General features: G+C 42.0%; 4 protein-coding genes across 9 annotated transcripts; 2 read left to right on the forward strand and 2 right to left on the reverse strand.

Moving 5' to 3' along the window:
* Window positions 1-21928: 21928 nt before the first annotated feature.
* On the forward strand, window positions 21929-262769 carry LOC126428345 (uncharacterized). The gene is made up of 24 exons (XM_050090278.1): window positions 21929-22089; window positions 133600-133752; window positions 150724-150946; window positions 159087-159291; window positions 164418-164513; window positions 171613-171853; window positions 173902-174075; window positions 176516-176719; window positions 180696-180958; window positions 185223-185483; window positions 187693-188069; window positions 192807-193117; window positions 196728-196921; window positions 200567-200863; window positions 207567-207687; window positions 212045-212293; window positions 217114-217219; window positions 223250-223679; window positions 228798-228938; window positions 230014-230298; window positions 233003-233234; window positions 239211-239550; window positions 254353-254596; window positions 260895-262769. Exons 2-23 carry the CDS (start codon window positions 133626-133628, stop codon window positions 254510-254512), a joined length of 5037 nt encoding a protein of 1678 aa, XP_049946235.1. The 5' UTR covers window positions 21929-22089; window positions 133600-133625; the 3' UTR covers window positions 254513-254596; window positions 260895-262769.
* Window positions 262770-269611: 6842 nt separating this feature from the next.
* On the reverse strand, window positions 269612-415407 carry LOC126427909 (guanine deaminase). 5 transcript variants are annotated; one of them, XM_050089799.1, is made up of 10 exons: window positions 414825-415407; window positions 350632-350736; window positions 316562-316798; window positions 301556-301774; window positions 295447-295554; window positions 290974-291081; window positions 285430-285595; window positions 277228-277374; window positions 273645-273917; window positions 269612-270126 (listed from the first exon to the last, which is right to left on the reverse strand). In XM_050089799.1, exons 1-9 carry the CDS (start codon window positions 414858-414860, stop codon window positions 273682-273684), a joined length of 1362 nt encoding a protein of 453 aa, XP_049945756.1. In that variant the 5' UTR covers window positions 414861-415407; the 3' UTR covers window positions 269612-270126; window positions 273645-273681. The 5 variants fall into 5 exon arrangements, with proteins under 5 accessions (XP_049945756.1, XP_049945755.1, XP_049945758.1 ...); XM_050089798.1 differs by having other exon boundaries at window positions 269613-270126; window positions 273666-273917; XM_050089801.1 differs by lacking the exon at window positions 414825-415407 and adding an exon at window positions 392860-392886 and having other exon boundaries at window positions 269613-270126; window positions 273666-273917.
* Window positions 415408-426538: 11131 nt separating this feature from the next.
* LOC126428146 (N-chimaerin) lies at window positions 426539-476798 on the reverse strand. 2 transcript variants are annotated; one of them, XM_050090055.1, is made up of 9 exons: window positions 471460-471701; window positions 471263-471313; window positions 465601-465799; window positions 456548-456827; window positions 446026-446161; window positions 440232-440483; window positions 438910-439047; window positions 431952-432057; window positions 426539-427753 (listed from the first exon to the last, which is right to left on the reverse strand). In XM_050090055.1, the coding sequence occupies exons 1-9, from the start codon at window positions 471482-471484 to the stop codon at window positions 427576-427578; spliced, it is 1365 nt and encodes a 454-aa protein (XP_049946012.1). In that variant the 5' UTR covers window positions 471485-471701; the 3' UTR covers window positions 426539-427575. The 2 variants fall into 2 exon arrangements, with proteins under 2 accessions (XP_049946012.1, XP_049946013.1); XM_050090056.1 differs by lacking the exons at window positions 426539-427753; window positions 471460-471701 and adding exons at window positions 429470-429715; window positions 476720-476798.
* On the forward strand, window positions 471869-472891 carry LOC126428147 (cytochrome c oxidase subunit NDUFA4). Its single transcript, XM_050090057.1, has 3 exons — window positions 471869-472026; window positions 472327-472473; window positions 472612-472891. Exons 1-3 carry the CDS (start codon window positions 471985-471987, stop codon window positions 472672-472674), a joined length of 252 nt encoding a protein of 83 aa, XP_049946014.1. The 5' UTR covers window positions 471869-471984; the 3' UTR covers window positions 472675-472891.
* Window positions 476799-485546: the final 8748 nt, after the last annotated feature.

Below are 485546 nucleotides of genomic sequence, written 5' to 3' on the forward strand. Positions count from 1 at the left end.
AAAATCCTGAAGGTGTACACATTGTTTTACACGTAATCTGTCGATACCCAGTGTGGTCTACAAATGTCACTAGTGCACTAAAAAATGTGCGCTGCGTAAGGAGACTATAGTATGCGAATGGCATAACTCCACTACCATTAGTGTATTAAAATATGTTGACTGTAGTGGTGGCGCACAATACGAGAACTGCAGTATGCGTACTACAGTATGCATACTACAATATGTGTTCTGTGGCGGCGTGTTAACCCGAGTACTCTTTCGGATAGCGAAGACAGATTGATTCACTGTACTGAAGTCACAGTGCCTTCTATTGGGCTTCCTTCTGCGCTGCCACCCGAGTACTCTTTCTGTTCACCACACCAGAAATGATTAAACGTACAGAGTTTGGATTGGAGTAGATGTTATTTACTTGTAATGCAACTTCGTTACCAACTGTTATTTACTCAAAAGAAACAAAATACCAATCTGGTTTACTTTCCGTTACCTTTTTCTCTATCTTTTATGTTAGCCGCGAGTATCAAACAGATTCCCAATTGCGTATTTCGTTTCAATTTACGACCAACGAGCAATTGCTATTTTACATTCAATATGGAACTCTCAACTTTGCTTTCCTTAGCAATTACACATTACTGCATTCCTTATAGGAACCTTTATGTCAGCAAATTTAGTTACTGATTCTCATTACAACTCTTTCTTGCTGCCTTTCTCTACGTCAGCCTAGCACATTTAATGCAAACTCTATGATGCTGAATTTGGAACTACCGCATCTATCTACGATAACTATAATTCAGAACACAGTCTTCCTTTTAAATTTCAGTCGCGTAATTTCTGTTTATTTGAACCATTTAATGTATTCCAATAGTTTTCTCGACGGAGGTTGTAGAGTGCCAGCAACAAATTAATATCCGTCAAATCGATAACAACACAATCAACAAAAATGAAACAAAAATCCTAAATTCCACCGCCTCTTTGATCATGATGATTAACAATGAAAGCAAAGTTCTGTCTCTTCAGCGGTTGGTGTGACACGACCCGCTATAATTCCCTATTTGAAAGTAACCACTCGTCACTTTTCACTCTGCAAATCGCAGTTTATTTACGTACGCTTCCATAATGGTTCCACTACGTTGTGGATTAAATATTGGTTAAGGTTCAAATGGCTCTGAGCACTATGGGACTTAACATTTGAGGTCATCAGTCCCCTAGAACTTAGAACTACTTAAACCCAAAGAGATCACACACATCCATGCCCGAGGCAGATTCGAACCCGGGACCGTAGCGGTCGCGCGGTTCCAGACTGAAGCGCCTAGAACCTCTCGGCCACACCGGCCGGCATCGGTTAAGGGTACGATCTGTTTAACTGCTAGTGAGCGAAATCAAACTAACGAGCGAAATGATGTCCGCCATGTATGTTAGGGCCCAAAATACCACGAAAACGCAATCGAGTCGTTATCTCTCCCGATGCATTTCAAGCAGCTTAATCCACTGACAGACCATCAAGTTACCACGTTACCTCTGGGCAAGCTGTAAGCTACTAACAATACGTTGCGGACCGAAGTTCAGTTAGTACTATAACATACACTCTTTGCTCCAGCTGTGCCTTCCACAGCCTAAATTCACCACAATTGACTGTAATCGCCCACAGCACTAAAATTCTAGGAAAAGATCACCCCCCGCCAGTTTTTCGCCTACCGAATGGCTTAACTGCTGTTACTAGTACTGATACGAACATAAATGCTGTTTTCCAAGGTAGGCCTTGAGGGTGGACAGGGTGGGAAGGGGGGTGGGGGGTGGGGGGGGGGCAATTCTCGCAGCTACGGCAGTTGACGGTGGTCTCCTCTGACTTACCGCACCCGTAACCGTACTGCATCGACAATCCGCTGACGCCAGACAGTTACTCCACCCACACCGAAACCTTCCTAAACCCGATCGTCTTGAACGATGTCTGTGTGTAGACAGACTATCTGCTACCTAGACCAATAAATGGCAGGCACTATTACAATTTTCTCGCCAGAGCATTGCCAGAATTGCTGGAAAACATTCCGATCCCTACAAGACAACGCATGTGGTTCCAACATGACGGGGCGCCGGCACATTTCAGTCCTGTGCGTCAATTCCTGGACCGACGGTTCCCAGAAACGTGGATTGGCAGAGGTGGTCCTGTACCATGGCCTGCTCGATCCCCAGATATGTCCCCTCTGGACTTTTTTGTTGGTTTAATTAATTTGTCGCCAGAGAAATCTTCATCTACTGGTTTAAATACTCCCCATAGGAAAAAATGACATTAGGGAAAAATATTTGTTTTGATGTCCCCTACAACCTCCCAGAGTGTGTCGGTTGAAATACTTTTCACCCTGTATATGAACTGTGTTTGTCTCTCACCTAAATCATGTGGATCCCATTACAAACGAACAAACACGTAATGCCACCTGTGCTTTGGACAGTTAGTGCATTATTGGAAGCGGCCTTCGGTAAAGTCAAGTGACGGGCGACTGCTTCGTGGAGCTATCGTAGCATCTCTGACTTCTGCGATGGTACTTCGCAGCTGCAACATGCGTCAGCCTTCTGATATTTGGGCGCGTACCATGAATCTTAAACACATTGTCTAAGATATCTTACACATCAAATTATACATTTTCTTGTGGTTTTAATACGCACCATATATTCGGATGCCGAACAGCAGTAAAGGCGAATACACACCGTGCGTCTGATACAGCACAACTGCAGGTTCACAAGGGTGAGACTAAGTTTTGGCACACATCACGGTTGTTTGACACGTGAAACGTACCCTCGGAGAAATTTACTGGCTTAGGAAGGCCGTTAGAAGAGTCTCGGAGAGCAGTAGCCGAGGCTGGCAGCGAGGGATGCCTGGGCCACCGCATACACACACACACACACACACACACACACACACACACACACACACACACACACCTTTGTAGCGCGCCGGCCGACAGATAAGTGCTTATCTGCAGGACCGGGTGTCCGGTGGCGGGCTGCCGGCTCCCAGGGAGGGGGCGTCGCGTCTTCAGGAGCAGACATCCAGACCCGAGCACGCTGTTCGTTACTCGCTACACACATCATCACGTATTGCCAGATGTCCCGCCAGTTTCTCTGTCCATCATTGCACAGTAGAGATTAGGTTGCAGTGAGAGGACGCGTACCAGTCTTCGGAAGTTCTTGCAGTGCTGACTCTACCACACAAAAACTAAGTAATTTGTAATTACATCTCCGCACTCGTTTCCGATGCACAGGGTGATTCTTGACAGCGGGAGCTCAAACTGCGTCAGGTGGATCCTTCAAGATAAACGAAAGTAAACACATGACACAGTAATTCCGAAAGAGACGTCAAAGGAGTTGGGACAGCAGTTGAAAAGAATGTCAGTGTTTGAAAAGAGGTAAGAAGGTAAACGTCGACAAAAAGGAAACACGGGTAACCGAATGCACTCAAATTCAGTTAGCCATTCCTGAGGAGACTAGTTCCGAAAACAAGATGATAAAAGTATTAAACGAGTTTTGCTACTCAGGCAGCAGAACTGATGACACACAGAGGATATTTAATCCAGGCTGACAACAGCAAGGAAGATACCTCTCTTTCAAAAAGTATTTACCTACAAGCAATATAAATTTCATTGTTATGAAGGAATTTGTATGGAGTGTAGTCCTGTACCGAAGTGAAACGTGGACGAAAAGAGTTTTGACAAGAAGTGAATTGAAACTTTCGAAAAGTAGTGCAACGGAAAAATGATAAATATCAGATTGGTAGAGCAAGTAAATACTTCAGAGGTACCGAATCGAATTACAGAACAGAGATATTTGTAATAAATGAAAAGCACCAGTTTGATTTTGTTCTACAAAAGCAAACTGGCGCTTTTCATTTATTATAATGTTGTTCTACCAAGAACCGACGGAAGATTCTGTTAATATGTTACAGATATTTATGCCTAGATCCCTACATAAGAAGCGACTGGTTGGTACACATATTCTGAGACATCGAGGAATCACCAGTTTAATATTGTAGAAGCAGGCCGATACAATAAGCAGATTCAGAAGGATGTTGGTGGCAGTAACTAAGCAGAGATGAGGAGGCTCGCACATGTTAGAACACCATGGAGAGCTGCATCAAGACAGTCTTTGGACTGAAAACAACAACAACATGAAAGGAACAATAGACAGTTGCAATGCCAGTGATCCATAACCAGATTCACTAAAAGAAAATAAGCACCGTAGTTACCCGTTGGAGTAGTTAAACGAACAATATGGTTGAAGGCATATGCGTGTATAGGAAACTTGTCTAGCTCGATCGAAAGTCGGTAATCCTTTCACTCTAAAATGTTACCATAAAATGAAGCAAGATGTTCGAAATTCTAAGAAAAATAAGGAAACACGGGTAGTATACAGTATGTACAATAACGAAGAGGGAACAATAAGAACGGAAAACTAAGTAATAGGATGCAGTCTTTCGCTCTTACTGTTCAACATGTACATCGAAGAAGCAATGACAGAAATGAAAGGGAGCTTCAAGAGTGGTTGATGAAATGACACCAATGACTGATAGTGAAGAAGAGTTGCAGGACCTGTCGAATGGAAGAAAAAGTCTAATGTATTGCGAAGAACAGTAAACTGAAGAGAGACGAAAGTAATGAGGAGGGAAGAAATGAGTACCGATATGCTTAACATCGAAATTGAAGTAGACAAAGTGAAAGATTCTGCAACCGTGGAAGAAAAATAATCACGACCCACAAAGCAAGGAGGGCATGAAAATCAGAGTAGCACAGTTAAAGAGGGCGTTCCTGCCCGAATAAAGTTTGAAACACAGGTCTTAATCTGAGGAACGTTTCTGGGCATAGCATTCTGTGGTGGTGGGAAAACCGGAACAACAGAGAATCGAAGCTTTTGAGATGTCGAAAATAGGTGGACTGATGAGATAAGAATGACAGAAATTCTGCGTAGAATCGCCGAGGAAAGGAACACGCGGAAAACACTGTGAACAAGAACGGGCATGATTGTAGGATATAAGTCGCATGGTTCTAGAGGTAGCTGTAGAGAACATAAACTAAAGAGTAACGCAGAGATCGGAATATAGCCAACAAATAATTAACTGAACGCGCAGGATGCAAGAGTTGCTCGCTCGCTCGATCACGAAAGTCAACAAAAGTGAGAATCAAAGAGAAATAAACATTTAGTTACATTTGGACACATACTGACATCAACTTCAGAATCTTTCGCGTTTTGAATGTGAAAATATCAGTTGGTACCGTCTCACTGCAGACGGGGAGTCAGTTTAAAACGGCGCGTCTCGGGTGACAGGTGGAAGCTGGCGCCCAGAGTTGTCTGTGTGACAGCCCGCCGCACCGCCTCTCGCCTGCTTTTGTTAACTCTGGCCAGCCGCTATCAGCTGGCGCGAGACGTGGGCGCCGGGTATTCAGGCAACCCGCACGGCGCGTCGCAGCCAGGCTGTAATAGCGGCGTCAGCACCCACTTCTCGGCCGTCCCCACCACTCGCAGCAGGTACACACGTTTCTTCATATCGGCTGCCGCATCCACAAATTTGTCAACAAACAATTCCGTTCTCTCCTTCGTCTGTATTATGTCAAAAGCCATTCATTTTTGCACAATCAGCTGTGCCGTTTTCAAGTGCTTCCAGTGAAACCAGTCCGCCCCCGTTGCTGTGTGGTAAGCGCGGCTCACTGCCGTATGGAGGACCCGGGTTCGATTCCCGGGACTGGCAGGGATTTTCCCTCGGTATCAGGACAGGTACGGGATGCCCTCAGTGTCGTGACGCGAACTGAGGAAGTACTCTACATATACATGTACACAGATACTCAGCAGGCCACCGTACAGTGCGTGGCGGAGGGTACCCTGTACCACTACTTATCATTCCCTTTCCGTTGCGCTCGCAAATAGAGCGAGGGAAAAACGACTGTCTGTCTGCCTAATTTCTCGTATCTTATCTTCGTGGTCCTTATGCGCGGTGTGAGTTAGTAGCAGTAGAATTATTCGACAGTCAGCTTCAAATGCCGGTTCTCTAAAATTTCGCAGTAATGCTTCTCGAAAATAACGTCGCCTTCCTTGAAGGCCTTCCCATTAGAGTTCGCGAAGCATCTCCGTAACACTTACGTGTTGTTCGAACCTACCGATAACAAATGTCGCGGCCCGCCCCCGAACTGCTTCGATATCTTCCTTCACTCCGACCTGGTACAGATCCCAAACACTTGAGCAGTACTCAAGAACAGGTCGCGCCAGCGTGCTATACATGGTCTGCTATACAGATGAACCACTCATTCCTAAAAGTCTCGCAATAAACCGAAGTCGACCATTCGCTTTCCCCACCACAGTTCTCACACGCTCGTCCCACCCCATGTCGCTCGGCCCGTTAGCAGCGGCTCCAGCTCACCGAAACTGACAGCGGCGGCGAGAGCGGAGTGCTGAGTCCACTCCACTCCAGTGACATCACTGGCAGATGACGACACTGCGACCGTTCGCGCCACGTGGCTGGTGGGTGGTCTGCCAGAGGTACAGACAAGTCACTCTTCAGCCAGAGGACAGATTACATAGACAATTTTAACAATAAATTAAGAGGTAAAATTTGTACAAATGATTTTAACGTTTGTTACAGCTTAAATGTACTGAAGGTTTTTAAATAAAAGGAATGACTTTCTTCTTTAAAAGAAATGAAATCGAGGTAAACTGAAAGGTAAAATATAAACAATAAGCATACACGTCGCGGAAACGATCTTAAAAATTTTGAAAAAATAAGTAGAAAATTTTGCGAAAGGATTTGTCTAAAAATTAAATACATTAGAGAAAAATTTCACCCACGTTTGAATAATGCTCGAAATCATGTACAGCAAATGAGGTGCCGAATGAGAATTTAAGCTTCAGTGTTTGACTTGGCACCTTAGAATTCTGCACAGCATTTCAAGGCATTTTCTGCGTTTTGAGCATCATTCAAACTCGCGTCAAATATTTTTATAATCTATTTTTTTCCTTTTGAACAAATCATTTCATAAAACGTTTGAACGTAATATTTTTCATTTTTTCATTGTCATATTCAAATATTGGTCGGTATTCTAATATTTTCTTAACTACCCTGATTACGTTCAGACAAGAATTTTTTTTCTCGAAGCTAGACCCGACCCCATGCTGGTCAATTTGACAGCCCATTTGTCCATTTTCACTCTTCGTTTGACTGCGAAAGATGGGGATAAAGTCCGCTGTGTAGTTTCTAGGGAGTTTTGTTCTCACTCCGCTCAATCATTTCCTCAAAAGAACAGCACTGCGCAGTAGTAGTTGAAGGGTCTGGACTGGGAATAAATGTCTGTTCATGGAGACAAAAATGTTAGGTGGTTATTGGAGTTGGAGGATTTGGGTATAAGTGTAGAGGTCCGAAGGGTAGTATCGATGAATAAGGTCTTAAGAGTGGGTGGCGGGAACAGGAACGAATGAGAAGTTCGGGGCGTGGGTTGGGCCAGTTATGAAGGAGAGGAGGGCTAGGGAAATACGGGGAGGGAAAGGGAAAACAGTGGAGCCTTGAGGAGGTGCAAGGGCTGAGGTGAAATTGCAGTTTATTTTGTAAATCAATAACTCTCCTATCCCCCCCCCCCCTCCAAATTCCCCCTCTCGCCCTCTTCCCGATTCTTTAAGACTCTAACTTCCGTGTATAAATTAGCTTATAGTTTGTAGGAAGTAGCTTAATGCTTTTATTCTCAGATACTGGATAAGCATAGTCGGGTGATTTGAGCGCTACGAGTTCCCCTGCCTCAAGACCAACACACAGTTTCTGACTGTCACACTTGTCCTACTGTGTTTGATGTTTAGCGTAAGATCATACCTCCTAATTAGTAGATTATGACAGCATTTCAAATTTTTTTAAATTCGGTCAACAATTACACGAAATGCCGCACTGAAAATCAAATTTTTATTGCTTCTGGAAGTCGTTAGATAGGCTACCTGCGCATGCAATTGTGAGCGGGCACCGGATTAGTCGTTTAGTAATGTACTTATTACACCGTTTCGACTGTTGCCAACATGAGATACCTGCAATTAATATCAGAGGACAATGAAAAGGGACAGGCGTTTTTTTGTACAACATCTAGCAACAAAAGACGAAAAATTACAAAGTTTAAAAATATTTTAAATTTTCAGAACCTTACAAAGTGTCAGTATGAAAAACTTATGCCTAACGCGGGTAACTAAAGTCTTGGCTCAAAAAATTGTACATATTAAATTCGTTAGTGTGGGTAAATATCGGAACGGACTGGCATTTTCATAGAGACTGAGACGGTTAAAGTTTCGTTGGAGAGGATGCTGCTCTAAGAATAGTGAAATGTATCGGTTACAGACGCGGCAGCGTACCAAGACTGGAAATTAGACGGCAGAAAATGGGATTATTAGTGTCGGGTTTTTAGACGTTGTAGGTTGTACGGAGGTGTTCAGTGTGACGGACAAGAGCTTACAAATGTACGTCTCGCATGTTCATGCATAACTGCTGCCGTAGTAAACCCGAACGAAAACGACGTTCCGCAGTGTTCAACCGTTTTAATTACACTACTATCCCAATGTAGAGCATTGCACAGAACACTGCTACCCCAGGGTTGAGTCGGCAGTGTCCAGTCTATAATAAAGGGTAGTTCAAAAATCTAGCGACAACGGCCATCACTACACAACAGACCGAATCTATCGATTCGTGACAAATTGTTACATTTTTGTAGACGATTTTCACATTGTTATACGACAGACGCGACGTAATTTCAGTTCCAAAGAGCTCTCTCTAGATTGACTGACACAAATAAATCCACATTGGCAACACATTTGCAAGAGAGCGCCGAGACCCCCCCCCCCCCCCCCTCTGCCCCTCTGTTTCGGAGGCGGACGAGGTCCTATCAGTACTACTTACGAGCAAAGAATTATGGATGTACTCCAAGTGATGGAAATATACACACATGGTAACAGAGAGTGGGGCAATATGTTGAACGAACAGACAGAATCACGAAGGATAAGCTACTTACAGACTTCCAGTCGTGTATTTGATGAACTGGAACGTTATAACTGTTACAAATATGTCACAGAATTTTTTTCAAATACGTGCATGACACTTCAGCTTAGAACTTCGAGAAGTATGTGAAAGTTTTTAAATTTCAGATTTTTAGTAGTCTTTAAAATTTTGTCATAAGCTTTATGAAATGACTTAGAATACGAAGTGCCGTTAGCCGGGACGTATTTGAGTGTGAAAGTTGTAAAACATGCAGTGTGTTCCATTTACCTTCGCCACCTAAAATAACTTTTTGTCCAGAAGCAAAATAAAAAAGTATCAAGCAAATGCTGTTTAGATACTGGGGGGAAATAAGCCACTATGATTGCCATTCTTGTAACTCCGTTCATTGCAGAGGTATGAACAGCAACACGTCTTTCTTAAATAGCACTTTTTTTTATGCGATAAGCCACTTCCTCTCGTCAAAACCTGTGTAAAAAAAAAGGCAGTGGATCATTCACCTAAACATGACGTTATTAAAAATGTAACACAGAACAAGAATTCTAGTCTCCCGGACCATCACGTGGGGTAACGTAACTGTCGCTGGAGTCTCCAGTAAACAAACGGAGACACAAGGAAGTTTTTGTGAGAACAGCGCAGGCCAAAGGAAAGAAGAGAGAAATCCGGCTTATCTATGGAAAATGTAGGTAAGCAGAACAGTAACGGCAATATTTTTTGTTATTAATTTACAATACGGCTAAATACATTACAGTGTAGCCCATATGAACCATATGTAATAACATTTGAATAAAAACGTATTGGGACTATATTGTTCACAAAATAAAAGTATTCGTTATTATTCTAAGGATATACTTTAATGGTCTTGCATTTGTCTCCAGTGTGCACTACGCGCGACATAAAATCAGTTTTCGGTGCTTTCTCCTCTCGGCCTCAACGTTTCGTCGGTTTCGTAGCGGCGCCGAGCAGGCAGGCAAACCCGCAACGCAGTCCTGTTGCGCCATGTGGCGTGCCGTGCAGGCGCTAATCACTAATTACAGTTTCCGGTCCAATAGACTGCTTGTCAACCGGAGCAGTCGTTAAGAAGTTAAACCACTCGCTCTCTCGTGCGAGCATGTTGCTCACGTCATGTTTCATTACAGACCCAGCGTCATGGCTGCCCTTATTTGTATGCACAGCAAGCACCTTTCCTCAATAAGAGTCCGCTTCTATATCCTCTGAAAGATGCGACTGACTTAAGTTACTACACAACCACTTGCCTTGTAATGACAGTCAACAGATCACTTTCTCGTTATTAGCCGTACATGTGTACTCCGTTTTTGGTACCGGCCGTCAGTGTTTTATCTTTTTATTGTTATTATCCTCTGTACTTGTATTAACGTATGTCAGTTTTCTAATCCATTGAACATGGAGCTGTAACGCACCAAACGCGGCAGATCTTTGAATTTGGAAACCGTAATAAAGTTGTAACAGCTAATTATTGAATTTTATTATAGAGTGCAAGCCGCTAAGGAACTAATAACATATGTGAAGCTGAATAAGATATTTCTGATAAAAGGAAACGGGAATGATGCGGCTATTGGTACGTATACGACATCATACGCTACCAGCATCTTCCATAACTCTGCGTTTAAAACGGGATTTTTCCAGCGCTCATACCTCGGGTTCTGCTAGTGACAGAAAGGTAGGGTCAAATGGTTCGGGTAGCCCTTGGACTAGGGACCATTTGTATATCCATCATGAAGGGTCGTCTTACCGTAACTATCCTACAGAACAAAGTCAAAGTTCGAATAGCATGCACTTTCTCCGGCTTCGCGAAATGGAGCAAATCAATTGGTCTTTTTTCAGTAGACGTGGGCCTTCAGGGCTTACGGAGGCACTACTTAGTTCACGACCGGTTCCTGAGAAGACACGAAGAAAGCGTTTTTCTCCATTTTTACGCCGTCGCCATCGGGTATCTGAATAACAAACCGCAGCAAATTGCGCAAAACATGGTTTATGGGTACCGAAACCGAGCCGCGGATTCCAAGGCAGCTACACACAGCAAATGGCTGAAAATTTTGCGATATACTCGTAAGATCCCTATCACGAATAACCTTGAAAATATTCTTGATAACTCTACCTGTTTCCGGGATAAAGAGGTTTAAAGTTACCATTTTTACGCACGTAAAATACGCACGCAAAATCCGGTGTGAGGCGAAAACTTGGTTTGTAGAGTGACATAGAACGGAGAAATAAAATACGTGTCTCCGTTATCATCAGAACAGTTCTGAGAAACCTATTTTGTAGTCTGCTGAAGCGCATGCAAAATTTTTATGCACGAAAAATCCGGTCTGAGGTGCTAAATCAGTTTTGCTTTATTTCAGTCTCGTATAAGTAAAGACATCGAAAAAGATATGATTGTCGGAAGGACAGACTCAGCATACAGGAGAGTCAAAACAACCTTTGGTGACATTAAAAGCAACGGTGGTAACAAGAGTGCAATGGGAATTCCACTGTTAAATCCAGAGGAGAGAGCAGATAGGTGGAAAGAATACATTGATGAGGGTGAAGATTTGTCTGATGTGATAGAAGAAGAAACAGGAGTCGATTTAGAAGAGATAGGGGATCCAGTATTAGAATCGGAATTTAAAAGAGCTTTGGAGGACTTACGGTCAAATAAGGCAGAAGGGATAGATAACATTCCATCAGAATTTCTAAAATCATTGGGGGAAGTGGCAACAAAACGACTATTCACGTTGGTGTGTAGAATATATGAGTCTGGCGACATACCATCTGACTTTCGGAAAAGCATCATCCACACAATTCCGAAGACGGCAAGAGCTGACAAGTGCGACAATTATCGCACAATCAGCTTAACAGCTCATGCATCGAAGCTGCTTACAAGAATAATATACAGAAGAATGGAAAAGAAAATTAAGAATGCGCTAGGTGACGATCAGTTTGGCTTTAGGAAAAGTAAAGGGACGAGAGAGGCAATTCTGACGTTACGGCTAATAATGGAAGCAAGGCTAAAGAAAAATCAAGACACTTTCATAGCATTTGTCGACCTGGAAAAAGCGTTCGACAATATAAAATGGTGCAAGCTGTTCGAGATTCTGAAAAAGTAGGGGTAAGCTATAGGGAGAGACGGGTCATATACAATATGTACAACAACCAAGAGGGAATAATAAGAGTGGACGATCAAGAACGAAGTGCTCGTATTAAGAAGGGTGTAAGACAAGGCTGTAGCCTTTCGCCCCTACTCTTCAATCTGTACATCGAGGAAGCAATGATGGAAATAAAAGAAAGGTTCAGGAGTGGAATTACAATACAAGGTGAAAGGATATCAATGATACGATTCGCTGATGACATTGCTATCCTGAGTGAAAGTGAAGAAGAATTAAATGATCTGCTGAACGGAATGAACAGTCTAATGAGTACACAGTATGGTTTGAGAGTAAATCGGAGAAAGACGAAGGTAATGAGAAGTGGTAGAAATGAGAACAGCGAGAAACTTAACATCAGGATTGATGGTCACGAAGTCAATGAAGTTAAGGAATTCTGCTACCTAGGCAGTAAAATAACCAATGACGGACGGAGCAAGGAGGACATCAAAAGCAGACTCGCTATGGCAAAAAAGGCATTTCTGGCCAAGAGAAGTCTACTAATATCAAATACCGGCCTTAATTTGAGGAGGAAATTTCTGAGGATGTACGTCTGGAGTACAGCATTGTATGGTAGTGAAACATGGACTGTGGGAAAACCGGAACAGAAGAGAATCGAAGCATTTGAGATGTGGTGCTACAGGCGAATATTGAAAATTAGGTGGACTGATAAGGTAAGGAATGAGGAGGTTGTACGCAGAATCGGAGAGGAAAGGAATATCTGGAAAACACTGATAAGGAGAAGGGACAGGATGATAGGACATCTGCTAAGACATGAGGGAATGACTTCCATGGTACTAGAAGGAGCTGTAGAGGGCAAAACCTGTAGAGGAAGACAGAGATTGGAATACGTCAAGCAAATAATTGAGGACGTAGGTTGCAAGTGCTACTCTGAGATGAAGAGGTTAGCACAGGAAAGGAATTCGTGGCGGGCCGCATCAAACCAGTCAGTAGACTGATGACAAAAAAAATAAGTAAACCATCAAAATTTTACTGTCCAATACATTTCTTTTCATATGAGTGACGTGTCCTGCTGAAGGACGGAAGAGAAAGGAACCAGCAGAAAAATGTTCCTCTTCATTTAAAAGACCAACTGCCTCAGAAGCTTTAAAAATTTTCCCAGTAACTTTGTCTTGCGAACACATTGGTGCTTCTTTATACTGAGAGGGAAGAACACAGTGACAGTGTCAAAGAGACAAAAAAGTAGTAAGTACTGAAGATAGTAGACAGTGACTGTGTTATAGAAGGAGCGAAGGAGACAATGGCAGTGTTAGAGAAAGTGGCAGTGGAACATATTTGATGGTGACTGTGGTATGACAAGGGTGAAGAAAGTGCCAGAGGTGGAGGAATAAAGAGAAAGTGAATGCAGAAGTGGGTGAGAGCCACTGATAATGAGACACAGTCTATGACAATGACAACGAGGAAGAGAGATACAGCAGCAGTAGTGAGGAAGGAATGAGGAATCAGTAGGAGAGAGTGCAAAGGGAGGCAGTGACAGTGAGAAGAGAGAGGACAGAACGAAGGGCACTGTGGCTCTGACACAGGAGGCAGTGACAGACAGAGGGACACAAAGAGGTAATGAAAAAGAGTTGGGCTGGATGAGTGAGTGAGAAGGGGAAGCTGGGGATAGGATGGGCATGAGCGACTTACAGCTATGGAGTAGTTGGTTTGAGTGAATTACAGTTAGGGGAGCTTGTAGGAGTTTGAGCTGAGTTGATTGCTAAAAAGAGCGCTAATATGTTCGCATGCCAAAATTATTTGGAAAACTTTTAAAAATGCCGAGGAAGGAAGAGTGAGGTAGCTGATATCCAACTTTTCAGTCAGTCTCTTTTAATAGACAGAGCATATTAGCCCCTCTTGTGCTCCGGCAGGAGCATTCTTCCGTTGGTAATACGTATGTCAGACAGGTAGGTACCAGCGCTGTATCTTGGGTTGCGAGGTGTGGACACCAGCGGCTCGGAACAGAGGGCGCGCTCCCAGATCACATAGGGCGGCATTGCGCTACTGGCGCTCCAGTTGCGGCTGAAGGGGTGTCCGCTATGCAACTGAAGAGCAAGTGGCGCTTGTGGAAGGGAAAGAAACGTCTCCCACAAGAACTCTCTAGCTGCTCTCTAGGACGACTAAGTATCGTTTATAAAAAATAAATCAGTTGATAAAAGAAAATATAAAATTGCAGCAAATGAAGTACAAGAAAGGGAATAAAAACTTTTAAAAAACTTTGTAGCCGTCTACAAAATTGAGATTGACAGGAAGTGAAAAATGGCTAGGCAGGAATGGCTGGAGGACAAATGCAAGGATATAGAAGTATATATAACTAGAGGAAATGTAGTTACCACCTATAGGAAAATTGAAGAGGCCTTTCGAGAAAAGAGAAGCAGCTGTTTGAATGTGAAGATCTCAGATATAAAACCAGTACTAGGCAGAAAGAGTAAATAGAGGATGTATACAAGGGAGTTGAAGGGAACAATATAGAAATGGAAGAGGACTTAGATGAAGATGAGATGGGAGATACTGCGAAATGAATTTGACAGAGCACTGAAAGACCTAAGACGAAACAACGCCCCACAGCTAGACAATATTCCCTCAGAACTACTGATAACTTTTAGAGATTCAGCCATAAACAAATTATTCCATCTGTTTAGCAAGATGTAAGAGACCAGCAACATGCCCGCAGACTTAAAGCGGAATAAAATTATTCCAATTCCAAAGAAAGTAACTGTTGACAGGTGTGAATATAACCGAACTATCGGTTTAGTGAAACATGGTTGCAAAATACTGGCACGAATTATTTACAGAAGTATAGAAAAACTGGGAACGAAAGATCAGTTTGGATTTCGGAGAAATGCAGGAATACGCGTGACGATACTGGACTTACGACTTTTCTTAGAAGATAAGTTAGGAAAATGCAAACCTACGTACACAGTTTTTGTAGATCTGAAAAAAGCTTTTGGAAATGTTCGCAGGAATACACTCTTTAAAAATCTGAAAGTAGCAAGGGTAAAATACAGGGAGCGGGAAATTGTTTGGACTGAAAACAAGCGGCAGTTATAAGAGTCGAGGAGCGTGAAAGGGAAGCAGTAGTTGAGAATGGAGCGAGACATGGTTGTGGTGTCACCGATGTTATTCAATCTGTATATTGAGGACGCTGTAAAGGAAACCAAAAGAAAAATTTGGAGTAGGAAATAAAGTCCAGGAAGAAGAAATAACTTTGCGGTTTGCCGATGACGTTGCAATTCCGTCAGAGACAGCGAAGTTCTTTGAAGAGCGGTTGAACGGAATGGACAGTCTTGAAAGAAGGATATTAGATTACCGTCAACAAAAGCAAAACAAGGGCAACGGAATGTAGCCGAATTAAATCAGACGATGCTAAGGGAATCAGATTATGAAACGAGACAGTAAAGATGCATTTTGCTATTTGGGCAGTAAAATAAGTTATGTTCGAAGTAGAGAGGATATAAAATGTAGACTGGCAATGTCAAGATAAGCATTTCTGAAGAAGAGAGATTAGTTAACATCTAATATAGAGTTAAGTCTTCTCTGAAAGTATTTGCGTGGACTGTAGCCATGTATGGAAGTGAAACATGGACGATTAAATAGTTCAGACAAAAGATTTGAAATGTGTTGCTATAGAAGAATGTTGGAGATTAGTTGGGTAGGTCACGTAACTAATGAGGAGGTACTGAATAGAATTGGGGAGAAGAGAAATTTGTGATACAACCTGACTGAACGAAGGGATCGTTTGGTAGGACACGTTCTGAGGCATCAAGGGACCACCAGTTTAGTACTGGAGGGAAGGGTGGGGGTAAAGTCATAGAGGGAATCCAATAGATGAATAGAGTAAGCAGATTCAGAAGAATGTAGGTTGCAGTAGGTACGCGGAGATAAAGAGGCCTGCGAAGGATAGAATATAGTGGAGAGCTGTATCAAACCAGTCTTCGGACTGAAGGCCACAACAGCTATGAAAAGTTATAACCTTTCGATAATTAGTCTCTCAATGGAAAGTTCGGAGGACAGAATAAACATAATGCTTGGGTAAAATTAAAGTATTAAATACGCAAATTCCGTCTCAAATCGAATTTTAAGAACGCTCTTAATTCACACGAATACTGGCACTAACTTCACTTCGGAAATTTTGTACCATTAAAAAAATATTTAAATCTCAATGTCGATAAGAAAAACAGCATCATATTAATCTTGTTCTTAACAGTACTAACAACTATAACCCTGACCTTGTGCTACTGGAAATAGGAATGATAAATTGTATTTATATGGAATGTAATCATTGGGCAATAGTGTGGTTAGCTGCGTTTGGGATTTAGTTTACATTTCAGTAATTATGACTGATCTTCGTATATAAAAACTGTACTGACTTTACAAAGGTGCACTAGTTTTGGCACTCAAAAACTGGTGGGTTACTTTCTTGTCATGTGCGGTTTAAAAAACTCGTATTTGTTGATTCTGGTGTGTGTCAAAGTATTGCGCAATATTACCGTCCATTAAAACTATAATCTGTATGAAACACAAGTAACAATAAACAATGACGATATGCTTTACTGAAACTGGCTGCACTCTAAAGATGTACTCCACAAAATCCATTCCGTAAAATTTCCGCGGAGCTGCGACAGCGATCCTGCAGACACAAATAAGCATTTTAAACTTCAAAGAGATCAACAACAATGCTAAGTATATTGTGCCCATTAGTTTTCCTGCGGATAAAGGAATCATTAGCGATGGACTCACGTCGAGATTTCAAGGGTAAGTCACACCGCACCCTCTAGAGCACGTGTTCATGAATTCCGACTGTAATTTTTAGTGCTATATTTCGCCCACTTACATTTGGCGCCTGCGCTCATTTTAAATATCTGATAGTTCGATTTTGGCTATCCGAACGTCTGCCTTTTCTTCTAAACGTTCCGCATTACCGGTTGTACAGGGTGTCCCATTTACATCCCAAATAACTTTTTGTCCACAAGCGGCATAAAAAAATGTAGGTAGCAATGGTGAGTTAGCTACCTGGGGAACATTAACCAGTTAGATTGCCCTATCGTTACGCAGATATGAACAGCAGTAGGTCTTTTTTTTAAACAGCAACCCATATTTTTTTTTAAATTCGATAATACACTCCCTCTCCTCGAAACCTGTTCTTAACGTCGTATCACAGTGTATCACTCACGTAAACATCCATGGGAGAAATACCTATTTAAACCATTGTTTTCACCGAAAATGGGCGTGTTAGCCCTCGAAAGCAAAAAGTTACTTTAATTACTCTTTAGTACAATGCAAGCTGTAAACACAGGCTTGAGAGTCGCAAATCGTTTCAAAGTAAAAGAATCTAACGTTATGGTCTGCATTGCAAGTATTGGCAATTACGTTGGCTTCGTTATGTATGCCGCCAGAATTTCCAAAGTGAACCGTTTTTGTGATACTAAAATATGAAAAACCAAAAATGATTGGAATATATTGTTATCCCATTATAGAACGTCCTGTATATTGTGTGCCCCGCAACTTGTATGCGTTTGATTGAGAACATCTTGCTATACACCATGCGCCACCCACTGATATGCTCCAATATCGATCTGACGAATAAATACTTTTGAAGTGTAGAACGAGACATCCCTTAGTGTATTACCAGCCAATAAATCCTCGATTCTTTAAAGAATCGAACTCTCGTGGATAGAACAGCTTCAAACGTCTGATTACTGTATAGGTGATTTCATGTGTTTAATATGTGACGTAAAGCATGTAAGCGGGAAAAAATTTGGAGAAGGTTTGAATTAGATTGTGATTAAAGTTCGCTGGAAATAGCGAAATGCACTCATTATGAAAGACTGGAAGAATACAGGTCGGGTAATTTCCTCTCCATTTCAAGCGAAAGCTAGTTTTTCGCGCATCTCATTATTATTACGTCATACCGCGTGTCGTGCAATGTTATAATTTTGCATGGTATTGTCCTCTTTAGGAAAACGTTTTGACAGAATCGCAAGGATGGAAATATCGATTACTGGTTTCGACCAGTTAAATGGTCATCTTCAGATTTGAAAGTGAACAGACGACTACAGGCCGATATTCATAAAATAGTACCACATAAGCAATGTCTACATCGACTGCTGAAAACATCGACCGCTGAATCAAGACGCTTTGCCACAATCGTGTTCACAATTCCAGACTTTAAGGTATACGGAATTAATCCACAATCATCGCTAAAAAAATGGAGAATACGCTTTTTTTAATAACACACACCTCGGACGTTTTGTCACGATAAATACGTATTAGATATGCTGTGCACCATTTATTGTATAACAAACACATAATAGTGAATAATGGGAGAATATAAGAAGCCATCGGATAAAGCTAAGCAGCTGACAGCAATAGGCAGAGGGACAGACATCGTGTCTATTTCTGTGAAACACAGGTTGAGCAAATATAGGGAGAGGATGAGTGACACACAGCTGACATCAAGACGCACATGTTGTTGTGGCGAATGCAATGGCGAGAGTTGAAAATTTGTGACGGACCTCGAAATACCAAGGGAAGGAGGAGGGGGGTACTTTATGCCCATGTTTGAAAATATTGCAATCTGGTCAATTACTTTTAAAATATAAATTTTGAAAAATATTTATTGTCTTTAATGAGTTCTTCTATTAGATTTCATAAATATTTTAAATTTTTCACTCAAACGTAGTCCAAGTAATTAAGTCGTAGTCGTATATGTCACTTCCCCAATGAATGTAGTGTTCAATATTTTCAGGTTCAGGGTCTTAATTACACATCTGGATCTGCACATCCGAGAGGAACTCACAAAACTTTATTGGACCGATCTTCCTCTTCCACCTTTAACACTTCCGGTTAATAATGACGTCGATTGTTGTTAACCGAAGCAGCAGCTTAATTTCGATGTGGACCTGATCTGGTAGGTTAAGTGCTAATCTGATTTAGCTGCTTCGCGAGTCTTTCATCAGGGTGCGGCCGCTCAACAGTGTTCATACGATGATAAAGGGTTCTGCAGTAACCAATACCAAGGTGTTTTACACAGTTTTCCTGATATATATTCTGTTCAGACACAATATGAGGTAGACACTACTTTCGTTTCACACTTCCAGTTACGGTTAACCCCATCACACGTCAGAATTTTTGATATTACGTCGCACGCTACAAAAATGGTAAATACAGACACGATCTTCGCTGCCATCCAATAGATGATCGGCGCAGTTTACACGAACGCCAGAATCCTACTGAACACTGTAAACCGTTATAAAACACTTTGTCGAAAATATCATGTGTCACGAATCGGTTCTGATGTTTTGCTGCGAGTTAACTGACGACGGTGGGGACTCAGCCTTATGACTCGGCCCGTATTCTGGGAATGGTTTTGGCCCGGTACTTGGCCGCTACGGTCGCTGGTTCGAACCTGGCCTCGGGCATGGATGTGTGTGATGGCCTTAGGTTAGTTAGCTTTAAGTAGTTCTAAGTTCTAGGGGACTGATAGAAGTTAAGTCCCATGGTGCTCAGAGAACCATTTAACCCGGTACCTGTTTGCACAAGGAAAAAGGGACTGATGGTCTTGTAGTTTGGTCCCTTTACTGTCCAAACCAAACAACCAACCAATCGCGACCCGTACACGACGGTTCCGTCCGGCCTCGATGGACTCCAAACTCGAACTGCTGACACTTCATTCACTTAGCGCTAGTGGCACTGTACAGTCGATTTCGCCTACCATCACCATGTTGTGAGGCAAAAATGTGTTGTTGATCGTGGGTTGTGGGATCGGGGATCCGTTACACACCCCGTATCCCGGACCTCTCACCTTTCGACTTCAGCCTGTTTGTCCAAATGAAGGATTGAAGGATGCGCCACGCAGGAAGCAGTAAGTGGATGACGGGGAAGTTACTGATGCAGCAGGGCCTTTCCTCCTACGTAGACCAGTGGAGTGGTACCACGTGGGTATACAGGCCTTCCCAGTAAGGTGGCGTAAGGCCATCGCATTGAACGGAGAATATCTTGGAAATCAGGGTTTTCTAGCCGAAAGAGTGGGGAATAATATGGTGTATTGGAATGCTGAATAAAACAACCTGCTTTCGGAAAAAAAGTGCTGCATTGCTTATTTAACGCCCCTCGCGTACTAAAAGATTGCCTCCGACAACATCGACTGTCAGGCAGCTATAATTTCGCAGATACACTCGATGGTACGCTACTGACCATTAAAATTGCTACACCACGAAGATGACGTGCTACAGACGCGAAATGTAACCGACAGGAAGCAGATGCTGTGATATGCAAATGATTAGCTTTTCAGAGCATTTACACAAGGTTAGCGCCGGTGGCGACACCTACAACGTGCTGACATGAGGAAAGTTTCCAACCGATCTTGGTGAAACATTGTTGTGATGCCTCGTGTAAGGAGGAGAAATGCGTACCATCACGTTTCCGACTTTGATAAAGGTCGGATTGTAGCCTATCGCAATTGCGGTTTATCGTATCGCGACATTGCTGCTCGCGTTGGTCGAGATCCAATGACTGTTAGCAGAATATGGAATCGGTGGGTTCAGGAGGGTAATACGGAACGCCTTGCTGGATCCCGACGGCCTCGTATCACAAGCAGTCGAGATGACAGGCATCTTATCCGCTTGGGTGTAACGGATCGTGCAGTCACGTCTCGATCCCTGAGTCAACAGATGGGGACGTTTGCAAGACAACAACCATCTGCACTAACAGTTCGACGACATTTGCAACAGCACGGACTGTCAGCTCGGAGACCATGGCTGCGGTTACCCTTGACGCTGCATCACAGACAGGAGTGTCTGCGATGGTGTAGTCAACGACGAACCTGGGTGCACGAATGGCGAAACGTTATTTTTGTTTTTTTTTCGGACGAATCCAGGTTCTGCTTACAGCATCATGATGGTCGCATCCGTCTTTGGCGGCATCGCGGTGAACGCACATTGGAAGCGTGTATTCGTCATCGCCATACTGGCGCATCACCCGGCCATTGGTTACACGTCTCGGTCACATCTTGTTCGCATTAACGGCGCTTTGAACAGTGGACGTTACATTTGAGATGTGTTACGACCCGTGGCTCTACCCTTCATTCGATCCCTGCGAAACCCTACATTTCAGCAGGACAATGCACGACCGCATGTTGCAGGTCCTGTTGGGGTCTTTCTGGATACAGAAAATGTTCGTCTGCTGCCCTGGCCAGCACATTCTCCAGATATCTCACCAATTGAAAACGTCTGGTCAATGGTGGCCGAGAAACTGGCTCGTCACAATACGCCAGTCACTACTCTTGATGAACTGTGGTATCGTGTTGAAGCTGCATGGGCAGCTGTACCTGCACACGCCATCCAAGCGCCGTTTGACTCAATGCCCAGGCGTATAAAGACCGTTATTACGGCCAGAGGAGGTTGTTCTGGGTACTGATTTCTCGGGATCTATGCACCCAAATTGCATGAAAATGTAATCACATGTTCCAGTATGTGTGTCCAATGAATATCCGTTTATGATCGGCATTTGTTCTTGGTGTGGCAATTTTAATGGCCAGTAATCCGTGCAGACTTTGAAAAGCGCTTAGAAAATCCCAGCCCCGGTGCGTAATTGCAGTCGACGTCGTGGTCGATCGCGCCGCGCCCGGAGCGTAGGAGGCTGCGCGGAGTGTGGAGCGCGCACGCGCAGTGGCGGCTGCGAGACGCATCTGCGGCCCCTCCCCTCCCCTCCCACACCCTTCTCTCCCCCCACCACCGCCCCTCGCGGCAGCTGCGTGCAGGGGTGCGCCGGCAGTCTGCTGTGAGCTTCCGCGCTGTCGCGAACCGCCCGTGTTTATACGCCGCCTCTACTGGGGCAGTCCGTGTGGAGCCGAGCCGACGTACCGCTCTGTCTAGTGGCTGCCGACACAGTGGCCGGCGGGAGGCGAGGGGACACGGCGAGACCCTTACTCTATCTTCTTCCGGCAGACCGGTTCGTAGCTGCTGATGAATATGTATGTGGCTGTGTGCGGTGGGTGTCTCGAGTTGCAGCGCTCAGTCTGTGTGTGTGTGTGTGTGTGTGTGTGTGTGTGTGTGTGTGTGTGTCACACAGAAAGGAGTCAGGTGATGTTGCCCCCCCCCCCCCCTCACCTTTAGTCCAGCTACACGATAACGCTGGGTGTGTTCGTCTCCAGTCGCTGATCGATCGTCCGAGATGCTGCGAGAAGCGACTCGCTGTATCTGAGTGGGCCAATCAACTCACTGGCCGTGGTGGGTGGGGGCAGTCCTGACGTCATACTGTCGCCGCCTCTCTCTTTTCACATCAACAGAATTACTCTGAATTTATTCGTGTATGGGACCACAGTATAAATTGTGGCGCCGCTTTAACCACCCTAGGCACGTAAATTACGTTACTGTCCAGTTTCAGCAGTAGGCAGATTCTAAATGTGTGATAGTGGTGATTTATGTGTCACATTTAAACATCGTTTAGTGTAATGTGGCGACAGGTACTTATTCCCATAGATAAATATGTCGAACTTTTACAAATATGGTATTGCACATTCCAGTCGGCTTACAAGCACAACACGTCATGTTGGCAAGAAAACTTACAGCTAGCTTACTAGTCCCCGTTTATTCGTTTAAAGCACACCGTATGCTTTTACCCACTCCTACATAAACATAACTCACACACAAGTGAACACGGTCCGCTATTAAACGAATACGCAAGGAATCGTGAGCTAGCTGTCAGTATGCTTTCTTGGGTGCATGACGTGTTTGTAAGCTGACTGCTACATGAAAGACCACACTTGTAACATTAGGCAGTATGTATGTGTGGGAACAAGTGTCTGTCCCCACATAACATGAAACAAGTTTTTTATTTTTTTAATGTGACACAGTCATCACCAACAGCATACATTTGGAACTGGCGGGTAATGTAATTTACATGCACTGTGCCTCAAGGGAATAAATCTAACAGCCTATGGTGGTTAAAATGGTCCCGTCATTTAGAATTACTCTTCTGGTTGGATTTCGTTAATTGCATATTGTTTACCGTTAATAGTCGAAAATACATCACTTTCGTCACTTTAATTTCCGCTCAGACAGGTACTCCGAAGGTGCTGTCAAGAAATATCAACCTTTTACGTTTCTCTATTTATCGTTAAATCTCGTAAAGTAAATGTAGTATGTCAGTTTTGCTATGTGGACATCAAAATGGGATATGGAATACATGCGGCAACAGGAAGAAAATATCAGGTTACCTTCCATTCAGAAGGCCGTTGCACGCAGCGACTGCTATATTGACTTGTAAATAATAGATTTCAGCTATCAGTCGTCCTTTTTAAATTTTATTGGCGGATCTAGATTTCAGCTAGAAACTGGCCATTTTCAATGCACTATCATTTTTGATCAATGCATGTAATGCCTGTTGATGGGGCTTCATCCACAGTTCATTGAATACCCATACATCAAAAATGATAATGCATTTAGAATGACTAGTTTCTAGCTGAAATCTAGGTCTGCCAATAAAATTTAAAAAGGACGACTAATAGCTAAAATCTGTTATTTACATGGAAGAAAATAGTTTTCGTCAGTTACGCTAGTGAACTCCGACTGTCCACAGAAACAGTTTCAAACGTCTTACTACTTTACAAATGAGTTTATATTTTAAATTTTTGATGTTAAGCGAGAAAAAGTTTATAAGAGAGATGGACCTGCGTGCAAAGTTTGTTGGAAGTCATAAAGTGCTCTTATTCTCAAATACTGGATGAAAACAATCTGCTTAATTTGCGCGCATGTTCTACTGTCTAAGGACATGTACGCAATTTCTAACTGTAACATAGTTGTCCTACTATGTTCAGACTTGAACACTTCATTCTTAATGAGTAAATTTTGACAGCATTATAAATTCGGTTAATAAGTGTATAAAATACTGAAAATCAAAATTTTGATGCCCCTGGAAACTGTGAGGCAAGCAACCTGCAACCGTTGTGCACCATGGTCCGGGTTAGACGTTCCCAAAAGGGCACACTGTTCTAAATATAACCAAGAGATGAATACAGTAAGCAGATTCAGAAGGATGTAGCGTGCAGTAGGTATTTGGAGATGATGAACCTTGCACAGGATGGAGTAGCATGGAGAGCTGCATCAAGCCAGTCTCTGGACTGAAGAAAACTACTACTGCTACTACTACTACTACATATGCTGCATTTTTAATACAATGAAGGTAATTCTGACATCTTACCTCCGCCGCCGCAGTTCTTCCAACTGAACTCACCCAACCTGCTCTAAGTATTACCTCAGCTCAAAATCAGTAAATTTCGCTTTGTTTTGCGTGAATAGTCGACGGTATTTACAGTTGGTGTATAACTGCGATGAAATTAATACCCCAACAATTTGTCAAGAAAAAAAAACACTTTCACACAATTTTACAGAATTTTAATCATCTAGTCCTTATATGTTCGCATCTGTTTATATTTTTCCATACGTTTCGCCTCTGAATACCTGCGGACACCATTTTCAGGAGTAAATTCCAGCACATGTTCTACCTACGCAAACCATAATGTAACAAGTTTCACGGGCATCAAATTCCAGTTACTGTAAGTAGCCCACCATGCTGGATTCACACCAGAACTGACACGTTCTGTGTTTCGAGTTGCACTACTGATTTTCGATGTACTTACGTTTCGGATTACCTTATGTACTACACTGTTTCGATGGAGCTGACTGCCGCAAACACGTCTGAACAGAAGGTCATTTAGCAACTTGTGCGGAATACTTGTTCGGTAAAAATGCCTAGCAGTGTTTCGGAAATGGCGTTGCTATTTTCCTCGAATCATTCGCAAGTGCAAACCTTAACGTCTGTGGAACACAGTTTCCGTCTCAGCTGTCCAATTGCAAACCTAGCTGCTAGCCGTTGAATTAACTTTAATCCTGTCCTTCACCTCCACCTATTGAACATCGCAGTTTTTCCGTAATCCATTATTTTCGGAAGAACATAAGACAATCGGACTTTTAACTAGACGTAAATAGTGTCACTGGTGCCAATTTTTGCGTCGTGTGATGCTGTTAATTCTAGGTGTCTGTATTACGTTTATGAAACCTACGAGGTAGCGCATAATATCCTCTTCGAGGTGTATTACTTCATTTGTTTCCTTATATATACAGGGTGAGTCACTAACTATTGCGGTCGCAGCTTCGAATCCTGCCTTGGGCATGGATGTTGTGATGTCCTTAGATTAGTCAGGTTTACGTAGTTCTAAGCCTAGGGGACTGAAGACCTCAGATGTTAAGTCCCACTTGAACTAACTATCGTCACCAAGAATAACGCCGAAAGCACGATAGTAGCTGAAAAGTCTGTGGGACAAAAATTGCATGGGACACTGGTTTTTTTGTTGCTAGGTGGTGTCGCTTCAGATATATGATCAACTTTTTTTTTCTTTAATGGGATGCTATACTTTGGTACTTATTTTCTTACAGCGGCTGTCGAGACGAATCCAATGATGTGTAACAGTAAGGTGTTTGAAGGTCAGAAAGGTGACATGAACGTCCATTTACAGAACGTGTTCGAAATGATGACCATTGGTATCAATGCAGTGCTGCAATCTTCTTATCATGAATTGAGTGGTATTTCTTACCACATCGGCACTTGTCGAAGCCATGCTCTGACAATTCTCTCTCCCATATCTTCAGGTGTAGTTCGAACGTCATTATGAATAATGTCTTTTACGAATCCCCACAAGAAAAAATCTAGAGGCGTCAAGTCTACGAACGAGCCGGCCACGACACATCTCCTCTGCGTCCAATCCAACGATTTGTGAATTGTCTCTGCAACTCATTTCTAGCCATGAGCGAAAAATGTGCCGGACACCCATCGTGTTGATACCACATTGTGTTCCTTGTTCCCAAAGGTATTTCTTCCAACAACAGACCTAATGTTTCTTGCATGCAAACAAAATTCTAATTTGCCGCCGAACTCTCTGGTGAAGAAATGAACACTGACTGGGCTGGGACACACAACAAACCACAATCACACTGTATTTTGGTGAGGTGAAAGGTGTTTTTACTGCGTTATTTGTGGAAAATACTTTTTATAATTACGTGTGCATCACAACACTTCAGCGTGATACGGAGAATGGAGGTGCTTGCCGCACGAAAACGTAAGTAAAAACGAATATAGGCGCGAGAACATTGCGACATACTAAATTACATTCTAGAAGATAGGTGAACTCCCAGCAAAAAACTTCATAATCAACATCGTTTGGTTGCAGATGATAAGCTACCTGTAGTAATTAACACCCAAGCGATCCAGAAACTTCATGCACACCAAATGTAAAGGTATTTACAAAAAGAAACAATCTGTTGTTTGAACTAAAGATGCACATAATTTTATAATCATTTAACAAAAAGTTGACACTGCACAATAAATAAAAACGAAAACCCACCAATGATGGCACAGTGGTGACGAAACACTGAGAGAAAACGGTGTTTTGCATAACTGGCGGACCTCACATCCAACAATTTTAACTGCAAACACGACCAATATAAGGAGCTGCAAAACAAAATGATGAATATAGCATCCCATTTAAAAAAAAAAGTTTACTTTCATATCTCTGACGCAGCCCCCCTAGCACCCCTAGCAACAAAAAACCAACGTCATATTATGGCCCCCTTGTCCCATGCCACATTCGTCCCACAAATTTTTCAGCTGCTATCATACTTTCGGAGTTATTCTAGGTGGCAATAGTTAATGACTGACCCTGTATATATATCTACGGACATTGATTGGAAATGGTTATGTTCGGCTACTTGGAGACCATTTGAAGCCATTCATGGGCTTCATGTTTGCTAGACAACTATGAAATTTGTTATGGATAATAGTGAGCCATGTTACCGGGCTACGGTTGTTCGCGATTGAGTTGAAGAACACTCTGGACAGTTCGAGCGAATGATTTGGCCACCCGGATCGCCCGACATGAATCCCATCGAACACATACGGGGCATAATGGAGAGGTCAGTTCGTGCAGAGCACAAAATGCTGCACCGGCAACACTTCTCGCAATTGTGGGCGGCTACATTGGCAGCATGGCTCAAGTATTTCTGCTGGGGACTTGGAAACGACTTGTTGAGCCCATGCCATGTCGAGTTGCGAAAGGTGGTCCGACACGACATTAGGAGGTATCCTGTGACTTCGGTCTCCTCAGTGTTATAAGCTCTCGGACTCTGTGTGTGGTTTCCCATTTTCTCCCCTCCCTTGCCTCCCCACCCCTTTGTTTCGTTATACAGTGGACAAGTATCACACAATGCGTCATTGTGCGGGCCGGCTTCCTTGTGCGACCTTTGGCCTTTCGCAGTCGGTTGTGTCCCCTTATCACTGACGCACCGCTTCGTAGCGGAGTTTTCGCAACTCGCATTCGCCGTTAGTCACCGCTTCCTGTAGTGAGCGTTCCGGAGGAGGTCTGAAATTCTGGAAAACACGTGCAATACCTAAGCATGCGCAGATGTAGCCGGCGAGCGGAAGGACGGTACGTGGTGTGTGGCGGAGGGCATGTTGCATAGTGTACCAACATCGCTCGACCCCCCCCCCCCCCCACTCACCCCATTTACTTTCCCTCTCGCGTAATGTCTTCGGGAAGGCTGTCGGTAGCTATTTCTGTACGAATGGTAATGTCTCTAATTGTAGCGTCGTGGTCTTCACGTGAGGTGCGTGTTGGACGGATTGGTAGCTCTGTTTGTTGTGTTCAATGGAGCATTCTTCACATTTACTAAATGGAAAAAAAAAATCTGATTGTAACGTCAGAGTAAATAAGAGAATGTCGAATAGGGGCAAAACTTCCCAGGCTGGAGATGCACAGTAGTGATGCTACGGTGTTACGACGGCAGCCAGTCTGCGACTGGCGTGAGGTAGCGTGTCTTTGACTGTGTCCTGCAGTGCGCCAGTCATTTCCTCGACGCTGTCAACAACTCTGATGTGCAACACGTGAGGAGGAAAGTAACAACTATCGCATGATTTGTCTGATTTGTCGCAGCCAAATAACGCAGCTCCATGAAACTTGGAACATAAACAGAAAGAACAGCTACTGTATAGTACGGAAGATAACCGAAATACGGACGCAATGAGACGAACAGAAACGACACTTTTATTCCAAGACAATAATTATACTGATGACGCTGCGATTTACAACTAAAGGCGGGACATTGTTCTTCATAGAGTGTGTGACCAGGCAAAGCATGCTCCTCAACGTGCTGTCATGCCACTCTCAAAGTTGGTGATGGTCGCTGGTGCCTGTGGACTTGCCTCAGTCCGTCTTCCCAACGCACCTCGATGGGATTTAAGTCGGAGGAACGTGCTCGTCAGTCCAGTTGCCCAACATCCTCAGGTTCGAAGAACTCTTCCACCTGCGATGTTTGATGCGGTCGCGCATTGTCATCCATAAGAATGTAGCCAGCACCGAATGCATCCCTGAAAATACGCACGTACAGGAGCAATACAGTGTCACGATAGCGTGCTAAGGTTTATGTGAGTGTGCTACGCTCAGAGATCTGAAGGTTAGCTGGTCCACGCAACACTATGGCTCCCCACACCGTAACACCTGGGCCACCGAAACGATCATGTTCGACAGTGTTCCCGAGTGCATTCCCACCTATCCCAACATGTGTCGAGCGTTTTGGAACATGATCGTTTTGGTGGTACAGGTTCAAAATGGCTCTGATCACCATGGGACCTAACATCTGAGGTCATCAGTCCCCTAGAACTTAGAACTACTGAAACCTAACTAACTTAATGACATCACACACGCCCATGCCCGAGGCAGGATTCGAACCTCCGACCGTAGCGGTCTCGCGGTTCCAGACTGTAGCGTCTAGAACCGCTCGACCACGCCTGCCGGCGGTGGTACAGGTGTTACGGTCTGAAGAGGCATAGTGTTGCGTGTTGCGTGGGTGTACTGACATCTAGCATGAGAGCACGTTGCGGAACACGCACTGGTGTCCGTAATGGTCACACACCCTATTGAGGACCGTGTCCCTGCTTTTGTTGACCATCATGACTCGCGATAACTTCGGTGTAGTTATTGTCTTTGAACAGAAGTGCCATTTTTATTCGTTTCACTGCGTAGGTCCATTTTTTTAAGTTACCGTTGTACTATAGTGTCGCAGTTCTGTGTATGTATGGTACTTGGCAGCGACATATAATGCTAGTTACTGTTGCCCCTAAGTCTGGACCAGCAGTATATGTAGCTATGTCGGATACAGGAATTTGGGTCGTTTGCCGTAAAAAAAAAAAAAAGTGATTTTAGAGGAAAAAAATTTTGACAGTTTAATTTCTCTCTCTCTTTTTCGGCGTAGTGTTAGTTCACGCTTAATGATGCGCTGTATTGGTGACACTAACATTTAATTTATGCTCAATGCCAATGCACCCTACAGTACAACACGTCGACTATCGTACTGAAGGGCTGTAGTACAACTCATTATGTTGACTAAGTAATGATGTAATTGTACTTCAAAATGGCTCTGAGCACTGTGGGACTTAACATCTATGGTCATCAGTCCCCTAGAACTTAGAACTACGTAAAACCTAACTAACCTAAGGACATCACACAACACCCAGCCATCTCGAGGCAGAGAAAATCCCTGACCCCGCCGGGGATCAAACCCGGGTACCCGGGCGTGGGAAGCGAGAACGCTACCGCACGACCACGAGACGCGGGCTGTAATTGTACTCTTGGGGTAGCTGACTTAATAGTCAAATTTTTGCCCAGTAAACATCAGAGAAAATTTTCATCGAACATAACCAGTCATGGATAGGAATTAGAAGTCTGGCTAGCTCTGACTGTTAAGCAGAAAGCATTATTTTCAGCTGCTTCAATTGATATGTGCGCTCTTTGTTATAGCAGCTGTTAGCTGGGGCAAGTTTGTTTCAGTGCACCTAAGGAGGCCACTGCAACCGTTTCTATGCACGGACAGTTGTTTTACAATATGATGCAGCACAAACTGGAGAAAACGGACGCTGGTCGCGGAAGCGTACGCAATTTCCCTTACTCCGTACGACAACAGGAATTCGCACTTCCTCAAAGTTCTCGGGCAGCAGTGGAACTCGAATACTTCCAGACATTTTTTTTTTTACGGACGATATTCTACGCGAAATTTTGCGCGTAACAACTGTGAATACGGCAAGGAAACCCCTGAAGGTGATTCCACTGACGAAACATTTCAGTGTGGGATTCTTGGAAAGCATTTCTTGTCAGAGTACTTAATATGTCTATTCCAAGACGGAATTAGGCGACACAACACACACACACACACACACACACACACACACACACACACACACACACACACACGACCGGGGCAGGACTCGAACCTCCGGCGGGAGGGACCGCGCAATCCGTGACAAGGCGCCTCAAACCGCGCAGCCACTCCGCGCTAAAACGAATTATATTATCCAAGAATGTTTTCTGACGTCTCCGATTTTTCCAGATACCCACCGCCCTAACTTTGCACCATATACAGGGTGAGCCATAACTCAACCGACAAGCTTTCTGAGATGCTAGAGTGGACTAAAACAAGGAAAAAAAGTGTAGTAAACACGAGCTCTGAAATGCGTACTGTAGGAGCTGTAAGCATTTGTTCATCACCGCGATTGTGAAACACACCTCTTCAACTGAACAAATGTTCACAACTCACAACGTAGGTATTTTAGAGCCCATATTTATGTTATGCGCTTACCGCAGTCCCCTTCACCCCTCCACCGCCCCACACCGAACCGAGGGTTATTGTGCGGTTCGGCCCCCGGTGGACCCCCCCCCCCCCCCCCCCCAGGGAACGTCTCACACCAGACGAGTGTAACCCCTATGTTTGCGTGGTAGAGTAATGGTGGTGTACGCGTACGTGGAGAACTTGTTTGAGCAGCAATCGCCGACGTAGTGTAGGTGAGGCGGAATAAGAGGAACCAGCCCGCATTCGCCGAGGCAGATGGAAAACCGCCTAAAAACCATCCACAGACTGGCCGGCACACCGGACGTCGACACAAATACGCTGGGCGGATTGGTGCCGGGGACCGGCGCTCCTTCCCGCCCGGAGAGCCCATATTTACTGGACTTTTCTTTGTTCTTGTTTTGTTCCGTACCAGCACCTCTCAAAGGCAGGCTGTAGAATAGTGGCTGAGTCTTTATAAATAGCTGGACGCAATGCGGCTGGGTAAGAGCTGTCGGTTCGAAGATTGGTTTAACACCATACTGCTTTATTGGGCCTAAAAGAGTAAAGTAAAATCGTGCCGCCTGAATGGCTGGGAGACCTCCGAAGAACAGGTTCAGGCAAAATGAAAGTTAGAAGTGGAGGGGGGGGGGGGAGAGGGGGAGGAGGTTGTGTGTGTGTGTGTGTGTGTGTGTGTGTGTGTGTGTGTGTGTGTGTGTGTGTGTGTGTGTGTGTGTGTCAGAGATAGAGAGAGAGAGACCGAAGAGTGTAATGTTTGTGGTGGTGGTGGTGGTGGTGGTGGTGGTGATAAAATGGAGAGGGTGAAACCCGCCTACCCCTCTCTGACACCGAGGAGGCCGTCAAGCTTAAGGTCACCATCTGACTGACGGATCGCATCAACAGTATCACCCTGCCCTTCATCCATGAGACGCTGCGAAGAGATTTGGCACTTAAACCGGGACACTGGTGGAAAAACTGATCATCAGGGATCACTCCAACACCCCTCCCCCTCTTTTCTGTAAAAGCTAAGGAAAAATTGTTAACTGCGTGAGGTACCGGGACGATAACGCATCCAAATACTGGCCACGACCGACGTTGCTTAACTTGAATGAATCTGTGTACTCAACGAGGCAAGGTCTTTGTCTTTACTACGCGTGGAGACGGTCTGCCTTTGACCTTTGAACCTACTCACCAGCCAGTCACAGCTCAACTCGATATTTTTTCACTTTAACCAAAAACTGTCAGAGGTGAGAGCGGAAAGAGGCAGAAAAAAAATGCTTGGACCGACTGATTACTGAACCTCTGAGTTCGCGATTTTTACCTAGTCTGTCACTCAGCTAGGGAGCAGAATACCGTAAATATTCTCTGCAAGCTGTTTCGTGACACCGTTTCCGCGCTCGATCGTCTCTCGGAATGGCCTGGTTTCTGTGGCATTGGCAACCCGATAGTCAACAGCCTGCATCGGCCTTTGCAAACGAAGCGGCCAGTTGGCTGACGTAAGTTTTTGCTGCCTCCAGAGTTTACAGTAGGCGGCGTCGCTGACAGGTCACATGCGCAGTGGGACGAGAATCGGAGCACTGGCTAATACCCGCGGACATACGTCTGCAGCTACACATCGTACACAGAACTCCGCTGTACAGTCCCCGGCGGAGGGCACTTCGTACCATTTGAGTCAATTTTGTCCTGTTGCATCCTCGCACAGAACGAGGGGAACATGCGATGTCTGTGTGAATATGTATGGACCCTAATTCCTCTCATCGCATTCTCATCGTCCGCACGCGAACTATGCGACGGAGGCCCTACACTTGACCCCCTTCCTCAAATACCGATTCTCGTAAACGTAGTGGTGTGCTCCCACGTGTCCTGCCGAGTTGTTGTTTACTATGTTTCGACAACCAACTAAGCCGCCTTCTTCAGGTGCTGAGAGTTTTGCTGTTACGTGAACTCGCTGCGTGGTCTCCAAACAGACTGTCAACTGTCGTTACACTCCCGACGCCTTTTACGGCCTTTGAAGCTCTTTTGCTTTTCAGAGCCCCCGATAACATTCCATTGTAAATAAATGAAAATCGGAAATGGTAAAGGTTCTAAATGCCAAATGTCGCGTTTGTAAGGAGAACCAAAAACACAATGATCTTTTTTTGTACTTATTTGTACATAGAAAATTGATGAAGTATTCTGATACTACACAATTGTGCTACCCACATCATCACTGCAAAACAAATAATGAGGCAAATTGCAAAAATAAAGCAATGCCAGAAAAACTAACTGACTGCCAAGTGTCATTAACACTGAAGCACCACTTTTCATTTGTGATAGTACAACTATAGAAATACAGCAGTAATATTGTAATTAGTACAACTGTATTCGACAAAAACAATTTTTCATTTCTTTTAAATTTATTACAAGAGAACAATTTCATGAAATTGAAGGAAAAAAGCAATCTCTCTCAGCACTGACTTCTGTTTCTTACACAACTCCTTACTTGGGATCAAATGCTGCGAAGTTAACCACGAAACGCCCTGTGCTATTGAGGAAGAAACGCCAACAAAAAAATGGTTCAAATGGCTCTGAGCACAATGAGACTTAACATCTGAGGTCATCAGTCCCCTAGAACTTAGAACTACTTAAACCTAACTAACCTAAGGACATCGCACACATCCATGCCCGAGACAGGATTCGAACCTGCGACCGCAGCGGTCTCGCGGTTCCAGACTGTAGCGCCTAGAACCGCTCGGTCACTTCGCGTCCAAAAGCTCTTCACAGATGGCGAGGCTAAGGTCCCTCTGGTCTTGAGTCACGAGCAGTGCGACTAACTTGGTGGTAACACCATGTATTCCAAGCTGCTGTGTCAGGACTTCATGGCGTGATCAAGCTGAAAAATTGCATTCTTTTGCACTTTCTCGGACAGTCTGTCTTCCATTGGCACGCACAATTTCGTTGACGTTGTTGATATGAGCGTCGTCGGTAGACGACCTGAACGACGCCCAACTTTAACCTTCGTCCGGCCATTTTTAAACCGTTTTAACCATTCGTAACACCCAGTAGGACCCAAGCACTCATCACAGTAGGCTTCCTGCGTCATCCGGTGTGTCTCGGTGAAGGTTTTCTTGAGTTTCACGCAACATTTAATGCGGATGCGTTGCTCCTCTAACTCTGCCATCTCGAAATTGCAAACTGTGCGACGCAATGCTCTATTCAATACAGCACTGAACAATAACTGAGAGACGTACGACAATGAAACTTCCGACAGATACGCACTAAACACAGACGTGTGCAGGGATGCCAACCGCATTTCGCGCCAACGGATTTTGTTCATAACCTCTCCCTGCATTATACATGGCTCTGGGAAAGAAGTGACGGCTCTTGCATTTTGGTAATTGTCAGTGCTGTTTTGTTTCTATCCTTGATAGTAATTTCCATAGCTGTGGACATTCACGATACAGTGAGACAAAACTGTAAGCAAGCAATCCTTCACTAATCAGATGTGCGTGAAACATCAGCACGACAACTTCTGCCATCTTCTCAGACTTTCCGTCAGTCACAATTTTTCCCAAACACGTCAAAGACGACCTGTGCTTGACAGACGCATCAAACAGCTCCATAGTCAAATGTTTGAGAAGTATACTACAGTTTGACAAACTGTTTGATCGTGTACCAGTAGTGCATTAGAAGGCGCTGGGAGGGCACCGCGCTGCCGGCTAGTCGTCACGTGTGAGGCTGGCCGTGCCTGCGTGCTGACTACGCGTTGCGTAACCGGGGGGACGGCTCCCTTTCCCCGCTGCGACTAACTGCAGTCAGCAGCGGCCTGTCTGTCTGTCTCTCTGTCAGCCTTTCGCAGTTCGCTCGTCGTGGGAAAGTCAGTCAGTCTGCCTGTCTCGTCGTGTGTCACAACACTGCCAGGAGGGACCGAACGGCGGCTGTCGCACTCTCCAACAGGCGGACCCTGTTCTCCTCATTCCCGGTCTAGTCTCTGCTCCTAACATCTCTTCTTCCTTCTCTCTTTGTTTCTCTTTATTACACTTCCATTTCTACCTTTTTCCCCATTTTATCCTGAGCCCCACATTGTACTCTTACCGCACCTTCTGATCCACTCGTCTCCTTTTCATCCATTGCCCAACTTTTTGCCGTTCCCCACGTTTTTATCTGTTTCCCCCTCCTTACAAATTTCCTCCCTTCTTACCGATTTCTCTCCCCCCTCCCTTCTTACCGATTTCTCCCCCCCCCCCGTTCTTACCGATTTCCCCCCCCCCTTCTTACCAATTTCCTCCCCTTCTTACTGATTCCTCCCCTTTCTTACCGATTTCGCCCCCCCCCCCCCCCCACTCCTTACCGATTCCTTCCCCTTCTTACCGATTTCGCCCCCCCCACTCCCCTTACCGATTTCGCCCCCCCCCCCTTTTTACTGATTCCCCCCCCCCCCCATTTTGCCGATTTCCCCCCATTTTTACCGATTTACTGACATTATTCATTCACCATTACTACCCATTTACCACAATTACCCCTTTACTACTCTTACTCATAAAAACCTTTTACCCATGTACTCTTTATACCCTTTGCCTTCTACCCCTTTTTCCCCATATTTCCGCCTGTTACGTTCCCTTCTTACCACTTCCCTTTATCCCATTCAACCCATTTTCCCTTTTCCGCTTTTGCTGTTTTTCTTTACACATTGTCTCGTTTATCTTCATTTTTCTTCCCTCCCCATTATTTCCTTTCCATTTGTTCTTTCTATTTCTCCATCCACTAAGTACTACTCTGTGCACAGACAATTGGCCAGTTACGTATAGTTCCAGAACTTACATAGGGTAAACCAAAACTCCGCCGACAAAAATTCAGAGGTTATCCAGCGACACCTCCTGAGTATTTTGCCATGAGGCATTCACTGTCCTCGGCGGTTCGCTACAGACTGATGTAACGTAATTAAGATTTGTTCGGTTTGTTGTTGCAATCACCCTTGTTTCTGCGGAAATACGTTCACAACAGTGGAAGAAAAACCTCTAATATGCAATAACCGAAACGTGCAACAGACAAGACAGCGTAATGCAACAACCCTCAGAAGCAAACGTATTGTGATTTGCTTGCCGTCGGTGCGGGAACAGCGCGGCATAGCGGCGTAGGCCCGCCTTTCCACAGCATTCGGTGAACACGGCCAGCTCTACATCAGTAAACCTGTTCGTAGTACCGCTGTGTATCTTTGCAAACGCACAACTAACGCTGCCGGAAAACAAAACCCTAGACAGAATCGAGCAATACTGAAAGCAAACTCGAAGCCAGCGAGGTAAGAAGGGCGTTACTGTAGTCAACAGCAGGTACCGCGCGCGAATGGAAACAAAACACACGGTGTGTATTGTCGACATTTGCACTGCTGTGCATTATTTTCGGTTCAATACAGATACCAAGCTAACTGGGTCAAGAAACAAAACGAAAACCAAAAGTCTGTAGCAAGCTACCGTAGACTATGGGTCCCTTATCCCAAAATGTCCAGAAGGTACCCCTGAAAAGCCTTAGAAAATTTGTCCGTGGAGTCCTGGTTCACAAACACTGCCGGACATTAAACAAGCTATAATCGACAGACGAAAATCTCATGACAGGCAGGTGATGGAACCTGTGACCCTGGGACCTGGAGAGTGGTATTTACCACTCACGTCTACTGAGCTGTATACGCTGTCACGTAAGCTTGAAGTCTTACTACTGCTGGCAGAGTGACCTGCGTCAGACATTATAATATGAAGGCTTGCACCACTCCCGTTTCCAAACCTCTGCCGCTCCTTCACCACGCGACAGTTGTTCTCCAGACCGTGTGGAGGACACGCTGTGTAGACAGCTCTGACGGAGCGCGACCACCGGAGCTGGACTCCAGAGATAGCCGTCTCCCCACACCTGGGGAGTCTGCTCGCCCTGTAGCGAGGGTAGGGCAGGATAGGCCAGGGTTCCGCTGCGCCTTTTGTGTTGCCGAGCTTCTGAATACGTCAGAGAGAGGGGGAGGGAGGGGTGGGGAGGGAGGGAGTGGGCTCACTGCCCTCTATCGATGTTTCGCTCCTCAGGCTCGGAGCGGGTGGACGCCACCTAACACAACGCATAGCCACGTCCAAGACGCTCCACAACCCAAGTTCCTTTGCGTGTCCATCACGCGCACCGCCTACGACTCTATAAATTTTCCCTTTATAAATTCAAACGCCTTTTTCTTGCTGAAGCCTATTTCATTTGTTCCAGACGCTTCTCACCTTTTATGTTAACGCTTTTGATACAATGCGTTGATAATAGTTCGTGAAAGCCTGAGACCCTAATAACAGTGAGTTTGTTTGTAAAAATTGGCCGGGTCCGACTCGCGCGCTGAGTGTTCCGTAAAAACCTTAATTGTGTATACACAGACAGTTCATCCATTCTGGGAATCGAGAATGGTAAAAATTTTTCTGTCATATTGACATCGATAGTGGCAAAATATTGCTCCCAGGGATTCCAAAACTTGAGTTTTTTTAAAATTCAAGTCTGAAGTTGGATAACAAATAACAAAATAAATATTTTTTCCTGTGATATAATTACAAATTATCAATAACCGGATTTTTCTCCTTTACTTGTACTGTAAATCCTTGCCAGTCTCATGATTCTAGGTCAACAGGAAGTGGGCCTACCCTATGGGCTTTGATAAGTGAATTTGAGAGTATTAAAATGTGTGACATAAATGGCCGTCCGGCCGGGGTGGCTGAGCGGTTCTAGGCGCTACAATCTGGAACCGCGCGACCGCTACGGCCGCAGGTTCGAGCATGGATCTGTGTGATGTCCTTAGGTTAGTTAGATTTAAATAGTTCTAAGTTCTAGGGGACTGATGACCTCAGAAGTCCCATAGTGCTCAGAGCCATTTGAACCATAAATGGCCGTATCTTTCCATTGAACTGACTTAGAAGCTTCAAATTTTTACAAAGCCAAGAGACCAACCCCCTCAGTATGTGACGTAAACTTGAACGTGATACGCCAACCTGTTTCAGAGAAAAAGGACGCAGCAGCAGACGGACAGGCAAACAGGGACGGATAAAAAATGACGAAAATATGTTTATTGGTGTTATATAATTACTAATTAACAATTTTGGCATTTTTTCCTTTACTTGTAGTGTGAAACCTTGGCTCTCGCCAAATTTCATAATTAAAGGTCAACTCGAAGTACCCAATAGCTTTCGATGAGTGACTTTTCCAGTATCAAATTATGTGACATAAATGGCAGTATCTTTTGACTGAATTGGCTAACAAACATAAAATTTTTACCCTGCCAAGATACTTTGGACCTTAATATATGACATAAATTTCAACGTGATACGTCTACTCCTGCCTGAGAAAAAGGATTCTGAACAGTCAGACTGACGTATAGAGACAGAACCGCCAGACCACCAACAGGGCGATCCTTTAAAGACTCCGTTTTTACAGACTGAGGCACGGAACACTAAAAAGAACTTTTTCTGCTAAGTCATTATTTTCTTTTTATTTATATTTTGCGCAAGACGTTTCGGAAAATTATTCCCATTTTCAAGTGCGTTTCCTGTGTGTTGTGCCATTTATTCTTGAGGTTTGCGACGTGCGATGTACTACATTGTTCTGACACCTTTACTGTACTATATAAATACGCGAAGCAGTTTTAATTAATAATCGATCTTCGTGCAGTGTTAGGGGTGAAATTTCGAACGAACTTCTGCTTACGCTTTTCTTGTGGTCCAGTTGTGCAGAAACACACATTAAGCATCACAGACAATTCCTTGCCCTGTGCGAGTACTGAACTCAGCAAACGTACATACACACAGTTGGAATGATGTTTGTACATGCAGCCAATAGAGAGAACTCCCTAGGTCTTCCACAGTGTGTTTATACTTCCGTACAAAGAGTATTTGTTTTAATAAGTGAATCAGAGTGTTTCTTTGCATGCTACGACAGTACTCGTAAATACAAAGAGTGACACGCAGAAATAAGTAGCATTGTAAATATATATATAACCAATAATGATCCAGATTATTAAGATAAATACCCTTCGTACCAAAGTTAAATAGTTCGTGGATGAACTATACTATTATCTCCGTTGACTATTTGTAGCCGTCGATTTATGTACATTTGCTAATTTCGGTGTGCGACGTGCACAGAACATGTGTGATGTTTAATGCAAATTCCGCGAGTAACTGTATACAAAGATCGGTCATTATTTAAAACTGCGCTCGCGTTTCTACTCTGCAATAAAGACAAGAGAACCATGCAGTACCTCCCACATAAAGAAAACGCACGAATATATGGCACAGCACACAGAAAACACACCTGAAAATGGAATCATTTCCAGAAACGAGGTGTGGAAAATGTAAATAAAAGGAAAATCATGACTGGTAATAGAAAAGTTACTTCATAAACAAACCTATAACGTTAAGGCATCTTCACTGCTTATAACAGTTACTCGTTTTTTCGACTGACATCTGCGTTTCCGTCCATCTGTTGATTGGTCAAAGCTCGCACTGACACCTCACCAATAAAACATCGAAACGTTTTCACGGTGCGATCTATCTGTTTAGTAGTTTTCGTGTTTCATAAACTAACTGCTGTGGAACGGAGCACAAACCTCAGAGCATTTTTATAAGAACTGCAAATGATTTCTGTGGTAACTGTGTGTTCACTTGACGCTTCTTGTAAGAAACATTGGCAGTTACTGCTGGAGCAATAGTGTTGTTCCACAGCATGTTGCTCAGGAAATATGGAAACTAAGAAACAACAAGATCGCAAGTTGAAAAATTTGTCGATATTTCATGAACGAACTGACCATGCGACTTATAACCTATGAGTAGACGATGAGACGGAACGCAGATTTCGGCCAGAAAAAGACCGAACAAGTATTAAATCCACTGATGGTGCCTTAATGTTAGATCCAAAACGGGTCTGTAACGAATAAAATAATGTGCATCAAGAAAAAGACGTTTGGATTTTAGAAACATATATTTCGCAAAGTGTTTACAGAATGAAACCATGAAGCGAATAAAACCTGCTGCAATACATTTTTAATTCACAGACGATCAGCTCCGTTCAAGGGACCATGTTGAAGTGAAATTAAAAGAAGGTTGTTTGGCGTCAAATACGTACTCCTCTTCAATAGCAGCATCTGTATACATTTTACGTACTTTTTTCCTTATGTATTTTTCATCGGTCGCTGGAAACTATATAAAAGTCGCATACATGTCTAACAGATGGTTGAACTAAAAACAATTTTGTATTTGACACCAAAGAATCTTCCCTTAACTCCTTGCAGCGCGATACCACGAACTGCAGACGGTCATTTGGCCGAACTTGGTTTTCTGTGAAGTAAACACGCATTACAGGAGCTTTTAGATGTTCCCAGCTGCCGTTCCTTAAATACATTGCAGCTATGCTGTGATCTTCCCAGAAAATACTGTACAACACAGTTCAGATGGCGGCATTCACACAGACCGTAACAAGACGAAACGGAAATTCAGAAGCTAGGTTTCTCAGAAAGAACGTTTTGACGTCGTTGGCGAGTGGGGTCGGGCGGTGTCATTGTCTGCTAACGTCTGAAGTTAACGTGTTATCGCCGCTGTCACTTGTGCTATTCTAACGGATTTTGTGCTTCTGTCCCCTCCATATCCGTTTATACGTGAAAACGTCTCTTTGCTCGTCGGTTTAACTTTGTTTTGTAACAAAATACCAAGATATTCGAATCGCTAATAACAAACGGACAGATCATCTTTGTAACGTTTTTCTCGTGCAGCATTTGTTTGGCCTGTGACGTTATCGTACCATTGTTGGCGCATGCGCCTGACTGTTAGAAATTGTTGTTGTTGTTGTTGTTGTTGCGGTCTTCAGTCCTGAGACTGGTTTGATGCAGCTCTCCATGCTACTCTATCCTGTGCAAGCTTCTTCATCTCCCAGTACCTACTGCAACCTACATCCTTCTGAATCTGCTTAGTGTATTCATCTCTTGGTCTCCCTCTACGATTTTTACCCTCCATGCTGCCCACCAGTACTAAATTGGTGATCCCTTGATGCCTCAGAACATGTCCTACCAACCGATCCCTTCCTCTAGTCAAGTTGTGCCACAAATTTCTCTTCTCCCCAATCCTATTCAATACCTCCTCATTAGTTATGTGATCTACCCATCTAATCTTCAGCATTCTTCTGTAGCACCACATTTCGAAAGCTTCTATTCTCTTCTGTCCAAACTATTTATCGTCCATGTTTCACTTCCATACATGGCTACACTCCATACAAATACTTTCAGAAACAACTTCTTGACACTTAAATCAATACTCGATGTTAACAAATTTCTCTTCTTCAGAAACGCTTTCCTTGCCATTGCCAGTCTACATTTTAGCTGTGCGTAAAGTTACACATTGGTGTAACGTGAAAATGCGTTTATCTGGATCATTGATTTGGATGTCATTGTGGAGAGCTTGCGCAACACTGCTAGAATCTACAGTGAGACAGTGAAAATGTTCGCCGCAATATATATGGTTGAAAATTCGTAAACAATTGAAAATTGCAAAATAATGAAAGATGGCGTCTCATACGGCTTACAAATATGCTCGGAATTACAGCAAACGCAAGCCAGAGGAAAGCTCTGAAAAAAAGATACGAAGTCCGTTTCTAATGGAGGGTGATTATCACCGTCTTCGCCTCAATCCGTGCAAATGTTTGTGTTACCGCTTAGTTGTTGACGATGTGTGAATTGGATACTTGTAATCTGGCCACTTTTCTTGACTGTACCTTAGGAACTACTTGAATTTTCAATTACGAATACTTTTGTGTGTTTCGCCTTATTATCGGCTTTGTTGCAGAGAATAATGAGCTGTTTATTCTCTGTGTTATTCACTTCCCACAGCTGTACGTAATGTTGTTTATCGCTATCCATTTTGGAGCACGAAACCGCACGCATGATGATAATTGACCTATTGAGCAACAGCAACGTCTATTATTTGGTAATATACTTGTTTTATCATTATGAAGCTGTCCCAGATCCATACCAATTAATGAACGACATTACATACAGTTATGTGGCGTCAATTTCACAACAGAGGAACTAAATAGTTCATTGTACTGCGTTTTAGCTGACGGATGCCTCTTCTCCAGCAAGAAGGAAGGTGTAAGTTGAAAACAATTGGTTATCTCCCCCTGGACCTACGTCATACCGCCGGGACCTTCTCGCCGGGTCGTGACCCGAGATTAGGAACAACGTAGGCTTTCTACACGGGAGGAGGGCAGTCCGTTTCAAAATAGTTGTGTGGACTACAGGATGTCCTAGAAATTTTATTGCCTGATACGTCGCAAGTTTCCGTCCGCATAAGATTCTCAGTTAGAGATGAAATGAATATAAATCGATCATAATTAATTAAGCTATAGGATTTATTGAAATTTGACGTCCTGGAAGCTGTGAAGACAACAGTTTCAATCCGGTGGAACAGCGGTTGTAGAGAAGGGTAGGTGTTCAATTAGAGCACTAGAACCGCCATTATGTTTTGCTTCGCGCTGCAGTTTCGCAAAGTAATTATTGCTGGAACTCTATAAAATCTGCCGGCCGCAGTGGTCTAGCGGTTCTAGGCGCTCAGTCCGGAACCGCGCGACTGCTACGGTCGCAGGTTCGAATCCTGCCTCGGGCATGGATGTGTGTGATGTCCGTAGGTTAGTTAGGTTTAAGTAGTTCTAAGTTCTAGGGGACTGATGACCTCAGATGTTAAGTCCCATAGTGCTCAGAACCATTTGAACCATTTTTTTTACACCACACCTTTCTGATCCCACAAAAACACAGAGCATTGTCTTATTGCCGAATCGATCTGGTTTTGCAGCCCCTGATCAACCCATGATTTTTCCCGTTTAGGATTCTTAAAATAAATCCATTTCATCGCCAGTAACATTTCGATGCAAAATTGATTTTCTTTCATGTCTTTGAAGAAAAATTTGACAAATGGTTTTTCGGTTTTTCATCTGTCTTTCATTCAATTCATGTGGCACCCATTTTGCACCCTTTGGGATCTTTCCCATAGCTTTCAAACGGTCAGAAATTGTTTGTTGTGTAACATTTAGCATTGCTGCCATTTGCTTCTGACTCAAAGTATCATCTTCATCTAATATTGCTTGCAATTCGGCGTCTTGGAACTTTTTTGGTGGTCTTCCACGTTCTCCATTTCTTACATCAAAATCATTATTTCTGAACCGTTGAAACCATCTTTTGCATGTTGCTTCTGATAGAGCATGATCACCATATGCCTCGACAAGCATTCGATGCGACTCTGCAGCACTTTTTTCTCAAATGAAAACAAAAAATTAATGCTTTCCGCAAATCATAACTTTCTGGTACAAAATTCGACATTGTTAACACGATGAAAACATATGATGTTGTTTGTTCCATGAATTGATGTATACTAAATATCCAGAATGAAATTTTCACTCTGCAGCGGAGTGTGCGCTGATATGAAACTTCCTGGCAGATTAAAACTGTGTGCCCCACCGAGACTCGAACTAGGGACCTTTGCCTTTCGCGGGCAAGTGCTCTACCATCTGAGCTACCGAAGCAAGACTCACGTCCGGTACTCACAGCAGAAGTAAAGCTGTGAGTACCAGACGTGAGTCGTGCTTCGGTAGTTCAGATGGTAGAGCACTTGCCCGCGAAAGGCAAAGGTCCCGAGTTCGAGTCTCGGTCGGGCACAAAGTTTTAATCTGCCAGGAAGTTTTATACTAAATATCTTTGACAGATGTCATACCAACCAAACAAAAACAAAAATTAAGGCTCGTTCACAACAAATGTTCGCTATCGACACATTTGTATCTTAACGCTCATTTCATACCGGTACACCTCGTAATTCGGGCGTTCTATGGATCACTTTAAGCTGTGTGGCGTTGGCGAACTCTAGCGTCCAGCCTCTTGGCTGGCGAGGTTTCTTTTTCCGCGCTAATTAACACCATTCATTTGCGTAGTGTGAATCTTACGTCTACTGCTTTTAGTGTGTGTGTGTGTGTGTGTGTGTGTTGTGGGAGAGGTTGGGTATGGGTGGGGGAAGGGCAGAGTTGGTGATAACTGACAGCGTAGTGAAAGTTTATGCTTGCGGTGTTGATTACCGACAAACGAGAAGGAAGGCGTAGGGTGAAACCTGGCTCCGACACAATGGAGTATTCTCGGAAACAACGAGCGGGCCACCGAAATTAACGTCCGCATCCGACAAACGGGCCATCGTCGACAGAGGCGGCTCGTGTCCTCACACAGTGAGAGACAGGGCATACGCACTAGCGCTGTCGACAAGTCTCGTCTCTCATACGCTGAAGCGCCAAAGAAACAGGTATACACATGCGTATTCATTACACAAGTATGTGAAGAGCAGAACGCTTATATAACAGCAGCAACGCTTATATAACACAACAACTGTCTGGCGCAGTTGTTAGATCGGTTACTGCTGCTGCAATGGCAGGTCATCGAGATTTAAGCGAGTTTGAACGTGGTGTTACAGTTGGCGCACGTGCGATGGAACGCAACGTCTGCGAGGTAGCGATGATGTGGGGATTTTCCCGTACCACGATTTCACGAGTATACCGTGAATATCAGGAATCAGGTAGAACGTCAAATTTCCGACATCGCTGAGGCCGGAAAAAGATCCTGCAAGAACCAGACTGAACAGAATCGTTCAACGTGACAAGTGCAACCCTTTCCGCAGATTGCCGCTTATTTCAATGCTGTGGCATCAGCAAGTGTCAGCGTGCGAATGATTCAACGAAATATCATCGATATGGGCTTTCGGAGACAAAGAACCACTCGTGTACCCTTGATGACTACACGACACAAAGCTTTACGTCTCGCCTGGGCCCGTCAACACAGACATTGGACTGTTGATGACTGGAATCATGTTGCCTGGTCGGACGAGTCTCAATTGTATCTAGCAGATGGACGCGTACTGGTATGGAGACAACCTCATGAATCCGTGGATCCTGCATGTCAGCAGGGGCTGTTCAAGCTGGTCGGAGCTCTGTAATGTTCTCTGACGTGTGCAGTTGGAGTGATATGGGACCCCTCTTACGTCTAAATACGACTCTGACAGGTTGACACGTACGTAAGCATCCTGTTTGATCACCTGCATCCATTCGCGTCCATTGTGCATTCCGACGGACTTGGGCAATTGCTGCAGGACAGTGCGACACCCCACACGTCCAGAGTTGCTACAGAGTGGCTCCAGGAACACTCTTCTGAGTTTAAACACTTTCTCTGGGCACCAAACTCCCCAGACATGGACAGTATTGAGCATATCTGGGATACCTTGCAACGTGCTGTTCAGAAGATATCTCCACCCACGTACTGTTACAGATTTATGGACAGCCATGTAGGATTCATGGTGTCAGTACCCTCCAGCACTACTTCAGACATCAGTCGAGTCCATGACACATCGTGTTGCGGCAATTTTGCGTTCTCGAGGGGGCCCTACACGATGTTACGCAAGTGTACCAGTTTCTTCGGCTCTTCAGTGTAAGAGGAGAGTTTCTTTTGGGTCATCAGTCACCTGACTGGTTTACTGCGGTCCGCTTCGAAATCCACCCCTGTGCAATCCTCTTCATATCGGAGTAGCCCTTGCAACTGGCATCCTCAATTTTTTTTTCTGGGCATATTTCGTGTGTATCTTCCATTCTCATGTTATTGAAGACGTAACACGCGAGAGACCGTGGTCATTTTTAATTTAATAAATAAAAACAACCGCCGCCTGGGTCACTTTATACGTTTATTTGGATTTCCGATTTCGACTCCTGCAAGACCTAATCTTACGATGCAAAACTAATCCTACTGCTGATCGACGTCAGTTCGTTCAGACTTCGTTCTGATGGTGAACTACTATTCGCAGTGAGGATTTGGATCTCAAGATGACCTCAGGTGAGAGTCCTTCTAGTCTTGTCTGAGGCCTTGTCACGGTTTGGAGACACCATAAGAAAGGAGGAATTCGACCATGTAGTACGCAAAGGAACCAACATAGCATTCGAAAGGGGGAAACATCGGTTGGGAATCCAGTGCCTTAGCTTACTCGGTCAAGTGTGACACAGGGAGTTCAGTGTTTAGTAACTGGTTACTAATTTTTTGAAGCAATATGGGCAAAGATTTGAGGAAGACACTCATAAAATGTGGGAGTGTCCTCCTGTACAGTGCTGAATCGTGGACACTGAGGTAGAGGGCAGATATACTGAGGAGAGCGGAAGGGAAAGACTGTTACTAGCTGTAGTAAAAAGAAGGAAACGGAACTGGACTGGACGTACTTTAGGAAAAAAGGAGGGGGCTTACAAAGAGAGAGGGATATACGTGGAAGGAAGGAGACGGCGAGGCAGGAAGAGATTCTAGATCCTGTATGGTGTGAGAGACGGAAGCATTACGAGGAAACCAGTGGATCGCACGAAGTCGAGACGAAAAGGGCCTGCTAATATAGCAGAAAACATGGTGGTGGTGGTATTACATAGTAGCAAATAACTATTTTGGTACTGGTTTACTAGTTTGGTAAAAGCATAGTGTCTTAGTGACAGCATTCTATTTTGGTAGGAGGTCATTTATTAATAGTTCCATATCTAGTAGCAGCTTACTATTTGGTGGTTGATTACTATTCTGATGGTAGTTTATGGTTCACATAGCAGTTTACTGGCCGGCTGCAGTGGCCGAGCGGTTCTAGGCTCTTGAGTCCGGAACCACGCGGCTGCTACGGCCACAGGTTCTAATCCTGCCTTGGGCATGGATGTGTGTGATGTCCTTAGGTTTACCTAGTTCTAAGTCTAGGGGACTGATGACCTCAGATGTTGAGTCCCATAGTGCTTAGAGCCATTTGAATAGTTTACTATTTTGGTAATGGTTCATTACCTTGGGAATGGCTCATTACCTCAGGAATGGTTCATTACTTCGGGACTGGTTCATTACCTTGGGGATATTCCATTACCTTGGGGATGTTCCGTTACCTCGGGTATGGTTCCGTTGCCTCGGGTATGGTTCCGTTGCCTCGGGTAGGGTATGGTTCCGTTGCCTCGGGTATGGTTCCGTTGCCTCGGGTATGGTTCCGTTGCCTCGGGTATGGTTCCGTTGCCTCGGGAATGGTTCCGTTGCCTCGGGTATGGTTCCGTTACCTCGGGAATGGTTCGTCACTTTGGTAGTGGTTTGCCACTTTGGTAGTGGTTTGCCACTTTGGTAGTGGTTTGCCACTTTGGTAGTGGTTTGCCACTTTGGTAGTGGTTTGCCACTTTGGTAGTGGTTTGCCACTTTGGTAGTGGTTTGCCACTTTGGTAGTGGGTTGCCACTTTGGTTGACTACTTCATGAATAGTTTATTGGTTTGATACAGATTTACGGTAATGTTTCCTGTTTCGATAATGGCTTACTGTTTTGGTATCGGTTTGTTATTTACACGAAAGTTAGTAATGACGTCGCAGCTATTCTGCATCAAGAGTTGTTTCTGAATGAGCCTCGCACGGTGTGCTCGCGCAGGCCAGGTTACCGAACTGCATTCAGTGCCGGATTCCAGAGTCAGCGGCCACTGCGTCTTCTCTAACACGGCCGCTCCGCTAACTCCAGCCAGAGACGAGCGGCTGGCCGGGGGAGGGCGGTCGGCCCAGAATTGCGGTAATTGGCCGCGCCTGCCGCCTCTACGAGCCACGTCCTCTTGCGACAGTCCCCTGGCCTGCGTCGCCGATGCACTGTCCTACAGTCTGCGCACCGTACTGAGGTGGCAGAAGTCGTAGGGTAGCGATGTGCACATACACAGATGGCGGTATCATCGCGTACAGAAGGCGTAAAAGGCCAGCGCATTGCCGGAGTTGTCATTTGTAGCCAGGTGATTCCTGTGAGAACGTTTCCGACATAATCATGGCCGCGCGACGGGAATTAAGACTTTCAATGCGGAGTGTTAGGTGGAGGCAGGCGCATTGGGCATTCGATTTCGGAAATGGTTGGGGAATTCAATATTCCGAGATGCACAACGTGAAGAGTGTGCCGAGAATTCCACATTCCAGGCGCTACCTCTCACCAAGGACAACGCAGTGGCCGACGGCTTTCACTTAACGACCGAGAGCAGAGGCGTTCGGGTAGAGTTGTCAGTGGTAACAGGCAAGCAGGTCTGTTTGAAATAACCTCAGGAATCAGGTGGGACGTACGAGAACGTATCGGTTAGGACAGTGTGGCGAAATTTGCCATTAATGAGCTGTGGCAGGGGGAGACCAACGCGGGTGCCCCTGCTAACAGCACGACATCGCCTGCAGCGCCTCTGCTGGGCTCGTGACCATACCGGTTGCACCCTAGACGACTGGAAAACCGTGGCCTGATCAGATGAGTCCCGACTTCAGCTAGTGAGAGCTTATGGTATGGTTAGTGTGTGGCGTAGACCACACGAGGCCATGGATCCAAATTGTCGACAAGGGCATTGCCGTGTGGTTGTGGCTCCACAATGGTGTGAGCTATGTTTAAATGGAGCGGACTGGGTCCTCTGGTCCAACTGAACTTATCATTGACTGGAAATGGTTATGTTCGGCTACTTGTAGACCATTTGCAGCCACCCAAGGGCTTCATGTTTCCAAACAACGATGGAATTTTCATGGATGACCGTGCCCCATATCACAGGTTTGAAGAACATTCTAGATAGTTGGAGCGAATGGTTTGGTTACCCAGATTGCCCAACGTGAAATTTGTGGGACATAATTGGGAGGTTAGTTGGTGTACCGCATGCTGCACCGGCAGTACTTTCATAATTATGGACGGCTGTAAAGATAGCATGGCTCAGTATTCCTGCAGGGGACTTCCAACAGCTTGTTGAGTCCATGCCACGTCGAGTTGCTGCACTAAGCCAGGCGAAAGCAGGTCCGACCCGGTGTTACGGCGTATTTCATGACGTTTGTCACGTCAGCGCATACTGAGCCCGCTGCTCAGTGGAGACCGGTGACAGCACATCCACGTCGGTGTACAGTACCTCTAGCTAGTGGATCTCGAGGAAAGAGGCTCCGTTCCATGTGGTGTCGACCACTACTTGTTCCTACTTGCAGTGGAGTGCTACTCTCCAGAATTTCATTGTACAGCGGAGTCTGCACCGGTTTGTAACTTTCTGGTAGATCAAAACCCCGTGGCGGATCGGGATTCCAACGCAAAAGGTGCCTCTCACGAACCTTTCTATATGGGCCTCGTGCAACCCCAGATGAATCTCTGGAAGCAGTTACTTCCATAAAATATGTAGGTGTACGGATGGGGAAGGACAGAAAGTTCAACGGCCACATAAAAATAATCGCAGCTAAGGGAGATGCGACAGTAAGATTCATTGGAAGAAACTTCAGGAAGTGTTCTTCATACTCAAAAAGGGGTACTTTATGAAACTCTCCTTCGACCAACACTTGAAGAGTGCTCGTCAGCCTGAGATTCGTACCACACAGGATTGATAGAGGACACACAGAAGATCCAAAGACAAACAGTATAAGTCACGTTAATTATGCGTCGCTTCCCAATGCCGACCAATTCCCCCAACATTTCCCTTCCTCTCTTCTGCTATTTAGCTCCTCCCACACCACCCATCAAGGTTAGCATCTGCATAAAACACCAATTTTTTCCAAAATTCCGACTCCCAGGAAAGTACTTCAAATTCCTTGGTTCTACATTCCCATCGGAGGCCAGCGTATTTCGTTCTGTTGCTCTTCGCCTGATTTACTTCAGACTCTGTGGACCGTGAATTCAGCGTGAAGTTGCTATAGTCACGAACTCACATATTTTGGCCTGTGTTGACCGCTCCACCCTAGCTTTGCGTGGCTTTCTCGCATGTGTCACTGAAAACGGGACGACGACATTTATCAACAGGCGTACAAGTTCTCCGTCTGCTTCCCGGTACACCAGCATGGGGACAACCACCCCCTGACTGTCACTCATCTTAAGCAGCTGGAGGCCGCGCCCCTTTACCACTTTCTCAGAGTTTGAGCAGCCCTAAGCTGCCTATTGTCACTTCCCTTCGCCGCTCCCCAGCCGCGCGCCGCCACCCAGCGTGGTCAACTCTGAATACTTCCCTGGGATAAAGTAGCCTCCAGTAAATCGACGCATTTTCACAAAGTTTTCACGTTGTGTGAATTACTTTAAAACCATCACCCAACATTAATTATTCCAAAATGTCCATACTACACTCTCTACAAGGTGCATTGTGCCTTGCCAGTCATTTTTGTTCAGCTTTACTGTTCGCTCAACGTGAGTTCAGTGATTTTTAATGACTTCATGTAAGGAGCATAGTTCTTGCCATCTTACACAGTAAGCGCGAAAGTGTCACACAGACACTGAGCCAGCTCCAGTGGCACACGCTGCAAGAGAGGCGTCTTTCATCACAGTGTGGTTCCCTAGTAAAATCACCCTATATATTGCTTCCTCCCACGTATGTCTTGTGAAAGGGGGATGCAGAAGAAATCGGAGGCATTCCACCGCTGGACAGAGGTTCTGCTTACACAACTGCACATTGGACATAGCCCATTAACACATGGCTTCGTCCTCCTCCAATCCAATACGCTGCCAAGTTGTGACGTGTCACTTTCAGTACAGCATTTTGCGGCTATGTGTGTCCTGTATACCCCAAGTCTCGATGGAGATCTGCCCACCATCCTCGCAGATACTTGTTTCAGTGTTACAAGGGTGGTGAAATCATGTGAACTGTGAGGCCTCATCCCTAAATTGGTGAGAAAGGGAGGCAGACTTACATACCTTATAAAGTGCTCCGGACGTGGGGACAGCCTTCGTCGCCAGTCATGCTGACTTTTCGTCGGGGAGCTCATGACCATGATTTCGAGCGCCCCTCACCTCAAATCATCATCAGCGGCATTCGGGCCCACATGGAGGCTTACCGGTAACCGTTCTTCTCGCAACAGGAAAGGGGGGGAGTTAGCAATGGTACACAAAGTACCCTCCGCCACGCGCCGTGAAGTGGCTTGTGGAGTATAGAAGTACAGATAGGACATTGTTACAGACCGAGGTATCAGTGTACGGCTCAGACATAGCCTCCTCCTCCCCCCCCCCCCCCCCCCCCCGCCCAAACTTCGATAGAGGTATGCATTGCTGTGACGAAAGTAGAGCTCTGAATGCTGACAGCTGTCTCAACTGTTGGTAGATTCCAACGGTGAAGTGCGTTAGGCTGCTGGCGAAAAGAATAGAGTTGCACAGAGCTCCGACGACACAGTGGTGTTGCCATAGAGAAGCGTACTGAAGCGCGTTACGCGGTTGGTTGTGGCAGAAGTCTCCCCTTGAACTTCGTTTGCCACACGACCAGGTAGCGCTGGCTTTAATCTACCGGCAAGTGTCAGCATTCTGCAAACCGTCCCTGTGCTTGAGCCGTGCTGTCCACCACATCCTTTCTTCCACGAGCGCTAGTCCGGCGAGTTATACGAGAACTGTCGAGACTGCACTGGGCGCACGGGTCTCGTTAGGTATGCACGCATTTCGCTCTCGCTAGCGTTCGGAGCGCCGCCGCGGCCTCGCTTGCCAGATACCAACACGTCTCGACAGCCCTGCCTGTCTGGCGCAATAAGCTCAATTGGCCACTCGGCTGGGCGTCCTCTTGACTTGGATTGAGTTAGGGTCGCGTCCGCGCCGGCCTTCAGTTGTAGGTCAACTCGGACGAGCGCCGTGCCGGCCGTCAATCCTTCTATTACGCGCGTAAACAAACAAGATTTGCCGTCTCACAGTTGGGCTTACGATTGCCACTGGCACCATATTGCCAACAGCCGACCAAACCTGCCGTGTTCCCCCAGCTTCTCGTAACCTGCCTCCGTAGCCGATACCCCACAGTCAACTTTTCACATTTTTTTTTTTCCAACGGCAGACGCAGATACGAAGGGGATACGATGTGCTTGGTGCACAATACGGCGATCGTCGCTTGTACCGCCCATACGTAGTCAGCCGAAACATCGACAGCGAGTATACCTCCCCTCGCGTTCGATGGAGTCCAAAATCAGGCCACTGGCACATCCGAATGCTCTGCAAATTGACATTTTGCAGCCGGCCATACGTAGACTCACAATGACACCCCTTTCAAACTGTCTGCTATTGAGAACGATGTCCCACACGAGTACATGGAAACGCTGTGTGTGTCCTTCACACAGATCACTCAACAGTATTGGTTAAAAACAGTCTTGGTTGCAATTTTAGTTTTTCTTTTTTTGTTTCCAACGACGCGTTTCGCCTTATTTACGCATCTTCAGGTTATCTTTTCTAGATGGACGCGAGAGGCACCAAGATCTGCATAACGCGTTCCCGTTCACAGGGAATGCATTATGCTTACTACCTGAACCCCCATCTTACTTGTTACTCGCTCCTGTGAACGCGAACGCGTTATGCAGATCTTGGTGCCTCTCGCGTCCATCTAGAAAAGATAACCTGAAGATGCGTAAATAAGGCGAAACCCGTCGTTGAAATATTAAAAAAAAAAAATTGCAACAAAGACTGTTTTTAACCAATACTGTTAAGCACTGGTTTGCTGTTATGCCACATACGGACTGGAAGAATTTCTATAGATCACTCAACATTTGTCGCTGTTCCCTCCCCCCTACACTCTCTACCAGGCCTGTAACACCATTAAACACGACCAACATTTATGCACTGTGGTGACCGTTCTTCGTGTCACAAAGAATTGCAACTCTTAATCACATATGGTGATTACCTGGCGCTGTCAGCTATATTGGATGGGATCTCAGAATTTAAATCCGATAGCTCTTGTTATTACAGAAGTTTATTCGCCCAGATTGCATAAAAATACACATATGGATTTCTAGTTTCAGCGAGATTAAAGCGCCATCTTCAGATCATTTGTATAGAAAAAAATTTTACAGGACCAACCCAATTTGACGACTGTTCTCTTTAATGGTTTAAATGGCTCTGAGCACTATCGGACTGAGGTCATCAGTACCCTAGAACTTAGAACTACTTAAACCTAACTAACCTAAGGACATCACACACATCCATGCCCGAGGCAGGATTCGAACCTGCGACCGTAGCAGTCGCGCGGTTCCGGATTCTCTTTAATCTAACACAACATAACCTTCCGTAGTACCCTCTCTCTTCATGCGAAAGCGGTATAGTTGTGCGAACAGTGCACAATAGTTACAAATAAAGTACATAAGACCTGTGCAAAATGTTTCATATTGTGTCCTTGTTGACGTCTGACAGGAAGCGCAGATCACACGTCAACAACAACGTAACATGAAACATTTTGTGTGTGATGTCCTTAGGTTAGTTAGGTTTAAGTAGTTCTAAGTCCTAGGGGACTGATGACCACAGCTGTTAAGTCCTATAGTGCTCAGAGCCATTTGAACCATTTTTTTTTGAAACATTTTGCACATGTCTTATGTATTTTATTTGCGGCTATTGTGTACTGCTCGCACTGCTATTCTCTTTTCGCAAGACTACGGAATATCGTCTCTATATATCGTGTCCAATTAATGTGAACAGTCGACGAAATGGATACGTCCTGTAAATTTTTTTCTATACAAATGATCTGAAGATGGCGATTTAATTTCTCTGAAACTAGTAATCTTTTTGTATTTGTATGCGACCTGGCCGAATAAACTTCTGCAATAATCTTGTCTAATCATTTACATATCAGCCTATGCCATGCATGTCTATTACGTTACTCTGACATCCCACCATGTCTTCTGGGTGCTTTACTTTTTCTGCCAGTGTACTTTTATCTTTATTTGTATGGCTAACGCCGATACCATGCACGCCTTGTAATATAGTGCCTGATGATGATGGTTTCGGTCGAAACTTGCAGCAAATAAAAGTTTGTTTTAACAGCTGTTCTCGGGATCCATAAATATAGCACGCTTTCTACAGTCCTAGAGTACTCCATGGCAAGGCTCCGGGCTCGATTTTTAATCTCACAAGCTGCGACATCGTCGCGAAAAAACAGTGACCCGTATATGTAATAAGTTTCCATTAATCTAAGCCTATGGTCACAAAATTTTTGTTAACAGATTACCGGTTTCAGCCTTTAATGACCATCATCAGATGAAACAGATCTGATGATGGTCATTAAAGACCGAAGCCGGTAATCTGTTAACAAAATGTTTGTGACTATAGACGTAAATTAAAGGAAACTTAGTCGATTTTTAATGTCTGAGCAGTCGTCGTAGCAGCCTTAGTCCCTGTCTTCCGCCTCCACCGTGCAGGTAGTGGAGTGGTCCGTACACCGGACGTGTATTCGGTAGGACAGCGGTTCTAATCTCTGTCCAACGACCCAGATTTAATTTTATCGTGGTTTTCCTAAACTTCTGAAGGTGAATTCTGGGATAGATCCCTTGAAAAAGGGCACGGCTGCTTCCTTACCCAATACGAGCTTGCACTGAGTAATGACTTCTTCATCGATGGGACGTTAAACCCTGATCTTCCTTCTTCTGCCCCCTTTTCCATCCCACCATCCTCCTTATCCTAAGATAGTTGAGTGTTTGTTCTATGATGGCGAAGTTTTGGACCATCATACCAATGGTACCGAGTGATTTCCGTCTTCGGCTGCGATTAAAAGAAACTCTAGGGAGCACGTTTGTTGAACGCTGGTGCGCTATCAGGGACGTACCTCGTTCCGAGTAGGCGACGCATAAACGAGATAACGGCGCAGCGAGAAAGCAAGGATGTCATGTAGCGGGGTCGTTCTAAGAATACCTGCCGTGACGCGGCCGACTATCGCTCTGTTTACGAAAACGCGTCCGGCGCGCCAACCTTCTAGGCATCAGGTGCCACACACACCTGGGGTGCAATCTTTCGCGCCCCCCCCCCCCTCCCCTGCCACCCTCCCCTCGATTTCATACATGGAATAACAATTACGGATATAAAAGGGAAGTTTAAGAGCGGTGTTAAACTTCGGGGCAAAAGGATTTCAGTGAAAAGATTCGCTGGTATCATGGCTTTCTTCAGTGAAAGCTGACACGGAAGTAATTAAGTCCTGTTGAATGGAGTGAACAATCTGAAGAGTTGTAAAGTGGTTATCATTTGGCACCTTAGAAGCACTCATCTCCATGTTTTGCCGTGATTTACAACCGGAATTAGGAATCATTTGATATGTTGTACATAGTATATTTGAATATTTAAAAAAGACTGACATTGTCACGTACACCTTGTTAATAGATGTTAACGCTTACTGCGTGAAAGGTGATGGATCGTCTTTATTATCAAAATGGAGTAATGAATGATTACCTATACTAGCAGAGGTTGGAACACCAGTGGAAATGAAAAGGCAGGCGTAACTCGTACCCTGGGTGGAAAAGTCGTACAGGTGTGTTGGTCCTGCTATAAACAGGAAGTAGCCCAAGACGGACGGTCGAATCCTGCCTCGGGCATGGATGTGTGATGTCCTTAGGTTAGTCAGGTTTAAGTAGTTTTAAGTTCTAGGGGACTGATGACCTCAGATGTTAAGTCCCATAGTGCTCAGAGCCATTTGAACCATTTTTTGAACGGACGGTCGGGGCACTATGCGCTGAAGCACAACAGAGAGGCGGCTGGCCGGTATTGTAGCTAGGCCAGAAGGACAACCGGAAACTCTGGAAGTCTTGGACGCAGCAGAGAGGAACAAGGAAGCGTTACTTCGGAAATCACGCACGCTGGATTGTTTCCGAGGATTTTTAGTCTGTGCCATTGTATGAACTCCTAATTAACGGGGATAGGTATTTCCTCGCAAACTTTCCGCGCCCGACGACAAAAGACTAAAATAAAGTTGGTCGGCGTTCGGAAGAATCTGTAGAGAGGGAGAATATGATTCGCCTTCTGCAGTTACGAGATAGGGGAGCCGAGCTTTGCTGGAAGCCAGCAATGGAGACGGTCTTCCGTTTTGAGCGCCCGTGTTTGACGGTAGCTTAGTATCAGCTTTTCTTGGTACAGACGGACTTACTGTCTTTGCTCTCAGAAGATTTTATAGTTAGAACGGTTAGGCACTGTTGTTGTTCTTGTTGTTGTTGTTGTTGTGTTCTTCAGTCCTGAGACTGGTTTGATGCAGCTCTCCATGCCATACAGTAAAGCTGCATGCCCTCGGGAAAAATTACAGCTGTAGTTTCCCCTTGCTTTCAGCCGTTCGCAGTACCAGAACAGCAAGGCCATTTTGGTTAGTGTTACAAGGCCAGATCAGTCAATCATCCAGACTGTTGCCCCTGCAACTACTGAAAAGGCTGCTGCCCCTCTTCAGGAACCACACGTTTGTCTGCCCTCTCAACAGATACCCCTCCGTTGTGGTTGCACCTACGGTACGGCTATGGTTCATGTACTGTTGCGAACTCACAGGATTCTGGACTTCGCCTCCGGGTAGGGAGTCGTCGTTGAGTACGCAGCGTTCAGTGATTGAGAGCACTTACTCTGTCTATACTCACGTAGAGACGTTATATGAACGCCGTCCTTGTGGCTCGGAGCTCGCGTTCCTTGTCTGTAGAACACAGAGAGGAGAAGACAGCATTAGAGTGTATTAGTCAGAGGACCATCTTCTGCCGTCCTAGTGTTTGAAAGAGTTTTTTATTTTTGTGGCTGGAGTTCTTCCATCGTCGTAGACGTGTACGAAAACCGTCACTCCGACGCACCGGACACAGTACATACGGTGATATTGCTAATTGCTTCGGCTTATCAGGGCTATAAAGCTAAACAGCAGTGATCACGTAAGTTTTATTTCCACTGAGGTTGCACACTTTCATCTTTGAAAGTATTCTCTTCTAGTGTTTGGTACGTAGATGATATCAGTCAGCTCGTGTTATTTATATTAGATTGCGTAGCCATAAAAAGGCGAAGATTTGGGCAGTTGATCAGTAATATTAGTTAGTAAATTCATTTGTGTCTCTTTATGTTCATTGGACATTGATATATAAACATTTGTAATATGTAAAAGGGGTTTTAAACTACAATAAATGTATAAGCCCCGAATCAACATGTATCATTTTGTAGTTACTAGTTCCCTTAATCATTCATTTATGTAATTTATATGTTAAAGAGTAACAAGGAGGAAATAACATCACCATTAAGAGATCCTAAGATCTGCTTGAGGGCGTAGTCAGACAGGGCCAAATCTTGATTTTCGCGTTCAGTATTTTCCGTTGCGCACATTCATCTATACACCCACCTGCCGTAGCATCTTGGAAGAGTTGAAAGGCGGCTACACTGAGTCACAGCGCCAGAGATTGCGCCAAAGATTATTATTCCGCCGCCTCCACTGGTACAGTTGTAGTTCAGAGGTTGCCGTGGGCGGTGCCTGTTGAGAGGACGTCGAGAGCAGTACTAGTTCAGAGGACGTCGTGTGCAGTTGTTCTGTTGGGAGAGAGAGTAGATGCTGTTCGGTTGGTGTAATGTATAGATGGAAGATGTTGCAATGATCTAATTTTTTTACCTCCATTTATATTGACGAAAAATACACTGTGATCACTGCAACATCTTCCATCTATACATTACACCAACCGAACAGCATCTACTCTCTCTCCCAACAGAACAACTACTGCACACGACATCCTCTGAACTAGTACTGCTCTCGACGTCCTCTCAACAGGCACCGCCCACGGCAACCTCTGAACTACAACTGCACCAGTGGAGGCGGCGGAATAATAATCTTTGGCGCAATCTCTGGCGCTGTGACTCAGTGTAGCCGCCTTTCAGAGTACCTAACATGGAGTGAGAGTAAACCGAAGAAACATAAGAGTGCTGAGGAGTAACAGAAATGTCATTAGCTATTAAAAAAAAAAAAAGGAAAAGAAAAGAACAGTTCGGGACCACAAAGTAGGAGATTTTAAGGAATATTGCTACCTTGGACGCAAAATGACACATGACGGACAAAGCAACGATGACGCAATAAGCAGACTGACACAAAGACGACATGCTTCAGAAAAATAAGGTTGGCCTTAATTTGAGAAAGAAATTTCCGAAAATGTATGTTTGAAACACACCATTATCTGGCAGCGAACCGTGGCCTGTGGCAAAAGTCGTAAGACAAGAGAATCGAGGCGTTTGAAATGTGGTGACAGGAGGATGTTGAAACTTAAGGTGGAGCGATAAGAGAGGGAATGAAGAGATTCTCTGCAGAATCGGTGGAGGAGGGAGCGTATGGAAAACAATGACAAGAAGAAGGTAAAGAGACATAGCACATGTCTTAAGACTTACGGTGATAACTTCCGTGCCGCTAGAGGGGGCTGTAGAGGGTAAGAACTGTAGGGGAAGGCAGAGATAGGGGTGTATCGAATGTTCCGTGCAGCCAGATGAGATGATTGGTACATGAACGAAAATGTCGCGTGCAGCATTGAACAATGACTAAAAAGCTTTCTGCTACATATAAACATATAGCTCGATTATATTACTTGTTTCTGTAGTCACGGGTTCTTGTGTGGAATATTTGTTATTAATATCCAGATGTTACTATAATTCAACGACGTAGGTTAACCGAAGGGCCTATCCGGTTAGTTCCTATTCATTGCTATAGCATGATCGCTAGATATATATGTAAAGGTTTCTCTCCTAAGAGTCGTCAAGCGAAGGTTTTTACGGTGTTTCGGCAGATATTAGCAATTTTGTTTTTGCAGCGTGTAGCTAGAGTCAACTTAAGTAAATGCTGCCCATCACATCTTTTATGTCTTGCACAGTATCGATGGAAACCGTTGATTTGTTTCCATTACAAACAAAATGATTTTTAAAATGTAATTTTACTTGCTCATTGGGCTGAGCTGTCTCGACCGATATTCGTTTTACTGGAATGTATTACCGGGGACTGTAAAACACGAAGAACAGCCAGTACTCCAACAGCAACTCAGCAGCGCTGCTGCACGGCGGTAGCACTCCACGCAAGCAGAGATGGACCTGCTCCACGACAACGGTTCATGTGGTCATCTAGGAATCTAAGACCTGAAGGTGATGTCTTAGAAGTTCGAAAGCGGTCATCTGAAACTCAAAAATAAAATAAAAAATTCAATGCGATCACGACTGTGTTTATTGAACTAAGTTAAAAAATTTAATATTATGAAAACTTATAACTCTAGTATACGTTAGATCTCCCATACTAGAAGTACATCGGTATATTATCTTTGACGGCTTCATATCTGGTAACCGTATGAAATACTTTATGCACCAACGCTTTCGAGGTTCCAGTAAGGCATGATAAGCTCTTCAAGCAGCGTAGTTTATTTTTACACTGGAGCAATAAAATATTTATGTCCACGCTTTACGGCAGTATGACTTCATAGTTAACAAGTGTATTACTGTGACACTGTTATGTAGTCTTCGTACATCCATAGTTGAAATGGAGGACAGCAGGACGTCAGCTTGTATAAATTTATATTAAAAATGAAGAAATTCCTCCAGCTGTATTTAAGGTGTCGATTTTATTTTCGCAACTAGTTTCAACGTTGTAACAACGTCATTTTCAGGCCCATGCGCTTGATGACGTCAACTGCGTGCGGCTAATACTAGAAGTCAGTGGTGAGATACGGACGTGCTCCGTGTAGAAGGTGGTTAGGAACTCATTTTCCACCTGCATCCATTCATGACCATTGTGCATTCCGACGGACTTGGGCAATTCCAGCAGGGCAATGCGACACCCCACACGTGCAGAATTGCTACAGAGTGGCTCTAGGAACATACCAGTACACGTCCATCCACTCGATACAATTTGAAACGAGACTCATCCGGCCAGGCAACATGTTTCCAGTCATCAACAGTCCATTGTCGGTGTTGACGCACCCATGTGAGGCGTAAAGCTTTGTGTCGTGCAGTCATCAAGGGTACACGAGTGGGCCTGCGCTCCGGAAGCCCACATCGATTGTGTTTCGTTGAATTTTTCCCACGCTCACAGTTGGTGATGGCCCAGCACTGAAATCTGCAGCAGTTTGCGGAAGAGTTGCACTTCTGTCACGTTGAACGATTCTCTAAAGACGTCGTTGGTACCATTCTCTCAGGATGTCGGAGATTTGATGTTTTACCGGACTCATGATTTTCGGTACACTCCTGAAATGGTGGTACGGGAAAATCGCCAGGTCATCGCTAACTAGGAGATGCGGTGTCCCATGGCTCGTGCGCCGACTATAACACCACGTTCAAAATTCACTCAAATCTTAATAACCTGCTGTTATAGCAACAGTAAGCGACCTAACAATTGCGCCAGACACTTGTTGTCTTGTATGCAGTAGGCGTTGCCAACCGCAGCGGCGTATTCTGTTTATATAACTTTGTATTTGAATGCGCATGCCTAGGCCAGTTTCTTTGGCGCTTCAGCGTGTACCATACAAAATAAACATGTTTTTTCTTTTTTTTTTCTTTTTTTTACTATCTGACAAATCATAACAGGCGGCAAAGGCAGCAGTATTATCGGAAATTCTGGCACACTGCACCGTCAAGCAGGTGTAACTGAGAAAGTCAGTATAGTTGCGCCAGGCTTTACATTTACGGCAGCAGAGTGTGTGGGCGTGTGGCTACTGCTCCGGGCTGCGGGCATCACAGGTGTGCGTATGGCTGCCCCCAGAACAATGGCGCACGCACTAGCAGATGCGCTCTGCGGATTGCGGAAAATGCGACACTCACGCCGATAGCGGCTGAAGTAAAGACCGGCCGTCATGGAGATAGGGCAGGCCGACTGCGATACTGCCTCTGTCTGGGTGTGGTCGCACTGCTTGCTACTGCGGCCAGACCATGATTTTTTTTTTTTTTTAAAGAATGGTAGGAACAAGAGGTTGTCCTCCATGTGGCGGGAATTGGGCAGCGGTATGTGCGTAGGTGGGTCCTTAAGGGAGCTATGATCAACCCGCCTCATACCCCTCAGCCAGAGATGGAGGCTAAGTGGCAAAAAAAAAAGAAAAAAAATTCAGCGGCGTTCGATTTTATTTATTTACTCGTTCGGCATCACAGAGGCATAATTTACAATATTCTTATCACTATATACTAAAAAGAAAACAATATAATTCTACACTATATTAGATATGTTCTTGAGCCACTCTGTGGCTGAGTCACTGAGTCTATGTATGTCCATGAGTTCACTACCATAGCCATACACTTTGCACACGAGTAGATGGTCCATTGTCTGTATTTCACCGCACTCACATACAGCGCTGTCTGCCAGACCCCACTTGTTCATCAGGTGTTTACATCTCCCAACATTCGTTCTGACCCGGTTTAGAGCTGTCCACACTCTTCTTGGTAGGTTGAAGCCATCAATCTTCTTGTTCGGATCGTGTACTAAGTTTTTGTTCTTAAATTCACTTGCCGACCATACTTCGTTCCAGGCCGTTCACGGCTCAAAGCCTTGTAGTTCTTCACCGATTTTCCAAAAAGGTGATCTGGATTTAAGCCTGTTTGTCGGTGTCAGATCTTGGTGGATAGGGAAGTCCGGGTTGTCTATAATTTTCCTGTAGGTTTTTAGGGCTAGCTGTGATCGCCTGATTTCTGGAGGCTCTATGTTCGCTAGTACAGGAAGCCATGCACAGGGGGTGGCCCTGAGTGTTCCCGAGATTATTCGCATTGTCTCCCTCAGCTGGACATCCACTTTAGACACGTGTGCACTTCTCCTCCAGACTGGTGAACAGTATTCAGCTACACTGTAGACAAGGGCTAGTGCTGAAGTTCTCAAAGCGCTCGCTCCACATCCCCATGTTGTTCCAGCCAGTTTCGAAAGGATAGCATTGGGGGATTTTAGTTTTTGCTTTGTGTCTTCGAAATGTGAGCTGTACTTTAGGGTCCGGTCTAGTTTCACTCCCAAATATTTAGGCTTATCCTCATGTCTTATGCTTTGGCCATTCGAAAAGATCTGTAATTTTCTGTGTGTGTCTCTTTGTTGTTGAGGTGCATTATAGCGCTGGTTGTTTTGTTGGGGTTGGGAAGTAGGTGCCACTTGGAGTAATAGGTGTTCAGGACTTCAAGGTCTGCATTCAGTGTTTCGTCGAGACCGTTGTAGTTTTTACTCTGATATGCGATGGCCAGGTCATCTGCATATGCAAATTTGCGTGGTTTAGTTTCTGGCAAGTCAGCTATATATAGATTGAAGAGAGCGGGTGCTGGTGCCGAACCCTGTGGCAGACCATTATTCAGATACCTGTGCACGTGTTGCGCAGTCTGACGAGACTTCATACTTGAGCATACCAAAGCAGTACCATGCTATTCTCAAGGAGAACAGTTCCAAAAAGAAAAGCTTTCAAAGATTAGAACGAAGACTAAACCTATATACTGCCTATAGACCTATAGCCTGCATATACTGGTTGGATGATTTCCTTTCTGGCAGCTGTTTTGTAAAAATTAGCTGTTGCCTGTAATGTTGTCATTACTGCGATGCAGACACACACGAAAATGAAAACAGTGAGTTGAAAACTAAATTATTATTCAAATACTTCGTAATTCTATGGCCATTTCTTTTGGTAAAGATCTTTAGTAAATTGTATTGCACTGCCGTGTCTGTTATCTCGGCTACAATTTGTCAACTAAAAAAATCTGTACGTTGCTGCGATATGAAGTGTTACAACAAAAATTTGTTTCGCATTGCAGATTTCACACTAAGTGTTGTTGAACGTTTCAAATAGACCTCCTCACGTTCTCTTACTATCTTAAAAGACACCCCCTTGTTCGCACTAAATTAAACATGGCGATGCGATGTCCAACTTGGTTCTCTCTCGTGGCAGTGTAGACTCTCTTTTGCATCCCGTTTCTTTGTTGCACACGATCCGTTCGATACTCTATTACCGTTCCTAATAACACGGAAATTAGATGAGAGACGTCATCTTCACGAGACTGCGGGACCTAGTGCCTTGACTGCAACCGTAGAAGCGCAAAGTTTCCTTTAAACGAACGCCGAAATCAGATATTAAGAAAAAAAAAGGACAGGGAGGTTTCATTATCGAGGGAACATTCTGGTGAGAACGTACCGTTCCCGGCCACGTCCCGTGCGAGTTGCAGCCTCCTGCGCGCTGGACCAATCGATGCGGGCCTCCCGCATGACGTCAGCAAGATGGCCGCCGCGCGCCAGGCAGCTGTTTCCGCGCCGCTAGGGGGCTAGACGAACGTGGGAGGGCCGTTAAGGTTGCAGGCAGCGGTCACTTAACCATTAATTAACACGCCGGCCGCACTTCCCGCGAATGGCGGCATAATAGCCGCGCCGCTGCATCGCCGTCGGCACTACCCAACTTCGGTCCAACAGGCAAGTCCGCAGAGAACTGCCTCGGGCAGTCCGGAAAGTTTAGCTGCACAGGGCACGAAAACGCGAATTGTTGCTTTTCTCGTACTTATACGGGGTATTAAAAAAAAAGTGTCACATATTCCTACAGGAGGTAATACTAGTTAAAACTAACAGGAAAGTTTCCATAATTATATAGTGTGTCCCGGGAGGAGCGGTCAATATATAGCGATGTGACAGGAACGATTATTTCAGGCAAAAACTTTATATGGACGGATGTTCTATTCCACATGGTTTCCCAGATACACATTTTAGGTGTATTCTGGGTGCATACGCCCCGGGACAAACGGGGAATTCGGGGAAAATGCGGGAATTTTGTCATTCGGAAAAACCGGGAATTTTTTATTTCCGGATGGACTTCGTTGCTTTGCTTTTCTGTTAATTTTTTTTTTAGTTTTCATTGGTAAAGAATGATACTCCAACAAAGAATTTTACTTGGTCCCGCTACCGCACAATAATACTTTAGCAATAAACCATAAACGAGAGAATAACACCAAAACAAAACTTTGGTTGCAAAGAAAATGGCTCATTTACAACAACGAAACACAGAGCACACACGAGCGTCTGCGGACAGCAAAATGTTTCAAAGATTTAAGGACGAAGACTGCGCAGTACAACGAACTGCTTTCGATGAGTGTGGCGTCACACCTGTTTACATTCCTAACAGGTCGCGGGAAAATATTGCGAATGGTGGTTTGAGGAGCGTTACTTTCAAAGTACATTTCCTTTTACGATAGATGAATTGTGTTGCGTGTGAGAAAGGGCGATGAATTTCTTTAATCACAGAGCGTTTGACTCTCATTCAAAACTTAACACTTTGATGACCAGCACTTGGAAAAATTTCGGGCTCAGAAGTCCCGCCATTTATGCCAGTATTTACAATTTTACTGGCATATTTGTGTTTGATACTTCTTAAAGGGTAACCCACTCTAAAAAAGACCCAAATTAAATGTGAAATCTTAGTTCTTGTAGCTGTACTGTATGTATATTAATTTGAACCACTAACTTTTCCTGTTTGAGTGTTCGCCCTACTAAACGATATTGCTTTTGGCTCACTACATTACGTATCCTATGCTCCGAGTATCTGCTCGACAGATCACGTGCCGTGAGTTATGATTGGCTGACTGAAGCGCATTGCACAGCGTAAACTTGATTTCAGTTCTTCGGAAGCTACTGCGCTGTATTTGGAGTTCGTACTTGGACTCTGGTAGTACGAAAATAAGTAGTGTGCAGGATCCCGCACATCAAAGATCTTTCCAAAACTCGTTGCTTTTTGCTTCTTTTCGTTTCCTAAAGTTCTGGGGAGTACTATGACGGCGCATGAAATTTTTACCACTGAAAGGATGATAAGTTTTCAGCACGGAGGGAAAGTACATGGTCACTTAACACGGGGAAAAAAATGTACTTTCATCCCGGAAAAAGTGTATTTTTCACCGGGAAATCCGAGAATCTTTTTTTCTTGGCCGCGTGTACACACTGAGGTTATTTATTTTCTGTATTATTCAGAAGGCGTACACTGTAAGGTTTGCACTTGTAGAACGATAAACATTTAGCATGTAATGTTCGCCATACACGTGTTCGTGGGAAACTGATACGTCCACAAAGTTGCCGTGTACTGGCAGTAGGACTACGCAGCCCCAGGTTGCTGAAATACACGTTCAGAACAAAAAAAAATTGGAACTTCACCCAGTGTTCTAAAAACTTTGGCACATATTCCACGATCAGAAATTAGACATATCAGAAAAGCACCGACGGTATTCTTCAACAGCAGCAGAAGCGCTACTATCTCAGAACCCTCAAACAAAGTCCATAGCCGCATATCCCTCATCTGTGAAGATTTGCGGCATTTTGGCCAGCGCGTGTACACGCACAGTTAAGCGATATTTCTCTTTGATCCAATGTCGGTCCCTCGCACTACTTCACTCACTGTACACCGTGAACAGCTGCGCTTTCAACGGGCTGGTTTAATGACAGAAAGACGTCCTGAGCAAAGACTTTGAATGGAACGTGGTAGGTTGTGCAGGAATAAAAAGTCAAGGAGATTACGTGGGTAAAACACATACATGTGCGCCACAAGCCCAAAAACAACTGTACATTAAATGTGTTCTATCTCGGAAACTATAGGGCGTATGTCCATACAAATTTTTTTGCTTCTAATGAGTATTCTTGTCATAATTCTGTGCATATTGATCACTGTTCCTGGGGCAGTCCTTATATGCAGAATCCAACATGTGGCGAGATATGGCCCGTTTTAGTGGTGACAGATAACGTGTAGTATTTACTGTTGAGGCAGGATACATTTAAAATACGGCGTAGTCAATCACCACAATACACACGTGTGTTTGTGTTTGTTTGTGTGTGTGTGTGTGTGTGTGTGTGTGTGTGTGTGTGTGTGTGTGTTTGTGTGTGTGGCAGACTCATGGGGCGACACGCTTTACCAAGCAGAATAAAAGATGCTCTGTGTGACCGAATTCTGCGCGATGAACTACCAGCGCTAATGGAGAACGTTGCCCTTATATAAAGACAAGTACTGTGAAACTTCTTGGCAGATTAAAACTGTGTGCCGTACCGAGACTCGAACTCGGGACCTTTGCCTTTCGCTGGCAAGTGCTGTACCAACTGAGCTACCCAAGCACGACTCGCGACCCGTCCTCACAGCTTTACTTCTGCCAGTACTTCGTCTCCTACCTTCCAAACTTTACAGAAGCTCTTCTGCATACCTTGCAGAACTAGCACTCCTGGAAGAAAGAATATTGCTGAGACATGGCTTAGCCACAGCCTGGGGTATGTTTCCATTCTGGAAACAGCTACTGTACTTTACGCATGGCGGGACACCACCCCATTTTGTACGGATCGCGTAACGGTACCTCGCCGCAACGATTCATGGTCGACGGATTGCTTCGAGGTGGCTTCTGGCTTCACAGGACGGGAATCCATTATTGTATTTCTGGCAAACGGGACTTTCAGAGCCATCGGTGTGTGTCCAACTCATCGACAACATGCAGACTTTACGGGAATGTGTGACCAATGTGTGTGACACAGTCCGTGTGGAACCAGGTGTATTTCAAAGAGCGCGTGATTCACTGCGAAGAAGAGCCGGAGGGTGTGTCAGGGTGCGTGGTAATGACGTGCGGTACTGTTTATAGTGTCTACTTCTCCGTAACAAATAGGCGGGAATGAGAGGACAGATTTGAGCATATTTCAGGACGTATTGCTTTCATAAAATATAACTATAGGAGCTTTTCTTCTACAGTAACAACTGGTAGGATTCAGTAGTATTTCTGTCTTAAACAAATGTTAATGACAAGTTTCGAGAGACAATGTCCTCAACATCAGGTTGTAAAAACTTACGAGGTTAAAATGCTAAAAAGTCTACGAACGTAACTGCGGCGTTCGTAATATAAAATAAGAATATATTGGCGTGTGGGTCTTCGTCTTACAACTTCTGTCAGTGGCCGCCCCCTCTTGCACCGCGCGTGGTCTCTGTTGTGGGCTCCAAGAGTGTGGAGTTGACGCTTCTGCGTCTGAACTCAGCCAGTAGTGGTGTTCTGTTGGTCACTTTTTTTCCACATTTCCTATGTCTACGATCGCAGCCCGTAGCTATTCCGCCAAAGGAGCCGTGTGTAGGACAGAAACACGGTTTAATGCTAAAAATTATTACTAGAAAAAGTTTTGACCAATACTACCTTCACGTAGGAACATGTGAATTTAAAGAAGCACACTTTGTGCAAGATGGAGACACAAAGTCTGATATTGAGGTAGTAGCAGTTTAGGCCACGCCGAATCAGGCAAAATTTCCAAAGAAGCGTACGCCGAAAAATGCACTGACGTGAAAACTACAGTCTTTCATCTGTGCATCCTGAGACTTAGGTCGTCTCGTTTTAGGTGAGCCCCACCCTACTGCAGGTCCTGTAGCGAGGGACTGCTAGGAAGTCGAGCAGCGAACTACGGTCCGTCGACTGCGCTGTCTCTGGACCTTACATCCTTAAAGTGCCGGGCCCTTAGATGGCAGTGGACAAAGTGAGCCTCAATGGGCTCCATTGGCGCAGCACGAAAAAAAGCGGACTCTACAGCGCTGGGACTGAGAACAGCAGACTGTTGGAAGTGTGTGCTCTTTCGTACAGGGAGGCTCCCACCACGGACGGAGAACTGAGCTCACTGTAGAAGTGCGCAGGTTAGCTAATAGCAGTATTAAATAAATGTAACAAGTCGCTAGACTGCTGTACAGCTGCACCATCCGTAATCCACTGTGCACTTTGTACGAATGACACTCATTCCCTCTTCTATTCCACTCGAAATGCGCCCAGGGAAAACATAAAAAATGACTGCACTTACATCTTTTTACAAACCCCATTTCCCCTCATTGTGTTCCTACGGCAATTACGCGAGGGGAACGTTGGTGCCAGTGGAATCGTTCAAGGGTCTCTTGCAAGTGCAGTTTCTGTACACTTCTCAACAGCGTTTCGCCAAAAAATCTCCACCTTCCATAAATCACATCTAAGCTCACGGAGAATTCCCGTAGAGCTCTCGTACTGATCGAACCGACGACTAAGAAATCTAGCAGCACGCCTCGGACATCTTCGTTTAATCCGGCCTAGTGAAGGAACACACTTGACTAGTGCACAAGCACTATTCTGCTGGCCCCCTTTATAGGTGAGCTACATTTTCCTAGGACTTTGCCATTGAACGGTAGTCCGTCGTTCGCCTCCCCCACAGTTGTTCGTGCCATTTCATGTCCTCTCACAACGTTACGCCCAATATCTGACAGACTCGAATAAGTCCGGTATACGATAAATATTCTAGTCCAAAATTGTCCGTTTCTTTTACATTATGCATAACCACGAACTTACGTTTATCCACATTTATACCATGTTAGCATCACCCCCAAATAGAAATTGTCTCCAGTGCGTCCTGCATTCTCATGACACAGCCACTCACTCAACAATGACTCTTTCATGTACACGACAGCGTCATCAGCAAACAGTCTCAGATTACTGCGTTCCCTATCAAACACATGTTCTACATTCGTGGAGAACAGGGACAGCCTTATTACGCTGTCCTGGGGCACTCCTGACGATTCCTGTGTCTCTGATGATCGCTCGCAGCTCAGGACAACGTATACTGTCTTCCACAACTCAAAATGTCTTCAAGCTAGCTATGTATTTCAGAAAAGTCTGCAGTACGTTAGAGTGTAGGAGGCTTTCCGGAAACCTACTGGTACAGAATCAATAAGAATGGAAGACAAAGAGATATGCGCTTGGACTTAGAAGTACGTAAATGAAGAATACGGTCGTTCGGCCCTACTTTTCTTTCTGAAGAAGCAAGAGCAGAAAGAAAATAACAGCAGAACTGGGTTTAAGATCCAGTGTAAAAAGATATGAATCATTAAATTCGCTGGTGTCACTGCGATCCAGAGTGAAATTCAGGAAGATTTACAGGAGATGTTGACTGGAATGAACAGTGTAGTGCGCACGGAATATAGATTAGGAGTAAAGCGAAGAAAGACGAAGCTAGTGAGGTTGATAGTAAGGAAGGCGAATGCTCGAGTTCGTTTTATTGGGAGAATTTTGAGAAAGTACAACTCATATAAAATGACCCGTTCTTGAGTATTGTTAGTGTTTTGGATAAAAAAGGAAGATAATGAAACAATTTTGTGTGTTGCTGCTAGATTTATTACTGATAGGTTCGATCAACACGCAACTTTACGGTGATAGGAATTCCTGGAGGGAAGACGATGCTCTTCTCGCGAGGCACTATTGGGCAGATTTACAAAACAGGCCTTTGAGGTTGACTGCAGAACGATTCTACCGCCGCCAGGGTACATTTCGCATAAGTTCTAGGGAGATAAGAGAAATAAGTGCTCTTACGGGGCCGCGCGGGATTAGCCGAGCGGTCTAAGGCGCTGCAGTCATGGACTGTGCGGCTGATCCCGGCGGAGGTTCGAGGCCTCCCTCGGGCATGGGTGTGTGTATTTGTACTTAGGATAATTTAGGTTAAGTAGTGTGTAAGCTTAGGGACTGATGACCTTAGCAGTTACGTCCCATAAGATTTCACACACATTTGAACTTTTTTTAGACAGTCCTGTTCCGTCGCTCTATTTGAGAGGGAAACAGGAAATGAAATGAGTAGTGCTGATCCGCCACTCACCGAACGGTAGCTTGCGCAGTAAGTTAGAAGATGTAATAACAGAAGTAGCAGACAAATTGACGGAACTCGGCTACCTTGGAAGCAAAATAGCATATAGCAGATCAAGCAAAGCGTACACAACAAGCAGATCAGACCAGGCAGTGAAGACATTCCTGTCAGAAAAAACTGTACTAGTATCAAATATCGGTCTTTATTTGAGGCATAAATTTCCGAGAAGGTATGTAGAACTCCTCCCAGTCTATGGCCATGATGCAGCAACTGTGCTATATTTTCAGTAGAAAGAAACAGTGTAGGTTGCAAAAATAGCTTTTCGGTATTTGAGGCATCTTCGAAAATCCGACATGGGAAAAATGCATAATAGCAGCATAAGAAGGCGGTACAAAACTTTTAAAAAATATTATAAAACATCAGAGTGAAGGGAGACTTGCGTATAGGTACTGCGGGTAGTGGTTAATCAAAAGTAGTCGAATTTTTGGTGTGCACCTAAAATGCAAAAGTAAACAAAAATTTGAATAACGTTGGTCTAGACAGGCAACGAGGAGCCAGATCGCGGATCGTTAGTGGAACTGTAAAAGAGACGACGGTCCTTACCTTCGGCGAAGGCGAGCAGCTGTGCTTAGATATGGCCACGCTTTCAAGCTCGACAGAGATATTTGTATAGAAATTGTGGTGACGCAGCGGACGGAAGTTCAGCTAGAAGGCTTTTACATGTTTGGAAGTACAGTAAATAATAAAGTAAAAGATGTAGTGGCAGTTTAAGTCACTGCAAATCAAAAAAATAGCTGATAACAGTAAAACAGATGTAAATACAATTAAGGAAAAGATAAAATATGTAAAACGTGGTATCATCTGAAGGCGTCAAAAGTGAGGATAGGAAGTCCTAATAACCATATGGACTTAATATAAATCAGATGTAAAATACAGGATATAGAAATAAGGTAGGTTTAGAGCGCAGCATTGTATAGCTGCGAAACATGGACTGTGGGAAAACCGGAAAAGAAGTGAATCGAAGCGGTTGAGATGTAGTGCTACAGAAGAATGTTGAAAATTAGGTGGACTGATGAGGCATGGAATGAAGACGTAGTCCACAGAATCGGTGCGGGTAGAAATACGAGGGCTGTCCAGAAAGTAAGTTACGATCGGTCGCGAAATGGAAACGACTATGAAAATCCGATAAAGCTTTGCAAAGATGTGTTGGGCAGTGCCTCTAGTATGACTCTAGGTAGAATTATGTCGCTCTTTTCATTCCTGAGCTCTTAGTGAGCGCGTAAAGATGTTATAGAAAGTAGTGTCTCCCGCCAAGTACGAGGGCCTGGTGAGATTTTTCCCCTGAAGCTATGCAACCAACATTACATAACTGTCGTGCGGTTTCTTCTTCAAGACAATTCTCAGCCTCATTCTGCAGGGGCAATGAAGATGTTCCTGCATCGTTTCAATTGGAAATGTTTGGTTACCCACAATACAGCCCATAATTGTCTCCCACTGAGTTTCATCTCTGCTCAAACGAACCGCTGGCTATGAAGACAACATTTTGGCGCAGGCAAAGAGCTTTAGGCCAGCGTAGAGAATTGGCGGAAAGCACTGGCGGCTGCCTTCTATGATGAGGGTATTGGAAAGTTGGTACAACGCTTCGACGAATGTCTGAGTCAGAACGGCGACTACGTAGAGAAGTAGCTGAAAGGTGTAGCTAACTGTTACAAATGAAACATTTCTGATTTTCATTTCACGATCAATCGTAACTTACTTTCTGGACAGCCCTCGTATTTGGAGAGCTTTGACAAGAAGAAGGGACACAATGACAGAAAATGTGTTAAAACATCAGGGAATAACTTCCTTGGTGCTAGATGGATCTGTAAAGGATAAATTCTGTAGCCAGCCGGTGTGGAAGAGCGGTTCTAGGCGCTTCAGTCTTGAACTGCGTGACCGCTACGGTCGCAGGTTCGAATCCTGCATCGGACATGGATGTGTGTGATGTCCTTAGATTATTTAGGTTTAAGTAGTTCTAAGTTCTAGGGGACGGATGACCTCAGATGTTAAGTCCCTTAGTGCTCAGAGCCATTTGAACCATTTGAATTTTGTAAGGGAAGACAGATATTGGAATATACCCAATAAGTAATCGAAGACTTTCGATGTCAGGGCTTCTCTGATAAGACTGATGAAACACACCCTCCCTAATCTACCTTCCTCCCTCCCCTCCCCCCCCCCTTCCGAAAAAACTACATCTTGGTCTGAATGCATGTTTCTGAAGATACCGTGTTTCGTACGAGCGCTTTCTAAAGGCACGCTGATCTGTGGACAGAAGTTGCATGGACGTGTGAGCTCTGAGCTGCTAGTTTGACGTGCGCTGCTGCCACAGCTATGGGAGGGGTGCCAGCTATCGACCGGGCGGTCCCCAGCTGTGAGAGCGCGGCCCGACATTTAATCTCTCCTCTCCTCTACTCTGCTTGCTCTTCCCTTCCCTTCTCTCTGGCCTCTAACCGTCCAGCCACTCTGCTTACAGACACACGTGTTCGCCTGTTTACGCCGGCCTTCGGCGAACAAAAAACTGTCTCTGCTGCGGTGTCGTCGTATGTCTCTCTGTGCGGAACAAATGACGGACGAATAGAAATCGCTGTGAGTAATCTGGCGGGTATCGAAGTACTGAGATTGACAGGTGTTTGGTGCCTGCAGTATCACAGTGCTCCAGCGGTTGGCAGCGATGATGTGAAACACACTGACGGGGGGGAAAAATCACAGCACCAAACAGTAATTAACGCAGAGTAATGAAATTTCGCGAATACAGTTGTCTAGGTAAAATAGTTCAGCGATTAACATTGCGAGATCACAGGTTAATACAGAGGGATCCAAAAAAATGTATCCACTGTTTAAAAGTCCATAACTGGCAATCTAATTGACGGAGTTGTCTCATCTTTGGTAGTGTAATAGTTTGTGGTTCCGGCAATCGCCACACAAGCGTAGTTTTATTTTTTCAGATGACAGTCGCCAGATAGTCAGTGTTTTGTTCTTAGTTGCTCCTAGTTACTCGAGTAAACATGGCTGGCGCAAGGCTTACATTCGATCAAAGGAAGTCAGTTTTGAAGTGATATTTTAAGTATGAAAACATTAATGAGGTTCAACGGCAATGGCGAAATGAGTATCAAACAGAGCCACCGACAAGTTTAACGATTCGTCGCATTCGAGACAAATTTGAAGCCGAAGGCTGTGTTAAAGATGTACGCGAACAACGATCTGGACGACCTGCAACAGTAACAAGTCCAGCTAACTCCCGTCGTGTGTTACAACAATTCACTCGCTCGCCACAGAAGTCTGTGAGACAGTGTGCCCGTGAGACTGGTGCGAGTCGCTCAAGTGTTCGGCGAATTTTGAAGACAGCGAAGTAGAAGCGCTACATCCCACGATTGCTACACGCAATGAACGAGGACGACCCAGATCGTAGAATGGAGTACTGCGAGTGGTTTACTAACATGGTGCGCAACGATGAAGAGTTAGCAGAGATGATTGTGTGGTCTGATGAGGCACAGTTCAAACTCAATGGTACACTAAATCGCCACAATTGCGTCTACTGGACCGCCGAAAACCCGAACGTCGATGTAGACAAAGCCGTGAATTTGCCAGGAGTAAATGTGTGGTGTGGATTGTCTTACCGGGGCTTGATTAGGCCATTTTTCTTTGACGGCACAGTTACCGGTGAGGTGTACCTTCAGAAGCTTCAGACATCCATTTTACCTGCCATCCGAGACTTGTATGGAGACGGAAGAGTTTACTTTCAACAAGCCCCAGCCCACAACCAAAATCGTGTTAGGGCGTATCTCGACGAAAATCTACCAGGAAGATGGATAAGCCGTAGAGGTGCTGTGGAGTATCCACCACGTTCCACAGACTTAACTGCTCTGGACTGTTACCTGTGGGGAACACTAAAGGAAGTCGTTTATCGGCAAAAGCCACGCACATTGGATGAACTTCGAGAATCCATCGTACATTCGTGTGCAAATATCCAACTGAACAAGTTGCAGTCAGTAGTTTGTGCTGCAGTTCGGCGGCATCGTTTGTGTCTGGATGTTAATGGTGACCATTTCGAACACCTACAGTGATGTCTTTAAGTTTGACTTTAAGCTACACTTTCACCAAAAATGAGACAACTCCGTCAATTAGTTTGCAAGTTATGGACTTTTAAACAGTGGATACATTTTTTTGGACCCCTCTGTATAAGCGCGAGATAAGCCATTGAAAACCTAATATACAGGTGCATCAATAACAGGTGTAGCCTCCAGAATGTTGAATACGAACACGCAAACGTGAATGAATTGTGTTGTACAGGTGCCGGATATCGGTTTATGGGGTGAAGTTACATGCCTGTTGCACTCGGTCGGTCAATGCAGGGACGGTTAATGGTGTTTGTGGATGGCGCTGGCACTGCACTTGTTGCCCGATAATGTCCCATACGTGCTCGACTGGAGACACATCTGACGATCGAGTAGGCCAAGGCAACATGTCGACCCTCTGTAGAGAACGTTGGGTTACACTAGCGGCATGTGGGCGAGTGTTATCCTGTTTGCAAAACGGCCCCCTGGAGTGCTGTTCATGAATGGCAGGACAACAGGTCGGATAACCAAATTGACGTACAGTTTGGCAGTCAGGATGACAGACAAAATGATTGATGAACTGCAGCAGTATTACGGCATGGCCATTAGAAATAGTACTGCGGATTTGTTGAGAATGAAGCAGTCAGTATCGGCTACCTTCTCCCACAGACTGTCAACTGGTAACAAACCAGTACACAACCTTTGCCCTCCTTACTCATGGTGCAATTACCACAATACCCAGTACTCAAACAGTTCATACAGCCATAAACATTCCATCCCGGCAGCAGTCATGGATATCATAAAACCTATGTACATACCTGGCAAATCCTGAAATACTGAAGAAGTGTCACACTCAAAATTCCAATGAGTCGTTCAATAATCTTATATGGACTCGCTTACCAAAAAATGTTTTTGATGAAGACACTAAAGTGGGAGGTCAGTGATGCTATTATTGCTTTTAATGATGGCAACACTGATAGGGTGAAAGTGCTACAGCATTTGGGAATTAATCCTGGAGAAAACTGCATCAGAGAACTTTAATGGACGGACAAGGTTCGCATTGATAAAGCAGAGTATGCAGCACAGTTGGCCACTAAGGAGTCCAGAAAGAAGAAAAGACTCGGAAAAAGATCAAGGGGATGATATGCAGTATGGTGCACAGTGCTTCTGACTGACTAAAAATAAAAAAAATTAAGCATATATTAAGTGAGTTAAAGTCTTTTGAAACTGTAGAAGCCGTTCCTGAATATTTACATTTTCTGTTGCATTTTTCCCTAAATCTCAGAAATCACTTCGAGTAAAGTATTCAAATTTTCAGGGAGTAATAAAATACATATACTGAGTTTACTGAACTAAAAGAAGAACATAATGTTACGTTTAATTTAAACTATTTAGGATGACGTACAAAAAGAAGTACACAAAATTTTAACCGTGTAGTTAAGACTGTATTTACGAAAGAAGTGGCTGAACTGTAGTTTAGTAGACTCAGAGCGTACAGATTAATGTTCTGTAAAAGTTTCACGCCGATGGCTACAGTGATTCCTGAAGTACAGGGAAGCCGAGTCACTAAATTTAACATTGTCGGGGTAGGACGTTCCAACTCCCCTTAAAATGTCATCGTGGCCCCCTTCTACGCGCAGAGTAAATGGAATGTAGATTATGAGGTCCGGATTCAGCAAATGAAAATGCAGGCGAAGCGCAAGCATAATGTCTGAGCTGATGTGTACCGATAATGTTCAAGGTGGTGGTTGTTGTTGTTGTTGTTTCCGTTTCCGTTTCCGTTTCCGTCTGAGGACTAGCCTGGTGCAGTTCTGCAGACCAGTCTGCCTTGTGGAAGACCCTTGATAACTGCTGCGTAGCTCCTGCAACCTACATCCTCTGGAACCTCCTCCGTATATTCATCCCTTGGTCTCCGTCCACGGTTTCACCCGCAACACTTTCCTCCACAATCAGACTGATCATTCATTGATGCGTCAGGATGTGCGTTATCAAACGACCTCACTTTTCGTCAAGTTGTGACACAAACATCTTTTTTCCCCGATTCGGTTCAGTACCTCCTCTTCAGTTACTCAAACTAGGCGCCTTACGTTCTGCTTTATTCTGTAGCACCACATCTGAAGAGCTTCTATTCTCATCTTCCCTAAGCTGCTTTCGTGCACGTTTCAGTTCCACATCAGGCTACACACCAGCAAATACCTTGAGAACGCACTCCCTAACGCTTATAATAGGTGTCAATTTTCTTTTAGAGAAATTCTTTTCGTACTATTGCCAGTCTGCATTTTACCCCGTGTCAACTTCGGCCATCGTCAGTTACTTTGCTACCCAGACAGCTAAACAGGCCTACTGCTTTCAGTGTCTCTTTTCCTAATATAAAACCCATTATACAGCGATACGTGGTATTCCGAATGGTTTCCGAGATAGAACACATTTGATGTACAATGGTATTTGTGCTAGTGGCTCTCGCACGCATGTGTTTCACACTAACCGCCGGATTAGCCACCAAGATCACGAGACCATATGTCCTCAGATTTTTGTGCATGCGGTAGGATGAAAACTGACGCGTACAAACGAATGGTTAGTTTGCGAAATGATGTGCTTGGTCGCATCATGGATGCTGCTTCCCTCATTACGGAACGTGCAGAGGCACTTCGACCAGCAACACAACGAGTACTCCCAAGAGTGCACAAATACACTGATGTTGACGGGGATATTCGAAGATTTATTGTGATATAACTGGACGTACACAATAATGCTTGGAAGTGAATGTGCAAAATAAAATAAAGAAATAGAAGAAACTTATTTTTCAAATGATACTTCGTAAAACGCATGTTTCAATTTTAACTACATGTTATACATGCGTACACTTGAAAATATAGTGACTAACACAGAAGATAATGACAAAGGGCATTAAAAGCGTTCTGTCTCGCAAATCGTTCGGAATACGGCAGATGCCCACATCTGGACCGTTCCTGTCATATCGCTGAAAGTTTACGATTTCTTCTGGGACAGCCTGTGATGGCGTAGTGGATAACGACAGAAATTTCGCGAGGCTGTTCGCAGATGGCGCGGTCGTCTAGAACAACGTAGCAACGGCAGAGAATCTTTTGTTAACGATTTTGTGATGCCTTCAGCTGGCATTTTCGCTGTTTGATGTACGATTGTTCTGTCTCGGCCTTAGTCCATTTTCAAGTATTTTACAGAAGATTCGTTCATGGTATATTATGCCATATACGTCTTCGCCTCAATGTTGTTGTCATGACTGCATATAACGATCATAAACAAATTGAAAATATTATTTCGTTATTATAGGAGCACGTCAATTTTGAGCACTTGTTGCAAAGCATCACAAAATCATTTTATGGCTCTGAGCACTATGCGACTTAACTTCTGAGGTCATCAGTCGCCTAGAACTTAGAACTGATTAAACCTAACTGACCTAAGGACAGCACACACATCCATGCCCGAGGCAGGATTCGAACCTGCGACCGTAGCGGTCGCTCGGCTCCAGACTGTAGCGCCTAGAATCGCACGACCACCACGGCCGGCAAAATCATTTTAAAAAATGTAACAAGCATCTGTGAGCAATATGTATATGGACACGGCCTTTTGGACAATATGCTGTGTGTTTTTTAATGCTTTTAGCGATGACAAAATTTTATAATGTGCTGAGTTTTATCCACTTGACATGTTGTGCATGAGGTGAACATAAAATGAACATCTTTTACTACAAAAAAATGTGTTGGACTTGACGGTGACAACTGAGACTGTTGAAACCGGTAGTCGTGAATAAAAAATATTTTATGCGATTGCAGTCTTTCTCGGCGTATTCCACTGACGAATTCTCGGCTGATAACCCGAGAAGAATTCATCAACAAAAAATATTTTGTCCGATTCTGTCTTTTGAAAGGTGTTTAACGAAAAGATACATCTCTGTCCGAGCACCGAGCCCCTGGCTTATCCACGTGGTGAGACAGATACGTAAGAGGCGGAAAGCGCCGCCATCGCAGTTGCGCTGCCGGCTGTGCAGTAATTGAACGTCGCGTCATCCTCCCGTGATAAGCCGGCGGCAGTCCTCTGATGAGTCAGGCGCGGCTGGGCTGTGCTGGAAGCAAGCACTTTGCGCGCCAGACGTTGCGCTGTGGTCTACGTTCTGGTGGCGATTCGTCCCTGTCTGAACTCGCTACAGGCACCCTCAAACAAGGGGCACGACCTGTGAATGTGATGGTCGCGCGGACAATGCACGGGCCATCTGCTTTCCTAATTCCCTCCAACCAGGCCGTTGAGCGCGCAAATTCAAGCAGCCCGCCCGAGACGGTATCGTCAAATGTGTTCGTTTCGTTTGCTACAAGTGAACAAGACCGCGACACATACGAGGTGTTGCAAAAGTCTCTCCGCAGTGCCGCATGATTGTTAGCTGCGCGTGCCATATGATTGTTGGCCCCCATTTTTTCAACGAAACAATAAACGCACAACCATACTGCAGTGATATTCTGTACCCATTGCCGGCCGCGGTGGTCTCGCGGTTCTAGGCGCGCAGTCTGGAACCGTCCGACTGCTACGGTCGCAGGTTCGAATCCTGCCTCGGGCATGGATGTGTGTGATGTCCTTAGGTTAGTTAGGTTTAAGTAGTTCTAAGCTATAGGGGACTGATGACCTAAGATGTTAAGTCCCATAGTGCTCAGAGCCATTTGAACCATCTGTACCCATTCATAGGAGAACTTGTGTTACGTGAAATACTGAACGATTATTTTCAACAAGATGGTGCAACCGCGCTTACAGCTCGCGTTTCAATGTCACTACTTGCTGATGTTTTTGGTGATCGCATAATTTCACAGGGACTTTGGCCTCCACGATCGCCTGGCGTAACACCACCTGACTTTTTCTTCTGGGGTGCAGCGAAAGCAACTGTCTATAAAAACCGTCCAAAATACATCGACGAATTGAAAACTGCAATGTCCACTTTCACTGCTTCGGTTACAGAAGAAATGTTACAGCTTGTATTTGGAAACATGATTAGACGAATTGAATTGTGTATTCAACAACAGGGGCGACACTTCCAACATATAATGTGAAAATTTGTAAGTAAAAATAAATATTCAATAAATTAATAACTTGTATTTGACTGAGTCTCATTTCGGTATATTCACTGCGGCATACCCCACGCGCGGCTAGCAATCATACGGCACTGCGGAGAGACTTTTTGAACGCCCCGTATATTGGGATGGTAGTAAGGATCGAACCCGAGCGAAAGGCTGCGTGGTCTCGTGCGATTATCATCTCTGGCTACGGAGACAACTGACACTAATTGTCTCTGGCGGACCACGTGAATTTGCGGGCGCTACGGCCTGATTGGCTAATCAACTCAGAAAAGGCGCAACATATCGAATTTTTTTTCTTAACAATTATGTCTCGGCACAACCTAACCTGCAACACACTTAACAATCTTGTCAGACTCTTTCTGAGCTCTCACTATATTGTAAGCTGGTAGCGGTCCTGTAAGACTCCCTCGGAGTATTCCAGAAATTCCTTTTACATCTGTCGATTTCATCCCGTCAAGAATAGCATAGTTTGAGCTATTCCTGGTCCGATACTCGCAAAGCTTGTATTTTATCGAATGTCTTCCGGCGGTCGAGGAACACGGCATCAATTTGGACGGCGTTGTTGCGGCGCCCTGGATGTTATGGACGATCAGAAAGAGTTGTGTTTCCTTGGTAGGTAATCCATGTCCGTTTTTTACAGAGGAGAAATACAACAAAGCTATGAATCTATGTGAGGTGATTTAGCACCACCTAACGGAAGGCAGTGGCACATAACAGTGGAACCAAGTTGCGTTAACAACGAAGTGCGTCTACTATACTTCGCGCAAAATAAGGTGGCTGGTAGATGCCCAACCGTCGGGAGGGCATGAGTGGCGAGACCGATGGTGGTGGTGGTTGTGGGCAGGCGCTGTAGGGGAAGCTGCCTTTATCATGTCTGCGTTCACTTCATCTACACCTGAAGATTTAATACAGACCGCTGGAGAGGACGTGCGATTCTAAACTGAAGCCTACACTCACATTTTTTTGTAAATATTAAGTGGAGTACCACCACACTCACAGTTGCATGGTGACCATTCAAAAAGACCTACTGTCACCTGTGTTTTGGTTATTATCTAAAAAGAATCACACTGAAAATGCTTGGCTTATTAACCACTTGCAACTTTCAGGGAAGCTTCATGAGTGGCGAATTTTGGGTAAAACCTACACATTTCTCTTGTAGCCATGTTAAAATTTGCTTCTTTTGCCAAAACACAGCGGAATTTCCACTGTCTAACGTCACTAATATGTTGTGCAGAGTCAATTGCGAGAGAATTCTGAAACAGTGCCTCATTAAGTTCCTTAAGTGAGGAACTGAGGAAAGGTAAGGTTAGTAACTTGTGAAAAAGCACACCCTCGGTTCAAAAAACGAGTAATGTCATCACTTATGTTGTCCCAAAGTAGATAGCATTTCTTGTTTCATCAGCTATCGATGGTCATTAAATATTACTTTCTTTCGCAGGAAAAGTCTGTAGTTAGTGGACTAACATGGTAGAGAATGAAGTTTTCCATAATAATGATATGGCGAAATACTCCCTTCTTTGTGTGCTATAATTTGCCAAAATCTCCTTTCGGTATCTGAAACCGTGTGTGAAATGTGAGGATATTTACTCTGGCTTTCTTGCTGGCGCGGCGCGAAGGTGTGTTTGCTACGTTAAATCAATTTTCTCGAGACTGGTGACACTTAGATAGCTGTACCCAAGTCTAAAAATAGGGAATAAAAATAAAAAAAATGTAATATCTTCGCTTATGTTCTAAAACCAACTGGCTATCCCGTTTCACCAGACGTTGACGGTTCTTAAAAATTACATTCTTTCGTGTAAAAAGTCTGTAGACAGAGGAGTAACATGTTAGATAATGAAGCTACGCAAAGTAGCCATATGAAAAAATGCTCTGCTCCTTGCGTGCTATCATTTGTCAAAATCTCTTTTCGATATCTCAAACCGTGTATGATTTATGAAGAATGTTGTGGATATTTCATTCTGGCTTTATCGCTGGCTGGCCTGATAGCAAATGAGTGTGCTGCATCAGATAAATTTTCTCGAACCCTCTACCCAAGTCTAAAGAAAAAGTCAGTATGTTGGCGAAATTTGATATGGAGCAACATATTATGTAATACGCAACAAACGCAAAATCGTATCATCTTCTATTTTTCATTACAACTTTTTTGAAATTCGCTTAGAGTCTTACTTCAGTGCAAATATCAGTCCGCCCCCGCTAGCTGAGTGGTCAGCGCGACAGAATGTCAATCCTAAGGGCCCGGATTCGTGTCGGAGATTTTCTCCGCTCAGGGACTGGGTGTTGTCCTATCCATCATCATCATCATCATTTCATCCCCATCGTCACGCAAGTCGCTGAAGTGGCGTCGATTCGAAAGACTTGCACCTGGAGAACGGTCTATCTGACAGGAGGCCCGAGTCACACGACATTTACATTTTAGTGCAAATATCACAATAACTATAACCATTAACGATATGATGAGCACGTCGTCATGAGGCTGATGTGTGAACCTATAACGCAATTTTTATTTATTTATTTATTTTTTTTTTACCGATTGGATTCTGCAAAATAGTTTGAGAAAGCCTGGAGCGCGTGCGTCTCGGTTCTGTCATCGCAGCCTCCGACCGGCCGAAAGCAGGTGTCGGCCTCCCCTTCCGAACCAACTATTGAACTCGCGCAGCGCCTTGGGCCATAATTGGTCACTGGCCATCGGTCACCTTATCGTGCGCGGACTCTACACGCACACGGGAGCCTACTGGACCGCGCTGTTACCGGTGACGGCTAGAGCGCCGTGCTGTGTTGTTGTTATATGGCGGCTTTCTAGCCCGGCCTCCGTCTGCTGGCATGGAGCCTCCCCGGTTCTTGTTTTCGCCGTCAGCTTCTGGCACGTCCGAGGCCCGCAGCTTTTGCCGCAGGCTCGCGGAGCGCTGCCAGAATTTCTCCGCCGACGCGCTACTGCGACCCGGATAGCCCAGTTCCCTGTTAAGCCCTGTCTCTCTGCCAGTGACGTCCAAGGTCTGTAGCACCGGCTGTTTTTACAGCAGCGCATGCGCCTAAGTTGCTGACAAGAGTACTAATACAGAAGAAAGACGAAGACTGTATTCAGCAACAGTAAAGGTGCCAGAGAGGCCCTTCTGACGTTGCGACACTGAAGAAATATCAGTGCACATTCATAGAATTTGTTGACATTGGAAAAAGCTTTCTAGAATCTTAAATGATGCAAGATGTTCCAGATTCTCTGGAAAATGAGCTGTAGGGAAGGTTACATAATGCAGAGGGTGTATCAAAAAGAATCATCCGATTTGGCACGTCTATATTTCTTAAACTAATAAACATATACAATAAATTTTGTTTCTTGATGAACGAGAAACTAAAAGTTTTTTTTTCATGTCTTTACATAGGTGTTCAGCACGACCCCCTTGAGATACACGGCATATGTCAGCGCGGTATTCTACATCTACATTTATACTCCGCGGGAAGAACGACTGCCGGAAAGCCTTCGTGTGCGCTCGAATGTCTCTAATTTTACATTCGTGATCTCCTCGGGAGGTATAAGTAGGGGGAAGCAATATATTCGATACCTCATCCAGAAACGCACCCTCTCGAAACCTGGACACCAAGCTACACCGCGATGCAGAGCGCCTCTCTTGCAGAGTCTGCCGCTTGGGTTTGCTAAACATCTCCGTAACGCTATCACGGTTACCAAATAACCCTGTGACGGAATGCGTCGCTCTTCTTTGGATCTTCTCTATCTCCTCCGTCAACCCGATCTGGTACGGATCACACACTGATGAGCAATACTCAAATATAGGTCGAACGAGTGTTTTGTAAGCCGCCACCTCCTTTGTTGATGGACTACATTTTCTAAGGACTCTCCCAATGAATCTCAACCTGGCACCCGCCTTACCAACAATTAATTTTATATGATCATTCCACTTCAAATCGTTCCGGACGCATACTCCCAGATATTTTACAGAAGTAACAGCTACCAGTGTTTGCTCCGCTATCATATAATAATACAATAAAGGATCCTTCTTTCTATGTATTCGCAATACATTACATTTGTCTATGTTAAGGGTCAGTTGCCACTCCCTGCACCAAGTGCCTATCTGCTGCAGATCTTCCTGCATTTCGCTGCAACTTCCTAATGCTGCAACTTCTCTGTATACTACAGCATCATCCGCGAAAAGCCGCATGGAACTTCCGACACTATCTACTAGGCCATTTATATATATTGTGAAAAGCAATGGTCCCATAACACTCCCCTGTGGCACGCCAGAGGTTACTTTAACGTCTGTAGACGTCTCTCCATTGAGAACAACATGCTGTGTTCTGTTTGCTAAATATTCTTCAATCCAGCCAAACAGGTGGTCTGATATTCCGTAGGCTCTTACTTTATCAGGCGACAGTGCGGAACTGTATCGAACGCCTTCCGGAAGTCAAGGAAAATGGCATCTACCTGGGAGCCTGTATCTAATATTTTCTGGAGCCGACCCTCAGCCAGACGTGGCCCGGGAACGAAATGCATGGACCGCAAAGTGCGTTCTAAACGTCGATGTTCATGTGCAAGATGTTCCAGATTCTCTGAAAAAATGAGCTGTAGGGAAGGTAAGATAATGCATAGGGTGTATCAAAAAGAATCATCCGATTTGGCACGTCTATATTTCTGAAACTAATAAACATATACAATGAATTTTGTTTTTCGATGAACGAGAAACTAAAAGTTTTTTTCATATCTTTACAAGCGTGTTTAATATGACTCGCTTGAGATGCACGGCAGACGTCATTGCGGTATTCAGATTGTTCCCACACTACAGCGAGCATGCCTGGAGTTGCAGCTTCCACATCTGCTGTTATGCGATGTCTCAGTTCATTCATTGAACACGCGCCAGACTGACATCGGGGGCATGTTGAGCTGTCGAGCTGCACGGCGAACGGATTTCTGCGGACTCCTTGAGAACCTATGGCGGATTCGTTCGTTCGATGTCTTTGTCAGACACTCGGGGACGGCCTGGCAATTTGCCTTTTCTCGAAATTGTTCATGCCATCGTCTAATGCTCTGTGCCACACCGTATCTAGTACGAAAGTCACGCTGAACAGTTATCACTGACTCGCACTGCGCAAAACGTAGAACACAAAACGCTTTCTATTGTCCCGACACCATTTTTACTAGAACTGGAGTGGGCGCACACTGCTGCTATCTAGCGGGAGCCATGTAAAATCGGAGAGTTTGCTCTTTCCAACAGTACGTTGTTCACGCACGTATCTCAAATAACATAATAGTTATGATGTTTTTTAAAGTCACATGCTTCTCTTTGATACACCCTGTACAATGTGTACAAGAACCACGAGCTAGGAATAAGACTGAAAGAAGTCCTCACAGTACAAACGGTTTAAAACGGCATGCAGGCCGGCCGTAGTGGCCGAGCGGTTCTAGGCGCTACAATGTGGAACTGCGGGACCGCTACTGTCGCAGGTTCGAATCATGCCTCGGGCATGCATTTGTGTCATGTCCTTAGCTTAGAACTACTTAAACCTATCTAAGTTCTAGAGGGACTGGTGACCTCAGACGTTAAGTCCCATAGTGCTCAGAGCCATTTGAACCATTTGAATGGCCTGCAGTCTTTCGCCCCTGCCGTTCAGCCTCTGCGTCGAAGAAATAATGACGGAAATAGCAGAAAGGTTCCAGAATGTCCTCACTGACAGCAAAGAAGAATCGCTGGGCCTGCTGAATTCAAAGATCGGCCTAACGAATATAGAATACCGTTTGACAGCAAACTGAAGAAAGGCAGAAATGAGATTAGCGACACACTTAACATCAGTATTTGGAACCACGAAGTATATGAAGTTGAATTCTGCTACCTAGGCAGCAAAACAACCAGTGACGTACGGAGCTAGACGTATTGCTCGCCTTTCCTTCAATGTAAAATGATAAATAATATGATTTTCAGATTTCCGTGCCTCAATCAGTAAAAAATGAACCCTTAATGACTTTGTGGTCCGTCTTCCTGTCCGACTGTGAAAAACTCTTTTTGTTGAAATTTGTCGCTGAGGAATGTCTCCCTCTGAGGCATAAAAAATTGAAGGTTGTAACTCAATGCAGTCAAAAGCTAGGGCCATTTATGTCATATTTTAATACTTGCAAACTCACCTATCAAAACCTGTAGAGTACTTCGCGTTTGCCTAGAATCATGAAATTAGCAAAAAAGGAGGATTTCACGTTGCAACCAAACTAAAAGTCCGAAAACTGTAAATTTGTAATTCTATCACAACAAAAGATATTTCATTTGTCATATGCATCAAACTTGCAATTAAAGAAATAAGTAATTCTGTATTCACGCTAACTTGGGTCCAAATAGTAAAAATCAAACATCAGTCAAGGAATGATTTTACTGCTCGTATGATGCGTTTCGGAATTTATCCATCGTCAGGTATCCAGAATCGATTACTGGTCGTAGACATGGCGTTTCAAGTTGTATGTAAAGCAAACATTCGCAAACTAGTCCACGACAAGTAATCGTAGAGTAATTTGCAAATGTTTGCTTTGCATACAACTTGAAGCGTCATGTCAACATGCAGTAATCGCTCCTGGTTATCTCGTGATGGATAAATTCCGAAATGAGTCATATGAGCAATAAAATTATTCCTTGCCCGACATTCGACTTCTATGATTGCGACCCAGTCAGGCTGAGCGGAGAAATGCTGATTATTATTATTATTATTATTATCGTTATTTCACGTTTATATTATTGAAATTACCAAATTCTCGAAAACCTCGGAATCTCTGGCACCGATACCTTTCCAGTATCAATGTCGATGACAGACAACATTGGTCCTGATCCTCGATTTCCGGAATGGATGAATTGTCTATAAACACAGTTAAGTTTGTACGGAACACTCAGTCCTAATCGCACCTGCCCTATTCTTTTTTACTGGACCTCACTTTGGCTTCTTGCATTTCGCAAACTTACCCCCGCAGCCTTACCGCAGAAACGCGCCCTATGGTTTAACGTGGAATCCAAACCACGTATCGTTCCTGGCGCACGTTCACATCGTTGAGAGGTGAAGGCTGGCTTCAAGGCATACTGATAATTTCCGGCGTCTGGCCGGGATTCGATCCCGCGACTTCACACCGTCAATAGACCACCAATGCTCGGCAACCCGTCTCAAGGCGAGCAGCGCCTAGCGTGTTCGTCCCAAACTGACCTTCCCTCAGACCGGCTTCTACGAGTAACTTCATTCTTCCGTATGTAATTCGTGCCGGTATCTTACAACCGAGAATTTCAAAACTGACGTTTCAGTAACATTCGCACCTGTCGGCAAGTGCCTTCCATGGTGTCCCTTACTTGTGATTGTTTTGTGGTTCAGACGGTGAAGAGTGAAGTGACCAACGCTACCAGGGGGCAGCCCTCGCCAGGAGAGCTAGAGCCCTCTAGCAGAGAATGCCTGCACTACGGACGGACGAGTAGACAAGTGACTAGCGGAGTGACAAACAGCGACATGGCTACGGAAAGTCGGCGACTTAATCCACCCGATTATTACTAAAACAGTCTGCGTTTCCAATGCTCTGTTTGCCGGTTACTATCTTTGTGTGTTACAAACTAGCTCTGTTCTCACTAGATAAAATGCTAACTGTATGTCTAGGATCTTTAACGTCTGCAGAACGTATTATTCAGTATTCCTTCTAAGTAAATGAATACGAATAAAACCATTTTCCGACGATTTTAAGCGTTAAAAGGGAGGTATATGGCACTGACTTTGTCACTAGCAATTCGTTTTATTTTTCTAATTCCAAAAAAAGAAAAAAATAGAAGATTCGGTTCAGTTTTTTCTGCACTGTATGCAGGATCAAGATAATTGCACTGTATTTTGCCTTCCATAATTTTAAACAGCAAAGAGAAGGTTAAATAACTTCTCCACATTACAACTACAATGGTATAACAGTACTAAACGTCTACCGTAGCTGTTTATTATTTTCCAGTTTCACTTGTTATAGATTAACAAATGTCTCACAGATATTCTCGAAACATTCTCCGTCTTTGCTTAATGGTTTCATATTGCTCATTTCAGCCAAATCTACGTAATGTGTAGAGCTGCTAACGTAATTTTTTTTCGGACCCACGAAATTACCGCGTACACATAAGAGCCAGAGCACTTAGTAGTAGTTGTGATATACTCTAACCAGTGCAGTCACCGGCACATACGAAATACACAGGGGTGCTGGTAAAATTGCTAGTAAAATCTCTTTGTTTTAATGTGCTGTCTTAACTGTAAAAGAAACATGGCTTAATCGATGTTTTTATCATATTAATACATTAAAAAGCTGAAGAATAAGCCATTTAAGTATCAAGAACGCTTTTTTCAATTCTTGGACGTAGCGATATCACGCATTTCATTTTGACACAGATATAATTTAGGAAATACAGTACGTGAAATACCTATTAGTACGATTGGTGAAAAATTACATTGTAAAATAGTATTGAAAACTGTAAAAAATGTGTGATACAGTAATTTTTTTTCGTGTTGGAGTTCAGCTTACTAAAAGCAAGAATGAACCCAATTTCATTTTATGAACGATTTTCCATTGCTCAGGTTCTAAAGATGTAATACCGTGCATTTCGTTTTAACAGTGTGTTTAAGGAAAAAGTGTCCTGAAAATATCCGATAATGTTTTCTAGGAAAGGAAGTTGTACATATTCTTTTTTGTGTAATGTATTTCACTGAACTGCATTAGAAATGGCAAATAAAAACTTAAAAATATAATAACGATCAGTGTTTGCGACGGCATAATCGGGCTGTGGTTTGTACTTTGAGTGTGAACGCCACGTGGGATCCGAAGCACGGACCCCACGGGGGTTCCCGGCATGCTCCACATGCCCGGGCAGAGGGGGAGGCCAGGGTAGAGAAATCCGAAAATTCCAGCGCCGGCCGGGGATTGAACCCCGGCCCGGCTGGGGCGAATAGCCCCAGCCGAGGCGCTGGAACGTTCAGACCCTCTGACCACTAGACCACCGAGGACCCCGGCCGTGTGTGGCTTGGAGCCGGGGGTCGTGGCACTTCCCGCCGTGTTTACGTCTGACAGCGGCAGAGTGGCGGGGTATGCGGAAGTGTTGTGTTCACCTCCGTCAGGTTGCCCGTGTGTTCTGCACACAGCTCACCTCTGCTACTAAGTTTTCTTTGACTGAATTCGCCACTAGTGTGTCCATAATGCCAGTAGTTGCATTACAGTAATTGCTAAGACTACTGGAAGTCCATCTTTGTACCTATACAATTCGTTCTAAAACAAAAGCTCTTGTTCTGGTTTTTTCCAGTTTTCAGTGTCTGTTAAGCTATGCTTTAAAATGTTTGGCTTCAATTTTAGGTGGGATGCAATACTAACACGAATTTTTTTACAGACGAATGGAAAACTGGTAGGAACCTATCTCGAGGAACATCAGTTTGGATTCCGTAGAAATGTTTGAACACGCGAGGCAGTCCTGACCTTACGACTTATCTTAGAAGATAGGTTTGCCTTTCCTTAATCTAAGTTTCTAGCATTTGTAGACTTAGAGAAAGCTTTTGACAATGTTGACTGGAATACTCTCTTACAAATTCTGAAGGTGACTGGGGTCAAATACAGGGAGCGAAACGCTATTCAAAATTTGTACAGAAACCAGATGGCGGTTATAAGAGTCGACGGACATGAAAGGGAAGCAGTGGCTTGGAAGGGAGTGAGACAGGGTTGTAGCTATCCCCGATGTTATTCAATCTGTATATTGAGCAAGCAGGAAAGGCAACAAAAGAAAAATTTGGAATAGGGATTAAAATCCATGGAGAAGAAATAAAAACTTTGAGGTTTGCCCACGACATTGCAATTCTGTCAGGCAGCAAAGAACCTGGAAGAACAGTTGAACAGAATGGACAGTGTCTTGAAAATAGGATATAGGGTGAACATCAACAGAAGCAAAACGACGATAATGGAATGTAGTCGAATTAAGTCGGGTGATGCTGAGGGAATTATACTAGGAAATGAGAGACTTAAAGTAGTAGATGAGTTTTGCTATCTGGGGAGCAAATTAAGTGATAATGGTCGAAGTATAAAATGTAGACTGGCTGTGTCAAGGAAAACGTTTCTGAATGTTGCTTGTGTCGTGGCTACGGACAAAGCTTTCACAAAACAACAGGATGATCATTAATTACATGTGTTCGTCTACCTTCTTGCAAAGTTTGAACTGATTCGCGCAAGTCTGAAAGATGGCGCGTGTAAAATAACCTTCACAAAAAAACGTTTTTGCATGTAAAATCCGAACGAGTGCGACTTTCACGTAATATCAGAACGGTGCACGTACAAATCGATCCATTAGCTGAGCATTAATTTCAGTCCAATTACAATATTTTATAAAAGGAATTAATCGATTCGCACAATTTCGCTGTGCGCCAGCTCCGGTTCGTCGTTCAAACATTGCTTAACATACTGTAAAATGACCACAGTAAGACAGATGTTCGAATGGCTACACAAATTGGCGCCGGACCGGGCTAAATCAAAAACTTTTTTACCCCCATGTCCCTGGCTCAAATGTGAAGCTAGCACGAAGACCACCCTCTCCGGTGGCCGAGCGGTTCTAGCCGCTACAGTCTGGAACCGCGCGAAGCTACGGTCACAGGTTCGAATCCTGCCTCGGGCATGGATGTGTGTGATGTCCTTCGGTTAGTTAGGTTTAAGTAGTTCTAAGTTCTAGGGGACTGATGGCCTCAGAATTTAAGTCCCATAGTGTTCAGAGACACCCCTCCCCGAATCAGCTACTCTGTGCGCCGCCTTTTCAGACATGCACTTGTTACAGCGTTTCTGCGTAGTAACGACTAAATAAATGACATTTAGTGTAGAAGAAGTAATTCTTACCTCACTCCATCAAAGTAACGAACGTAAAGACACCATGGTATGGTGAGGAAGTAGTCTCTGCCATGCTGTAATGACTCTCAGAGTTTAGATCGACACACAGAACGCTGTGACAAAAAAAAAGGGGGGGGAGGCGGGGAGGGCAGTTCCAGAGGGCGCAAACCAGTCCACGGTCGCGCCTGACATCAGGTCACGTTGCAGTACAGCGTGAGCTGAGCTGTGTTTACGTCGGAAGTGTTCGTCGCAGCGCCGCAGTTCCCCTCCGTGTGCCTTCGGGGCGGTGACGTCAGCACGTGACACCAGCGACGCCGACATTTGCAGACAGGGCGCGACATTTCCGACTCTGGGCCGCACGTGCGCCGTCTTTAGGGTAGACTGCGAGGATGGGCTCCAACCCTAGAGACCCAATGCTAATGGCCTTAAAAAAAAAACTTCGTGTTGACCTAGAATTAGCAGCCATTTATTGTGGTGGGCATCTCAAAACCTATATTAGGCCCTGACCTCCATCATCGCTTTCACCTTCTGGTTCAAATGGCCCTGAGCACTATGGGACTTAACATCTGAGGTCATCAGTCCCCTAGAACTTAGAACTACTTAAACCTAACTAAGGACATCATACACATCCATGCTCGAGGCAGGATTCGAAGCTGCGACCGTAGCGGTCACGTGGTTCCAGACTGAAGCGCCTAGAACCGCACGGCCACACCGGCCGACCGCACACTGTCTGGTTAGAAGTATCCGGACTCACCTACGCAATGCGAAATTATCAAGAAACGCCACGGGAGGCGGACTCCGTATACTCCCTCTAAACTCGCCAGCCAGTCCTGTGACGTCATCTCCCAGCTCGGCGTCTCCTTGTGCCCCTAGAATCGACTCGTGCGTCTTCGTCGCATCCCAGTATTGCCGGGTACCATTAGTGGACTCGACTCGACTCGCTCGCAAAGGACAGTGAGTACACGTACAACGGCGGACACGCCGCATTCCCGCTACACACGCAACCGGCTTGAAAGAAATCTTCGGCGCTGTACTCTAAATTACTATCCATTTGTTTCACAAAATCACGATATTTCGGCATTATATGCAATCTCAAGAGCTAGGACGTTGCCTAGTACAGCGGGTCTTCCGCATCGTCCCCTACGCTCTGTGAAGGAGTATGGGACTTCATCATCATCAGAACTAGTAGAAATTTCAGAAAATGTCCAATCTGGCTAAATGACAGAAGCAAGTTGCATACCAATATAGCGACTGATCAGTTTGCAGTGAATGTCGTCCTATTTGCAGATACATTTATAAGGAGAAAACTTTTTCGAAGGCTACTGTAAATTTATTTTAGTGAATAATATCTATTCGGAGAATTTCTGACGATTACGTTGACATATACGCAGTTCCGAGGCGTTACCGAATATGTAACGACAGTACCAGCAAACATGACATGTGGATGAAATGCAACCTCTAAATGGTGACTAATTATTAAAATAAATTACTGAAAAGAAAGAGATGATACAGAAATCGCTGTTACGTCACAAACGCAAGTTGCCTCGACCAAATGAATACAGAAAGAGAGCGCTTTTTTGTCGCAGGGATATAATAGTGAGGTTGTTCTGTGTCCACTCTTAGTTTGACACAGCACATACGTTGTGTCACGGCGGAGATGGAGTAAACAACAAACAACCATTTTCTTCGCATTAGATGAAATTTGTATGTTTTTTGTCTCAAATGTGGACTATCTACATCTACATCCATACTCCGCAAGCCACCTGACGGTGTGAGGCGGAGGGTACATTGAGTACCTCTATCGGTTCTCCCTTCTATTCCAGTGTCGTATTGTGCGTGGAAAGAAAGATTGTTGCTAAGCCTCTGTGTGGGCTTTAATCTCTCTGATTTTATCCTCATGGTCTCTTCGCGAGATATACATAGGAGGGAGCAATATACAGCTTGACTCCTCGGTAAAGGTATGTTCTCGAATCTTCAACAAAAGCCCGTACCGAGCTACTGAGCGTCTCTCCTGCAGAGTCTTCCACTGGAGTTTATCTATCATCTCCGTAACGCTTTCGCGATTACTAAATGATCCTGCAACGAAGCGCGCTGCTCTCTGTTGGATCTTCTCTATCTCTTCTATCAACCCTATCTGGCACGGATCCCACACTGGTGAGCAGTATTCAAGCAGTGGGCGAACAAGTGTACTGTAACCTACTTCCCTTGTTTTCGGATTGCATTTCCTTAGGATTCTTCCAGTGAATCTCAGTCTGGCATCTGCTTTACCGACGATCAACTTTATATGATCATTCCATTTTAAATCACTCCTAATGCGTACTCCCAGATAATTTATGGAATTAACTGCTTCCAGTTGCTGACCTGCTATACAGTAGCTAAATAATAAAGGATCTTTCTTTCTATGTATTCGCAGCACATTACACTCATCCTGTAATGGAACACATTTGCAGCTGTGTACTTTGCATCAACGAATTTTCCTCTTACACCCTGCACAGTCTCGCAAAATTCCGTCTGGTCCCGGCAGTCGGTCACTTTGCCTTGTGTACGCTACTACAGAACAGCAAGATGTCGCACTTATCTTCCATACTAAAAATAAGTCGGCGCAAGCCTTACACTCCTGCACGCTTCAGTAAGAGAGAACGCGTCGATGGGTGCGAAGCGATCGTAGCGCCACGGTCCACAGACCCGTCATAACGGCGCAGCTTCAGCTGGAGCGAAAGAAGCCCGCTTGCACCGACGTAACAGCGGCGCCTTCATTTGTGAAGTATGCAACCCGCAACGTTGCAATCGTGCTCGCTCCGTTTGTGTTCTCTGCCGGACGCACCAGTACAAAATCATGCGCGGAGTATCGTGTTGCCAGCAGAGAAGCAACAATGACACAATGGGTCGGCCACGAAATACCGGTCTCTTCGAACGTGGACTACTCTTTGGATATCAACTGAGTGACAAATCCGTCAGGGACATTGCAGCCATTCTTAAGCTGCCAAAGTCAACACTGATGATGGGACTGCCTAGTGGAAACATGAAGGAACAGCCGCAGCTACACTGACACCAGGTAGACATCATATACTGACGAACGGGGACCATCGAGCATTCCGCAGGGTGGATTTGAAAAAAATCACATGAAATCTATGGAAGCAACCACACACGAGTGACATGGTGCTGCTAACACAATGACTCCTCATAGGCAGTCACAGAGAATAATGCACAGTGGGAGAGGAGCTCCTCGTAAGCCGAGCATTTCTGTAGTCAGAGCTAAGCGATGCTCAAGGTGGTATAAAGAGCGACACAACTGGACAGTGGACGACTGGAAATGGGTGGTTTTGAGAGATGAATCACGCTGAACTCTGTAGCAATACAGAGCGAGGTGCCACAGTGGTTAGCACACGAGTCACATTCAGGACGACGACTGTTCAAACCTGCATACTGCCATCCCAATTCAGGTTTGCCACGATTTCCCTAAATCGGGTCTGCGAAATGCCGGGATGGTTCCTTTCAAAGGGCACGGCCGACTTCCTTCCGCATCCTCCCTTCATCCGACGGAACCGCTGTTTGATTCCCCCCCCCCCCCCCCCCCCCCCCCAATCAGTCAATGAAACAACCAACCGATCATCTGTACTAATGCGATGGAAGGCTTTTTGGGTTTGGCGAACGTCACCTTCCACTATGTACAGTGCCAACAGTGAAATTCGAGGGATGCGGTGTTACAGTATGGGGGCTGTTTTCTGTGGTTAGGTTGTGGTTCGGCTATGGCGCTCCAGAAAGCGCTAGATGCAGGATGATATGAACATATTTTACAGCGTTGTGTTCTGTGTAGACGAGAGCAGCGGCTAGGAGCGGGTTAGTGCTTTTATGAGCGTGACAACACGCACTGTCGTAAAGCAGTGTCTCTGGGCGAGTATTTGGTGGACAATGAGGCCCGTTTCACACTGGGACACTGGTAATTGTGATCACCGGTGTCCGACACCACATGTATTGCCAACTAATTAGTTAGTGAAATGGACTCGAGCGAGGAGGAAATTTTGTTAGTACTTCTAAGCAAGAGTAGGAGGCAGAGAATGAAGACAAAACGTTCATTACCCTTACATCCACTGCTACGAGATCGGCTGGAGGAAATATTGTTTTATACTACTTATGTCGATCCGCGACAAGATGAGAAGTTTTTTCAGTATTTGCGAATGTCGAAAAACTTGATTTGATGAACTGCTAAGAGAAGTGAAAGAAGAAATCACAGGAATGGACAATAATATTTTAACTGTATTTTTCAGACCATCGCCTTAAGACGACGATTAGACGCACACTTAATTTTGTTATGAAAATTTTGAAATATAAGTACTTTTTTTAGATTCTTTTCCATTCGCCCTGTAGGGGTGAGTTCCTGGTTTACACGCTCATCCATTTTGTCCCTTCTTATCGCATTAAGACTGCGTAAAGGTACACATAAAACTGGTAAATGCAAAAGAAAAGGGGTGAGGAATGCAAATGTGCTTGAAGGTTACTACCCTCCGAGTCTTCACAGGCGTAGCAACTAAATTTCGCTACTCTTTTATGGTCCGAAAAATAAGGTATTAAATTTGAAAAGAGAACATACATCTTATCAATTTTGTTATTTTCATCGATGCTCTTCTCATTGAAATCAGGCACAAACTTCGTTATAATTTCCTGCCAAGCATTCGCTTTCACCACTTTGTTGCTATATTCATCGCTTTTGACATCCCAAATAGCAGGACGACTTTCTACTTGACTTATAAAGTCCTCCGTGTTAATCAAATCTAAACTCATGGCTACAATGTGTACAGTATAATGTAGAATGAATGTTCCGAATCACTGTCTCAAAAGTGACCGCCGTCTGTTGGCAAATCTGCAGCGCTGTGTCTGTGACCTGTGTCCCAGTGCGAACACTGTAATGCCTGTCCGGTGGTGACTGCTGTGAACGGAGTGACCCTTATCCGTCACACGTGGCGAGCTGGAGTCACTGCTGCGTCACAGTGACTCAGTGAGGTAGTGTAGTGTCCCGGAGTGAATGCTCCAGTTCAAACGATTGTATCTCTGTGGGTGACCGTCGCTGAAGACTGTCACCAGTCTCCCAGTGTGAAACGAGCCTAACATTCTTGAAGTGGACTGGCCTGCACAGAATCTCGACATGAGCCTAGCGGATTAGTTAGGTCGCCGACTTCATTTCACTCCAGTCCCAGCTTCCTCAATTTCTACCTTCTGTGGTTTCGGCTCATGAATGGACTGGAATTCCTCCGCAGACATCTCACTGAAAGTGGCGTCAGCAGAGTTCAAACTGTAACAGAGGCGAACGGTAGATCCCGCCCATCTTAATGTCCACTAATGGCTGCCTGCGTACGTGTTGATCACGTAATCTAGCTGTATTCACTCGGTGGACGAAATACGTGGTCAAGGCGGAACCTGTCGGTCTGAAAGACTTAATGAAGATTTTTTTAGTTTTGTCGTTTCGGTGCATTGTACATCAAAGGTAGTCTGGTAAGAACAGATCTGCCTAAAGTGCTCGTTATTTATGTTGGCGGCCGAGTTTAGCTTCGTTCTGCGCATCTGACGTCACAAAACACAGTCAGGCAATGAACAGAGAACGACGTTGCCAGATCTTGACTGCAGTGCAAAGCATGGACGAGTGTCTTCAGTTTTAGAAACGTTCAGTCATAAATAAAGCAATAGAACAAAAGCAATGTCTTGATAGCAGACTTTCTTTTATAGAAAGTTTGGAAAAAGCATTCTTTATACCAATTGCTTCATATTCTATTAATTAATTAAACCAAACAAGCAATAAGACTCCTAATTCAGGCGATAGCAAGGAAAGGTGTTTGTATCAATCTCACGAACCGCTCTTTCGCAATAAAGAACAGCAGTAGTCGTTTATTTCCTATTGCACTTCGACGAAGCGTGAATATTCATAGTCATAGCAACAGTGTTTGTCAGTATTTTGCGTGACGTGTTATAGTTCTTAGGAATTATGTAGACAGACAAGATGCGTTAGCGTAACGGTGAAGGTGTTGGGCTTCTGTGCGAAAGGTTATGAGTTCAATCCTTATGCAGTGCTTAATATTTTCTTTATTTAAAAACAACATTGAAGTGCCATACTTCACGAATTTTATTCGTTTGAATGCAATTTTTTTGAAATTTCTAGTGCTTTGTCTCTTCATTAACCCTTTCGCTGCTACAAAGACGTGCTCCCTGCATTCCGCGCTGTGCGCGATTTTGTCACTGCACTGCTCGCCTGTGCAGACACATGGTGTTCCGACTGCTTTGACACTTATCATTCGATTCCACAAAAACTATTTGGCTCAAAAATTAGATTTTTACACATCTTCTTGACTGATACCTTCCCCTCATAACTGACTTAATTTTGTTTCGATGTTCAACGCAGTTATAATGCAGCATTAAATATAGTAAACCATTGCAAGAAATTTTGAAGAGTTTGCAGAGGTAAAAGTCCATAGAGTATACTTTCCGTATGGTCGATTTTAGTTGCCACAATGTTGAGAATGAAATGTGGACAAGATACCTAAATTTCATATAAAATTTACTGTATAACAATATCTCATTTAATTTAAGTACCACATAGGTGTCGTATGTAATATTGAGAAATATTCCATCTTTCGCGACTGTAACAAAAGTTTTATTTACACCGGGCACGTTTGGCTTTATTTTAAAGAAGACGTGTAAAAACCAAATTTTTGTGCCAAATAGTTTTGGTGAAATCGAATGATAAGTGTGTCAAAGCAGTGGGAACACCATGTGTCTGCACAGGCGAGCAGTGCAGTGATGATAAAATCGCGCACAGCGCGGAATGCGGGGAGCACGTGTCTGCAGTGCAGCCGTGGTGGCTTTACTTCAAGTACTGCGCGCTCCCCCTTAAACGTAAGCTTGCGAACTATGCTATACTATGGCGCTGCTTCTCTTGGGGCGTGCGTCGTGTGCAACTGGCAACGCAGCAATCTCCCGCGTTTGGGCGGGCATGCGCGAGCCGCCAAGATAAAAGAATTGAACTGTAGTAACTATGCCTGAGCACCTTTTTCAAGTAGCCGTGATACTCCAAGAGGTTCCGCTTGTACAGCGCTATGGAAATGACGGTTGTCACTACATCTCGGCGGACAACCATTCAGCTATCTTTAGGTGAGTGTTAAATACTCTCTTGATGATGGCTGAATGGTTGTTATCGGACTGCAGTCCCGAAACGCCGTGCGATACTTGTTACGGCGGGAAAACTTCACGAATCACATAGTCCCTTTATGTTCCTCTGAGGTGAATGCAGTGAAATCGTGTGAAATGTAAATCCACTCTCGAACCAAAATTTGGCCTAAATAAAGCGCTGCTTTTCTAGGCATGTGATCTGTCTGCTACGAATGAATGTCAGCATGCAGTTGGCACTGTCTCACAAGCGCTAGAAATATAGCAGGGAGCACAAAGTGCTTTGAGTATTTCACCTGGTCTTCCGAGCACACATCAGATTATATTAATTATTTACCTTAGCAGGATTAGGGTAAGTCTTACAGCCGACCAGGCATTTTAGGTATTTCAAATCAGCTTCAAGGCGATACAGAGAAGAGTTACGCAGTTTTGATAAGGCAACAAAATGTATGAATATTTGTGTCACTATTAATGGAAAACGTCAGTAGCTGTAACAGATTATATGAGTTAATAAGAAATGGAACATTAAAGACAAATCACGGGAGTTGAATTTAAAATGAGAGCTCTGACAGCAAAGGATATCATTGACGTACAAGGAAAACGATAGTGGCGTTCCTGAGAGAACATGCTTCTAGGATGGCTTTTCATTTTCACTTACTCCACGCTGTTCACTGCTTCTCTAGTAACTTCCGAACCACGTCGGTGCACTATTTGAAAATTTTAGCTGTCGAATTTTTGTGAGCAGTATGACAAATTTGACTCTGTCAGATTCTTTACTGAAATCTAAAAATCCAATATTTGGGTCTAACGGTTATCTATGGCGTGTTTTTCGTCGGCAGTTAACTTCAGCAGTGCACGGTTTGCGCTACGGTGTTCCCGCAAACTGAGCTGATACGTGTCATATACGAGGGGCGTTTGAAAAGTCCGCGCAATATGTGTTTGGGGTAAAGCTTTCCTATTTTTCCACATAGTCTCCTTTCAGACTGATACACTTCGTCCAACGCTGTTCCAATTTGTTGATCCCTTCCGGTTAATAGGAATTGTCCAAGTCTGCAAAATAGCTATTAGTTGCTGCAATCACTTCCTCGTGTGAATAAAATCTTTGTCCCGCTAGCTATTTCTTCAAAATGGGGAACAAACAGTAGACCGAGGCAGCCAAGTCTGGAGAACAGGGGGCATGTGAAACGAGTTGGAATCCTGTTTCCATTAATTTTGCGACCACAACTGCTGAAGTGTGTGTACTGGTGCATTGTCGTTATGGAAAAGGACTTTTCTGCGGTCGAATTGCTGGCGTTTTTCTTGCATCTCGGTTTTCAAACGGTCCAATAACGATGAATAATATGCACCTGTAATAGTTGTACCGTTTTCCAGATAGTCGATGAGGATTAGCCCTTGCGAATCCCAAAAGACAGTCGCCATAAACTTTCCGGCCGAAGGAATGGTCTTCGCCTTTTTTGGTGCAGATTGTCCCTTGGTAACCCATTGTTTAGATGGTTGTTTGTTTCAGGAGTATAGTAATGTATTCATGTTTCACCCCCAGTGACGATACGACGCTTTAAGTCCTGCGGATTCTTCCCGAACAGCTGCAAACCATCCTTGCAACACTTCACACGATTCTGTTTTTGGTCAAGTGTGAGCAATCGCGGAACCCATTTTGCGGATAGCTTTCTCATGTCCAAATGTTTATGCAAAATATTATGTACCCGTTCATTCGAGATGCCCACAGCACTAGCCACCTCACGCACCTTAACTCTTCTGTCATCCATCACCATATCACGGATGTTATCAATGATTTCTGGAATCGTAACCTCCACAGGGCGTCCAGGACGTTGAGCATCACTTGTGCCCATATGGGCACTCTGAAAATTTTGAAACCACTTATAAATTGTTCTAATCGAAGGTGCAGCGTCACCGTAATGTTTATCAAGCTTCTCTTTAGTCCCCTGAGGCGTTTTGCCTTTCATAAAGTAATGTTTAATCACCGCACAAAATTCTTCTTCGTCCATTTCTTGACAATCACTCGACTTCCTTGATTCACACGAATGCCAAACAGAAAGAAATAGACCAATATGGCTGAAACTCGGTGTGCGTTCTTTCCAAAGATGCTACTAACTAAACATGACCTCGATACGCGACGGTGGTGACTTCTCTCGGAATTTGCACGGTCTTTTCAAACTCCCCTCGTAAGTTGAATTTGCGAAATTATTGCGTCAGCTCGTCATGGGCAGTAGTGGCTGCGCTGGGGTTAACAGCTGGGCCGGACTTTACAGATGCGAAGAGCGTGGCAGATAGGAAATGGTTACACGGAGCAGTATAACGGTTTCACAAGCTTGGATTGTCACCAGTCACTACACACACGATGGGCCAGCTACGTAATCGCTTTGCACAGTTTTTTCCTTACCTTTTCTCGGTGCGGCACTGCACGTTTACCGCTTTTTGCATTTCTTTCTACGGTCGCAGGTTCGAATCCAGCCTCGGGCATGGATTTATATGATGTCCTTAGATTAGTTAGATTTAATTAGTTCTAAGTTCTAGGGGGCTGATGTCCTCAGATGTTAAGTCCCATAGTGCTAAGGGCCATTTGAACCATTTCTTTCGAGGCTAGCTTTTCTCTGATTTGGTTTTCTATAATTCCGAGCATATTTACGGGAGATATGAGACCACATCTTTCACTGTTTTGTAATATTCAATTTTCGCTTGTATTTCGCCTAGTATTTTTAGTCCCGCTTTTGGTCCTAGCAGAGCTTCACAATGACATCGGAATCCGTCTCCTAGCTAAACCCGTTTCCACTCTACACGAAGCTAATTTGTATGATCCTCGCGTTCACCTAAACTGTTCCGATGACGTCACAAGTAGAACGGATTCAGCGCGACAAACACGTAGAAACGTGATCTACCCGTTGTTGCTCAACCACTGTTTACGCTTTACTAGTCGCGTAGTTACTAGTCATTGAAAGCTGACGGTTTTTGTTTCGGCACTCAAGAAATTTCGGCCAACGAGCGAACAGACGTTTTCACTTCCCGGTGAGTGTTTTTTTCCCCCCACCAACAGGTTGCGTGAGGAATGAGGCCTGTGGTCTTCAGCTGAAGCGTATCGGACTCAGACCGCAGACGTGGGGGCTGCGAAGACGCTACTGTCCGCTGAGACCTCGTTTCCGCAAACCGACACTCTTCTCTCGCTCAGGTTGCTTGGTGGGGGGACACAGACTACTGGCGTACACTCAAAGATCACGAGTCGCTGTTTGTGAAAATAGTGTATTATCCTCAGAGACGTATTTTCTCAGAGTAGTTCTTAGTTATTCGTCGTATATACACTGAGGCAGAGTAAACATCTTTTTCCAAAGTTGTTTCACAGTGGAAGACTGCACTGTAGTTCCTTCTCTAGATTGTCGCACAGATGACAAAATGGTATATATCGAAATAATGACAGACGGATAGAAAAACAATTAAAATCGCTCCAAAGAGGAAAGGCCGCTGGACCTGATGGGATACCAGTTCGATTTTACACAGAATATGCGAAGGAACTTGCCCCCCTTCTTGCAGCGGTGTACCGTAGATCTCCAGAAGAGCGTAGCGTTCAAAGAGATTGGAAAAGGGCACAGGTCATCCTCGTTTTCCAGAAGGGACGTCGAACAGATGTGCAGAACTATAGACCTATATCTCTAACGTCGATCAGTTGTACAATTTTGGAACACGTATTATGTTTGAGTATAATGACTTTTCTGGAGACTAGAAATCTACTGTGTAGGAATCAGCACGGGTTTCGAAAAAGACGATACGTGTGAAACCCAGCTCGCGCTATTAGTCAACGAGACTCAGAGGGCCATAGACACGGGTTCCCAGGTAGATGCCGTGTTTCTTCACTTCTGCAAGGAGTTTGATACAGTTCCCCACAGTCGTTTAATGCAGAAAGTAAGATCATATGGACTATCAGACCAATTGTGTGACTGGATTCAAGAGTTCCTAGATAACAGAATGCAGCATGTCATTCTCAATGGAGAGAAGTCTTCCGACGTAAGAGTGATTTCAGGTGTGCCGCAGGGGAGTGTCGTAGGACCGTAGTTATTCACAATATATATGTATATAAAAATGACCTTGTGGATAACATCGGAAGTTCACTGAGGCTTTTTGCGGATGGTGCTGTAGTATATCGAGAGGTTGTAACAATGGAAAATTGTACTGAAATGCAGGAGGATCTGCAGCGAATTGACGCATGGTGCAGGGAATGGCAATTGAATCTCAATGTAGACAAGTGTAATGTGCTGCAAATACATAGAAAGAAAGATCCTTTATCATTTAGCTACAGTGTAGCAGGTCAGCAACTGGAAGCAGTTAATTCCATAAATTATCTGGGAGTAGGCATTAGGAGTGATTTAAAATGGAATGACCATATAAAACTAATCGTCGGTAAAGCAGATGCCAGACGGAGATTCATTGGAAGAATCCTAAGGAAATGCAATCCGAAAACAAAGGAAGTAGGTTACAGTACGCTTATTCACCCACTGCTTGAAATTGCTCGCCAGTGTGGGATCCGTACCACGTAGGGTTGATAGAAGAGATACAGAAGATCCAACGGAGAGCAGCGCGCTTCGTTACAGGATCATTTAGTAATCGCGAAAGCGTTACGGAGATGATAGATAAACTCCAGTGGAAGAATTTGCAGGAGAGACGCTCAGTAGCTCGGTACGGGCGTTTGTTGAAGTTTCGAGAACATACCTTCGCCGAAGAGTCAAGCAGTATATTGCTCCCTCCTACGTATATCTCGCGAAGAGACCATGAGGATAAAATCAGAGAGATTAGAGCCCACACAGAGGCATAGCGACAATCTTTCTTTCCACGAACAATACGAGACTGGAATAGAAGGGAGAACCGATATACTGTAGGTACCCTCCGCCACACACCGTCAGGTGGCTTGCGGAGTACGGATGTAGATGTAGAGGCAGTACGTAATACCGTGTCGGACCCCCTTTTGCGCGGCGCAGTGCAGCAACTCGGCTTCGTGTGGACTGGACAAGCTGTGGGAAGTCCGCTGCAGAAATATTGAGCCGTACTGTCTCTATAGCCGTCCGTAATTACGGAACAGTTGCCGGTGCAGGATTTTGTGCATCATTCGCGAACAATTGTGGCTCGGTGACACGGTGCATAGCCATCCATAAAAATTCCATTGTTTTTGGCTGCAAGTTGTCCCCGAACATAACCATTTGCAGTCAATGATCGCTTCAGCTGTACCAAAGAACCCAGTCCATTCCACGGAAACACGGCCCACACAGTGGTGGAGCCAGCATGAGCTCGCGCAATGTCTTGTTGTCAGCTTGGGTCCCTGGCATCGAACCCTACCATCAGCTCTTACCGCCTGAAATCGTGAGTCATCTGAACAGGCCACGGTTCGAACTCGTGCGGTCACGAGGCTACAGGACGCTCTGCAGGCGATGTCGTGCGTTAGTAAATGCACTTGCGTCGTTCGCCTGCTGTTCTAGCCCATTAACAACAAATTTCGCAGTACTGTCATTACTGATATGTTAGTCGTACGTCCCACACTCATTTCTGCAGATAATTTCACGCAGTACTGCTCGTCTCATAGCGCAAATGCCGCTGCTCTCGTTCGTGAAGTGAAGGCTCTCGACCCCTGCGTTGCACGTGAATGAAAATTTGCTGTTTTCGGCACATTCGTGGTACTGTAGATCTCAATATAATGAATTCAGTAACGATTTAGCCGGCCGCTGTGGAAGAGCGGTTCTAGGCGCTTCGGTCCGGATCCGCGCTGCTGCTACGGTCGCAGGTTCGAATCCTGCCTCGGGCATGGATGTGTGTGATGTCCTTACGTTAGTTAGGTTTAAGTAGTTGTAGGTCTAGGGGAGCCAGAGCCACTAACGATTTCCGAAACGGAATGACCCGTGCGTGTAGCTTCAACTGCCATTCCGCATTGGACGTCTGTTGATTCCCGTCATCAAGCCATAATGACATCGGAAACCTTCTCACACGTATCACTGAGTACTGGCAACAGCTCCGCCAACGCACTGACCTTTTACACCGTGTGTACCCATCACTACGGCCATCTGTATATGTACCTATCGCTGTCCAATGACTTTCTTTTCACCTTGCATGTATGGCCCAAGTTTCATCGAGCCATATTGGTTGGCAGTGATCCATCATGCGAAAGTTACTTTCGAACTTTTAACATTGCAGCGCGTCAGCAATCGCGAGTAATTTAATGATTATAAAGAATCCGCCTCGATTGCAAATGTTAACCAAGGTTCCGTCGCGGATAACCACGCCTTCTTCGGAACACACCTACATCTACATACATACTCCGCAATCCATGATACGGTGCGTGGTGGAGGGTACCTCGTACCACAACTAGCACCTTCTCTCCCTGTACCACTCCCAAACAGAACGAGGGAAAAATGACTGCCCATATGCCTCTGTACGAGCCCTAATCTCTCTTATATTTGTCGTCTTTCCGCGAAATGTAAGTTGGCGGCAGTCAGCCTCAAATGCTGATTCTCTAAATTTCCTCAGTAGCGATTCAAGAAAAGAACGCCTCCTTTCCTTTAGAGACTCCCACCCGACTTCCTGAAGCATTTCCGTAACACTCGCGTGATGATCAAACCTACCAGTAACAAATCTAGCAGCCCGCCTCTGAACTGCTTCTATGTCTTCCCTCAATCCGACCTGATAGGGATCGCAAACGCTCGAGCAGTACTCAAGAATAGGTCGTATTAGTGTTTTATAAGCGACCTCCTTTACAGATGAATCACATCTTCCCAAAATTCTATCAATGAACCGTAGACGACTATCCGCCGTCCCTACAACTGCCATTACATGCTTGTCCCACTTCATATCGCTCTGCAATGTTACGCCCAAATATTTAATCGACGTGACTGTGTCAAGCGCTACACTACTAACGGAGTATTCAAATATTACGGGATTCTTTTTCCTATTCATCTGCATTAATTTAGCCGGCCGCGGTGGTCTCGCGGTTCTAGGCGCTCAATCCGGCACCGCGCGAATGCTACGGTCGCAGGTTCGAATCCTGCCTCGGGCATGGATGTGTGTGATGTCCTTAGGTTAGTTAGGTTTAAGTAGTTCTAAGTTCTAGGGGACTGATGACCACAGCTGTTAAGTCCCATAGTGCTCAGAGCCATTTGAGCCTTTTTTTTTTTGCATTAATTTACATTTATCTATATTTAGAGTTAGCTGCCATTCTTTACACCAATCACAAATCCTGTCCAAGTCATTTTTTATCCTCCTACAGTCACTCAACGATGACACCTTCCCGTACACCACAGCATCATCAGCAAACAGCCTATCCAAAAGATCATTTATGTAGATAGAAAAAACAGCGGACCTACCACACTTCCCTGGGGCACTCCAGATGATACCCTCACCTCCGATGAACACTCACCATCGAGGACAACGTACTGGGTTCTATTACTTAAGAAGTCTTGGAGCCACTCACGTACTTGGGAACCAATCCCATATGCTCGTACCTTAGTTAGGATTCTGCAGTGGGGCACCGAGTCAAACGCTTTCCGGAAGTCAAGGAATATGGCATCCGTCTGATACCCTTCATCCAAGGTTCACAAGATATCATGTGAAAAAAGGGACGAGTTGCGTTTCGCAGGAGCGATGCTTTCTAAAGCCGTGCTGATGCATGGATAGCAAGTTCTCTGTCTCACTGAAACTACAAACTGCCTACAGAGGCATGGTCGAAAAGGGCGTTCTCTATTAATGTTCGACCATGCCTCTTTAGGCAGTTTGTAGAAGGCGTGGTTATCCGCTCCGAAACCTAGGTCAACATCCGGTTTCTGTTTGCAGTCGAGCCGGATTGTTTATAATCATTAAAGTTACTTTCGGCCTTGCGTCGTGCACACCAGTGTAACATTGGCACTGCAGGTGGCGGGCAGAGTTGGCTGACAACAGGTGGGGTGAACGGCCCCGGGCACCGCCCCTCTGGCTGTGGCCGGGCGGCCGTTGCCATGGCGACCCGGGGTGGCCGGCGTATCGACCGGCCGCTGGCTGCTGCCTGACCCACATTCGGGGGTTCCACGCCCGCCTTAGACTTTCATATCGGCGGCGGTCGGCCAATCCCCACAGCTGGGCAAGCAACCCTCTGGTGGAGGGCGGCCATATAACTCGCCACACTCCTCACTGCGGCCCACGCCCTGCGCTGGTGCACTGCTGGCTTCCAGCAGTGTGTACAGTGGAACCTCGTTTTATCTGGGCTAGGTGGGACTAGAGGCCACCCGGATAATCGATAATTTGGATATTTAGACAAAAATGGAATGACACACCTGTAGCTTGAACGCCATAAACACACAGATTGTTGCGTAACTCCAGGAGATATGGACAACTTTTTCCCTTCAGAATAAAATTTGTGTTTGGCGTAGTTAGCAGGCCTGGTACGGCACATAAGGGGCGTGACCAGCGCCAGATACTGATTTATCACAGTGAAGGACACTGAGATGTCACGCACTCCTGTGAGACGGCATTATCCGAATCTGATAGAGTTCGGAAGGAGCCTGTGGGTCTTCATTCTGCTGGCTGGCTGATCGAATCGTGCAGTGTCCATGCTTGTGGGGCAGTGAGGTGTGACAGTGGTCCGATGTTGACCTGCATCGGAATGTGCAGGCAAGCAGGCGTACTCGTCATAAACGTTCTGGTCCATCATGTCTGACCACCACAAGGCAGGATCACAGTGTAGTGGTTAGCACAATGGACTCGCATTCGAGAGGACTACGGTTCAAACACGCGTTCGGTCATTCTGATTTAGGTTTTCTGTCATTTCTCTAAAATCGGTTGAGGCAATTGCCGGGATGGTTCCTTTGGAAGGGCACGGCAGATTTCCGTCCCCATCCTTTACTCATCCGATGGGACCAATGACTTCGCCGTTTGGTGCCCCCCCCCCCCCCCCCCAAATCAATCAACCAAGCATCGCCGTAGTATGCACCAGGCTCATCGTAATCCCTTCACATGTTCGCCTGCCAGGACAAGTGATGTAGTTCAAGCAACAGTCTCTGGCGCCCCACAACATTGCTCGCACACTAGCAGTAGCCGAACGAGGACATCACCGTCCCACGCGTTGGCTCTCGTTGACACGTTTGGAGCGGTGTGGTGACTAGGAAACACGAACTATTGATGAACGGCGTCGCATTGCGTTCAGCGATGAATCTCAGTACAGCGCTAATCCGGTGTCCTTAGTCGGCGTGTATGATTTAGAACTGGAGGGGGAGCCCATTCTTCCAGTGTTTAGGACAGGCACAGCGGTGTTGCTCCCGGCGATGTGTCGGAAGTTCCATGCGGCTTTTCGCGGATGATGCTGTAGTATACAGAGAAGTTGCAGCATTAGAAAATTGCAGCGAAATGCAGGAAGCTCTGCAGCGGATGGGCACTTGGTGCAGGGAGTGGCAACTGACCCTTAACATGGACAAATGTAATGTATTGCGAATACATAGAAAGAAGGATCCTTTATTGTATGATTATATGATAGCGGAACAAACACTGGTAGCAGTTACTTCTGTAAAATATCTGGGAATATCCGTACGGAATGATTTGAAGTGGAATGATCATATAAAATTAATTGTTGGTAAGGCGGGTACCATGTTGAGATTCATTGGGAGAGTCCTTAGAAAATGTAGTCCATCAACAAGCGAGGTGGCTTACAAAACACTCGTTCTACCTATACTTGAGTATTGCTCATCAGTGTGGGATACGTACCGCTCGGGTTGACAAAGGAGATAGAGAAGATCCAAAGAAGAGGGTTATTTGGCAAGCGGGATAGCGTTACGGAGATGTTTAGCAAACTCGAGTGGCAGACTCTGCAAGAGGCGCACTGCACCACGGTATAGCTTGCTGTCCAGGTTTCGAGAGGGTGCGTTTCTGGATAAGGTATCGAATATATTGCTTCCCCCTACTTACACCTCCCGAGGAGATCACTAATGTAAAATTAGAAATTCGAACGCGCACAGTGGCTTTCCGGCAGTCGTTCTTCCCGCGATCCATACGCGACTGGAGCAGGAAAGGGATGTAATGACAGTGGCACGTAAAGTGTCCTCCGTCACATTACGTGCCCTCCACCACACACCGTCGGGTGGCTTGCGGAGTATAAATGTAGATGTAGTTGTAGTGTGGGGAGCTATTCGGTATGAGTTCAGCTCACGGCTGATAACGACAGAAGGACCTGTCTGAGCACAACGGTACTTCACGGACACCCTGCGCCCTCATGTGTCACCTCTCATGCGGCAGTGGCGTGTGGCATTTTTCAGCAGGACAATGCTCGTCCGCACGCACAGCACGAGTTTCTATGTTGATGAGGTACTGCCATGGTCAGCAAGATACGCAGATCTGTCACCAATAGAACGTGTGTGGTACAAGCGCGGACGCAGCGAGGTGGCGCAGTGGTTGGCACAGTGGACGACGGTCCAAACCTGCGTCCGGCCATTCTGATTTAGGTTTTGAATTACTGTTTTCAGAAAAGAAAGTTTTCTCTATTTTGTGTGCCGCTCTTCAGTGGAGCTTGAAAAATAAATTTTGGTAAGAGGAAATTAACTGGGGTGCCGATAGTTAAAAGAAGCAGCCAAGTAAAACAAATGATGATTTTAAATTATCACACGGTACAGGAAAATTTACCACTTAGAGAGAGAGAGAGAGAGAGAGAGAAATAGAAATAATAATTCAAGACTTTTTTTCTAACTTGCTTTGATACCGTGGCGTGGACCGACCGCGCACATTGTTTGTTGGCCGTGTGCCGATCATTAATATTAAGCGTTGTGCGTAGAAGTGGTGTCCGGAAACTGCGTTTACAGATCGGCTTAACAGATCTCAAGGACACACGAGTGGCTGCTACAAATTCGAGCATCGGTGATGTTCGGCAGCGCCCAGCAAACGATGTGTCGGCAGTCTTGCAGTTCTGCTAGCTGAAAACAGAAAAGTTGGCAGGGAAGGTTAATGTTGTTGAAATAAAATATTGGTAAACAATAACAATTATTCATATATCGACCATACTTTTACATAGGTAAATGCCTTACACGCGCTTGAAAATATCTTTCAAGGACAACTGCTTATTACAAAAATCATTCGAGAGAGCAATCATTGACAGAGCGATCGACAAGAGCGGAGACATCAATAGAGAGCGGGCCAGACGCCGCTCGTGTTTATATAAAGACAGACAACTGAACGCAACTTGACTGTCATTTTTCTTCAGCTTCTTCCTGTTCTGGAAGCCTCTAGCGTGGCAAAAATGTTAGACAGATTTCGCTGCGCTTCTTTCCGGCGCTTCTGATGGCATAAAATGTGATTGTTGACGCCGCTTGCGCTGCGTCTGATGCTTTATCTGCCAATTAAAAAATACTGTTGTTCTCTTTAATATCTGCGTGCTCTCTCACATTTAAAAATTAATTACGTGAAAGACAATACACGGAATTAATACAAAACTTCTGCGTTTCTTACCTTTCAATTTTGGCGTTTAAATTTCTTTACGCATAAAAAGAAACATTTCAGTTTTTCGCTATTTCCCTAAATCGCTGTAGCCAAATGGCGGCAAATGACGGGATGGTTTCTTTGAAAGGGCACGGCCGACTTCCCTCCCCAACCCGATGGATCGATGACATTGCTGTTTGGTCTCCCCCCCCCCCCCCCCCTCCCCGCCCCCCCAGACCAATCAGCTCAGTCCCATTGCCAGAGGACAAGTTTCAACGATTGTGAGCCGCCTTTCTTGCAGAGAGGACATGCTTCCCAACCAAATCAGTGCACGCGTTTAGGCCTGCGAGGGGAAGGGGGGTTGCAACGTTATACCGATAAATAGGCCCATACTGCCGAGCTCTTTGTAATCAGTGAAATAATATCGCACACCACCTCAAACCGCTAAGTTTCCCTTGCCCCTTCTGGGTTCTTGTTTCTCGGGCAGTGTATATTATGATGCTAACTAAGTAACGATGTGTGGTTAAATGCAAAAGATAACATGGTCCAAACATATCTTCGTGAAATAAATACATAAATAAATAAATTATCGACTAGTTCGACGATTTTTTTTCTGAGGAAAGGACTGGCTAATCAGGTCTGGGCTATTCGCGACAGTGGCTATGGTTACCTGTTAGAGAGGTTGGAAGGTGTGGGGAAGGCGTTATGCGGCGCTGTCTTGGAGACTGTAACCATCGATCCCTGGTAGAGGGCAGAGCCGGGAATTATTCCAGTCGCTCCAGCCGAAAGGCGCCGTAAGGGTGAACTCCAAAAGGTCATAGGTCAGAGAGCTGCGGCGGAATATTGTCTCCCGCAGAAGTCCGCAGTGCGGGCGACGTCACGCATGTTTGATTAACCACGTCTGACTACGCACAGCTCGCGTTCATTTTTACGGTGGCTCCAGGTCGGCGTGTGTGGTCTACATTTCACAGTGGTCGAGTGCACACTTTACGGCACTCTCCCTGTACCTAATAATAAAGAAAACCAAAAAGTGATTTGTAACAGGGGTCAAAATTCCTCATTCCGTAACTACTCGTCTCTGTTAAGGCAGACCAATAGACAAGGAGTCCAACACCTTCAGGGTGAGAATTCTACAAATCTTTAAAAATGAACACAAACGGTCTCGACCGCAAGAAACATTTTTCTGTAGTAACCGGTTTCGGTCACTTTCCGACCATCTTCGGACCCTCATACCATGATGGTAAGTCAACTGCTGACGACTGTGGAGTTATAACATCCGCTCCATTCACCACCACCACCACCACCACCACCACCACCACCACCACCGCTTACCGTCGTGTTATGAGGTTCTGAAGATGGCCAAAACTGACCGAAACCGGTCATCACAATCATCAGTGTTCTGCCAAAAGTCGGGTTTTCACATGGTAGTTCTCCAGGCTGTCCGGTCTTCTGCCAATCTCTTCAGGCCTGCATAATTTCCTCTTCCCTTTATGTCGTCTGTCATCTTGTATCTCCTTCTTCCTCTGTCTTGTCCCACAAACCAATCCTTCCAAAGCATCTGCTAGCAAGCACTACCTTCTCAATGAATGTTCCAACCAGTTCTTTTTCCTTTCTCTTACAACCTTCAGCAGACATCTTCTCTCACCGACCCTTTCCAATACTCTTTCATTACTCACTCTTTCCATCTAGCTTATTCTCTCCATTCTCCTCCACATCCACATCTCAATTGCTTCTAACCTTTTCTCATCCTCTCGTCTCAGCCTCCATGTTTCTGCCCCATATAGTGCCTCACTCCAGACAAAATATTTGCCAAGCCTTTTCCTTAGTTCTTTATCTAATTTGCCACATAAGTCTCTCCTCTTTCTGTTGAATGCCTCCTTCGCTATGGCAATTCGAGTTTTCACCTCCTGGTGACATATTTACACCAGAAAGTAAGGATAAGGATTGGAAATGAAATATCAGAAGGAATCAGCATTGGACGAGGTGTTAGTCAAGGTTGTTGCCTTTCCCCGCTGTTGTTTAACATATACGTTGAAGAGATTATTGCGAAAAGCTTAGATGGGTTGTCAGAAAATAAATGTTTTTTTGTGGTCGAGACTGTTTGTGTCCAATTTTGACGTACTTTTTCCAGACCGCTGTTGCCCACGAGAAATGAGATGTTCTTAAAAATTATTAATTGTACAGACGGTAAAAAATTCCATAGTTGTGTTTGTCATTATAGGAAAGCTAAAGGATGAAGTTACTTGATCATGTAATGAAATCGCAATAAGACACGTTCATCAAGATTCCGGCAGCAAAATACCCAGAAGGAACAAGAGTGGCGAAAAGTGCGACAGCGTAACTTCATGATAATATGCAAAACTTCACTATGTCCATTGTGATTGGCGAACTGCAACTGTGATTTAAAATGGCGATTTATTTGGGTATAATCATGCAACCAATCGCATTTTTCTGGTTTTTTATACGATTTATTTCTGTACCATTACCTAGTTTTCAAGCCGCATGCAAGTATTAGAACAGGACCGCTCAGCCCATGATCACTATCGACCGGTCGATCACCGTGGCATTTTATAAGAAAAGGAGAATTTTCTGCAGCGATCTGGACAGAGAACTCAGGAAGAGACTCATAAAATGTCTTGGTGTGTTCTTCTTTATGGCGCTGAAACATGAACTTTGAGGAAGAAAGGCAGAGTGAGGCTGGAGGCTTTTGAGATCTGGACATGGCGGAGGATGGAAAGAATAAGTTGGATGGACAGATTAAAAATATGAAGACGTACTGAGAACAGTGGGAGAGAAAAGACAGTTACTAGGTGTAATATAAAGAAGAAAAAGAAATTGGACTGGGCATATATTAAGAAGCAATGACGGACTGATAAACAATTTTAGAAGCTTATGTAGAAGCAGAAAGGAAGCGAGGAAGGAAGAGATTTCAGATACTGGATGACGCGATGGACGGTACAACATACAGCGGCCTTAAGAAGGAAGCAATGGATCGCAGAAAATTGAGAGGCAAAGGACCCGCTAATATAGCAGAAAATTGATGATGATGTTTCAAAATCTTTGTACGAAATCTGTTCAAATGCGCTTTTTTCGAAAACACCATTTTGCTGACAGGGGGCGTTTCGCACGGTATTTGTAGGTGGTAGATCTGACATCACTGTCTCCGCCTCTTTCACCTGCACTCCGTCTGCGTTTCACCGCCTTTTACTGCTCGCGCCAGGTCACGGTCTCCCCCTCTGCGTGGTGAGGTTACTTACTACTCGTGAACTGAACTGTTAATTTGGTGCTTTTACAGCGGGAATTTCCCTGTGTGATGAAAGCGCTCAGGGTTCGCTACGAGACTTCACGTTTGGGTAGCACAGTTACAGAAATTAAATGTGGAACATTTTCCTCAAATATGATCAGAACTGTCAGACCAGCAAACATCTCTGAATCGAGAAGCTGCAAAGAAGTATGCGGCCAAGCCTACCCTAACATTGTAAAAGTACCGTTGTGTGTTTTATCGATTTTTTGGATCAACTTACGTAGGTAAGGAAATATTTTAAACAATGAACACGGTGAAATGTAAGTGTAGAAATAAACTGCCCAATTCTCATCTTTCAGACTGTGTAAGGTTGGCTCTGATAAATTTTTCACCTGATTATAATAAACTTGGCAGTGATATGCAATTTATGACGGTGTCTATTTTACGTTTTTCACATGTGTGATGTCTTAAAAATTGAGTAGAGGGCCAACAACTTCTGATAGAGAGAACATTCCCCTTTTTTGTGCAATCGAAATGATTCATTTTGGATAAGGTATTGTTTTGTGCTTAAACCTGTTCGATTTATTTACTCAGTAGATCTCTAAATAGTCTACGTTGTATGTAGTAGATCTCAAGCCTAAAAAGATTAAGCACGCCTATGTTAGAAGGAAATTATTCTCTGGACTTTTTTTTGAACAGTTCTCGGGTATCCGACCGGGTAGCGTCGTAATTTGTCCACAATATTTCGGCAGACGTACACGCTGCCATCTTCAGGTGGTTCCTGACGAATGCTGTGCTGGTCCTCTCGGCGACCTATATATACTAGTCGTTGCTCCCCTCCACCGTTCCTCTCCTGGTGTCTTCGGTGCGGCCGGCGCGGCAGCTACTGGAGGTGGTGGGGGAGGCGGCACCTGGGTCTGAACTGGGGTCTGCAGTCTCCCTGCTGCCGCCGTCGGGGGCGGTCCTCGATCTCTGGGACCGCATCTTTCTCCAGGCTCAGTGCAGGGTTCCAATCCTGATCAAGTTGAAGGCCGCTGTCTTTATTAATTAGATCGTCCTGTAGTCGGATTTCGATGGCCTCTTTAGTAACGCAGTCCCAGAAGTAAGAGGATTGACAGAGTATTTTTGTTTTTTCATAGTCCATACTATGGCCAGTCTTTATACGATGGTCAGCCACGGCTGATTTAGTGGCCTGGCGTAATTCGGTATGGCGCTTGCGTTCGCGGCACCTCTCTTCTACAGTGCGGACTGTCTCCCCAATGTAGGATTTTCCGCACTGACAAGGAATTTGATAAACGCCTGGTTTTCGAAGGCCTAGGTCATCTTTCACTGAACCCAGTATGGTCAAGGTTTTTGCAGGGGGTCGGAATACACATTTCACATTGTTTTTCCCCAGGATTCTACCGATTTTTCTTGAGGTGTTACCGACAAACGCAATGCACGCCAATGACTTGTGTTCTTTTCTGTTTCTTCTTCTCTTGGCGCAGTCTGTCTGAGTGCGTGTCTTATTCGCTTCTGGTTGTACCCATTTTTCCGAAATGTTGTCGCGAGGTGCTGCAGTTCTGCTGGAAGGCTCTCCTGATCGCAGATCTAACGCGCCCTGTGAACAAGTGTGCGCAAAACGCCTTCACGCTGGGAGTTGTGGAGGCAACTGAAGGCATTTAGGTACAAATCGGTGTGAGTGTAGGTTTTCTGTATACACTGTGTCCCAGCTTGCCGTCAGGTTTCCGTTTCACCAGGACGTCAAGAAACGGTAGGGCACCATTCTGCTCCTCCTTCAGTGCAAGACATACCCAGAGCTTGTCGCCCGTCTACAGCACATACCGATGCAAACGTGGAGCGGTGTAAGGCCGTTATTGCAAGAAGACCGTCAATGTAACTGTGCGTGCGGCATCAGAAGAGCTTAATTTGAATCGTGATGTGTGTCGTAAGATTTTATCGTCAAGATTTAGGGAAACTTAATGTAAAACTCCGTTCCCCGTACACTAACAGACGAACAGAAAGAATTTCTGCGGAACTACTGGATGGACTCAGACGTGATCCCACATTTCTGTCAAACATTACTGCTGGAGATGACAGATGGTGCTGCTAGTGCGCCCCCTCCCCCCCCCCCCCGAACAAAGCATCAAAGTGCTGGATGCTGGAGTCCTGGAAAAAAAAAAGTCAAACGACAACCTTCGAGAGCGAAGACAACTTTGATCGCATTCTGTGATAGTAAAGGATTAGTTCACCGTGAGTACTTTCCTCCAGACCAAACAGTGAACCGAACTCCTTACAACGAAGTCTTTCAACGTTTGCAACAAGCAGTTCGACGCCACCAATATAATTTGTAGCATTCTCAGGACTGGTTCTTACTGCATGACAAACTGGTTCTTACTGCATAACAACGCAAGACTCCACCCATACTCCTTTTTCTGTTACCGAGTATCTGGCGAGACATTGTGTTGTTGCCACCCGACATCCACTATATTCGCCCGACATCTTGCCTTGCAATTTTTTTCTTGTTTGTTCGAATGAAAAGGCGACTGAAAGGAAAGCTTCATCGAAATATTGAAGACATCCAACGGGCTGTGACAAACTTACGAGCGTCAGTTGAAAATTTCCCTGCTTGCTTCCAGGATCTCCGTAAACGATGGCAACTGTATTTACAGGGTGACAATTATTGAACTATATGAAATAAAACTGTCATAACTTCTGAATGGTTTCCGTCAGGACGTTCAAACGGCACGGTGGGCCGCGGGGCACGATGGGAATTAGTATGCGCATATTGGTTTGGTTTAGCGACAAAGCCCACTTTCATTTCTATGGGTTCGTCAATAAGCGAAATTGACCAATTTGGAGGACTGAGAATCGGCATTTCGCGATCGAGAAGTCTCTTCATCCTCAACGGGTGACTGTGTGGTGTGCAATACCCAGTCACCGATTAATCGGTGCGGTATTCCTTGATACCTGGGTGTCTAGAAAAGGGTACGTGAAGGTTTTGGAAGATGATTTCATGCCCATTAAGCAAAGTGACTCTGATTTCGCCAAGATGTGGTTCATGGAAGACAAAGCTCGACCCCTTCGAAGCAGGAGAGTGAAGTCCTGGAGAAGCACTTTGAGGAGCACATTCTGGCTCTGGGGTACCCACAGGCCACTGGCATGGGCCTCGACTGGCCGCCAATTCTCCGGACCTGAACACATGCGACTCCTTTTTGTGGGGCTGTATTAAAGACAAGGTGTACACCAATAACCCCAAAATCATTGCTGAGCGGAAAACAGCCATTCAGGAGGTGATCGACAGCATCGATGTTCCGACACGAGGGCAGGTAATGCAGAATTTCGCTATTCTTCTGCGCCACATCATCGCCAATGATGGCAGGCATATCAAACATCTTTCCTGACAAAGGAAGTATTTATGAAGCTAGGCCAGTCGTTATTCTCCTTTCTGCTATTCCTCGTCTGTATGTTTCTCTATCCTGAAGTCAGACTCTGTTCGCGTCTTTCGACAGGCCTTCTTGTTACACCAGTCACTCGCTACCTGCCTAACGCTCGCGCAGTGGCGGAGCGTCCTGCGGCCATAGTCGCTTTACCGTAGCCCAGGAGGTCGGCAAGAGCGGATGTTTGGGGGAGCCCCTCTGGTAAAAGAGCTGCTCTGTAGCGGCGTAGCGCACGTGTCTGGGGGCCGAAACAGCTGCGAGGCAGCGAACAGCTGCCGGTGGGAGGGGGCTGAGCCGAAGTGAAGTGTGTGGAACAGGCGCTAGCAGCGTTTTGTGTGTGTGTGTGTGTGTGTGTGTGTGTGTGTGTCCGGAGGTAGCTGCCTGGTCCCTGAGCTCTGAGCACTCCTGGGATGCGCTGACTCACCTGGAAAACCCGGGGCCGCGGGTTTCGTCACTACGTGTTCCGCCCACATCGATCCCTCCCCCGCGTGACTGTGCGTTTTGTCTCAGCGTATTGAGAGAAGGCCGGAGGGGAATCCTCCGAGAAGGGGAGCTTGCTAACTGGAATTCCACTAAATCTGAGGCATGTACACGTACATATCGCATGGCCATTGTTCAAATGGCTCTGAGCACTATGGGACTTAACATCTGAGGTCATCAGTCCCCTAGAACTTAGAACTACTTAAACCTATCTAACCTAAGAACATCACACACATCCATGCCCGAAGCAGGATTCGAACCTGCGACCGCAGCGGTCACGCGGTTCCAGACTGAAGCGCCTAGAACCGCTCGGCCACTCTGGCCGGCGCATCACCATTGTACCAATTGTAGTCGTAACATTGTGCCTGTCACCACGGAAAAAAGAAACAGATTCCTAAGCACTAAGAACAGCTGTAGAATTTTGAAACATGGTCTACCCGCAAGTATTATGACGTTTCTGGAGACCGAAAATTTCCCCTGTACCTGTCAATGTCGGCTTCCGAAAACAACGATCGTGTGGAACCCAGATGGCTCTGTTGCTCCACTCGATCCATGAAGACAGCAGATACCGGCGGCGGAGCCCAGGTTGAAGCCGCGTTTCTCGACTTCAGAAAGGTAATCGATACATTTCCGCACCTCCGCTTAATGAACAAACTAGGACCGTATGGAATTTCATACCAGCAGTGTGACTAGCAAACAGAACACAGCATGTCATTCTGAACGTCCTCAAACACAAAAGGACCTTGTAGCGGTGCTCCAAGGGAGTGTCGTAGGATCACTACTTTTCACATTATGTACCTGGTGATCAAAAAGTCAGTATAAATTTGAAAACTGAATAAACCGCGGAATAATGTAGATAGAGAGGTAAAAATTTACACACATGCTTGGAATGACATGGGGTTTTATTAGAACAAAAAAAAAAAAAAAAAAATAAAGTTCACAAAATGTCCGACAGATGGCGCGTCATCTGATCTGAATAGCAATAATTAGCATAACGAAGTAAGACAAAGATGATCTTCTTTACAGGAAATGCTCAATATGTCCACCATCATTCCTCAACAATAGCTGTAGTCGAGGAATAATGTTGTGAACAGCACTGTAAAGCATGTCCGGAGCTAGGGTGAGGCATTGGCGTCGGATGTTGTCTTTCAGCATCCCTAGAGATGTCGGTCCATCACGATACACTTGCGACTACAGGTAACTCCAAAGCCAATAATCGCACGGACTGAGGTCTGGGGACCTGGGAGGCCAAGCATGACGAAAGTGGTGGCTGAGCACAGGATCATCACCAAACGACACGCGCAAGAGATCTTTCACGCGTCTAGCAATATGGGGTGGTTCTAATAAAACCCCATGTCATCCCAAGCATGTGTGTCAATTTTTACCTCTCTATCTACATCATTCCGCGGTTTATTAAGTTTTCAAATTTATATTGACTTTTTGATCACCCGGTATATACACTCCTGGAAATGGAAAAAAGAACACATTGACACCGGTGTGTCAGACCCACCATACTTGCTCCGGACACTGCGAGAGGGCTGTACAAGCAATGATCACACGCACGGCACAGCGGACACACCAGGAACCGCGGTGTTGGCCGTCGAATGGCGCTAGCTCCGCAGCATTTGTGCACCGCCGCCGTCAGTGTCAGCCAGTTTACCGTGGCATACGGAGCTCCATCGCAGTCTTTAACACTGGTAGCATGCCGCGACAGCGTGGACGTGAACCGTATGTGCAGTTGACTGACTTTGAGCGAGGGCCTATAGTGGGCATGCGGGAGGCCGGGTGGACGTACCGCCGAATTGCTCAACACGTGGGGCGTGAGGTCTCCACAGTACATCGATGTTGTCGCCAGTGGTCGGCGGAAGGTGCACGTGCCCGTCGACCTGGGACCGGACCGCAGCGACGCACGGATGCACGCCAAGACCGCAGGATCCTACGCAGTGCCGTAGGGGACCGCACCGCCACTTCCCAACAAATTAGGGACACTGTTGCTCCTGGGGTATCGGCGAGGACCATTCGCAACCGTCTCCATGAAGCTGGGCTACGGTCCCGCACACCGTTAGGCCGTCTTCCGCTCACGTCCCAACATCGTGCAGCCCGCCTCCAGTGGTGTCGCGACAGGCGTGAATGGAGGGACGAATGAAGACGTGTCGTCTTCAGCGATGAGAGTCGCTTCTGCCTTGGTGCCAATGATGGTCGTATGCGTGTTTGGCGTCGTGCAGGTGAGCGCCACAATCAGGACTGCATACGACCGAGGCACACAGGGCCAACACCCGGCATCATGGTGTGGGGAGCGATCTCCTACACTGGCCGTACACCACTGGTGATCGTCGAGGGGACACTGAATAGTGCACGGTACATCCAAACCGTCATCGAACCCATCGTTCTACCATTCCTAGACCGGCAAGGGAACTTGCTGTTCCAACAGGACAATGCACGTCCGCATGTATCCCGTGCCACCCAACGTGCTCTAGAAGGTGTAAGTCAACTACCCTGGCCACCAAGATCTCCGGATCTGTCCCCCATTGAGCATGTTTGGGACTGGATGAAGCGTCGTCTCACGCGGTCTGCACGTCCAGCACGAACGCTGGTCCTACTGAGGCGCCAGGTGGAAATGGCATGGCAAGCCGTTCCACAAGACTACATCCAGCATCTCTACGATCGTCTCCATGGGAGAATAGCAGCCTGCATTGCTGCGAAAGGTGGATATACACTGTACTAGTGCCGACATTGTGCATGCTCTGTTGACTGTGTCTATGTGCCTGTGGTTCTGTCAGTGTGATCATGTGATGTATCTGACCCCAGGAATGTGTCAATAAAGTTTCCCCTTCCTGGGACAATGAATTCACGGTGTTCTTATTTCAATTTCCAGGAGTGTATTAGCTAGTAGATAGCGTCAAACGTTTCGTGAACATTTTTTGGGACGATGCTATTGCACACAGAAAAGTTGCAACGCTAGAATACTAGCAAAGGATCGATGCTTTATGTACGGGATTGGCAGTTTATCATCAACATAAACAAATATTACGTAAAAAGGCAGAAACGCCCATTATTGTACGAGTACACAACAATTCCTGTGAGCAGCTGCATCCATAAAATATCTAGAAGTATGCATATGAAATAATTTACAATTCAGTGAGCACATGCAACAAATCACAGCTAAGGCAAACGCCAAACTGAATTGAAAAATTCATTGAAAGAATCCTCAACAAACAGAAATATTTTAGTCACCAATCTTATTGGAAGCCATATCATTTATACATGTAAGATCTCGCGCCGGCCGCTGTGGCCGAGCGGTTCTAGGCGCTTCAGTCCAGAACTACGCGGTTGCTACGGTCGTAAGTTCGAATCCTGCCTCGGGCATGGATGTGCGTGATGTCCTTAGGTTAGTTAGGTTTAAGTAGTTCTAAGTCTGGGCTACTGATGACCTCAGATGCTAAGTCCGATAGTGCTCGGAGCCATTTGAACCATTTTGTAAGACGTCGTAGTCGTCAGGCGAGCTTTGTCTATTTTTCTATTTCGTCTTTGCAGTGTGTAGATGAGGTCATCTGAAGCAAATGGCGCCCGTCACGTCTCACATGCGACGAAAAGCGTCAGTTCGTTTCCCTTTCCAAACAGTTATTTTAAAGTGGAATTTAAGGCGTCCATTCGATAGAGCGGTCCCAAATTAGTCTAGTGCGGTGTTCGTTTTGTCGATACGTATTAGCAGGAACAGTGAAACACGAGGAACAGCACTGTACTCGTAACAGCGACTGCATTGTCCCGGCCTGCGCTCATTGCTACCACCCTACAGCTGGGTTGTTCAATTGCTGCTGGAGTACTGTGTTGTTCTTCGTCTTTTACTGTCCCTGTTAACGCTTACCGATAAAACGAATACCGCGCTAGACTAACTTGGGACCGCTCTATAAAACGGGCACGTAAAATCCCACGTTAAAATCATTTTGTTCGCAGAGGAAAACAAACCACTGGATGTCACATTAAAAACGTGATGAGCATTATCTGGTTGGGGTGACTCCAGCCACACATTGCAAGAACGAAATTGCTAATATTGTCGACGTACCAGGGACAATGCTGCTGACATCTCTCTTAGGATAGACCGCGCGAAAATTTTTGAACTTGCTCTCCAAGGCCAGTTGTGGTGGAATGCTTCTGTACTCCCCCTACCCTCCTTAAATTGCCAAGCCTACGATGTTTTGCTGTCGGTTGCGTTATCGACTTTTGTGTTTATTGTTGACACGTCTTATTGATAGATGTTGGAGTCTCCTAGACCGCTCCTCGTGAACTACGTTTCTTCAGTACGGTACTATATAGCTCAAAATGTGTTGGCACGAATGTGTCATTTTTAACTTTCCCGAGTTTGATGAAATTGATTGTCGGTCTATGGAGCCAGTCATCACAGTTCTGCTGCCGAAGAAGAATATCATTCAGAGGATGAATTTCAGCAAAGTTGTAATGGGGATCTGTCTGTTTCTTGAATGAAATACTTAAAGTGTCTGTTAAAATCGAATGTGTTCTCAGTGGTGATAGAAATGCAGCTCCCAGCAATGAATGTCAATGACTTTCTTTTTATACCTTTCGGGATGAATTTTTATGCGCAAATGTAAACGCCGGAATTTAGTTTTATTTGGAAATTTATTTGCTACAGAGATTGTATAATTTTGTAGAATGTAAAATTCAGTACTCTAACAGTCTATTCATGTGTACTATTTGAAAAAACCACACAAAAATTATGTGCTTTTGTGTGATCAATGGTAAAATGTTTCAGGCTTTATTTAGTGCAATAAAATAAAGTAGAAACAAACAACACTTAAATAATTGTGAAAATAAATGTGTATAGCGTAAATTAAAAACTTCAAATTATTTTTGCCTTGAATCTCGGTTTAAACATATGGGTCCCTGAGACCCCATCTCGTGGTATACATCACAGAATAGTCAGCTCTCGAGTTAAGGAATATATGACAGTAGTGGTCCGAGCACTGATCCGTGAGGCAACTTTCACTTAAGCGTGCCCTGAGCAAACGCCACCTCATAGCCGTCCTCTTTAGTGTGGAGAATGACCTATCGCCATCTGTTGTTAAGGTATGAGAGCAAAGGGAGAGGGAATGGTACTGTTACCCTCCGCGACACAGACAGTAAGGTGGATTTTCGCGCTAGTGGCTCTTTGCTCTGCCGACGTGATGCTGTGGCTCACTTATGAAAGCAGTGTTCAGCCTTCCTATGCCGCTGACTGCGCGCCCTGTGCGGTTGCAGCTGACAGCCCGGGGGCCGTCGGGTTCCATTAAAGCGGACAAAGCGCCGGTGACGTCGCCGATCCAGCCAGTGACGTCATCGCCCGCTGCAGCCTCTGGTATTACACAGCGGCAGGCCCGGCGTGAACTGGCGGCCGCGAAATGCGCGCACCATTCTCTGTACCCCCCCCCCCCCCCACCCTCTCCCCCCCCCCCCAAAAAAAACCGCCGCCTCCGTCGCCACCCACACTGCTCTGTCACATTTCGGGCCAGAATGGCTTTTTCTCGCCCAATCAAATATCGCTTCGAGAGCATCATTTGTTTCAGATCAACCAAAGTTTCGTGAAGGTGTAAAATTATGCTGAAAGTAGCTAAGCGCGCTCATCCTGAAATACTGCACGAGTATATTCTGGGTATTTGCGCACAGTCAGTTCTGCTGCCTCAAGGCAAACACACAGCTTCTAACATTAAGACTTGTATTGTTGTGTTAAACTTCTAACATGAGATAATACCTCTTAATAAGCAGATTACTACAGCATTTTGAAGTAGGCGAGGCGTTGAAAACCAAATGTTGATGCATGTTGAGACTGCAAGCAGCCACAAATTTATTTTAAGTTCCTTTATTCAAAAGGTACCATTACCAGTTTCGAATCATTACAATTCATCGTCAGACGGCTACCGCTTACCACGCAGAGGGCCCGGGTTCGTTTCCCGGCAGGGGAATGGGTGTTGTGTGTCCATCATCATCATCATTGACTCGCAAGTCGCCGACGTGGCGTCACGTAAAAAGGACTTGCAATACGGCGGCCGAACTCCCCCGAATAGGGCCTCCCGGCCAACAATGCCATACGATCATTTTATTTTTTTATCGACAGACGGCTCCTATGCTTTCAGTAGAACATATGGTGCGTTTTTATCGATACTTTATTGATATTTTGTCCTAAAATATAAATAATACATAATTATAAACGCGCGACACAGATGGTTGCGTTACAGATTTGCACTGGGATGTGACTTCCATGAAATATCGGTCTGGAGTATTTTTCATAGTTTCCGTCCAACAAATGATGATCGTAGTTTTCACCACATTCTGATCGTTGCACACACAAATTTGTATCATTGAGCACTTCACATTCTCGCAGAATACATTTCCACCATATTCTTTCCGTTGCACACACAAATTTTGTATCATTGAGCACTTTAGATTTGACACAGAATACATTTCTAACATGCATCACATGTTTTGATAGATGCAAGGTGTTTCCAAGTACATGAGTGTCAAAGATGCTATGATATTTCGTAACATTATAAAGATGTCCAATGTCTGTGTAATTTTTCTTCCTATCTTTTCTACGTAATTCTGTAGTTTTCAATTCGTTCGAGCAATCAATCATTCATGATAGGAAACACAGTCATAGCTCAGTCACTCAAAATGATTCTGAAATTTTACTTGTTAGAATGAAATCAGGCGATGATTCTTCTTCTCTGCAGGCTCGTGCTTTGCGGCAGTCTGCTAATCTGTACAAATAAAATGCCTCGTAATTTTGGGAGCGTTGTATAATCAGTCGGGAAACCTCATATCAAGCGGATATTTGGCTTTGATGAAGTTTAACCTTCCGAAGAAGTAATGGAGCTCTTGGATTATTAAATGCAGGTTCGTATCCAGTCTTTCGGAAGTTCCCTTCTGATTAACAACTACGCAATATATCGATAAATATCATTAATTCTCATATTTCCAATACACACCTTTTATTTGAAGGAGCAATCTATACATATTTCCTCTTAATCGTACAGTTCGTATCAGTTATCTTCTGTGATAAATCTCAATAATCAGATTACAGTTCTTCCAAACCAAGCTCAGGCTAATCGGCACGAAGACAATCCCGGAAGCCCCCTTTCTTTTTTTTTTCTAACAACCACCAGAGAGAGTACTACATAGAATACTTATGCGCTCATGGCATAGCTATTGTATGAGCTACTTTTCGCATGGATTCCGCGAGTATGAAGATAGAAAATTAGTAAACGGCATTCAAGGGTAGAATTGTATCTGAATAATTCATCGAATATAAAGAGATATTACAATTGCCCCTCGCAGCGAGCAAAGTTAATGATAATACACTTTGCGAGCTAACAGAAAAAATCTGTTGGGTTGTTTATTCAAAAGAGGAATATTTTGAATTAGTAGAATTTTACTGTAGAGAGTATGGGTAACATGTTAAGACAATAAGTTGCGGTAATACCTAAGCTGTAGCTTTTACATGTACCGGGGTATACCCGCATCCCGAGTACATAACCAGGGAAGATGTAGATTGGTGTAATTACGAAAAAGGTCTGCCCATTTGGGAACTGGCCTTCACAGGGAAACCCTGGAAAACCCGGAGGAATAGACCCCAGCTCAGGTATTAAAGAAGATAGGAAAGCCTAAATCCAGTAATTTTGAAATATATAGAAGCTCTATAGATTAGATCGAAGGAAAAGTGCCTCATAGCCAAAAAAAATTTTTACAATATTGCTCAAAAAAAAAATTTTCAAAATTCTTCTTTCGACGATGTAGCCGGCGATCTCGTTGTGAAGTCGATGGAACAGGAACACTGGGTACGGACACCGGGTAGGCGACGTACAGCGGTTGGTGGAGGCGGCACAGAGGACAGGCGATGGCTTATGGTACAGGATAGAAGCTGGTAACGTGCCGTAGAAACAGGAAGATGGTCTCAGGAACAGATGGTCAGGTACGTGAACATGAAACAGGTTTAAAGTGGAATAAGAAAAGGTTCTGACTGAATAAATCCCTGGAAGAGAGTGTATTAAGGCAACGAAGTCGATATTTCATCGTTGAACTCAAAATCGGAGTGGATTCTTATATTCTTCCATCTGTACTAGACTAGAACATCCATCAGTCCTGACAATTGCGATTTTTTTTTTTTTATAGTCCTCAATACCAAAGTTGTTTTGCATTACAACTGCTGATTGTCCAAAACATTGCCATATAGACCGTGGGCATTTAAATTTTGTTGTAGCTCATATCGAATGTATTCCTCTCAAAAAAATTTTTAATCATGTCTTCGTGTTGTTATAGTACAGGTGGAAGTAGAGCATTGAATCTGTCCGAGGTTTGCTTTCAATTACGAAATTAAGGATAAAATTTAAGTTTACACCTGATGAAAAATTTTAAACATAGGTATATGACACTGACTCCACAAAAGGAATAATTTGAAAAATTTTCATTATTCTTATAATTAATTGATTTATAGATCCACTTGCAAATAAATGTCATTAATGATGACGTATGTTCATTTAACAAATCATCCAATCGCAGAATCTTCTTCATCCTCTCATGAACATTTATGGAAATATATTTCAACAATTATGTCCATAACATGAAACACACAAACTGCTATTCTTAAAATATTAGTTAAAATTCTTAAATTAATTCTCCTGGTAAAGAAGGCATAATTAAAAAATCTAAAAATTATAATAATTTTCTCTCGCGCAACCAGAGAGTTTCTTCAATTGTTTGCAACAGTGACATTATCGACTGTTGCTTCATTTCACAGTTCATTTGTTATCTTGCGCGAACAGCGCACATCATACACACAGCGTATTTACCTACATATCCCACACTGTTCAAGTTTCACACGCAATTCTCACATAAGTGCTGTGTCTTGAGGAAATGTAGATGCACTTTCATTGTATATCACTGTGGCTTCTGCTCATTGTCCACACTTACAAACACTAGTAATTAACAAATTCTTTTACCTATCTTAAAATTTTTGTGCTAAACTATCACAGGAGTAATCTCACTGTCTCTTAACGTATCACAGGAGTAATCTCACTGTCTCTTAACCTCTAGACAACATAAACTTCTTGATATTTGTATACACATTCGACTCATAGTCAAATTCCACACTAAATTCTTCTCCATATTTGGTATCACAGATCTACGATCCTTCACTAAATTTCTTAATATCATTATGCGGGAATAATCCCTTTATCCTTTTCGATTCGGGATATGCCAACAAGTATGATCCAGGATTTGGTATATTTACAATAACATATGGTCCGGTATAAATAAGATTCCATTTCTTTATGTTCTTCATCAGTTTCGAGGAATGGATGTGTCGCCTCAATAAAACCTTTTCTCCAAGATGAAACGTCTGAATCCGGTGAATCCGTTTATCATATATCAGTTTCCGTTGTATTGCCTTTTTAGTTAAATTGACAAGTGCGAGTCGAATCTTTTCTTCCCATTTTAAATTCTGGTCTTCATACTTTTCTTCCGTTGCCTCCAGGTTTAGGAACGACTAAGAGCGGAGAACAATATGGACTAGTTGATGGCTCAATCAAGTTCCATTCTAACATTCTATTTATCTCCCTTTGAACAGATTGTTTTAAACGCCAGGGGATCGGGTAGTGCGTGTAACAGTAAGTCTGATGTGGCTTCACTTGTAGGTGACAAATATACCCTTTAATAATTCCTGGTTTCTCATCAAAAATCTCTTCATATGCCTCTAACAAATAATGAAGCTGCTGCCTTTGTTCTCCGGTAAGCTGATTTGATTCACTAGCTTTTATCATTGTTGTTTGGTTAAAGTCCTCCTGTTGTATCAAATCCTTTGAAAGCTCCTTCCAACGACCGTTTGTAGTGTCAATTAATTGAATTATGGCACCGCGACAGTATTTCTCATGCACCGTTTCCTTTCTATTTAAATCCAGTGCTATCTCTTCTCCATTTAATCTAAATTTAACTATTCCTTCCAAAAAATCTATCTGACAATCGTACTCCTGCATACTCCCAATACCAAGAATACAGTCCACTAATAACTTCTCCACTACAAGGAACGTGCATTTTATTGCTACATTTCCCATTTTCATCTCTAATTGTGTTTGTATTTTGACATTGGGAGAGCGTGCTCCAACAGCTCCGATGATTTTGCAGTTCTGTACTGGCAAAATTGGTACCTTCTTCTTCCTAATAATTCTCCGAAAAAGAGCGCCTGAGATGACATTGGCGGAAGCGGCGGTGTCCAATATCACATTCGTTGGAACTTCCTCTATTTCAACACATACTTCCGATACCGGAACACTCGATCTGTCATTATGACACGTTATTAAATCCTTTGTTAACTCTTCAGTCAACAGCTCACCATCATTATATCTTAACAATTGTAATTTTACTGTTTCGCCCCTAACAGATCCCCTGACCGCTCCTCTGGGGCACGATGCGGTCACGTTTAGTTTGACTGACTGTTGGTCCGATTGGTATTTGTCTCTTCAGCTACTTCAGTGATTATCGGTTGTTGTGGTGAATTCGTTCTATATTGTCTTGGTTGATTCGTGTAATTATTGTTGTTGTTTTGCTGGTGTTGGTAGAACTGTCCTGTGTTGCCATACATTGGATTATATCGGTTAAAATTCCTATTGTTCCTAAAATAGCCCCTCGCTGCACCATTACTAAAGTTTCCATTATGGTAATAATTATTGTTTGCATTTTGTCCATTGCTAAGTCTCCTCGGAGAGTGTAGTTGGTTATGATTATTGTTACTGCTACCATTACCGCCATTCCCACTCGGGTTGCAGCTCGGATTTGCTTCTGTTGCTCTTCTTTGATATGACATTTCTCTTGCCCTTTTATTGTCCTCCTCAATTATATCAATATGATCAAGCGTAGTCATAAATGAGTCTATATCCTTATCATTTATATACAACAGCTGATTCCTTATACTGGTGGGTAGTCTGGACTTGAGTATTCTAAGTATATCCGGCAAAGGAATCGGTACATCCCAATACAAAGATTTATTAATGTATTTCTCAAAATATCTCTTTAGAGATCCTCTAGAAAATGAGAGAGGCTCAGGATATAATACTTCCTGCCTAAGTCTTTCTTGTACTCCAGCAGACCAATATTTTGCTAGAAAAGCCTGCTCAAATTCTTTGTAACATTTACAAGAACATGTTTGTTCGGATGCCCACAATGCTCCTGTTCCTTGTATATATCCAGATACAAAACTGATCTTTTGCCATTCTGTCCAAGATCGTGGAAATAGACCACTGAAACTTCGAATAAAGACTACAGGATGAACATTCTTTTTGTCAGGGTTAAAGATTTGAAATTGTCTCTGTTTAATCATCTTCTCCTCAACGGTACTACGATTCCAAAAATCATCCTGTTCGTACTTTTCCCTGTGGCTCTCCGTTATATCGAATCTAACTTGTGACGTTCCAGTTCTGTCTACATCGGATCTTGACGTGGACGGAATGTCACGCACAGATTGAGAGTTTTGTTTCCTACTTCTCGGTGTTTCTAAATCCTGCTGCGAGAGATTTAGTGATCTTTCGATATTTTCTTTCCAACGCGAGAAATCTTCGCCAAGTTGTTCTCGAACTTCCTTTAACCCTTTGTCTTGTCACGGTCGCCACTGTAATTTTTCTTCCTATCTTTTCTACGTAATTCTGTAGTTTTCAATTCGTTCGAGCAATCAATCATTCATGATAGGAAACACAGTCATAGCTCAGTCACTCAAAATGATTCTGAAATTTTACTTGTTAGAATGAAATCAGGCGATGATTCTTCTTCTCTGCAGGCTCGTGCTTTGCGGCAGTCTGCTAATCTGTACAAATAAAATGCCTCGTAATTTTGGGAGCGTTGTATAATCAGTCGGGAAACCTCATATCAAGCGGATATTTGGCTTTGATGAAGTTTAACCTTCCGAAGAAGTAATGGAGCTCTTGGATTATTAAATGCAGGTTCGTATCCAGTCTTTCGGAAGTTCCCTTCTGATTAACAACTACGCAATATATCGATAAATATCATTAATTCTCATATTTCCAATACACACCTTTTATTTGAAGGAGCAATCTATACATATTTCCTCTTAATCGTACAGTTCGTATCAGTTATCTTCTGTGATAAATCTCAATAATCAGATTACAGTTCTTCCAAACCAAGCTCAGGCTAATCGGCACGAAGACAATCTCGGAAGCTCCCTTTCTTTTTTTTCTAACAACCACCAGAGAGAGTACTACATAGAATACTTATGCGCTCATGGCATAGCTATTGTATGAGCTACTTTTCGCATGGATTCCGCGAGTATGAAGATAGAAAATTAGTAAACGGCATTCAAGGGTAGAATTGCATCTGAATAATTCATCGAATATAAAGAGATATTACATCTGGAAAAGGATCATATATTCAGTTATGCAACTGAAACGCATTTTACACTAGTATAGAGAGAGACATTGATTTTGTGAATTTTAGAGCGAATACTGTTACATTATAAAGGGTTCCATGTCAAAGATTTTTTAAAAATATATAAGGATATGACAGTACATTATTTATTTACATTTAGCATCATGGAAATTGTAGTAACTTATAAATTTGCTATTTGATCTGCAGATAGGTGTAGGAATATTACTCGCTTTGTAGGGTGGAGAATAATTTTTGGAAATTTTTGCAGGAACACGTAAGTCACAACCCAGTGCAAATCTGTAACGCAACTATCTGTGGGGCGTGCGTATAATTATGTTTTATTTATATTTTATTTCTCAATAAAAGAGCGCACCATATGTTCTAATCAAAGCATGAAACCGTCCGATGATGAATTGTAATGATTCGAAACCGGTGGCGGCCGAGCTGGCCGAGCGGTTCTAGGCGCTTCCGTGCGGAACCGCGCGACCGCTACAGTCGCAGGTTCGAGTCCTGCCTCGGGCATGGATGTGTGTGATGTCCTTAGGTTAGTTAGTTCTAAGTTCTAGGGGACTGACGACCTCAGATATTAAGTCGCATAGTGCTCAGAGCCATTTGAACCATTCGAAACCGGTAATGGTACCTTTTGAATAAAGGAACTTAAAATAAAATTGTGGCTGGTTGCTCTCTCAACACCATCAACATTTGTTTTCAAATAACAGCCACGGTCTCCAACCATGTCATCATATGACAAAATTGCGTTGACAATCAGTTTCTGTTGCCCCCTGGAACCTGTTAGACAGACAACCTGCAACTAGTTTTTGGTTTCGGGATAGTGGTTTAGTAGTATAGAGTGACCGATCCGTGGGATCGTGTCGTATTTATGAACCGACGATGCTGTACAGTATTAAAACCTATTGGTAATCGTGGAAGACGTAAACTAACTGTTCACGTGCATCGTATGTTCCATGGTTAATGCACGCTGTTGTACACAAGTTTTCTGACGTTAATTTGCCAGGAGTCGTTGCTCCTGTACCCATGACGACTCCCAGGGAGAAGCTGTTTTTACTTCAGTTAAAGTTGTAACATTTCGGAAATGCTCTGGAATTCTGGTAACGTTATTGGTCCGCAGTCAAGTGTGTCCCTTCTTTTAGCACTTCTGTAAAACGCAGTTTTCCGGTTACACGGGACTGTTTGGTTCAAATGGCTTTGAGCACTATGGGACTTAACATCTTTGGTCATCAGTCCCCTAGAACTTAGAACTACATAAACCTAACCAACCTAAGGGCATCACACACATCCATGACTGAGGCAGGATTCGAACCTGCGACCGTAGCGGTCACGCGGTTCCAGACTGAAGCGCCTAGAACCGCACGGCCACACCGGCCGGCGGGACTGTTTGTTGGGTGATAGATTCTCTGATTCCCTCTTTAACGAGAGGGTTTAGCAGTAGGCATAACACAGAAGACAACCTTCGTTGTTGGTAAATCTTCTGTGTTATGCGGTCGCGGCCCCTGAATTTTTTCCGTTGCTGTCGTTTCGTCCAGAGCAACGTCGGACATCATCGCAGGGGCATCCAGTTTCTCTGGTTCTTGCCGACATGCAGCACGACGGAACAACCAGCAAGATTCGCCAGAAGCTGAGACTATCTGCCTTTTTTTTTTCTTTGGTGCGCTAGCGGCGAATGATGAACGAAACCATTACGTGGGTCGCGCGGGCCTTGGAGTCGCTTTAAAGCCCGCCTCTTTAGCACTTGCTGAGATTCCCTCGCCTTGCCTCGTAGCTGAGGCCGTAGCGCTACTTTGTCGCAGGAAGTTCGTCGTTCTCACGCGCCTGACAACACACCGCAGCTGCCAGGCGGTTCTAACCACTTCCTGAGCATCATCAGTATCTTGCACGTACAACCCTGAAGGGAAAAAAAGGGTGTCATCCTGATCTTTCAGTATCAGACAAGGTAACTGTACAGAGCTTCATCACTTTAGAGGAGCAACTCGGATTGTACATTTACGAGAAGTAGTAATAAACTTTCAAGTTTTTGTATATCCATACTTTAGACAGCAGGTCTCTGGGACCACGGCCGATTTCTGTTGTAAGAAAATGAGACGCCTACAGTCGTCCTTACGATTATATTTATTTCGAAGCTTCATTGGTTGGAGTACTGACACCAAAGTTTTCAGATAGTCTGCGTAACCAGTTATGTTGGCCGCTGCTGCGGTATATGTAGGGATCGTGTCAACGCTTTCAGCATCAACTACAGCCTGAAGATGGAGCATTGGTGCGCCGAAACTGGTAGCTACAAAATAAATAACGTCATAAGGAAGGCTGTAGGCATTTCATTTTCTCACAATAATAAACTATCTGTTATAGCATCGAAAGAAATAAAGGTGTGACCATCAACCTCAGTCCTTCTTTACATATTTACCATTTAATGCGATACGTTCTCCCCAACGCTGGATGGGCTAGCGGAGACAATGTAGAAGTCTGCACATCGGCTGTGCAGGAAACGTTGTACCACAAGAATCACCTCATTATCATTGTCAAAATCCCTAAGGTGCAGTGGTTTTCTTCATCTTACGAAAGGGCAACAAGATATTCAGTGGCATGTCAGGAGAATATGAGAGCGAGGTAAAATTTTGTAGAATGAAACTATACGGTTCCAGAGACCTTTTCAGGTCTCAACCATCTATGTGGTATATACAGGGTGGTCCATTGATCGTGACCAGGCCAAATATTTCACGAAATAGGAATCAAACGAAAAAACTACAAAGAACGAAACTTGTCTAGCGTGAAGGGGGAAAGCAGATGGCGCTAGGTTTGGCCCGCTAGATGGCGCCGCCATAGGTCAAACGGATATCAACTGCGTTTTTTTTAAAAATAGGAACTCCTATTTTTGTTACATATTCGTGTAGTACGTAAAGAAATACGAATGTTTTAGTTGGACCACTTTTTTCGCTTTGTGACAGATGGCGCTGTAATAGTCACAAACGTGTAAGCACGTCGTATCACGTAACATTCCGCCAGTGCGGACAGTATTTGCTTCGTGATACATTACCCGTGTCAAAATGGACCGTTTACCAATTGCGGGAAAGGTCGATATCGTGTTGATGTATGGCTATTGTGATCAAAATGCCCAACGGGCGTGTGCTAAGTATGCTGCTCGGTATCCTGGACGACATCATCCAAGTGTCCCGACCGTTCGCCGGATAGTTACGTTATTTAAGGAAACAGGAAGTGTTCAGCGACATGTGAAACTTCAACCACGACCAGCAACAAATGATGATGCCCAAGTAGGTGTTTTAGCTGCTGTCGCGGCTAATCCGCACATCAGTAGCAGACAAATTGCGCGAGAATGGGAATCTCAAAAACTTCGGTGTTGAGAATGCTACATCAACATCGATTGCCCCGTACCATATTTCTATGCACCAGGAATTGCATGACGTCGTTTACGTAAACATCTAAACTTCGCGAGCTACGTCACGGTTTGTCGCGGAGGGTACTGTGCGTACTAGTATCACTCCCTCCCCCCCCCCCCCCCCTCTCCTTTGCCGTTCCAGTTGCGAATGGTTCCCAGGAAAGATTGTTGGTAAGCCTCCGCGCTATCTGGAATGCCTGTAAGTTTACGGTCATTGTCTTTACGCGATATACAAAGAGGACGAAGAGACATACTGTTTGATACTTCGACGAACGTACGCTCTCGGAACTTTAACAGTAAACTACAAAGTGTTGGATGGTGCCTCTCTTGCAGTGTCTGCCACCAGACTTGTCTTAGCATCCCCGTGACGTCTTCACTCTTATACCAAATGAATCTGTGACGAAACGCGCTGCTCTTCTTTGCATGTAGTCTGTTTCCTGTATCAGTCCTATCTGGTATGGATCCAATACCGACCAGCGGTATTAAAATATTTGTCAAACGAAGATTTTTTTTTTTTTTAAGCTGCCTCCTTCGCAGATTCTTTCGGTGAATTTGTCTGTTATCTGTCTTATATGCGATTAGGTTTACGTAGTGGTTGCCCTCTGTCACCCACAATGCGTACTCCTATTTATTTTATGGCTGTGAATGCTTCCAGTGTTTGTTCTGAAATCGTGCCACCGTACAGTGATCGTTCTTTCTGCGTATTTATGCGCGATGCGTTACGTTTGTTTACGTTGCGGGTCGAGTGCCAATCCTTGCACCAACCTGCGATCCTCTGCAGACCTTCCCGCATTTCGCTACAATTTTCTAGCGTTTCGCCTCCACATGACCCCATCACGTGCATCGCGTTTATTTAGTTACTCTATGTGTAACAGCATCATCCGCGATCTGTGCCTTGGAGCTCCCGACGTCATCCACTATACACTGTACATACGGTCAACGGAAACGGGTCTACAACGCTCCCTTGGGCACTCGCGAAGCTATTTTTGCGTATGACGACTGGGCTCCGTTAAGACCGGTTGGCCATGGTTGTCTTGCGGACCCAGCTGTTTTGAAGTGCTGTATTTATTGACTCTCGTCAGAGACTAGAATTGGTGCGTGCCAAACACCAACAAAAAGTCTGAAATTTTCTTAAGGCTCTCCAAAGCCCATTGAGCTCTCCAGAGACACCGTGTGATTTGTGTGTGTGTGTGTGTGTGTGTGTGTGTGTGTGTGTGTGTGTGTGTGTGTGTGTGTGTGTGAAGGGCGCGCACCAGAGAGAGAGAGAGAGAGAGAGAGAGAGAGAGAGAGAGAGAGAAGGCGGCGGTGTTGATTGAACTTACCAGTACCAGACGTCAGCGTTGATCCATGGCGTGTGATGTGACCTATATCATATGATACGTGTTTGAACAGAGGTAGAAGAGAACAAGAATAATAGCTACTTTTACATCTGTATTATTTTCTGTAATGTAGGTTGTGGCGTATTGGTGCGAGATTTAGGTTGGGTTGAAAGAGGACTGGTTCTGAGATGGCTCAAAAAAAAAAAAAAAAAAAAAAAGGCTCTAAGCACTATGGGACTCAACTTCTGAGGTCATCAGTCCCCTAGAACTTAGAACTACTTAAACCTAACTAACCTAAGGACATCGCACACATCCATGCCCGAGGCAGGATTCGAACCTGCTACCGTAGCGGTCGCGCGGTTCCAGACTGTAGCGCCTAGAACCGCTCGGCCAACACGTCCGGCTCTGAGATGGCGAAGGTAGCGATTGCGAATACAAAATATTGAATTTGCGTGGCACACAAGCACAAATTTTAAAAGGATGTTATTCAGGGGGAAAAAAATATAACTTCGATGTCTGCTGATGGCGATTTAATTCTGTCACAGACCGCAACTGACTCGAACAGGGTGGGTAGTGTCTAGAAAAAGAGGTTATAAAAAGCAACATGGACGAAAGTAAAACAAAGTTGAGGGAAGTAATTGAATCACATTCGGTAATGCGAGTCTAAAACTGGCAGCTGAGTTTCGCTATCTGCGAAGCAAAATAAGTGATTATACCCGAAGTGTGGAGGATATACTCTTACTGTATAAGGCAGACTAGCAATACCAAGAAAAACATTTCTAAAAAATAGAAGTTTGTTGACGTAGATTGTAAATTTAAATGTTAGGCAGTCATTACTGAAGGTATCTGAAATATTGTGTGTGTTTTGATGGGCAACATCATGTGTAAATACTTAATTCTTAGTTGTACGACATGACACAGGAGTTAAGAGAATAGAAGCAGCAGAAGGTGGGTACATCGAGTATCTAACGAGAAGGTACTGAAGGCAACTGGGGGAAAAGAAGAAATTTTACACACTAAAAGGAGAGGTGATTGGTAGGACACATCCTGAGGCATAAGGGAGTAGTCAGTGGGGGGGGGGGGCGAAAATAATACGAGGAGACAAGTTTCCAATACAGCAAAAAAGTTCAATTGGATGTAGGTTGCAGCATTTATGTAGAGGTGAAGAGGCTTGTACAAGGCAGAATAACGTGAACAGCTGCATCAGTTCTGTCTTCTGACTGTAGACCACAACAACAACAACAAACACAGGTAATCCGGAAACTGAATAATCCCCACATGGATGATGCACAGGGTGCTCTAACTAAATATGCGCCAGATGGAAATGGCGTCGTTTTTTAAATTTATCGAGATGCCAACCCAGAAGAACTGTTGTTAATGTTGTGACGCGTGTTGGATTCCGATGAGTGGTTCGTTTTTCATGGGCCAAAGCTGACGGCTGGTACCGGCAGAGAGGGCCAGTGTGTGTGTGTGTGTGTGTGTGTGTGTGTGTGTGTGTGTGTGTGTTTTGTTGCGACTGAGCGCTGCTGGTTTGGTGTGTGACGTGTGGCTGCGGTAGCTAGTACTGTACTGTGGCGATCCCCACCTGCTGGTGTCGTGCCCGTGTGTTGAGCGCCGGCCGTGCCTCCTCCTACCCCCAGGCGATGTGCGCACGCGTGCCGACGCCATGAGGCTGCCCAGACTTCGGCGTCGCGACGCCTCGGTCGCGGCGTCCCCCCAGCACCAGCAGCAGTCTACGTCTTCGACGTCGACGACCGCCACTTCGACGTCGCTGCTGTGCCGGCTCGCCAGCCGTGAGTACCTCTCAAAATAAAGCTCCACCTCCTTTCCAGAGACCAAACGAAATGTCGCAGTACAGTCCCATCTACAATCGGTTCACTTCGTGACGTAGAATGCCTGCCTTAATCAGTGTTTTATAGGAGGGGGAGGGGGGGGAGAGGTTAGTCATATCTCGAAGAGTATCAAAATCAAATAGCGTCTACATCTATATGCATACTCTCCGAATCACCCTTAAGTGCCTGGCAGGGGGTTCATCGAACCATCTTCACAATAATTCTCTGTTATTTCACTCCCGAACAGCGCGCAGAAAAAGCGAACTACTGTATCATATTTCGCAAGCACTGATCTCCCTTACTTCATTACGAAGATCGTTTTCTCCCTATGTAGGTCGGTTCCAACAAAATATTTTCACATTCGGAGGAGAAAGTTGGTGACTGAAACTTCGTCAGAAGTGCTCTACCAACTGAGCTACCCAAGCACGATTCACGCCCCGCCCTCACAGCTTTACGTCCGCCAGTACCTCGTCTCCTACTTTCCAAAGAGTACCTGCCCGCGAAAGGCAAATGTCCCGAGTTCGTGTCTCGGTCCGGCACACAGTTTTAATCTGCCAGGAAGTTTCATGTTGTGTTCATATCCTTGAGCATTTAGCGTTTTCCGGAGCCAAGCTTGGAGACCTCATCCCAACCACGAAAACACCTCCATACCGTAGCATCACCTCCTTCGTACTTCACTGTTGGCACCTGTCACGACGGCAGGTAACTCTCGCCAGGCATCCGCCAAACACCCTCCCTTGTGATTTCCGCAGCTTCTGACGTGATTCAAGCCATCCGCTGTCCAGTGGCGTTGCTGTTTCCACCATCTCGAGTATCGTTCAGAAACGTGTGGTGGTGAGGAACTGCTCCGCCACTGTACCCAATCCTTTTGAAGTCCGTACATACAGTGACTGAGCTAGCTGAACGGCTGGTAGCACTGTGGAACTGACGACCGATTCCTTCTGCTGATTTGGTGCAAATTATTTACAAGCATGCTCCGCAGTCCTCGACGGTCACAGATCGTGAGGTCTGCCTGGTCTCACTTTGGTTGTGGTTGTTCTTTCACGTTTCCACTTCACCATCACATCACTAACAGTCGAGTCACGGAGTGGTTGAAATGTCCCTGATGGATGTGTTACTCAAGCGACATCCAGTGACTAGTCCACGTCCAACATGCCCAACTTCCCCTGACCGACCCATGTCTGCTGTTTACTGCTTCTCTGCGACAACACAATACTCCCCGTCTCCTTTTATGCTGGCGGGGCCGGCCGCGGTGGTCACGCGGTTCTAGGCGCGCAGTCCGGAACCATGAGGCTGCTACGGTCGCAGGTTCGAATCCTGCCTCGGGCATGGATGTGTCTGATGTCCTTAGGTTAGTTAGGTTTAAGTAGTTCTAAGTTCTAGGGGACTAATGACCTGAGAAGTTGAGTCCCATAGTGCTCAGAGCCATTTGAACCATGCTGGCGGGTCCGCCTCTAGTGACATCCAGTGGCCAGTTGCGCATTACAGAGAGGTGTCCGGGTACTTCTGACCAGATCTGCATTTTGTCCAGTGAACCTACGTGGTGTTACAATTGAAGCAGACGTCAAATCTCACAATGATAGACTATATTAGATTAAATTTACTTTCATTCCAATTGATCCGTAGTGAGGAGGTCCTCCAGGATGTAGAACATGTCAGAAAAACAACAATACATGACAAATATTTACAACTAAAATAAATAAGCTAATGTATCATTCCACAGGTCGCAAGTGGAATGATCGTCATTTTTAATGAATACTATATGAAAGAGTCATTTTACAAATACCAATGCGCTGAATTTAAAATAAAAAATTTGTTTATTTATTTATAAGGTAATAAACGTGTAATACAACTACTATAATACTAATTTACATTGAACACATTACTGCACTGAAATGGTGCAGAAGTTATATTGTGCTTATATACAAATTAGTTGGTTTTACTGAGAAATTCATCAATGGAGTAAAAGGAGTTGGCCACCAATAAATCCTTTAGGCTTCTCTTAAACTGAATTTCATTGGTTGTTAAGCTTTTTATGGCTGCTGGCAAGTTATTGAAAATGTGTGTTCCTGAATAATGCACATCCTTTTGTACAAGACTAAGTGACTTTAAATCCTTGTGAAGATTATTCTTATTTCTAGTATTGATTCCATGAGTTGAGCTGTTGGTTTGAAAAAGTGATACATTTTTAATGACAAATATATTGGGAAGCAGTAGTTAGTATCCCTAGTTCCCTAAACAGGCTTCTGCAGGATGTTCTTGAGTTCACACCACATATAACTCTTACTGCACGTTTTTGTGCCCGGAAAACTTTAGCTTGGCTAAATGAATTACCCCAAGAAAATAATCCCATATGACATTATGGAATGAAAGTAAGCATAGTATGCCAGCTTTTTCATTTTTATATCCCCTATGTCTGACATAATTCGCATTGCAAATAAGGATTTGTTAAGATGTTTCAGCAGTTCTGTGGTGTGCTCCCCCCAGTTGAATTTATTATCAAGCTGTAATCCCAAGAGTTTAACACTGTCCACTTCTCCTATCAGCTTGTCATCGTGTGTTAGGCAACGTAGTGGGTTCTCTTGACTTCACAGCAAGATGAGACGCCCCCCCCCCCCCCCCCCCCCAGAGAAACCTAGCACCGGCGCTCATCGACTCAATTGTGGAAATGAGCCAGCCAGGGGAAGCCGCGGCTATGATAACACTTCCCACGTCCTGCCGGCGCTGCCAACTGCGGCGAGCTAAAAGCACTAAATGAAGACACTTTTTATTTATACCTGCACTTTGCCTTGCATCCAGAGCCACTTTCACACCGCAGGTTGTCTGAGCTTCAGCATAGGCACCGCACTCCGTAAAAACTAAAACTCATGTCTTCGTTTTAACACCGTGAGTGCAAGCCCCCCCCCCCCCCCCCATATCGTATCTGATCAAATGTTCCCGGACACTGCCGTGTAATGCGAAGTTGGCCACTGGGCGTCGAGTACTGTTTTGTCAGCAGAGAATCAGTAACAGCAGAATGGGTTGGTGACTTCGAATGTGGACATTTCAGCCCTTCTATAGATCCGCAAGTCGACTGTTGGTTATATGACTGTGAAGTGGAAAGCAGAAGGAAGAACCACAGCTAAACAGAGAACAGCCTGATGGACAAGGACTGTTGAGTGTTGTAAAGGGTGGTAATAAAAAAGCCATATGAAACCACCGGAAGGAATCACTTTTGACTTCCAAAGTACTGCCAGCGGTCCAGCTTACACAATGACTGTCCGTAGGGAGTTGAAAAGAATGAGCTCAAATGGTCGAACAGCACTCAAAAGCCACGCATATATCTAGTCCAGTGCTAAGCGACGCTTCGTGTCGTGTAAAGGGCCGTCATAAGGGCGTAGGGCGGACACGACCCATTTTAATGTCAGTAATGCGTGTCCGGCTCAGATAGTGTAATCGTAAAATATTCCAGTGGACTGCTAATATAAATTAATTCAACGCAACCCTGCTCACCCTTGCGTCAAATTCCTTTTAGCATCTAGTCAAACGTGTGACTCTAAAGTTCATAAAATCACTGTTTAAAGCAATGGTTACAGCATTTCCGGCCTTTTTGAACTCGTTATAATAAACTGTATAGCAAAATTTTATGCAAATAAATATTGAACCTTAAATATTCATTTATAGGGTTTCAACTCGTAAACTGCCCAAAATGCTACTTTTGTGGGCTTGGTATCGCAAAATTTTCCGTGCTAGCGCGCGCAACAAAGTTTCAGTCTAGGAGTTAGTGCCGCTCTGCCTACAGCAACTGCACTATTCAACCATTCACGGTATTACACTCAACAGACAACCTAAACCACCACATGTAGTACTGGTAATTACCATAGATCAGTTTTAGACGTCATGTTTGAGTGTTAGGAAGTCTTTTCTGAAGGTGTTGGTGTGGAGTGTAGTCTTGTACCGAGGTGAAACGTGGACGGCAAACAGTTTACACAAGAAGAGAATAGCAGGTTTGAAATGTGGTGCTGTCAATAGAGGTTTGCTGAAGATTGGTTGGGTACATCGAGTAACTAATGAGGAGGTACTGAATTGAATTAAGGGTGGGGGGGGGGGGGGGGAGAGAAAGTTACGGCAGTTTCACTAAAAGAAGGGATTTCTTGATAGGGCACAATCTGAAACGTCAAAGAATCACCGATTTAGTGCTAGAGGGAAGTGTGGGGTAAAAATTGTAAATGGTGACTGTTTTCGGGTACACCAAGTGCCTTGACGTACGGTATCAAATGGCTCTGAGCACTATGGGACTTAACTTCTGAGGCCATCCGTCCCCTCGAACTTAGAACTAACTGAACCTAACTAACCTAAGGACATCACACACATCCATGACTGAGGCAGGATTCGAACCTGCGACCGTAGTGGTCACGCGGTTCCAGACTGAAGCGCCTAGAACCACACGGCCACACCGGCCGGCGTACGGTATCGGTACTGCGTTGCCTGGTACGGGGTTTTTCTACCGGTTTTCGTAAATTATTTATTGCAGAGTTTTTCAAGCAGACCTGATTGCTTAAAAATAGATAAGTCGCTACATTTTGCGCATGCTCCAACATTTGGGTAAGTGAAATTACAAACCGCATCGCGTAAAGCAAGTAAAACGGTGGAAAATTATTTTTGTAATTGTACTGCAATGACCCCCCCCCCCCCTCCCCATGAACCATGGACCTTGCCGTTGGTGGGGAGGTTTGCATGCCTCAGCGATACAGATAGCCGTACCGTAGGTGCAACCACAACGGAGGTGTATCTGTTGAGAGGCCAGAAAAACGTGTGGTTCCTGAAGAGGGGCAGCAGCCTTTTCAGTAGTTGCAGGGGCAACAGTCTGGATAATTGACTGATCTGGCCTTATAACACTAACCAAAACGGCCTTGCTGTTCTGGTACTGCGAACGGCTGAAAGCAAGGGGAAACTAAAGCTGTAATTTTTCCCGAGGGCATTCAGCTTTACTGTATGATTATGGTAGGACATATTCTGAGACATCGAGGGATCACCAATTTAGTATTGGAGGGCAGCGTGGAGGGTAAAAATCGTAGAGGGGGACCAAGAGATGAATACACTAAGCAGATTCAGAAGGATGTAGGCTGCAGTAGGTACTGGGAGATGAAGAAGCTTGCGCAGGATAGAGTAGCATGGAGAGCTGCATCACTCAGGACTGAAGACCACAACAACAACTGCAATGAGTCTGAATAACGTGGCTCTGCGTGTCTTACGCAGTTGCAACGTACCAGTGTGCGTACCCGGCCTTACGCAGGTGTGTGTTTATTCCAGTCTTCTATTAATCCATCTGCTCCCACCTCCCACCCCCCTCTCTGCTCATCTGCTCCTCTCCCCTTTCTCTCTCTCCTCCTCCCCCCTCGGCCCCTCTCCTCCCCTCCCCTCCTCCTCCTCCTCCTCCTACTCCTACTCCTACTACCTTTCACTATCTCCACCTTCCCTCTCGTTGTCTATTCATCTCCCCATCCTCCATTGTCACACTCAACCCAATATGAGGCTGGTGGTTCTTACCCCTACAGTATCTCTTTCCATATTGTAACTAATATGTCTACCAAATTTGGTTGAAATCGTCCCAAGGACTTAAGATGAGCTTTTTACCTGTGGCTTTCCCTACTTGCCTAAATGTTTAACATATCCCACGCGTATTAGTACACCTATTTCACCCGTATACCTAGAGAATTTTGTCCTGCAGCTTCATTTACACGCAGCTCAATGTTTGTGACGTCGTACCCTCTGAAGTATGTGCCGTAAAACGATGTGATTTTGTAGGTACAACACAACTAACAGGGACTTGTAAACACGTACAAATTTGATTAACAGTATTTAAAAAATATATGTAAGTTTCTTCAGAACAATAATACAATGATGATAATCGCCGGAATCTAAATATCTTTACTGGCTAACTGAAAACCTTTTGCAGAATAAAAGATTTTAAATTATCAACTTGTTGTTAGAGGAGGGTGTTGCTGACTAGTACGAAGCAGTAAACTCCCAGTTGTTTAAAAATTAAAACCCCAATGCATAAAACAGCTTCAAATATCTGATTACTTTACGAATGAGTTAATGTGTCAAGTTTTTTGACGTTAAGTATGTAAAGGGGAAGGAGTTTCGAAAAGTTTTGAAATTAAAATTTGTTGGAAGTCGCCAAGTGTTCTTATTACGAAACACTGTAGTCTGGACAATTTGCGCTTCATTTTAAGGGAAAGCTAGCTTTTCACGCATCTGGATGTTTATGACGTCATATTTCCTGAACTAGTGTGACATCACTATCCAGTTATATAAAGTGGTATATGTAGATTCTGCAAACTGTGTTGTAAGGAAGTAATCGACTGAAACGTCAATCGTGATACTTAAGCATTACTGCGTGAACAGTGAAAAAAGAAGCAAGCTATAAATTGTTTTCCTTTCATCATTTTGCGGCGAGTACCAGCGGGAAAAACTTTCATGAAGGTTTGAAATTAAAGTTTGCCGGACGTCGCTAACGGTTTTCATCCTCAGATGCTGGATGAATAGAGTGACGGTATTTGCGCGCCTGCGTCACGCCGCCTCAGGCGAAACACAGCATAATCATCTGTTTTTTTATTGTGTTAAACTTTTCACATAAGACATTCCTCCACGCCGTTTACATGGGGCTTCCAAAACCAGATATCGTAAACCGATTTCCCAGTACCGCTTTTGGTTGGTCATGTAAACTTCAGAATCAATTTTGGAAATCCCCTTCTAATAGGCCAATTCTCCAATACCGCAATCGATTTTCGCTCCCATGTAAATGCAACCGATTTTGAAACGTGCTTGATTTGACACGTTACGTCTTGTTAAAAACAAGATTGGGATAATATTGACTTACTGCGCAGTGAAGGAGAAGCAGAGATATTAGACTGAGCATGAAGCTGTCTACCTGTAATATGTAAGTGAAGACTAATGATGATTGTGTCCGCTGAATCAGAAACTGTATCAGCTGTTTTCCAGGCGCCATATTTAAATGAGCTAGCAAATCCGCTTCGGACGTTAACATGCAAACGCGGCAGCGAAAAACGGTTTCCGAAATTCGGTTTTCGTCTTCCGGAAGATTTGTGGCATGTAAACGTAGTGCATGAGTAGATTATGAGTGCACTTTTAATTTTGGTCAGTAATTACTCTAAATATTGACAATAAAATTTTTGTTGGCCCTGGAAGATAGGCAAACCATGACTAGTCTTAGTAATATAGATATTGAGCTCTGCACAGCTCAGGAGTCTGATAGAATTAGTCGTGTCATTTTCTCGGTTCAGCTTAGTACGCTGAAAATAAAAGGCATTACTCTCTCTGACGGTAGTTCTGTTATGTGTTAAGAATAAATCTCATAGAACACTTACTTGTTAACCCGAAAAAACCGAACGTAATCCAGACCATTTCAGCTGTAGAAACATGTAGTCGTCTTCACTAAGTATAGTCTCAGTGAGGTGGTGGCTGTTGTAACTGAGCCAAATGACATCGACCGATATTGATTGCTTTACGGTCGCTGACAGCATTACCTATTAGTCTACTATAGCAGAAGCGAGATGCCGAGTTTAGGGTCGGTGAAATGTTTTATGTCTTTCAGTTTTAATCATTTGTTTACATTTTAGGTACGTTAAGCGCCATGTTGTCTCTACGATACAGTTGAAACTACTCTTAAAGCATTCGAGACTGGCCAACGTACAGCTACTCCAATCACCCATTTCTTAGAAAATACTGTGATGTGAGGCAATGGCGGCGAGTATGACCCTGTTGTTGTTTTGAAATAAAACACAAGTGCATCAAACCTTTGCTTGAACATCCCTTTTGAAGTCAACGGCGAAGAAAAGATTTTGGAAACAACACCCAGCACGAAAAGATTTTCTAAGACTTAAAATTCGAGAACTTAAGAAAAGTCTCGGGTTGTAAGGCCCATACGAAAAATATAGGTCTGTAAATAAAAATAGACTACAAATGGTGCCATCAGCTGAGCATTAATTTCAACCCAATTAAAATCTTTTGAAAAAACTATCGATTCGGACAATTTACCTAGGCGTTAGCTCCGTTTCCACGTCCAGTCCTTGCTTAATAGACTGCAACAAAACTACACTAAGACAGATGTTCGAATAGCTTTACAAAGCATCCTCTGGTTCGGTCTAAGCCAAGAACTTTTTACACCATGTTCTAGCTCAAATAGGAACGTAGCACCAAGGACTAGTCATTTCCTTTCCTGTTCCACTCGCAAATAGAACGAGGGAAAAAACGACTGCGTATATCCTTCGTAAGAGCTCAAATCTCTCTAATCCTTTATTCGTGGCCCTTGCGCTGTATGTACGTTGGCGGCACTAGAATCGTTATGCAGTCAGCCTCAAATTACGGTTCTCTAAATTTTCTCAATAGTGCTTCTCGAAAAGAACATCCCCTTGCCTTCAGTGATTCCCATTTGAGTTTCCATATATCACCGTAATACTTACATTTTATTCGAACTTATCGATAGCATATCTAGCAGTCCGCCTCTGAATTGTTTCGATGTCTTCCTTCACTAAAACCTAGTTTGGATCCCAACCACTCGAACACTACTCAACAATGGGTGGCATTAGTGTCATGTATCGCGCCTCAGTTACATATGAACCACGCTTTCCTAAATGTCTCCCAATAAACCTAAGTCGACCATTCGCCTTTCCTACTACAATCTTTACGTGCTCATTCCATTTCACACTGCTTTCCAACGTTACGCCTAGATATATAATCGACGTAAATGAGTCAATCAGCACGCTACTATTCGAACGTTATGGGTTTGTTTTGCCTACTCATTTGCATTAACTTGAATTTTTCTACATTTAGAGCTAGCTGTCATTCATCACACCAACAAGAAGTCGTCTTGTATCCTCCTACAGCCACTCAACGACTACATCTTCCCATATACCACAGTAGCATAGCAAACAGGCGCAGACTGCTGTCCACCAGATCACTTGAAAATAATAGCGGCCCTCTCACACTTTTGGTGAACACTCGCCGTTGAGGACAACATATTGGGTTCTGTTACTTAGGATGTCTTCGAGCCGCTCACATACCTGGGAAACTATTCCGCATACTTGTACCTTCGTTAACAGTCGGCAATGTGGCACTGTTTCAAATGTTTTACAGAAATCAGCGAGTATGGAATCCGCCTGCTGCCCTTCGCCTATCGTTCGCAGGATCTCATGTGAGGAAAGGGAAAGCTGAATTTCACACGAGCAATGTTTTCTAAATCACTGCTGATTTGTGAATGAAAGCTCTTCCCTCTCGAAGAAGTTTATTTTATCGAACTGAGCATATGTTCAAGGATTCTGCGGCAAATCGATGTTAAAAATACTGGTCTGTAATTTTACGTGTCCGCTGTTTTACCCCTCTTACATACAGAATTAACCTGCGCTTTTTTGCAATCGCCCGGGTTTTTGCGCTGAGGGAGAGATTCGCGAGAAATTCAGGCTAACTGAAGGGACAGTACGGTAGAGTACTCTTTGTAAAACTGAACTGGGATTCCATCAGAACCTGGCGACTTACTTGCTTTCAACTGTATCAACTGTACTATCTGAAAGAAGCTGCATAAATATGCAGTCAGATCTTGATAAGATTTCAGAGTGATGCAGAGATTTGCAGCTTGTTTTAAATGTTCAGAAATGTAAATTGTGCACTTCACAAAACGAAGAATGCGTTGTCTACTGTACACCATGAGCTGCATGAGAAGGTGTTTTATTTGCAGACAGGTATTGTGTACTGGACATCTGTATCAAATTGTGTGTGTGTGTGTGTGTGTGTGTGTGTGTGTGTGTGTGTGTGTGTGTGTGTGTGTATGTGTGTGTGTTTAGTACGAAATCTCTATGGTGCTAAAATGATGTGGATCTGTGGTATGAAGGTTGTCGTGTAAACGTGTTACAGCTGTCAGGCGCTAAACTGCTACACTTCCTGGTCGTGTTGGATTTCACGAGTTTCAGAGCGCTAAATATACATGACTTCTGTAGTATCCTGTGACTGTAGTATCAATGAGTCTGAACATAGCTGGAATCGGTAACCTAAACAAAACACCTGGGTGTAACAATTTGTGGGAATTTGCAATGGAAAAGCGTAGTCGTGGGTAAAGTGTTCACCTCAGCTCTTGAAACTTCTGAAAGGGTGTACAAGAGCTTCTTTGAACCAGTATTTGCCGTGTCTCGAGACTGTGCAACTGGTATGTTCGCTGCAAGGACACTCATTGGTGCTTCATTGCCAATCCTAGATAGACTGCAGTTCATTGGTAGGATACCAGGAAAATGTAATCAGGCTACAAAGTTTGCGTAAATACCCGCAGCAGATCATCCATCTATTCGTTTGCTATCCGCACCATGCTTGACGGAACTATTGTCGGTTGTTCAAGAATTCTTTTTTTACAGAACTTAACGATATTAAGCACTAGTTAGAAACGTAATTATTTAATGCTTTAATTGTGCGGCATTACAAGGAACTTGGAGATATGGTATGCCTTTGAATCAGAAGGCAGAACTCCCAATACGAGTGAGATGGTCCTAAATTATTCTCTCCTTGTTCCCTAAGCCACCCTGACCAAAGTTTCTATTATTTCTTCTTTCATTCTGCGTTACAAGTAAGCGTTCTACAAGGACGTTGTCGAAGATGTTTGACATCCATTTGTTAAGATTCTAAAATTAATTCTATCCCTTACTACAGTCCAACGAGAATCGTAAGGGGGGGAGATTAGCTTTAACGTCTCGTCGATGTAATTACAGCTCTGAAAGGATAAGAAGGAGATCGGCTGTTTGTTTTCAAAGGAAACATCCCGGGATTCGCCTTAATCGGTGTAAGGAAACCACAGGTCACTTGTGTGGATGGACGGATGTGGATTTCAGTCGTCAGCTGTCCCAAATGCGAGTCCACTGCCTTCACACTAAGCCACGCGAGAGTAAAAATACCTCTTCATCGACGTTCCTAAAAAGCGCAAAACATTTTGTTGTACTCTATAGTATTCCTATTGCTCTTTGAGCGTGACACCCTCAACAGGGATTATGCTTATGAAAAATATATTTAATATTTTAGTCGTCTTCTATGTGCTTGTATGTAAGTGCTTATATATAATCTTCCATTTATTGTTAATCACAAATTTTTTAAGCAATTTGCCGTAGATGAGTGGGAAAGTATCTCCATACGGTAATTTCAACTCTGGCTTCCCTGAGACTTCCCCTATACTAGCGTCTTTTTCAGTTGTCAATGTTCTCTCCTACGTGATAATCGCTCAACATTATTGTTACGAAGTTCAAAGGTCTTCGTAATCAGTATCGCGTCATTCTTGCGCAGTCTTACAATCCGAGGTTTCGGGCCCCTTCGCGAAAATTGGCTGCAAACAGATGGGAAGTTCCGTAAGAATGATGCAGCATGAATACTGAAGAACTTTTTAACATAATTGACAACGGCCGCGAAAAAATTTTTAAGTCTATTCCTTAACTGCTATTATGTTGCTGTAGCAAAAATAACATTGCCCATTTCTAAAGGCAAAATATTAGTTTTTCTCCCTCGGAATGCTATTGTGGTATTGCAAGATTGAGGGATATCGTTTTGTGCAATGTGTGTGTTGTCAGAGATACTTCCAACCGATAGAATTCCCGTTTCCAAGTACCACTCTGTTTTTCAGGCTCGTGATTTATTGGTGTTGCCCCCAATAACTGTCGTTTCGCATTTCTTAGCCTGCAGTCACGTGCACTTCCCGCTCCCAAAATGGTTTAAGAACGTCGTTTAACGGCATTCGAAACGTGATGGAGGCGCGCGTGTCGCATGATAGCAGATGCGAGCGCCTCCCGCGGCAAGGCTATGAACTACAGTGCGCTGCGCTATGGCGAGTGCCTGACAGTCGAGAGTCGCAGCTCGAGGAGCGAGCAAGTGTTGGTGTTGTTACGATCAGCGTTCTGGCCGAGCAGCTGGAATGGGGACGGGTCGGAGAGAATTATCGACCAGCTGCGTGGGATGGTGATACGCCAACGCGCAGAATGTGAGTTCCATTGGGCGTGTACGTCTTACGTTGAATTGGAGACTTAGCTGTGACAAAGCTTAGTTTTTATGCGTGGGAGTGGCAGAGCTTTCACTCTGTCGATTGTGTTTCCGAGCACGATCCTACCTTAGCCTGTACCGCGTATGGCCGTCCCTTCGAAAGTGTGTCCCCTATTCCTTTCCTCCAAAGAACTTTTCCTACAGGCACGTCGATATACTTTGCGAGTATTATAGTGTCAACATAAGTTTCAGCTGCTTAGTTGGTTACTCTTATAATTCTGCGTTGATGTCAGACTTCTACAACAAAATGATTTGTTTATCGATAAACATTTACTTTATGGTTCGACAACAATTTTTTCATTTGATGATCTAGTTGGTGCTGTGAATCTATTAAAAGCTGTCAGTCTAGTCCGCATAATATTCTCGTGATTCAGGCAGTTAAGTTACACGAAAGAAATTTGTTGTTGAGAGAGAGAATAGGTATAGCCTACATGTAATGGAAGCAGTAATTGTATGGTTCCTGTGATATACACTAGTAAAAAAGGGCACAACTGGAAAATGAATACAAGTCTTCAAAACCAGTTTCATGTCGCAGCGCTGTATCTTTCATCCTCGTCTTTGCCTTGCTAAATGCAGTTCCTGTCCGCCCACGATGCAGTGCCCACCTAAAAGCCGCTAATTTTAGCATACAATTGTGAGAGCGCCTCTACCTTGTCTGCGTTAATTTGCATTCATTAAGTAGACGTTCCCATTGTCTCATAGGCGCGAAGCTATTCACTTCATATATTATAGGTGGCATATTGAAAAGGCGAGATGTCAATCAGAACGTGCAAAAATTACACTGTATAACTTTTGAGTGCAAAATATGGCACCACTATAGTAATGGCCACAATAATAGGTTGATGCCTCACTCCAGTCATTGTTGTTTGAGGTATTTGCGTTCATTAGAATCCTGACGCTTCAGAGCGCAATTTGCTGTCGCAGAGTTGCTGTAGAACGTTTTTGTGCGAGAATATATTAATTTTTAATGTGTTCGGAGAAGTCGTGATTAATAAATGGAGAGAGCAAAAGAACATTGAGGAGAAGAAACTCAAAGTTGGGATTCAATCTTTTCTTCTTCAGAACGGCAATTAAATTGAAATATGCAGTGATCAGCAGTAAAAAAAAATGTTTAGGTACGTTGAAATTCTGTCGGTATTATCGTTCTTAACTATTTTTGAGGCAAGCTTTCCTCAGTACAAATTTAAAGTCAATCCCAACACATGTAACACAAATAAGCATATTGGCATAACAATGCATGGTACACTTTTGAGCTAGCTAATATGAAAAATAAATTGTTAATGTACTTACATGTTTATAGACTACACAAAACAGATGAGGCGAAGTTGAGATACTTAAGAGATAGAAAGTATTATAAATATGCAATCAATGAAGCTAAGAAACAACATGTTTAGTATTGAGTCATCCAAAAATAAATGTAAGAGAGCATGGAGTGTAATAAACACAGTGGCCACAAGTAAACAAAAAGAGGTTGTAGCTATATCACCAACTGAGTTTCGTAACTTTGGTGTGCAATCTGTTAATGAAATTTGTGAAAGTATTGTTAGGCCTCAGGAAACGGCATCCGATATTTTTAAAAAACAATGTAATAACGTAAGTTGTTCAATGAAAGACAATTTTTTTTCTCAACGGTAACACCAGGTATTGTTTTAAGCATTGTAAATAATTTTACGCCCTCTGATGTTTCTAGTAATATGTTCAAAAACATAGCTAGTTGTATAGTACTCCCTCTCACTTATTGTATAAATGAACATTTAAATGGTGTATTTCCAGAGGTGTTAAGTTATCAAGAGTTGCGCCCATTTATATGAAGGGAGAGGAAAATTGCCATTCTAGTTATCGCCCAGTATCTCTGACACCAGTTTTTTTCTAAGGTTTTAGAATCCATTATGTAGTACCAGTTATGTGATTATTTGGCACATAACAACATTCTCTCTGCTGCACAATTTGGCTTTAGGAAGGGCAAATCTACTGTTCATGCTATTGACTGATAAAAATGGTGCTTGGTGCTTATGAGGAGAAGAACTTTGCTCAGGCTACTTTTTGTGACCTTAGCAAAGCCTTCAACTGTGTAGAGCATTGTTCGTGTCTCAACAAATTAGTTCATTATGGGGAAATACGGAAGCGTCCGATCCCACCCGTCTGCTTTGACCCATGACGTCACAAATATGGCGGAAACAAAAACAAACACACACACTTTCCACAAGAAGCCTAATGACACTAACGGGACAAGCGCGGGAAATGGGGTGTTTTGGGTGGGGGGCAAACTAAATATAAACAAATTTAGACGCCTTGCGTAGCTACAACGTGTAAGTGAAGACAGCCATGCATGAATACCCACCCACCTCCCCAGGGGTCGTAACCCCTGCAACCCATAGAAGATAAAGATGCTTCAGTAGCTGATTAGTGTTTTTTGTCTTTAAAAAAAAAATCTCACGGGATAGATCGAACAGATCAGAAAGATAAATATAATAAACTAAAACAGAAATTCGAGGAAACAGATAATTAAAATAAGTAGTAAGTGTTTTTAAATTAAAAAAAAGATCTCACGAGATAGAACAGATCAGAAAAGTAAATAAAATAAGATGAAACAGAACTGGAGACAGCCACACTCAAACCAAACTCCGCGCCGTCATGACGTCACACACAACACTCTTACGTCACGGGGCAAAGCCGACGCGTTGGATCGGACGCTTCTGTCGACCCCATTATGGAATCATTAACAATAATGTAGATAACATATTTGAATTATTTCTTAATAAGTGTAAACAAATTGTGTGTATTGGGAACGAGAGATTGCAGATAGCTGATGTTAAGTGTGGTGTGCCACAGGGTTCAGTTTTGGGATCATTCTAATGATAAATGATTTGCCTCAACTCGTCCTCTATGCTGATGATACTACTTTTTTCAATATTGATTCAGACTTTGATGCCCCTAAAACTACGACCAAAGACACACTGTTGCAAGCAGCAATCTGGTTCCGAGCTAATGGATTTTTGCTCAATGAGAGTAAAACTAAGCAAACAGTTTTTAGTCTAAGAGATTTGCCAGTAGAAGACTGTCTAGGTAGTGTTATCTTTTTAGGTATTGTCACTGAGTGCGAGGTTGTCTAGAGTGGTGTACTTGTTAAGAAATTTAAAAAATCATGTACCTTTGGTTTATGTAAGAACAGCCTCTTTTGCTTTTTTTCACAGTATCATATCCCATGGACTTTTATTTTGGGTTAATAGTACGCACGTTCAGGATGTTTTGATACTACATCAGAAATTTATTAGGATTATTACAAACTCAGAAAATTGTGCCCACTGCAGGCCATTGTTTATTGACCTAAAAATAATATCTGTAATAAACTTTTACATTTACACTGTTCTCTCATACACAAAAAGAACTTGCCAGAATACCAGCTTAGACAGGATCTACACTCCCACTGCACTAGAAATAATAGGCGTATTGACATACTGTAGATTATCGAAAACATTGAAGAGCTATGAAGTTATTGGTATGAAAATGTTCAACAAACTGCCTGTATGACAATAAAATTTAATTTTATTTATTTATAGCTAAGGGAAACCTTGGCTATACCACCAACGTAAAGTCACCCCTTCAGTAACTATTTGATTCATAGACTTTATATACCGCCAAACAAGTTCATTTGCGAAGCGGCCGTATCCCCTTAAAATGTGTTTTGTTTATTCATTATCACCACAAGACAGCTTTCAAACTACATGAGGCATCATCCTCAATTACATACATGTATGATCTCCCTGTTGAAATATGCAAGTGTATAATTTTACTTCGTTTAAGCAAACTGGGACGATAGGCTAAATTTAGTTATACTATACAAGGTGGTTGTATGCACTCACTCAAGCAGAAGAAGAATAATGATAAAAGCTGTTTGTTTATAGTGAACCAGCACTACTTGCCTCACTAAGTGCAGAATTTGAAGTCGGATAGTGAGTCTGAATATGTTTCCCATAAGAATATAGTAGACGTAGAAACAAAGCTCAGTAAGTCAAAAACTGAAGACTATTATGGTCTTTCCAACATTATTATAAAACAAAAGTGATAGAAATAAGTGATGCCCTGTTTGAGGAAAATGCTTTTCCTGACTGTTTAAAATTGACTCGAATTAAATCTGTGCTGAAAACGGGAGATAGGGAATCGCCAGAAAATTATAGACCCATCGTTATGTTTCTAATATTATCTAAAATATTACAGTGATAATGGGAAAAAAAACTAAATGCTTATTTCAAAAACAGCTCTCTCTTAAATTAATTCCAGTATTGACAAAATAAATAAATAAATAAATAAATCACCTGTTTATGCAGTGGTGCAAATTTGAGTAGATTGTGTCACTGTTGGATAGAGAACCCACTTTGATCTGCAGGATCATATTGTATAGAATTATTACCAGTAGCTTGTGAAAATCAATGCAGTTTGACCCTATGATCTAAACTTGAATAGATTAGTGAAGTTTGCAAAGTAGGTTAGGGGTACTGTCAGAATTGAAGTTGTTAGGGTGTTGGAGGGTGTAACAGGTTGTGTGTCTGTAAGAGCATTCCCCACAAAAAAAACTAGGTGGTGGATTGAATCTCAGTCCAGCGCACCGATTTAATTTATTAGGAAGTTTAAAAACGCCACTCCAAAGTAATAGAATTATCCTGAAACTAAACAAGTTTATTTGGATAAATTTAAATAAAGGCCAACCTTGCTCTGGAGTTATGCTTGATAGAGAACAGGTGGCCATTCCTTCTCCTCACAATGAAATCAAGTGTAAATAAATGCCAGTTTTATGAACTTCACACCTGTTAACTTCAACCAGTAGGTTATCTAATGGTTGCTGTCCTTCCCATTCTGCGGCAGGCTTGCAAGCAGGGCTGCCACCGCGGGGGATGCCTGAGGAGCTGACGACATCCCCAGCCGACACCGCGACATCCGACCTCAACTCGAACCACACGACCGAGCCCGTTGGCACTGCTGGAGCCACAGGCACATCCAATGGGAGCTTCGCAGCCAGCAATGCGTCCTCCCAAGACCTGGACTTCATTCAGGACAACTCGGACTACCAGTGGTTCCTGGACTACGGGTACGTCATGTTTACTCTATAGTCTGCTGCATAGGTTGAGTTATAGTGCCTGTAGCACGGTGACGTTAACGTGGTGGAGATTAAAGTTAAGATTTCATGAACAGAAATCACCAACAATATGAAAACATCAGCAAAACAAAGAACCTCTACGGCTAGAAGGGGATTCTTCGCAGGGATTTTCACATTATTGATGTCTCCAGAGACTAGAAAATGACATAAGGTTGTCTTAGTCATTTCATGCACTCGGTTGGTAAGTAGGCCCCTGATAGTTATAACTGGTCTTTCGTATTATGGGTATTAGCAAGTCAGTTGGTAAGTAGGCCCCTAATAGTTATAACTGGTCTTCCGTATTCTGGATATTGGCAAATGTTGGGAGAGATTTTTGTCATGACATTTCGTATCTCTGTCATGTCACAAGCACTTAATCTAGATCTTGGACCACACAGCAATTTTGTCTGTCACCGTAACATTATATATTATTATTATTATTATTATTATTATTATTTTAAATGCCAATGGTAATATCACTAGTCAGAATGAGCAACAGTATTTTGATCTTCACTAAACACTCTGATCATACAATACAGATCTAGTAAACATTGTGATGTAAGACACTGTCAAGAGGAAGTAAACTAAACAAAATAAAAATATTGAAGACGCCATCTATGCAACAAAGGGCATCACACGTAAGAAATTTACTTTGGCTTGCATTTGTCTCTAGACCCGTCTGGGCTACTGATCTGAATCTTACATGGGGGGTGCTTGGGAATTCAGATATTGTTACACACTGAATGTCAACAGTACAACTGTTGCCTAGTTAAAGTAGCTAATGACAGACTGATATTACAATAAATCTACAAAAAAATTTAAAAAGTTGTTTGCATCTTTTATAATCTGTTCATTTAATTATTTTCGTTGTGCTCACTATTTATTGAGATCTCTGACTGCTGCAGCACACAAAATTTCTAACCTTATCCTGTATGTATAAAATTGTGAAGTGTCCTGTTCCCAACAAAGGATGACTGTTTCATGGATGGCACTTTTTTCAAAATTATTGAACCGAAAAGTAGTCCTGCATTCCTTGCACCGCAACTTGAAGGACCTGGCAGTCTGACCGATGTATTGCAAACTACAACTATTACCATGCACTGAATTTGTAGATACCAGTTTTATTGCATTTATCAAAATCCTGTTTTAAATTTATTTTATTTTACCAGCTTCATGAATGATGTTGAAGCACATTTTAGGAATGCTAGCTAAGAGTATGGAACACAAGTTTTTTAATGTTTATATTATCATTTTTTAAAGAGTTCTGATGAACGCTTGCTCTTTCAAAACGTCTGTTCTAGTGCTTCTGCATTGTGAAAGGTGATTGACCCTACAATGGCCTCACATACACATTTAATAAAATCAAGTTATAATGATTGTTAATACTGAGTACAGATTAAGTTGCTGGTGAGAGTTACCTCTCTCTCTCTCTCTCTCTCTCTCTCTCTCTCTCTCTCTCTCTCTATCTATCTATCTATCTCCCCCTACCCCCTCCCTACCTCCCCCCTTCCTTTCCCTTTCCCCCATCACCAAATTAAGCATGCTTTGATGCCTCTGGTTTTGTTCTGTAGCTCTTTTTCTCTCCAATGTGATGAATTAGTTATCTGATCTACCCAAATAATTTTCAGCATTCTTGTTTACCACCACATTTCAAAGCTCCTATTCTGCTCTTGTATAGAGTGCTTAATGCGCATACCAGACAAATAGCTTCAGAAAAGGCCTTACAACACTTAATACATATTTAAGTGTTAACAACTTTGTATGTTTTGGAAACCCTTTTGTACGAGTGCATGTGTAAATTTTATATCCCTTGCTGTCCAAAGCAAAATTTCTCCTCTGCTTCAATTATGTTAATTCGTAATTTATTTCCCTCAGCATTACCTTACTTAATTCAGAAACACTCGGATACCCTTGTTTTACTTTCGTTGACGGTCATCTTAGAACCTCTTTCTGAGACATTATCCATTCTATTCAACAGTTCTTTGACATCTGTGACAGAATGGTATGTATATGTACACAGTTTCATCTTCATAGGCCCATTCTTTCCAGCAACTTGTCTCCTTTTGTGTCACTGATTTTGTATTGAATTATAAGTGGTTACAGCATGCCGTACTGTGTCCCCACGTGGTGTATTAGCAGTACACATTCTCCCTTACGAAATTTATCATTGGCATGCAGTCAGTTTAAGAACAACAGTAACTTTCATAAACAAAGTATTCGGTTGGTGCACAAGTTCGTAGCATTCATCAATGTGTTTAATAAACACAACAGACAAACAGAACAGTGACTTCAGTCAAGATCAACGTATTCTCTTTCACTATTTTTAACAGTCTGTCAGTACTAATGGAACTTCAATTCAACCACTGTAGCAATCACATGGTTTTGAGGGGAAGAACTTGTCAAGCCATGTTCGACCACATATTTATCCAGAAAGGAAGTTACTTTAAGGTTGTTGCATAGAGAGCGGAAGAGGTGAACATCTGAGGGTGTGAGACCTGGTGAATATGGTGTGTGGAGAATGACTTCCAAACCCAACTACTGCATAGTGGTTTTTCGTGATTCTAGCAAAATGTGGGTAGTTATTTTAGGATAGCATCACGTCATGCTATGTTCCTGGTCATCGTTCTTGCATTGCGTCTACAAGATATTATGTTAGCATAAAGACAATTTCTCATCAGCAGTAATGATACAGGATATTAATGGTCAGTGCTATTCACAAGCTAATTGATGATGAGCTAGCAGAGATGCATCTGTCAACCTGCTGATTTTGTGCTATTTTGACTGAGAGGCATATGCCCATTTTCGAACCTTCTCCATTGCGTGCAGATGTTGCGCAATAGTTCATCACGTTTGCCAGTTCTCGAGTTCACTGATGTGGATCATAGTGGATTAATGCGTTTAAACTATCTTCATCAAACCCCGAAGATCTTCCAGAATGTGAATAGTCACTAATGTCAAAATGATCTTCCTTAAAACCATTTTCTTGCCATGTTTTGTCCAGTGGCATTATGTCCGTACACAACGTAAATGTTTCTGGCTGCTGCCTCTGCTGTCACCCCTCTTTACTAAACTCAAACAGAAGAGTAGACAGAAATGTTCAGCTTTCTCCACTTGTACTTCATTTTGTAATGTCCACAGCTCCACTCACTGTCTCCAAATGACAATACGTAAACTCAGATAGCAACAGTGAACTATAAATAAAAAATGATGATCGATAAATAAAGTAGCAACTGGAATACCGACATGCAAAACAAAAATACTACAAACTTACCCACCGACCTCATACTGCGAGGAGGAAGAATTTACATTATCCGTAACTCAGACTTGGTGTGGCACAGATGTGAGTGAGGTATTTGACCATAAAAATCTTTGTCTGGCTTGCGTGTGAAGTTATATTCTTCATCTGCGAGTCTACAGTCCATTGCAGAGTACTGCCATTTCTGTATCTCATTCTAGCCAGATTTTCTTGGATACCACCTATGTACCTGGATTTTGGTCAGCTGCACTCTGATTGCCCTCCAGTATATCCAGTTAGTATTTTCACGGGCACCAACCCGGCCCACACCGTCTTGCAGTCCTTGCTGTTTTCTGATGGGTGGCTATGTACGTGTGGTATAAAGTTTATTTGTTACAGTAGGTTATTCGTCTCCCTCATTTGTAGGAATGGCCTGTTATTCTGTGTGTTAGTATCACTTACTGTTAGTTGTCAAAGTTTCTGAGACATACATGAGTGCTAGTCTGTGTGTTGCAGATGATTAATTGTACATGCAAGATAAGAGTCTTGCAGTGAGTAGTTTTGTTAGTGCAAAATAATCTCTCTTGCCTGTAACTATACTTCATTCATCATAACAATAAACCTGATGTAAACAAAGACAAACACGATGATTGGTCAAAAGCTGTAGCACCAGGTGTTGTTACGCTCTGGGAAGTAGGTCCTACTTATGTATTAGATATATTATTACTAAGTTATGTTAAACGAAACTTTAAGATATTCAAAATTTATTTACAGCCATCAATGTATTTCTTAATCCTGCTTTAGCTGTGTAGTTTTTATTTAAAAAATAGTGTGCAGTCACAGCCTCTGCACTGTTCTCCACCGACTGTTGTGCTGTCAATACACACTATGAAAATGGCTGAGGCTGCTTACTGTTCCATAGTGACACGTGTGTGGAACACGGTTAAGAAGTGCCGAGAAATAGGTTGTTCTTAGTGTTTGTTATAAATTTACCGCGATGATTGGCTTTTAAAGCTTTTGAGCGACCATTACAAACAGTTGAACAATAAGCTTACAAGATCTGTGTGGTTTTATCGGTAACGTACTAGGTTGTTAGTCAGCAGTACATGGGTTGCTGGTTCAAAGTATCGCCAACCACCCAGCATCCCCTTCGTTTAATTTGCAATACCTACATCTCGTAATCGTAAAATTCATCATTATTTTTGTGAATAATGCACATCTTCTTGTTTCTAATTAAATATTGCACGTGAAATTCCTGTTTTCATTTCAAATATAAGTTCTTAATTATCTATATTTTATGAAAGACTGTTAATAAACGTTGCTTAAATTAAGAAAATGTAACAGTTTAATTTTTTAAGGCAAAAATGAAAAGCCAAGTACTCTTTACTTGGACTATGTCCATGGTTTTGTACCACATTTCTAGATTAGTGTCGTAGGAAGATGGAAAACAATTTTAACAACATCAAGCACGCAATACAAATGTTTCTTTTTTACATTTGCCACTATAACATTACAATGTGAACCCAACAGAACTGATCTGGAGCCAAGTTAAGGGATCTGACCTGATAAATAAAAAGACAGTTAAGCTGCCAGATGTACTGGAATGAACACACACATAATTTTTGCATGTCACTGCGAAATGCTGGCAGGATACAGAACAGCACGTCATAAAAGAAGAGGAGAAAATGCAGCGCCTGGTTGGCTGTGTAGATTCTGTTGTTGATTGACTCATTATCAACGCAGCGGGTGACAGTTTCAGAAGTGAAATGTATTTCTTGGATTCTGGTAAGGAAGGAACTAAGAGATTACCTGACTACTAACTGTAATTAATATGTCATTGGCTTCAGTATTCAACAGTACGGTGAAATCCCTGCAGTGCGCTTTTGCATCACAGATAGTTCGCTCAGAAAAATTACTGTGTGTTTCAGATAGGAATTTTCATCACTTGTTTGTAATTAGAATACTATGTAAAGGAATTTTCATCACTCTTGTTTGTCATTAGAATACTATGTAAGGTGAGAACGAGAGTATTTTATACTTTCCGTCTGGTCACATAAGAAGCTTGTGGTAGTATTGGAGTTTTGCTGAATATTATTTCATTCTTTTTAAAATTTAAATGATATTCAAAGCTATATTATTTCTTTAGTTGTCTCTTTTTACATCTGAACTGCAACCGCTCACATTATTGCAGGTTTAGTTGGACCGCTGGATGGACTGTGCTGTCAAAGTTTAATGTGCCAGTAAAGCTGTTGTCCCATGTTATCGCTCAGCCTATGTGCTTGTGACACAACATAAAGTGTATCCTTACGATTTCACTTGACTGTATTGATCACACCTTGGCTTCCGCTTCATGTGAAACGAAATCCAATGAGATTCAAGCGAACGCAGAAGAATACTTGGTATAAAGTTTATATCAGGTTTATCCTTATGATGAGCAGGCTATAACTATTGTTTTACTTTCCTTGAGGTACTGTAGGTCATGGTCGTTGCTGTTGTTGGGATCCTTATAGAGACTGGTCTTGATGGGGCTCTCCATACTACTCTATCCTGTACCAGCCTCTTCATCTATGATGAACTATTGCAACGTAAATTCCATTTGAACGTGCTCCCTGTATTTGAGCCCAGGTCTCCCACAATAATTTTACCCCCACCCCTTTCCCCACTTCCTTCAAGCACCAAAATTACTCTTACTTGATGGTTCGGGATGTCTACCATCAGCTGATCACTTTGTCCAGTGGCATTATAAATATAACAATATTGTTAAATATGTGTGAGTGATCTAATTTTGATGAAGGCCTTACCACCTTAAAGCTGTATTTGTGACAGTCTTTCTTGTGCCTATCTGAGACCCAGAATCTCCGCTAAATGCTGAGTGGCAACTTTCCTTTTCACAGTATTGTTACATTCCATATTGGATTTTCCATTGTTTGACTTGTGTCATTAATTTGTGTTTCCTCCAATTCAGTTTAGTACCTTTCCAATAGTTGTTCAATCTAGCCCTGTAACCTTCAGCATTCTTCTGTAGTACTTCATTTCAGATACCACATTTCCCTTCCACACCAAGCTTCACTCCAAATAGTTTCAGAAAAGAGTTCCCGACATATAAATCTATATTAAAGGTTAACAAAACTCTCTCTTTCAGAAATTCTTTTCGTGTTATTGTCAGTCTACTTTTTACACCCTCTCTGCTTCAATCTTCAACAGTTATTTGCTGCACAATTAGCAACTTGTCTATTACATTTAGGTCCCATTCCCTAATCTAATTCTGTCAGTATCACCTCATTTAATTTGACAACATCCTAAGAAAGAAATTGGCTTCCTGCATTGTTTGTTTTTGTTATTTGTTTTATTTTGTATACTTGGACACTTTGGCTGTGTAGAAATGTTCAAGCAAAGTGTTTAACCCACTAAATACACAGTCATATAATTTCATTGGCAGTGTGTGGTACAAACAGTAGTACATAGCCACGCCTCTGGCACAAGGTGGCGCTGCACGCAGTTCAGTGCTTCCTCTCACTAGTAAATGGCTTGGCTGTGTGGGAACGTTTGTACAGAACAGGATATCACAACTAGAGCTGTTAATCTTGGTGAACTGTGCTCTGCCTATGAAATTATGACTCTAAAACAAATGTGTTTAATGAGTTAAACATTTTACTTGAAAGTGGCTACACAGCCTAAATGTTGTATTACATGGAATAAATGTACCAAACAGCCAATGCAGGAAACTAATTTTCCATCTGTCAGAATTACAATGTTACCAGAAAATCTGAAAGTTTTGGCTCTTCTCACTGAACTTTAATTCCCTTTCCAAAGTTTTCCTTTACTGCTTGCTCAGGGTACAGATTAAATAACATCGGGGATAGACTTCAATGACAGTTCATATGTTAGGAGAAACTTGAGGAACATTAACGGTTTGCATTTTGGCTTATTTTACACCGAGAAAGTGTATTATAAATGCAAAACTCAAATGAAACTATATGGTTCCAGAGAACATTTGAATGTGTTTACGTACAGACTACCTTAGCGTGCCTCCTTCCTCAGTCCGCATTCCCGTTCACACCTCAGCCCACTGCTGTTCCCCCTAAACCCTAACAGCATTGCAGAGGCTCTCCAACTGCATAGGAATAGCACGTCAGCATCAAGCAAAATGAGGGATCCTGCCTGAAACCCAAGTGTAGGTGCTTTAGTCAAATGAAACTATATTGTTCATTGAATGCTGAGGTGCTGTTGCTGGAGAACCTCTGCAATGCTGCTAGAGTTTAGAGGGAATACCAGTGGCCTTTAGCACAAATGGGAATTTGGAGTGAGGAGCGAGGAGCGAGACTTACTAGGGTAGTCTGTGCAAAGCCACTATGCCAGCGCGTGCGCCACACACACACACACACACACACACACACACACACACACACACACCTGTTTGAGTTTTACATTTGTAGTACAGTTTCTCAATGGAAAATGCAGACCATTAATGTTTTCTTAAGTTTTTCTAGCTGGTATCAACCATCGGTGTAGCCTATCTCCAGTGTTGTTCAATCTGTACATTGAGCAAGCAATAAAGGAACCCAAGCAAAAGTTTGGAAAGGCAAGAAGAGACAAAAACTTTGAGGTTTTCTGGTGACATCGTAAGTATGACAGAGATAGAAAATTAGTTTCCTGCATTGGTTGCTTTGTATATTTATTTTGTATATTACAGCATTTAGGCTGTGTAACCATTCTCAAGCAAAATGTTTAACCTGTTAAACGCATTTGTTTTTAAGTCAAAATTTCATAGGCATATAAATGTAAAACTGATTCCCACATCGTAGTGAAATGTCTACGGAATGTGCAAATAACGGATCGACGCAACTCGTTTCACAGATATCGGGAGGCCCCCGGAGGCCACCACGTGAGCGTGCTGTCGTACAGCGAGGATGCGGGGTTGCGGCACGGCGGGCCGCGCTACGACGACCTGGCGCGCGACCTGGACGCCAACCTGGCAGAGGTGGACATGGAGGACCTCCGCACTGAGGACATTCACTCCATCCTCAGCACACTGCCCGCCATGTGCTGTGCCGACATCCAGGTGCGCTCTGCCGTTAGCGAGTTTTCTGTAGGCGTTTGTGTGCCAGAGCATGCTCGTTTGAATTTTTGCTATGGAAAATAGTGGATGTCATGTTAGAGCACTTTTTTCTTTAACATAAAATGAGGGAGAAAGCAGTTCACGTTTTAACTGGGCAGTTTCTCATCCAATTGGTATTTGTGCCCAAAGAAAAGTTCAAGGAATTGATTTTCAAAGATGAACTATGGCAGTTGTGGTAGAATGTGAATTCTTTGGGGGGAGGGGGACTTCTCACCAAAAAGCAGAACTGTAGAGTCTCTGTTGGTGGGTGATGGACTGCTTTCTGTAGGTTTTAATGTTTTGAGCAGTTTATTGGTATTTCTTTGAAACTACTCTTAAAAATAGTTTTTGACATTGTGCATGCTATATCTGATGGCTTTGTAGACAGAATTGATAGAAAATATTTAAAAAATAAATAGCTGCACAAGAACTTAGTTAATGTTTCCTTTTAAATGAAATGTAGTTTTAGCATATTAGTGGAGAGGCAATTAACATTTTAAAAATTATGTACAGTTATGAAATTTACTGACAAATTGAAATTGTGAGCCAGGCCGAGACTCAAACGTGACTCTCGGATATTTCTGGTGGTGTACCAAGTTGTGTGTAGAAAGTAATAAAATATCCCACTCTTAAAGAGAACAGAATTGACAGTGCTGGTATACCAGCTGAGCTATTCGGGTATGTCCACTCTCTTAGACTTTCCCCAAAGGTATGCATTACAGTTTGAGCCTAGTACTGTGCTATAATCCACCACTAAGTAGCAGTTTATATTCTGCACCAGAGTGAATTCTGAGTCATGTTTTAAAGGAGCGATGAAGGTAAAATGTTCACTGGGCATCGGTTGAAGAGCTGTCGTACATTTATTACACTAAGAAAAGGAGTGCCAGGTGAGTGGTAAATTGGGTTTAGTTTGCTACTCTCAATTGTGGTAATTTTTTACCAGTGAGGGTATCTTTGTACCACTTACCACTTTTCCTTCAGATGGCTGCTGCTACACCTACTTGCGTTATTTTGTACTAAAAGTAACACTTTCATTACCCATGTGACAGCTGTTATTTCACTGTTCTTTTCAACTTTGTACAAGCTCTTGGACTTTTGATTATCCTTCAATTGTGTTGGCCCCGAAGAGAGCGTTTGGCAACAGTTACTTAAGTTGAGCATTGCCAGATCTATATAAGTACAGTCACTATCTCAAAGTAAACCTGCAATACTGAATTAACACTGTTTTTATTCCAGTTTACAGCTGGTTTCTTTCTGGCATGATCTAAATTTACCCAGAGCATCATATATGGGAAAAATTTTGTTTTTTGTAAAACTGATGTAAAGCTACCCTGAATGACAATGTAACTTGGTACCAATATTAAAAATTAAAATTTTGCTCTAATAGGCCCTTTATATTACACATTTTCACTTTCCAGAGTACTCAGAAACTAGATGTGAAATGTTATAGTGTCTGTTGCAATGTGGAATTTATTTTGTGTCCATTGTTTTCAAAAAATGGTATAAAATGGTATAAAGTTTTACAAAGTTACCCCGATTGACGGTACCTGTTAATTTTAAATTCTTTACTCCAGTTTAGTTTTGTTGGTGCTCCAACCTCTATTAAATGGTAATCATCATGGTGTGCGTGTGTAATCAGTTGAAAGTGAAGGGAGCAATTTAAATATAATTGGTTTCATAAATGAATGCTTTTACCAATGTGTCTTATGCTGAAAAATGAAACAGTGTGGCTGTCTTCTCAGTGTGCTTGGCACAGGCTAGACATTTTATTGCCAGTTGTCAGAGTTGTAACTATATTTTCAAGTGTGTTGCCTGTGGTTTGTGAAATCTTGTTAAAACTTACCTGAATGGGACAACACAATACTAGAAAGCCCAGGTGGAACGCAGATAATGCAAGTTGTGATATTAACCACTCACTTACATATCAGAGATGTTCAATGGGTGCAACAGTTTGATATTGCTATGTGCCTGTTGGCCACTGTGCATGACAGTTACAACTATCTGCTGAGCGCTTTCCTTCCATTACTTTTGTTCCAGCTAGGACTTTTAATACTGTTTTATAGTCAGAGGTAGTCCCACGCTCAGATAAAGTGTAACAGTGGTTTACGAACTGTGAGCAAGAAACTTCAGAACTGTAGTTAAGAATTTGACAATTGAGGAAAAACAACCACCCAGCAGACTGAGAAAGTGTTGAGCTCCACATAGTCATATAAAGGAGTTGTACACTATTATCGTTCTGCCACCACCCCCGCCTCTCCCCCTCTCACCACCCCCTGCCTAGGTATGGAAATTGTTCTGGAATGTTTAACCCCGTACGTACCTATGTACAGCTCAGTGCTGATAGTCTTGCCACTGATTCCACGCTAAGTCCCACTACAGCTGACATCAGTAATCCCTTCCCTTCCCTTCCCTTCCCTTCCCTTCCCTTCCCTTCCCCTCCCCTTCTCCTTCAGTTTACACAACTGTAGAAGTACATCAGTGGTGCTCACACATATGGCGAGCAGTGACTAAATGATGATTACTGCATGCTGCTACTTTCTTCCTCCCTTCATTGGTTGGAGCTATTTAATGCCACTGTTTCCAGGTAGTTTATTCTGTCTATAACTCTTTGTAAACAGTATTGCATTTGTGATGCTATAGCAGTGTGTTACTTAAAAATAAAGATGGTGTACTAACTGCACATTTCTTGTTACACCTAATTCAATCACCAACAAGTGAGAAGTATGTGTTTTTATTAAGTTGTATTTCATCATGGATTTGGTGTGTAAGCATTTGTTGTGTATAACTAAGCATGTTGAAATTTTGAGTTATAAAATAATTATAATATTGCCAACTGTCTAACTTCTGTAATTCACACAATTACCATGGTGACTTTATAATGTACGTCAGCTTAGAATCTTTCGCCGATGCATTTGATATTACGATCACAGATTGCTTATAAAGTGGTTGTCCGAGGATGCATCTGCTTCGTGTTCTGAATCCTAGTTTCATACGTGGAATAGACACTGCCGGGCCCTTGCTAATGTCTTGAAAGAAGTGATTTTCCTGTATGGGAGGTTTTCAACTGAAAACATTTTCATTTCATTCCATTTGACATTATTAAATGTTGTCACATAAAATTTGTAATTTTAAATGCTTACAGAACATCGTGAACATCATGTGATTTCAAGATGTTGACCTATTTTAATGTGTTGTGTCCTGGTACGGTAACAAAACCATCTTTTTGTTCTACATAATCTGATCAGCAGTGTAAAGGCACCCCTGGGTGATGTGGTATTGACAACTAGATGTAGCAAGAGGCAGATCTACTGGTGTAAAGAGGTATGGTGCACTGTGTTGCGAGTAGAGAAGCAATAACATCACAATGGACTGGTGAAGAGAGTTCAGAGACTCCAAACATGGACAAGTCATTGAATGTCACCTGAGTAACAGATCCATCAGGGGCATGTCAACCCTTCTAAAGCTGCCCAAATTGGCAGTTTGTGATGTGACTGTGCAGCAGAAACATAAAGGAACATCACAGCTACAAAGAGACCAGACTCTCCTCACGTACTGACAGGCGAGGACATAGAGCTCTGCCGTGTGCAGTTGTTAATGCACAAAATCAGTGAGTTCCAGAGTGCATCCAGCAGTCCAGCTAGCACTACTACTGTGGCAACATTGGCAGTTAAAGAGATCAGGGTACAATGCCAGAGCAGCTCCTCGTAAGTGACACATTTCATCAGTCGGTACTAAGCGACGCTTGAGGTGTTGTAAAGATGAGGATGAATGGAAGCGAGTGATTTGGGATGAATTGTGCTACACCCCGTGCCAATCTGATGGAAGGGTTTGGGTTTGGTGAATGCCTGCAGAACTTTATTAGCCTTCATGTGTAGTGGTGACAATGAAGTACAGAGGTTGTGGCGTTATATATGGTATGGGAGTGTTTTTTCATGGCAAGGATGTGATCTACTTATAGCACTTAAAAAGTTGCTAATTGTGGAAGGATATGAACACAGTTCACAGCATTGTGGCCTGTATATGGTAGAGGAGCAGTTTGAGGATGGTGACTGTTTTTATGAGAATGTCAGTGCACTGTTTCATAAAACAGCAGCCTAGAGGGAATGGTTTGTGAACCCTGACGGAATGTCTCTGGAACAAGTCACAATGTTGACTTCGCTACAGACTCCAGTGTGTAATGTCGCCACTTTTTTAGTTTTAGCTCTTCGAGAATAATGGGCTGCCATTCTTACACGTACATTCAGAAACCTCATTGAAAGTGTTCCCAGAAGTGTTCAACCTGTCAAAAAGGTGAAGGATGGACACACCCCATATCAATGTCTACTACTACTTATTAGACAGTGTATACAACCTTCTGTATGATAATGGAAATGCCTGGATGGTAAAATAAGGGAACAACAACAACTTACTTCCAGGGGACTGGTGCACGGTGCACCAAAACACGAGTGGAAAACAGTCGACACTAGGTTTCGAGCTTTCTCTATTTTCCTAGTAGGAGTGCAGATGTGTGCGCGCACACACACATGAGCACAAAGATACCCAAACATACACGCTCGTAGACCTTATGTGGTTGTTGTGCCAGTATCTGCTACAATCATGGTGTATTATTAGCAGAGGTGCCTTTACAACTTGTACTGTTCGCAGTACTGTGTGGATCATGATGTATTGTAAGTGTTTAACCAACTTTTGCGATCAGTTTCTCGATAATGCCCAGTGGACTAAAATTGGCTAATAAGAAATAAAATTAAATTTAAGTGTTCATTTGAAATAAAAAGCAGATTCGTGCAGGAAAATGATCTCTTTCAAGAAATCCGTTGTGACAGTGGACACGGGAATTAAAAAGACCTTCCGTAATGAGTTTCCAGCAATAATGAGGAATAGTGAATTCTCCCTGCAATGGTCTAGAAAGATATATCTGTTAAATAATTGAGGTAGGACAGTAGCTAATGACCCTCTCCTTGGAACTTGTGTGAAATATGCAACTGAAACAATAGTGGGAGTGTGTGGGAGTTTGTGTGTTTTGCAGTTTGAGCAACTAACCTGAGTGAGTTTTGTTGTGGATGTTTTTTTCCTCGCACGACGGCGTACAGGCCGAGAGACAGGGGGAGATGTACGCCAGCGTTTCAGGCTCCTTGATGGCAAAATTCGAGTTTGATTCGTCCGTGAGTCCACGCAGCAGCTCGCAGGTGAAGACCGCATCAGCTCTGAGCGTCCGCTGGGCCTGCTGCATGTGTGGGTGGCGGAGCACTAGCTCACTGCTTCACTAACACGGCTTCCTCTGTGCGCACCCACTAACTTCCTGACTTCCTCTTCTCTCTGTTGTGCTATTAACCTGAATGGGAGGCTGTAATCTATGTACTGCTCTTTTATGCGTGTGCAAGTTGCACTGGAACTATTGATAAAGGAATAAATTATGTAGATGAATCCACAGTCAGTAACAGCTTCCTGCGAATAAGGCTGTCTAGATCACTTACTAATATTTTTTTAAATTTTATTTATTAATTTTAAACCTGTTGCTTGTCTTGCTCCCCCAGTCCCCAGGAGCTACTGACAAATTTGAGCATGGTGTTTGGTTTTGCATTCAACATTATTGACAGGGATTGGTTAACTCGGCCCACTTTGGCAACCACTGATTCCTAATACTGAGTATAGACTGCCAAGACTCTGGCACCAGAGTACTGTTGATGCGTTTAGGCATACAACAGTATTTCTGCACCTTATCTCGGGAGCTTTGCACAGCTCTGGCCCCCGTGTTGTGTTCAGATATTTTGTATGTTTCACTTTCTGTTACTGGTTCTCAAGATTGGCATCTGTCTCTTTCTCATCATCTAATCTATGAGGAAAATGACACTGGATCTTGAATGCACCAAAGAAAAGATCATACGGATAATCATGAAGAGTGACAATGAGAATGGATTATCCGATGTTGAGATAAGTGATAACTCTGTCACAAATTCTGAAAGTGACAGTGTTAACCTGTTTTTCGGTAAGTTTTAACACTACAGTCTTTCAACAACAAATGTAATTGATAGTTCTTTGATCGAAAGAATCTGGAAATGACAGTAGCTTCGAGAATGAGTTGCCAAGATAAGATCAGAAACTATTGAAGAAAGAAAGTCTTCAAGTATTGTTGGATTTGTTACAACTGTAAATCTGCAGAGAAGCCTCAGTCAGAAACTAATTTTTACACATGCAATAATGTTTGTCTTGCCAGTGACAGATCTCAAGAGGCACAGAAGGAGGCAGCGCAGAAAGTACTCCATAAATTGTCAGGACTGGAAGAGGCAGGTTGCTCGGGTGATGATGGCCCGGGTAGAAGCTCAGACGCAGGCTACTTAGTGCAAGTAGACGAGCTGGCAATAACGGTCCAGCCTTCAGCTCAGCATCTCACATGCATGTCCGCTGCAGCAAAAGAATTACTTACATTACTTTCTGATGTGCTGTGGCTTTTGTCTTTAACATATCTTGTAATTATGGTGAGAATACAGTACCTTGGGAATAAGTTATGGTACATGTGAATGTGTTTTGTCAGAAGAATTGAAAACAAGAAGGAATGCAGCAAAATTGTGCTGTGACTGCTTTAAGGCGATCAGAAACAACATTGTGTGGAATTTCACAAGGAACTCAAACAATTGCCTCAAGTCTTGTTTCAGATGCTGACACACACACACACACACACACACACACACACACGGCCGCGCACTATTTGACCAGCTGACCAAATGGAGATCCTCAGAAGGCCCCTTTCAAACTCTGTCAGGTGTCGATATCACTGTCTTGAGGAAGTATGCAGCATCTTTATGTCCTTCACAGCAATTTCTCGACATCTGGTGCGAATCGAGCCTCGTCGTATAACCACCCGGGCCTGTTAATGACACTGATGCTGTCTGGTAGTCATTGTACCTGTCACAAATAATTGTAAATCTCAGTCATTCACACACTCGTCGACAGTGTGTAGGTGTAAGAAGCTACGGTAATGTCCAAACGTGCCTTTTAGGTGCTTCACTGTTTGTCAGACAGTGTACTCGATTTGAAAAGGCTGTAAGGCAGGGACGCGGTCTTCTTCTCCTACTGTGTGATCTGTATGTTGAAGAAGCAGTGGTGGAAATAAGAGAGAGATTCAGAAGTGTGCTTAAAATGCAGGATGAAAGAATATCAGTGATTAGATTCACTGAGGGCATTGATTTGCTCTGTGAAAGTTAGCATAAGATTTGCTTTCAGAATAAACCAGAGAAACAACAAGTATTGAAAGTGTCAGGAATGAGATTAGCGACACACTTGATGTCAAAGTTTCAGATTAAGTGAATGTATTCTGCTACCTTATAAGCAAAATAACAGCTGACAGGTGGGGGGAGGCGGACATAACGAGTAGACTACAGCAGGCAAAGAGGATTTTTCTGCCCTAAACAAGTCTGCTACTATCAAACGCAACCTTAATTTGAAGAAGAAATTTCGTAGATTGTACGCTTGGAACACAGCATTGTTCAGTAGTGAATCGTGAACTGTGGAGAAACCGGAACAGAAGAGGACTGAAGTGTTGGAGATGTGGTACTATAGAAGGGTGTTGAAAGTCAGGTGGACTGATAAATTGATAAATGGTGAGTTTCTCCACAGAACTGATTAGAAATACATGCAAAACACCGACGAGGAGATGGGACAGAATGATACGATACAGGTTAAGATGTCGAACAAATAACTGAGGACATTGGATGCAAGTGCCTCTCTGAGGTGAACAGATTGTCACAGGACAGTAGTCGGGGCATGCTGCATTGAACCAGTCAGAAGTCTGGTGACAAGAGAAGAAATGTTAAGGAAAATAGCAGACCCTAGCCTATGTTAACTACAACACAATTTCATTACACTGTTAGGAACTTTCATTCAAGTTGACAGTACAGGATAAATAAAGATGTGTTGCTACAGCATAACATTCACCGTTCTTGTTTTGACAGTGTAACTTAGAAACTGTTAAGAATGTAGACTGTTTGTGTAATTTTTCCTTCAGGATGATCCATTACATATCATATTATCATATTCACAACTTGAGTGGAATGTACCACACAGTGCAGTAATCTATAATGGAGTGCTATCTGAAAGAAGCTGCATAAATATTCAGTCAGATTTTTGTAAGATTTTAAAGTGATGGAAAGATTGGCAACTTGGTTTAAATGTTCAGAAACATAAAATTTTGCACTTTACAAAATGAAGAAATGACTCCTGTGACCACAATATCAGTGAGTCACTGTTGGGATTGGCGAGCTCCTACAATTACTCGGATGCAACATGACGGAATGACCACATAGGCTGTCGTGGGTAAATCAGGTGGTAGACTTTGGTCTATTGATAGAGTACATGGGAAGTGCAATCAGTCTACAAAGGAGATAGCTTATTGCTTAAAAATTGCTTGTGTGACTGGTTCTAGAATATTGCTCGCGTACGTGGGACCTGTACCAAATACGATAACGGGGGATCTGGAACATAATGCAGAGAAGGGCCACACGAATGGTCACAGGTTTGTTTAATCTGTGACAGTGTGCCACAGAGATAACGAAGGAAGTGAACTAGAAGACTCTTGAAGGTAGATGAAAACTATATTTTCAAGAACCGGTTTTAAATTATGACTACAAATATACTACAATCTCTTCCATATCACTTACATAGGGATTTTGAGGATAAGATTAGAATAATTATTGCTGCATGCACAGAGGCTTTCAATCAATCATTCTTCCCTCACTCCGTATGTGAATGGAACGAGAAAAAAAACCAAGCAGCTGGTACAGTGGGATTTGCCATCTGTTATAGACCTCATCGTGGCTTGCAGTGTGTACATGTAGGTATATAGACAGAAATCTGTCAACAGAACATGTTCATAGGTTCACTGATAATGTTACATGCCACATATGATTAGACACCCTGGTTGTTGTTTGGATATGAGATGACTTACATTTACGGATTTATCCAGCTGGAAATGTCTGTGTAGTCAAAACTGCCCAATAATGGTTTAAGTAAACACAAATATACAGTCTCAATGGAACTAGTTTAACTTCAAAGGAATTTCAAAAGATTTTGGAACCAAACTGGAGGGGGGTTAAAGCACCTTGTAGTGCATGTCAACTTCCTCCTGAAACATTCTGCAGACAGTAATAAGGAAAGGAAGTTATTTTAATCAAATACAAGCCTTCCATTGATGTGGATAGTACTTCAGGAGCACAAATACTAACAAACATTGCGCCAAATTCATCCGTTGCCAAAATAGCACCGTGAAAGAGAGCACGTGTCTTTTTAATTTGTGCAGCATGTTCTTTCCTATTCCCAGTCATCCCCACCATTTCGTTCCTGCTCGTAAAATCAGAGCTTCTCGCATTGCACACCCCGAATAGAGTAGCTCGTGTGTGATTTGTGTGCCGATCCCGTCACCACGTTACCCTCCGGAATGCAGTAGTTCTCTGTGCTGGGTGCTGCAAATGCAGGTCTCTGTGTCTTTTACTGGTGCCAGAACATTGTTAGCAGATATCTGCTTGACTTCTGTGAGCTGTTTCATTAGCTCTTCCATCTTATTTCCACCTGCACAACCCCTACCATTGTCAGTGTTGAGACAAGGGTCTTGATGTGCTTCTCTCGTGATTTGCAAGCTTTTCCTTTACCATCTGTGTGGAATGTGTTAGTAATGATAGATGTCTGTGTAGGCAGAAGAACTTACACAAACAACTCTGGAATAGTTTGCTTCTGACCATTGAGTACTAATTTTATCCTATTCACCAATGTACCACTTCCTGCTGTATCACCTGGAAGTACTATATTAAGGCATGTCTGTAGCTACTAACATCAGAATACTTATATCACTTTGATGAATTATAGCAGGAGGCGTTTTGGGTCATCTGGAATATTTGGTAAGAACTGTAGTTTTTAAAATAATTATTGTACAGTAAGAGCACTCATCACAAATAGAACAGAATGCGCATTCAGATGTGGACTAATTTTAAGAATTGATATGTGTAAAGCACAAAAGTATTACTGTGCCCTATTGACTAATTTTTTGTTAACTACGCTGTGATTTTTGCCAGACTTGTACATAATTCTCTGAAGTAGATATTTACCAAACTTCAGAAATAAGCACACGTCTCAAGGCAGCACTACAGAGTACCCAGCTAGGGACATATGATCGTGCTGATGTCCTCAGGAAATCTGAGAATTCAGTTGGTCTCCATGTGCTTATTATAGCTATGTAGGTTACTGTGCATTTACAGTTCTCAAATATTTGTGTAACTTTGTGATGCTGCCTCATTAAGTGTATGCTCAGATTTGCTAATGTGACAATCAACTGCATGGTTTACAGTAGTGAATTTTAGGTAGCTTTTCTACTTTGTACATTGTTTGCTATTGCATGTACAAAAACAATTTTTAAAAAAAATTGACATAAATGTTCAAAGTAAGTAAAGATTACTGATGGTGCTATTGTTTTATGGGGGACGTGGGCTGTAAGTGATAAGTTGCTTCCAGACCACAACAGTTACCGCACACTATATTTGACCGATACGTCTTACAATGTGATTCTTCTATTTCTCCAGGCGTATTTTATGACGAAATAAATCTCGGGTGAACAGCCTGGTATGAGTGTGCATAGGACATGTACTGGTCAGTACATCAGCGCACCTGATGGTGGCAACGTGGTCGAGTGCCGAAATATTGTGTCCTATGCACACTCATACCAGGCTGCTCACCTGAGATTTATTTCGTCACGTCTTACAATATTTTCCAGCTGCTCTAATGTAATTCAAAGTAATTGAATGTTGTTGTTGTGGTCTTCAGTCCTGAGACTGGTTTGATGCAGCTCTCCATGCTACTCTATCCTGTGCAAGCTTCTTCATCTCCCAGTACCTACTGCAACCTACATCCTTCTGAATCTGCTTAGTGTATTCATCTCTTGGTCTCCCTCTACGATTTTTACCTTCCATGCTGCCCTCCAATACTAAATTGGTGATCCCTTGATGCCTCAGAACATGTCCTACCAACCGATCCCTTCTCCTAGTCAAGTTGTGCCACAAACTTCTCTTCTCCCCAATCTTATTCAGTACCTCCTCATTAGTTATATGATCTACCCATCTAATCTTCAGCATTCTTCTGTTGCATCACATTTTGAAAGCTTCTATTCTCTTCTTGTCCAAATTAGTTATCGTCCATGTTTCACTTCCATACATGGCTACACTCCATACAAATACTTTCAGAAACGACTTCCTGACACTTAAATCTATACTGGATGTTCACAAATTTCTCTTCTTCAGAAACACTTTCCTTGCCATTGCCAGTCTACATTTTATATCCTCTCTACTTCGACCATCATCAGTTATTTTGCTCCCCAAATAGCAAAACTCCTTTACTACTTTAAGTGTCTCATTTCCTAATCTAATTCCCTCAGCATCACCTGACTTAATTTGACTACATTCCATTATCCTCGTTTTGCTTTTGTTGATGTCCATCTTATATCCACCCTTCAAGACTCTGTCCATTCCGTTCAACTGCTCTTCCAAGTCCTTTGCTGTCTCTGACAGAATTACAATGTCATCGGCGAACCTCAAAGGTTTTATTTCTTCTCCATGGATTTTAATACCTACTCCGAATTTGTCTTTTGTTTCCTTCACTGCTTGCTCAATATACAGACTGAATAACATCGGGGATAGGCTACAACCCTGTCTCACTCCCTTCCCAACCACTGCTTCTCTATCATGCCCCTCGACTCTTATAACTGCCATCTTGTTTCTGTACAAATTGTAAATAGCCTTTCGCTCCCTGTATTTTACCCCTGCCACCTTTAGAATTTGGAAGAGAGTATTCTAGTCGACATTGTCAAAAGCTTTCTTTAAGTCTACAAATCCTAGAAACATAGGTTTTCCTTTTCTTAATCTAGCTTCTGAGATAAGTCGTAGGGTCAGTGTTGCCTCACGTGTTCCAGTATTTCTACGGAATCCAAACTGATCTCCCCCCGAGGTCAGCTTCCACCAGTTTTTCCATATGCTGACAAATTCTAAACAGTATTGTGTCACCCATATGATATAATGAAGAAATCTGTAAAAAGGCTTTGGTAAAGTCTCCACCACTTTCTGTAAATCTTCTTAAAGAAAATTCCACAGGGCTCCTCCGAGCCACAAGTAGATTTGTTACCCGTCTGTCCCAGACTCGGCTGCTACTTCAGTCTTGCAATACTCTTGATTCCTCGGATTTAGTTGCCATTATCTGTCTCGTAGTAGGGGCACAGTGTTCACGTCAATTTTTGTGACCTTCTCCTTCCAGGCGGAGGACACGACCGGATCGACGGACACCATGTCCATCTGCAAGTCGGAGCAGTTGTTCTCGCCGGTGCGGGAGTGTCCGCTGCCCGGCTGCAACTTCAGTGTCGACTCGTTGGACTGTGAGGGCCTCACGGACCACGACATCATGCTCACCTGCCAGGCCAACAAGGACAACTACACCATCGCCTTCGAGGGCAGCCTCGCGCTCTGCTCAGAGGCTGACTCAGATTATCACGAACCGGGTACGTGTGAGGCTCAAAAGTGTGAGGGGGGTTAGTACTGAAAGTCTTGTCCATTCTGTTGGTATGAATGTTAGTTTATATATTTTATGCAAACCCTGTATATTAGAGATTAGAAATATTTTTGTTGGTAATAAGCCCTCTTTAGTGCTTTTCATAACTATAATTCTATTTTCTGTGACTTTCTTGGGCATTCAACTGCTCCAGTCCATTATCTAGTAGAAAATTAATGCTGTAGTGGTTTAGTTTTACAGGAAAATATCTTGTCTAGGATAAATGAGGTAAATAAAAAAAGAAATATTAATATTTACTACTACTGCGGAACAACACTGAGGCATTGCTACGGAGACATACATAAAAATGCAGACAAGCGAAGCAGCCACGCCAACTCCACTGCGACTGTCGAGAAAATTCTCTTGTGGACTCTCCTATAATGCTAGGTGGTGGTGTCAAATGCAGGTGTCACAGTCAGCTCCAGTCAGGTTAAAGAAATCATTTATATTGCTTGTTTGACATTACTCCCAGGAGGCAGGAGGATGACTGCATGTACACACTGTTTTAGAATGAAATTGAGACAGGAGAAGTATAAATGCACAAATTACGTGCTTGTAAGTTGTAAGAACAAAAGTGTTACTTTGTAGTAATGCTTCATACTGAGCGCTGTGTGCGGTTGTAAATTAGGCAGTAAACTTTGTCTTGAACTTGTTGTTTCGTCAACTTTATCAATAGATTCTGTTGCAGTATCTGTCAAAATTCGGTCTGTTCAGCTGGATTCAACAAACTTTGGGACCTAACCACTTTCTCTGCCACTACTCTAGAGGCAACTTTCTAAAGTTCTTCCTAAATTAAAGCATAACAATATCAAAATTGCTTTTAAATATTATGAATGTATGCACATGTGTTTGTCAAATAGTCAACAGTTATTTTTTTATGCAGCTTACTAACATATGAGGTGGAAGAGTTGTTAGCACAGTGGAGTTGCATGTGGGAAAATTGGTTACCCTACATTTCTTGATAAAAATACTGTAATGGCTCCTTGGAAAAGTAGTAGTTGTTTTTCCTCCCATTCCGTACCCAGTTAGAGATTGGGTTCAAACTGTAATGACTGTGTCATTAATGGTGCATTGAATCCTAATTTTCTTTCCTCATGTGGATTTGTTTGCAAATATGAACATGCTGCCCATTTCAGAGTTACAAAATGAGACACAGGTTCAGATTTAATAAGAGTGAGCTGCTAATCTGAGTAATGATAACTTTAAATTCAGTTCTTTTCAACTACACATTTACAAGAAGTTAATTAAAAAAGTTCTGTGGCTGGAAATCTTTGTCCAGAAGAAACAGTTTTAGGCTAGATTTAAAATTTGCGTAGTTACTTGTCTGACAGTTTTATCTTATTGGGCAAGTGCTTGGAGGTTTTTGTGGCTCCTTACAGAACTCATTTCTGCGTCACTGTCATATGTAGTAGTGCCCGAATAATTAACATAGTTTTTGAGTACATCAAAATCTAAATACTGCTCGCTGTTTGGCAGTGTTTATTTGGGTGGATAAGAAAAGTCTCAGTATTTCGCTTTGAACCAGGTACAGATGTCTTTCCCTGACTACTGGTTTTGGTAAGTGGTAGTACCCCATTTTGCATTGTTTCATAGTTTACATTTACTATATGTGCATAAGGTATACCAAAATACCTGTTGGGAATTTGTGTATTATCTGAAACACCTTTCCTGAATTTACTGTACAATTTTAGCTTCGGTAAAAGAAGGTACATTAAATATGGAAAAAAATATATAGGGGACTGCACTATGTGTCAGTACGTTAAAAATATGCGTGATAGGATGGCAGCTGCTGTCTCAGTCTAGCTCTGTGTCTGCAGTAGCAGTGTTATCATATATTACATGTGTGTCTGTATGAGACACATTCACAAAGCTCTGTTCAAGTTGCTTCCACCAACTGGGTTATATTCATTTCATCATTAATATAACATTTCTCGGAAAAACTTGCCCGACTCTTATTTTAGGAGTAGATGCTGGTAAGTGACGAGGTGTCTTTTGCAGTCGAGAGTGATGTGGGCGGAAGTTCGGACAGCCACCACCGGTGGCAGCACCGTCCCCAACTGGGGCGGCAGCCCGCCGTGGACCAGTCGATGGCGCGATCCGACTCACTGTACACGACGTGGAGCAAGCTGCACAAGCGGTCCAGTGACGTCCAGCTCACACGGCATCCGTCAGGTACAGTCGCTGCTGACAGCACTCGCATTAAAGGTGAAAAGGGAATGATCAGTGCTTGGCTTCCAGAATCTCTCCTCTGGTCTAGTGTGACACACCACCTGAAAACTTGGCAGTGTATTCAGTGTCTTTTGTGGATACCCCATTGCCTCATCTATACAGTGAGTAGTCCTTCCACTGTTTATATTCACTCCAATGTTATTCCAGTCTTGAACTATTTCACTGTTACAAAATTTAAATATGTAGAAACAAATCTAATGACAAATCTCAATTGTGAGCACCGATTTTCATTGTATTCATTATGGAATATACTTACTCGCTGTAAGCTGAGTGTTGGGAAATGTATGTGCAAAATGGGGGAGAGAGTGTCACAGATATGGTACACAAATTGGGATGGCATTTATTTAAACAGACCTTTTTTTTCCGGGTAAGATCTTTCCACAAATTTCAATTATCAACCTTGTCCTCCAGATGAGAAAACATTTTATTAGCAGTCGCCTAAATAGTAAGAAATGATTATCTTCATAAAATACAAGAAATCAGAGCTTGCACGGGAAGATTTAAGTGTTCATTTTTCTTGCACATCGGTAGAGTGGAGTGGTAGAGAAACAACTTGAAGGTGTTTGAACCCTCTGCTAGGCACTCAATTGTGAATTGGGAGTAGTCAGGTAGATGCATTTGCTCTACTAAAAAATTCTATAATACGCCTTTTAGAAAGATATTGGCACTGAAAAAAGTAGTATTTTATGAATCCCTGTGGATGACCTCTTCTGGCACAGCTGCCTTGTCATTGTGAACTCAAATAAAAATATTGTGATCAATTTGGAAATAAAGGAGACAGCTCACCAAATAATGGATGTGTTGATTCATTGACAGTCACACAAAAAAGAATGAGATCTTTGTTAGCTTTTGGGCGAATTCTTTGCGTGAGAGTGTACAGATACATCCAGGGTGTCTATGACCCGGGAGATCCAGGAAAAACCCGGGAATTTTTTCATCCGGGAGAAAACTGGGGAATCTTTTTGAGTTCCGGGAATTTTTCATTGTTTTAGTTTTCAGTTAAATTTTTGTGATTTTGAATGGTAAGAACCAATACTGTAACAAAAAAAATTTACTGCATCCCGCTTCTGGAGAATAATACTGCAGCAACAAAACATGAACCAGAGAAAAAAACGAAAATAAAACTTAAGTCGCAAAGAAAATGCGCCATATACAACAACAAAACACAGTGCTCATACAAGTGTCTGCCAACAGCAAAGTGTGTCAAAGGCTTTAGGAAGACTGTGCAGTGCTTCTTAACAACAAATTGCCTCCAGTGAGCGTGACGTGACAGTTTTTTTACATTAGATTCGTTTTAATGCAAGATCTTTTAATGTTTCAGACGTACGAACGCGCGGGCTTCCTGCCTGTTATCTGGCACTCCCTGGCAATTGCTGAAACGTACCTTTCTAATAGGTCACGGAAAAATATTGCGAATATTGCTTCGAAAAGCGTTACTTTCAAAGTAAATTTCCTTTCATGTAAGATAAAATATGTAGATTTCTTAAATCACAGAGTGTTTGACTATCATTTAAAAATCAACTATTTGGGGACGACCATATGAAGAATTTCGAGTGCATAAAATCAGACATTTACGTCGTTATTAAAAAATTTTACTGGCACAATTACGTGATGTATGATGCGCAAAAAAGATCAACAATATATGTGGAAGCTTAGCTTCTCTTGCAGCTTATTAATCTTAGAGACCAATATTATGTGTGATAGCTTTGCTTTTCTTGTAGCAACAATTGTACATTAATTTAAGCCATTAATTTTTCTTATTTGTGTGTTCGCGCTACTTAAGAGTGATCTTGCTATTGGCTGACTACATTACGTGTCAAATGCTGTCATCAGCTGGCGAGATTAAGTGACATGAGCTGTGACTGGCTTACAAAAGCGCGTCGCAGTCTCAATTTTAATGGTTCGGAAAGTAACATGCGGTGTTTAGTGAAATTCGAATTTATACCTTCGTAACACGGAAATATGCAGTGTATACATTGTTGCACATCAAAGATCTTTCCAAAACGTGTTTTTTTTCCCCTGAGTTTCATTTTCTAAAGTGCTGGGAAATTCTACGCCGGTGTATAAAACCATAAACCATAAAAGGATTGATAAGTGCCGAGAAAAAGTATACTGTCACTTAACACGGAAAAAGTGTATTTTCACCCAGGAGAAAATGTATTTTCAACTGGGAAATCCGGGAATTATTTTTCCTTGTCCATGTAGACACCCTGTACATTCTCTCTCTCTCTCTCTCTCTCTCTCTCTCTCTCTCTCTCTCTCTCTCTCTCTCTCTCTCACACACACACACACACACACACACACACACACACACCTTATCTTTACTACTTGAAACATAGAAACATAAATTAGTGCGTCATGACAGTAGGCAATTCTCCGACAGGTAACAACAACACTGCACCGGCGATGCCGACGTCGACAGCAACAGGGGCGGCCCTGAAGAGCAGATCCCTGCCGGACCTGTGTCCACCCAGGAGGGGGGCGCACGGCGGAGGGCGCTGCGTGCGGCTGTACGACGTGGGCGAGGGGGACCTCAGTCTGGTTCGCCTCTTCATGCGCCAGCGCACCGGCTCCAGCATCGCCACAGGTAGCATCCGGGGCCCGTGTAGAAGGTTTCATATTTCAGGCCTTCTCTTACATCAGACCAGGCTTTCACACACACACACACACACACACACACACACACACGCACACAGTGTTGTTTGCATCATAGTTTTAGAAATGACAATAATTTTAATCTGATAAGTTTGCAATAATATGGTATTGATAGAATTAAAAATGATTTGATAGTATCTAATGCCAATGAGAGTTAAGATACAGATGAAAAACTAATAACATTACTACTCCAACTCCTACTCCTGCTGCTGATAATTGTAATACTCTTGCAGAAACTACGCACCAGAATAGCCTAGAAAAAATTGCAGTATGCGTAGGAGTTAATAAACTGGAATGAATGCACGGCTTGACAAAAAATATCTACACCAAGGGCTCTAAAATGCGTACCTCAAGAGCTATAACCATTTGTTCATGTTCACTACTGTGACATACATCCATCTTACTGCCAGCTCTCCACTATTATAAACGGTGTACAGAATGCTGTAAACAAAGAACGATACATTCCTGTATTATTTTCTAGGAATACAGCATGCAGTAAATGTGAATTGTAATTATTATTGAAAACCACCTCAGCTGTATTGTTACACATTCGTGTTACTGCTGGCTTCAAAACAATTATCACAAATATTCTGCCGCTTGCCTGGTGGGAGTATATATGACATGCATGGATCAGTAAACGATGGAAACGTATGATCAATGGTCGATTAGTGTGGTGGCTGGAGTCACACCCTCTTCTCACTAATGCTCAGTGTGGGTTCCGAAAGTGCCACTTAGCGCTTGATCATCTCGTCACCCTGTTGATGTTCATCGTGAATAATTTTCTGCAGAAGCGACAAACAGTGGCCGTGTTCTTTGATTTGGAGAAAGCCTATGATACCTGTTGGCGGACAGCCATTCTATGTACTATGCACATGTGGGGCCTTCACGTGCATTTTCCTACTTTCATCCAGGAATTTTTGACAGACTGAGTTTTCCGGGTACGTGTGGCTTCCTCCTTATCCCGCACCTTTTCACAGGAGAACGGGGTGCCTCAGGGCTCCGTACTGAGTGTCGTCCTCTTTGCCATAGCCATCGACCCAATTATGGACTGCCTTCTAGCTGGCATTGGCGCCTCTCTTTTCGTTGATGACTTTGGTATTTATTGCAGCTCCCAGCGGATGTGTCTCCTGCAACGCTGTTTTGAATGTTGTCTGGACCATATCTATTTGTGGAGTGTCACAAATGGTTTCCGCTTTTCTGCTACCAAATCAGTTTGTGTCAACTTCTAGCAGTGCGAGGCATTTCTTCCACAGTCCTTGTGACTGGGCCAAAATGCTCTCCCATTCGTGGATGCAATGAAATTCTTAAGGCTTACATACAATAGGAAACTCAGTTGATCTCCCCACGTGTCCTACCTGGCTGCACCCGGTCCCACAATGTCCTTCGTGTATTGAGTGGTAACCTCTTGGGGAGTTGACTGGACTGTCCTCCTCCACCTCTATTGATCTCTTGTCTGCTCCAAGTCGGATTATGGATGCATTGTCTACTCCTCTGCATGGCCGCCTATCTTACGCCGTCTAAATACAATCCACCATTTGGGGATCAGTCTCGCCACTGGTGCCTTCCGTACTAGCCCAGTTGAGAGTCTATACGCAGAAGCTGGTGAACTACCACTGTCGTACCGGCGCGACATCATACACAGTAGGTATGCGTGTCGACTTTCTTCCATGCCAGGGCACCCAACCTTTGACCCTTTTTTTGATGACCTTCTTGAACCACCAATACAAGATGTAGGTTTCTTCTCTGTAGCCTCCCGGTGTCCGCTTTCGTCACCTGCTTCGGCAACTGCGGTTCACACTTCCTGCCCCTTTCCGAATGGGGGAGAGCCCTTCACCACCTCGGCTCCAGGCACAGGTTTGCATTCATTTTGACCTCAGCTCGTTGCCGAAAGATTCGACTCCCAATCTGACATATTGCTGCAAATTTCTCGAACTTCGCTCACAACTTGCCGATAGCTTATTTTTGTACACTGGTGGTTCCAAGTCCGCCCACGGTGTTGGCTGTGCTTTTGTCGTCGGAGATGCGAAGTTTCAATACCGGCTTCTCGAGCAGTGCACAGTTTTTACCACAGAGCTTTTTGCCCTCTATCAGGCTGTTCACTACGTCCAGAGGCATCAGCGCACTCACTGTGTGATCTGCTCTGACTCCCTCAGTGCCCTTCAGAGTCTGGATGATCTAGATCCAGTCCACCGCATCGTTCAACGGATCCAGGACTGCCTCCATTTGTTCCCGGATGGGGTAGCCCAAGTTCTGTTCATGTGGGTTCCTGGCCATGTTGGTGCATCTGGGAATTACGCTGCTGATGCCGCAGTCCATCTCAGTCTGCCCGCCTCTTACTCTGTTCCCTTGCAAGATAATCATAATTGTCTCTATCGGCGTATCACTTTGGCGTGACCATTGCTGCTCCCTTGATGGGAACAAGCTACGAGAAGTCAAACCTCTCCCAACAGCCTGGTCGACTTCCTCCTGCCCACCCCCCCCCCCCCCCCCCATGAGGAAGTAATGTTAGCTTGGTTGTGAATAGGTTACTGCTGCTTTAGTCACCGCTACTTGCTGAGTGGCGACCCTGTACCTAGCTGTCCTTTTTGTAGCCAGCCGTTAACAGTCAGACATTTCCTGATCCTCTGCCCCTATTTTAACCACTTAAGTCTCAGTGTCGGGCTGCCGCCTGCTTTGACGGACATTTTAGCAGATAATGTGCGAGCTGTGGCTTGTGTTTTAAGTTTTTTTAAAAGCAGTAATATGACAAAAGAGATTTGATTTTTACCTCACGGTCCCAGCATTCTATGCTTCTATGACCTTAGATGTTTTGCGCCCTAAACCCACCACCCTCTCACGCCCCCCCCCCCCCCCCCCCCCAAAAAAAAATTAAATAAAGAAAGAAAAAAGAAAAAAGTAATGATAATTCGGGTTTGTGGAAAACAAAGTACCTTGTCAATTTGTGAAAGTCTACATTGGGCCATTGGGCAGACTCTGTGCAAATAAATCAGATGTGCACAGAAAATTGTCACTCACATTTTGCAACCCATGTAAGCCATAGTCAAGCACTGTATTTCCAAATGACATTCCACGGAGTGTTCAGACACAAAAATTTTGGAATATGGTCATAAGGAATCTATGGAAATACATTTGGTGGAAAACCTTATTAATCGGGATGGCGGCTTTTAGCTGCCTAAGACGTGGGACGTGCTCATTTCTTTACATTGTGCAGACAGACAAAATTACACATCCAGTGCCTCCTGCGTCCAATAACAGTTAATTCTGTAAATTTAACCGCCAAATTTTAACTCCATGCGTGTGTAATTCGATAGATGACGTGCGAGTAGTAATGCAGTTGTGTGTGCACCATAGTAGCTCAGGTGCCTCACAGTTCATCAGAAGACACTCGTACAGCAGAGATCTATGCATGTGTAGGATTCCACCAGTCTTGGATATAAACATTGTGATAAAATTCACTAACATGGCTGCCTGGTTGTCAACCAAAATAGCAAGTCAAGAAGTTTACAACTTTTGGCTGCAGTCCCAAATTGTCGTAGAATAATAATGTTATTACTAAAATTAAAAAAATTAAACAAGTTTGTTTCTGCTCAAAGCTGCCATTTTTTAATTTTTAATTTGTCTTGTCCCTCTTGACTGTTGGAAAACAGATGTGATAGATAGACCCTAACTTCAAAGACAACTGAAAGCAGAAATGACTGTTTTTTATAATTATGTGAGGCCTTTGGATCAATCCCACATCGAATTATTATTAAAAGGTTCACTACTTCGTAAGTGTACCGTAACTGTGATCAACTTATTGCAGAGGTGACTGAGGAGAGAAAGGTAGACTGCAGAACACACTCACCACACTGATGTACATTATTTAATTTGAAAACGTTTTCCATGTGTGGGTGGTGCTAATTTTTCAGATAGCTGCAGCCAGTCGGAATCGGGAGCGAGTGGAAGTAACCACCGCTGCTCACTGAATGACTGCAGCGTGTGCTGCTACAACAACAACCGCAGCAACAACATCATCAGTGGCAGTACCGATGCCATCCGGTCGGTTGCGGACAACGGCAACAGGAATACCGAGTGCATCAAGGCGGCAGACCCCCGAGTCGACAACTGGGTCCGTGTGGGGAATGTCACAGGCGGTGACGAGTACTCGACCTGCTGCTTTGAAGATAGCCTGGTAGGTATCGTGTTGTAGGCTACGAACACACTGAGGTGACTTCTACAGATACTGGAATTTTTAATTTTAGTATAATAACATGCAGAGCATAAATTATTCGTGTGAGCAACAGTGTCACATTTTATGGCATTGCGGTCACCGGTAATCTAAGGGTAGAACCGAGGTTGAACAGCCTGCTGTCTTCGTGCTATCATATGGCTACCAGCTAACCCTGTGGTTTATCAGGGGAATCCCGAAAGTTTAATCTCCATTTAGTTACCTAATCAGCATGGCGCTCTGTCACGCCAAGAGCCCCCAGGTTCGATTCCCGGCTGGGTCGGAGACTTCTGCTTCATCATCATCATAATCATCATCAGTGGAAGGGAACGGGAAACTGCCACTGGAACCACTTCCGTAGATGCTCATGCGGTGGACCTCTCTGACAAGGCTTGCCCCATGACAAGACCTGGCATAAGGCAGAACACAAAATTAAGTAGTTAGCTAATGCTGTGTACACCCTTCTGCCTCGAGCAACTTCTGCTGCCTGGCAGAACCACGATTGGGCATATTTGCCGAAACCTCTCCCCCTTTTCCTATTGCATTGCTGTACAAGATTCATATTCTTAAGGCGTGTTTACAAAGAGAGCGAAACATGCTCTGCAACAGCGTTCGCAACATTGTTCGCAGCTAGTACGAGACTACAGATGTTCTCAACATGATGTGAACACAAAAACAGTGTTCAGAAATGTAGGGAAAGATAGATTGCTACTTACTGTTAAGATGACACATAACATTGCAGACGGGCACAATCAAAACACTTACACAAAGCTTACGGCCACAGTTTTTGTCAGCAAAAGAGGAACACACCATTCGTACACACAAGCGAGCACACCTGACAGACACATGACCACCAAGTCCGGCAGCTTTGGTCAGAGCTCGAGCTGCAATGTAATGAGTCAGATTTACAGTAAGCAGCAATCTCTGTTTCCATACATTGTTGATATTCTTACCTGGAGTTTCCACTGTTCATAAACAGTGTTCCATGGCTGTGTCAGTACAGATCAAAGGAACACTGTTTCTGGTCTGCTACCACAAAGGCCACTATGCAGCACTAGTGTTTATACTTCACAAACTACAGTAACTGTTTCAGATAAAGCTTTCTTTGAAATCTGGAATAAATATGTAGGGCTTTTGATAGAAATCACCAGTTGCCAAAAACCAATGAGTAACAGCAAGTCTGTTCTTCGCAGGAGTTGCTTTTCTGAAATTTGTGTCCTTCTTTGAAACAAATGGTCCTACTGTATTCTTCAGAGTTTCAGAATTGGACGGAAATATCCTAGTGAAGTTACGAACACCAGAACAGTCTTTCAGATTCATCATGTCATTCCTGTCCCGTCTTCTGTAGTACCAGTAAACCCCAAATCCCTTAAAGAATCGAACACCCATGTATAAAACAGCTTCAGATATATGATTAATTTACAAATGTTTTACATAAATGTGAGAAAAAGTTTAGAAACATCTTGAAATTATGCTTAAAGTTTGTTGGAAGTCGTTAAGTGCTCTCAGTGAAAAAAAACTGATTGAATATAGTCTGGGTATATGCACTCCATATTAAACGAAAGCAAGTTTTTTCGAGCATCTAAATGTCTGACACCCTATCTCCTGAAATGTGTGTTGCACGATGATAAAGTTGTGCAGGTATGTGCGGATACCGTCTGAAAACTGTGTTTCAAACATAGTCAGTAATAAAGAAGTAATAAATTAAAACACCGTCTCTGATGCTGAAGTTTTATTGCAAGAGCAGCGAAAATGCGATATGCGACAAACTTTTTTCGTTTCATCATTTTGTGGGATAATCGACGAGAAAAAGTTTCACAAACATTTGAAATTTTGTGTAAAGTCTGTTGGAAGTTGCGAAGTTTTCTCACTCTACCAGTGATGACTACCTACGTCTCTTTCTTCACGCGTTTATTTTGTCACGTATTATTAATGTGGTGCCATAGATCTTTAGCTCTCCCTCTTCAGTTATCATTGTGTAGCTCTTATGTGAGTAGACAATTTGAAGTGTGAGCTGAAAGTTCGGTGTAGCAGACAATGCAAATACATATGTAGAGATGTTTGTCGCAAGTGCAGGAAGGGATGCAAACAACGAATGTGGTTGCCGAGGTGTAGCTGACTTTGGTGTAACAATGTTGCAAAGAGAGACGTGTTTTTAAACTCTGTGCAAATACATCTTTGATGTACGCAGTGCCCTGTATCGCTGATAATAGTGTGCTCATACTTGTCCATTGTGTCTGAAAGTAAGTGCACATCATATATCATGTGTTGATAATTATTAGAAGAGTAGGCATAGCAGCTTTATAACCTAAAAATCATTATTGGGGTGAGAAAATATCTGTTCATGTGTTGTCAAACAATTTGCTAATTTTTCTTGTGTGGGGTTACCAGACAAACAAAATTTTTTTAAAAGATTCATAGTGGCACTCAGGTATTTTCAAATGGAATGCAGCAGAAGTTTCATTATTTAGAGCATCAAACTTTTTAGAGATGTCATTGTTGAGGTTTTCATTCTGAAAACTGGTTTGATGCAGCTTGCCTTGGTAGTCTGTCCTTTGCAACTTATATGCTTGCATACTTACGGGGTATTGTTTTCAAGACTTGCGCTACCTCTGCAATTTTTATCTGCCCCTTCAGTTACCCAAGTAGATGATTAAATCAGCCAATCTGTTCTTTTGATCAGGTTGTGCTACAAATGTTTTCCCCAGTTTGGTTCAGTACCTCTTCGTTACATATCCGATCTACCCATTCAATTTTCAACTTTCTCCTGGCACCACATTTTGAAAGCTTCTGTTCTCTTCTCTTCTTGACTGAACTGCTTATCCTCCACACTTCACTCCTGTACAAGACTGCACAGAAGATAAATACCTCCAGAAATTTATATTCAGTATTACTAAATTATTTTTCAGTAATGATTTTCTTGGTGTTTACAGTCTGTTTTATACCCATTGTCACTTACTTTACTGTCCAAATAGCAAAATCTGTGTACTACTTTCAGTATCTCATTTCTTAATGTAATTCCATTCCATGAGCATCACCTTATTTAGACTGTATTCCATCACCCTTATTTTGCTTTTGTTGTTGTTCATCTTACAACCTGTTTCTGTGATACTGTATATTCCTTTCAACAGTTCTTCACAGTCCTTTCCCATATCTCAGAAAATTACAATATGATCAACAAACCACAGTGTGTTTATTTCTTCTGCTTGAACTTTAATTTCCTTTTCAGATTTCTCCTTGGTTTCCTTTACTGCTTCCTCAGGTATAGAGTGAATAATATTGTGGATAGGCTACAAACCTGTCTCACTCCCTGTTCAACTACTGCTTCACTTTAATGGCCTTTATGACTACTATAACTGCAACATGGTTTTGTATCTGAGATGTAGATAACCTTTATCTCCCTGTATTTTATTTGTGCTACCTTTAAAATTTAAAGAGTTTAGTCCAGTCAGCATTGTTGAACACTTCCACTAAATCTGTAATTGCCATAGAATTAGGTTGCATTTCTTCTGCCTATCTTCTAAAATGAGTCATAGGGTCAGTATTGCCTCTTGTGTTTTTGCATTTATTCTGGAACTGTGATTAACCTTACTCAATGTTGGCTTCTAGATTTTACATTTTTCTGTTAATAATTTGTGAGTATTTTGCAGCCATGACTTATTATCAGACATAAATTCTTGTCCTCACACGAATTGTCTCCGTTAGCTGGGCACGTGATGTTTCCGGCAATTTTTTTGTAAATAAAATTAAAATATTGCACACGTTGACTGTTTGATAACAGCTGCTGTAATAACATCTGAACCCGTTTAAACAGCTGTCAGTCACCATATACGATATTTTGATTATGTTTGTACATAAAAAAATGCCTGAAATACATATACTCAGCTAATGGATGGGCCATATGATATTTTTAAGTCTGATAGATGCTAAAGCAAGAAATATTCATTTTGTCATGCCTGAAATTGCAATGCCAAAATTTAAAAATAAAATCGTGCAATTTGTTCGTCGGTATTAGATCCGTATTGTTGCCACCTGCCGTCCGCTTACTTACTGTCGCAGTCTGCCATCTGCTTACTGCTCCTGTCTAATATTAACTGTTATATAATATAAACTGTTATATAATATACCTGTAGAGCCTTTTGTGACTGCTTCTGTGAATAAGTGTGAAGTCCGTTCTGTACATACTTTCTTCCAGTGTTACAACACTATATTGCTCCATTTTGTGCAGGTCGGGCCTCCGGTGAAAGACGGCATCGTGCACCAACAGCAGCAGCCGGAGCTGATACGGGAGGAGACGGAGGAGTCGGAGAGCTCCTCCTCGGTGGAACAGCTCTCGGAGAGCGTGTCCAAGCTGGAGGAGTACGTCCCCGTGTCACTGCCGGTCCAGATCCCGCCCGCCCTCGACCACATCCGCTGCCACGATAACAACAACGGCAGCCGGGCACTTGAAGAGAGGGCGACACAGACCAGCGTCGTCCAGTCTCGCAATGTGAGTCCGCTGCTTCACTGTAGTCCACCGCCTGACTCCTCCTGTGTTACAGTTGTCATTTATATGCCTCAGTTTTGCTCGTGCCTGTTTACTGATGTCATCAGCCCACCTTATTCTTGGACATCTTCCCAGTCTTTTCTTACCTCTAGGAACTGATCTGTTCATTTGGCTATATGTCTTCCAGACTTGTGTTTCGTGAAGAAGAAGAAGAAGAGTTTGGAATGACTGAAGTTCTACATATGCAGGCAGAAAAAGCAACTGCTGGCTACTTCTGAAGTATACTAACAACAAATTATGACTAGTGCTAATGTACTGAAACTTGCAATTATAGTAATTACTTCTAGAGTACTTATATGTGTATATTAGATGAAAAATACCTGTTTTGAAAAAAAGGCCACTATTCCTCATCCTATAGTACTCAGCCACTGTTATTGTCTAATACTTCAAACAAAACACATTACACTATAAGCTATCTACGTACCGGGAAAATCAGATTATATCTGATACAAATATTAGTTAGGAATGTAAATTCTGCTGAGTCCAGGTATTCAGATACATTGTAGAAGAACTGGCTAGTGAGGTGTTCTTTTATTTTTTTTTTGTTAAATATTTAGGGATTCTAAATTTCCTACCTGATGTTTGCTGGCTAGCAGCTTTAGACTTTTTGCACCAAAGTATAAAGGTCCATTTTGAAACCTGGAGAGTGATACATAACCTGTGTACAATATTTCTACTTCTAGTATTGTGGTTGTGAATCTCAGAATTCATCCTGAACTCACCCGTGTTGTTAACCACATACACCAATATGTAGTATGTTTATTGTCATGGAAGTGTAAGAATCCTTATGTACCTGAAAAGGTGTCTGCAAGGTTTTCGATTATCAAATGTGCACAATATTTTCATTTCACAATTTTATAGAATTAACTCTTTTGATGTGGAAATTATTTACTCATTGGTGTGACAAAATACTGTCAAATTTGAATCAGTGATGACTAAGAGGCCCACAGTGAATGGATCATGTCTGTATGCACTTGTGCAGTATTTATTTTGCCTTTGATGTTATGGTAGCAGTGCAGGTACATGCACGTGATTGTAAAGTTATATAAACAGGTTTAGTTATGACATTGATTCAGGTGTCATTGTCAAGAGCTTGTGGACCACTACTAGCACCCAAAGTGAGAAAATAAAAGTATTTGCTGGAATGTAAGTGAAAATCAGTATTATTGAAAACTACAAAGTAATGAAAGGTGTTCTCAAATGACTTGTAAATACACTCGGAATAGAGAAAACGTAAGTCAGAGGAAAGCTCGCTTCGAAAGGAATCTGTAAATCCTAAAAAGTTCACTGCCAAACAGATGTGAGAACTAGTAAGATGTTTTGAATATAAGCACCTAAAATGTCTCACATTTCACAGATAATGTTAGAGGCAGTCACTCATCTATATATTGTAGAAATATATTCACAAAATAATACACACTGGCACTCCGTTCTTCTCTGCTTCGCACACAGAGTAGTGGTAATCGAATACAGTTTTGTACAGAGCGCATCTGAGATCGTGCGGCCCGTAATGCGAACCATTACGTCTGACCCTGTTGCCCAACTGACTAGATAGACCGAATCACTTCACTTTGCATTGCACTTTCAGCTGGAGGCGAAGGTGCACTGAGTAAGTCGTCTGAATATTGTTATCCTAATGCTAATAAAAAGTGTTCTAAGCTAGAGATCTGAAATAAGTTGTTTAAAGATTGCTATTGAGAGTGTATTCAGCATGATAAAAGTTCAGTCTGAATGATACTTTATCAGATATTAATAGATGAATCTTAGAAGTTTGGTGTGCTGTTCCTGTGTCGGCCAAAAGTCACATTATCCTCCTACTAAACTGGTGCAATTTCTCATAGAATTGGTAGTCACTAATATCTCTTCTCTGACTCCCGCCCCATTTCTTACGTCGCATCTCCGATATTGTAATCTCGACTTAACTCTGGAGCAAATCTCAGCACGGAATCTTACGGCTCCAAAGCCAGAATAAACCTCCTTTGGGTCCACATAAATTGCATCTTGTAATTTAATGTCCCCTAATGGTGCCCACACCCTGCCTATACTGACTGGGCAATCTCTGCACCCGAACATCAGTCGGTCAGATAAAAATGTCCGAGACAATAAGAGACTGTCAGAGAGGTACAACACCGAGTGTGACGACACCCCACAGGTGGCCGCGGGCACGCCGCCGTCACCGCGCACGCTGAGCCGCGCGGTGCAGACGCTGGCAGAACACAAGCGGCGCACGTGGGTGCTGTTTCCCAACTACACGCTGCCTGACCTGGCGTTCCTGCGCAAGCACCGGCACAGGGAGCTCGACTTCCTGCTGGCCCCCCAGAAGGTCGACACTGCCGCAACTGTCGCCGTCGGTACGACCGGCGGCAAGAGGCGGCCGCGGCCGCTGTCGTGTGACGACGTCGAGGCGCTCAGGAGGAAGGGCTTCTCCCACGTCAGGGACCGTGACTCGCTCGCCGTCCTGCTGCCGCGGGAGTACCGCCGCCTGCTCGAGGAGCCGGACACTAACAAGGCTGTCACTTCGGATTCCAGGTTGGTGGAGAAACAGTAGCAGGTTGGTAACTTGTCTGCTAAAAACTTGGAAAACCAGGAGTTCTCAGGGAAAATGAGTTTACGGTGTTACTGGATAAGTTAGTAAAATCTCAGTGGAATTCTGAGACACTGTAGGGTATGTTGATCTGTTCCTTGATGAAAAGAAATATTTGGACTAATTTTGTTACAAATCATTCTTAAAATTCTGCTTCGGAAACAATTGGTTGTGAGTCTGTCGTGTTGTAAGGATCGCGTGATAAAGAATAAATGCGATGTGGTTTCTGGAATCTTCCACACCCGAATAACTCTAGAATTGACATTTTTTGGGGAAGTAGATGTAGAAGTTTTCTTCGTATTCAGAACAAATATGTAATTCCTTGTAAACTATTAAGATACTTTCGATACACAGCAGGCCAGTGTAAAATGTTGTTTACAATTAGTATACCACCAACTCCAGATAAACACCTATAGTTCTTGTTTTTAATTATTATACCACCAACTCCAGATAAACACCTATAGTTCTTGTTTTTAATTATTATAGTTTTTATTCAACATTGTTAGTGAGTAACACGTTACTTAAAATTGGAAATAATCCAATGAAATAAATATAGTTTCAACCACAATTCATGTATTTCAAAAATAATTCTCAACCATAAAGACGACATGTCTTATCCCATTGTCATAGACAGAGAGCGAGAGTGTGAATACTTCTATTACAAAAGAAATCAGGATCATAAACATCTGTTTTCATAGATAGTTCCTTCTTTTCATTGAGAGATGCACATTCAAATTACTTGGACAAAAGGACAAGCATCATAAAAGAAAAAGAATTCCAAGTTATTACTTGGTTAATCTGCAAGGTACAGCACAAGTCATACAAGGAAAGGTGAAGAGAAAAACCTGAATTGTTGGAAGGATGATCAGTCGCAGCTACCTCCATTGTGTTCCTTGGGAATCATGTTAGTGGTCGGTAGGTTCTGCAACTCCAGGTCCTTTTACGCAATGCACGATTGGGAGTGTATATGCATATCAGAATTTCAGATACCATTGAATTTTGTCATTCACACAGGAATAAAAGTGGATTTCTTAAATGCTTATAAAATATAAATACAGCTCCAAATTTGAACACACGTTTTGTAGATCAGTATTGAATATTAATGTTTTGGTTCTTTTTTCCTAATTTCCATGAAAAGTGGTCTTGTGCAGACTTTGTCACATTGTCATTCTTGAAGTCAGCTATGACCATACAGTGAAGAGCGATTTCAGATGGGGTATGTCATTGCTGTCATTGTTGCCATTGTTGTTGTTGTCTTCATCCCAGAAACTTGTTCGATGCAGCTTGCCAAGCTACTCTATCCTGTGCAAGCTTCATCTCCAGGTATCTACTGCAACCTACATCCTTCTGGATCAGCTTAGTGTATTCATCTCTACGGTTTTTACCCTCCACCCTCCATGATACTAAGTTGGTGATCCCTTGATGCCTCAGAACACGTCCTACTAACCGATCCCTTATTCTAGTCGAGTTGTGCCACAAATTCCTCTTCTTCCCAATTCTACTCATTACCACCTCATTAGTTACATGATCTACCCATCTAATCTTCAGTATTCTTCTGTAGCACCACATTTCGAAAGCTTCTATTCTCTTCTTGTCTAAACTATTTATCGTCCACGTTTCACTTCCACACGTGGCTACACTCCATACAAATACTTTCAGAAACGACTTCCTGATATTTAAATCTATACTCGATGTTAACAAACTTCTCATCTTCAGAAACGCTTTCCTTGCCATTACCAGTCTACATTTTATATCCTCTCTACTTCGACCATCATCAGTTATTTTGCTCCCCAAATAGCAAAGCTCCTTTACTACTTTAAGTGTCTCATTTCCTAATATAATTCCCTCAGCATCGCCTGATTTAATTCAACTAAATTTCGTTACCCTCGTTTTGCTTTTGTTGATGTTCATCTTATATCCTCCTCTCAACACACTGTCCATTCCGTTCAACTGCTCTTCTAGGTCTTTTGTTGTGTTTGCCAGAATTAAAATGTCATTGGCAAGCCTCAAAGTTTTTATTTCTTCTCCATGGATTTTAATTCCTTCTCCAAATTTTTCTGCTTGCTCAATATATAGATTGAGTAACACCAGGGATTGGCTACAACCCTGTCTCACTCTACTCCCAACCACTGCTTCCCTTTCGTGTCCCTCGACTCTTATAACTGCCATCTGGTTTATGTACAAATTGTAAACAGCCTTTCGCTCCTTGAAGTTTACCCCTCTCACCTGTAGAATTTGAAAGAGAGTATGCCAGTGAACACTGTCAAAAGCTTTCTCTCTAAGTCTACAAAAGCTAGAAATGTAGGTTTGCCTTTCCTTAATTTACGATCTAAGCTAAGTCACAGGGTCAGTATTTCCTCACATGCTCCAACATTTCTACGGAATCCAAACTGATCTTCCCCGAGATCAGCTTCTACCAGTTTTTTTCCATTCATCTCTAAGGAATTCATGTTAGTATTTTGCAGCCGTGGCTTATTAAACTGATAGTTCAGTAATTTTCACATCTGTCAACACCTACCAGATGGTAGAGTTTTGTCATGGCTGGGTCTCCCAAGGCTTTCAGTAGCTCTAATGGAATGTTGTCTACTCCTGGGGCCTTGTTTCAACTTATGTCTTTCAGGGCTCTGTCAAACTCTTCACGCAGTATTATATTCCCCATTTCATCTTCATCAACGTCCATAATATTGCCCTCATCGCCCTTGTATAGACCCTCAGTATACTCCTTCCACCTTTCTGCTTTCCCTTCTTTTTTTAGAATTGGTTTTCCACCTGAGCTCTTGATATTCATACAAGCAGTTCCCTTTTCTCCATAGGTCTCTTTAATTTTCCTGTAGGCAGGTTACCCCTAGTGATACATGCCTCTACATCTGTCCTCCAGCCATCTCTGCTTAGCTGTTTTGCACTTCTTGTCAATCACATTTTTGAGACGTTTTTATTCCATTTTGCTTGCTTTGTTTGCTGCATTTTTACATTGTCTCCTTTCATCAATTCAGTATTTCTACTGTTACCCAAGGATTTCTACTAGTCCTCGTCTTTTTACCTACTTGATCCTCTGCTGCCTTCACTATTTCATCTCTCAAAGCTACCCATTCTTCTTCTACTGTATTTCCTTCCCCCATTCTTGTCAGTCGTTCCCTAATTCTCTCCCTGAAACTCTCTACAACCTCTGGTTCTGTCAGTTGATCCAAGACCCATCTCCTTAAATTCCCATCTTTTCACAGTCTCTTCAATTTTAAGTCTACAGTTCATAACCAATAGATTGTGGTGAGAGTCCACATCTGCCCCTGGAAATGTCTTACATTTTAAAATCTGATTCATAAATCTCTGTCTTGCCATTTTATAATATATCTGAAATCTTCCAGTGTCTCCAGGCCTCTTCCACGATCCAACGTTCTTTCATGATTTTTAAACCAAGTGTTAGCTATGATTAAGTTGTGCGCTATGCAAAATTCTACCAGGCGCATTTCTCTTTCATTCCTTACCCCCAGTCTGTATTCACCTATTACTTTTCCTTCTCTTCCTTTTCCTACTATCGAATTCCAGTCCCTCATGACCATTAAATTTTCATCTCTCTTCACTATCAATAATTGCTTTTATCTCATCCTACAATTTTCAATCTCTTCATCTGTGGAGCTAGTTGGCATATATACCTGTACTACTGTGGTAGGTGTGGGCATCGTGTCTACAATAATACGTTCACTGTGCTGTTCGTAGTAGCTTACCTGCGAGACTATTTCCTTATTGATTATTAAACCTACTCCTGTGTTACCCCTATTTGATTTTGCATTTATAACCCTGTGTTCACCTGACCAGAAGTCTTGTTCATCCATTTCCCTTCTTTAAGTTTTCTAACCTACCTGCCCCATTAAGGGATCTGACAGTCCACGCTCTGATCCGCAGAACGCCAGTTTTGTTTCTGCTGATAACAATGTTCTCCTGAGTAATCCCCGTCTGGAGATCCAGATGGGGGACTATTTTACCTCCAGAATATTTTACCCAAGAGGACGCCATAATCATTTAACCATACAGTAAAGCTGCATGCTTTCGGGAAAAATTAAGGCTGTATTTTCCTCTTGCTTTCAGCCGTTTGCAGTACCAGCACAGCAAGGCCCGTTTTGGTTAATGTTAAAAGACCATATCAGTCGAATCATCCAGACTGTTGCCCCTGCAACTACTGAAAAGGCTGCTGCCCCTCTTCAGGAACAACACATTTGTCTGGCCTCTCAACAGATACCCCTCCGTTGTGGTTGCACCTACGGTACGCCTATCTGTATCGCTGAGGCACGCAAGCCCCCCTACCAATGGCAAAGTCCATGGTTCATTGGGGTGGGGGTATTAATACATATACTTAAGGCTATCACACAGTGACAGCGAATGCTGGCTTATGGCAGTAACAAAAGGGGTGGCAGTTATTGGTAAAATTGTGAGTTGTAGTTGAACTTGGAATAATGACTACTATATGATGTGGTAACTCAAAGCTCTTACTTACAACATAAATTGTTTTAGAGATATCTGAAATTTCAAACTAGAAAAAACCAGAAAACTTGAGGGAGGAAAAGTGTTTCGGTGTAACATCTGACACCCAATGCCGACGAACTAGTACCCTGTCCAGTGTGCCAACTATCTTGTATTTTATACAGATCAGTTTTGAGTGGTTACCGATGTCGTATCTCTCCTCACAGTTCCCACCCATCATCTGGATTCCGCGGCTCCTCGACACTGCTGAGTGACTCGAACCCCCTGCTGGTGTACCGCTACGAGAGTGAGTGCTCGGTCCAGCAGCAGCTGCAGCAACACAAGAAGAAGGCGGAGGGCAAGGTGTCACCACCCGCACTCAGCAAGCGTGGCATCCTGCGCCAGCAGCAGAAGGAAGACGGCACCGGCCGCCACCACCGCCACCGTCACCATCGCCACCACCACCTGCGGAAGCCGCCACCGCCACCTCTGGACCCGGATAAAGACCTCTGTGATGATGAAGAAGACTTTGATGAAGGTAGGGAAAGAGATGTGACAAAATTGTGATATTGTAGCATAAAACTTGAAGGGATTGAAAATTTTAGTAAAACTTATGCTTCAAGATGGAGTAAGAAACCAGAAGTGTCTTGATAAATAAGACAGAAATTATTGCTTTTTTAATTATTTGTGAGGGTGTGTTAGTGTTTATTCAAACTAGTTGTCTCACCTAGTCTTCTTTTAAGTGATCAATTCTTCACATTTTTTGTAGTTTAATACATTAATACTTGTCAATTATTAATTTACTTCCTCTGTGAGCAAATGCGAGAGCTTTTCTGCTTTCTAGGTGGAAATGTTAAGTTATTTAATTTACAGTAGTATTAATTGTTTTTGTGCCCCCCCCCCCCCAAAAAAAAAAAATCATAAAAATCATTAATGTCAGAAAAAAATGCAAGTAGTAAGGATAGTCCCTACGTGTGCAAAGAGAGAGTGAGACAAGGAGAAGAAAATGGAAAGGGCAATGAAGGGACGAGATCGTAAGTAAGTAACAGACAAGAAACTGGATAAAAATTCTATTTGTATAGAAATGGTTGTTATTGACTGTAAAACAATACCTCTCAAAGTTAAGGACATACTGGATTATGAACAGCAGATATCGTTCCAGCTCTTTTGATGTGGGTGAATGAGACAAAGAAAATGGTATTGCGGAAGGTAATTAACCTAAAAAAAATCCAAGCATTTCAGTCAGGGTAAGTATATTCGTATTGATTCTACAGTAGGTTTAGCTTGATAATACAATAGAACATGTAATCTACTGTATTTCAAAAGGGGTGCAGAGAATAAAGGTAGTAAAATAAGTTCTAAAGTTGAGGAGAATTAGCACTGAAATTGGGGATATCTCGACCAGTTTGATGCTATCCAAAGGAGGGGGGATAAAATCTTATGGCAGCTATCCTGATTTAAAGTTCTCGTGATTTCTGTCAATAATTTCTCGTAGTAACTAACGTGGTCTTCCAAGAAGGCCACAGATTCATTCATTCCCTCCCTCCCTCCCCCTCCCTCCCTCCCTCCCTCCACCCTGCCCCTCCCCCCTCGCTCCCTCCCTCCCTCCCCCCTGCCCCTCCCCCCTGCCCCTCCCCCCTGCCCCTCCCCTCTCCCTTCCTCCCCTCTCCCTTCCTCCTTCCTCCCTCCCTCCTTCCCTCCCTCCTTCCTCCCTCCCTCCTTCCCTCCCTCCCTCCTTCCCTTCCTCACTCACCCACCATCTTCCCTCCCTCCCTCCCCCCATCTTCCCTCCCTCCCTCCCTCCCCATCTTCCCTCCCTCCCTCCCTCCCTCCCCATCTTCCCTCCCTCCCTCCCTCCCTCCCTCCCCATCTTCCCTCCCTCCCTACCTCCCCATCTTCCCTCCCTCCCTACCTCCCCATCTTCCCTCCCTCCCTACCTCCCCATCTTCCCTCCCTCCCTACCTCCCCATCTTCCCTCCCTCCCTACCTCCCCATCTTCCCTCCCTCCCTACCTCCCCATCTTCCCTCCCTCCCTACCTCCCCATCTTCCCTCCCTCCCTACCTCCCTCCCCATCTTCCCTCCCTCCCCATCTTCCCTCCCTCCCCATCTTCCCTCCCTCCCCATCTTCCCTCCCTCCCTACCTCCCACCCACCCCATCTTCCCTCCCTCCCTCCCTCCCTCCCTCCCTCCCTCCCCATCTCCCCATCTTCCCTCCTTCCCTCCCTCCCTCCCCATCTTCCCTCCTTCCCTCCCTCCCTCCCCATCTTCCCTCCTTCCCTCCCTCCCTCCCCATCTTCCCTCCTTCCCTCCCTCCCTCCCTCCCCATCTTCCCTCCCTCCCTCCCTCCCTCCCTGTCTCCCTCCCCCTCCACACTCACTCCCTTTTTCAAAACTATCAAGTTGCATCAGAACTCTGATTCCGCATTACACTGTTCGTTCCTCGCAATTAGCAGGATGAATTAGTTCTCGTGTTGATGTACAGAACGACATAGTGCTTAGTAACTCCCCAAGGAGGAATCCAAAGCTGTGCTCCATCTCTGTTGATCGTTAATTTGATGAATCATTGAACGCTGATCTTACATTTTACTGGACTACTAACTGATATGTACTGAAATGTCACAATGCTGAATACAGTAAAGTGTATGCTGATTTTATTAGGTTGGTGCATAACTTAATAGCATTTTTGTTTTGCATATTGGTATTCCGACTGCTATGGATTTATTTTTCATTTATCATATGTTACTTTTAGTTCACTGTGTTGCTATTTGAGTTTACATATTGTCATTTGGAGATAGTGAACGGAGCTGTGGACACTAGAAAATGAGAGTCAAGTGGAGAAATTGGAACATTTCTGACATACTCTTCTGTTTGAATTCAGCAAAGGGACGACAGAAGTGGGTGCAGCCAGAAAAATTTGCACCATATAAGGTGATAATGCTATTGGACAGAATACGGCAAGGCGTCAATCATTTTAAGGAGGATCATTTTGACATTAGTGACTCCCATTGTTCAGGAAGACCTTCAGAGTTTGAAGAAGATGGTTTAAACACATTAATTCACAGTTATCCATGTCTGTGTTCTCGAGAACTGCCAAATATGATAAACTGTGTTCATTCCACCATTGTGTGACATTTGCATGTAACGGGGAAGGTTGAAAAATCGGATGTGTGGGTACCGCGTGCTCTAAGCCAAAATCACAAAAAACACCAGGTGGCAAGATGTGCATCTCTGCTTGCTCATTATCAATTGCCTTCTGAACAAGCCGAGCGGTTCTAGGCACTTCAGTCCGGGACCGCGCTGCTGCTACAGTCGCAGGTTCGAATCCTGCCTCGGGCATGGATGTGTGTGATGTTCTTAGGTTAGTTAGGTTTAAGTAGTTCTAAGTCTAGGGGACTGATGGCCCCAGATGTTAAGTCCCATAGTGCTCAGAGCCATTTGAACCTTAGAAGTGCAATCCAAGAACAGTGACCAGCAAGACAGCTTGAAGTGATGCTACTCCACAGTAATGCCCGCCCACATTCTACTAGTTACAAAAAACATTTTACAGGAATTGGGTTGGGAAGTCATCCCACACCCTCTTTATTCACCTTGTCTCGTGCCCTCAGATTTTCACCTTCTCCTCTCTCTGTCGAACAACTTTCAAGGAACTTCCTTTGCAGATGAGAATGTGCTCCGAACAGGGCTCAATGAGTTTTTCACCTCAAAATCACATGATTTCTACAGTTGTGGAATCGAAAAGTTACCGCAGCGCTGACAGATTGTTGTAAAGAGTGAAGGAGAATATATTATTGATGACTGAAGTCTCCATTTTATGTATCTGTGATGTTTTAAACTTACGGAAAAATGCTATGAACTTATGCACCGACCCAATAGTTTATTATAGGTAAGTTAAAAATACTCTTTGGAACAACTATCAGGATATTTATTTCCGGAAGGCGAAAGGAACAGTCCTGTTACTTACTAGGTATTTTAGAAAGCCAGAAAGTGTTTTTATTCTTTCATTTTCATTTTTCATGAGATTCCATTACTTACTCACAGACCACATTTGATTCCCAGATAACAGGCAGCCAGTGGCAAAATGTCTTATCAGTAAGCAGTCTAGTGTTGTTTTGTTTTTATACCAACACACACTGGCACTCTGTCCACAGGAGTGGATGCCGGCACAGATTCGAGCTACGAGGAGCCGCGGCCGCCCACGCCACCCCTCCCCCGCAGTGCGGCGGCAGACGCCGTTCTCGGCCTCGACGGCCTGCTGAATGTGAGCGGCCTGTCGTCGGTGCTTGGCTCGGCAGAGAATCTCGAGGGCTGGGGAGACGACGACATGAAGAGGCTGAGGATGCAGGTGTGTGTCTTGTTGAGGGCCAGGGAGCAACCAGCTTGAGATGCCACGTTTCTTCCTGTCTCGCATTTGCTTACATTTGTGCAGTGTGTGGAGTGCTATTGTAGATTGTTTTAATGCACTCAGTAGCTGTTCCACAGCATATTGTTTGTATACAAAAGTAGGGCATGGTTTAGTGTACCACATGCCATTTTTCATTTCATTGGCACATTGTTCACAATTACGAAAGCTATATTTTGTATACTTTACGATACTGCCTAAACATATTGTAAAAGAGAATGAGAGTTATGTTAGAATCACAATTTGAAGAACAGCAGCATGGTTCTAGGGATAACAAAGGCACAGTTGACAATATTTTTCCACTGTGAGAAATAATAGAAAAATTATTGGGAGAAAGGAAAAGACTTACCAATAGTGCCCCTAGATTAGGGGAAGGTATATGGCAAGATGCTGAGGTATAAAATATGGGACTGCTTAACAAAATTGAAAGTCTGCAACCATCCACTTACAGAAATTCATATGTTGTGTTAAAAGTGTTAGAGCATCGTACTCATGGGTGGAAAGTCAGAGTGGTTTTGAATGGGGGGGGGGGCTGTAATAAGCATTTGCCAATACTTATCACACTCATCAATACTGTAACGAAGAACATAAAGAAAATGGGAAAAGAGCAACTAATCTCATGACGATGATGATAATTAATAAGTCACTTTGTCAAAATTTAACATACACAAACTACTGAGAAAATCTAATTTGCCGACTATCATCACAGCATTTATTTATTGGCATTAAATCATGTAAAATGAAATGATAAGAGACATGTTCCATTCATGTCCACTATGACATTATATTCTAGTGCAAAGGTCTAAAACTCGAGGACTTTTTCTGACAGGCATCAGGCAGGAAATTGGAAATCTCTAAATATCCTTGCTGACTAAATATTAGTGATGAACAGTTTTTACCTCAATCAGGATTCGAAGTAGCTACCTATCATATTGAGTGCCACCACACAGCTGTGCATTGGAGGCCTTGCCTTCAGAAGTGGGCTAAGTGACAGCTACTATGGAGAAAACAAAGTAACTCTTTTCTACTATTGTGTAGTATTAGAGGAAAAGTGCTAAAGAAAGCTGAAAGTTTCAAGTACCTGGGAGCATGATAGAAGAGAGTAGGAGGAATGATAAGGAGGTTTGCAAAAGGGGAAGCAAAGCACGTTGTCTTGCAGACTAAGAATCCTGATGTGGAGCAAGTATTGAAGAGGAAGGGTGGGTGTGACAGCCACCCTAAGGCTTGGCAGTTTTATTTAGCTGTTTTAGTTCATCTAGGTACTCCAAAATCACAGGGCGTACAGTCAGACTATCCTCCTATCTGCCTGATTTTGTCACGTTCTAGTTGGATGGAAGGGCAGCACCCAAATAATCAGTAATGAGAAAAATACCCGAGTCTCCATTGTGCCCTATGCGGTGGGGCTTAAATGCCACATAGGTACAAAGGTCTAAATAAATTGAGAAGACCAGTTTTAACTTTGAAAAAGTGTGTTGAGAGGCAAAGGGACTTACATTATGAATTACTATGTTGAGAGTGATAAATTAATTACGTAATATAAGTATTATTTGTTTGTTCAAGAAAAATTCATAATTACTGCCGAGAAAACTGAAAATGATTCAAAAGTGTTTAGGTGCAGTTTTCATTCTAATAGCCTCTTTCATACTCACATATAGCCACACTCAGTTTGTGGACCCACTTTGCGTATTCTGGGCACTTGACCACCCAACCTCAGTGTCCAAAACCTTTCCTGGAAGTGAGCAGTCCACCCCTTTCCAGCCATTCTGGTCTCCTTATTAAAATTACATGTAAGATTATTACTCTCGGACAGATCAGATACTGCGCGTCATAGATATTTAACAGTTGTACTGAAAGATCTTGTTTCCGACAACATGAGAGACCGTAAATTCCCAGTTTTTGTTTTGAGGTAAAACTGACTGAACCCCTACAAATGCCTTGTTGTTATCAGTATTCACTATTTGCCCATGTAAATAATAGTAAAAATGGAATAAAAAAAAACTATTAATTCAGCATGAATATCTTGGCCACTGGCTGGCTGTTGTGCCCTCATAGACAACATTACACAGAAGTTTTCCTTAGTCGGTGATGGCCTCCAACAAAGCAACGTCGATATGGTAATTTGTTGCTAAGTAACTACTCTTTCAATACAGTTGCATTAGAAAAACCTAATTTTTTATGACAATTTGTAATAATCAGATGAAATGAGAATTTGCCTTCAACCAGAGGGTCTCAAAACTATACAAAACTTGACTGTTAGGCAGTGTAACATCCTGGCTTCTTCAGATGACCAAGTGTTAATGAGGCATTTGGACTAAGACCCTTATTCAGTTTCCCTTATTTTACCTATTCTTTCCATACATGTTTGTTGTGTACAGTTTCCTTTCTACACGTCATGCACTAAGACGTAGGCATCTGTTCTCAGTTGGGTGTTGCTGTTCTCTAGTGTCCGAAATTCTCTTTACATGAAACCCACAAACACACTTCGCAAGAGTACAATAAATCAATTTTTCAAAGTGTGGAGTAGAATCTCTGGACAATCATATAGAGACATACAATGATCAGCACAGAGTAGCATAGCAGTCACAGACTGAAATAAATTTGACGTTAGAGCTTTCTGAGCAAGAAAAGTACACAGCACAAGTTCCAATACCAGATTCACAAGTAAAAAGCTGAAGAACATCCCAAACAGTTTGTCATCTTAATCCACAAGTCTATACAACAGATCACAGAAGCCACAAGAGTGCCAGTTACCTAAAGAAATTAACTACATGTAAATTAATTTATAAACCTTTTTCTAATACACAATCTCTCTCTCTCTCTCTCTCTCTCTCTCTCTCTCTCTCTCACACACACACACACACACACACACACACACACACACACACACACACACACACAATGTTCAATAGATTAGAAGATTTTGTCAGTGTTTCCTGCCCACATGTCACACTTCAGCACACATGGGCAAAAGCTTCTACTGGAATTCTGTTCAAAATCACTGTCACAGTCTGTGGAACCATTTCGACATCCTCAAAATGTGACCCCTAATAGCTGATTTGTGTTTGGAAAAGAATGAGGTTTGCTGAGGCAAAATATAATTCGAGGCTGTCAGCAATGGTGACACAGAATTAAGATGCGCCACAACAAATTTCAATTTCTGAAAAACATTCTAGCCAACCACAATGAAGAAAAAGATTGGTATAGCAAACTTCAGTCTACATGATTCCATACCCATACTCATTCATTTAATAGCACCACTAGTTTATCGTGCAAAAATTCAGTCCCAGAACTCTCGAAACTAACTATATTCTGTATATTGCAGAAAATTCACAAGATTATGCAGAACAATAACGTCGTGCAAGTGCTAGCAGTCAAGACATATTTTTTCTGGTCGGGTTCTCTACCATCACGTTCTTCGTGCAAACTCCCTAAATGTGTGTCCCCTCCACTCCCTCCACCCTCCCTTCCCCCTTCTCTCTCTGCCTCCCTCCCTCCCTCCTCCCCTCCCCCTTATCTCCCTCTGCTGCATCCTTCCCTTCCTCTGTCTCCGAGAATAGATTTAAATAAAGAGTTGTGTATCTCGTACAGGTGAGCAAGTTCCTGTGCGGACAGCGCAGCAATGTGATGGCCGACGTCTGCAACGGAGGGGCGCCGCACAACACCCCGGAGCACAGGCACCTGCAAGGTGGCGTGGGGGTGGGAGCGGCCGGAGCTCCCCGCGGGAGTGGCGGCAGCTGCGACTGCTCGGGCGGCTCGGCATCCTCCTCGGGCCGATCCTCGTCCGGCAGCAACAGCGGCCGCAAGACTGTCAGCTTCCGCCTGAGCCTGCCGACACCCCCTAACTCTCCGTCTGCCGCGTTGCAGCACCAGCAGCGGCTCTGCCAGGTAACCCCGATGTCTCGTCGCACTGTCCTGCCCGACAGATACTTTCCGACATGTTGTCGTAAGTGGTGCTCTCGAAAGTGTACCCGTATGAGGTATCGTTTAAAATTTGTGACTGTACAGAGGACTTGTACATCTACATTTACATCTATATGGCTACAAAGTCTTTCATGACATATTTCTTGAATAAAAGTCTCTCGGTGTACATGCTGCGTCAATTCAGGATAAAACTCCAAGCTTTCGACCACTACCTCCACGGTCGTCGTCAGCGCTAAAACTGTCTGTCGTGAACTGGCGAGGCTCCAACTTTTATATGCGAAGGACAGCTTCTGATTGGCTGGAATACGTCATAGCAACAGCGACATGGTGCATAGTGAAGTGGTGCCCTCTACTTCCATAGATGTAGTTTCTATCCCGCGTTGCTTGCAGCGCCACCCCTTGAATCAGGAGGTAAAGTGCGGAAAGTTTTCCTCTGCGATTTTACTTTATCCAGTGCACTCTTCCAGGTGTTGCTAAGTGCACAGCCGTTGTCTTTGTTAAAGCTATTATCGCTAAGTCTAATTTCGACCGCTTGCCGGATCACAGAGTCCCAGTAATTCGATGCGTGGGCTATTACTCTGGTTTCTTCAAATAAAATCTTATGCTTGTTAAGCAGGCTATGCTCGGCCACCACTGATTTTTCCAAATACATGTATTTCAGGTGGCACTGGTGCTCGATGCAGCGGTCGGCAACGGTACTTACAGACTGGCCCACGTAATTCTTGCCGCATTCGCAAGGAATACTATAAATTCCCGGCACTCTTAAGCCGAGACTATTTTGCATACAGACTTACATCTGCATAGCCACAGCTTCCATCATCCGTCTCAGAAGAGAATACTTTAGTACACAGAGCCAGGACTATTTCCGACAAAGACCACCTCGGTCCCGAGATTAACCATTTGACAACTGTTTTCAAGAAGAATGGTTATTCTGCCGGTGAAATTAAATCAGTATTGTCCAAGAAAGTAAGACACGATGCCGTCCATAAACACTTCCATTTTGTGGTGCTACAACAAGCAGGATAGGCAGAGTCCTAAAGAGGCAAGGAATAAAACCAGTTTTCCGACCACCTAGGAAAATTAAGGAAATGTTGAGACCAGTCAAAGATAGTCTCGGCTTAAGGGTGCCGGGAATTTATAGTATTCCTTGCGAATGTGGCAAGAATTATGTGGTCCAGTCAGTAAGGACCATTGCATTGAGCACCAGCGCCACCTGAAGTACAGGTATTTGGAAAAATCAGCAGTGGCTGAGCATAGCCTGCTTAAGAAGCATAAGATTTTATTTGAAGAAACCAGAGTAACAGCCCACACATCGAATTACTGGGACTCTGTGATCTGGGAAGCCGTCGAAATTAGACTTAGCGATAATAACTTTAACAGAGACAACGGTTATGCACTTAACAACACCTGGAAGAGTGCACTGAATAAAGAAAAATCGCAGAAGAAAACTTCCCGCACTTTACCTCCTGATTCAAGGGATGGCACTGCAAGCAACGCGGGATAGAAACTACATCTATGGAAGTAGAGGGCACCACTTCACTACACACCATATCACTGTTGCTATGACGTATTCCAGCCAATCAGAAGCCTTCCTTTGCATATAAAAGTGGGAGCCTCGCCAGTTCACGACAGTCAATTTTAGCCCTGACGACGACCGTGGAGGTAGTGGTCGAAAGCTTGGAGTTTTATGCCGAATTGACGCGGCATGTACACCGAGATAGATTTACATCTATACTCTGCAAACCACCACGAGGCGCATGGCAGGGGGTATGTCCCATTGTAACAGTTACTAGAGTTCCTTTCCGTTCAAGTATGAGGTGCAGGAAGAATGTTTGATTGCCTCTGTGCATGCAGTAATTACTCTAATCTTATCCTCACAATCCCTACATGATATGTAGGAGGTGCAGTATATTCCAAGAGTCATAGTTTAACACCAGTTCTTGAAACTTTATTAATAGGTGTTCTCAGGATAGTTTATGTCTGTCTTGAAGAGTCTTCCAGGATCTCTGTGACACTCTCCCACAGATCAAACAATCCTGTGAGCATTCTCTGTATACATTCAGTGTACCTTGTTAGTCCTATTTGGTACGAGTTCCACACATTTGAGCAATATTCTAGAAACGGTTGCACGAGTGATTTGTGGGCAACCTCCTTTGGAGAGTGATTGCTCTTCCCCAGTATTCTGTCAATAAACCGAACTCTACCATCTGCTTTACCCACAACTGAGCCTAAGTGATATTCCATTTCTTATCTGTACAGAGTTACACATAGATATTTGTATGAGTTGGCAAATTCCAACAATGACTCATTGATATGGTAATCCCAACATACTAAGTTGTTGGGTTTTTGTGAAGTGTGTAATTTTACATTTGTGAACACTTAAAGCAAGTTGGCAAACTTTGCACCAGTTTGAAACCTTATCAATGTCTGACTTAATATGTATGCAGCTTCTTTCGCACAGTACTTCATCACAGATAACAGCATCATCTGCAAAAAGTCTGAGGTTACTATTATCTACAAGGTGATTAATATACAACATGAACAGCAAGGGTCCCATTGTGATACTAATCTCAGACTGTTTGCAGATGATGTAGCTATCTATAAGGATATCGGTCCATGAGGTTCAAGTAAAAATGAATTTCAAAAATACCTTCTCAGTTCACAAGCTGTGTCACTTTGATTCGAACACTCTAGCTGTCGATAGCTGTCTCTGCCGTCATCAGCGGGAGTTAGAAATCACCAACTGCTGGAACTGGCATTGTATAGGTGCGGTAGCATTTTCAGCAACCTTACAGAGAGGGCTGAAGTGACGGATGTGTGGAAGGCAAGTTGGGCAGCTCCTTGCAGCTCTGCATACCAGAGTCCTTTATTAACTTCCTTGTCATCTTGATGATGGTCTGTGTTGTATTGCGAGAAGTAGTGGTGAAGAAATTAATGCCTGCAGATTGGCAAAATATCTGGAATTGTTATTAGCACACAAATTGGGATACTGCAAACATCAAATTGTTAACTTGCAGTCTCAAGTTGTGACCCACAGGAAAATAAAGACAGGCCAAAACAACATAACGGTTAGTGTGGACATTGTCACTTTTTACAAGGGTGCTTCTACAAAACATGCTTCATCTTTTGGTCCAACAGTTTCCACCTGAGACAGGGTGTATACGACCCGGGACAACCGGGAAAAACCCGGGAATTTTTTCATCCGGGAGAAAACCGGGAATTTTTCGGAATTCTGGGAATTTTTCATTGTTTTAGCTTTCGGTTAAATTTTTGTAATTTTGACTGCAGAATTGATTTTCTAGCAAAGAACGTTTTTGTATCCTGCTACTGGAGAATGATACTGCAGCAATAAAATATAAACGAGAGGGAAAAAAATAAAACTTTAGTGGCAAAGGGAATGTGCAATTTACAACGAAACCCAGTGCACGCACAAGCGTCTGCAAATAGCAAAAATATGTCAAAGGCCGTAGGGCGCAGACTGTTAATTCTTCGTAACAATGAACTGCTTGCTATGAGCATGACGTCACAACTGTTCACATTAGGTTCGTTTGACCAATTGCCAGCGGTCTGTTGTGCATGCGCATTTGACTCGCGTATAAGCAGTACCTTCTACTGCTTCCCGCTACGGCGCTACTTGTAGTTTGGCTGTTAGCTGTATCGGTAGTAGCTGCAAGCAGCCAGATGCAAACGAGAAAAAATTTTCTCACGCGCCCTAGCTGCCAGATTCGCGCTTGCACAGAGTTGTCTGAGTTGTAGTGGGGAGGGGGTTAACCTGCACGTGACCCGTGTTTACGTTAAGTGATTTCGCTGCTTCTTATCGTTTACAGCTCCCACGTCAAATGAAAACAAAACGGATTTCTGTGGCCGTGAGCTATCAAGTGAATTAAAATACATTCACATAATTACGGAGGACAAAAATATATTATTAATTTCAGTTTTCTGATTTTATTTTATTTCCACGTTAGTAGCAGTCAAGCATTAATCGCCTTGCAGAACAATGAAGTTATTTTTGCAAGTTTGCTAAAGAAATTTGGCTTGATTAGTCTTTCCGCTGAGGCGATCATTTTATTTGAAACAAAGTGTTTCATTCTACAGTATTGGCTAGTTTCAACTGTTCGCTGAATTTCAAATGCACATTATTATCTTTTGCCATGTATGGCATTATGCCATAATAAAGAACCAAAAATGAGATCATATAGTACTGGTACTCCAAGAAATTTAACATCCCAAAAACCACACTGAAAAGCTTAATATCAGATGGGACCTGCTTCTTTGTGAATCTGGAAAAAGGCAATTTGCACTTCAAGCTGAATTATGCATTTTAGTATGGTTTACGAAATTCCGATGCTCTTTGGAGTATCGTCTGATGCCCTGTTTCTTTTATGGTGTAATCTAAGCTCTCTTAGTGCTTTATACACACGAACATGCGGGCTTCCTACACCACTGCAGTTGCACACACACAATAATGTCTGTTTTGTGGCGCTCTCTGGCAGCTGGTAAATCGAACCTATTTCTAACAGTCTCCGGATAGTATTGTGAACGGTGGTTAGAAAAGCATTACTTTCAAAGTAAATTTCTTTTTACCCAAGATGAATTATGTTTCGTGTGAGAAAGTGGGATGGATATCTAAATCACAGAGCATTCGAAACTGAACAGTTTGAGGACCAGCCACTTACAAAAATTTCGAGCAGCGAGACATTTATGTCATAATTTTAAATTTACTGGCACATTTGTGTGATGTATCTTAATGTATAACACACGCAAAAAAAGATCACTATTACATGTGAAAGCTTAGCTTCTGTTGTAGCGTGTTAATCTTAGAGACCAATATTATATGTGAAAGCTTAGCTTTTCTTGTAGATATACGGTACTGTGTACATTAATATAATCCGTTAACTTTTCCTCTTGTGTGTTCGCGCTATGTAACAAGTGATGTTGCTATTGGCTGACTAAAACACGTGTCCTATGCTCTGAATAGCTGCTGTCATCAGCTGGCGAGATCTCGTGGCTTGAGATATGACTCGGTTACAAAAGGACATATCAACCTTGGTTTCAACGCTCCGGAAACTAACGCGCTGTGTTTGGTGCATTTCGAATTTATACTTTCGTAATACGAAAATACGCAGCATATATGTTGCTGCAAAACAAAGGTCTTTCCAAAACGTCTCTGCCCCATCTTTTCTTTTTTTTTCTGCGAAGTTCTACGCGATTGTATAAAACGTTAACCATTCAAAGGATTGATAAGTTTTACAGTTCCGAGGGAAAATCTATGGAAAACGTACTGCCACTTAGCACGGAAAAAGTGTATTTTCGCCCGGGAAAAAGCATATTTTTATACGGGAGAAATCCGGGAACAATCCGGGAATTTTTTTTTCCTTGTCCCCGTATACACGCTGTGAGATTGTCAACGTGTTCCACCATGCTTTAACAATAACCTAATTACTGTACTCTAACTAATATTATGAGATGATGAATAGCATAGCTGTGGGATCTCAATTGTCTCTGACCTTCACGGATCACTTTCAGGAGTAAATTCTGAACTCTGTGGGGCTAGAATACGTTGGCAACACCTTCCTGACATGGCTTCACAGTGAAAATGTACTGTAGCAGTTTGTCGACCACTTGGATGGTATCCAACCTGACATTAAATTTACTGTCAAGATGCAGAGGGATGGGAAGCTTCTGCTCTTGGAGGTTTTATCTGAGTGGAAGACATTAGACATACAGGATGTATATGCACACTTACCGATACTTGAATGCCAAGTTCTCACCACCTTGTAAAGAAGAAAGTGGTCCTGAACAATTTAGTACACAGAGCGAAGATATTTCTGATAACGACCATCTAGAGTCTGAATTTGAGCATTTGAAGCACACATTCATTGCCTGTTTCAGTCCGAAGGACAACTTCGACTGGTTCTCATGTCGTGCAGGATGGCGTGTTACATCGCTTACAGCTGTTATCTGAGAATGTCTAAGATCATCATGCACATGGGATTGTGCTCAGTTTTTTTTGCCTATACGAGAGTGCTTAGCACTCCATACAGTGTCTGATATGTTGCAATTTCTGTGATTATTGATCTGAAGATGGCCATGGAACTGGCTGAAACTGCTAAATCATGAAAACAATATGAACTCTAGGAAAGACAGACATAACCAAGATCATATGACTTAAGAGTGCATATCAGTATTTATTTCAATCGGCCCTCTGGAGCAGATACAATACTTCAGTGTGTTTTACATTCCTGTGTGTTATGTTGCATTTCAGTCTTTAATTAACTGAACACCGAAAATCTTAGCTGTCATGTACTGGTACTTCAAAGATACGTGATGTGCATTTAATGACAGATTTTCAAGTACGTACGTATGCATTATGGACTTTGAGTATTGTGATGCACTGTTATTCATATGCCCAGCACTTTTGTATAAAACTTTGAATTATGTTTTCTTTATCTGTTTGAGAGGTATACTGAAATGATGTGTAGGTCGAAAGTGATTTTTAACTGAAGCTAATTCATTCCACTCTGTTTTCAGAATGACTTTCCATAAGCACTGAATAGCAATTTCTCATACCCTCTTATAGTGTTATGTTGTAATTGAGTTTTTGTGCCTTAGTACCGGTGTAATTGATATTCAGAATTTTGCATATTGCTCCTTCCTCTTCTTACAGGGGAAGCTGGCAGACAATGAGTCTAGTCCATGTGAGAAGGCTGTGAGGCCGGCATCTCTCCTGACACATGTGCACAGCCCATCTGTGCCTCTGGCAGCAATCGACATTGCACAAAAGAGGGGTAAGTTTCCAATACAGTTGTGCACGAATTGTTTTGATGAAGTGGTGGTTAAGGGGATTGATCCACAGGTGATGTAGTCTCCTGTGGTAGTTGGGTCAGATGTCATCTTTCATACAATACACTCCTTACAATAGGACAGATACAGTCAATGTTCAGTCGTTTGTTTGCAAAACTGCCTTAGTGCCATCGGTTGTACTTGTGCTGATTTTATGAATTTTTGGATGAGAATCTTATCAACTGTGGCTTTCAGTTGCATGAGCTGAGCGTAAATGACACAAGTGCAAATGAACTTGACCACCCAAATGCCTAAAACTCTTTGCCCACTCTGTAAGATCCACATTCAACTTTCTGCAGTGTCCCCACAACTAGCCACAATCTCACCCTCCTTAATCTCTGACTGTAAAGTTAATATCACCGTAATAAAAAATAAATAAATAAATAAAAACCAAGCGAACAAAAAGTTACAGCAGAAATAGTTCACATCTCTCATAAGAAAAATCTGCAGTTCATGTGAGACAATTGGTTGTGTTCCAAAGCAGTTAGCTTACAAAGTATGAAAACTACAAAACAAAAAGATTAATGGCATAATAATGTGTCAGCGTTTTATAAGAGAAGTTACAGTGTGACCAGTAACCTATGGCTAGATATAATACAGATTTTGGCCAAAAAAATAAATAGCAGTAAGTAATAATTTATTATTGTAAAAATTATGGCATGAACAATTTTATAATCTGTAAATACTGTATATAAAAACTGCAAAAGTTCAGTCGATGTGTATGTTCCCAATAAACTACACTCCTGACTAGATGAACTCTTCTTAATCCCCAATTTTGACACCAACATCTACTAAATCACTACTCTGACAACTTGCTGTTACAATCAGATTTTATTACATGTTGACTATATGTCGGACACTATAGTAGCGTGCATCTTTGTTTGACATCCAGTTCAGATTATAACATTCAACCAAATAAACAAAATGCTATTACAAAAAGATACAGTACATGTTGATATTATTGCAATATATTACATTAGTTGCTGATATTCCTTGGAGCCCTGCACGGCACAGCAATCTCTTTGCTGCACTTGTGACGATATCAAGCACAGCGCTACAGTTAATATCTATGCACAAAGTCCATTAGGAATACTTCAAGCAAATAAACAGACCAACCGTGACAGAACATGCTCCGTAACTAATCTTCATACACAACGAAGATAGTTCTAAATCTCAGAATGACTTTTTTTGTCAACTTTACCAAATTGTACAACTAAAACAATGGAAAATCCAGGATGGAATAATGATAATTTATGAAAGGGATAGATTGCTACTCAACATATAGTGAAGTTGAGTCACAAATAGTCGCAACAAAAAGACTATCAAACAAGTAAGCTAAGTAAGATTTCAGCCAAAAGGCCTCCTTCCAAATTATACAACATACATACAAAATGTACAATTATGTACACTTATTTATTTATATTCAATCAATGTTTTTTTTTTCCTTTCCGGAAATTATTACCAATAAAATAGCGGGAAATCTCATGCCCTCTCAAACCGAAATTATTAACACAGTTCAAATCCACTGAAGTTGCCTTAAAGTAAAAGGTGAAACACACCCGGAATATAAACAGACATAGAATGCAGCAAGGGACATGCAATTCAGTTTATGAAACAAAAGTATGTAGCAGTTGAAAAGGGAGGGAAACTGATTGTGAGACGCAGTGAGCAGCCTTTTGAATAGGCAATGTTGCCACAGTATCATTTTCTTCATCATCGTTGTCACCACCACCACCACCACCACCACCACCACCACTACTATCCCCCTCTATGGCCCTTGACCACCTTACCAATCAGCATCCGTACATCTCTGTTATCTTTCATCATGGTGAAGTCAGCTAACATACAGTGCAACTCTCCCTCCCTCCCTCCCTCCCTCCCTCCCTCCCTCTCATGGTTAGCCCTTCTTTCTGGTAGAATGCCATCTACCTTTCATCATCCTTTTGAACTCCCTGTCATCTGGCATCCTCTTCATTTGTCCTAACCAGTGTTTTACCTGAGGTTTAATAAATTTTACTATATTTTTCCCTTATATAAATTGTTGAATTTCCTGGCTGTATCTTACTTTCCAACACACAGTGTCTCTGGTAGGACCGTAAATTTTTCGCGGAATTTTTCTTTCAAATGCCTTGGTGCTTATACCCTTTTCTGTCATTGTCCACAGTCCTGACCCATATGTAACAACTGTCCGTACAAGGGGATACAATTTTGTTGTTTTTGCAGTTAAGTTCTTAAATACCTTCAGGTTTGCATAATAGGCCCTATTTTCTGCTTGTATCCTTTATGTAATACATTGTCTCGTGATATTATCACTGATTAAAAGGATACCTGGATAATAGTGTAGCCATAGAATTGAACATTGTCATGTATTTTGTCTTGTTTTTGTTTACAGCTAGTTCAGTTTTTACTCCTTCTTCAGTTACTTCATACAATTCTTGCCACAGCTGCAGTATCATATGGTTATGTACATATGACTGGATTTCATCGTAGTACCTCCTTTGTCAAATTTTTTTTTTTTTTTTTTTTTTTTTTTTTTTTTTTTTTTTTTTTTTTTTTTTGACCGTGCAGTGCTAAGTTAGTTTAACATGACTGCAGAGGGCTATCACCCTGTTTCATGTGAAGTTAAAGATCTTGGTCATATTATTATTCACATTTACTTTCAGTGTTGTATCCTTTAACACAACTCTTCTACTTGGTGTATCACAGGTGCCCAATTCATTTAGTGCTTCATACAGTGTTGACACGTTAACAGACTTGTGGTGGAGAAAATTAAACTATTTTGTTTACGCTGTATGATGGTCTTGTAAGTTAAAAATATCTTAACGAGATAACTAAATAGTGTAAAACATAGCTTTGTAATCCATAAATAACTGCTGTGATTTGGCAGAGGTACTGTAGTAGTCCCGTGGAGGTATTAATAGTGGGGATGTAATGCATGGTGGTAGAGGTAATGTGGTTCCTGTTTTAACTTTAGCTTCATCAAAAGTCTCAGTTATGTGTTGTTGGGGCTCTGCGAAATAAACTGTTAAGTGATGTTGAGATTTACACATCTTATAAAGTGTGCCATTGCCGGGGGCTCTAAATTTCTGTTCTGCAGGAAGACAATTGAACATTGGTAGAAATTAATTAAATCTTTGCATCTAGCTGACACAGAATTCTTCATTGCAGGAAACATCTGGTTGGATTATGTTTTCTTCTGGTACTAAGATTGGTTTGTTAAGATATGGTCCACATCATATACACAATGTTAATAAACAGCCTAGTGTGAGAAAAATTGTTTGTTTGCTCTCTACCATGCCACTGAGGCACGAATAAAATACGTTAGCCCGAGGCTTGTCATTTTTTCTTAAGCAAACTTAAGAGATACTTCTGCAAATGTCTCTGGAAAATAAGGATGGAAGCTGAAGTAACGAATTAAAATTTATGCCAAAACTGGGACTTGAATCTGGGTGTCCTGCTTACTAGGCAGATATGGTATCCACTACACAATCCTGACATTTTGGCTGACATAGCTGCACGGGTCACCCTAGCCCAGTGACCTCCCCAACACAAACTTCAGTTCACACCTCAGCCCATCTCGGTTTTCCCCATCTTAAATTGTCAGTGTTGCCGAGGCTCTCTGATTTTTTAATATCTCCCCAACTTGGTATGTGATGGGGAAATTCTGCCTCTACCTCAGACTCGGGTGATCTACTGATCTGACAGAATTAAATTTTCTCGGTGACAAATAGAGTTTCAATTTTATCGGAGAGCCTCGGCAATACTGACAATTTAAGGAGGGGAGAATTGAGATGGGCTGAGGTGTGAATTGAAGTTTGTGTTCGGGAGGGCATTGGACTGGGGTAATCGTTGCTGCTGTGTTAGTCACAGTGTCAGGGTAGTGTAGTGAATAGCGTATCTGTCGAGTAAGCAGATGACCCGGGTTCAAGTCCCAGCCTAGACATAAATTTTAATTCAGTACTTCATCTTCTATCCTCACTGGAGATATAGTTGAGATTCAGTATGTCTCCAGGAAAATGTAATTGGAAAAACATTATTACGGCATCTGAAGGCTACTACACTTAAGTCTTTGAATGATAGACAGTAAATGAAAATCATTAATGATAGCAAACAGCCATCTGGTGATGTTACAGACTGATAGGCTGGTGGAAAAGAATTGGACTAAACTGTTCCCTACTGTACTCAGCTTGAGGAATCTCATTACGTGAAAAATGGAAGTGTGTTAAAATATGTCAGAAGCAGTGTATCTAGTTACTAACAGACTACAGTGAAAAGCTAACAGTAATTACCGTCTTATTGCAGAGCTGGTGACGGCGGTGGGGGACGCGGTGGAACAGGTGGTGAGCCACTTCTCGGCGGCCGAGAACCGGCAGCACTGCTGCGCGCTGGGCGACTCGGTGCGCACGCCGGCGGTGGCGCGCATCGCGCTCGGCAAGCTCTGCCCCGCGCTCTACGCCGCCCTCTGCGACGGCCTGCGGCCCGAGCTGGACACCGCATTCGGCCCGATCCCCAACTCCCTCTGGCAGGTCGTCGAGGCTTCCGCCCAGAAAGGTGAAGCCGACAGGACGCCCGTCACTGGCTGCTTTTATTTTTTAGCGCATTTTGTGTCGCGTGAACACATTGGGTAGAAATTTTTCTTATGACCGTCCGTGTGTTTCTTCTGTGAGAATACGTTACTGCCAGATAAAGAGGACACTCGGTACTGCCAGAACAGATGTTGCACCACTTATGTCTTGCTCGAGGATTGAGGCAAGACTTCAACCATACAAATGTGACCTATCAATTGAGTTCAGACATTGCAGCAATACAAATGGGTTGCTTGCTAATTTGTCCATCCTCGGAACAATAACTTGCACCAGAGGGTCTGATTTTAAATGAAGTGTCTTAGTTTTTCCTTTTCCAGGTACACTTAGGGAGCAGGTGGGGGAGGGGTGGGGGGGGGGGGCGAAGGTTCCAATTTCTTTTAATTTGCTTTTTCTTATCTAGAAGGGTATATTTACTCCTGTAAAATATACTATGCAAATTTCAAACAGTGGAAACTGCAGGTAGGAATATCAACAATGTAGAAAAAGAAAGGTTGCTGCTTACCTTATAGAAGACATGTTGAGCTGCAGACAGGCACAATTACAAGACACTTAAATAGAGCTTTTGGCCACAGCCTTTATCACAGTGCGAGATGGTGGCGGCGGCGGCAGTCGTGTGTGCGTGAGTTGTGCCTGCTTGTGTGTATGAATGGTGTGTGTTTCTCTTTCGCTGATTAAGGCTGTGGCCGAAAATTCTATGTAAAGTCTCTTTTTTTAATTGTGCATGTTTGCAACTTAACTTGTCTTCTGCACAGCAAGTAGCAGTCTGTCTTTTCCTACATTGTTGATATCATTGTGGTAATTTTTTAGATATATTCTGTATGCTTCTCAAGTGTCTTATGAATATTCGTTTTCTTTCTGTACTTTTCAATATTTTCGTTATATTACTATGTATCGTGGAATATTGTCATTTGATATATAAAATCAGTCCACTATTGCAGGATGTGTCGTTGTTGCACGGCAAAAACTATGGTCACATTAGACTTGTAAATTATCATCACAGTTTTAGATGTGCATATTTGCTGTAGCATTTAATATCATTGCTTGGAGACCAAACAAGTGAAGCATTTAGATACGTCGTATCTCGTGAAACAAATTTCTATACCCGAGATCTAAGGTGGATCATCAGTGACTGGAACATATCAAGCGAACTTAAACATATGGGCATTTTACTTTACTTTACATTGTGATTTTTAAAACCTAAAAATCATCTGCGAGTGCTGCGTATGCAGATGTGGCCGTGTGCATAAGGTGCTTTTTGATAGTAAATGTTTTATTTCTGACAGACCTTCATATAATGTGCTACCTTTTATCCACTAATATGACAACTTGGCATAAGGTTGCAACTCACAGTGAACAAGCTTTGTTACAAAAAAAATTAAGACCAGAAGATGACAGTAAAATCTGTCAGAACTTGTTGTTGAAAGTAAAGAAGTATTTATTAGATCTCGGTTATAGAAAGTATTTTACCAACTAAAACAATCGCTCCTCATTTCTTGATGTGAGAAAATTCAAACATGACACATTGCTTTATTTGTAATAGTATTTCAACAGTACACTCACCACATAGAGCAGGCACTGAGTCACAGACAGCCTTAATAAAAAGGTCTGCTAAAATATTAAAGCTTTTGGACAAAGCCATTTTTCTGAAGTAGAAAATAGGCACACGTTCACACAAGCTCAACTTGCAGATATCCAAAGTCTTTGGTTGCTGGAACCCCAGTGTACGGAGACTGTTGCCGTATGTATGTTTTGTACTTGTAGCGAGCAGAGCCAGCAACACATGACAACATCGACAGCTGCTCTGTAGAGCCCACAGCTCTGAATAATAGTCTCTGCTTTCTAAAGTCTGCCAGTTTCATCTTTGCATTCTAAAGTCTGCCAGTTTCATCTTTGCATTCTAAAGTCTGCCAGTTTCATCTTTGCATTCTAAAGTCTGCCAGTTTCATCTTTGCATTCTAAAGTCTGCCAGTTTCATCTTTGCATTCTAAAGTCTGCCAGTTTCATCTTTGCATTCTAAAGTCTGCCAGTTTCATCTTTGCATTCTAAAGTCTGCCAGTTTCATCTTTGCATTCTAAAGTCTGCCAGTTTCATCTTTGCATTCTAAAGTCTGCCAGTTTCATCTTTGCATTCTAAAGTCTGCCAGTTTCATCTTTGCATTCTAAAGTCTGCCAGTTTCATCTTTGCATTCTAAAGTCTGCCAGTTTCATCTTTGCATTCTAAAGTCTGCCAGTTTCATCTTTGCATTCTAAAGTCTGCCAGTTTCATCTTTGCATTCTAAAGTCTGCCAGTTTCATCTTTGCATTCTAAAGTCTGCCAGTTTCATCTTTGCATTCTAAAGTCTGCCAGTTTCATCTTTGCATTCTAAAGTCTGCCAGTTTCATCTTTGCATTCTAAAGTCTGCCAGTTTCATCTTTGCATTCTAAAGTCTGCCAGTTTCATCTTTGCATTCTAAAGTCTGCCAGTTTCATCTTTGCATTCTAAAGTCTGCCAGTTTCATCTTTACATAGAATTAACTCGCAGCTGATTTTTTTTTTGACAGGATAACTCAAATGTATCACCACATTTCAGGAATGAGGTGTGGGTATTGTTAGAACAATAATGAAATATAATACATCACAGTTTGTTATTTACAGCATTATATTTTAAATTGGTGATTTTACATCTAGATTCATTCCAAATTTTGTGTTGACAGTTTATCACAAGGCTTTTAAGACATTCTTTACAATTTTGTATAAGCAAAATTCAGCTAATGCTTTCATTATTCATGAAATATGATTCGGAAGCTGTTGAAACGATGAGTTTTTTTCATTAAGAAGGAACCATTAATGAAATATGAAATATTAAAAGCTTTTCATCCTAAATCAATGTAAGTATGAAAAAATACAAATGGTGTAGGTTGTTCACTAACCGATTGCATTACAGTACCCAACTGACTGACCTCTCGAGGTCATTTTCACCTCCTCTCTCCGAATCCTTCTGCTGTGGCAGTACCCAGCAGTTGCTCAAAATGAGAGACGTCCTCTCGTCTGTATTGGCGTCTGATGTGAAGCTACTATATCAATATATCTTGCCTCTGTTGGCCACCTGTGATGTTATGTAGTCCCCTTGCTGACCTACCATTCCTCTTTTCTCTCTCTCTCACCTTATGCTCTGTATTGCATTTGAAATGCTGTCTCAACATCGTTATTATCCTAAACTTATAATAGTACAATGTGGGCTTTCATAAGTGGTATGTGCATTTTTGGATAGCCTTGAACCCTGGCCTAATCCCCATAAATCAAAAATTGTTGTCGTTTACCATTTTATGTACAATATTTTTGAGGCTCTATGCAGATTGAGAAGGATGCAGGCTGCAGTGCGTACAAGCATCTTGCACAGGATAGAGTAGCATGGAGAGCTGTATCAAACCAGTCTCAGGACTGAAGACCACAACAAAAACAATCTCTGAGGCCACCCCAATCATTTTGAGGTGCTCAAAGTTGTGCGATTACACATGCTCATTGCAGACTCCAGTTCCTGACACCCTTCCATGCTCGTCTGTTTGAGTCCACATTGGTATTTTGTGAAATACCCATTTGACATTGTCAGCTGTTATGGATTTAATGGCCAATGAGATCTAAATAAATTGAGGGCCAGACCCCTAGCCAAGAATCACTTACCTACATTATGATGGACTAATATTGTGAAAGATTGGTTGACTCCTATGAAAATGTTGGCATCCAGTGTATTTTATTTTGCTCACATCAGCATAGGTAGTCCTATTTGTAACGGTAAAGGTGATCTAGGTCTCCAAAAGACAGATATCTACCTCATTCTGTGTGAATATGGCGCATCTTATGTTGAGCAGAGTATTAGAACAGTCGAGAAGAGATGCAAAGAACAGTAGCAACACACCCAGCTAAAAACAACTGATCCAATCAGCTGTTGACAAGCACTGCCTCGAATATAAGCATTGAAATGAAGTGCAATGAGACTAGTATCGTGGTGCAAATGCCAAGTTTCTGGAACTGTGCAATTGAGGAGCCTACCAAAATAAAGATGTCAGGAAACCTAATAAAATGGGCAATTTTAGAAGCTGACTATCAACAGCCATCAAGTAATGTATAAAATGGATGTTAGACCATCAGCTGCTTTTATTTTGGACCCAAACATCGACCAGTCCCAGTCGTGGACCATCTCCACGGATAAGGGTTAAAATGGTTTAAGCCACAATATTACATTTGTCATTATTTAAATAATGTGTGTAGCATGTCATGAATATCAGTATACGACACAGGACTTGTAGTCGTGATCTCTCCACTACTGCTCTGTGAACACTTGGTATTAGTATGTTTGCTTCTAAAAGCCTTGTGTCATATATCAACATTCGTGACATGCTCCAGACCTTGTTTAAGTAATGACAAATGTAATGTTGTGGCTGAAACCATTTTAATCCTTATCTGGGGAGATGGTCCACGACTGAGACTCGTCCATGCTAAAATAAAAGCAGCTGATGGTCAAACATGCATTTTATGTAATAAAATAGGGATGGAGGTTTCAATTTAAACAAGGCTTGTGGTCTGGCACTCGATGTAATGAAACAAGTAGGGAAACAGTGAGAGAAGCCTGAGAAATTTGAAACTTAGCATGCAGTTGTCTATTTTGGTCATACTTAAATTGGGATGCCTTATCTTATTGTGTACTACTTGTTTTATTTCTGAATAGACATTAACATTTGTATATAAGGTAGAATGACACATCATTTTCTATGTCATAGACAATGCTAGTGTGTTCCTCTCTTTGCAGATCCAATGACAAAGTCTCTAAATGAACTGGTTCTACGCATCAACAGTGAAGATGTTTTCACAGAGGGGATAATGAAGTTCAATGCTTTTGTGTTGGGGCTACTTAAGTAAGTGATATTTATGCTTTGTTACAAGTTTGTGGTTTTATTAATTGCTCATAGTTGTGGTTCAGTCATATAAATTTTTTTAAAGGTTGTCATGATAATCTTTGACTACAACATTATTTATTGTCATTTATACAGTATTCATGAGTAGTGGTTTGTGTAATTTATGTAAAAGATGATAGCAATGGTAATAGTAAATACTCAACACACTGTCATGTTTATGACACACATACTTATGAGTATAGTGATGAATGTTTTGGTAGAGCGTAAATAATTTAGGAGTGAAGGAGACCACTTGCCAAACAGCAAGTTTTCCTTCTTTTTTATGTGCCGGTTGACAGTGCTTCCACTGATAGGTGAGTGGCCTCTGTTATTCATAAATTATTTATGTATATATGTGACAGATATTTGTTAAAGTTTTCACATGTGCTGAAGCCCAGTTTTGCAGTATTCCTCTTGATAATGGCTACACAGCTGAAATTGTAATAGTAAACTACATAACTAAATAATTTTACATTCAAAAGCAATTGTGATGTGATGTTTCTTAAAAATTGTGGTTTGTCAAAGTGTAAAGAATTATAACACTGACCTTTTTCCCCGCATCTTGAACATTCCAGTTCAGTAGGCCTAAATTGTCACTTGTGATGTCAACGTACACTGAGAGTTGGACATAAATTCGAAAAAATGAAGTACAAATCGTACAGAGTGCATTTAGCAGTAGCACTCGATCTACTGATACATTCGTGTTTTCAGAACTTTGTTCAGAGTACAAAATAGTCAAGATATAGGTTATATTTCTTCTTCTTGTAGAATTGCTAGTCCAGTGAGACAGATGGGAGAGATTTTTGTAGCATTTGGAGGGTGGGAGAGATACTGGTGGAAGTGAAGTTGTGGGGACGGGTCGTGAGTCGTGCCTGGAGAGCTAAGTTGGTAAGAAAGCCAAGGTTCTGGGTTTGTGTACCAGACTGGCACACTGTTTCAGTACATATTTGCCTCATTGAAAAGGATTCAGAGTGAGATTTTCCAGTATAGAGAAAGTGTCTCCAACAAACTTCCGTCTGATGTAAGTAAAGCAAAGCTGTCCACAACACAAAGGTTGGGCTGAACACTATATGCTTTATTGAGCATAATACTATAGGAAGTAGTCTGTCTTTGCATTCTTCCAATATCTGAACTGACTAATCCAGCCAGTTATGGGGGCTTTTGACAAGCCTTCTAATTCCACATTGGAAGCAGCTTTGCAGCATTGTGCACACTTACTCTCCCACAACATCCATAATCTCATTGTCTGACAAAAAATTGATTCATACAGGAGCTCCTTCATCAGCCCAAAATGGTGAAAAATAACTCGAGTTTGGTCAGGATTGCATATTGGCTGCTCCAGCAGCTCAAAACTGTGACTTTGAATGAGGGCAGGCAATATACTGAAGCAAAATCACACCTGAAAGATTCCCTCTTATCTTCTGTTTTGATTTTTTGCCATGCAATTGAGGAAGTTTTCTCCTTCCTCTCCAAAATGTCTAAATGTGATTTTCTCATCTCCAAGTGTCCCTGTTTGTGCTTGTTTGTTGACACACTACCTTATGGTAGTTTGGAGAATTGTGGACGACTGCAATTGCTGAACTATTGCTAATGTTCAACTCGAGTGCAGTATCTTCCAGTCTGGCATAATGATTGTAACAAATCATTCACTGTGCTGTCTCGATGTTCCTGTCTGTTGTCAAAATAAATGGTGTTCCATGAATGCTCTTTTCATAGGCAGGTATGCTTCCACTTTGAAAGTGACTTACTCATTCGTAAATTTTACATTCTTTGTGAATGCAGCTGCATTCTGCAAAGTAAGTTTACAGTTCTAGTCCTTTCAGAGCACAGGAAACAAATAACGAACACCCCCCCCCCCCCTGCCAAATTGCTTCCTCAGCACATACGGAGAGCAGGGCAGTCACAATAAAATGCTCTGAACTTACAACGAATAGAGCTATTCACAGAATCTACACAGCCAACAGGCTGGAACAACAGAGAGAGTAAGGTATTTCATTTCACGGTTGAATCAGTGCGGTCAACCTATGGAGCAGAAAAAAACAAACATGCATTTGCTTACTGGCTTGTGCTCTATGGCGAAGTACTTCAGTAGGCCATTTATTTTGTAGTATCTGTTGGATGGCCTCTCTCTGAGGACAGGCTGTGAGCATCTCGCCTGCTAATCGGTCTCGGCAGTAAAACCGTCTCTGCTGAATGCAGCACTTGTTCCACTGCAGGATTAGTCACTGTCTGTGACAATGTAGTTGATGTAAGGATTGATTGCTAGAAGCTATAAATGTTGCACCATCTCTTTCAGCCCCCAACTGACCTAAATACAGGACCCAGACTTCAATGAACCCATGGTCTTCCCTTACATGTCACAGCCTTCTAATGGTGCCTAGGTTTCACGAAACTGTGCTCTGGTCAGTGTGTCGCCATGCTGTTTGTGTTAGTAATGTTCATTGGCATCTGGGTAATGGATACTTTGTACACAGTATTTTTTGTGGTTTACTTGTAAGAATACTAGTTATATCTTGATAAATACTGCTCAATTATGCTGTATTGTTTAGACTGCACTATTCACAATTTGAAAATCTTCTTTCGAAGCAACCAGTGCTCTGTCCATTCTGGGTATGTTAAATCTTTTTGGTAATTACTTTACTACAAATTGTGTTTGAGTTACTACAGTTTCTTTAATCATTTTTTATCTGGCACCTTTCACTTCTTTACCTGCAGAAATGTTAATTAATGTGATAAATAACGATTTGCATGGCAGTTGGGAATCCACGTTAAACTGCCAGTCCACCTATAACCAGCTGTGTAAGTCAAATAGAAAGTCAGCAGTGCCATAAGATATCCAGTAGGACAGCATTGAATTGATAGTCATCAAAATGAGTTAGTTTATCCTTCAGTTATAAAATTGACTTCACCATGTTATTTCTGTCGCAACAGCCAGGCTCATATGACTCAGTTACTATGTACATTAAGTTACACATATTCCATATTTGTAGCTCCACAGGTCTCTGTACATCTGACTCAGATGCAATCCTCATAAAAATTGTGGCACCCATGTGCAACAGTGTCATTAATGCTAGGTGCTCCCCCAGCCTTATGCCTGGTTTCGTGCAGCCTGGCACAATTTCTTTTCACTAAACTCTTCATGTCAGAGTAGCTCTTGCACCCTACATACTCAGTTATTTGTTGGATATATTCCAGTCTGTTTTTCCATACAGTGTTTGCTATGTATGATTCCCTCTAATACTGTGGAAATTATTCCATGATGTTTTCACACACATCCTATCATCCTGTCCCTTCTTCAACCTGTCCCTTCATCAAATCCGTTTTCCAGATATTTGTTTCTTTGTTGATTCTGTAGAGAACCACCTCATTTCTTATAGTTTTCAGCATATGCCTGTATCGTAATTCACTACTGTATAATGCTGTGCTCAGAAAGTATGTACCCAGAAATTTCTTCATCAAACTAAGGCTTATATTTGATACTATCAGACTACTTTTTGTGATGAATGCTTCTTTGCTCTGTAGGTCCTCTTTGCTTCATCTATCCTTTTGGTTTGCTTCCAAGACTTCTACTACTACATTTCCCAAATATTGATGTTCAGTTTATTGTTAACCTCATTTCTGGTCTCCTCATAACTTTCATCTTTCTGCTTTTTTAGAATTTCTGACATCTTACTCCATTTTACATATCAAACATTTTCTACATGTCAAATAACATTGGAATGGCTTTACGTTTTCTAAAGCCAAACTGATGGTCATCTAACGAATTCTCAGTTTTCCTTTCATTCTTCTGTATATTTTACTTGCCAGCGATCTTGATGCAAGAGCTGTTAAGCTTATTGTGTCATAATTCTCACGTTTATCTACGTGTGATATATTTGGGATTGTGTAGATGATGTCCTTCTGAACGTTCATCTCCATCTTTGACATGTCGCCAGTCTCATAGACTCTACTCACTAACGTGAATGATGTGATTGACATTTCCCAAGTTGATTTCAGAAATTCCTAAGGAACATTATCTATCCCTTCTGTATTGTTTATTCACTACTCTCCAAAAGTTTAGTCAAGTTCATGACTAATGCTAAATCTCCTCTGTCTTTAAATTCAATATATAATGCCACATTTGTCACATCAGCATAAACTCCTTTCCCTCATAGTGGCCTTGAACCTGTACTGTACATCTGTCACCTGTCTCCTGAGTTTAATAGTAGAATTCCTTTTGCTGTCTTTGTGTTGATGCCTTTGCTTCTAATTTCACTGTCTTTCTGAAGAACTTTTCCTTTTACCGTATTTACTCGAATCTAAGCCGCACCTGGAAAATGAGGCTCGAAATTCAAGGGGAGAGAAAAGTTTTAGGCCGCACCTCCAAATCGAAACAAAGTTGGTCCATTGTAATATGAGACACAATTTAGGTCGAATGAATGACGATACAGCTACAGTAGTGTGGTTCCAGTCGTAAGCTTATCGGTTAAGCTTTACCAGATAGCCATTGCTATGCGTCAGGCGCTCCGTCCGTATTTATATGGGTACCCTTCCTTTTTCACGTGCTTTGTCTGGTTTGAATTGATTGCTTATTTTTCTTTGATCTGATTAGTGCCATTCTCTTTGTTATAGGTGTTTACGTCACTCTAAGCTGAAAATGCGTTCCTGTAATGTGTCATGCATTGTTTGTCGCATTCTGATAATGAGTGTTTACGGCCTGTTGCCACTCGCGGCATGGCTTGCTTTTGTGTGCGCTACCTCCACTTACTATTAAAAAAAGAGAGGAATTGTCTCATAAGCGAAACAATGGCAAGAGACTGCTATTTGTTGTTACTTACATTGCAGCTTTCTTTGATAATGATCAACAAGAACCAAATAATAGATTGCGTATGATAGAAGATGTTCTGAACGAGAGTTAGCGAAAATTTTTCTCAATTTGAAAATCTTTGCAGATGCCTCTTTAGTACATTACATTCTGCACAGAAACTAGAGTCATCTTAGATTTAAAAATCTTGTCAATTGCCGTGCTTCATTTCTGACTGTATCACTATTACGCATAAGAATGATACGAATATAAACATGACATGATATGTATATTCTTCCACATTTGCTGTTGTCTCACTCTAGTTTCATAGTTTATTAGGCAGACAGGATTTAAATGAGATAGCAGCAAACACGAAAGAATACATGGCAAAATGTTTATATTCGTATTATTCTTATGGTGAAGAGAATACCGCATGTGATTCACAATTTATAAAATTTCCTATTAGCAACCATCTCTTCTCACAGGTAGGAAAAAATTCAGAACGTGGAGTTGGCCATATTTACAAACATCCCAAACAGTCTTGCCAGTCAGATTTTCGTAGTACATTGAAATGCTCTCCTACATTCGAAGATGAACAGTACGGAATTTGTATTTACTTTGTTGGATAATGTATGAAAATGCAGTGGTCGAAACTCAGGATGGAGGAAGAAAAAAAAACTCGTCTTCCACCTTTTTTTTTTTTTTTTTAAATTTATTTACTGATGCAGAGGTTTTGGCGCCAGTATTTATCTTTTTGCCTGCAAAGCATGCCTGTGTAGCGCTACATATATTCGACGGCAGAAGTTAGTTGTGGTGGCACCTACCAACATTTTTCAGAACTTTTGCTTACTTTGCACTCGATTCTAAGCTGCAGGCGGTTTTTTGGATTACAAAAGGCGGAAAAAAAGTGTGTCTTAGATTTGACTAAATACGGTAGATTTCTTCACATTTTTTGTGCAGTCATATCACTTTATCTTTCGAGCACTTCTTATTGATCTGATCCTAAACCACTAAGAATTCTTCATTCATTTTTATTTTGCTTTAAACACTTGACACATTATTAGGAATTCAATTCCATCGGACAGTATTCTGTGTCAGGATTACTTTTGTGTATGATAGAGCCTTTTACGTACCCTAGACCCTTAACTTCTACTGCCGATTTTCACACGCGTACTGCGATTTACTCAAGTAAACTTACGGATGTACAGCGTACGGTCCCTGGACGCGTGGGTGGGGTACCTGCGGACGCGCGAGTCGGTCCTGCGGCGGTACTACCAGGAGGAGTGCGGGCTGCTGCCACTGGGGAACCTGGGCGGGCCGGCGTGGCGCGGGCTGGCGGACCAGCTGGTGGCGTGCCTGCAGCCGCTGGCACTGCTGCCGTTCCGCCTCGACCTGCTGCACCAGCCGCGACAGCTCGCCGCCCGCCTGTCCCTCTCGCCGCCGGCAGAGACGCCGCGGCCCGCCCGGGGACCGGCGCGCTCAAGCGCCGCGGCTGCCGCCGGGATCCCGGCGGGCGCACCCGGCTGGAGCCTGCGCGGGCTCGTCAGGTCGATACACTCGTCCCTGTCGCAGCCGTCACCCCGACAGGGCGGCGGGGAGGAGGAGTCCCAGCTGCCGGATGTGGTCGGCTCCTCTCAGGTGAGTGCTTTGCACTTCTGCGCCCGTGTTGTTCTCGTTTTGTGTGGGGTAGTGCAATGCTCAGTGCACTGGATTGTCATTTGGCAGGAATGGGCTTTGTATCTATACCTAGCCCTCCAGTTTTTGCAATTTTTGCAGTTTCTGTAAGTCAGTGTTCCGGGATCCACAGTGACAAGAGTGTGCCAAAAAACTAAATTTCAGGCATTACCCCTCACCACGAGCAACACGGTGGCTGACGGCCTTCACTTAATGACTGAGAGCGGCAGTGTTTGCGTAGAGTTGTCAGTGCTAACAGTAAGCAACACTGCGTGAAATAACTGCTGAAATCAGTGTGAGATGTACAAGGAATGTATCTTTTTGGACATTGCGGCACAATTTGATATTAACCTTCAAGCAGGCACCGACCGCAAATGAAATTGCATTGCTCCATTCCATTGCTGTTTCACAATACGAGCCCGTATATATTCCTTCATTATTGCTTAAACAGATGCATTGGTAAATTGTGTTGTCATATGTAAAAGTAAGCAGCAGTAATGTAAAATAAACAAGAAGGTGGGTGAGAAAAATAAATTACGGTCTGTGCACAAAAATGACCCAGATTATGAGCTAGCAGCACAATTCTGCAATGAGGCAGTGGTCCACGAGATAATTGGGAATGGAATAAGCGATTGACTGAGATCTTAGGCAGCTGTGCTGTTCAGTGTGTAGAGTGGGTCATTGCTGCGGTGTAAGACTTCCATGGCAACGATGCGATATAATGAAAGTTTATTTTGTTATTGTTTAATTAACAATGCTTAAGCATATAATGGAGGTTTAGTGTATCGTTTTGGCATTGAACTGGGACTTTGCTCTTACACGTGTACCTTTATTACAGAAACACAGCTGTTTTTTATGTTGTTGTTGTTGTTGTTGTTGTTGTTCTGGTGGTGGTGGTCTTGGTCTTCAGTACTGAGACTGGTTTGATGCACCTCTTCATGCATACAGTAAAGCTGCATGCCCTCGGGAAAAATTACGGCTGTAGTTTCCCCTTGCTTTCAGCCGTTTGCAGTACCAGCACAGCAAGGCCCATTTTGGTTAATGTTAAAAGACCATATCAGTCAATCATCCAGACTGTTGCCCCTGCAACTACTGAAAAGGCTGCTGCCCCTCTTCAGGAACAACACGTTTGTCTGGCCGCTCAACAGATATCCCTCCGTTGTGGTTGCACCTACGGTACGGCTATTTGTATCGCTGAGGCACGCAAGCCTCCCCGCCAATGGCAAGGTTTATTTTTCATGGGCTGTTCCTTATATGTGTACAAATTACACCACATGCCTGCTCACGTTATGAAAGACAGCGCACCTGCTCGAGGGTTAACGGGCTACGGCAGCAGACAACCGATGCGACTGCCTTTGCTAATGGCACGATATCACCTGCAGTGCCTCCCCTGGGCTCACGATCGTGTGGATTGGACCCTAGACGAGTGGAGAACAGTGGCGTGGTCAGACGAATCCCAGTTTCAGACGGTAACAGCTGACGGTAGGGTCCAAATGTGATGCAGACCCCCTCGAAACCGTGGACCCGAGTTGTGATCGAGGTATTGTGCGAGCTGGTGGTGGCTTCATAATGATGTGAGCTGCATTTAAATGGAATGGACTGGGTCCCATTCCAACTGAACTAACCACTGTCCGGAAGTGGTTATTTCAGCTAGTCTGACACCGTTCGACACAAATCTCACCAAACAATTGTGGGACATAATCAAGAAGTCAATTTGTGCACGTCGTCTTACACCGACGACACTCTCATAATTACGGATGGCTATAGAGGCAGGATGACTCAATATTTGTGCAGGGGACTTGTGACAACTCGTGTCCGTTCCACCTCGAGTCGCTGCACTACGCTGGGCAAAACGTTGTCCGACATAGTATTAGGAGGTGTGGGGTGCCTCAGTGTAATCTAATATTGGAAAATCTGTGAAGGAATAACAATAACATTAATTAGGGTTGATTGTTGAGCAGCAGACAGGCAGATTAAAAAGTATACTAAGCTATCAGATCCCCCCGTCCCCCTCCCAACTCAGCCACCGGTGTTGCAGCTAGCAGCCCACCACATTTCCACATTCAGCACTGCAGCAGCCTCCCTCCCCCCTCCCCCTCCCTCTTCCTGACCCACGTCTCTTCTGTACTCCCCCACCCCCCCACCACCACCACTACCCACCCTAGCCAAGATTGCCTCTCACTGCAGTCTGACTCTAGTGTCTGGAGATGGCAGTGTCTGTGTGTGTGTGTGTGTGTGTGTGTGTGTGTGTGTGTGTTCTCCATCTACTTTTAAATATGCCTCCTCTCTCTAGTGAGTAGCAGTCTGGCATAATTTGTTTTTCATTAAAGTTAAATCTGTCTTCATCATTCTATGTGTTTTTTTTGTTATGAAAAGATTGTATATACCCCCTCATTGGGGTTGTTGTTGTTGATGTTGTTTTTGTTGTTGTTTCCCGTTGAAAGGCTTGTTTGCTATAGCTCTTGACGCTAGTCTGAAGGGTGCAAGCCTCATAACCTCTGCATAACTAATGCAGCCAACATTTATTTGAACTCGATAACTGAAGTCAAATATTGGTCTTCCTCTACGGTCTTATGCCGACACTTCCCTCCTGTACAGAATGGATGATTCCTCGAGTCCTCAGAATGTGTCCTTTCGAGTATTGTCTTCTATTCAAATTGAGCCCTAAATTTCTTTTCTCTTCCGTTTGATTTAGAACCTTCTCATTTGTTATTCGCTCTGCCAGCATAATCTTTAGCATTATTTTGTAGCACCACATTTGAAAACTTGCTATTATCTTCTTGTCCAAACTATTTACCATCCGTATTTCACTTACATATGAAGTTACTCTCCAAACAAAAACCCTCTGTAAAACACTTCTCTTTTTCGGCACCACTTATTCCTGTTGCCAGTCTACATTTTGTTTCCTCTGAATTTCTGCCATCATCACTTATTTTGTTCCCCAAATTGCAAAGCTCATTTACTACTTTTATTCTCTCATTCCCTAATATGATTCTTTCATCATTGCCCACTTTGATGACACTCCGTTACCCTCATTTAACTTTCATGGGTACAATTTCCTTTTAAGACACTATCCACTATGTTCGACTGATCTTCCATGTTCTTTGGTATCTTTTGACACAGTTATATTTTCATTAGCAAGTCTCAGCATTGTTATTTGTTCTCTCTGAACTTCAATTCTCTAACCAATTTTTTCCTTGGTTTCCTCTCAGTGTACACATCAAATAACACAAGAGGTAGGCTACAACCTTGTCTCACTCCTTTCTCTAGTACTGCCTTCATTTCATGCCGTTAAACTCTTTTAACTGTGGTATGGTTTCTGTGCCTGACTACTCAACTAAAATTCTAAACTGAATAGCACCCATTAGCCTCAATATATTGTTTTTCACAAATCTGCCATCTGCTATTAACTGTAGTGCTAAAATTTCTTCAAGGGTATTCCTCCTTTCCCTAAAACTGAACTGTTCATGTCCTAATTTACTTTGTTTTTCTTTCCGTTCTTAATTAAAGTGCTCTTGTGAGTGTTTTTGCTACTTGGGAAGCAAGAACAACCAGTCATTGTCTGTATTAATGTCCTACGGGTGTGTATATAAAGCAGGAAAGTGCGTAATGATAAAATTTTGCTTAGTAGTTTAATATGGATTAATGAAGACTGTGAGGAAGGCCAGTGAAGTGATGTATACACTAAATGAATAAATGTTGTAGACATTTAGAAACCATATTGTATGGAAACAAGTGATGAGTATTGATGCACAGAGCAAGCCTCCGTGGGCTCGACACAATTCTTGAACAAAACGAGGTATTAGTTAGTATTATTCTCCATTGCAGAGGACAGAAACAAATGTAATTTGGATGTAGTGAAGGCAGTTATGTAATGTTTAAGAACACCACATATGTTGAAAATGTACCACTGAGACTGAGAAATGTACTGTGCATGATCAGGTTGTACACCAAAAGGCATTTGATGATACATGTTGTGTATTCCGGGGCTCTGTCTTGTGAAAACTGAGATGTTGAAAACCCGTCACCATCAATAGTTTACCGCTCCAGTTGCCTGGGTATGGTTAACGAGGACTCTTCCTTTCTGTCTGCTCGTGTACCATTCTTCTGTAAGAACTGTATGCCATCTAATTCTACTTACTCCTGTATCCTCCTGCACTTGGTCCATCCATACTTTCCTCGGTCTTCCTACTACCGGTCACATCTTTATGAACCAATGTGTTATACCTCAATGCGTTTAGTGAGGCTAGGATCACGTTACCTATGGAACAGACTCCTCATAACTTCCTAAGATTGTGTGATGATGCCAAAGCATTTTGACTCTGCTTGCAATCAGTCTGAGTGGTTGCAACAGCTCTAGATGTGGTGTGTTGATTCCTTAGCTTCTTTGCAGAATCTGCACTCTTTTCTTCTGCCAGTTTCTTGAATATGGCATTCAGTGCATTACTTCTGATGGCTTGTTCCTGTGTAACAAAAGTCAGTCCTTAATTTTCCTTTTTTAGTGTTCAGTTGATCTGCCTAGGTCAGGTCTTTTCTTCATCTGTTTTGCCTTCAGTTTTCTCAAAAAACTGCCCACATGACAATTTATTGCATAGGCTGTCAGTATGCCAATGGAGAGTAGTTTCCTCTATAGAGTCTTGCTTTGCTGTACTTAAAGAATCTTCCCGTTGTCGACTCCAATCAGAGCCAATTTTTACCCCACTTTCAGGTAGTCTGCCAATGTGTGCTGGTCTTTTACCAGCACCTTGAGTCTGTGTTTTACTGGTGTCCAGTTCATGATGCCTATAGTGTTTCTGCCAATGGGTATGGCCAAGGTATTGCTTGCCTCAGTGGTACTGCAGTCTTTAAGTTGGCTTTTCAAAATCCGCTGACTCTTTGCGTCCACTCTTTTCTGGTCAAATCTTTTACGTGCCCACGCTTGAAGAGCAGAGGGAATGGCGGCACCAGTAGCAGTAACAACAACAATAATAATTGTTGTTGTTGCTGTAATTATTATTATGTGGTTATGTAAATGTAGAGCAAAACAATTAGGTCCCAAATTGTCAAACACTTTTGGATGCCCTGATAAGTTGATATTTCCAGGCATGGGAGAACAGCACCCAGCGTCCTCGCTCCTGTGTAGACACAGCGGCTGCCCCAAATGGCCTCACATCTCTCACGGACCTGGCTTCAACTGTTCGCAAGAGGTGGTCGGGAATCCAGCTGGGCTCGAGGCTCTTCCAGGTACGTGTGATAGAAACTTTTCCTCGTATCAGTTTGAACGGAAAGTACTGTTACAGGTTGTCAAGTTCAACTTTTCACCTGACCCCTCTACATACCTTTTAAACCCAGCAGCAGTTCTGCTGTGCTGCCCTGGGACTAGTAGTTTGCTGGAGAGTATGGTTTCTTTACAGTATAGGGACAGTTATTTAGATGAAGCAATATTTTTGTGCTCTCAGTGAAACATACGCTGTGTTTGTTGTGCGAGATAACTTGAAATTACATTTTTGTGCTGAGTGTAAACATTCTGACAGTGCATTTAGGCATTGAATAGAGAGAACTTGTCAACAGCCTACATTAGAATCATCATTGCCTCAGATGTAGAGCCCCACCAGCATAATATAAAACGCTTCCAAATGATACGTATTGCTATTTCTGTTGTCTTCAGTCAAAAGACTGTGTTGGTGCAGTTCTCCACATTAATCTGTCCTGTGTGAGCCCCATACCTCTGCGTAACTATTGCAGCTTTACACCCATTTCAGCCAGCTTACTGTATTCGAGCCTTGGTCTTCCTGTACAATTTTTGCCCCACCGCACTTACATCCATTACCAAATTGACGTGTCTTCAATATCTCGGGATGTGCCCTACTGACTGATCACTTCCTATAGGGAAATTGTACTGTCGAGATCCGTCCCTCCAAATTTAATTCAGTACCTCCTTATTAGTTATTAAAAGTACCCATCTAATCTTTAGCAGTTTTCTGTAGTACCACATTTCAAAAGTTTCTCGTCTCTTCTTCTGCCATTCAGTTTATAGTTGTTTGCTGAGTATCAATGTAGATGTAGATGAATATTTGCACAGTATAGATGTAGAATTTTAGTTAGGCCAGCAGCTAAAAACTCCATCCCCTAAAGACTACAGGCCCTGTAGTGACAATTTTGATCTGTACCTGTGTTGTACCGATGATTTTCACTTTTGTTTGGCAGCTATTGTTTCTTTGAAAAGACTTGTATCAAAAATGCCTCAGAAGCTCCTTTTCCTTTTTTCTCCATAGTTTGAAAATCATTTATCACATGCGTCTAACACTACATCACACAGGCCTTCGACCGGTTGGGAGCAGAAGACGACTCGGACCCTGACGCAGATACGGACGATGTAGAGGTGGACGAAAATGTGGCCCGACCGGAGCCGGACAGCTTGGAGCCGCAGGAGAAGCAGCCACCGACGACGCGGGGACAGAAGGCGACGGCTGACGCGCGGCCGGCGACCACGGCAGCAGAGCGCGGGGCAGTTGGGCAGCCAGCGGGCTCTTCGCCACAACCGGCTGCCGCTGGGGGCAAGTTCCGCCGGCTGCAGATGAAGTGGGAGCTGCTTAGTAACAAGGTACCCCAGCCTGGCTGCAACTTCGCTGTTGGGTCAGTTATTGGTGATGTATCTGTGTATGAGGGATACTGAGAAACTAACCTCCGATTGGATGCTAAAAGTAAACAAAAGCTTGTAATTTCCAAATACGTGTATGATTGGTAAAAGAGAATTCAATGTTGTGTCTGTAGGATCTCTTGTTTCATTGTCGTCGTGTAAGCAGCAAGCGATTGAAACGGACGGCACTTTTCCGTCTCCCACCAGTTGAGAGGTACATTCTGTTATTCACTTCCTGCGAGTGGGAGGAGACGGTGCCCCCGAGATTCTGTCAGTAGTGCTGTTGGGGTTATAAGGGATGGTTTTGTGAGAGAGTGGTGCAGAAAATTCTCAGCAGGTCACACAGATGTGCATGATAAAAGTCATTGAGAGAGAGACCTTAAGATGAGACTGATGAACTTGGTTAACATGTTGATGAAATTGTGTGCACACATCATCAGTTTACAATTTCCAAATTTTCTCAAGATGTGCTTGAGATTTGAGCAACAAGCCTCTTCATTGTTGTCACAGGATGGTTAGGTTACTAGAAGTTTTGTGTATGGTTAGTACCAAAGTGTTCAACCTGATCATCAGAAAAACAAAGTCTGGGTTTGGCCTTGACATTTCTTCAGATTTGACATGAAGAGGTTGAGGAATTTCTGAATATAATGGACACTGGGGTGGCACACATGCTCTAAGGAATAGTCCAAAGATTGAATGCGCACTTATTCTTCCAATGTCCCAGAAAAATTCAGCCAGACACCACCAAACCTCAGAATGGCGGATACATTTTTTGGGATCACAAAGGAATTTTAATAACAAATGAATGATAATACTGTGACATCAGAGTAAGCATATGAAGGTCAATATGAAACAAACATCAGTGTATGATTACAGAAGGAATCATTCTCCTTCATAACTTGAATCAAATAAAGGAAAGGCACTCCTTTTGGCTGGAAGATTCTTCAACATCTTCACTGCAATCCGGACCTGGCACCAACCGATCTTCATCTCTTTCAAAAGATAAGGGCCTGGCTGACTACTCGACCTTCACAACCAGCGATGCCCTCAATTATGCTGTCAACAATTGGCTGAAGCACCAGGCAGCACCATTCTTTGATGAAAGGATAAAGAAGCTGGTGTAATGGTACGACCTGTCTGGAGAAGTACTGTCAACATGTAAACACAGATTGTACAGTTGTTAATGTCACTGATTGCAACTGTTTCATAGCTGTTTTGCATTGGTTCATGAACAGTGTGACATTGCTTTCGTTAACTGATGTCATTATTGCATGTGCTAGTTGTTATACTTTTTTGAAAAGTAGCGCATCCAACACGATGAGTTGTGTGAAGAAGCTAAGTGATGAACAAAATAGCAAACAATCTATTGAACAAAATATAATGTGCCATTCATACATTTACTTCTATTTTGGGTTTTCATACCTCAATCAATAACAATAGAACTCTTATTGGATCACTTTGTTTGTCTGTCCGACTGTTAGAAACCCTTTTTTTTTTCTGTAATGGGTAGATGTATGCAGTTGAAGTCTGTCACTTCCTAAGATTTACAGTCTCGTGGCAGAGTAAAAAATTGAAGCTTCTAAGTCAGCAAAGTCCAAAGATAGGGCTATTTGTCACATATTCTGATTCTCTCAAACTCGCTGATCAAAAACTTGTTTAAGAAGTAAGGTTTCACAGCACAGCCAAAGGAAAAAAATCCAAAATTGTTAATTTTTAGTTATATCACACTGGGGGAGGGGAAGGGGGGAGGGGGAGTGGGAGTTACATCCATCTGCGGAGACCCATTTTTCTCAGGAATGAGTAGACATATTAAGTTGAAGGTTTCGGGCTCCTTTGCGGTATAATAAAGGTTAGCTTCTAAGTCAATGCAACCAAAACATACAGCTAGGTATGTTAGAATTTTTAGTATTAACTCACTCATGAAAACATATAAGGCACTTCACGTTGACCTAGAATCATCAAAGTTGGCAAAAAACAAGGTTTCACTATACAGCCAAAGAAAATAAATCTGAAAATTGTTAATTTATAATCACATCCACACACAAATTTTATTGGCATGTGTTGTCAGACTTCAGTCTTGAAATTAAAACATTCTCAAAAGCCTCGGAATCACTGGAACCAATATCTTGCAAACATCAGTGTCGATAACCGGCAAAAATCATTGACTCTAGATTCTTGGAATGGATGAAATGTCTGTATACATCATTAAGTCTGTACGGAACCCTCAGTGAGCAAGTCCTATTCACACCTGGTCAATTTTTTGTGAATCATTCGTATCGGTTGGATTAGTTTTGTTGTTGTTGTTCCGAGATGGAATGGAATTAACCCGACCTTGTAAGTGTTGACTGAACAAGTGTTACACTAGTCATTTCTTTTGTGGACAACTTAAATTTTTTGTAAGGTTCTCCCAATGAATATCAGCCTGGCATCTCCTTTTTCCCCAACTAATTTTATTTGATCATTCCACGCAAGTTGCTCCAGATGGATATTTTACAGCAGTTACTGTTTCCATAGATTTGTCACTCTGTAATGTAATCTGCCTCTGCTTGCAGTCACTTGTGAAGAGTAACGTGTTCCTATTTTGAACGGTTCCTGAAATATTGGATGTTAACAGGCCAGTGGAACAGAGTAAGAGTGTTATTCACATGTTACTCCGGTGTTTTTACAGGAACCGTCTCTGTCCCCACAATCTGGGGGCAGCAGCAAAACCACCTCACCTTCGGAGAGCAGCCCGTCGTGCGTGTCTTCTAACCACAGCAGCAGCAGTGGGGGACCGGCCGCCTCTCCCGGGGGGCGTGCTGGTGCGGGCAGTCGCATCCCGAGGCCCGTCGCCTCGCCCACCCGCCAGCAGCCGTCCGGCATCCCCGTGCTGTCGCCGGCCGCCGCCAGGGTGCCCAACGGTACGTCGCTCCTTATCGCACAAATATGTTCTCGTGCTCTTGCCGACTGCCTCGAGATTTAATAACTTTGTACATTGTGGTCTCCATCACTGGTTACGGCAGGAAATTGCGACAGCTTGAAATTTATTTTCCAAAATAAACTGTCACAAATGCATTACAGGTTCTTTTGCTTTCTTTCTTTTCTTGAACATCAGGTTCAGTCACTGTATTTGAAAGTAGCTGTTCCATAAAGAAGATACATTGAGCCACGATTAAAAGACACTCACCTCAGGCCGGAGTGCGACGTCATGTGGGATGCGAGCAGCAGTAGGGGGGGGGGGGGGGGGGGAGGAGGATGGGGAAAGGGTAGTATTGTGCAGGTAGGGAGAGAGATGAACACTGTCCGGTGGAGTGTGCGGGGACTAGACTCCACTGGGCACGGTGTCAGGGAGGTGGGGGGAAAAGGGACATAAAAGGAGAGGAGCAGGGAAAGAACAGAGGGCTGCAAATAAACAGGGTGGGAAACTGAAATGGGGGAGGAGATGTTAGAACATAGAGGGTGGAAACTGTTGGGTGGAGGATGTGGGTACAATACATTACCTTATTACCACAGGTCGAGGCAAGGACGATTACGGGAGCGGAGAATGTGTTTTAAAGATAACTCCCATCTGTGCAGTACAGAAAAGCTGGCTGGAGGGAAGCGTCCAGATGGCTCGGGTAGTGAAGCAGCCATTGAAATCGAGTGTGTTACGTTGTGCCACAGGACGGTCTACTTTGCTCTCGACAACAGTTTGACGGTGTCTGTCCGTCCTGATAGCCGTACTAATATAAAAAGCTGTGCAGTAATTGCAGCAGAGCTGGTATGTGACGTGACTGCTTTCACAGGTGGCCCAGCCCCCTATGGGATAGGATAAACCTGTGACGACTGGAATAGGAGGTGCTGGGTGGGTGGATTGGGCAGGTTTTGCACCTGGGTCTTCCACAGGGATATGATCCTTGCGGCAAGGGGTTGGAAGTAGGAGTGACATTGGGACGGGATAAGATGTCGTGGAGGCTGGGTGGGTGATGGAATACTACTTCAGGAGGGGTGGAAAGTATCTTCTGTAGGATGTCCCTCATTTCAGGGCACACATTTTTGCATCTAATAGTTTCTTTAAAAAATAAATATTTCATAGCAGCCGGCAAGGGTGTGCGAACGGAAATGGGTGTGTCGCACCTGACTGTCCGTCATAAATAAAACCCAATAACTTGAGAACAAAATGCGATACCCTTCTGCTCTCAAATTTAAATAAAATTTTGGCACCTTACCTACATTTCATTTGCTGGTATGTGTTAACTAAGATAAACCGTACATATAGTTTGCACACTCTGTTTAAAATTTTGTGCAGTGTTTTACTTAATTTGATGCAGCACAGTATGTATGATGGATAATGAAAAGAAACTGAGTTCTTTATTGAGTAAAAATATCATTTACAAGATGCTCAAAAATCAGATTTTCTCACATAATAGACAGAATGCCGTCTCTCTCTGCACGAGCACCAGAATTTGGCGACCAGAACAGCCGAAACGAGTCGGCCTCAGCACGGAAAGCAAAGAGTTCGTCTGTTGCCGCGAAAGGGTTAATCTGGCAGGAAATTTCAGGTTAGGGAGAAAGGAGCAGGCCCGTCAGACGGCAGGCTGCGTGTGATCCACCTGCAGAGAGCACGAGAGGAGACCGTTGTCTTTCGTCATCTCTGTTCTGTCTGTCCGACCTTCCCTGATCCTCCCTCCTTTCCTTCGTGAGGAAAGAACAAACAATTTTAAAAGCTGGGTATAATTTCCTCTGCTTTCTACAGTATATTTGTATTACGTAGATCATCTTGTTGTGTGTGGCAGAGGGTACTTTGTGTGCCTCTGCCACTTACCCATTTCCTGTTCTAGTTGCAAATGAACCACGGGAGGATCAATTGTTGGTAAGCCTCCTTGCAAGTTTGAGTGTCTCTGATTTTAGCTTTTTGGTCTCTCCAGGAGACATACGTAGGAGGAAGTGATATGTCTGTTGAATTTCTATAAATGTCCAGTCTTGGAATTCTAAACAGTAAACTACAAAGTGATGACCTTGTAGTGTCACCCACTGAAGCTGCACGGTCATTCTGTGATGCTTTCACACTTAATAAATTAAGCTATGATGAAACATGATGCTCTACTTGGGATCTTCTCCATTTCCTGCATCAATTGTGCTCAATAAGTGTCCCGGACAGAGTGTGACATTAAATTAGCTGTCAAATGAGGGTTTTTCTGAGTTATCTGCTTCTGAGCCATTTTAGAGAACAAGTTTTTTTAAAGAAAGAATAGCTGACAGATGAAAGTGAAAATTTTGGGCGAAACATAGTTCGAATCACAAGATGCCTGGCACTCACCTTTGGTATGATTAGTTTTATGTGGTCATTCCACTTTGAATTGTTCAGTACACATTCAGATATTTAATGGATGTGGCTGCTTCCAGTGATTGTGCAGCAATCGTGTAATCATACAGTTTCCACCTATTTATGCTCAGTATGTTACATTTGTTTATGTTGAGGGTCAACTCCCAATCATCACTCCCACAAAGGTCTTCTTTCATTGCAGCACAATATTCTAATGTTGCAGCTTTTCTGTGTACTACAGCATCATCTGTGAATAGCCTTGTGGGACTTCCACTTTTATCCACTACGTCATTTATAAGTAGTCTGAAAAGTAACATTCCTATAGCACACTCTCGGTGTACACTCAATTACTTTTACATGTGAAGATGTCTCTCTGTGTTCTATTTGATAGCACCTCTTTCAGTCTAATCACAAAACTGTGTGCTCGTATTTTGTTCATTAAGTGACTGTGTGGAACATTATCAAATGGCTTACAGAAGTTGAGGAACATGGCTTTGATCTGGACACCAGTATCTACTACCCTCTGGGACACACAGGCGAACAGAGTGAGCTGCATGTCAATCAATCATTGTTTGTGACATCCATTTTGATTCACACAGAGCAATTTTTCATTAATCAGAGGGCTCATAATAGGTAAACATAAAACGTGTTACAGACTTACGCAATGGATGGAGATCAGTGGTACGGGCCTGTAGTTGTGTGCGTATGTTTGATGATCTTTCGTGAAAACAAGAATGATTGCTCATTTTTCGAGTTGCTAGAAACACTTTATCCACCTGGGATGATTAACTGCTGCTAAAAGATCAAGAAGTTATTTCACATAGTCCATATATAGTCATTTGGTTACCGTATTTACTCGAATCTAAGCCGCACTTTTTTTCCGGTTTTGGTAATCCAAAAAACCGCCTGCGGCTTAGAATCGAGTGCAAAGTAACCGGAAGTTCCGTAAAATGTTGGTAGGTCCGGAAGTTCTGTAAAATGTTGGTAGGTGCCGCCACAATTAACTTCTGCCGTCGAATATATGTAGCGCTACAGAGGCATGCTTTGCAGGCACAAAGATAAATACTGGCGCCAAAACCTCTGCATCAGTAAATAAATTAAGATGGAAGCCGAGATTTTTTTCTCCGCTCCGAGTTTCGACCTCTGCATTTTCATACGTTATCCAACGAAGTAGATACAAATGCCGTATTGTTCATCTTCGAATGTAGCAGCCTTTCAATGTACTATGAAAATCCGACTGGCAAGACTGTTTGGGATGTTTGTCAATATGGCCAACTCTACGTTCTGAATTTTTTCCTACTTGTGACAATACATGGTTGCTAAGAGGAACTTTTATGAATTGTGAATCACATGCAGTATTCTCTTCACCATCAGAATAATATGAATATAAACATTTCGCCATGTATTCTTTCGTGTTTGCTGCTATCTCATTTAAATCCTGTCTGCCTAATAAACTACGAAACTAGAGAGAGAAAACAGCAAACGCGGAAGAATATACATATCATGCCATGTTTATATTCGTATTATTCTTACACCGAATAGTGATACAGTCAGAAATGAAGCACGACAACTGACTAGATTTTTAAATCTAAGATGAGTCTAATTTCTGTTCAGAATGTGATATACTAAAGAGGCGTTTTAATATATTTTGTATGGAATCTAAAATTTAAAAACCTCTCTCACACCGGCCTGATTTAGCTTCACTGATCAGGATAGTAAAAACATGTGTATATTAAGGGAATTTTCATTGACAAAGCAGGCTTATCACATTCACACAGTTCAATACTGTTCTATCCTGATTAAATTAAGCTTAACTTAAATTCCATAAGGCAGTGAAGCAATTTCGAAGTCTCGGTGCGACGAAAATTGTCAGTCGATCTCCTGGAAACATTTGTAATAATTATTAACTTTTGGTGATCACATGGGGAAGACCGGAGATCTGCTGGTAAGATCGTGTTAGCCTATTTATTTGAAGTAACTGGATATCTTGAGCATACAAAACGGCAGGTTCGTCCAGTGTAAATCAGACGTTCCCCACTGATCCCGTGCAACACAGCGTAGTAAGCAATAATAATAATCCGTTAAATAATACGCGAACACACTTACTTTAGTTTAGTTCATGTATTAAATTCCTTCTCATACAGAATCTCATCAAGATGGCGACTAGCTCAACAATACATACATATACATCCTTCTTTCACGACTAATCGGCAAGAAGTCCTCTATTCTTTTTCCTAAGAGAAAACATAGATAGCAGAGAAGCTACTCCATGGAGTAAATGGACGCTCCAAGGAATAATTAGGCTTGAAACTACTTTGCCTTGATAATCGGTAAGATAAGAAGAGATATTTCAAGATATGTACTGAGTTATACGATTTATAAAATTTCTGTAAATATCGCGGAGAGACCGCTGCAAGAGACATTACAGCATCTGCAAAGATTTTCAAATGAAGAAAAATTTTGCTAAACTCTCCTTCACAACATCTTCTATCACACGCAGTCTATTATTTGGTTCTTGTTGATTATTGTCAAGAAAGCAGCAGTGTAGGTAACAACAAATAAGTCTCTTGCCATTGTTTCGCTAATGAGACGATTCCTCTTTTTTTTATTTTTTTATTATTATTATTTTAATTGGAAGCGGCGGTAGCACGCACAAAAGCAAGATGTGCCGCGAGCGGCGACAGGTCATAAGCACTCATTATCAATATGCGACAAACAATGCATGACACAGTACAATAATGCATTTTCAGCTTAGAGTGATGTAAACACCTATAACAAAGAGAATGGCACTTATCAGATCAAAGAAAAATAAGCAATCAATTCAAACCAGACGAAGCATGTGAAAAAGGAAGGGTAAACGTATAAATACGGACGGAGCACCTGACGCATAGCAATGGCTACCTGGTAAAGCGTAACTGCTAAGCTTTCGACTCGAACCAAACTACTGTAGCTGTATCGTCATTCATTCGACCTAAATTGTGTCTCATATTACAATGGACCAACTTTGTTTCGATTTGGAGGTGCAGCCTAAAACTTTTCTCTCCCCTTGAATTTCGAGTCTCAAATTTCAGGTGCGGCTTAGATTCGAGTAAATACGGTATCATGTTGGGCCCAATTGCCTCTTCTCTGTTAACCAAATTTACTTGATTTTCTATCCCACAGTTTCATTTTTTCTTTCAGCATATACTAGGAATTACAGATCCTCACGTTGCCCGCTTGCAATTTTTGACAGTTTCTCAATTAGTTCTTCTTTTCATATTGACCATCTCTGGAGCATGGTATTTTACATGCACTTCTCCTTTTCCCTTGACTGGACCTTAATTTTAGCCCAGTATTACTGCATTCATTTCCTGTGCTGTTCCTGCTTTAGTTCAGTCCACATTTTAAGAGTTTTTAGTTTCGGCTTTTCCTGGAAACCGACATTCTCTCAGAGCACGTTCTCGAGTAGAACGTATGTACGGATATCCCAGAGAATATGAATTTCTCGATCTTCCAGGCCTTGTACGAGCAATGTGGCTGAGAAAACAATCATCTTCCTACTAAATTTAATTTTTCTTTCAATACTGTTACTGACACTGTCATTCTTATACAGGCATAGTGACGAGGCGCTCTTCATCTGTAACACCGGCATCTTCGAGGCGGGTCTCTGCGCCGCCTTCTACACCAGTTTCCGCAAAGACATCTCCGCCGGCGCCGGCGGAAGCCACCGAGAACGGAACTGTCGCGGGGGCCGGTAAGCGCGGGATCCCGCGGCCCAGCAGGGTGGACCGCGTCTCCTCCGGTGCGCCCGCTCCCCGGCCGAGCAGTCTGCCGTACGGGCAGACCGGGGCGGCGCGGGGCGGGGGCACCCGTCAGCAGCAGAGGCGGCCCGTGTCAGTGTCTGCGGGGAGGACGGCGGGCACGGGGGCGACGGGTGCCTCCTCCTCTCCACGGTGAGGCTTCGCTGTAGGCTGGCCAAAATAAGCTGGGCACTGTGTACTGTGCAAACCACAGTGACCTGCACGCAAGCATTACCCGTCAGCAAATGGAGTGCAGGAGGAATGACTGCTTAAGTTAGTCTGATTTCGCCTCTGCAATTTGTATGGGGTTGTAATATATTTCTTGATTCCTCATTTAATAAGAGGGTCATTTTGAAACTAATGGCTCCCCTTTATTTCCTCGGAAACCGCAACACAAAGCACTGTGATATAGTTAACTAGAGCAATATCACAACCACAGAATTATCATTTTTTCACACAACCAGCACTATTTGCTATGCACTTTGGTCAGATATGAAAAAGTCCTGCATGCTGTTCTCATAAAAACCCGAACCAGCAACTAGCCATTGTCGTACACCTTTGAGGTCTGCATCTGAGCCTGGAAAATGTTGAGTACATAGTGTATCTTTCATAAGTGTAAACAGATGAAAGTATGATAGTGCCAAATTGGGACTTTAAGATGGTAGTGGTAGGGCACTCCAGCCAAAAATAGCAAAAATTTTCTCAGTTGCAAAACTGTCGTGGACCCTTGTGAGACTGTGTTATGAGCGTAAGTCTTCTCTTACTCGTCTCTGGAAATTTTGATAGTTACATTAGGGTCCGAGACATCCAAAAGACTCCCTCACTGCCTTATCCCAGAAGACACACAACTTTTTGCTAGAGATACCTGTGTCTTCACCTATTGGCAGTCTGACACTTGACGGGTAACTCAGTTGTTTCGAGAAGTGTTAACTTGAGAGAAAATAAGAGGAGAAATCTTGAAGAATATCAGCATGATATGAAGACAGGCAGGTAGATCTCATTCTAGAGCAAAGTAAAGTTGTCAGTGAGATGGATGTGTACAGGTAGGTGATTCATTACTCACAGCTTTGGTCTTAGTAATAACATAGGGTAGAAATGCCAAGTGGAATGGTCATTGGGTCCGTAACACTACAGATTTTCCAGCACTGTTAGTTTAAATAAGAAAAGCAGCCTAAACTTAGTTCATGACAATGAGTAATGGATAAGGGTGATCAACATGGAAAGTGAGATGTTACAGTGGTGTTACATGGCTATGTGCTAATATTAACATTAATTTAGGTTTCATTTTATTCAGTCACCATTTAATATTAACATAGGCAGATGTATTCTTTTTAAACACAAATATGAGACTGTCAGATATCATTACTCACACTGCACTCTTGACTTTTTGACCTTGATAATCGATCTCTTTGGGGACTTTCTGAATATATGAGCAATTGTTTGTAATGTCTTCCTTCCCCGGTATTTAAATTTTCAGTGGTCGAGCGTGGATATGGGATCTGACCATCTTACCTAATACGAAAATCTCTCTCTTTACTTTACAAATCTCAAAATTTCTTAAAGGTGTAAAAATTTTGCTTTGGAAGGATAGTAGAGCATACCATTTTACGTTGTTTATCGACTTCGTGCAAATACCACACTTCTAACAGTGCCTAGACCCGACGATGCACATATTAAGTTGAATGTATTCCACTTTCAAACTGAAGTTTGCCATCGCTGTATAAATTAATCATTTACCTTGCAACATTCCACAACAGCCTTTTTACAACTCTTCAAATAATGTCTTGCACCCGCGGAAGAGACCGACTAAGAATGACAGAACTGCTTCCTCCGCTGGTATTGTACAAGGTGTACAACTTTGCTTTCGCCGTTTGCCGATAGGTGACGACAACGGTAAGTAGTGGTCAAAAGAAACAGATCGCAGACATCAGGCAGTTAGCTTGGACCTCGTTCAAACATTAGTCGATTTGTGTCTGCATCATAAAGTTGTTCTCGATTGAAAATGTTAGTTTACGAGCCTAATTCTCGTCATTTGCAGGAGGTGTTACTGTTTTGTTTCAGTGTGAAGCAAACAGTAGCTGAGTCTAATCGAATGCTCTCAAGTATATACAGTAAGGACGCTATCAGTGAAAGAATGTGTCATGAATGGTTTCAACATTTCAAGAACGGAGATTTTAACATCGTAGACCGGCATAGTGGTGGAGGAGATAATGTTTTCGAAGATGCAGAATTGGAGACATTGCCGAGCGAAGACTCCCGTCAAACTCGAGAAGAATTGGCACGGTTAGTGGGAGTGACACAGCAAGCCATTTCAAATCGTCCTAAGGCTATGGGCATGATTCAGAAAGAAAGAACTTGGGGTCCCGTGTGAGCTGAAACCAAGAGACGTTGAATGGCATTTGTGTGTTTGTGAACAGTTGCTCGGTTCCACGTCGATGGCCAAACTGAATATTCACGGCTCCAAGGTCGTGCTCTGCATTTGGTGGGACCGGCTCTGCGTCTCGCGCTATGATATGTTGAAACCAAGTGAAACAATCACAGGTGCTCATTATCAAACACAATTAATGCGTTTGAGCAGAGCATTAAAAGACAAACGGCCGCAATAGAGCAAGAGGCACGATAAAGTGATTTTGCAGCACAACACTTGACCCCACATTGTAAAAGAGGTCAAAACGTACTTGGAAACATTAATGTGGTAAGACCTACCCCACCTGCCGTACTCTCGTGACATTGCTCCCTCTATCACCTGTTTAGATCAATGGCGCATGGCCTGGCTGACCAACACTTCTGATCTCGTGAAGAAGTCAATAATTGGATCGATTCGTGGATCGCTTCAAAAGATGAACAATTTTTTCAACACAGGATTCGTACAGTGCCTGAAAGATGGGAGAAAGTAGCGATGGAAAATTCTTTGAATGATACATATGTAACCAATTTGTTTCATTAAAGCCTCAGATGTTGGGGAAAAAACAGCGGAAACAAAGTTGCACACCTTCCACAAATAAACTGAATCATTACACACATTTTTTCCTACCAACTGACGTAATACTACCGCTCTTGTAATTCATCCCCTTAGGAAGCAGTTCAAATAGTTTCGGCACACAACTATTCTGCACAAAACCTGAACGAGGACTGTCTTTGCATATTGGCGTACGATTGTTAGTGTGTGCATTGTCAAACTAAAGAGCAAAACCGTGCCCCACTGAAAAAAAGCATGCCCGGCTCCAAGTTCCAGAGAACCCGCGATGCATGACAGTACTACGTCGTACCGCTGTCGATACTGATATCCTTGGCATGCTGAGTAAAAGATCGTGGTTCCCTTACAAGGCTCAGCTGTAAGTTACATGTTAAATAGCTGTTTGTAAGTAGGTTACTAGGAAACTGCAGTTTTTGTGTGAGAAGAGCTTGCTTACAAATCGATAGTCCAGCTTGCGTTTGAGTACTGCTGTGCAGTATGAGATTTGAGTCAAGTTACACCTGCTTGTGACATCAGACGTTTATGAAGGAAAGTGTAAATGACCAAAAGTGTGTTTGGCTGGAAGAACAATACAGTATGGGGAAAAAGGGAGAAAGTGGTTTAGAAAATGTTAGCAACTATTTTAAATGTTACGTCAGTTAACATTGTTAAGGCTTTCATGTTTTGTTTCAGTAAGGTAGAATGAGACCTTTAATGGGACACACAGTAGTCTCTTAACAGTAATTTTTCCTGTGCTTCATGTGTTCATGTGTTCATGTAGCTGGAGGAAAACCTTTGAGTGACCAAATTGTATACAATGATGTGTACACATACATTTCTATTTCATGTACGGAAGATTCACCTGGTAGTTCTTTGCGTTTTTGTTGCACCTGATAAGTTTTTATCTAACGCACTTAAACTTGTGTGCATAAAGTCTGTTTGTGTTGAGTTTGCCAAGCTTGAAACAGGTTTGTTGACTCTGAAGATAATGTAATAGCAACTTCATTTTTAGTTTAGTTGTGGTTGGCATCCAGCAATTTATGGAAGTTGTTGCTTCTTTTCTGCAACATCTTCCAACATTATTAAGTGTTTGCGGTAAATGATTTTGTTTTCCATCATGCATACATTAGTCACACCTCTTTAAATTAGGCAAAAAGTTATAGAAACTTGTATTAATGATATATACAAATTGATAATGTAGTATAACAGTAACTTGTGTTGGTGATATTACACATGAATAATGTACTAATAAAAGATTGACAACTACAATTTGTTTGGGGTCAACACACAGTTTTACTGATGCTAAATGAATTGTCAGTGCTGTAAATTGATACAAAAAAGTAAAGTTCGATCATTTGTTATTGATATAAATATCCGTGTTTAATGAAAAACCATACGTTAGGGAACAAAGTTTTCAGACTTCGCAAAGTAAGCAGTGATAAGTTACGGATAAAAAGTTCTCTGTAATCTTCCATGTCAAATTTGGATAAAATCTTGATCTTTTGATGAATACTTTCATCGTCATAGTCAGGAGATATGTCTCACTGCTCGAAACGGGCAAGATTCCCACTTTCGTGCCAAAAGGGCAGCATCTCATTGGCCATATTATGTCACGATGACATCGCGGAAATGGCTTGTACCGAAGCAGTGTTTATGTTCACAGATTAGGTTTCTGCACTCTACCCAACATCACTTACAGTGGTATCGTTTGTATCAGGTGATAAACTACGAGAAGTTTTCTTCTGTACTCTTTATCAAGTGCACACTTCCCTGCACTGCTACGTGTGTAACTGGTGTTTCTATTGAAATTTTAATCACTTAGTCCAAAATTAAACTATTGAACTTTCTACCTCAGACTGTAAAATTAGACTGTGATGAAAACTTCAATAGAGACATCGATTATGCACTTAGCTACCCGACGTGAGTGATGACACTGCTAGTGAAGTTGAATAGATTGCGCAAACATAATCTGAAGATGTAGAGGGCACCAGCTCAGTATGCGCAATTTCCGTGTTGTCTTTTTGATGCAATCCAACTGATCAGATGCTGTCCTTTGGGTATAAAGGTGGATGCCTCACCAGTTTCACAGTAGTCGGATAGAGCCCCTGACGAAGATAATGGAGATAATCGTAGAAAGTTTGGGATTTTATCTGAATTTTGTACAGCAAGTTTACTGAAAGCATTTTACCCAAGGTATTTGTCACAAAAGTCATTGGAGCCAGCACTAAGTTAAGAGTGCCTGCTTCCAACTGTGTCAGGATATCCAGGATCTGTTCTAAAGTAATTGACGATTTTGCGAAAAGGTGGAGTTATTCGGAGTAGGCTCAGATACACTAAGGCATTTTGTACTGGGACTCTGAACCAGGCCCTTTGCCTTTTGTGTGCAGTACTGACTAAGCTATCCGAGCACGACTCACGACCTGTCCTCCCAGCTTTACTTCCACTAGTGACTCGTGTCCCCACCTACCAGACACCTCAATAGTTCTCCTGCGAAACTTGTCATACTAGCACTCCTGGAAGAAAGGATATTGCGAGCGTCCTGGGTTCGAGTCCCGGTACGGTGGACGATTTTAATCTGCTGGGAAGTTTTGTATTAGTGCACTCTCTACTGCAAAATGAAAAATTTATCCTAAAACTGCATAGTTATCATTGGCTCAAACTGTTCCCTCTAAAGTCAGATTTGGTGTAGGGGGGAAAAACTGACAGGAATGCTAAGGTTAGTGTGGAGGATGTTTAGGGAAGTGTTGGATTCCTGTTAAATGTTTTGACTGCTTTATTTCAGTCATCCACCTCATCTTACCTAGTGCTAATCTTTCCTCCCTTCCACAATTACTACACCCATTGTTTCCTATAATTTGCACTCTTTGTCTGCTGCTACAATTTTTTGCCATTTTCATACTGAGTCAACTATTTATTGGAACCAGTGGAAGTCTCTTCTTCTGGTAAAGATCTTCCATTGACTTCTTTGCTCACCTATTCTTCGTATTACATCATTTTGTACTTTACATGTACACTTAATTTCTTACTTTTTCATATCTTCATATTTCAGATTCTCCCGCAGACTTTCGATGGCTCACATTTCATTTCCGTACAGTTCTCTGCTCCAGACCTACACCTTCAGGAATTCTCCCTCTATTCCATGTCTGTATATGACATTAGTAGGGCTCTCATACTGAAGAAATCTTTCTTTGCCTCTGTGTGTTTACTGCCAGTGTCTTCCTCGCATCAGCCATCTCGTGTGATCAGACTTCGTAGGTAAAACTTCCAGTTCTATTGCTACTCTATCGTCTTTGATTTACTTCATTTATCCTAAAGGCATTTTCTGTGCCAAGTGTGCTGTAAACTCCTTTTGCAGTTCTTCCGAGTCTCCCTTGCAACTTGCCAGAAGGGCTATAAGAGCGATACTCTCGTGTAAAACAGGAGGCTGCGAAAGTCATACGATTACCGTTCATTTAGTTGACACGATCATCTTGTAGGCCACAGCTCTATAGTTGGAAAAGGCAACGAGTATGCCTTTCACTTATTCATTTGCGACACCTGCAACCCCCCCCCCTCCTCTTCATTCCGTTTCTCAACTCTTTTAGATTGTTGCCAAGTACATAAAAACCATGACTGGTTATCACTTACCAAAAAAGGTGTATAAACTTGTCAGGTGATCACGCTAGCCACTACATTCACTGAAGGTTTACGATGCACATCTGTGTCATATAGTACAATAATATGGACTAACACAGGTGTCAGTCTGAATTTATCACTTCTCGTGTGTGACACACATTGTGGCCCAGTGTCGGTGTAATTCTGGAGTGTCGAGAATGTCGACTACCTTCTGGTGTCTTGTCAAATGCCTTATTCCACCCAAAACTTGATGGGGAGAGCTAACAGCTTTCTCTGTACAGACTTGTCGTAAGAGGTATATCATTTCAGTGTCTGTTTTACGATATTTATTGTATAATGTTGTCGGACGTTGTGCTGTGTTTTGATGCACAGCTAGTTGCAGGAATGGCACCCCGTAAGAACTGTTGCAAGGCATCTGCCTCGAGCCTAGCTGTAAGTTCTCACCGACCGTACGAGGAAAAACATTGGCGCCTTTCCATTTCTGTATGTTGAATAAAATCAGTTATCACTGTGTTCGTTTGTTGACGAACTACTGACACTTTTGTAGTATTCTCTTTGTTGTTACCCATTTCCCATATTTTGCCCACAATCTGCTGTTCACCATTACCTCAAATCTGATTTTGCAGATTCTGGCCACTAATATGGGGTGCACATAAAGTTCGGGAACTCTTCCAATTATTTACTGCACAAGAAGCAAACATTGTACAGATATCATACATATGACATTTTTCCTGAAAGGTTCCCTTCACCCCCCACCCCCATGTGTACTGCCACAGCATAGTTTGGTAATTTGCCGATAGTTAGTGCTAGTCACAAACATGGAGAGTTCAGATGCGGAGCGAGCTTTCTGCGTGTTGGAGTTTGGCAAAAACAAGTGTGCTACAGCTGTTCTATGGATCTTTAGAACTGAGTACGATAAGAAGCCACCAACGAGGAAGGCCATTTACCACTGGCACAACAAATTCATTACGACGGGTTTCTTGTGCCCGGTAAACAGAAGTGGACGTCCCAGTGTGAGTGAAGTAAATGTGGAGCACGTACGAGAGACATTCGTAAGGACTCCAAAGAAATTGGTGTGTCGTGCATATCGAATGTTTGCAAAAAAAAGCTTTCAGAGTTTCTTTTCAAAATGCAATATTTATGACATCTGAACAGTGTTTAGTTCTTGTGCAGTAAATAATTGAAAGTGTTCCCGGACTTTGTGTACACCCTGTATGTGACGGAATGATATACGCAGCATCAGCGTGCCAATTGCTTAGTTTGCTCTGCTAAAGATTATCAAGAGGATATGTATGTTCATTGTGGCTGCAGATATTGAAGATAGCGTATCGGCAATGCTCTATGATTCACAGTTTATTTTTATTCCAGTTGCTTATGTATGAAGCTTTTTATTTTACAGACAAGCATGTAATCATATTAACTCTTTTGTGCAGTGTGTATATCTGTTTCTGTGCTTTGTGTTATGTACATGTTGTGATCGGCTGTTTCAATTTATTTGTTTCTTTATTTTGGTTGCTGCATGTTTTGCTTCATTCAATTTTTTTCTGAAATTATTTTTGCAGTAGACCTCACTCCTGTGTTTACAAAGGAACCCATTAACACATGCTAACATTGGACAACAGTTGAGGTAAATAACAACACTCCATGAAGTATATACATTTTATGTGTGAAAATTGTAAATATATTATTTTATGTTAACTTGCATCCATAGTCTTACAGCATTTTGGAAATTATATGTTCCGTCTCTGCTGTTGTTAAATTGATATACTCCTTTTGTCAAAACAGTTCCAGGAAACTTTTTTTATTTTATTTCTGAGTTCACGATACTGGAAAGGAACAAATGTTGCTTGTATGTTATCTGGTATGAGAGCGCCCTTGAAATAACCTTGGCCATATTTCTGTGCAAATTCATTAGGTGGCAGGGCTATGTTTAGCAACACACTGGTTGGGTTCTTGGCTCATCACTTGCGGTGACTCAGTGGATTCTGATTATGAGCAAAGAGTGAACATTAAGTTTTGAATTAAATTTGGGAAAATCTCTTGTGAAACATGGCCAATGATTGACCAAGCATGTGCAGGTGAGACACTTTCAAGAAGTTGTGTTTACAAGTAGCACAGAGGGTTTCGTGAAGGCAGAGATTCAGTGCAAGACAATTTCACAGCTGGTTGCCCGTGTGCAGCACATATTGATGCAAACATGGACCATGTTAGGCAGCTATTGCAAGAAGACCATCATGTAACTGTGCGTGTGGTATCAGAACAACTTAATTTGATCGTGATGTGTGTCATAAGATTTTACGCGAAGATTTAGGGAAATGGAAACGTAATGCAAAATTTGTCCCTCGCACACTGATGAACAGAAAGAGGAAAGATGAAGAATTTCTGCTGAACTAGTGGATAGAGCCAGACATAGTCCGTCATTTCTGTCAAAGATTATTGGTGGGGATGAAAATTTGTGCTACCAGTATGACTCTCACCTGAAGCTTCAAAGTGTTGAAAGGTGGGGTCCTGGATCACCAGCCTTAAAAATAAGTCAGACGACAACCTTGGAGGACAGACGGTGTTGATCACATTCTTTGATAGTAAAGGATTAGTTCACTACAAGTATGTTCCTCTAGGTTAAACAGTGAACCAAACTCTTTACATCGAAATCTTGAAATGTGTACTTGTGGCATTCTCAGGGCTGGTTCTTACTGCGTGACAATGCAAGACCCCATATCACGTCATCTATTATCAAGGATCTGGCCAGACATTCTGTTATTGCCATCCCACATCCGCCATATTCCCCCGACCTCTCCCATTTCGATTTTTTTCTAGTTTCTGCAAGTGAAGAGGCAACCGAAAGCTTAATCGAGATATCACAGACATCCATCGGGCTGTGACAAATGAGCTTACAAGTATCCCAGTTGAAACTTTCCCTGCTTGCTCCAGAAACATTGGCAACAGTATATAGATAGCCAGGAGACTACTTCAGTAGGAGTAAGGATCACTAATTGGTAAGCGTGATTTTCTGTTTTTAAAAAAACTTGTCCCAGAACTTTTCTGACAAAGCGAGTATTTACAATTGCCGTTTGGACTATTGTGCTGTTGTCAATTAACAACTATAATTACATGCAATTATTAAAAAGTAGCTGTATTTTAGTGATACATTCTGTTCTCAATTTTTCTTTCTTTTTCAGAAAAAATTTTTTTTTTAAAGTTTCACCACTTCCTACCACACTATGAAGTGCATCAATGCACAAACATTTGTTAAAGAGGACATCATCCTCATGTATACTGTATCTATCCATTTCGTGTCAGCTTCATAAAAAATAGGATTCCTTGTCATCCATATAAAAGTAGTTAGCAGTTCACTAAAATAACATCATTATGTCAAACAAGTTTTTAAGTACGTATTCACTTGCTCAACATATTACTTCCTATAGTAATTTCTAGGAAATTCATGTAAATATTGCACGCTTGTTTATTGCAGTGCATGCGACATTAGACATATGCAGGAAGTGGTAAAACTTTTTTAAATAATTTCTTTTGCAAAACATTTTGAGAATGACTTCATTCCTAAAATTAAATTTTAATTTTCCAATTGTAAGTTGTTACAGTTGTTACTTGAGAAAGCCACAATAGCCAAAATAAATTAATTAATTTAAAGTGGCCCATGCACACACACATTATCATTTATAAATATATTTTTTGTGATTAGCAAAAGTCATAATCAGAAGGGAACATTATATATAGTATGTAGAATGAGTTATTGACCAAATTTAAAAGTTTCTGCAATTTTTTAAATCTCTTACTACTAGTACATGATAATGAGTCATGATTAGTCTGGATTATGTTATGTTTAACACATATATGCCAGTGCAATTAACGTAAAAGTATCTATTTGGAAGTTAGCAGCAGCCTATATTCAGGTGGAGATGATAAATTCAATCTTCTTTAGATATGCTGAACATTTACTGATGTGAATTGAAATTATGCTGGAAAAGATGTTCAGTACAGTGCGGATAAAGATGTTTAGTTCAGTACAGGTGGAAGAGATGTCTCAGTTTAATCCTACGCCTCCCATTTCCTCCTTCAGAGATTTCAAAATTTATTTCTGTTACAGAACAGTGTCTATGTAGTACTTATTTTAAAAGAAAAAAAAAGCTCACTTCCCCATGATCACTAGATTTACATTTGAGATACTGAGAACCATAAAGCCAAACCACCAGTCTCATAGGTCTTACTTGATTTTTTTGACCATGTCTCAACGTCCTGTATTTTTGAGCAAGAAATAAAAAATTACCCACTTTGTTATGAAATTTTAATTAATATTTAGAGCTATTTAAAAGCACACCACATATACAATTATGATCTATTCCAGCACTTCATCCTCCTCATGGCTTGAGGTTCAGGTACAACTGTCTGTCCGCCAAAGGCATGAAATATAGTAATTTTGTTACATCTTTGTGTTTCGTGATTGATGTCTGCTGTCCATCTACACTCATGCTCATAAATTAAGGATAATTCTGATACATGGTGAAACAACGCTCTGTTGGGCGGTTTGCGGGTTTAAATCACCTCGGGGTATGACCATGCGGTGCATCTGACCTGCGGTCGTCGCACAGTGGCGCTGGCAGCAGTCCACAGACGCAGAGGTGTGTTGGTGCGTGTCAGAGTATGGTGCAGCGTGTAAGTGTGCAGACGTTTTCAGACATGTTGATGGTGACTGTGTGTTGAAAATGGCTCAAAGAACACATACTGATGACGCTATGAGCGGTAGAATACTAGGGCGACTGGAGGATGGTCAAACACAGCAGGTCGTAGCACGGGCCCTCCGTGTGCCACAAAGTGTCATCTCAAGATTATGGCAACGATTCCGGCAGACAAGAAACGTGTCCAGGCGCTACAGTACGGGACGTCCACAGTGTACAACACCACAACAAGACCGATATCTCACCATCAGTGCCCGCAGAGTATTGCAGGTAGCCTTCTCGGGACCTTACCGCAGCCACTGGAACAGTTGTTTCCAGACACACAGTATACAGATGACTGAACAGACACGGTTTATTCCCTGGAGACCTGCAAGGTGCATTCCACTGACTCCTGGTCACAGGAGAGCCCATAAAGTCTGGTGTCAAGAGTACGGTACATGCTCATTGAAACAGCGGTCCCAGGTTGTGTTCACGGACGAGTCCAGGCATAGTCTGAACAGTGATTCTCGCCGTGTTTTCATTTGGTGTGTATCAGGAACCAGGTACCGACCCCTTAATGTCCTTGAAAGGGACGTGTATGGAGGTCGTGGTTTGATGGTATGGGATGGGATTATGATTGGTGCACGTACACCCCTGCATGTCTTTGACAGAGGAACTGTAACCGGTCAGGTGTATCGGGACATCATTTTGCACCAGTATGTCCACCTTTTCAGGGGTGCAGTGGGTCCCAACTTCCTCCCGATGGATGATAACACACGGCCCCACCGAGCTGCCATCGTGCAGGAGTATCTTGAAACAGAAGATATCAGATGAATGGAGTGGCCTCCCTGTTCTCCAGACCTAAACCACACCGAGCACATCTGGGATGCTCTTGGTCGATGTATCGCTGCACGTGTTCAAACCCCTAGGACACTTCGGGAGCTCTGGCAGGCACTGGTGCAAGAATGGGAGGCTATACCCCAGCAGCTGCTCGGCCACCTGATCTAGAGTATACCAACCTGTTGTGCAGCCTGTGTAGGTGTGCACAGTGATCATATCCCATATTGATGGAGGGGTACTTGCGCAGTAAACAGTGGCGTTTTGTAGCACGTGTGTTTCGGACCTTATCACCAATACCGTGAACCTACAGATCTGTGTCGTGTGTGTTCCTTATGTGCCTATGCTACTAGCGCCAGTTTTGTGTAGTGCCACTACAGTCTGCAATGAGCACGAGTGTATGTATTTGGGCACTAAATTTTGCAAGGCATATCCAAACTGTGGGCACTTGACAAATGGTGGTCTCACTTGATATAACTTGCGCAAAATGGCCTCCCGTGACTCCAGAGAAGAATAGGTTAGTTTAGAAAACAGTTCCTGCCAAACTGTTGAAAACTTCATCGTTGTAAAATTTCTGAAATTTACTTTGTAATACACTTTTGGTGCGGCAGTGAGGTCGGTAACACTCTTAAAGGTTCTGAAATTCTCAGCCTCCATTTTACAGACTGTATAATGTTTAGCTAGCCTTGCTTTCTGTATAACTTGACACAAACATCAGGTGAAAAAACTGTTTCAGCTTTCCACTTCTCTTTTTCAGTCTGACCAAAGGCAACATCACATGACAGAAAAGTGTGGCTAAGAACTAAAAATTTGTCAATTATCTCCTCAAATTGGCCAGACTGAAATAATACAAAAAATGAAACTTACAGGCAGATTAAAACTGTGTGCCGAACCGAGACTCGAACTCGGGACTTTTGCCTTTCACGGGCAAGTGCTCTACCTTCTGAGCTACCCAAGCACGACTCGTGACCCGTCCTCACAGCTTTAATTCCACCAGTACCTCGTCTCCTACCTTCCAAACTCAACACAAGCTCTCCTGCAGAACTAGCTCTCCTGGAAGAAAGGATATTGAGGTGACATGGCTCAGCCACAGTCTGGGGGATGTTTCCAGAATGAAATTTTCACACTGCAGTGGAGTGGTAGAGCACTTGCCAGCAAAAGGCAAAGGTCCCGAGTTCGAGTCTTGGTGCGGCACACAGTTTTAATCTGCCAGGAAGTTTCATATCGGCACACATTCAGGTGCAGAGTGAAAATTTAATTCTAGTGTACAAAGAATAACAAAGTAATAATGAACTGCTTTTCATTCCGTGTGTGCTATTATAAAAACATGTAGGTGCCTGTTTATAAGAGATGCCGGCTGAGGACACGCCTTCATGTGGTGGCGTTACCAGCATCACTCTGTAATTCTGCAGGTGTGATGTTAATTTCTCTAGTAATGTTCTGTTAAAGATCGTCTATTGTGTGAGGACTGTCAACATACACTTGCTTTTAATGTAACCCATAAATAAAAATGTCACAAAGTTTAAAGTGTGGAGCCCCCTGACAAGTCTGTCTTCATAGAACATGTTGGAGACAGGGCCTTACTTTGGTTGGGTGTGTGAGCAGTTGCTCCATCTTGTTGGAATACTGCATACTGCATACTGCTTACTGCTTACAGCATCTGTTAATTGTGCACAGAAAGAGTCAAAGATCTCTAGATATCATCACATTATCACAGTAGGCTTCTAATTTCATATCTTTGGTTGATTGGTTTGGAGAGCAAAGGAACCAAACTACAGGGTCATCAGTCCCTTCGTACCTTTCAGTAAACAATGACACAATGTACGAGACTTACCAACCTGCCGTGATAGCTTCCTTACCGATTTGCGGAGACTTCTCACAATGCCGGTGCAAATTCTGCCTATAATTTCAGGGGTCCTTACTGTCAGTCACCTTTTACTCTGCACAGACCCTAAGGATCTCGACTTCTTGTACATATCTCAAATAGTGCTGGTTGCGGGGTTTCCTACCAGGATACTTTTTACATTCCATGATGTAGCCTGCCTTTATGTAACTACACACACACACACACACACACACACACACACACACACACACACAGAGAGAGAGAGAGAGAGAGAGAGAGAGAGAGAGAGAGAGAGTTTGATGAGAGACCTTTGTGTGAATGTTCATATATAAGCGCTGGCAGGTCGATAGACACACAAACATACACACAAAATTCAAGCTTTCGCAACAGACTGTTGCCTCATCAGGAAAGAGGGAAGGAGAGGGGAAGACGAAAGGAAGTGGGTTTTAAGGGAGAGGGTAAGGAGTCATCCCGGGGTTGGAATGACTCCTTACCCTCTCCCTTAAAACCCACTTCCTTTCATCTTCCCCTCTCCTTCCCTCTTTCCTGATGAGGCAACAGTCTGTTGCGAAAGCTTGAATTTTGTGTGTATGTTTGTGTGTCTATCGACCTGCCAGCGCTTTTGTTCGGTAAGTCACCTCATCTTTCTTTTTATATATAATTTTTCCCACGTGGAATGTTTCCTTCCATTATATTGTTCATATATAAGTGTAGACGCACAGTACAGATAAAACTGTTTCACTGCAAGAGCAGCAGATGTCAGGAGCACACATACATGCTACTGTCTCAGAATTGCCGACAATGTGATTTAGGTCTTTATGGTTATCAGGACCTCATTTTGCTAGAATCCTTAGAAAGGCAACTTACGTGTGAGGGAGACGAAGGTCAAATGTTACATTGCAGAACTGTTATCGAAACCACTCTGTCGACTTGCCTGTTCTGTTACTGTAATATGACCTCCATTTTTCTTTTAGCGTATAACTCGACACTTGTAACACAGACTAAGAGGAATAACTGCACGCCGACAGGTTCGTCCGGACACTGTGCCACCGGCTGCCGTCTGACGCGGGCCACCTCGCCTTCAACGAGGGCGAGCGTCTGCGCGTCGTGCTGGATGTCGACGATAGCTGGCTGCTCTGCTGCCGCGGAGACCAGAAGGGACTCGTTCCGCGCTCGGCCGTCGTCTAGCGGTCCGGCGCCCTCTGCTTCCCACGCTAGGACACCCCACCTGTCTCTGTACCTGTTTGCTTCTTCGGGCAGTTCGGCACCTAGGTACATTTCTGTCTCGTGTAGTATTTCGGGGGAGAAATAAGTATTCTGCACAGTTCAAAAATAATTTATATCTCGTCACTTGGAAGAGAGCTTTTTTTGTGGCGTGTTGTAAAGACTTTTTTAAATACGTCACAGAAAAAGCTTGTTCTTACGTGACGACTGTTTATAAATTTATTTTGGGTTGTACTAAGTGACTTTGAAAGTGAATATACTTCGTTGTTAGTGGTCCATTCAAGTTGCATATCTCATATTCTGCCAATTTTTTGTTATTATCAACTGCAGTATTAGATTGCATTTTTCGTTACTCTTTTGCCACTTATAGGAGTTGGAAGTGTTTACTATAAAAACTGGGGTCGGGCGTAGGGATGTATCGAATGGACTCGGCTGATCCAGTATTACTGCAGACAGAAGTAAACAGGAACTTCCTCACGGATATACCTTTCTCGTCCTCACCTTACCTGACACATGTGATAATTTGATCGATCCCTGCTAGGTATTTTCCTATGTGGTAACCACATTTTTATTTAGGACATCTGTTCCTTGTGTGTGTGTGTGTGTGTGTGTGTGTGTGTGTCAGAGAGGGGTTGTGGGGTAAACGTGGATGTATGCTAGTGGTGGCTGCTGTAGACTGAAATCCTAACCCACAGCAAAAATATTAGGTCTTGTCATGCAGGAAATGGTTCATGATTAGCATCAGATAGACTGTATCATTTAATGTGACCAATTTCAAATTTTGCAGAGGATTGTACCTAAAAATTGTATATTTGGCAGATGTTCCTCCAATGACTCTCTCACACTGCGGTGAAATTTTGGTTGTTAGAATTGAAGTAATGGCCCCACAGTAGTGGTTTTCTCATTTCATTGTAAGACGCTTGCAAGAATGATCAGTCATGCCTCCCAATTTGTGTCTGGTTGGTTGGGACAAGACTACAAAAATGCATCGTGATAGTTTGTGTGTGTTCCCTGTGTAGTCGGATGCAGTGGAAGATGAGAGTGTGTGTCTTGTAGGAATTGTATTGATATTTACCTCGGGCAGTATGGAAATGGGAAGATACCTAGAACTAAAGATTTGGAAATTGTGTTTTGTTGAAATTCATGGCCTGGCCTCATAAACAGTTACGTGGACACGTATTTAAGCGGCGTCAGAATGTAAAAACGAAATATGATTGGACAGAAGAAGAACAGTATTTGGCAAAACTACAAGAGACAAAATGCAGACAACCAGATCGAATAATGCGGTGATAATTTGTCACTGTCTGAAAGTGTCATGGTGTGAAAGGAATTAATTGTTTTGAAATTTACTCAGAAGCTTAATTTGTAACATTTTCCTCCAGTACATACTAGTACATACTTTGTGGTCCAAATAGTTTCCAGCAGCTAAAGATTCCACTTTCGCACCATGACATTTTCTCATATACTCCGTATTAAAGCAGACAACAACACATAGTATTATTCGTTATTATATGTCCATAATTACTGACATTTTGGGCACAATAAGAACATTAGAACAGTATCCTAAAAGTGTACATAAGACAAATGTGTATTGTAGGTAAGCAGCCTTTGGGAATGAAATATATAAGCTGCTCCAGTTCTGTAGCTAAAAATGATGTTATTTATAGTAATATTAATTGTAAACATACATAAAAATAACAGCTGGCGGTAAGACTTAAGACTTACTTTTTGGGGCTAATATGTTTGCTTACAGCATTACGCAGCTTATAAATTCTTTGTACAGAATTAACATCTGTGTGATACCACGAGTTTAGTAATGGCATTTATCTTCCTTGCCAATGCTTCTAATTTTCTGAGTTCAGAGGTGGCATTGTGCCATGTTTTGCATGAAATAATATTTCTAATAATTACAAGTAACAAAAAAAAGTTAGTTGAGAATTTAAAATGTCTGTAAGTAGTTTGAAGCTGTGAGGTGAACTGACAGCATTACCAAAGTCTCCAGTGCTCCCGTCAGACGAGTTATACATTACAGTGCACCGTACGTCTCCCGACATAAAAATCTCACGATAAGTTGCTCTGTAGACCGTGATGCTTCTCAGTGGTTATATCAAAAGCAGACCGTGAGCTTTGTTAAGAGTACTGCTGTCAGTTGAAGTGTCGCAGGAAGTAATTTGTTAAAGTTCTTGAAGTGTGGTAGAACATTAATTTTGGTTTGCTTCAATAACTTCCATCCAAATGGCATTGTTTATGCGACTTACAGCTTGTTAAAACATGTCCGAATATGAATCTTTTTAAAAAGAGAAGTGTTTTGAATGCTAACAGTTGCTTAACATTACTTTTTGTAGCAACCTAGCTTGATACCTGCAATTGCACCTCGACCTCTCTCTCTTCCCCCCTTTAGTTCCTGCACGTTCGTGTGTGTTGTCCCCAAAATTCGCAAGCAAGCCTTCACACTTGAAGCAGATACACTGTCCGCAGTACAGTATTCCTACCAGCAAGGATTCAGTAACGATTAGAAAATGCGAGGATCTCGAAACTTTTGTAGCAAACTGGGATTTCAAGCCAGACCCTGGTATTTTGCCGTCAGTATTCTTACTGCCGAATGTCGAGCAGTGATTAGAGCTGAAGATGTGAAAGAGGATTGCGAGTAGTGTTGCTCGGCAAGAACAGTGTCCTTAAAAGGCTAGGGGGTCAGGGTTTGATTCTTAGCCTCACCACAGTTTTTTCACAGCAAAATCCGTTGTGAATTAATTACCTTACGAGCATCTTGTCTCATTTGACGAGACACATAGTAAAAATTGCAGTTATCTATATGAAATTTTGAGGACTGAACTTAAAAGTGTTTGTCAACATATACGCTCTGTCGGATATTTCTGTTCGGAGTGGTGAATCATTGGTTGCCCTCTGCAGTCTGGATTTTACAACAGAACAAGTTTATGTTCCTTGCTGGTGGTTGTAGCTTTGAGTGATGTAAGGTCATTATCCCTACCTACGGCCCTTATACTCCGCGCTGCTCTCGACTGATCGGAATGTTGCTTAACTCTGCCTTCCGTTTCTAATCTCTTCCTCCCCTGAAGCTGGGTGCATGGCATGTGTCTAACACTTCTGCTTGCTATTCAGTAACGAGGTCTTCGTCAGCTACTGCGGCATGGCGACGCTTGACAGCTTTCTGACAGAATGCTGTTTTCTTTTCTGCTGTGATTACTTCAGCTGCCCTTTGTTGAAGATTTTATACTCTGGCAGCTAATTTGAAAGTAAAAACTGGAAATGATTTTAAAGAAAGGCTTATTCATATGTGTTGAATGGTACCTGGAAAGAAACTTCATTGTCCATCTATGATAAGTATGAGCATTCATTTCCACCATCTTGATCCAGATTTACAAAACTTTGGTGGTGGGAAGTCAAGCAGATACGCACTGCAGAACAGTCTTATTTTGTGTAATCTTTGAACTTCTCGTACTGTGTTACTTTTTTAGTAATAACATGAAAATATAATATTTTTACAATGTTCTGTCAGTGAAAATGAGATAGTCTTTGAAAAATAACTTTATAAATTAGATATTAACAAGAAAATTTTAGAGATGTTTGTTCATTGATGAACCATAAATACTGTTTTATAGTGGTGGCCGGTTGTACTAACAAATTGAAGTCCTAGGAAATTGATTGCAGTCTTTTTACACCTAGTGGACAAAGTAGAGTATTCTTGCATGTAAATTAGGAGCTGGTGGTAAACTTGCATGAGCTGGTGACAGATATTGAGCAGATAAGCTGCTTAGAGAAGTCAAAATTTGTAATGTGCAGTTAAATTTTGTTAGTAATTGGTGTTGCAGGTGGACTGAAAACATTATGTTGTCTTTCAAAGCAATATCCCTCCTCCCCTTAAAAAAAGGGGGTTTATTTCTTGTTCTCATAGTTATCCATATGGGTGTCTCTCCTATTCTGAAAATTATGTTGCTCGTGGGCTGTGATTATTTCATAAACTGCATTTTTGTTATAATCTCTATGGTGTTGGTGTTTGTCTCCTTGCTGTTGACATAACAGGATTAGAAGAGAATTAATATTTTATACAAGAAAAGTAACCGTTTTTGTTGCCTGTAAGTTACACTGGTGTCGGTCGTTTCTGCGGTGCGTGGTCAGGGGGAGGTCAGTGTGTAGGGTTCGCATCCCGACACAGTGGAGAGCAGCCGAGTGCCGGGCCTACCAGAGTGGGCCAGGTATTCTCGGCAATACCTCGGGGACCCTTATTCTGGACCATTCCACCCCTCCTACCCGAGAGCACAACTGCACATTATTACACTAATACCTTTGCTGCACTTCCTGTAGAACACAATATTTGTTACCGGAAGCGAAGTACCATTAGGTCAGGATGTGACTTGCTGGAAGAGTAGGAAAAAGTCAGCATATGGCATCAAACATCCATGCAGAAAGCTTGCATACTGTGCTGTTAAGCCAGTCATTCTTAAATTATGTTAGCACATAGTTGTTCTGATTTTTTTTTTTTTTGATGGTAGATTGTAGAACAGATTCGTGTAGTATCGTAACGTAAGTGTGAAGTATCAGATTGGATTACAAATAGAAGGAAGTATCATTATAACGGAGATTCCAGCACGGCTACCACATTTTCCAGTGATCGCTTTGCATTTGTCGATTGCTCTGTCGGCTTGACGTGAGCGTTATTCTATCTTAATTGTACAGACTGAGCACGCTATTTCACTTAATGCAGAAGGCCTTTCAGTTTTGAAGCTGTATGTGGGCAAAAATTTGCATGAAAAAGGAGGCATCAGATTGGACACAGCCATGTTCTGTGCAGCACATTTTTGGGTGTCCAATAGAGTTGTTTATACCAAATTTGTGCACAATAGACAGCTGAGCTAGTAATCTTCAATTGTCAAAATATTTTGCCCAAAAATGGAATCGGTAGCTCTTGTCTCTGCTGCTATTAAAGCAGAAAGGAGTTTCAGCCATGACTTTTAGTGGTTCTTTGTTATTTTTATGCATGTTTATTCCTTTACCCTTATTTCAGTGGTTCCTTTATACCACATTATGGAATTTTCCTAAATAATCTGCAGAGACCTTAACCCTCAGCTGCGGACGATGCTCACGTGTGCGTTCGGTTCTTTCTGTGCAATTCCACAGGGCATGCCGTTATTCTGTTGGATATAGTTTGTGGGCTGTTTGTATGTCAGATGTCACTATTTTCCCGCCAAATCTTTTTATGTGGTGTTGGAACATCGGAAGTCACATTTTACACATTCTCAGCTCTCATCCATAAACTTACACGTACACCTTCTCGCGCAGGCAATTTTGTAGTCATTTTAGCGAGCTCGTGTAGGTAACCTTGCTTCAGGGTGCACTACACTCAGAGACGTTATCAGTAAGTTTTATAAAGTTGAGCGTGATTTTTATGTTTCGTGCATTGAATTTATTTATTTAATTTTATCATAAAGCACAATTGATATTGGACACGTCAAATGAAAGTTGCAATAATACATAGTATTGGCAGACAGTAGGCAACTAAGGTACTCTTACAATTTAATTTTTAATTAACTTTTTAAATTAAGTGTTCAGAAATTCTTTTACAGAATAGAAACAGTGCTTTAATGAATTACTTAGGAATAAAGAGATGACTCACCGAAAGGCAGAAGTGCTGTGTCGTCTCTCTATTCTTGTTTCTATTCCTACATAATTCGTTATTCACAACCAGAACTTTCCGTGTGTTATTATAAACAGTGCTTTATTAGAAATATCTTGTCTTTAATTTTAAATATAGGATATACAGCAATTTTTTTTCCTGTGGTATCTTGTTGCATAGTATTATACCAATTGTGTGTGCTGAATGTCAAAAATCAATTCTAAATTCAGTTTTTAGTTTTCTCGTTAATTCCTTTAATAAAATAACTATAACTATTCTAATTATCGGATAAAATTGGTCTACAGTTTTGTGTGATAAAATGGAAAATCGCCCGTGGTTGTAGGGTAATAGTGTGCGTCTCCCTTGCTGTGCAAATGAAAGTAAATGTGAGACATGGAACCCTAAATGTCCTCTATTGGGTTTTGTTTAGTACAGAATATTCATAATGGCACAGCTTTTTTCTTTTCCATGAAATACTCAGTTATAGATAAATTGTTTCCCACAAGTTGGATAAAAAACAGGTTTTTACTTTTGACCATATCTTTGAAAATTATTTTATAAGTGCAACAGATAATTACAGATAAGCTGCAAGTACACTTGCTGTTATTGAAATTACATGCTTTTGTAAAGCAAATTGGTGCATGAGAGAATTGAAAGAAGCTTTTCCATCTCCATGTGTGCTGTTGTTACTTTTTTCTCCTTCCTCTATTGCAGTGTTGCTGATATCATCGAAAAGTATGAAGTAAACAGGAGATTCAAAAATTTTTTTTTTCTGTTGTGCATAACAGTATCGAGTTTTGTATTGTTTAGGAACTGCAAAGGAATAATTTCTCGTGCAGCATTGTAGTGAGGAAGATATTGTTCATAATTAAATGGTGGTATTCACACGTTTCATCGGGTTTATAGTAGGACATTGCTGTGTGTTAAAAACTTGAACATATTTATTCCCCAGAACTGCTATTTCATTAATGTTAGCAAAGTCTGCTCTCCATCGTGCAAACCAAAGTTATTTCCAAAAACAAAAAAAATGCCAACTCACAACTGGTATTTTGTAATGTTATGCGACAATTTCAGGTCGTGTCCAGACAAGAAATGTAAGCTTTGTTTCTTAAAAGATTACCTTGTTCACTCTTTCTTTTTCTCTCTAAATATTCATTTTTTGATAGCTTATTCCCAGAAATTTACTGCGAGCCAGTTCGATAAACATTATACATTGCCTACAACCCTTTCCTGGCATGTAAAATGTCATAAGATGCGACTTGAAGTGATATATATTCTGCAGTACATAATATCTATTTCACATTATTAGCAGCCATGTAGTTGTTACTACCAAGTGGCATATCCACCTATGTGGCTGGAGTTTCGGAATCTTTTAAGGCTGTGCATATAAGAAAGAAATGATTAATTATTAATAATCTTTGCAGTAGTATCATATATGGGCAGTGAGCTACATGCTAATCTTGGGAGAGAGGAACGGTATTTCTGTTGTATCATTCTGGGTGCTAAATGGAAGATTACAAGGGGCATAGGAATGTGACAACAGTAGAATTGTGTTGCTGTTAAATATCATTACACTTTTTGTATTTTGATCCAGTGCAACGGTCGATCTGCCACTTTGTGGAACATGTCTATATTTATATACTCTCCCTTAAGAATTAAGTAATTGTAGAATAGCCACTCTGTGTAACCCTCAGAAAATGTGTGTGTATTGTCTGGGTTAATTACTTTATTAGTATTTTATATGGCACACTCCTGTTTTGTTTCTTGGCTGTTTGTTGTTTAATCTTTAGTCTGCAGCTGCTCTACTGTGAGAGTTTGTGTAACATTTATGTAAGAAATACCAAAGACTACATCATAAATGATAGGAATTAACACGATGCAATTTTAGCATCTTTATTTTCTACCTGTAAAGAGTCTCAGTAATGGATAACATTTAGTGTGTGATCACTAAATGTTATGGAGATAGGACAGAATTGTGTGGAGAAGTTCTTGTTTCTTTTCTCCTTAGTTCTTTTTGCAAAAGAGAGATTAGAGCTGAAAGCTAACGAAGTACGAATGGTGGAAATGTGTCCCCCGTTTCCAGATGCGCAACTTTCATATCCTAAGAAGCACGTAGTGTAATTTATGAAGTGGATATATTTATTAGGTACTCTTTCACCTCTCCTCATCCTTTTAATAATTTAAAATACTGACTGAAAAGTGACCTTTGCTACTTGTGTAGACCTATTATATTATACTTTTTAATATCTGTGTATATGTGTAAGAAAATTATTGGCTTGTCCTTTTTTATTTGGCATTGCCAGTTTTGTAATGTTGTTGTATATACGTTATACTTCTTTTGTGACTTTGTAAATAGAATATTGGATATTTGTATTGTGACACTGGTGTTTGCAAAAATCATGTTCTGCTTTTAAGACATATGGATATGCAATAATACATATATGTGTATTTCATAAAAATCTTGTTTTTATTTGCTTTACACAGTATTTCAAAAGATGTAATACATTTCAGTTTGAAATGCAGGCTTGTGTAAATCAACTGTAACTGTTATACTTTATTTGAGAAATACATGCATAAAAAATAGTGTGGAGGCATTTCTTTAAAAAAAAAAAAAAAAAAAAATTTACAGCAAGCTCCTGGTTATCCTGGTGAGGGCTACCAGTGCGCAGTTTGGCAGTTTTTTGGGAAAAAAAATGAAGCCTGTGAAGTATCCTGTTTTGAAAACACCATTATGCACATGGCTCACATTTTCATGCTGGAATATGATGAAGATCCAAATCTCACCATTAGACATACCTAGAATATTTTTTAGTTGTTTCCCATTTAATCTTGAAGTAGATATGTGGACTCTGCTAGTGTACTATGTCCACAGTTGATTTGCTGCCTATCTATTTAAGTGACTCTTTCTCTAGGAACCAAAGATTCATAATTATGAAACAGTTGATTGAGGCAAGCTAAGGAGTGGACTTTCAAATATGATATGCAGCTTGCTTTGGGAGTACAGTAAGCAGTGTTTTTTGGTTATCTGCACTGTCTCACTATACTGTAACTCTGTGTCAGCAGGCACCACTATTACAAATAAAAACATTAAGTATGGAAATGCTGTGACAAACTTCGAATTAATAATGATGATGTCACTTTCCCCAAACGGAACTGGCTCCTTCATGGAAAGTAGGGAGATGGGATAAAGGAGAAATTTTTTAAGACAGTGCTGCTCCTGTGTTATATTGGAGGCAAATTGCAGTTGTTTTCCAAGTCAGATGTGCCTGGATTAACCCTCCAGCAGATGTGCTGTTGTACTTTTTACATCAGCAGTCGTTTTTATGGCTTAACCTTGAGGTATTACACCACCATTGCAGTGTATTCAATTGTTAATGTTTACTTGACAATCTTAAAATGGCTCCTGTTTCTTGTTTAGCTTACTCAATTATTTTTCTGGAATTGAAAGCGAGGTAGTGTCGTCACAGATGCAAGCTTTACTGTGGGAGCCAGCATGCAAAGGTAAGTGTAATAAAAAAGTTAACTGTATGTTATCCAATATCTTTAACAGCTTATTGAGCACAGGCTTGCATTTACTTAAAAAATGTCTGTGTCATAAATTTTACAATGCACGCCTGCTCGTGTGACAACTTTAGGTGTGCCTGCTGGTAGGTTAAAGAACTGACAGACTTTACTGCAGAAGCAATAGGAGAGTTGGCCACAGTAAAGAGTGTCTTCATTAGCACAGAGATAATGTTGTAATACGGTCAGTATGTGTGTAATACAATATTTATACAAAGCAAACATTTTCATAATTACATTTGTTTTCTTTCCAAATATAATTAGATCATCCATATGATAACGCAATGTCAGCAATTGCCAGTTGTAAGAAATGAATATATTTTATATTCAAGGTGTCTCACAATCTTCGTATAGCCGAGGAAAGAGGGGTTTATTTGTACGAGGGCTGTTCAAAAGAAAAGATACTAAACAATCCTCCGAGTACAGTTGAAGTTTTTACCCAAAGTAACCACCCACCAGAGGCCTGAGCACAACTATCCCACTGTTTCAGGGGCCGAAGGATTCCCTGTTCCCAGTATTCGTGTGGCTGTCACAGTGGAGGACTGACTCCTGTATCCTTCCGTTTGAGATGTTTTTACAGCACCCCAAACACGTGGAGGTCAACGTTTCATACCCATTCATTTGAACTCTCCCTGGTTTTTATAGGATTTTTTTATGAAAAAATCAAGCAGCCTTGTCATTATATACAAATAAAAATGTATTTAATAATATATATATTTAATCCAACTTGCAAATTTTTACTGTTAGTGGATGTGATGTCACCATATGAGCAGCAATCTTTGCTGGGTGTTATAGAAGCGATTTCTCTCTCTCTCTCTCTCTCTCTCTCTCTCTCTCTCTCTCTCTCTTTTTGGGGGGGGGGAGGGGGGGGGGGTTGTTGTTGGAAGATGCTAGCTGTGCCTGCTGGAGTTCCAAGGGGCGTGGAACTGGGCCGCTAGACACAGCATCAGGAGGTTGTATTTCCATTGTTTGAGTTATACAAAGTATATTGTTATAAACTACATTTAGTATTTTGCTTTCAGGTTCAGGGATGAATAAGTTTTGTGCTTGTCAGACATTTAAACATGCTACGTATAGCTGTCTGTGAGAGAACCACAGTTGTTTTAAATTCACATGCTTTTTTGATAATCGTGGTGCATACTGATCTCGTTGGAAATTTGGAGCCTTTTAAAACTGAATGGTAAGTTATTTGAATACTGATTTGCCTTTTTCTTTGATGACAATGCTAGATAGAAGTGTTTTTGTGAGAGCTTAAGGGAACATTGAGAAAATTTGGGAATTCTGTTGGGGCATTTATGCTTTCATCTTATTTGCATCCATTGATACAATAGTGAACCATGTTTTCTTACCCTGTCCTCACATTCTGTATTCTGTGACTTGCTTGTTGAATTAATCATTTTTGTTGCTAAAATTGTTCTCTCACACCACCATTTTTTGTTTACATATTTTCTGTATATAAGCAAATATGCTTTCAGTGAGTTGTTCCTCTGTCTTTACTACACTGCAGAACTCATTGTCTAAGACAATTTTGTAAGAATCCAGATCAAGCAGACACATGCCATGTGGCATCTTCGAGAATGTTCTAGAACATTAGAAAAAAAGTTTAAATGTTCGAGAAAGCTTGAGAACTGTATAGAAGTCTCAAATTCTTTTTCCTTCGAAACTACACTGATATGAAAGAGATGGAATATGTCCTGGTGATCACCACTGTGTGATGGCGACCACTTCACACACACATTTCCACAACCAAAACAGACAGCACTAAACTGCACAGCGGGTGAACCAGAGGTAGTGCCAGCTTCCTGTTAGCTGATTTGGGGAGTACTACAGACAGAAATGTGGGAGACAGACTATTAGTAAACACCCAGTTAAAACAACTGACAAATTGTCTCGAATGTTATCAGGAAATTCAGTACGATGAGGCACATATAATGGTTCAAATGCCGAGTTTCTAGGGCAGCATGTATAATTAAGGACATCTTTTGAAGTAAAGATGTCAGAAAAAACAGAGACAGAGGTTCAATTTAAATAAGACTTGGGGGTCCAGCACCCAATTTATTAAGATCTCACTTGGCGTCACACCCACCAGAACTGGGAAACCTAGAGAGAATGTGCATCTCACTGAATATCAGTGTAGACTCTTAAAAACAAAAGATTATCAATGGGAGCAGTAGGTATCAGACTTCACTCTCAATCAGTTATAAATAGCAGTGTGAGAATGGCAATAGTTTGGTGTGGTTGCAGTCCAGGCTGCAAATACATGTAACAGCAGAACTCGCAGCACCTGGTGGAGACAGCTGGGTCCATTGTCAAATTACTGTCAATAAAATGGGACAACCCTGTCAAACAAACTGTGCTGAGCAGACCCAATATAAATTCTTGTGGGACCCCCATGTTATGTTCCCCAAGTTTGAAGTTAGTGTTGTGCCTGTAACACAGTCAATGTGTTATTCTGCTCTCTGTTATAAAGGTAAGACTCTGTGCAAGAGAAATGTCGTTAATGCCATGACAGTTGTTTTCATGGTAGATGTCCAAATGAAGGAGATACTTCTGTAACAGGTGATAAAGAAGCTGTGTCATTATGTGGTCAAGATTTTTGGCCCTGTTGATCTCGTATTAGTTAACAGCTAATGAAAGCAAATGTGATTAATAAGTTGTAGTCCAGAGATTTTTTTTTTCCTCTTTCACAAAGTGCGCGTCATCTCGGACCGAACCTCGATAATCAGCCTAGACTGCTCACACAGGAGCTAATGTGAGTAATTTTGAGGAGTGAAAGCACCCACTAATTTGCTGGTATATTCAACGAGGTAATCTGCATCAGAATAGATCATTTTCACCTGTGGGGGGGAAAGGGTTTAAAATTACATTTTAACATCTCCTCGACATAGAGGTTATACGAGAAAAGCACCCATTGATGGTTAAAATAATGTTCGTGTAGCCTTTTTTTTCTCTTCTTATCTACATTTCAAAGAGGACTTACATACTCGGGTGCAGACGTATCCAACAAGCTCCCATTTAACATACACCAAGAAATTAGGAATACACAGTTCTACAGTAAATTGAAAGTACATCTCAATAGCCTTACTATAATTTATCTGAATATCCAGATTCAGTGATAGTACATTTCTGTTAGCTACATAGAACATACGTGTTCCTCCACCACTTTGCAGTGAAGAAGAACTGGTACCACCAGTAGTATCTCTTTAAAGAATTGGGTGGTTTATGTTCACAGTGAGTTGAGATGGGTCTGATTTGAGGAGAAACTATCCAGTTATGGGGTTAATGGTGAACATGTGGAGCCCATAGTGTAAGTTACTTAGGGGGAAGTCATATGAAATTGGACACACACTTAAAAACCATATTATGGAAGGTGAACTGATGATTTAACATTTAATTGGATTAGAGTGTGCAGTCCATCTTTGCAAGAAATTGCATACAGGATGTTAACGTGAGCAGTTGTTGCTCCATTGTTTAAAACCTTTACAAAGTAGACCGGGCAACATGTGTCGAACAAATTCAGAGGTGCACTGCTAGGACCATAACAGGCTGGAAAAGCTCATGCTGAGCTGCTCAGTAAAATTAGAGAACCCACATTTGATCCGAGGAAGCCCATCTGACAATTCTGTTGCCACCATTGTATGTACCACATAAAGACTACGTGAATAGACGAGAGATTAGGCCTTGTACTGAGATGTACTCGTGGTCATTTTTTACCTCGCAAAAGAACAGGACACAAAACACTAATTTTTTTGTACGAAATACTCTTCGCCGTGCACTATGTAATGGCTTGTGTATATATGTTGGTGTGGAAGCCCCATCCTGGTGGCCTGCAGAGGATTTTGAATAGGAGGGAGGTATTCTGGTTCCTATGACTGTACCCTGAAGTTCAACTTGCAAAGGTAAATTGCTTACAAGCCAAATGAAGTCAGACAGATGGAAGAGCACGAGGTTTTGAGTTCAGACTTACGAGGGGACTGCACCTACTAGTCATCATCAATTTTGACCAGATTTGTGGTAAGCGCATCGCTTTGCCAGAAGTGAAAGAAGGGGGGAGCCCCAGATGCAAAGAGTTTAGAAAAAATAGCATTTTTTACGTTGGCTTGGTAAGCAATTAGCCATTCACAGTAACGTAGGTTCCATACAGTAGTTGGCGCTGTAGGAAGACTACAGAATGGTAACCCAAGGGTCATGAGGCTGAATCCCAATGCAAGAGGACAAATAAATCCACAATCATAGGACAGATTTCCCAAGTGCACTTCACTATTACAATCCTGCAATGTCTATTTTTATCAACAGAGTAAGAATCTCGTCAAAGCTTTAGGACTGCTCTTAATGAGAGAAAAAGAAATTGCACCCTGAGAAGCCTGCATAAATACATTCCGGTGTCTATAAACAGTTACCCTCACAAATATTTGGTGAATTGATGCATTACCTGTAGCTTGCTGTCAAACTGTGTGATGAGGGAGAATGCTTTTTGAATGTAAATCAAGACTTTAGAGAAAAAGACTTAAAACAATCTTGTAATTGTAAAAATACAGCATCTGTAATGTCAGCAAGATGCTGAGAAAAAATTATTGCTCCCTGTATCACCCCAGCATGTGTAACAACTTGTAAAATAATAGAAGTATCTTTTATATACAAAGTTCTTGTGTATGCCTCACAATCGTTTCTTGGAAATTTACTTGCTGTCCTAAATTTTCTTCTTCCTTCCCTTCTCCATGCCTTTTATGACAGTTATTAATAAATACAATATACTGAATATTATTGCAGATAATTTGCAGCGTAAGTAATGTTAAAAATTGAAGACAAAAAGATGTTTCTGCATAGGAGCTCAACACCTCAACCATCAGATTACTGTTCCATAATCTTTCCGCAGCAACTGCTGCTGCCTGGAAACTAAGCTAATGTAAATGATTAATGCCTCCCCAACCCGCATAACAAATACTATTTTTAGAATTCCATATCTCAACTGGTAAAAATGGATCATTTTGTTGTCTGACTGACTGTTAAGAACCCTTTTCCTCAGAAATGTGCAGATGTGTCAGATTGAAATTTAAGATGTATGGTCTCTTGGTGATATAAAAATTTTAAGCTTTTGAGCGACTACAATCAAAAGATACATCTATTACTCGCCCATCGAAATCTATACGGGACTTTCCGTTGGCCAAGAATCGTGAAATCTGGCAAGAATCAAGGTTTCGCAGTACAACCAAAAAGGGGGGGGAGGGAAGAATTCTGCAAACATTATTTTCTCAAGAATTACTATAGCAAATGCGGAGCTACACAAAACACTTTTGAATGACTTGGAAACCCCCGGACTGACATCTAGCCATCAGTATCATTCTTCCCATGCATCATTTGTTAATGAAGAGGGAAGGGGGAGGAAATGGAACAGAAGATCAGTTACTGGTACCAGAGCTACTGTCCACCATATACTGCCACAGGGATTTAGGTACTCGCTCATCAAAACCAATAGAGTAATGATATAGATGTAGACGAATGAGCTCAAATCGTTGAGATTCTCAATTCCCAGGAGGGTTGAACTGTGTATATATGTTTGTATGGAACCCTCAGAGCACTACTATTTGGCTGATACTCCCCCTCCCTTAAACATTTGGAGGCCCCAACTTTTGCCAAAGCCCTACATATAAGAAATCAGTGAAGATGAATAGAGGTGGTCCCCTTGTTAGAGGAGTGCCAGGAAAGGGAAGGCTGCATACTGATTTAGAGTGATACAGCAGGCATGATGGAGGCAGAGTAATGGATTGGTGAGTACACTTGCCTGTATGCTGAAGATTGTCTTCTTTTAATTTCATCACACATGTTAATTCTTCAGGTGGATAACATTATGTGCTAAAATGCATTTCCTTTTTATTAAAAATTCATAATGGTTGACATAAACTTCAGTACAAAAACACACAAGTATTCTAAAAAAACAGTTATTACTAAGCAGCAGAAAAACTAAGTGTCTTAGTGGACACGACATTTAATACATTATGTAAGTACTTTGTCAGTTATTGTTGTATACTGTAATTAAATGCTTTAATGGTATACCAAAATATCTTTCTTATGAAATACTTAATAAGCAACCCGTGATGTTTACATTTGAGGTAACATTTAAAGGCAGTAAAATCTCGACAGAACAATTGTTTTCTTTCACTGATACTATCCACAGACAGAGATAAGGTCTTTTCATTTCTATCCAGATACCAGGAAATGCGTGTATTATTTCTTCATCACCATGTTGAGCAAATGTTCTGAATATACATAATAATGCCACTTGGTTTCTTAAAGCTGCTCAAATACTGTGCAATTATTTTCTATTCTTCCTCTTTTTGGTATAACAACTTAAAATTGCCAGTTTTGCTAAGCCAATCACCTGCACCTGAAACAAGGTACAATACTGCTGTATGTACATCAAAATATTCACATATTTAAGAATGTATTGCTTGTTAAGATCTCCATATTTTTCCCTGGTCTGGCACTTTATTTATAAATAAAAACCATGAACAGACAATTATGGCAAGTAACAGCAAAATTAGAAAGCTCATCACTGAAAATTATACGAGACCTGTTCAGCTGACCAACCTGGTGGTAGCTGCCTCTAGTGAGCAAAACTTCCACTTCAACATTCATGTCTCAGTCAAAGAGTAATGCGGTCATAAATAAAAAGTAACGTGTGTTTAATGCACTGAGACAGAACTTCCCAAAGATGACATATTGGAAGCGACAAAGTTATCTGCTTATTTTTCTGTCTACATCATGGCACTCACCATGAACAGTGAGATCCAGCCAGTCCAGGAAGTGTAATACCTTCTTTGGTGTTCTCAGTACACACAAATGATTCGTTGCATAGTGTGGTTCCTGGGTATAAAAAGGATGACAAAGACAACCCTGCAGACCAATGTAAATAGTCCCAGTCATGGCCAAATTAATGGAGTACATCACTTACCATCAGTTGTCTGCTCATTTTGAAAAATTTCAAATATTTTCGCGGGGACCTGTATTGGGACCATTTTTGTTTTTGAATGACCTACACTCCCTTATAAGTCCCAAAATAGTGCTATTTGCAGAAGACATTACCTTCCTAAACTACAACAATGATCTAAATAAGGTCTGCTGACAATACACTCACCCAAGCATCGTAAAGGTTTGTCCAGTACAAGAACAAAACACAAAAGGTGGTATTTAGTCTAAGGACAAAAGTCCTTTTAATGATCCCAGTTACGTAGATGACAAATTGTCCTGGGAACAACACATTATTAACACTCGTGTATTTTAATTATCCGCCGGCCGAAGTGGCCGTGCGGTTAAAGGCGCTGCAGTCTGGAACCGCAAGACCGTTACGGTCGCAGGTTCGAATCCTGCCTCGGGCATGGATGTTTGTGATGTCCTTAGGTTAGGTAGGTTTAACTAGTTCTAAGTTCTAGGGGACTAATGACCTCAGTAGTTGAGTCCCATAGTGCTCAGAGCCATTTTAACCATTTTTTTTAATTATCCAGAGTAATTTACTTATTAAGATGTCTTATGAAATGTGTACCCAAAGCTTACGTTACAACATTTTATTCTGCACTTTTTCAAAGTGCTATGTCATATGGAATTTAGGAAAACATTAAATGAATGGCTTGTTGCCAATGCCTGCTTGATTTAAAAGAATTGTAAGCTAACAACTGACATGGCCAAACAGTTCTATTTGCTAATGTAATTATTATGCTATATGTATAAAAAATTGTCTATTGCTCTAAAGGCCTAATGACGATAAAAAAAATTCCTGAGAGTACCCTGAGATGACTGTCAGTCATGATTTGCTGTGTTGCATACAAAATTCACCAAATAAAATCATAACCTATTCATAAAGCGGAGGACTCGTTGATATTTACTGAACAAAATGCCACAGTGGTTAAGGCATGTGGGAGAATAGTGGTCCCATTTAGCAACCCAGATTCATGTTTTTCATGGTTTATCTACGTAACTTAATGCAATGCTGCAATGGTTCCTCCCACATCTGAGTTGATGCTCAATCTCTTATGGGTTCAACTTCAACAGACTGTTAGAGCCTTATGTTCCATCCTCGCTGATATATAGGGTTTTCATTCTGATATGTCACTAAACCTGATCTACACCAGCCTATCACTTTCTGTTCACCCTTATTTCTTGTATCCCTCCCCTTTAATTTCATCTGTTTTTGTTCCCATTTCCTCTTCTCCACAGGCACCCTTGTCATCAACTGTTGTTCTGGAATACTGTTACCATCTCTTCCTCTCAGCTTTCTTCATTTTGCTGTAATCATTCAGCACTGCAACAAATACTTTCTTTCTCTCACATATTGTTCTCATGTTCCAACCCCAGTCACAATCTCTCTTCATATGCAGTTCATCTTCCTACCAGTTACCATTTCGATTTTAAGCTTAATTCCAAATAACTAACTCTGTCTCATATGCCATGCTTCACAAACAGAGTACTAAATTGAAAGTGGATTTCCTGTATTTCAGTTCAGCAGATTTTAACATAAGGGGGGGGGGGGGGGGGGGGTGTCACTGCCAGATTTGATACTCAGCCTCAGACTAGCAAAAATTAAGTGTTTGCAATAAGCAGCTCCAAACCAATCCAGAATTATTATTTCTGGCAATGAGTCTCAACATTGTCATAACTAGTAAATCAAATTGCAGCAAAGCTAGCCCCTGGAGGACATCCTTGTATCATCTTTAAAAATGCTTTATGAAACTTTTTATGTGAGGAAGTGGGTAAAACATGCAGAGTTGCTTCCACTAGGTCAGACTGTTAATCAGTTTTCCTATTTGCAGGGTCCGAGAATATTGTAGAATTGAATGCACAAGGGAGACCTAATTTGTAACAGATGACTGGCTGGGTTCCCCCCACTGTGGCAATGTAGCTTTCATATAGCCATCTTAGTGCAGAAATTTTTGGCCAAAATCAGCGTAGCTCCCTTGTGGTGCACCTAAGGCACCAGACCTTGCTTCACATTATTTCTGTTTGTTTGCATATGGGAAATGATAGGACACCAACCTACACATATTATAAAATAAAGTCTGCCACCACAGTTCTTGTCTGTGTTCGGGATTTACTGTAGGTATTTTGATATAGTTTTCACTAACACATAGACGGACTCATAAGGGATGTTTGTGCAATCACTATTATTAGAAACAAGTCATCGTAGTGCTACCAGGGTGTGTCACTGTTTTGACAACATAGAAAAAACAGTAGAGAGAAATACACAGGAGCTACCACTTCCAACTGGACAAACGGAAGAAGAGTAATGGAGAGTTCTTTAAAAGTGATCAGCTTATTTTAGAAAAAAACTTAATAAAATTTCCATGTGTTCTGTAAGTGTTACAAGTAGAGCATTCTCTGGAACAACTTCTTAAATGAAATATACTGGGATAGAGATAAAGAGCATCAAACATTTTAAATAGAGTTTTTTAAAATTAATTTCAAACGCTCCTGGATTGACTAAATTTCAGTCAAATATAAATGAAATGTTTTTTGGATATTTGTGGGTAGGTCTTATGGGACCAAATGCTGAGGTCGTCAGCTTACGCACTACTTAATCTGACAAACTAACTTATGCTAAGGACAACACACACACCCACGTGTCCGAGGGAGGACTCAAACCACTGACAGGGGGAGCTGTACGAACCGTGACAAGATGCCCTAGACAGCGTGGCTGAAATATTTTTGTTTCACAGTATATGACATGGTAGTGTAATATGTAAGAATTTCTGACCAATTTAGATTGCAGTTAAGTCGTCGTTCTAGAGAACGCTTCAGTTATTATATTCACAGGCAGCTAAAACTGGCTAAATTCTTAAGAATTATTCTGTTCTTATGGCAGAATACATTATTGTAAAGTGAGGTGAAAGTGTCGCAAGTAATTTAGTGTACTTTAGCAGCACACTGCTGTACCCGGCTCGGCAGTTTGTCAGTCAAACTGCCGCACGTCGGCTGCTGCTGTCGCCTTGAGTTCGCGCCCTTCGACAAACACGGCGGTGATATTTCGGTCGTCGCCGCAGTAGATGAACTTCTGCACCATTTCCAGGGGCTTCAGTGGCAGGTCTTCAAAGACGACAGTGCCGGGGCCGGCATTCAAGTCGACAACCAGCGCGTCAAAATGCATGCCCGCCTTGAAGCACCCCACTTCGTTGCCCATAGAGAGAGCTGTAACAGGACCACAACCTCGGTAGTCAAAAGTACATATGTATTACGTAAACTGCTGTTTCTTTTTTATTATGTGTGTGTCTTACTTTATTTGACTGTTATATTTACCACATGTCACTCTCATCCTTTAACACCTCATCAGAATATTTATATAAAAGACGCAAACTGATAGGCGTGCTAAAAATTATTGTTACCATAATTGCAGCTTTCATACTCATATAATTATGACAACTCGTGGGCAAAATACAAACAGTGGTATGAATACAGAATTCAAGTTTGAAAAATAAGTGACAATGTTTAACTTCTTGTTTATGTTCTTATACTCTGATCAACATTGCCTCTGTATAGTAAGGAGCTTTTCCACTAAAGACTACTGTCTGTTTTTTTATTTGACAGATATTACAAAATTTTGTAGATATGCGTCCAGCTTAATGAAGTTCATACTGTTGCCATTATATCAGTATGCTATCATTTGTAATGTAGAAATTTTTTTTATGTTTATTAATATACAATACAGAAAATTCCTTGTGGGGCTACAGATAATGGAAGTAATAAATGTAAACATCCATTTTAAAGGCAAACACACAATGTATGTTTGATCCACTAAGCAGTCTACAGACATATACACTGATAAGCCAAAACAATATGAACACCAGCCTTGTAATGAATAAAGCTGCTGCTGCTACCACTACTAGCTTGTTTGTCCATCTTTGGAACAAAATACATCAGAGAGCCAACAGTTTATTGGTAGGTTTGAACAGGTATGTGTTTGGATGACTACACAAAGGTCACATAATTCGCATAAATAATGAGCCACTGATTTGCATATGTGTTGATGGCACCCAATAGTGACCCAGATGGGTTCCACTGGATTTACATCAGGTGAATTTGGTCACCGAGACATCCTCATGAATTCACTATAATGCTCCTCAAACTACTACAGCATGATTCTGGCTCTGAGACACAGGAAATTATACTGCTGAAAGTTGACTTTGCCGTCAGGGAAAGCACGAAGGGATGCAGGTGGTTCGCAGCTGTCAGTGTGTCTTTGATTACTACCACAGGTCCTATACAAGTGCAGGAGAATGTCTCCCATATTGTAACACTGCTCCCACTAGCCTGTGTCCGTGGCACATCACACATTTTGAGCCACGGTTCACTTTGATGACGGCATTTGTGGAGACTACCGGCAACCTAGTATAGCAAAAAAGTGCGTACACGTTTCCATTGATTGACTGTGGAATCCTGATGGTCCCGTGCCCACTGCAATTTTAACTGATTATGTTGTTGGGTCAACAGGTGAACAGGTAGTGGTGGGCTGTGGAGCCCCACATTTAACAATGTATGATGAATGATGTGCTCCAAAAGACTTGTGCGTGTACCAGCTTTGTGATTTTTCAGCCGAGATTCCACAGATCACCACTGCATCGTCAAGCTCTGAGAATCACATCCAAACAAATCACTCCTCACGCTGCGCTCCCCCCCCCCCCCCCCCCCAACACCCCCTCTCTCCCCCCCCCCCCTCCCCCTCCAACCCCACTCCTCCCCCTCTCATCGGCAGCTGCCAGACTAGCAGCAAGTAGTGGTGGCAGCACTGACTGCAAGCTTAGGGGAGGGGTGGGAAGTGGAGAAGCAGTAAAAATGAGGGAGGGGGGAAGCGGCGCACTTACTCGGCTGCAACCAGCCAGCGACGAAGCACGACATCTCAGTAAACAAACAATTTCTTGGAACACACCTGCAACTTAACATGTCATATTTATGGTGAGTAGCAGTCTATCTTTTCCTTACATTGTTGCATAATGAATACACACACACATTTGTAATTCCAATACATCAAATGAGATGTGATTATCATAGGACACTGAGTAATAAATGAGTTACAGAGCACAATCCATTTGCCAATGGAAGAAAATTCTACAATAGGATGCCAAATCATATAAGTAAGTGTAAAAAGTTGTTAATTGAAAGATGTTTATACTCTCTCAGATGTTTGTGAAGTCCATCCTCAGTAGTGGTAAATGTTTATACTGTGCTACCTGCATATATTCATTACATCTGTGATATGATCTACGACTGTTGTAAACATATGCAAAGTGACAATGTCAAAGACAGAAAATTTATGTATAAATAAAGATTATTGCTGCTATTATTATTATTATTATTATTATTATTATTGGTGGTGGTGGTTTTATTCTTACTTTATTCCTATTTTTGGGTGAGCTGTGGTAAATTCATAAAGGTGATTATTTGAAATTGGCTCACATGGGAGAAACTGATTTGAGAACACACACACAGACACAAGAAAGGTTATGAGAGAAATAAACAGATAAATTAAAAATATGGGAAATATATCTCACAAGTAATGGGGAAAAAACTTTTTGTGAGACAGAATTACAAATGAATGAAGCACAGAAAAAATATAGCACAAGAAGAAAGTTTGCTTTTTGTTAAAAATACAAAAATCAAATGTCAGGTACTGCCTTGAGATTTATGCCGAGTGACCTAGATTATGGCTTGTGTTGTACCATCCTGGAGGAGAAGTGATTAGATTATATGGGCTTTCCATAGTGAGGAGATCTTCTAGGTTGTGGAACTAGTCACAGAACAAGAATATTTATTGCGTATTTACAAAACAAGAACAGATACACTCATGCACCTTCCACAGTTCCCAAATGAAACTGCCCTTGTGGATGTCAAAGTTATCAAAAACAAAATCTTAAGCATATTATATTTAAAAACATATGAAAGCTTCAACACATTTTGGTACATTTCATAATTCTTAGGCTATTGTAACTACACACCATCAAATAAATTTTAGAAAAACATTTTGCAGCATCTATTTACAATGATCACATTACTGCACAAAAGGTTGAGGAGACATTTCTCATCACCCAAGATTAGTTGTCATGACTGATTAGGCAGTGGTCTGCAGCATTTAGGCAATGTATGGGAGGTAGCTGTAAAGCTGGAAAAGCTGTGGATCAGCAACTTCTGTTTATGAGTACAACAAAAAACCAGTCCAGAGATGCAAAATTTTCCTTTTCTTTATTCACTCAATGAGAAGTTTCATGAAAGTTTTCACATCTTCAGAAATACCATTCTTAAGAATGTTATGATGATTTGAAAATGGGTCTCATCAAGTGAATTAAAAAAAAAAAAATTTGCAACTTTGGACTGGTTTTTATATACAACTCTGGAAGTCCTCGCATACTTTGAGATCCCTATGTGACTAAATGTCATAGCTCCCTCCCCCCCCCCCCCTTTCCCTCCCTCCTCTATCTCTCGTGTGTGTGTGTGTGTGTGGGCTTACCATTGGCTCCTCCCATGGTGGCCAAGTAGAAGACCTCCTGGTAACTCAGAGGCTGCTGAGAGCTGTCGTCGAAGCCCTTCTGCACAGACACGCTGAGGGCACTGCGCATCACATCCAGCAGCGACTCTGTGCTGCCTCCGGACACATCTGTCACACGTCAACATTTTACTATGTTAACCACATGTTATTACAAGAATGTACTGTTATTTAGCATGTTGCACATCTTTTGGCAATTCGGGTGAACACTGAAAAGCTAGCACAGCAAACAGAAAATCGTACTTAAGAAAAACGACAAGACAGCGTCGTCAAAATTAAGCACAGCATATATGGAATATTAGAACAATTTTCATTCCAGTAATCCTTCTTAACATAGGGAAAAATGAGGCCAACAGGAGAAGATTTGGAAAGATTGACTTAGCACCTCACTTAAGAAATGACATTTCTAATAAAAAAATCATTGTCTAGAAATGCAAAAAATTCATTATTACAAGATGGTAATTCTGCCAGAATGCACAAATGCATCAGAAAGAGTAATTTTAGGATCAATAAAAGAAATCAGGAGAAAGGCATGGAACAACGCAGAACACACAGTCATGATATAAAAAAAAAAAAAAAAAAAAAAGGACAAAAGAAGTTAAGAAAAAAAAGAGACTGACATTGAATTTGTTTCTTTTACTCCAGTCTACAATACGAGAATTGTCAACAGACTATCACCGAGCAAGGTAGCACAACCGATAGCACAATGGACTCGCATTCAGGGGGACGACGGTTCAAACCCACATCCAGCCATCCCGATTTAGGTTTCCGTGATTTCCCTAAATTACTTCAGGCAAATGCCAGGTTGGTTCCAAAACAACAGTAGCATTGTCAATATCTACAAAGAAAATTACTTAAGCACCATGGAACAGGATTAAATATATGGTGCAAACTATATCACAGTGCTGGCAGAGTTATCTCGGTGCTACTGTTCACTGCAAGTTACTTACCAGAGACTAAAATTGACAGGCGCATGACAATTTTTCTCACAGTAGACTGGGATAAAACAAACAAATTCTACATTTCTTAGATCACTGGTTTTATTCACATCTATGCCACAGAATGTGCATTTTATGGATACATCCAAAGAGTGAGTCCTATTAGAATGAAAAGCGAAAGGCAAAGCCAACTGACTCAGGAAGAAATTGGCATAAAAAACACTAAGAAACAGAAGACAGCACAAAAATGACACTGATGGATCAATATAAAATGGATAACAGGGATTAGAAAAGAAAGATGTCAACAGAGGATGGAGAGCATGTAAAGCTAACTTTGAGGCATAAAGAAGGTCCTCATCTGGCCTTTAACAAATAGAGACAGAGACAGGTTTATCCAGAAAGACACAAACAAACAATAGTGGTGCTACATTGTGTCACGTTTCACATCGAGAAATGCATAGTTCCACCAAGCAATGTATGATTAGGCAGAAAACAAGACAAAAATCAGACAACAATACCACCACTGATGTTCAGTTTCAATAAAACTAAAGGCATTTTGTGACAAAAAAAAAAAAAAAAAAAAAAAAAAAAGCATTTGCTAGTAGTTGCAAAGACAGATTCTTAAAATAACTCCAATAATCATAAAGCAATTACAGACAATACAGCCACACAAATGAAAAATTTCCAGTTTATCTCAAACTTCTCAGTTGTTCCTCACGAACGTGACTGGAATCGTTGCTAAGCTTTCAGACAATGCCCTTGTGGGGTGAAGTAGGCAAGTGTTGGGATACAGGTGAAGATGTGTGTGGGATTGGGGCCAGGAGGAATACGGGACTGAAGGATGTGTTGTAAGGACAATTCCTATCCACAGAATTCAGAGAAGCAGGTGCTGTTGGCGGGAAGATCTTGAAAAGTTTTTGAAGTAATCTCTGATGTCAACCAAAGGTCCCTCACCAGGTGGTCAACTGTCGCCTCAGCCACAGATTGGCGGAGACCGTTTTATTGAGTGGCCAGTTAGTTGACGGTTGTGAAAGTCTGTGCATAAGTTACAGCAGAGCTGGTTAGTGTACAACTATTACACGAGTTGCATTATCTACAGTAGGATACGACATGCCTGTGACGGTACTGGAGAAGGACGTTCTCCGTGAGTGCACCAGACAAGTCTTCTACCTGAGATTTCCACAAGGGATCAGGAGTAGAGGTGGCATTTGGACAGGTCGGAATATTTTGTAGATCGGACGGGTGCCAGAGTACCGCTTTGGGACAGGTGGAAGGAATTTTGGGAAGCCCCGGAATGGTATCGGCTAATGAAGGTGGTGTTCCTTTACAACCAGTTCAGGGGGTGGTCAGAGGACTGGGCACGACACGTGTAATCTGCTTGTGGACAAGGTAGAGTGCAGCACCTGTCTGGAAGACTTCCAGCATACTGGGAACGAGAGTGCCCATCACAGCAGACATGCTGTCCAAAGGTGGTTAAAGTGTGTGGGAGAGACCCTTTTGTGCAGAAGGTATTGCAAATATCAAAATTAAGGCACTGTCGACGGTTGATGGACTTAATGCAAAAAGAGGTTTCTTATGGAAACGTTGGAAGGGTGGAGGACAGTGTCCAGGAAGTCAACATACGGAGCTGACGAGGACCGGGTGAATCGAATAGCTGCAAATGGACGAGTATATAGTGCTCGGCACTTTGTCTTCACTGTGAAAAGGTGGTCGATGAACTTTAACCGGACAAGAGGTTTAAGATCTTTGGAGTGCTTCCTCTGGGTGGCCCTTAAACAAGTTGGTACAGGATGGTGCTACACGCAGGTGTCTGTGGCTATGTTGCAGATGTGAGTAAGGACATATTTAGTCAGGTGTATAAGAATCGGGCACTTTGCAATTGGCAGAATGTCGGGAGAGGTAAAGCTCAATGGCAGTGAGGCCACAGTAATGGGGAATGCCACAAAGTGTAGTCATGAAGTTTTTCTTATCACCTCAAAAAATAATAACTTAATTAGTTGTTGTTTGTTTGCAAGAAAATGTCTGCTTTTCTGGTACATATCGAAATCTCCACACGTTACTAGAGCATCCAAAACAAAATGGCTCGCAGCCCACAGTGTTGGCGTGACACCTGCAACATTTCCAGCTGCTGCCAAAACCGAATTACAACGCAATACTCGATTTTGTCAGTAGACTGTGGCATTTTGAGCTCCTCTATGGCCGACAACAGAATTATGTCAAATGATGAACAACAGGGATGCTGCTCGAGGTAAATCCGAAATTTGAACGATACGAAGAATACAGAAATGTACAAAACAGGATAAATCAATGTGTTTGCAATGCCAAAATCAGGCACACTTGTTCGTTTGTATCCTGCCATACATGCTACCCTGTGGAAGAATGCCCATAGCAAAACTGGTTTTCAGGTCTCTGTCAATGAACTGAACAATTTTTTCTGTGCACCAATCGACTCCCGTGCGGCAAAGAACTGTCGTTCACAAGAACCTTCTAGCTACATAACTAACCGTGACATTTTCCACCTAAAACAGATAACAATAAAAGCAATAAAGGTAATTACCTCTGAAGCGATATGCAACAACTGTCTTAGCATAACCGTGATTGAGAACGTAGACTAAAACTTTGTACCTGTATTAACAGATATATTTAATTTTTGTCTCGCAAATGGAACATACTCCACATCACAGAAAAGAAGCGTAGGCCGGCAATCTATTCCTAAGATCGAAAACCCCTGATAGGCTCGTAATTAATGACCAATCGGCACAGTACTGTTCGTGACCAAAATAAGTGAACGCTTGGGTGAATTCAACTTGGTTGGTAAATATCAATCCAGGTTTCATAAACACCATACCAGAAACACTGCACTAATCGAGGTAACTAATGACCAGAAATACACCACAGACAATAGTTTGGCCACAATATCAGCTCTACTAGATTTCAGCAAAGCTTTTTACACTGTCAACTTTGACATACTGCTCAGAAAAATGCAATGGCTAAACTTCTCAGATTAGACCCTGAAGTGGCTTGAAAGTTATTTGAAAAACAGACAGACAGATGCTGGAAGACTTCCACTTGCATCTGTGCCATCAGAAAGTTTTGGAACATTTTTCCACAGGATGTGAAACATAAACTTGACCAATCACTCATTCTACCAGACATCCATTATAGTAGTTATATAATTCATCATCATACAAGTACTGAAAATACAAGACATTAGAGCCAACTGCGAACGCTCGTATGCATTACATTCGTCGAAACGATTGTGTTGGTGCTTCGTAGACCCGGTTAGGGTGGTTGCGAGCAGAGAAGTTACGGGACTGCCACACACTGTGTCTACTTCACTGGCTTCTCAGTGGGCAAGCACCCGCAGTAATTCACCTCAGAAATTAATCACCTTTCGTGCAATCATAATATAAACAGAAGGTCTCACCCATTTAGTACCCCACCTGCGCCGATTTGTAAAACACAAATTCCTGTGCTGTTGCTGCTGTCCACCTCTGGAACAAGCTGCCCCGCACTCTTTGCACAGTTCGATGTCCTGCTACTTTTCAGAAAAAAGTTGAAGTAATGCCTCCTGCCATCCTCATAGCACATCCCCAAAACTCAAAAAGCAAAGACATTGTCATTTCTTCTCCCATTTATGCTTCCTTTTCTTTTCCTTTCTCTATGTGTCACGTCACCATCTCTTCCCTTAAATTATTTAGCTGTGGGTTATCACATTTATCTTTCCCTTCCTCAATCACCCCTTTCTCCGGGCACATTGTTGCTAGGACTCTTACTTAAAAAAAACTACCTTACAGTAATTTCTATTTATTGTTGTTTACCATGTACAAATATAAACTGTGTGTATGTTTTCTTTATCTGTACTGTTGTAATTCTTTTCTAAATCTAGTATAACATGCTTACTGCAAAATAAGCAATGTAAAATATGTGGAACATCTGGTTAGGTGTGAGTGATGACCCTAATCTTGCCATATTAAACAGATTACTAAATAAATATTGTTTTCGCTCCTCTAACAGCATGCTACAATACTAGGGCGTGGGGATCTCAATGTGTACCAGTTCTGAAGACATATAACTGCACAATGCATAAATAAATCATACATTACCTCTCATAGGGAGGTGGTGTTAAAACTAACAACCAAGGATTGAGATGATACTGGTGCGGGGAGGGGGAGTGCAGGATGCATCGTGGAGACACAATAAAGAAAAAGGTTTGTGTCCACGATATAGGAAATTAGGTTGCAAGCAATGTGTTGGTGGTACAAGTAAGCTAGAGCAGAGATTCTTCTTGTGGGAGCACCAGTTACAATGATGCATTCTAACTTCACTCAAGATTTACTGTTGCAACGGAGTTATGGAGTACACGAAATGACTACATTCACATATAAACAGCACTACCCACACTGAAACACCCATATTAGTGTACGGTGTACCCTCCACGGACAGCAGTGCACGTCCTTACTGACATCCACTCAATCGTACAGATGGCGAATACTGTCTCGGGAGACGTTGCGCCACGTCTGTTCGACCTATTCACACAGTTCAGTAAGAGTTGCCGGTCGAAGAGTCACACGAATCACTTCTCCTCCCGTACGTGCTCCACTCGAGAAAAGTTCGGAGATTGTGCTGGCAGGGGAAGTCGCTGCACGCCTTGCAGATCGTGTCGAGTTTCACAGGCAGTGTGTGATGGAGCATTATCCGGTTGGAACAACACATCACCTTCCTCTTGCAATAAAGACAAAAGAATGAGTCTAACAACATTCTGCACATATCAAGCACTTGTGACCTCTCCTCCAGAAACACCAAAGGTAGGTTAGAGTTGCTGCTTATGGCACCCCAGACCGTTAGGCCAGGTCGGGGCCAGTAAGTCTCGGGCGAAAGCACTCTATCGTACGTGAAAATGACTGGGCGGAATCTGCTTTCATCACTGGAGACCACAGCAAGCCATTCCGTCATCCAAGTGATCTTCTGACGGTACCAATTTAGCCGTGCACGTCAGTGCTGTGGCGTGACTGGAAGAAGGGCCGGAGCTGTACGATCTGCCACTGCCGCCCTTACAGTATGGTGATCCTGGCGGGTGTGTGTGCTGTGTGGACATCCGGAACCTCATCTACAGGTGTGAGAATGTTAATATGACCACTGACACCAGCACCACTGCACAACTGAGGAAGCACGTCCGACTCGTGTGATGATTCTCCTAATGGACCACCCCGTCACTCGGAAGACCACAATTTGACTCCTGTCAAATTTGCTCAGTCGGCTGTAGGAAACACGAGTGCATCTCTGTGGCACGGTTGCCTGCTCGCTTCGCTCCCACTGAGCATTCCCTATTGAAGGGTAGATACAGACGGAACTCCAGTACCTATACCATTGGCGCACCATTATCACTACAACTACTATCCCCCCCCTGTGGCATACGTCATCATCAGATCAAAATTGTCATCATCTTCTTTTTGGCATCATATTTATGCAGTCTATTATTTAATACTGTCGGTGCTGGCCTCCTTAGGACAAGATTTGATTGCGGGTGCACCTCACCTTTCCGTTCTTCCATTTTTTGGGACGAAAGGGGATGGGGATGGGAATGGGGAGATGTAACATTCAGACACGATATGGCAAAAAACCATTTGAGCATCTGTCAGTTAAAGATGCACCACTGCAGCACTCTATACAATAACTTGAGAGCATAGCTACAAAAATTAGTGTACACGCTTTCTTCATTTTGAGCAGCAGCAGACCTGCCAAATGGCCCATAGTTTGAACCGTATGCTGTAACGATGCTCCCACTGCATATACAGGGTGTTACAAAAAGGTACGGCCAAACTTCCAGGAAACATTCCTCACACACAAATAAAGAAAAGATGTTATGTGGACATGTGTCCGGAAAGGCTTAATTTCCATGTTAGAGCTCATTTTAGTTTGTTCTTCCACCTACGCTCAATGGAGCACGTTATCATGATTTCATACGGGATACTCTACCTGTGCTGCTAGAACATGTGCCTTTACAAGTACGCCACAACATGTGGTTCACGCACGATGGAGCTCCTGCACATTTCAGTCGAAGTGTTCGTATGCTTCTCAACAACAGATTCGGTGACCGACGGATTGGTAGAGGCGGACCAATTCCGTGGCCGCCACACTCTCCTGACCTCAACCCTCTTGACTTTCATTTACAGGGGCATTGGAAAGCTCTCGTCTACGCAACCCCGGTACCAAATGTAGAGACTCTTCGTGCTCGTATTGTTGACGGCTGTGATACAATACGCCATTCTCCAGGGCTGCATCAGCGCATCAGGGATTCCGTGCGACGGAGGGTGGATGCACGTATCCTCGCTAACGGAGGACATTTTGAACATGTCCTGTAACAAAGTGTTTGAAGTCACACTGGTACTTTCTGTTGCTGTGTGTTTCCATTCCACGATTAATGTGATTTGAAGAGAAGTAATAAAATGAGCTCTAACATGGAAAGTAAGCATTTCCGGACACATGTCCACATAATATATTTTCTTTCTTTGTGTGTGAGGAATGTTTCCTCAAAGTTTGGCCGTACCTTTTTGTAACACCCTGTATATGCAAAAGTTCTGGTAGAATGTAAATAACTTATTTAAGAGCAAAGGAGGCCACTTGCCAAATAGCAGAACCTTTGAATCATTGACAGGCACACACAAAAGAGAAAGAAAACTTGCAATCCTTTTTTGAGCTAGAGTCACACACACACACACACACACAAAACTACACACACAGTGCTGGCTGGGCACACAGTGCTGTAATTGCAGTTCAGCTGGTGGACTGGGTGATACGGGGGTTTGCATCGGCAGGGAGATGTATTGGGGGTGCACAGCTAACGGCTCAGAGGGAGTCGGCCGGTGCGCTGGCTAGGAATGAAGAGTGGCAGGTGTACAGGCCGGGCACACGACGCACGCTGAAGGTGACGTGGGGAGGGAGTGACAGGACAGAGCAAGAGGGAACTGCGGGGCAGTAGGTGTGGTGACAGAGAGTTCGTGGAGATCGAGGCCGGGAACGAGGGTAACTCTCACCTCTGTCATTCAGAAAAGGTGGTGTCGGAGAGGAATATCGTATCACCGAACCGTCTGTCAGACCGTTTGAGCGACAGCCAATTCTCGCATCGTCGAGAGAGAGACATTAAAGTAGCCTGTTTCTCTGGAAACATACGGGAAAGGAAGTTATTTACGAAACTGTAAGTAAGTTCGAGAAAGTCACTAGGAACCTGTTCCGAGACCGACTGTGAGGCCGGACTGTAGCAACGTCCGCACGGGGCAGACACCCGAGCGTAGGTTGATGTTGGATGTGGGACAGTGGGATATCGATGTCCCCCTCTCCTTCAGCAGAGCGACTTCTTCAGGTTTCAGCAGGACTCCGTGGGCCATTACTGTCTGCAAATGCGACAAACACCACTCAGCTAAATCGCACAAATTAGAAACAATTTGTTAGGAGGTGAGCAGCCACAGAGTGTCAGGTTAGTACACATATTGTGTCTAAATGTGCAGAAAAATGAGAAGGGATTTGGACAGGACCAGTGTACTCTGTTACTATAGAGAAGTTACTGGATGTGCACTGACTTAACTTTTATTCATCCCAGATTACTTGCACTTCCAACTACCAAACTGCTAAACAATAAATAAGACTACAAATTTTACTTTCACAACACAATCAAGAGAAACTGAAACACAGTGTATTTATCTAAATTTTTTAACTTTACATTACATGGAAATATGTATAATACAGTAACAATGAGACTGAAAAAAATATATTGAACACAAGTGATGCAAATTCAGTTTTTTGAATGTTTTCTACGGGTAGAAACTGGCCTGTAGCAAATGAGTTGAATAAACGTTAGCACTAGCAAGTGGAAAAAATGCAACTCTTGAAATTTGTGTTTTGGAATTATCTATCCTTTCCCAAAGGCAAAAAGTGACTGGACTTATCAGCAAAACCCCAACAAAAAGAATTAGGAGACACTGATGATAAAAACCACGTCATGTTACAATGAAGAATGGGCTCATAAAATATACAGATAGAATGACATACTTAAAAATTAAAAGAAGTAGAACATGTCTTTAAATAAATACTGGAAGAAATTAATGAGTAACAGTGCAAAGGCTTAGAAAACTGAAATGATAAATGTGTATTACTGAGCTCAACATTTGTACACATTCAACGATACTGCACTGTGAAAATAAAATTGAGCAGTTTTTTTCAATACGAAGAACAAGAATAAGAAAGGTCCACTGTCAGATCTAGTGGTGTCCCAGCCCACTGTGCATTCACCTACTCGCACATTTTCGTAGTGTGCCTCTAAGGACCTTAGGTGATAGAGATCCGTCAGAGATGTGGCTCGAACTGAGGAATACGTCGACGCAGAGAAGTAGTTACAAACTGATTATATACTGCACTAAATGCTGTTTATCAAATTTTGTGTTATGAAATGGGCATTCACTTTACTGTGCTGACACCTGCTATTTATATACTAGTGAACACTTTACGTATATGCATGTGGGTGGAAACAACAATGGAATATTTTCATATCTACTGCAAGAGAGATGGTGTATTTTACTTGATATAATATGCCCTGTTACACTTCAGATTTATAATTCTAGAATTGAAATATTTAGATAATTTATACAAGTGGAAAAAAGTGCCACTTTCTTCTGAAGATCCCAAATCACCTGTCTTGTGCTGAAGGTAAACTGTTAAAGAGCTTCTTACCTGAGTATGGAATTCATCTTCGAACCTTAGTCAAGCATGCAAATGCTTCATAAAAACTACTTTTATTTTGTGTGTTGCCGTTATATATTTCACAGTCAATACGAACATCCAAATTATTAGCAATTTATCAACTTTACACAATATTTCTAGTTTTCAGTCTTATCACATTACTCCAAAGTTTACTACGTCTGAGAGAATGTAACTTAGCTAGGATTTTTGCCTGAAGATCGATACCCCAACTGATGACTGTAAGTGCAAATATGGCTAAACGGAGTTTTTCATATGTATGTTGAAGTGCTGGGCTCATTCAAATTGTATCCTCTTAGAAATATCAGCAATTTTACACAAATTCGAGCAGAGGTTTCTGCTTCTTACACATTCAACGATACTGCACTGTGAAAATAAAATTGAGCAGTTTTTTTCAATACGAAGAACAAGAATAAGAAAGGTCCACTGTCAGATCTAGTGGTGTCCCAGCCCACTGTAAGTGCAAATATGGCTAAACGGAGTTTTTCATATGTATGTTGAAGTGCCGGGCTCATTCAAATTGTATCCTCTTAGAAATATCAGCAATCTCACGAACAACTAATATTCAGACAACTTTTCTGAATGACAAACCTGCTGAATAATGTTTCCTTATACAGGGTGTATCAAAAAGGATGGCACAAACTTACACGGCTAAAAGTACACAATAATAGAGGCACAAATGTCAAGTAAATGTGGGCTCTACAATGCATACCTTAAGAGCTATGAGATATTCTTGATTTTCAATATTGTGAAACAAATCTCTTCTGCTGCAAGCTCTTTGCTTTCCATATTTTGGGAAGTGGTAGTATAGACCAAAATAAGAAAAAAATGTCCAGTAAACATCTGCTCTAAAATGCACACCTTAACAGCTATGAGCACCAGTTCATCTTCGGTACTTTGGAACACAACTCTTCTAGTGAACAAGTGCTCATAACTTTTAAGGTATGCATTTTAGAGAACATTTTTTCTTATTTTGGTCCGTACTACCACTTCGCAAAATATGGAAAGCAAGGAGCTTGCAGTAGAAGAGATTTGTTTCTCAATATTGAAAAAATGAAGAGTATCTCATAGCAATTAAGGTATGCAGTTGACATTTGTGCTTCTATTACTGTGTACTTTCAGCCTTGTAAGTTTGCCACATCCTTTTTGACACACCCTGTATACAGTGTAGATGACACTACTCTTACTTTCTTCAGACAGTGTGGCTGAAATGCTAATCATCCGCATCGAGCACGTAGTACATTAGCCTCTGTACATCTACATTTACAAGGATACTCTGCAAATCACACGCTAAGTGCCTGGCAGAGAGTTCACTGAACCACCTTCACAATAATTCTCTATTATTCAACTCTCGAACAGTGCACGGAAAAAACCAACACCTACATATTTCCGTGTGAGCTCAGATTTCCCTTATTTTATTACAATGATCATTTCTCCCTATGTAAGTCAGCATTAACAAAATATTTTTGCATTTGGAAGAAAAAGTTGGCGATTGGAATTTTGTGAGAAGATTCCGCCACAGTGAAAAATTCTTTTTTTTTTTTAATGGTGTCCATCCCAAATCCTGTTTCACATCTGTGAGACACTCCACTATTTCACGATAATACGAAACGTGCTGCTCTTCATTGAACTTTCTCAGTGTACTCCACTAGTCCTCTCTCCTATCTGATAAGGATCCCAGACAGCGCAGCAGTATTCCGAAAGAGGACGGCCAAGCGTAGTCTAGGCAGTCTCTCTAGTAGATCTGTTACATTTCGAAGTGTTCTGCCCGTAAAACACAGTCTTCGGTTTGCCTTTCCCACAACATTTTCTGCACGGTCTTTCTAATTTTAATTGCTAGGTATTTAGTTGAATTTACAGCCTTTAGATTAGGCCGATTTATCACGTAACTGAAGTTTAACAGATTCCTTTTAGCATTTGTGTGGATGACCTTATGCTTTTCATTATTTAGGGTTAATCACCAATTTTCTCACCATTCAGATATCTTTTCTAAATCATTTTACAGTTTCTTTTGATCTTTTGGCGGTTCTACTAGACGATAAACGACAGCATCATCTGCAAACAAACTAAGACAGCTGCTCAGATTGTCTCCTAAACTGTTTATACAGATAAGGAACAGCAGAAGGCCTATAACACTGTTGTTGTTATTGTTGTTGTGATCTTCAGTCCTGAGACTGGTTTGATGCAGCTCTCCATGCTACTCTATCCTGTGCAAGCTTCTTCATCTCCCAGTACCTACTGCAGCCTACATCCTTCTGAATCTGCTTAGTGTATTCATCTCTTGGTCTCCCTCTACGAATTTTACCCTCCACACTGCCCTCCAATACTAAATTGGTGATCCCTCGATGTCTCAGAACATGTCCTACCAACCGATCCCTTCTTCTAGTCAAGTTGTGCCACAAGCTCCTCTTCTCCCCAATCCTATTCAACATCTCCTCATTAGTTATGTGATCTACCCATCTAATCTTCAGCATTCTTCTGTAGCACAACATTTTGAAAGCTTCTATTCCCTTCTTGTCTAAACTATTTATCATCCACATTTCACTTCCATACACAGCTACACTCCATACAAATACTTTCAGAAACGACTTCCTGACATTTAAATCTATACTCGATGTTAACAAATTTTTCCTCTTCAGAAATGCTTTCCTTCCCATTGCCAGGCTACATTTTATATCCTCTCTACTTCGACCATCATCAGTTATTTTGCTCCCCAAATAGCAAAACTCCTTTACTACTTTAAGTGTCTCATTTCCTAATCTAATTCCCTCAGCATCACCCGATTTAATTCGACTACATTCCATTATCCTCGTTTTGCCTTTGTTGATGTTCATCTTATATCCTCCTTTCAAGACACTGTCCATTCCGTTCAACTGCTCTTCCAAGTCCTTTGCTGTCTCTGACACTACCTCAGCGAATGCCAGAAATCACTTCTGTTTTACTCGATGACTTTTCATCAGTTACTGTCAGGTGTGCCCTCTGACAGGATACACACAATTGCCTACCGTGTGGAAGACAGAAATTCAACTCCTGGTACAGCCAGGGATTTTTTGCTCGGGGGAGAACTGAATCAAGGTGCACTTAACCTCGTGAGGCCAACTGAGAAGTTACTCGGGTCATTATTAGCAGTTCAGAGGTCAACAAACCTGATGACAACTGGAAGAGCAGTGTGCTGACCACGTGCCCCTCCACACTGCATCAAATGACACCACCGACAGAGGATGAGACCACAGTTTCGTCCAAAGATCGAGGCGCCGCACCAGATTTGGCGACACGCGTCGATAACACAGACATTAGTGATGTCTCCGCAATCTGCGACGACGAGTGGGAGGCCCTCCCGGAGGCACTTTGTCTCTCTCAGCGCAGCAGCACCGTCACACAGAGGTCGACACAGACTCGCTCTATCCAGTTCGTGACCTCCGACAGAGCACTCAGTGTCACTTAATTCGGACACCGATGCTATTCGAATCTCAGACGGAACTGTGATTTAGTAAATGTCGAACTTGTACTTTGAGAGAAGAGCTCACAATTGTGTGCACCGAGTGACGCTTCACTGTTCGAAGACAGTCGTAAATATTTTACTCGTTCCTGTGGCAACGGATTGTATAAAGTTAAGTAAATCTTTGTATCATTCGTGTAATAAAGTGAACAAGTGTTTTGTAAGTTTTAGTTCCAATCAGCCATTTCCCAGTGCAATCAAAGAACCCACAGTGATGACCGCACAATTTTAGTCTCGTCAGGTCGTTACAAACACGGCAGCTGTCTAGCCCGTCTAGGGCTAGAAAGCAGAACTTTATCTTACGTAGCAGATCTGATATTTGTTACGAGCTGCCTCCGTGGTGTCACAATTTTAATGGCTGTCAGTGCGTGTTTCAGTCAGAGTTCAAGATTTCACTGTTATTCCCTTTTTCTAAGACCCAGATTGTTAATCTATACAGAATTCGAATCGAGGCAAAAGCACATACGAAACTTAAACGTATTTAGAAAAATGAACAAATACGTGACATCCGATACTCACCTTGCTTGTCAGTAAACCTGCCTTATCGTACACTTCAGCATAGTTCGCACAGTTGGGATACATTTCTGCAACTGTCTGCACCTCACCCTCATTCTCTGATATGTGTGACTGTTGAAAGACACGACCAAAACTTTAATAACAACATTTTATACACAATGTGCAATATACATTTAATGATACTTTTTAATCATTCAGGATTAATTTATGCTGTAAGCAGCACTGGATCTATCCACTTTCATTTTTTCTGATTAGCAGCATAAAATTATTTCTCAATAGTAATTCAAATATCTCTGGGCACATTACTTTTTTACAGTAGATGAGTAGATGTTGCCCTCAAAAGGGAGACATCTTGGTCCCACATATATATTAATCAGTCAAGGCAATAAATTATGACCAGTGACACTCAAGTCAGGTGGATGTGCTTTTCACTGTTAAGTTACTTTCACAATCAACACACCCTTGAGAGTCAAGCACTGTTTGTTATGAAATGTCAAGGAATATTATAATGGTAAATTTGTTTATGATAACACCACCAATACAATTTTTACATTGCACACAGGAACTGTTTTAGTTAATGGGACATTTTGGTGTACTCATCACACAGAACTGATTTCAAATTTCACTTAGAACATAAATATTTTACTGTAGTTAAATTTCCTAAATAAGAGGAAACAAAAAAAAAAAGGCAAAATTAACATCATAATAACAACGGAACTGTACATAATCAGTGCTAAATGAAATGACAAGAATGAATCAAAGAAGCAGAGATATTTATTCATTCATTCATTCATTGTATTCCATTGATCCCATCAACAAAGAGAACTTTTAAGGATGTGATACAACTTAGATATAAATTACCAAATGACAAGCAACTTTTAGAAATCTAGTCTATACATCGTATTAATGTTAACTAACATAATACTAATACTATGTATGCCATATGTATCATGTAAATTACAAGACAAGCTACTTTTCTGGCAAATATTCCTGCGTCTTTAATTATGTGAAATAGTTCCTATTTCTCTTCTATTGGTAGCTTAATATTTAGTTAACTATACTCACACTTCGTGAAGAAAGTACTTATCTATATCTGAAACATCAGAGGCCTATTTACAAATCTTTTGTTACTTGTTATGTACATTTGCAATAAACTTAGCTAAATTTGCATCTACATACATACAACCGCAAGCCGCCATACAGTGCGAGGTGGTGGATACCCTGTACCACTGCTAATCATCCCATTTCCTGTTCCATACTGAAATGGAAGGAAATGACTATCTACACGAGTCCTGGTTTCTCTTACCTGGCCTTCATGGTTCTTATATGAGGTGGTCACAGTAAGATTGTTCTGGAATTGGTCACAAATGCCTGTTTTCTAAACTTTCTCAACAGTGTTTCACTAAAAGAAACTCTTCTTCTGTATAGGTATTCTCAATTGAGTTCAATAAGCATTTAAGAAATACTTGTGCGTGCTCACAATTTGTGAGTCCAGTTGGCACAATATAGGGGCCCAGATCCAGAGATATCTCTCTCTCTCTCTCTCTCTCTCTCTCTCTCTCTCTCTCTCTCTCTCCCCCCCCCCCCCCCCCGCCCCGTGTGTGTGTGTGTGTGTGTGTGTGTGTGTGTGTGTGCGCGCGCGTGTGCGTGTGTGAGAGAGAGAGAGAGAGAGATAGATCCATTTTTCTTCAATTAAACCACCTACTGTTGTATTCATTTTCACTCTACCATTCCACAGTACTTCAGCATCCCACTTCTCTCCACAATGAGCTTGTTTAAAGTTCAGCTATCTGTGTCTTTACAGCCTCTGATCATGTCTGAGCCATCGGAAGACAAATCATTAAGCAGAGAAATGTGCCATGGACCACGGCTTAAGCCCCATAAAACATAAACATAAATTACTGAGAGCAACCACAAACAATTCCTGATAATGCCTGGTCTCTACATTGCTTTTGCTAGTTTGTGGGCAAGTATATTGTTGATGTTTCATAAACTGTGCCCACTGTCATTCCATGGAGCTTTCAAATCAGGAATGTAAGTAATGTTTCAAACTCCAAGGGCATTGTGCACAGAATAAACGCCTTTTCAATTACACTGTCCTTCAACCACTGCTTTATTTTTATTCTGCTGAAATCCAGGACTGTTGACTTTTATGATCTACAATGTAGCAAGGTGTTGTCATTCATATAGATGCACTTTGGTCAAAGAATATCATGAACTATAAAAGATAGCCGATAAGTTTTGCACTGCAATGTGTTCGAGCAATGTGCGCATCATCTATGCTGCACTGCTGGAAAGAATGTGCAGGCCCATTATCTACTCCATAGTTCTGGTTCTCAGCCAGACAGTGAACAGGATCTGACACACAGAAACAATGCAAGGGCGATACCATTTCAATAAGTAAGAGGCCCAAGTAAAAGAGTTCATTCCAGTAAATTAGCAGTTTTTGTTGTACACCAAGGACAGGGATGACACCAAGTTCAAAAGATCTTATTAATAAGAATAAATTTCTCAATAACAGTTGCCGAGTCAACTTCTTTTCCTACTACTGCAGCAAACGTGCCCGAAGAGGTACTTCACGGATGTATGCACATCGTCTGTGCAGCATTAGATAGTCAGACATAAAACCTCATTTGTTTTCACACGAAGTCACGTTTTGCACTATTTCCTTTCAAACTGTCACGATTATGAAACATCTGTCACAGTAGCTTTCATACATTTCACGTGAAGGACCCTTTTCCCCCCTCCTCAAATTCTGGTTTGCTTGCGCAGTAAAATGGCTATACAGCAATGAACAAGGTAGATCCTGCAAGTTGTCAAAGAACCCTGTTCTCAGACTTCAATTCAGATGGTTCCGAGTACAATGGTGCAATAGACATTTCAATTCACGTTACGAAGCGTGGTAGTTCAAAACGGGGACTCGAGGGCGACTTATCCTCAAGTACTGCTCGCGTGTACGGGGTCTGTACCGGGTCGGATCGGAGAAAGACGTCAAAGCAATTCAGAAGCGGGCTGCTCAATTTGTTACCGGTAGGTTTGAACGACGTGTAGGTGTTATGGTGATGCTTCAGGAACTCAAATGGGAATCCCTGGAGGGAAGACGACATTTGTCTCGAGAAACGTAACTGAGAAAATTTAGAGAACTAGGATTTGAAACTGACTGCCAAATGATTCTTCTGCCAACGACATGCACTGTGTGTAAGTACCACGAAGATAAGGTACGAGAAATTAGGGCTCGTATGAAGGCATGTGGATAGTCGTTTTTCCCTCGCTCTGTTTGTGAGAGGAACAGGAAAGGAAATGACAAGTAGTGGTACACCACACACAGTACGCTGGCTTGCAGAGCATCTATGTATATGTATATGTAGATGTAGATGTACTCCAGAAAAACCAAATTTCTATAGGTAACACTGTGCATACACTGCTTTGCTCCGTTTTACAATAATAAGCGTCGGATGCACCTTCCTCGAACATGACATATTTTGATTATACATTTTAGACCACTAAAATTTTTGCTACCAGTGAAACAATTATGCTGAAAATGTTCAGATTTTTCCGAGCCAAGCCTTTACGGACACCTGCTTAATACTCCATTGTCAGATCACCATATGTGGTGTCTCTTCTGAGAGTCGTCATGCACATTTTCTGTGGTGTTTCAGCAGGTATTTGGAATTTTCTTTTTGCAACACGTAACTGGAGTCAGCCCAAGCAAATGCTGCTCATCACGTCTTTCCTGCGACACCCGGCATCAGTGGAAAGCATCGGTTTGTTTTCTGTTGCAAAACAAAATTATTTTTAATGTGGAATTTTATGCGCATATTCGATAGAGCAGTCCCAGGTTAGTCCAGTGCTATATTTGTTTTATCAATACAAATTAACAGGGACAGTAAAACTAAAAATAAATAGGAATCCAGCAGCGACTCAGTAGTGCTGTGTGCTAGGCCGTAGTAGGCAGTGCCGTCGCTGCAGGAGTACCGGTTACTCATCGAGTTTTACTGTGCCTGTTAATACGTATCGATGAAATGAATACCACACTAGACTAATCTGCGATCGTCTCTCAAATGGTCACATAAAATTCCACTTTAAAAATCAATTTGTTTGTAACAGGAAAAAAAACAATGCTTTCTGTCAACAATGGGCACCACTTGAAAGATATGAGGAGCAGTATTTGTTTGGGATGACTCCAGCTACACTAAGCAAAAATGAAATTCCAAATATCTGCCGAAACAACAGAGAAAATACACAAGGACTCTTAGGAGAGACACACTGTGTGTGTGTGTGTGTGTGTGTTTGGGATAAAATCAGCTACAGCTTTTTTTTTTATACACAACTCCAAAGACAGACTAACCACAAGTAGTCTGATAAAGCGTTCATCCTTATGATTCCGATCGACTTTTTGCAAAAAAAATTATATATGCGTAACTACAAATCTAGTAATAAATGTGTCTTTCAACAAAAGCATTGAGAAATCCTTACCTGTACATGAAGATTATTCTGCTGAGCCAACTTCCCAAGCTTCGTCATGAGTTCCATATCACAGCTAATGGCAAATCGTGGTGTAATGACTGGCTTTACCAAATCACACTGAAAAAGATGAGAAATTTTGTTGTTTAGTTTTCAAACAAGAACCCAAAAAATGATAAAAACAAGAAATGATAGGACCTTGTGCCATAAGAAAAATGAAACGATATTTCACTGGATACAGTTCCAGTTATCAGAAGATACATGACAGGTAATTACCAGTATTACATATGTAAAAAGAAATGTGGGGTTATTGTTTTGAATCTCTCCATATGAAGTAAGTGGGCAATAAAAGAGGTTTCTTGATGTATACTGTACCACAACCACAATGCACAAAATGATAAAAAGTGTGAAAGCTGAAGATATGTTGAAACTCCCTGAACTCAAACCCAGAATCTTGCCTTCACAGCTTTGCTCCCTCCGGTTCCTCTCTGTCACTATTCTTTCTACGATAAACGAACCTGCAAAAAGAAAATTAATGTATTCCCCTCTTCACATGAATTAATCTCACCTATACACGGGTGGAAGTTATTTTCTGAGCACAGTTATAATTAGCACATCATATCTTTGGAAACCAGTCTTATTGTCCCAACTGCAACCAACCCAGCAATGTGAGCAGGAAGAAGTATAAAAATTAAACTAACAGTAAGGGAGTGCAAAAAATCACGATAAGATAGAAAATTAGGCAAGAATGAAACTGAACGATAAAATAGAGGAGAGTGCGATGGTAAAATGTGTCAGCACTGGTAAGAGGGAAGACAGAACAGACTGCACGACAGTTCCGATCAGTAAGCAGTTCGCTCAATATACTTTCCTATTTATATTTTATGCTGCTGAGTCTTTAAATGTTTTAGTTCAGGCATAATTGTGATTCATCACTGGAATGAAATTCATCAAACTGAAATCATTTGTGCCAGAAGATTATCTACGAAATACAATGACATGAACATGTTCAGACATTTAAAAATTTGTAGCAGACTGAAATTCCACCTCTTAACTCCTTTTTGCTGGTTTGTGGATTAGGGGAATCTTACAGTTTGATACTGTCTCTCATCAACCCAAAAGCGCTCTGTACATCGTTTTACCGTAACTTGCAGGAAATTGTGGTTTTGTCACATACAGCACTCCAAAAGCATTCACTCAAAAATCTGTGAAATAAATACTGACCAGTAAAGCCCAGCTCTTTAAAGAATCTAATTCCCATGTATGAAACAGCTTCTGATTACTTTACAATGAGTTAATGTGTTAAATAATTGATATGAAGTATGTACTTTGCTGAGTACTCTCCTGGATGATAACATTATGCGAAAGTTGCAATCAATATTAAAGCAAAATCTAATTTTTCAAGTATCTTACGTTTATGACGTCGTATCTCCTGAACCGTATGTCAATATAGTGATGTAATATTGCAGGTACATTCAGTGCTGTATGTGGACAATGTCTGCAAAAATATTGTGAGTGTAGTTAGTAGTAAAGATGTTTTGCAAAGGTTTGAAATTGTGTGCAAGTTTGTTGGAAGCTGTTAAGTGCTCTCATTCTCAAACATTGGGTGGATGTGGATAAACGCCAGGTATTTGCACGTAGTTGCACATTGCCTTGAGACAAACACACAGTTTCTGACTGTAATACTTTCCTTATTGTGTTGAACTTTTAACATAAGATTATACTTCTTACAGAGTAGATTATAACAACATTTTAAATTTTTAAATTTGGTTAATAACTACGTGAAATATTGAAAATTGTTAAGATAGGAACAAATTTTGTTAATAACTATGTGAAATACTGAAAATTAAATTTCTGTAACCTACGGAAATCGTTACGATAGGTATTTGCAAAAGGGTCTGGGTACCGTGGCCTGAGTTCGACGATAGTCATTTACTAATATAAATGTATATCTGATTTGCTCCTTTAATATTTCATTACTGTTTAACATTTCCAAATCATTCTACCACTGCAATATCAAAGATGACATTTAGTCTGTATGATGGTGTGCAGAAACAGAGACAGACCCACACACTAACAGTATTTATTTATCCTGTATTTTGAAGAGGTGCGGGGGGTGGGGGGGGGGGGGGGGTAGCATCTCAAGACGTTCGCATAGGTTTGCAAAGTTACAATTTGGTTGTGAGCTGGCAAAGCTAACAAACCTGATGTCATGTAGTCCGTGCACAATAGATTTTGTTGTGTGTTTAATGTCTACTGTTGCTGTAATTTCACAGGTTAAAGCAGCCATTTGGTCTTGGTATATTAGATATTTCTGATCAGTTGTTTTTTCCTATGAGGTTGCATGAATTCAGTAATGTATGAAATCCAACAGACAGAAGAGCAATTAGTGGATAAGGTTCTCATCTCACTGTAGACCTGCTAAACTGCTTAGGTTCACCTACTTTTGCCACACGAGTATGTGCCAACTTTGGGTATAACGAAGTTCGTAAGTTAACATATTTTTCACTCACTGATGCCTTATGCAATTACATTCTTTGGCAATTTCTCACTTACACAAAAGGCACTTATTGTAGAGAAGAAAGTTATTGGAATTGTGTGTGGGGTTCAAACATATACATCTTGCAGACATCTCTTTAAGCACCTGGAAATATTAGAGAAGTGTTAAAGTACTTTTATGCACTTTCAGAATTTGTTATGAACAATTCATCTCAGTTTGAGAGTGACAGACATATTCGTAAGTACAGTAGTAGAAGAAAAAATGATCTGAATTTTTTTAATGAATCCAACTTTGGCACTGAAAGGGATGAAATATGCAGCTATAAAACTGTTTGACACACACACACACACACACACACAGAGACACACTCTAGGGTGTCTCAAGATATAATGGATTTTTTTTTCATGAAATCGAAAACGCATACCCTCTATTTTTTTTCTACTTGACCTTAATAACTCACATACTAAATATTATTACAATTAAATTATTATAACATGTGCCGACTTGATGCTAAACGTGAGACTTGAAAACTTTTACTATGTGGGAATGGAGGGATTCCGGAACTTAATGATTGTTTGGTAAATAAAACACTAAATTGCCCAAATCGTGTTTATTACATCCAAAAACATCAGTCTCTAAATTTTCGTTTCAAAGTTTGTTTTCTGCAGTCAGGATAAATCATTCGGTATTCTTGTACACAACATGACAAAAATTGTTTTTGTTCCTCCTCAACTGATATTAAACCATGAAACTCTTGCATCAACTTGACCACTGTTTCAGCTGTATCATTCACCGCTCTCAGTGCTGAAACCTTCTTTCTGGTTTCTTGAAAGGAAGCATTGTTTGACCACATGGCAGGACATTCATGGAGAGAACTGTCATCATGGAACAATGACTTGCTTCTGACTGAAATGAAGTGTGATATGTTTTTCTCTGTGATTAAGAGAGAGCAAACCAGTTAACAAAATTGTGATTTAAACAGAAAACTAAAGAAACAACGTATCTATTCATTTATTTAACTCACCATACAGTGGGGGATGTAATGGTTAGCATGACCTGATAAATTATCTTTGGTTAAATTTTCAACCATTTTTACTTTTGTTTCTAGATCCTCATCATCGTCAAACAGTGACAAGACAGAAACTTCATCAGTCAAACACCATAAATGCTGGCTTATCTTCAGTAGAGCTGCTTTTGAGATGTCTTTATCTATTTTTTCGTATGCCTTCATTGACTGCAAAAAGCACAAATCTTGATAGGGTGCCTTTACTGCCAAAATACACTGGAGCCATATGTCACGATGAACAGGCAAATGTCAAACAGTGCTACCTTCTCCTTGCTCGAAATTTTTAACTGAGCACAAAGTAATGATATTTTTAGGGAATATATAGCTATCACCATCCATCGAGTTGGTGTATGGTACCTGGAGGCCGTATCTCGAATTTTTTGTCTGTATCTCCACCTAAAAATATAACAGAAAGCTCTATCAACTCTCGGTAATCATCTCTGATTAACTCTTTTGTCAGTTCAGTGCAGTAAAACTCAAGCAGATTGTCAATTACTGAAACAGTCAGATGCATTACGACCTTTACTTTGTAGCACTGTATGTTATCTGGATCTACACTTTTCCAGTTATCTCTGAACTTTTTGAAGAGTGGAATATCAGGACTTCTTCACTTTGTCTTTGAGATTCCAGTCCACAATCGTGTTCCAAACAGCTTTCGCCTGTTCGCATCCTGAAGAGTTTTCCAACCTTGGCACTGTAATAAGTTGCTCTTTATTTCTATATGAAATAACTATCGGAAGACGTTCCTCTTTTGATTCCCAATTGTGTGTAGCAGGCAACAGTTTGCCATCCCAGTGAACAGCCACATCATCTGGAACCTTGTTTTGAAAATTAACTTTTATAGCTTCCGAAGACTCTTTCTGTTTCTCTGTACGAATTCCTTGAATTGAGGACTTACTTATAGGAAATTCATTAGTATTATATCCAAGTGCCTCAATGGTAGCTTCAAGAATATACACTGAATCTCTCACACTCAACTGATACCTGTCTAGCACTGCTACTGATGTTGGAGTAATGAAATTATTCTGCATAGTTGTTTTACTGGTTGCAGATTTTATGTTCTCAATCACAGTTGGGAAATTTTCTTGCAAACACATCTCATTTTTATTACAATCTGAAGATGAATCATTTTGTAATGCTTCATAAGATGCTGTCAAAGGAGCTGATGTGGAAAAATATTTAGCACATCAGTTTTCTTCCTCAATAGTTCTGATGCACGACCTTTCCTCTTTATTAGCCGTTTTCTTGTCGTCCTCCTTAGGTAAGTGACCAGGCCGACCTGGCTCTCTCTGTCGCTGTAAAAAGATTTTATCTTAATTTATTTTCATTAACTGAAGTGCATCGGCGTGTGCAATGTTGAACAAATCCTCCAACTTGTTGACAAACTCTTGTCGGCACTGCTCAAATACCTTCTGGGTTTTTTGTGCATTTTTTTGCAACTCCCTCCAAACTTGATTTTTTTGCTACTCCCTCGAAACTTGATATAGGTTCACTAATTTCTTTGCACAATTAGGTGCAGATTTCGTAGGTATACGCGCCTTTTCCCAAAAGATTATACATTCCCGAATAGTGAGATTTGCACTTTCACTGACAGTTAAATTCACTTCCCGGATATTATAAAATAAAACTGCTAGAACTTGTCCATTAGATGGCAGTTTTGAAACTTTTATCCGATGTTTCACCACAACTATTAAAAATATATGCATTTTAGAACTACTATGTAATTCCAATGACATTTTCACTTACTGACAACAATTTAGACTAACAATGTTAGAGACACACCGGCACGAGGGTGTATGCCTTCCCCTTTCTTACCAAGTACAGCCAACCTGCATGTTTCAGTGCAAGTCAGCACGGGTTGCCAACATCCTAAGGTTCTGAAATTTTACATATAGTTGTTTTGGCATCGTACAAATAAATTAAGAGGGTATGGGTTCAAATAAAACCGACCTCGAATTTTTGGGACACACACACACACACACACACACACACATAAAATACATTATGAACATGATCTATGGTAAAAGTAAGAAACAACATGGATGTTTCGAAGACTGTAGAACAAATTGTGTGTGCTGTTGAAATACATGACTGGAAGCCATCACTCCACTCTGAACAGTTGCAACAAGTTTACATTGATGCCGTGAGGTGTAAACATCTTTTGCCAATAAAAAAATTAAATTTTCTCGTGTTATCGTGTCTTTCACCACCCACATGATTTTCATCTTAGTGCTTCAAAGAGCCTGTCTTTATTCCGAACCCTTTGCGCACTTCAAACTAATGATTCCCTCACACTGAAAGTGGGTATCTGAATTGACATTTTGCTTTCAAATGTGGTGGTGTGCTTTTTTTCCCTTTGCACAAAGCTACCTTCTTACTATTTCTCTGACCTCGATTTTCTAGTCTGTCACGACAGCAATATTATGCAAATATTTCACAGTTTGCTGTGCATTGCAGAATCCCAGTGCTAATATGGTCCCACCTCGTGACTTCAGGCCAAGACAACACTGCAAAGAAGTCAAGATGACTGTAAATATAAGGTGATACGAGCTTACCCCCAGATTGGCGACGTCCTGTACAAACTGCTGGGTGCTCGTGACGGACTGTTCCGTAGTCTCAGTGTAGTTGTCGGGGGCGTTGACGTTCATGCAGACCTTGCCGACGAGTGCGCGCTGCCCCTGCGCTGCCGCCTCCTGGGCCAGCAGCAGCGCCGTCTCCGGATGGATCGTCGTGAAGTAGCACGCTGTCGTCGTCCCGCACTGCAGAGTTCTTTCCTATAAAATGAACGGTGTGATGTGTATTCTGCAATTATTTGCTATGTTTCGTCCTCTTTATAAACTCAGTGATTCTCTTTTTCTTATTTCCGGCCCTATCCAGAGTCTCCACAGGGTCAGCACACTGTGTCGGATTCGACACTATTAGTGGTAGTTAGCAGTAGCACACTCTTCCAGATTCACCATTTTACGCCAAGACTGAAATACACAAACGTCCGTGTCTCTCGTGTTATTGCATATATAAGTGGGAGAACATTTTTTGTAGATGTTGGTGAATTGTGTAAATCTGGTAGGATACGGGTAGCAGCCTGGTATTCGTGTAATCAAATGTGTGAAAACACTTGAAAACCACATCCTGCCTGGGCGGCACAGTGGTCCTCTTCGTTAATCTGTCATACGGATTCAATCGGGTGCAAACGCACTTCCCTGTGTCACAGAAGCAGGTGCACGACACACTCGGCTATTGGGGCAGGTCATAAACTGAATCATTATCCTCACCTAAAAGTCATAATAGTGTAGAAAGAAACTGTATACTATCAATCTTTATGAGCAGTCTGTTTTTTTCTGTAAATTTATGACTTATTGTTCAGCTTTTTAGTCTCACACAATGTTTTTGAAAGTAAAGCTGTGATCCCTGAGTCTTTAAAGAAATGAACTCTCACTACAGCTTCAAACTTCTGATTACTTTACAAATTAGTTACTGTGTTAAATATTTGACATTAAGCAGGGAAGCGAGAAAACTTTACAAACAGTTTGACATTCTGCTTAAAGTTTATTGAAAGTTGCTACGTGCTCTCATTACCAAACACTGGATGAGTATATTGTGAATGATTTGCACTCTGTTTTAAGCAAAAGACAGTTTTCCATGCATCTCAATCTTTATGACATCATATCTCCTGAAATATGTGTAGTATAAAAACACAATTTTGCAGGTATATTAAGTGACAAGTGGCAAGCAACTGCAAAATGTACGGAGAATGCAGTTAGTACTAAAGAAGCAATAAATTAAAATGCCATGCCCAATGTGGCAATTTTACTCCATCAACAATGACAATATAGTAAGAGATTAACTTTTTCCCTTTTATCATTTCATTGGGGAGTGTCAATTAGAAAAATTTTCACAAAGGTTTGAAATTATGTGCAAAGTTTTTTGCAAGTCACTAGATACTCTTGTGCTCAAACGCTGGATGACTATATTCCAGGTATCTGAATGCAGTGAGTTAGGCTTCCTCGAGATGTATACAACACCTGTCTTACTGTGAAGAGCCTTTCACATAAGACTATACCTCTTACTGAGGAGACGATGATTGCGTTTGAAATTTTTAAATTTTGTCACTGTTTATATAAAATACTGAGAATCAAATTTTTGTTGCCCCTGGAAACCAAATGGGTAACCTGCAACTTAATACTGTGCCCATGTTAATACTGTGTCCATGTCAAACTGATGATTCAGTGGTGCTGCCAGAAGCAGAGCCTATTGGTACTAGCTAGAAGATATGCATTCGTCTCTCAGCACTGCCAATGTTAGGCTTATACTAGACGCAATGTATTACGAACACATCCTCAAGGATAACGGTGGCGACACAGTGTGAAGCAGCTGAGACTGTCTTCCCCTCACTGCTGCTCCCCCGACGCGCAGGGGCAAAGCACGTCTTCTGCCTTTCCCTACAACCACTGTGCTAATTATCAACTTATTGAGGGTTTCAATCCGTTATCCGGGTGGAAACCATGGAATTTTGTACACCGTGTTTCATTTAGTGTATGACCTTTATATCTACTTCTGGTACTAAAAGATCATCACTGTTTGTTCAAAATTGCACAATACGAGTGTTTAACAATATTGTGGAAAGGATAGAATGCTATTCACCATACAGACGATATGCTGAGATGCAGACAGGTGACACAAAAAGCCTGTGACATATAAACTTTCGCTCAAAGACTTCTTCAGAAAAGGTAAATGCATTCGAGCAAGTGAGCACACCTCACGCATACGTGACCACTGTCTCCAGCTGCTCCGGGCAGACTGCAACGGAAATGTGTCGACAGGAGTAATAGTCCAGAGGTGGAAGGGGAACGGGGAGGGACAGTAGGGTACGAGTGGGGAAAGCAGAATCGGCACTGCCCGCTAGAGTGAACACGGAGCAGAGGTGGCAGGACAGGGTGTCGAGAGGCTGCGGGGGAAGGGGGAGGGGGGGAAATTGGGAGTGGAAAGGAGGGGACACCAACAGTGGATGCACCAGCAGACAGCAGCACACAGTGAGGGCAGGGGAAGGTGACTGTGAGTGGGTGACAGGACACAGAGGGTGAAAACTGCAGGGTGGACAGTGTGGGACAGTAAGGTATCGCCGGTAGAGGCTCGGACGATTTTGGGAGCAGAAAATGTTTCACAAGGACAACTCCCGTATCTGCGCAATTCAGAAAAGCTGGTGGTGGAAGGGGGATCCAGACGGTTCAGGTAGTGAAGCAGCAACTCAAAGCACACTGTATTCAGCTGCACGTTATGCCACAAAGTCGTCAACTTCCGTCTCGGCCACGGTTCGGATTGCTGCAGTGTTAGTATGCGACACGGCTGCTTTCGCAGGTGGCACTGCCTCTGACAGAGAGTAGGATAATCCAGTGACAGGACTGGAAAAGCTCTGCCGCAACAAATGCACAGCTTTTTATATTGTTACGATTATCGAATAGCTGTCCACGACGACGAATGGCCGTTGCCGAACTTCCGCCCTCCGCCTGTCCCTTCCTCACGGCCTCCCGACACCTCGACCTGCCACCTCCGTGCCCTCCACACTGCCAGGCAGCACCCGTACTCTGCTATTCCTCCCCTTTCCCTGCCCCACTCCAGATCAATGCTCCCATTCGATGTCTTTCGGTTGCACTGTGGCCGGAGATGTCGCTGCACATTTTAGCGATTTTGGCCGAGGTAAACTTACACTGCAGTACTCTTCGTGAGCCCCAAGTGTAGATGTGTGCACCGAAAGAGCTAAGTGAAAACTGTACAGTGCGTACATTTATTTATATATAAAAGCAGACTTCAGAATTTTCGTTTATGAGAGACTGCTCGTACACGATTCGTGTGTCGATTTGAAGTTCTAGATTCTCAGATTTTATTGTTCACTTTGCTTCTGTATAACCTTACAGTGATTGTATCGATACCCATTTGTATTGTGATATATTGTCGCAGAAGAAGCTGAGTAGTACAGTGATGTAGTGGTTACGATACTAGACAGCTGCACGGAGGGTCGTGAGTTAAAAACTCACCTGAACTGTAAAACTTTAATTTCTATATTCGGTTCATTCTAGAAGTATCCACAAATGTCAAGAATCATTGTACTGGAATGTTCTGTAACTGTATATATAGCGTACGTGTTCTTGCCGTAGGTAGTTCACTCCGCGCTCTCGTACGTGCGAGTGCTGAATAAACCTTCGTTAAGTGAAGTTAGTGTTCGTCATTCGTCTAATTACACCTTCTTCTACGTGACAGTATTGTGCACTTTTGAACAATCGTGGACGTCATGAGACTCGTACTGTTTGTGTCAATTATAGGCTTAAACAATTGTGCTCTTTTAAAATTTTTGAGAACAGTAGGCCTATCCTCGTTCAGAACAATTGTTCTCTAATGTCATTGTACAATTGTGAGAAATAGGTTATTTATAAGAATTTTCTAACACCTACAAAACTATATTTTCGGAAGTTAGCGGTACGAGTGTTTTGGATACTTAATTTATTTAGTAGCAAATCGTCATTTGTGCTTAACCATTCTGCCAAAAAATACATTATCCCCAAGTTTCACTGTATATCAGTGCAAATGAATGTTCATTTTTGAGACTTTTCAGAAGCTACCACTGGCCTTTGCATAATCTATGAGCAATTGGCATTTGTGATTTAGTTACTGTAGCAGATATTCTAATGTAGCGTGTAACACCTAGGTTTCCACTGAAGAGTATTAGCTCTGTATATTATCTGCATTTATCATAAATCAACTCTGTTTCTGAGTTTGCTAACAACTATAATTACACTCAAAATGTATTAGGAAACTAGTACTTTTGCCACAGGTTTTTGTGTTGCCTTTAATAGAAATCTCATTTTGTGTGTTTGCTTTAATTCTCATAGGGCTTTAGCAACTTTTTAGCTCAACATATTAAAAGATAATTAGTATGCTTAATTTAAAGCTATTTCTTCACTGTCTTGTAATACAGTGCACCAGCCAAAATGCAACTCCACTGCGAATGCCGTTCTCGAACACGGGACGAGTCGGTTGACTCGGCAACTGTTGTGTCGTAAGAAGTACCTCGAGTACTATCCTCTCCTGTGAATCCTGTCTCCTCTGCAGAAAGTACACAAGCTGTCATTATTTGTCCACTCGACTGGAAGAGGTACATCAATGGTGGCTCTAGGCATCCCGTACAGGGTCGGCACGGACCAGGGAGGACTCAGGGTATTGTACCGATCCCTCTATACGGGAGGCGGCAAACGCAAAAGGGTAGGGTCTATTAATTGTCAGCAGTTCAAATGTACGGCAAATGATGGTACCATTTAGGGAAATGGCAGCAAGGGACAGGAAAGAACACCAGATGCGCTCAGTGTGTACAACTGGGAGCCTCATTCGACACGGTCGAGACACTACTGCGGCAGCCACTGAAGGAACAGGGTACAACCGACTGCAGATTGTGGTGCACGTCGGAATAAACGATGCCTGTCACCTCGGCTCCAAAGTCGTACTCGGGTCATTGCAGCGACTGGCTGAGAAGGTCGAGAAGATCAGGCCCGAGCAACGAGTTTCCACAGAGCTCACTATTTGCAGCATTGTCCCCAGAACTTATCACGGCCCTCTGGCTCTATCTCAAGTGTAACGACTGAACCGGAGACTTCGAAAGTTCTGTGACAACCTAGGCTGCGACTTCCTGGACCTGCCCCATTGGGTTGAGAACTGTAGGGTTCCCCTAAATGGGTACAGTGTGTACTACACATCAGAGGCTGCTGCTCAGGTAGCTCACTGTGAGCGGGGTGCACACAAGGTTTTTTTTGGATTAGGCGACTCCAGATAATGACACCTGTAGGAATACCCAGAAGTATCAAAAGAAATACCTCTCGAATGTGAGAGTATTAAAATCCTAATGGTAAACTATCAAAACATTCACAACAAAGTGCCAGATTTGAAGTGCTCATGAAAAGCAGTGAAGCTCACATAATACTAGGTATAGAAAGCTCGTTGAAACCTGAAACTAATAGCACTGAAATTTTGGGGAAAAATTTAAGTGTATATCGAAAGGATGGGCAGACGGAAATGGAAGTGGTGTATTTGTCACAGTAAACAAGAAACTCCAATCCACTGAGATTCAACTAGTCACTGTTGGAATCGGTTAACTCTGACAAATACCTGGGTGTAACACTTTGTAGGGATATGAAATGAGATTCAACGAGTCACTGTTGGAATCAGCTAACTCTGACAAATACCGGGGTGTAACACTTTGCAGGGATATGAAATGAGATGATTACACAGGCTGTCATGGGTAAAGCAGGGTTTAGACTTCAGTTTATTGGTAGAGTACTTGGAAAGTGCAGTCAGCCTAAAAAGGAGATTGCTTATAAATCAGCCATCCAACCAGTTCTATAATACTGCTCAAGTATGCAGCACCTGTACGAAGCAGGACTAATGGGGGATGTTGAATGTATACACAGGCTTGTTTGATCTGTGGGAAAGTGTCACAAAGTTACTGAAGGAAATGAGCTGGAAGACTCTCGAAGATAGACATAAGCTATCCCGACAAATTCTGTTAAAGTTTCAAGAACTGGCTTTAAATGATGACTCCAGGAATACACTACAAACCCCTACATATCACTCACATAGGAATCGTGAGGAAAAAATTAGAATAATTACTGCATGCACAGAGGCGTTCAGACAATCATACTTGCTGCACTCCATGCATCAATAGAACGGGAAGAACCCTAATAACTGGTACAGTGGGGCAGACCCTTTGCCGTGCACTGCACGGTGGATTGCAGAGTGTGGATGTAGTTGTAGATGAGGATGTAGATGTGCAAGGTACACTTGTTTTTGTGAATGTGTGCACATTTCTCTTTTCTGGTAAAGGTCTTTTCATCACGCATGTCAGCAAATCAGTGTCTCACCTTTACAGCGAGCAGCACTCAATCGTTCTCATAATATTGATTAATATGAGTACCTGTGACATTAAGACATAAATTGCTACCAGTAAAGCTATCATTTGAGCTGTGACTGCTACGATTCAGTTTCAACCTTTAATTATTATTCATGTCCCACGAGCAAACATTACAGTTATTGAAGAGCACTTTAAAAGTCCTCGAAAGATCATTTGTGCAGGTCAGAAACAAGAGTAGGCATAGCACTGACCCCTTTGGTCTGAGGCGAAACATCCAGTACTTAGTACAGGAAGTAATAGCCTTGGGCTTCAGAACTACAGGTTCTGTATTCCAGTAATGGAAAAGGAATTGGTAGTGAGGGATCGGAAACAGGGTGGAGGTGCGACTATCTCTCAGCCTGGGGTGTGGATGACTAACTCCCCCCCCTCTCCAGCCTACCCAGGCGAGTGGGAGGAAGGAGGGAAGAGAATCCCCGGTCAGCAGGACCTGGGTTTCAGGTTAGGCGAGTTACACTCGGAGGTAACTCACACGGCAGCTTCACATATACGGACAGCGTGCTTTGTCGATTTATTACGCCTCGTTCACTCTCTTCTAGATTTCTGTTCCTGCCTCGACCTGCAGTCCGTGACGCAGAGAGCACTGTCGCGAAGACCCTTTCCCCTGAAGTAAGCACAGAAAGAGAGATCACAAGTCGGGAGGAGGTATTTGTCGTAATGACTGTGGAGGCCACACTGTGCGAGTGCCGGGGCCCGAACTGTACGGCCACATCACAGCTGTGGCTGTCCCCACACAGGTCGGATGCCACCATATCTCGGTGCATCACAACAAACCACTGACAGCGTCATCTGATAATGCTATGAGAGAAAATATTCTGGAAGCAACAGCTGAAGCTTTTAAATGGATATTTAATACGGATATAGATCTGCAAATATGAAAATCTGGGTCAAAATGCTATGTTTTATACAATTTGTAAAATACATATGTTAATAAAAATGTAAATGTTCATTTGTCCAAAACCATTAATTTCCAGAAGTACATAGGTAACAATGTTTTCCTATCATCAAATTTATAAAGAATTATATACTGCTTAGCTTAAAAAAATAGACACACAAAAACATTTGCATTTTCCAGTGCAACGTCGTGTCACAATTTCAAAGCATTTAGTGAAAAACTTTCAGAGATCTGTGATTAGGAACATTCACTGTTTCTATACAAGTACAAACGCAGAAGTTTGTCTCTTCAAAATCTCAGATGTCCATAAGTTCTTCACAGACTGCTTTGAAATTTTGACACAATATTCCATTTGAATACTTGTGTTTTTATATGCGTACTGGCATGTCATCTGGTACAAATGTAATATGTTGTTGTTGTTGTTGTGGTCTTCAGTCCTGAGACTGGTTTGATGCAGCTCTCCATACTACTCTATCCTGTGCAAGCCTCTTCATCTCCCAGTGCCTACTGCAGCCTACATCCTTCTGGATCTGCTTAGTGTATTCATCTCCTGGTCTCCCTCTACGATTTTTACCCTCCACGCTGCCCTCCAGTACTAATTTGGTGATTCCTTGATGCCTCAGAACATGTCCTACCAACCGATCCCTTCTTCTAGTCAAGTTGTGCCACAAGCTCCTCTTCTCAATTCTATTCAATGCCTCCTCATTAGTTATGTGATCTACCCATCTAATCTTCAGCATTCTTCTGTAGCACCACATTTCGAAAGCTTCTATTCTCTTCTTGTCTAAACTATTTATTGTCCACGTTTCACTTCCATACATGGCTACACTCCATACAAATACTTTAAGAAATGACTTCCTGACATTTAAATCTATACTCCATGTTAACAAAATTTTATTCTTCAGAAACGCCTTCCTTGCCATTGCCAGTCTACATTTTATCCTCTCTACCTCGACCATCATCAGTTATTTTGCTCCCCAAATAGCAAAACTCCTTTACTACTTTAAGTGTCACATTTCCTAATCTAATTCCCGCAGCATCACCCGACTTATTTCGACTACATTCCATTATCCTCGTTTTGCTTTTGTTGATGTTCATCTTATACCCTCCTTTCAAGACACTGTCCATTCAGTTCAACTGCTCTTCCAACTCCTTTGTTGTCTCTGACAGAATTACAATGTCATCGGCAAACCTCAAAGTTTTTATTTCTTCTCCTGTCACATATAAAATATATACATAATAAAACTGGGAACATTATACAGATATGTCAGTTTATACAAAAACTGTTAATCTCCAAAAGCTCTTAACAAATTGCTCTGAAATTTTGACACAACATTGAATTCTAATATAGGCACCTAATTCTTTAATACATTTTATATTTTTAATACATATAATACACTGAAGAGCCAAAGAAACTGCTGGCCGGTGTGGCCGTGCGGTTCTAGGCACCTCAGTCTGGAACCGCGTGACTGCTAAGGTCGCAGGTTCGAATCCTGCCTCGAGCATGGATGTGTGTGATGTCCTTAGGTCAGTTAGGTTTAAGTAGTTCTAAGTTCTAGGGGACTGATGATCACAGATGTTAATTCCCATAGTGCTCAGAGCCATTGGAACCATTTTTTGAAGCCAAAGAAACTGGTACACATGCCTAATATTGTGTAGGACCCCCGTGAGCATGTAAAAGTGCCGCAACGTGATGTAGTGTGGACTCGACTTATGTCTGAAGTAGTACTGCAGGGAATTGACACCACGAATCCTGCAGGGCTGTCCATAAATCTGCAACAATACAAGGGGTTGGAGATCTCTTCTGAACAGCACGTTGCAAGGCATCCCACATATGCTCAATAATGTTCGCAGTTGTCGGTGAAAGTGTTTAAACACAGAAGAGCGTTCCTGCAGCCTCTCTGTAGCAATTCTGGATGTGCGGGGTGTCTCATTGCCCAAGTCAATCAGTATGCACAATGGACACAAATGGATGCAGGTGATCAGACAGGATGCCTACATACGTGTCACCTGTCAGTCGTGTCTAGACACATCAGGGGCCCCGTATCACTCCAACTGCACATGACCCACATCATTCTAGAGCCTCCACCAGCTAAAACAGTTCCCTGATCACATGCAGGATTCACAGTTTCACGAGATTGTCTCCATACCCATACATGTCCATCCGCTCGATACAATTTCAAATGAAACTTGTCCGGCCGGGCAACATATTTCCAGTCATCACCAGTCCAATGTCGGTGCTGACAAGCACAGACAAGGCATAATGCTTTGTGTCGTACAGTCATTGTGGGTATGTACGTGGGCCTTCAGCTCCGAAACCCCATATCCATGATGTTTCATTGAATGGTCTGCACACTGACTCTTGTTGATAGCCCACCACTGAAGTCTGCAGCAATTTGCAGAAGGGTTGCACTTCTGTCACGTTAAACAATTCTCTTCAGTCGTCGTCGGTCCTGTTCTTGCAGGATCTTTTTCCAGCCACAGTGATGTCTGAGATTTGCTGTTTTACCAGATTCTTGATATTCGTAGTACACTCGTGAAATAATCATACACGAAAATCCCCACTTCATCGCTACCTCGGACATGCTGTGTCCCACTGGTCACATGTCGACTATAACACCACATTCAAACTCACTTAAATCTTCATAACCTGGCATTGTAACAGCAGTAACTGATCTAACAACTGCACCAGACAGTTGTTGTCTTATATGGGCACTGTCGACTGCAGCACCGTATTCTGCCTGTTTACATAGCTCTGTATTTGAATACGGATGCCTGTACCAGTTTCTTTGGCACTTTTTAACATACAGGGTGCATCAAAAAGGCTCATCTAATTTTTAAAAAATCCTTACTATTATGTTATTTAGATACATGTGAACAACGTATTGTTGCAAAGAGCAAACGCCGAGTTTTACACGGTTCCCGCTAGATGCCAGCAGTGAGTACACCTTTCAGTTCTAGTAAAAAGGGTGTCGGGTTGGGACAACAGAAGCATTTTGTGTTCTACGTTTTGAGCAGTGCGGCTCGGTAATAACTGTTCAGCATCACTTTGGTACTGGTAAGGTGTGGACTCTTCTATAGCACAGAACATTAGACAATGGCACGAACAATTCCGAGAAACAGGTTGTTTGTGTAAAGGCAAAATGTCAGGCTGTCCCCGAGTGTCTGACACAGATGTTGAACGCATCCGCGATAGTTTCACGAGGAGTCTGCGGAAAGCTGTTCACTGTGCAGCTGAACAGCTCGACATGCGCCCAATGTCCTTTTGGCATGCATTACATCGACGTTTAACATGAAACCGTACAAAATTCAGCTACTGCAAGCTCCTCGTGAAAGTGACAAATGACAATGTGTGGAGTTGTGTAATTGTGTTCTTGGCAATATGGAGGATGACGGTTTTCTTCCACGCTTAGTGTTTATTGACGAGGCAACGTTCCATTTAAGTGGAAAGGTGAACCATCATAATATGAGAATATGGTGTACTGAACAATCGTGTGAAGTTGTACAACATGAGAGAGATTCTACAAAATTTAACGCGCTTTCGGCAGTTTCACAAAAAAAGGTGTACGGTCCATTTCTCTTTGCCGAGAACACTGTTACAGAAAGCACAAATCTCGATATGCTCGAGAACTTTCCTTTCCCACAGTTGAAGACTGATTCGAATGACTCCATTTACCAACAGGATTGGGCACCGCCACACTGGCATCTGGAAGTGTGGGAATTTTTAAGTCAAAAGGATCACTAAATAATGGACTGGTCACACAGGACCAAATGATTCAGCCTTACACTGCTGGCCTCAAGGTCACCAGATGTGACTATATGTGATTACTTCTTGTGGGTGTTTATAGAGGACTCTGTTTATATGCCTCCGTTACTAACAACAACAAATGAGCTGAGACATCTCATACAGCAGCTGTGGAAGCTGGAACTCGAGACATGCTCGCTGCAGTGTGGGAACAATTCGAATGGCACAATGACATATGCCATGCATCTCAAGGGGGACTTATTGAACACACGTGAAAAACAGTTTCCCATTCATCAAGAAACAAAATTCATTGTATATGTTTATTAGTTTCAGAAATATATATGTGCCAATTTGGATGATTCTTTTTGATACACCCTGTATAAATACATACACAAAATATACAATAGTGACACCAACAAACGGGAAAGTTGTATTTATGGCTTATTGGTTTACAATCAGAATACTGCTCCAGAAGCTAAATTTGCAACAACAATAAACAAGGCTGAAGGTGAGAGGGGGCAAGAGGAGTGGGGTGGGAGCAGGGTTGAGAGGGCATGGACAGAGGGGGGGGGGGGGGGATGGGAAGGAGGAGTGGGATAGAGAGAGGGAGCATATGGAGATGGAGAGAAAGTGGGGCAGGAGGCAAGATGGACTTCAGAGGCGAGAAGGAGATTAGGATGTATGAGGCATGCCTAAAAAGTATCCAACCTTTGCCCAGAAAAAAATATTTTGAATACCTGACGAGGTCGGGACTGTAATCCCCTTCAAAGTAGGCCCCTTGTGCTTGCACTCACTTAGCCCACTGGTCCCTCCACTACAAGAAACACCTCTATAAGTCTTCTTTTGGAACCATGTTCAGTTCCGTCGTGCTCCACATTATCTCTTCTCTACTCTCAAAATGGGATCCTTTCAGTGGTGTCTTCATTTTTGGAAACAACCAGAAGTCACAAGGAGCCACGTCTGGAGAGTAAGGAGGTTGGTGAACGGCTGTAATTCTGTGTTTGGCAAAGAACTTTGGATCAAATGGGATGAATGTGCGGGGGCATTGTCGTGATGCAGTTGCCACTTTTTCGCCATCCACACGTCTGGCCTTTTGCGCCGAACTGCGTCACTGAGTTGCTGGAGAACATCTCGGTGGCACTCCTCCGTCACTGTTTGTCCTTCTGGTACATATTCGTGATGCACAATTCCACGGACATTAAAGAAGATAGTCTGCATCACCACGATTTTGCTTCGCACCTGCCGCACTTTCTTCGGCCTCGGAGACTCGGGATGCTTCCATCGCGACGGCTGTCCTTTTGTTTCTGGTTCGTACCCATTCACCCACAACTCATCTGCAGTTATGTTGTTCAGAAACCCAGGATCAGTGTTGGTGGTGTCCAGAAGGTCCTGTGCAACATCAAAATGGAGGTCCTTTTGTTCTGGCAACAACAACTTTGGCACGAATTTCGTAGCCACTCAGTGCACGGTCAAATCATAACGCAAAATTGCATGTGCAGAACCTTTACTCACTCCAACCTCTTGGGCAATCTCGCACACAGTCAGGGCAATCTCGCACATGGTCAGACTATCTGCCATCACCAAATTTTGCACCCTCTCAACAACAGCTGCACTCCGAGCTGTTTGGGGCCTGCCAGAACGCTAGTCACTCTATGCTGATGTGCGACCATTTATGAATAGGTTGATCCACTCCTTAGTTTGTGTTACACCCTTCGCATCTTCTCCAAACACCTGCTGAATCTTACAAATTGTTTCGCATTGAGAATCACCAAGCTTTTGAAAAAAATTGATGCAATATCTTTCCTCAACACATTCAGTCATCTTGAGAAAACCAGTAATCCGATGAACAGGTTGAGTAGCACCTCACTCGGCGATCGACACACAGCGACTGACACGCTGGAAGCCGGGGACAAAATTCACGCGTGCACATAAAGGTGTCTCTTCCTTTACTGTGTACAGTGGTGCTGCACTATCGTCTATTTTGCGCAGGGAAATCAAAGGTCGGATACTTTTTAGACAGACCTTGTATATCCAATTGCCATACATGTTACAAATGCATGCTTTCTCTTTTCTTTCTTTTCCATCTAACCACACTGAACCACAGCAAATTGTGGCTGGGTACAGGTAGTATAAAATATTTTTCTAGGATTTGTGATTTTAAGCTCACGTGACTAAGTTTGCCACTCTCAGTATTACGGCCTTCAGCGTGAAAGACCAGTTCGATGCAGCTCTCTGTGGTAGTCAATCCTGCACAAAGTCTCTTCATCTCTGAACAGTTATTGCAAATGACCTGCTTACAGTGCCCCCCCCCTCTCCCAAATCACCTCACACCATTACCATACTGACTATTCTTTGATGTCTCGATTTCTCAGGATGTGTCCTCCCAACTGGTCCTTTCTTTTAGTCAAGTTTGTAAGGGTCAATTATACTCATTTTCTTATTCCCCACTGAAATATTAATTTCAGATGTGATGTTATGAAAATATTAATTCCAAACAAGGGCAACAAGTGAGGAAAAATTCTTTTATTAATGACTTTTGGGATAATTTGTTTCACGTGAATGGTAAAGGACACCTGAGCACCATCTGGTTTGGAGTTCTGTGAAGTGCAATATCCAAAGGACTGGAATCCACACAGGAGAAACAACAAAGCAATGACATTTTTTCGTCAGTCATTACTTTGTATCCATTGCGGAGTAACCACTGTATATTTGCACCAGATCTATAGCAGTTGTTTTATGTTTAACAACTGTTCAAAAGTTACTACTATGAGGACCATTTTCTGTAAAATTATTTCAAGAATATTTATTCTGTTTTGGTCTCAGCAGTCTGTCATTTCCTTTACAAAGTGAACTAAAATGAAAATATTTTAGTTGAAATTTATGGCAGTGTGCAGTTTTTTTTTTTTTTTTTTTTTTTGTGGGTGAACCTGACAATAATCTGCTGTTTGCTTTGTTGATTTGTCATTTAGTACTCTTTGGTGGTTGTTAGAACACAAAGTAGAGGAACATCACTAGAAGTAGTGGAACATTACTAAAAGTAGTCAGATGCGTATTCTAGGGGCCCAGTTATGATCCTTATGCGGATAACTTAAACCTTCCTGGGGATTTTTATTTTATGCCTGTTATAGTGGTGGTTCACCTGAGATGAAGTATAACAACTTGAATTTTTACTAAACTTGAGTGCTTAGGATTCACTCACCATTTTTTTATTTTTACTTTTTATTTAGAAAGGCATCCACTACAAACTCTGCTATAAATTTCTTTTATCCAAAATTCTATTCAGTACCTTCTCATTAGCTATGTCATTTACCGACCTAATCTTGAGCATCCTTCTGTAGCACTTCATTTCAAAAGCCGCTATTCTCTTCACATCTGAACTGCATATTGTCCACGTTTCACATCCATACAAGGCTATGCTCTAGACAAATATCTTCAGGAAAGACTTCCTAAAACTTAAATTTATATCAGATGTTAGCAAATTCCTCTTCTTCAGAAATTTTTCTTCTTCTTCTTCTTATTCTTCTTTGCTACTGCCAGTCTACATTTAATATCCTCTTTACATCAACTGTCACAAATTATTTTACTGCCTAAATAGCAAAGCACATCTACTACTTTTAGTGCAATATTTCTCAATCCAATTCCTTCAGCATCAACTTATTTAATTTTACTACACTCTATTATCCTTAGTTTATGTTAGATGATGTTCATCTCATGACCTATTTTCAGGACACTATTCATTCCATTCAGGCTCTTCCAAGTACTTTACTGGCTCTGACAGAATTACAATGTCATCAGTCAACCTCAAAGCTTTCATTTGTTCTATCTGAACTTTAATTCTGTTTCCAAATTCCTCTCTGGTGTCCTTTACTGCCTTTTCAGTGCCACACAATAAGTAAATACACGAAATAAATTCTGATGACTTAGACTGTATCTGTTGCATATATGCTTAACAGGAAACTGTAATAACTTACCACAATTTTTCTGTAAACAGTTTGTGCAAACTCGACATCACTGTACTTGGTCTCCATAGGGTAGGTATATGTGTCGAGCCAATCTAGTAGAGTCTTGTCGTAGCCGAGGCCCATGTTCGGGTACTGTGGTGCGTGGATGTGCGAGTCGATGAGGCCGGGCATCAGGAACTGGTTTGACGTTAGACGCACTGTGGTAACCCCTTCAGGCGCATCACCTCCGGAACCCACAGACACAATCTGTAAGCAAAAGATTGTGATATTCCTTACAAAAGGACTGCCATTATCATCATTTACAAGCAAAAGCTGGTCAGTGAGAATGTCACAGAAGCTTTCATAGCAATAGACAAGCAGTTCCAGGCTTTACACTGTAGGTCCGCTCCTCATAGCCATTTGTAAGGGACACTATTTGACTAAACATTCTACTAAATTCACATCATATTCATCAATTGGGAGGGGGAAAAAACAGGCATTTGTAAGTCAAATAAAATGTATTGAGCATGATGTTATTGTGAAACATATATAAATTTCAAGCTTTCGCAGCCCAAGGTTGCTTCATCAGGAAAGAGGGAAGGAGAGGGAAAGACAAATGAATGGGTTTTAAGGGAGAGGGTGAGGAGTCATTCCAATCCCGGGAGTGGAAAGACTTACCTTAGGGGGAAAAAAGGACAGGTATACACTCGCACACACACACATATCCACCCGCACATATACAGACACAGGCAGACATATGTAAATGCAAAGAGGTTGGGCAGAGATGACATCTGCTGTCCGGCTGTCTCTCTGCCACAGCTTGGCGGTAGCCGTTCGTGCAGAGCGGATGGCTCGTCAGTTGCCGTGGCCACACAGAATGCTGCACAGTGGCTTTCACAGGTGGCCCTGCTTTGGTGGGGTAGCAGGTGCTCGTGACGGGACTGCAGTAGGTGGTGGAGGGAGGACGTATGGGACACGTCTCACATCTAGGTCTGTTATGGGGATACCAGCCACAAAGCCAGGAGTTGGGAGCAGGGGTGGAGTAGGGACGGACGGGGGTGCTGCGGAGGTCGAGTGGGTGGTGGAACAGCACTGCGGGAGCGGTGGGGAGGATATTTATTACTTCTTGACACAATGAAAGATAGTAGAGAGTGTAGAATGTCAGACACAGTTGTTTTACTGATGATGAGAAAACAGGAAAGAGATGGTGAAACCTGGTGCTGACATACAGCATACTGCTCTGAAACAGGTCCGAGTGGGCCGCAAAACCTACAGTCTGCACCCACAGGTGGACTACTGTCAGTATTACCGTGTGCCATCACTTCGTGAGACACTGTTGAGCGGTTTGCAGCTTAACCCAAGATAGTGTCAGAGTGTCTGGCGATCGGGAACTGGACACCGACGCCCCAGCTCCCACGACGGACAAATGGCAGAAGTGGAAATTTATTTCACCACTGATATTCAAATAAACTACTTCCGAGTTGTGCGCCATAGCACGAGCGTGCGTATGTGACCTCAGTTACTGCAAACATGAGAGACAAATCCAACTGCTCATGAGAACCAAATATGGAAGTAGCTTAAAAAATACTTGTAGCTCACAGGAGTGAACTATTGAGAGTGGAAAGACACCTTGCTATCATAAATAACATACTAATGACAGCTACTCAGGCTCAGAGGAAATATACCACAAGTTAAAGCAAATTTTCTGCTTTTCCTATTTTACAAGGTGTGCCTATAAAATAACAGGACTGATGACATTACAGACTAAGTTCGCACGTGCCAAAGGTGAATGACCGATAGCTGTGAAGAGAGGAGCCTTCGCAGTTGAATGCGGCATCTCTGGTGTCAGTATGCAAATCAGTGTTGCCGTGACCTTCATTTGTGTAAGAGCAGCTATTTTGTTTTGGCAGAAAAATGGTAAGTGTAACAACAGAGCAACGAACTGTCGCGAAGTTTCACATGAAACTTGGCAAAATTACTACTGAAACCTATTTTCTACTAGAAGAAGTGTACGGTGAAAGCTATTTATTCTGTACCTTAGTTTTTGAGTGGTTCAAGCACTTCATGGCCGAGAATACATTGAAGATATTTTGTGCCTGGGACATCCTTTAACATCAAAAACAGACAGAAATATTGAAAAAGTAGGTAATCTAATTCGAACTGACCATCAGTTGAGTATTCAGTCAATTGCTGCAACTAAGAATTTTGCATAACCAATTTAACATGAGAAAAGAGTGTGTGAAGCTGGTGCTGAAAGTTCTCACAATCAAACAAAAAGAAGCTTGTGAAAATGTTGGTACTGACACTTTGAATATAACTGAAAATTATCCCAATTTCTCAGGAAGAGTGATAATGAGACAAAGCTTTGTTTTTCACTTTTGATCCAGAAACTAAGTGCCAATCTGTGCAATGGAAGGGCCCAACATCACCGGGAGCAACAAAAGCTCAAATGAACAAATCGAGATTCAAAGCGATGAGGATTTTTTTTTGTTCGATATTTGTGGAATTGTGTATCTTCACTGGGTTCGTGGATGTTAAACTATTACTCAACATTAGTACCTTGAGGTTGCCAATTCCATGAGAAAAAAAGAAAACAAGTATCTGAATTGTGGGAGAACAAATCATCGAGGCAACACCATACCGCATTGTCTGTTAAGAGGTTTATAGTGAAGTACGGAATCCCAGTTTCGAGACCCACAACCTTATTCACCTGACCTAGTTTCGTGTAACTTATCTATTCCCCGAGATTAAATCTGCTTTAAAAGGAACAATATTTCAGAAAAGTGGCCAGCATCGGCAAAGAGCTAACAGAGGAAGACTTCTAGCACTGTTTCCATCACTGAAAATTTCTGACAGAGCATAATTGACATAGAAGAGGGGAGTATATTGAGGGTGACAAATACGTACGGTTTTGAAATAAAATGTTTTACAGCAGTAAATCTGCTATTTTATAGTCGCACTGCAATACTCAGATGAACTACAGTATAAAAATTTAGATATACTGAAGTGATAAAAATGAAACCTGTCGACTACAAAAAGTAACTATCAGAATATAAGGCAGTATAAGAATGGTTGACAGTTTAAAGGCCATTTTTAAGTATAAGTTATTTTACACAGTTTTTAGACGTATAAAATTATGAATAGAGTTAAAAGCACCTTCGGACGATACGACTCAGCTTGAAAGCTTATAAAACAATCAATTTGGTAATGGAAGGAAGTGTGGAGGATAAGCATTGTAGAGGGAGACCGAGGCACCGATACGGTAAGCAGGATCAAACAGATGTCAATTGCAGCAGTTATACAGAGGTGAAGAGGCTTGCACAGGGTGGACTAGAGTGGAAAGCTGCAATACGTCATTCTTGGCAGTGAAGACCAAAAGCAATGCCAACAAAATTGTGCATCTGTTTACCCCTATGGAATGGAAAACACAAATTTGAAAGAGAAATTCGGGCAGATGATAGAAACGTTTGTTTGAGATAGCAGAGTACGCAAAGATATTTGTCGACCCTCGTGCCATTGTAGACACCTGTATAAGAAGATGCCACCAACCTGTTCCACTACTGCCATTTTTTCCAAAATTTTTGAAAAGATGGTGTATTTTTGAGCAACAATAATATCCTCAGTAAATTCCTGTTTGCATTTCAGAAAATATGCTCATCTGAGAATGCTTTTAACACATTCTGTCACCAAATTTTACTAGCATTAAATAACAAAAAGCACTGGCTAGTATTTTCTATGACCTGCCCAGAGCATTTGACTGCACAAATTAAAACATTCACCGAAAAGCAAAAGCATTGAGTTGTTGAAATGCACACACAAATAGAAAACTTGCTATCTCATAGAGTAATCCTTATTCAAATTAGAGTATACACACCACACACACACACACACACACACACACACACACACACACAAACAAACCAACATTGCAATAAATACTAAATCAAATATAAATTTAGAAAGGGCAGCTAATCAAATTTTTACTGACATTAATAAGTGGTTCATACCCAATTCACTGTCACCAAACTTTGAAAAGACCCACTATATGCTTTTCAGAACTTACAAGAGATTTCCTTCTGGTGTGTGTATAAAATATGATGACATGGAAATAGGAGAAGTCGAGAGTGTAAAATTCTTGGGATTACAACTTGATAATAAATTCAGTTGGGAGCAACATACTAACAAACTGCTAAAGCGCCTAAACAAGCCTGTGTTTGCAATGCGAATGATGTCAGACATAGGAGATATAAATATAAAAAACTGGCATATTTTGGGGTAACTCCACAAACAGAGAAAAATTTTTTAGAGTACAGAAGCGTATAATAAGAATAATGAGTAGTGTAAATCCAAGAACATCATGTCGAAACCTATTCAAATAATTGGGCACATTAACCACAGCTTCTCAGTATATTTATTCCTTAATGAAGTTTGTTGTAAATAATACATCTCTCTTTCCACCTAACTGCTTAGTACACAGTATTGACACTAGGAATAAGAACAATATAGAATGAGATTTTCACTCTGCAGCGGAGTGCGCGCTGATATGAAACTTCCTGGCAGATTAAAACTGTGTGCCCGACCAAGACTCGAACTCGGGACCTTTGCCTTTCGCGGGCAAGTGCTCTACCGTCTGAGCTACCGAAGCACGACTCACGCCCGGTACTCACAGCTTTACTTCTGCCAGTACCTCGTCTCCTACCTTCCAAACTTTACAGAAGCTCTCCCAACCTGAACCAAACGGAACACCTCCAGGATGAGTGAGAAAGTGACTTCATTCTGGACTCCTGCGTTGAACATTACTACCTTCTCCGGTTTCAGCTCTCGAGGAAGAATGGGCTGCCAGTTGTAACACGTCACAATATTATAGTCCGATTTACGATATTTGTGAACTTTGTCAGTGAGCGTGGAGAAAAATGGAGAAAATATTATGCGTGAAATCCAAATGGTATTCATCTCGTAGTTCTACTTGCCGGTTAATTAAAATAATAAAATCGGCAATGGACCTTTTCACATCCCCATTTTGCTCTCATTCTCGATCGATACGGTCCGGATAAAATGTATTTGTATCGAGTCGCACAAATAAAAATGTTAATTATGTGAAATACTTAATACTTCGTTATTATTTATCAGGGATCCTTTCATTAAAGAATTATTATTCAGAGATTTAATTAACCTTGAGAACTAAAAGCCTGAAAAAATAAATGTTACATATTTATAATATGTAATGTACTCATGTCCTGTCTGGAGAGACTTTCAATTGAGACAGCTTACACACTCACTTATTTTGGCAATAAATTGAGCCAGAAACTTTGAAAAACTTGCCAAAGATTAAATTACATAAGAAATTCAAATCAAAAAAGCAGATATGACTTTTTTTCTGCTTGCAAATCCACAGCACATTATACATTCCTCCACAGACATTCAGACGCCTCACTGAAAGTGTGTCTGGCAAGGTTCAAGCTGTCATAAAGGTGAAGGTGAGATATACCTCACACTTAAGTCCACTAATAGGTATATACACTGAGCGCATGTGCGTGTTGGCGAAGGCACACGCATTTGCGTGTTAGTAACCTGAGACATTGAAATAACTAAAATTGCTATCCGAATACATAGCCACAATACCAGGCAAAGATTGAATTTTCAAATAATCACAATCATTGACAAAAATAGTCCATATGTCAGATCACAAAAACTTGATAAATCACTATCAAATCAACTGAAAATGTTTAGTGGAGAAACTTTACAAAAGCACTGTACACAATAGGTTATCCGGCAGTGCCCCTGCCCTATGGAAATGAAATGATTACTATCACCAAAACAAAAGACCACAAGGAAAGGAAATATCTAAAACTGAATATTCAACATTCCTGTGGGTCTATATTGAATGGAAGTTGAATCAGAAAGCAGTAACTTAATCTAATCCATACAATCACTGACAAATATCAAATAGCACAAAAAATTACTACTTGCATTGCTGTCTGGTACATTGTTACTGTGGACTGGAATATAGTGCAACATTGTACATATGTTTCTGTGTGTGCACAGCATTATACATAAAGCTGAAGAAATTGATACAACGTGTACGGTGATGGCCCATTACACGCTATAAATCAAGTAAGCTTTTAGGTACTGGTGCAGGAAGGCGATATGAACACCAAGGTCACGAGTATCGGTTACAAAGTAGTGGCATGACGTGTAGCCAGTCTGTGTTCTCCGTCCTCACTGGCCACATATAAAAGTTGCAATGTAGTCCTTGCTACGTATAATTGTCCTCCAGTCTTACACTCGTAAAGCAGAAACAGAGCTCTCTGCTGAAGGATCATAATCAGACTCCCGAGAGTGCAACAAAAGAACACAAAATGAAATATTTGGAGAAATTATTTATTGTTTCTTGGCAGACATCCTATCACCTAAGCTAGGAAGGATAAAGTTTGTTAAATTCTACACAAGGTTATACTATCACCAAAACAATAGACCACAAGGAAAGAAAATATCTAAAACTGAATATTCAATATTCCTGTGGGTCTATATTGATTGGAAGTTGAATTAGAAATCACGAATTGTATATCTTCTCAAATATTTGAGCTCACCAGTATCTGATCTCTGTATAATGTCTGATTTTGGTGATGAAAGCTTTAAAAATGCATCACAATGCATACTTACAATCATTAATGACACATGGAATAATATTCAGATGCAATTCCACACATAGACACAAAGTACGTACTGGACAGAAGTATTTATTAACTATAATATCTGGTGTCCACTCTTATTCTTCATGTAGGCAACAGTTCAACCACACAACACATTACTGTCTGTCTTATGAACAATCACAAAAACTCTAACACTGGGTACAAAAGTACACTCCACTACCCACAACATACTACCTAGAACACTGATGGAAAGCCTGATGTGTAACATTCCCAATACAAAGGAGGACGAAGACAAGAGCCATCCCATGAAATAATGTGAACCATATAATAAATGGTTTATTTGACCATGATGGTCAGATAGCAGCAATAAAGCACCACAACAATCATGTTTAGATTAGAAGGGAAGGGAAGTACAATATTGCACAATATAATAAATGTCGATTCAGTAACATTATCAAGAAAGAATTTACTGGTTTACCAGAATAGGTGAGAAAATTTCATTATTTGCTACAAATATTTTTACAACCCTGTGAGTCCAGTTTCTCTTTGCAAATAAGGGACACCTGCAAGTGCAAACAGAGAGAACAGGTAGCTGACATTTTGTACCAGGAAAAGAGAGCTGTATGTAATGCAGGACACTTACAGAGGCACTAAAGGTCATATTAAAAAAATCTGTAGTGCGCCATGAAGAAGTTCAAAAGCCATGCACTATGCAAAATAAATTCAGAACTCCAAGAATAAACCACAGAAAATTTGGAGCATTATTGGGCACGAAATGAATAATCTTCGTAAGGCAAATGATATTAAGAGCCCAAGTGACAGTAAAAGTGAGAAAAATGATGTTAAATTAAAATCATTGGTCACCAGATTCAACAGATTCTTCCTAATAATAGCTGAAAAGACTACAAGAAACCATGGATCATCAAAATGAGAACCATTAGATTTACTTTCACAGGCACTGCATATTCCACCATCAGACATCAGTTCTGCCAAGTCAAACATTAAAGAAATAACAAAAATCATTAAGCCACTGAAAAATAGTGAATCCTGTATTTCAACCAAAGTACTTCCAACTCGTGCTGAGTTGGTAGTGGCCACACTGCTAAACTGAGTTACCTTTATAATCAGTCAAGGAACAGAGGTATATTTCTTCACAAACTGAAATATGCTTAATGCTTAGCAAAGTTTTAGTCTCGTTAACAAGCCTTATCAATCACTAAACACCTCAATAATAGACCAATATTACGAAAAGGATAGTTGCTACTCAAAAAGGATAGTTGCTATTCACCATTCGTGGAAATGCTGAGTCACAGACAAGCACCACAAAGAGAGTGCCAGAAAATGAGCTTTTGGACAACAAAGCACACATGCACCATGCACACACAGACAAGCAAATGTAACTCACATACACACGTGTGTGTGTGTGTGTGTGTGTGTGTGTGTGTGTGTGTGTGTGTGTGTGTAGGGTCTCTCTCTGACAAAGGAATTGTTGGCTGAAAGCTCATTTCCTGACACTGTTTTTGTTGTGCCTATCTGCATCTCTGCTATATGGTGAGTAGCAACTATTCTTTTCATAATATTGTTCAACAATAATACCTGTTGTTATCTTTGTGTCTTCCATTATTTATAACAGGATACCAACAAACATCATACAGGAAATTGAAGACACTGAAAAACAAAGTGAAAGAATACCTTCTAAGTCAATCCTTCAACAATTCACGAGAATATTTCAACCTGGAGATGTAAATTCCACTTAACCATAATGTTCGTATTACACAAGCTTTGACTGACATCATACAGACAAATGTTAACCTTCTGTTTAAAGTTACATAAACGCTTAATCTAAAGTATTAAATGAAACCAGTGGGTGACTAGTTCAACAGAAAAAGTTTTTTGACAGATTCCGCATCCACGCGACATCTTTATTGAATGCAACATATGAATGAATAAATGAAATTACCATGTGTAGCAATCACTATGCTGTGTCTTTTGGTGGAATAAGTCATTTTCTGATCACCAAGATAAACAGGGCAGTTTTTGTTTCAGAAGCAAAATTTCAGGGCTTTTCTGTGATTTCAGAGTTTACCAAGTTTCACACAGATGTTTTTCTTCTTTTACTGATCTTTTCTTCATTTTGCTTCCCCATACTCTTCTAGATTAACTCTTACCTTCCATTTCCAGGTTTGCCAATTAGTCCCCTCCCCCCACCCCCCTCCCCTCCCCTCCCCATTTCAGATTTCTCAAGTTCCTAAACTTTATCAATAACTGACATTTCAGGCATGACATTCCCTTTTGTCTTGTGCTGCAATGTATTGTTTGCATTGGGCTGCTAGGTAAATTAGTTACATAACCCCTGAATTGTCCCGTTTTCTTAAACCTTTTCTTTTGTTTTGATAAATGAAGGCACTACCATTCCAAAACATAGAGCTATTTTTTAAGCATGTTACTTTGGACACAAATGGTTCTTCACAAAGTTATACCCACACCTCCAGCTAGCCACTGGTGACGTGTCTGAAATTAAATCACGATGGCTGAAATTTACCTGTAACTTGCCTCTTTTGCCAACTGAAAGCAACTGGTTATCGAAGAGACACTGTGTGATCACACACACTCTTAGAACTGTGGCACAATTCAACTTTTCACATTCGTAAAGCACTGCCAAAGCAGAAAGCCACAGAAAAAAGTCTTAGGATCAATCTGACAAAGCATCCAGACAGCCCTACGTAAATCAGAATGCAGCATTTAAGTGTCACAAAAGGTCGAGCCACGAGTATAAATGGAGTTGGGGAGAGTTGTGTTGTCTGAGTACGAGCAGAACAGGTCCGTCAGGAGAGCTCGGTAACAGATCTATTAGTGACATTTTAACCCTTCTAAAGCTGACAAAGTCAGACAATGACGACGGGGCTGTGAAGCGGAAACGCGAAGGAACGACCGAGACCGGGCAGACATCTTCTGCTGACGGACAGGGACCGTCGAGCATTGTGGAGGTTAGCAGTAAAATCAGCAGAAGAAAGCGTTTGTAAATTCCGTAGTGCTACCGTAGGTCCAGCCAGCAAAATGACTGGATACAGTGGTGCTATCAGTTCAATTAGCACAACAATCGCGTATAGAACGACAGAGACTTGGGTAGAACAATAAGCCACATATTTCTGAAGTCAACACTAATCGGTAATGCCAACAGCGGAGTACGGAGTAAGGGGTGTAATGATATGGGGGTGTTTTTTGTGGTAATGATGTGGCCCCCTTATTGTACTCATGAAAATGCTACATGCAGAACATTTTACAGAACTGAGTTCTGCATACTGTAGGAAAACAGTTTGGGCACAATGACTGATTGCACCAGTGTGCTGTACTGTGTCGGGAACCACTATCTGTGACGCAATGGTTTGTGGACAGTAACAGTTCTGAAATGTACTGGCCTACTACAGTCCTGATCTGAACACAGTGGAACACCTCTGGGACGAGTGACAACATCGACTTTCCTCCAGACCCCTGCATCAAACATCATTACCATCTCTGCTTTCAGCTATCCAGGAAGAATCGGCTGCCATTCCTCTGTAGACATTAAGACACCTCACTGAAACTGTCTGCAGCAGAGTTCAAGTTGTGACAAAGGTGAAGGATGGACACAACCTACATTAATATCCATTAATATCAGCATAACAAGTTACAGTTGCAAACTGCTAACGCGAATTCTTTACACGAAAACTGGTAGGAGCCATCCTCGCAGAAGATCAGTTTGGGTTGGGAGAAATGTAGGAATGTGTGGGGCAATACTGGCTCTTTTACTTACCTTACAAAATATGTTAAAGAAAGGCAAACCTACATTTATGACATATGTAGACTTAGAGAAAGGTTTTGACAATGCTGACTGGAATACTCTCAAAAATCCCTAAGGTAGCAGTAGTAAACTACAGGGGGCAAAAGGCTATTGACAACTTGTACAAAAACCCGATGGCAGTTGCAAGAGTCGATGGGCATTAAAGGGAAGCAATGAGAAGGGAATGAGATGAGGTTGCTGCCTATCTCCAATGATATCCAGTCTGTACATTGAGCAAGCATTAAAGGAAACCAATGCAATATTTGAGTAGGAATTAACGTTCAGTTCGAATGATATTTCCACCTTTTGACTGAACAAGGTTCTTTATTTTATATTACTATCATGGTTTCAGCTATAAGCCATTATCAGACTATCATGATTTCAGCTATAACCTATTATCAAGCACAACAATGTTGGCTATAACTAGACTTTGTTGAGTGAAGTCATAGTCAAGATCTATTGAACCGAGTGTCTCACAGCGTGTAGAAAAGTACAAAGCCAATGGAATGTATGGCAGGCAGATAGCAAACATGTTTTCCTATCACAGAACAGTTGAGACACAGGAGGAACATCAGTACAGGGGTTGAATCAGCCAGCAACTTCCACAGTAGATTTTCAAACTGTGTTCACTGTTTATGTAATGACTCTACTAATGTTAGTTCTGTGGCTAAATTGAGGCATTTTCTGAAAGAAGGATCCATAGATCTATGGGCACTTTTTTGGGAAATTGTTTAAAATTGATCAGGGGTCTTGTAGAATATTCTACCACAGTTTTGTTTCATTATCTCAGAGCCGGAGGCCAGGACAGTTTTCTTGACACACTCACACACACACAGTACTTCTCACCCAGTTTAATGTAGCAGGAGCGGTATTGAAAATTCATAAATTTGAAGTACAAAGCAGATGGTTCAAGTACTAGGCTTACCAAGGTCCATAAACATCATTAAGACATTGGAAACATAATATGGTAAAGGAGTATTGAAAAATCTGAGACTATCAACAGTGCTGAAACTTCCTGGCCAATTAAAACTGTGTGCCAGACCGAGACTCGAACTCGGGACCTCTGCTTTTCGTGGGCAAGCGCTCTACCAGCTGAGCTACCCAACTACAATTCACGACCCTTCCTTACTGCTTTAATTCTCCCAGTACCTCATCTCCTACCCTCCGAACTTCAAAGAAGCTATTCTGCGAGCCTCGCAGAACTAGCACTCCTGGAAGAAAGGATATTTCGAAGACGTGGCCGTGCCGCAGCCTGGGGGATGTTTCCAGAATGAGATTTTTCACTCTGCAACAGAGTGTGCGCCAATATGAAACTTCCTGGCAGAATTGAAGCTGTGAGGACAGGTCATGTCGTGCCGGTAGAGCACTTGCCTGCGAAAGACAAAGGTCCCGGCACACAGTTTTAATCTGCCAGGAAGCTTCGTATCAGAGCACACTCCACTGCAGAGTAAAAATCCCATTCTATCAACAACAGTGTTGAATGACTGAAGCCAGAAAAAGAAAAGGTGTCAAAGATTTATTTAAGTACACAGAGATGAAAATAATTCATTTTTACACAGTATGCTTGAAGATAGTCACCAGCAACCAGGTGTTATTTAGAAAATAGACATAAATGCAGGATAGGAAGAAGAAGAAGGGGGTAAAAAAACAACACGTCCTTTAGTAACTAGAAACTATACCAAAGAAACTATCCATCATAATGTATGGAGCACAGACAGTGATATTTTATTTTCATAGTTGTATTTTGGTATTCATTTACTTTCTCAAATGAAACTAGATGGTTTTAAAGACACTTTCAAGTGTCAAACCTCTACGATGTACATGTGCAGGCTGAAGAGAAGCTGAGGTGCTATTTAGTACAGTTGGAGAGCCTCTGCAATGCTTTTCAAGTTTAGGAGGAATACCAAATGGGCTGAGGCTTGAATGGGAATTTGGCTCGAGGAGTGAGGCATGCTAGGGTAGTCCGTCCAGTTGTACAAAGGCACTGTGCCAGGATGGTGTAGTGATTAGCACACCTGCATAATGAGTAGGAAACCCGGGTTCAAATCCTGGCCTCAAATCCTGCATATATACATCACAAATTTTCTTTCTGTTATTTAATTTTTGTGGCTTTCTGACAATTCCCTGGTCATAGGTATTATTAAGAATAATATTATTGTTATGTATTAAAATATTCTGAGGGTTAAAGTAATATTTGATGAAAGAAATGTTTGTTCGTTATTACCCCCAACATTGATTTATGCGAAAAGAGCCTACAAATATTTATCAGAAATATAATTTTTCACATTTGAAACATGGGTTAAAAGTATATAGTATTACTAAACGACTTACTTAATAGCGGATGGATATGTGTGTGTGTGCGCGAGTGTATACCTGTCCTTTTTTCCCCCTAAGGTAAGTCTTTCCGCTCCCGGGATTGGAATGACTCCTTAACCTCTCCCTTAAAACCCACAGCCTTTCGTCTTTCCCTCTCCTTCCCTCTTTCCTGATGAAGCAACCTCGGGTTGCGAAAGCTTGAAATTTGTGTGTGTGTTTGTGTGTTTTTTATTGTGTCTATCTACCAGCGGTTTCTTGTTTGGTAAGTCACAGCATCTTTCTTTTTTATATATATTTACTTAATAGTAGTACACATATTATTAAAATATACTTGTATATCAGAATCAGGTTGTTATTCAAACATATTAAAAAGTAAGTATTTAAACTGCCTTATCTCAAATAACAATTTTGTCTTATGAGGCTTTGTGAATTTGTACTTATCTACACGCTGGTATATCCAGTTCCATAGGTCTCGATGATGTCATTCATCTGAGCTCTGGATATACATATTTAGTGGTGGAAGAAAGAGGCACTTGTCTCATTATCTTAATTATTCTCCTCTTCACAGTAAATATCTCTCTGCGTGGGACACCCGAGACAGAATACAATTTGTGGTTATTGGGTGTATGTGTACAGACTGTGTAGAATTTAGTATTTCACTGTCATGGAATGTACTGAGAACATTAAATGCATAATAAAATCTACTCAGTCTATTTAATAACTTTTTAAAATACATTTCCCAACCGTAGAGTGTAGGTATCTTTTGACAGGACACATCTAAGGTAGCAAGGAGTTACCAGTTTGGCAATGGAGGCGAGTGTGGAGGATAAACATTATAGGGGGGAAACCACAGCTTGACTACAGTACTTCTGTATGCTGCAAGGCACGTTATGGAGTGTGGTGGAGGGTACTTCTTGTACCACTAACTGATCCCCCTTCCCTGTTTAATTTGTGAACAGCGCACGGGAGGAATGACTGTCGATAAAACGCTGTACTCACTCCAATTTCTTGAATTTTCTCACTGTGGTCACTTTGTAAGAAGTGTGTGGGAGGAAGTATGTTATTTGAATCTCCTCAGGATGTACTCTCTCAGAATTTGAACGACGAACTTCTCCGCGACGCACGATGCCTCTCTCATAGCGTCTGCCACCGGCACTTTTCGAGCATCTCACGGCGATTAAATGATCCTGCGGTGAAGGGTGGCACTCTTTGTTTGATCCTGTCTATCTCTTCTATTAATTACCTCGTAAGGGTCCCAGTCTGATGACCGATACCTGAGAAATGGTCAAAATAGTGTTTTGTACGTGAAAGAAAAGAATGAGCTGAGTTGCACGAGATCTCTGTTTGCAGAATCCAGACTGATTCTTACAGAGGTAATTTTTGTTCTCCAAAAACATAACAATACATGAGCATAATACATGTTCCATATTTCTACAACAAATTGACGTGTCAACACTATAGGTCTACAATTACCCTGCCCTAGGACCCTTCTTAAAGCAAGACTGAAGTTCTTCGAAAAAATAGTATTGTATTCGTATTGTTATTAGGCAACTAATAGCAGATAAACTGCAGCTCTATAATAAAACTGAAAGGGCGTTGTTATTACCAGAGTATCAGCTTTCTTACTAATTCACTCAATTCAATTTAGACGGCATCAAGTGTACCAGATAGGGTTGATAGAAGAGATAAAGAAGAGCCAATGGAGAGCAGCACGCTTCGTTACAGGATCATTTAGTAATTGCGAAAGCGTTACGGAGATGATAGATAAACTCCAGTGGAAGACTCTGCAGGAGAGACGCTCAGTACCTCGGTACGGGCTTTTGTTAAAGTTTCGAGAACATACCTTCACCGAAGAGTCAGGCAGTATATTGCTCCCTCCTACATATATCTCGCGAAGAGACCATGAGGATAAAATCAGAGACATTAGAGCCCACATAGAAGCATACCGACAATCCTTCTTTCCACGAACAATACGAGACTGGAACCGAAGGGAGAACCGATAGAGGTACTCAGGGTACCCTCCGCCACACACCGTCAGGTGGCTTGCCGAGTATGGATGTAGATGTAGATGTAGAGCAACGAGTTTCCAAGAAGCTCACTATTTGCAGCATTGTCCCCAGAACTTATCACGGCCCTCTGGCTCTGACTCAAGTGTAACGACTGAACCGGAGACTTTGAAAGTTCTGTGACAACCTAGGGTGTCACTTGCTGGACCTGCCCCATTGGGTTGAGAACTGTAGGGTTCCCCTAAATGGGTACAGTGTGTACTACACGTCAGAGGCTGCTACTCAGGTAGCTCACTGTGAGTGGGGTGCACACAAGGGTCTTTTTAGATTAGGCGAGTCCAGGTAATGACACCTGTAGGAAACCCAGAAGTATCAAAAGAAATACCTCTCACATGTGAGAGTATTAAAATCCTAATGGTAAACTACCAAAACATTCACAACAAAGTGCCAGATTTGAAGTGCTCATGAAAAGCAGTGAAGCTCACTTAATACTAGGTATAGAAAGCTCGTTGAAACCTGAAATTGATAGCACTGAAATTTTTTGGAAAAATTTAAGTGTATATCAAAAAGATAGGCAGACGGTAAATGGAAGTGGTGTATTTGTCACAGTAGACAAGAAACTTCAATCCACTCAGATTCAACGAGTCACTGTTGGAATCAGCTAACTCTGACAAATACCGGGGTGTAACACTTTGGAGGGATATGAAATGAGATGATTACACAGGCTGTCATGGGTAAAGCAGGGTTTAGACTTCAGTTTATTGGTAGAGTACTTGGAAAGTGCAGTCAGCCTACAAAGGAGATTGCTTACAAATCAGCCATCCAATCACTTCCAGAATACTGCTCAAGTATGCAGTACCTGTACGAAACAGGACTAATGGGGGATATCGAATATATACACAGATTTGTTTGATCTGTGGGAAAGTGTCACGAAGTTACTGAAGGACATGAGCTGGAAGACTCTTGAAGATAGACATAAGCTATCCCGACAAATTCTGTTAAAGTTTCAAGAACTGGCTTTAAATGATGACTCCAGAAATACACTACAAACCCCTACATATCCCTCACATAGGAATCATGAGAATAAGATTAGAATAAGATTAGAATAATTACTGTACGGACAGAGGCATTCAAATAATCATACTTGCTACACTCCATGCATCAACGGAACGGGAAGAACCCTAATAACTGGTACAGTGGAACAGACCCTTTGCCGTGCACTGCACGGTGGATTGCAGAGTGTGGATGTAGTTGTAGATGTGGATGTAGATGTGCAAGGTGCACTTATTTTTGCGAATGTGTGCACATTTCTCTTTTCTGGTAAAGGTTTTGACTGGAAGCTTATAGTTACAGTCTTTTCATCACGCATGTCTGCAAATCAATGTCTCACCTTTACAGCGAGCAGCACTCAATCGTTCTCATGATATCAATTAACATGAGTGTCTGTGACATTAAGACATAAATTGCTGCCAGTAAAGCTATCATTTGGGCTGTGATCACTATGAGGAGGATAAAATCAGAGAGATTAGAGCCCACACAGAGGCATACCGACAGTCATTCTTTCCACGACCAATACAAGACTGGAATAGAAGGGAGAACCGATAGAGGTACTCAAGGTACCCTCCATCACACACCGTCAGGTGGCTTCCAGAGTATGGATGTAGATGCAGATGCAGATGTAGATAGTGATTGTGAATACTGTACACAAATTTAAAGTTTCTGCAGTGCCCTCGTCTCACATTAACGTGTACCTCGAGTTGTTCCACATCCCCAGAGCTTCTCCTTCACGGTGGGATTGGCAGAATACGATGGGCGACTGAATGAATAAACAAATGAGATTCAAAATGTTGCCACACTTTTGGACAATGAACTTACTCGACACTAACTGATTACAAAAAAAATCACACACCCGCACAATGCCACAGTGTTCCAGCACTGCAGCCCAAGTGGTGTGTGACATTGTGTCAGTTGGAGTGGGTAGGAGGTGTGACGAGAAGAGCGCGGGGAGCGGGTAGAAGGGGACTGCCCGCCAGGCCTCCTGCCAGCACCCTCCCTTCCCTCCACATCGCTGCACTGCTCCACCCGGCATGACCACTTACCCCAGTCAAGCAGCAGCGCCGGAGCGACGGAGCCGGCCACAACTGCGGAGCCGAGCGTCCGTCTGTCACCCAGTTATAGTTCAATTCTTTTATCTTGGCGTTCCGCACATGCTCGCCCAGACGCGGGAGATTGCCGCGTTGCCAGTTGTACGCACCAAGAGAAGCAGCGCCGTAGTTCGCAAACTTACGTTTAGGGGGGAGTGCGCAGTTTATAAAGTAAAGCCACCATGGCCACATTAACCCTTTCGCTGCTACAGAGACGTGCTCCCCGCATTCCGCGATGTGCAAGATTTTTTCATCATTGCACTGCTCGCCTGTGCAGACACCTGGTGTTTCGACTGCTTTGACACACTTTATCATTCGATTTCGCAAAAACTATTTGGCCCAAAAAATTTGATTTTTACACATCTTCTTGACTGATACCTTCCCCCCATAAATGACTTAATTTTGTTTCGATGTTCAACGTAGTTATTGTGCAGCATTAGATGTAGTAAACCATTGCACGAAATTTTGAAGAGTTTGCAGAGGTAAAAGTCCGTAGCGTATACTTTCCGTATGGTCAATTTTAGTTGCCACTACGAATTTCAAAAAATTACATTCAAACGAATAAAATTCATGAAGTAAGACACTTTGATATTGTTTTTAAATAAAGAAAATATTAATCACCTATCAAGGTTTGAACTCAGAACCTTTCGCTTAGCAGCCATACACTTTAACCATTACGCTAACGCAGCTCGTCATTCAATGTATCTTCCGGAGGCCTCTAAAATATCACACAAAATACCGACAAACACTGTTGGTATGCTTATGAATTACTCACGTTTCGTCAAAGTACAATAGGAAATACACAATTACCACTGTTCTTTATTGCAAAAAAGCGGTTAGTGAGTATGATACAAACACCTTTCCTTGCTATCGCCTGAATTAGGAGGCTTATTGCTCGTTTGGTTTAATTAATTAATAGAATATTAAGCAATTATTATAAAGAATGCTTTTTCCAAACTTTCTATAAAAGAAAGTCTGCTATCAAGACATTGCTTTCGTTCAATTACTTTATTTATGACTGAACATTTCTAAAACTGAAGACACTTGTCTGTGCTCTGCACTGCAGTCAAGTTCTGGCAACGTCGTTCTCTGTTCATTGATTGACTGTGTTTTGTGATGTCAGATGTGCAGAACGAACCTAAACCCGGCCGCCGTCATAAATGACGCACACTTTAGCTCCGACAGAGGCACGAGTGAGTGCTCGGTGACAACTTCGGTTCCGTTTGCGAGCTCGTCGACTGTAAGTGCTTACTCATGTAGCACTCTTTAAAAACAGCTGCAGTGTTTAATGACACGTTCTTTTAATACATTTATTACCTATACATTAAAAATTGCTATTTTCCCTTTACCGGCAACCTACTGAAAGTTTCTGCACCACAACAGAAAAGTTCTCTCTGCACTTTAAACGTGTTTAGCGAGAACTGGTACTGTCTGCAGGAAAAGCAGTGACTGCTGAAATTTAAGCTCTTCAGGACAGCCACGATTTGCACTCAATTTGATTAGAGCCATATCGGAAACTGCGAAATTTACAGTTCGAAGGAGTCTGTCAACGTCACCGGCAAATGTAGTCGGCCGACTACTTTGAGCTGTTTTGCACAGATTCTGACAATGCTCTTGTTAAACTGAACAAAACTGGTCAATAAAAAATACTGAGTGTGGCTTGCGATTGACCTACAAAATCTACTTGAGACACGTATCACTATGGACCACATTTAATCTTAAGGTGTGATCAGCTGCATAAGACGACATTAGAACTGAGTACTTGAGCCATCTTTAACTGGAGAACCAGCTTTTGGTAAAATGTCACACACAATATTCATTTTCTTCCATAGAACTAGTGATACTGAAAAACAGAAGTTTTCAATTGATGCACTGCTCCTTGTTTGCAGTCTCCCCGCCCCCCCCCCCCCCCCTCTGTGAGTGTGTGTGTGTGTGTGTGTGTGTGTGTGAGTGAGAGAGAGAGAGAGAGAGAGAGAGAGAGAGAGAGAGAGCACACCGTGCAATTATGCATCATAAATAAAGTATATATAAAGCATATATCATATGCTCTCACATAAATTGATCTCCTTTATAAATGGTAATAGCTCAGTCCACAAGGCCACAGTAAGAATGCTACGAGGAAGTCTAGTATGACAGTGCACCAAATGAGGCACCGACAGCTTACTTTACTCTTTCTTTTGGTCGCTGTCTTAAATGATGTGTCGTTAAGTTCCAGTCAGAACTACCAGAGTCCTTGCCCGAGCCAGAAGCACGTGGAAGGCTGAAGGCCACTGCAAGGACAGCAGGCTTACAGGCAGCAAGCGTGTGTGAGAGATCTGACAGGATTTGTGGGCTAAATTAATAAAGAGATGTAGAATAAAAGGACAGGGGGTCATGTGTAACAGGATACTTGAAAACTCTGAAGTAGAGGAGATGAGGGAAAAGAAATGGACATAAAGACCTGAGCTGTAAAGGACACACAATAAGAAACAGAGTTAAAACATGGTAAGTGATGTGTTTTATTCATATCAGTTCACAGTTGTGCAACAAACTGAGAGGTAGCAGCTCTAATTCAGATTTCATATTTTTGCCGATGGCAACTTTGGCGGCATTGTAGGCAGTGGTAACTGGCACAAGTATTGCTGTCAGTAGCAGTAGGAGTGCATGTGCTGTTTGTTCCAGGAAAGTGTTTATCAGGGGCAATTTGTACAAAACTAAGGACTCAGATAAAGATCCCAAATGTGTTCCAGATAGAAAGTGTGCTTCGAAAGTTGTCACTAATCACACATACGTGAATAATTATTTAAACGAGTGAACGACAGTCATCATCTCGCTTATCATAGTTTATGTGAATTTTTGTGAATAGGTGTTAAGGGCCAGCCTGAACACTGTTTAGGTGTGGTTGTAAGGTGCTTGCTAAAATTAATTTCATACTGTGCTGAATTACAGGTCACTTTTTGAACACTGGAAACTCCTGTTGGAATATCAACAATATAAAGATAAGGACAGATTGCTAGTCACCATAAAGATGACACACTGAGTTGCAGACAGGCACAACAAAAAGACTGTTCCACACTGTCAACTATTGTGTAAGAAACAAATTTAAACTGTTAAATTGACTATTATTCAATGACGGAATCCATGCAATGTATATTGTTTCACGGGTTAATAAAGAAATCAAATCAAATCAAATTTAGCTGTCGGCGAAAACCTTCCTCAGAAAAGGAAAACATTCACACAAGCGAGCACACTTCACGCACGCGTCAGTGCCAACTCCTGCAGTCCACTCCGAGCCTGCTTGTGTGAATGAATGTTTGAGAATGTTTCTCCTTTTCTGAGGAAGGCTTTGGCTGACAGCTAAATGTGGAACAGTTTTTTCGTTGTACCCGTCCACAAGTCGGTGTGTAATCTTTATGGTGGGTAGCACTCTATCCTTTTCCTTAGATTAACTTTTAAGGTTGTTATACATAATTGCAAGAATTGTTAATGCAGATCTCTGTAACAAAAACTAAACAATTCAAACACTTAAATTTGTATTTTTTGAGAGGTTTTGCAGTAAAGCTTCATTAATTCGCCCAGCAAGTAAACAGCCATAAGTCAGTGCTAACCTGTATTAACTGCACTCGGTCTACAAGTAAATAAAACTAAGTACCCATACAATAATTTTTCAGAACAAAATTTTGGGAACGTTTTACTACCATAAAAATATGTCATTACTGTTGATATATTTCAAAACAATGATTTACCTCAATAAAAAATTATATTGTATGTGCTTTAAATGTCTTGTTTATTACATTTAATAGAAACTTAACTGTGCTATTTCTCAAAACAACAAACCTATCCTTCACCACTGTTTACAGCTCAGGTCTTCATTACTACCACCCGTGTGTTATATTCTACCTGTGGTAATGAAAGCAAAAAGCTGTCAATGTACAATGGTATGCACCTGCATTCATAACATACATACCTGCATAGGCAGAAACTCAGAGTCTTCACATCACTACATCAGTGAGTAAGTGGCGAGAGATTTTTATGACTGAGCAACACAAAGATGAATGAAAGGATGGTACAAGTTATTTGTCCTTCTAGTATGTTGTTACTGAACTACGAATAACTGCTGACAGCAAACTTCAAATTTATTGGGAGGCTTTTTAATTAACCACTTTCAAGAGGTTCTAGAGTGGACACCACCTATTACCTTTATATTACACACTTCTGTGCAATTAACATTTGCTTCCTCGCTAAAGAGTTTCCTCAGAATGTGATTCGAAATGACTAAAGTGAATAAAGAAAACAGGAAATGTAGTCAACTTGCCGATGTTTTACATTCCGATGTCTGCTACCATCTGTAATGCATTCATTTGCACTCATTCATTCGTTCATCGTATTCTGCAGATCTCGTCAAGAAGGAGCTTCAGGGAAGTGGAACGAGTCAAGTTATGCACTGACGTGAGACAAAGAGGAGCTGGATTAACAATAAACTATCAGTATACTGCTTAATGCTAGTCACACTTAAGCCATCTAAAATTAATCACGTAAATTAGAGAGAAAGTGCTACTCTGAAAGAAGCTGCCTCAGGTTTGCTACATAGCTGCTGTTCGTCTGCTAATAGTAGCGTAATACCGGATAGTTATAACTGAACTGACAGTGTTCCAAATGCTGCAGCACGGAGCGTCTACCTCGAAGGATGCCGAAACGTCTTAGCTGTGTTCATTAATCTGTGCTCCCAGAGTATGCTGAAAATAATAATATTTCCACTTTCTCCCATCAGGTGAAAATAGGCGCTGTAAACAGTCAGAATGCAAACCTTTTACCGTTTTGAACCCAGTATGATATTTGTCGCATGACGGCACGCGTATTTCTTTTGTGAAATGCCTGTCAGTGTGAAGGATTAAGAAGGTTTAAGTTTTCCATACATAAAACAGTGGCTATCGACACGAAAGATTATGCACCGGTCGTAAAGTCGTTTTATTAGAACAGCAGCAATAGCAGTGCCACACTGCGGGATTATCGCCGACAGAAACAGCTGCGAACGGGCCCCGTGTCAAGAAATGGGCTAAAGAATACCATCGACAAATCTGACGAAACAAGTGAATTAGGTGGTGCAGCAGGGAGAGGGGCGGCCCATTCCCACGGCAGTAGTCGACGAAGTCACCGTAACTACAGCCGACCGTGCAGCACACGACTCAAATTCTGCAGCAAGTGCTCGAGTTGTGTCGTGGGAGTTCTCTCTCTCCTGGTTGAAGTTCAATGGATTTTGTAGCCTATTTTGCACTGGTATCCTATAATATTCATAATGTGCACCAAAAGTAACCCCTGGATAGGTTACAATGTCTGTGACTTTGCGCTCCGTTTCCTGGCACGCACGGAGATGGACGATATGTGGCCAGGGAATATTCTTTGAACAGGTGAGGCACATTTCACTCTGTACGGTGCTGTGAATGTACAGAACTGGGGTTCTACTCCACCACACATTGTGCATGAACATCCACTGCACTCGACTGATGTGACTGTGTTGTGTGGTTTCACAGCTCCTCCATTCTAAGACCATTTTTCTTCGAAGAGATAACACCTCATAGGCCCGTTAGGTGTACTGTGACATCTGCATGTCGTAAGGACCTCCTTGAGCAAGACACAATTCCAGCTTTTGTGGCCATTCCTTCCTGAGCTAACACTATGAGCTGCTTGCCAGGTGAAATATTTGCTTCGGGAAATATTTGGCAACAGCAGTACGACCTCTGGGCAATTTCGAGATGTGTCACCTTCCAGATCTCCTGACTAAATCCGTGTGCCTTCCGGATGTGAGGATATCCGAAAGACCCCGTCTACTGGGGGCACGTTCCGACTCTTCCCGATCCGACAGACAGCACGCGACGGTACATCGCTCCGATTACGCCAGATACGCCGTGGGCGACTGTCAACTGCGCCGTGTTACAAATATGGTGTGTAACCGAGATAGGAGACCGTACCAAACACGTGTCGTAACTTGTGATCGCGTCCCGTTAAATGTGTCGGAGGCACTGTTATCGCGTGTTTGATCCTTCCTCCCCTTTTCTTGCACCAGCGACACATTCTGGCTGCTCGGAGTACCCCATTTTGCACCTGGTCGCAGAAAGTCGAAATAATATTTTTTTTTTTTCAGCATACTCTTTGAGTGCACCGATTAATGGAGATACCTAGGACATTTTGGCATCTCGTGATGAAAACACCCCACACTGCAGCACTCTGAACACCATCAGTTTAATTACGACCACCCAGTACTTAATACATTGCAATGGAATTCAAAATGAAAACTATAATGAATATATCATCATCATAAACTAAAGGCTATGCCTAGTCGATTTAGCCACGTACATCTCTCCGTTGTCATCCTCTTCAATTCTTCATACGATTTTATCCTCATGTCTTCTCGTTATTAAATTAGTTGCTTTTGGCCTCCCTCTTGGTTTTTTCCCTAAAACTTTTCCTTCAAACACATTATTTAGGAACTGGTTGTGTCTCATTATGTGCCCTATCATTTTTTATTTTCTTCTTCCTATATAATTTAGCAGCGTTCTGTTCTCGTTCACTTCTCTTGAGACCTGTTCATTACTTTTTCTATCTACACAGCTTGTTTTCATTATTCTTCTCCGTATCCACATTTCCACCGCTTCCAGTCTCTTTTCCTCTGCCTTTCCCATAGTCCACGCTTCACACCCGTATGTTAAGACACTCCAGACAAAAGTTTTGGTAAACTTTTTCCTGCTTTCTAGGCTTATATGATTGTCTGTTAGTAAATTCCTTTTATTTTGGAAAGCTTTCTTTGCCAAGGCTATTATTTTCTTTATATCTGTGATACATTTACTGTCATCAGTGCTAGTGCTCCCCAAATAACAGAAGTTCTCAACCTGCTCTGGAACATCATCTTCTAGTTTAATATTAACTTTACCATTTTCTTTTGTCTTCCCTACGACCATAGTTTTTGTTTTCTTCTTATTTATTTTTAGATTAAATCCTCTTAGGATTTTGGCAAATTTTAGCAACATAAACTCCATTTCCTTTACTGAGGCAGCAAGTACTACTATATCATCTGCAAAATGGATACAGCGTATTCATTCCCCGTTAATTTGAATTCCTTTGGTTATTCTTTTCAATTTTTCAATAAATAAGTTGAACAAATGTGGTGATAATGGGCATCTTTGCCTTACTCCCCTCCTTATTTTTGCTTTCTTCTTCACACCATTCACTTCTGTCTCTGCTTCCTGCCTTTTATACAGATTCCAGATTAATCTTCTGTCCCTGCAATCAAGATTTATTTCCTTCATTGTTCGGAATAACAGTTTCCAATTAACCATGTCAAATGCTTTTTGTAAATCTATAAAGGTCAAGTAGGTTTTTCTATTAACTCCAATTCATCTTTCTAATACCATCCTCAGAGCTAGTATTGCCTCTCTAGTTCCTTTTCCGGATCTGAAACCAAATTGGTCTTCTCCTAGGTTTGCCTCAATTTTCGTTTTTATTCGGTCTTTTGTTATGTTTAACATTATTTTGGAAGTGTGGGATAGTAAGGAGATAGTTCTACAGTTCTCACAGTCCAGAGCATTTCCTTTTTTTGGGATTATTACTGTTTTGCTGTTAAGCAAATCTGTGGGCGGTTCTTTTTCATCTGCATAGTACTCTTTAATAAGTTTATATAAGTACTCTTTTGTTGATTCTCCAATTTCCTTCAGTATTTCTGCTGGGATGTTATCTGTGCCTGACACTTTGCCATTACTTAGGTCATTCAAGGCACTGTTGAATTCCTCTTTAGATACAGGTGGCCCTATCATGTCGATATCCACACTGCTCTCTTCTTCCAGAATTTCCCCCTCATTAGCAATATCTTCTCCTACATATAGTTCCTCAATATACGCTTTCCATCTTTCACATACATCCTCTAATTCGAAAAGTAGGTCAATGTTTTTATTCTTGACCATATTTGTTTTTGTTCTTGGCTTTATCTGCATTGACTTAATTTTAGAGTAGGCTCTATCAATTTGACCTCCACTTAGATCTTGTTGAATTTCCTTATGTTTGTTGTACATCCACTTTTCTTTTTCAAATCTACATTTCTGTGTAATTGCATTTTTTACTCTTTTGTCCTTATCGAAATCTTTTTTCCTCAGCCTGTTTTGTTCTTCAATAAGGTCTAGTATTTCCTTGGTCATCCATGGTTTCCTCGGTTCTAGTTTCCTTAATCCTTCTACTTCTTTAGCAGCTACTTCTACAGTCTCTTTGAATCCTTCCCTGTTACCTATCAGGTTATCGGTCAATTCTTTCATGTCCGCAGCTACTTGCTTTTCCTTAAGTTTTTCTGCAAACCATCTGTGTTGGTTAATTCTCTTATATATTTCTTAAATCTGCTACTATAGTCTGCTATCACTAGAACATGGTCACTGGCTATATCATATCCAGGGTATGAGTGGCTAGACTTTATTTGATTCATAAATTTCTTCTGGACTAGGATATAATCTATCTGATACCTTTTGCCATCTGCTGGACTTTTTCATGTACATCTTCTTCTCTTGGGCATTTCAAAACATGTGTTGGTGACTATCATATCATACTGCTCACAGAAATCTAGTAACCTTTCTCCTCTAGCATTCATTTCTCCTACCCTGAACTTGCCATTCCATAATCCTTTGTTATCTTCACCAATTGATGCATTGAAATCACCAATTATGATAAGATTGTCCTTTTCTTTAACTAATTTCATTAAGTCATCAATTTGCTCATATACTACTTCTACTTCCTTTGTTGTTGGTAAGTAAACTGCAATTATACACAAATCCATGGGTTGTCCTTTAATTTTAATCATCATTAACCTATCACTGCAGTGGCATGTGTTCAACATGTTGTTCTTCCATTTTCCTCTCAAAATCATAGCGATAGTATTTCTTCCTGTTTGAGCACTACCACTGTGAATGATCCTGAAATCACCTGACCTAAAATCACTGTTACTGCCCCACCTAGTTTCACAGACTCCTAATATGTCCAGCTGTGACTTTTCCATCAGCATCTTAACCTCTTCTAGTTTCCCAGCTTTTAATAGGATTCTGACATTCCGTATTCCAATTCTCATCTGTTCTTTTATTCCTTACTCCTTACAGCCTTGCCCAAGACATTCCCCCCCCCCCCCCCCCGCCCGCCCCCCCCCCCTCCCCCGGAGCTCTGAATGGGGGAATTGAAACTCCGGAAAATTTTGAATTGGATGTAGCCATATTTCTACTTGGGAATCCTGTATGGGATCGTTAATTCAGTGGTTTCCTGTTGCCTTTTGCATCCTCCTGTCGTTGACCACATTAATGGTTCCTCCGCCTTTAGGGACAAATTCTCATCCCTGGGACAAGGGGGTGCCCCTTCCTTACCGCTCATCCGCCCCTACTGGCCATTGGCACTTGGTAAGGTTGGTCTCCTTGTGTTAGAAAAGAAAATGAAAATGAAAGACACCCTCGGACCTCGCAACCTAATACCATCAGGGTCAAAGCAGCAAGAGTCGACCAAGAGAGGCCAACAGGAAAGAAGAAAGCAGAAGTCTGACACAAGTAAGTGGAAGCAATGCCAGAGTTAGCTAAGGGCCCGTGTGGTTGCCACCCACATAGTCCTAAGAAGGGAGCCCCCTGCAGTGGAAATAAATAATGCAAATCGTGCAATTCTAAAAGCACACGCAGAATCGTATAAATGATTAATTAGGGATAGAGAACACGATTTAGACGGAAAACAAATGATCGCTCATAAAACAGTGAAAACACTCACTGCTCAAAAAGGAATGTATACTTGTCAGTAACTTAACAAAGAAGGAACAGACAGCTTGTTATAAAAAAGTTATGGTACAATGATACTGTATTTCAGACATTAACTGAATTAAATGTCACAAAAGGCCTGAATGATACTGATACGTGAGAACTGATGGGAGTTCTAAAAGCTACAAGGAATAGGAAAACCACTAGTACAGATGGTATTAATATGGAACTGTGGATATATGGAAGTTTATTCCTATAACTAAGGTTTCTTCACATCTTTAATCAATGTCGGAGAAATAAGAAGGTATCAAAATAGTGTCTAGAAGCCAAATTAATATCTATAGAGGTATAAGCCTCCTAGATGTACACAAAATCCTAGATACAAAACTAAAAAATATCGTGGAAAAACTAACTTCTATAGAACAATCAGGCTTTAAAAAAGGGATGATCAATTATTGACTAAGTTTTTACAGAGGAAGTTATAGAAGAGAGACAAGAATTCAATAGAGAAAGCCATCTCGTTTTTATCAAGTTTGAAAATGCATTTTATAATGCTGCCAGAGAAATTCCACGAAATATAAAGGCTTAGCAACTTACCTGTCTCATCTCGTAAATACAATTAAGAATCTATACACAGCCAACAAATATAATCACAAAGCTAATGGACACAAACAAAGGGATAAGACAAGGATGCTTCATTTATATGACATTCTTCAATATATGCATAGATGAAGGGATAAATAAATGGAAAATGTTGAATAAAAAAAGGAGGATTTTTGAATTGTGACACTAGATTGAATAACATTGGGATAGGCTACAACTGTGTCTTACTCCACTGTCAACCACTGCTTCCCTTTCGTGCCCCTCGACTCTTATAATTGCCGCCTGGTTTCGGTACTAGTCGTAAATAGCCTTTTGCTCCCTGCCACCTAAAGAATTTCAGACAACATTGTCAAAAGCTTTCTCTAAGTCTATAAACGCTATAAATGTAGGTTTACCTTTCTTTAACATATTTTCTAACATAAGTCGTAGAGTTAGAATCACCTTACAAGTTCTTATATTTCTCCGTAACCCAAACTGATCTTCCCCAAGGTTGGCTTCTGCTAGTTTTTCTGTCCTTCCATAAAGAATTCGTGGTAGTATTTTGCAACTGTGACTTATTACACTGGTATTAATGGACATTAATACGGATCGTGTCCATCCTTTGCCTTTGTCACAACTTGAACTCTGCTGCAGACACTTTCAATGAGGTTTCTTAATGTCTGCAGAGGAATGGCAACCGATTCTTCCTGAATAGTTGACAGCAGAGAAGGTAGTGATGTTTGATTAAGAGGTCTGGAACGAAGTCATTGTTCTCACTCGTCTCACAGGTGTTCCACCGTGTTCAGATTGGGACTCTGTTAGGCCAGTACATCCCAGGACTACTGTTGTCTACAAACCGTTGGCTCACAGATATCGGCTCGTGACACAGCACACTGTCACACTGATGCGAACAATCACCATCTCCAAACTGTTTTTCTACTATGTTCGGAACTCGTTCCTGTGAAATGTGTTTGCACCCTCCTTCATTTAGCATCTTCTCAAATATAATATGGGGGCCACATTCTTACCACAAAAAAAAACCCGTACCATTATGCCACTTCCTCCGTATTCCACTGCTGGCATTACACACAAAGGCAGCTAGCATATACACAGGCATTCACCAAATCCGAACCACTTCACTGGATTGCCATAGAGTATAGAGTGACCGATCACTACAAATCACTCGTTTCCAGTCATCCACTGTCCAGCAGCATTGCTCCTTACACACTACAAGTGCCGACTACAGAAATGTGTGGCTTACAAGGAGCTACTCAATCACTGAACCCCAATCTCTTTCACTCCGTACGCATCATTGTGCTAACGGGCTCATCGCTACCACTGTACGTAGTCACTGTGCTGGCTGGACAAATTGTAGCACTCAAGACCCGTCCTCATATCGGCACACCCTCCACTGCAGAGAGAAAATTTCATTCTGCAAACATCCCCCACACTCAGCTAGTCCACGTCTCCACAATATCCTTTCTTTCAACTGTGCTAGTCTTGCAAGTTTTGCAGGAGAGCTTCTCTGAAGTTTGGGAGGTAGGAGGCGAGGTACTGGGAGAAGTGAAGCTTTGAAGATGGGTCATAAGTTGTGCTCGGGTAGCTCAGTCAGTACAGCAGTTGCCAGCGAAAAGCGACGGTCCCTCTGTCGGTAAGCTCGATTATTCAAAGGGCCATATAATGAATTTCAATAATGTACAACACACAGTTAATTGTTAACAGCCATCCGAATTGGTCAGTGTGAAGACTGTGATTGAAAATGGAGGAAACTGAGTTTCGTGATGTTATCAAACATTTTTACGGGTTGGATTTTCACATAAATCAAAACAGAATTTGATGAAGTTTATGCAGACACTGTACCATCATTGAAGACCACTTACTTTTGGATTAACAAATTTAAAAGTGCTCGGACAAGCACGGAAGCCGAAGCGCATTCCGGTCATCCGGCTGAGGTGACCACAAAGGAAACCACTGGTAATATGGTAATCCGAGACTGCCGAATAAAAATGTGTGTGAGGCATCTCAACTGAGCGAGTGCACAATACATCCCTGCACAGATTATCAGCCACGAAGCAGCTGCGTGCGAGGTGGGTGCCACGATTGCTCGTAGTCGACGAAAAGCGTGTCCCACTCAACATTTCAAAATCATGTCTGGCGATGTTTAACTGCAATCCACAAGACTTTTTGCACTGATTTGTGAGTACTGATGAAACTTGGATCTATCATTACGCACAGTAGTCAAAACAGCAGTCAAAACAATGGACAAAGGCTGATGAAAGTGCACCGAAGAAGGCAAAGGCTATTTTGTGAGCTGATAAGGTGACGGCCACTGCTTCTTGGGATCTCCAAGGAATAATCATCACAGATTACTCGGGAAATGGCGGAACCATAACTGGGCCCTATTATTGTTTGACAATTTGAAACCGGCGTCAGCTGAAGAGAGACCAAAGCTGGCACGCAAAAAACGGTCTTTTACAATGATAACTGTGTTGTAGCCTCTCTCATGTTATCCAGTCCACGCACTGAGCAACCAGTAAAGGAAACCAGGCAGATATTTGGAAAGAGACTTAAAATTCAGGGAGAAGAAACAAAAATATTCAGATTTGTTGATGAAACAGTAAGTTTGTCAGAGATGGCAAAGGGCTCTGAAGAGTAATTGAACGGAATGGATACTGTCTCAAAAATTAATTACGAGATGAACATCGACAAAAGCAAAGCAAGGGTAATGGTTTTAGCCAAATTAAATTAGGTGATACTAACAGAATTAGATTCAGAAATGCGACAGTAAAACTAGTAGATGAGTTTTGCTTTGTGAGCAGCAAAATAACTGACTACGACCAAAGAAGAGAGAATATAAAATGCACCCTGGCGACAGCAAGAAAACTGCTTCTGAAGAAGAGAAATCTGTTAACATCAAATATAAATCTGAATGTCTGGACATTGTCTCTGTAGGTATTTGTCTGGAGTGTAGCTATGTCTAAAAATGATATGTGGAGACTGAACAGTTCATACATGATATGAATGTGGTGTTACAGAAGAATGCTTAAGATTAGTTGGGTAGATTGAGTGACTAATGAAGACTACTGGATCAAACGCGGGGGGGGGGGGGGGGGGGGGGGGGAATTATGGCACAATATGCTTAAAAGAAGGAATTGGTTGATATGACATTCTGATGCAGCAAAGAAGTGTCTTTACTAGACTGGAAAACTCCTCTAACTCAAAGATGATACTAGAGTAACATTTTTTCCTGAGTTCACACATGCAGAATCTCTTTCATTAAAGAGCACAAAAACTGTGGCTTCACAAATACAAATACCTTCATACACTGAGGTGACAAGTGTTACAGGATAGCAATGTCCACATATACAGCTGGCGGTGGTATCACTCACACAAGGCATTGGCAGAGCTGTCACGTGTACTCGTGTGAAAGGATTTATGATGTAATTACGGCTGCACAATGGGAACTAACAGACTTTGAAAGCAGAATGGTAGTCGAAGCTAGATGCACAGGACATTCTATTTTGGAAATCGTTACAAAATTCAATATTCTGAGATCCGCAATGTTAATAGAGTGCCAAGAATACCAAATTTCAGGTGCAATCTCCAACCAGGGACAACGTAGTGGCCGACAAACTTCATTTACGGCTGATAGCAGTGGCATTTACGTCAGTGCCAACAGATAAGCAACACTGCGTGAAATAAATGCAGGAATCATTGTGGGGCGTACGAAGAATGTATCCGTCAGGACAGTGCACTGAAATTTGGCGTTAACGGGCTACGGCGGCAGACGACAAACGAGAGTGCCCCTGCTAACAACGCGACATCATCCACAGCACCTCTCCTGGGCTTTTGACGGTACCAATCGGACTGGTGACACCTCAAGAACTGTGGCCCGGTCAGACGAGTCCCAATTTCAGTCAGTAAGAACCGACAGTAGGGTTCCTGGGTGGTGCAGACCCCACGAAGCCACGGACATGTGTTATCGACGAGGCATCGTGCGAGCTGTCGGCGGCTCCGTAGTGGTGGGCCGCATTTACACGAAATCGACTGGGTCCTCTCTCTCTCTCTCTCTCTCTCTCTCTCTCTCTCTCTGCACCAATTGTTTGCATCGATTTTGCCATCCAGATCACCCGACACAAATCTTGTCTACCCATTACGGGACATAATCGAGAGAGGTCAGTTCATGCACAAAATCCTGCACCAGCAACATTGTCACTATTATGGGCAGTTATAAAGGAGCACGGCTCAATATTTGTATAAGGGACTTCAAATGACTTGTCGAGTCCGTGCCACCTCGAGTTGCAAAAGAAGGTCTGACATGACTTTTGTCACTTCAGTGATTTATTATCTCATTATCACCTCAAAATAGATGTTTATAAGCGGTATCGTGCATATCTCCTACAGCTAGGGCAGAGCAGGTGGGAATTACAGATGATATATAAATTGTTTCTTTAGAGAGTATAAGAATTGCAGAATGATGAAATGGAAACTGTTTAGGAAATCAAAATTATTCAAACTTCCATTATGTCAAAATATGCCACACTTTAAAAATGTGTTTTACAAATCATTAGTATCATTTATGTAGCCAGCAGAGAAGAGCACTCAATGAAGTACGCAATGAAACAGTGCCTTTTACATTATCTGCTCTGCAGCAGGTAAGTGCATTAACAAGCAAAATGTAACGGAAAGGTGAAAGTGATGGTGGTGTTAAGGAACTTGTTGCCTTCCTCACCTTGTCACAAAGATCGGGAAGCTACTCAACCTGGAATGGAAGGATGTGAAAAAGAAGCACTACAAGTGAATCACTGGAACAGGCCCGGCCAGACGGTGCTTCACGAGCCCGAGTGCTCCTGCCTATTGCAGTGAGTGGGGCCGAGGGGCGAGAAGGAAGAGGAAAATTAAGTCCGCAGCTGGACACCGATAGAGTAAAGCGGTCTACTTGTCAGATGCCAAACATTTTGCTGACAGTACTACTTGCATTAAATGAGAGAGAATTTCTGCATTTGGAATACTATGGCATTTACATACTTGTCCGTAAAAAGGGTTGCGGGGTTGGGGTCGTTTGTGGGAAGAGACCAAACTGCGAGGTCATCGGTCTCATCAGATTAGGGAAGGACGGGGAAGGAAGTCGGCCGTGCCCTTTCAAAGAAACCAACACAACATTTGCTGGAGCAATTTAGGGAAATCACGGAAAACCTAAATCGGGATGGCCGGATGCGGGATTGAACCGTCGTCCTCCCGAATGCGAGTCCAGTGTGCCAACCACTGCGCCACCTCGCTCGGTCCGTAAAAGGAAAAGTGAAGAAGCTACATCGTTCAATCCCATATAGGAATTACCTTACTTTTCGTACTGATTAAAGGCCGTGCAAAGTGATCAATATACCGTCACACTATTTATTACGAGCTGGAAAAGTACTTATCGGTACGTAATTACAAAACCGGCAATATCCGTCGTATAATGCACTTGTCTACTGACACGTGAAAGTTCATTCCGGCCGAATTGAAGGCAGCCGCTTGGGAAAAACTGAGGTAACAGTTAGTATAATGCTAACAAAATGTTTTAAGATTGACATTATCAATTATTTGAATTCATTAAGTGTCTTAGTGCAAGAGGACAATAATTTGGTAACAGATTTGGGAGACAAGATTCATGTTATAAAAAAAGTGAAGTAAAGTAAAGTAATCCTACCGAAAAATCAGCATCGAGTTCACAACAAGGAGCAATTCCTGTAAGACGAGGTAGTTATTTGTGGACCAGTTGTGACTTTTTCAGTAACTGAAATGTTTCATTAAGAGTACTCAAAGAGATTCCAAAACACTGCATGACTAAAAGCGGATTTTGATTTATCTGTCAGACTATTCTCGCTTTTGGCCACAAATGTACCACATTACTTCCAACTTCAGCTGTTAGATACACAGGGCAGCACCGGGCTCAATGACCTGTGTGTCCAATCCAGGAATTTACGAGCCTTTTGTAAAAAGCAACTGCACAGGCATGCGGCTACAGTTATTTCAGTGTTTGGTTCAACACATGTGTAAATGTTATTTTATACTGTTATGAAAGTGACAAAATCCCACTGACGTTTCGGTTTAACAAATTTTAGCTGTGTAGCTACGTGTATTTGACTGCATCACGAACTATAATTTCAGATATAAAACGTATTCTAAAAGCAATACATACAAAAACATCACAAACTTATGTTAAATGTCTGTAAAAATTTTACAGTTGTTAGCACTATCTAATGTATTTATTTAATCAAGTAATAAAAGTTACTGCTTTGGCAGAAAAACTAAAAGTTGCAAATAAACACACTTCATAAAATCCTACATCTGAAAGTATGCTGAAATATTCAGCCTCTTAGAAGTAGTGTTGCAAAATAGTGTTTTTAAGTTTCCCACGTGTGCAGCCTTCAGCATACACCCATCTCACACACACACCTGTGCTGAGCAGACACGGCCGCTATTGTGGAGTGTGAGTGCACTCCGGGAGTGTAAATCTCGGCCCGACTCTCACTGGAATGTCTCAAATGTTGTTCAGCTCCGAGTCCACAACTCCAGATTTTTGAGTAATGCACAGTAGCAGATACTTAACATTACACACAGGCCACACCACTACAATATTAAAAACAGAAATTTGTGAAGAACAGTGAGGAGGCATTCCAATATGTGTAAACTGAGCTTAAAGGAAAGCTCACACAAATAAATATTCTATTAACATATAAGCTACAATCCAAAACCAACATCCTTCCAGTCAGTACAACAATTATGAAAAGAGGTGCACAGCTGTCAGTGCTTTATGCAGTAGCAGAATAAAATAATGTAAACAGTGGCGAACTCACCTTTCCATCTGCAACGTGCAACACACCATTCTCTATAACAGTTATAGTGCTCAGTTCTGTCGAATGGACTATAGTGCCCACTATCGCAAATGTAGATGGTAAGTCCTGCACAGACAGAAAAATTTTGTGAGACTCTTTTCATTTATTCATTCATCGTGTCCCGTAGACGGGAGAACTTTCGGGGATGTGGTACTGGTCGAGGGACACATTTACAAAAGATGAGCAAATCAGAGGAACTTAACACGGATACCGTTATTACCAGTGAGCTGCTTACTGTTATTCGTGCGTATAACACCTAAAATTAATGAAGTAAATTATGAAGAAAACTTCTACACTCAAAAATAGCTGCTGCCTCCTCAGTTATATATCTGCTGCTTATCTGCTATTGGTATGTTAATATTTACTAGATTACACGGTTACTTTTCAAAGAAAGTAGTTAACTACAACTCCTCTTACCATATATTACTTCTCGGCATGCAACTTTAGACTGAGCACGGGTACTTGCTGTATAGCCTCGCAACCTATTTTGTCCAGTCCCGTACAGTAAATGACAGGACAGTTCCTCGAAAAAGCTACTGCTAATTTCCTAGCCCCTTCTGTCCGATCTAGGTTGTGAATAATGACCACATAATTAACAAGACGTAAACCCCAAACTTTTCTTACTTCACAACCCATCTACATCCGTACTCTGAATTATTGTGAAGTGTGTATGAATCACACAGTAAGATTTCTCCCCATTCCATTCTCAGCTGGAGTGTTGGGAGAATAATCAGTCACACACGTCTGTGTGACTGTTGATTAATTGATTTTATCTACATGATCTCTATTGGCATTATATGAAGAGGCTGAGGAATATTCACTCTGTACTGCAATACAGTTCAGGAAATTTTCTAACCAAGTTCTATTGGTATGTGTGGTACCTTTCTTCATGTGTCTGCCACTTAATATTTTCCAGTGACTATGTTACACCCTGAAATGTAGCTGCCTGACATTTCTATTATTCTATTACACAATCTATATCTTTAATGAAGAACTTGATACTCTAGTATATTTTGATCTTATAACTTGTCATATCAGTGTGTTGGTAATGGTAAATCATTTTGAGTAGACAAGAAATACTTTTGGTTAGTATTTTGAGTAGTCTGTTTCATTCTGAACTGAAATATGAAACTTAGTGGAACTAACACTTACAATAATAATAATAATAATAATAATAATAATAATATGCAAGTCATATGTATTTCCTTGTTTTAATTGATGTAAATCCATGATTTGTCATCTAAAATTAAAGTAAATGATACAAACTCATCGACGAAAGAAGTAGCTTACAAAACGCTTGTTCGTCCGATTCTTGAGTATTGCTCATCAGTATGGGACCCTTACCAGGTTGGATTAATAGAAGAGATAGGTATGATCCAGCGAAAAGCAGCGCGATTCGTCATAGGGACATTTCGTCAGCGCGAGAGCGTTACGGAGATGCTGAACAAGCTCCAGTGGCGGACACTTCAAGAAAGGCGTTACGCAATACGGAGAGGTTTATTATCGAAATTACGAGAGAGCACATTCCGGGAAGAGATGGGCAACATATTACTACCGCCCACATATATCTCGCGTAATGATCACAACGAAAAGATCCAAGAAATTAGAGCAAATACGGAGACTTACAAGCAGTCGTTCTTCCCACGCACAATTCGTGAATGGAACAGGGAAGGGGGGGATCAGATAGTGGTACAATAAGTACCCTCCGCCACACACCGTAAGGTGGCTCGCGGAGTATAGATGTAGATGTAGATGTAGAATGAATGATATATGTGACACACACTTTTTGAATCTGTGACAACTTTTAACAAACCTTAATAATACACAAATTTCAGATATTTCAATGTTTCATTAAATTTCATAAATGGAAAACAATTAGTAAATTGATTGGAAATATTGCATACTTATGTGAGAACTGAAATTTGTAAAAGAATTTAAAAAAGAATGCTTCATTATAGATAACTGCATCATTTGCAAAAAGCCTGATTTTACAATTAATATTGTTTGCAAGTCATTAATATACAAAACGAACAGAAAGGGTCCCAACACACTTCCCTGTGGTACATCCAAAATTACTTCAACATCTGATGATGACTCTCCATCTAAGATAACATGCTGCATCCTCCGTACCATAAAGTCCTCAAACCAATCACAAATTTCACTTAATACCCCAAATGATCAAACTTTTGACAACAAGCAAAGGTGTGGTACTGAGTCAAACACTTTTTGGAAATCGAGAAATACGGCATCTACCCGATTGCCTCAATCTGAAGCTTTCAGTACTTCACGTGAGAAAAGTGCGGGTTGGGTCTCACACGATCAATGTTTTCGAAATCCGTGGTGGTTGGCATTGTGGAAGTCATTCTGTTCAAGACATGTCACTATATTTGAGCTCAGAATATGTTCTAAGATTCTACAGCAAATTGATATCACGGATACTGGATGGTACATTGATTATACAAATTTTCTAAGGGACAGATAGAACTGTTCTTTGGCATCACAGCTTTGTTCTGAAGCAATAGTGAACCAACTATGCAGTGCATTAACATCATTGCCAACATTAAATTCATTTTACAAGCATATATTGTACTGGACTTATCAAAGCTAAACATTTAAATACTATAGAAAACGTCAATAGTGTAATGTTAGATCCTAAAGCATATACAGTTCAGAATCTCCCTTGTTTTCCCTTAGAAAATTTGGCAACCCTAGCTGTAGATCGTATGGGTAGATACGATAACTAGTGAAATGAACTAGAGAGAAAAAAGAAATCTATGGCAAAATTTGACTAATAAACGGGACCCGTAGGTAGGGCACTTCCTGAGGCATCATGAAATAATCAATATAGTACTGGAGAGAACAATATGGGTAAAAATCGGATGACAAGATCAATACTACCACAGTAAGCAAGATAAAATGGCTGTAGGTTACAGCAGACATACAGTAATGAAAAGGCTCGTACAAAAAAGATTGGCATCAAAATAGTCTTAGGCCACAACAACAGATTTTGTTCCTTAGTGTGTTAGCCATATATATTCTTAAAAGTAAAATTTTCTTTACAGAAACTCTCTTTTCAGCAGTGCCAACAGTGCAACACTGATAAAATGTATCAGGAGATTCAACTACTGTTCTTTTTTTGACAAAAAGGAAAAGAAAAAGAAAATAAAAAGTCACTCCTGTGTTGATGCCAAAAGCACCAGGTTTTCTTCTACGTATAGCTGGGTCTACAATTTTTTTTCTTTCTTATGTTTTATTCCTATCCCGTTTTACTACTGCTCACCTTACTTTGTGATTCAAATTTGCAATCCTGGTGTCCCTGAGCTGGTACTCCTCTCAGTGAAGCACACCGGAAATGCATCCCGTCTCCCCCCCTCCCACCCTCTCTTACAGCAGCTCTCCCTACTTGCTGCTCTGCAAGTTCCCCGCCCTCACCTCCTTTCACCTTGCTCCAGACCAATCATTACACAACAGTTGCTCTGTAGGTGCAGTAGAAATACACAGGCTCGACTTTCGGAAAGCACTTAGGTGAAAAGTTAAAAGTGCTCACTCCTAATCCGTGTGTTGCATTATTTACTTGTGAGTGCATCTTCAAGGTGAATGGTGTGCACAGATTCATAAAACTTAATTGTGAAATATTTAACATAATTGCTTTTTCTTTAAATTACTTACTTTCTGCAGATTTGGTGTGTTGTATGTGCAGTGCAGCCCTTTTTTCTTTCTTAACCACACTCATCCCACTTCAAAGTATTAATGATTACTGATACGTTGTCATTATACAAAAACAGTACTCAAAAGAGGAATCGATGGCAATTTATATATGACAGTCTCAACTTACAGTAAAATAATAACTTTCAAAATTTTACTCCCTGTATATTTAGCTGTGAAATTCGGAAATGTTGAGAAAAGAAATTTAAAATGTTTGTTCTAGATACAACTGTTGTGTACAGAGCATTCACACCTGTCTACCAAACCAGTACAATCACAGCAAGTGGTGTTATATTTTCAACACACATTTATTTTGCTCTAACAGTACCCAGCACACACAAATTAGTTTCCGTACAGAACGATTAAAAATCCCGAAAATATTTTCTTTTCTTTGCAGAAAACATGACTGTAATGTACGAGAAATATGACTGGTGGAAAGAACTTCCTACTGAGTGTGTATGGCCACAGTTGTGGACATACCTGACTATTAAATAAGTAGTGCATTAAGGTGGAAAATAGGGTGCACTTTGTCACACAAAGAGGTACTGTAATTGTGCACTACGGCATAATGTGAAACTTAACTGACATACTGCATGTTTCGCACAACCAATTTAGACTTCAAAGTAATAATGGAAATTTAATTTTTCATGTATAATCCATCCATGGCAGTCAAACTGAAAATTCTAGTTCAGTAAAAACAAGACTGAAGAATCAGAAGCTTTCCTTTCTTTTCTTCGCTTTTACAAAAGATGTATGTTATTGTGAAAATTATATTGTTATGAAAATTTTATAATATCAACAAGCACAAACAGAATATAGCAACCTTCAGAACTAGCTTTTAGATCTTTTTTTGAGTTTTCATGATGCCTTCAGCTGCCATTCTCTCTATTTCATGTACGATTGTACAATTTCGGCCTTAAGCCATTTTCAAGTATTTCGTGGATGATTTTTAGTAATAAATAATGCCATGTATGTTCTTGCTCATACGACTCCATGTTATGCTCGTAAAATAAATCTGAGGTGTTTTACACTATTTTAGGAGCGCATTACTTTTGAGCAGTTATTGCAAGGTCATAGTAGCAATGACATATGCGGTATAATTTACTACTAAAAAATCATCCATAAAATACTTGAAAATGGCCTAAGGCAGAAATTGTACCATCGTACAAGAAATAAAGAGAATGGCAACTGAAGGCATCACGAAATCTATCACAAAATTCATCACAGCTGCAGACCCTATCGCATTGAAAATTTTTAAGAACTATTTCTCTGTGTTGATTTATATCTTGACTTCTTTTGCATCCTTGGGCTCTCTTCTTTATAAAGGGACATAAGTAGCATAGTACATGAATGTGGGGTTGTGTACAGGATATGTATGCCCAATTAACTAAACTCGCCCCCCTTGTCAGTGTGCTTAAATAATTGTTTCTTAGAAAACGGGTATAGCAAGATTAACATGCACAAGCTCTACTGCAGGATATAACCAAAATGGATAGAAAAAACATTTCTCCCACCAATCTCTCAGCTTGTCCTATGAGACTGACAAATCAATGTAAGTTTGAAGAAAGCCAGAATATGTAGTAGACAGGGACTAGTAGCAAGTACGCAGAGCAATTTTCCATGTAATCTCAAAACTGTTTTGTGATTCACCATGAGAATAACTTGAGCTGACAATCCCCCCCCCAAACTCAGCCCGATTACACTCTTGTTCTACTGTCAACTGTTCTTACATCTATGAACAGCACTTTTGCCCATTGCTTCTTAGGTATCAAATGGACATCTTTCAGAAAACTGTTTACATATACAATTATTTAAATAATATGTAGTAAACTTACTTCTCCCAGTCTGAAAGAATAGAGTACCACCAGTAGTGGAAAGAAGAGGACAGATTTTTTAAAGCTATCAGTGTAGGTGTTTCATGCAGTAGTTGCACTGTTATTCATCTTTAGTAAAACAGCAATGATACCATAGAAAGAACCATTGGTTGTATTTTGATTGTATCTTTAAACTGAGAATTGGTTGTTAATATATGACGTGATTTACACCATTACATAAAAAAAATGCTTCCTTGTACAAAAATTTATGGGTTGCACTAAACATTTGTAAAATATGGACCAATTGGTCTATCTACACATATCAGATGTGAATGTTAAGTGTATCTGAGCTGCATTTGAATGGAACCGAAGGAAACCTGAAACCCTTGTCCACCAATGGTATAGTATACTCTAAAATATAACCTGCACAAAGCCATTTAAGTTGCAGTTGTTACATATATTCCACTGACACCTACCACACAACATTTAAAAATGCACTTTGTTTACGAAGGCCAATTTCACTGAATGCTTTTCTCGTTTTTTAAGCTGAATTAAATGCTTTCTCTCTCTTTGGCAGTCAATTGTACATTGTTATATCTGCAGATGTAAAAAGCCTTTGCTAGACCTCGAATCTAAAAGACACTATTTCAGGTATAGCAAGAAACTGATGTTTGCCATGTCACATTGAGTTCACATCTATGCAGTAGCATTGAAACTGTATTTCTACATTGTGTAGTTTCTGAGGAATAAAAGTTTTAAAGCTGGTTCTCATCCCTTTTTTAATAAGCCTATGAGAAACTTCCCGTACTGCTAACAAACAGGGCTAGTAATAACAATAATGATTGTTCCTGTGCAAATCTCACAGGTACAATGTATAAACATTTCTGCTAGCCTAAGCATCAAATTTGGTTGTTCACCTGTAGCTGAAAAGTGTACTTGTAGTAGCTGTGAAGCTACAAAAGTCAAAACATTGCATTTTACTGAGTTTATACTTCACATATTTAAAGATCTTTTCTTTGACTGTAATTTAATAAGACAACGCATAGAATACCTTTATGGAACAACAAAAATGCTACTGTTTGCAGCAGCTCTCATTTTGTGGGCACCAGTCCTGCAGATAAAATGTATAGACAGAATTCAAGAAGTGCCAGTATAAAATTTAAAAGACGATTGTTCTCAAAATGTTATTAACTTTCATAACAGACATGGCAAAATGTATGATCATGCGTTAAGAGCACGCATAAACTTTTACAATCCCACGCAATTAAAAATTACTTGCGGTAACAGAAGTAGAGATCAATGATAATAGCATGAGGCTTCATGAGTGGAGTTCCTATTCATCCTGATGGTTAATAATCTGCATATGCATAAGTCAACTAAAATCTTAGTTCTGCTAGCTTTGTACTTAGAAATCTCTCTCATCATGTCGATTTGAAGAAACGATTGCTAGCAAACTTTCTCAGTTCTGTTCTACGGCACGATCTTCTGAGGTCATTGCACCTAAAGTAAAAATGTGTTTATTCTAAAGGATCATTCAATAAGAATATTGTGGAAGGAAAGTAGGGTTTGAAGTCTCTTTGAGAACGACGTCATTAGAGGTGGAGCACGAGATTAGATTGTTCTTTGAGGATGGAGAAGGAAATCAGTTATGCCCTTTCAAAAGAACCATTCCAGAATTTGCCCGGACTGATTTAGGCAAAACTTACATTTGGACAGTCAGATGTGGACTCGAACAATCGTCTTCCCGAACGGAGTCCGGTGCACCGAACACTGCGTCACATTGCTCGGCAAAGAGTGTTATGCAAAGCTGACAACTGAAGCCTCTGCAGCAACTACCTGCCAACATACACTGAGGTGGCAGAAGTCTCCTAATACCACAACGGACCACCTTTTGCCTGACATAGTGCAGCATGTCAATGAGGCACGGACTCAGCAATTCGTTGCAAATCCCCTGCAGAAGTACTGAGCCGTGCTGCCTCTATAGCCGTCCGTAATTGCGAAAGTGTCCCTCGTGCAGGATTTTGTGCACAAACTGACCTCTCGATTATGTCCTGTAAATGTTCAACGGGATTCGTGTCAGGCGATGTGGGTGACTAGATCGTTTGCTCGAACTGTGCAGAATGTTCTTCAAACTGATCGCGAACAGTTGTGGTGCAGTGACACGTTTGGAAAAGTGAAGTCCGCAAACAGCTGCAAATGGTCTCCGAGTAGTCGAGAATAAAGACTTCCAGTAAGTGATCGGTTTGATTTGACCAGAGGGCCAGAACAATTGTAGAGCCACTACCAGTTTGCACAGTGCGTTGTTGACAACTCGGGTCCACGGCTCTGTGGCGTCTGCACCACGCACGAGCCTTACCGTCAGTTCTGAAGGACTGAAATTGCGACTCGTCTGACCGGGCCACAGTTTCCCAGTCATCTAGGGTCCACTCGATACGGTCGAGAGCCCGAGGGAGGCACTGCAGGCGACGCGCCGTTAGCAGAGGCACTCGCTTCAGTCATCTGTTGCCTCAGTCCGTTAACGTGAAATTTCACCGCACTGGCCTAATGAATATGTTCGCTGTATGTCACACACTGTTTTCTGGAGGTGATTCATCCGGCGTCGCTCGCCTGTCGGGACTGACAACTCTACGCCAACCGGTGCTCTCGGTCATTAAGTGAAGGCTGTCAGCCACTGCATTGTCCGTGGCAAGTTCTAATGACCGAAATTAGGTATCCTCGGCATGCTCGACACTGTATATCTCAGAATATTGAATTCCCTAACAATTTCCAAAATGGAGAGTCCCTTACGTCTAGCTCCAACTAACATTCCAGGTTCAAAGTCTGTTAATTCTTGTCATGTGGCTATAATTACATCAGAAAACTTTTCAAATGGACCACCTGAGTACATACGACAGCACCTCCAATGCACTGCACTTTTATATCCTGTGTACGCCATCTGTATCTGTGCATACTGCTATCGTATGACTTTTGTCACCTCAGTGTATTTAGGCCCTACTGCCTGATGGTATTTGTTGTTAATAACAAGAGCAAATTTTGGAGAAACTTAACAATCCACAACCACAATATTAGAAGCAGAAATAATTACAGATAGACTACGCACCTCTCTCTAGGATTAAGAATATAGCTTTATACGAGTGCATGTAGAAAAGTAATGCCTCCGAATTTTTTATGCGAATACTCAAAGCTTTCTAAATAAAACAGACATTATTAACATTCCACATCCTTCTTCGTGCCTACATATTTATTTCTCAACGTAGTCATCCTGACAACAAATGCATTTCTCCCAACAAGACACCAGTTAGTTCATACCGTCACTGTAGAATGTCTCACTTTGTTAACAGCTCGCACCGCTTCATCAGTACCGATGCGAAGTCCTCCGATGTGTTCTTTAACTTCTAGAAACACGGAAATCGGATGGGGCCAAGTTGGGACTGTACAGAGGACGATCAACGGCCGTGAAGCTGAGGCGTCAGATTGCTGCAGCACTCATCTGTGGTCTGGCACTGTCGTGCTTAAAGGGAGGGTTCTCAACGTGTGAGCAAACTCTTCAAATTCGTGCTTTTTCTCTCTCACGCACCAACTTTGTTACGTTACACACCGCCATCTTACATGCTGCAGTTCGGAGCCCTCGAGTGGCAGACAGTTGCAAAAATGTAGGCGTGAAGAATAAATCTGTTGAATGTTAGTAATGTTTGTTTCATTTAAAAAGCTTTAAGAGTTTTCACACAAAAAATAAGGAGGTATTACTTACCAGCACACTCTCACGTTATGGCACAACAGTCTAGAATGGTTGCCAGTAGACTTCGCGCAGGAAATTCAAAATTCCCCAATATTTAATACATCATTAGTCATTTCTTCAACAATCTCTCAGAATATTTTGACTCGGAATGCCAGTTCCTGATAACTCTAATGTTTGTTGCCAGCACAGTTGATGTGGTCTCCAGTCCAAAGACTGGTTTAATGCAACTCTCCATGCTACTCTACCCTATCTGAGTCTCTTCATTTCTGAATAACTACTGCAGTCTACATCCTTCTGAATATGCTTACTGTAGTCATCTCCGTCTCCTACAATTTTTACCTCCCCCCTCCCCACAATTCCCTCCAACACTAAACTGGTGAGCCCTTGGTGTCTTAGAATGTGTCCTATCAACTGACCACTTCTTTTGGTCAATGTGTACCACAAATTCGTCTCTCCAATTCTATTCACTACCTCCTCATTAGTTATGTGATTAGTCCCTTTAATTTTTAACATCCTTCTGTAGTACCACACCTGAAAAATTTCTATTCTCTTTCTGTCTAAGCAGTTCATCGTTCACATTCCATATCCGTACGTGGCTACTCTCCAGACAAAACACATTCAGAAAAAGACTTCCTAACACTTAAATCTGTGTTGGATGTTAACAAATGTCACTTCTCCAGAAATGTTTTACTTGCCATTGCCAGTCGACATTTTACATTCTCTCTTCTTCAGCCATCATCAGTAAGTTTGCTGCCCAAACAGCAAAACTCATCTGCTACTGTAAGTGTCTCATTTCCTAAGCTAATTTCCTTAGCATCACCTTATTTAATTCAACTACATTACATTAGCCTTGTTTTGCTTTTGTTGGCATTCATCTTATATCTTCCTTTCAAAACACTGTCCATTCCATTAAACTGCTCAGATGACAGAGTCCACATAAAGTAAATGTTTTTTGCATCTTTAAAAAAAGAGCCAAGTAGTATAATACAAGCAATGTTTGTTTTTCTGCCACCATGCAAATATGTTGTACAGTAGCCTAAAAGAAATTCCCATAGTAATTATTGCGAGTAGATTAGAGCTAGTCCTAATTTACTGTTAGTATACCTTATAGAAATAGCCCACAGTGGCTGTTGATGGCTGTCAATGTATAACTTAACCAGTTGCACACCTCTGTAGCCTCTCCCAGATAGGATTCACAGGACATGGAGTGTGGATGAAAGAATGTACATTTACTGACAAAACATAAGCTAAACATAGTATACAAGTTGTATTTCATGACGACATGTGATAAAGAAGTTATTGGAAGTTCAGTCATACAATACCAAAAAATGCCTTATAATTTAAAAAAAGACGAATAATATATATTGTGTGAGACATACATCTCCTGTATCTTTTGTCTCACTGCTGAGACAAGTATGTACAACAGTCTAATCTAATCTAATCTCTACATCTTATACCAGTTCTGCTATTTTTCCGAAAATTTTGTCCCACTGCTTCTTTACCCCACAATAAAGATTTATGTTGATCAAAAACTGAAAACTCAGAGGCATTTCCTGTGATACAAATACCATGATTTACATTCATTTATGTAAATAATTTTCTTCTTCCTTATTCACTGCACACTATTTGTCAACCATAGAAGTAACAATACAGATATTATTGTCAAAAACAATTTGCTGTGTCTTAATTTACATTAACTAGCTGCGTTTCACCATCTATTGCTAACTTAATACCTACATGAGCATCACATTTGTCATGGAACAACAGTTATCTGTGTGCCCTAAGAATAGAGGCCAATTTTGGAATTAACATTGCTAGTTATGCAAAATTTGTGAAAGGAGTGCCTAATATGGATTTTTTTTTACTATTAATTTCTTCTAAATTTGTGAGACAAAGCAAAAAGGGGCATCTTCCCGAAAATTTTGGGTTCTGTGTTATTGTAATTTTTATGTTCAGCATTATATGCTGAACAATTTGTAAAAATAATAGGTTTCTGCCTCTTAAATTTGAGTGAGTTATGACAGGCTGAATATTAGTGAAATAAAGATATTCTGAGATAATGTTTCACTTTATTACCATTATCTAATTGGACATATGTAACAAACACATTCTATATATATAATCCTTAAAATGTCCTTTTTCAAATCGTGTGGAGTTCAAGTTAACACTACATATTATTAGTTTAACCCCTTCAGATCTATAGCACATTGTAGAGAAACACAAATTCAAAACAAAGTAAATTGACTCCAAATTGAGAGAAAATTGTCAACTCTGTGCAACATTGTTTTGGAAAAGTGTTGGTATTTTTTACTCTACATTATGGCTGACTGCAAATTGGCAACTCTTTAGGCAGTTATAATACTAATACAAAAAGTGACCACTTGCCTTGGGGTTTGGCATTATTGTAATTAAAAGTGGGTATTCTTTTACGCAAAGTACTCAGAGCTCTTTAAAATGCCTATAAAATTTACAAGATGCTATTTTGTGAAGCACTGCATACACAGCTGTATTGGCATCTTGACGGGCCAATGTTATTTCCCTGAATAAGAGGTCTGTTTTCCAAAACTGACATCAATTGCTTTTAATGATATTACTGACTCCTATTGGATTCAAACCTCTTTAAAATGTATGAGCATGCACATATTGAAAGAAATTATTTAAAAAAACCAAAATGAATATTTTAGAGATTTGCTAATACTGAAAAATTTTTTCCCAATATTCTTTCTCTGAATCTCACATTTATAGGCTTCTCTGTTCTTTACGTTGGGGGGAGGGTACCATTTTGAAGACAGACTGAAGAGACAGATAAGAAAGCCAAGTCCATATAGAGACTATTTTTCTGGCTTGTTTATATTCCTTAAGGCGAAATTCAACTAAAACGTATTTTAATTACTAGCAACAAATATCATTAAGTAGTAATTTTAGTGGCATTTGATACTTCATAACTCACAGATTGATTCTGTTTTATGTGAAAGGAAAGTGTTTACATACATTTGTATGTGTATTGTACTAATTCCATACTCATGTCTAAAAATTGCAAAACAGGCCTATATATGCTGAATGCTAACCATTTTCATAAAAATTATTGCAGCCATATCTTCATAGTTTCAGGCGACATAGTTGTGCTGGCACATAAAATTTTGGTACGGTAATAGTATGTCTGGAATGGGTTTTGCTGTAACATGTTTGGTGTCTCTGCCACTCAAGTTATACATAAAAATTAGTTTGTATATCTACAACAGCATTTAAGGAGGGAGTTGGGAGTGTGATGGATAGCTTCAAAACGAATAACATCAGTTTTTTTATCAAGTATTTTAATACGACTTTCTCATATTTTGGGTAGTCCCAAGTTCTTTCCCAGAGACGTTGCGTGCGAATATAACTGAGAGTTGCGGAGGGGCCGCTTATACTTTTGATCCCGTGTAATATTTTGTTGAACATGACCCTCGGTGTAATGTTATCATGCCTCGCAAGAAACGCGTTTTTTCGATGTTATTCCAACGGAGAAGAATCAAAACCGACCAAGTTAACGTACAAATAACTTTTTTATATAGCATGCGGCGCGATTCCATATAGCCCATTAGCGACAAAGTTGCGAGAGCTTGCGGATGTTTCAACTCACCATGATCATTGTTTACGTTTACGAGAGTGTGCGGCCCATAACAAGTGGATGTTCGCCGCGTCATCACATTTGTGTTTACAGAATATCAGCGTTCGCTATCGATTCCGTAACACATACTGTACGATTAGGCTCCATAAAATCGGATCAAAATACTTGTCGAAACGAACGTACTTTGAGATTCATTGCGTGTTAGATTTGCATTCCGAACCGTTTCCACCATAAATAATACTAAAACTCAAAATCGTACAACGGTTCGTTGTGCATGGGATCTAATTCAACTACGATACGAAAATTCTACAATTACTTATTCAATAACTACTTAAACGATAGCCAGATGGCTAAGTTCCACGAACAACTTGTCTATTGTAACAGGCTGCTCATTTCTCGGCTGCGAGCAAGGAGGTTAGAAATACCTTGATCTCAAGAAACGGTAGATGATTTTTTTTTTTTTTTTTAACGAGTGATCAATATGACATGTGTGTGTATTAAAAAAATTCGCCACAAGTGAAGCGTGGAACTGGTGATCTCGCAGTCTGTTCCCTAACCTCACTTCTCAAACAATCTTATAAGCGTTGTAGTACCGGTATCCGCATTGCGTTCTTTTCTTCGGACAGAATGAGTCACACGTGAAGGAGGCCTCACTGCATAACATGAATGTGAGCACACGACTATGAAATCGTGAAGCCAACCTATACAGCGAAGACAGTCTTTCGCATATTTCCCGTTCGGAGCTCTAACTAGACGCTGCCGTTAACAACCCGTTTTCAAACCGGTCAGGTTAACTATGTTGCAAAAAAAAAAATGTTCTTGTCTACCAGCGTTCCGTCTAAGGACACTGATCGTACGTCACGTGCTGATACAAGGTCGGCAGGTCGCACACAGCGCGACCTTCTGTGCACCAAATCGCCGAAGGAGGTGCACGAAAACGAACATTAAGAACCGTTAAGCCGCACCCACTTACATTTTATGTAATAATGTTATATTAACATAACCCAAAAGCTACAACTATTTACGTAAAGTGCATGTACTACGGTTTGCCGCTTTAGTGTGTGTGTGTGTGTTATTAACAGGGTGAAATTATGAAGATTGAATATCCTACGAAACTACGCAATTAAATCAGGTTGTTTAAAGTAGAATAAGAATAGCAACCCATTTGGTTTAGTTCAGGAAAGTCGTCGTTGGTCTAGACATCTCCAAGATATTCTACGAACGTTATAATACGTATGCCTTTTGCAGTTATTAATAGTCTACGAGACGTGTGCGCAAATAAAAACCTGTATGTATGTATTGTATTGTGTTTTGGTACCTTTCCTTGTATTTTTTGACGCTGTCTATTACAACACTAAGTTGTTTAACGGCAATAAAATTTGATTTGATTTGAAAAAAAATGCAGTAACGTAAATGTTCTTTCCAGCTACTGTAGAGTGTTTATCCTAGGCAAGTCCCCTGAAACTACGCAGATCATCTATTTTAACAGCAGGTACAAAATACAGCCAACCAATTGCAACAAATGGTGCTTTTCAAATGACCTTTACCATGGTTACGACGGATTTAAACAGGCAAGCTACAGCAGGTCATTTAGTAAATTCCCATCTTTAGGCTCAAAATGTTTATAGGTACCTAATTCTTCCCAGAGATCCATCCTGCGCCCTTTGATTCCTCTATGAAGAATAATTGTATCTTCCAAATTTTCCGGAGTGTTGTTGGCAATCAATAGACGTTCAGCAAATATGGAATTATGTATGTTAGCTCCTTTCTTTCCTAGCTCTTTGTATCTTGTCCATTCTGTTAGTAATACACTTAGTGGCTGTCCAGTCAGCATGAAGCTACTAACATGGTCTGTAATTTCAAGTGATTGGCTCTACTGAATTGATTCTAGGGGCCTTAATTTTTACAGATGGTCAAACAGACCGTTGGCAATACATGTCACGTGGAGACAGCTTTCACTGAATGAAATGCTAATGTGAAGTTTGTAAGTACCACTTGCCGTATGCTGTTTGTGATATTTCTGCACGTGTTGTAAGAGTAGCTTCTCTTAGACACGTAATATCGGTCCATGACGTTTCATTATACACTACTGGTCATTAAAATTGCTACACCACGAAGATGACGTGCTACAGACGCGGAATTTAAACGACAGGAAGAAGATGCTGTGATATGCAAATGATTAGCTTTTCAGAGCATTCACACAAGGTTGGCGCCGGTGGCGACACTTACAAAGTGCTGACACGAGGAAAGCTTCCAACCGATTTCTCATACACAAACAGCAGTTGACCAGCGTTGCCTGGAGACACGTTGTTGTGATGCCTCGTGTAAGGAGGAGAAATGCATACCATCTCGTTTACGACTTTGATAAAGGTCGGATTGTAGCCTTTCGCGATTGCTGTTTATCGTATCGCGACATTGCTGCTGGCGTTGGTCGAGATCCGATGACTGTTAGCAGAATATGGAATCGGTGGGTTCAGGAGGGTAATACGGAACGCCGTGCTGCATCCAACGGCCTCGTATCACTAGCAGTCGAGATGACAGGCATCTTACCCGCATGGCTGTAACGGATCGTGCAGCCACTTCTCGATCCCTGAGTCAACAGATGGGGACGTTTGCAAGACAACAACCATCTGCACGAACAGTTCGACGACGTTTGCAGCAGCATGGACTATCAGCTCGGAGACCATGGCTGCGGTTACCTTTGACGCTACATCACAGACAGGAGCGCCTGCGATGGTGTACTCAACGACGAAACTGAGTGCACGAATGGCAAAACGTCATTTTCTCGGATGAATCCAGGTTCTGTTTGCAGCATCATGATGGTTGCATCCGTGTTTGGCGACATCGCGATGAACGCACATTGGAAGCGTGCATTCGTCATCGCTATACTGGCGTATCACCCGGCGTGATGGTATGGGGTGCCATTGGTTACACGTCTTGGTCACCTCTTGTTCGCATTGACGGCACTTTGAACAGGGGACGTTACATTTCAGATGTGTTACGACCCGTGGCTCTACCCTTCATTCGATCCCTGCGAAACCCTACATTTCAGCAGGATAATGCACGACCGCATGTTGCAGGTCCTGTACGAGTCTTTCTGGATACAGAAAATGTTCGACTGCTGCCATGGCCAGCACATTCTCCAGATATCTCACCAAGTGAAAAGCGTCTGGTCAATGGTGGCCGAGCGACTGGCTCGTCACAATACGCCAGGTACTACTCTTGATGAACTGTGGTATCGTATTGAAGCTGCATGGGCTGCTGTACCTGTACACGCCATCCAAGCTCTGTTTGACTCAATACCCAGGCGTATGAAGGCCGTTATTATGGCCAGAGGTGGTTGTTCTGGGTACTGATTTCTCAGGATCTATGCATCCAAATTGCGTGAAAATGTAATCACATGTCAGTTCTAGGATAATATTGTCCAATGAATACCCGTTTATCATCTGCATTTCTTCTTGGTGTAGCAATTTTAATGGCCAGTAGTGTATGTTATCGTATTGCACGCAGGTTTGTCCTCCTGAAAATGACGGGTTTAAATTCGCCGAAACCATGGTGAAGGTTATTTGTAAACCACCATTATTATAACGGGTTGGCTGCCTTCTATACCTGCTATTCCGTAACTGTTGCTGTAGCGCAGCCATGTTCAAAATATTGCGGATCATCCAAAGTGGTGGTCGTCAAACTGCCGCCAGCGAATCGCATGCGGATCGAATGAAGTATTGGTGTGGCCCGCTGATGTAAGACGTATTTTACGCTGAAGAGCCGATGAAACTGGTGCACGTGCCTAATAGCGTGTAGGGCCCCCGTGAGCACGCAGAAGTGCCGCAACACGATGTGGCGTGGACTCGACTAATGTCTGAAGTAGTGCTGGAGGGAAATGACCCCACGAATCCTGCAGGGCTCTCCATAAATCCGTAAGAGTATGAGGGGCTGCAGATCTCTTCTGAACAGCACGTTGCAAGGCATCCCAGATATGCTCAATAATGTTCATGCCTTGCGAGTTTGGTGGTCAGTGGAAGTGTTTAAACTCAGAAGGGTGTTCCTGCAGCCACTCTGTAGCAATTCTTGACGTGTGAGGTATCGCATTGTCCTGCTGGAATTGCCCAAGTCTGTCGGAAGGCACAATGGACATGCACGGATCAGGTGATCAGACAGGACGCTTACGTACGTGTCACCTGTCAGAGTCGTATCTAGACGTATCACGCCCCACACCATTACAGAGTCTCCACCAGCTTGAACAGTTCCCTGTTGACATGCATTCATGAGGTTGTCTCCAGACCCGTACACGTCCTTCTGCTCGATATAATTTGAAACGAGACTCGTCCGACCAGGCAACATGTTTCCAGTCATCAACAGTCCAATGTCGCGGTTGACGGTCCCAGGCGAGGCGTAAAGCTTTGTGTCGTGCAGTGATCGAGGGTATACGAGTGGGCCTTCGGCACCGAATGCCCGTATCGATGATGTTTCGTTGAATGGTTCGCACGGCTGACGCTTATTGATAGCCCAGCATTGAACTCTGCACCAATTTGCGGAAGGATTGCATTTCTGTCACGTTAATCGACTCTCTTCAGTCGTCGTCGATCACGTTCTCGCAGGATCTTTTTGCGGCCGCAGCGATGTCGGAGATTTGATGTTTTACCGGATTCCTGATATTCACAGTACACTCGTGAAATGGTCGTACGGGAAAAATCCCCACTTCATCGTTACCTCTGAGATGCTGTGTCCCATAGCTCGTACGCCGACTATAACACGACGTTCAAACTCACTTAAATCTTGATAACCTGCCATTGTAGCAGCAGTAGCCAGGCACTTGTTGTCTTACATAGGCGTTACTGACGGCAGAGGCCGTATTCTGCCTGTTTACATATCTTTGTATTTGAATATGAATGCCTATAGGAGTTTCTTTGGCACTTAAGTGTATAATAAGCATGTAGCAACTAAGAGTCAAATCCGGAAACGTCAGCTAGCGTTAAGAGGCTCTTAGGACAGTAGTTTTTCTTGTTTAGTTCAAATGGCTCTGAGCACTATGGGATTTAACATCTGAGGTCATCAGTCCCCTAGAACGTAGAACTACTTAAACCTAAGAGCATCACACACATCCATACCCGAGGCAGGATTCGAACCTGCGACCGTAGCGGTCGCGCGGTTCCAGACTGAAGCGCGTAGAACCGTCCTGGTTAGTAAGAAACAAAATTACTTGCAGAGGCAGTAATATTTTAAGACGTGTTTATTTTAATTGGCGTTGGTGAATTTGACCACGGGCCAAGTATAATTGGCCGCTTACTTTAAGGGAAGATGAGTAGGTTGCGTGGCCACTACGGATTTAGAGGATACGAGATGGGGAATGCTTTCTCGTTTGTCTTCCAGTAGTGACAACTCAGGGACGTGCGCGACATGTAACGATCAGCTACTATGGTGTAGGCTTTGACAAGGAAATAACATGGAGAGAGAGGGCCATCTTAAAATGCGGTACATATTTGCAGCAAGGAATGTGGAATTAAACGTTGCTGTAAAGCACCGCAATGAGCAGAGGAAAACAGTAAACATTTCTGATCGTCTCATACTGCTTAATGCATTTAAATATATGTACAGTTACTGTTATTAATCAATTATCATCTGCTCACACTGCTAACCCAGGCAATTCGTCAGGCAACTGCAGTGTCACGACTTTGGCGTCGCTGAAGATCGCAGCAGTCTGAAACGGAGAACAGTCGACGCGAGGTCTTTCGAAATGTGCCGATTTTTAACCATCAATACTAAGGCCGGCCGCCAATTTATCGAGTCCCTTCCACAACTAGTCTGTTGGGGGCTTCATCATCATCAGTGTTCTGCCTAAAGGCAGGTTTTCATATGGTAGTTCTCCAGACTGTCCGGTCTTCTGCCATCCTCTTCAGGTCTGCATAATTTCCTCTTCCCTTTATGTCGTCTATCATCTTGTATCTCCTTCTTCCTCTCAGTCTTCTCCCACAAACCAGTGCTCCCAAAGCATTTACTAGCAAGCACTCCCTTCTCAATGAATGTCCCAACCAGTTCTTTTTCCTTTCTCTTACAACCTTCAGCAGACATCTTCTCTCACCAACCCTTTCCAATACTCTTTCATTACCCACTCTTTCCATCCAGCTTATTCTTTCCATTCTCCTCCACATCCACATCTCAAATGCTTCTAACCTTTTTCCATCCTCTCGTCTCAGTGTCCATGTTTCTGCCCCATATAGTGCCACACTCCAGACAAAACATTTGCCAAGCCTTTTCCTTAGTCCTTTATCTAATTTGCCACACAAGAGTCTCCTCTTTCTGTTGAATGCCTCCTTCGCTATGGCAATTCGAGTTTTCACCTCCTGGTAACATCTCAAGTCTTCAGTTATTGTGCTTCCGAAATATTTAAATTCACTTACTTGGCTAATGTTGGGAGCTTGTAACGTACTAATTCATGTAGATTGGCAATTAATAACAACATCGATATGACTGCTGCCCCAGGTGCCACACTAAAATGTCAGCGTTGGCTGTTGAGCAAAAAGATTGATGACCATTGATCTAAAGTGTCTTGTTTCGCACTATTTCAGTAACTACGCTACTCTGCAAAACTTAAGGACGAGACAGAGTAAGTTAACACAACATATTGACAAGTCGGTGGAAATGAATGCAAGTGCTTGAGCATCTGGCCAGAGGTCTCCCAGTCGTCAACACAAACCTGGATGTCATGTGACATGACGACAGGGAAAACACAGTCCGTCCCCGGTAGCGGAGTGGTCAGCGCGACATACTGTCAATCCTAAGGGCCCGTGTTCGATTCCCGGCTGGGTCGGTGATTTTCTCCGCTCAGGGACTGGGTGTTGTCCTAATCATCATCATTTCATCCCCAACGACGCGCAGGTTGCCGAAGTGGCGTCAAATCGAAAGACTTGCACCAGGCGAGCCGTCTACCCGACCGGAGGCCCTCGTCACACGACATTATTATTATAGGGAAAACACAGTGTGTGTCAATCACAGAGCAATTGTGAAGTGTGACGAGCTACGCATCGTTCTCACAGGGACCGTAAAGACAACATTAGACATCATAACGCGCACAGCGGCATTTCAGCAATCACTGTTCTCACGATGCTTATGTGAATGTAACAGCAGAAAGCTCTAATAATCGGTACAATATGACATGCTCTCTGCCTTGCACTTCACAGTGGTTTGCAGGGTGTATATGTAGAGTATAGCCGACGAACTTGGTATCGCTCACTTCATTGTCTCAAGTGCACTGGAGCGTTGCAAAGGAATGTAGCTGGTCGACCACACTCAACTACAGGAAGAGATGACTGCTAAATTGTACAACAGGCAAGAAGCGATCCACGTCAAACAGCGGGATCATTTACAACGACGTTTAACAGGACTGCAAGGCACGCAATCTGAGCTCCACAGTGGAGTTGGTCTCTTCGCACGACGACCGGTATGGTACGTTATGTTCCTTTGACAACTGCGCATCGGTAGCACACATTACAATGGTGCCAGGTGCATATGACTGGACCAACGAGAAATGGAGTCGCATGCTCTTCTCGGATTGAGAGCAGATGCAATCCGAGTAGTTATCCTGGACGTACCCTCATATGGTGAGAGGTAGAAGCACACATAATGTTGCATGGGCGAACGGACCTTCAAATCTTTAAGCACAGACTGGACAGTGAATGTTGGACATTGGATGTGTTCATTGCTGAAATGTCAACTATTGTCAGGTTATTGTTCCCGAGAAATGTTCTATTTCACCTACTATCTAAATAGTTCAAAAATGGCTCCGAGCGCTGTGGGACTTGACTTCTGAGGTCATCAGTCCCCTAGAACTTAGAACTACTTAAACCTAACTAACCTAAGGACATCACACACACCAATGCCCGAGGCAGGATTCGAACCTGCGACCGTAGTGGTCGTGCGGTTCCAGACTGTAGCGCCTAGAACCGCTCGGCCACACCGGCCGGCTATCTAAATAGTTCATTTGAATTTTTGAAAGAGCCTTTTCAGTTCTGTCAGCTAAAAAAATTAATTGTATTTAAACTACTGTTAAAAAGTAAATAAATATGACTACAAAACGGATTTTTCATTCGAAATAATTAAGGCTAAAGAACGCTGCAACTTGTTTAACAAAAGCTCCATGTCTGTCAGTCGTTTCTATGACAGAAGAAAAGGAAAAGGAATGAAGGCAACAGTGATAAATTACGATTAAATGATCAAATGTGTGTGAAATCTTATGGGACTTAACTGCTAAGGTCATCAGTTCCTAAGCTTACACACTACTGAACCTAAATTATCCTAAGGACAAACACACACACCCATACCCGAGGGAGGACTCGAACCTCCGCCGGGACCAGCGGCACAGTTCATAACTGCAGCGCCCTAGACCGCTCGGCTAATCCCGCGCGGCCTAAATTACGAACATTTCATCCATGGCTTATAATGAAAGTACAAAGTAGTTGATACGCTGCCTGTGTCTACGTGATATGCCTTTCTCTGCTTGTAGCCTTAGACTCAGGAGAAAGTTCTCCAACCTCAGTTGTCACCCTTTGGCACTGACTACTCGTAATGTTCAAATAGACAAAAGTACAGATATCGAAATAACTGACTAAGGGATAGAAAAGCAACTGAAATCGCTCAACAGAGGAAAGGTCACTGGACCTGACAGGATACCACTTCGATTCTACACAAAGTATGCGAAAGAAATTGTTCGTCTTCCAGCAGCAGTACGCTGTAGGTTTCCATAGGGGCGTAGTGTTCGTAATGATTGGAAGGGGCACAGGTCATTCCAGCTTTCAAAAAGGGATGTTGAACAGACGCACAAAAAATATAGACCTCACGTTGGTCACTCGTAGAATTATGGAACATATTTTATGCTCGCTTGTTATCACATTTCTGGAGACTGAAAATCTCCTATGTCGCAATCAACCAGGTTTCCGAAAATAACAATCCTATAGAAACCAGTTCGCTCTGTCCGTCCACAAGAAGCAGAAGGCAGTAGGTATACAGGCGCCCAGGTAGATGCCGTGTTCCGTGACTTCCGGAAGGCGTTCGATGCTGCACTGCCGCCTGACGTACAAAATAAGCGCACGGAATATCGTACCAACTGTGTGACTGAAGAATATCTAGCAAACAGAACATAGCATGTCAATCTGAGCGGAGAGAAGTCGTCGCATGTAAAAGCAACTTCGGGCGAGCTCCACGGGAGCTCCAGGGACCGTTACTTTTCACAAAATACACTACTGGCCATTAAAATTGCTATATCAGAAGAAATGCAGATGATAAACGGGTATTCATAGGACAAATATATTATACTAGAACTGACATGTGATTACATTTTCACGCAATTTGGGTGAATAGATCCTGAGAAATCAGTACCCAGAACAACCACCTCTGGCAGTGATGACGGCCTTGATACGCCTGGGCATTGAGTCAAACAGAGCTTGGATGGCGTGTACAGGTACAGCTGCCCATGCAGCTTCAACACGAGACCACAGTTCATCAAGAGTTGTGACTGGCGTATTGTGACGAGCCAGTTGCTCGGCCGCCATTGACCAGACGTTTTCAATTGGTGAGAGATCTGGAGAATGTGCTGGCCGGTCGTGCATTATCCTGCTGAAATGTAGAGTTTTGCAGGGATCGAATGAAGGATAGAGCCACGGGTCGTAACACATCTGAAATGTAACGTCCACTGTTCAAAGTGCCGTCAGTGCGAACAAGAAGTGACCGAGACGCCGGGTGATACACCAGTATGGCGATGACGCTTCCAATGCGCGTTCACCGAGATGTCGCCAAACACGGATGCGACCATCATGATGCTGTAAACAGAACCTTGATTCATCCGAAAAAATGACGTTTTGCCATTCGTGCACCCAGGTTCGTCGTTGAGTACACCATCGCAGGCGCTCCTGTCTGTGATGCAGCGTCAGGTGTAACCGCACCCATGGTCTCCAAACTGATAGTCTATGCTGCTGCAAACGTCGTCGAACTGTTGGTGCAGATGGTTGTTGTCTTGCAAACGTCCCCATCTACACTCAGGGATCGAGACGTGGCTGCACGATCCGTTACAGGCATGCGGATAAGATGCCTGTCATCTCGACTGCTAGTGATACGAGGCTGTTGGGATCTAGAACGGCGTTCCGTATTACCTTCCTGAACCCACCGATTCCATATTCTGCTAACAGTCATTGGATCGCGACCAACGCGAGCAGCAATGTCGCGATACGATAAACAGCAATCGCGATAGGCTACAATCCGACCTTTATCAGAGTCGTAAACGAGATGGTACGCATTTCTCCTCCTTACACGAGGCATCACAACAACGTTTCGCCAGGCAACGCCGGTCAACTGCTGTTCGTGTATGAGAAATCGGTTGGAAGCTTTGCTCGTGTCAGCACGTTGTAGGTGTCGCCGCCGACGCCAACCTTGTGTGAATGCTCTGAAAAGCTAATCATTTGCATATCACAGCATCTTCTTCCTGTCGGTTAAATTTGGCGTCTGTAGCACGTCATCTTCGTGGTGTAGCAATTTTAATGGCCAGTAGTGTATATAAATGATATAGTAAATAACATCGGAAGGTCCATGAGGATTTTCGCGGATAACAGTAGAAAATTGTAGTGAAATGGAGGCAGACTTGTAGAAGATCGACTCTCGGTGCAGGAAGTGGGAGTTGGCCCTCAACATTCACTAAGGTAACATATTGCGAATGCCTAGACAGAAAAACCTTTTATTGTATGACAACCCCATTGTAGGACAATCACCGGAAGCAGTTATTTACATTAAATGTCTAGGAGTAACCGTATGGAGTGATGTGAAGTGGAACGACCACGTAAAATTAATCGCAGGTAAGGCAGATGCCAGATTGAGATCATTAAGAAATGTAGCCCATCAACAAAAGAAGTGGCTTACAAAACACTCATTCGACCAGTACTTGAATGTTACTCGTCAGTCAGGGATTCGCACGAGGAAAGACTGATAGAGGAAATAGAGAAAATCCAAAGAAGAGCAGTTCGTCTCCGTACAGCTTCATTTACGAAGCACGAAAACTTGACCGAGATACCCAGCAAAATCTAGTGGCAGACACTGGAACAGAGGCGTTCTGTATTACGGCGTGGTTTACTGTTAAAAATTCCGCGAGCGTACGTTAGTAGGAGAGTCATCCGCTATATTGCTTCGTCCTAAATACATTTCTCGAGAACAACATGAAAATACGAGGATGGTTTGATGATAAGTCTGGTGAAATGAAATGAGCGTTTGGCGTCATTGGCCGGGAGGCCCCTCGCGGGGCAGGTCCGGCCGCCATATCGCAGGTCTTATTACATTCGGCGCCACATTGGGCGACCTGCACGCCGGATGGGGATGAAATGATGATGAACACAACACAACACCCAGTCCCTGAGCGGAGAAAATCTCCTACCCAGCCGGGAATCGAACCCGGGCCCAGAGGACGGCAACCCGTCACGCTGACCACTCAGCTACTGGGGCGGACATAAGTCTGGTAAATTTACATGACCGGATAGAACATTTCTGTTGCACCTACATGGTTGGTAAACTTCATCATTCCAATGATCGTATAAAGAATTTCAACAATGTGCAGCAAACAGTTCATTGTTGACAGCTGTCTAAAGCGGCCACTGTGTTGACTGCGACTGCAAATGGAGAAAACCGCGTGTGCTGCTGTTGTTAAATATTTTCATTTGAACGGTTGGACTGCCCCACAAATCAATACAGAACTGGATGAAATTCACGCGGACTCTGCACCATCATTGAAGACCAGTTACCTGTGAATTAATAGCTTTAAACGTGGCCGGACAAGCACCGAAAGCGAAAATATGGTTCAAAAATGGTTCAAATGGCTCTGAGCACTATGGGACTTAACATCTGTGGTCATCAGTCCCCTAGAACTTAGAACTACTTAAACCTAACTAACCTAAGGACATCACACACATCCATGCCCGAGGCAGGATTCGAACCTGCGACCGCAGTGGTCGCGCGGTTCCAGACTGTAGCGCCTAGAACCGCTCGGTCACCACGGCCGGCCACCGAAAGCGAAGCACGCTCCGGACGTCCAGTTGAAAACTACTGACAAAGTGCATGGTATGGTAATGCAAGACCGTCGAAAAAGGATTCGTCAGATTGTTGAGACAGTAAGCGTCTCAATAGAGCGAGTGCATAGTACCCTTCACGGAGAACTGTCTATGCAGAAGCTGTGTGCGAGTGGACCAAGAGAGCAAAAGCACAACATTTCAACATAATGTCTGCCGATGTTTAATTGCAGTCGGCAAGACTTTGGCGCCGATTTGTGACTGTTGATGAAACCTGGAGCCATCATTACACACTAGAGTCAAAACAACGGACAAAGGCCCGTGAAAGACAACAGCAGAAGGCAAAGGCCATTTTGTCGGCTCCTGATGGCCACCGTTTTTTGGGACTCCCAAGAAATAATACTGAAAGACGTCCCGGAAATTAGCAGAACAATAACTGGACTCTACTAGGCTTCAATGCTGGATCGTTTGAAACTTGCACTGTGTGCGCCATCCTACACATCAGCGACAACAATGGAGAAAATGCACGAATTGGGCTTTGAAATGGTTCTTCATCCTGCTATTTGTCCTAAGTGACTTTTTCTTGTTCCCTAACTTGAAACTTGGCTTGCCGGGAAGAAATTTCAAATGAACTGAAAATTGCATTCGACGAGTATTTTGCAGAGTTTTACAGAACCTGTTTTTCCAATGGGATGAAAAAGCTGGATGATCGCTGGGTCAATAATATATCGCTCAAAGGCGACTACGTCGAGGTGAGTCGTTTACGAAACAAACATATTTTCTTCTTTGTGACCAGACTTATCAAACTGCCCTCGTACGTTCAGAGAATTCAAGTGCACAGGGTGCATTACCAGCAATCTTTCTTCCCGCAAACCATTCACAGCTGGAACAATAGAGGGGGCTGTGACACTGGTACACAAAGTACCCTCCACCACACACCGTAAAGTGTCTTGCGGAGTACAGATGTAGATGTAGATCCGCGCCCACCGCAGCTCAACAAGATGGCAACACCGCGCGCGCTTTCGTGATTCATTACGCGTGCAGCTCATGGCGCGACGATCATTTCGTAATGGCTGCTGTAGACGCGCGGGTAGCATATTTTTAGATCGCCACTGCTTGCAGCGACCGGACACAAAACAGTCACAGCTTGAAGCCTCCCGACGCCGCCGATCTAGAACTAGGGAGGCCCCGTTCAGGATGTGAGCAAGAATTAAGATGTGTCCACACGATGCCTCTTCCTCGTACGCAATTGCAGACGTGCGGGAATAAAGGCGTACGCACAGAACTCCGTGGAAATAGCGCATGAACGCATGCGCGTTTTCGCGTCAACACGTTGCGCAAGCAGTCTCCCGCGAACCCCCTTCTTTGTTTCGAAATTAGTGCTGCGTATGTTGTGACGATAAGGCGACAGAAAACGATAACATATAGGCGGTTCCGAGCAAATGCGGCGGCGTTTTGTTTACAAACTTCAGAAGAAGGTCACAGCGGGATCTTAGATTTTTTTGCTCGGGAAACTGCAGCGAAAAGCCTATCAATAACATTTCTGTAGCCAGTAACTGGCGACGTATATACCAGTTTGAGTATTTATTGCGCATTTCAAAACAAAGCATTTCAGTGATTATTCCTGAAACTGGAAAATACTTAAGGGAGGTTCTTAGTCGTTCTGTGACGGTTAATGACATTCGATACGCCACTTGCATTTTATTTTATAAAAGTTGTTTACACGACTTCAATCAAAGGATATTTTATATGGATTAATACCCTTGTACTTGACATATTCGGCGGTGACATAGACACCGGAATCCACTAAAACGGAGGTTGTGTTTTTGTATCATCAATATCGTCCATTTCAGTTCCTAGCGGTTTGTTAGGAGCTCGACCCACTCATCTTTTTTTTTTTTTCAGATGTCAGGCTCCTCAGTTGTGCTATTAAGTCGCCATAAGAGACTTTTCCTGTACAGCGATATAATCGGTTAGATTATATCTAGTGCTTGACGTCCAGGGCATCATATCTTAAATTTTTATCGAAATAATCTTCAAAAGTGGCATTCCACACGACTTCTTTGTCCGTTATTATCTATAAATTTCAGCTGCTTTCTTTGGAGTTAACGGACATTATTGCACATACCGGGTGATCAAAAAGTCAGTATAAATTTGAAAACTTAATAAATCACGGAATAATGTAGATAGAGAGGTACAAATTGACACAAATGCTTGGAATGACATGGAGTTTTATTAGAACAAAAAAAAAAAAAAAAAAAAAAAAAAAAAAATACAAAAGTTCAAAAAATGTCCGACAGATGGCGCTTCATCTGATCAGAATAGCAATAATTAGCATAACAAAGTATGACAAAGCAAAGATGATGTTCTTTACAGGAAATGCTCAATATGTCCACCATCATTCCTCAACAATAGCTGTAGTCGAGGAATAATGTTGTGAATAGCACTGTAAAGCATGTACGGATATATGGTGAAGCATTGGCGTCGGATGTTGTCTTTCAGCATCCCTAGAGATGTCGGTCGATCACGATACACTTGGACTTCAGGTAACCCCAAAGCCAATAATCGCACGGACTGAGGTCTGGGGACCTGGGAGGCCAAGCGTGACGAAAGTGGCCGCTGAGCACACGATCATCACGAAACGACGCGCGCAAGAGATCTTTCACGCGTCTAGCAATATGGGGTGGAGCGCCATCCTGCATAAACATCGTACGTTCCAGCAGGTGTTTATCAGCCAGGCTGGGGATGATGTGATTCTATAACATATCGGCGTACCTCTCACCCGTCACGGTAGCAGTTACTGAAGTTTTGCTGTCCAGCGCCATCCGTCGGACATTTTGTGAACTTTGTTTTTTTTTTTTTTTTGGTTCTAATAAAACCCCATGTCATTCCAAGCATGTGAGTCAATTTTTACCTCTCTATCTACATTATTCCGTGGTTTATTAAGTTTTCAAATTTATACTGACTTTTTGATCACCCCGTAGATCGCCTTACTGCATAAACCTCAGCACACTACAGAAGAAACACACATGGTCTGTCGTGTGCTAAAGAGCGCAAGAGATTCCCACCGTACCCAGATTCCCACTGAACCCAGGAACCAATACACTTGTACACACGGTCTGACCGAGCGAGGTGACGCAGTGGTTAGGACACTGGACTCGCATTTGTGAAGACGACAGTTCAAACCGGCGTCTGGCCATGCTAATTTACGTTTTCCGTTATTTCCCTAAATCGATTCGGGCAAATGCCGGGATGGTTCCTTTGAAAGGGCACGGCCGACATGCTTCCCCGTCGTTCCCTAATTCGATGGGACCGATGACTTTGCTGTCTGGTCCCCTCCTCCCCAAATCAACCAACCAACATACAGTCTCCACTTGAGGAAATTGTACATGCACTAATCCGCAAGCGTAGTTGGCTATTGGACAAGTGGGCGCATGCGCATAGCTGAACAGAAAACAGGAATCGTATGTACGCAGCTACTAACGAATGTGGCGGAGTAATCTACAGCCTTTGTCGATGCCCCCGCCATACCCACGCTCAATAGCAATTCCTCTGTTCTCTTACAGCAAATCATTTTCGCCTCAAACAGTAAGGTCCACTTGATACAGTTCGCCGGTACCATGTTAGCAGAGACTTCAGCTTCTTTTCTGCGTCAGTGTTATGGCATTAAGCACGCCTACAGCAGCGATTCTTTGGAGTGAGTCCAGTTCCAGCCCGGACTCTCCACTTCAGACATTCCACGGGTTCTTCCCTGTCTCAAAAGAATGCGATAAGATTGAATATCCATTATCTTGACACGATAACAGGTACGGTATTTGAACTTATCACAGGAAGTCGTAATATAAACAAACACTAGATCATACAGTGGCATTTAGCGGCCACAATGTCCCGTCTGACCCGTTCCCATACAGCCACTGGCAACTGTCGCCGCGTGTGCAACGTAGTCCGGCAGAGCTGAAAACGATGTTATGAACATTGTTGCGGAACATACACTACTGGCCATTAAAATTGCTACACCACTAAGATGACGTGCTACAGACGCCAAATTTAACCGACAGGCAGAAGATGCTGTGATATGCAAATGATTAGCTTTTCAGAGCGTTCACACCAGGTTGGCGCCGGTGGCGAGACCTACAACGTGCTGACACGAGGAAAGTTTCCAATCGATTTCTCATACACAAACAGCAGTTGACCGGCGTTGCCTGGTGAAACGTTGTTGTGATGCCTCGTAGAAATGCGTACTATCACGTTTCCGACTTTGATAAAGGTCGGATTGTAGCCCATCGCGATTGCAGTTTATCGTATTGCGACATTGCTGCTCGCGTTGGTCGAGATCCAATGACTGTTAGCAGAATATGGAATCGGTGGGTTCAGGAGGGTAATACGGAACGCCGTTCTGGATCCCAACGGTCTCGTATCACTAGCAGTCGAGATGACAGGCATCTTATCCGCATGCCTGTAACGGATCGTGCAGCCACCTCTCGATCCCTGAGTCAACAGATGGGGACGTTAGCAAGTCAACAACCATCCGCACGAACAGTTAGACGACGTTTGCAGCAGCATGGACTATCAGCTCGGAGACCGTGGCTGCGGTTAACTTTGACGCTGCATCAGAGACAGGAGCGCCTGCGATGTACTCAACGACGAACCTGGGTGCATGAATGGCAAAACGTCATTTTTTCGGATGAATCCAGGTTCTGTTTACAGCATCGTGATGGTCGCATTCGTGTTTGGCGATATTGCAGTGAACGCACATTAGGAGCGTGTATTCGTCATCGCCATACTGGCGTATCACCCGGCATGATGGTATGGGGTGCCATTGGTTACACGTTCATGTTCGCACTGACGGCACTTTGAACAGTGGACGCTACATTTCAGATGTGTTACGACCCGCGGCTCTACCCTTCATTCGACCCCTGCGAAACCCTACATTTCAGCAGGACAATGCACGGCCGCATGTTGCAGGTTCTGTACGGGCCTTTCCGGATACAGAAAATGTTCGACTGCTGCCCTGGCCAGCAGATTCTGCAGATCTCTCACCAACTGAAAACGTCTGGTCAATGGTGGCCGAGCAACTGGCTCGTCACAATAGGCCAGTCACTACTCTTGATGAACTGTGGTATCGTGTTGAAGCTGCATGGGCAGCTGTACCTGTACACTCCATCCAAGCTCTGTTTGACTCAATGTCCAGAAGTATCAAGGCCGTTATTACGGCCAGAGGTGGTTGTTCTGGGTACTGAATTCTCAGGAACTATGCACCCAAATTGCGTGAAAATGTGAAAATTGGTGTAGTAATTTTAATGGCCAGTAGTGTATTTAAAACTCAATCTGTGTAAAAGCGGCTTTAAAAACGCAGCTGTTATAATGTCGTTGTCACGATAAAGTAATTTCCTTACAGTTGTCGAAGAACTCATGTGGAGGAGGGGCGTATTATACAAGATGAGACGCTCAAAAATCTTACCCGCGGCGATTAATGCGTGAGAAACTCTCTCTCCCTTAGCTGTCGCCGCATCCCACATATCTGTCGCCACCGGTTTCTATCATTCCGTGCCTCGCTTTCTGTTTCTCTTTTTGTGACGGTGTCCTTCACCCCATCTAAGCAGGCAACTTTCTTTCTTATTCCCTTTCTCCTTCTCCCCTATAGTGGTGCATTAAGATCATTGGCCATCTGTCATTCGCATTGGCTCGTGCGAGGCGACCAGCTGGTCTGTCTGTGATGCTTCCCTGAGTCTGCGTCGTTTCCCTAATCGTTGTATTTCTGACGTGGTCTCGCCGAGATAGTCTACACGATCTTCTGCGATAGCCTCATTTCCACAACTGTCATTTTATTTTTTTTCCACTAAGCTCACAACACTCCCTGGTCTCCACATACGTGTTTGCTAGTTATCTGGAAGTGGGACTTGTCACTGAAGACATTTCTACTCCATACGGCTCGACGACCAGGAGTGATGGTCTGGGGCGCTATTTCTTTTCATTCTAGTCTTCATCCGCGGCACCCTTGCGGCACAGCGGCCCGTCGACAACGTTCTACGCCGTTTTGTTGCCCTTCATAGCAATCAACTCTTTGCTTACATTTGAGCGAGATAATGCCCGCCCTCACACGGCGAGAGTTTATACTGCGTGTCTTCGCGCTTGCCAGACGATGCCTTGACCAGTAAGTCGCTGGATCGTTCCCCAACTGAGAACGTTTGGAGCATTATGGGCAAGGCATGCCAACCAGCTCGGGATTTTTACGATCTAACGAGCCAATCGAACAATTTGGTACCATAACCCCAGAATTTGTAGACTTAGAGAAAGCTTTTGACATTGTGGACTGGAATACTCTCTTTCAAATTCTGAATTGGAATGTAGTCGAATTAAGTCGGGTGCTGCTGAGGGAATTAGATTAGGAAATGAGACACTTACAGTAGTAAAGGAGTTTTGCTATTTGGGGAGCAAATAAATGATGATGGTCGAAGTAGAGAGGATATAAAATGTAGACTGGCAATAGCAAGGAAAGCGTTTCTGAAGAAGAGAAATTTGTTGACATCGAGTATAGATTCAAGTGTCAGGAAGTCGTTTCTGAAAGTATTTGTATGGAAGTAGCCATGTATGGAAGTGAAACATGCACGATAAATAGTTTGGACAAGAAGAGAACAGAAGCTTTCGAAATGTGGTGCTACAAAAGAATGCTGAAGGTTAGATGGGTAGATCACGTAACTAATGAGGAGGTTGTTGTTGTGGTCTTCGCTCCAACACACCATTGGCGTGAAATTACAGATGTTCCGGAATTTTTTTGAACAGACTTCGTAAACACTGCACGTAGACAGTTGGGGTACATATAGTCTGTCCCAGGCGGTAACGGGGTAGGAACAGCCGTCCTTAACATTAACCATGCCAAACCTGTTAATAACCATGCTGACTCCGCGCCGCTACGGGACAAGGAAAAGAAGAAGAATAAAAGATATCGACTCATACAACTCGCAAATACGCTCGGAATTATAGAAAACACGAGTCAGAGGAAATCCCGCGCCGAAAAGAATCCAAAAACCATACAAGGTCCAGTGTCGAACGAATGCGAGAGCGAAGGCAGCATCGAAAACGAAACGAAAAAAAGGAATGGTGCAAAGATATTATGTAGTCGGTCCGTGGGCATACAGAGTACAGCAACAGTCCAAACATGGGTAACCAGTATACTGCTCCATAGGAGCAACATATTAGAGAGACTGATAATTACACTGCATATAAATACTAAACACTTTTTGAGATTTTATACCACCGTTTCCCATGGTAGCTGAGTGGTCAGTGCGACAGAATGACAGTCCTAAGGGCCCGGGTTCGAGTCTCCGCTCAATGACTGGGTGTTTTGTTGTCCTACTCATCGTCATTTCATCCTCATCGACGCGCAAGTCGCCGAAGTGGCGTCAAATCGAAAAACTTGCACCCGGCGAACGGTCTACCCGACGGGAGGCCATAGTCACACGACATTTACATTTAAGAAAGATATACGGCGCAGAACCTAACTGTCCACACAGAAGGATTTATCTCACATTTCTTTCCGCACTCGGGATAGCAAGGAGGGTGGTTGTAGAGCTTCATCGTTTTCTCCCGAAAATCCCGTCAGGCTAAGAACGGGGTAGAGCGATTACTATTCGGAATGTTTGGGAAGGGTTTTCCAGTTTTCGCCTGATGAGCAAGGGTAATCTCCGGAAAACACTTGTCAGGTTGAGGGAATGGAACTACACTCCTGGAAATTGAAATAAGAACACCGTGAATTCATTGTCCCAGGAAGGGGAAACTTTATTGACACATTCCTGGGGTCAGATACATCACATGATCACACTGACAGAACCACAGGCACATAGACACAGGCAACAGAGCATGCACAATGTCGGCACTAGTACAGTGTATATCCACCTTTCGCAGCAATGCAGGCTGCTATTCTCCCATGGAGACGATCGTAGAGATGCTGGATGTAGTCCTGTGGAACGGCTTGCCATGCCATTTCCAACTGGCGCCTCAGTTGGACCAGCGTTCGTGCTGGACGTGCAGACCGCGTGAGACGACGCTTCATCCAGTCCCAAACATGCTCAATGGGGGACAGATCCGGAGATCTTGCTGGCCAGGGTAGTTGACTTACACCTTCTAGAGCACGTTGGGTGGCACGGGATACATGCGGACGTGCATTTTCCTGTTGGAACAGCAAGTTCCCTTGCCGGTCTAGGAATGGTAGAACGACGGGTTCGATGACGGTTTGGATGTACCGTGCACTATTCAGTGTCCCCTCGACGATCACCAGTGGTGTACGGCCAGTGTAGGAGATCGCTTCCCACACCATGATGCCGGGTGTTGGCCCTGTGTGCCCCGGTCGTATGCTGTCCTGATTGTGGCGCTCACCTGCACGGCGCCAAACACGCATACGACCATCATTGGCACCAAGGCAGAAGCGACTCTCATCGCTGAAGACGACACGTCTCCATTCGTCCCTCCATTCACGCCTGTCGCGACACCACTGGAGGCGGGCTGCACGATGTTGGGGCGTGAGCGGAAGACGGCCTAACGGTGTGCGGGACCGTAGCCCAGCTTCATGGAGACGGTTGCGAATGGTCCTCGCCGATACTCCAGGAGCAACAGTGTCCCTAATTTGCTGGGAAGTGGCGGTGCGGTCCCCTACGGCACTGCGTAGGATCCTACGGTCTTGGCGTGCATCCGTGCGTCGCTGCGGTTCGGTCCCAGGTCGACGGGCACGTGCACCTTCCGCCGACCACTGGCGACAACATCGATGTACTGTGGAGACCTCACGCCCCACGTGTTGAGCAATTCGGCGGTACGTCCACCCGGCCTCCCGCATGCCCACTATACGCCCTCGCTCAAAGTCCGTCAACTGCACATACGGTTCACGTCCACGCTGTCGCGGCATGCTACCAGTGTTAAAGACTGCGATGGAGCTCCGTATGCCACGGCAAACTGGCTGACACTGACGGCGGCGGTGCACAAATGCTGCGCAGCTAGCGCCATTCGACGGCCAACACCGCGGTTCCTGGTGTGTCCGCTGTGCCGTGCGTGTAATTATTGCTTGTACAGCCCTCTCGCAGTGTCCGGAGCAAGTATGGTGGGTCTGACACACCGGTGTCAATGTGTTCTTTTTTCCATTTCCAGGAGTGTATTTTATGTCTGGGACAGTCTTGTCCACTGCCTCACACGAAATCTAAAATTGTGAACGTGAGTAGGGAGGGGTGGGGACCTGGGGGTGTACGAAAATAAGCAAACACTGTGAGAAATGCACGCTTGACCATAAATGCCGATGCTTGCCAAGCCTGCAGCTTGTGCTGTTGTGTTAGACCACGAACGGGAACTGTGGAATGTCCTCAATACGACGCCCGCGTCAGTCGTGGTCACAACAACGTTCTGTGTAGTTGTGAATGCAGTATGTCGGAGCAACGTGCGTTCGAGCGTGGGTGTATTGTTGGTGCTCATATGGTGGGTGCTTCCGTAAACAAGCGGGCCGAAGCGTTTGGTTTTTCAAGAGATACCATATCAGAGATTTATACCGCAGACAGGAAAGGCAGAAAAACATCATCCGCTGATACACAACGTGGATGAAACTGTGTGTTGAGTGATCGTAGCAGATGGTCATTAAAGGGGATTGTGACGAAAAATAAGAAAACGATCCCCCATGAACCATGGACCTTGCCATTGGTGGGGAGGCTTGCGTGCCACATCGATACAGATAGCCGTACCGTAGGTGCAACAACAACAGAGGGGTTCTGTTGAGAGGCCAGACAAACGTGTGGTTCCTGAAGAGGGTCAGCAGCCTTTTCAATAGTTGCAGGGGCAACAGTCTGGATGATTGACTGATCTGGCCTTGTAACAGTACCCAAAACGGCCTTTCTGTACTGGTACTGCGAACGGCTGAAAGCGAGGGGAAACTACAGCCGTAATTTTTCCCGAGGGCATGCAGCTTTACTGTATAGTTAAATGATGATGGCGTCCTCTTGGGTAAAATATTCCGGAGGTAGCATAGTCCCCCATTCGGATCTCCGTGCGGGGAATATTCAGGAGGACGTTGTTATCAGGAGAAAGAAAACTGGCGTTCTACGGGTCGGAGCGTGGAATGTCAGATCCCTTAATCGGGCAGGTAGGTTAGAAAATTTAAAAAGGGAAATGGATAGGTTAAAGTTAGATAGAGTGGGAATTAGTGAAGTTCGGTGGCAGGAGGAAGAAGGCTTTTGGTCAGGTGACTACAAGGTTATAAATACAAAATCAAATAGGGGTAATGCAGGAGTAGGTTTAATAATGAATAGGAAAATAGGACTGCGGGTAAGCTACTACAAGCAGCATAGTGAACGCATTATTGTGGCCAAGATAGACACGAAGCCCACGCCTATCACAGTAGTACAAGTTTATATGCCAACTAGCTCCGCAGATGACGAAGAGACTGATGAAATATATAATGAGATAAAAGAAATTATTCAGGTAGTGAAGGGAGACGAAAATTTAATAGTCATGGGTGACTGGAATTCGAGAGTAGGAAAAGGGAGAGAAGGAAACATAGTAGGTGAAAATGGATTGGGGGAGAGAAATGAAAGGGGAAGCCGTCTGGTAGAATTTTGCACAGAGCGTAACTTAATCATAGCTAATATTTGGTTCAAGAATCATAATAGAAGGTTGCATACATGGAAGAAGCCTGGAGATACTGACAGGTCTCAGATAGATTATATAATGATAAGACAGAGGTTCAGGAACCAGGATTTAAATTGAGACATTTCCAGGGTCAGATGTTGACTCTGACCACAATCTATTGGTTATGAACTGTAGATTAAAACTGAAGAAACTGCAAAAAGGTGGGAATTTAAGGAGATGGGACCTGGATAAACTGACAGAACCAGAGGTTGTAGAGAGCTTCAGGGAGAGCATTAGGGAACGATTGACAAGATTGGGGGAAAGAAATACAGTAGAAGAAGAATGGGTAGCTTTGAGAGATGAAATAGTGGGGGTAGCAGAGGATCAAGTAGGCAAAAAGACGAGGGCTAATAGAAATCCTTGGGTAACAGAAGAGATATTGAATTTAATTGATGAAAGGAGAAAAATATAAAAATGCAGTAAATGAAGCAGGCAAAAAGGAATGCAAACGTCTCAGAAATGAGATCGACAGGAAGTGCAAAATGGCTAAGCAGGGATGGCTGGAGGATAAATGTAAGGATGTAGAACCGCATATCACTAGGGGTAAGATAGATACTGCCTACAGGACAATTAAAAAGACCTTTTGAGAAAAGAGAACAACCTGTATGAATATCAAGAGCTCAGATGGAAACCCAGTTCGAAGCAAAGAAGGGAAAGCAGAAAGGTGGAAGCAGTATATAGAGGGTCTATACAAGGGCGGTGTTCTTGTGGACAATATTATAGAAATGGAAGAAGATGAAACAGGAGATATGATACTGCATGAAGAGTTTGACAAAGCACTGAAAGATCTAAGTCGAAACAAGGCCCTGGGACTAGACAACATTCCATTAGAACTATTGACAGCCTTTGGAGAGCAAGGTCTAACAAAACCCTACCATGTAGTGGGCAAGATGTATAAGACAGGCAAATACCCTGACTTCAAGAAGAATTTAATAATTCCAATCCCAAAGAAAGCAGGTGTTTACAGATGTGAAAACTACGGTCAATTTAATAAGCTACGGCTGCAAAATACTAACACGAATTCTTTACGGACGAATGGAAAAACTGGTAGAAGCCGACTTCGGGGAAGATCAGTTTGGATTACGTAGAAATGTTGGAACACGTGAGGCAATACTGACCCTACGACTTATCTTAGAAAGTAGATTAAGGAAAGGCAAACCTACGTTTCTAGCATTTGTAAACTTAGAGAAAGCTTTGGACAATGTTGACTGGCATACTTTCTTTCAAATTCTGAAGGTGGCGGGGGCGAAATACAGGGAGGGAAAGGCTATTTACAATTTGTACAGAAACCAGATGGCAGTTTAAGAGTCGAGGGGCATGAAAGGGAAGCAGTGGTTGGGAAGGGAGTGAGACAGAGCTGTAGCTATCCCCGATGTTATTCAATCTGTATATTGAGCAAGCAGTAAAGGAAACAAAAGAAAAATTCGGAGTAGGAATTAAAATCCATGGAGAAGAAATAAAAACTTTGAGCTTCGCCGATGACATTGTAATTCTGTCAGAGACAGCACAGGACCTGGAAGAGCAGCTGAACGGAATGGACAGTGTCTTGAAAGGAGGATATAAGCTGAACATCAACCAAAGCAAAATGAGGATAATGGAATGTATTCGAATTAAATCGGGTAATGCTGATGGAATTACACTCCTGGAAATTGAAATAAGAACACCGTGAATTCATTGTCCCAGGAAGGGGAAACTTTATTGACACATTCCTTGGGTCAGATACATCACATGATCACACTGACAGAACCACAGGCACATAGACACAGGCAACAGAGCATGCACAATGTCGGCACTAGTACAGTGTATATCCACCTTTCGCAGCAATGCAGGCTGCTATTCTGCCATGGAGACGATCGTAGAGATGCTGGATGTAGTCCTGTGGAACGGCTTGCCATGCCATTTCCAACTGGCGCCTCAGTTGGACCAGCGTTCGTGCTGGACGTGCAGACCGCGTGAGACGACGCTTCATCCAGTCCCAAACATGCTCAATGGGGGACAGATCCGGAGATCTTGCTGGCCAGGGTAGTTGACTTACACCTTCTAGAGCACGTTGGGTGGCACGGGATACATGCGGACGTGCATTTTCCTGTTGGAACAGCAAGTTCCCTTGCCGGTCTAGGAATGGTAGAACGATGGGTTCGATGACGGTTTGGATGTACCGTGCACTATTCAGTGTCCCCTCGACGATCACCAGTGGTGTACGGCCAGTGTAGGAGATCGCTCCCCACACCATGATGCCGGGTGTTGGCCCTGTGTGCCCCGGTCGTATGCAGTCCTGATTGTGGCGCTCACCTGCACGGCGCCAAACACGCATACGACCATCATTGGCACCAAGGCAGAAGCGACTCTCATCGCTAAAGACGACACGTCTCCATTCGTCCCTCCATTCACGCCTGTCGCGACACCACTGGAGGCGGGCTGCACGATGTTGGGGCGTGAGCGGAAGACGGCCTAACGGTGTGCGGGACCGTAGCCCAGCTTCATGGAGACGGTTGCGAATGGTCCTCGCCGATACCCCAGGAGCAACAGTGTCCCTAATTTGCTGGGAAGTGGCGGTGCGGTCCCCTACGGCACTGCGTAGGATCCTACGGTCTTGGCGTGCATCCGTGCGTCGCTGCGGTCCGGTCCCAGGTCGACGGGCACGTGCACCTTCCGCCGACCACTGGCGACAACATCGATGTACTGTGGAGACCTCACGCCCCACGTGTTGAGCAATTCGGCGGTACGTCCACCCGGCCTCCCGCATGCCCACTATACGCCCTCGCTCAAAGTCCGTCAACTGCACATACGGTTCACGTCCACGCTGTCGCGGCATGCTACCAGTGTTAAAGACTGCGATGGAGCTCCGTATGCCACGGCAAACTGGCTGACACTGACGGCGGCGGTGCACAAATGCTGCGCAGCTAGCGCCATTCGACGGCCAACACCGCGGTTCCTGGTGTGTCCGCTGTGCCGTGTGTGTGATCATTGCTTGTACAGCCCTCTCGCAGTGTCCGGAGCAAGTATGGTGGGTCTGACACACCGGTGTCAATGTGTTCTTTTTTCCATTTCCAGGAGTGTAGATTAGGAGATGAGATACTTAAAGTAGTAAAGGAGTTTTGCTATTTGGGGAGCAAAATAACTGATGACGGTGAAAGTAGAGAGGATATAAAATGTAGACTGGCAAGGAAAGCGTTTCTGAAGAAGATAAATTTGTTAACATCGAGTATAGATTTAAGTGTCAGGAAGTCGTTTCTGAAAATATTTGTATGGAGTGGAGCCATGTATGGAAGTGAAACGTGGACGATAAATAGTTTGGACAAGAAGAGAATAGAAGCTTTCGAAATGTGGTGCTACAGAAGAATGCTGAAGATTAGATGGGTAGATCACATAACTAATGAAGAGGTATTGAATAGAATTGGGGAGGAGAGGAGTTTGTGGCAAAACTTGACTAGAAGAAGGGATCGTTTGGTGGGACATGTTCTGAGGCATCAAGGGATCACCAAATTAGTACTGGAGGGCAGAGTGGAGGCTAAAAATGTAGAGGGAGACCAAGAGATGAATACACTAAGCAGATTCAGAAGGATATAGGCTGCAGTAGGTACTGGGAGATGAAGAAGCTTGCACAGGATGGAGTAGCATGGAGAGCTGCATCAAACCAGTCTCAGGACTGAAGACCACAACAACAACAGCTGCAGATGTTACTTCAGACCTGAATGTCGCACTCACAAACTTTGTCAGCATCGAAACAATACAAAGGGAGCGCCATAAGCAGGGAACTCGAGGGCGTGCTGGAATTTCAAAACCACTCATCATCGACGCAAATGTCTGTGACAGGAAAATGTGGTGTGGAAGCCATAAAACCTGGACTATAGAGCAATGGATGAATGTCATTTGTTCATACGCGTCTTGTTTCGCGAATGTTTTAAGGGAGGATCCCTCGGTTTGGGTTCAAAACCGTGGCAGATTGCCACACCCCCTGGTTTCAGCCAGTGCCTATACCCGGCATAAATAATATCTCCATGTTAACAACGTGGTTCACGCATGTAAAGTTAACTAAAAATAGTGGTGCGTAATTATGCAGATGGAGTCTGAAGATGTTAACCATTACGCTACACAACCAGGGAGTGACACGTTCCTTTCTTTAAGCTCTAGAGCATCACAGGAATTTCGAATTTTTCTCCGTCGATCACTCGCAAATAAGGGCCCACCAGGTGCGTGGCTGCAGGGTGGAATCCCCGGGTCCTTGCTTATATCACCGTGTAGATGGTTTCAAAAAGTCGCTCCCAGCGTTATGGACCTCTCCTTGTAAGTGGAAAAACTTTTTTGACGTGGTTATTCGAGTAGCACTTTCGCGATAGACGGGACAAATGTACGGAATGGATGTACCTGTTTGATGTGCAAATAATGACCATGTGGAGAGTAATTACACGATCAGCTGCACATTACGTGTATTACCTACATGTATTATCGTCCTTTTCATTTCAACACTGCGACCGCCTTGCCCTTCATTCACGAACATTTCTCGATTATTTTTTTCGAAAAGTTTCAACACCAATACTACCAAGCGTTACATCACTGCACTCGTCTTTCCAGGAGTTTTCGAATACGTTAGTAAAAGTATATACAGCAACTTCCTGATTCTTCGATTGCGGATTAACTGTGCATAGTTCAGCTTTTTTGACCACCGTGCATCGTTCGGCCCTTTCGACAGAAAAAATAAAATAAATTAAATCAAAAAAATTTAAGCATAAAGTATGCTGTTATAATTAGAACGAATGTTGTCGTTTAGAATACAGTTTTCTGGTTGAAGACTAATTGATGAAAGCGTCCGTAAATGATTAAATGTGAATGCCTGTGAACCGGCTGAGCGACGGAGAACAGAAATTGTTGGACAAGGGCAGAGAGCAAAGATGCGCCGAGCGAAGAACCCACCACCCCCAAGCCGAAGCACTGAAATGCATTATCCGTTATAGTGAGACACACAGAATTTGTTTGACCGTATCGATACTTCAACTCTCCAGGGAATGGAGACCATCAAAAAGAAAACGAAAGAAAAACAGAGGTGGGAAAAAGTCAACAATTATTGAACGCAAGCGACACTAAATACGCGACTTTTTAGGGTAATTTTGAAAATAGGTGGTCAGTTTGCGGTGGCGAGTACAGTAACCCGTAAGTAAGGCAGTGGGTTTTCAGATTTGACATCTAACGCGTTTTGTAATACCGTGCGTCTCAGGTCCGCAATAACCCGAAATCCATTACTTCTTTATCTTCTGTTTATTTATTAGTTCAGTAAATCTTTTATACATCCAATATATGACAGAAATTGGACAATATTTTAGTGTACAGTAACATTAGACGAATAAACTAAATTGTTACCCATATAATCAATACGCTGTAAAAACAATTATTAAATAAAAAAGATTTAACAGCTCTTTTGGATGCATTTACGTGACTGGTGCTCTTAACGATTTCTGGAAGATTATTGTAGAGTGCTACACATGAATGATAACACCCTTTGGACACAGAGTTGTTCTGCAACTGTTTACATGTATATTTTTCCTTTACCTAGTAAGGAGCTAATGAACAGCCGTGTTTAGGAGAAAGACATGCTTCATCATCATCATCATCATTATCCACCACCACCATCCTTTTTTCTCACGACTGTTAAAAACCCTTTCTCTCAGCAATGAGCGGACGTATTAAGTCGAAATTTATGTCACATATTAAGGTCTATGATCCCTTCGTGGTGTACAAAATTAATACTTCTAACTTAATGCAGTCAAAAGATACGGCCATTTGTGTAACGTATTTTGATACTCGAAAACTCACCCATCAAAACCTACAGTTCTCTTCCCGTTGACTTAGAATCGTGATATTTGGCACGAAACAAAGTTTCACGGTACAACTAATGGAAAAAAAATACGAAAAGTGTTAATTTGTAATTATATCACACGAAATAATTTTTTTTTTAAATTTGGCGGCACTCTGGTTAAGACCATTTTTTCTCAGGAACGGGCAGATGTATCTAGTTCATATTTATGTTATTCTGCTGTTGTCTGTCCTCTTTGAGACCCCATTTTCTCAGGAACGTGTAGACGTGTATCTTGCCGATATCGATAATAGGCAAAAATCGTCGCGATCCTTGATTACCGGGGTGGATGAACTACATATAAACATAATTAAGTTTGTACGGAACACTTGGTGTGAGAGTTCTGCTCGCACGAGGATAGTTACCTCGAAAGATAACACCATATCTCGGTAGCGAGAAAAATACACACGTTTTACAGTTTCGTGAGTTGCATTGCTGGCTATCACTCAGATTACATACGTTAAACTTTAAGAGTTTGAGTTTAAGGACGATATGTGAGAGTTCCATTTTAGATTTTCTTGCCAGCAAAGGCCTAGAAACTTTGTTCAAATGGCTCTGAGCACTATGGGACTTAACATCTGAGTTCATCAGTCCCCTAGAACTTAGAACTACTTAAACCTAATTAACCTAAGGACATCACACACAGCCATGCCCGAGGCAGGATTCGAACCTGCGACCGTAGCGGTCGCGCGGTTCCAAACTGAAGCAGCTAGAACCGCTCGGCCACCACGGCCGGCTAGAAACTTTGTCTCAGCGACATTTTGAATTACCTGGTTGTTCATGTGAATTACTGGTTTTCTGCATTTTTATTTTGGTCTGAAAGCGTAAAGTACCTAACGTTTTCTGTGCGTATAAAATTAAACTGTTGCCTAATGCAAGAGTTGAGGAGGATTAAAACATGCGACAAAATACGTGCCCCTCTGCGTAATATTATTTGCCGAAAACCTCGTTTCGATGTCTTGTAGCGTTCACGAAATTACAGGAGTGTTACGACTCACCGAGCGCGTATTCCGTAGCATAGTGAATGAGTTCCGAGAACTCGCGTGCTCACTAGATCAGCAAATAAGTACCTGCTGTGTAAAATATCATTTTTAAAACTAGTGACATTTGTTCGCGAACGTGATGTTAAGCGGCAATCGCGAGTAGGAACGTGCCGTGTCTCCGTCGGTGGTGCGCAAACGCAGACTGCTTCGTTTTACTGCCGGGATGACCTTGGGCGAGCAGTGTCGTTGGCAATAGGCGCGTATGTCTCTCTCCCGTGAGCACTGGGTACACGCTGCAAGCACGAGCGACGCACGAAGGTTCTGTATTACATTACGTGTTCCACGCCGCTGGCTTTCGAAATCGGGGTCGTTCTGCCTGAACGTCTGCCCAGAATAACAGAGAGACCTAAATGAACTACAGTGGAACCTCGCTAATCCGTCTGCTACGGAACCGCCGGTATGGTCGGAACGCAAAACAGGTCGGATTACCATAGGAACACTTTTATTGATCCGCAACTCCACAATACAGTATGGTACAATTTCAATTTTGTGCTGGAAATACTGTCTGAAACATTGATCTATGTCAAACCAGCAACAAAATGAAAACGTCGACACACTAAAAAAAAATCTTACACAAAAGTTTAGTACGTATACTGTAAAATACGTCTGTATCGTGTGATTAGAATTCTTACTGTGAGTGAAAGTTTAACAACTGTACGTACCTTATTACAGTACTTCACTGACGCACAACTGACTCATTATGTGCACTAAGTGTTCTTGTAGGGATCATTTTGTAGTGAATCACACTCACGAATGTTATACGCTTGACCAGGGAACAGCTCAAACTCTAAGTTTTCAAATTTCGAAACAAATTCGTGGGCAGCTCTTCCGACAGCAGGCAGCTTCTCGCTGTAATTAATTAAATTTCGAATGCCATATCGCTTTTTCCACCGATGTAGCGAGCATTCACTCGCTGTAAATCCTGGATTTTCTTTCCATCTAATTTTTCATACAAAGTCCGTGCCTGTTCTTTTATGATTGGTCCAGGTGACGGAATTCTTTTTCTTCTGCCGTGTTCAATGCACGCCCACAAAGCATTGTCTATAGCTTCACTTTTAGGGTTCTGCAAAGTCTTGCATATTTTGAGTACTTTGTCATCAACAATCGTCGTTGTGCAACTTTCAAGAGTTTTCCTCATTTTTCCGCACTCTTCAACTGTTGTTGAACAACTCCAACTCCCACTTCACTCGTAATATTTTGCAGAGACTCGCCTTTGTCTAACCTTACAAGGACTTTTCCGTTTCCCCGCTAAGGACAGCGTCAAATGTTTACGTTTGACTGACGCCGTAATTTTGTTTTACAGCCTTTGATACGTAAGAAGAACGCTTTCACAAGTTTATAAAACATGGGTGTCCGCAATAATAGTTATTTATCGAGTTATTTCATAGTAAAACTGATCGACGTGCCGCACCTATCATCGGCCTACTGCCTGCTGATCGATATCGTAGACGGTGTATCATTGACAAGACCAAACCAACACCGGAAATGGGATGGTTAAACCAAGCGGGGAGTCGAACCATCCAGTGTCGGATTAGCGAGGCGGCTACGCACATCGTGAAAGATTTGAGAGAAATGAGCAGGTTATTGGTCACTTCAGACCCACATAAACCTATTGGTCGTGGATATGAGTGCTACTCGAACTAAAGCTGCAGACAACGCGGTGATATATCAAATTAACAACTAAACATTTGTAAACTTAGAGAAAGCTTTTGACAATGTTGACTCGAATACTCTCTTTCAAATTCTGAAGGTGGCAGGGGTAAAATACAGGGAGCGAAAGGCTATTTACAATTTGTACAGAAACCAGATGGCAGTTATAAGAGTCGAGGGACATGAAAGGGAAGCAGTGGTTGGGAAGGGAGTAAGACAGGGTTGTAGCCTCTCCCCGATGTTGTTGAATCTGTATATTGAGCAAGCAGTAAAGGAGACAAAAGAAAAATTCGGAGTAGGTATTAAAATTCATGGAGAAGAAATAAAAACTTTGAGGTTCGCCGATGACATTGTAATTCTGTCAGAGACAGCAAAGGACTTGGAAGAGCAGTTGAATGGAATGGGCAGTGTCTTGAAAGGAGGATATAAGATGAACATCAACAAAAGCAAAACAAGGATAATGGAATGTAGTCTAATTAAGTCGGGTGATGCTGAGGGAATTAGATTAGGAAATGAGACACTTAAAGTAGTAAAGGAGTTTTGCTATTTGGGGAGCAAAATAACTGATGATGGTCGAAGTAGAGAGGATATAAAATGTAGGCTGGCAATGGCAAGGAAAGCGTTTCTGAAGAAGAGAAATTTGTTAACATCCAGTATTGATTTAAGTGTCAGGAAGTCATTTCTGAAAGTATTTGTATGGAGTGTAGCCATGTATGGAAGTGAAACATGGACGATAAATAGTTTGGACAAGAAGAGAATAGAAGCTTTCGAAATGTGGTGCTACAGAAGAATGCTGAAGATTAGATGGGTAGATCACATAACTAATGAGGAAGTATTGAATAGGATTGGGGAGAAGAGAAGTTTGTGGCACAACTTGACCAGAAGAAGGGATCGGTTGGTAGGACATGTTCTGAGGCATCAAGGGATCACCAATTTAGTATTGGAGGGCAGCGTGGAGGGTAAAGATCATAGAGGGAGACCAAGAGATGAATACACTACACAGAGTCAGAAGGATGTAGGTTGCAGTAGCTACTGGGAGATGAAGAAGCTTGCACAGGATAGAGTAGCATGGAGAGCCGCATCAAACCAGTCTCAGGACTGAAGACCACAACAACAACAACTAAACAACTGCTCCCGAACAGTCCATGAAGGCCCAACGATACCGACCGGCCGCTGTGGCATCCTTGGCCCACAGGCGTCACCGGATGCGGATATGGAGGGGCATGTGGTCAGCACACCGCTCTCCCGGGCGTACACCACTTTCCGAGACCGGAGCCGCTACTTCTCAATCAAGTAGCTCCTCAGTTTGCTTCACAAGGGCTGAGTGCATCCCACGTGCCAACAGCGCTCGGCAGACCGGATGGTCACCCATCCAAGTTGCTAGCCCAGCCCGGCAGCGCGTAACTTCGGTGATGTGACGGGAACGGGTGTTACCACTGCGCTAAGGCCGTTGGCACTGATATATCAAACTCCCAATCTAAAGGTCAATACACGGAAGGGAGAATTACAATACCAACATTTGACTGCCACGCAATTCACAATGAACGATTCTGAAACAAGCACTGCGAAACAGAAAAAAAATTAAAACTTCTCAAAAGTGAACAGCGCAAAACGTCCTGACGGATTCCCGTTAATTTTTTCTAGGAATGCGCTGCACAACATATTTCCCAAGAATCTCTCGCACAGCAGGCAGTTCTGTACAATTGGGTGAAAACACAGGCCATAGCCGTTTACGTAAAGGTAAACGAAAACATGCACAGAGATTACAGGTCAATGTCACAAACGTCACATTCTTGTGAAATACAACTTCTACATCTACATTTATACTCCGCAAGCCACCCAACGGTGTGTGGCGAAGGGCACTTTACGTGCCACTGTCATTACCTCCCTTTCCTGTTCCAGTCGCGTATGGTTCGCGGGAAGAACGACTGTCTGAAAGCCTCCGTGCTCGCTCTAATCTCTCTAATTTTACATTCGTGATCTCCTCGGGAGGTATAAGTAGGGGGAAGCAATATATTCGATACGTCATCCAGAAACGCACCCTCTCGAAACCTGGCGAGCAAGCTACACCGCGATGCAGAGCGCCTCTCTTGCAGAGTCTGCCACTTGAGTTTGTTAAACATCTCCGTAACGCTATCACGGTTACCAAATAACCCTGTGACGAAACGCGCCGCTCTTCTTTGGATCTTCTCTATCTCCTCCGTCAACCCGATCTGGTACGGATCCCACACTGATGAGCATAACTCAAGTATAGGTCGAACGAGTGTTTTGTAAGCCACCTCCTTTGTTGATGGACTACATTTTCTAAGGACTCTCCCAATGAATCTCAACCTGGTACCCGCCTTACCAACAATTAATTTTATATGATCATTCCACTTCAAATCGCTCCGCACGCATACTCCCAGATATTTTACAGAAGTAACTGCTACCAGTGTTTGTTCCGCTATCATATAATCATACAATAAAGGATCCTTCTTTCTATGTATTCGCAATACATTACATTTGTCTATGTTAAGGGTCAGTTGCCACTCCCTGCACCAAGTGCCTATCCGCCGCAGATCTTCCTGCATTTCGCTACAACTTTCTAATGCTGCAACTTCTCTGTATACTACAGCATCATCCGCGAAAAGCCGCATGGAACTTCCGACACTATCTACTAGGTCATTTATATATATTGTGAAAAGCAATGGTCCCATAACACTCCCCTGTGGCACGCCAGAGGTTACTTTAACGTCTGTAGACGTCTCTCCATTGATAACAACATGCTGTGTTCTGTTTGCTAAAAACTCTTCAATCCAGCCACACAGCTGGTCTGATATTCCGTAGGCTCTCACTTTGTTTATCAGGCGACAGTGCGGAACTGTATCGAACGCCTTCCGGAAGTCAAGAAAAATAGCATCTACCTGGGAGCCTGTATCTAATATTTTCTGGGTCTCATGAACAAATAAAGCGAGTTGGGTCTCACACGATCGCTGTTTGCGGAATCCATGTTGACTCCTACATAGTAGATTCTGGGTTTCCAAAAACGACATGATACTCGAGCAACAAACATGTTCTAAAATTCTACAAGAGATCGACGTCAGAGATATAGGTCTATAGTTTTGCGCATCTGCTCGACGACCCTTCTTGAAGACTGGGACTACCTGTGCTCTTTTCCAATCATTTGGAACCTTCCGTTCCTCTAGAGACTTGCGGTACACGGCTGTTAGAAGGGGGCAAGTTCTTTCGCGTACTCTGTGTAGAGTCGAATTGGTATCCCGTCAGGCCCAGTGGACTTTCATCTGTTGAGTGATTCCAGTTGCTTTTCTATTCCTTGGACACTTATTTCGATGTCAGCCATTTTTTCGTTTGTGCGAGGATTTAGAGAAGGAAGTGCAGTGCGGTCTTCCTCTGTGAAACAGCTTTGGAAAAAGGTGTTTAGTATTTAAGCTTTACGCGTGTCATCCTCTGTTTCAATGCCATCATCATCTCGGAGTGTCTGGATATGCTGTTTCGAGCCACTTACTGATTTAACGTAAGACCAGAACTTCCGAGGATTTTCTGTCAAGTCGGTACATAGAATTTTACTTTCGAATTCACTGAACGCTTCACGCATAGCCCTCCTTACGCTAACTTTGACATCGTTTAGCTTCTGTTTGTCTGAGAGGTTTTAGCTGTGTTTAAACTTGGAGTGAAGCTCTCTTTGCTTTCGCAGTAGTTTCCTAACTTTGTTCTTGTACCACGGTGGGTTTTTCCCGTCCCTCACAGTTTTACTCGGCACGTACCTGTCTAAAACGCATTTTACGATTGTCTTGAACTTTTTCCATAAACACTCAACATTGTCAGTGTCGGAACAGAAATTTTCGTTTTGATCTGTTAGGTAGTCTGAAATCTGCCTTCTATTACTCTTGCTAAACAGATAAACCTTCCTCCCTTTTTTTATATTCCTATTAACTTCCATATTCAGGGATGCTGCAACGGCCTTATGATCACTGATTCCCTGTTCTGCACATACAGAGTCGAAAAGTTCGGGTCTGTTTGTTATCAGTGGGCCCAAGATGTTATCTCCACGAGTCGGTTCTCTGTTTAATTGCTCGAGGTAATTTTCGGATAGTGCACTCAGTATAATGTCACTCGATGCTCTCTCCCTACCACCCGTCCTAAACATCTGAGTGTCCCAGTCTATATCTGGTAAATTGAAATCTCCACCTAAGACTATAACATGCCGAGAAAATTTACGTGAAATGTATTCCAAATTTTCTCTCAGTTGTTCTGCCACTAATGCTGCTGAGTCGGGAGGTCGGTAAAAGGAGCCAATTATTAACCTAGCTCGGTTGTTGAGTGTAACCTCCATCCATAATATTTCACAGGAACTATCCACTTCTACTTCACTACAGGATAAACTACTACTAACAGCGACGAACACTCCACCACCGGTTGCATGCAATCTATCCTTTCTAAACACCGTCTGTACCTTTGTAAAAATTTCGGCAGAATTTATCTCTGGCTTCAGCCAGCTTTCTGTACCTATAACGATTTCAGCTTCGGTGCTTTCTTTCAGCGCTTGAAGTTCCGGTACTTTACCAACGCAGCTTCGACAGTTTACAATTACAATACCGATTGCTGCTTGGTCCCCGCTTGTCCTGACTTTGCCCCGCACCCGTTGAGGCTGTTGCCCTTTCTGTACTTGCCCAAGGCCATCTAACCTAAAAAAAACCGCCCAGCCCACGCCACACAACCCCTGCTACCCGTGTAGCCGCTTGTTGCGTGTAGTGGACTCCTGACCTATCCAGCGGAACCCGAAACCCCACCACCCTATGGCGCAAGTCGAGGAATCTGCAGCCCACACGGTCGCAGAACCGTCTCAGCCTCTGATTCAGACCCTCCACTCGGCTCAGTACCAAAGGTCCGCAGTCAGTCCTATCGACGATGCTGCAGATGGTGAGCTCTGCTTTCATCCCGCTAGCGAGACTGGCAGTCTTCACCAAATCAGATAGCCGCCGGAAGCCAGAGAGGATTTCCTCCGATCCATAGCGACACACATCATTGGTGCCGACATGACGAACACCTGCAGATGGGTGCACCCTGTACCCTTCATGGCATCCGGAAGGACCCTTTCCACATCTGGAATGACTCCCCCCGGTATGCACACGGAGTGCACATTGGTTTTCTTCCCCTATCTTGCTGCCATATCCCTCTGGGGCCCCATTACGCGCCTGTTGTTGTGTTATCCACATACGATACATTACAGCCGGCCGGGGTGGCCGAGCGGTTCTAGGCGCTAAAGTCTGGAACCGCGCGACCGCTACGGTCGCAGGTTCGAATCCTACCTCGGGCATGGATGTGTGTGATGTTCTTAGGTTAATTAGGTTTAAGTAGTTCTAAGTTCTAGGGGACTGATGACCTCAGAAGTAAAGTCCCATAGTGCTCAGAGCCATTGGAACCATTTGATACATTACAATCAGTAGATGCATAATATCTTCATAGATGTACGAACGACTGGATGAATTTTTGATTAATAGATACCAATACATTATATGCCTAATGGTTGGCGAATGTTCAATAGAAATGAAAATAATATCAAATGTGCCTCAAAACTGTTCAACTCTTTCCGCCATATCGACGGTATGTTGGGACAGCTTGATGAATATTGTTCTTCAGGTGAGCCAAGAACCCATGACGATCGTTGTAAACAAGTGATTTTAGATAGTCCCATAAAAAATAGTTGCAGGCACAGATGATTTTATGAGACAGAAGCAAAACACCATCAGGTTATTCATTGAGGGGCTGCAGTCGCTTACAGGAAACGTTTATCACACGATGACTGTAAGAAAATGTAGATTCGGGGAAAATTTAAATGTACCGTAATCGATAGCAGCTCTCTTTTAATGAGCTTAAAATCGAGATAAACCCGACAATAAAGAGAGAGGGAACCTCACAATATACAATTACAAGAGGAATGCTCAACTTCTGCAGCCCATCACATCGTTTAGATATTTAAGGGTAATAAAGGGTGGGACACATCTACTTGCTTATTTAACAGCTAAATTAAAAAAATGCAGACATATATTTAATTCTTTGAACAGTATCAGGTACAACATTCAAATCTTATATTTACACAGTTTTGAACATTATATCTGGTATATAGTGTCCATTGTTCTCAGTATACTGCGTTAGTCGAAATAGGAATTTTCGTTCAACTCTTTCCGCCATATCGACGGTATGTTGGGACAGCTTGATGAATATTGTTCTCCAGATGAGCCAAGAACCTACGACGATCGTTGTAAACAAGTGATTTTAGATAGTCCCATAAAAAATAGTTGCAGGCGACCGTGCTGGCCAACTGCAGATCACCCCCCCTCCCCCTCCCCCCGCCACCACCATAAGGCGATGAGACGTCCTGAAACTCATGAATCATGTGGACACAACGGACAGAAATCACTGAAGCTGCCTGTTGGTTTCCTTGAAGAAACAAAATGGACCGATTATTCCAACTCGATAGCGCGCACCGAACAGTTAAACGTTCTCCGGCGGTACGAGGGCTCCAATAGCGCACTTCTGCTTATTTACAGATCCCGAAACGTGAAAGTTAGCCTCATCACAAGTGTGTCGTGAGACATGCCTAGAGACGCTTCACATGCATTTTCTCGTGCAACAAAAGCGCGTGGATTAAGTTCCTGCACGACAGCCAATTTGTATCAATGAAATTTTAGTTCTTCATGATGGATTCACCTCACAGAAGGAGCAGACAGACAACCCAACAGCAACTGCGTGTTTGTGGGCAAAGCGCTGAGGAGTTCGCAAAGCAATAGTCTTTCCATGACCGCGGGTGATTCTAGAAGTCAGTCAAAGGGGGGGAGGGGGGGGCGACTAATGGGGTGGAGGGGGGAGGGGAAATGAAATATCGCTTAAAAAAGAAGAGTTTGGATCCCCCACCGACAAATTGGTAAAATTTGGTTTTGCTTAAAGTAGTTTTTGGTAACTGTTTTGGAGTTCAGGGTAAAAAAATGTGCATTATTAAATAATAAGATGTCCATTTTAAGTTAAATGATATTTATTGGTTTAGATTCTGAGCTATTTGCAGCTTTTATTTTTTTGTTAAAATGTGTTTGAAATACATTGCAACCTATACGGTTACATAATTATATAAAAGAAAGATTGAATCTCTTGGGGTAATACATTCGCTGGTTTCTGAAGTCATTTTATCCAGTGTTCTTAAGTCATTTTATCCAGTGTAGTATAATAATCCATGGGAGGGGGGGGGGGGAATATAGTCCCACCCCCTTGCCACTGCCCCTAGCCATGACAAATATTTTGGGGGTGACCGCGCTCTTTAGTGTGTTCCGTATCTCAGTTCGTTAAGAACAGAACCCTACTAGAGTCACACTGCTGTCTGTCTGTCGACAAACATTTTGCTCAGGAGTGAGTAGACGTATCAAGCTGAAATATGAAGGTCTACGGTTTCCTGGCGATATAAAAAAGTGAAGCATCTAAATCAATGCAGTCAAAAGATACAGCCATTTATATAACATATTTTGATACTACCAAACTGAGTCCTCAAAACCTATACGGTACTTCCCGTTGGTCTAGAATCACGAAATTTTGCAAGTAAAATGTTTTCACAGTACAAGTAAAAGGAGAAACACGAAATTGTTAATTTGCAATTATATCATACGAAAAAAAATTTTTTTTGTTTGTTGTCCGTTTTCAAACTTGAGATTAAAAAACATTCTCGAAAGTCTTGGAATTCCTGGGACCTATATCTTGCCAGTATCAATGACGATAACAGGCGGAAATCGACGGTGTTATCGATTCCTGGGGTGGATGAACTGTCTAGATACACAATTAGGTTTGTACGGAACCCTCAATGCGCGAGTCGCCCAAGCACCTGTTTTTTTCCCCTTTTTTCCCCGTCACGTTTCACTTAGGTGGTTTACCGATGAAACAAGCGAAAGCCGACGAGGAACACGACCACGGCGAGCAATACTGGTAAGCCTACGGAATGTACTCCTGCAAGACGACGATTGAGCGACATGGGCGGCGAGAAAACTATGCCTCGACAACGAACGAATTCTGCACTTTCGTCTATTCCACGATGCTAATTCTAAACCGAGCGAGGCTACAACTTAACGATCCGCCCTCTGGAATGTGCCTAGCCCCACCCTCCTCGGAGCAAACTCCATAGCAGGGAAGCTGAACGGACAATTCAGATTTGTTGGAGGGTTCTGGGGCAGAAATAGTAAAGAACTGACATTTACGTCGTTAGTCCGCAGCAGTTGGAAGTCCTACCACCGTATAGTTGGTGGCGACTTCAGTCTACCCTCGATATGCTGGAAAAATTATACGTTTAAAGCCGGCGGCAGGCATAAAACGTCATCCGAAATTGTACTGAATGCTTTCTCAGAAAATTATTTTGAACAATTAGTTCATGAGCTTACTCGAAGCGTAAATGGTTGTGAAAGTATACTTGGCCTCTTAGCAACACATAATCCTGGACAAATAGGGAGTATCATGATGAATACAGGGATTAGCTGCCACAAGGCAGTTGCTGCTAGGCTGAATACCGTAACACCCACAACCATCAAAAAGAAACGCAAAGTACATCTATTTAAAAAAGCCGATAAAAATGCTCTTAACGCCTTTTTAAGAGACAGTCTCTACTCATTCCGATCTGATCACGTAAGCGTAGAAAAAAAGAGGAATGATTTCAAAGAGATAGTATCGACGGCAATTGAGAGATATATATACCACATAAACAAGTAAGTGATGGTACTGATCCCCCATGGTACCCAAAACGGGTCAGATTGCTGTTGCAGAAGCAACGAAAACAAGCATGCCAAATTTAAAAGAACGCAAAATCCCGAAGATTGGCAAAGTTTTGCAGAATTTCGCAATGTGCGATGCATAATTTCCACGACGAAACTCTGTCTCGAAATATGGTAGAAAACTCAAAGAGATTCTGGTCATATATAAAGCACACCAGTGGCAAGACGCAATCAATTCCTTCACTACAAGATAACAATGGTAAAGTCACTGATGACAGCGTCACCAAACACAGTTAAACGCGGTTTTCCGAAACTCCTTCATCAAAGAAGACGAAGTAAATATTCCCGAATTCCAATCAAGAACAATTGCGAAGATGTGAACATACAAGTAGATATCTTCAGTGTAGCAAGGCAGCTTAATCCGGCCCAGATGGTTCCTTTCAGAGTATGCAGATGCAATAGCTCCATAATTAGTAATTATATACAACCGCTCGCTCACAGAAAATGCCGTACCTAAAGACTGCAAAGTTGCTCAAGTCACACCAATACCCAAAAAGGGAAATAGGTGTAATCCGTTGAATTACAGGCCCACATCACTAACGTCGATTTACAGTAGGGTCTTGGAACATATACTGTATTCGATCATTATGAAGTACCTCGAAGAAAACGATTTATTGACACATAGTCAGCACGGATTCAGAAAATATTGTTCTTGCGGAATACAACTAGCTCTTTATACTTACGAAGTAATGAGTGCTATCGACAGGGGATTTCAAATTGACTACTTATTTTTAGATGGCTTTAGACACCATTCCTCACAAGCGTCTTCTAACCAAACTGTGTGCCTATGGAATATCGCCTCAGTTGTGACTGGATTCGTGATTTCTTGTCAGAAAGCTCACAGTTCGTAGTAATAGACGGAAAGTCATCGAGTAAAACAAGTAATATCCGGCGTTCCCCAAGGAAGTGTTATAGGCCCTCTATTGTGCCTGATCTATATTAACGACATAGGAGACAATCTGAGTAGCCCTCTTAGATTATTTGCAGATGATGCTGTCATTTACCGTCTTGTAAAGTCATCAGATGACCAAAATGATTTGGATAACATACTTTTGTGGTGCGAAAAGTGTGAAGTAATTCACATGAGTACTAAAAGAAATCCGCTAAATTTCGATTACGCGATAAGTGACACATATCACATCCACTCTTGGCTCAACGCAAACAGATTGACATTGAATGTAAATAAAACAAATTATATGCAATTTGGGAAAAGATGTCAAAATGTAAATCTTGATCTGGTGTGGGGTGACAAAGCCTTAGACAGGTGACAAAGCCTTAGACAGAGTGACATCCACAAAATTGCTGGGGATTCATGTGGATGAAAACTTAAATTTTAATGACCACGTAATAAAACTTGCACAGAAACTTAATTCAGCCTGTTTTGCTCTCAGAATTATTGCAGATGTTTGTACCTCAGAGGGTGCCAGAATGGCATATTTCGGCTATTTTCAATCTCTTGCCACATACGGAATAATATTTTGGGGTTCCACAACAGGGCGCCTAAAACAAATTTTTTTGTTGCAGAAGAGGGCCATCCGAATAATAACTCACAGTCATCCACAGACACACTGCAAACCCATATTCAAAAAGCTTAGAATACTTTCTATACCATCATTATACATATACAAATGTGTATTGTATGTCAGGACCCACATTGCAGATTTTCAGACAAATGCCGACTTTCATAACTACAATACCCGTAATAGCGCAGCACTCCATACTCAGCGAACAAAAAGAACGAATACACAAAGGCATGTGAGCCATATCGGTGCAAAACTGTACAACGCACTGCCAGTCAACACCAGGAAGTTAGAAGATGATGACAAATTTAAAACAGAATTTAAAAAATTTCTAGTAGAACAATGTTTTTGTTGTGTAAATGACTATGTAGCTCAATAAATATTTTATGATGATATTTATAAAGGCAAAATGGAAAATACTCAATATGTAGGCCCTACCTAATCATTCATTACATTACATACTTAAAGGACAGCTGTTGTGTGATGTAAATATATACTTAAGCAGTGTGGTGTATATAAGGACTTGCCGTTTAGGGAGGACAAAACTAGAGCCTTATGAAAAACAGACTATGCATTTAAAATAACAAGCAGGGATATATATAGGCTAGATTACTTACATTGTATTATTATTAACCTTATTGTAGTATTTTGTTTTGTACTTTTTTACGTATATATTGTTTGTGTCCATTTCTTTGAAATGGCTTGACAACATCCATACAATATTTATTGTCAACGGATGGATAAATAAAATAAATAAATAAAAATAAATATCGTAAGGCTGTAGATTCAACTAAATACTTAGGGATTACAATTACAAATAACCTAAGTTGGAACGATCACATAGATAATGTTGTGGGTAGAGCAAACTAAAGACTGCGATTCACTGGCAGAACACTTAAAACGTGCAACAGATCTACTAAAGAGACTGCTTACACTGGACTCGTCCACCCTATTCTGGAGTATTGCTGTGCGGTGAGGAGATCCATATCGATGGCCCTGACAATATTGAAAAAGTTCAAAGGTGAGCGGCTTGTTTTGTATTATCACGAAGCACGAGAGATAGTGCCACAGACATGATACGTGAATTCGAGTGGCAATCATTACAACAAAAGCGTTTTTCGTTGCGACGGGATCTTCTCATGAAATTTCAGTCACCAGTTTCCTCCTCCGATTGCGAAAACATTCTGTTGGCACCCAATTACATAGGGAGAAATTATCATCACGATAAAATAAGAGAAATCAGGGCTCGCACCAAAAAATTTAAGTGCTCGCTTTTCCCGCGCGCCGTTCGTGAGTGGAACGGTAGAGAGACAGCTTTAAGGTGGTTCAGTGAACCCTGTGCCAGGCACTTAATTGTGAATAGCAGAGTAATAACGTAGATGTAGAAGATTGTATGACAGTTCTGATGCCACTACAGTACGTCGGGCATAGGCATTGTGAGAGTAAGCTATGATAGATAAGGCTACATAGACATAGACAGCAACGTTTTCCTCATTCTGTACACAAATAGAGATACACTGTTTACGATGCCTCCAGTGAAGTAACTTTCTGATAGTTGCCAGCAAATCTGTTACTCAATTTGAACTGGAAATTAGTTTACACCTCAAAATACTGCAAAAGTGCCAAATATTAAGGGGAAGACACTCGTGCATACAAGCCAGATGCTCAGTAAAGCCATGGAAAAACATAATTCAGATCATATGACACCCTTCGGAATTACTAATTTCATGTAGATCAAGAAAGAATCACTCTGCAACATCATGAAGCTAATGACAGCTATCAAGTGTGCCTAATTTGACAGTATATTATAATGATTCCTAAAATGAACCACTGCCAGAAGAAATCAGGACCAAGTAATGTTAAACATGTACCTTTAACTGGTCTGTAGATGACGTATTTGTAGACTAGTGAAAGGTATAACTTACAACCTCTTTCCACACTATGAAGCCCGAGGAAAAGAGAAACTAGCTGAATTATTCAGAATATTTTACTAGAATTAGAAAGTATGTGTTCTGTTCGATAAAAACTTGGTATGGCCCCTCAGAAGGAGAACAAAAAAAAAAAAAAAAAAAAAAAACACAATATACACTCCTGGAAATGGAAAAAAGAACACATTGACACCGGTGTGTCAGACCCACCATACTTGCTCCGGACACTGCGAGAGGGCTGTACAAGCAATGATCACACGCACGGCACAGCGGACACACCAGGAACCGCGGTGTTGGCCGTCGAATGGCGCTAGCTGCGCAGCATTTGTGCACCGCCGCCGTCAGTGTCAGCCAGTTTGCCGTGGCATACGGAGCTCCATCGCAGTCTTTAACACTGGTAGCATGCCGCGACAGCGTGGACGTGAACCGTATGTGCAGTTGACGGACTTTGAGCGAGGGCGTATAGTGGGCATGCGGGAGGCCGGGTGGACGTACCGCCGAATTGCTCAACACGTGGGGCGTGAGGTCTCCACAGTACATCGATGTTGTCGCCAGTGGTCGGCGGAAGGTGCACGTGCCCGTCGACCTGGGACCGGACCGCAGCGACGCACAGATGCACGCCAAGACCGTAGGATCCTACGCAGTGCCGTAGGGGACCGCACCGCCACTTCCCAGCAAATTAGGGACACTGTTGCTCCTGGGGTATCGGCGAGGACCATTCGCAACCGTCTCCATGAAGCTGGGCTACGGTCCCGCACACCGTTAGGCCGTCTTCCGCTCACGCCCCAACATCGTGCAGCCCGCCTCCAGTGGTGTCGCGACAGGCGTGAATGGAGGGACGAATGGAGACGTGTCGTCTTCAGCGATGAGAGTCGCTTCTGCCTTGGTGCCAATGATGGTCGTATGCGTGTTTGGCGCCGTGCAGGTGAGCGCCACAATCAGGACTGCATACGACCGAGGCACACAGGGCCAACACCCGGCATCATGGTGTGGGGAGCGATCTCCTACACTGGCCGTACACCACTGGTGATCGTCGAGTGGACACTGAATAGTGCACGGTACATCCAAACCGTCATCGAACCCATCGTTCTACCATTCCTAGACCGGCAAGGGAACTTGCTGTTCCAACAGGACAATGCACGTCCGCATGTATCCCGTGCCACCCAACGTGCTCTAGAAGGTGTAAGTCAACTACCCTGGCCAGCAAGATCTCCGGATCTGTCCCCCATTGAGCATGTTTGGGACTGGATGAAGCGTCGTCTCACGCGATCTGCACGTCCAGCACGAACGCTGGTCCAACTGAGGCGTCAGGTGGAAATGGCATGGCAAGCCGTTCCACAGGACTACATCCAGCATCTCTACGATCGTCTCCATGGGAGAATAGCAGCCTGCATTGCTGCGAAAGGTGGATATACACTGTACTAGTGCCGACATTGTGCATGCTCTGTTGCCTGTGTCTATGTGCCTGTGGTTCTGTCAGTGTGATCATGTGATGTATCTGACCCCAGGAATGTGTCAATAAAGTTTCCCCTTCCTGGGACAATGAACTCACGGTGTTCTTATTTCAATTTCCAGGAGTGTAGTTTAACATCCCATCAATGATGGGGTCATTTGGAAGGGGGGGGGGGGGGGAGGGAGTGCAGGCTTGCTATTAGAGGGGTGGGGGTAAGGAAATTTGAAAGGAAGCATCCCGGCATTTGCCTAGAGCGATTTATGGTAATCCTAAATTTGGACTGCTGTTCTCCCAAATGTGGGTCCAGTATCTTACCACTATGCCACCCAACTTGGTGGTTCAACAGAAGGGACTACAGCCAGGTCCGTTTGACTTTACTATCTAAACTGAGCTCACTCTACACCCCTAATAATCTTGTAAACCAGGTAACTTGGTAGACCAAGTTTCTTGGAAAAAAATTCGTATAAGTGGGAGCAGGACTTGCGCACTGAGAGTTCCGTACAAACTTAGTTACGTATACACACGTTCATCCATTCTGAGAATCAAGGGTCTCTGAGATTTTTCGCCGCACTGACATTGATATTGGTCCCGGGGATCCAAACACTTCCAAGAATGTTTTAATTTCAAGTTTGAATTTGGATAACAAACGACAAAAGAAATTTTTTGAGCGATATAATAACAAATTGACAATTTCTTGATTCTTTCCCTTTACTCGTAGTGCAAAACCTTCCCTCTTGCCATATTTCATGATTGTACGTTAAGGGAAAGCACACTTTAGGTTTTAATGAGTTAGTTTACAGGAATCAAAATGTGTGACACAGATGGCCGTATCTTTTGACTGCATTCACTTAGAAGCTAAACATTTTTACACCACCAAAGGGCTGTAGATCTCAGTATGCAACATATATTTCAATTCGGTATGTGTACACGTTCCAGAGAAAAAGGGGTCCTAACAGACGGAGGGGCAGGCAGACAGTCTGGTAACAAATTGCAAATAAAATTTTTTTACGTATCATATAATTGCAAATTAATAATTTTCAGATTATTCCTTTAGCTGTAGTGCAACATCTTGCTTCTTGGCAAATTTCACGATTCTAGCTCTACGGAAAGTACCCTGTAGGTTTTAATGAGTGAATTTGCGAGTATCAAAGGTGGTGACATAAATGGCCATATTTTTTGATTAACAGACAGACGGCCAGACAGACAGTCTGATAACAAATGACAAAAACTTTTTTCCTTGTCCTATTATCACAAATTAACAATTTTCGGATTTTTTCCTTCGGTTGTAGTGTGAAACCTTACTTCTTGGCAAACTTGACGACTGCGGGTCACTGGGAAGTACCCTGTACATTTTGATAAGCGAGTATCAACATACATGACATAAATAGTTATATCTTTTGATTGCATTGACTTAGAAGCAAACATTTGTTGTACAGCCAAGAGACCATTGACAATAAGTATGCGACATATATGTCAAATTGATAGGTCTACCCATTCCCGAGAAAAAGGAGGCTTAATGGACAGACAGACCATCTGATAACAAATGGCAATTTTTTTTCGTGTGATATAATTAGGAATGAACAATAATTAGATTTTTTTCTTTTACCATACTGTGAAACCTTGCTTCTTCGCAAATTTCATGATTCTAGGTCAATGGATAGTACCCCATAGGTTTTGATGAGTGAGCTTTCAAATACCACAATGTGTGCCAAAAATAGCCGTATCTTTTAATTACACTGACTTAGAAACTTCACTTTTTTACATCGCCAAGGAACTGCAGATCTTAATGTGTGACATAAATAAAAAATTTGATATATCTACACTAACTGAGAAAAAGGGTTTTGAACAAGCCAACAGACACATAACTAAGTGTTCCTATTAGGATTATGTTTTAATCAACTGTGGTGTGAAATATTAAAACTGTTAAAGGATACAGAAGCTGTGGCACACAATATGCTTGACATACCTAATAATAGGCCCGGTAGACAACAGTGGCAGGGGAACACAAACTGGCAGACTCCCGAAGACACACAAGCGAAAGCCTATTTAGGCCTACACAATTTGAGGAAACAGTAAGGAATCTTGTCCCCTACATCATGGAACCAAGAGTTGACTAATTACAACATGTACAGAAGCATTTAAGCTGTCATTCTTCCTGACCAGGAAGAAACCCGAACATGTGGTACCCTCTGCCGTACACTTCACAGCAGCTTTGTGAGTATGTATGTATATATATTATGTTTTTGAAAGTAGAAGATGGTGGGAGGCTATATGTGTTTTAAAGCTTTAATGAACTCAACAAGTGTATCAGTATTCCTTTGTTCAGTTTGCTACATTGATTCTGATCTACACATTACCCATGAGGGCTATTACATTTACTGAAATGCTCTTTGTTCATTAAGAACTGTGAAAAATGTATTACAGGACTACAAAGAATGTGGCAATTGTTGCAAGAATAGCAAAGAGAATTTAACAAAACAGTAGGCAAAGAATTAACTGAAAAAATGAAGGTACTATTTCGTGTTTTCTCCACAAAAATTATTTTCAACTTGCGAGGCAACATAAATGTGGAGATCAAAAAGACAGACCTATATTGCATTAAAAACACAGTGGCAAATTAATGACTAACTGATTTAACAGCATAGCCAGTTATGAGCTGAAATTACTAAATTTAATGGAATAGGTAGACTTCTTGTAGACAAATTTACTTAACCAGAATTGCCCAAGACTTTTGAAAACAATCAACCGTACAAAGAAGCTACACTATATACCGCAATATGGTGTACTTTCACCCGCTATTCCCAGTGTTAAGTGCTGCAGTAAATAGTTATTTTGATATGTGTATTATATGTAAATATATGCAGAGTGTCCCATGAGGAATGCTGTATTCAGAGTTATGACAGGAACAGTCACTTGTAAACGTGTGCTTTAGAATGCGTACCCTAAGAGCTATGAGCACTACTTCATCTTTTACACTACAACACAAATTTTTTCTACAACAAACTCTTTGCTACCCATATTTTGGGAGGAGGTAATATGAACCAAAACCAGAAAAAATTGCCCAGTAAACATTGTCTCTAAAATGCATATCATTTGAACTGTATTCAGTAGAAGAGAGAGTTGTATTCAGTGCAAGAGATGTGTTTCACAGTTGCAAAGTACTCATAGCTCTTATGGTATTCACTTTAGTGCCCAGTTTACTGGAATTTTTTTTATTGTTTTGGTCCATGTTACCACATCTCAAAATGTAGAAAGCAAAGAGCTTGCACTAGAAGATATTGATGATAACCTCTTCTGGCATACATTTTAAAGACCATGTTTACTAAACTTTATTTCTTTAAATGATCCTTCCTGTCATATTGCTGACTATATCGCTCTCTGGAAATGACTATCCCATTTTCACTCTCTATCTAGCTCAGGCAGTTCACATTACAGTGACCTGGAAAAATTTTTCAAGACGAGATATATCGTGGAACCCTCAGTTGGAAATGCATGCTCCTTAGATGCCCACTTATTTCACCAATTCCAGTTACCAGGCCAGGTGATGTATCTGCCAGACAACTGAGGAACTTACTCTTACAGACAGACTGACCTATGTTCTTAGCTTTGAATATGTATGGTAATGGAAGCCCTTGGCGGAATATAAATAATGGAAAGAGTAAAGATAGAAACACTTCTTACAGTTTAGGTGCCAAATTGTCAATAGGCATGTAAACTAGAGGGAAAAGGTTGCCAAGCCTTCAGACGAATCCTTCTCGAGAGCCGACGAAACACAAATATGCACATATACAGTCATGTGTACAGCCACACTGTCCTGCTGTTGAGTATTCTGCTACCTCTGCAGAAGGAATCATACATAGGCCAGTCTCATCTATGGCTTCGACCGTAAGGTAAATTATAGATAAACACTCAGTTCTGTAGATTAGTACAGTAATAAATTTAGCCTCGCACAAGAATAAAATCACGCAGATGGCCTGCACATAAATATGTTTTATAGAACAATCAAACTTGGGGTGGCATGAATATGCAGAAAAACACTTGACACCCTAGATGGGTGAGAGAACCTGTATAACACTGAGTCTGGATGAGAACATCTATGAGCCAACAATAAAAGACTATTCGAAGGCTGCCTGAATTCCATCAAAGAAGCTTACTTTGGCTATTTTCACTCCATCGTACCATATGGTATAATTTCTTAGTATAGCCAAAAAGATATTTATTGCACAAAAGAAAGCAATGAGAATCATGAGTAGTGTTCATCCAAGATATTCTTGCAGAAAACTGATCTGTAAGCTCCAAATATTAACCACCACATGTCAATACTTACTTTCTTTAAGATTTTTGTCTTGAATAACCATTCTCTTTTTACATCCAATAATGCAGACCACGATCACAATACAAGGTCTAAAAATGATCTAAAACAGGTAAGTATCATACAAAAAGGTGTTCATTATTCTGCCATAAAACTCTCCAATTCTCTTTCATCTGATATCAAAGCCCACATTAATTCCCCACCTACATTTAAATTAAGAAAATACCTTACAGATAAGTTCTTCTACTCTCTGGGTGAGTACCTGCAGAGTAGGCCTAATCAGTGACTGTCTTTGTAATTTTTTGTTGTATTTCCTTTTTTTTCTCTCCTAATCTGTTTACATTATGTTCGCTGTAATTTGTCTTCATTGCCTAAGATGATCAAATTACAAATTTTCTTTTTTCTGTACCAAAAGTTATTTTCATAGTTTATGCCATGTTTATTTGAACTGATCAATTTAATTTTAGTTCGCCCTTTAAGCTTATATCACAAGATAGCTACATGATTGTCACTGTACAAATGTCTTGTTGTATATCTATAAAGATGTAAACCTGACTCATTCCACATCCTTGTGATTCATCACTATATGAATTCATGGAATTTGAAATAAATATATAAAATAAATCAATGAAAACAGAAGGGAAAGAGGCGATAGGTGAAACAAAAACTTCGCTATTTACAAGTGTTCATAAGTGGAAAGAAGAAAGAACAAATGTGCCTTAATTGAGAAAGGTGGGCCAAGCAACATATACAATAGATGGAAAAGGGGACTCATAAATGTAAGACTAAATATTTAAAAGTTTATGAGATGAAATTCAAGTATTTTACAGGTAAACATCACCCATTTTGCTATAAAGCAATTTAAGGAAAATTAATACTGTTTATAAAGTTCAACAGTCTACAATATTATTACAGACTGACATTACAAACTAGAGGTATGAGTCTGTTGCCTTTCTTGACATAAAAAAACATACACACTGAAGACACAATGACAGTGTTTTTGCTAACTGAATGAATGAAAAATATTTTTAAATTGTCAAATAGTAACGTGATACAATGATTTAGAAAATCATGCTAAACTTGTATTTTAGAAATAAAGTCTTTAGCAGAAGTATGTACGTGAACTAGGTGCCACACATGGCAAAACATAGAAGTTTCAGTGAAAATGCATACACGCAATCACCATCATACTGTGCAAGATTAGTTTACTAACAAACATAATCAAAATAACATTTTTCTACACATCAAAATTATAGTGGACCCACACTCCATCCCTGCAAGAAATCATTCGTTATGTGTTTGTAGTGGTCTGCTTTATTTACATCACTGATGCAGCCATGTTTCCACATCATAAAACATGTCTAACTAATTAAACTGTTGCAATACATTATTTTGGACATTTATAAATAAACGGTATTGTTTTTAGCAGTGCATAAGAGCATATTTGTCTTTTAAATTGTTTTGTACACTTTCATGACTTGCCTTATATCTCTTGTGGATTGTTTTTATACCTGTGTGAATCTTACTTCATAAGATTTCTAGGCCCATTAATACAGTATGCAAATAAAAACAAACCACTTCTTCTTTTTTTGTAAAGATACGGCACCAGAATAGATTTGAAGAAACAATAACACATTCACTACATTTTTTTCTTTAACTTTTGCAAAATGCTTAAGTCATAATATTTAACACATTCTAATTACAATGGCATTAGTTGTTGGTTGTCTGCTAACACCACTGTGGCTACAAATGCACAACAAAGGGGGATAACGAAATATTTTACGACACTGATCAAGCAACTGCATTCATTATTACCTTGTAGCTTATTAAAGCTATACAGCAACTGCACTGGTTGTTACCTTGTAGCTGTACAACACAGATAAACATTCATTGTTTGCAGCTGACACCCACTTGGAGAGACTATTTACAACACAATACAGAATTGGAGGTTATGGTTATCTATTTGTACCAGAAACTATACACCAGACACAAGTACATGATTGATGTGGGATAGTAAGTACTTACATCAAAATTCTGTTTTCCTCCTCCTGCTGACTGCATTTTTTTCTTGAATAATGTTATTATGATGTCACTCCAACTAAATCCACACGTCACTGAGGATGTAGAAAAAGTGCAAAAAAAGTGTAATTGGACAATGTGCTATGCAATAGATGAGCAGGCTTCACAGAAACTAGTTTTACATCAAGTTGACAACTGACAGTGGGTGGGAATGCCGGCTCTCCCAGTGACCTTGCACTGAATGACACATGCAGCAGGATATAGACAGTTATCTCATACCCTAGCAATTTATCAGCACTGATCTAAAGTAGCTTTATGCCAACTTTCCTCCTGCTGCTGTGTGAAGCAGCAGTCTTTATACCATTAAGAGGAAGAGAGAGACAATAGATATAACCTTGAGCTTAACTGAGGGGCAGGGCATGTTTTTTGCTCAGTCCAGTATCAGACATACTTCCTCTTTTAACAGAGACAGAACCCACATCACTGGCACTGAGCAATTTATACTCTATTATAACAAGCCAGTGCATCATGTGAGCCAGTGGATCATTCCCCTACGCTCGTCATGTGACCACCTGCTCATCAGTACCAGTTTGAAAGCTCCCGGCTAAAAGTGAGTGGAGGGGAGAATAAATTATATGGTCCAGCAAGGTCAAACTAAAATACTTGACTTGAGGCCAGGCACGTGCTTTGGAACCAGTCAGACAACACATTCAGCCAATCAGCAGGCCTAACATGACCTGTTACAGCAACCTTCAAACAATCCTCATTCAAATACTTGACAGAGTGGTGCAAAAAAAAAAGTGTTAAACATATTTCTTTTATTTCCAAAGGCTATACAAAGTTGCTGCTACTTGTTCCTTTTTTTAAAGAAACACAGAGAGAGAGAGAGAGAGAGAGAGAGAGAGAGAGAGAGAGAGAGAGAGAATAGGCTGTTATCATCCCCTCAATGATGAAAAAGCTACATTGTTTTAATGGTGCAGCTGCTTCAAACCAGTTTTTAGTTTTGAGAATTGTTTGTCATTGGCATTCCGTACTATACTGCTAATAGTACCACTTTTGATACAAACCTATATGCAAACTGTTTCCCAGATATCTTCCTCCTACATATCTAACTCCTTAATGTGGAGACAGCGACATGAACACAACATACTAAAGGAACAGACTTTGCAAAAATTAAAAAAGGTAATGCAAAGTACAGACCAGTGACCTGTTGGGGCACATTCACTCCAATAGGTTATTACATATTTACAAATAAATAACTTGGGAGTAAAGGAGACCACTCAGCACTGCTCTTCTCCATAAGTGTTTGCTGCTCAACACTTCAGTGAGTGGCTGTCTCTACCCAGTTCCTAGTTTATATTTCAAATATGTCTAAATTAGTTTCCAATTGCTTACACCCTTTAGTCTTTCATGACACGAATTTCATAAACAGATTACATCCTGGAGGCAAAACTGATGAAATGGAACATTCCAATGAGTGTTACACACGAGAACAGAAATCTTACTCGAGAGAAGTTCTAGAAAGTCTCACGACGCATCTCGACTGAAAGTGACTGACTGAGCAAACCACAAAATACTGTTGGTAATGTAAATGTTGTGACACTTTTAAACTTCTATATTTTCTGCTGAACCATTGGTAGCACACATTACTTTGATTGTTAATGATAAAAAACAGAATGACACCCAAGAAACCCCAGAGTAGATGATCATCAGGAGCAAATGCAATGCACCCTCACTGTAATTTAATTTCATTAAAATAGTAATCACAACATATCATGTTGGGCAAGAGAGATTAAACAACAAATGCAGCTCTTAATGAAAGCAATGTATCTACACTACTACTGTAATCTTTTTCTGCGGTTTGGAGAATACGTTTGGGTACACTAAAATATATTTTGTTTACTAGCTCTTTGTAGCCATCAACATGCACTAAAAGTGCAGTATTTCAAAAAAAAGATAAACAAATGTATTGTGGCTCCAAGCCTGCTGCAACTCTTTCAGCCTGAATACACTTTACAATTTTCTTCCGTTTCACTTTTCAAATTTATCACCTTCGTATTATAATGCTGTATGAAGTGGACTCCACTCTATAGACTATCACAGCAGAGACATCGAGGATGGTCTTTCAGAATTGGAATCCACAGCAGGCCACATTATAATACTACTTCGAAGCACCTCAGAGGCAGGCCACGAGATTTGTTACAGGTAGGTTCGAATAGCATGCAAATATTAGAGATATGCTTCAAGAAATCAAATGGGTATTAGTGGAGGGAAAATGACTTTCTTTTCAAGGACCACTATTGAGAAAATTTAGAGAACTAGCATTAGCGATTCCACTGCTGCCAACTTACATTTTGCTTAAGAACCGAGATGATACAAGAAATTAGGGCTTATACGGAGGCATATAGACAGTGGTTTTTCCCTTGCACTAATTACACATGGAACGGAAAAGGAAATCACTAGTAGTGGTAAAGGGTATACTTTGCCACACACCTTACAGTGCCTTGCAGAGTATGTATGTAGATGAAGAATTAAACCTCTCACCTATCAGCAATCAGTAACACGAACATATGGCCTAGGCAGGTACTAACCAATCAGCAGAGATCTTTCCTATTCACATCATTCAAATGATCAGATGGGAAAAAAACCCACAAACAATACTTCCATTTATTGTACAGAATTTTTCAACCACTAGCTTGCACATACACTATAAACCAAAAATATATGACCAAGCATCTCATCAACTCGACATACTGTCCTGATGTGGAGAGAAATAAGAAAATTCTAGCCATTTTCAGTGTCACACAAACATGATGTACGGATGTGATTATCATCCAAAGAGGCACAATTTAAATGGAAAATCTTTTCGATATGTGGTTTCAGATCCTGTCCCTAATTGTACAGAACATGAACATGACACACAATCAATCAACAATATTCCTGCTTGAACATACTCATTGTTTACGCGAAACACGACATTTGACAAGAATTTCAGTAGTATTGTCAAAGGTGACGGTGAAATTCAGAAGTGGTGAGACACTGGTTTTGGGTCAAACATATTTCTCTGGTCAACCGAAAAAGGAATTCTGCTGTTCACAAAAACATTTTCACACAAAAAACATAATTCCTCTATGGCAACAGTTTGGAATTATACATTTTCTTTACAGGCATCATAATGGTTCTACATGCAAAGCTAAGGACCAATGCATTGTGTTCGATCTGCTTCAATGTGAGCCATCGGTGCGTACTGTTTAAGGCTTTCCCAACATAACAAATGGTACTTAGTGGTGTCAGACGGTGTTGCTAAAATCCTGCAATGTTTTGGGAGAGTGCCTGGTCATCATTTTTAGGAACAATGTAGACTGTGAATGAATGGAAGTCAGTAGGGATGTTATTTCTCACAGCAAAAGAGTAGTGCTCACACATGAAGCAGTATTAATAACAATAGGTACCCTAGTTTCCCTGTCCAGTTATTTATAGTGCTGCATAATTTTGCTAGCTTTTGCCACAGCACTCTGGTGGAGTCATCCAACATTAGTTGCCACACGAGTGGCTAAGGCACAGGCCCCTCATCTTATAGGAGTTCACCACAAATATAGATTTTGAATTGCTGTGGTTGCTCTCAATTACACAACACAAATGTCTCCTCAGAGCTACAAACAATCACAAAGCTTCGAAGTTAATCTGTGTTTGGAACTTTGAGCTATTTCCCAAAGATTACACACTGTAACAGAGGCACTTTGTGGTTCTACAGGGCTTGGCAGAATGAATAGTACGATATAAAAATGGACGAAACTTTGAAACAAATTTATTGAAAGACACATTGAAAGTAAAGAAATATATGTGCTGTTACAAATCATAAATGCCCTTCCCTTGGTTTTGAATGTAACTCCATAGTGAGAGTCACCATAATGTTCTGTGCATTCCTCCAACCAGCAAAAACAAAAGTTTCCATCACATACAGGGGTTCTCATGCAGCTGATGAGAATTACCTTGGTTTTGTGGTCCCCAGGACATGTAATTCTGTTTATTTACATTGACATTTGTATGTAAATGGCCTCATCCAACATCAGTATCTTGTTTTGCATTCACAGATTGGCTGCATAAAGTTCCAATAAGCGTAAGTTCGTCAGCCGATTTGATGCTGTTTATTTGGTTTCTGTGTGACCTGCAATTTGTATTGTGGATGAACTGGTTATCACACAGACGACGCACTGCAGGGAACAATCTGACATTGTTAGCGCTACGGCCCATCTGGCAGCTAACTGCCAAGAATGTCAGACAAGTGCTCGATACGCCTCCTCCTCCTCCTGGTCTGCAATCTACTGTATCCCTCATCGCACTGGATTTTTATTCACTGCACAAGATGCAATAGTCCTGAACTATTGTACCCACTGTACAATCCTCTGATGATCCGGAACTTTCTCATGTCATTTCAACTCAGATTGGTGATGAAATAATCGTTAAATTGTGATGGGAGACTCGTTATTTTTTAATTCGCCTTGACGATGAATGCTTGGTGCTTCGAAGTATGCAACACCGAATTTCCCCTTGCAGCGCACACAGTTATTTTGTGCAGGCGCAACAGCGACGGCGTGCTATACAACTCAAATCCTACTATTCATTCTGCTGGTCCCTGTATATGCTGTTAGTTACAAAGCTAACCTCTTTGAAATAAGTAGGAATGTGTGTGATCACCATGCAGAGAGGGTAATCTAAAATTTAAAATTGGCTTTAAACAACTGGTTTGCAGCTAAAGGAAGAGAGTGACTGTGAAGACCTTATTTAGAGAAAACAATATTTCAATTTTATGCATCTGATATTAAATCACCCACAAGAAGTTCTAAATAATATAGTAGCCAGATTGGACATTATATAAGTTGGCTTCAGTGACAAAACAGGATATTACATAGCACTCTGAATGAATTCTTAGGGTTCCTGATACTAAACTTACATTATATTGATCTGCACCTCCATAGATAAATATGGAAAATAACAATAATAAAAATGTGTGTGTCATCATGGGGAATGGGAAAGATGGATGAAAATGAGGATTATTTCATATAATGCAAACACAAAAAATTAACATTTTGATCTGTTTCCTCCTTCCAAATAGGAATACCATTGCACTTTTTATAACTGCCATTAGACAAGAATATTTACTGATCTGATACAAAAATTACATAAACATTTCAATACAGTATTACAGTACAAAACATGCATTTTTTTCTAAAAAGTATAGATATTTAAAATTCTTACAAAAACTTTCCAGTACTGGGTTAATGATTATCAGAAACTATGCCTCAATACCATGTCACAGTCTCAATACATTGTAAAGAAGCTTTACAAAAATAGACAACAATAAACAATCATGAAAGATTAATAATAGCTTTTCTCCCGCCAACCAGCAGTAAAGTTATACAGAACAAAAGACTTACGTAGAAAAATAATACTGTGTACTTCACCAATTTTGTATATAAAGTTCTCAAAACAACAGCAGCAAATGGAATAAATTACTAAAGTCGTTCATCAAATGAAAACATGAATTGCAACTCTTATGGATAATTATATAAACTGTACGAGATGCTATAAATCATGTTCTTTTGAATATTAAAAACAGTGAACAGAAAAGTTACTGCTGATGTTGGCTCATTAAACATTATTTCATTTGTAAATACAAAATAGTATAATACTGTTCATATTCAGATATAGTCTAGACTGCTCAAAGACTTTTTGGGGAAACTTTGTGAGTTTCTCTTTGGGGAAAGCTCTGTTCAAGGGCACTGTATGCAATGTTCAGTAAGCTTTTATAATGGTCACTAAACCTCAATGAACGAAGGAGGAGGTCACATGCCATCTGGAATGATGATTTGGAAGCAGCCCACTAACCGACTTACTTTTCCATGGTTTTTCCTTTGAACAAAGGAGATCTCATTTGGGGGGGATACAGTTGTTCACCCCTAATATACACTCTGCAATAAACAGAGCTCACCATGAAAAAGATCATCCTGTTCCTGAAGTTAAAAAAGAGGCTTGAGTGACCCCTAGTGAATCTTCAACTGAAGATAATCCACTTCAAGAGATGAACACTTCTGTTACACCCATCCTCCTCTCTCACAAAATGCAAATGGACCTCTTCAGGGAACTACAACTTCCTTAAACAAAGACAACTTTTAGCATCACTGGTAAACAGTGGAAATGTCTAAATACTCTATGAAATTGTCCACTTTTTCACCAGAAATAATGCATAAGAGCAGGTGTTTAAAACTGAGAATTTACTGATGTTGTGATGGACTCCCTGAACGTTTTGCACAGTCACAAATGACAACTACTATTGACTGACACGCGAACGACACGTTTCCTTCCATTCCTGTGGCACATACTACCAATACGAGATAAATAGGATGAGAAACATACTGATATAATTAAACCATGTGAGATACCAAAGGGAAGTTTTTGTTAGTTGTTAGGGCTGAAATTCAAGTGCTCTAGGTACAGTCATTTCCTGTGCGGGTGAGATAGCACTGCTCACGACAAACATTTGCAGAAAACTTGGCTCATTAGTGTGTCAATAACTCCTGGAAATAAAAATGTACTGCGCAAACTGTTGACAAAAGTAAGCAACTTTTTTTTTGACACTATATAAATAAATTTATACTAGCTTTAGATGTAAATGTCCCTATATTTACTTATGCCAAAAGTTTCCTATGCTCAGTTTCACAACAGTTAAATTACCTGTATTTCTCAGTTCCCAGACTAGAAAACTTCTACAAGACACTCTGTTCGCATTACTTCTACTGGACAGATAGCTTGGCAATCCTTTAAAGAATGTTTTCCGTGAAATTTTAAAGGTGGAAAATTTTTAAGAATTTATAGACAATAGAATACACTCACAAATAGCTGCACAAACATTAAACATTCACTTTCTCTACTAACTTTTGGATTCTGTCTCAGCACATACTGGCATTGTAAGCAATGTGTATAGTGAATGCTTTCATTCAGAATGAAACAAGGTTAAATATGGAAATAGGGTGCTGCCATATTAAGTGATTACTGCTGGATTATGAAAGAGAGAGAATCCTGCAACACAGTTGTAGCTACAGGTGGGTGTGTGTGTGTGTGAGAGAGAGAGAGAGAGAGAGAGAGAGAGAGAGAGAGAGAGAGAGAGAGAGAGAGAGAGAGTGCGAGATGCCCAGCACTTGACTTTTTCTTGTAATATACAAAAATGCTACAGTCCATTAGAAAAGGACCTATAAATATTTATTTAAGCTCCATTTTCTGTTTATCTGGCCCAAAAATAGAATTAATCCTAGTTTCTTCAACATAACATTAAAAAATTTGCTAAGCAGCATAACGTTGTTATAGTGCGCCTCATGTCCAAAGGTGTCCCAGTCCCGTGCATTCACCTCCAACCAAGGTCCAAGGACTGAGGCAGTCTGCCTCATAAGCACCTTTCTGCAACACCAGATGGTGACAACTGCTTTCACCCAGGCTACAATGTGGCCTCATTTCACAGGCAATGCAATTTTATTCACTGCTGTGTGTCGCATCACTTTTAAAGGCTTGTGATCGTGCACGAGCAATAAAATTCAAACTGTACCTTAATAGAACATGTGGCCCTGATATTTTGAGCAATATTTCACGCATATTCTTTTCCTGTTTTTACAAACTCTCTTCTTTTTGGGTTAATTACATTACTGTGGCTATCTGGCCAAATAGCTTGATAAAATCGAATTCAGCTTATGCACAGGGTAGGGAGGCAGCAATTCAACAGCTGTTGCCTGCTCACAAACAGAACATGAAGGCTACAGCTAACAAGTCTGCAAATGACTGTATTAACAGGTTATGCCAGTAAGACCAATAATTCGACAAGTCAGCTGTGTCTGACAAAAATACTGAATAAGAAAAGCAGCACATAAATGACTGAGGGGTCGCATCAGGTGACAGCGAACTATGACGGCCACCCATTCGTGACAAAGATAAGGTGTGGAATCACCCAGTGCTCAAAATAAGAATTAATTTCTGTACAGGTGCCACGCTCTCCTGCGCAAGCTCTGCCAGAATGACATCTTGACAACAATCTACGAATGTCCCTATGTAGAACATGTCACTTCCTATATGGCATTAAGGACAAAAGTTGACCTAGCGTGTGACATCTATTTCAATACACAAAAAGACGTGGAAGTAATGGGCTAAAACTAATGAAAGTTTTGGAAGCTAGGGTTGCATTATTTTGCTATTTCATCACACTAATGGACGGCATCAGCTGTTCTAATTTGAACTGAAGCAGAAGTATGTCAGCAACAAAGGTACAAAGTTCTAAAAAAACAATACAGTGAAGAAAAGCAGGACAACACAGAACTATTTCAAATATACTTATGAACAAACTACATTATAACAAACTGAAATATCTTTGAGACAATGGACAATTAAGTTCGCTACATATATTCCATCACAGGCCTCATTCCTATAGCCAAGTGAGCCAACAATTGGGTCATCAGAAACCTATGAAAAGAAAAGCAACCAAGTTCCATTTTTTTCCATAAACTTTTGTTTAAGAACAAAAGCAAATTACAACAAACATGATTTTTTCATAGGAGTAAATATAATCACTCATTGAGTTTATAAATAAAATTCATTTGTGTTTGTAAATAGATACATTAACAAAAACCTGAGTATTGAGGCTCAGATTTTGAACTTTTTTTTGTTCTTCAGAATACAGCACATAAATATGTAGGGTATTTAAAACTGAAGTACCAGTTTCATGATTCTGTAAATGACAGAATGCACGAAATAAAAAATGTGTAGTGTACATGGCTGTTTGCCCCAGAACAATAAGGTCAATGTCACTGTTGCTTTTTATGCAGTTTTTCACCTCAGGGCAATTAAAAACAGATTTTTTCCCCCCCATCTGATGTATGACCTTGCACGGTGAATGGGCTTATCTCAGAGTACCACGTGTGTCAAATGCCAAACTTGTGTGGTCACGCACACTGAACATCGGAGTTGGTTTAATGTGCAATTTACATAACAGCTGTCGGATAGCAATTCGTCTGTCATTTGTAGCCGAAAGCTATAACTGTGTGAATCTTTTCGTTGTGCCTATCGCAACTCAGCATCTCCGCTATATGGTGAGTAGCAGCTTTCCTTTTCTGGTATTGTTACATTCCATCCTGGATTTTCCATTGTTTAATTTTAGATGTGAAGAATGTACAAGAAATCCAAATCATGTATCATTATTCAGCCTAGCTATGGTTAAGAAAACATATCTACTACTATACGCATAAATGGACTTTGAACTAGATGTTTGGTTTAACACAATTTAAATAAACATTACATGAAAGGATGACTACAATAAAATGATGTAGTTTGTGAAATGTAAAAAAAACATACTCAAATAAAGTAACATTTTAACTAAACTATCTCAAAACATAAAACTACTACAGAGCATCATATTTCTCTCTTTAACAATAATATGTCTAATTGCCAAAATATGTCTTCTGTTATTAAGAAGTATTGTACTACAACTTTAAACATTTATATACAGGGTGTTACAAAAAGGTACGGCCAAACTTTCAGGAAACATTCCTCACACACAAATAAAGAAAAGATGTTATGTGGACATGTGTCCGGAAACACTTAATTTCCATGTTAGAGCTCATTTTAGTTTCGTCAGTATGTACTGTACGTTATCATGATTTCATACGGGATACTCGACCTGTGCTGCTAGAACATGTGCCTTTACAAGTACGACACAACATGTGGTTCATGCACAATGGAGCTCCTGCACATTTCAGTCGAAGTGTTCGTACGCTTCTCAACAACAGATTCGGTGACCGATAGATTGGTAGAGGCGGACCAATTCCATGGCCTCCACGCTCTCTTGACCTCAACCCTCTTGACTTTCATTTATGGGGGCATTTGAAAGCTCTTGTCTATGCAACCCCGGTACCAAATGTAGAGACTCTTCGTGCTTGTATTGTGGACGGCTGTGATACAATACGCCATTCTCCAGGGCTGCATCAGGGCATCAGGGATTCCATGCGACAGAGGGTGGATGCATGTATCCTCGCTAATGGAGGACATTTTGAACATTTCCTGTAACAAAGTGTTTGAAGTCGCGCTGGTACGTTCTGTTGCTGTGTGTTTCCATTCCATGATTAATGTGATTTGAAGAGAAGCAATAAAATGAGCTCTAACATGGAAAGTAAGCGTTTCCGGACACATGTCCACATAACATATTTTCTTTCTTTGTGTGTGAGGAATGTTTCCTGAAAGTTTGGCCGTACCTTTTTGTAACACCCTGTATATAAAAAAAACAATTACTACATATATAAGCAGTGCATAATACAGACACAAAAAAATTGTATACAATAAGACGATATTAAAGTATCATCACTCTTTTAAAAGCAAATGCATAAAAACTGAATTGTTCTTACAATGGATGTGCAGTTAATAACAATGTAAGAAATTCTTCTGTGTTTAATCTTTTCAACATATATCAAACTTTGGCTTAAGAATTCTCCCTTACCCGGCCTTTACAACCATTTCTGTCATAACAACATCGGCTGGAATGTCATCTCGGAACAATATATTACAAAAGGTGAGCAACATGTAATCATTATATATTTTTCGAGAAAACTAACTGCTAAACATAAAAATCACACTCTTAGTATAAAGCAACAAATGGTGTCATGGAATTCTTAAATAATCCACACACAGCCACAAAAGATGAAATACAGTTGTTAAGTTCCGTACTCAACAATTTTCGGAAACAAAATTCTGACAGAGATTCACACAATACAGTACATACTCGGTAGAAAAGTTGCTCCATTTTAACATTCAGGCAGCAGGAAAACTCCGACAGGGAACAGAGATAAACCTCAGTAATCTCTCTCCGGAGCAATTAGAATTACAGGTATCCTCGTCTATGTGTGTGTGTGTGTGTGTGTATATATATATATATATATATATATATATATATATATATATATATATATGTTCGAACAAAGTTGTTCTGAGATGGGGGATTTATATCGATTAAATTAATTTATTACAATCGAGTGTGGAGATAATGGTATGGCATATTATACACAGCAATTTGGTATACTTGGGAAAAATATATTTGGATTTTTTTAAAAAAGCTTTATACTTCTTTTCAAGGCAAACTCCAAATTCTACCACATTCCTTCCAAAAAATAAATGTCAGGTACCTCCCACTAGTCCTTCCACAACAGGACTGCCACCAACTCCCTGCCTAGCTGGAAGGTTACACGTACAGCAGGTGGGTCCTATAAATGAAGAGTCACACGGCTGAACCACTGCGTCCCCTCACGCAATAATTAGGAACTATGTGCCACCACCTTTCCTGCCCCCCAACTGAGGAATACAGGCATGGAAAACTTCTTCCACAGTCAGAAATGAAAACAGCTGAGAAAAACCACATTAGAATGTCCAGAAACGCAGGAAACTATAATTACAGACAGCACAGTGTGATGCATTTCTTGAAGTTTGTACATGCTGCTGACTTCCGCCTAAGCAAAATTTTCACATTAGAATGAGTTAGTAATGCCAGACATGGAGGCAGTTACTAACTGGTCACTAGGTATAAAGAAAACTTTAGACACAATATATAAAATAGCAGACAGCTAAAATTTCAAGTGAGACACTGTAATGTCCTTTTATTTTAAAGTGAAGAGAAATTCTGACGTGAAACACACAAACAGCTATAGCCAAGTTTTAAGTTTAACTTACAACAATATTTTATGTACCAGCAAAAAAGTTTCCAGGAAAAGTCATTTGAGAAAAGTGTACAATTACAAGAAGACTGAATGGCTGGCTAGAACCCACCTTTATACAAGTACTACCAACAGAAACACTTGAGCATAAAAACCACAGCTAGGTTTTGAAATACCTCTTTATTTCATAAGGAAGTATTATCAAAAGCTACAAATATTTTTACCTATTTTGTAGGTGTTTCTATCAGCAATGCTTGATCTTTGTCTCACAGAGGTAAGTACTGGCTGGGCATTCTACCTTCTCATCATTTTATATGTGCATTCTCATAACAGTTTGGTTCCTCTCAACTTGAGATCTGAGTGACCTAACCTTTAACCTAACCAATCTGCGTTTCTGCCCTGAAAAAGTAGTAACTAACTTTTCTTTTTTCACTACTTCTCAATGTTTCTAAAGGCAGAAATTTCATCACCTGAAAGTTAATGTCAGCCACCTCTCAAAGTTTTGTTCTCTCAAATGCATTACCCTTTTGATGCTTTTGCGTATGTTGCTCATTAAAACCGTGAAAGAAGGCCAACATGCACTCTTGTGCATGTGCCCATGCCAATAATTTGTATTTTGGGCAAGTCTGCAAGAAACGGACATTGTGTGAAGCACGAGAAACAAGCACTAGTGCACTAAGGAGCTTTGGTATCAAATATTACAACCTGAAAAATGAGGGGTTTTCCCTCTGCTTAATGTTAAAGGGCTTTCTGTGAGGAAAGAGAAATGTCAACGCTAGAGTACTAGAGAGCTCTGGTGTTGCGTACTACAGCCTGAAAAACCAGGGTTGTCCCTTAACTTTTACAGTGAGTAGACACAGAGATACTCCCGGTGGCTGGGTGCGGTCATACGATACGTTCGGGATGACGAGGTGTCCGCTACGGGGTCGAGCACGCGTTCGACATTCTCCGTCACTCCGCCGTACCCGTCACAGCTGCGGTGAGGCCGTGGGGGTCAGCGACGACTGCCAGGCGTACTGTCACCTGAAGACGGTCTCGCAGTGCGTGATCAGCATCTCCAAGGCGGCTATCTCCAGCGCCATTCCGTACATCGCGCCACTTATCTTCGCCGGGTCCGGAGACGGCATCAGTGTCGGTGCGAACACAGTGCTCAGGTTGTGTGATGTCATCTTGTTGGTGTCCACGTGCTGCGATACCCTAAGTTTGCAATAGATCAGATAGTCTTTAATGCTGGCACGAACGATTTCGTACACATTTATTTATTTCTGAAGCAAAAGGGTAATAAAGCTACAGGCAAGAGGCTCCTATTTGTTACAGATAACAGAATGAAACATAAAGCCACCACCATTTGCAAGAATAATTGTCTGCTGTAGTCTGTCATGCTTGTGCCAACTGCAGCAACACAAAACTGGATAATTTCAGGAGTACCACAACAGAGTGTTAACAGGGCCACCACTCTTTACAATATATTGTATTTACCCCATTATACGATGAAGTTTTTTCAAAGCCCATCAGTCGAAAAATACAGGGTAGTCTTATACATTCGTATATGTCGTGTAATAGATTAATATATGGATTGCCTTACAGTTACAGGTAAAGCTTTGGCATCTGAGGTCATGTGAAAATTTATTTTGAATTCGGATGAGCTGTGTAATGTCAGAAAATTGCTGACACCGGCATTCGTACTCCTGGCACTGGTGCAATCACTGGCAATATCTAATTTGACTACAATTTGTTTTAATGGACTATTATGTAATATATTTATTTTTTTCTTTCACCAGGATTCTTTTTTTAATTTAAATTCGTGTGAGATGAGTGAGTGCCACAGCTGAGTTATTCGTCCGCTGCGTAACGTAGACTGGCCACTTCTGCACAGGCTGTAGATATGGAGAGGACAAGCTGCAAGACACTGCATCAGAATCGGTTCTGACCTCCTTCTGCTATAAGATGCTGTTTTCTTTCTCTCTCTCTCTCTCTTACAATAAGTTACTGTTAATTGTTTTCCTGGGTTGACTGGAGAAAACTGTCACTAAAGTAATACCAACTGCAACTTTGTTTTCACTAAAATGTATTATACACTACCAAAGGAAAAAACTAGACTGTTTTCATAGTAGTAATGAGAAACAGTTGGCAACTAAATCTTACAATGAGTTAGAAGCATAAGCATTTTTATTTGTAGTCCTAACTGAACTGACTTTACAATTGGACAAATCGTGTATGTTTCTGCAGCAGACGGTAAAAGTCTAAATATGGGTCAGGGGCACATTTTGTGCAGCAATGTTGTCTATGCTCGCTATAAGATGTGACAGAAATGAGAGGGGGTATGTCAACTGCTGGTTCTATGCAGTGGGCAAATGAAGTGTCTGAAAGCATGAGGCAAAGGAAAATACTGTGACAACCTCAGGGCTGCACAGATGCAGAATCCTCTATATATTCAGGAAAAGAAGTTGTGTTCTCAGGTCCCACCATTACCACAAACTCAGACATTGCAACATGTTCAGAATATACAGTGAAATATTTGTGACAACAGAGATTCAAAATTTCACTGTTGCTTGTTTCACTCCCAATAATTTGGACTATGCTATGAGGCCCCACAGCAAACAGCACCTAGGAAATTACAAGAATTCGGAAGCATATTTCATTGCTGCTCGTACACAGGACTACACTGCCTTTTCTTGCCTCTTATTGGTTAGGTGAAACTGTCATCCCAGATATTGATACCAGTGGTGATGAAAATTGAAAATAGTGATACCATAGGCGATTGGCTTTGATAGTAAGCAAAGAAGGAAGTGAAGATAAAAATTAGTGAAAACCATTTGCTTTTGTTTATTTTATTTATTCCTTTATTGTGAAAATTTAATCAATAATAGGCATAAGTTTAGAACAGGCATAATGTTAACTTTTTTAGGCAGATACTTCATACCAAAGAAACAGTTTGTAATTTTGGTTAGCCAGAACATGTCAAAAATCAAACTTTCTCAAAGAGCCTCCTTTAAAAAAATGGGGTATCTCACATTCAGAGCCATCTTATCTTCATGTAAATACAGTACATACAAATCATCTCGTGAATAATCTGGAAGCTCCACAAGGCTGTTTGCTGGCAAAATGCAGGAAAACTTGTGAACGATCAATGACTGATGCAGGGACTGGCAGTTCACCCTGAACAAAAACAAATGTTAACATATTGCCTGCCTGCTAATGTTCAATTACACTACTGCTGTGGAACCACCGGGAACAGTAAAAACTGTAGTATTTCCTACGAGTAACCTACAGAGGAATGGCCACACAAAACAAATAACAGGAAAAGTAGATGGCAGGCTGAGACTCACTATAAGAATCTCAAGGAAACAGTTGTAATACCAATTCTTGAATATTGCTCATCAACCTGGGACTCTTCCATGTTGGATTAATTGGGGGGGAGGCGGAGGGAATAATATTTCTTTGAAGGTCATATCAAGAGGACATCAGGAATCCAACTGACAAGAAGAATTACAGATCAAATCTGGAATCCAAAACAAGCAGGACTGATGAAGGAAATAAGAGAGGATATGGATGAACTAAAATTGAGCCTGGCTGACATGCAAAACAAAAAGTAAATCCAAAGAAACTGAAAAACAAAAATATATTATTTAAACCAAAAATAAACAAACAATACATGGTGATAAGTGTGTTTACAGATGAGAAAACACGGAAAAGATCAAAACCAATGAAAAGGTACTGGGTAGTTCAAAAGGGTCTGAACATGCACTTATTAAAGATTATGAACAGCAAATGCTTGACTAAAATGGTCCAATGATGACATAGAAGTGCATAAAATAATTAATAATAATAAATAATAATAATAATAATAATAGCACATCGCAAAACTAGATATTTTTGATGCGATTTATTTAATAAACATATCAGGAAATGTACAACAGCAGACATACCTGTTAGCTTTGTTTACAAGTTAAAACAGTTTGAAGATGGTGGCATTGTTGTGGGAAAAGGATTTTTTTGTGATGAAATTAGCAAATTTTTGACAAACCTGGAAAAAAAAATTCAGGCACTGGTTACACTTGTAACCACCTTCGAACCATGCTGACAACCCTCATTGGCCACAGATAAACACAAGTCTTCATTCGCAACCTTAGACTCTTGTTTGAGCCCTAGGAAATTATGGTGAACCCTATCAATGCTGACATAACAGGAGTCTTACGTATACCTGAAATGTCAAGTCTCAGCAGTGTAGATATCATGAGGTGACACAAATGCAACATTCCACACCAGCAGGAAATGGTAGATTAACAAAAATCTGCTGTTAAGCTGAACGCAATGTGTCTTCTATGTTCAAACATAGATTCTAAACAGCTGCTTTCACACTGCAGTGAGGGATTGGTGGCATAATGTCTCAGAAAGGGATTTTGATGTTATAACAATGCTTTCATTTGAAAATTCTGTATTTCAACACTGTGTTGAGTAGATTTAGTAGGTTTAACAAGTTTTTTCAGTAATATAAATAAATGTAATGTGTGATGTCAATTAACATAATCTGATTGATAATGTGTATTATTTTTATTTTTAACTAACGCTGAAAAACAATGAGGTGAGAAAAATAGAGGACATACAATACTTGAAAAATAAGTTATAACAAAATAACACTAAAACCTTTTTTTTCTACAAAGTACACAACCTGAGGACTTTTTATAAAAAAAGAATACTGAAAGTGTCAAAAAAGTAAAACTAAAGTGCTGAAAAAGTAACACAAAGTGTATTAAAAATCTGCACCAAAATTGGCAAAAAATAACACCGAATTTAGGGGGGGAAAAACCAACACTGAATTTGCAAATGGGCAAAAAATAACACTGAGCTTGGCAAAATGATAACATCAAAATTGGCCACAAAATAAAATGATTTTTTTCCAGTCCTTAAATATGGTAACAGCCAAAACAATTTCTTCGAAAAAGTCACAGGCAATTTCATTCAGAATGCTCATTTAATTGCCTGTGCTCTGTTCTAATGATCTCATTGTGTATGGAATGCTGAACTTTCTCCTCATCTCCAGCTCTGAAGGTAATGTCTGTGACTTCTTTTCTTTTACGATTATGTCTGCTGTTATAATTTCTTAGACTTCCCTGGCGATTTTGTGACATCTTGTCAAATCAGGAGTACTGCCCGTGGTCCGCGTTTTTCTAACACAATATTTCGACATCGTACCTCGGCGTCTTCATCAGGTGCTTCCTGAAAGTCACAATAAGCACCTGATAAAGACGTCAAGGCACGATGTTGAAATATTGTGTTAGAAAAATGCAGACCACCGGCAGTACACCCAATTCAACAAGATGTCATGTCTGCTATTAGGTGCATCACTGAAATCTTTATCCCTTTCACACACTCTACAATGTCCACTGCTCACCTGTAGAGATGCTCCATGAGGAACTTCAAAGTTTGGTAGTGTGCAGGAGGCAGAATCATAACAGCTTCCTTCATAGCTGCTAACTGTTCAGATACAGTCTTCTTTTCTGAAACAAGGGAACAATGAAAACTAACACAAAAACACCCCAGCATATTAGTGTCCTATATCAATTAAGCTGACGTTTCAGGACAGAGGGGAGGGAGGGAGAGGGGGAGGGAGGGAGAGAGAGAGAGAGAGAGAGAGAGAGAGAGAGAGAGAGAGAAAATATCATGATGAATGGCTCTCATGATCTAAACAAGATGCCAAAAAATCACACTGTGTCTAGCAATAACATCAGAGAATATGATGACTGCATTTGGCTGACCTTATAAACGGGGTGGTCCATTGATAGTGACAAGGCCAAATATCTCACAAAATAAGCATCAAACGAAAAAACTACAAAGAACGAAACTTGTCTAGCTTGAAGGGGGAAACCAGATGGCGCTATGGTTGGCCCACTAAATGGCGCTGTAATAGTCACAAATGTATAAGTATGTGGTACCACGTAACATTCCACCAGTGCGGACAGTATTTGCTTCGTAATACATTACCCGTGTTAAAATGGACCATTTACCAACTGCGGAAAAGGTTGAGATAGTGTTGATGTATGGCTATTGTGATCAAAATGCACGACGGGCGTGTGCTGTGTATGCTGCTCGGTATCCTGGACGACATCGTCCAAGTGTCCGGACTGTTCGCTGGATAGTTATGTTATTTAAAGAAACAGGAAGTGTTCAGCCACATGTGAAACGTCAACCACGATCTACAACAAATGATAATGCCCAAGTAGGTGTTTTAGCTGCTGTTGGGGCTAATCTGCTCATCAGTAGCCGACAAATTGCGCGACAACCGGTAATATCAAAAACCTTGGAGTTGAGAATGCTACATCAACATGAATTGCAACCGTAACTATTTCTAAGCACCAGGAATTGCATGGTGACGACTCTGAACATCGTGTACAATTCTGCCACTGGGCACAAGAGAAATTACGGGACGATGACAGATTTTTTTGCACGCGTTCTATTTAGCGACGAAGTGTCATTCACCAACAGCCGTAACGTAAACCGGCATAATATGCACTATTCGGCAACAGAAAATCCACGATGGCTGCGACAAGTGGAACAGCAGCGACCTCGGTGGGTTAATGTATGGTGCAGCATTATGGGAAGAAGGATAATTGGCCCCCATTTTATTGATGGCAATCTAAATGGTGCACTGTATGCTGATTTCCTACGTAATGTTACTACAAGATGTTTCACTGCGTGACAGAATGGCGATGTACTTCCAACATGATGGATGTCCGGCACATAGCTCGCGTGCAGTTGAAGCGGTATTGAATAGCATATTTCATGACAGGTGGATTGGTCATCGAAGCAGCATACCACGGCCCGCATGTTCACCGGATCTGACATCCCCGGATTTCTTTCTGTGGGGAAAGTTGAAGGATATTTGCTATCGTGATCAACCAACAACGCCTGACAACTTGTGTCAGCGCACTGTCAATGGATGTGCGAACATTACGGAAGGCAAACTACTCGCAGTTGAGAGGAATGTCGTTACACGTATTGCCAAATGCATTGAGATTGACTGACATCATTTTGAGCATTTATTGCATTAATGTGGTAATACAGGTAATCACACTGTAACAGCATACGTTCTCAGAAATGATAAGTTCACAAAGATACATGTATCACATTTGAAAAACCAAAATAAAATGTTCAAATGTACCTATGTTCTGTATTTCAATTTTAAAAAAACCTACCTGTTACCAACTGTTCGTCTAAAATTGTGAGCCATATGTTTGTGACTATGACAGCACCATCTATCACAAAGCGAAAAAAATGGTCCAACTAAAACATTCATTTTTCTTTATGTACTACATGAAATTTAATAAAAAATAGGGGTTCCTATTTAAAAAACACAGTTGATATCTGTTTGAACTATGGCAACGCCATCTAGTGGGCCAACCATAGCGCCATCTGGTTTCCCCCTTCAAGCTATACAAGTTTCATTCTTTGTAGTTTTTTCGTTCGACGCTTATTTTGTGAGATATTTGGCCCGGTCACGATCAATGGACCACCCTGTATAAAATGTGCCCAAATGTAAAGAAGACTGCAGTTACATAAATAAAGAAATTTTAACAACAATAATAACAGTTCATGTGGAACAGTACAAATACACATGACTGCCAGTGACAATGGTACACCACTCACAGCGTGTGGGAAGGGAATATGAACCTGAACCTCTGCTACTACCTTAGCTCCTGTTGTCAGCGGGTAGTACAGCTCAATTGTTCTTATCTTCCTGCTTGCAACACTTCAGATGCAATAGAGTTCTCATACTACTCGCCTACCTCAGCTGCAGATGGCAGCAGCAGTCCGTAATATCTACATGGATACTCAACAAATCAGATTTAAGTCCCTGGCAGACAGTTCATCACACCACCTTCACAATAATTTTCTGTTGCTCCAATCTCTAACAGGATGCAAGAAAAAGAATACCTATATCTTTCCGTGCAAGCACTGTTTCCCTCGTTTTATGATGATGATTGTTTCACCCTATGTAGGTCGGCATTGACAAAATATTTTCGCATTCGGAGGAGAAAGTTGGTAATTGAAATTTTGCTAGAAGATTCCTCCACAAGGAAAAACGCCTTCGTTTTAATGATGTCTACCCAAAATCATGTATCATGTCAGTGACACTCTCTCTCCTATTTCGCGATAATACAAAATGTGCTGCTCTTCTTTGAACTTTCTTGATGTACTCTATTAATCCTATTTGGTAAGGAACCCCAGAACACACAACAGTATTCCAAAAAGAGGATGGACAAGCACAGTGTAGGCGGTCTCTTTAGTACGTCTGTTACATTTTCTAAGTGTTCCGCCAATAAAACATAGTCTTTGGTTTGCTTTCCTCACAACATTTTCTATGTGTTCTTTCCAATTTAAGTTATTCATAATTGTAATTCCTAGGTATTTAGTTGAATTTACAGCCTTTAGATTTGACTGATTTATTGTGTACCGAAGTTTAACAGATTTCTTTTAGCACTCACGTGGATGATCTCACACTTTTAATTATTTAGGGTCAATTGCCAATTTTTGCACCATACAGATATCTTTTCTAAATTGTTTAGCAATTTATATTGATCTTCCGGTGACCTGACTAGATGATAAATGACAGTGTCATCTGCAAACAACCTAAGATGGCTGTTCAGATTGTCTCCTACTCCGTTTATAAAGTAAAAGGCCTATGACACTACCTTGGAAAAGTCAGAAATCTCTTCTACTTTACTTGATGACTTTCCATCAATTACTATGAACTGTGATCTCTGTGACAGGAAATCATGAATCCAATCATACAACTGAGACGACATTCCACAAGCAAGCAATTTCACTAAAAGCTGCTTGTGTGGTACAGTGTCAAAAGCTTTATGGAAATCTAGAAATATGGAATCAATTTGAAATTCCTTGTCAATAGCACTCAACACTTCATGGAAGTAAAGTGCTAGTTGCATTTCACAAGAATGATGTTTTCTAAATCTGTGTTGACTGTGTGTCAGCAAACCAATTCTTTCAAGGTAACTCAAAATGTTCAAACACAATATATGTTCGTAACTCCTGCTGCAGATTGACGTTAATGATATGGGCCTGTAATTTAGTGGATTACACCTACTACCTTTCTTGAATATTGGTGTGACCTGTGCTATTTCCAGTTTTTGGGTGTGGATCTTTCGTTGAGTGAGCAGTTGTATATGACTTAAGTACAGAGCTATTGCATCAGTGCACTCTGAAAGGAAGCTGATTGGTATACAGTCTGGACTGGAAGACCTGCTTTTATTAGGTGATTTAAGTCACTTCACTACTCTGAGGATATCTACTTTTAAGTTACCCATGTTGGCAGCTGTTCTTGATTTGAATTCTGGAATATTTACTTTGTCTTCAACAGTGAACGAATTTCGGAGGGCTGCGTTTAGTAATTCTGCTTTGGCAGCACTGTTATCGATAGTATTTACATTGCTATTACGCAGAGAAGGCACTGATTGTGTCTTGCCGCTAACATATTTTACATACGGCCAGAATCCCTTTGGATTTTCTGCCATGTCGTGACACAAAGTTTGACGGTGGAAACTATTATAAACATCTCACATTTAAGTCCATGCTTAAGTTTGAGCTTATGTAAAAGATCACCAACCTTGGAGATTTTGCATACGTTTAAACTTGGCATGCTTTTTTCGTTGTTTCTGCAACAGTGTTATGCCAGTTTTGTGTATCATGTGGGATCAGCTCTGTCGTTTGTTAATTTATTTGGTATAAATCTCTCAATCGGTGTTGATACTATTTCTTTGGATTCAAGCTACATCTGATTTACAATTATGTTGTTAATTTGGAAGGAGTGGAAAATCTCAGGAATAATAATAATAATAATAATAATAATTTATGTGATTTGTTCTTATACGGTTTATTTTGCAGTGTATGATGTTTCTGTTAAGAAATGTGTGAATCTAACAGTGAAATTGTCTATGAAAGTGTTATTCCTGTTATGATTCCGCAAAGTGAACTCAGTGATGCATGTCGGTATGGAACACCACAGCTGCTGCTACTGGAGCCATTTTGCACTTGTGCTCAAATGTGAATCACTGTTATTGTGAGCCAGTGTCAATACCCATTTCAAAAGGCCCTTCTTACAGAACATGCCATTTTCAGTTCCCAGATCGCTTTACACAAAATGAAATGAAGAATTCTGCCAGCTAGTATTTTCTGTGCCACACTGAAGGCATTTCATTGTGCACTTCACCATATTCTCTAACAGAAGCTCAAATATTATGGTATCACATGTACTGCTGGGTTAACATCTATCTACGGGCACAAAAGTGTCTCATTAAAACCCAGGGATTTTACACAACATAACAGCATCCTCAGAATGGGGAATAATCTCTACAGATGTACCACAGGGACTGATATTGGGTCTGTTCTTGTTCTCGTTACATATAAATGTTCTGCCAACTTATATCCAAGAGGAAGAAATAGTCCTCTTTGTTAACAGTGCAGCTATAATAATTGAGCATATTGGAGAAACCTTGACACTTAAAAATATAAGCAACATTCTCTTCAAAACTAATAACTTTTTCTATGCAAATGTGTTACCACTAAACTTAGAAGGAACACAATACACACAATTTTGAACTCCACAAGGCACACCATCACAAACAAATGCACGAGTATAAATCAATGAATGAATCTGTGTACTCTAAATTATTAGGGGTTTATAAACTGAGGTGACAATACTCACAGAATAGTGATACACACACACACACATACAGATGGCGGTAGTACAGCTTACACAAGACATAAAGGCCAGTGCCTTGGCACAGCTGTCATTTATACTAAAGTGATTCGTGTGAAAAGATTCCCAATGTGATTACAGTTGCTCGACTGGAATTAACAGGCTTTGACCACGGAATGGTAGTTGAATCTAGATGCATGGGACATTTCATTTTGGAAATCATCTGGACATTCAATATTCCACAATCCACAGTATCAAGAGCATGCTGAGAATACAATATTTCAGGCATTACCTCTCGATGGCCTCCACTCGATGACAGAGAGCGATGGCGGTTGGGAAGAGCTGTCAGTGCTAAAATTTGAGGTACACTGCACAAAATAAATGCAGAAGTCAATGTGGGACGTAAGACTAATGTATCCGTTATGACAAGGCAGTGAAATTTGGTATTAATTGGCTACGGCAGCAAATGACCGATACGAGTGCCTTTGCTAGCAGTGTGGCACCGTCTGCACTGCCTCTCCTCAGCTCGTAATAATAATGGTCGGACCATAGACGACTTGAAAACCATGGTCTAGTCAGATGAGTCCTGTTTTCCTTTGATAAGAGCTGACAGTAGGGTCTGAGCGTGGTGCTGACTCCACAAAGTTGTGACCCCAAGGTGTCGACAAGGCATTGTGTAGCCTAGTAGTGGCTCCATAAGTGTGTGCACTGTGTTTACATGGAATGGACTGGGTCCTCCGATTTAATGGATCGATCAATGGCTGGAAATGCTTATGTTCAGTTACTTGGAAACGATTTGCAGCCACGTTTATGTTTCCAAATGACAGTTACAACTGTTCGTGATCGGTTTGAAACATTCTGGACAGTTCAAGTGAATACATTGGCCACCCAGATTGCCCAACATGAATCTCAATGAACATTTGTGAGACATAATCGAGAGGTCAGTTTGTGCACAAAATCTTGAACCGTCAGCTCTTTCGCAATTGAGGACGGCTATAGAGGCAACGTGGCTCGATATTTCTCCAAAGGGCTTCTGACAACTTGTCGAGTTCGTGCCATATCAAACTGCTGCACTACGTCAAGCAAAAGCACTTTTGTCACCTCAGTGCATTTATAGAAAACATATAAGCTCTGCAACTTTTGCATTCAGAATAATATCAGATTTTGGAGATGCAAAAAGTCAAAGTCTGTTTATTAAAGTCAGATTTTGGAGATAAAAATCTCAAAAGTTTACTTACCTTTCCTACATTCATTCACTAATGTCTTATTAAGGCACCGTCTTCTGGGCAACTCACCACTGGGAAAGAAAGTGGTTGTTCCACAGAAGCATATAGTATGGGTAATGTATCGTGTTCACTATTAGGTATTACATCACCTCAAAAACACTGTTCACAATGCAAAGTGTATTAAAAACAAACCCTAGGGGGAAAAAACAACCTAAAGAAAAGTAGAACTTGGGAAGAGGCAATCTCAAGGGTGGTGGGGGTGGGGTGGGGGGGAGGAGGGGAGAGGTAATAGGGAACTTATGTTAGGAAAAAAAATTAGGAGGGAAGGGCAAAACACGTTAGGGTGAACAAAAAGAGCATATCTCAAATGCAGGCTACAGCAGGCTGTACAAACAGCTTTCAGTACTTACTAGTTGCTTCAATAAGTGGTGGATGAGCATCAAATGTAATGAGAGGTATGGGCAGCAGACGCAGATACAGCTTCAGAGCTCCAGCAATAACGTTGATGTTGTCGTACTTCTCTGGTCCGAGGTCTGCCAATTCACCATCTGCAAACACCATCGTGTAATGTGCGCGCGCACACGAAACCGAAGTGACGTGCATTAGCAAACCAAAAATTGTGAAAAGTCTAGTTAGTATCCATTCAGTATATGATTTGGAAGAGACAGGCGAGGATAGCTGAAACAAATAATTAAATGCACCTAACTGATCATGTATGTAAAATAAAGGAGAGAGAAAATAGCAAGCAGCAGCCTCTCTCATTATTGAGAAAACGTCTGATAAGATTTGGTACGGTGGCTCAATTTTCAAACTGTCTTAATTAGTTACTTCAGGAGACATAATCTGCAGGATCGATTGATTTCTGACGAGGAAGGAATGGTCTGTGAGGTGCTGCAGACTCGACTGCACGAACGGAAATACCGGGCCTGTGGTAGGTATCACAGTGATCACAGTTTCCACCAACAACGTGTCCATGTAGGCGTGTGCTGACGACACTGCTGATCCAAGTGGAAAAAGTGTCCGTAAATTCAAATGTAGTGACTGCAATTTATTTAGGTGATTACTTAGAGGGGAGAGTTAAGCATTTGTCAGTAGAATAAGACAAGCAGGGGCATCTGTCAAGGTCAGAAATTCCATGTTAACAGCGAAGTTCTAACAACTGCTTCTTCACAATCAACATGTATGACCCCCATTGAATTTTTTCACAATGGTGGAAGACTTTGTTCAACATACTACTCTAAACTGTCCATCAATGTGAAAGCTTTGTATCTCAGTAAACTAAGCTCCTGCAAGACAATATGTAACTGCAACCACTGAGAAACTCTGTGAAATGAATTCCGCAGACAACTACTTAATACCTTCCTTACTGATCATAATTTAACCCTGGACAATTTTTACTTGTTTGGGCCCCTGGAGGAGGAGTAAGGGTATAAAAATTAAGCAACAATATAATTGTTGAGAAGTACATGGGCAACTGGTAGGTGGAGTGACCTGTATTTTTGCAGTGAAGGGATCAGTCACGGTCTATCTAAGAATATCCACCTAAAATTTTGGTAGTCCTCACTATAATCCCAAATTCATTCTGCGATCGAACGCAGACATCGCATTACATCCATTATATGCACAATTATATGTCATGCTTTGAACAGTACAGAAAAATGCCACTTACAGATCAGCAATGATACAGAGCATATACCTGTAGGTCATGCCAAAAGGAGCAATAGGAGCAGACCTGTGTCAAGTGCCAGCTTGAGCGCCTCGACCTCCTCGGCGAAGCCGGACACGCGGTACAGGCCCTCCGTGTCCAGGCCGCGTCGCTCTATCTCCTCGACACAGCGCCTCACGACGCGCGGTACGTGGCTGCGCTGCTGCGATGCCAACGTCGTCAGGTCCAGGCCGAATACTCCGCGTACACCCTTCAGTTTGGGCAAACAGTCTGAGGGCACTTTTCGGGAGCATTTGCAGTGTGCAGAGAACCCACAGTCTAAAAAAAATAAAAGAGCCAAGGTAACAGCATTTCAATAGTGGGCATTAATCAGAGTGTAAGCGAGTGTCAGAGAGGGGACTTCAGGCAGTGCCTCCAATACAGCAAGTATTGATTTTCATTTCTAAAAATATTTTAGCACCCAGAAGAGGATTACCAAGCTAGATTAGTATCTTTCAGATTGCAAAAATTGAATCACACCATCTTACTGCATGAAAAACCCAATTTATATGAGAAGTGAACCAATGGAGACTGCATGGCTGGGGGCAGAAGGGGTGGTCTGGGTTGGAAAAGGGGAGAGGGTAACCAAGAAACAAGAAAGAACAGGAAGGAAAAAAGCAGGTGCAGTAAGATGGAGAGAGGGAGAGGAGGGAAGAGAGGGGAATGGCGGAAGGAGGAGATCAGAAGTGCAAGGGGGAAGGAGGAGGGGGAGGTCGAAGGGGGCAGGGGGAAGGGGAAGGCCAGAGGGAAGTGGTGTGAAACGGGAAGCTGGTGAGGTGAGAAAGGGGGAGGGGGAGAGGTGAGAGGGAGGTAAAGAGGAGAGGTGAGAGGAGGAGGGGAGGGGGGAGGTGAGAGGGAGGTAAAGAGGACAGGTGAGGGGGAGGTAAAGAGGACAGGTGAGGGGGAAGTGAGAGGGAGGTAAAGAAGATGGGTGAGAGGGAGGTAAGGAGGAGAGGTGAGAGGGAGGTAAGGAGGAGAGGTGAGAGGGAGGTAGAAAGAGGCAGAAGAGAGATGAAGAGGGGGAGAGGAGGAGGAGTGAGAGAGGGGGAGGGGAAAGAGAAATGAAGCGACACAGGGAGGGGAGAGACAGATGGAGGCATAAGGAGGGAAAGGCAGAGGGGAATGGAGGACAGGGGACAGGTGTGGAGGGATAGGATAGGGAAAGGGAGGGGAATAGAGGGATAGGGGAGGGGAGAGGAGGGAGGGCACGGGATATGGTGGGGGGGGGGGGGGGGCAGAGGGGCAGAGGAGCGGAGGGTCCGCAGAAGGTAGAGGGGGTGGTGGGAGAGGTTGGTTGGTTGGTTTGGGGTATAAAGGGACCAAACTACAGCGTCGTCATTCCCTTTTCCTTTATGCAAATGAGACTCAAGGTAAAACAACATCCAAAGTACATTTTGGAAAGTAAAAGGGAGATAAGGAATGGGGAACCACAAGTTAAAAAGAAAACAAATGGAACAAACAAAAAACAGGGGAAACATACACCACAAGAAAAAGTAAAAGAAGGTATTAAAACCATACAGCAGATGGTCTGGACTGGCTGATCACAAGTATAAAAAAGGATGAGCTAGTCACTCTGCAACACACTAAAATGTCCACTCCAAAAAGACAAGGCGAGATGAACACATGCAGGGAAAAGATGACCACCAAGACAAACAAATGCAAAGAAAGGGTGACAGAGCATTAAAATGGAGGGAGCGTGGAGGCCTTGGAGAGAAGGCCAAATGCCCACCCTTAGATGGTATGATTAAAAAAAAAACCTCACGAATAAAACGTAAAACTAAATCTGCTGTTGAGGCATTGTCAGCCAACACCGAAGGTAGAGTGTTGGGAAGGTTAAAAGTACGTCGCAAAGCAGCTAAAATTGGGCAGTTGGTTGGTTTATAAGAGGGGGGAAAGGACCAAACTGCAAGGTCATCGGTCCCTTGTTCCCAGTAAAATAATTACACAACGGAAAGAAGAAAAGAAAGGAAACGTAGAGCACAATAATATGAGAAAGGAAGAACAACAGAAGGACAACCAACACTGCTACAGACAAAAAACAGGAAAATAAAACCACAGAGAGGAGCAAGAAACAGGTAGAAGGAGTAAAAACAAGAGAGCAGATGACTGTGGCTGCCGGCCACGAGAATAAAAAGGAAAAGCCAGCCACTCTGTGACACTTTAGAACATCCACCCTAAAATCATTAGAGTGAAGAACACAAGGGGGCAAAGGACATGGTCTAAAACTTATATAGTATGATAAAACCGACCGTCGCGTATAAAACATAAAACTAAATTAGCCGATGAGGCATTGTCAGCTGAACTTAAAGGCAACGCATCCGGTAACTGAAGAGTCCATCGCAGGGCAGCCAAAGGAGGACAGCTCACCAAGATATGGGCCTCTGTCAGCCGGGCGCCACACCGACACTGAGGTGGGTCATCATGGCGCAGGAGGTAGCCATGTGACACCCAAGAGTGGCCAATGCGGAGCAGGCAGGGAACAACAGAGTCCCTGTGAGAGGCACGCATGGAGGGCTGCCACACATTCGTAATGTCCTTAATGGCACGCAGTTTGTTGTGCAGGCTAAGGTTATGCCATTTTGTCTCCCAAAGCCGCAAAACCTTGCGGCTTAGTAGTGAACGCAGGTCAGTTGCAGAGAAGCCTATCTCCATAAGCAGTTTCCACTTAGCCTGTTTGGCCAGCCTCTTGGCAAGTTCGTTGCCTGGGATTCCGATGTGACCTGGGGTCCTGACAAACACCACCGAACGACCGGACCGTTCCAGGGCATAGATGGACTCCTGGATGGTCGCTATCAAAGAATGACGAGGGTAGCACTGGTAGAGAGCTTGTAGGCTGCTCAAGGAGTCTGTATACAGAAGAAATGCCTCTCCAGGGCATGAACGGATGTGCTCAAGAGCACGAGATATAGCCACCAGTTTGGCAGTGAAACCACTGCAGCCAATGGGCAAGGAATGCTGTTCAATATGACCTCCATGGACATACGCGAAGCCGACGTGAGCATCAGCCATCGAGCTGTCGGTGTAAACCACTTCGTGGCCTCGGTACTTGTCAAGAATCGAGATGAAGTGGCAGCGGAGAGCTGGGGGGTTAACTGAGTCCTTAGGGACACGTGAAAATACCAAGCGAAGCCACGGCCTAGGTGTACACCATGGAGGTGTATGTGAATGGAAGTCAAATATAGGTGGTAAAGGCAAGGACGCCGGTTCATAAAGAAGGGATCGGATGCGAACTGCAATTGGAAGCCCTGACTTGGGCCGCCGATGCAGGAGATGAACTGTCGTGTGTGGGAAAAGGAGACGGTGATTCGAATGCGCAGGAGAACTATGAACGTGTGCTACGTAACTGGCCAGCAGTTGTGCACGCCTAATCTGCAATGGAGGCACTCCGGCTTCCACAAGGACGCTGGTCACTGGACTCGTCCTACGAGCTCCTGTTGCTGGGCGAACACTACAGTGGTGCACTGGGACGAGTAAACGCAACGCTGAGGGTGCAGCCGAACCATAAACCAGACTTCCATAGTCAAGGAGGGATTCAACCAGGGCTCTGAAGATCTGCAGCTGAGTAGAGCAATCTGCACCCCAGTTGGTCTTGCTAGGCAGCAGAGGGTATTGAGGTGCTGCCAGCACTTCCGCTCACACTGACAAAGGTGAGGAAACCAAGCCAATCGGGTGTCGAAAAAGTCCTAAGAATCAATATGTCTCCACTACAGTGAGTGGATTGTCATTTAGGTAAAGTTCTGGTTCCGGATGAATGGTACGACACTGACAGAAGTGCATAACACACGACTTTGCTTCAGAAAACTGGAAACCGTGGGCTAGAGCCCATGACTGCACCTTGACACAGAGGGGGTGGGGTGGTGAGCGCCACAGAGGGGGGGAGAGAGAGCCACAGTGGGGCGGACAGAGAGGTGCAGAGGGAGGTTACATATAGGATGAGCCAAAACATCATGACCATCTGCATAATAGCGTGTTTGATTCATCTTTGGAACACAATACAGTAGGGACTATGCCTAGTATGGATTCGAAAAGGCCTTCGTAGGTTGCCGGTGGTATCTAGAGGGGGTGGGGGGGGGGGGAAGAGAGAGAGAGAGAGAGAGAGAGAGAGAGAGAGAGAGAGAGAGAGAGAGAGAGAGAGAGAGCCACAGAGGGGGGGAGAGTGGGGGGGAGAGAGGGGGGGAGCCACAGAGGGGGGAGAGGGGGGGAGGGGGAGGGGGGAGAGAGAGGGGGGAGAAATGGGGGAGAGAGCCACAGAGAGGGGGAGGAGAGAGCCACAGAGAGGGGGAGGAGAGAGCCACAGAGAGGGGGAGGAGAGAGCCACAGAGAGGGGGAGGAGAGAGCCACAGAGAGGGGGAGGAGAGAGCCACAGGAGAGGGGGAGGAGAGAGCCACAGGAGAGGGAAGGGTATGAACAGGAAGAGGGGATTGACATGGAATTGGAGGGGCATGTGGAGAGGAAAAGGGGATGTGGGGAGACACGGGTGTGGGGGAGGTAGAGAGAGGTGTGGGGGAGTAGGGTCATGACTGGAGTGAGGGTGGTGGGGAGAGTGAGGTTGGCGCCCCTAAGCTCCATTCCTCTGTCCCTCCACTCCCCAATTTTCCCTTTCCCACTTCCCCATCTCCCCTTACCATCTCTCTCTCTCTTCTCCCTCTCTCTCTCACCTTTCCCCCTTCTTCCTCCTCTCACCTCTCCACCCTCTCCCTTTCTCACCTCTGCCCCTCACGGAGAGTGGTAGGGTAAGAGTGGCAGGGTGAGTGAGAGTGGCAGAGTGAGTGAGAGTGGCAGGGAGAGAGGAGGGGTGAAGAGAGGGTCAGGGTGGTGGTGAGACAAGGGTTGGAGGGAGAGGTTGTGGGAAAGTGAGAGTGAGGGGGTGATTGGAATAGAGGGAGAATGGAGCGGCATTAAAGGAATAAATACAGGAGGGGTGGCATAGCAGTTGGAAAGGTGGGGAGGGATGGAGTCTAGAGTGTGTGTGTGTGTGTGTGTGTGTGTGTGTGTGTGTGTGTGTTTGGGGGGGGGGGGTTATATAGGGGAGGAGGGAGATCAGAGTACAATGGGTATATAAGCCAATTCCATGGACAGCTCAAAAACACTGCATGGAACTTTAGTTTGGCCATACTTGCACACTTTGAGACCACTTGTTCACAGTGTAATGTGTCTGAATCCACATTTTCTATAAATAAACCACGGCAGCCTTAATTATGACACTTCATTTTTTCATAAAAATCTAATGTTGTACACCTGTTTTGAAACTGTGTTGTCTCGGCCACACACAATAGCTTTTGAATTCTGGCACCTTTTAAAATCACATGCTGTAGGCAAAATAATGTTTCTGAGTTTGTTTGCTAGCCTTTAAGTCTCATTCTCTGCAACAAAAATGGAGAAGTTTTCACAAAATAGGTATTTCTTTGTTTTCTTTACAGTATCTTCTAATAACATCTCCATGGACAATGTCAATTGTATATTTATGGTAAGCACTCTGCTTCTAGATACGCGAAACCATGCACTTTCAAATCTTTTCTTCTACTGTAATTTGCGTACGTTTGACTTACTCCACTTTCGTTAGGTAGTTCTGTCACCTACTCTACCAGCGCTGTCACACTGTTCTCCTTGTCGCTATCAATAAATTTAATGGCAGTAACAGCAAGATATCACAACTGTTCACAAAGACACTTTTTGGAATCAGTTTTCATGCTCCAGTTACCTAAGTTAGTTCCCGATATAGCTGAGTTTACGGTTCTGTTTCTGGAGTAACAGCAAAAAACTGTTTTTAGACACATAATGGCAGAGAATTAGAACCTCACAATACAAAAGAATAACTTACCTTCGCATTTAACTCCTTGTGCTGTGAAGCCCCAAAGAAAGTTTCCACAAAATTCACACCAATTCAGTCCTTTGAATGTGTGTATTTTAAAATTATGTGGCTTGCTGAAATCTATGTCTACAGATGAATCAGCAACCTGTAACACAGAAGCAGTTGATAAGTGGTCTGGAAGTAATGAGCTGTGATTAAGATCATAACTTATGAAGTGAGAGCCTGTAATTATAAAACAGAAAATGAAAAAATAATTTCACATTACAGCAGGATCAGTTTGTCTTTATTCCAGACAATGACCTGGTCACCTGAAAGATAATGTTTTCCAGATTTCACACCAGTCCCATAAGCATGGCGCTAGTAGTGCCACAATGATGAAGCAAACCACATTTGCTTTAAATACACACTGTAACAGTCACGTGCATTAGTTACATTTTAGATTGGACACGGTGAGTCGACATTCACCAAGAATACCACATCGACACTTCATCGAGTTTGAGTGAGGTCGTGTAATAGAGCTACGAGAAGCCGGATGTTCCTCCTGCGATACTGCAAAAAGACTCGGCAGGAATGCAGGCACTGTACACGACTCCTGGCAGCGGTGGTCACTGGAAGGTGACTCTGGATGGCCACACGGCACTATTGAGAAAGAAGAGCATCATATTTGGTGTACGGCTCTGGCGCACTGTACTGCATCTGCAGCAGCAATTTGAGCAGTGTTTGGCACCACAGTGACACAATGGACTTTTACAAATTAGTAACATGAAGGACAGCTCTGAGCCGCACATTCTGTAGCGTCCATTCCACTGACCCCAAACAACCACCACTTGCAACTTCAGTGGTGTCAAGAGAGAGCTTTTTGGAGGGCAGGGTGGAGGTCTCTGGTGTTTTCTGATGATAGCTGGTTCTGCCTCAGTGCCAATGATGGCGGTGTGTCAGTTAGGAGATGGTAGGCTGAGAGCCTGTAACCAACATGTCTGCATTCTCTAGACACACTGTACCCAAACATGGAGTTATGGTCTGGCATGTGATTTCATATGACTCTCTTGGTTGTCTTTCACACACTGACAGAAAATTTATATGTCAATCTCATGGTTTGATGTGTTGTGCTGTCATTCGTGTACAGCATTCCAAGGAGTGTTTTCCTAAAGGTTGATACTTACCCAAATACTGCTGTTGTAACCCAACATGCTCTACAGAGTGTCAACATATTTCCTTGGCATGCTAAATAACCAGATCTGTCTCCAATTGAGCACATTCAGAAAATGATCAGATGAAAACTCAGGCACCATTCACAACCAGGATTATTGGTCCCTGTATTGTATTGTTTTGTTTTAGGGTGCAAAAACAACTACGGTCATATGCACCTGTGTCAAAATTGTAAAACAAGAAGACAACGAGACAAGTTAAAAACAACTACAGGACAATTCTAATCGACGGAAGAGAAGACAGCTAAAAACAGGGACATGGAGAAAGGTCTATATAATATGCCATACAGAAATGGAAGTCCAGAACTGATAATTAAATGGTCTTCACCATATTGCTATTACAAATAAGAAGTAAAACGCGGTCGACTGCTCACAAATCGTTCAGTAAAACGGCTAATAACTCAGACGGCAAACACAAACAAGAATGTAAGCAGTTATAAAAAGGGCATTCCATCAGGAAATGGCGGACTGTCAAAAGTTGAGTGCAATGTGCACAAGGCGGTGGGGGAGCACCACTTAACAAATGGCAATTGCTAAAAAGACAGTGCCCGATACACGACCTAGCTAAAATGATCTCCTCGCAGCGATACAGCCGAGAGGAAGTCGTCGGAGTTGCTGGAAGAGACTTAAAAACCCGGAGCTCGTTCTCGTGAAGGGAGGATCAGTGACGACGACAAAGTGATACCACCTTCTAACAGACGGCAACACAGAGGGTGTCAGAGGGAATGCAAAAACTAACAGGCTGAGGTACGAGGACTGCAGCCTCAGCAGCAGCGTCACTGACCTCATTTCCTGTCAGACCGACACGACCGGGAACCCACACAAACATCACAATGGCTCCATCAAGCGTGAGCAAGTGACAGCTTTCCTGGATCTGTCGCACTGAGGGAAGGAGTACAGTACACAGAGGCTTTGAAGGACACAGAAAGAGTCTGAGCAGATGATGCAATTGAATAGCCAGTGTTGCTGGATGTACAGCATGGCCTGTTACAGGGCAAAGAGCTCTGCTATAAATATCAAGCAGTGTTCCAGAAGCCAATACCGAAAAACGTCGCTGCCAATGATGGATGCGCACCTGACACCACGGTCAGACCGAGAGCTATCACAGTGTACACAAAGGTACTATTGCCTAAGTTCAGTGTGAAGATCGTGAAACTGGAGGCGACAGAGTGAGGCTGGAGTGGTGTCCTTAGGAAACGAATGAAAGCCGAGGTGAACACGGGCTGCTGCACGAAGGCGAGGTGATGAAGGGTTTATACCCACCGGGTAAGTCGCACGTAGCACAAAGTTAATCCGAAGGAGCAAGAGCCGAAAGCGAACTACGTAAGGTAACAGAGAAGAGGGACGCACCCCATACTGGCGATCACAGAAGTCGTCGAAGAAGAAGGTGTGAGATGGGTGGCCATGCGTGGCAGACAAACGACACGCATATCTGCTGAGGAGAAACTCACAGCGGTAGTTTAGCAGCTTCTACGAACAGACTCTCAATCGGGCTAGTGTAAATGGATGCCACGATGGTGGATAGTACTGAGACAGCGTTAAGAGGGACGGACGTGCAAATGCATAAATGAGACACCCATACTTTAGTTTCAAACAGCCACGGGACCGGTAGAAAGAGAGGAAGGTCATTGGATCTGCTCCCTGGGAAGTACCACTGAGGGCACGTAGGACATTGACGGACTACGTACAGCAGGCTGCCAGGTTAAGACACGCAGGGAGGACCAAGAAAGTTTCCTACGGAGTACGAACCCCGGGAATTTTGTAGTTTCAATGAATGGAAGAACAACAGGCCCAAGATGTAAAGGTGGAGGAAGAAACCAATTGTGCCACCAGAAATTCATACAAATGGTTTTATCAGGGTGCAACTCAATGAGACAGCTCCTTGCAGAATGGCAATAGATGGCAAAATCGTCAACAATAGGGGAGCCGAAGATGCACAGTGGGAAACAGGCCGTTACAGGGTTAATGGTGATAGCAGAAAGAATGACACTCAGGACAGACCTCTGAGGCACACCGATTTCCTGTATAAAGGTGTCTGACAAAGCAGAACCCACACATACCTTGAAACCTTAGTCTTTTAAAAATTCCTGAAGGAAATGGCGCAGGTGGCCACGGAAGACCCACGTGTAGAGAGTACGGAGGATACCAGTTCTCCGGCAAGTGTCATAGGCTTTCTCCGAAAACGCGGCCATAGTCTGGGATTTCTGCTGAAAACCATTCATGACATGGGCGGACAAAGTAACAAGATGGTCAACTGCAGAATGGTGCACTCGAAATCCACATTGTGCAGCGGTAAGTAAATGGCGAGACTCGAGGCACTGTAGCAGCTGGCCATGAATCGTACATTCCATCACCTTGCAAACATAGCTGGTGAGAGATATGGGGCAGTAGCTAGAAAGAAGGTGTTTGTCCTTACCGGACTTAGGTATGAGTATGTCAGTGGCTTCATGCCAGCGTCTGGGAAACGTGCCCTCTGTCCAGATGCGGTTGTACGTATGAAGCAGAAAGTACTTGCCTGCAAAAGAGAGGTGCTACAACATCCGAATGTGAACATCATCCGGCCCTGGGGCAGAGGATCGGGATGAAGGTGGGAACACGATCTAGCTCCCTCGTAGTAAAGGCAGCATTGTAGCACTCACGATTCTGAAAACAAAGGGTACCACGTGAGCCCCCCTCCGCTCGTTTCCAATGGAGGAAGGCAGGGTGACATCTGCTACTTTCAGGCTGAAAATTGGGAAATGGATCTTGGTCCCAGGGAGCTGTCGGAGGTTGGCCCACACAATGGAAGAGGGAGTGGAACTGATAAAAGGAATTAGTGAATGAAATCCAGCTAGCTGTTTTGCTACCCCAAAGAAGGCAAAGACATTGTGGAGGCAACTGTTTATAAAGAATGCGGTTTGCCATCATAGGGTGATGGTTAAAAATGTGACGAGCACAACCAACGCAGCACACCTCAGTCTACCGAGGGACCAAGACACGGTGTGGTAACGAGGAAGTGTGAGGAAAGGGATGTTCCATTGCAGTAAGGATAACGTTTGTGTCGTAGTCTCCCTGGTCATCACAACTGGCGAAATGTTGTTCATCAAAGGTTGTAAGGGAGGAGTAAAGCCACCAGTCAGCCTAAGTAAGCTGCCGTTTGGGTGTGCACGTAGGTGGGACAGGAGTCAGCAAAAAAGTAGCGCACAGGAAATGATCGCTCAAGTATGTGTCAGAGAGAACGGACTACTCAAGACAGTGACAAGCTGGGCAATGCAGAGGGATAGGTCCAAATGGAAATAGGTGTGCGAGGAGTTGGAATGTGGGTGCTCCAATGTTATGGCAGAAGAGGTCGAGTTGATTAAGAAGATCAGCCAAGAGGACAACTCTCTGACAGGTTCTGACAGAACCCGAAAGGGGTGATGCGCAGATGGTGACTTCGCCCTGTGAGGCAAAAGTTTGGTGGTGTGTTTGCACAGCTGGAGGAGACAGGGACACTACCATGACACTGGGCAATTTCACAACAGCGGTGCTAAATTTGAGGTCGCATTTCTGCGTGGCCATGTCCTTCATGGAGTGGGATGTAGCAAGAACAGTAATATAAGTGCCAGATGGTAGAATGCAGTGTTTCCTAATAGCGAACAACTTGTGAGTGATCAGGTAAGGCACTTTTTCCTTCACCAGGATCTCCAAGACAGCCCGCTCATCGAGATAAATGGGACAACTGCGGAAGGAGGCGGCATGCTCGCCATTGCAATTGATGCAATGGGGAGGAGCAAGTGGACAATCGTCCTCGTGAGCATCCCTACCACAGGTTACACATTTGGCTGGGTGTCGACAAGATCCCTGAATGTGGTTGTAACGATGACACTGGCAGCAGCTCATTGGGTCTGGAATACACAGCAAGACTGTGATAACTTCATAACCTGCTTTGATCTTTGACAGAAGAACCACTCTATTAAAAGTGAGAAAGGGAGTACTTAAGGACACTAAGGAGGTATCTACTTTTTTCATCACTAAATGGACTGCGATGACACCCTGATCAGAGAGGTACGTTCAGATTTCTGCCTCAGTCAGACCATCAGCAGCCTACAATAAATAGCTCCGTGGGAAGAATTCAGCATTCAATGGACCTCGACACAAACAGGATAGCCACAGAGGAGCGAAGCTGCAAGCACTTTTTGTGCTTCAGAATCTGAAGCAGTCTCCAAAAGCAAAGTGCCACTGCATAAACGAGAGTGGGATTTCACAGGGCCAGAAATTGCATCAACAACTTTCTGAATAGTAAACAGATTTACTGTAGCGAACGACTGACCGTCTTCAGTACGTGAAACGACGAGGAACCGTGGTGCAGCTGGGAGGGTCTTTGAATCGTTAGCCCCATTCTCTTTACGTTTCGTAGCCACTGATTGTGAAGACGATTGGCTCATTGCGAGAAAATCCGCCATGATTGCTAGCATCTCCAATAGTATGCTGCTTCCAACTGGGGGAAGGTTAAAAATAGCTGGATGATGTTTTAGGGAAAGATTCAATGCCCTTCGGGAAACAAAAATGTCTGGAAAGTGTTTTAGGGGAAACATACATCTACACCTACATTTATACTCCGCAAGCCACCAAACGGTGTGTGGCGGAGAGCACTTTACGTGTCACTGTCATTACCTCCCTTTTCTGTTCCAGTTGCATATGGTTTGCGAGAAGAATGACTGTCGGAAAGCCTCCGTGTGCGCTCGAATCTCTGTAATCTTACATTCGTGATCTCCTCTGGAGGTATAAGTAGGGGGAAGCAATATATTCGATACCTCATCCAGAAACGCATCCTCTCGAAACCTGGCAAGCAAGCTACACCGCGATCCAGAGCGCCTCTCTTGCAGAGTCTGCCACTTGAGTTTGCTAAACATTTCCGTAATGCTAACACAGTTACCAAATAACCCTGTGACGAAACGCGTCGCTCTTCTTTGGATCTTCTCTATCTCCTCCGTCAACCCGATCTGGTACGGATCCCACACTGATGAGCAATACTCAAGTATAGGTGGTACGAGTGTTTTGTAAGCCACCTCCTTTGTTGATGGACTACATTTTCTAAGCACTCTCCCAATGAATCTCAACCTGGTACCTGCCTTACTAACAATTAATTTTATATGATCATTCCACTTCAAATCGTTCCGTACGCATACTCCCAGATATTTTACAGAAGTAACTGCTACCAGTGTTTGTTCCGCTATCATATAATCATACAATAAAGGATCCTTCTTTCTATGTATTCGCAATACATTACATTTGTCTATGTTAAGGGTCAGTTGCCACTCCCTGCACCAAGTGCCTATCTGCTGCTGATCTTCCTGCATTTCGCTACAATTTTCCAATGCTGCAACTTCTCTGTATACTACAGCATCATCCGCGAAAAGCCGCATGGAACTTCCGACACTATCTACTACAATTCCCGTGAAGAAACAGAGCAATAACTGAAACAGGTAAAAAAAAGGGTTCATTGGGGACTTTAAATTCTGACATATCGTATTCTAATTTTATACCTTCCTAATATATTAGCCACAGAGAACATACTGTGTCACAATACTTTCTATATCTACATGTTATGCAGGAAGTTCTAAAAACTGTCAGATACATCTTCTCAAATGCAAAAACACAGGGACAGTTCAAATCCTTCACGGAAAGAAATGAACAGTGAGAAGTTTCCTGGTGATGTACCTGGGTATGGCTTAGTGAGATGGGTATGAGTGGGCATTGTTCTATGCACATTTTTCCAATCACTTGTTCTGAACAATCAGTTTCTGCAATAAAATAAAAACTGTTTCTAACCATATGACTCACTATGGTTGCTGTATGTGATTTTCATTACAGACGTTCAGAATTCGTAATTCTGAAAGCAGATGGTCCTAATGTTTTGGCTTACCAGCATATATAGTCTCTCTCCCTGCCCCCCGGGCGCAGCGCATGTCAAAAATGAGATATAAGGTGAAGATCTTCGGACATTTCTTTCACAATAACAAATGTGTGTCAACCGTACCTTACAAAATTGCTGCAAGCACATATGTAATTAAAACTTATATGAAAATAATATAAAGAAAAAGAAGCTCCCTGTGACAGGACTTGTCACAATAGGGAAAAAGAGTTCATATTTTTTAAAATTAGATACAGAAGAGATCAGGCTCATGTGTTGCTCAGGCTTATGAGTTGTCACACCACACAAGTTCAGCTACTGGCATTGAATAGAATGACAAACACTAATTGAGGCAAGCAGTGCCAAATTACTGAGTTATGTGGCATACAACAAGATTCCCCAAAGACCAAAGACCACTTGGGGCTTAGGAAACTTTAAGGAAGTCACTGTGTTAAATTCCAGTGTAGGTACCAGAGAATATGGACCTGCAAGGATTTTAGTGGGAGTAAACACACATCGTTTTCAAAAATCTGACTATCACGCTTAGCTAAATGAGGAAAGAGAGCCTCCACTCACCCAAAAAAAGGAGCTTCGGAAGGGAGATAGTCAGAATAAGAGAACCAGACTGATTCTTTGGCTTTCAAATTATATAGTCTTCTTCTGTGCTGATAGAAAAGAGTGCTGTCAACCTTCCACAGGTACGGCTTCTGAAAAAGAATGAAAAATTCAGAAGCTGGAGGGCTGCTCTAGTGCACAAGTGTGCATGTTCACAACTTTGCTTGCCAGATGAGTGGTGGAGTGCCTAAAACTTCAGACAGGGCTACAACAACCAGAAAAAGTCATTAAAAGTCTGTCCTCTAAATCTACGTAAGATGTTGCAACATGAATAAAGATCATCTATGCATCACCACCACTACTACCACCTTCATGTAGTCTGTTTCAGAAGTACAGCTATGTCTTTTCTTGTGTGCCCACTACATTTCTCTCCCCACTCTGTTCAGTCTTCTCCTTTCTTCATCACACATTCCTCCACTCCAGCACACCTACATAACATCATCATCCTCTTTCCACTCACATAACAGTGCTGCTCAATACCTGCAGGTTATTCTGCAAGTTTTGCTATCTCCATTACTATACATCCTTAAATACGAGTAGAACAGCCCACTGGATTAATTTGACATCCTTCTATCGAGTAAGCATACATTACACCAGTTCCGAAACATTTTACTACTAACAGGAAAGTCATATTTCTATTGACACTAGGCACTACAATAAATACATGATGAGCACTACTTCTCCAGATTGACTAATTGCACACTGCAAACATGTAATTGCAACTACCAGTGTGAGGAGTGGTGGTGGTGGTGGTGGTGGTTGCGGGGGAGGGGGGGGGGGGGGGGGGGAGGAGGAGGAGGAAGGGGAAATGCACTTTATGACTATCAGGAGTGATACACAGCAAATTTTGTTAGACTGTGCAAGAAGAGTTCTCTCATTGTGTGTGCACAGAACACGTTGGGCTCCTCACTTTTCTGCATTTCACTTTAGTGTAATGTTGACCAAATACAATCAGATATGTCCATACTCATCCCTGAATATGCATACTGTCTCAAAGCAATGTACACTCGTCCATTAATCACTTGCGTATACAGGGTGCCCTAAAATTCCCCTTTCGAACTTCTAGGACTTGTAGAAGGGACTGAGCCGACAATACTTAGAACTGGAACCCATGAGCAGAAACATACCATTTCTGTGCTGCAGCCATTCGAAAACATGTTTGCTAGGTAGGTATGCAACGAGTAGTCACAGTCGGAGATGCTTACGTACGATCTAATTCGAATTCTCTGACCCGGTTTGACCTTCATTCACGCGTCTGCTAGTGTCGGAGCAACAAGGCTGAGTATGCAGTTGCAGAATACGGCGACACGACCCTTCTGTACAGTGAAGCTCACGGTAATGGAACAGCTGCTCGCCACGTTTATTGAGACCATTATCCATGACGTCTGACTCCATCACGTACCATTTTCACCACAATTACGCGACGGCTTCGAGAAAGGAGCACCTTCACTGTCAGCAGGCATGACTGTGGTGTTCAAAGGAGATGCTGCACACCCACATTGGGAGATACCATACTGCATCATGCTTCAATGAATATTAATGAGTGGATTGTAACACTGATGCACTGGATCACAACTAATAAATTAATTATAAATTTTTAACTAGATGTGGCACAGAAATAGTACGGTTCTGGGCATAGGTTCCAGTTCAAAATACTGAATACTCAATCCTCTCTCTATGTCCTAGAAGTTTGTTAGGAGAATTTTAGAGCACCCCGTGTATGCATACAGTGGTGTTTCCCAATTCATGTCACACACACTTTTAGAGGTTGTAGAGAGGATGCAGAAGTTCAACTTTTAAATAGGAGTCCACACCTGGAAACGTCATCTGATGACACTACAAAGCGTCAAAGTTATAGGTGCTCCTGCCTGTGAACATATGTATATACAGGGCAATTCCGTGATGATATTACAAACTTTCAAGGATGATGGAGACGGATAAATGCATCAATTTGAGGTAAGGGTCCCTAATCTGGAAATTAATGAGTCGAAAGTTACAAGCAAAAATCATTTGGATACCTCTGACAGTGGAATACGTGTACTGGTAACATTGCTAATAACGTAGCGTATGCAACTTTCAGAGGTGGTAGTATGGACCATGACAAGAAAAAATGTCTAGTAAACAGGGGCTCTAAAATGCATACTTGAGGTCCATGAGCACTTGTTCATCTTCACTTGTACGAAACACATCTCCTTTATTGCCCCTAGCTCATTAAGATACCCATTTTAGAGCACACATTTACTAGACTTTTTTTCTTGTTTTGGTCCATGCTACCACCTCTGAAAGTTGCCTACCCAACAATCTAAGCAACAACAGTACCGGTATATGTATTTCATGGTCAGAGGTATCAGAACAGTTTCTGCTTATAGGCTTTGACTCATTCGTTTCCGGTACAGCGACACTTACCTTAAATTGATACATTTATCCTTCTCTATCATCCTTGACAGTTTGTATCATCATCACAGAATCACCCTGTATATACACGCACATTCAGGCACTGGCACTTACAACTACAGCGATCTATAGCGTTGTCCGATGACAGTTCCGGACATGGGTTCTTATGTAAAACTTGATCTACTAAGTTCCGTCTACAGCCTCTAGAAGTGTGTAACATGAATTGTAAAATGCCCTGTATATCCGTATGTGTGACATATGTCTTACCTAAAGTCAACTGACAGATCATATGTATGAAAAATGATCCTTGAGCAAATAGCTTATTACTACTAGATAGAATAAAAAATACTGACACAAGTAGAACAAACAATTTCTTGAGATATAGTGTGTGTATTAGAATATGTAGAAATAAAGAGCTACGAATTTATTAAGATCTTACATCTGAACCAGAAATCTGCGAAGCTTCCCTCTCAGCTTGCAGCAGTGAGACATTACAGCCAATTACAGCCCTTCTCTTCAGCTTATTGAGTGTCACGTATGGCGAAGTCTCATAACAACTGATGCTGTCCATCAGCTCTATGTAGGAACGGGCATGTGTCTCTATGTAGAGCGTTACCAGGCCATCGGCTACGAGGTCGTGTACCGTGTCGAATCGCTTGTCCAGCACGTAGTGCTGCCCGTCATAGTAGAGTTTGTAATGCTTCAGCTTGCCACCAAACCTGTAGAGCATTCACAACTGTTATGAACCTATATCCTTCGAAAAATATAAAAAATCTGCATATAAAAATTCTTTATATTAGGAAAAAACACTTGCTGAAAGGCATAACATGACAAATTACTACAAAATTTTTTTGAGAACCAAATGCCAGGGATTTTTCCAAGCCTGTTTTACCAACACTGACATACTTTGTACAACTTTAGGTAGGGCATTCATAAACCTTTCCCTTAAAATACAGTCCACAGTGACTCCTCATATAGGTTGAGACCTATGTAATGTTTATTTGACAAGTATACCAGACTCCACAAACATAACCAGATGCAGAGCTCCAACTTCACACTTTAATAGATATACAATGATGAATTCATATGAAAATTTTAAAAGTACTCTAATACTTCTAATTGTAACAATGAACAAAAATCTTCCACATCGTTTTTTGACATACTCTCCCTAACGTTGAATGCACATATTCCACCACTTTGGAAGTGCATAGGTGTGATGATGAAAGAATTCTTTTATTTGAGTGTGTAGCCAGTCGTGCATGGTGGTTTACATCTCTTCGTCACTTCTGAAATGCCTGCCATCCACTGATTCTTTGAGTGCACCGAACAGATGAAAATCTGAAGTGAGGGCTGGTGAATTAGGAGGATGTACCAGACTTTACAATTTAATTCCCTGAATAGTCTCAAATTACTCCACTTCCGCCTTAGAAGAGAATGAGCACAACTTTTCCAGCAGACGGCTGAGCGCAGAATATTTCTGGTTTCGACAATGAGGTGAGGCGCCATTCCTCACTCGACTTTTTCGTTCCTGGTTAGTGACAGTGGACCGGAGTTTTATCACCTGTCACGATTTTTCCCGGAAATGTGTCACCTTCGATGTCAAAACAATGCAAAAGTTCTTCACAGGCATCAAGCGATGGTCTTTCAATTCGGCGGTTGACTGATGTTGTCATCCATCTCGTAGACACCCTATTGAAGTGTGGTACACCGTGAAGAATATTCTGCGCCAAACCAATAATAATCTTCAAAAATGTGGCTATTTTGTTCGGAGTTCCGCGTGTTCTCCTTTACGAGCTCCTCCAGTAACGCAATGTTCTTGTCCGACACTACGCGGTGATCCTGTCCTGGTCTTGGGGCACTCTTCACAGAAGTTACGTAACTTCTAAACTTGCTACTCCACTTGTACGCTAGCTGCAACAGCAAACACAAAGCACCGTACTGTGCTGTCATTCTACGATTTACACAAAAAAAGCATCAGAGACGGCTGCTCAATTGCCACACATATTGACGGCGGGGTAGGCACCTTGTTGTAGATGCTGCTGCCTTCTCCTGAGCTGTAACATTACTCTGCCACCTGTCTGCCACTTTCTGAACCTCAAATAACATGACTGCCACCTACCAACCATTACACAACTTTTCGAAATATTATGGAACGTCCAAAGTTTTCATCTCATTTACCCTCGAACTTACCTTTTTCCTCTCTGAACTCATAGTTTTACCTGGAGGTGCAGATGGTTCTCTCTCAAGTCTTGAAGATGTTTCATTATCTTACCAATCAATAACTCACAAAAGAAATCTTTACATAATGTTTATTTTCTACTTGCAAGCCCGAATCAGAAAACTGATAATAGCTGAAAATTTAACGTGGCTGAAATCAGTGCTGCCATTGTTACAGGATCTACCGAGCTACACTTTGTAATGAAAACCTGTTGCTCAATCCAGTTTACAATTTATATGACCAAATAAAACACGGTTCTGACTTTTGACAAATGTTACAAATGTTAGGAGCAGTTTCAAAAAAGGAAATTGAAAGCAAGAACTTGAATCAGAGACAGTTGACTGACCAAATACAAGTACAATGATTAGTAATACAGAACACAAAAGTTCAAGCAAGTTTTATGTTATAATCAAAGCATAAATTAAGTAACACCACAATGACTTTTAATATGTGACAATTTAGTTGAAAGAAAAAAAGAATTTTCAGTCTAAAATAACTGCTTCAGTGTCAATCAAGTGCTTGCTACCAATCTTGTACTGTTGAAGAGTGGTGAATTCAATAGAATTTTATCATAAGGTCACTACAGCAAATATGGTAATTGGCAATTGAAAGATACTACCATTGCTGACAAATGTGGATATTTGAAGTTTATGTTCAGTGCACCTGACACACTTTTTTTGTATTGATATTTCCTTTTCTCGTTAAGATGAGTCATCTGGTTCTAAAACTTTTCAAACCTTCCTCTGAAAGTACCACAGCTGTTTGACAATGGAATGAATATTTTAAGGCCAACTCCTAACATCACAGAAATTGACAAGATGCCTTCTGCAGACGTGTCACTAATGTTTCTATGTGTGTTCTTGTACTGTCTATATTAACATGTATCAGCAGCTACAAGGTAACCAATGGGGTGTATTTTAACAGAGAAATGTTGAAGTTTCGTCTAATGTAAGTAATGCAGTTTCACACAACATACCAGTACTCACAAAAAAGGAGAGTCCAGTGCTGAGCTAAAACAATACACGAAAATCAACTGGGCGATACAAGGGCAAAAATCACAGTAACTGAAATCACATGCTAGAATCTACAGTCTTATGTAACACAACACAACAATGTCTAAACTTTTTTGTCGTATGACATTTTTTAAAATTGCTGTAAATCTAAGTATTCTGGTACAAATGTGCTGAAACCAAATAAGCTGGTTTTGGTCCTACTCCTACCTCTGAACACCACTATGCAACAATATCTACGCCACCCCACATAAATCCCTCTGCCAACAAAACCCACAAGGACGCGGTTTTCAATCGTATCCACAAAAAATTTTCACCTACAAAAATTCCAGTCTTTTTTAAAAGTATAATCTTCAACCCCACACCTGAACTGAATCAAGCCAGAACCAAAACTTCAGCAACATTTCTGATCTTATCCTATCTTCCGTGCACCCATCTAGGACAGTAATATTTCTTCTCCCGATATGTCGGCTGTTAAGCTCACAGCCATCGAGGTGAGTCTGTGACTTAATTAAAACTGTGTAACACAGTAATATACAGTGACTCATTACATCAAACGGTTCTAATTAAGTAGTTTTGCTGTCCCTGGTAGAAGTCCAAAAACTGATGGAAATTCTGTTTGCTGGAAAAACTCCAAGAAACATGTTTTTGATCTTGTTTGTACGTCAGTCTAGAGTTCAGTGGCTCAGTTAACAGTGGTAGACAAAAATACTGAAACACAGCAACAAATGCACGCTTGAAAAGAAAAGCAAATGCCAGCCAAGCCTGCAGGTTGCACTGTTTTATTTGAAAACAAGCCAGCACCTGTGCAATGTCCTCAACACATTGTGACAGTCAGTCGTCGTCTGAACAGTGTACTCTGTAGTTACGATGCATTATCTAGGAGCTCCGTGTATTCGAATGTGGGCACACTGTCGGTGCCCGTACAGTTGGTGCTTCTGTGACCGAGGGAGCTGAAGTGTTCTGTGTTCCAAGAGTCACTGTATCGAAGATTAGAACCACGTACAACGTAAGCGGAAAAACATCAGTCGCAAGTCACAATTCGGACGAAACTGTGCCGAGTGACTGTGATGGTTCGTCACCGAAGAGGATCGTGACGGAAAAGGACAACAGTTGCAAAAGTCACTGCACAACTGACTGTCACAACATGAAGGGAGCTCCGTAAGCAGCGAATTGCAGAGTGAGCCGGTATTCCAAAACAATTAATCAGTGGTGCAAATGCCCCTAACAGGAAAATGTGGTGCAGAAGTGAGCCATGTGTACTTCCATCTTTCCACGGCTCGTTTCCTGAGCATCGTGCGGAGCCAATATTTTTGGTAATCGACAGTGTTTGGGCGCGATCGGGCTCTAGCATCTCGTTGCTGTCTTTTATTGTTTCGCTTCTATTTAATTTTTCCGCGATTGTTCAGGGTTGCTCTTTTATGAAGCTCTTTCGTTTGAACTCCCGCCCGTAGTGTACCCACTATCGATTGCGAGTTCCGTCTTTGGTGTACTTAGAAACTGTAGGTTGGTAACACGACCGACTCACGTGTTTACTGCAGCAGACTCTTTGGCCTGTACTATTTATAGGTGAGCGCGGTCACGCTGGAGGAGGTTGTCGCGCAGTGGCCTTCGTGTCTGCTCTGGTGATGTCGACATCCTACCTTCCGCGTACTGGTGGTTATCGAACACGCACTTCTACCCGCGGAGGAACGTCGGCCCGGTTGGGCCCCTCTGTCCGCTCTTCACTGGTTGTCCGCGGGAGGCGGATGGCAGTCTAATCGTCGCCTGCGTCGACGAAGGCAAACAAACAGTAACCATCGTGGGGCGGTGGAGCCGCCGTTCGGCGAAGGTTTGAGTCCGGGAGCAGTTCGGCTGGGTCGGTGTCTGCCGGGACGACTGGGGTAGTTCAGAATTGTGCACAGCAGTCCCGGACAAACGACGAAGTGCGCCGAGGGAAAGGAAAAAAGAAGTTAAGTGTGAATGTTTCAAGTTGATCGTCCTTTGGAATTGAGTTCATCCAGTCGTCTTTCCCGCCTTGTGGCAATCCTCTGTTCTGTTCACTGGTGCAATTCTGACAATGCAGATTCCTCCACGCATTGTTACTAACTGGTGTAGTGGCGTATTTTGGTAGTTATCTGTGTACGTTTGCACTTCTATGTTTTGGCAGTTCATCCTCCCACCCTATGGTTGCAGAATTTCGGGTGGGGAGTTAATTCCTTGTCTCCCAAGATCTAGTGCTGTATTATTAACTTTAATTCTAGTTCAGTCTAGTGTTCTGTTAATCCCTGGGTATGTGTGTCTGCCATACTATTTGCGCCGTATTTATTCTAAGGGAGTTGCACTGACAGTCGTTAGGGGTTTGAGTCCTGTCACGGAGCTGATAAGGGGTCACATTTCGGCTTGTCAGTTGGAGGGTGTTGCCTTAGAGGTTTGTTAACATTGGCATGTCAGCGTTGTCTAGCGCTACCGGGACCTAAAGAAGAACATTGTGCTGATTAGGGAATGTTGTTATACGTTCTTGTTTTCATTTCGATATCTGTATTTGTGAAGGCAACCACATGAAGTAAGATATGTTCTGAAGCTATGCTGGATCTTGCACTCTTGGGATTTTTGGTTTTGTTTTGATCCCGACTATTTGGGTGTCAGGAATATGGAACTGTGTTATTAATGTTTGGATGCACGACAAGTCAGTACGTGTGTAGTGGCATGGTGTCCTCGTGAAGGCGTGCCCGCTAGATTGCTATTGCGGCTCCTCAAAGTGTAATTTCCACCTTACTAAAACCCCCTTGTTAAAAGGGAGGAAGGAAAAAAAAAACCTTTAGAAATACCTTCTATTTGCAATAACTATCTTACCTGTCGCTTAAGTAAATATCTGCTCAGTGATTAAGCTAATGGAAGCACCTGTCCTAAAAGCAACTAGCACAATTCTGTTATGGTGGCCCTCGTGCCTATTTTGGACCGAAAGATTGTATAAACAGGCTTACATGCTCCGTATCGAACTTCTGATGTTGTGTTTTGAGTGACTGTGGATTATTAAAATTGATTATAGTGCAAATGTTTGTATTTTACCAACTGTGTTTATAAGTTATTAATGTTATCAATATAATAGAGGGAAACATTCCACGAGGGAAAAATATATTTAAAAACAAAGATGATGTGATTTACCATACGAAAGCGCTGGCAGGTCAATAGAAACACAGACAGACACATACATACACACAAAATTCAAGCTTTCGCAACAAACTGTTGCTTCATCAGGAAAGAGGGAAGGAGAGGGAAAGACGAAAGGAAGTGGGTTTTAAGGGAGAGGGTAAGGAGTCATTCCAATCCCGGGAGCGGAAAGACTTACCTTAGGGTTTGGAATGACTCCTTACCCTCTCCCTTAAAACCCACTTCCTTTCGTCTTTCCCTCTCCTTCCCTCTTTCCTGATGAGGCAACAGTTTGTTGCGAAAGCTTGAATTTTGTGTGTATGTATGTGTCTGATTGTGTTTCTATCGACCTGCCAGCGCTTTCGTATGGTAAGTCACATCATCTTTGTTTTTAAATATATAAGTTATTAATGTGATTGACTGGAATGTAATACGAAAGTTTTAGGACCATAGGTTGTCCAGGTAGAAATTTTGAAGCCATGCTGTGTTGTGAATTCATGAATTTATGTTTTATATTGCAATGAGAATTTAAATGTGGTAAACCCACGCTTTCTGATTAACAATTAAAGATTTAAGAGTGCGTTCACTTAGGTGTTGTGTTATTATTATTTTTAAAAATTATAATAGGTGTTTTAGTTTCTTAAATTAAAGCCTTTCCAATTCGAAAGTGGTGGCCCTCCCATTTTGGGCAATTGTAAGCATCGAAGCAGGATTTACATAGATGGTGTTATGTATTGTAAGTTAAGAATAAATTATTTGTGTGTTAAATCATGTCTGATATGTCAATTCCTTGGCCCCATCCACACCTTGGTCATAGTCTTTTAATATTAAATGATCAGGCCACCGTTCCAAGAAGCACCTGGACTATTAAGCAATTGAAAAATGTCACTTTCTCAGACGAGTCCAGTTTCACATTCTTTCCAACTTCTGACCAAGTTTATTTCCCAAGAGTGAACGACAGCTGGGGATTTGGTGACGATTTAGGCAGCCATATTGTGGTTTCCAGTGGGCCTCACGGTTACTCTGCAAGGTCGCATCACTGCCAAGGATTATGTGACTAATTTGGCCCGTTCCCTGGTACAATCTTTGCTCACCAATAGCAACACTGTCCGAGACGACAAGATCCCAGTTCCCACAGGTTTCATTGTCCAGGACTGATTCTGTGAGAATGAGGACAGAATGCCGCACCTCCTCTGGCCATCGGTCACCAGATCTCAGTATTAACACAGTCTAACATAACAGTCGCGACACTTCGCCTCGATTCTGATGCCTTCAGCGCCAGCAGCGCCCCAAGCGGCCGGTAGGTTGAACTGTGAGTTCGGCGCGATCGTGAAAGTGAATAGTGATTTTTTATTTTGATTTATACAATGGTTTTTACCATTGGGAGCGCCAATGCTGTCTTTTTTTGGGTTTCCTAAGTATCCGGAGAGGTAAATACCATCATGTTACTAAAATGTATCGTCAGGATTCACTTGCAACTTTCACAGCAGTGAGTGTCGCGACTGTTATGTTAGACTGTGGTATTAATGAGTTTTGGTGGTCTACTTTGGAGAGAAGGGTGTGCGATTACAATCCATTGCCATCAACATTATCTGAAACTGCCAGAATTTTTCAGAAAGTAAGATATAAAATTCCCTTGGGGAAAAAAAAAAAAAAAAATTACAGGACCTGTATTTATCCATTCCGAGATGACTTCTAGCGGTCTTCAGATGACACTAAACAGTGTAGTATTAGCGTGTGATACACACACGTCTCTCGCAGTTGACTCATGTATTGTGTGCAGCTGATCTTCTCGGGTCAGACGGCTGCATCGATCTTCACGAACTCTTCTTCTCCGAAGACGCTAGCTGGTTAAGGGAATTTAAAAATAGGCTTCTTTTCTACTCTCGAAATGATTCTGTACTCTCCAATAAAACAACTTCACAAGATTCAAACAAGCGTTCAACTCTCGTGAGTCAACCCCATCTTGGACCATTAGAAACTAACAAATACAATTATAATATGTTTGGTTTAATAACCACTATAAAACCAGTTGGTAGAGCACTTGCCCGCGAAAGGCAAAGGTCCCGAGTTCGAGTCTCGGTCGGGCACACAGTTTTAATCTGCCAGGAAGTTTCATATCAGCGCACACTCTGCTGCAGAGTGAAAATCTCATTCTGGAAACATCCCCCAGGCTGTGGCTAAGCCATGTCTCCGCAATATCCTTTCTTTCAGGAGTGCTAGTTCTGCAAGGTTCACAGGAGAGCTTCTGTAAAGTTTGGAAGGTAGGAGACGAGGTACTGGCAGAAGTAAAGCTGTGAGTACCGGCCGTGAGTCGTGCTTCGGTAGCTTAGTTGGTAGAGCACTTGCCCGCGAAAGGCAAAGGTCCCGAGTTCGAGTCTCGGTCGGGCACACAGTTTTAATCTGCCAGGAAGTTTCATATCAGCGCACACTCCGCTGCAGAGTGAAAATCTCATTCTGGACTATAAAACCAGTTCTTGCTTCGAGCACGTCCAACACCTGAAAGTCAAACGTAAAAACCTTTAGTTCAATACATAATTCATTTGTTCACTACAATACAGTCATTACACTGCCAAGGAATAGAGCGTGCTTGCTCCTCGGACTGGATATACAGTTTCTCAGGCACGCGCTGGTAACACTTGTCCGCGACGAAAGACTGTCACTATTGCCGTATTCTCCCGATACACGTCCATCCTGCACACACAGAAACCGGCAGCGAGGCAGACACATCTCCACTCTCACACCCTTGTACTTAAAATATCGGGTGTTCGAGACGGTGGAAAGCCAAGTGTGTCTGGAATTTACACCAAAATTCTCGAGGCACTACAGATTGTAAGCTGTTTTGAATGTCAGTGGTTTTCCTACACCTTATTAGGTGTGGTAATGTGTTGTGTTTTTGGTGTTTTCAAATTTTGTCCATCGCTTGTAATTAGTGAATGGTTACTTTTCTCCTTTCACGAAATCCCTTTGAAAATACTCTGTACCATGCAGTGACCTCTTAACTTGATCTTATTCAAACAATCTGTAGACAGACCTCTTTCTTTAACTTTTTCTGCCTTTTTTTTTTTTTTAAAAAAAGCAGCTTTTCATAAATATATTTGATGGAAGTGGCCATATTCCAATAAATTTTACCTGAATGTAAGGGTGAAGCAGCCGCCATTTCTGTTTGATCTCCGTACAAGGAATGCCCCCTCTTCTGTTACAATTGCTTCAGCCTCAGTGTGTGACATATCGCCATGGTACTCCCGACCATAGTACTGGGGTCGGCTGTGCACAGGAATCGAGCATGGCACCATGATGGGTCGAGGTGCTTCCTGCTGCAAGCGATACACTGCGAAAAGAAGGTAAGCAAAATCAATTTGTAACATTTTAGCAAGTCAGGTTTCTTTAACTTCTGCCACAATAAAGAAGAGAATGACAGGACGTCGGGTAGGCTGGAGTTTAATGTCATGTGGGCAATGGCGTCATTAGAGACAGAGCCCAAGCTGAAAATGGACAAGACTGAGGAAGAAATTAATTTCATTCCAGCATTTGTTGATGTGATTTACTCAAACCACAGTAAGGAAATGTACATGGCATTTTTTAACAAACCCCAAAGTTAGTTGCATCATGACTCAAGGGCAATGGAGGGCCGTGGCACCCATAGCTCTCACGGAAAAAAATAAAAAAAAAAAAATAAAATAAATTATAGTGTAGTTAGGTGTCTTTCTTTCAAGAAAAATGATTTAAATGTCAGTATTAGACATGTTTTTAACAGAGCCAGAACTGAAACTTTTCATAGCTACTTACAAATCTTCATTCATCTTCAAAAATATTAAAAATACCCCATACAAACTAGTGCACAGACATGCCCTTGTCCTGGTTGGTCTCTCAATCTCTACTTCGTATGATGTGTTCCTTCATCCCTACATAACAATTTTCTTTTACTTCTTCTGCGTGGAGTATACATGATGAAAGGGTGGAATTAGATGCGCAGTGTACATGTGTAGGAATGCACAATGAATACAGTTCACTGCCATAGCAATAGTAGGTTTCCCATGCAAGAAAAGGCACGATATGTCATATGCTAGTCTAATATACAACAGGTTTTCAGTGTGCAAAGACATTTTTGGGAAGAGCCTGGCTCTGTGGCCCCTGGTGCCTGCACAGGGATGGTCAATTCCAGCAGAGTAGTTGTCTTGAATTGCAACAAGAAAATGCTCAAACAATGAATCATCGAAACAGTCATTGAGCACATAGGTGCATAGTCTATGGAAATCAATTTGTGCTTTGGCACAACTGAATTTGTTGAAATCTGTGATATGTCATGTTGCACACAAAGGCTTGTACCCACAGTGTTAAAAGGAGTCACCGTCCTGTCGAAGGTGGTATGCCATTGACTTCCTCCAACCATCGAATTAACTTATCCAGACAGTTATGAGGGGGCTAAAGTTTAACGTGGATTCACAGCGAAACTCAGCATTCTTCACATAAACACTTTCATAGGTGAGAGAAGTGATAAGTGACAGATAAACAGTATTAGGATTGACCAGGGATAAAGCATAAAATAAGGAATGGTTTTTACAAATACATCATACTGATTCATGTGATTCAGGTAAACAGTAGAAAATCTAAATCTGCATGGCTGCATGAAATCAGGTCACTGCTAAATAGAAAAGTTAAATAAATATTAGTTCAATGATTAGGGTAAAGTTTTCATTGTACATGAGCTTTACGATAACTATAACTAAATGCAATGACTGCTGACCCTATCCTATATTTCATGCAACTGAAATAATTCATTAGCAACAATGAAAACAATTACCATGTTAAAACACAATTGTCATTGATGGGTCTAACTAGATGACTACTTGGAAAGTACGTCATCGGCAGTGGACAGAACAAGAGAAAGAAGATTGGGGTTCACTTCCCTTAAATGACAAAGGAGGTTGATTTAGAAGTTCATGCAGGACATGGCTGGGGAGGAAATAGGCATTTAGATTAGATTAGATTAATACTAGTTCCATGGATCATGAATACGATATTTCGTAATGATGTGGAACGAGTCGAATTTTCCAATACATGACATAATTAGGTTAATTTAACAACATACTTAAGTTAATATAACAACTTTATTTTTTTGTGTTTTTTATTTTTATTTTTTTTATTTTTTTTAATATTTTTTTTTTTTAATTTATATCTAAAAATTCCTCTATGGAGTAGAAGGAGTTGTCATTCAGAAATTCTTTTAATTTCTTCTTAAATACTTGTTGGTTATCTGTCAGACTTTTGATACTATTTGGTAAGTGACCAAAGACTTTAGTGCCAGTATAATTCACCCCTTTCTGGGCCAAAGTTAGATTTAATCTTGAATAGTGAAGATCGTCCTTTCTCCTAGTATTGTAGTTATGCACACTGCTATTACTTTTGAATTGGGTTTGGTTGTTAATAACAAATTTCATAAGAGAGTATATATACTGAGAAGCTACTGTGAATATCCCTAGATCCTTAAATAAATGTCTGCAGGATGATCTTGGGTGGACTCCAGCTATTATTCTGATTACACGCTTCTGTGCAATAAATACTTTATTCCTCAGTGATGAATTACCCCAAAATATGATGCCATATGAAAGCAATGAGTGAAAATAGGCGTAGTAAGCTAATTTACTAAGATGTTTATCACCAAAATTTGCAATGACCCTTATTGCATAAGTAGCTGAACTCAAACGTTTCAGCAGATCATCAATGTGTTTCTTCCAATTTAATCTCTCATCAATGGACACACCTAAAAATTTGGAATATTCTACCTTAGCTATATGCTTCTGATTAAGGTCTATATTTATTAATGGCGTCATACCATTCACTGTACGGAACTGTATGTACTGTGTCTTATCAAAATTCAGTGAGAGTCCGTTTACAAGGAACCACTTAGTAATTTTCTGAAAGACAGTATTGACAATTTCATCAGTTAATTCTTGTTTCTCAGGTGTGATTACTATACTTGTATCATCAGCAAAGAGAACTAACTTTGCCTCTTCATGAATATAGAATGGCAAGTCATTAATATATAATAAGAACAACAAAGGACCCAAGACTGACCCTTGTGGAACCCCATTCTTGATAGTTCCCCAGTTTGAGGAATGTGCTGATCTTTGCATGTTACGAGAACTACTTATTTCAACTTTCTGCACTCTTCCAGTTAGGTACGAATTAAACCATTTGTGCACTGTCCCACTCATGCCACAATACTTGAGCTTGCCTAGCAGAATTTCATGATTTACACAATCAAAAGCCTTTGAGAGATCACAAAAAATCCCAATGGGAGGTGTTCGGTTATTCAGATCATTCAAAATTTGACTGGTGAAAGCATATATGGCATTTTCTGTTGAAAAACCTTTCTGGAAACCAAACTGACATTTTGTTAGTACTTCATTTTTACAGATATGTGAAGCTACTCTTGAATACATTACTTTCTCAAAAATTTTGGATAAAGCTGTTAGAAGGGAGATTGGACGGTAATTGTTGACATCAGATCTATCCCCCTTTTTATGCAAAGGTATAACAATAGCATATTTCAGTCTATCAGGGAAAATGCCCTGTTCCAGAGAGCTATTACACAGGTGGCTGAGAATCTTACTTATCTGTTGAGAACAAGCTTTTAGTATTTTGCTGGAAATGCCATCAATTCCATGTGAGTTTTTGCTTTTAAGCAAGTTTATTATTTTCCTAATTTCAGAGGGAGAAGTGGGTGAGATTTCAATTGTGTCAAATTGCATAGGTATGGCCTCTTCCATTAACAGCCTAGCATCTTCTAATGAACACCTGGATCCTACTATATCCACAACATTTAGAAAATGATTATTAAAAATATTTTCAACTTCTGACTTTTTGTTCGTAAAGTTTTCATTCAATTTGATGGTAATACTGTCTTCCTCTGCTCTTGGTTGACCTGTTTCTCTTTTAATAATATTACAAATTGTTTTAATTTTATTATCAGAGTTGCTGATTTCAGACATGATACACATACTTCTGAATTTTTTAATAACTTCTCTTAATATAACACAGTAGTTTTTATAATTTTTGATAGTTTCTGGGTCACTACTCTTTCTTGCTGTCGGATACATTTCCCTTTTCCGGTTACAAGATATTTTTATACCCTTAGTAAGCCATGGTTTGTTACAAGGTTTCTTACGAGTATATTTAACTATTTTCTTGGGGAAGCAGTTTTCAAATGCATTTACAAAAATGTCATGAAATAAATTATATTTTAAATTGGCATCAGGTTCACGGTACACCTCATCCCAGTCTAACTGCTGTAGGCTTTCCCTGAAATTTGCAATTGTTAAATCGTTGACTGAACGTACTACTTTGGAGGACTGTTTAGTATTGCTGAATGGAGCTATGTCATATATTGTAACTAGCTGTGCACCATGATCAGAAAGACCATTCTCAACAGGCTGAGCATTTATCTGGTTAAACTTATCTTGGTCTATAAAGAAGTTATCTATCAGTGAGCTGCTATCCTTTACCACCCGAGTAGGAAAATCAATAACGGGTGTCAAATTGAAAGAACCGAGTAATACTTCAAGGTCATTTTTCCTATTACCCTCTTTCAGAGAATCTACATTGAAGTCCCCACAAATAATAATTTGCTTCCCCCTGTCTGACAGACAGCACAACAAGAAGTCCAAATTTTTCAGAAATAGATGAAAATTTCCTGATGGGGACCTATATACAGTTACAATTATAAATGTGCCTTTATTTAATTTAAGCTCACAGACACATGCTTCTATATGTTTCTCTACACAAAACTTTTTTGTTTCTATACTTTTTGCACAATGATAACTTTTGACATATATGGCAACTCCTCCTTTCTCCATATTTTCTCTCATTACATGTGCAGAGAGCTTATAACCACTTACATTTACCTTATCCATATCAGTAACAATGTGATGCTCAGACAGGCATAGTATATCTATTTCATTCTCAGCTTCTAAATCTTCTAAACAAACCAGAAGCTCATCTACTTTATTCTTTAAACTCCCAATATTTTGATGAAATATACTTACATTATTTTTAATTATACTTTTATGAGAACCTTTCCTTATTCTAACATTTGCAGTACTCTCCTGTCTGAGTTTCTCATTGTGCTTAGGCCTAGTTCCTATACCAGTGGTCACATGGTGTTCAGAGAGGCAGATTATGTCAACTGGGTTGGGTGACTTTAATTCATCAATGGAATTACCTAGGACTGAGATACAACTTGGTGGAGATAAAATTTCTGGTGATTGGTGAAAATTTATAATTGATAGCTGTGATTGGTGACCCAATGTGCTAGAATTGTGCTGTTTAATTTCTTTCCTAAACTGAAGATTTGTTTCAATCCTGACCTCTCGTAGAACTTGACATCTTTCTGTCTTACCTATCCTAAAAAAGGTGCTGCTCCAACACCTGTAACCACTGGTATTTTACCATTCATGGCAGTGCCTCCCCCCCTTAAATTTCCTGCTATTACCCCAGCCAGTTTCCCCTTCCCTTCCCAGCATTCACCTTAGTTTAGGAACATACAGACTGGTGAAAATCATTAACAAGTAAGCTGCATGAAAGACACAAAGGTACAAAATTATTACAATAAAAAAATAGGCAATATGTGTTTATCGACATACTTCATCTTATGCATACTGACGAGAAAAATATTACATAAATACTGGTAAACACACAATTGATGCTACATGCACTAAGCGCTGTAACTGATAACACACTTATCTTTAATATTGCAAACTATGCTTGTCATTCACAAGGAAGGTGCACTTACAATTTGGATTCCAAACGTGTCTAATCGGCGACCCCTCCTGATTTACATCACCTGAAACAAGCCACGGTTAAGAGTACTGTACTGAAACAGTAAAATTATTTTATATGGCGAAAACTCAGTGTTATCGTGAAAGTGAATCAGGTTTTATTGTGTACCAACAACAAACTTGGCACGTAACTTACAACAGTACTGCTTACCATTGCTCAGTCTATTGTAACTCATTTTCTCTTCCAGCCAGGACCAAAGCCTTAACGCAAACTAAAGTATTGTAATCTCATTATTACGGTCGTCATTTGCAACTGAAAGTAATAACTCATTTTCACTATCGAGTTCACCACACAACGCATAATACTTTCGACAAGTCAATTGCCCTAAACCACAACTGTATTCAAATTATTGACAACACAGAAAACACCAAAGATACAAATTACAATGTCGAAGATAGGTCACCACAAACTTGTCAATTATTGTTGTACCACTTTACATCAATAACTGTGTGAAGTATATTGTTTGTTAGAACTGAAAGTAAAAGCCCTCACAAAAATATGAAATATTAATTATAAATTGTATTCAGACGATAATTGCGAATATTATAGTACTCGCTGGTTTTGCTGAACTATACACTTGACGAACGTATTACGTCCTATTCTAGTATTAATCCGTCTTCTGGAAGAGCAGAGAAGGGTTACCGTAGTCGCGAATTTTAATTTATCTTGTGCAAAATGCAGGGACTGTCATTTTCAAGCCTGAAGAAAAACCCATCAGTGAGTGTAACTGTATGTAATGTGAACAAATCTTCCTCTGTAATGTTTTCATAATGGTAATGTCCCGTGTCGTAACATATACTGCATTGGAGGACAACATAGGTCGCATGTTGAATTCTTATTAATGAAAGCTAAGAAAGAGGCGAATGATAATTATGTTGACTAGAGTTCCTCAAAATAACTCACATACAGAGGAAGATTTGTCTCTAGACACTAAAGCAATGAGTGTCACGACCTTGGTTAAGATCAACATTGCCGAGGAATGTTCATTGTGAAATACTGTTCTGCGTTCTTTCACAGTTAATTCCCTTGTACATATGCTTGGGAGCAGGGGTAGCGGGAGCGATCTTTTACACGCTTCGACTCGCTACCCGAAACCCTGAAGTTACGTGGAATAAGAGATCCAATCCCGAACCTTGGAATGATTACTCCAACAAGCAGTACAAGGTAATAGTTTGTTTTGTATCTTGGTACCAAATACGGTAAAGTATGTTAAATTTCACTACGCTGATTTACATATTGCCTAGAACAGAATTCTTGATTGCGACATACGTAATTAATATTTTTTAATGTTTTCATTGACAGTTTTACTCGCCAGTGAGGGATTACTCGAAGATTGAGAGCCCCGCACCGAAGTACCAGGAATAATAATCTCGTGTTAAAGTTCTAGTTAAGTGATACTGTGTATCTTGAATGCAGTGTGTAGAAAATGATATGATACAATGAATCTCACATGTAGAGGTTCCAGTAGGTCTGAAATCTTTACTAAGCATGTAAAAATATTTATAAGTTTTCTCAGTGATGATTTTTGAATATTATGACGACTAATAAATGTGTGTTACTGAGCTGACCATTCCAATAAGTATTCATTCTTTTTCTTCAGGATGTTGTAACAGGTTTCCTTTCTTAACTGTACACTTTAAAAAAAAAAAGGTCTCGGAAATAGAGTAGAAGGTTGTGGACACAAGTCACTATTATCTCTGACATTCTGAATAATATTAAAAAAATCTTGCACATTAGGTCCTTGTTCTCATTTTCTAATATTGCTGTGGATGTATGTACGGAATAATACTGTCCTTTTACCTTGATAAATGACTAGAAAAGCTGGTCTCAGTTCTGTGGTTTGATGCTGTAGCAACCATGCAGAAATGTGTAAAAGAATATTTAATTTGGAATTTAAGGAGATTTTCGTAAACGTCTGAGACCAGGCAGTTGAATAGTCCATTTAAATTAAAATCTTAATAAACTGGAAAAGATTGTAAATTGAGTTATAGAAAATAAAACCTTTTCATTTAAATGTATGAAAGCAACATTCATCCGCACGTCATTCAGTAGGCTGTTTATTTGTACAGGTTGATGTGTATAGACATATTTCATTCTCACCTTTTGCATACTACTAATTGTCTGTGAGCTCCTTGGCTCTTTACAATTTCTGGTCAATTCTCAATAGCATGTAACATAATACTTCATTCACTCAAGAAATGTAGTTATGTGCAGCGGCATTTCGTAGCAATTTAGGTCTTCTGTACATATTTTGCTTCCTTGGCAGAAATAGTGGAATATTTTGTTTTCAGACACTAAGTTTCTCACTGACTTTTCAGCTAGCATAGCAATATTTCCAGTCTTTTCCCTGCAAAACTTATTAGTGGAATCTGTATTGTGACTAGAAATAAAGTATCAGTTGATCTGTATGCACGCAGTTTTGTCCTTGTCTATCTGTCCTTGCCCTCCGTTCTGCCCTCATGCTGTACAGGTTCCATTTGTTTGATGATTCAGCAGGTTATATTTTAACTTTGTGGCTGGGTCCATTCCCAGCCACCACGGTTGGGTAATGTGAAGTGCCATTTGTCTGTGAATCATGTGAACTTTGTTCTTATTTTTAATGCTTTTTAACTGTTTATCAGATTTTTGGAGTCAGAGATTGGGAACCAGTCCAGTGTTTTCATAAACAAACTTGGAAGAGTAGGCCTACTTAAAAGCCATAATCAGGCTGGTTGTTGCACTGGACCAAAGACTGTTAACCTGCTGTGCAGTTTTAGTGTAAGTCTGCCTCATGAGCTTATATATTAAGCAGCTTGGAAAGACAAAGAAAAAAAAAAAAAAAAAGTTATACTGAATTGTCAAGTGCCACTATTGGAATTAATATCAGATTTCAAGAATAAATCTTAACTTGAAAGTATATTGATAGCACTCTTTACATGAGAACACATATAGCTGTCAATAATACTTTCAAAAAGAATGTAAAAGTGTTGTCTTAAGTCTTCATCACAAAATATAATTACTTTACAATGTTGCCAGATTGATTCCATTATGTGAAGTTCTTTCATGCTTCCATGGGATCTTGCACTTTGGAATGACATATTTACATAACTGTTAAGCATCTTCTTTGAAATCTACAGGAAATGAGTCAAATAATTGAAAAATAACGCTGCCCCACCCCCTCCTCTCCTACCAAAAAGGGTAACCTTTTGCTGTGTACTGAGATTTTGATGCAATGGACACACAGTGTTAAGGATAATACAATAATAGCATGGCTTCTGGACTCAGAATTTAATACTAAAGAGATGGAAACCACATCTAAGAAACATTATGGTTTTAGCACATAATGGATGATACAAAAGATAGTGCAAATGGAAAAAAATGGTTACCCTTATCATGAATAGTCAACCATTCCTCAACAGACTCCAGTGCCTCAATGCCACCTCTTATGTGCTGAGTAGCATTATATCTTGTCCATAATAATGGCATATGTGACAGGTGGCATAGTCTTGTAAAAAAACTGTCCTCAATTAAAAAATGTGGTAGTACAGAAAACAGGACATATGCGAATCTCTGATTTTAAATGTCTTTGAAGGTGAAAATGGTTAAAATTGCAAAGATGGACTAACTGCTTTCTTTTGGAGTAAAAAAAACTGAAAACTGGACAAAATATAAGCTTTAACATAAATTTAAGAGCCTTCTACCAGTTGCTTGTGGTTCATATAAAACCAGCCGTTTTGTATGTATAAATATATTACATCAGAAGTGGCTGCACAACAATGTTATATTGGTGTTCATAAAAATTAATACAAGACTTTCAATTGATCATTGTAGTTCCACAAAAAAAGGGCATACATGCTATTCATTGCATTTACTTTGTAACCAATGTTATCCAGCACCTTTCAGTGAACTCACTGCAGTATCTTGTATGTATGGATATGGACAGAATGTATGGATATGGACAGAATATTTCCGAGTGATATTGTGGAAGGAAAAGAAAAAGGTTGTGGAGCAGTACTGGTTTATCATTCTTTTGAACAATGATTTTGGAAGTAAGTACGTGGACTGTTGGTTGGAGACTAAAATGTGTTACCAGAATGGCCTGCAGTTGGTAGCTGAAAGCAGAGGGCTTGGTGTAATATGTGTGGAAAACATTACAATGAATCAGCACACTACACATGCATATTGTGCATTATCCGATTTGCTTGTAAAATAGGTGGAGGATGAGTGTTACACTTTCGTGACTACTTAAATGATTTCGTATTAGTTTGAAGGTCTTAGTCTGGACATAAAAGCTAAAATTATCTCCCCTCCCACCTACCTATCTTTTGGGATTTTTGGGTAAAGAGGTATGTCATAAAATTAAGTTACCATTGTGGGACCAAGTGAGAAGGCAGCATTATGAATTTAGTAGTATCAGTACAATGCTGAGAAATCCTGGGTGGAATACAAATAATGAAAGGTACAGAGCAACAGTTCACTGTACACTTAATTAGTAGTATCATACATAGCAGTTTAATAGTAAAATGAACACACGTTAGGTGGTAAAGTAACTGGTGTAATTCTGAGAGAAAAGTCAACAGTTTTATACATCCAGTAGTCTGCCAATGAAAATAGAGAGCAAGTGCAATATGTAACATGTGTTAGTGGATTAGAGACAATATTTCTAAGTATCTTTAATTTAGCTGCACAAACTAGTACAACCATTCACCATGTGAATGTTATATTAAAAACAGAAGTAAAGCTACTTCCAAAAATTTCTGGATAGGTACACTGTGCAATCAGTAACAATTAGATTTATCTACTGGTAACACACTACAGGGAAAAAGAAAATATTTTTGAAGTTGTAGGTGTGACTCTCGAACCTAATCACAGTGTCTGCTTCGGAATCATACTCAGATAGACAAACATTTGTATTGGACAAGCAATGTTACAATGAGAGGGAGTTATTTTTTCATAACTCCCCCATCCATAATCTTGAGTATCAAGAAAATTTCCTTTGAAACATCATGTGGTAGAATAAATATGCATGTCATACATTGTCGTTTTTTGTTAAATGTGTAAAGCACAGTCAATAGCATGATGAAGAGGATGGAGACACACACAAATACACCACTTTTGCAAGAAATGGCCTTCCTATTGGTTTAAAATTTGACAAATACTACATATTCTTACTTCCTATTGTTTATTCATATTTTGTTAAATGTTTCTTTTTCCAAGAAATTGTGCTTATTTCCATTTGAGAACTACTAAAGTAGGAAAAAGTTCTACATGTGTAGATGTATTGGATCCAAAATAATACTTATTGACAGAAATCGTACAGCAACAAACATCTGTGTTAATAAAATTTAGATGTCCGTGGTCACATTTATACTGTGACTTGAGTGTATGTGACAACCTTTGTGAAGTTGTGAAATGTGCAAAATCAACTTACCGTCATACACACACATCACAACAGCAGAGACCTGAAAATAAATGCTTGAATTGACCTCTCAAAGCCAAATCCAAACAAGGATGTTGATGGCAAAGAGATAAGATGAGCAGAAATGAGGTATGAGTCATGGGTGCACAAGGAAATACTACTTCCTGCTAATGAGTTAGGCAATGGTTGGTCTCATATCCTCCTTTGTCAGTAACACATTATGACAGCAACATATTTCAGAAACAGCAACTGGGCAAGGTTTTTATTTTTTGTTATTCTTAACCACCAAACTTACTACAGAAAAATGAGAGAGGAACAATGTAAAAACTGGACATTTTCTGTGCATCTGGCGTATTCTCTTTACAGATATTGCAACTGTACTTCAGAGAAACATTTCTGCTGCACTTGTTTCATTTAGTATTAAATCTGAAGGGTAATTCTGGAACATCACCAAAACAACAACTGAGGGGTTCTAATATATAGATAGACCTGCCCTGTGTATTCAAATGAGATATTGATGATAAATATACAATGCAAAATGTATCATTTGAACACATTTATTTAAAAAACAACTAAAAAGTAATTTATTTGGCTACATGCTTATCATCTGAAGGCTTGTAATAGACTGTTTGTTCCTATCTAAGTTCTTGATGGTATAGAAGTTGTCAAGGAGAAACATTGGTAAATAACATTACACTCAATGTATCTGTCACTTTATTTTAATTGGTAATTGTCAAAGGGTTGAACAGCTGTATATTTTACTCTTTGTTTCTGTGGCAACACACATAATTTTTCTTTTGAAGTATTAATCCTGCAATAAGTTTCTTAACAGTGAACACATTGCTGCAGAATGAAGATTAATTCTGGAAACCCCTGACTGAGTTCTTTGGAAAATGAACCATACTTTATTTATTAACTTACACATTGTGTTCTGCAAATATTGAGGCAATTCAAAGTATGTATTACTGCATTGATGCAGCAATAATAGACTTTGTACACAGCATTAACAACCAACTAACATTCGTGATATGGGGTTGTATTTTTAGAAAGGACAGTTGCTGGAATTTATTGATTCTTAATTTTTTTTGTCATTGTACATATTCATTTCTTCCATTTATGTATGCCTAATGTGAGGATCTGGAACAAGTTAACATATAAATTATTAAGCGAATATTGGAAAATCACCTTGTTTAAAACATTTTGAAGGTTCTCAAAAATAGTAACATTAAATTATACTAAACTGCTGAAGTTGGGAATAACAATAATAATAATAATAATGTCTAATATCTGACAGATTTACTGATGCCACTTCCAAAACGATCTTTACGGAAGAGATTTCAGATGCCTTTGAAATTGGATCTTGAGATGGATTCTCACCTCTACTTTACAACTGTGTATTCTAAAAAGTGATCTGCGAGTGACAAAGGCGTTGAAAAAGAAGTCAAGCTTGGCTAGAATCTGACCACTGACTGTTTACCCTTTGCAGATGCATCACAATTTTCTCTGATTCCCTAGACCCTGATGCAGAACAAATCAACGAATTGCAGACACAATCAGCAAAGGCAGGACTCCACATCTCCCAGGATTGAATTTATTATAAATATGAAATCACCCTCCAGCTTACTACAGGTAGAAGATTGGGCCTTCAAATGGACGAGGTTTAAATATCTAGAAGAGTGGACACATGTGGGGGGGGGGGGGGGGGGGGGGGGGGGGAATACACACACCTTAAATGGCATATCAAGAAATCAACATCAATTAATACCAAGGTATGACATTACTGTCGGGCATCTGCAGAATGCCTTGTTAAGAATAAATAATGTCTGATCAAATAATTTGAAATGATAGAAAGAGAGAGAGATTTTGGGGAAAATTCTAGACCCAATCAAAGAAAATGGCAAATTTACGAGATGACACAACTGTGAACTTAAACACATGTAGAAAAACGATCACAGAAATTATTCATAGGGGAAAAACTTCTCTATTGCCACATTACCTGGGAGCATCCTACAAGGTTGAGCAAACAGATATTCCAGCACTTTCTCGAAAAGAAAACGGAGGCGGCACAGTTAGCTAAACACAAAAGAACTTTGAGAAAATACTGTAGGACACACATAAAAGCATTTCACTCAAGATGAAACTCCAAAAGCCCCTTGGTTCCAAGAAAATCCAAAACTAAGAACTGCTGAAATGTGGACAGAAAAACAGAAGGAGCAGCATAGGAAATGAATGCTTGAATACTGGGCTCAAGTTAAGGCCCAAGCATAAGGAAAAGGAGAAGTTCAGTTCACATAGCATGATCCAGAGATGGCAAATACAAAAAGAATAATAATACTAATCATAAGGGCAGGTATGGGAAGAAGACAGTAACTGGTGTGATATATTTTGCTGCATACAACATGATAAAACGTGGAATCCTATTTGGCAATCTTTTCAAAATTGCAATGAATGCTTATCTGCCCAAAATAATATCAGTGTTATTAGGTAACAAGACATTCAAAATAAACACTACAAAAGAGAAACCAGAAAAATGTTAAGCAGACACACTTTTTCCCACTTTGTTTAAAGTGTATATTGGAAAGACAAACTTTGTTCTAGAAACACCGAGTCTTTTCTGTTATGCTATTAGTCTTACTCTAGTGGCACAGTTCAAAAATATGGTACAAGGAATGGCCTACAGCTCACACTACTGATATAGATGTTTACATTTAACAACTCATGTTTGTCAATACTTGAAATGTAAATATCTAAAAGTAAAAGGTGAATATTCAGTGATGATGAAAATGTTCTTGTTTTTTTTTTTTTTTTTTTTTTTATTCCACAACTGTTTAATGTGTATAGAAAATCAACAAACATCTGCTCACTTGCACACACTGCTCATTAGGTCACTTCACTAAGTGAAATGACACTGCTCCACTGTGTACTACATTGTAGTTTTGACACCATTGCAAATATAAACAACAGATACAAATACTTCAGTGAGGCACTTGAAACATGGTTTGTCTTGTAACTTTTTTGCTATGGATAATGTTATTATCCTTTCAAGCCATTGTTAAAATTATATCAAACTAAGGCACTTAATCCGAACCAGTCTGACATGCTCTATTAACATTGCTTTGTAAACATTGTACTTTCATGTGTCAGTCTCTTGCATTACACTTTAGAAGTAGACCGCTACTGATATATAAAGAATATTTTTACTTTGAGCACATAGTATTAGATTTAATGTTACCGATAAGTTCAAAAGCATAATTATATGAAATAAATAAGTTAAAAATATGTTTTTGACAAAATACACGTATCATCTGCTGAATATAAAACATCACTGGTGATTCAGATTGGCACATACTCTGTAAATAACTTTAAAATGTTTTAAAGTTAATGAAATGCTGCTGCTCCAAATATTCATTGGCCACAGTTTTATGCTGAAATGAGAAAATACGTCTTTGGTTTCAGTTACAGATCAAACATCATTTACACTGTATGCAAAACCAATTCTACTATGTTTCCAGTCTGTTTACAAGTGTGGATTGGTTTTGATGCTTTCGAGAAAATGCTACAAACTTTATTTCAAGGCAAGTTTAAGTAACTTGTTGCAGCAACTTTTACACACTTTCCTGTTCTGTAGTTAGCCCCAAAAAACTGGAGCAGCTGCTGATATTTCTATCATAGTATCTGCTTGCTGTGTAGCCGGAAATTAAGATTCTTTGTTGACAGAGTATACATGACACAAAAATGGAATTTTAACTGGAGGGAAAGTTAAAATACTGCATATGTCTTATCTTAACAAAGTTACAACTACCTGAAAACTAGCAAGACTTGCAAATCAGTAAAACAAAGACCAAAATTGTATAGACTAAATAATTGCTTAGCCATGCCCATGGGGGATCACTAACTGACACGAGAATTTTTACTCTAGTTATTCAATTGATATAATCACTTAATAGTTTCATAACTTTTTACCATTATTGACCTACCACTGATGACCTTAAGTTTAAAATAAAAAAGCCAACAAGAGAACCAATGGAATAATAATAAAAATTAAGTATGAACCACAAGGAAAAATCAGATGCTTAATCCACTTAGGAATCAATGAATGTGGTACGCATGAATTCAAATCAATGAGATATGTTTAAAACACTTTGTGTGTTTGTGTGTGTGTGTGTGTGTGTGTGTGTGTGTGTGTGTGTGTGTTCACTGGCCAAATTACAAAGCAGTTAATAAAGGTGACAGAAATAAGTTAACTCAATAAGGTGAACACATCCATACATTCATCAGAGGTTTCATGCAAACTTCTTCTTCTTTGTCAATCCTAAGCAAGTAAACGGCCATGATCCCTGAAATGTTCCAGCAAGGAGGGATTTCTTTGCATTAGTCACGAATATTACTATCAAGTTTTACAGTTGTAGGTACCCTTAACTCAACTCGGTAAATGTCTGTGAAGCCAAAAGAAGATATGAAGGTTCCATTGTGAGGCTGAGCCCTTACATGGACCAATCTGAAGACGTAACAACAGGTACTTTCACATATTGCATGAGATATGCTGCATGTTCTTATGCAGATATGAAATGAAAAGATATGGTAGGAGCAAGAGTAAAGAAAATTTGAAGAAATACTGTACCCTTGATATCAGAACTTCCAAATGTCTGCATTGCAACATCTTTGCCATTTAGATGGAGGATATTTTGAAAAGTATACTGTTCCACGGCATGTAAGCAGTTTCGTGGATCACGCCACAACACACAGACAATGCACAGCCAATAATTCCTTAAGTAAGATATAAGGCTTGTAAAGACACATCTCCCCAGCTTCAAACTAAATCATTCCATTTAGGAACAGGATATTATTGTTGGTACACTTTTTCTCAATTTAAAATCATAATATCTGTCATCAAATTCCAAATGCTATGCTAAGTGGAAGATGATGATAGTGGAATGAGACTGATACACTTGTGTTTTCACTGAGAATTGGCAAGCTGTGGTTTACATACTTAAATTATGAATGCCATCTTTGCCAGACAAATGCTATATGAGAAAGAAATTGTGAAATAATTTACTGTATAATAAAGATGCTGAGTGCAAAATTTTAATTCTGATGTAGGTTACAACATTAGGCCTATATTGTAAGCCTATGTCATTAGATTTATATCCTTAACAGTGTAACAGGAGCAAATGAGACCAGGTAAAAATCATCAAGATAATGCACAACTCTCTGTATTCACAGATGGGTTAGTATTTGATGATTATGGAATTGTTTGGGTACACATCAAGGTCTTCAGCAGCTATTTGTATTTGAGCTGCAGAGGGGGAAGAAGAGAAATGTGAAATGTCTGACACTGCCTTTTCAGTTCATATATAAAGTAGTCAAACTAAATCATATACTGTTTGGCAAGTGCAGATGAATTTTAACTTATATAAAGCTTAATAAAACCTGAAAACAGTTAATTGTTTTTAAATTTTTGTAATTGCTTGAAATGCTGGGAACATGCTAGAAAGAAAAGAAGTTTGGCAGATAATTTGACGGATTCTAATTTTAATTAGGAATTATGTAATAGATATTTGATCAAATTGAGACTTTTCTGTTATTTTATCTGTCAATGATATTCATGTTTTTGGCACTATGAAGATAACAGACAACCCTTATTATGTGGGCTATTATGCTATATTATTATGTAGAACAATGTGCATCGAAACATAAAAATGGTTTCATATGGTGTCCTCTCACCACCCTTCCTCTGCTTATCTTTTATGTGTGTCATGGTCAGGACACGGGGTTACTACAAAAATTTATTGTCATTTACAATGCTCGAAATAGCAATACATTGTTTGATTTGGACACAAAAAAACAACATCTGTGGTGAAGCAACATGTGATCAATTTAGTCCAACATGCACTGGAAAGAGAATGCTGCTACTACTGTCTATGAAAGACACAAACTGTACTATAGCAATATGTGGATTGTGAATGTTATGTAACAATGAAACTTTGTCAGAAATAAAACAAACCACAGAAAACACGATATGCTTTCACTTCGATATAAACTAATGTTTAAATAAATGACAAAATAACCTCGAACCGATGTGTTAAAGGCTTACGAAGACCATATGATTGACAGAATATGTATCTGGTAAGTTGTAACTTTATAATGTCTATTTATACTTTCTGTGATTTTATAATCTCACATAACATTAATTTTAGTTAAAATATTCCTCACATTTTACAGCAAACTATTTACAGATGTGGTTATAAATTGAAATGGCATAAAATGTGTGGTAACAAACTGTTATAATGGTTAATTCAAAAAAATATTAAAAACAACAAATATTACACAAAAGTAAATTAATTAAAGACAAAAAGTACTACTAATTAAATGAAATATTGACGTTAATAAATACATTATTGGCACGTCAGAAAAGATCACAGTCTTTCTATTGAGGTAAGAAACGTGTTTTACTGGAATAAATATTTCATTTTATTAAGGAATCTCTTAAGTACATAAACAGTGTAAACTCATCAAATTAGGAACTAGGAGATGAAACACCATTTTTTGTAATATTTTTTACTACTGAGTGCACTGAAGTTTTAGGCATTTAGCTCCAGAAGGCACCAACCAGTAAGTAACACAACGAGTTCCTAGCGAGTGTGTGAGATAAAACGGCAACAGAGAGTAAATGAGGGTTTAATATCCTGTCGATCGTGAGCACAGAGAACATTCTCAGATTGGGGAAAAAAAGGAAAGAATATTGTCCACGTTTTCTGCAGAGTACCCATCCCGAGAACTACCTCAAGCAAATTTACGGACACCACGGAAATCGTAAATTGGAGGAGAAGAAGGAGATCCGAACCGCCGTCCTCCCGAACGAGTCACATGTCTTACCACTGCACCACCTCTCTCGTGGAACGTTCTGTGCAGGCAACCTTATACAGATTTTAAATGCACAGCAGAATAACAGTGAGGAAAACTTGGATTTAAGCAGTGGGTGTAATTAATTGAAACTAGCCCTTTCACAGTTGTGAAAAGCTTTCTGCTGCCTCCCAAACAGACCCGTAAATGTACCGTCATTACACGTTACCTCAGTCTGTCGACCTGAAGAGAATTTGAGATTGAAACTAGTTACAAATTATAAAAATTATTAATACAGCAGCTTTAGGCGGGAGGCAGGAGTGATCAGAAATACAGTCAGATAGTTAATGATATGAGGTGTCTGCTAGCTGAAAAAAGCCTGCAGGACATCAATCAGGAAAAAATGCCTAAAGACAATGTAACAAATCAAATAGAGGAAACGGTTGGGTGCCCGTACAGAGTGGTCATAATTAAACCTTTGCTATTCGCATCACCGTAGACGGAAGACGGAAAACTATTTACGGTACTGGTGCGTAATTTTTTAGGAATAATGTTCACACTGGGTGGTGCAGGTTTTGCTTTATTAGTAGTGGCAGTGTCACGACTTGCCGTTAGACACGGGCACTGGTACGGTATCAGAGGGTCAAAACACGAGCATCAGTGAGCATCACAGTTGCGGGCAGTCGACGTGGAGCTGGACAAGATGATCAGGAATTTACTCATTCAGCTGTTTCATCAAAACAAGAGTAATAGTGCTACTTATCAACACATTCGGGAAATGTGGAGAGGTCCTCTTTCTGCAATGATCTGGGAGTTTGAATTAACTAGCGATTTGAGAATTGCTCGCGGGAGAGGCTGCCAGCCGACTGCACCGCATACTGCTGAAGAAGTTCCTGAGAATGCCGGGTACAATGTACAGTCTTCTAGTAGTGCACGAACTGTGTCACCACGACAGTTGAAATGCTCGTGGCCCACCGTTTGAAAAGTGCTGTGAAGAATTGTGAAATTGTATTTCTAGTCTTGTTCCAGTCTGTCACAGATGAAGGTGGTCATCACACTGAGTAACTTTATTACTTTAACTGGCACAATTTGCGCACATGTCGTTTGGTTTTTTCTTATACCGTATTGCACAAGCGCTACGATCTGCACGACTACATTAGTATGCTGCAGACACCTACTCACTAATAATGTGATAATTATAATCTTTTGAAGAAGGACAGTACATGTCCGCAACCGATAAAGGAATAACATTATTTATTTATTTACTTATTGCAACTGGATGCTGATTATTTCAAGAAATATGAATACAGTTGCTGGAAACTGATAAAATACTAAACATTGAGCAACATTTGTAGCCCAGAACGTAAATGAGGTACATAATTAACAAATGTTCGTTCTCGTGTGGAAATGTGTTTCTTTCAATAGTTTATTTGTATTTCTGTTATGCCCGTCCTTACATATGTGTCCACAAAATTTCACTGTTCTACTATCACTCGTTTTTCATGGGGGGCCTCTCGAGTAGCGAAAGTTTGATTGTAACCACCCTGTATAATGGCACGAGTTATTTTCAGTAAAGTTTCTGGTACGTAATTAATTTCTTTATTATATCTATAAAAACAAAGATGCTGTAACTTACCAAATGAAAGCGTTGGTATGTTGGCAGAGACAATAAAAAACACACACACACTCTATCAACATACCAACGCTTTCATTTGGTACGTTACAGCATCTTTGTTTTCTATATATATTTTTCCCATGTGGAATGTTTCCCTCTATTATATTCATATTATTAATTTCTTTATTAATAACAAAAGAAGGGTCAGCATTGGTCATTGAAGTAGAAATCTTTATTTCTGTTGCAAATTGATTTCAATCAGTGCGTAATAACAGACTTCGGTGCTATAGATAAAACAAGAATAAAATAATCGTACAGCACTACAAAATACTACACCTATCAAACTATACAAATAGGAACATAAAGAGGGATTGTCTGCAT

Source organism: Schistocerca serialis, chromosome 12, assembly GCF_023864345.2.
Source record: "Schistocerca serialis cubense isolate TAMUIC-IGC-003099 chromosome 12, iqSchSeri2.2, whole genome shotgun sequence".
In the NCBI taxonomy this organism is placed as follows: Eukaryota; Metazoa; Arthropoda; class Insecta; order Orthoptera; family Acrididae; genus Schistocerca; species Schistocerca serialis.

Coding starts and splice junctions, on each gene's coding strand:
- LOC126428345 (XM_050090278.1), top strand. CDS start 133,626: ATGAGGCTGCCCAGACTTCGGCGTCGCGACGCCTCGGTCGCGGCGTCC. Junction 133,753..150,723: donor GCTGTGCCGGCTCGCCAGCC/GTGAGTACCTCT, acceptor ATTCTGCGGCAG/GCTTGCAAGCAGGGCTGCCA. Junction 164,514..171,612: donor GTCCACGCAGCAGCTCGCAG/GTGAAGACCGCA, acceptor TTCTCCTTCCAG/GCGGAGGACACGACCGGATC.
- LOC126428146 (XM_050090055.1), bottom strand. CDS start 471,484: ATGAGTTACAATAGACTGAGCAATG. Junction 439,048..440,231: donor CAAGCTGGCACTTGACACAG/GTCTGCTCCTAT, acceptor TGGTGTTTGCAG/ATGGTGAATTGGCAGACCTC. Junction 427,754..431,951: donor CTCATGGAGCATCTCTACAG/GTGAGCAGTGGA, acceptor TTGCAAACTTAG/GGTATCGCAGCACGTGGACA.
- LOC126428147 (XM_050090057.1), top strand. CDS start 471,985: ATGCAGGGACTGTCATTTTCAAGCCTGAAGAAAAACCCATCA. Junction 472,027..472,326: donor GCCTGAAGAAAAACCCATCA/GTGAGTGTAACT, acceptor GTTCTTTCACAG/TTAATTCCCTTGTACATATG. Junction 472,474..472,611: donor ACTCCAACAAGCAGTACAAG/GTAATAGTTTGT, acceptor TTTCATTGACAG/TTTTACTCGCCAGTGAGGGA.
- LOC126427909 (XM_050089799.1), bottom strand. CDS start 414,860: ATGCAGTCAGCAGGAGGAGGAAAACAGAATTTTGAT. Junction 316,799..350,631: donor TGCACGTTGCAGATGGAAAG/GTGAGTTCGCCA, acceptor TTTTGCTTACAG/ATTGTGTCTGTGGGTTCCGG. Junction 277,375..285,429: donor CACAGTCGGTCTCGGAACAG/GTTCCTAGTGAC, acceptor GACGTGTGACAG/ATGTGTCCGGAGGCAGCACA.